The sequence below is a fragment of the Misgurnus anguillicaudatus genome, chromosome 18 (assembly GCF_027580225.2).
Source record: "Misgurnus anguillicaudatus chromosome 18, ASM2758022v2, whole genome shotgun sequence".
NCBI classification, from domain to species: domain Eukaryota; kingdom Metazoa; phylum Chordata; class Actinopteri; order Cypriniformes; family Cobitidae; genus Misgurnus; species Misgurnus anguillicaudatus.
Window position 1 is genome coordinate 25,637,612 of NC_073354.2, and position 465,941 is coordinate 26,103,552.

General features: G+C 37.8%; 18 protein-coding genes, 3 long non-coding RNA genes and 1 other non-coding gene across 51 annotated transcripts; 13 read left to right on the plus strand and 9 right to left on the minus strand.

The window, feature by feature from the left end:
- Window positions 1-15,158: 15,158 nt before the first annotated feature.
- LOC129438049 (uncharacterized) lies at window positions 15,159-18,809 on the plus strand. Its single transcript, XR_012358673.1, has 2 exons — window positions 15,159-16,344; window positions 16,487-18,809. It is a non-coding gene; the product is annotated as an uncharacterized lncRNA (long non-coding RNA).
- Window positions 18,810-27,029: 8,220 nt separating this feature from the next.
- ivns1abpa (influenza virus NS1A binding protein a) lies at window positions 27,030-40,520 on the plus strand. Of its 2 annotated transcripts, none has more exons than XM_073856182.1 (15): window positions 27,030-27,227; window positions 32,566-32,787; window positions 32,995-33,129; window positions 33,603-33,772; window positions 33,915-33,990; window positions 34,110-34,283; window positions 34,796-34,921; window positions 37,120-37,227; window positions 37,805-37,931; window positions 38,019-38,246; window positions 38,321-38,437; window positions 38,530-38,661; window positions 38,742-38,873; window positions 39,023-39,196; window positions 39,289-40,520. In XM_073856182.1, the coding sequence occupies exons 3-15, from the start codon at window positions 33,019-33,021 to the stop codon at window positions 39,543-39,545; spliced, it is 1,932 nt and encodes a 643-aa protein (XP_073712283.1). In that variant the 5' UTR covers window positions 27,030-27,227; window positions 32,566-32,787; window positions 32,995-33,018; the 3' UTR covers window positions 39,546-40,520. The 2 variants fall into 2 exon arrangements, with proteins under 2 accessions (XP_073712283.1, XP_073712282.1); XM_073856181.1 differs by having other exon boundaries at window positions 27,031-27,227; window positions 32,566-32,806.
- An 8,158-nt stretch (window positions 40,521-48,678) lies between these two features.
- Window positions 48,679-80,924, minus strand: swt1 (SWT1 RNA endoribonuclease homolog). 5 transcript variants are annotated; one of them, XM_073856186.1, is made up of 19 exons: window positions 80,875-80,924; window positions 79,214-79,313; window positions 78,912-78,985; window positions 77,315-78,638; window positions 77,021-77,074; window positions 76,317-76,358; window positions 76,108-76,237; window positions 74,899-75,000; window positions 74,544-74,735; window positions 73,154-73,247; window positions 72,746-72,903; window positions 72,489-72,652; window positions 72,239-72,377; window positions 69,392-69,540; window positions 69,160-69,308; window positions 67,204-67,347; window positions 63,835-63,901; window positions 62,331-62,398; window positions 48,679-49,621 (listed from the first exon to the last, which is right to left on the minus strand). In XM_073856186.1, the coding sequence occupies exons 2-19, from the start codon at window positions 79,295-79,297 to the stop codon at window positions 49,531-49,533; spliced, it is 3,225 nt and encodes a 1,074-aa protein (XP_073712287.1). In that variant the 5' UTR covers window positions 79,298-79,313; window positions 80,875-80,924; the 3' UTR covers window positions 48,679-49,530. The 5 variants fall into 5 exon arrangements, with proteins under 5 accessions (XP_073712287.1, XP_073712288.1, XP_073712286.1 ...); XM_073856187.1 differs by lacking the exon at window positions 80,875-80,924 and adding an exon at window positions 80,255-80,382 and having other exon boundaries at window positions 77,315-78,632; XM_073856185.1 differs by lacking the exon at window positions 80,875-80,924 and adding an exon at window positions 80,255-80,382.
- On the plus strand, window positions 80,372-92,013 carry trmt1l (tRNA methyltransferase 1-like). Its single transcript, XM_073856193.1, has 16 exons — window positions 80,372-80,530; window positions 81,388-81,501; window positions 81,585-81,647; window positions 81,731-81,844; window positions 82,633-82,697; window positions 85,600-85,756; window positions 86,100-86,220; window positions 87,292-87,371; window positions 87,465-87,705; window positions 88,918-89,133; window positions 89,250-89,440; window positions 89,585-89,663; window positions 89,783-89,949; window positions 90,053-90,118; window positions 91,063-91,189; window positions 91,429-92,013. The coding sequence occupies exons 1-16, from the start codon at window positions 80,470-80,472 to the stop codon at window positions 91,625-91,627; spliced, it is 2,061 nt and encodes a 686-aa protein (XP_073712294.1). The 5' UTR covers window positions 80,372-80,469; the 3' UTR covers window positions 91,628-92,013.
- An 893-nt stretch (window positions 92,014-92,906) lies between these two features.
- On the plus strand, window positions 92,907-107,342 carry niban1a (niban apoptosis regulator 1a). Of its 2 annotated transcripts, none has more exons than XM_073856190.1 (14): window positions 92,907-93,065; window positions 96,313-96,443; window positions 96,527-96,655; window positions 96,746-96,860; window positions 97,409-97,573; window positions 97,688-97,803; window positions 99,731-99,835; window positions 100,358-100,520; window positions 101,932-102,119; window positions 102,360-102,503; window positions 102,610-102,720; window positions 102,796-102,903; window positions 103,077-103,190; window positions 105,514-107,342. In XM_073856190.1, exons 1-14 carry the CDS (start codon window positions 93,014-93,016, stop codon window positions 106,522-106,524), a joined length of 2,652 nt encoding a protein of 883 aa, XP_073712291.1. In that variant the 5' UTR covers window positions 92,907-93,013; the 3' UTR covers window positions 106,525-107,342. The 2 variants fall into 2 exon arrangements, with proteins under 2 accessions (XP_073712291.1, XP_073712290.1); XM_073856189.1 differs by having other exon boundaries at window positions 103,077-103,187; window positions 105,511-107,342.
- A 604-nt stretch (window positions 107,343-107,946) lies between these two features.
- Window positions 107,947-136,465, minus strand: kifap3a (kinesin-associated protein 3a). The gene is made up of 20 exons (XM_073856191.1): window positions 136,293-136,465; window positions 135,813-135,944; window positions 135,532-135,677; window positions 135,388-135,446; window positions 135,131-135,272; window positions 132,634-132,733; window positions 132,101-132,225; window positions 131,821-131,922; window positions 131,424-131,599; window positions 128,821-128,983; window positions 123,317-123,417; window positions 120,712-120,820; window positions 120,515-120,627; window positions 118,127-118,292; window positions 117,919-118,044; window positions 117,736-117,834; window positions 117,561-117,646; window positions 115,789-115,975; window positions 114,423-114,516; window positions 107,947-108,937 (listed from the first exon to the last, which is right to left on the minus strand). The coding sequence occupies exons 1-20, from the start codon at window positions 136,325-136,327 to the stop codon at window positions 108,829-108,831; spliced, it is 2,370 nt and encodes a 789-aa protein (XP_073712292.1). The 5' UTR covers window positions 136,328-136,465; the 3' UTR covers window positions 107,947-108,828.
- A 1,421-nt stretch (window positions 136,466-137,886) lies between these two features.
- On the plus strand, window positions 137,887-143,949 carry ntmt2 (N-terminal Xaa-Pro-Lys N-methyltransferase). Of its 4 annotated transcripts, none has more exons than XM_055187060.2 (5): window positions 137,887-138,059; window positions 138,155-138,349; window positions 140,761-140,933; window positions 141,780-142,032; window positions 142,184-143,949. In XM_055187060.2, exons 2-5 carry the CDS (start codon window positions 138,172-138,174, stop codon window positions 142,438-142,440), a joined length of 861 nt encoding a protein of 286 aa, XP_055043035.1. In that variant the 5' UTR covers window positions 137,887-138,059; window positions 138,155-138,171; the 3' UTR covers window positions 142,441-143,949. The 4 variants fall into 4 exon arrangements, with proteins under 4 accessions (XP_055043035.1, XP_055043034.1, XP_055043033.1 ...); XM_055187059.2 differs by having other exon boundaries at window positions 137,887-138,047; window positions 138,158-138,349; XM_055187058.2 differs by having other exon boundaries at window positions 137,889-138,047.
- An 18,318-nt stretch (window positions 143,950-162,267) lies between these two features.
- LOC129430061 (uncharacterized) lies at window positions 162,268-203,926 on the minus strand. Of its 2 annotated transcripts, XR_008639383.2 has the most exons (6): window positions 203,702-203,926; window positions 203,367-203,491; window positions 203,204-203,289; window positions 189,759-190,070; window positions 185,151-185,268; window positions 162,268-162,885 (listed from the first exon to the last, which is right to left on the minus strand). It is a non-coding gene; the product is annotated as an uncharacterized lncRNA (long non-coding RNA). The 2 variants fall into 2 exon arrangements; XR_008639384.2 differs by lacking the exon at window positions 203,367-203,491.
- Window positions 171,689-175,638, plus strand: gorab (golgin, rab6-interacting). Of its 2 annotated transcripts, XM_055187071.2 has the most exons (5): window positions 171,689-171,930; window positions 172,656-173,007; window positions 174,049-174,150; window positions 174,250-174,390; window positions 174,555-175,638. In XM_055187071.2, the coding sequence occupies exons 1-5, from the start codon at window positions 171,867-171,869 to the stop codon at window positions 174,943-174,945; spliced, it is 1,050 nt and encodes a 349-aa protein (XP_055043046.1). In that variant the 5' UTR covers window positions 171,689-171,866; the 3' UTR covers window positions 174,946-175,638. The 2 variants fall into 2 exon arrangements, with proteins under 2 accessions (XP_055043046.1, XP_073712303.1); XM_073856202.1 differs by lacking the exon at window positions 171,689-171,930 and having other exon boundaries at window positions 172,872-173,011.
- Window positions 179,084-186,911, plus strand: prrx1b (paired related homeobox 1b). Of its 3 annotated transcripts, none has more exons than XM_055187074.2 (5): window positions 179,084-179,974; window positions 182,480-182,655; window positions 183,827-184,008; window positions 184,656-184,721; window positions 185,131-186,911. In XM_055187074.2, exons 1-5 carry the CDS (start codon window positions 179,728-179,730, stop codon window positions 185,264-185,266), a joined length of 807 nt encoding a protein of 268 aa, XP_055043049.1. In that variant the 5' UTR covers window positions 179,084-179,727; the 3' UTR covers window positions 185,267-186,911. The 3 variants fall into 3 exon arrangements, with proteins under 3 accessions (XP_055043049.1, XP_055043047.1, XP_055043048.1); XM_055187073.2 differs by having other exon boundaries at window positions 179,087-179,974; window positions 184,656-184,717; XM_055187072.2 differs by lacking the exon at window positions 184,656-184,721 and having other exon boundaries at window positions 179,085-179,974.
- A 61-nt stretch (window positions 203,927-203,987) lies between the features above and the next one.
- pde4dip (phosphodiesterase 4D interacting protein) lies at window positions 203,988-286,982 on the plus strand. 9 transcript variants are annotated; one of them, XM_073856199.1, is made up of 44 exons: window positions 203,988-204,234; window positions 212,007-212,059; window positions 214,552-214,619; window positions 240,197-240,310; window positions 244,896-244,972; window positions 247,177-247,291; window positions 249,771-249,931; window positions 250,035-250,191; window positions 250,930-250,983; window positions 256,804-256,941; window positions 257,105-257,224; window positions 257,606-257,698; window positions 257,778-258,146; window positions 259,135-259,227; window positions 259,312-259,449; window positions 259,558-259,737; window positions 259,837-260,031; window positions 260,145-260,423; window positions 261,451-261,570; window positions 261,663-261,732; window positions 263,948-264,072; window positions 264,921-265,090; window positions 265,183-265,318; window positions 265,565-265,736; window positions 265,819-265,935; window positions 266,076-266,511; window positions 266,802-267,037; window positions 268,449-268,503; window positions 274,726-274,970; window positions 275,068-275,211; window positions 275,395-275,598; window positions 277,125-277,394; window positions 277,513-277,644; window positions 279,385-279,513; window positions 279,593-279,782; window positions 279,873-279,994; window positions 280,076-280,198; window positions 280,336-280,428; window positions 281,267-281,460; window positions 282,055-282,186; window positions 282,296-282,434; window positions 282,514-282,560; window positions 282,734-282,824; window positions 285,505-286,982. In XM_073856199.1, exons 1-44 carry the CDS (start codon window positions 204,188-204,190, stop codon window positions 285,687-285,689), a joined length of 6,528 nt encoding a protein of 2,175 aa, XP_073712300.1. In that variant the 5' UTR covers window positions 203,988-204,187; the 3' UTR covers window positions 285,690-286,982. The 9 variants fall into 9 exon arrangements, with proteins under 9 accessions (XP_073712300.1, XP_073712301.1, XP_073712302.1 ...); XM_073856200.1 differs by lacking the exon at window positions 203,988-204,234 and adding an exon at window positions 207,739-208,070; XM_073856195.1 differs by lacking the exons at window positions 203,988-204,234; window positions 212,007-212,059; window positions 214,552-214,619; ... (4 more) ...; window positions 250,035-250,191; window positions 250,930-250,983 and adding an exon at window positions 253,079-254,789.
- Window positions 286,983-289,675: 2,693 nt separating this feature from the next.
- Window positions 289,676-309,443, minus strand: slc25a24 (solute carrier family 25 member 24). 2 transcript variants are annotated; one of them, XM_055187169.2, is made up of 10 exons: window positions 309,367-309,443; window positions 306,024-306,150; window positions 305,782-305,869; window positions 301,905-302,016; window positions 300,145-300,303; window positions 299,878-300,030; window positions 296,875-296,982; window positions 293,593-293,760; window positions 290,686-290,836; window positions 289,676-290,574 (listed from the first exon to the last, which is right to left on the minus strand). In XM_055187169.2, exons 1-10 carry the CDS (start codon window positions 309,400-309,402, stop codon window positions 290,396-290,398), a joined length of 1,281 nt encoding a protein of 426 aa, XP_055043144.1. In that variant the 5' UTR covers window positions 309,403-309,443; the 3' UTR covers window positions 289,676-290,395. The 2 variants fall into 2 exon arrangements, with proteins under 2 accessions (XP_055043144.1, XP_055043143.1); XM_055187168.2 differs by lacking the exon at window positions 309,367-309,443 and adding an exon at window positions 306,985-307,391.
- Window positions 309,444-309,453: 10 nt separating this feature from the next.
- Window positions 309,454-333,825, plus strand: elp3 (elongator acetyltransferase complex subunit 3). The gene is made up of 15 exons (XM_073856204.1): window positions 309,454-309,610; window positions 310,530-310,629; window positions 310,798-310,936; window positions 311,057-311,127; window positions 312,068-312,131; window positions 312,246-312,314; window positions 312,496-312,650; window positions 321,424-321,585; window positions 321,703-321,829; window positions 329,989-330,182; window positions 332,085-332,175; window positions 332,260-332,325; window positions 332,409-332,636; window positions 332,902-332,979; window positions 333,259-333,825. The coding sequence occupies exons 1-15, from the start codon at window positions 309,589-309,591 to the stop codon at window positions 333,346-333,348; spliced, it is 1,656 nt and encodes a 551-aa protein (XP_073712305.1). The 5' UTR covers window positions 309,454-309,588; the 3' UTR covers window positions 333,349-333,825.
- Window positions 333,826-335,565: 1,740 nt separating this feature from the next.
- LOC129430130 (serine/threonine-protein kinase pdik1l-B) lies at window positions 335,566-364,794 on the minus strand. Of its 2 annotated transcripts, none has more exons than XM_055187170.2 (4): window positions 364,462-364,794; window positions 340,971-341,643; window positions 337,944-338,169; window positions 335,566-335,879 (listed from the first exon to the last, which is right to left on the minus strand). In XM_055187170.2, exons 1-4 carry the CDS (start codon window positions 364,554-364,556, stop codon window positions 335,647-335,649), a joined length of 1,227 nt encoding a protein of 408 aa, XP_055043145.2. In that variant the 5' UTR covers window positions 364,557-364,794; the 3' UTR covers window positions 335,566-335,646. The 2 variants fall into 2 exon arrangements, with proteins under 2 accessions (XP_055043145.2, XP_055043146.2); XM_055187171.2 differs by lacking the exon at window positions 364,462-364,794 and adding an exon at window positions 342,015-342,201.
- A 1,458-nt stretch (window positions 364,795-366,252) lies between these two features.
- Window positions 366,253-374,872, minus strand: znf395b (zinc finger protein 395b). Of its 5 annotated transcripts, none has more exons than XM_055187172.2 (10): window positions 374,749-374,872; window positions 373,386-373,513; window positions 373,090-373,244; window positions 371,596-371,702; window positions 370,281-370,480; window positions 370,095-370,195; window positions 368,974-369,211; window positions 368,717-368,806; window positions 367,941-368,059; window positions 366,253-367,463 (listed from the first exon to the last, which is right to left on the minus strand). In XM_055187172.2, the coding sequence occupies exons 2-10, from the start codon at window positions 373,449-373,451 to the stop codon at window positions 367,352-367,354; spliced, it is 1,188 nt and encodes a 395-aa protein (XP_055043147.2). In that variant the 5' UTR covers window positions 373,452-373,513; window positions 374,749-374,872; the 3' UTR covers window positions 366,253-367,351. The 5 variants fall into 5 exon arrangements, 4 of the variants coding, with proteins under 4 accessions (XP_055043147.2, XP_055043148.2, XP_055043149.2 ...); XM_055187173.2 differs by lacking the exon at window positions 374,749-374,872 and adding an exon at window positions 373,762-373,907; XR_012358674.1 differs by lacking the exons at window positions 366,253-367,463; window positions 374,749-374,872 and adding exons at window positions 368,512-368,626; window positions 373,762-373,907.
- A 141-nt stretch (window positions 374,873-375,013) lies between these two features.
- On the minus strand, window positions 375,014-384,281 carry paqr8 (progestin and adipoQ receptor family member VIII). 2 transcript variants are annotated; one of them, XM_073856206.1, is made up of 6 exons: window positions 384,067-384,213; window positions 379,521-379,589; window positions 379,051-379,193; window positions 378,490-378,541; window positions 378,266-378,320; window positions 375,014-376,909 (listed from the first exon to the last, which is right to left on the minus strand). In XM_073856206.1, the coding sequence occupies exons 3-6, from the start codon at window positions 379,179-379,181 to the stop codon at window positions 376,299-376,301; spliced, it is 849 nt and encodes a 282-aa protein (XP_073712307.1). In that variant the 5' UTR covers window positions 379,182-379,193; window positions 379,521-379,589; window positions 384,067-384,213; the 3' UTR covers window positions 375,014-376,298. The 2 variants fall into 2 exon arrangements, with proteins under 2 accessions (XP_073712307.1, XP_055043151.1); XM_055187176.2 differs by lacking the exons at window positions 375,014-376,909; window positions 378,266-378,320; window positions 378,490-378,541; window positions 379,051-379,193; window positions 379,521-379,589 and adding an exon at window positions 380,787-383,590 and having other exon boundaries at window positions 384,067-384,281.
- A 1,231-nt stretch (window positions 384,282-385,512) lies between these two features.
- Window positions 385,513-392,118, plus strand: mcm3 (minichromosome maintenance complex component 3). Its single transcript, XM_055187165.2, has 17 exons — window positions 385,513-385,688; window positions 385,853-385,965; window positions 386,408-386,616; window positions 386,714-386,844; window positions 387,007-387,245; window positions 387,401-387,509; window positions 387,671-387,824; window positions 387,974-388,105; window positions 388,205-388,413; window positions 388,775-388,949; window positions 389,038-389,161; window positions 390,033-390,183; window positions 390,319-390,459; window positions 390,585-390,691; window positions 390,920-391,005; window positions 391,091-391,175; window positions 391,324-392,118. The coding sequence occupies exons 1-17, from the start codon at window positions 385,614-385,616 to the stop codon at window positions 391,520-391,522; spliced, it is 2,439 nt and encodes an 812-aa protein (XP_055043140.1). The 5' UTR covers window positions 385,513-385,613; the 3' UTR covers window positions 391,523-392,118.
- Window positions 392,119-393,972: 1,854 nt separating this feature from the next.
- trnag-ucc (transfer RNA glycine (anticodon UCC)) lies at window positions 393,973-394,044 on the minus strand. The gene has a single exon. It is a non-coding gene; the product is annotated as a tRNA-Gly (tRNA).
- Window positions 394,045-401,140: 7,096 nt separating this feature from the next.
- On the plus strand, window positions 401,141-403,373 carry il17a/f3 (interleukin 17a/f3). The gene is made up of 3 exons (XM_055186850.2): window positions 401,141-401,490; window positions 401,819-402,042; window positions 402,605-403,373. The coding sequence occupies exons 1-3, from the start codon at window positions 401,323-401,325 to the stop codon at window positions 402,843-402,845; spliced, it is 633 nt and encodes a 210-aa protein (XP_055042825.1). The 5' UTR covers window positions 401,141-401,322; the 3' UTR covers window positions 402,846-403,373.
- Window positions 403,374-403,559: 186 nt separating this feature from the next.
- Window positions 403,560-409,386, minus strand: stmn4 (stathmin-like 4). Its single transcript, XM_073856207.1, has 6 exons — window positions 409,242-409,386; window positions 407,728-407,762; window positions 406,978-407,073; window positions 405,142-405,347; window positions 404,864-405,059; window positions 403,560-404,484 (listed from the first exon to the last, which is right to left on the minus strand). The coding sequence occupies exons 1-6, from the start codon at window positions 409,364-409,366 to the stop codon at window positions 404,429-404,431; spliced, it is 714 nt and encodes a 237-aa protein (XP_073712308.1). The 5' UTR covers window positions 409,367-409,386; the 3' UTR covers window positions 403,560-404,428.
- LOC129429884 (uncharacterized) lies at window positions 405,284-411,173 on the plus strand. The gene is made up of 4 exons (XR_008639319.2): window positions 405,284-407,092; window positions 409,327-409,424; window positions 410,062-410,171; window positions 410,282-411,173. It is a non-coding gene; the product is annotated as an uncharacterized lncRNA (long non-coding RNA).
- A 34,369-nt stretch (window positions 411,174-445,542) lies between these two features.
- Window positions 445,543-461,169, plus strand: emilin1a (elastin microfibril interfacer 1a). Of its 2 annotated transcripts, none has more exons than XM_055186287.2 (8): window positions 445,543-446,022; window positions 454,671-454,790; window positions 455,472-455,635; window positions 456,910-458,949; window positions 459,057-459,173; window positions 459,310-459,327; window positions 460,150-460,284; window positions 460,367-461,169. In XM_055186287.2, exons 1-8 carry the CDS (start codon window positions 445,862-445,864, stop codon window positions 460,696-460,698), a joined length of 3,087 nt encoding a protein of 1,028 aa, XP_055042262.2. In that variant the 5' UTR covers window positions 445,543-445,861; the 3' UTR covers window positions 460,699-461,169. The 2 variants fall into 2 exon arrangements, with proteins under 2 accessions (XP_055042262.2, XP_073712309.1); XM_073856208.1 differs by having other exon boundaries at window positions 455,472-455,625; window positions 456,909-458,949.
- The last annotated feature ends 4,772 nt before the right edge of the window (window positions 461,170-465,941 follow it).

A 465,941-nucleotide genomic window follows, 5' to 3' on the forward strand; every position in this document is an offset into this window, starting at 1 on the left:
GGTGCCAACCTAAAAAAAAAACTATAATTTAAAAGGGAGAAACCAAGGAAATGTAATGTTGTGCAAAGGGAAGTTGATGGATGGGTGGTGTACATGAGATGAGTCAAACCAGTTCTCTGCCAGACCAAACAAAAGTTTTTTGGATTTTGCAACCCACTTCCATATTATGCAATTTACCATAAGACATTACAAAAAAAATCATGGCAATTCATTATAAACTTCCTCCTGAATGATTTATTTTTGCTACTCCAATAAATAAGAGGATGAATAAATGAACAAATTAGGTTATTTAACAATCTCATGTATAAAAACATTTGAGGAGCTCAGACCTCTTTCAAAAATGAGATAATGACATTAACCTAATGCACTCAGCTATATTTCATCAAATACCTTCACTTCAAATCGCTTAAACCCAGGCTTAAGCCATTAAGAAGCTTTGTTTTCCGAATCTGCAACACGGCACATTGATTTTTCAGCAAGTCGTATAAGTGCACAGAAGATTAATTAGATAAACTACCGTAGATCACATTTAAAGGATTAGTCAATTTTCTTAAAAAAATCCAATTTACTCACCATGTCATCCAAAATGTTGATGTCTGTCTTTGTTCAGTCGAGAAGAAATTATGTTTTTTTGCAGGACATTGCAGGACCTCACGCAATACGTCATGACGTCAAGAGGTCACAGAGGACGAACGCGAAACTACGCCCCAGTGTTTACAAGTGTGGAGAAAGAGGACGTTCCAACGTTGTTGTATGTGGAATGATACTAAGTAATGTCTTTGTGTCAGTTTATTGTTTAAAATGGTCCGCAAATGTGCGTTTCATATATGTAACACCTGACCTCTCTACGTCACTGCGCATTTACGTAAGGTCGCGCTGGCGCTTTTCAGGACCGGACCTAGACGAGAAGTTGTGGTTTAAAAGTGCATTTTTTTTCTTGTCAAAAATTACAATTGTTTCGCTAGATAAGACCCTTATGCCTCGCTTGGGACTGTTCACAGTCCCCTGAAACTCCGCCGAAAAAAACTGTTAAGTGTTGAGTCAAGTATCAACCGCTGGGCTCCATCAAAGTCCATCAAAACGAGAAAAACCCTGCAATGTTTTCCCCAAAAAACATAATTTCTTCTTGACTGAACAAAGAAAGACATCAACATTTTGGATGACATGGTGAGCAAATTATCTGGATTTTTTTAAGAAAATGGACTAATCCTTTAAACTTGTGTCCCTTGTGAGTACTTATACCTCAATACAGTGTGGCAGTGACATGGAGCACAGCGCCCCCTAATGTATGGTTCAGTTTCTTCATTTAAACATTTTGACTTTTGTCATTTGCAATGTTTCTAGTTGCATTTAAAGTGTTTTTTAACGGTTTAGAAAATAAGTGGATTTTTCACATACTTAGAGGGTTTTGCAGCGAAAGACAGACACATTTGTTAAATACAAATGAAATGACTAAAATGACATGTGAAAAGAAGAAATTTCAATTACTGACTAATAACCTTTATTAGTGACTGTCAAAAATGCTCACTTACCAGAAAACATGCCGGATGCACTTAAAGGGTTTTACATCTGAGCTACTCATTTATTGCTATACTATAAAAAAAGAGAAAATTGTGTTGGCACCAATAGCCCTGTGGTTAGTGTGCCGACATATAGCACCAGTGTGCTTACAGCGGCCCGAGTTCGATTTCAATCTCCGAGGTCCTTTTGCTGATCCCACTCCCCTATCTCCACCCAACACTTTTGCATTATATGGTGCATGAAGAATAAACCATATTAATGCCCACACAGAGTAACAGAGCACATCTAATATTACCCTGTAGCCCAAGACTGGTTGCCCACTGAAGCTAAGTAGGGTTGAGCCTGGTCAGTACTTGAATGGGAGACCTCCTGGGATAACCAGGTTGTTGCTGGTAAAAGAGTTAGTGAGACCAGCAGGGGGTGCTCACCCTGGTCTGTGTAGGTCCTAACACCCCAGTATAGTAATGAGGACACTATACTGTCAAAAAGCACTGTCCTTCAGATAAGATGTTAAACCGAGGTCCTGACTCTCCATGGTTGTTATAAATCCCAGGATGTCTTTTGAAAAAGAGTAGGTGTGTGCCCGGGCCAAACTTGCCCATTGGCCTGCTTATCATCCCCTCATATACTAATTGGCTATATCATTCTTTCTCCTCTTCACTAATAAACTGGTGTGTGGTGGGTGTTCTGGTGCAATATGGCTGCCGTTGCATCATCCAGATGGATGTTGCACATTGCTGGTGGTTAAGAAGTATCCCCCTTTCATATGTGAAGTGCTGCAGAAAAGCGCTATATAAATGTAACAAATTATTATAGTATGTATTTTGGTGATCTGACCTGACCTGTTGAGATTTATGATGTTTAAATGGCCCACTTGTTACACTCGAGTTAGCACTTCAGTATTTATAGTATAATAAAACCTGTCTCCATCTGCTAACACCGACATCAACACTGGAATTCAGGTTATTCGAATGTGATCAAGTGCTTTTACTCTCTTAAAAGAAGACACATGACACCCTCTTTTATCCGCCCATGCATGCAACATAAACTCAACAGTAAAGAAGCCCCCTCAGCTGTAATTTAGTATCCCTAATCCCAGGGATTATACAGCATCTAATCCTCTCAGAGACCCTATTTGTGTCCCACTATACTACCATCAAACCAGTCCACTGCGCATAGATATATTACACATAATATACGAATATATAATACTTGAACCCACTCTTTACAGACACACATAATTTTATATTCTATAGCATTTACCTTCAGCCATCTCATGTTCAAAATCACAACAGCCATAAAGCATATAACATACTGTAGTAGGAGATTATAGTACTACATTAAATATTTATTAAAAAGTGACTATACTATCATAATCTATTCAAATAAAAAGTCTTTATCCTACACACAATGAAAAGAACAAAGGTATGGGACGAGGGCACAAATGCACCCCAGATAAATCCTACAGGAATGTTATAGTTGCCATGTGAATGGCTGCACTGGTTTCTGCTGTTGTTTTTGGACGTGCTAATGTGTGCCGTCTGCACATTTTTCACACACTCAACAAAGCTTTGTTTGGCACAGAGAACATGGCGTACTGTTTAATAGTGGTTATGGAGAAGAGTAATACTGACTGAAAAGGAGCAGGCAACAGAGGGTGCCATGTGGTGTCTACCTAAATCCACATACTAAGAAGCCTACTTATTTACTCCCTAACCAGTGTGCCTACTTTAATTAATACATGCCATACACAATTAGAAATGAGCATAGTGTTCTTTAAAGTTTAAAGCGTATCTCGACTATAAAGACATGGTTTAATACTTTATATTTGCCTTCTACTAAGATCCATTTCAACGTGTAATTAACTATAATAAATATCTACACTAAAAAATTAGTACTAAATAGCACCAAAAGCTCGTAATCATAGAGGAACCATTTTTAGTCCTATAGCACCTATAAAGCACCTATGAAGAATCATCCGGGGTTGATATAGCACCACTATAGCACCAGATATGGTTCTATATAGCACAATATGGTTCTACACAGGTGCTACATATGTGCTATATGGGACTTAAAATGGTTCCCCTAAGATTACAAGCCAGAGAACCACTTTTAGTGCTGCTTAGCACCGTTTGCTGGTCTTAGCTGGTTTAAGATAGTTCTCCCAGCCTGGCAAAGCTGGGATCCAGCCTGGTCAAGCTGGTGGGTCAGCAGGTCTCCCAGCCTGAAAACCCACCAAAACCCTTCTAAAACAAGCCTGCTACACCAGCTCAGCCAGTTAAAACCAGGATAGGAAAACCAGCTAAAACCAGCCAACCATCTTAGGTTTTTACTGGTCTTTTTAATAGGGTATTGTTTATCTTTTATGTTCGGTTCATATTAAAATAACATATCAGAATAAGTTGATCTTCTTGGATTTTTAACGACATTTTATTTAGCATTAACGGCAACTGTTAGTGCTAACTAAACCATTATGGTTATAATATTATCTTAACCAGCTACTCAATAAAAGGTCTTTAATTTAATGGTCTTATTAAAGTGAATTATGCAAGACAATAACAGTTTTACTATTTGTATTATGTTTGAGTCTTATTTAACTGTAAATACGAACTGACATATTAAATCCAAAATAAACATAATTTTTACAGTGGCTACACTGGGGTGGAGCTATACAGACGCAGACACAAACAAATTCCACAATCATTATCTAGCAAGGCCATGGCATTCTTAACCAAGTGCTGTTCTTATCATACGCCTGTCTCTTTGTGTTTACAAAACTCTATTTCAAGGCAAATGCCATTTTTTCTCTATAATAACCACAATACATAACACTGCTGATCTGTACACACACAAACTGTGTATCTCTTATGAATTTCTCCCAACTTCCATATTTACTCAATTAAGAGGAGACAGGGAACGGCTGGCACAGAGTTGAAGAGACGGGCAGCCTCTGTCTTCAGAGCAACCAGGAAAGACTGTTACATAACCTGGAAAAGATGCGAGGAAAAAATGATTTATAGTCTAAGTGAGAGAAGGAAAGAGCATGATTTTGTATACTATTTCTCTAGGACTAATCAAATTTGAACAAACTTTTGACCATGCTCATGGAGTTATATAGGGTAAAAAAGTAGGAATAATTGAAAAGCAAAGCAGTCATCCATAACAATTTAAAGCCTTTAGTGTGAAGTGCAGAAAGCAATATAAAGTGGGCCCAGAATTCCTAACTGATATCCCAACAGGGAGCAATGATGCATACTTATAAAAAAAAATGTACTGTGAATGCACTGAAAGTCACTGTGGATAAAAGTCACTGCTTAATGCTTAAAGGAACACACCCAGATTTTGGGAATTTAGCTTATTCACCGTATCCCCCAGAGTTGGATTAGCCTGACGTTGTCATACTCAATTTTCAAATTGTGGTGGGCGGGGCTAAGATCGGCTGGCACCCAGGCTAGAGTTGGATAAGTCCACACATACCTTTCTCATCTCCGTGCGTACTGTAACTCTGTCTGACGCAGCCCCCGCTAGCTTAGCTTAGCACAAAGTCTGGAAGTGAATAGCTCCAGCTAGCAAACTGCTCCCAATAAGTGACAATATAACGCAAACATTTTCCTATTTATATCTCGTGATTTGTATAGTCACACCGTGTACAAACAACCAGGTGATATGAGACACAGCGATCCTCCAACAGTATACATACTGGGAACTATATTCTCAGAAAGCGCAGCAATGCTACTTGGGCGGAGTGATTTGCTCGCAGCATCCGAGAAGCCCCTGGTGAGGAGCAGAGAGTTCGGTCAGAGTTGTGCAAATCACTCCGCCCATGTAGCAGTGCTTCGTCCTCTGAGAACATAGTTCCCAGTATGTATGTACACTGCCAAAAGATCGCTGTGTCTCACATCACCTTGTTATTTGTACACGGTGTGACTATGTGCTAAGCTAAGCTAGCGGGGGCTGCGTCAGACAGAGTTACAGCACGCACTGAGATGAGAAATGTATGTATGGACTTATCTAACTCTGGGGGATACAGTGAATAAGCTAAATTCCCAAAATCTGGGCGTGTTCCTTTAAATGTAAATGTCAACATCAGTGGCGGCCGGTGACTTCTTTTGTCGAAGGTGCTCGATGCAAAGTTCTTCACAACATGTATGTAGCCCATCATGTGTGTGGTTTGTAATTTCAAAATATTCGTTCTGCACATCGAGTGATCCTATGTGCATCACGTGTCTTGTCAAGATAAGTGCCTGCTGCAGACGCCTCTAAAGGGTTTATGATAAAAGAGACGCTCGCGTTCGTCAGACACTCGCATAATCTCATGCATAATCAGAGTTTGCTGTTAAGGGAGTGTCTTGCGTGTATTTTGTGAACGTGAGCGTCTCTTTTATCATAAACGGTTTTGACGCGTGTGCAGCAGGCACTTATTTTGACAAAACACGTGATGCACATGGTTCACATGACGCAACAAACACATATTTTGAAAAAACAAGCAACACACATGACACTCCAACACATATTTTGAATTTGCGTCCCAGTCACGAGCCGCCACTGGTCAACTTTTTGAATCAACTTCCCACCCAAATTGTTATGCTAATAATATTAGTAATAAAATTATCATATTAAATGAAAAAAATTTGTCTTTTCATGGGTGAAATTTTGTACCCCAAACCCCATACTGTAGGATACCCTCATTAAACTTTTGTTAGAGATTCATTTTTCATTCAAACACGCATGCACATTCAGACAGTGATCATGCTAATCACTTTTTAATAATCTTTATAAACCGGTTAACCATAAAATATTTTCCCATAACATGCACATTCTTTGGACACAGAACTTTGCATGAGACTGTGGGTTTAGCTTGTGTCCAGGTGCGGATTGTGTGGCTGTGTTTTTTTGTCCATCTCCTGTCCTAGACTGGAATGTCAAACAGGAACACAGCGTATGTGGGAACAGCCCTCAATGACCCTGCTTCCAATGAACAATGTTTGTTCTCAGACACCAGACGCGCACCATCACAACAAGAAATGAAACGGCGAACAAACAACCTGAGGAAAATACTTCCTTCCTATCTCTCAGGGTTTCCATTTTTTATTTCCTTCTTGCTACATGTTATGATGTGTCTTCTTAACTGAAAGCATTCTTTAGAAATGTTGGCCCATATTGATAGGATAGCAACTTGCAGTTGATGGAGATTTGTGGGATGCACATCCAGGGCACGAAGCTCCCGTTCCACCACATCCCAAAGATGCTCTATTGGGTTGAGATCTGGTGACTGTGGGGGCCATTTTAGTACAGTGAACTCATTGTCATGTTCAAGAAATCAATTTGAAATGATTCAAGCTTTTTGACATGGTGCATTATCCTGCTGGAAGTAGCCATCAGAGGATGGGTACATGGTGGTCATAAAGGGATAGTCAGAAACAATGCTCAGGTAGGCCGTGGCATTTAAACGATGCCCAATTGGCACTAAGGGGCCTAAAGTGTGCCAAGAAAACATCCCCCACACCATTACACCATTGCATTAATGGGAAATTGAACAGGTGTTCCTAATAATCCTTTAGGTGAGTGTAAGTGCCCATATCTTTAACTCTATGTTTAAATGCACAAAATTGTGTCAATCCGACTGAATTTAATCTGATTGAAGGTTACTACAATACAGTTTACATGCACCATAAACATTGCAATCAGATTAAAATGTTAGTTTACACGCACATTCTATATAAGCCAAATAACTGTGCAAGCGTAAAGTCAGGGTTGCCAGATTTACATATGAAAACCATCCAAATAGACATTCTAAACTAGCCCAAAAGCATCCAAATGACTATTCACAGCCCAAATACCAATAACTAATGAACGAAATCTTTTCATCTTTAACCCGCAGAAAAAAACTTGTGGAAACAGTAGCCCAAATCTGAATTCAAAAAGGACTTGGCAACGCACATCATCTCTTGTCAAGTTCACGCTTTGCATGTTTCTGGTGAGAATCATGTGATATGTAAATAAGAGGTAAATATAAGACATGATCTTGAGTACAATTGTTCTGTACAGGTGCACAATGTATTTTTGCATCTGATTGAGAAAATACTATGATCCACGCGTTTACATGCATACTTTTTTCCTGGGACTTATCAATGTAAGTAAAGAGAAGAAATTCTAAGTCTACAAAGACAAAGTCAGATCATTGGCAGAGGTCATTTGACACCAATGAGGACATATTTATGAATAAAGACATTGTTTTTGATTAATAAAACACTTAAAATCCTACTTACAGTCCCTTTAAGCTGAGTTGAAAGCATTAATAAAGTTTCCAAAATACTCAATAAAGAAACATTCAAATGATGGGGGATGTGTGAAACCTTGTGAATATTTTTAATTCTGCAAAAATCTACGTAGCTTTCTCAAGAGTTTGTGTGGGCCTGATGTTTAACAATGCTCTTTGTTTTACTTCCCAAAATGTCCTTTCACACCAAGTACATTGTGCAATAATTTGCATGTGTTTTACCCAAATATAATTACAAATCAAATGCACAATGTCTCACAGATTATCTTACCTCAATATTGGCAGGTGTGTAGAGACGTGTAAAAGAGTTAGTGCAGACCCATCTGGAAGCACTTAAATATAAACAGCAGGTTGAGATTTTCTCAGTTGGCTTGATCTTTAATAGAACTACTTTAATAGAAACAACAAGATTTCAACAATGAGTCATAACAGAGAAAGGAATTGGCAATGATTAACCTATATTCTAGGACCTGTGTGTCCTCTCTTGTTTGACAACATTTATTTTTAAAAGTTTTTATATTAAACATTTACACACATTTTTCTTATCCTTATCTAACAAAAAATCTTAATTGTTTACCAATGTAAAAAGGTGGCTAATTTGTATGAACTTGGCTTGCACAATGTCAATTGTACAAAAAATGTACGATTAATAGAAAAAAGCAATAATAGAGACTTCTTAACCCAACAACATTAAAAGGTCTGTAAATGAAATGGGCTTATTAAAGTGAATTAAGCAAAACAATGGGAATTTTGTGTACTACTGTTTATGTATATTATCTTAACACTAGTGCATACGGAGAGATCATTTAAAAAAATGTGCATTGAGATTGTATTGAGTGTACTTCACATGTAGAGGTAATGTACATGTTACTTCATGCTATTCACAATATATAATGTTGTATATAATAAGTTACTGTACAGACTATAGAGCTGTCTCCATGATATTACTTCCAATACATTTTTGTTCATTAATTTTTGTAATATTTGTATGTATTTCTTTCCCATCCCTTGTTGAAATGATCCTGTGCGTGTCTTTTAACGCATTTGTGCATTTTATGGGAGCTGTTTCTGTAATTCAGAGTGTGAGCTGCCGCCAGCACATGCATACGCTTGCACCTTATAAATCACAATAACATACAGAAAAAAACTTTTTTACTACGTGCTACATCATTACAACTGTACCTGTAGTCATGCCTATGTAAAATTATTATTTTATGTAACGACACAATAAGGTGGAGGAAGCAAGCGCAGGCGATCAACACAGATTTATTAAGAATGATAGTAAATACAATGAAATGACAGAATGAATGACTGAGTCCAGGATGTTGGCAATGGTGAACGAAGGTCTACGGTGGCGTGATGATTGTGGAGTCGTGCAGTCGGTGAAGAGTGTGATGATGGCCAGTGGATATAACCAGGAACAACCAAACACTCACACGGGGATGACAACACGAACACAAATCCAACACGACGACGAGAGACGATAATCCAAGTGGGAAACAGCAACATGAAATGAGGATCTGACAACAGGAAGAGAACTGAGTGAGTATATGTAGCTGATGGGTAATGAGGACCAGCTGGAGCGAGGCAATCATACACAGGTGACAACACTTAATCAAACGAGCACATGGCAGAGGTGAGTGAACAAACAAACACACACACACACACGACACGGAGGAAACAGAGGATTTCCTACCGTGACAGTACCCCCTCCCCTAGGAACGCCCCTTGGCGTTCCCAGCCTGCTTTACCTGAAGATTGTAATCATCAATAAGGCGGTGATCCAGTATGTCCCGAGCAGGAACCCACCTTCTGTCCTCCGGACCGTAACCTTCCCAATCCACCAAGTACTGAAAACCGCGTCCCCTCCGTCTAGAGTCCAGAATACGATTAACCAAATACGTGGTCTCCCCATTAACGATACGAGGCGGGGGGGGAACCGGGGCAGGCGGATTAAGACGGGAAAAAATCACTGGTTTAATTTTGGACACATGAAACACGGGATGAACCCTCCTGTACGCCGGTGGAAGGCTAAGACGCACTGTTACCGGATTAATGATCTTGGTAACAGAAAACGGGCCAATAAATTTGGGAGCAAGCTTATTCGAAACGGAACGCATCGGAATGTTCTGGGTTAAAAGCCACACTCTTTGACCGACGACGTATCGGGGAGGCTTCGACCGGTGGCGATCGGCCTTAGCCTTGGTGCGCGACCTTGCCTGGAGCAGAGCTCTACGAGCTCTGGTCCAGGTGCGGTGACACCTCTGGACTAGTGCGTTTGCGGAGGGAACCGACACCTCGGATTCAGTACTGACAAAATTAGGTGGTTGGTACCCTAAACTACACTTAAATGGAGACATGCCCTTAGATGACACTGGCAGAGAATTGTGTGCGTACTCCACAATTGAGAGTTGTTGACACCAGGATGAAGGATTGTTGGAAGCCAAACACCGCAATGCCCTTTCGACATCCTGATTGGCTCGCTCGGTTTGACCATTGCTCTGGGGATGGAACCCGGATGAAAGACTAACAGTCGCTCCTAACAATTTACAAAACTCTCGCCAAAATTTGGACACAAATTGGGGACCCCTGTCAGAAACCACGTCTGTCGGAAGGCCATGTATACGGAAGACGTGGTTAATGACAGTTACCGCTGTTTCCTTGGCTGATGGCAATTTGGGCAAGGGGATGAAATGAGCCGCCTTCGAGAACCGGTCCACTACGGTTAAAATCACCGTATTACCCTTAGAGGGTGGGAGGGCGGTAATGAAATCTAGCGAGATGTGGGACCAGGGTCTCGAAGGGACAGACAGCGGTAAGAGTAACCCATCTGGAGGTCGATTGGAAGTCTTACCAATAGCGCAAACCGAGCAAGCCAAGACGAAGTCGTGGACATCACGAGCCATACCAGGCCACCAAAATCGTTGCTTGACTAGAAATTTAGTTCTACTAACCCCTGGGTGACAAGCAACACTGGAACAATGACCCCACTGGAGAACGTCTGACCGTAACCCCTCCGGCACAAATAAACGGTTCGGTGGGCAACGAGCCGGGGGCGTTACCCCTTCTAAGGCAGTCAAAACCTTCGATTCGACCTCCCATGTGAGCGCGGAGATAATGATGGTCTCCGGTAAAATGGGCTCGGGAGTAGCAGTACGATCGGAACGCTCAAAAAGACGGGATAAAGCATCGGGTTTGATGTTTTTGGAACCCGGCCGGTAAGAAAGTGTAAAATCGAAGCGACCGAAAAACAATGCCCACCGAGCCTGCCTGGAGTTAAGTCTTTTAGCAGTTCTAATGTATTCGAGATTCTTATGGTCCGTCCATACAATGAAAGGTACACCCGACCCTTCAAGCCAGTGTATGTGTGGACCACCGTAGTCTCACCGGAAGGAGTGTTGATGTAGATGAGGTCTTCCTGGCAGAGATCCCACCCGATAGTAGCCTCAGATTTACTATCGGGCTTGATCTTTTACTGGGCAGCGCTGGATGTGATGTTGCGAGCTGCCACAGTATAAACACAGTCCAAGGGATCTCCGCCTGATCCTCTCCTCCCGGGAGAGCCGAGCTCGCCCCACCTGCACGGGTTCCAGATCTCCAGGTGGGCTGACCGCAACCTCTGGCCGCCGATGCTGAACCTCTGGACTGGTGGTGCGCGTGGTCCTCCCCCTCCGTCTGGCTGCTTGATCTAGCCGGTTGTCAATCCGGATAGTGAGATCGATTAAACCGTTGAGTGAAGAGGGAAGTTCCACGGCTCGAATCTCCTGTTGGATGCGGTCAGCCAACCCATGCAGGAAATGATCCCACTGCGCCTCTTCGTTCCACTTACACTCCGCCGCCAGGGTGCGGAACTCGATGGAATAATCCGATACGGACCTATCCTCCTGCCGTAGGTCCGATAGAAGCCTGGCCGCCTCCCTCCCGGCGACGGAGCGGTCGAAGACCCGTCTCATCTCCTCCGAAAGGGTGTGGAACGAAGCACAGCAGCGATCTTGGTTCTCCCACACCGCCGTCCCCCAGAGGGCAGCCTTCCCCGTGAGAAGAGAGAGTACGAACGCCACCTTCATCTCCTCGGTGGTGAACGTACGGGGCTGCAAGGCGAAGTGCAGAGAACAATGAGAAAGAAATGATCGACAAAATTTAGGCTCACCCGCATACTTCTCAGGAATGGGGAGGCGTGGCTCGGACTGAGGAGAACCCCCAGTGGTGATCGGCGGTGTGGGTGGCGTGGGGGGCGCAGTGGGCGGCGATGGATGATGTTGTTGAGCCTGGAGAGCGAGCTCGGAAACCTTCGTCACCATCGCTTGGAAAGCTCGACCCATCTCATCTATCGCTTTCTCTTGACGATCCATACGACCCACAGTGCGTTGTAAAAATTCCTCCAGATGAGATGGGGAGCGATCGCCTGCTGCTTCCATGATGGTCAGATCCTTCTGTAACGACACAATAAGGTGGAGGAAGCAAGCGCAGGCGATCAACACAGATTTATTAAGAATGATGGTAAATACAATGAAATGACAGAATGAATGACTGAGTCCAGGATGTAGGCAATGGTGAACGAAGGTCTACGGTGGCGTGATGATTGTAGAATCGTGCAGTCGGTGAAGAGTGTGATGATGGCCAGTGGATATAACCAGGAACAACCAAACACTCACACGGGGATGACAACACGAACACAAATCCAACACGACGACGAGAGACGATAATCCAAGTGGGAAACAGCAACATGAAATGAGGATCTGACAACAGGAAGAGAACTGAGTGAGTATATGTAGCTGATGGGTAATGAGGACCAGCTGGAGCGAGGCAATCATACACAGGTGACAACACTTAATCAAACAAGCACATGGCAGAGGTGAGTGAACAAACAAACACACACACACACATGACACGGAGGAAACAGAGGATTTCCTACCGTGACAATTTTACATCTATTAAACATGCTTAGAATGGATAAGGTCCCCCAAAGCCATGAGCAAGGTCATTCTTAAAATCACATTAAATTGAATTCATTGGTATCAGCATGTGAGTAAAATGGGATAATGGCACCTTCAGGTGTGTGTTGTCTGAAAAGCAGGGGAAAGAGTAGAGAGCATATATAAGAGCCGAGGGCAACCATTCACACATTACTGTCAAAACAACAATAGATATAACCTACACCAGCATTTTTGAATGTGCTCTGTGTTCCAAGAAACACACCATGTTTTTGCAACACAGAGGCTGGAGGTAGACATAACAAAAACATAATGTGATTTAAAATGGCTGCACCATATTTGGTCTTTTTACACTATTTGTTAAAGGAAAACACCACAGTTTTTCTACATTTTACTATATTCCTACCTCAGCCCAGATGAATCAATACACACCTATCTTTTTCAATGCGTGCACTTTTAATCTTTGTACAGTGTGTCGTGAATGTACTAGCATTTAGCCTAGCCCCATTCATTCCTATGGCTCCAAACAAAAGTTTTATTTTGTGCCATCATACTTACTCGTGTAACTACTCATGTAACAGTCTTTAAATAGGAAAAACATGGAAGTGTTTGGTGGCTTCTAAATTCATCCCTGTTTGGAGCCATAGGAATGAATGGGGCTAGGCTAAATGTTAACACATTCACGACACGCTGTACAAAGATTAAAAGTGCCCGCATTGAAAAAAGATGGGTGTGTATTTATTCATCTAAGCTGAGGTAAGAACAAAGTAAAATATTGAAAAACGGTGGTGTTTTGAACATATAATAATTGCTAAGACATTTCCAAAAGGTTACGTGTGATATAAACTCACCGGCCACATTATTAGGTACACCTTGCTACTGTAGTATCGGTTTGGACCCCCTTTTGCCTTCAGAACCACCTTAATTTCTCAGAGCACAGATTCAACAAAGTGTTAGGGACAGTTGAAAGCAAATAACTAAACAAACCAAAATTAAAAAAGGGATAGTAATTTAAAAATGTTAAACTGTAATCTACAAAAATGTACTATATTTGTAATACAAAATATGCTAAGACACTTGTTCAGGGTAGTGATCGCCTCACACAGTATTTAGCATAACCACAACAACAAAGATTACTTAGTACATTATGGGGTGAGAAATCAAACTAAACCAAAGCACAACTGACCCTAATAATACAGCACTTGCAAGTGTGTGGTTTGCATATGATTTATTCCTCACGGATTTTAATGAAAAATTAAGTTTTAAATGTACCTATGTGTAAAAGGGTGTAAAAGGAATTACAGCCTTGTTTAAAACAAGTTGACATTTGATGAAGGACAGAAATTTTCTATTCTGTAGGAAAATCCATGAGAGACATCTGCCTATTCTTAGAGAGAGAGAGAGAGAGAGAGAGAGAGATAGAGAGAGAGAGAGAGAGAGAGAGAGAGAGAGAGAGAGAGAGAGAGAGAGAGAAAGAATGTTGAAATGTTAAAGTCTGCTTAACTCATTTAAAATGTACTCAAATTCACTGTATATATCTTTTTAAGACAACAATCCAAAATCATTAGTCTACTACGGCAGTGGTTCCAAGCTTTTCACTTCCCACAACAATATTTGAAAGCCCCCCCACTTACTCAATTTTTTCCAAATAAAATTAACTAGAGCTTGGAATGACTAGACAGATGTACAATTTCTCATTAAAGCAATGGTGTGGGGGATGTTTTCTTGGCACACTTTAGGCCCCTTAGTGCCAGTTGGGCATCGTTTAAATGCCACGGCGTACCTGAGCATTGTTTCTGACCATGTCCATCCCTTTATGACCACCATGTACCCATCCTCTGAAGGCTACTTCCAGCAGGATAATGCACCATGTCACAAAGCTCGAATCATTTCAAATTGGTTTCTTGAACATGACAATGAGTTCCCTGTACTAAAATGGCCCCCACAGTCACCAGATCTCAACCCAATAGAGCATCTTTGGGATGTGGTGGAACGGGGAGCTTCGTGCTCTGGATGTGCATCCCACAAATCTCCATCAACTGCAAGATGCTATATTATCAATATGGGCCAACATTTCTAAAAAACGCTTTCAGCACCTTGTTGAATCAATGCCACGTAGAATTAAGGCAGTTCTGAAGGCGAAACGAGGTCAAACACAGTATAAGTATGGTGTTCCTAATAATCCTTTAGGTGAATGTATATTCGCTACTAAAATAGCCAAAAAATAAGAAACTTCTTGATTTTTGCTTATTTTTAATGCTTGTTTTTTTGTCCAATTTTTTATAATTTTAAGTCATCTTGAGGCCCCCTTGGAAATCTGCGGAGGCCCCCCTGAGGGCCCCGGCCCCATGGTTGGGAAACACTGTACTTCGGCATTAAAAACTGATAACAAATTACAATCTCTGGTTCTTAATGAGTTGTCACCAGGTGACTATGGTAGGGCGGGAACCAAAAGTGGCAGAGAAGAGTTCCGCTTGGACATGGTTTCCGCCCGGACCTGATTTTTAATCATTTGTACTTCCTGATCTCCCTAGCAACACAATCGGGGTTTTATTGGAAACAGGTGCGCAGGATTAAGGGAGCGATCCATGATTGGAAGAGGACATGAAGACGGGCCAAATAAATAGGGCTGTAGCAACGCACAGAGGGTAGTTCACTTTTGGGCACGAGTTGCTGCACTGCCTAGGGCAGACCCGATCACACGCTCCGTCCTTGGAGGAGCCGAAGGGCGCCGTTGATCCACGGGAGCGCTTATAGCGCATGGAAAGAGTGCGGCAGCCAAGAAAGGCAAAAAGGACGGAGCGGTGGATTTTTAAAGGAACACTGCACCGGAGCGTGCTTGTGGTATACTTTGTATACGTTGTGTTGCTGCTTTGCAGACGGACCACGCTGGTTGGATCGCTCTCCTGGAGAAGAGAGTAAGAGACAAACAGCTGACGAAGGAATATTGTGGGGCTTCGGTGAGAGAGTGGACACAGAGCCATCGAGAGCACAGTGAACAGAGGCTATTGGCAACCAAGCGTGAGTGACCGCTATGATACTTCTCTGTACATGACTTGTATGAAGAGTCGTCCTGGTGTGTGTTCTTGTGTTTCGTGAGGTCCCTGGCCCCACTGGAGAGGAGAGCGTGGGTGAGCCGCGGGTTGACCGGAAGCACGGACGAAGCACCGCCCGCCAGTACGCCAGTGGCCCTGTGGGAAAAAGGAAGTGCAGGTGAGCCAGGGAAGTGATAATCGACACGCCGGGCCTGCGAATACCACACATCTCTCCCTCGGTTGTGATTCAGTTGTTGCCCAACCCGTCTCTCGAGGTCGTCGTGGTCAGGTGGCAAGGACGATCTAAAATTCACGTGACGTGGTATAAGAGTGCTGTGGGTGAGTTTCACTGATTGATGGTGTTTACGCTTGACTTGCTGTGTGTATGCTGTGCTTGTAGCGTTCAAACTGCCCAGCCTCTGACGAGACACGAGATGATGACATCTGTTGTGGCCTGAGTCCTATAGAGAGAGAAAATCAAGCCCTGTGCCCGAGGTGTGACAACGAGAGCTTCGTCTATACACTGTAGCGCAACCAGTAAAGCTCTGTGTGGGAACGAGGATCCCCCGGCTCTGTGAGTAACGCAGCCTGTGAAATAACCTGTTCTGTGCTTATAGCAACTACCTACCTGAACCAGTAAAGCTCTGTGTGGGAACGAGGATCCCCCGGCTCTGTGAGTAACGCAGCCTGTGAGATAACCTGTTCTGTGCTTATAGCAACTACCTACCTGAACCAGTAAAGCTCTGTGTGGGAACGAGGATCCCCCGGCACTGTGAGTAACGCAACCTGTGAAATAAATCTGTGCTGTGCTTATAGCAACTACCTGCCTGCATCAGTGAAGCTCTGTGTGGGAACGAGGATCCCCCAGTACTGTGAGTATCGGCGAAGTATTTACCCTGGTCTGACTGTGTGTGATTCTGCCTCCAGGAGAAGCGGAGCGCGCCACGGATCACTGGTCCAGAGCCCCGGTCCCCAGTCTTTTCCCCACGTGGCCCTGGAGGCAAAGAAGAGCCACATTAGTTTTAAGTTTCCCTTTCCCCTTTCCCCCTTTTCTTTTAAATATTTAATAAAGTTTATTTTAATTATAGTACACTGGTCTGTCTGGTCATTGGGGTGGTCTTGGGAACCTCCTCGAGGTGGAAGAACTGAGAGGGGTGTGGCCTTTAGTTTATTCGGGTCCGCCCCCGGCCGTGACAGATTTGGCGTAGTCGGCAGTCCACCTCGGGTTGAGCGACCAAGATCCCCCAATGGCCTACCACATTTTTAAAGACCCCACTCACTTTTTCCCGTCACCAAGAGCCCGTTCTAGGGACTAGAACGGTTTGGCAGGGGGGGATGTCACCAGGTGACTATGGTAGGGCGGGAACCAAAAGTGGCAGAGAAGAGTTCCGCTTGGACATGGTTTCCGCCCGGACCTGATTTTTAATCATTTGTACTTCCTGATCTCCCTAGCAACACAATCGGGGTTTTATTGGAAACAGGTGCGCAGGATTAAGGGAGCGATCCATGATTGGAAGAGGACATGAAGACGGGCCAAATAAATAGGGCTGTAGCAACGCACAGACAGGAGTTCATTTTTGGGCACGAGTTGCTGCACTGCCTAGGGCAGACCCGATCACACGCTCCGTCCTTGGAGGAGCCGAAGGGCGCCGTTGATCCACGGGAGCGCTTATAGCGCATGGAAAGAGTGCGGCAGCCAAGAAAGGCAAAAAGGACGGAGCGGTGGATTTTTAAAGGAACACTGCACCGGAGTGTGCTTGTGGTATACTTTGTGTACGTTGTGTTGCTGCTTTGCAGACGGACCACGCTGGTTGGATCGCTCTCCTGGAGAAGAGAGTAAGAGACAAACAGCTGACGAAGGAATATTGTGGGGCTTCGGTGAGAGAGTGGACACAGAGCCATCGAGAGCACAGTGAACAGTGGTTATTGGCAACCAAGCGTGAGTGACCGCTATGATACTTCTCTGTACATGACTTGTATGAAGAGTCGTCCTGGTGTGTGTTCTTGTGTTTCGTGAGGTCCCTGGCCCCACTGGAGAGGAGAGCGTGGGTGAGCCGCGGGTTGACCGGAAGCACGGACGAAGCACCGCCCGCCAGTACGCCAGTGGCCCTGTGGGAAAAAGGAAGTGCAGGTGAGCCAGGGAAGTGATAATCGACACGCCGGGCCTGCGAATACCACACATCTCTCCCTCTGTTGTGATTCAGTTGTTGCCCAACCCGTCTCTCGAGGTCGTCGTGGTCAGGTGGCAGGGACGATCTAAAATTCACGTGACGTGGTATAAGAGTGCTGTGGGTGAGTTTCACTGATTGATGGTGTTTACGCTTGACTTGCTGTGTGTATGCTGTGCTTGTAGCGTTCAAACTGCCCAGCCTCTGACGAGACACGAGATGATGACATCTGTTGTGGCCTGAGTCCTATAGAGAGAGAAAATCAAGCCCTGTGCCCGAGGTGTGACAACGAGAGCTTCGTCTATACACTGTAGCGCAACCAGTAAAGCTCTGTGTGGGAACGAGGATCCCCCGGCTCTGTGAGTAACGCAGCCTGTGAAATAACCTGTTCTGTGCTTATAGCAACTACCTACCTGAACCAGTAAAGCTCTGTGTGGGAACGAGGATCCCCCGGCTCTGTGAGTAACGCAGCCTGTGAGATAACCTGTTCTGTGCTTATAGCAACTACCTACCTGAACCAGTAAAGCTCTGTGTGGGAACGAGGATCCCCCGGCACTGTGAGTAATGCAACCTGTGAAATAAATCTGTGCTGTGCTTATAGCAACTACCTGCCTGCATCAGTGAAGCTCTGTGTGGGAACGAGGATCCCCCAGTACTGTGAGTATCGGCGAAGTATTTACCCTGGTCTGACTGTGTGGATTCTGCCTCCAGGAGAAGCGGAGCGCGCCACGGATCACTGGGCCAGAGCCCCGGTCCCCAGTCTTTTCCCCAAGTGGCCCTGGAGGCAAAGAAGAGCCACATTAGTTTTAAATTGCCCTTTCCCCTTTCCCCTTTTTCTTTTAAATATTTAATAAAGTTTATTTTAATTATAGTACACTGGTCTGTCTGGTCATTGGGGTGGTTTTGGGAACCTCCTCGAGGTGGAAGAACTGAGAGGGGTGTGGCCTTTAGTTTATTCGGGTCCGCCCCCGGCCGTGACAGAGTTACTGGACATTCACTCATTCAGTTCATATAAAGCACATAATATGATTACTCAGGAACAAGAGAAGTTATTATCTCACTTTGATATCCGATACATCCCTTTACAACACGCAGTACTTTTAAAATGGGCACGCATGCATTCATTGAAGGGCCAGACTGCTCTATTTTTCTGGTCCTTTCTCACAACAGCCATTTTACATATTCACAGATTGTACGCAAATAGGAACAAGCTTTCCATTGCTCAACTCATTTCACAGCACAGCTTGGCCAAACGACTCTATGGTTGACCTTTTGCCATTCGTTCACAATCCCATCAAGCTCACTCATCCCTCTGACTTGACTTGATAATAGGAGTCGAAATGACGTGGCAGCCCAGCTAGACAAATGCTGGTTAAAAGTTAAACTCTTTATTGACATGGTGACCCACTGTTTGCTTTGGATTTGGATCAGTCAGTGGGAAACAGACTCGTGTGTAGCACGGTCTGCATGGAGATGACCCGACCCGCAGGCTTAAAGCAAGGGCAGTTTCAGACTCTAGTTCTCATTTATTACCTGTTTGCTATTAAATGTTTACACTACCTTACCTTCACAAGATCAGCTGACACCCTTGAATACAGAGTCAGGCATGAAGGACAAATTGAACTGTATTATTAGCTGATTAAAAATGTTCATGCAAATTGCAGGAACAAATCCTAATCACTTACTTTGAAGGTAGGCCCTAGGTGCCTAAATATGGGACACTCTTAAAACGGTTGTGTTAATATGTCATCAAAGTTTAATATTTCGGGTTCAATTTCAGAAAAGCAACCATTCCATTTCAAGGTTAGAATGAAACTACAATGATTGTATGTCTTAAAAGAAATAAATCTTAATTTTCTAATGTATTTTAACTGAAATGTGAGAACCTCGATGATGTTTGCAATAAAGCAACGCGACTTCCGGAGAACGCACCTGAAATCCTGTTCGGGACGTGTCCGGTGGAACTGGCTCGAATGGCCACCCTACTCTGATGTCGTCAGCTAGACGTAAACTCCGCCCCCGCCAACTGTGTCTGCTGCCAGTTCTATTTCTGAATGAAACGCCTACTTTTCTATATCCAATTAAAGCACAGTAAAAAACACACTCGGACATATGTCACAACACGGAAGTAAAGTTGATCTCGACTTCCAGTTCACCAGGACTTTAAAGTTAAGAAAACCTTTATGCTTTTAATTTAAGCCTATCATTACTTATGGGTTTTCAAACAGGTTGGATTACGGATGATGGACTGTTTTGACTTCTGCCAGTAAGCAACCACGTAGTACCCTAATAACCACCTAGCATTGTGCTAAAAACCACTCCCAACACTTTAACAACCACACTGTAACATCCTGGCAACTACCCACCACATCCTGCCAGCAAGTTTTGCTCAGTGTCCACAGACGAGTGCTCATAGACGTGTTTATTGGCAAGGGCGTGTGTGGGTAAATAGGGATCTTTAGCCTGCATAATGACAACAAAGAGCAGAATATAAGCTTTTGAGCATGGCCTCTTCATTAAAATTCAGGGCCGTTGAGAAGCACTGTCATTATATCCCTCTTTATTTTCAACACGCAGCCTAATTCACAGGCTCTCATTCTGAGTGAAGGTTCAGGAACAGGATTCATTAAAGAAGAGAAGGATGAAGAAGTGGCGAAGGTGCTTTGAGAGATGGAGACAAGACCTGCTAAACTGGGACACTAGAAAATGATTATTCATGGATTTTTACCTGGTTTAAATTAGCACATTAGAAAGGAAATACTGACCCTGCTGTTTATTCTCTCTCAAATTACACTTATCTCACTTTGTTATCTCATTTGCATTTCGTTTGAATAATCCTAGTAGTACCACTCTTGTCTTGCCCTTACAGTGCTTTAAATTAATACTAACACAATGTGACTGTGTCAACAGATAGCTGATCTGAGGTCAGTTCTGCATTTAAAAGAGTATTTCCTGTTTGTCCACATGTGGCATCCTGAATTACATAACCACTGACCACATACCTCAATCCTTCATTTAAGCATATAAGTGATAGAAAATAATGTTGTGTGTTGGGTAACCAAGTACCAAAGCCTTACTTAGTATTGATTAATTTGGTTTGATAACATATTGCTAAACCGACTGATGAATGAACAGTTGACCTCTCATACTTCAGATATAGACAGATAAAAACAAACTCGATGCGATCGAATCAGACCCAGTTTGACTGATATACCAGAGATTGCATAAACCGCAACAGCGACAGTTTGCAATCAGCAGCTACTTTGATCAATAACATTGAGCCACCATGACGTTGGCTGTGTCCGAAATAGCGCCCTATTACCCCATTCACTATTCCCTACATTATTTCACTAATATATTTCACTCAAATAAGTGAATGAAAATGAATGAGTGATCTCGGACACTTGAGCACGCCGGAAGTGCTGCATTGTTGGCAGGAGATGCGGGAATTCATTTGGCACCTAACTGGACGAGTAGCGGCTAGCTTTGAGTGTACACTCTTTATTGCGGTGCAATGTGGGGTTGAATGAGTGCACTCAATAATGTCCACTATGATTTCGGACAGCACTAAAAATGGACGTTCCCTGTTAAAAGATAGCTGTGTCTCATATGACCTTGTTATTTGTACACGGTGTGACTATACAAATCACAACACATAAATAGGAAAATGTTTGCGTTACCCTGTCACCCATTGGGAGCAGCACGCTAGCTGAAGCCACTCACCCCCAGTCCCTGCGCCAAGCCAAGCCAGCGGGGGCCGCGCCAGACCGAGCCACAGCACGCACGGAGATGAGAAAGGTATGTATGGACTTTTCTAACTCTGGGGGATACAGTGAACAAACTTAATTCCCAAAATCTGGGCATGTTCCTTTAAAAAGTGCATTATTTAAGCGTATAGGGGTCGCTATTTCGAACACAGCCAATGAGATTTAAACTGATACTTCAATGAAACGTCAACGCCTTAAGAACTACAAAAGCTTTAAATATTTTTTTGTGTTGATAGCTAAATAAAGCCAGACATTTTTAAGCCACTAGCCCTTTCTATAACTACAAAAATAAAGTTTTGCAAACAGGTTTCCCTGTTTTTGATCAACTTAAAGGGTCATTCTACTTTTTTGAAAATATGCTCATTTTCCAGAGTTAAACATTTTATTTTTACCATTTTGGAATCCATTCAGCCGATCCCCAGGTCTGGCAGTACCACTCCCAGCATAGCTCAGCACAATCCATTGAATCTGATTAGACCATTTAGCATTCCACTCAATAATAACCAAAGTTTCGATATTTTGCTGCAATGATATTACGCAGCAGCCAAAAATAGTCCCCTTAGTAACTTTCAATAGCAGGGGACTATTTTCAGGCACTGCGTAATATCATTGCTCCTCCTGCAGCCATGTTACGGCAGCAAAGTCCTTGATTATTACGCCAGAATGAGAGTATAGTTCCTAGCCATATCTGTATTTAAAAAACGCAACTTTTAATTTTCTGTCGGTCTTAGTACACTATGTAACTACAGAAGAGTCAAGTTTTAAATAGAAAAAAATATCGAAGCTCTCTGGTCATTTTTAAGCGCGATGCTAATGGTCTAATCAGATTCAATGGATTGTGCTAAGCTATGCTGGGGGTGGTTCCGCCGGACCCGGGGATCGGCTGAATGGATTCCAAAATGTAAAAAATCAAATATTTTTACTTTAGGGGAGCTGGAAAAAAGTGAAGTGTCCCTTTAATTACATATCAAATGTAGAATCACAAGAATACATTTAAATTCCAAGTATTTTCAGAACAACAGGGAACATGAAGAAATGGGGCAAGCAAGCGAACACAAAAAGAAAAATGAGAAAGCGCACAAAGCGTATAAATGAAGGTGAGAGAGTGTGCATGAGGTTTGCAATTCATTGAATTACAGGCTTGGATCCGTTCTCACATTTAATGAGCAGACCTAAATCTAAACGGTAATAGTCATGGAGATAGTTGCTGCTTTGGGTCACAAAACCACTGACGGGAAACATTTCACACCTGTGTTCGTTTTGTGGGTAAAGCTTCTTGAATATAAACACACTGGTCTGGTGAAGTAAACACATTTAGTGGGTCAAGGCCATCACCGAATAGCACAGTTTCAAAATGTGAGTAAATTTCTGACTCGCATACCATAGTCACTGAACTGTGGAAAAGAACAAATGAAAATGATGGCAGCAAAGCACAGAATATGAAACAGCTATGCGGCATCAACGCGGCATATAGCGCAGTTACTGCTCCAAACAAAGGGAGACCCACACTCGCACATTAATCCAGCATGCACACACTTGTAGACAGTATGTTTTACCACCATATTCCTGAAGGGAACGATACTGCCTTGAGATAGTGGCAGTCGCTGACTGAATTCTCCATAGTGCAATCAAATCATCTCTCACTATGAACAACAGCCTAAGGGTTGATATCACATGATCTCTAGTTTGATAGTATGATTACTGTGTAATATTTTCATTAAAACTAAGGGTGAATAATAACCAGCCCTGCAGACTAATAAAATTAGCCTCAATACAACTGCTCAATATAAACACTAAATGTGTTAAGATATAGCGGGTACTGGTGAATTAATGAGCAGTTGGCAAGGTCAGACGCTAACAGTAAGGATGACTGCGAATCATACATCTAATGAGCCATTTTAAGATATAACATAACTGGGACAGATTGCTGAATTATGTTATTGTGGTAACATTTGCAGTTGGTATATGAACAATGAGGTTAACAGAATGCTGTACGTCTTTGGCAGGCATACATGTTATGAAAAGGAACAGTGTGTTATGCTGAGGTACTGTACTTAAGGGGAAAACATGTTATGAAGTGCTCTAATGTCCATAGGGATATAACATACACAGATAAGGTCTTCGCAGCATCAGTTTAGTATATGATGTCAAACAAGTACTACAAATAGCTACTACGTGCAAAAAAGTTTAAAAATACAATACAAGAAAATGTGTTATGGGCCTTGAGGATTGTGTGGATTATGTGGATGCTTACTCAGTTAAATGACTCGCGAATGACTCATATTTCCAATCACATTTTCAATTTGTGGGAAAGCTTGGATTAAATGCAAGGTCCAGAAACTGGACAAAGCCTTTATCAAAGAAAGGAAACTGATAAAAATGGTGGAAATTAATAACATATTTATTTAGCTACTGTAAAGGTAATTGTTTCTCTCCTAACACAGCCTGTTTTGCTAAGTTGGTTGGGGTGTGGACCTTCCATGGCAACCATTTAAGCTCTTTACATAATAACAATGCATTAAATGTACACGTATATGAGAATAACTATCATGATAAGAAAAGCAGTGTAAAATGTTGGTAAAATCAGTATTATATTACTTGCTAAAAACAATCAGTGCAGATTTGTATCATCTCCAGTGATATTCCCTTATAAGGCTTCATTTTTGTTAAACAAAGTTTTTCTTTGGTAGTCCTGTGCTTATTCAAATCTCCCTAGATGCCTTACGTGTTAGTTGCAGTTGTGATGCTTGTCCTCTCACCTGAAATATTAATACTGCTGCTGTCAAAACGCATCTGTGCCACTAGAGTTAGCTTGTGGATTTCAGACCAGTTAACCACACAAACACCCACGCACACAGAATGTGATTAAATGATCAAATTATGCACGAGGCATCAGACTGCCTGTGTTTCTGTTCGAATGAGGGGACAACAACAAGATGATGGGTCGAACCTGACATCAAATCTCATCAGTCTTATAAGGTTCTAATCAAGCCACACATGTTTTATATCACCTTTCACAAACCTTTCAAACAAACTTTTAGTGCAATGAGGTGTGAAATGTAACACTGAAATTGTGGTTATAATGAATCTAATAAGTCTCTCAGTTTAGTTCTGTAGGCTACACAATCATGGGGAAGACTGCTGACTTGACAGTTGTCCAAAAGACGACCATTGACCCCTTGCACAAGGAGGGCAAGACACAAAAGGTCATTGCAAAAGAGGTTGGCTGTTTACAGAGCTCTGTGTCTAAGCACATTAATAAAGAGGCGAAGGGAAGGAAAAGATGTGGTAGAAAAAAGTGTAAAAGTAATAGATATAACCGCACCCTGGAGAGGTTTGTGAGACAAAATCCATTCAAAAATGTGGGAGAGATTCACAAAGAGTGGACTGCAGCTGGAGTCAATGCATCAAGAACCACTAGGCACAAGACCTGGGTTTCAGCTGTCGCATTCCTTGTGTCAAGCCACTCTTGAACAACAGACAGCGTCAGAAGCGTCTCGCTTCTGGGTGGTCCAAAGTTATGTTTTCTGATGAAAGTAAATTTAACATTTTCTTTGGAAATCAGGGTCCCTGAGTCTGGAGGAGAGGCAAACAATCCATGTCGCTTGAGGTCCAGTGTAAAGTTTCCACTGTCAGTGATGGTTCAGGGTGCCATGTCATCTGCTGATGTTGGTGCACTGTGTTTTCCGAGGTCCAAGGTCAACGCAGCCGTATACCAGGAAGTTTTAGAGCACCTCATGCTTCCTGCTACTGACCAGCTTTATAGAGATGCAGATTGCGCAGTATGGTGTCAAACAGTTCATACCATCCAGGCTTTATAATTTAATCTAACAGGGCTGAAAAATGATGACTTACCTCAAATGAAGTGAGCACTATAAACACAAGCCTCTTTGATATTTGCATTGTTCCAGTCTGCACGTTAATTGCTTGCAGCCGCAGATGTTGTATTTTTTTGTTTTTGAGATTCTGCATGAATCGTGAAAACTTAACGGAAGACCTGGTGCGATTTTCACAGCCCACGACGCAAGTAGGCATTTTTGACGATACCGAATAATACGCAACTCAATCTGCTGTAATGGCTTTTCTGACCCCGACATGCGCAGTGGGAACCGCCTGTGACGTGAACCGTGAAGGGGTCTATTGGTAATATTTTATCCAACATTATACATTTTGACACTAGTTCAAAATACTGTCTTACTGTATGGGTCAACAATTCAAGCATTCACAAATTACAGTAATTACACCCGAACAAAGAGAACAAGCCCAAACTCTGGTCCCCTGGACAGACACTGATCTGCCTCCCTGATAGGGCCACAATACCTCCACATGTAAACAGGATCTAGCTTAATCCCTTTCTTCAGTTATGCATTCAAGTGTTTTTAAAACACCTGATCCATGTGTCGACGATTGCTTGTCGGTTCAGTTGTTGCGGAGGATTTGCTCACAATGGTCAGGATGTTTCTAGAAACCCTGTTATGTGGTGAGTGAATTACACTGGCTGGCGGTTTCAGAATGGGCAGCTAGCACTGCCCCGGGCTCATATGTCTATAGTCGTGCTTGTGATCCATTAATCCAATTAAGATTTACAACGGTGACTGAGGCACACTAAACCTTACCTGTGCATGAGAGACAGGATAATGAGGGATATTTGGCTCTGACGTCACACACGTTCCTGCATCACAGGAAAAGCCTAACTTCCCTGTATTTCCTTTATTGAAGTTGCCATCTTTTTATGTTACCATATTTTAGTTTCATGTAATGTTGGTCAATATACGTTTTTTGATAATAATAAAAAATGCTTTACTTTCTCATGTGGTTATGAAGGTGTGAAATATATGACATAAAAGCTATAAAAAAGCTATAACCAGGACATTTCACCATTGACCATATGCAAAATCTTACTGACCAGTGACCACACCCTGCTGAATAACAAATAATATTTTAATAGTTTCTATTTAATTACTATGAACTATTAGCTGTTTACTATAAAACCACAGCAAACTTTCTTTATGTTGTGTTTTAAGCCGTATTCCAGTAGAAATTAATCTTGACCTGTTGGTTCCCATTTGCCACGTAACATCCCACCAATATTACCAACACATTACCGGTAGAAACAAACAGAGACCAGTTTCTAATAAACAGAGACCAGTTTCTAATAAAACCAATATTGCCAAACGTTTTCGGGATAAACCTTTCATCAGTGCCCGTGATATAATTTAAGAGAACCAGACACTAGCCCAACGCGCAGGCTCAGTACCTCACAGTCCGCCGCCGGTACTTTTCCGCAGGCGGGGCTCCGGGTCTGACGTCACGCCAGGAAACAGCCCCGTGGCTCTTGTTAAACGCGTGCTCCATCGTCACTGTCAAAGCTCAAGCGCAGATCTAACAGCACTGAAACCCTACACGCCTTTTCGGACGCAGAAACGTGGTAGCGTACATCCATTGCTTTTGCAATATCCAAAACCAACAACTCTGAATTCACCTTAAATATGTCTACTATCGTCTACTGTCAAACAGATCAGGTAAGAAGATCATCGATCAGTAATGCTTTGAGTCTCGTGCTTTCGTTTTAACACAAGGCGACAGCTTTTTAAGCGACAGCTGTTGTGTGTTACATGCGTGGACACTTGACTACCTCATGGTGGTCTGTAACAATAAGATGCAAGTTATCTTGATAAATCTTTGTCTTTTAAAAGAGAATTAACAGTACTCGCGTGGGTTTATTGCATTGTGTTTGCACTGAGCGCGGCAAACCAAGATTTTTAACCGCTGTAACGGTACTACGTTAAGCCCGATTTTTAGTCAGAGTATTAACGTTAACGTTACCGATTGCTCCGTTTGTAGTTTTATCAATGATGGGCAAAATGAGCAAACGTTCATAATAAATTAAAAAGACATCCAGGCAAATGTCTAGAAACATCAATGATTTGCGCAAAAACCCTAGAGGCCGCGAATACGACATAACTTAGTTACTATAAATGAATAACGTTAAACCACCACGGTACGATTTGTCAAGGTACGTGCCAGCGTGGTTACCGGAAAGTAGCGTTTTTGGCGTGTATTTTGGCGCTAAACATCCGTTTTAGTCTATAAATGATGTTTTGTCAAAAGAAAGAAAAATATCCTACTGACCTAGTTTTACGTTAGACTTAAGTAGCTTGAAGTGTTCTGATGCAACAAACCTTATTGTGCGGGTAAAGTGGTATGTCTGCGAGCCGTGTTGATGGACGTTTTATTTGGCCAATAGGATTGCTTGGATCCGTGGGTTCTGGCCTATCCGCATTCGTGGAATGTGTTGAGGCGGCAATTATTTATGATTCTTCGCATTTAATGCAACACAATTTTTTCGTACTTTTGTAGATCATTCTACAAATCCGTGCAATTGTTTGTTTTTGCTCATTATTTTTACAACGTATGTTTAAAAACGATGTTGAGATGAGTTTAATTACAAATAATTTCAATAAATCATGCAATAGATACAGAATAACCAAATTTGATTTTATTTAACCATTAATTGATTTTATTCGTTAATTTTATTTGCTGTATTTCTCTCTCTATATACGAACCTAATACACGAAAGACAGGCAAATATAAATAAATGAATAAATAAATTTGGACATCAGCCTCACGTGTTGCCACTTACACAGTAAATTTATACTGTGTTAAGCCCATGAAATCTCCAGGCTAGAATTTCACTTTCTGTAAAGCTGTTTCTGTTTACCACACCCGCCTATGGATGACCTAATTGATGAGCACAAAGCTTATTTGTAAGGGAAATGTCTCTAACAAATGAAGAACTGGTCATTTTGTGACCTTTGCTTGTGTTTCGATTCTTTGTGAAATTCCCAGATAACTTTAGCAGGGGAAGATAAGTTGTTTTCTGTTGGCAAAGACTTTGGACACATTCATAGCATACAGACAAAGATAGCAGAAAGATCTACGTGGTATTTTATCCCTGCTTTTTAAATGAATTGCTCGGCTATGTATTGCCTTGTCATTCCTCCATCACTCTGCCTCTATTGCGTGCTGTGATTTAATGCGAATCAAAGACATTCTCGCTCTTTCTTCCTCCCTCTCTCTCTCTCTCCTCACATAGTAAAGGATTATTCAATTTTCCACTGTGTTCTTAAGCAGCAGCAGGTCATGTGGATGCTTTGTTAGTTCACTCTTTACATTGTGTTCTCCCATTAACCTTTTTCTTCATGAATATTAGCATTTTCTTTGTAATAGCTAAAAACTCTCAAATGATTTGGTGCCCTTTGCCCTGTATAGCTCAGTGGTAGAGCATTGAGTTAGGAGCGCAAAAGGTCATAGGTTCAAACCCAGGGAACACATACTGATTAATACATTAATGCATTTCTTGTTGTAATGCATTAAAGTCACTTTGGATAAAAGTGGATAAAAAATGTAACGGTTTAATAATTATTGTAATGGAACAGAGATAATGCAGTGTTTCCCACAGGATTTTGAGGAGACTGTGGTGGTGATGACATCACCTGCTAATTAGCATATATGTGACGTCATCATGTCGTGTTTGCGTTTGATCTAGTGTTGGCACCTGAAATATGTTTCACTTTTACTCTTTGATCTGTATCTGTATTTAATCTGTATTATATATCAAGTTATATAAATTAAGTGAAATAAAAATGTAAATGGGAATCATGAAAATTCTATTTGTGGGGGCCAGTGTTGATTCTGTGGTGGGCCACCACAAATAAATCAATGTATGGGAAACACTGTAATGTATTGTTGTTTTTATCAGGTCTCATTCCATTACTTTTAATAAGGATTTTTATATTGCGTAACAGGCATTTCAGTAATTTTATGAGTAGTCTGTACTCAGTTTTTCTGAATGTTACATAACCCTTGGAAAGTGGCTCAGAAAACTGTTGCGCACATGATATTATGAAAAAAATCAACATGCTTGTTTTAGTCTCAGAATCATGGTCCATTTGACCATAACATTATTTTTAGTTTTAAAATGCCCCCGTACCTCATTCACCCACTGTCTTTTCTGTACATTTAATAATGTAGATACATGTATCACTTATGCATGCCATTCATTAGCTTAAAGGCACATTAGGGGATTTGCTGATGGCCAAGACTCAACTGGCAAAAAACATAAAGCAAATAATGCCAAGGTCATGTGTTTTATTTCCCAAGGAACACACATATTGTATTGATGAGATGTATCCTTAATGCGCTTAGAATGGCGTTGGATAAAACAATCAGGATTATAAATAAACAAATGCTTGAAAGCTTTTGAGTACGTGACGCTAAGTAATGTACTTTCAGATTTGGCACAGATCCCAGTGACGTGGAAGAACTGTGTCTTATGACTCGTTTCTCAAAATAATTGCATAAACACACAAACTGCCTGTGGTCATGGTCTAGCCACAGAACTGATAGGGGTATCTAAGATTGCTTGCATGTCATCTTAAGCTTTATTTTTTGAGATGGCCTTAAGCAAGTTGATTGCCAATCTGGGTTATCTGTTTAGTACTTCAACAAAGTTAGGAAACAACTGAAAACAACTCTCTCTTGTCTACCGTGTGACCCACGCTAACCGACTAAGCATGCTGTTTACTGCATGCCATGGGGGCAAAACAATTGCATGGACAAAACCATCTTTCAAAGTCTTTTTCTGCAACTACGCCTTTCAACTGCCTGTCTTTTTTATCTTTGTAACATTGTCTCTGTCAATAATTGAGGACGCTGTGGTTGTCGGCACACAATGGGAGATTTGTGAGTTAGTCTGAAGTTGCACAGTCACCATAGCCTTTGTCTGTAGTCTAAACTGTGAATGCCCTGGTTTAAGTGATCAGTTCCTGAATCCACTCCAAGTTGACCAGCTGCTCTCAGATTAAGGCCAGTTTATAGTAGACAATTTGTATTTACTAGAAGGTCTTGTCTTTGTGTTCACTAGTTCGCCTGTGCTTTCGGAACTTAATGATTAATGGTAAACGAACTTGGCTTCGTGTCCTCGCAGGGAGCTCTGCACCCAGAGCTCTGTCTGAACCTTCAGAGAGAGCGAACCTGAGGCCGGGGCTCAAACCCCCAAGATCTACCCCCTGCAACAGAACTGCACAGAGGAAGAAAGTGAGCAGTGAAGGAGGAGATGATGAGGAGGAGGAGGGGGGTTGTGTGAAAAATTGCAGCTTGTCCTGGAAACCTGAAGGCTGCCTTATATACGCCCACATTGATGATTGACAGGCATAAATGTTTATGCTCCTCCCAAACCTATGTTTAGAACTGCATTTGAATTAATTTATTAAGGTAACTTGACATTTGTAATGCTTCATAACCAAACACGAAGCATCACGTTTTTTGCTCTAGTTTACTCACGGAATTTTACTTTGTGCCATCCAAATTTTTCGCTCGAGTTGAATAGCGAACTCGCACGGGACGATTCGAATGACGTAAATTGAGCGGTGTGATTGCTGCGAAAATGCGCTATTTGCCTCAAACGTGTCTTCGCAATCGTGCTGCCCAATGTGCCTCATTCGCATCGCCTTGTGTGAGTTCGCGTCTATTTGCGTCTTTGCATTGACTTTGTATGTAATCTACTGAATTAACTTGTTGAATTCGGGTTTGGTGAGTACGCCCCATAAATCTTTATGGCAAACAGGAAATAGTTTGCTTTACCGTGATATGATTCTATGTTTTTCTATGTCTTTGAAGTGATAAAAGCTCTATAGAAGGGTGCAAAGATTAAAGTCTCAAACCCAACAAGATATTCTTTTCAGAACAATGAACTTCATATAACCCCCTACATATGTCCCCATGTGACCTCCAGTACCGAAGAATTTAGAAAAATGTGAAATGTGAGGCTTTTTATCCATTTCACCCATCCTGGAGGTTGAAATTGTTTCTCACGTCCCACTCCTCTTTAAGAGGATCCTATCTGCGGCATTTGTACGGTGAAGTAATTCATGGTCTAATGTTGTCTGAATGCTCTTACTGAGGTAAGCGCAATAGAGGATGTCATGAGCAGATTATTGAAAAGCAACCATTGTCCAACTAGGAGCCATGTAGATGTGAGTGGAAAAATACCAGCAGGTTTTCATGTAAAACTTGTGGATTACACGTACTGCAGCTTGTTTGTTTTCATTTTGTTTTTCCATCCTTCCACACAGCTGTGGCCAGCCACCTCATTGTGGGAATGTATTTTGTCCATCTAAATTCCTCAGTGATTTGTTGGTTGTGACCATCCTCCACCACTAAAGTGGGCCATTTTTTTGTTGGCTGAAAAAGAATTGGAGACCTTTGAAAAATTACGTAAACGTGTGGGTGTGGCAACCATGTGGTTAGCGAGAGGAAATGGAGGACATTTTTGTGGTGTTATTGAAAAGGAGAGTTGCACTGACTGCTGGAGAGGTGATGGATGAATGGCTGAAATGTGCTTTGAGAAGATTTGAGTTTATATAACCCAGAAAACAGTGTAACACACACTACACTGTGTGTTACTATAGCTCTATTAGTAGAACGTTGCATTAGTAGCGCAAAAGGTAATGGCTTTGTTCCTCAGGGACCAAGCATATGTATACCTTGTAATGCACTATACGCCGTTTTTGATAAAAGCATCTGCCAAATGCATTAATGTAAATTAATGCTGATCATAAATAAGGTGTTTACCTCTATAAAACATCAGTATTGTAAAAATGGGTCAGTCTCTGTTTGCATTTTTGCCCTCGAGTGGTGCGGTGTGATCGTCGTTTATTCCACAATACAATTGGATGTTTGATTGCGATGTGGGTCACCGCCTGAAGCTCTGTTACTGAAATTGTCATTGATGTAATCATTTTTCCAGAGATAATTTGTAACCTCAACCTTTATTTTTCTTCATTATTTATTATGCAGGTTACAATGCATGATCAACACAGAAAAGGTTTGAGTCTATAGCCAACGGGACACCCGAGGACTTGATTGCAGTCGCTCTAAGCCTGAGAGTTTGAGTCATATCTGTCCCCCCACTGTTCCCGCTGGTCGCCTGGCATTACCTTTGACACCCAATTTGTAGTGAAGGAAGACCTGGACACTCCCATTCCTGGCTCAACTTCACTTGCTTCTGGAAACCCAGTCGTACGTCATTTAGTATTAGGTAAACGCATTACTTATAAATGAGTACAATAGAATGGATTTGTAGTGATTATAGACTGAATGCTTTTGACCAGCAGCTCAAATTAGTGATATATATAGTGTGTGTATTTGTGCAGGTTAAAGACTAGGCTACATGTTTTGAGGAGTCTGAACACTGACTCAAACATGCTTTTTCTTTCATTTTGACAGGCTTAATTTCCAAAACAAGCAAAAATGATTCCCAATGGATATTTGGTCTTTGAGGACGAAAGTTTCCTGGATTCCACCGTGGCCAAGATGAACGCCCTTAGAAAGAACGGACAGTTCTGCGATGTGAGACTTCAGGTAACGCACCGTTTTTAAGTTCACTCTCTTTCGTAAGATATCTGCTGCAGGTGTTGATCACACCTGAAATATGAGGCAGGGATGAGTATGTCTCATTAGAGGTAGTTACTGAAACTCTAAATGGCTTTTAGCCGAGTGACATTCTTTAACGGATAAAGCCTTTTGTGTAATGTTACGAAAACTCAAAGGAATCTTTCACAGTTCTGAGTAAATGAAATAGTTTAATTATAGTTAAATCTCAAGATTTAAATTTGTGGTTTCTTTCTTCCTTAAACCTACTTTTGCCTGCTAGCATCTTTTGCATTTTGTATAAGGTAAAACGAAAACTAGCGTTGTGGCAGTGGCATTTGTATGAGGAAGTAAAACTTAAAACCTAGGCATTCTTTGAAAATGTGGCAGTTCAATTTCTTTTGGGTTGTACCTTTATCACAGTGAAATTAAAGGGATTCACTTTTGTCCTTTAACCCCTGCAGGTATGCGGTCATGAGTTGATGGCTCACCGGGCTGTGCTGGCCTGCTGCAGTCCATACCTGTTTGAGATCTTTAACAGTGACTTGGAGCCACATGGCATGTCCCATGTAAAATTTGAAGATTTGGACCCTGAGGCTGTGGAGATCCTTCTCAACTATGCTTACACTGCCCAGTAAGAGACAAATGTTATAGCCAGCCAAAGAAATAATTTGTAACTAACAGAGTCATAATGGTATAGTGAAAGTGATAATAAACTGTGGTCTGTTTGTAAATCCGTCTGTTATACTACAATATGCCTATGTTGCTTCCTGCAGGTTGAAGGCAGATAAGGAGCTGGTTAAGGAGGTTTACTCTGCAGCTAAAAGACTAAAAATGGACAAAGTAAAGCAGGTACTACTTACAATAAATAATATTTATTGTAAATGTGATCATATGCCTGTGCAGTTACAAGTCATGCAATTGTTTTCCTTGATATATAGCCCTAACTGACTTTTGGTAACTGCTTGCAGATCTGTGGCGACTACCTTCTTTCCAAAATGAATTGCCAGAGTGCCATCTCCTATCGTAATTTTGCCAGTTCCATGGATGATATGCGTTTGCTGGGCAAGATCGACAGCTATATCCAGGAGCATCTTCTAGAGGTGTCTGAGCAAGAGGATTTTCTCAAGCTGCCACGCCTTAAGGTTAGATCTTTTTTTAACATCTCTGCTCATTTACTACAGTGATTTCCAACATTGTCCTTGAATGACCCCCAAACAGTATATATCAGGGGTGGGCAACTCCTGGTCCTGAGGGCCACTGTCCCTGCAGAGTTTAGCTCCAACCCTAATCAAACACAGCTGAAAAATCTAATTGAAGTCTTCAGGACTGTTTGGAAATGACATTCAGGTGTGTTTGATTAAGGTTGAAGCTAAACTCTGCAGGACATGGCCCTCGATGCCCACCCCTGGTATATATTTTAGATGTCTCCCTTAGCTACACACATTCTTTCGGTCTCAAAGTGCTCTACTAACAAGCTGATGATTTTATTTAATGTGTTTGGTTAGCGAGACCTCAAAACAATTGGGTGTCCCCCAAGGAACCGTGTTGGGAGCCACCAACATTCTAGCTCTATTTTTCTTGACTATACTTAAGGCATTTGTAAAAAACATCTATTTAATAAGCTTCATATTCATTTTGCTTGGGTGTGTTTAAGTTGGAGGTGATGTTGGAGGATAACATGTCCTTGCCCAGCAATGGGAAGCTCTACTCCAAGGTGATTGTCTGGGTTCAACGCAACCTGTTGGAAAACGGAGAACCACTGGAGCGACTGATGGAGGAGGTCAGTAATGTCCTCCACTGTAAGCTCCTCTCTTCCTTCCCTCCCTGTTCCCCTCGTATTTCATCCCATTCACAGATTTAACAGGTCCGTTCACACCAGACATCCTAACGGTAGAGGTCGGTTGCGTTTTTTCTCTCTGCCTTCCATATTTTTGTTTCCTGTTTCCCCTTACCCACAAATCACCCCAGGCCTTTAAGAGTATACATTTAGGTACAGAACGGGGCTGTTACACCCTCTGCACAGGCGAGTGGTTAGTCCAGGTGAGCAGAATTAAAAGCCTCCTGATCGTTTAGTGCTGTAAAGTAACTGATGCCACAGAATTTACGAAACACAGAGAGTGAATTGGCATGTTGCCTTCTCAGTGACATCTCTTTTCTCTAAGCAGGTGTATGAATGTGTGAGTGTGTGTGCATACTCTGGGAACCAGCACTAACAGTTCTTCCTCCCCACTGATTTATCTCTCCTTAGGTTTATTAGAGCAAACATCAGCAGGATTCTCACAAGACTGAAGAAACCAAGACTGGGGCCCTCCAGGGTAAAGAGAGAATGAAAAGAACGAAAATAACAAAATGAGGGAGACGGGTCTGGATAAGCACTAGGCTCCCTCCTTCAAATAAAATGCACTTATCAATAGTACACTTCACATCTGAGTGTAACATTTGCAAGACACCGTTGCAAATACACAGAGTTTCACATACTATTTTTAGCATTGCCAAACTCACAAAAGCAGACATATGATTACACCGAAGAAAGTACTCATGTATAGACATAATTTAACTAAGTTATTCACATTTTGCAGCACATGAATGATTATTTATGCCACGCAGACTTAGATTTCCACTATCATTTCGCACGAGTTTTCTAATCAAGTACAAATTTAAGAGAGCCATCAATTTTGAAAGGCTTCATGATGGCATTTTCGATCCTAAAAAGGAAGTGGAAACGAATTGTAGCTTGTCTGTCACAAAATCGGATGTTGCAACTCTCAGGGTGCTTCTCAGTTCTTAATTGTGCATCTTCGTTTCCTCGCATCTCCGCTCCCCCCCAGGATGCGAGTGAGAAAAGACGTGAGGATGGGGGAGGCAAAGCATTAAGTAAAATGCCACATCCTCACTCTGTAGAGTTCATTCTCTTATGCTTTAAAAGTTACAGTAATAAACAATCACACATAATAATAGCATTACTTTGTACATATGTTGCCTTATTTTTAATTTCATTGGCCAAGACGTCATTTTAGGCAGTACTTTGCAATTTACACCAACATTTATACACAGTTGTGCAGAATCAAACAAAGACATCCATTTCAAAAGCAATGTCAGTCCTGGGGTGCCAAGGTCCTGCAGATTTTAGCTCCAACCCTGATAAAACCTCACCTACATGTAGTTTTGAGGTGACTCTTTAGACCTTGATTAGCTTGTTCTGGTGTGCTTGATTAGAGCTGAAGCTAAACTCTGCAGGACATTGGCACTCGGATGTTGCCTACCCCTGCTTTATGCAAAGGCAACTACTTTGATGCCATTTAATGCATAAATCGCAGATGGATCCACCAAAAAGGAGCAAATGCTTCTAAGTGTTAGTACACACAATGACCATCCCACAATTACCATCCCACAATGACCAGACATTAAGTGATGTTCACTTGAACCAGTTCAACGGATTGTCCTTTATTATTTTTTTTGTATTTTATTTGGTTTTGAAATCACTTTTAAGCTTGAGCCAGGAGTATTTTTACGATTTTTTTTTTATACATTTTTTAGCTGTAAAATTGATAACAGCTCACCAGTGTGTCTGATGAGTGACATCTAACTTGACTAACCTCCTCAGCTGAGAAGATGGTAGCAGCCGAACGTGTGTTGATGGAGCTTGTTTTCTATTTCCTTCTCCAAACTTGTTGACAAATGAAGGTTCCCGAGATGCTTTGTGGTGAACAGTATTGTGATCCAGACTCTGCTATTTACAGCGCAGTGACTTGCAAGAAAGTTACGAAGACCTAAAATCTTCCCGTCCAGAATCCTATGCAGAAGAAACGTGTTTATATTGTTTAAGAAGCTTTTTCACCAGCACCTTGCAGTCCGGCAGCGAAGAAGTGACTTTGCACCTCCCTCCTTAACTTTCCTTTTCCACTGACCCACGTAGTTGGGTGCTTTGTTGTCATGAAGACAGCCACATGGGTTCTATTGTCGCTGTGTGTTTTCCAGGTGCAAACGCTGTACTATTCGGCTGATCACAAGCTGCTCGATGGGAGCCTGCTTGACAGGCAGGCTGAGGTGTTCGGCACTGAGGATGACCACATCCAGTTTGTGCAGGTACACAACCAGCGCCGAGCTCTTCTCAGACTGGACCGCAGCAGGCCTGTAGTTAATTTAGGCCTGTTTTTGAGATTTAAGTTTAATGCTAGCAGCTTTTTTGTGCTGGGCTGTTGAATCAAAGCAGCAGAGACGATGGCTATACATCTTGCCCAAAAGTGTGAGTGTATATGTGTGATGTTTGTGTGAAATTGTGGATTGGACATAAGCGCTGCTTAGAGTGGTTTTACATTGGGATTAGAATTACCTAGACCGGGGGTCACCAGTCCTGCTCCTGGAGGGCGGGTGTCTCTGCAGATTTTGGCTCCAAGCCTAATCATTCACACCTGAAGCAGCTAATTAAGGTCCTACTAAACATACTAGAAACTGCCAGGAAGGTGTGCTGAGGCAAGTTGGAGCTAAACTCTGCAGGACGCCGGCCCTCCAGGAGCAGGTTTGGGGACCCCTGACCTAGACATTAGTTTAGCCGGTAAGATGTTGAGGTGGGCTTGCACCTTGACTAGGTCTGGGCTTGTTGTGAGGTTGTTTATGTGTGGACCATGGGCTCGTAGTCTGTAGCTGCACTGTGCCTTTGCAGAAGAAACTCCCACGTGAGAGTGTACCCCGACAGCTGAGCACCAGCTCCTCTTGCAGTCTCTCCCCTGGATCTACCAAACATTCCTACAAGCAAGAGTGGAAATATATTGCTTCAGAGAAGACAACCAGTATGTTTGCAACTCCCAGATCTTCAGATGCTCTGCTGTCAGGACTGAGGCCTTTGAGTCACCCTCTTCCTTTGTTTCTCCCTACAGACAACACGTACCTGTGTCTAGCTGTGCTGAATGGCATGCTGTGCGTGATCTTTCTGCATGGGCGCAGCAGTCCCCAGGCCTCACCTTCCGCCACCCCTTGCTTAACCAAGAGCATGAGCTTTGAGAGTAAGCCACTGGAGGAAGAGCAGGAAAAGCTGCTGGCACCCATGCACTACGCTCGCTCCGGCCTGGGCACTGGTGCTCTAAACGGTCGACTCATTGCTGCAGGTTAGTGAATGGGGTCCTGAAATTCTTATCTTTCTATATGAAATTCACGGTCTGATGGGCAATCTATTGCGTAGGTGGCTACAACCGTGAGGAGTGTCTGAGGACTGTGGAATGTTACGACCTGAAGACTGACAGCTGGACTTTCATTGCCCCGATGAGGACTCCACGTGCTAGATTTCAGATGGCTGTTCTCATGGTTTGTACATATAATCAAAGTGTATGAAGTACACACATTCTCAGCTTTTGAAGGCACTGTGAAATAATTGTTATAAATCATTCCCAATCATGGGTCAGCTTTACGTGATGGGTGGTTCCAATGGCCACTCTGATGAATTGAGCTGTGGGGAGACCTACAACCCCAATAATGACGAGTGGACAAAAGTGCCAGAGCTAAGGACTAATCGGTGCAATGCAGGTTTGGAATATTAGATGCCCTCAAAGCCCATAACAATTACCAAGGTTTAGATATGTTAATTTATGTTTGACTTTGTCCAGGTGTCTGCTCTTTGAGCGACAAGCTGTATGTTGTTGGAGGGTCAGATCCATGCGGACAGAAAGGTCTGAAGAACTGTGATGTTTTTGATCCTGCAAGCAAGGCCTGGACCAGCTGTGCCCCATTAAACATCAGTGAGTCACGTTGACATTTAAAAAAAATCCCTCAAAACACTAAACCACAGCAGTTGCAGGCATTTAAGAGATTAGAGTTTAAGCGTATGAGGGATTGCACTGTTAAAAAGTCTGATGCATCTTTTCTTACCATTTCTGTTTTTGTGTAGGGAGGCATCAGGCTGCCGTGTGCGAATTGGATGGATTCATGTATGTGATTGGAGGAGCAGAGTCGTGGAACTGTCTTAATAGTGTGGAGCGCTACAATCCAGAAAACAACACTTGGACCCTTGTTGCCCCAATGAACATAGCCCGCAGAGGAGCTGGAGTGGCTGTCCATGAAGGTAAGCAGAACAAAAGATGTTACACCTCCCAACAAAGTTTTACCGAATTTTCAGTGCTTTACTAATAATCACCAATGTTAATTCTCTCTCAGGTAAACTTGTGGTGGTGGGAGGCTTTGATGGTTCTCATGCCCTGCGTTGTGTTGAAGTGTACGACCCTGCCCGAAACGAATGGAGGATGTTGAGTAGCATGAATTCGCCACGCAGCAATGCCGGTGCGGCTGTGCTTGACGACATCATTTACGCCATTGGTGGCTTTGATGGAAACAACTTCCTCAACTCATTTGAGGCCTACAACCCTAATACAGATGAATGGAGCCCCTGTGCCAATGCCCTCACCAATCCATAAGAGCCAGGGGTTGGGGATCCATGCGGGAGCGAGGGGGGACTTACTCAAACTAACAGGCTTAGTGATGTAATCGTGCTTTGTGATGTCCTCTTTGTATGTGGGTGGGGTTATGAGATGTGTGGGATTGGGAGGGGTCTTATTGATGTCACATGGAGTTGCTTTTTCTTACAGTGTTTGGGAGGTATTGGGTGGGGGAGGTTGGTTGGGGGTTGCTAAGTGCAACTTGAAGTTGTTGCATATTGGATACTTTATTTTTTGTGTTGTGTGTGTATATATTGTTTTGTTTGATTTTGCTTCAGTCTTTTTTTTCTTGTTTTTATTAAGAATGCCAACATTTATTGCACATTGTGTAACTTTGTGGAATCGAATAGTTCGCAATATTTCATTTTTGGGGGTTCTTAAAGCATCTCTGAAATGAAGACAGGATTGAGTGGTTTAAGGAAGTGACTGGCTGAATTGGTTTTTATGCTTTATAGTGATTTTTAGCTCACTTTGAAGCTCCATGCTTATACAAAGCCTTATTTTACAAAATGTTCAATTACATGGCTTTCCTTTTGTCATCCAGCCATGATGCTAATAACTGTACCAATCTTTAAAGATGGCCTTTTTATATTTTTGATACACTGCTAAGTTACCAATAGATGGATTAGATAGTAGACGCAGAACATGTATAAACTTAAATCTGTGCCAGTTAAGTTGCACTTAGTTTAGGATATGCATACAGTCAACAATGCTTCAGTGCTTCTGCTAATTAAATAATTTTGTTACAGTTTTTGACAGATTTACAAGTGAGAAAATGCTTGTTTCTTTCTTGGTACTTTTTTTAATTACTGTGTTTAGCTTTTGGACACAACAGTTTATTTGCCTCCAAGAATTGGTTTTCTCATTAAACTAATTTGGGGTAAAAGTCTGTACCACATTTGTTATAAGCAGGTATTTCCTTACTAATAAACCATTTCAACCTGTGAAAGTCAATTGTTTGTATTTTTTATAGAAACTGTTGCCATAAATCTTTAATAGTTTTAACTAGGTTAAATTGGGACATTTCTGACATTGAGCTCACAGTCAATGGGTGTCCCCATTCACCCATACTAACTCTATAGCCTCCATTAGGTTTCAAAGTTTATCGATACGTTTTAACACTTCATCTAGTTTATTCTGGTGGGATTAAATTAAGGGTTACATTATCCTGGTAGAATTACACAGGGGGTTAGTTATAATGGGTTTAGGGTCAGAAAGCAAGGCCAGGTGATATTTCCAAAGGAAAGCATTTTAAAATATGTAATCTAAAATAAACCATAAACACCGGCTGAGACATCTGTTAAAGGTGCCCTTGTTATTGGAGACTCGATACTTAAGAACGTGAACATTGAGGCACCAGCCACCATAGTTGACTGTATACCGGGAGCCAGATCGTCAGACATTAGATCCAAACTTAAAGTACTGGCTAATGCTAAGCGTAAGTTTTCTAAAATTGTTATTCATGCCGGCGCAAATGACACCAGACTCCGCCAGTCAGAGATCACCAAAGATACTATTAAAGAGGTGTGTGAAATTGCAAAAACAATGTCAGATAATGTAATTTGCTCTGGTCCCCTCCCCGCCTACCGGGGTGATGAAACTTATAGCAGATTAGTGTCTCTTCACCACTGGATGTCAAAATGGTGCCCTCAGCATAACGTAGGGTTTATAGATAATTGGAAACACTTCAGGGGGAGACCTGACCTGCTAAAGAGAGATGGCCTTCATCCGTCATCGGAAGGAAATGCTATACTCTCTAGAAATCTGACCAATACTCTAAATTCTAATACAGTTTGACTACCCAGGGCCCAGGTCAGGAAACAAATAGATCGGCCTACCCGTCCATCTGTTAGTAGCTCTGACATGTCAAGATCACATATATCCCAGAATTTAGAGTCTATCTTACCAGAGTATCAACACATTTCAACTGTGTGCGTTCCTCGAACAAACAAATACAGAGCACCGCTTACCTCGTCTCGTACAAATCTTACTAACATAAAATTAGAAAACAATACGTTTACAGATGAACCTCGAATGTTAAAATTCGGCCTTCTTAACATTAGATCGCTTACCAATAAAGAACCTATTGTCAATGAAATAATTACTGACCAAAACTTAGATGCACTCTCTTTAACAGAAACCTGGCTTAAAGCAGACGATTACATTAGTTTAAACGAATCCACCCCACAAGACTACTATTACAAACATGAACCGCGATTAAAGGGGAGAGGGGGTGGTGTAGCTACAATATACAAGAACATTTTTAAAGTTAACCAAAAATCTGAACTAAAATTTAATTCATTTGAAATAATGCTATTAAATATGGAAATAACTGATCGTAACCATAAACAGCTCTCTTTTGTCCTTGCTACAATCTATAGACCTCCGGGCCATCATGTAGATTTTCTTAAAGAAATATCAAATTTCCTGTCTGACCTCGTAGTCACTGTAGATAAAGCTCTTATCGTTGGTGACTTTAATATACATGTTGATAACCCAACAGATACATTAGGATTAGCATTTATGGATATTCTAAATTCTCTCAATATTAGACAAAACGTGACAGGGCCCACGCATACTCATAGGCACACATTAGACTTAATTCTGTCACTCGGGCTCAATATTAATTAAATCGAGATATCACCTTAGAGCGATGCAGTTTCAGACCATTGCCTTGTCTCATACACGGTACTTCTAGATATGATCACTCGATCTACAATACGCTACCGACTAGCCAGAACAATAATTTCCACCACTAAAGATAACTTTATTAGCACTCTTCCAGACCTGTCCCAAATGAAACATGTAGCAGATAACCCTGAAGATCTAGATATTGTAATAGAAAACCTGAACAGTATTTGTTCTAACACATTGGATGCCGTAGCTCCAATTCGAAAAAAGAGAATCAAAGAAAAAACGCCAGCTCCATGGTACGACCATCATACCGCTGCCCTTAAAAAGGCTGCTAGAAAAATGGAAAGAAATTATAGAAGCACAAAGTTAGAGGTATGGCGTGCAGCATGGAAAGAGAGTGTTAAACACTACAGACAGGCAATATAAATCGCCAGATCTACGTATCTCAGCAATCTTATTAAAGAAAATCATAATAACCCTCGCTTCCTCTTTAGCACAGTTGCGAAACTGACTAGAAATAAAGAACAAACAGAACCCACTAATAAACTCCCACACAATAGTAACGACTTCATGAACTTCTTTACTAAGAAAATTATGATTATTAGGGAAAACATTGTAGGTACCCAAGCAGCCACCACTCTACCCAGTAATACATTTAACGCTTGCCTACCATACGAACATCTTGAGTCATTTAAACCTACTACAATAGATGAGCTATCTAAATTGGTAGCATCATCCAAATCATCGTCCTGTATATTGGACCCTGTTCCCACAAAATTACTCAAAGAGGTATTCCCTATAGTGTCTAACCCAGTATTAAATGTCTTTAACTCATCATTAGAATTAGGCTACGTTCCATCAACTTTCAAACTAGCAGTTATTAGACCGCTCATTAAAAAACCAAACCTTGACCAGGGAGATCTAAATAACTTTAGACCAATCTCAAATCTCCCTTTTCTTTCCAAAATTTTAGAAAAGGTAGTGGCAAGCCAGCTACGCACATTCTTAGCAAATAATAGTACGTATGAAAAGTTCCAATCAGGATTCAGGCCCCACCATAGCACAGAGACAGCGCTGCTTAGAGTTACAAATGACCTTCTCCTAACATCCGACCGTGGTGAAATATCACTCCTTATATTATTAGACCTTAGTGCAGCCTTTGACACAATAGATCACACAATCTTACTTAATAGGCTAGGAAACTATGTTGGCATCAGTGGTCAGGCGCTAGCTTGGTTCAGATCGTATCTAACCAATCGCTATCACTTTGTTTATGTAAATGAGGAGGAGTCACATCACTCCCTGGTTAAATACGGCGTACCGCAGGGATCAGTTTTAGGTCCTATTTTGTTTTCGTTATATATGTTACCTCTGGGAGATATTATCAGAAATCATAACATACAGTTTCACTGCTATGCAGATGACACACAGCTTTACATCTCCTCGCATCCTAGGGAAACACAAAATTTTTCTAAGCTATCAGACTGCATCAGCGATATAAGTGACTGGATGTCACATAACTTTCTTATGCTAAACTCCAATAAGACAGAGATACTTGTTATCGAACCGAATCGCTACAAACATAATATGACAGATTACAAGTTGCCCATAGATGGCTGCACTGTGGTGCCAACCTCCACGGTTAAGAATTTAGGTGTGATATTCGACAGCAGTTTATCCTTCGACAGCCATATCTCCAATGTCTGCCGCACAGCATTCTTCCACCTTAGAAATATCTCAAAAATACGCCATATGTTGTCTGCATCAGATGCAGAGAAGCTTATCCACGCTTTTATGACCTCTAGAATAGACTATTGTAACTCGTTACTCGGAGGATGCCATGCAAAACAGGTCAACAAGCTTCAGCTAGTTCAAAACGCTTCTGCAAGAGTTCTTACTCGAACTAAGAAGTATGACCGCATAAGCCCAATTCTGGCATCTTTACACTGGCTACCAGTTACATATCGTATACAATTTAAAATATTACTAATCACCTACAAAGCCTTAAATGGCCTAGCACCCTTATATCTTAGAGAATTATTATCAGAATACAATCCATCACGTGCATTGCGGTCACAAAATTCTGGCCTCTTAATTATCCCTAAAATATCAAAAGTGTCTAAAGGTGGCAGATCCTTTTCCTACTTAGCCCCTAAGCTATGGAATGATTTACCAACCGACGTCCGAAACTCAGAGACAGTAGATAACTTTAAATCTAGACTTAAAACTTTTCTCTTTAACAAGGCTTTCAAATAGTTGTTTTAACAATGGTACTTATCTCCTAATAGCTAGCTTGTACAACCAAATAAATAAATAAATTAATGAATAAATTAAAACCATTTTTTTTTTTCGTCAACACTTCAAAGCATGGTAAATCTCATTAATACTCTTTAGTAACATGCTGAAACTTTGAATTGGTTTTCGATTGAGTCTTAACTGCCAAATATGTCCGGCTTGCAATTTTGGCCTTTTCCCATGACCTTAAAATAGTATGTCATACAGAACCGTTTGCCACTGTACGTTAGCATTAACGACGGCAGTGGGGCCTCTGGCCTTAGTCAAACGAGTTCTGTTTCCATTTCTAAAATCATCAACTATATGTAATACACTTAACCAGCAATAGTTAGCCTGTCCGGAACCGAGCTGACTAAAACCACATTACTGTGTGACACTTGTTTTCTATGTGAACGGCCCCTACGCTAATAAGATTTTGTTTCTCTCTCCCTGTCTCGTCCTTGATCCCGAGGACGAGACAAACAGATCCAGTTCCGGTACATGTGAAAGTCGGCACACAACTGATCTACTAGCTGTTCTTCAACGTGATGTCCAGCTGATGCCTGACCAAAGACCACCGGCAGAACCCGCTTAATCTCCGCTTAATCTCCGCTTAATCTCCTTCCGTTTCAATGTGTATATATATATATATATACCTCCCAAGGGTTTTTTCCTCCTATGACTTTTTTTACTTCCCCGGCTAAAATTCCGGGGTTTTTTTCTCCTAGGGGGTTTTTCAACCCGGGGAGGCAGCCTTTTTGGGCTTAACTTCTATACGTTACATTAGTAATATGTTTGCTTATAATGTTGATTTATAGCCGTAGCAAATTTAACTGCTTGTGCTATCGTTTATTATGTTGTGCTATCTGTCGATTTTCTGTGCTTTTCACTGCATCTATTATGTAAAGCTGCTTTGATACAATTACCAAATTGTGAAAAGCGCTATATAAATAAAATTGAATTGAATTGAATTGAATTAATCTAACCGTAAGCACTGCTGTTTTAACCCTAAAGTTTATTGTAAAAATATTGTCAAATTGCTAAACACAATGTAGCAGTTTCCCGGACATGGTTAGATTAATACAAGACTAGGCCTTAGTTATTAGGACATCCTACATTTAAGTAGTTTTTACATACAATCCTTAAAAAAAATCTGGTGTGCATCTTGAGACAAAACATGGCACTAAATAAGGCAGCTCAAACATGCATCTTAGTCTGGGACTAGGAAAAACCCTGTCCGGGAAACTGCACCATGATGGTAAATAATTTAACCAAACTATCAAATGCAAGTAAAACTTTGGCGGGTAAATTAAACTGATTTACTGGTCCGTTGGCTGAACGTTATAAGAAATTGTAACATTGTACATAATAAAATATAACTTATTATTTTAAATGTAAGGCGATAGTCTAAAACTAGCTAGTAGAGGTTAGAGCTGTAATCGGGCCTTAAAAGTTAGGCCCGAAATGACCGGAGCCCGACAGAATGCAGCCCGAACCCGAACGTACATTTAGATTGACAGCTTTTTAAAAGCCTGAACCCGTTTACAGCCCGACATTATTTAAATCAGCTCTAGTAGAGGTGAGGAGAGAGATATGACTAACCGTTTATAGTTGAGAAAATCTGTCATAACTCGAGTTTCCTACTGACGTTGAACTCCGCTGAGAATTTCCCAAATTTCCCTGGCAGAAAGCTCTAGTAAGTCCATATGGTCCTGTATAATAGCCTATGTGAATTTTTTCCAATTAATCCATCCAAGCAAAATAATAAACAAAAACATAACGTGTGCTGCACGACTCGTCAACTGAGCCTCCAGCATATCTGCGACATGACATGCGCGCAAATTTTCAAATAACAGTTAATTGTTCCATTTTATACAGTTTTAACGGACACGCGTTGTCGCCGTTACGCGCGTGAACCGAATTGAACTTCCGGTTATTTATCGGTCTGGCTGGTGGCTATCTGAAACAACCTTGTCGAAAATAAAATGTTTCGGTTTGCTAAAGACGATGTGAGACGAGCAAGAGGTTTGGCAGCTAGGCAGGAATTCAAGGACCTAGCTATACATTAATTTTACACAATAACGTTAGCTCGTTAGTTTAATAGTTGATACGCATTAGGTATGATATATAGGCTATAGCCTATGTACATTTATTTTGTTATAAGAAATAAACTTCTGTAAAATGATTCTGTTGATACTGATTCTATGCGGAATTCTCCCAGAAGTTGCGTTTAGCCCACAAAATCCGTTTGTTTATGTTGTTGCAGCTGAAATAGTCTATAAGCCTAAATATGCAAAATTCACTTTCATGGCAGGTAGGAAATGTTTATGAGCAGTGACATTTTCTCAATAGATTCTGCATTAGATCTGCAGTATTCTTTTGACCTATATGAGTTTATTTTTCCTGTATATACATTAGTCAGACTCAGATAAATTCATACATTAGTTGTCTAACAATCCCTCTTCCATAGTTCATTCACAAATACCTGTCTTAATCCCAGACATATCACATGTCAGTCCTGCTGTCAGAAAGTAGGTTAAATCCTAGTGTGGGATTACAGGCCTTTTCCGGCAGTGAGTATCCACTGAAATAAGACCTTGTGCAAGTTGCAAATGACCTTCAGGTTATTCTAACATAGATGGTGAAATGACTGCTAAACTGTCTCTCATCAATGGACATAATCAGATTTATTCTAAATCTTGCACAATACTTATTTTCAGAATATCCGAGTGTAAGGCATAAGAGTAAAATGAAATCTAAATAATTTCAAGGCCATAATTATGTCCCATCATGTCCTCAATGACATAACTTTTTTCCAGCGTACGTCATTGAGCATTGAGGGTTTAATCTCTAGGCGCATATCATCACTTTTCCATAATCCTGTAAGGGCTCTTAAGTAGTGATGTCACAGTGCTGCTGTACAAACCAGAAACCCAGATTAACATCTTGGTACGTGTGTGACAAAAATGACATCAAATCATTAATAGTAACATGTTTTAATCATAAAAGCAAATAGATGTAAAGAAAAAATATATTCTCTTCTTTTACTATTCACACTTTATTACAAACAATTGCAAAAGTTAAACATATCTTAAAACTTAAAAAATTACTAAACTTAAAAAACTGCATAGGTTTAGAGCTTCACATTCTTGTTGCCAAGTAGCTATCTGAATATGTTGATATTGTGAGGTAAGACATATTCAGTATTCATGCTGCTTCACACAATACATGCAGTTCTTGTTCAGAGTAACTAGAAGTCATTCAGAAGAAACATAAATCAAATAAACTTCATAAATTGTAAATCAGAATTTATACTGCTGAGGCTGATGCTGGTATTGCATATGCAGTGGAAGAACACAAAACAAAAACGCAGACAACAATTTCAGGATAGTTTCCAGAGTGATGCGCAGGAAAGAAAATTTTGGCATGTAACTAACTAATTATTGAAAGTCTCAGAGAACTGATGAGTAATACAGTGCGAGACAGAATGATGAGGTGACAACTTTGCTTTTAACGCAATACAATAATAACCAATAATCCGAACAGCTTGTAGATAACAGTAGGAGTTTGATCAATGGTAGAGGTGGAACATTAAAGGGACACTTCACTTTTTTTTTTGAAAATATGCATTTTCCAGCTCCCCCAGAGTTAAACACCTGATACAGCCTTGGAAACCATTCAGCCGATCTCCGGGTCCGGCGCCAGCACCCCCAGCATAGCCCAGCACAATCCATTGAATCTGACTAGACCACCAGCATTGGGCAAAAAAATAACCAAAGAGTTTCGACACTTTTCCCATTCAAAACTTGACTCCTCCGCAGCCACATCGTGCACCAAGACCGACGGAAAAACAAAAGCTGTGATTTTCTAGGCAGACATGGTCAGGACCACACTCCCATTCTGGCACAATAATCAAGGACCCCGATGATGCAACATGGCTGCAGCAGGCGCAGAGACACCACACAACGACCGAAAATAGTCCCCTACCTTTGAAAGTAACCAAGTGGACTATTTTCGGGCAGTGCGCAACAATCACCACGCCTGCCGCAGCCATGCCACATCAGCAAAGTCACCGACCACTATGCCAAAATGAGAGCACAATTCCCAGCCATATCTGCACAGAAATTCACAACTTTTAATTTTTCATCGGTCTTAGCACACAATGCAACCACAGAAGAGACAAGCTTCAAACAGGAAAAATACCGAAAATCCCCGGACACTTTCTAGCGTGATGCCAATGGTCCAATCAGATTCAACGGACTATGCCAAGCCATGCCAAAAGGGCCAGCGCCAGACCCGGAGATCAGCCGAATGGACTCCAAAACTGCAAGAATCAAAGTCCAACTCCAGAAGAGCTGGAAAATGAGCACATTTAAAAAAGTGGAATGTCCCTTTTAACAATTCTTCCTACACTCTCCCCCCAAAATTGCTGCTAAATAGCACAAGAGCTAGTAATCATAGGGGAGCACCTATGAAGAACCATTCGGGGTGATATTGCACCACTATAGCACCCCTTATGGTTCTATACAGGTGCTACATATGTGCTATATGATACCTAAAATGGTTTCCCTATGTTAACCACTTTTAGTGCTATTTAGCACTGTTTGTTTTTACATTGTACCACCATAAAGATAAAAAAATTGTAATAATCTCTTAAACATTGCATATTTTCCTACATCTAAAAACGAAAGGTGCAAAATAGCACTAAAAGTGGTTCACTGGCTCGTTATCTTAGGGAAACCATTTAAGTGCCACATAGCACCTATGTAATACCATATTGTGCTCTGTAGAACCATAAGTGGTATGGTTCTTCATAGGTGCTACATAGCACTAAAAATGGTTCCCTGTGATTACGAGCTTTTAGTGCTATTTAGCACCTATTTTTCACAGTGTACCAGGGCATACAGTAATGTACATGGAAGAATTAAAATAAAATAAAATTTTTGTTTCCCTCAGGTTATAACACTGGAAGGTAGTACAATATGTATGCTTGTTTGTTGGCAATGTGGAGGCTTTTTAGACTGCTAGATGGGTCCAAACATGAAGATTTGGATCCTTATAAGGTCCAGGAGTTTAAAGCAGCAGCACAGTGATCCAAATTTGCACTCAGTTCAGACAATTGTGCAGCACCCACACGCAGCTTCTCCCTAAGGACACAAACACACAGTAAGATACCATTTTTCTACAATGTTTCCAAGGCCAAAATAGAAGAAACGAATATCCATCCTCAGACATTTTAACAATCATGTGAAAGAAACTAGAACAAGTTTCTGCCCTGTGAGCTAAATAACAGTTTTATGGATTTTGAGAAGACACGGAATATAAAAAATAAAATAAAAAACAATGAAATGACAACACAATATAGGTCATTATCAAATTAGGGCTATCTATATAACAACTCACTGTTAATTAGGGCTGCATAACGATTAATCGAGACTAATCTTTTGCAGAATAAAAGTTTTTGTTTACGTTATATAAGTGTGTATACTGTATATAATAATTATGTATATATAAATACACACACATGCATGTATATATTTAAGAAATATTTACATGTGTATATACATTTTTATATTTATATATAATTAATATACCTTACATATAAATATATATTTTTCTTAAAGTTATACATAAATGTGTGTGTATATTTATATATATATAATTATTATACACAGTACACACACTTCTGTAATGTAAACAAAAACTTTTATTCTGCAAACGATTAGTTGCGATTATTCGTTATGCAGCCCTACTGTTAATAATAAGTTATATTGTATTATGTCATGCAAGTATTAATAAATGTTTTAAATTTAACCAGACAAACATGTCTTGAGACCCTGGCGGTACCACTTTTAGCATAGCTTAGCATAATCTGTTGAATTTGATTGGACTATTAGTATCGCCCTCAAAACTAACTTAAGAGTTTCGATATTTTTCCTATTTAAAACTTGACTCTTCTGTAGTTACATCGTGTACTAAGACAGATGATCAAGGACTTTGCTGCCATAACATGGCTGCAGCAGGCGCAATGATATTACACAGTGCCTGAAAATAGTCCCCTGCTATTGAAAGTTACCAAGGGGATATTTTCGGGCGATGCGTAATATCATTGCGCCTTCTGCAGCCATGTTATGGCAGCAAAGTCTTTGATTATTATGCCAGAATGAGAGTATAGTTATTAGCCATATCTGCGTAGAAAATCACAACTTTTAATTTTCCGTTGGTCTTAGTACACGATGTAACTACAGAAGAGTCAAGTTTTAAATAGGAAAAATATCCAAACTTTTTTTATTTTTGAGCGCGATGCTAATGGGCTAATCAGATTCAATGGATTGTGCTAAGCTATGCTAAAAGTGGTACCGCTAGACCCAGAGTTCGTCTGAATAGATTCCAAAACGGTAAAACTCAAATGTTTAACTCTAGGGGAACTGGAAATTGAGCCTATTTTCAAAAAAAGTGGAGTGTCCCTTTAATTTAATTGATTGCAAATCAATGCAAACCAAAATAGATGCAGAAATGATGAAGTCCTTCATCAGCTCACAAAACAAAGATTTTATCTTAATAGACCGTATTTAAATGTCCTTATTTGCCCTATTTCACTTCACACAGGATAACTTCCGTCCCACATTGCGAGGTTACAAACAGGAAGGGGATGTCTTGTACGCAGGAAGAGGTCGAAAGAAGGGGGTAAAGAAATGACTTTGCAGATAAGAATATTTAGGGACTTTACACAAAAATAGCTACAGCATCAACTACTACATTAAAGTATCTTAAATGGCAAATGAACAGAATGCCTCACTGTGAGATGACACGAAGTCTATTTATCTACAGTACAGGAAGTGCAGACAAACTGACAAACACAAACTTGTTCCCGATGTGTAATACTAGTGTGATTCTTTCAAAGGGAAAGCAGCAGGCATTTATACAATTGACAATTCTCTGACTCAGAGTCACACAGACCGTCAGCTTTCTCACACTGGTACTGTGTTTTACTGCTGGAATGAAGCCTATTATTGTGTTTTTTTCTGTATACTGTCTTTCTCATTCTCCATCCACTCCCATCGCTCCCTTGCTCTTTAACCTGTTCCTGCTTGTTGTTTCTTGTGCTCCCCAATGAGCGTTACGTGACAACAACAGCAAAAGAACTGAAAGAAGTTCATGCACTTGTCCTTCCCTGATGTACACCCTCCTCACCAACCAGTCTGTTTATGTAATGGAGGGTAACGTGGAAAAAAAGAGCAAGTCTGGACATGGATCGTTCGGTGTCTTTAAATAGAATGGAGAAAGAAACATTCGGATACAAAAAACACCCTGTTCGTCAGAGCCGTAGTGCAGTGGGCTGTGCACGTACTGCGGATATATTAGAGATGTTTGCTCACTAGGATCCAGGCTTGATGGTTTGTTAACTACATTTACCGATCAAAAATAAAGGCACAAAAGGTAAAAAATAATATGTCTTATGGGGCATACACACCAAACGCGAGTTTGACGATTTGCGCATGTAGATAAAAAAAGTCAATGCAAAGACGCAATCAGATGCGTCCTTGCGAATGATGCGAATTGGGCAGCGCTATTGCAGCAAAAACAAGCGCTATTCGCCTTAAACGCGCCTTCGCGCAAGTTGAAAATATTCAATTCAAGCGAAAAATGTGCACAAATAACACAAAGTTAAATCCCGTGAGTAATCTAGAGCGAGCAATGCGTTTGGTGTGTACACATAGCATTACTGTGGGTTCACACCAGACGTGAGTTCAACAATTTTTGCGAGTAGATTACATACAAAGTCAATGCAAAGATGCAATCAGACGCGTCCTTGCAGGGGGCGTTGCGAATGACGCGGTATGGTCGGTGCGTTTGCCGCGAAAACACGCGCTATTCGCCTCAAAGAGAAAAATTCGCATGACATGAAGTTAAATCCCGCGAGAATCTAGAACGAGTAACATGATGCCACGCGTTTGGTGTGTACGTAGAATTAGGGGCGGTTCACATTTCGTGTCGAAATCCGCGTGGAAACTGCGACCGTCTGTTGGTTCTTGTCACATGCCCTGCGGTGCGCTTGCGCCATTCTAAAAAGTTGAAATATTTTAACTCGATGCAGTGCAGACACACCTGAAAAAAATTAGTGCGTCGCACTAAATATTGAGCGCGCATACCATTATGAGCGCGCATACCGTGTACCTACATTTGAAATAACGAGCGTTCAAAAGACGCGAAATGTCAATCGGCCCTTATGCACGCTTCATCATGAGACATGCAAAAACCAATGAGATTTGAGGTTATCGACACATCACCATATTTAAGCTGATCAGTTTGTTTACATACATGACATCAAAGGCGTCGATTACTTTTTCTGTCAATGGGTGCTTGAGACAAGGTTGCTTAGCAACAGCAGATGCTACGAGAATGCCCAAGCACTTTAAAAAGGAAGGTAGCACCCCTTAGTTGGCTTTTTTAAGCATTGTAAATATTGCAACTTGCGAGATTCACCAATCAGACATGCTCCCTAATTTCAAGAGGTTTTTGATTCAAATGAATTGAGCATATGGCGTTTTTCTGTGGGTGCTCTGCCACTTCGAAGGGTGCTTGAGGTCTCGAGCCCCCACGGGATCGGCGCCTATGCATGATGTACTGATCGCTAAATAAGCACACGATATGAATCGTTTTCTATCACAAACGTATCGTTTTCTTCAGTAGATATATATTAACCCACTGGAGTCATATGGATTACTTTAAAGGTCCCGTTCTTTCTGCGTTTTTGAAGCTTTGATTGTGTTTACAGTGTGCAATATAACATGTGTTCATGTTTCACGTGTAAAAAAATGCAGTATTTTTCACACAATTTACTCATCCGTATAGCGCTGTTTTCACTGTCCTAAAAACAGGCTGATGTTTTTCTTGTTCTATAAGTCCCTCCTTCAGAAATACGTAACGAGTTCTGATTGTGTAGTTTGTTTAGTGTGTTGTGATTCAATAGCAGCTTAGCTTAGATGGCTATAGTCCAAACCCGCCATTCGCTGTAGGCTTTGAAAGACGAATTCTGTTAAAGAAAATAAATAGTCTGGCAGTGAACTTTGAGCTTTATCATGTTACAGGTATTATTTATTTTATTATAGCAACATTACACACTAACTAGGGTTTAAAAATGGGATCAGAAAGAATGTGTATGTACCTCAACTTTTTTAGATAGCAAATAAGAAGATAACATGACAGTATTATAATACAAAATTATTATTTTATGTCCTAAAAAAATTAAGTCAAATACATCTGGGATGGCATGAGGGTGGGTAAATTATGAGAGAAAGGCCAAGGTGTTAAACTTCAGCATCTACTGATCTTCACATTTGGACATGCTACATTCTTAGAAGAAAAAGTGACACTTTTTGTGGTTGTAACCTTGGTTTTGTCGAAACCAAATGTTACAAATCTTCACTTTCAAGCATAAAATCTAGACTGCTCAGTGATCTGTATTAAATTCCTCCCGCCTTGCGATCACCCACTTGACAACTGTGCTGCCATGGCAACCATACAACACTAGGACAGCTTCCCTTCACTAGCGAACAGGACACTGAACAGCACAGTGAATGCTATATGAAGCCAATCCTTAACAAATAAAAAACAAATCACAATAGCACAGCAACAGCGCTCACTTGAAAACAAGACTGCAAAACTGATCACATCTTTAGACAAAAGCTCTGGCAGTGTTGACAGCTCCGGTTGCTAGATATGAATCCCTGCTGAGAGATCCAGCACCTAGAGACAAGATGCTCATGAACAAATTACAATGAATAACAAAGTCATTCTGGCAGCACTAAGCATATACTGTGCTTAGACTGCTCTCAGAATGTGTTTGCATCAGGTAATAAGATCCCATTTGGAAGACTGTGGAATAATGATGTATAAAATACACAACAGGTGCTACATACCAAACCTTTTGTAATCAGATTAATCAAAACACAGGCAAACGTCGTGTCTGACCACATTGCATTTGTGTTAAACATTTACATTTGTGCAATAAACTTTACAAAATTACATGAGGCTTTGTGGTACCAACATTTATTAAAATATCTTCTTTTGCTCAAACCACAATTGACGTAAATCTGTGAGAAACACTATGCAACGTATCACACCTTTAGTGAGTGACGTATGTTGTAATGAAATCCAGTCAAACCTTCTCTTTGAAACCTGATCACAAAAGGTCACGAGAAGCATTTGATATGCATGCAACTAGCAAGTGTGAATGATCTTTCTTGTCTGTTTGCTTATGAATATATAATACTCAGGTCAGATCCAAATACAAGGGCAAGGGCCTGTAAACAGGCCCTCAGTTCAATTTCAGGAATCTTAAGCCCACAAATCAATATCACATGAGATCACATAACATAAACTTTTATTGATGTCACATGACCCATTCTACTGTAAAGTTATGAGATGTTCAGTAAACGAAAGCTGAGGAGGCGTATTATGTAATAGGCTACAATCAACCAACTGATAATCAGTGATATATGTGCAGTATGCGCAATGTACAGTGCTTAAAGGGACACTCCACTTTTTTGAAATATATGCTAATTTTCCAGCTTTTTAATTCTTAACGTTTTGGAATCCATTCAGCTGATCCCCGGGTCTGGCGCCACCATTTGCACAATCTTAGCACAATCCATTGAATCTGACCAGACCATTAACATCGCGCCCAAAAATAACCAAAGAGTTTCGATATTTTCCTATTTAAAACTTCTGTAGTTACATTAAAACTTCTGTAGTTACATTGTGTACTAAGACCAACAGAAAATTAAAAGTTGTGATTTTCTAGGTAGATATGGCTAACTATATTCTCATTTTGGCATAATAATCAAGGACTTTGCTGCCATAACATGGATGCAGGAGGCGCAATGACACCACATAGTGCCCAAAAATAGTCCCCTGCTATTGAAAGATACTAAGGGGAGTATTTTAGGCTGCTGCGCAATATCATTGCGCCTCCTGCAGCCATGTTACAGCAGCAAAGTCCTTGATTATTAGGCAGGATGAGAGCATAGTTACTAGCCATATCGAACTAGAAAATCACAACTTTTAATTTTCCGTCAGTTTTAGTACACAACTACAGAAGAGTCAAGTTTTAAATAGGAAAAATATCAAAACTCTTTGGTTATTTTTAAGCGCGATGCTAATGGTCTAATCCGATTCAATGGGTTGTGCTAAGCTATGCTAGAACTGGTAGCGCCAGACCCGGAGATCAGCTGAGTGGATTCCAAAACAGTAAAAATCAAATGTTTAACTCTAGGGGAGCTGGAAAATGAGCACATTTTCAAAAAAAAGAGAAGTGTCCCTTTAACAAATTTATTAGACCACCTGTCTATGTGTCTCAAAGACCATCCATCATTCTGAAGTGCTTTAATGTGGAACTTTTCAGAGTTCTTGATGTTCGCCATTTTTAATAGGTGTGTCAAATTTGCCTTTTTATAGGCAAATTTGAGCCGGCACATTCATCTCAAAAGTGAGAAATTAATCAAGCATAAAATTAAACCAAACTTACCACAACACACTAAACAAACAATCAGAACTCGATACGTATTTATGAAGAAGGGACTTCACAGAATAAGGAAGACATCAGCCCGTTTTGAGGACAGTGTAAACAGCGCTATACAGAGTAAATTGTCTGAAAAATAATGTGTTTTTTTACAAGTGAAACATGAAAACATGTTATATTGCGCACTGTAAACACAATCAAAGCTTCAAAAACACAGAAAGAATGAGATCTTTAAAGGGATAGATCACCCAAAACTCAAATTCTGTGATTTTTTACTTACCCTCAAGTTAACCCTCAAACCTGCATATATCATACATTTCTTTGTTCTGCTGAACACAAAAGTAACCATGTAACCATGCAGATCTGGGGCACCATTGACTTTCATAGTAGGAAAAAATAAAACAATGGAAGTCAATGGTGCCCCAATTCTGTTTTTCAAAATGTCTTTATTTATGTTCAGCAGAACAAATGAATTTATACAGGTCGGGAACAACTTGAGTGTAAATAAATAATTACAGAATTTACATTTTTTGGTAAACTATCCCTACAAACAGGGGTTTAGGCCCAATGAGGTCTCCAGAAAATTTCAGCAGAAAAAGTGAAGGTAATTAAATTGTGAAAGTCGACTATAAAGTCAATTATTTAAGTTTGGAAACAATACATTAAAATGTTCCTTCATGCAAAAAATACTATTATATATAATTTACATATAAATGGATATAAAGTACTGTGCAAAAGTCTTAGGCCACCACCACCAGACTTGTTTTATAAGTTTTAACGTCCATCCATATTTATAGTTCAATCTATTTTATTAAGATACAAACAGAAAATACAAAAAATATGTACAAAAAAAATTAAAAAATTAAATGTCTTCTTTAGGCATCGTCTGTGTTTAGTGTGACCTCTCTTGGCACTAAACACATCTTAAGCGTTTTTGAGCATAATGAAGTAAAAAGACTAATTTCTTTAACATTTGAAATTAGGATTTAATTTTATTTAAATTTAAGAGATCCTGCAGCTTCCTGCTATTTATCAAGTGGAAGAGGAGTTTAGTCTAAAAACTAGACACATCAGTTTAAATTTTTATATTTTTTATATAAGTTTTTAATATTATATACACATTTCCTGTATTTTCTGGATGTATTCTATTAAAGAGACTGAGAAACAATTATATATGATCACTATAACATTGCAAAAACAACATATCTAATTCTGGCATGGTGGCCTAAGAGTTTTGCAAACTTGTGGATTAGGTCAAAGTTTAGGGTAAAACTTTGAGCATTGTAACATCGGGAGTTTTCTAAGTAAAAGCCCCCTTTGCCATGTGTTCCCGGAAACAAGCGTAGTTTTAGGCAATCCAGCCATTTGCTGTATTTTTTTTTTAGAAGTAAAATTAAACTTTGAGGATTGTAACTTTGGAGATGTTGTTTATGCTTAAACAGTAACACACTAACAGCAGTTAAAATGGATTCAGAATAAACTTCACCATACAGTATGTAAAATTATAAAACAAGCCCATTAAAGGATTGAAACACGTGCATTGGTGCATGAAATAAGGTCATTGAGTTGATGAATGTTACGGCTGGTTGACCCAACTGAGGTACGTAACCACCAACGATCAGCTGTCAATCGATCCAGGATTGTGTCAGCGCGAGTGTATAGCTATGCTTAGCTGGTAAGGTTAATCAATACCTCCTTCTCTGGCCCTGAAGACATAACCTTACTGATCTTTGACAAACAAAAGCTGAAAGTCAAAGTCTGAAGTGTTATTCTTCGAAATGTGACTGTTTAATCAATCATTACAAACAAGAGACGTATTAATAAACCGTAATTTAACTACATTGGCTTGCAGCTGTGTATATACGCACGTCTGAACCCTACAATGTGAGCATTTAACTGTGAAACACCTGAATGTGTTCCAATGCGGAAAATGATTTTAGTGTGACTAACCTCCCTTTCGTTCTGTTCCATCCCACTGCACTCCGTCTAGCCGTTTTTCAACACGTATGCTTTGCGTTTGTCCTAATGCACTCCAAATATGGTATACTGACTGAATATTGATTAGGTCACGTGGATGTTGCCTAGTAACCTTCTGGAAGTACCATGAAGTAATTCATTTTATGTGCAATATTTGTAAAGCAAGATGAATCACACAAGCTTTAGCCAATATGTCCTACAAGGTGTGACCTGTCCTAAGAGGCATAAGCATATTTGGGACCATGCCTGTGAAAACCCAGCTAAAGTGTGATTTAGTGTTTTCAACATAAAATCATTCTATACAAGGTAAAGAACATTTAGTGAAAATATAACCTTGATATCTTCACTATTGACTGAGTAAGGTCATGGCTAAGATTGAAATCAATGTTAAATCAATGATTAAAATCAAACTGATAAACAGATGATGAGACTTTAGTCTGGATTTCACAGACAGGGTCACATTTATACAGGCTAATTCATAGAAGTAGTTTATGCTGTTTAAAGACCCCTTCTTTAAATCTATTTAAATATGTAAGAATAATAATCCACAGATTTTTTTAAAGCATTATTTTTTGTAAATTATATTACGTTACATTAACGAATTTGGCAGACGCTTTTACCCAAAGCTACTTCCAATGCATTCAAGCAATACTTTATATCAGTATGCATGTTCTCTGGGAATCGAATCCTTAACCTTAACGCAATGCTCAGCCAGTTGACATTTTAATCTATTCCCCTAGCTCATATTTTAATGTGTTAATAACATTATATGAAGAGTTTGGTTCCAAAACGCAATAAATCCATTTTGACTAATTTCGGTAAAAACGTGTTTTCTAAACCAAAGAAAGTGACAAGATGAAAACCACTATTTTCTGTTACAAACTTTCACATAGCATCTTTAGGTTATAAAAACATAAAAAATTCAAATCCATAATTTGATTTTCAAAGATGTATTATAAAAACTGTTTTGGTCCCGTACACACTGCATATTAATTCGGTTGTTACTTCACCTTTTAATGCTTAATCCTGTTCTGTACACACACAGTTCAGTAATTTATGAGACTCACAACCGCATTCTACAAACGAATTAACTCCCGCAAAATGCAGGTAGTGACAACCGAATTTACAAAAACTCTGCACAGTGTGTACATAACCGAACTGAACAACTAGTAGTTAACTCTTTCCCCGCCATTGACGAGATATCTCGTCAATCAAGAGAAAACGCTTCCCCGCCAATGACCAGTATTTCCGTCTTTCCGCAATACCGCTATTATCCACTAGGAGGCGCCCTTCCGCAACTTTTTAAACCCGGAAGTATTGCCCTCTGGCAAGCTGCTGCATGTTCGTGTCTGTTTTAAAGATCGCTCTGAATGGGATCTCTATGAAAAGTCCATCACAAACATGGAATTATCTCTGCTTTTTGCTCAAAATGTGGTGTTTTTGCAGAAACCTACCCATATTCAAAAGCTGATTACAAAAGAACTACTCAAGGTAGGATGAAACATTTTTTTTGTTTGAAAGCAGAGGGTCTTCTTTTTCATTTGGTATATTGTATGTTTAGATATTTGAAGAAGAAAATTTTCTGGAAGGCATTAAACTTTGGTGAAAATCATGAAAAACGCTGGCGCTGGCTGGCAACTTTTTTTAAAAATGCTGGCGGTGAAAGAGTTAATCAAGTGTTTAAACGTTCATCATAAACAGGACAGGTCTCTCTTCTGAAAAAAATTAATGCTTAGAAGAGGAAAAAGTCTTCTGTATGCGCGGTTCAAAAAATGACAGAGGCACAAGCGTTTGCTGACTAGTGTTGCCAGATCTTGCATTAAAAAAACAGCGAACAAGAAAAATCCAATAATAAACCAAAATAAATCTAAATGCTTTACCTCAAAGATCAAAATATTGGGAACGGCACCACACTTTATTAACACAAAAAACTTGATCGCTTCATAAGCCAAAAGCCATAAACGGTTAAGCGCCAAAACGGTATTTACGTACAAAAAAGACGAGGACCTGGCAACACTGCAAGACACGCTCCGCGCTGTGAAGCAGCCTCACAAAGCGTAAAATACACAATGCCAAGACGGAGGTTTATTGCAAAACACAATGCTGTTATTATTTTGGTCAAAGCTGTGAGTGATAAGCACGCGAAATGGCAGAACATTCCTATGGTTATCTCTGTGTCAATCATCACATTGGGAGTGAGTCTTGTTCCGTACAGACTTGAAACGAACATTTAGGGGATTCACTCCCGCATTTTAATGCGGTTGTCACTCCCGAAAGTTTGCAGTGTGTACGAGCCCTGTGTGTATTTAACACGCCGCCATTATTGTTTACAATGTGTGGAATGGTGCACTGTGATTTGTTGAGCGGAGTAATTGCATTCTGCAGAAAAGACGGAGTGGCGTTTATCGCGTTTAGGAAAAAGGGGTAAAAGATGACAGAATAACACGGCGGACATTGGTATTTGCGTAAAATTAAGTATTTACTTTTAAATATTGACCTGATACAATACTGATTTTGGCAGTAATTCATATTTTTTAAATGCCGTTTAACGCGTTTTGGAACCAAACTCTTCATATGTTACTTTAGAAGAAAAGATCGATACCCAGGGAACAAACAGTACCTTGAATGGACCTTGTAAGTTGCTTTAAATTAAAGCAATGTGCACTGTGACATTAATGTTACAGTCAAACAACTTGACCCCAACATTTTTAATTGTGCTCCTAGAAATCTAGCCAAATTGCAATTATAGCTCAAGGTTTTGCTCAAACAAGAACATCAAAACAAGAATATCAGGGTAGGCAGGTAATATGTGAAACAGTCCATGCACAAGAAAACAAATTGGACAATTTGGGAAAACATGTATCTCCAAGTAACTGAACTCCTCCCTGCCTTCTATTGTGCCCTTGCAGATGCACAAGTTATGCACTGTTACACACATTTAGTTTCCATCTCCAGATGCATTATCATTTTAATAAACCTCATCATTTAAAAAGTATTCGAGTTACATTTTCTGTCTCACTGCCTGCTTGGTCTCGCTCGGAATCACATTCAAATGTTATTTAAAAGAAATCTGGTGTGCAGAAATCTGAAATGTGCAGGCTATTATTGCAGAAACCCTGCCATCCTGTCTGGCACAAAGATCCTCTGGCATGACATGTCGGTTCCCGCTTAATCACAGTCTCTTCTTTACTAACATAAAAATCACACCCTAATGCAAATCCGAATACTGACAAGTGCAATTACTTCTTTTTTTATATAATTAATACCATTATACAGTACAAAAGCCTAGAGGCTTATTACATCAGCACACTGAGGATGTGAAACTACACTGAAAAAAATGATTCATTGAATTTAATCAATTTTTTAAGGTAAGTTGTTGCAATCAATTTATTTAAGCTACATTTAAACAAAAAAGATTAGTAAAGTAAAATAAAATATAAAACTTTTGTTTAAATGTAGCTTAAATAAATTGATTGCAACCACTTACCTTAAAAAAATGTATTAAATTCAATGAATCATTATTTTCAGTGTAGATGCTTTATGTCTGTGTTCTAACTTCCGGATAAAGCACAGGTAATTCCACTGACACACCAAATACTCTGATGGGAATACATTGGGAAATATATTTACCAGTAATGTGTATTCTGGTAAACATCTCAGGGGACTAAAGGTGCTATATCATTAAAAACACACTTTGGACATTGCTAGAAAAGTGTGATATAGATAGCACAACCTGGTATTACACAAGAGTCACATTAGTGCACAGAATGCAGTGCAATGTCAGAATGCTCAACTGAAAAAAGCAACAATATCGGTCAAATATTAGGCTGTGACATGAGAAAGCCTTTTGAATACAGCCCATATCCCTGCCAATTTGCCTGCTATGACATCACTGGCGCGTGTTAATGTGCTTGTTATTGTGGTTGTGACATCATAACAATTATGTTTTTCTGGACGTTTTGTTTCCATAAATGGGTCGTGAGGAGCTTTATCCCACAGGAGGCCTTATAAAGCATGAACTGATTTGCTTTGCCAGGCAACCATCGCTTATCTGAATTGCCAGGCATGAGGTCTAGGAGTTTTCTCTAAGGTTTGACGAGGCTTGTGATGCAATAAGGAACTGTAAAATGGAAACTCGAATTTCCTACGAGACGGCATACACCTGCTGAGACCTGCCGAAACTAGCACTGAACAGCCGAGCTTTGGCTCAAACTGCTTTCTGTTCTGTGGGAGGCGGCCGTGCGGACTGAACAGAATGGGCCGCGTCGCGCACGTAGCCGGTTATAACATCTGTGAGATACAGATAAGCTGATGTGTTTAAGTGCTTTCTCAATCTGACGTGACTCTGAACTAACCTGTATTCCTGCTGGGACAGGCAATCAAACAGGTCCCTGGCGGTGAACCGTGGCTCCATAGCAGCAATCTGAAACCAGAAGGCGCTTCTTTTAATGCATAGTACTGCTCAATGCACATGTCTTGCATAATCAAACGCTTTGTTGATCTTAAACTTTTTGGTTGTCTGATTAAACAAAAGATAAAAAGTAATTCTGTAGTCCATTAACCTCCTACGACCTGGATGTCCACATACATGGACATGAAATTTTGTTTGTTGTTTGCACCATAATACTTAATTTTGTGTAACTAGAACCTGTTGTACACAAATGTGGACAATTACTGCTTCATGTTCAATGAAAAATATTGGGTTATTATATTTATTGGTTCTTCCTAACCCCAAAATAGCTGGAAGAAATCTGAAAAAAAGACAAACCAAAGCTAGGGTCGTAGGACGTTAAAGCACTTTTCCCTTTTAAAAGATATTAACAACAGGGATTTTCATACATCACTTAATCCTGTAAATGCATGACTAGGCAAAAGTTAATGTGTGACCATATCTGTGACCCTAGACGGCAAAAAAGTCTTAAGCAGCACTGGTAGACAAAAAATACATTGCATGGGTCAAAATGATTGATTTTTCATTTATGCCAAAAATCGTTAGAAAAACATAAAAAAACATCAAAACTTTTATTTCAATATTTAGATTTTTTTCCAAATATTTGAGATTTTCAAATAGTTGTATCTCGGCCAAATATTGTCCTATCTTAACAAACCAAACACCAATGAAAAAAGCTAATTTATTCAGCTTTCAGATGTCAATGTCATTTTATTTATAAAGCACTATTTAAATTGTTTCAGTTCTGGACTGCTGGACTGCTTTTCTCAAAAGTATTTCAACAGGAGGTTAAGCCAGATCACAATCTGGCAATTCTTGGAACTTTTGAGACATTAAACACTCTCCCAAATTCGCAGCAAAAATCCCTACTGATGGGAATGACTCTTGCAAAAAAGGCAATACTTGTAAACTGGAAATCACCAGATCCCCCATGTTTCAAAGTCTGGAGTGAACTGTTCCATGTTATCCAATTGGAAAGGATACGTTCCCTGGACCATAAATCCCAATGGCAATTCCAAAAAGTATGGCAACCCTTTGTGGATATCCTCAAACCAGAACAGTGATCTATTATCATTCATTCTGATTGTACTATTTTTCTTTGAAATGTAATTTTATGTCCATCCATCTTCCTTTTTTTATGTTATTTTATGTTACTTATTATTTTTCATTATATGTTCTTGTATGTATACTGTAATATGCAAAATCCAAAAAAACAAACAGAAAAGCACTATTTAAACTGCTGACCAATGTGCTGTAAATAAGCATTAGACAATACAATTAGTTAAGACAATAAAATAAGTTAATTGATGATGCATATATCTCAATAAAAAAAATTACCCATATGACTGATTTTGTGGTCCAGGGTCACATTTTTATTTTAGTATTTTCACAGGGGGTTTGGGTCTTACCTCACTGGTCTTAATAAATGAGAGAAGTAACTGTGCATCTTGAACACTGCTGTCCACAGATAACACCCTGTGAAAGAAGAAATCTACATCAAACTTAACTATACTCTTATTTAATTAAATGTATGCATTCAAGAGATGTTTTCATCCAAAGTGTCATTTAAGCAGTAAATCCCTTTATGCATTCAGTTATTATTTGATGAAACAAAACAAAATCTCTACATTTAGGTTCAGTGACCTTATAGCAGAATATGTGAGCAATAAAATAAATGGTATTGCCTGTCCTAAATAACCTTTGAAACATCCATAAAAGAACTGACTTGCTGGTGCAGAGATGGAGGTGTGATGCGGAGAAATGAAAAGAATAAGACAGGACTGCAAAGGGTTGGGGGAGAAGCAGAAAAATTTGAACGCAAAGAAAAAACTATTTCAGCAAAACGCTTGAATTATGGATGACCTTCTTCTTTTAGGGGCTGAAGGGGGTTGTAAGTAATAGTGTTGCGCATTTTTGTGCGTATGCTAGCTGTGATGACTCATCATCTGCTTGTCTGCTCTCGGCACATAGAATTGAATCTAGCCGTTTCCATGGTGACTAACACCTAATCTCCCTTTAAACCTTGTCAGGATGCCTTTTCCGAATCACTCTTCCTCTTAAATCCACAGAGAGATTTTAAACCTAAAAATGTAATTCTCTTATCATTTACTGACCCTCATGTTTGTACCAAACCCATATGATATGCTTTATATCAGTGAAACACAAAGGTTAAGCAGAAAGTTAGAGACTTCACTGTCATTGTGCAGAAAAAAAGAAAGTGCAGCACAAAGTCATATGAGTGTTAAATTTCATGAGGGTGAATGCACAACAATAATATCAGCAAATAAAAGTGAATCAGCAAATAGGGTTGATGAGTAAAGCTCAAACTCGCATATAGCACTTTTACTTAAAACGCACTTAAAAGACAATCCGCTATAGAAAATGAATTTTCATTATAAAGTTTGCATACAAATCAATCTCTACATTTGTGTATGATCAGGGTGTCACATGCGAGAGAATAAGCGAGCATAAAATCGTTTAGACAACACAGCAGGTCACAAGTTTCATGTCACAAATAATTCATTTTTACTGTGTGTTTTAGCTACACTCTGTTATACAAGTATTTTTCATTTATTATTTACAGAAGTCTTACAAAAGTTAGTTTCAGAGGTTGACCGATAGTGGATTTAGGTTAGTCCGTACTTGCCAATAACTGATTAATCGACCGATTTTAAAATGGATACTGGATAAAAACAAACATGACACTTAAAGTGAAACAGTGCTGAAATGTATTACAAAAGTAAAAAAAAAATGAAATGTGCTAAATGAAATGTATAAATAAAAATATATTTATACACTCAACTAAAGAATTATTAGGAACACCTGTTTAATTTCTCATTCATGCAATGGTGTAATGGTGCGGGGGATGTTTCTTGGCACACTTTAGGCCCCTTAGTGCCAATTGGGCATCGTTTAAATGCCATGGCTTACCTGAGCATTGTTTCTGACCATGTCCATCCCTTTATAACCCCCATGTACCCATTCTCTGATGGTTACTACAACAGGATAATGCACCATGTCACAAAGCTTGAATCGTTTCAAATTGGTTAATGAACATGACAATAAGTTCACTGTACTAAAATGGCCCCCACAGTCACCAGATCTCAACCCAATAGAGCATCTTTGGCATGTGGTGGAACGGGAGCTTCGTGCCCTGGATGTGCATCCCACAAATCTCCATCAACTGCAAGATAGGATATATCAATTTGGGCCAACATTTCTAAAGAATGCTTTCAGCACCTTGTTGAATTAACGCCAAGTAGAATTAAGGCAGTTCTGAAGGCGAAAGGGGGTCAAACACAGTATTAGTATGGTGTTCCTAATAATCCTTTAGGTGAGTGTATGGATTTTTGCTAATAAGACGATTGTTCCACCATTTAACCGAGATGCAATTTGTAGGATCTGCCGCTAGATGGCGCATAATCAAAACAATAACAGTGACGTAGATTATTGACGCTCTGAAGCAGCGTTGAATGATAGATTTTTTGTCTTTAACGCTGATGGCCATCAATCAGACGGTAATGAGAAATCATGTTAACACATGAGGTAAAGTAATCAAGTTGTATAAATGTTGCGTTTGATGACATCGTTTTATTTCATTATGTAAGGTTTCCTGTAATGATTTCATGACAAAATGAAATTGTTAGTCATAGATGTAACAGTATTAGTTCAATACAATGGTGTATTAACACAGCAGTGACAGCACATAATTAAGTGTTAAGATTACCAAAAACAAGCGAAGAGCCCGTCAGACGCTATACACTAACGTAACTTCCGAATTTGTCCACGACACTGTTGCCATGTGGTTTCTACGTCAGTAAAGGGGGTAACAGGAAATTAACGTCATTGACAGGCGACTGCACTGCCCCTGTGTCACTGTTTAAAATGGCAATTTTCTCATAATTTACAAGTAGTTGAAAACATTACAGATATTGCTAGTAATAAGCTGGACAAAATATATAACACTGGACTAGTGGTTTTTGGGTATTTTACTGCAAATATCTAACAAAGTGTACCTTTAATCAAAACCGATTAATTGTCTACCTCTAGTCAGCTTTATCCAAAATGGCACCCTACTTCTTATGCATTAAATCATGTTTACACTACGTCTCAGATTGTATTCATTAACTAAACGTTTAAGACACTGTGCAACCTGTGTTTAAATGTCAGATCTGGCTAGTGTTGGACATCCTGTAACACTTAAGACGCATTAACTAATTTGGCCAGCAGTATTAAGCTACTTGACATTCTTAATGTGAGGCTATAATCTACTTTCTCAGTTCAATATGAAAACCATTTATTACAGACACTATTATTGATTCGAGATGAATTATGTATGATGAGACCTTGAATGAGAGCAGGCAGTTCGTTATGTTATCAGGCCAGACAAGCTTTAAGAAATGACAGAGCTATTATACTGAAACAGGACCGTCTGTGTATGACCACAGCTATGACACGCTCCACGGGCCAAACTGATTTGCTCGCAAGACCCAGAGATCTGGAAAAATTGCAATGTGACAGTTAAGGTGTCCGTATGCCGGCTGCTATGAGTCACACACTGTACGAAAATGCCAAGAAATTGAAGTAAGTTAAAAAAAAACTTATTCTGGAGATAAATACTGCCTGCCCCCACCCTGGTGACACACCTACTTCTGTCCCCTACGTGCTTTGGTGACTAAGGACACACACTGAGCAAATCCTGGAGACATGACTGGAATGTTAACAGGCCCTGCTGCACGCATCTGTGTGTGTGTGTGTGTTTATTAGCACGTGCGTACCTCTGAAGAGCCTCCAGGAGCTGTGTGAGGCCAGTGGAGACCCTATGGAGGCAGGAAAGGGCTTCCTGAGGTGGGTGTGAGGTGGCTTGCAGACAAGGCTCTGTGGCTCCTGGACTGTAGTGTAACGCTGAGAACAGAGCCGAACTGAAGTAAACAATCAAACAAAGATAAGTCAGTATGTGAATTAATACCAAACTTAGACAAATCAGTTTACTGTATCTTGCACATTGAATAAGGTGTCATTCTGCACCACTGTTGAAACTGCAGCACCACAGCTTTGTTGTTTTAGCAAAGTTTTAATGTCCATCCATGTTTATTTTTCACTCTTTTTAAAATTCAAACAGAAAATATGTACACAAAATGAAAAAAAAAAAATATTTCAGAACTAAATGTCTTCTTCAGGCATCAGTCAGTATTAAGTGTGACCTCTCTTGGCACGAAACGCATCTAGAGCTTTTTTGAGGAGACTGAAGTCCTGAAGTTAATCGATTAGAATTAGAAATTAGGATTTATGTTCATTTACGTTTAAGAGATCCTGCAGCTGCCTGCTATTGCTCAAGTGGAAGGAAAGTTTTCCCTAAATACTTGACACTTCAGCTTATACTTTTATACTGTTTTTAATACTACACACACATTTTTTGTATTGTCTGGTTGTATTCTATCTAATAAAGAGACTGAGAAATAATTATGATCACTATACAATTGCAAAAACAACAAATCTTATAGTAGCATGGTGGCCCAAGACTTTTGCACAAAACTGTATATTTAAGTTGTTAATTGTGTGTGACAAAGAGAAAAAATGTGTGATGCAAAAATTTTATTAAATAAACAATATAACATGTGACCCTGGACAACAAAACCATAGGTAAAATAGAGATTTGATAAATTTGAGACTGAGATAAATAAGCTTTCCATTAATGTATGGTTTGTTAGGATAGGACAACATTTGGCTGGGGTACAACTATTTGAAAATCTGGAATCTGAGGGTGCAAAAAAATTAAAATATTGAGAAAATCACCTTTAAAGTTATTAAAATTAAATCCTTAGCATCACATATCACTAATGATAAATATTTTTTTTATATATTTACAGTACATCAACGATTTTTGGCAAAACAAATCCATACAATATACCAGTGCAACCTATGACTGGTTTTGTGGTTTGGGGGCACGTATACTATCCATATTTTATCTAATAAATAATATCCAAAGAACACAAAAGTGAACACAAAGGCAACGTTATGTCCGGTTGTACATGATTTGTTCAAATTGTGCATTTCTTATAAAGAAACTTGTTTTAGCAAATCAAAGGTTTTTTGTAAAAATAGTATTGCTAAAAGTAATTGGGGATCGGGTGATAACCAGACAATATCAAATTACAATATGTGACATACAATAAATGTGTTAAAATAATTAAAGTTTGCATGATTCGATACATTTAAACCTTTTTGAAAGTCTGAGGGTGCAAAAAAAAAATCGAAATATTGAGAAAATCACCTTTAAAGTTGTCAAAATTAAATCCTTAGCATCACATATTACTAATGATAAATATTTTTTTTATATATTCACAGTACATCAATTATTTTTGGGAAAAATACGATAATTTTGACACATACAATATACCCGTCCTACCTATGACTGGTTCTGTTGTCTGGGGTCACGTATAATATCCATATTTTATCTAATATATAATATCCAAAAAACACAAAAACGAACACAAAGGCAACGTTATGTCCGGTTGTACATGATTTGTTCAAATTGTGCATTTCTTGTAAAGAAACAGTTTTAGCAAATCCAATGTTTTTTGTAAGAATAGTATTGATAAAAGTGAGGATTGTGTGATAACCAGACAACGTCAAGTTACAATATATCTTACATATAATAAACGTGTTAAAATAATTAAAGTTTGCGATTCGATACATTGAGTTATCACAAAAAAATGTCTTCCCTCTCTCACCTTATCTGACACACGTTGTTCCAGATGCTCTCAAACAAGGACCAAACTTCCTGATGACATGCGTGAAGGGGTGGGGCTTCATCTTCTTCTATCTCTGCCATAAGCGAGTCCTCATCGTCATCATCAGTCCGTACTGGAGTTTTCGGAGCCTGACACGCACCAAAAATTATGAGCAATCAGACCGACACAATCATCCAGTATTATTATAATATGCTGCATTGCTGCAACTGACCTGTAGTCTTTGCTGCAGCATATGTAGAGTAGAAAGAGCTTGATCCACATGCCCGCTGTACTGTGATCTGCCAGCCAAGGCAGACAAGAGCTCTGCAGCCCCTCTCACAGCACTGAGAACAGATCTACAGGTATGGTCTACGGAGCGATCTACAGACAGACAAACATAAACACAGCACAACATTTTTGACTTTTTATTATGATTATTGACATGTGACCACAAAATAAGGGTCAATTTAAAAAAATAAATAAATTGAGATTTATTGAATGAATAAGCTTTTCATTTATATATTGGGACAATATTTGGCCAAGATACAACGATTTGAAAATATGGAATCTGAGAGTGCAAAAAAAATCTAACTATTGAGAAAATCACATTAAAGTTGTTCAAATGAAGTCCTTAGCAACTGCATTCACTCACAAAAATAAAGTTTTGATATATTTACGAAGTATCTTTATGGAACATGTTCTTTACATAATATCCTAATCATTTTCGATATAAAAGAAAAATCTATAATTTTGATCCATGTGTACCCGTTTTGTGGTCCAGGGTCACATATTTCTCTTACCACATATTGGAATAATAATGATTACAACATACAATATATATAAATATATATATTGAATTTGATTCCCTGGCTTTTGCTCCTCCCCTTCCCTTCAGGTCATCTATTTCAGTAGAGCCATTAGTCAAGGCTGTGAGTCCAAACGAGAGGAATTATGATAATGTCGATCGTGTCCACGTCAACAAGCCCAGGAAGTAAACTGTTGCTTACAATCCGTTTGTTTGTTGTAGTCCAAGAAAAGATATTTATGTTGTAAATGATAACTCGCTTCACCGTTTACTTTGGGGTTTGTACCTTTTGGATATTGTTAACATGTACTAATACACACTTACACACAAAAGGAAATGTAAAAATGTGAATCGGACAATAGGTGCTCTTTAAAGCTCCACTGTGTACTTTTTTTAGTTAATTCTTAGCAAAAACCCATGTTTTCTTTCAAAAGTATGTGCTCATTCATGTGTAATTACTTCCACCCCACTAATAAAAGTATTCTCGTAAGTGTAGAATCTGCTATTTAAAATACATACCGTCGAATCGCTCTCTGGCTGAATCCATGTTGTGCCTCCATCTTTGAAATACATTCGCCGATGAGGGACATTCCTGAAATTCAAGCTCCGCCTTTCACGCTTTCACGCTGGCCGCTAGCTGAAGCCTCCGGAGGTTGCATGTGTAGGCGGTATACGTCATCAAGACAGTCTTATTTCAGAATATTAACAATTATAAAGCTGACAATTATTCTTAGTTAATTGTAAATTGATGTAATATGTTTATGACTTGCGAATGTAATGCTCAGTTAATTTAAATAAACCAGGCTTGATGACGTATGCAGCCTGGATATGCGACCTGCGTAGACTGAATCCTTCGGATTTTACAACAGCCGCACGCCGTGATAAACCTGCGATATAATGCTTTGATTTGAAAGCCTGTTGAAGACATATTCTCGAGGACATTAAAACAAGTCGCCAAGGAAGCGGAACGGGGATTTTAAACGACAACGCAACAGGAAAAACATCAAGACCAAAGTCAATATTGGAGTTAGTTTTCCAAGATGGGGCTCAATGGACACTGAAGTTGCTACTTTCTATCTTCACCACAGGTAATTCAGCATATTCGTTTACATCTATACAGTCTATGTTGTAAACTTGAAGTTTTATAGTTCCTTGGCTAACTATAGCATGGTTATGCAGTAAGTGTAAACACGCATGTGGTTTATTGTGTTTGAACAGCCACACGCTGTCTCTCCGCCCATTTATGTAATCTGAGGTACTGAGATAAATGTTTTTCATCTTTTCTGACCTCTAGCACAAACACATGGTGACAGCCCTATTTTTAGCCTTTCATTGATAAAACTGGTAATCATAAGCACCATTTACTACTATTATAAAGCTTGGAACAGCCAGGACATTTTTTCAATATAACTCAAATTGTGTTCATCTGAAAAAGATAATCATATACATCGAGGATGGCTTGAGGGTAAGTAAATCATGGGGTAATTTTATTTTTGGGTGAACTATCCCTTTAACAATGCGCTTAAAAGATGGTGATTCTTTTTAGTGTGCAGCTGCATTGTGGGTCATGAACACGCTCATGATGGATCTCTATCAAGTGATCTTGATGAGAAAATGAAGGCAACGGCATACAGCTACCGTCACATTCTCCGTCTTGTTCATAACTCTAAGTGGGAGAGATACACACATAGTGAAAATAAAGTGTCTATTTTCCTGCTCAGATCCCTTTGTAAAGGTCATCGCCTACTGGACCACAAACGCACAATGAGATTCACAAACCACAAAGTGTAGTAAATCACATTTAGACATGAACAGAAGGACCCTGGTAGTTTTCCACATCTCCCTTCCAGCACAAACTCATGAAACACACTCCCTTCCTCCGCTCTGTTGGGCCGGGCTCACACCCAAAGCAGTACAGAAGAAAGGCACAGTCATACTCCTACAACAATGATTGACAGAATGAGGTCAAACTCATAACTCAACACATAAAACATGAGAACGGTGTGTGTGGATCAAAACCACTGAGTCACATGTGCGTGAAGAGACACAGACACCAATGATACTGGCATTCAGTGGGGACGTATAAGGACATAATGAGCAACAGAAGAATTGCCAGCTGGGGGACAAGGTGGAGGGGCCTTAAAATAACAGTTTTTGGCTCTTCTTGTGAAAGAATTGTGAATGTGAATGGAATAAGTAAACCCAATAGAGAAATAAAAAATAGATTAAAATATGCATACAAACTATGACACTAAAGCCGCCAGACATACATACTTGAACAGAGATGGTCACTCAGCATCTCCACGCTGCTCAGCAGGCTCCTCTTTATAATGTTTCCAAAAACAGCGATCCAGTGCTTCTTAAAACACTTCAGTATGCCGTCCAAACTCCACGGAGGCTTCACATACACTATCTGTACACACAGGTCACAGTGCAGAAAACATTTAAAAAGAAGCCCTTCTATAGCTTCATATAAAATTGATAAATAATGAATTATCGATGCGTTTGGAGAGTGCAGTGCTACCTCAGTCCACAGGTCTCCAAAAGCAGCCTTCATCTCTACTTCCAGCACCTCTGATAGCGCCCCCAGGAGGCAGGACTCCAGGACTGATACACATTCACTCAGCTGTCGTTCCTCCACTGCTTCGTGTTTTTTCTCCTGCCATGTTGCTTTCTCCGTATGAGATCCTTATGGCAACACAATGACATTCAGGTCTTAGTAACCAAAGCATTTAAACATGACCGAAAAATAGTTTGAGTCACTGATATTGGAATTGTCACCTTTCTCTACAGGTGCAGCAGGGGGCGCTGAAGCAGGTGGAGCACGAGGGTAGTTTAGGATAGCGAGACTGTTTTCATTCACCTCTTTCACTAGATCTGCTTTACTCAAGGCTTTTACTCCACTTAACAGAGCCTTGCTGCACAAGTTTTTATCATCCCTACAAAAACAAGGCAGATGGATAAAATGAAAGCACAAAAATACCATCAGTAGTTTTGTCCTCTACTTTTCATTATAAACACCCTTCAGGGTGACACTAATGGCTGAGCATAATATTTCAATCACATATTCAAAAAGCCGACACATGGCCACCTTGCATTTCATTAGTCATCTGAAATGACAAGTCAGAGACGAGACAAAAAAAGGAAATGAAATGCAGACATGTCTGGAGGACAAGCAAATACACTCACGTGCAAAGAATCAGTGCGCCCTCTGGGTACAGATCCTGGTACTGCAGACAGCACTGCAGAACTCTGTCATCATTATTAACAACACCCAGTCCACCTAATTGAGAGAGAGAGAGAGAGAGAGAGAGAGAGAGCTCATCTGACATACTACCCATACTGTATAGTATACAAGTGTGGTGTATTTTAATTTAGTACCCTAAAATATACAATATTATACAATATGCAGACAGTTCATATCTGCATGCTTTAACAGAACTTACAACCTTTGCACTCCGGAGTGCCACATTTAAACATATAGCACGTTTCTATCCAAAAGTGCCTTTTGTATACATTATAAAGCATTAAAAAAAAGTTTATTGCAACTCTCTTAAAGAAAATTACATAGTAAAGCAGTTTGTGAAATAGAGGGTTCCCACACCTTAGTTAATTTCAAATTCAAGGACCTTTCAAGGACTTTCCAGGTCCAATACCTTCAAATTCAAGGACTAAATGTGGGGACACATTTCAAATAAGAGCAAGGTTACATCGTGTTAACTTTTAAGATACATTGTTACAGTTCCCTTTCGAGGGAACTCGCGCTGCATCACTGCAGTGACACTTTGGGGACCCCTCCAGGGGTAAGTGCATCTGAATGTGTATATCGAATTCAACCAATGGTGAGGCTTAACGACAAAGACAGGGTGACGCAGGAACCAAGAAGTATATCGCTATCTGAAATATTGCCATAGACGGTGTTACAGGGACGCAGGAAGTATGGCAAGGGAGATGCAGCGTCTCGTTCCCTTCTCAGGGAACAACAGTTACATACGTAACCCGAGACGTTTTCATGTGTCAAACACAACTATGCAAAAAAGCATTTTGGTATGAATCAACATTCGCATACAGAAGATATAAGCATTTAAAGCAAACAGTTTAGCACATGTGCTTAAAAGGCTAGAAATTTTATGATATTATCCTACACTCCACAGAAAACTTCTTGCATAAAATAAATTCAAGCACTTTCAATGACCTGTATCTATATATGTATATTTTCAAAAACTTCCCTCGGATTCACAAACTTTCAAGGATTTCAAGGACCCGTGGGAACCCTGGAAATATCAAGTAATATGGCCAATGTAACAGTACTTTCAGTGTGTAATTGAGAAAGCATAAACAGCACAACAGCACCATCTGCTGGTGGTTGGTTTAGGTTCTGCCAAATGCACATGTGTACATTTACATTTATGCACTATCCAAACCGACTTGCAATCTATTACAAGGTATACATTTGTATGTGTTCCCTGGGTTCGAACTCATAACTAATGCAATGCTCTACCATTGAGCTATACAGGAGCACAGAAACACGCATTGATAGAAACACACACTGGAGGACAAATACTGATGTATGTTGACTCACAGACTGCTTGCGAGGCTTGTTGCATTGACTGGCCCAAGAGTCTGGGCTCCTGGTTTTTCAAACAGCTGTAAATGTAGTGAACAGCTGGTCTGGCTTTGTGTTCCACTTTGCTGGAAAGTTTACCACTCTTCAGATAGTCCAACTCCTGCAGGACAACCCAAGGGATCAGCAAAGTGGGGAACCCCAGTGCTGAGAATGAGATGGCGGGTGTTTAGAAAAATCTTGTTTTTTTAAAAAAGAGGTAAAAACAAGTCATCTCCGTTGTCTACCTCTATCTTTAAAGGTATGCAGACAGAATTTTTTGGGGGAGTTATATTGCTTTAAGACTAAAGTTTTCTTCTTCTAATCTTACCAGCGAGGCCATTTGACTTGATCTTCTTCACAAACTCCAGGTGGCTGAGCAACACATTTGTATCCAGGACGATAAGAAGACTCTTTTTATGTTGTCCTTCATCTGTGCAGAGTTAGAAAGGTACAACGAAATCCCACACCATTCACACACACAGACATAATTGTACACAACAGTGACACTGCCTGTGAAATCCAGGCTAAAGCTTCATTAACTATGAATTTTACTATGATTTCAATCTTTGACCTGAGCCTACTCAGTCAATATTAAAGATATTAAGAATCAATTTTCACAGAATGTTCTTTACATTATGTACTGTAGGATAATTTTATGTAGTAAATCACAAATAAAGACCTCATTTACTACATTTAAACTGCAATATTATACAGTACTGTGCAAAAGTCTTAAGCCACCACCACCACCACACTTCTTGTTTAGAAGTTTTAATGTCCATGCATATTTATTTTTCAATCTATTTTATTAAGATACAAACAGAAAATACAGGAAATGTGTACAAAAAAGTAAAAAAAATGAAATAAAAAGAATAATTTCTTTAAAATTAGAAATTAAGATTTAATTTTATTTAGCTTTAAGAGATCCTGCAGTTTCCTGCTATTGCTCAAGTGGAAGGGAGTTTGACACATCAATTTTCATTTTTATACAGTTTTTAATACACATTTCCTGTATTTTCTGGATGTATTCTATTAAAGAAACTCAGAAATAATTATATATGATCACTATTAGACCCTTTTACTGTTTGTACACAATGATGACGTGGCAACGTATGCATGTGCATTTTGGCAACGGAAGTATGGCAAGAATCAGCAGTGAAGCAACACAGAGAGAAAAAGTTATTTTAAAAAGTTGACTTTAGATGGCCAAATGCATATATACATATATTAGTATATCATATTAGTGCAACCAAACGCAACAACCAGACATGATGCTGGGAAACTTTTTGAGAAACTTTCTGAGTTGCTAAATTGTCAAAATGCGCACACAGGCTATTTGATCAGTAAAAGCGTCTATATCATTGCAAAAAAAACAAAATCTAATTCTGGCATGGTGGCCTAAGACTTTTGCATTTTTTTTAGATTTTTTTTCATCCTACATAATGTAAAGGAAAATAACCATTATATCTTTAAAATTGCCTGAGCAAGATCATGTCAAAAAATGAAATCAATTTAAAATCAAATTTATAGATGACATTACTGAGCATCGCGCTGATGCCCTCTTCAGGCGGATCAATGTCCATGCAGGTGAGCTCTCCACAGTTCTCCACCAAGTTCACCTCCAGTCGCCTTTCAGAGCGTGCCAAATGCAACTCCTCCACTAATTCCATCTAAACAGTAAATGAAACAGCATGAGAAAACTACAAATGCACATAAATACATTCTGAAAGTAAAAGGCATGTGTCTAACCTCATAGTCACAGTCAAAGGTCTCTGCAGGGTCCTGGGTTTTCTGAAATGGCAAAAAAACTGACTTCAACATACTCTATGTAGAAATTTAGTAGTATTAATACTAATATAGCTTACTAGTACTGACAAACTAGTACTTTATATTTTATTATATTTAATCTTTTTGTCTCTATGCATCTCTCACATATCCGTTAAAGAATAATAATAATAATAATAATAAAAACTTTATTTTGTATAGCGCCTTTAAAAGTAATTTCTCAAAGCGCTTTATATAAGCAAAACTGAGATATAAAAATGGCATAATAATACAAATTACAAAATGCAATATAAACAATTAAGTAAAAAATAAGAATAAATTAGAACTAAACAGAATAAATAAAAATGGTTAAAAATTAAGATTCAAAATACCCAAGAAAATACATCACATATACAACCAAATGTATCACTCTTACCCAAATGCTACCCTGAAATAGTAAGTTTTAAGGCATGCGTTAAGTGTTCAAGGACACTGCATTTCTAATCTCGAAAGGCAGAAAATTCCATAACTTTGTGGTAACTCATGTAAACACCCTATCAGCCATTGTTCTTAAGTGTGTTACAGGAACACTTAAAAGACCAGCATTTTTCTGAGATGAAAACTTTAGAAACTTTAACTGTTTTTTCGTACATGAAGACCAAATGTTAATTTTGGAATCAGTTAATTACCAAGTGATATTCTTCGTTCTGTTCTTGAGCAGAACTGTGCGCATTGCATATTTCCTGAAATATGAAGTGATTGTTATCCACAATGCAAATAATTTCTAATTTTTATGTGTAAAACAAATCATAAACAGAGCAACATACCTATCAAAAATAGCAACATGTATTATTATTGACCATAGTTGGGCATAGAAAAAAATCAAATTTTTATGGCTATTTTTATTACTGATGTTTAAATTAGATTCACTAATATAACAGCATCTGTCAAACTGGTGAAAACATAGGAAACACATGTTCTACCTCACAGGAAGTGTTGCTTGGTGTCGAGACGTCTCTTGATTTATCCACCTGAACCTGCTGAACCGCAACTGCTGAACTTAAATGTAAAAGATGTGAGGAACAATTAACAGAGGGGCTATTTGAGGTCTGACCCAAAATGTTTTGAGGCTTCTGTCTTTGCTGCTGAGAAGCAAGAAACATGTTTGGTGAAGAAGCTGTGCCAGTTTTAGGGAGACAGGACTGAGTGTCCCATCTAGTCCTGGAGTCAGTACTCAAAGGCACATTGGTGTTTTGAGGCTCCTGTCTTTGCTGCTGAGAAGCAAGAAATGTGTTTGGTGAAGAAGCTGTGCCAGTTTTAGGGAGACACGACTGAGTGTCCCATCTAGTCCTGGAGTCAGTACTCAAAGGCACATTGGTGTTTTGAGGCTCCTGTCTTTGCTGCTGAGAAGCAAGAAATGTGTTTGATGGAGAATCTGCTACAGTTTTAGGAAGACATGACTGAGTGTCACATGGAGTCCTGCTGTCAGTACTCACAGACACATTTTTTGTAAAATTTGTGTTTGTCTGAGCTTTAACAGTACAAACGTTTAACGGTTTCACACTTTTACCCTTTTTAGGAATCTTGAAACTGATCTTTGGCATGGGAGTAGAGCTCGGTTTTTCTTCTCCTTGCTGTTTGAGTGAAAGGTCCTCTAGTATTTTTGGTTTAACTGCAGGGTCTACATGTTTAACTAAAGGCAAAGCCTCTTTCAAGTGTGTATTCAATGTTTTTAGATAAGTACTCTTTGCAGTACTCTTTTGAACAATCTGGTCAAACTCCTTGGACATCCTGCTCACTAACATCTCACTCGTTTCCTTTTGAACAACTGCCTGAGGATCCTGATGTGATGAGTTATTGCTGGTTTGTTTTTTGACATCTCTTTGCTTGGCATCTGGTGATAATGACCTCTTCAATAACTTTCTCCTTTGCTCCTTGAGATCTTGAGTGGGAGAATCATCCTGTGAAGGTCTTGGTTTCTCTGGTGCAGATCTCCTTGAAACCAGCTTCTGCTTCTGTGTTTCCAGCTCCTTGGAAGAAGACTGATTTGTTGCACTAGAGCATCTACCTGAGGTTGTGCGGATTGCATTTTCATGTTTTCTTTCGGCAGTCTTCTTTTCTTTCTCCTGTGTGATATGCGATTTGACTGTCCTTGACTTGTCATTTGCTTTGCTTTCAGGAGATCTTTTCTCCTTGCTTTTTCTTTGCCCCACATCTGTTTTTGTCAATCTCGCTTTGTTGGGACTGATGTTTCTTGAGGACGCGGAGTATCTGGCCCTCCGCCTTTCAGCTTCATCTTTGCTGGAACTCAATGGTAAAGATGCCAGTTAAAATTTTCTGTATTCATTAACTAAGAAATAATTTTATATTTTAAATAAGAAATAAAGTTTCTTGTAATAGTTTTGGAAAATATTTTTCATTTAAAATTAATGTCAATATTACATTTAGATTTAAATTGGAACTTCTCCATCTCAGACATTACAGTGAGTGACATTATTACTTGCAAGTTGTGCCTGCATCACATATAAATACATAACTTTTACATGACACAATTTTGTATGCTCTGACTCTGAGACTTACCTTTCATGTCGACGATGAGGATGATGATAATGTCTATGGCTTTTTGGACTGTCAAATCTCCTATTTTCTCTCTCCTGTGACCAAAACAATAATACCTTTACATGTAATATTCAGCAAACATGTGAGAATTGGGGGGGGGCAGATATAATTTAAATATATGGTGCAATGCCATGCATCTGGTGGCTTAAGGGTTAAGAAATTAAACAGGTCTGACAATGCAACATACCCAGTATTAATAAAAGATGAATGCAAATTGCAGAAATCATATGCTCAGAAAAACTACTGTCTGGCATTTCCCTCACCTTCTTCTCATCGTCACGGGAAGAACTTGACGAAACTCTTTCCTCCTTTTTGTGTTTCCTTCTTTTTGATTTCTTGCTAGACATCTTTCGACTTTTGTGTCTGTAATTGAACACAAAGCTCATTATATCCTGTGCTGTAATATAGTTGAGCTCACATAAAGCAATCCTGTAGGACACTGTAGTATATTAATATAATTACTACAATTGTGTGTGGTAATGTATACTAAAGTACAAAATGTTTACTATAGTGAACTAATAAACTGTTATAAACAGTGTTGTATATTTAAATATTTACTAAGGTAAGGTTTACTATGATTAAGTATACTACAGTATTTTTTCATGTAAGGGGGATAACGTTTCAGGTTATGTTCTTACATAAAATCAAACATACAGCAATAAATGTAACAAAATCAAATTTATGCCAAACGTTTCATTAACAAAAAATAATTATACAAACCATTTAAGTATAAAAGCGTTAAAACATGTTGGATATATTTCAAGATGATGGTATTTTTATAGAGTTCAACAAAGTAATACCCACATGACAAAATACTGTAGTATACTTACTTTAGTATGCTCACTGTAGTAAAATTTCTAGACACTTTAGTGCTTTAAACCTTACCCAAGTTAATATTAAAGTATACCAAGTTACAGTTAACAAAATGTAGTCAAGACTCATCATTACTATATAATATACTACATGCAGTACAATTTAATACAGTAAATAATGAAGTATACTGCAGCAATTTTCCAGGAGGATTAGTGACAAGAAAACATTTCTCTCATCCTTGAAAAACAGATAACGATAAAACAGTGTAAACCAGCTCAAAGTTGACCAATAAATGCTTTACGATGTAATTCGCCATTTTAAGAGGTGAAATGCCATCTTTTATGGAATAAAAATGTATTTCTGACAGCAATGTCCACAGAATTATAGCGTGACATTATAACATAGTTGCCCTGACATGCCTCACATTAAACATTATCAGAAGTATAAAACTTTATTGCGGTTTTAGTGTAAAAGAGGTTTACGGTACCTACCAGAAATAAAGTGCGTGTTGTTAAAAAGTAACTGAATGACAGAAAGACACGAGTGTTCTTGCAATGAAACACAACAAACTTCACTGAAACTGCTTCACAGAATCCACTTCCGCTCTTTGAGTTCGCGTAGTTTAAAAGAAGATGATTGGCCCTCTCCCACCACGCTCAATGTCTAGTATTTGACGTACGGAATCGACGTACGCTAGTTTTCAAAAATGGCGGAGCTCAAAGAAGAGGACACTGAGCAACTTCACCAGGAGGACGGCAATATAAAGGGTACATCTATTTCTTTAATCAATGTTAAAATCGTTTAGTCATGTTTTGTAGGTTACTAAAATAACACCTTTCTGTTATACATTTAGTATTTTTGCGCAAATTGTTTCTAATGCGACTTGAAAACTGCTGAAGTAAATATAGGCGTCCTCGCGGAGCTCCGCCATAGGACCTACTGTGTACATAATGCAAATGTTAAAAACCTCTCAGTATGCCAGAGGATTGGCAAAAGACAAGCACACTTTCCGAAAATACTTTGCTTTAATCAAAGTCGATTAAACTCTGAGTTGAAAAATTATTTGGAAATAACAGTTAAATGCACAGTGTATGTGTAGCAATGGTCTTACCATGGAGCTCCGCAGTGGAGCCCTTCTGCTTGGAAACATCAGCCGCAGAAGCGGGATTGGCTAAACCACGGAAATGTGCATGCGTTAACTAATGGAGGTGCTGCACTGTATTTTCCCATAGCTTGCAGCTATGAAGTTCAAAATTAGTTATAGATTATATATTTTACAATGCAAAACGTTTTTATACGTAAACTAATAACAAAGATAATAATAATAACAACTAAAAATGGCGAAAAATGATTAATTATATATTAATTATATATAGTTATATTATATTAGATATTTTTGTATTTAATTAAATAATAATAAAATAGATAAATACGATTAATAATCATAAAAAAGTTATATATAATGGAGAATAATTCAAGCAAATAAAATTCAGGCGAACAGTAATTCTAAAGCCACAGGGACATTAAAAAAACTGCATTTATGAGTCTGGATAAGAACATGAAATTCTGGAACAACCGTGGATGTGCAAGTGATTTTGAAATGTGAATTTTTCTGTGTAAACAGACACTGGTACTGATACTCAGGTGACGAATGAACAGGTGACCACTCATGATACCTCTACTGATCCAGTGGAAACAGAAGGCAAAAATGGACAAACATCCTCCACTGTTACGTCAGGTAACATTAGAAATGTAACAATCTTGAGCTTTGATGATCATTGAGGCCGTGTTACATCACTGAAATATTGTCTGTCATTTCAGAGAGACATGTGTCAATACAAACCACTCTGGAGGGGCTCGAAATGCTTGTGGATTTAAATGGAGGTACAAAAACTTGCAGTATCTTATTAAAACAGACTTCATGGATCTGAAGTCAACAGACATCTGTGTTCATTAATTTCTGACAGCTGGGAGAAAGTCCTGTCCACTGTGTCCAGAAGAGAAGTTTAAGGCCTGTTACAGTCATAAACTCAGACGACACCTGCAAAACTTGCACTGGAAAGTTTATGTGGAATTTGAAGGCAAGTACATTTTTAAACAATTCCCTTGTAATTATATAGCACTTTTTATATTGTGCATCATTGCAGAGCAGCTATACTGAAACATTTTAGTGCAAGACAATTAAAGGGGTCATGGCATGAAAATGTGACTTATTCCATGTTAAAGTGCTATAATTGGGTCCCCATCTTCTTTCAACCTAGAAAATGTGAAAAAGATCAACCCAGTAACTTAGTTTTGGAAAACTTTTTGTACAAGCACATGAAAAAATAGGTCGTTGAAATTTGGCTCTCCTTATGATGTCATAAGGAGCTTTTATTATACTACGCCTTAATCTGCACTATCCAACCACAGCACTGCCATTTAGTGCAGAGAGAAAGCGAGAGAAGAAAGCGAGAGAAAATAATTGACAGCACAATTGAGTTTCAATTACAACAAACCACCATCATTGCGATCAGTGTTTGAATTTCATCACTCATGTGCATTTTAGAGGACACACCCAAAACGACACATTTTTGCTCGCACCTAAAAAGTGGCCATTTTAAAATGCTATAATAAATTATTTTTATGGTATTTTGAGCTAAAACTTCACATATGTGCTCTGGGGACACCAAAGATTTATGTGACATCTTAAAAAAAGTCTTGTTCCATGGCCCCTTTAATTTTCAAAAATCCTATCAATATATTCCCTTTGGTGTCATTTTTTCTAACGTGCCTTTAAAAGCTGTTGATTGTGAAGATGACTATTAGCTCATATTTTGTGAAGAACTCAGGAGTACTTTCTACTTTGTTTTCTCTCATGCTCCCATAGGCCAAAGAATGTGCATCTGTCATCTGCCTTGCAGACCACTCAAGTCCAGTCTAGGTGCTGACCAGGTAAGTCTATTGGGGATTTTTCTAGTTCCTTACATATGGGCTGTAATAATATTGACCAAAAGATGGCAGAATATACCAAATTATGTAATAGGTTTTCTATGAAGTCAAGTTAGATTGTTTGACAAGCACTGTTTCCATCTTTTATTGACATTTTCTGATTGCAGTTTTAGTGATTTAGAAGAGCTAAGTATCCAGTAGGCTTTTCATCACATCATAGTCATGAACCATTATTTGTAACTTAAAGGGATAGTTCCACAAAATATTTAAATTTTGTCATTATTAACTCACCTATTTTGAAGAATGTTTGTAACCAAGCAGATCTGGGGCACCTTTGAACTCCATAGTAGGAAAAAAATAATACTATGGAAGTAAATGGTGCTCTAGATCTGTTTGGTTATTAACATTTTCAAATATATTCATTTGTGTTTATCAAAACAAAGAAATTTATGCAGGTTTGAAACAACGTAACAGAAAATGATTACAGTATTTTAATTTTTTGGTAAACTGTCCCTTTAAATTGATAAGATATGGTATCACCGCATGGTATGGTATCATTGATAAGATATGGTATCACCGCATGGTATGGTAATTTGACTGTCCAGCTACAATCCAGGTTAGGACGTCTGGTGCACAATGCTTTTAAAATTATAGGAGGCGAGGAGAAATCAGTACAAGAGTTGTTTGATGCCGCCATTTTAAACCATGCCAAGAAAATTGATGGGGAACGGACTCATATCCTGAAGGATAATTTTAAACTACTACCGTCAGGAAAAAGATACAGGGTCTTGATGAGCAGGTCAAATCGATTTAAATATTCATTTGTTCCCACTGCAATCAAAGCTTTAAACAGAGAAAAAATACTGTGAATCACCACTGTGTTTTTATGTATTTATTTTTTATTTTATTTTTGTGTGTTTTTAATGCATGCTGTATTATTATTATAAGGTATGTACTGACTTGCATGTTGTCCAAGACAAATTTCCCAGCGATGGGACTAATAAAGTATAAAGTAAAGTAAAAGTAAAAGCAAGTTGTTGAGAGGGTTGTTCTCATTCTAGAGAGTATTTTTTTTAGACAAATCTCACTAGTCCAAGATGTGCATAATTAAATGCCATAAATATGAAGCGTACACAGCAAATACAGTTTAGGGACTTAAATGGACACTACACATTTTTTGAAAATATGCTAATTTTCCAGCTCCCACTTGAGTTAAACATTAGATTTGTTTTGAAATCCATTCAGCTTAGGGATGGGCAATATAAACGATATGCAATATAAACGATAGAAAATTGGCATACGATAGAGATTTTAGGTCTATTGCACTATCGCGATAATGCGTGTTGATGACACAATCTACCCGCAAACTTTAAAGCCACGAGCTGCAGCCGAATAAACATGGATGAAAGCGTTAGTGAAACAGAAGAACTCCTGAAAAAGACAGATGCAACATCTATTTTTTGGATTTAAGCCATAAGTTACATAAGTTAACTGCTGCTCCACGCGCGAAATTGGCATTATGGTCTAGTAATTGTGAAACATGCAGTATATATATGCAGTATAGTCCCCACAAGCATTTAAAGTGTTTAGTGTTATAAAAATAATTAACTGTGTTTTTTAGCAGATAGATCTTATCGGCTTTATCATTTTAAAAGTAGATCACCACACAAAAAAGTCTGGACACCCCTGCTGTAGAGTGTGTCAGGCAAAAGTTCCAGCTAAGAGAGGTAACAAGACTAATCTGGCCATAACGGTTTACTTTTACTTACTTTTTTAGCAGTTTGGCTTTTGTAAGGGTCTATATAACATGTTCTGAAACGAGTCTATTGAAACTATTATATCGCAATACATATCGCTATCGCAAGAGGCTGCAATGTATAACGCAATATGGATTTTAGGCCATATCGCCCATCCCTAATTCAGCTGATATCCGGGTCTGGCGATACCACTTTTAGCATAGCTTAGCATAATCTATTGAATCTGATTGGACCATTGGCATCGCGCTCAGGAGTAACCAAAGAGTTTCTATATTTTTTATATTTAAAACAATGATATTATGCAGCACCTGAAAATAGACCCCTTGGTAACTTTCAACATTATTTTCAGGCACTGCGTAATATCATTGCGCCTGCTGCAGCCATGGTACGGCAGCAAAGTCCTTGATTATTACGCCGGAATGAGAATATAGTTCCTAGTCATATCAGCTTAGAAAATCGCCACTTTTAATTTTCCGTCGGTTTTAGTACACGATGTAACTACAGAAGAGTCAAGTTTTAAGTAGGAAAAATAATGAAACTCTTTGGTTATTTTTGAGCGTGATGCTAATGGTCTAATCAGATTCAATGGATTATGCTAAGCTATGCTAAAAGTGGTACCACCAGACCCAGAGATCAGCTGAATGGATTCCAAAACAGTAAAAATCAAATGTTTAAATCTAGGGGAGCTGGAAAAAGCATATTTTCAAAAAAGTGGAGTGTCCCTTTAAAGTATAATGAAATATCACCCACATGGACACATTTTCATGAAGCTCAGTAGGCAAAGCATTGTGCTATCAATGCAAAGCTTGTGGGTCTGATGCCCAGGGAAAAGCATATTACTAAGTAAGTTTTATTGAATGCATTGAATAGCTTAAACGCATTCATTGAATACTTTAAATGCATAGCATATTGCTTTAGATTAAAGCATACGCCAAATGCATAAATGTAAATGACCATCTTGGAACCTCAATATCTCTCTACTTTTCTCCATGATGGCCATTTATCTCCTTTTGAAACCAGCAATTTCAAAATTGTGAGATTGTGAAGTAAATAACCAAAAGCTAGAATATATATCTTTTTATTACTGTATTTATATTGTGCATTTATCTGCTTTTAGTTATTCATGTGTCTTTATACCTCATTTCCAGACTCAAGGCAGGCTGGTGGCCCACTACCACTGTGTGGTCTGTTCTGTCACAATTGCTCGTAAAACAGACATGGTCAGTCACCTTAAGCGTCACATCAACAAGGGTGAGACAGAGGCCAGTTATTCAGGCAGCTCGGATGTTCCCTTCGTAGAACCAGGTGAGCATTTTCTCTGTTGATGATGTCAGAGGAACATCTTTTAATGGGCTGATTCGTCCTTGTTTTAATGCATTTTACTGTCATGACAAGTCATTCGTGTTGCCAAGGCAACACGGGTGAGACAAAAGTCAATAGATGGGAACTGCCTAAACTGGATGCCAGTTTTGTGGTGTGGAATAATGTAGATGTTAAACTTGAGCAGCAACATTGTCTTTACAAAAAAAGTTCTGTTTAACTTCCAGTTTCAACTTGTCATGTTATTCACTTGTTTTTGATTCACAGTTTCTTTGTCATTTGGAATAGTACCAAATGATTAGTCCCTTTAATCTGTCTTTTTTCTCAGTCCAAGGTGGACAGGCCTATGAGATTATGAAGGAATTGGGCACTAATGTCCAGCTCATGCCTAACCACACCACACCTCAGAAGACAGACACATACTTCAGCCGCAAGATGAAGACCAACAGGTTGAAACTTTTTATCAAAATATCGAAGGATGTAGTGCATGTGCTTGTGATTCATAAGTCGGGACGTGTGACTTGAGTTTGGATGAACTTTAGCTTCTTGACTTAGGGATGGTTTACCCAAGAATGAAAATTCTGTCATCATTTACTCACTCGCATGTTGTTACAAACCTGTATACATTTCTTTCTTCACAAAGGAAGATATTTTGGGAATGTTTGTAACCAAACCGTTGCTGAGCTCCATTCACTTCTATTGTATTATTTATTTCCTTTTTCGGTTACCAAATTCCTCAAAATATCTTCCTTCATGTTCATCAGAACAAAGAAATATATACAGGTTTGTAGAGTTAAAAATATAAAAACTAATAATAGGAAAATTATATGACAGGAAAAGCCCTTTAAAAATATTGTTATTGTAATAAATATACCAATAGCAAATATTGATAAATTCCATAAGGTGCTATAAGAAATTTGGTTTAAAGGTGCAATGTGGGACTTTTGGTGACATCTATTGGTGAGACTGTGAATTGCAACCAACGGCTCAGTCCTCCTTTTTGAAACGCATAGTGAAGCTACGGTAGCCGCCACAGGACAAACACGTCATCGCTCTAAAGAACAGATCGTCCATTTAGGGCTACATTAAAAAAACATGGCAGCGTGAAATGGCGACATCTATGTAAGGGGACCCACGGTGTATGTAGATAAAAACGACTCATTCTAAGAAAATAAAAACAATACGTTCATTTTGTATACATCACTGATAATATACTGTAGTTATGTATATTATATTGCATTTCTGTCAGGAGATCGTTCTAAAAGTTACACATTGCACCTTTAATTCATATTTCATGAAATAATGAAGTATAACACTAAAATATTAATTTAGCATAATTTTTTAAACATTTGTAAAGATAACACAAATATTGGCAGACTTCCACGAATTATAAACCTCTTTTAAAAACCTCTGTAATAAAGACAAATGTAGTAAAAAAAAAACCTTCACCTCTTCACAGTCTCATTGTGCTGGTTATTTCATTATTGTCTACAGTTAAACATTGTCTCTTGATGTTGTAGGCAGCTGGTGTTCTGCTCTCTCGCCGTTCTAGCTGAAGAGAGGAATCCACTCGAATGTCTCGATGCTTTCGGAGCCACTGGTAGGAAATCTACTATATGGCAATACCAGATAATATTATATTATGGACATACATTTCCAGATTACATTTATAATATATTGATCTCTTGTGTAGGTATCATGGGTCTGCAGTGGGCGAAGCATCTACGTAACTCCGTTAAAGTTACTATAAACGACATAAACGAATCGTGTGTGAAGATGATTAAGGAGAACTGTCATCTAAACCACATCAGAGTAGAGGGGAGTCGCACGGCTTGCCAGCTAGACGGAACAGGAGATGTGGAATCACCCATCGCCTCTGTGGAGGTGGTGAAAATGGACGCCAATGTCATTATGCACCTGAGACCCTTTGACTACATGTGAGTTAGCAACCAATGAAATTATAATTTAGGGTTTGGTACTTGTTGGGGTCAGAAATGTTTAAAGGGACACTCCACTTTTTTGGAAAATATGCTAATTTTCCGGCTCCCCTAGAGTTAAACATTTGATTTTTACTAATTGGAATTTTCCTTACTAACTTTTAATTTTCCGTCAGTCTTAGGACACGATGTAACTACAGAAGAAGAGTCAAGTTTAGAATAGGCAAAATATCGAAACTCTTTGGTTATTTTTGGAACGATGCTAATGGTCTAATCAGATTCAATGGATTGTGCTAAGCTATGCTAAAAGTGTTAGCGCCAGACCCTGAGATCAGCTGAATGGATTTTAAAACGCTAAGAACCAAATGTTTAACTCTAGGGGAGCTGAAAAATGAGCATATTTTCAAAAAAAGTGGAGTGTCCCTTTAATGTTCGAAGCACAGAAAAGTTTGATGGCATGATCAATATAAAATAAAGTTTCTGTAAAAATATTAAAGGGATAGTTCACCAAAAAAATGAAGATTCTGTCATCATTAACTTACTCTCATGTTGTTACAAACCTGTATACGTGTATTTGTTCTGATGAACACAAAGGAAGATATTTTGGGCAATGTTTGTAATCAAACCTATCAGAAGCCCCATTGACACCCATAGTATTCTTTTTCCTACTGTGGAGGTCATTGGGGCCTCTGGTCGGTTTGGTTGCAAGCATTCCACAAGAAAATCTTCCTTCGTTTTTATCAGAACAAATAGATTACTGGTTTGTTACTCCATGAGGATGAGAAAATTTTGGGGTGAACTATCCCTTTAAAGGTGCAGTGTGTAAATTTTTGCGGCATCTAGTGGTGAGGTTGCGCATTGCAGCCAAAGGCTCAGTCCACTGCTCACCTCTCGCTTTTGAAACACACAGAGAAGCTACGTTAGCCGCCACTGGACAAATATGTAATCGTCGGAGACAACTTAGTAAAAGAGTTTGTCCGTTAAGGGCTTCTGTAGAAACATGGCGGCACAAAATGGCGACTTCCATGTAAGGGGACCCTCAGTCTATGTAGATAAAAACATCATATTCTAAGGTTATAAAAACATAACGGTTCATTATACACCCCATTTTATATAGTTTTGTACAATATTTTGCATTTCTGTCAAGAGATCCTTCTAAAAATTACACACTGCACCTTTAAAAACACCCCTGTACTTTTGTTTTTCGATCATACACCTCGACCCGTTCGGAACATCTGTGAACTATCTGGACGCTGCGTTTCGGAACGTTCGGAATCTGGGAATCGTCTCTGTGACGTCGACAGACACTGGCTCACTGTACTCCAAATCCCTAAATGTGACACTTCGACATTACGGCTGCCAGATCGTCAGGACCGAGTATTACAAGGAACTCGCAGCACGTATGGTGTTGGCTTCAGTAGCCAGGTAATCACCTACGGGTCTTAAATATATCACCATACACAAGTGTATTATATATTAGACGGTCTGCAAACTGTTTACATAAAGTTTATTTGTCCCATGTTTGTCAATGCATCTTGCAGGGCAGCCGCACGCTGCAACAAAGGGATTGAGGTGCTGTTAGCCGTGGCTCTCGAGCACTTCGTCCTGGTGGTGGTACGTGTGCTCAGAGGGCCCACGCAGGCGGACGAGTCTTCAAAAAAACTGCGTCAGCTTTTGCACTGCCAATGGTGTGAAGAAAGAGTGTTCCTCAAGCCAGGAAGCATGGTTGAAGGTAAAAATATACTTCAGCAACTAAATAACGTCACAAATCTGTTCTGATTTGATCACAAATCTGTCAATGTAACATCTAGACACTGAAGCATAGTGCATTACTTTTAAGTATAAATAAGGTCTTTGCTGGTTGTAATCTCAACAGAAAACCTGTACAGGCAGCTGCCATGTCAGTGCCATGGGAGCATGCCAGGAAAAACCGCAGTAGAGCTTGGGCCACTATGGTGAGATGATCATTCATGCCGCTTTCATGCATTAATTACTCATGAATTCAGATAATAGCATGTGGATAAGTACATCATTACAACTCCACCTGTTTTTATTTCTTTGTTATGTCTATCAGGGCTGGTCCTCTGTTTAACACTGGTTTTCTGAGGCGGATGTTAGTGGCAGCAGTACAGTATAATATGGAGGACATCCAGCCCCTGGTAAAGACTCTCATCTGTGAGGCAGACTGTACCACCCTCAAGCCTTCTCCTGTCCCGGGATATTCTGCCCTTTCCAACCAAGGTATGTTTGGTTGTGTCAGTCAATAATCTATCTAGAAACTGTTTGGTTTGTCTTAGCAGTGCAGCAAGGCTTTGACATATTGACATGTTTTTTTTATCAATAGTGGAGTGTGGTGTGGTCATAAAAACTTTACAGAAGGCTGAGGAGGCGGATACGTCTGATCAGTCAGGTATTGCTTGGTTTTTATTGTAAACCTGTTTTTTTTGTTGCTTTCATTCATTGATATCTGATGTTCTCTTCTTTAAAGGATTAGTCAATTTTCTTAAAATAAATCCAGATAATTTACTCACAAAATGTTGATGTCTTTCTTTGTTCAGTAGAGAAGAAATTATGCTTTTTGAGGAAAACATTCCAGGTTTTTCTCATTTTAATGGACTTTAATGGACCCCAACACTTAACAGTTTTAATGCAGTTTATTAAAAGAGTTACAAAGGACTCTAAATGATCCCAAACGTGTCATAAGGGTCTTATCTAGCGATGTAATTGCGTAATAAAGTGGAATGATCACGTGTTACACATATGAAACGCACATTTGCGGATCATTTTTAACCATAAACTGACACAAAGACATGAATTAGTATCATTCGACATACAACAACGTCAGAACGGTCCTCTTTCTCCACACTTGTAAACACTGGGGCGGAGTTTCGATACGTCATCCGTGACCTTTCGGCGTGATGACGTATTGCGTGGGGTTGCGCTGGCGAGTCGCAGGGCCACAGATAGACGAGAAGTTGTGGTTTTAAAGGGCATATTTTTGATTTTTCTGGTCAAAAATGACAATCGTTTCGCTAGATAAGACCCTTATGCCTCGTTTGGGTTCCTTTAGGGTCCTTTGAAACTGCAATATTAAGCTGCATTAAGACTGTTAGGTGTTGGTGTCCATTAAAGTCCATTAAGGTGAGAAAAATCCTGGAATGTTTTCCTCGAAAGACATAATTTCTTCTCGACTGAACAAGGAGGGACATCGGCATTTTGGATGACATGGTGGTGAGTAAATATCTGGATTTTTTTTTTAGGAAATGGACTAATCCTTTAAATGGAATGCCAAATTTTCCCAGATTAAGGTGGATATCATTGTTGAAATTTTTTTTTTCTACTATATGTATGTAGGGAAACGAAAAACAGCTGGAGAGGATTCTGGGAATGTGCTGAAGAAATTAAAATCAGACACATCAGAGCATCCTGCTTTCTACTACAGCATCCATCGGCACAGCATCCGCGGCATGAACATGCCCAAGTTAGTCACCACAAACCTCTCTACTGTATACACACAGTCATGCACTGATGATGTAAACTGATGTCATAGCATTCCTTGAATTCAGCTTGAGTCATTATATAAAAAGCCGAAAGAATTGACGTCACCAAAAATTTCATAAATTTTTCTGCATAGGATTTAACAATAAATGATCTTAAATTCAATAAACCTAAATTCTGAACAATACGTCTATTTACTTGATTATGTCGTCTCTCATTCAGGCTCAATAAGTTCCTGCAATATCTCACTGAGGCTGGATTCAGAGTGAGCCGCACACACTTTGACCCAACAGGGGTGAGAACCGACGCCACCTTAGCGCAGTTTAAGGAAGTGCTTACGAAATACAGCGTGCCTACTTACTCATCTGCCCCTCAGAGCAGCGCCGTGAGCTCAGATCTTACCCGACGTTTGACTATGTGAGGTTTTTGAGCCCTTAAGGACATGCTGAGTTAACAAAGACATGTTGTTATTGAGTTAGTGTTGATGATGGATACTTTTTAAATGACAACTGGAAAAAGTAACATTTGGTGAATGAGTGTTGTCGCTCAATGTTTGTTTATGCTTTTGCTGGTTGGACTAAAGCTTTAACTCATTACAGCCTTCATAGTGTTTGATGATAAATCAATATGTGCTGACTGATGCAGTATTGAATGGTATTTTCAAAGTTTTTTTTATCTATAAAGTATTTATAAAGACTGTCAAAGGTTTATATTGATCTTGCCTAATCTGATTTTATATTTCATTGTTTTTTGCTTCAGTATTTTGCCTGTTTGCTAACTGCATCATCAATAAAACCTTAAGTGTGATGTGTCTTGTTTCATACTTAAAAGATTTTACACTTGGGTGTATCTCATGTAAACATGCCCAGGTCATGTTTAATCACATAATAAGACAAAGATGAGACAATCAATACTTTAGTTTCATTGTGATTTTAAAGTGAATTGATTGTGATGATCATTTGAACAAAGAAGCAATTGTTGTAGTACTAGATCTTGATGAAGTGTTGTGCTGCGTTTCATCATTCTAAAACACAATATACAGTGACATGGTAGCTTGATAGTTTTCTTTGTACTTTACTAAAGGGGTATCATATAAATAATACAATTGTACAAAGATTTGGTTATCATTTAGTTTATGGTTATCATATATATTTATATACAATGAAAGATTAAAGGTTTTCTTTCAATTTAAACATAGTTTTGATTTTGTATGCAACTCTATAATTATTTTACATTGGGTATTTTCATGTTTTATATTATCACATATCAGTTACTTGAATGTTCAGATAATTTTACTTATTTAGATCAAAAATGTATCATTCATTACAAAATTTTACTATTTTTTAATAGCAAACGTGAAACCATGATATTTGTCAGATTGTTCTTCATTTGTATTACCACAGTTTAACTACAAATATAATGGTTAAGCTATTCGTGAGACCATGGTAAATTTGTTTACCAGTCTATGTTGTTTACGTACATAAAAGCCTAATGTTATAGTTACACCGTGGTTAATTTTTGTAATGAATATATACTGTTATTTCCAGAAGAAATGTGTATTAAAAATGATGCAGCTATAGATTAACGGCTGTGTCAAGTAACCTATTAAGCATTATAAACGCCAAAAATATTGCAGTGCGCCCTATCGTGTTATTTTTTCAGCTGTCTTAAGCCACGCCCACTGTCGTCGGATATGCCACGCCCACAGTTGTGAAATATGAGCGCTTTCAGTTTCTCCGTCAGTCTTGTCTTCTTGACTACAGGTTGACACCGAGTTATCTTTTTTATCTGAACAAAGCAGGACAATATGGGCTTAACGTCCAGTTTACTGGATGAAAACAGATCCAACTACTTAAAAGGTACGTAAAAAGTACTAACACCATTATGTGGTTTAAGCATTTATAAAAAAAAAAAACACATTTGCCGCACAAGAGCAATAATTAGCCTACCTTTGTATAATTTTTTTTTTAAACTTCAAATACGTTTTCACGTTAAATCTTTAAATTGTCCTGTAACGATACCATACCTGACTCTGTATTTTGCATTTACAAGGAATAAATCTTTTACATGGGTGACATTTATTGATTGATTATTGAACGTAATGTATTGTAAGCTATACCGCAACATTACTATATATAAAAATTAATGAACGTATACGTTTTTTGTAACAAACTAGATTGTTCAAAAGTTTGGTTATTAGCAAAAAAAGTAGCGTGAGATTTTTACTTTATTCCTAAATTAAATGACTTATAGCATGAAGTTGCCGTAAGGATGCATGGTGAATTTGGACTTGTAAATGACTTACTGCCTTAGGATGAATTTACTATCATTAAGTTCATTCAGTTCATTGTAGTTACTCAACCTGCACAAATGAAAAGTATAAGAGCTAGAAACCAGTTTGTTTTCTTTTTTCTAGCAATTGTAAAGTAAATGGGTGGAGCTGGTTGTGTTCTGTAGACTTCATGTCTCTGTAGCCTACTAAAACCGTGTTATTATACACCTCATTCATCATTTATTTATGCAAATATTATTTGGATATAGTGTTAATTGTTTGTCAGCCTGTGCATTTATTGGCCAGTTCCACCAAATCTAAATACCTTGAAAGTTCTTCTAATCATTTATCATGACCTGTAACCCCCAATATTTATCAAATGATTACAAAAACATTTGTAGGGGCTACACTTGGACCTCCCATGTTCAAACCAAATCTACGCCTTTGGGTGTAGTATGGTGTTAATTATGTCAGGGGAACACAAATGGTCCATTTCCTGAGAACAGTAAACAGCCCTGTTTCCTGAGAAAGTGCTGTTTAGTATATTAGTGTGATTTAAACATATGGAAAGGAGGGTGTGTGGTCTCTAACACACACATGTACAGGTGTTTACAGTTGTTTCCTGGTCAACATTGTACTTGTACGAAGATGATGTTTGTGTTGAGGTATGAGCTACGTTCATACAAAACTGGCTCCACAGGTCAATTCATGCCATAAATGTCTACTGTAGGCTAAGTATGTAATGTGTCATACGCTCAAGAATTCAAAACATTCATTTTTTTCTTATACAAAACAATTGTATTCTGAAGAAATGCATACTGGGAGATTTAAGATTGAAATGTGAATGTACATGAATATAGATTGGCTTATTACTTTCATCAATATTTTAATGAACGTAAAAGCCTTTCTTTCAGTTGTCACATAATTTTTAGTCATATCTTAGACAGAGTACAGTATGGATCTAGACATTTGAAGATTTTGCTGATAAGGAATTTTAGAAAGCAGGAACACCCTCTCTGAGTGGAGATTCTGGTTTGGGTGTTAAGTCAGATTAATCTTTTAATCTTTTCATGGAAATAACTAGTTTACACTATACAGATGCTGTATTAATGCTTCATTGTGTTTAAATAAAGAAAACACATAAAGTACTTCATTACAGTACTCTACCTTTTACTGTACTTTGGTTTGACAGTACAGAATTGACACAGACTAATCCAAACAACAAAAAAACATGATTTAGCTATGTAAGAAAATATTAAAAAGACAATACACTGTAAAAAAAAATCTAAACAAAAAAGTCTTTTCAACTTGACTACACTGCAAAAAAATGGTTTTCAATATAAAAATTTCTCAGTATTTTTGTCTTACATTTTTCTTAAATTTAGTGTTTAAGAAAAATGTTCAAGATTTTTTTGCTTGTTTTATGCACAAATTCACATATATTTTATATTTTTGGTCTAAAAACTAGACTTATTTTCTTGGGTCGTTTTGTTCAACAAGAAAAAGCATTTTAATTAAAAAAATGTTTTTTAGATATTTTTACTGAAAACAAAACAAAAATACTAAGATATATATTTTTTTGAAATTTTTTTGCAGTGTAGTGATGAGTTGCTGTAACTTATAAAATAGTCGAATTTGCTTAAGCTATTTTAACTTTATATATTAAGTTACAGCAAGTAACTTAAAATGACTTGTAAAACCAAACTGATAATACTTAAAAATGTAAATGCTATTTTTTGTGTATTGTTATGGCCTGTAACGTCTTGTGATCAATAAAAATAATAAAAAATATGCAATATATATGTGGAAAAAGCTGAAAAAAATGACTTTGGATACCAAAAATGAATAATTTAATGGCCCACAAAAGTCCTGGTTATGTGTTACGTTGTTTCTGATTGACTGTTATATACAGTGGCATCGATGACTTCTTTTATCAAGTGTGCTCCATGCGAAGTTCGTCACAACATTGATGTAGCCCGTCATGTGTGTGGTTCTTAATTTCAAAATATGTGTTCTGCGCGTCGAGAGATCCTGCGTGCATCACATGTCTTGTCAAAATAAGTGCCTGCTGCAAATGCGTCTTAAGGGTTTATGATAAAAGAGATGCTCGCGTTTGTCAGATACTCACATAATCTCATGTGTAATCAGAGTTGTACTTTTATGGGAGTGTCTTGTGTGTATTTTGTGAATGTGAGCGTATCTTTATCATAAACGGTTTTGACGCGTGTGCAGCAGGCACTTATTTTGACAAAACACTTGATGCACATGGTTCACACGACGCAAAAAAACACGTTTTGAAAACGCAAGCAACACGCATGACACCCAGAACACATATTTTGAGTTTGGCTAATTTTGTATGTGATATAAAAAAACAGTGATCCTGTGAGAAATCCATTTGTTATATAGACGGTTTCATCGGACCCATGTGCGCTAATGCGATACACGTCTTGATCCGAACTTTACTTCCGGTTCCGTTTTTTTAATGGTCTGACTAGTTGCTAAACTGATCTCTTGAACAAATGCCTGGTCGAAAATAACAAATGTTTTGGTTTCCTAGGTAATCTATGTGTTGTTGTTTTTTGCATGTTATATAAATAAACTACGTTTAAAGAACTTTGTTGTTATTTATTCTTAGCGGAGTTTACCGGAAGTTACGTGCGGACCACGACAGTCGCTTGTTTATGTTGTTACTGCTGAAACCGTCTATAAACTTCCTTTCCTCTCACCGTTGGACTGTACCTGTTTTGCATCCTCAATTTTTCTCATGGATTTGTGCCTGCTTTATTACTTTTCCCCTTTTTCACTATTGACCTCAGCAAGGTTTTGTGTTGCAGAGCAAGTGGATACAAGATTTAATGAGTTTGCAGCGATTTATAGAAAACAATATATTCTGGCCTACCTGTCCCAGGTTCAAGATGAACTCGAGCAACACAAACAGCAACACACACAGCTCCTCCAACAAAAGGTAGGGCATATATTTCAACCCTCATAGATAGCTCTCTAGGATGGATCATAAATAACATTAGTTTATTATGTCTTATTACCCAGAATCCTCTAGAACCAGGAACAATTTTATATGAAGAGAATGTGCAGTTCTTTGAGGATGGCAAAAAGTTTAAGCACAGATTCGTTGTGGTGCGAGCCAATTATATCCTGGAGTGCCACAAAAGTTACAAGGTATGAATTTCACATAACTAGCAATGAACATTTGCTGACAATCAAAGTCAGCAATCAAACAACATTCGTTTTTGTATCTCTCACCTGCAGGCATTCAGTAAAGGTGACCCTCCGCTGCACAGACTCATGCCTACAGGGGGCACCGTTTTCACTTCAGAAGAGAAATACCTGGAAATGCTGGATCAGTGTTACCCTTACACTAGCAGTAAGCAATATTAGCCTAAATCAAAGTCCAAATTTTACCACGTTATTCAGCTGATGTATGTAAGGAATAGTTGACGACGGGCCATTGAATTATAAGCCAAGGTGCAATGCGGCACTCCGCTTCACGTCGTGGGTGTGCATTATTTTCAAATAATTCAAAGGACCAGAGTCAATTATTCCTCTTATACCACGGTTACCACAAACATTGCTCTGAAGCCTATTTTTAAGACATTTGACAAGTAAGGTGTGCGGTTATCAGAAATTAATGCATACCCACAGAGCATTTCTCAGCCAATCAGAATACAGCATTCAACAGACCCGTGCTATAAGTATATATAACTGATGCCGCTGTATTTATTTGTGCTTATAATTTGATTATTTATTCTTATTTTATTGCTGACTGTTTACTTCCTTTACGAAAATTAGGCTAGTAGTTTTTGGTTTTATAATCTCATTATTATGGCTACATGGGTCAAAAACAATAAAAAGCATAATCATTTCATTTGAGTGTTTTTTTGAGCCCTGATGTATGTGCATGTTTTCATGCAGATGTAAAGGAAGATTTAGTTCCCTCTGTTGCGAGCATGCCAGGGAACTTTCCAGTTTATCTCAGACTTCCATACCGTCAGGATCCCTATTTCTGTCTCTACAATGAGGAACAGCAGACAGAATTCGTCTCCATCTTATCCGATTGTATTCGCCACCAGAACAAAGGTATCGACTTTAATAATGAAACAACAGAGCAACATCATGTGCCCAAAAGCTGTATGGTCCTGCTATGCCTTACTACAGTAAATGCTGATAAATCTTTGCTTATATTCCATATAGACTTTCTTAAGAAGGATACGTGTGAGGTTAAAGCTTTCCTGAAAGCTCTTCAGTTCTACAGGCAGGAGAAAGGCCAGTATGAATTATGGGACATGCTCACCGGCAGTGATGTGCGGGTAGGTACCCTAATGTTCGTCTGTACTGAATCTGATACACATTCACAGCTTGATGTGGTATCACCTTTATTGTCTTCTAGGAAGGCATGTACTAGCTGTCCTTAAAGGGATAGAAAATTCTGTCATCATTTACTCATTCTCATGTTAATCTAAACCTGTATGAATTAATTTTTTCTGATGAACACAAAAAAAGATATTTTGAGAAATTATGGTAAACACACAGCAAATGTGACCACTGACTTCCATAGTAGGAAAAATATTTTGGAAGTATTGTGATAAATGATGAAGAAAATATTTTGATAAATGATGGTAAGCACTCAGTATTTTTTTATTCCTACTATGGAAGTCAATGATCACTATCTGCTGTGTGCTTACCATCATTTCTCAAAATATCCTCTTTTGTGTTAATCAGAAAAAAGAATCCCATACAGGTTTAGAGCAACATGAGGATGAGTAAATGATGACAGATTTTTCATTTAAAGGTGAACTATCCCTTTAAAAGGTAATATGTTGTAAATATTGTTTTGTGACGGCGGGTTATTCCAAATATATTAAAACAAGTTTTTGAAATGCTTTGAATGTCTTTCTTTCTTTCTTTCACAGTTGTCACAAGGAATGTAATTTTTCACACACTGTTGAATAACTGTAGCCTTGTGGAATCTGTGTAATGCTCACAAACAGTTTCACCTTATAGTTTCACCGGTTATATAATAATAATTAACTATTAAAGGGATAGTTCACTTTAAAATAAAAATTATGTCATCATTTACTCATCCTCATGTTGTTCTGAACCTGTATGAATTTCTTTTTTCTGGTAAACACACAGCAGATAGTGACTGTTGACTTCCATAGTAGGAAAAAAATACGATGGAATTTAATGAATACAGTTAACTGTGTGCTTACCATCATTTATCAAAATATCTTCTTTTGTGTTCATCATAAAAATTTATACTACGGGTTCATTGAAGGCTTGAATCTGATTGGCTGATGAACGTTCTGATGTGTGCAATTATTTTCTGGGAAACGCACGGCGAATGTAGTTCCAGGCAGCTCTCTTGACCGCATTACAGTTCCATATCACTTCGCATAGTTAACTGTAATAATAACGGACTAACAAAAACAACATGACAGACAATTTTCTGAGGCAATAACAGCACTGTTTAGAGACGCACAGAGGTAGCCTCATTCACACAATCTCTCGCTCTCGCTTGCTCTCTTTCTCTATTTCTAATAACTTCATTAATAACTGCATTAGAATACTATCAATGGCTTAAGCCTTCATTGCCAGCTTTAAAATGACGTTTGGAACAAGCAAAAGAGCCGTTGGATGAGACGCGAAAGAAATAGTCCTACTCACAATAGCATTTAAGTACAAAAACCGGACAAATCCCTTTAAATATATCACGTGATTGATGTCTTGAGATGTGGTAACCATAGTATAAGCGGAATAATTGACTCTGGGACGTTGAATTTTTGAAAAATAATGCACACCCCAGATGTAATGCCACCTTGGGTGTGCATTATTTTTCTATTAATTCAACGGCCCATCATCAATTATTCCTTATGAAATTCATACAGGTTTAAAACAACATGAGGATGAGAAAAAGATTTTTGGGTGAACTATCCCTTTAATACACCATGTTTGCCATACAATACAGAATATATTTTAAAAGGCTTAGTTTAAGGTATTCACTATTATATGCAGACAGGCCCACTTCATATTTAAAGTTATCTCTAAAGTTTTGATCACGTGACCATGATGATGTAAATACAACATAAGTGACTTTATTTAAAGAGTGCTTGAGGAACAGGTTTATCTAAACTGTGCTGAGTGCATTAGATAGCATTACAGTGTTTGCCCTTAAAGTTTATTCAGGCTTAACTAAGCTTTATCTTGGATGTAATGTTTCTGAATGTCTGTGTGTAGGTACTCTCTAATCTAATCATGGAGGACCTAATGCCCTATCTGGACTCAGAATTGGAGCCATTTCTGAAGACCAAGAAGGCAGACAGGAGAAAAATCTGGCTTGCAGTATGTTTTTTTTCCTTTGATGGTTATATTGCACTACATGTCACTGGCATTATAAGACTTTCTAGAAGACTGGATGCTATTAAGTAGGACCAGCTTCTTACCAGTTATATCCACTGCTGCCTTTATTCCATTATGCCTGTATTGCTTCACTGTGTGTGGTAGTGATCGTAGCACAGATTGCTAGTTTAGGGTTTCCTCAGAACCTTGCCCTTGATGCTTAATCCTGGGGGGTGTGATCATGATGTAAGTCCAGAGGGATGTCCCACACCCAGACAGCCTTAGGCCAGGGAGGCCAGAAATTTGGTTTGTCTTAATGGGAGGGAAAAACAAGACGCATACCAGAAACACATCACATTCCACAAACAAATTCCTCGATGAGGAACAAAAAGGAGGAACACTTATGTAACCTTTATTAGAATAAATTGTTCCTGTAGCTCAATTGGTTGAACATTGTGTTAGGTGCAAAAGGTCATGGGTTCAAATACCAGGGTAAAATTTATTATGCTTGACCTTGTTTTACAGACAATAGAAGCGGCTTATTTTCTGGTGAGTGAACATCTACTGGAGAGGCTGAATGCGTTGAAGGAGGAATGCAAAGAGACTGCGAAACAGCAAGAGCCTGTAATGCGCTCCAATATGGACCAGATCACCAGCTCTAGAGCTTTTCTGGAAGATAAACTTAAAGGTACGTCTTCAGACCTTGATACTATGGTAAGCCCCTAGGACCAATAAAGATAAGGCCACTAAGCGGCACCAGCTTAGGTCTTCTATTATATACAGCCTTCCTATAGGGCTAAGGGTTAAAGGAGTAGTTCACTGAATTATGAAAATAACCCAATAATTTACTCACGTTAATGCCTTCCTAGGTTTATTTGACTTCCTTTGGTCAGCCAAACACGTGTAATGTTATTAAATAATATCCTGTCTCTTCAAACAAAGAAATAAAGAGTTTGGTTCCAAAACGCAATAAATCAATTTGGACTAATTTCGGTAAAAACGCGTTTTCTATACCAAGAAAATTATAAGATGAAAACCACTTACAAACTTTCACATTGCATCTTTAGGTATGAAAAAAAATAAAAATTCAAATCCATAATTTGATTTTCAAAGATTTATTATAAAAAACAAATTATCTTTTTCCACAAAATGCAATAAATCCATGACAACATTTTTTTCAAAATGCTGTTGAATCAATATATAAATGTGCATTCATTTTTGCATTCGTTTAGTTGACTAGTGGTATACACTGATTAAAAATATAAAAATTAATGGCAAAACATGTTGTCATTATAAGAACACTTTGTCATTGCTGCGGTTATACTTGACGTCATCGCTGAACATTTTTGATTTTCGTTGGCTTCGCGTAAAATAATGGAACATTTTTTCATAAGATCCCCTGGGGTCAATGTGTTAGCATGACAGAAGCTTGATGCTGTCGGGAGAACAAGCATCCGGCATTTTCCATCTCCTGAGTGTCTCTCGCGTAAATTATTAGATGTTGATGGCTTACGTTTCTTTCCCATCCCAGAAAACCACCACAGGTTTATCAATGCCATCAAAGTATTATTTTGTTTGTTTGTTGATCACGAAGTACAAGATGAGGAAAACTAAGATTCCGTGTTTTTAACGCGCCGTATCTGGAGCAAATTTAGCATTTATTACATTGTGCATATAAACACATCTAGATCAAAAATGGTGGCATGCCACCTCTATATCAGTAAGAAAGAAAACCATTGGTTCGTATGGATGTTTCATCGTAACGTTTTTTGACGACTAGTCATGAGACTCGTAAGAACCAATGAGCCGGCACACCAACAATTTGATGATGGATAGGAATAGAATAAAAAAACGCTATTATTATAGTATATTACCATACTATTTAATGCCATTACAAAGATGAGACAGTAAATTATTTAATATAACTCTAAACGTGTTGTGCCGAAGAAAGGAAGTCATACACATATAATGTCTTTAAGGTGAGTACATTATGGGGTAATTTTCATTTTTCAGTGAACTATTCCTTTAACATTATGAATGTTGAGCAGGGTCGATCATGTTTGAATGTAATAACCTATTCTTTCTTTCCCCACCTGTAGCTTTGGTTGCTGAGCCAGCGACAACGTACTGCACAGAGCATGTGAGTCCTTACCTGCCAGCCGTTTTGGAGGAAGTGATGGTACCCATAAGCCTGGGTTTCACAGAGGCCCGGGAGCTGAGCGAGGGCATGATGGAACAGCTTTGTGAGGACTTCCAGGACTCCGATCATAAAGAGGAACTCCATCAGGTAGCCAACAACCTTGGTCCAATATGGACTATATTCCAAGTCTTTTCGGGACATGCGATTTGTATGAAGAATGCATTGTGTACTCTTACCTTTATTGGTCGAACATTGGGTTAGCAGTACATATGTAAATGTAATGACTGAAATTTTTGTCATTATTCAAACCATTGTTACCTAATAAGGATTTTAATAGGATAGATAGTAGTAAAATAAAGTGTATAACAACATTTTGTCCTCTTGCAGGCTCTGTTTAAGATGAGTACAGCTAATTTACAGAGCTGTTTTGACAAAGTGAGCGGACTGGCAGATCACGTCCAAGAACTGCAGCAAACCTTCAACTACTCCATTAAAGGTCTGCAGGACAGCACGGAGTTAGACATTAAACAGGTGCCCAAAACCTATGTTATAAAAATCTCTAAATCTCTAAACTGAAGTGCTTTGAACTAGGATAACTGTGATTCATTTTAAACCCAAACCTATCTGATGGTTTCAGTTGATGGAGAATGTAGAGTACACCTATGAACTGCTCCTGAAAAAGGCTCTGGAGGATCCATCCATCAACTTTGGGATGGCCATACAGAAAGCTTCAAGCAGGGTTCTGAAGGTAAGCACACGACTGTAACTTCTACTAATAAACACAAGCATGGATGGTTTCATTTAATTTATCTGTATCCAACAGCAATATGACTATGACAGCAGCACAGTGCGAAAGAAGATCTTTCAAGACGCTTTGATCGACATTACTCTACCCAGCATCAAGAAACATTTGGCCCCATCCTTCAAAGAGGTAGTGTACAGTTAAACAAAATTCATAATCATATCAATAGCACCTTTAAAAATGCATTTACTAAATAATGGTGAGTGTTCAATACTTATTGGACCAGCTGTACCAATAGACAGTGAGCATGTGCATGCTATATTGTTTGTTAAACACAGTGCATATCTCTGATGTACTTCCAGGAACTACCAAATTTTGAGCAACACATATTTGCAGATTGCTCAAACTTCATCAATGTGGAAAACGTGTATGAGGACATTCTGCAAAAGATACTAGAAAAGGAAGTCCGCTTGGTCGTAAGTCACGGCCAGATCACGGTTGTTTTCAAAGATGCTCTTGGTATTTGTGTACAATATATTATAAAGCACCGAATTGTTGTAAACTCAGCATTAATACTTTATTTTTGCTTTTAAATATGCACATTTGCGTACAGTAATACCCCCCAACTTTGGACGTCACACTTACAAATGTACTGTAGTTAAGTCAGGGGTTACACAAGATTTTTTTTACTGTCTGTAATACTATGAAATGTAGACATTTAAAGGCGGAGTGCATGATTTTTGAGTCGGCCCGAGTACCAATATGCCAATCAGCAGTGGGGGGCGTGTCTACTACCCAACATCGTTGCCTGGGTTGGGTGTGTGTGGGGCGGGTCTATCGAAGGAGGGTCCGGATTCTATTGGGGTAGGGGTGTGTTTGTTTAGGTGATTTCGAATATCAACATTGGGTTTCAGAGATCATTCACCCCCCCCCCCCCCTCTTAAGTGTAATTGACGTCTCTAGAGAGTGCCACAAAAATTACATATTTTTGTAGGCTAACCTGGAAGTTGGTTTAGATTATCCAAAAAATAAGCCCTGTGTTAATACTCACAAATACAAATTTAATGAATTTTGAAGTGTAAACGCATTTACAAGAAATATAAAAAGCTGAACTTTAAAGTTTTGTTAAGATTGGACAAAACGTCTAATGGGGCACACATACCAAATGCAAATTCAACGATTTGCATGAGTAAATTACAAAGTCAATGAAAAGATGCGAATAGACGCAAATTCGTGGGGCGATGCGAATGACGCGAATTGGGTGGGGCATTTGCAGCGAAAACACACGCCATTCGCCTCAAACGCGTCTTCACCCAAGTTGAAAAAATTCGCATGACACAAAGTTCAATCCCGCGAGTAATCTACAGCACATTCACACGGGGCGAAAACGTTAACGCTTGACAGAGGCTTGTTTGCAGCGTGGCCAACAACCAATCACAGTGGGCGCTCTGGTCTTGCATAAACATAATTGGCTGGCTCGCACTAGGTTATTTGCATAAGGCGATCTGATTGGCATCTGCATTGGCGCCTGAAAAGTTGAGAAATGTGTTAACTTCTGCGGTGAGCAATGGCAGTGACGCGACGGATCCACAATTCAGTTCAGAAACGCATGACGTCACCCATTAAAGGTGGGGTGCATGATCTCTGAAAGCCAATGTTGATAATCCCCTAAACAAACATGCCCCTACCCCAATAGAATCTGGACTTTCTTCTGATAGACCCACCCCACACATACGCAACCCAGGCAACGATGTCGGTTGTAGACACGCACCTTACTGCTGATTGGCTACAAGTGTGTTTTGGTACTCGGCCCGACAACATTTTCCAAAGTGTTTTTCAAAAATCATGCACCCCGCTTATAAAAGTAAATGAGAAGCGTTAAAGGAGCATTTCACCCTTAGAAACATTAATCTTTATTGAAAGTGTGTCATATTTGTAGTCGAAATGTAACATACATTTCGAATTTGGTGCCTATTTGACCGAGAAAAGGGGTTTTTGTAGTCTCACTCCCTCAACAAAGATATTGGACTTCCTTCTTTCAATGATGCAAAATGATGATTTTTACATCATTGAAAGAAGGAAGTGCAACACTGAAATCTGTATTTCTCCTGTCTCAGCATCAACTGAGGAAATTATGCAAGACCATTCAAAAACATGACTGGGGTTCTAACTATACAAAGCTTAATGCAAATGGGTGAAGTGTCCCTTTAACGCTTACGCTCCGTGTGAATGTACCATTAGTGTCATAAACTTTTCTTTAACACAGAGCTTACGGTAGATTTACACGGGACGCCAGCGTTAACACTTCTCATTTATTTTGAATGGGTGACATCTTGCGTTGCCAAACTGAATTGTGGATCCGTTGGAGTTGCGTCGCTGCCGTTGCTCACGGCAAAAGTTGAACATTTCTTAACTTTTCAAGTGCCAACGCGTGCGTCAGCCAATCAGATTGCCTTAAACAAATAACCTAGTGCAGAGCCAGCCAACTACGTTTATGTAAGACCGGAGAACAAAAGAGCATGTGTTACGGACACTGTGATTGGCTGTTGACCACGCTTCAAACACGCCCTTCATTAAGGATTATTTTTTGCGACAATCTAAAAGTCTATAGGAAAAAAGAATAGGCTTTTTTGTGAGGGAACCAGTATGCTGCTCACTTCTGGGTTAGCCTACAAAAATACATCATTCCTGCAGCACTCACTACTTGCTGATCCCACTTCATGTTCAATGATTAAATAATAATGAATTTTTCATTCTTTTGACCACAACATTCTCAATTCTGACCCTTGCTTTCCAGTGGTCAATGAGGCAGCCAGCAAAAAGAAGTACAACCTGTACACAGAGAGCAGATACAATTTCAGTGTCTCCAGCACTTATTCAACTCCACCCGACAGCCCAGGCTACTCAAAGACATCCCCAAATTCTCGCACAGCCCTGCCATCCCCGTTGCTGAGCAATGGCCGGACAGAGAGCAATTCCTTTAACAACGAACCGGAGCCAGACATGAGGAAGGTCGTTCAGTCATCCCCAAAGTCCGAAATGACTGAAAAGTCTACTAAAAAGTCAGAGACTCAGCATAGTACCACACCAACCCAAGATCTGCCTGCTGCTGTACCCATCACTGTTAAAGCTAATGCGGAAGAGAATATGCTGCTCCGGGAGGAGAGCGTTGATGAGGTGTTTAATGGTGAAACGGTAAACGAGAAAACAACCAAACAGACAGAAACATCTATGAACGCTTCGGCTGAGACCAGACCTGAACTCGTAACTACCCCAAACCCTGCTGCGATGGTAACCGAAGCCCTACAGCGTGCGCTTTCTTCTAAATCATCAGAAGGAGTTAAGGCATCTTCTTCAGACTTTGCTAATGCACCAACAGCTGAAATCAGCCCGGTTTCTTGTTCTGAGGTTAAGCCTGAACTCACAGCACCCCCTGCTGGAGAGGAAGACAACAACGGACCAGCTGCAAAGGTAGAGGGGTGGATAAATGATCATTGCGCGAACAAAAAAAGCAAATATCCGATTGCGGTGTGTTTACCTATTGAAAATGCAGAGGCAGGGATTAACATAGCAGATGATGCAGATGACATCATCAAAAAACCATCAGGAATCCAAAATATTATAGATCCAAAGAACGACTGTGAGTCTCAGGCATCATCATCATCCCCAGTGGAAGAAGACAGACCACTGGACTGTGTGAAGGCCATCCGGGACCTTGTAGTGGAGGTCTTTGAAGTAGAGGAGGTTATTCAACCTCCTAAAGACAATGAGGAAAACGTCGAAGTTGAGACGTTTGAGGCTGTAGTTTAAGTTTACACCGTTCAAAACAACTTAAAGCGCATTCAAACTGTATTTTATTTATTATCAGTATGTGTGTTCCCTGGAAATCAAATTTATGAACTTTGTGACGCTAAGTGCTATGCAAAGTGAGCGACAGGATCTTTTCCATTATGTCAGTTCTGGATTTAAAACATCTGACCCTAGTACCCCATCATTTTTGTCTATGTAAGGAGCTACATTTGAAATCATGTGCAGAAATGGCTAAAAGAGTTACTGTACAGTTTAAAGGAAAACACCACCGTTTTTCAATATTTTACTATGTTCTTACCTCAACTTAGACGAGTTAATACATACTTATCTTTTTCAATGCGTGCACTTAATCTTTGTACAGCACGTCGTGAATGTGTTGGCATTTAGCCTAGCCCCATTCATTCCTATGGCTCCAAACAGGGATGAATTTAGAAGCCACCAAACACTTCCATGTTTTCCCTATTTAAAGACTGTTACATTAGTAGTTACACGAGTAAGTATGGTGGCACAAAATAAAACTTTTGTTTTGATCCCAAGGAATGAATGGGGCTGAGCTAAATGCTAACACATTCAAGCGCTGTACAAAGATTAAAAGTGCACCCATTGAATAGAGATTAATTCACCGAAGTTGAGGTTTTCCTTTAAAGACAAATATCGTGTTGTAAAAAAGTGAAGTGATTCTCAAACGAGGACTGTTTTAATGAAAGGAATGTAATATATTCATATAAGCTGTTATTTTAAATATATATTGTAAGCATTTGAATAATATGTAAAATCTATATTTGTTAAATATAAAAAATATTGTGTTTTCAAACGTGTCCCATCTGTGAAACTGTATTCATTGGGAAAGAACATTGCTATCATTTTGGTAAGGTGCACAACATACAGTACAGGAAGCAGTAAATAATCATGTGATACAGTATATCTGATTAAGTCATTTACCCAGAATGCACAGCTTTTTCAGAATCTGCCAAAATCTGTCAAGCATGACTGCTTTAAACCCCAACTGACAACTTTGTCTTTCATGGGATTTGACTTTGCGACATATCTACATTACAACGCAGTGCAATCTGTTGAAACTAGGACACATCTCGTTTTGAGTGACGCAAGCATGTCCTGTGTTAAGGACACTTCAGATTCATGCAACTTTTGAGATCTTTTCTGCTTAGGTTCTGCTTAGGACACACTGCTCTTTAATCTTGAAAGGAGGATAAACACTCATTAAAGGAATGTTTAGTAGGGTGACGAGACACTTAATCCATGAGACGAGAGGATGCATGACATTTCTTCGAGTGCGAGTAAACATGGAGATATCTGAATTTAGGGCATGTTGACATTCTGATTGTAATCAAATATGATAATCAAAACTAAGTATCATTGTTGTTAGTAATGGGCTCACGTATTTAAAACACACAAGGAAGGTTTTTGCACATCAATATTTGTATTTCATTTTGCACACCACAATAAATAAAAAGGCATTTTATATAAAACAGTAGTTAAGACAATTCTCAGGCACCAATGATGTTTCACAAATATTTAAAAACACGCATGAAAAGAGACCAGTGAAATTATTGGAAAACAACACAAGTTTGGCATTACAAAACGCAGATTTGTTTGTTAACTGTGATCCATATAAAGCAGATATGTTTTTACTACAGTAACAAAGACAACGTTACAGGCACCATCGTTTTACAATAGTAAATGCCAGACGAGAGCTGGTTAATGTGTTTCACGCTTCATCCACAAGAGGGCACCACTATCATTAAGTGTATTCTTATGGTCAGCTGCTTTTTGGAAATGTATGCAAAATGAAAGGAATTATATGACCTCGGGATGCTTAAAGGTGCAGATTAAGTTACGCAATATTTATTTTCCAAAAATCTGAAACGACTTAACTAACTCGCCTATACCACTGTATTATCATGCATCTAATCCTACGTTTGCTTTATTGCACAGATACATTTGAAAAAGGCCTGTAAAAGCAATGTGATGCCATAAGAATCCACAGCAACATTCGCTTCTCCAATATTCATAAGCAAAGCACAGTATACTAAAATACACACTGAAACTGAATGGCATACTAAAAAAGAGGGCTACAAAAATAACAATACTTCCCTACAGCCAGTGGCCTTATTAAAACATTGTGCTGAACACATTCAGAATAATTTAAAACCCACATACAGTATCAAAGAAATACTGAACAGAGAGAGAAACAGTAGTGTTGTTTCTATTGGAAATGACAGAGACTATCATTTTACATCCATTTAATAAAGTTTGATTGTAATGAGCTGTAAAATGCAGGGTTTACCGTGATGCTGTATAACCATAATAAAACTGTTCATCCGGCCTGAACCCATAAGCTGTGGCCGGACGTGCTGGAGTCACGCCTGTCTGTCCATACGCATCCGTCAAACTGAAGAGAAACAGAAAGAAGGAGACGTCAGCCAGTCACGTGTAATACACTAAAGTCAATATGATGGTTGTTAATATTACTGATTCATCACTATATTAATAACAATCACATTATTTTGTGGTTTATAGGAAACTTTACTTTTGTGAATCAAAAACAAACTATGAAACTATGATTGATCAGTAGCACTAGATGGCACTATGACTCTGCAAAACCAGGATTTCCAGCTTAAAACAGAGCACTGTACCATTACTTCACAGCACAATAAGAGCAGATGCTCAAATCTCAGTATACTTCACCAAAAGGTCAAAGCAGGCAATGAAGAAATTGTAAACTTAAGACACTCATGGGCGGTTTCCCAGACTTAGACTAGTCCTAGACTAAAATAAATGTAAGAGCTGTCCAAACTGAAAACAGCTTATCTTAAAATACATTGATGCCCTTTGTTTTGCCTCAAAATGCACACAAGTAATGTTATTAGTTAAGTATGTTTGTTAAAACTATAATGTTATATTTCCTAATTAAACTAAGGCCTAGTCCTGGCTTAAGATAATCTCTGTCCGGGAAACCACCCCTTAATGTCTGCCTCAAAAACGTTAAGAAAAAACTATTAATACAAATCCAAAATCACTGCTCACTATTTTCAAAGCCAACAAAACAAAAGATGAAAATATCACATAATTGTGTAGTTCAAAATTTTTACGATCATTTTTATCTACCTTTTTACTCTTTAAAATTATTTATTTCTAAAGCACTTTGAATGACCATTTTTGTCAAATCAGCATACAATATTAAGCTATTTTAACTTAAAAAAAGCTAAACAACTTCAACTAGTTTTAATAAGTTATGTCAACTATTCCCAGATCAAAACATATAGTAAGTTCAAATAGTAGGTTAAATTGACTTGCATAACGAAGTTGTTTTAACTTAATGCTGCATTTTTTTTTACAGTGTATATAAATAAACTTGCCATTACCTTGCATACTGTACACTTTAAAAAATTCCACTTAAATGTATACGTTTATTTAACTTGAATTTACAATTAATTTCAACTTTCTTGATTAGTGAGGAGTTGCTATAAATGAAAAAAATATATAAAATTTTTATTTCTTTATTTTTATAATTTATAGCAACTCCCCACTAGTCAAGAAAGTTGAAATTAACTGTATTTTTTAATTTGATTCATTTTAAAAATGGAAGTGCAACAATAAATTATTACACTGTAGTTATCATTATATATTAAAAGACAGAAAGACAGCAGTCAAAAATTAACGTTTGACTTTTTCAGAGCTTTTTCCTCTTTATATATGATTATGATTTAGTTCAAATACTTTAATTATATTAATTGTTTAATTAAATTAACAAAACAAAATCTTTACAACTAAATCTTTCAAATAAACTTTTTTTTAGTTATATTCAGTGACATTCTTACTTCAAGACCTGGATAATTTCGAACACTGGAAAATACACAGCATGGCTAAAATTATTTGGGTACTCCTCCCTTTTTCAAATGGGTTTGGCTATTTCAGCTGCATGCATTACTAACAGGTGCATAAAATCACGCATACAGCCACGCAATTTCCTTAGACAAACATTTTCGGTAGAATGAGGCCCTTTCCTGTTCCAGCTTTACAAAGCTCATGTGCACAATACAAGGTCCATAAAGAAATGATTTACTCAGTCTGATGTCAAGAAAATGAATGGCCTGAAAAAAACTGAACCCCACTGAAAACTTCAACAACAATCCCTATAAAGTATAATACAGTCTTCACAAAAGTGTAATCGGGTCTTATATCAAAATAAAAGGCTTATTTTGTAATAAAAATTGGCTCACTGCACATTACATTTATGTACTTACTACATGGGTATATATGAATAATATATACATAAAATAAATAACCACAAACCCATAATTACATAATCGTTACTCCAGCCAAATGGACAACATAACCATCTCACATCAAGACTGGGCAAGTGTGATCTTTGTCTAAATAAACACCATGCAACCGTCTGGTCTGTCCTTTTAAAATATGAGTTGTTTGCTTTGCCCCTACCAGCACCCATAATGCTATGTTGTTTTAAGACCAAATCACTTCCAGCGATCGGTTACACGCGTTACCTCTTCTCTCCCAGTACGCCCGCCCTCTCCAAGCAGGAAGTGTGTCTTTATCCTCTGAGAAACCCAACTGCTGTTGTCTGGGGAAATTTTTGACTTTGTTAAGCAGGACAGGTTGGATGTCAAAGCGGGTAAAAACTGAAACTAAGTACCAAGCGACAGGGTATAGGTTTGAATGACAGGGGAGGTGAGGGTGATGTGTTTAAGGGGTTAAGTCATGCCACGAGGTCAGATTGAGTCGATTGAAAGCCTTGTGGAGGTAAAAATGTGTTTAAACACTCCAAAGTATCTTGTAAATGTGCTTTAAAATCATCTAGGTAGTGAACCATTCATTCCCAAAGGAATGCTAGAAATATAAGAAACACAGCCGCTGGGCTACAGACACAGTGGGGTGGGTGATAATATAAGACGAGTGTGAGGGTGGACGCAGGCTGACAAAAGAAACCAGTGTATCCAGACTGGACCCTGTGGCCCTTGACGGTTAACACTAAAGTGAGACGCTATAAAAAACACCCGGAAAACTCTAAACAGGAAGGGGTCAGTGTTGCCAGTCTCTTCTTTCCTTCCTCTCCTGCTCCTGAATCATCTGTCACATCTCAGTTAAGAGTAAAAGTTTTATATAATCTACAGACACACAAAACAGATTTGAACCAAAACAAACTTCAAAAACAGGAACTGTCCGTTTTTAGGAGAATGGAAACAGCGGTGTAGAATAAAAGTGAAATATGTGAAAAATATTTTTTTTTAAATGGTTTACCACCCCTTTAGTGTGGCCGAAATGATCAAATACTTGCTGTATTTAAAGTCTTGACAATACCAAATTTCTATAATAACGTCTATCAACAATTATCAAAAATTATTTTTGTTTAATCATCAAGTAAATGCGGCCAAGAATATTTGCAGTCCTTTTCATCTGTAACAACCGAGTGTTAAATAAATAAAGATTGATGCGCTAAATAAAAGATCTATAAATAAAAGTGATTCTATTAAGGGCTTTTAAAAGAGCCTTTCCCAGCATGTCTGGCTCCTGGCTCGGCACCGGGGCTGGATTTCATTATTGTGTTAACCTGGATCCCTAACACCGCACGGACAAAATGAAAACCACACTTTCAGGTCGCGCAATTCCCTGTGCGCTCTCAGTGTATTCTACAGGTATCATTTACAAAGAGCCGAGAAAGAAAAAAAATGGCTTCCTCTGGCACTCCCCATCATATTCACTTCTTGTTTTTCAGCACCTCTACACCCTCTACCAACTCCCCCACCCATTCTCTCACGGTCTCATCTATAATTTAGAGAGAGCACACTGCTTACATCCAATGCAACAGATGAGTATACACCCAATCCTAAACAAAAGACTTCAAATGTAGTCATTTAAAAAGGTATAGTTATTTTAAAGAACGATGGGTCATTGGCCTATTTGTTTATTTACATGCATGGCCTGTTTAACTGTGAAATTAATTCATCTTTACTTCCTAAATATTATATTATATGAAAGCTCAAGTAATCAAAACTCAACAAACAAAAAAGCAAATGCAATGTTTTCAAAACCAAAATGCATTTTGGAGTCTCCAAGTGGCCCTTTGGTATCTCCAAGCGATCTTCTGTTTGTAATTATGTTACTGTGTGTATTTTCTGGGCACTTTTTAAAATATTTAAGGTTCTCTAATAGCTTATTTTCTTTATTACTAATGAATTACTGATACATGTTTTTGATGACTGATGAATTCCCAAGTGTTTTAAAAAGCAAACAAAACAAGTACTGTGCATAGATTAAGCTTATACAAAATAAAAGTAATTTTTTTGCATAATATATGAGTGTGTGCTGTGTGTAATTATTATGTATATAAACATACACATACATTCATGTATGCATTTAAAAACATTTATATATATATTATTTATATTTTTATATATTCTATATTATATATAAACAAAACAAAAAACGTATATATATATATATATATATATATATATATATATATATATATATATAAAATAATTACACACACATATATACAAGTGATTTTCACGAAATCCAGACTTAGAAGGTGTCCAGCATCAGATTTTTTAAAAAAGCCCTTGAACACAATTTCTTTTTGCACATATAAGATTAAGGTCTAAACTTACTAAAACCATTATTTTTAGAGGATTTAAAAATATTTTCTATATAATTATTTACATTTTTTAGATTATCATTATCAAAAATTATCATTACCGCAACATTACATTACATTAAATATATGCATTTACAAACTCATGTTTCGGTAATGAGAACTAAAAAGTTGTATAGGTACTATGACAAACAAAATTTCAACTTTTATCTGGAGAGATAAAATATAAGAAAAATAAAAAATTAGAAGTCAGTCCCTTCCAACAATTTTTTTTGAAAATGTTATTTCATTGAGGGCTTAAACAATGATTGAAAATTGTTGCGGAGGATGAGAAAATGTGTCTTGGACACATTTATATTCCTTATTATTATTTTTAAATTTACCAATGATTACCAAGTACCACATGTTTCTTTACTGTAAATGTTTATAGTACAACATGCACTGAAGCATTTTATTTTTTAGATTTTTTAATTATAAATATTTCCATGTCAAAGAACCCAAATCCAGTCATGGACAAGTTGCGGTAATGAAAATTTTCCCCTTAAATGTTGAAAAAAAAAAAAATTGGTTTGTATGACGTCATTTGAAATCATGTGCAAAATAGTATGTGAAGAGATGTTGGTTACTGTATGCTTCTTATTTTGATACTCTTACTTTGCATTTACTTTTTTTATCAAAATGTTTCACGACACCTCATAAGTCTAATTTCGCGAGAATCACCCATATATTATGCAAAAATGCACTTTTATTTTGTATGCGATTGATCTACATTAATCTATGCCCAGCACTAAAAAAAATGAACTGCAACCATTTTACATTACGCAATATTAATTCATATGCTGGTAAAAGATCACCGTGTTGCATATATATAAAATAAACATGATCAGTGAGATTTGACTATTTGGATCAAAGCTCAAATATTTTGTACAGTCCCACGACACAAGTGGGCCAGACCATAAATCATCGCATCAAATCATCACATTGGTGTTTTGCAGAAACCCCTAAACAGTAGGTGTGGGACAACTGAGACAGATCTGGAAAAGCTGAATAGAGAGAGCTGTGTTTACATTAAAAGCTGATGGTATTACTGTTGGAGGAGTGCTGCGGCCTGCTGGGATACCCTGTCACGCAGCACATCTGAGCCCTGCCCCGCTTAAACCAACAAAACTAGTGGACACGGAGGTGTGCGTGTGATACAATAATAACAAAATCAACCGATCCACTGTAGCCAGCCTGACCGATTCGTCGTATTTTAATGTACCTGCTGTGAAACCCCTGTGGTCCTAACAGGTCTCCGTTCTGGAAGTCTGTGAAAAACTCGGGACTAATGGCACCATCTGCTGGGATAATTCCATCTGCGGAGATCACACAGAATATGAGGAATCACTGCGCCAAACTGTTACAGTCATAGAGAAACAACAGAGATAAATCATAGCAATCAATTTTTTAACACTCAATATAAAAGTACCATAAACTAGATTTTAAAATCATCATAAATGCTACTAATGTGTGACCCAGTCTATAAAAACACAGCTAAAGTGCTTGATGGTGATTTACTGTTTTTTACATAAAATCATCCTACATAATGTAAAGGACATTCTGTGTAAATATAACCTTGATATCTTTATATTATATATGATATATTGACTGATTAAGGTAAAAAAAAATCACGTATTTAATTTAAAGGATTAGTCCATTTTCTTAAAAATAAATCCATAAAATTTACTCAACATCATGTCATCCAAAATGTTGATGTTTTTCTTTGTTCAGTCAAAAAGAAATTATGTTTTTTTGAGGAAAACATTCCATGATTTTTCTCATTTTAATGGACTTTAATGGACCCCAATACTTAACAGTTTTAATGCAGTTTAAAATTGCAGTTTCAAAGGACTCTAAACGATCTCAAAAGGGTCTTATCTAGCGAAACGATTGTCATTTTTGGCAAGAAAAAAAAAAATGCACTTTCAAACAACAACTTCTTGTCTTCCTCCAGGTCTGTGAAGCACCAGCGCGACCTCATGTAATACGTCATCACGTCAAGAGGTCACGGATGACGTATCGAAACTAAGGACCATTCCAACATCGTTGTATGTCAAATGATACTAATTAATGTATGTGTGTCAGTTTATTGTTTAAAATGGTCTGCAAATGTGCGTTTCATATATGTAACACGTGACCTTTCGACGTCATTACGCAATTGACATGAGGTCGCGCTGGCTCGTCACACAGCTGGAGGAAGACAGGAAGTTGTGGTTTAAGTGCATATTTTTATTTTTCTTGCCAAAAATGACAATCGTTTCGCTAGATAAGACCCTTATTCCTCATTTGGGATTGTTTAGAGTTTTTTGAAACTGCAATTTTAAACTGCATTAAAACTGTAAGTTGTTGGCGTCCATTAAAATGAGAAAATTCTGGAATTTTTTCCTCAAAAAGCAGAATTTCTTCTCGACTGAACAAAGAAAAACATCAACATTTTAGATGACATGGTGGTGAGTAAATTATCTGGATTTTTCTTTTAAGAAAATGGACTAATCCTTTAATGCTGCTAATCTTAACACTTAAGCCTGGATTTCACAGACAGTCTCCCATATGCAGTTATATTTCTTGGATATCCTTCCCCATATCACCTGCACTGTAGAACAGGTCTGGTCGTTCCAGAATGTCTCCATTTTGAAGGAAAGATTCTCCATCATCTCCATACATAAATGGTTCGGCCTCATCCATCTGTCGGTTCTCCACCATCTCCAGCCACTGAGAATTATGCCAGCGAAACTTCTCGCTCTGAATCTTTTTGCCCCACTCCACATCATATTCCTACATACAGAAAAGAGAGAGAGTATAAACACAGCAGACAGAGAAGCTGTATCGCTTTGCTGTGTCTATGCCATACCAAAAAACTGAGAAGAATAAAGTGTGCTGTGTTGCTTGGCAGGCAGGTAACATGGTAGCTGTTTATCTGTACTCTACAGAGACTATGTTTAATGTCGGTGGAAAATCAGAGCTTCTGATGGCCATCTGAGCTCTCAAACAGGCCTCATTGACACAGGTGAAACTTTTAGGAAAGGCACAAATTTATCACCGCTAAAGACACTACACTACTGAACGTACACGGCCAGTGTGAGCGTGGTTTGAAACTCTTGCCAATTAATCAAGTGTCTGAGCTCATTGGATATGGAACAGGTTTGAGTGTTTTATAAATAAACCTTGTAAAATCCTTTAACGGTATCCAGAAATAACACCTAAAATGAATTATGAATGACCTTGCCTGTCTAGTTTAAAAACCGCAGAAGGTGCTACAGAACTAAAACAAGAAAAGGAATCAAGAGTAAAAATATCCATGGGCAAAATATTTTCATATTTAAATCACATAAAAAAAGAAAAAGACGAAGATGCCCGACAATCCCAGCGTGTCTGTGTGGTATTCAGTGCATCTGTGTTCTCTCCTCGAGACCCACATGACAGTAAGCAGACGTCACCTCTCGCTCTCTCTCCCTCTCTTTGATGTGGCTCCTTGCTTTAATGGCTCCGTCTGATCATATGTATGGAACGCTTCCCTTGGCCTCAAGACCAGAACTAATTACATTAATCTGAGGCCTGGGACAGATCACATGTGACAGAACTGCTTTAACAACAGCTTATAGATTTAACCCACCAGCAACGGCGGTCATCCAAAAGTCTTTTCACTCAAGTCAGGGTTCCCACACCTTAGTTAACTTCAAATTCAAGGACCTTTCAAGGACTTTCCAGGTCCAATACCCTCAAATTCAAAGACTAAATGTGGGGACACATTTCAAGTGAGAGCAAGGTTACATTGTGTTACCTTTTAAGCCACATTGTTACAGTTTCCTTTCAAGTGACCCTTTGGGGATGCCTCCAAGGATAAGTGCGTCTGAATGTGTATATCAAATTCAACCAATGGTGAGGCTTAACGACAAAGACAGGGTGATGCGGGAGACAGGAAGTATATCGCTATCTGAAATATGTCCAAAGACAGCGTTACAGGGATGCAGGAAGTATGGCAAGGAAGACACAGCGTCTCGTTCCCTTCTCAGGGAACAACAGTTACATACGTAACCCGAGACGTTTTCATGTGTCAAACACAACTATGCAAAAAAGCATTTTGGTATGAATCAACATTCATCCTACACTACACAGGAAATTGATTTTTTTTCAGAAATCTTCTTGAGGTAGATTCAAGCTCTTTCCATGACCTGTATCTATGTATGTATATTTTCAAAAAAAACTTCCCAGGGCCTTGAATTTTTTCCCCCAGAATCACAAACTTTTTGAAGGATTTCAAGGACCCGTGGGAACCCTGTCAAGTGTACCTGACAATTTCTTCATGTTCATCCTTTTTTGGGTCAACATTTTCTTCATGCTACAGCAGATTCATACTCACAGCGATAATGTCCAAGGTATTATCACACACTTTGCGAATTTCAGCATTCTTGTCGTGCATCAGGTCAATGAGGTACGCTGGAGCCTCTGAAGTTCAGATAAGAGTTAAAGAAAAAGACCACAGTATAAACCAAGCAAGCGATATAGCATGCAAGGCGAAGTGTAGCAAAGGATACGCGTTTCCTTTATAATCACATCTCGGGTGGCCTGGTGAAACACCATCTGGTAGAAGACATACACGATTTGGCAGACGAACTCATCATCCTCCTGCTGGGCTATAGGTGGAAAAAAATAAGACATTATCAGTTTTCTTGCTTTATCCAGACGTGTTACAAAAGAATTCAGTGTGTGTTTCCCACCATTCAGTAGTTCTATTAAAGCAGGAATGATGCCTGACTTGGCCAACATTATGGCACAGGAGTCATCCATGGAGACGGTACCGATCATAATGACCACCTCCAAGATAAGGTCGTCCTCTGCACTGCCTAAACATATGAGATTTAAAAATAAATATAAGTCCTTATATCAAAAACATTGCACATTGTCAGTTTACATTAAGGTGCGGACCTGGTTTAAGGTGGTCTTTGAGATAAGGCACCAGGTTATATTCCTTGAGCACCAGCTCCCAGTCCAGATCAGCAATTGTAAGATTGGAAAGCGTGCCCAAGCACTCAATAACAAACTCTTCCTCTTCCTTCAGTCCAATCTGAGCTGCGAGGTCTCCAACATAGTCCTCAAACAAAAGATTAGACAACTGTCACATCACATGCTTAAAAGTTTTCAATGGAAGAGGAAACAAACAATGAAGCTTGCTTAAAAAAGTTTTTACCGGCCTAAAGTGGTTGTACTGTGTTAGACAACTTAGGTTATTCTAACAGATTTTCCAGTAACCCTCTAAAACACTTTTTTAGCATTCAAAAACCTAAACGTCATTATGCAGGGTTCCCACACCTTCATATTCAAGGACCTTTCAAGGACTTTCCAGGTGCAATAGCCTCAAATTCAAGGACTAAATGTGGGGACATATTTCAAGTGAGAGCAAGGTTATATCTTGTTACCTTTTAAGATACATTGTTACAGTTCCCTTTCGAGGGAACTCGCGCTGCGTCACTGCGATGACACTTTGGTGACACCTCCAGCGGTAAGTGCGTCTGAATGTGTATATCAAATTCAACCAATGGTGAGACTTAACGACAAAGACAGGGTAATAGGGAGCCAGGAAGTATATCGCTATCTGAAATATTGCCAAAGACGGCGTTACAGGGACGCAGGAAGTATGGCAAGGGAGAGGCAGTGTCTCATTCCCTTCTCATGGATCAACAATTACATGTGTAACCAGAGATGTTTAGAAATCAACATTCGCATACAGAAGATATAAGCATTAAAATCGAACAGTTTGGCATGTGTGCTTAAAAAGTCTAGAATTTTTATGATATTATCCTACACTACACAGGATATAATATGGATTTTTTTGTCAGAAAACTTCTTGCATAAAATAGATTCAAGCACTTTCAATGACCTATATATCCATGTATGTATATTTTCGAAAACTTTCCAGGGCCTTTAATTTTTACCCCCAGTTTCACAAACTTTCAAGGATTTCAAGGACCCGTGGGAACCCTGATTATGGCCTCGTACACAATGCAAACTTTCGGGAATGACAATCGCATTGTGGGATCGAATCCCTAAACAAATGTTCCATGTACCCAATCTCAAGGCAAGTCGTGTTATAGTCACAAAATATTTGATTAATTTATTCTTGTTCCGCTTTTTTCGTGCCATTGAGCACAAATGTCTTTTTCATGTCACTCAGCACGAATTTCTAGAAATAGTTTTTCGTGTCTGTGGCACAATTTTTTTTTTCATTTTATGTATTGTTTTTGTCATCGTTTTTTCCTATTTTTTTATCATTGTCGCTTGCGAACAATGTTTTAAAATCGGAATATAAACCAATACATAAAATTACATCCTAACCCAAACCTCAAATCTAACCCCAACACCATGCGACAATGATTTAAAAATATTAAAAACAATGAGAAAACAAAATATAAAATGATACGAAAAAGAAAGTCGTGCCACGGACACGAAAAGCTATTTATACAAATTCATGCTGAGTGACACACATTCGTGCTCAATAGCATGAAAAAAATTGGAAAATCGTATCCATGAACATGAATAAATTAATAAAATATTTTGAGATTGTGTTGCAACGAAACAAGACTTACTCCCAAAAATGCAATGATTGACACAGAGATCACCATAGCAACGTTCTGCTGTCTTGCATGCTTATCAATATCATTCACAGCTTTGACCAAAATATTATTACAGTGTTATGTTTTGCAATAAACCTCTGTCTTGGTCTTGTGTGTAGTACGCATTTGTGAGGCTGCTCACATGGAGCGCTGTGTTGCCAGGTCCTCATCTTTTTTTAAACTTAACGAAAGTGGCTCACGAAGCAATCAAGTTTTTGGTGTTATTAAAGTGAGATGCCATTCCCAATATTTCAATCTTTGAGGTAAAGCATTTGGATTTATTTTGGTTTATTATTGGATTTTTGTTTTTCGCTCTTCTTTTTTCATGATCTGGCAACACTAGTAAGCAAATGCTCATGCCTGAATTTCTGCACTGTGCATACAGAAGACTTTTTCCCCTTCTAGGCATTTATTTTTTCAGAAGAGAGACCTGTCATGTCCATAATGCACGTTTAAATATTTCACCAACAACTAGTTGTTCATTTCGGTTATGTACACACTATGCAGAGTTTCTGTAAATGCGGTTGTGACTACCTGCATTTTGCGGGTGTGAATTCGGTTAAAGAATGCGCTTGTCAGTCCCGTAAATTACTGAACTGTTTCTGTACAGGACAGAATTAAGCATTAAAAGGTTAAGTGACAACCAAATATACGTGGATGTGTACAAGGCCTATGTATGAGTGGATTCTTGTTTTTAACTCACAATGAAGAGATTCTTAGTCGCTCCATCATGCTGAGATATATTTCGGATCATCTTCATTATCAGAGGGTCCTTTAGCTTCAGTGCTCTCTTCATTAGTATTTTCAGACTGTTACCTTGAAAAGACAGAAAAGAAATCTACCGGTGAGCTTTATCTCCAATGTTTTAGATGATGTATCTTGATGACGTTTTCTTCTTACCTTCACACATGATCTGGGCATTCCTCTTGTTGGCAGCCAGATTGATGCAGAATGAAATGAGTTCGGCGTCAATCCTCTCCTCATCACAATCAAACAACATCTTCATTACCTGTCAATCAACCAGCACACCATACTGTATAATTTTTGGGTGGAAAAATGTTTCCAGTTTAACCAATTTTTATCGGATTTTGATGTCTTAAAGGTAGAAAGTTCATTAAGGTCTTGCATGTGTGTGTTCATGTGTCCAGGTGGCATGACTAAAACCACTATGTTTTATTTTTCAAAATTCAAAATCTTCAAAGACAGGCAGCAGGTTTCAGCCCAGTTACCTCATACACATTTCAAAGCTTCAAAAGCTTAAAAGACCCAACTCAACCCAAGTCAGCGGACGGTTAGAAGTCCTGACCCGCCTAGAACGTATATCAAACCCGTCTTTGTCCCACAAAAAAAGCAGGACAGACTTGAAACATTTTTTCCGAACTCCTGCGCCCAATTTGTACTTTTCCCAGAGGTCCAGGGGTTCCTGATTTTCTCCAACGAAACCTAACTTTAGACGAAAGCCTCACGTGTCAGTCTGCATTAGCTTGGCTGATGTCACCACGCCCTGGGCGAAACAGAGGGCTGGCCCGCTCTACCCTTGAGAAGTCTTGAGAAGGGATAGTAAGGGTCTAGGAGGAAAATGCTAGGCAGACATTCAAGAACGTACTGAAGCGGTCAAGGTTTGTCAACATCGCCCCCTGACGTTAACGATAAGCAGGAGGCCCTCAGCCAGTGAGTATGCAAAGCGTACAGTCCCATACTGAGTATCACATAGCAGGCGCCCTGCAGCCTAAATCACGGTGGCTAGACTTACTGGCACCTGCCCTGCTTTCACATGCACCATCCAGTCGCCCCACCAAAACCTACAGAACCCCCATCCTGTGTTTTCATCTCTCTAGTCCCCCAATTTGTCTATGCAAAGCCCATCAACTTCCTCTTCTCTTAAAAGTTTAATGCCTGTGTTTCCAATTTGAAACCAGATCTAATCCTCTTCTCGCCATCCTTAAATGCTTCTCTCTTTTAAATAATGTTTCTTTAAACTTTACATTATTTACTGTCATTCAAAAGTCAGCGGGTCTCATTTAGTAATACTTGCGTAGGTTTTTCGTATTTATACACAAACTTGAACTTCTCACGAAAACGTTCCGCCTAATTCAGAACACGTGCATACACATATGAGTTTGTTCTTATACTTGTTCTTACGTTAGTGAATTTGGAGTGTTCTACATGAGTGGGCGCATGCATAAGGTTGGAAATTTGCATAAACACGCCCAAACCAGTTCCATATAAGGGTTTTCCGCAGCGCTGGTCCCCAGAAAATTTTAGAGCAGTTTGTCATAGAAGCAAAAGAGCTCGAAAAGAAATGATCATGATCATTTATTTATTATCGTTAAAGTGCCGTTTTGCTTTGCATTTTTTATTTGGGAGGTTTTGCTGTCGCTGGAGGAAGCCAGTGCTGTCCACCGACTGGCGTAACATTAAAGAAGTATTGGATGCGTTTACAAATATGACAGATTTAATTAATATGACAAAGACGCACATCTGTATCTAAAATAAAACAGACAGGAGATCAAGTGATTGACGTTTGGACTTCTCATTACATTAACATGACGTTTAGGCTACATTAGGTATTAAGCAGACGCTTTCAAATAGAGATTTAAAAAGTGAGTAAGAAAAGTGTGACGATTTGTCATTACATGCATCTTCTTTATATGTGTAGAAAAAATAAGTAGGCTATAATAATGTATAATAATAATAATATAGATCATGTATAATAATATACAATACTGAAAATATTAAAATATTAAATATAATCATGTAAATTTTATATATCAATATTATCATACACATTATAATTATAGCCTAGTATTTGATTAAAGTGTACATGATTATTGCGTTTTGATACGAAACGATGAGACCCATTGATTCTAAAACCAACGAGAGCATTACCAATCACCATCAGTAAGAGGAAATCAATAGCTGGGTTTCCATCACACCTGATTTTAAGTGCATTTTGAAGTATAGCAAAGAAAAAAAGAAAAGAGTGATGAAAATGCCAAATTTCAAATAAAAAAGTTTTTATGCAATAAGATTACCAATAGGTTACCAATACCACCGTCATTCGCTCGAACAAATTGATGGAAATGCACCTAATTTGCATTTGTTTCAGAGATGCGCGGGTTGATCCGAAAGAAGCGGGTGCCTGCGGTCACCCGCGGTTACGAGTATTTTTAATGATATTTGGGTTGCGGTCGGTCGGGTCGTCGGAAATAAAGATACCAATTAACTATTTTAAACAATTACTACTTTTAAAAAATGTGAGCCAGGGAGCTAATTGTGTACAATATTTATTTTTTAGTTGAAAACGTAGGTCAGGTGCGGGTTGTTTATACATTGACCCGCGCATCACTGTTTTTTTGTTTTTTTGCGAATTTTGAAAAGATTCGCTTTTCATTTGAATCGAAACTCTACTTATGATGGTGAAAGTAAGCAAGTTATCTTAGAGATGGTCATGGAGCTCTTATGTCACGCTATAAGTTTATTCTAATGCAAGCTGATCTCTCACCTGTGGAATGCAGTCAGTGTAGGCAAACATGGACTTGAAACGGTCGTCCATGCTGATGTGGTACAGAATGCACATGGCGATCTGTCTCTGTGCTTCGTCTCCTGAAACACAAACACACGCGAGCAATGAATAGACAGAAACACCCTCTAGTGTGTTCAAATGCTTTTAAAATCCTCTTAATTTAGCTAAAATATGTATATAAGACATATATACGAAGACAGCATTAAAATCAATGCGTGGCTTTAAAGGGTTAGTCCATTTCCTCAAAAAATCCAGATAATTTACTCACCACCATGTCATCCAAAATGTTGATATCTTTCTTTGTTCAGTCGAGAAAAAATATGTTTTTTGAGGAAAACATTCCAGGATTTTCTTATTTTAATGGATTTTAATGGACACCAAGACGTAACAGTTTTAATGCAGTTTAAATTGCAGTTTCAACAGAGTTTCAAAGGACTCTAAACGATCCCAAACGAGGCATAAGGGTCTTATCTAGCGAAACAACTGTCACTTTTGACAAGAAAAATAAAAAAGATGCACTTCTAAACCACAATCTCTGGTCCTGTGACGCGCCAGCGCAACCTCACGTAATTGCGTAATGCCGTGGAAAGGTCGCGTGTTACATATATGAAACGCGCATTTGCGGACCATTTAAACAATAAACTGACACAAAGACATTCATTTGTATCATTCGACATACAACAACGTCTGAACGGTCCTCTTTCTTCACACTTGTAAACACTGGGGCGTAGTTTCGCATACATAACCTCATGACCTCTTGACGGGATGACGTCTTAGGTAAGGTCAAGCTGGCGCGTCACACGACCAGAGATAGAAGAAAAATTGTGGTTTAAAAGTGCATATTTTTTATTTTTCTTGTCAAAAATTACAATTGTTTCGCTAGATAAGACCCTTATGCTTCATTTGGGATCGTTTAGAGCTCTTTGAAACTGCAATTTTAAACTGTTAGGTATTGGGGTCCATTAAAGTCCATTAAAATGAGAAAAATCCTGGAATGTTTTCCTCAAAAAACATAATTTCTTCTCGACTGAACAAAGAAAGACATCAACATGGATGACATGGTGGTGAGTAAATAATCTGGATTTTTTTTAAGAAAATTGACTAATCCTTTAATGTTGCCTTTTCAAAATACTTGAATCTGATTGGCCACTCGCTGCAGTCGTGGTTATGATCATGTTGTGATATAGAAAGCATCAAATGCACAATTAACTTTATTAAAAGGTGCACTTAAGATCATTTGAAAAAAAAATTGTGCAACATTTTATTGTTTACTCTTTTTAGTAATTCTGCAAATATGCTTTAGTCATTTTGACAAATACGCTGTCAATTATATATAATAAAAAAGAATATAAAACAAATAAAAGCATCTGCCTCTGGATAAAAGCATCTGCCAAATCCATAAATGTAAATGATTTCAGATGGATCACATGTTACACTTCATAATAGAGTCGGTAATTGAGTCATCAAGTTTGGCTGATCAAGGCCCTTGTCTAACATAAATCAGTGTTCACGATTCACTGATTCACATCATAGGAAACCAAGGTGCAGAATCTAAGACAGACGAACACCTTAACGCCACTAAAAGCAAACCTGCAAAGAATTATTCATGAATCTGTGAACCTTTGAAAGATCAAGTCTGCATTTCTGACCTATGCAATACTAGAGCACACTGTCCCCTGCAAACCCCGAGACTTAATCAGACGCAGAGGTAGGAGGGAGGGTGGGGACAGGTCGGAGCCGGCCACGGACCCTTTAGGCGAGGTTATCTCAACCTATTAAAGCCAGATGTGCTCCCAGAGACCCTGAAAAGAGAAGGGCTTCTCCATTTAATTGGAGGAAAAAAGGAGGAAGCATAAATTTTACTGCCATTAATAACTTCAAGCCAAGCTGCTCTGCATTGCTAGCTCTACGATCGGCCTGGACATCTGCTTCTCATTAGAGAAAGACACACACGAGTGCACAAACGGGCTGTAGCGCGCACTCGGAGGTCATACGCAAGCGGGCCCGCACCCCGGGTAACGCCTCGGCAGGGTGAGGGGAACAGGGGATCCTTCATGAGGATGGAAGGCCTGTAAAAAATGTTCAAAACAGCCCTGGAGCCTGGGAGAAAAAAGGCCATTAAAAATTCATTATCCAGTTCAGGGTGCATTTAGTGAGAGAGCAGTAGAGCTAAACTTCAATTACACCCTAGTAGGATTTAAACCACCCTACCGCCATAAAAGCCAAGGCAGCTTCAGGCGACCACTACAACCTCAAATGCCCCCCAAAAAACGGCGTCCTTCAGAGTTTAATTATTTGATCAGACACCGAACACGGTAAACAGAGCTGCTATAAAAAGTGGGGGGCATCTGTTGGCGCCTAATGCTAAATTAAAATCCAAGTGATAAAACCAAAAGGCATTTTGGCCTAACATTTGCTCAAATATTTAATAGGGCCAAGTACAGCATTACATGAATATATTTGCCCGTTGGATTGCACCTTGTGCCGTTAGCATCATGCTTATGAAGTTTTCTGCATTATGTTCTGTGCCGTTGTGCTCCGCCTACTTGGAATAGAAGAAATTCCTATACATACGTCCTGTAATTGGAGTACCAGGACCGTCCCGACGCATAAGCAAACTAAAAAAAACTTTTTTTACAAGAAAACAACTTAAACAAGTAATAAAAATGAATGAATGAATGAATGAATGAATACGTACAAATAAATGAATAATTCAAGACAAAAAAATCTGATTTGCAGACAACTGCTGTGTGTCTGTAGTGCTAGCGTTTGAGTCATGCGCAATATAGAAACCTCGTGTGCATTGACAATTCACGCCGGAGCGCAAGTGCGCGTCACTGTAATAAATGATAAGCCATGTCAGGAAAAAGGATGTAAGTTATCCCTCTGGTGCCGAAAAGAGAAAGAAGAAAAGGACAGAGGAAGAGAAAAATGAGCAAGATAAAGGTATTTTTGCATGATTATTTACAGTATGTTTAATTTGTGCAGTAGCAGCTGGTGGTGTGACAGATCACAGTTGATCCGTGATCGTCCCACGATTCGACTCGCATGCGATTCGCGGATTAATTACCCAAATTTAAATGGGGAAAGTTTATCATTTGCACGTTTCAAAGGTGATTTTAAACAATTTAACCCACAAAAAGGCGCTAGTGAGCAGCTTCCTGGACGCACATGCGGTTGAATGTGTCCGGTCCAGCTCCAGTCAGACGTGATCCTCACTATGTCCTTCAGAGATCAGAACACTTGATGTTTAAACTTTAGAGAGAGTTACGCTACTGTGTCTCATACTGTAGTCCATTAACATACATTTGAGGAATAGAGCACTGAAAAACAACGTAACATTTTTATGCTGCGAGATTTGTAATTTGTCTTCCGTCTGTGTGTGTGTGCGTGCTAAAGTGCACTCAGTAGTGCACACATGGAGAGACGCGTTTCAGAAAGCAAGCAAACATAAAATCTTTCTGTTCTTGACAGGGCACATACAAACAAAATTATCTCCACAGTACTCTTTTTCCAATAAAACGTTTGTTTACGTCTTAGGTTTATGTATAGATTAGGCAGAGACCAGGTCCGCGCATCTCTTAAAGAGACAGTAACTTCAATTAACCTACTTAAGTCTGTGTCATTAATGTTAATCAAACAATCCAAGACAAAGAGAAAATCACTTCTGTAGCTCTAAAAAATAATAATTATATTTAATTCATACAATAAAGTCAGTGTTATGATTCATTTGATTTGATTTCTGTACCTAATGCTAATTTTAGCCCTTACTTAATGTGCAACTTTGTTTTTTTTTTATAAATGTTTGTAATTTCTTAATTTTTTAATAAAAAAATTGGTGGGAGGGGGCCCCCAAACAAATTCTGCTTAGGGCCCCCAAGAGGCTCGGGCCGGCACTGTGGAGTACTGAGCGCCAATTTGAAAGTAACAGTGATGCAATAATGCTGTCAAATTGAACCACAATAGAAAATTACATCGTAATCAATCACAAAATGAAAAATGAGGGCATATGTTTGCATATAGCCACCGCATCTGAAAGTTATATTTTATTGTTATTTATTATCATTAGCTCTAAGTACTTGAATATGTGCACTTGAATTCAGATTCCTCTTTGAGTACAGGAAGTCATGATTCAGTGAATTCTGGGTTTTGTCTCAAGACGAAGGTTAGAGTGGATACCAATCCTCACTTTCATCTTATCTGCAAGGTCACGACCCTTAAAGAGGCTTCTGCGATTTTAAAGATGATACTCATAGAGGATCAGAGAAGATAAGATTTTACATGGTGCACCATGAAGATCTGCTGTTCTTTGATGGGACGGGACAGGACTGGACAGTGGTACACAGCAAACAAGATAAAAACAGACGTTAAACTCTCCTTTTATAGAAATACTAACAAAAACATTATTTAATATAATCTCACACCACCAAGGGACCATTAGCTGTTGGCAGCCAATCCGCATTTTTCAGAAAAAATGGGCAGTTTTATGTGCCTGACGGAGAGAAAATCTCCAAAAGCCACAAAATGCAGACTTCCCTCATGCTGGAAAAACAACATTTACTTTAGAGGTGAGGGTGTTTGTTTAACAAATATATTACATTAATTGCGTGGGACACACGATGCCCCCCTGGGGCTCTTTAAAAGATGTATCATCTGTGCCAAAGCCAACCATGCCTATGTGTAGTCTATGAACCAATCGTGTGCCGTTTCATCTCAGGATGTGCTTTGAAAGCCAGGACAGAGCCAGACTGTAACTGCTCCACAAATTAGCAAAACAAAATTGCATCCTCAAAACACAACATGCTATAAGCCAGTAGAGCAAACAACTGGCAGATTTACCAAAATGTCCACTGCTGTCTTGGTGGTTAATATATGGCTATATGGCACAGGGCCAACTGGAGGAAAGCACAATGTTAACTTTGGGTGTCCCTTCCAAAAAACAGTTTGTTAAAGGGATACTCCAGCCAAATATCAAAATTACCCTATGATTTACTCACCCTCAAAGCCATCCAAGATACACATGTCCATCATCAAAAGTTGTTTCAGACGAACACATTTAGAGTTATTTTAGTAAATGTCCTTGCTCTTCCACACTTTATAACGGTAGAAAACAGGGATCAGGGAACAACTTATGACTTTAAGCCCCAAAAAAGTGCCTCGATCCTTCACAGAAGTAATCCACACGCCTCCAAGGGGTTAATAAAGGTCTTGAAGATGAGTAAATCATGGGGTAATTTTGATATTTGGCTGGAGAATTGCTTTAACTGTGTAGCCAGTTCATGCAACACCAAAATTAAGTTATGTCCATTTGTTTCAGTGGGCCAACACAGTGACACTGACGTACTTAAGAGTTTGGAGCAGAAGACCTGTCTGGACATAGTCATTATTGTTGTATTTCGTTGAGTGCTACTAGAAATAATTCACTTTGAAGCTTGACAAGTTTTATTATACAAAAGCTTGTTGAAAATATTCAAAAATCTTACCTAGCAATGAAGTGAGTTTGGGCAGAAGCCCCACCTGCACCATCTTGCTGCGGAGGTTGGTGTCAAAAGATAGATTAAGGAGAAGACGCAGAGTAACGTTCAGGAGATCTTCGTGTTCACAGGGCACCAGTTTCGCCAGCTTTTCTACTGTGTCTGTCTCATCCTGTCAGAGAAAGGTAGATGATTTTAGTGGAGCAAAAACTGATAAAAATGTAAAAAAAATCAGCCAGTAAGATATTATGCGGAGTGTGATTTTGCACCAATGAGAATTTAGAATGGGTGGAGCTGCATCCTATCACTTATTGCAAGAGAATGATCTAAGGTCAGCAAGCCTCTTAGTCGCGCCTGTGGCATTGCTTGTTAACACATCTTGCTTGCTTTAGCTGTCATTAAACTGAACCACAGACAGACAGCCCAGCAGAAATGTGATCCCCATTAAAGCCACTGTTCACAGGCTGGAACTAGTTTTCAAATCAAGCCATCAATGTTAATAACTGCCTACATCCACATCTTTATTTTTCCCTAGAAGTTAACGGCAGAAAAAGTGAGAAAAAACTTTACAACCGTCATTTCCAATAGAAAAAGATAGCTGACTTAAGTGGATCAGGTCGGACTGCAATTGCCGTAAAATCATAATAAATAAATAAATAAATATATATTGAACACCCTGCTATTTTGCAAGTTCTCCCACTTAGAAATCATGGAGGGGTCTAAAATTGTCATCGTAGGTGCATGTCCACTGTGAGAGACAAAATCTAAAAAAAAATCCAGAAATCACAATGTATGATTTTTTTACTATTTATTTGTATGATACAGCTGCAAATAAGTATTTGAAGACCTGAGAAAGTCAATGGTAATATTTGGTACAGTAGCCTTTGTCTGCAATTACAGAGGTCAAACGTTTCCTGTAGTTTTTCACCAGGTTTGCACACACTGCAGGAGGGATTTTGGCCCACTCCCCCACACAGATCTTCTCTAGATCAATCAGGTTTCTGGCTGGTCGCTGAGAAACACGGGTCTGAGCTCCCTCCAAAGATTCTCTATTGGGTTTAGGTCTGGAGATTGGCTAGGCCACGCCAGAACCTTGATATGCGTCTTACAGAGCCACTCCTTGGTTATCCTGGCGTTGCGCTTCGGGTCATTGTCATGTTGGAAGACCCAGCCTTGACCCATCCTCAATGCTCTACCTGAGGGAAGGAGATTGTTCCCCAAAATCTCGCAATACATGGCCCTGGTCATCCTCTCCTAAATATAGTGCAGTCGCCCAGTCCCATGTGCAGAATGTCCCTACATGCTTCTCAGTAGGGATGGTGTTCTTGGGATGGTACTCATCATTCTTCTTCCTCCAAACACGTTTAGTGGAATTATGACCAAAAAGTTCTATTTTGGTCTCATCTGACTACATGACTTTCTCCCATGACTCCTCTGGATCATCCAAATGGTCATTGGCACAACTTAAGACGGGCCTGGACATGTGCTGGTTTAAGCAGGGGAACCTTCCGTGCCATGCATGATTTCAAACCATGACGTCTTAGTGTATTACCACCAACAGTAACCTTGGAAACGGTGGTCCCAGCTCTTTTCGGGTCATTGACCAGCTCCTCACGTGTAGTTCTGGGCTGATTTCTCACCTTTCTTAAGATCATTGAGACCCCACTAGGTGAGATCTTGCATGGAACCCCAGTCCGAGGGAGATTGACAGTCATGTTTAGTTTCTTCCATTTTCTAATGATTGCTCCAAAAGTGGACCTTTTTTCACCAAGCTGCTTGGTAATTTCTCTGTAGCCCTTTCCAGCCTTGTGGAGGTGTACAATTTTGTCCCTAGTGTCTTTGGACAGCTCTTTGGTCTTGGCCATGTTAGTAGTTGGATTCTTACTGATTGTATGGGGTGGACAGGTGTCTTTATGCTGCTAAGGACCTCAAGCAGGTGCATCTAATTTAGGATGAGGTGGACATTTTAAAAGCAGACTAACAGGCTTTGAGGGTCAGAATTCTAGCTTTGAGGGTCAGAATTCTAGCTGATAGACAGGTGTTCAAATACGTGTGTGTGTGTGTGTGTGTGTGTGTGTGTGTGTGTGTGTGTGTGTGTGTGTGTGTGTGTGTGTGTGTGTGTGTGTGTGTGTGTGTGTGTGTGTGTGTGTGTGTGTGTGTGTGTGTGTGTGTGTGTATAATATATATTTTATAAATTATTTTTTTCCCTGAACAAAACAAATATTATGACTGAATACATGCAGTAGAATTCAAAAGCAATGAAATTAGCCTCTGATTACCAAATCCAAATAAAAGATGGCTGACATCACCTTTCTTCCTAGGGTTAGTTATTGGATGCAGATGGTAATAGTATAAAAAGGCTGTCTTGGGTTAGCACAGAATATTAGCAACTCTCAATATGCTTCCTCGTTTTCCTGCTCCTACGTCCTACATCCTATGACCCTGAAACTAATTAAGGGTCGCCATATTGTAGGACATCTCAATTCTTTAATTGCAGCGCAACACAAGGATTGGTTTAAAATGAACTTTCTGGTTACTAAAGAAACTATCACTATTATAAATGTACTGCAAGTTGTGGAAACAAGATGAAATTGAGGGCTCTTTATCCTCACCATGTCATTCTTATTTTCTAAGAAGATGCTGAGTTTCTTGAGGAAGGACACCACCAGCACCAGCAGCTCTTCACTGTCTCTGTCCAATGTTTTCACCAGCAGGTGGACGATGTTCTTGTTCCTCATCTTCAGCTCTGTGCGGGTGTCCTCGGACAGATTCAGCAGCAGGTACAGAGCCACTGACGGCACATAATCACAAGCAAATCATTAGCAAACTTACAAATCATAACAAGCCATGCATGAAATCACAACATTGTAATGGTGACCAGTACTGGGTTTGACATATTATCAAAATTAATTATAAAAAATTAATACAATAATGGAAGAAGATAACAAAACTGTTAATTCAGTCTATAGATACAAAAACCATCTGTTAAGTAACATTGTGCAATGTCTACCACTCTTAAAAGCTGTTCCTGTTTGGCCAGCAGTCCGTGGTACTTCTTCAGAGCTTTCTCATAGTCCTTCTTTAGGTTCTGATTATCCGGGTCATCATCCCGTTCAACAAGTCAAGGACCAAAGGCCGTTGGTCAAGAGAAGTAATTAAAGGGCATGATTTTAATCAAAACATAACATTTGTACCCTCTGACTTTTGGCTTGACTTTACCTTTAACCCTTCTGACATTTCACTACACTTTCACCTATGACCCCCAAACCCCATGGAACTAAAAGGATATCAGCTTTTTTCTTCTTCTGCAGTTCGTCCTGCCACAGGTCATATCTCTTCAGCTCATGTTCGATTATGTTCATGCACAGTGCTCCAATCTTGTAGTGGGTGATGAGGCCGTGAAACTGGGAGAAACTTGAGATAAAAAAAAGATTGCTTGTCTAAATGAAACCCGCCGTGTGAACCGTAAAAGGGCTTCATATTTAGCCGTGCCAAAACAAAACCTCAATTCACGTCAAACATGGCTGCTCACCAAGAGCATAATAAACGTTAGCCAAACCATCAGCAAAATAACATTGGAGAGGCAGAGATTCAAGAACGACTCACATTTTCACGTTTACGTACTCTAATATGTTCTCGAATGAGACTTGACAGCAGCTGATGTCATGTTATGATAAGAGTATTTAGTATTATTATTCTCATTAAAAGAAAATATGGCCTCCTTATGGCACGCTGCCATTGTTATAACTCCTCTCTGTGCATGACAACCATTAAACTAAGATTGAATCTTGGCTAGTAAGTGCAGATGTGCTGCTCTTGCACCTTGAGAAGCAGAAGAAGACGTAGACGATGGTCATTGCCAAATCGACGCTCTGCTTCCAGTCTTCCCTCAGGACACGGGCCAGGGCACCGAGAGCGGTCTCTGTGGGAGAGCAGGCGAAACACTAAATGCTTTTACTGTTCATGAAAAGAACCAAAAGCTTGAAATTTGTAAATGCTGGTGAATATGTAGAGAACATCCTGGTTTTTAGCTGTGCATTGGAACGAAAAACACAATGTGCATTGTAGATAAAACAAAAATGGCTACATGGAGACAGCAATAGAGCGTGGTGTAATAAGTCGAGCTAGATGAATGGACACTGGAATGTAGCAACATAAATGTGGCTAAAGAGAGCAAAAAGGGTCAAATAGATCAGACTTATAAGAGCAATCTCCTTTTATAAGTCTGATCTATTTGACCCTTTGTGTAAGAACGCTATATGTTACCCACCAGATGTGCCCATCATGCAAAGCCCTCAGCTGTGAAAGGTTTATAAGAAACCCTTCTGGTTAAGTATTGAATTGAAACTTTTGCTTTTAATAAAAAAAAATTTTGAATCATTTTTAAGATTTCTATCAATACTCATATTCATATGCTCAGATCTTCTTTATCACTTTCTCTTGTTTTATTAGAGCTTATAGTCATGCTTCCTTTCATTTATGAAATTCCATTTCCTTTCCATTTTCCAGTGTCACACTGATTTTGGTTGAATGTTGTTAGTATTGTTATATTATAAGTTACATTCAGGGCTTGACATTAAGCATTGCCATGTGGTTGTCCTTCTGACTAGGGGTGGGTGATATGACCAAAATTGTATTTATTTTATTTTATTTTTTTTAATTATATATTTTCTTTTTTCTTTTCTTAAGCCCTAAATGGTCGTGTTTATGATGATACTTGCAAAGACGGGAATTTCGATGCATATATGTATTTAAGGCAGATAAAGCAGCAAAAATGCTCACAAGCTTAATGAGCAGCGGATGGGCGACTTGCGCGCTCCTCTCACACAAAAACAGTGCGTGCATATAGCACTGTTTTTTGTGTTTCAATGGCTTAAAATCACTTGTTTTAAAACTGCGGTGCTTAAATACGTGTACAAAATATTAAGTTTTTTGTGACTGCCCACAGCAACATGACGTGGGTCCGTAACCTCGATAGAGACGATTGTCCAAAATCTCTACCAGACACATTTCTACCAGTTTATCGCCCACCCCTACTTCTGACAATTAATTTGTCATTCCAAGTAAAAAAGTTATTTGGCCAGAGAAAAAAGCCATTTCAGCCATGTCAATTTGGTTATACCTGATTGGTATTGAACAAAGGCTATATCACATTATTTTTATTATTTATGTTTTGCATTGATATTTCAGTATTATTCCTCAGATTATAAAGTTTATATGCATCTAAGGGGGGATGGGGAATAATTATAGACTGCTAAAAATATGGACTTGACGTCTGTGACGTCACCCATAGGTTTTGTGAATAGCTTTTTAAAGCCAATACTAGTTGGCAGGGCCTGCAGTCGCCATCTCCATCTCGTCACCGCACATCACTTGCATATACCCAAAAATTAGCAAAAAGGCGAGACGTCGGTAGAGCTGAGGTGCCTGGTGGCTAAAACCACGCCACCTAGCTCGACTCTAGTGACAGCAGTGGCAGTTCACCCGTCACTTAAGTGGTCATGCCCTTAATTATGCAGAACTTTAAGGCAAAATATAAAAAAACGGATGAGTTACAAAAAAATTCACCCCCTCGCAGTTGTCATTAAGAGCAAGATTAGCTATATAGACCAAAAACACTTTTTGTACAAGGCTGTAAACATGCTTAATTCAGCTGTAAAGTTGGGCATTTTAACATGGGGGTCTACGGGGATTGACTCCCTTTTGAAGCCAGTCTCCAGTGGCCAGTCGATAAAAATGTTACGTTTAACTGGCTTCACGATAAAGACCGAAAGGTTGCCACTTGGGAAAAATGGGAAACTAATATGCGGTCAGGTAGGATGCGGAGCCACTCGCAAGTTACAAAAATTCTATGTACACACCGTCATGCGCACCGAGTGAAATTCAAGTTACTTATTAGGTCGGGCAAGTAAAATTCTCTCTCCACTGCCCATCCAAAAAAATGTACTTGTCCCAGACAAACGCTAAAACACACAAACAATTTGACCATCAATGACAATCTGAATGGCACACCCTATACTGCTGTACATTGCATATTATTATTTGTACATTGTGGATAAATACGTATACAGATATGTAAATTATGTTGTATAAATCTGTTGTATCGTGTCTAAACGTATATAAAAATAAGTTAAACAGTAGTGTACATCTGATGTCTATCATAACATCTCTCTCATAAATGGGATTTGATGTTTTTAGGATGATGTGTTAGGTTTGTGACCTTGAAGGTGTGTCCTGCAAGGTGCACTCCATTATTACTACATTATTAATGTATAATTTTAATGTAAATTGTTAATGTATTAAATTATTCAAATCGCACCGTTCTGCAGCAACTCCTCCAGGTTGTCAGGATTACGGGCTAGGTGGAGGATGAGTGTAGCTCCTCTGATCTTCTCAGGGATGTCCTCATACAGAAGCTCTACATATTCATCTATGCTATTAATGTTGGCCTCCTCATCCAGCTAAAGACACAGAAGGGCAAAGGTATTAGTTAACATAGAAACACAATCTACACACACTGTTATATATACACATACTTTTAACACATAAATGCATGTAAGAAAATTTCAGCTATACCTCCATCCCTTCAAAGGGAGTCAGATCTCTTGGTTTGATCGGTTTCTTCTCTTTCTTTTCTAAACAAAAGTACAAGGCAACAAGTGAACAATAAGCAAGTGAAGCATTGTTTTTTCTTGTACCAATAACATGATCATCTCTCACCGGCAGGTTTCTTGCGGTTCTGCAGGTAGAACAATAACTGTTCCACTTCAGGAAGTCTGGAAGGGGAAATGAGTCTGCATTCCTCCACTACCTTCCGTGCTAAAGACGCAATGTCTGTGTTACTGTTCAGGCTTTTCAGTCGAATTCTGCAACCAGGGGAAAATTCCCGATCAAAATTATGAAAGACATCAACCACATGAACACATTACACAGCTAACACAGAGCCTACTGTATGACTGCATTTTATACACATAATGAAACACTTTTGAGAATGATCTTACATTTTCTGACACTCCTTGCGCTCTCCCAGCATTGGGTCTCCCAGTTCCCCCAGAATCGTGGCTTCCACTTCATACTGGACAACCAGGGCTTTTTCTGTCGGGTGAACATCTATACTGCGACCCTTATATTGCCTTTACATAACACAAAACATATTATGCTTCTTTTAAAGATTATAGGCAGTGTAAACGGGTCCCACACATACAGAACATTCAAATTCGCAAAGCATTATATTAAGCGACTTACCGAGCAGTAAAATTAAACATTTATGATCAGAATGTGTGTTCGCAGTCATTCGATGCTATTTTGATGCTAAGGCGGTGTTCTACATAATGAGCTATAAAAACAACCATAGGATTAAAGTGTACATGCTATTACCATGCAAAAATCTTCACCACAGAAAGCATTTACTTGAAAATATGTGGTGTTTTATTCTCTGGGAAACCAAGCTCGATATTTTCCTGTCACAGAAAAACACTTACCGCTTTAAATATTTGGCGTCGTCCGCTTGCATCATTGCGCCTTTATTTAAATAATATCTATCCAATGTTATTGCTAATATCTTGACTGTTTCATCCTCTGTGCTCTGGCAGGATGCTGATGTTTGTGTTGCTACGGGTGTGTACTCTGCTTTGTCGTTGTCATGCGTTCATAAAGTGACAGCAAATATGGGCATAAGAGCAGCTAGCGCCCTCTGTATGTGTGGAGGTGTAGACATGTCGATACATAGCATAGCTCGCATTCAGGGAGATTTACGCCATCTACTCTACAGGATTTGAGCGTCATGTGAGTCTTGTTACATTTAAAGAGGTTAAACTATTCATATGCATTGCAGTTTTAGCGGACATATTATCTATTCTTCTTGACTTCATTTTGCGCTGCGCAGGCCGAACAAAGTACCGCGAGAGGGATTCTAAAGTTGAGCTCTCGCGGGAACTGTGATGTCAGAAACTGAACATTCTACGCAGTGCTATGCGCACAGCAGATGTATGCTTACCAACAGTAAATAATTTAATCCTGAATGTAATTATTTGTGCATTTATAAATCTGTACATTTATGTTTTTAGTGTCTGTTTTTATTACACTAAAATGTGCAGACAATTTTAATTTTAATTTTTAATTTTTTTTTTTTTACAGAGCTTGTATTCACAAAAGGTGGTTTAAAGTCTTGAAATGTTATAATTTTCATGTGATGATATATTCAGTGATACATAGGGTGAAGAACACATACGTCCATATATGGCCATAAAAATACAGATCTCTAATGTTACTATTTATTAAAGACATTAATGTATATATTTGTTACATAAATGAAAGTAATGCGTTTCATAAAAGTATATACTATAGCATTTTTCCATATTTATATCCAAACAAGCATATTTAATGTGAATATATTCTTTTGATATCAGATTTATATGTGGAAAGTTATATGAGTTTTAGGATCTAGGTTTTGATGGTGGCTGCCATACCACACTGGTCCTATAGTGAGGATTACATAAAAATATTTCTCTATATTTACATCCTTGTAAATTGTCAAACCTAACAAGCTACAAACCCACAATGTAAATGTGGAGCAACCAGTGCTTGCTAAAATTAGCAGTTGAGTTTACTGCTAGTTAATTTTAGTCTGTCGCTACATCATTTACAAGCTCAGTCTGCTCTTGTTGCAACACATTTCTAAATTAAGCTCAAGTTTAGTTCTGGGTTTTCTGAATATCACATATGCTATCTGATACCAAGCTGATAATCCTAAAACTAAAATCACATGAGCCCTGAGTTGACATAAAATGAGAGGCTTGATATCTTTCCCACAATTTTTCAGTTTAAAAATGTCCGCTGCACCTGCAGTGCATGATTGGTTAACCCCAAAACAGACAAATATATCACATGATAAATTCAATGCAATGGTCAAGAATTCAAGAGCACATGTAGATTTGATGACTCCTCACTTGCCCCCAATACTGTGTATACAAACATAAGACAGTGCTAAGAATAGCCATTACGGCAGTTGAATGAAGACAGGGCCCTCTGGTAGGCAGATATGTCTTTTGGCTATCTGTGACGCTTGGATACAGATCTTCTTCTGGAACAGAGAAGGCACCACCCCTCTTCTGAAGCAATCTCCTTCTCTTATTTCTTCACCCCGGGCCCAAAGCAGGTGATTTGATAAGCTGGTAGATTTAAGAACCCTCTTGGGAAGACAACATTCAGATCTTCTGGCAAAGGCAGTTCTTCTGGTAAATATAGCAGTACGCTGATGTCTTTAGTACTCTTTAGCCAGGCATCTTCATTCGTAAAGATTATCACATATACTGTAAGCTTGACTTTATTTTACATCACATAGCAGAAGAGGTTTTTGGGATGTCTGAATCCACATCAGACATTATGGAGTTTAGCGGGACTCATCAAGCCTTCCGGGACCGCTGGGCGAAGACAGATGATGAGATGTGCAAGCACAGTATGTCTTTTCACTTGCACAACACTCTGAGGAAGGAGTTTTTCGCCAGCTACCTGTATCTCCTGGAGCAGATTCCTCTGGGTAAGGATTGTATGCTGAGGTGAAGCAGTGTGTTTGTGTGTAAACGGGGTATCAAAATATTGAGTATATAGATTCCACACTGTACAAAATATTTACTTTGCATTTATTTATATGTGCAATCTTGAAAAAAAACTTTTGTCTAAGTCATGTATTCAAAAGAAAATTTGAGAATTATAACAGACAGAGTTGAGGAACTATGTCTACAACTCAATATATATTAAAAACAATGCAGATGGTGCAGAATAAAACAATATTTATTGTATAGATCTATTAGATCTAGAAGATTCTGGTATTCAATGTAGAGCTACATGACTATTTTTAGCATATAATTGCATAATGTAGGCATGCTGAATACTTTACACTCCATAAAATAAGTAATAGATCAAAATGTGATATCATCTGTGATGTTTTTATTGGTGCAAGAGCAATGACAGCTGACAGCTTAAAAACTTAGCCGACTATTAGATGTTCTTTTATGAACAATGATAAATATTAAATGATAAACAAATTTGCCATTTTGTTTAAAAGTTGTGCTTTTGACAGGCAGTTAAGTGTATGTTAAATATGAGCTTGTATGAAATGTAAACTGCTAGTATTCTTTTCAACATTGCTGCGAGTTATGAGAATAATTTACGAGGCCAGAATAATGAGTTATTTATTGTATGACATGAAAATAAACGTGATTTAAATTTAAAAATGTGTCTATTTATTACACATCAAACACGTACTAGAATGGCTATTTTAAGTTATACGCTTTAGCAAAATGTCCTGTAAAATTTCTTGATCAATATAGCAAAAACAGATGAGTAACTGAAGCTATAGCAAGGACAATGAAAAGAGACGAAGAAAAGAGCACCAAAACTATCACAAGAAATGACTCCTTTGAGTCCAAGCGGCGTCTTGTCCAGTGTTACTATTTCTGTCTTTGGATACTAACCATGTGGATCACATGATACACCCTGCTTACAATTACAAGATAATTCACACCTCTCTCACACGTGGCACTGCAGGAATTTCTTCCTGTCAATCATCTGTTACCCTGATGCTTGACTCGAACTTTCCTAACATATATTAAATTAAATTATCTCTTGTTGCATAAATTTAAAGGGTACCTATTATGGCCTTTTTACAAGATGTAATATAATGTAATATAGAAATATAAACGTTCCAGCCTAGTACGATTTAAAAAAACAACGTAGTAAATGATTCAGTTAAAAAGATCTGATTCCTGTGAATACAGTCTGAGACAATATTCTCTATTGGCAGAAACTATGATAAAGCCAGTGGCGGCACGTGACTGCTCATCCGAGGGACGTAAACTCAAAATATTTGTTCGAAGTGTCATGTGTGTTGCTCGTGTTTTCAAAATATGTTTTTGTTGTGTCACGTGAACCATGTGCATCACCTGTTTTGTCAAAATAAGTGCCTGCTGCACACGCGTCAAAATTGTTTATGATAAAAGAGACCAGTGTTGGGGAAAGTTACTTTTAAAAGTAATGCATTACAATATTAAGTTACTTCCAAAAAAAGTAACTAATTGCGTTACTTAGTTACTTTTCATGGAAAGTAATGCTAACGTTACTTTTTAGTTACTTTTGCGTTACTTTTTCTTGGCTGAGGCTTGATCTCTTTCAGGCCTTGCAGGTGTTTTATAATTGAAAAGTTTTGCATTCAGAAATTGCATATTTCAAGACAAAAATGTCTACGTTTGACTATGTTTAGTTTAATTTAGTACATAATTTTTTTATCAAATTAAAGAGACTCTCACGTTCACAAAATACACGCAAGACACTCCCTTAACAGTAAACTCTGATTACGAATGAGATTATGCGAGTATCTGGCAAACGCGAGTGTCTCTTTTATCATAAACTCTTTAGACGCGTCTGCAGCACGCACTTATTTTAACAAGACACATGATGCAAACAGGATCTCTCGACGCGCCAAACATTTTTTGAAATGACGAATCACATACATGATGGGCTACATACATGTTGTGACGAACTTCACTTTGAGCACCATCGTAAAAGAAGTCACCGGCCACCACTGGGTAAAGCAGGACTGTCAGTCAGTGGCTGTAGGCGGGGATATATCAGTGTGATGTCATATTGACAAGAGAATTAAAACGGCATGTTAAATGGGACTGCTTTGGTTAAAAGGGGATTAAAAATGAAGGCGAGGGTGGATTTTTTTCATTGTAGGGTGAAAATTTTAGTTTTTTTATTGTGTTCACACACTGCCAAGACACATTTATGTCCACACATCCTGTTGAAGTGGATTTTGTATAATAGGTGCCATTAAATCCTTCTGGTTTGTTTGCATAGTGATGCTATAAATGATATATAATAGTTGTTTGCATAACTACTGTAGCTGTTGTGCATTAAGCAACATATATCTTTCTTCTTGCCATACAGTAAAACTCTATGCCGTGACTTGTGAGTACATTAAAGGGGAGAAGCAGTTTTACTACAGGGCACAGAACTTCTACAAAGATGTCCCGGCATCCGAAGAGGGCATGATGGGAGATTTCGTGGAGATATCAGAGATTGACCTTGAGGGATCAAGACAGTTCCTAAAGAAGTTTGTTGTATGAAATTTTACCTTTGTCATTATTATTGAATGCACATTCTTTAAAATAAGAAAAAATTTGCTGTTTATTTACTCACCCTCAGATCTCCGATATGTTGGTGACATTTGTTCTTTTTGGGATGGACTGGGCACTGTATACAAAATTCATTTCAGCATACTGTATGTATATGCAAATTAGGACTTCCTCTGGGTGGGGGAATTGTATCTTTGAACACTAATTATATTACCTAGTGTAAAAATACTGTTGCTCGGATTTCAGTGTGGCCCTCAGTTTCAGTTTATCATGACAGTAGAGTCATACATACTGTAGTAATCCTTATTCTCAAGTTCAAGTGTTCTCACACTTTGGTACATTTAGAAGACTACTGTACTGAACAAGCATGTCCGGTAATTTGATTCATTAACACATCCAAATTCAAACACAGCAGTGTTCAGCTGTTCTGGTGAAGCCTTTACTGTGATCCTGGTTTTGATCTCTCTGGATTAGCGAAATGCATTTCAAAAATAATTTGTGTTCCTTGCTTGTAACAGAGATCACCATGCATGCACCAAGAATAGAAACTTTTACTTCCCTGATGTCAATCAAAATCCCATATACCATTGTCACATAAATAGTTACTAAAGAAAGGTATAGCAGAATGTCAAAGATTTTTTTCATACAGTGAGTGGATGGGACCCAGTGACAGCCGGTCACCATGTACTTTCTTTGTATAGACAGCTAGAAATTTTTATGCTTCTGTTGTAATACACATATTGTATGTTTTTTTAATAGTTTTGCACACAAGGAACTCCAACATAAAATGGGATTATATGCATTAAGTTTTTCTCTTTATGGTCTTGGTAGGGTCCGGGAAAGGCGGGCACCAAGCGTGCGTTAGACTGTGGCTGTGGAATTGGTCGAGTGTCTAAAGGGGTTTTGTTTCCTGTATTTGAATGCATGGAGATGGTAGACATGATGGAAGAGTTCATCCTTCACGCTCATGAATGTTACCTTGGAGATTATGCAGACCGGGTGGAATCCTACTTCCTTTACAATCTGCAAGAATTTATCCCAGCTCCACAAAGATACGATGTCATCTGGATGCAGTGGATTGCCTGTGAGTAAAACATATATTGTTTGCATGGGTGTATGTCTTGCCAGCATGGTTAAACCACAGTTAAACCATAACTTTAACTGTGCTTTGCATAAACAGTGTCTAATAAACAGATTGTGTTTCTATCAAGCATGATTCATTATCATTTTCTTAGGTCATCTTACTGATAAAGACCTGATGGAGTTTTTAGCTCGTGCTAAAGAAAGTCTGAAGCCCAACGGTGTGATCATTATTAAGGATAACATGGCACGACAGGGCTGCAAGCTGGATCCCATCGACAGCAGCATTATTCGCCACCTGGACATCATGAAGAATATCATTCAAGCCGCAGGTCTCACCATACTGGACGTGGAGAAACAGGAGGGGTTTCCTGAGGTCATCGTACCTGTATGGATGATTGCCATGCGCTGACCCACCGAATGAAGAGGTGGTTTAAAGTAACGAGTTTTGAGTATTTATTCTCAATGCTTTTAATGCACTTAGTTTACATTCTATTTTTTTAAATGCACATTTAATTCCACTTAGCTTCCATTTACCAGCTAATATGTAAAATACTATTAACTTATTTTCGATCTATGAAAATCTGTGTTTTTTGGAAACATACATTTCCCCTTTGGTATTCAAACTACTACACTGAAAAAATTATTCATTGAATTTGCAAATGAAAATTTGCATTGAAATTTTTTACGGTAAGTATTTTATTTACGCAAAAAAAATATCTAAATTTAGATGTATGCCTTTAGTTGAACTTACTCAATTGTTTTTTATGCCTTAAATTGAGTTTATCTAAGTAAAAATTAGTAGAATTCACCAATGCTACAATTTTCTAATCATATACTGTTTTACTTAAATCTAATATTAATATACTGCAGCAACAGTACACATTAGCAAGCTAAACATAACTAACCAACTGAAACAGAAGCTGATTATAGTAATCTAAATGCTTTCTAATCAAGGCATTTACACTTCCAGCGTAATGTTTTCTGATCAAAACAACACTAAATAACTGAGACATGTCAATGAGACGGTTCTCATCCTAAGTAAATGCTCTACTAGTCTGCACAATAACCATTTAAAAACCCAACAACAAAACAGAAACTCTTTTAAATACTAATCAACATACTAAACTTTTATTATTTTAATTAACCCTTTAACTGGCACAGCCCTTAAAAAAACAATAAATAAGCCCTTCAAATTAATATAATTCTGGCATTTTTTTGGTCTAGAAGCCTAATTTTGGTCTTGTTTTAAAGAAGACACTGTAAAGTTTTTTACGGAAGTGTCTGGAGATGAAAATATATATATTTTTTATAGCAGTTTACATTTATTTGTAATGCAATATAGTATTATTTTTAATACATAAAATTATCAAAAAACTGAGGTTTGTGTTGGTTTGCTGTGAGGTTTGCTGCATACTCTTGTCACAAATGAATAAATTACAGTTATTGCATTATTATTACTGCTAAAAGGTTTTGAAATATGAAAACTACATTCTTAAACCTTTCCAACAATATATAGTTTGTCGTGATAGATTAACATTTACACTTAAAAATATTGAAGCAAATTTGAGTGTCCTGCTCACGGACAGTGCCAGTTAATGGGTTAAAAATGCATAAAATAACCCTTTATTTTGATATTACTCTCATTATTCAGTCTAATGCAAAGCATGTTGGGAACTGGAAATCCCCGTCCAGTTTTAGCAATATTTCTTCTTGATTACAACACAAATTACTCATGTAGTCCCAACTTAAATGGGTCAATTACACATAGGTTGATTTAAAACACAATATGCCTAACCACGCAATATATTTCATTTCAACGATATTCTAATAGATTAAATGAGCAAATTTTAATTATTTTTTAAATTTTTAGGGTCAGAATAATTTTTTCCAGTGAAGAATGTGTGTAATTATATATATATATATAAAATGCTAGATTGTTTTAAACCATTGTTGGGTCCATATGTTTTTCACTCAACGCTGAGTTGAAAATAACCCAGCATTTTTTTATAGTGTATAATCTTCCAAGAAACAGAGAGGTGTAAATAATTATATTTGCATTTTCAATTTCTATATTTATTTTTACATTTAGTTTCACAAAGTAAAGCTATTTATTCTTTTTTTTTTTACAAAAAGCATTGCTTTTGTCTAATATAAATAATAGTTTGATGTGTAATACTTTGTTATTTAGTTTGCTGTAGTAATCATTTTGCCCAATAAATGAAAACTCACCGACATTTCTTTTCTTAAGAAAAAAAATATATATCACAGCAATAACAAAAAGTTATTTTCACATATGTGAAGAAATAAAATATTAAACACTATAATAATGTCAAAACATTGAAAACTTCAAAACACTGAATGTATTTTCCAAACCATGAAAAAGCGTATTGTTTAGATAAATGGCTCTCAGATGCTGTCTTTGGAGAAAGGACAAGAATTATCCCTGGTTTTGACAGACTGCTCTTTTGTATCTACATTGGCCCCTTTCCAAATCTGTCAGATCTTGTCTGCATAAAATGCATCACCAAGTCACCTCAAATATTCAGTGCCTACAGCTCACAAAGATGTCTTGAGTTGCGCTGTGTAAAAATTCAAGCGGGTCCCATGAATAGATGGTTTGTCAGAAAAAACCCAAACAGTCACAGCACGCGATGCAGTCAGACTTTGAGGTTCGACCGTGCTCTGTTTTAGAGTTCTGCACCAAGCAAATTCCTCTCACTCATGGGATTTTAGAAATATATATTTTCAATGTTCAAAACACCCTCAGGCTGCTGTCACATTTCTGCCATAAATCTGTATAAATAGCAGTCAAATGTCTGTTGGCCTATTAAGAAACGCTTAGCATATCTGGGAGTTTTCACTATCAAGTCTAATACTTCTCAATTCCTTCATTGGCTGCCCGACAGCTATTAACAGAAATAACATTAATAAAGTCTGTCATATTACAGCTAAATTGGCCCAAACTCCAGGTACAGAAAGTCAAATATAACATTGATAGACAACTGTGAGTGTTGCACTGACACAAAGTAATTACATACAAAAGAAATCTTATGTCTACATCAAAAGTTAGGTTGATTTAATAATGATTTCTCATTAAACTCAATAAGACGAAATGCTAATTTGCATTATCAAAGTGTATGCAAGTTACCTAAAATGGTAATTCCAATCAAATGTAATAACAAAAATGCCTTTCAACACAAACCTTGGCCCTAAAGTCTACTAACCACAAGCTCAGTACAAAGAAAACGTCCCTTAGGGCTTTGAAATGGGATACAACCAATTAACTGTAAATGACATCATATGGTTCAGTTTCATGGAAAGACAAATAATAAAGATTAGCTTTGAATCTCAAAATGTTCCCTGTAAATGGTAAAGGACTGTGATGATGATTTGGTGAAGACTCCTGCCAGGTGACAGAGTAACAACCATAAATATTCACAGCATGTTTACAACATGCTCTTAACCTTATTACTCATCTCATCGGCTCAAAGATCTGAGCTTAGTTACACCTGCTTTTTATAGATCATACTGAAATTCAATAGTCTATATAGCTATGCCCTCCCCCCAAATTTCTCATTTACTGAAGGTTACTGTAGTTTGATCCCCAAACTATAACATATAATGTCAGCATTATTGAATTTAGGGATTTTTAAATGTTTTTTAAAGGAGATGTATATATATTTTTTAACATTGATATATTTTCTCTTATCCCAGTCTAACATGCAGAGAAAGTTATAAGTAAGCCATTCATAGACTAAACTTGCATTGCTTTATGTTTTTTCTAAGAGTTTGTTTACTTGGCTAAACGTTTTTTAAGCTCTAAAAATATATTTCTCCATAACTTTCCTGTACTGAAATGTTTTAAGCTACCTTGCAACGTTTGGGAAAAGCACAATAGAAATAAAACTGTAAGAGTTACTCACAATGAAGCTCTGGGTGTTTTTTTGGAATTCCAGTTTTTAAGTTTGTTGCTTTTATTTTGACATGCTCTTCCAATATCCCTTACTAATAAGACCGAGCAGCATGAAACCTGCAGGGTTTTATATTACAGTTCATTGGGATGTCAAAACTGTGATGAGAGATACTGACATTAATGTTCTAAATAGATGTATATGTGAAATAAAGTGAGTTAAAAATCAGGATTTTAAGACTTTAAAGCATCATACACTCTCAGAAATAAGGTAACAAAATGTCACTGGGATGGTACCTTATAATAACTGCCTGCTCGACCAAATGGTTGAGCACATTGAGTCCCTATATTTTATTGAGAGGAGTACCTAACGTAAACACTGAAAAAAAACTCCACAAACTGCAATAAAAACACAGTGGCCAAACCTAGCACCACAAAACAAAGAGTTCCAGCCAATAAACGACAAGAAGGATTTGGGGGTGGGGGTTGGGCACGTTCATGAAAGCATGGAATGGAGGGGGAGGAGTTAGCTACGCTCCGTTTGTTTGAAAACAGTTCAAACATCAACAAAAAATGACGTCTCACAGATTCGCTAAGAGCGCCTTTAACTCAAGCTGATTGAGCCATCTCTACTATTTGGTTGAGCTATGTTATGCCAAATAAATCCACTAGATGTCAGTGTGTCAATCAACAGCACTTGTCACAACACATCTTCTTAGACGGATGTCAGAGAGAACGAAATCACTCCTGCCATGTGAACTGTTCTTGTTGAAATTTCGCAAGGAAAGCATATTTTTTGACATATTACTAGAGCCCTAACTTTACAAAATTATGTTACTTGGTGCCATGAAAAAAAACGTTTGTATGTTTTTAATAATTTTTCAAAAACATGCTCAACCAAACTTTTTTTTACTTTATGGTAAATGTAGAAAAGCTAAGGTAATGTTTTCAGATTATCCCTTTCTGCAGTCAGAATGTAATATTTGCTGAGAAATATAAATTTTTGATCATTCACAGCTATAAATATGACACAGCTATTGTTATTTCTTATTGAATATATTGAGATATTTTTTTTAATATGTATTTTTTGCCACTTCTGAATATTTTTGTAAAATAAATATAATTAATTTATGGATATCATAATTACTGATTCATTAATCAGAAATTACTTATTAAACTATATTATACTTATTTATATTGTTTGAAGGATTGTTTCTTATGTTGGCTTACTCTTCACAGCATTGCTGGTTTACAAAGAAATGTTAATTTATCAAAAAAAAAAAGAAAAAAAATCCTGTTACACTGCCACACTTGACAGTGTTTCTTGAATCATACATGAACCTAAAATGCCATTGTATTACTATATTTTGCCTTCTTTTATTTTAGGTTTTGAATGCAGAAAGAAAATGTCTTTATTTTTGTTACTTTTAGTTATTTTTTATTGTTAAAAAACAAGAAAACATTTCATTTCCTGTGTTAAAATGAAAACTTGAAATATTTGAATATTTTAACTTCAACAAATAAAGAAGATTTAATATACAAAACTATTATATTTTGATTATGTTTTTTTTAAAAGTATATATATTTTTTAAATAGTATAGTTCATATTTTCTGATTTCCAGTATGTGTATGAAGTGACATATCAACCATTTGGTAGAGGCCGATATATAAAAAATGATTAGATGTGTTGAAAAAAATACATTGAGTGTGCTAACTAGGGGCATAAGGAGATAAGAAATTAAAACAAATAATTTTTCAAATGCCTTTTTCTAGGTGTGGCAGTTAAAGGGTTAAAAAGGTCCTATATGTACCTTTATGTACCAGATATGTACCTTTGAGGTACCAATATGCACCTTTTAGATACATTTTGAAAAGGTACCCCCAGGAACAACTTTTGTACCATATATTTTCTGAGAGCGTTTAGGGACATTTTATGCATTTTTTACCATGCATTCAAGGTTTCAGCATCTATAGACCCGATATATAATATGCCTATGGATAACTGATAAAGTTGAATGTCCAAATAACTTGCTAGATGTATTCATATTCCATCATCTAAGCAAAGTCAACACATAGTGTTGGGTTTAATTTAATAATTTATTTCATTTTTGGTCTAATAAATTTTAACTGACAGCCCAAATTTGCCTGGATGTCTGGGCTGTGTCTGGATAGCTTATTAGATGTCTTTCAAATGCAAAAAACCTGTCTGGTTCCTCTTCAAACTGGCATATGGAAACACAAATGGTCACAGTCACCTGACAATATCAGCCACAAACCACGGCTGCCCCATCAACAGTCATGCAACCCTAATCGGTCCGTTGTGGTTAATTGGATTCTGAGGCCAGACATTTGTATTGCGACAGGATTGGACTTTTACAGAGTTGGGGATAAAATTTGACCACACTGGCATAAACAATAAACAGACGTATTAATGCCTTAGTATTTAGACTCGGGGCCTGTTTCCTAATTAGAGCAACGTCTGCAACCAGCCTGACTAGTAACATGTGCTAGTTCAGCCACAACTAAGCCAGAATCTGTTTGTGTGTATGCAAACACATACTGTACAATGCACTATGCCAGAGAAAAACACTGCTATTTCAGTGCTTTGCAGAGGTCTGTCACCAAAAAATAGATATAAGGAAATTATACATGTAAGCCTATTAACTACCTCAACCTAATTGGGTACAGCTAGCACCTAATTTAATGACGTTGTACAAAGTTTAATAGTAAACCCACCCAATTAGATTTAAAGGAGTTGGTAATCTCTTTCTTTTAATCTGTTGGTAAAAAACATTATAGACATTTTCTCTTCTTCTCAAGCTTCAGAAGAATCGCTCCTCGTGCTGTTTTCAATTCCCTAACCTTTCAGCGCGCACCATAATGAGTCAAAATAACTCTCACATGCACTCTAAACCTGCCTGAATAACTTTCAAAGCACAATTTCGGATTTGGATTCTCTAGCGAGGAGAAGAGAGGGATGTTTACTGCTCATTTGGTTGTTGTGTAACTCTTACATTTGTTCTGTGGTAAAATGCATTGTAGTGCTGCTTGGCTTGTGGGGACAGAAAAACATGAGAGAAAAATAAATAAGAGGGTGAAATATAGGGAGCCATTAAATCTGAAAGGACTAAAAGCTGCAGGTATTTCCTGCCTCTTGATCTTTGGGAGCTGTGCTCATTTCTCCCCACTGGGGGTTCAGGCTCGGTTTGTATAATAAGTTGGGGGTTAATGCAGACAGTCCATTATTCATTTCTTTTTGGGAGGAGAGCAGTTTTAAAACCTCCTGGGGGAAGAAATGACATGGTTGGAAATGCGACCGTTGATCTGTGTGTGTGTATTGTAAAATGTTATGCATTCATTTAAATCCTTATTGTGATGTATATGGATAGAGCATATTTATAGTTATGAGCTCATCACCTCATCTTGTGAATGGGTTGGAAAAACTATGAAATACTGCATCTCTCTCTAAAAAGTTGGAAACATAGGGGGGTATTAAGCTATTTCATGCATTCTGACTTATTTATACTGTTAAAGAGTTCGATTACTCATTTTCAACTTGAGTTTTTCTGTGCCGAATGCGCTGCAGGGTTCGTACAAGTTTCGAAAAGCTTTTTTCAAACACGAGAGATTCATTCGTAATAATCTTGCTTTATTTTATTTATTGGCAATTTCATTGCAGGAAGTACAGTGGAAGTCCTTATATGGGCACTTCACACAATATAGCGCATGCTAACACAGTCTCACCCCATGGCGTCAATATTTGACGACACTTGACCATGCGTCAATATGTTGACGCGGAGGGTATACCTTTCGCGTCATTTTTTGACGAACTGGGGACTTCAATACTATTACGTCCGTTGCATTCTCTTTTCCTATTTTCAAACCATTTTCGCGTCGGTTTAGGGTTAGATTACACAAAATTAAACAGTGTACGCGAAATTAAACAGTTGTCACCTGGCGTTGGGGTTAGAGTTAGGTTTGGGTAGGGATGTCATTATGTAAATCTAACCCTAAAACGACGCGAAAATGGTAAGACTGGGTTGCGCATGCACATGCCAAGAGCAGAAACAAAATCAACGTCACCAAAACACATGTTTTTGTTTGTGAGGGAAATTTAAGCTTGTTAAGCTTTCCAAAGAAAGAACCCAGCATTATGGAAACAACGGATATAGTTTGTTTATCCAGGGTAGCAGCGGAGTTGTACGTCGTGTGTGTTTTTTTAAAGCTGGATTTTTTTCAAATGGGGCAATCCCAACCGGGTCATGAGTCGCAGGCAAACTGCATCAAATGTCTGTTTTGGTGGCAATCATTGTGTAAGTGCATATGGGTGATTCTCACGAAACCATTGAAACACCACGGCACTAATGATTTTAGCTTTAAAATGTGTAATATAGTAACATTAAAAAGCATCAGAATTAACACAATACTGTGTTCTACCTTGCACAATGTGATTTCAACATAAGAATTTATAATTGAAAATTTTATCTCATTTTCTGCTGAAATTCTCATTACCGCAATGTGTCCGGCTGTGTTTGAACATGCGTTATGTTGTAATTTAATCAAATTAACACAAAAATATTAAGGAAAAAAATTAATGGATTTGCTAGACTACTTTAGATGACAGAAAAAATATTTACTGAATATTCATGTATAATAATAATGAAGAAAAATTAGGAAAATGATGTGTCCATGCCTGATGTTCTCATCCTCCGGAACACTGTTGAGAACAGTTTAAGCACACATACAGAATTTTAATAAAGTTTGATTTTGAGTGACCAAGCACATGGACCAGTTACTTCAAGATGGCTACCAGGTAAGATAATTTTTTTACAGTTAATTTGAAATATTGTCTTGTCAGAATGCTTACACGACATTTTGATTATCATTACCGCAACATATGCTTATTAAATGTTAATTTAATTAATAGAAGCATAATTCTTTGATTTTAAATGCATGTGCAGAATCTCCAAATTATGTTCTTTCAGGTTTGTCATGTCATTTTGAAAATATGTCAGTGTTGATGTTTTCTGACTGTTGCGGTAATGAGATTTTTTAGGACTAATTTTTTAAATTATGTTACAAAAAGTGTTAAATGATAAGTAAAAGTTTTTAAATTAATGTTCCCATTTACTCCAGACTTTGTTTTTCAATGTCTGGTGGGAAAAAAGTACATTTAAGCAATTTTTACATTTTCATGCTTGACATTTTTAAAACCAAGTTTTCGTGAGAATCACCCATATAACAACAATCAAGTTGTCCAGAGATAGTGGGATAATGCTTTGTGTGTGTGGCTTGCTTGTGACTCGCTCCGCCCACGCAACCTGATCTCACGAATTTCCGTTGAATAGTCACAGAATTTTTTGTTCATTTTTCCGTGCCATTCTCACGGATCTCCGCATGGTTACTCAACTGTTTTGTCCTATTTTCTTACCATTGTCGCTTCGGTTTAGGATTAGATTTACATAAAATGACATCCACTCAAACCCAACTCTAACCCCAACGCCAGGCGACAATCGATTAAAGTTTCAAAAATATAAAAGAATACATCAGAAAAAATTGTATAAACAAATACTTAAAGTGACATACTAACGCAAACACCAAATCTAACCCTAAACCGAAGCGACAATGGTTTAAAAATAGACGGTTTCATCGGACGCACGTGATACACGTCTGGATCCGAACTTTACTTCTGGTTTTGTTTTTTTTAATGGTCTGGGCCGGGTTTCCCAAAAGCATCGCAAGGCTAAGTAGATCGTAAAAAAGATTGTACGAATCATCTTAGAATTACGGGCCGTTTCCCAAAAGCTTCGTAACTTGCGTAGCACTTGAAAATCATCGTAGATCTACGAGTGTTCTGGAGTAATCATTAATTCTTAATTGCATCATAAGACAACAGAGTTACAAGGTCACCTGCAGGACAACCAGCAAATTGCACTCCTGTAATGTAAGGTTTTACTTTGTGAGATCATGTTGAAAATAAAAGATATTTTTAATTTAAAATATCTATGAGATTTTAACAGGTAAAGACCCACTAAAATACCTTAAACTGTGCAGCATTGTTCTATGTGTTGATTTCCACTCAAACAGTTTAATGGGATAGGTCATAGCCTTATTGAGTGGCTTCTCCCCGTTTTAAAATAGCCAATAGCGTTCAGTTTATCTTGCAGTCTGATGAGAAGCTGAAGCGCAGAATGATAAAAAATTTTACTCCATATTGGCGGATGTGAGAGACTGCTTTTGAATCGCTCTTGCGATACTTTGTGCAGTGTCACATGAAATCAAACACACCTTTGATTTCTATGGCAGCAAAAACATAAACAAAGAAGTGACCCCATGAACAGGTGCGGAGCGCTGGTTAAATCTGTGAATTCTCTGAATTCAAACATTGTTGAAAACATCTGAGATAATGTAAATACATGAACTAAATATATAGAACTGTGCTAGTGATTTTCGGGTATTTTAATGCAAAAATCTTACATATTGTGCCTTTAAAGCTACAGACATTTAGGGGCGGTTTCCCGGACAGCGACTAGTCCTTGACTAAAATAAATGTAAGAGCTGTCCAAACTGAAAACATCTTCCACTGACATATTTTAAAATACATCAATGCCCTTTGTTTTCTCTCAAAATGCACACAAGTAATATTTTTAGTAAGGCATGTTTGTTAAAACTAGTTATATTTCATAATTAAAGTCCTAGTCCTGGCTTAAGCTAATCCTTGTCCATGAATTCACCACCCCATACAGTATACTAAAAGCAAAACACTTTAATTCTGATTTGATTCTTGGGGTCTTTAAAGTGACATGCACTTTTTTTTTAAATATGCTCATTTTCCAGCTCATTTTTGAAACATTTGATTATTACCATTTTGGAATCCATTCAGCTGATCTCCGGGTCTGGCGCTAGAACTTGTAGCATAGCTTAGAACAATTAATTGAATTTGATTAGACCATTAGCATCGCGCTAAAAAAAATCCCAAAGAGTTTCAATATTTTTCCTATTTAAAACTTGACTTTTCTGTAGTTACATTGTGTACTAAGACCAACAGAAAATTAAAAGTTGTGCTTTTCTAGGCAGATATGGCTAGGAACTATACTCTCATTCTGGCGTTATAATCAAGGACTTTGCTGCTGTAACATGGCTGCAGCAGGCGTAGTGATATTATGCCCTGCCCGAAAATAGTCGCCTGCCATTAAAAGTAACCACGGGCACTATTTTCAGGCAGTGCGTAATATCACTACGCTTGCTGCAAAAGTCAAGTTCAGAATCACTAGATAAGAGTCAAGTTTTAAATAGGAAAAATATCGAAACTCTAATTTTTAAGCGCAATGCTAATGGTCTAATCAGATTCAATGGATTGTGCTAAGCTATGCTTAAAGTGCTAGCGCCAAACCCAGAGATCAGCTGAATGGATTCCAAGAATCTAAGAATCAAATGTTTAACTCTAGATGAGCTGGAAAATGAGCATATTTTCAAAAAAAGTGTAATGTCCATTTGAGCACCATTGGTCAGTGGTGCTTCTGTTTCCTGCGTCATTACAAATATCTTCTTTTGTGTTCAGCAGAACAAATCAATGTATACAGGTTTGTACCAACATAAGGGTGAGTAAATGACGACAGAATTTTCATATCTGTGTGCTAGTTAGTTTTTGCCCTGTCATCATTGTTTCTTTCAATATATTGATGTTTAATCTACAGCTTGTATTAGTAATTACAGTACATAACTGAATGAATTTAATGCAATTTAATTTATAACTCACAACACATTCATTTGAATCATTTCAGATTCAGAATAAAGGATGCCAAACAGTTGGGGTCCCACCACAGCACAGACTTGCTAATGAGAGAGCAAGCAGCTCTCTCACTAATTTCAAATAGGATTTATGAAGCAAGCAGAGAAATATGACTTTAATAGCGGTAACAAATGGTCGAGCTGCTCTGGATCTGGCATGCGGTAGCGAGACTGAAGCTACAAGTAAAATAATCCACGAAGGCCAACCGCTTTTGGCAAAGCCATTCTAATGAACTGTGAAAATACTTTGCAGTGTGTCTGATATGGGCACCACAGAAACTGGCTCTATAAACTCGGGATTAAACCTCGGTCTTTGTGGTTTTGCCATCATTTAAATACGTTATACAGGCACTGTTTAATAGTCATAATTGTGGGTGTGGGGTTAACAGAAATATGGAGAAGACTCAGACATGGTCACCTTTGGTCTTGCCCAGCTGCTATTTTTAAAGCCCTAAATGAAACCTGGAGTTTTAAGGGTCTTGAATTCAGTTATTGTTAGTCCTACACCAAATCTGGAATGTGTGAAAGGATTAGGGCACGTATTGGCATGAAAAATTGCGCTGACACTTTTCGCTTGAAGGGCGCGTTTTGACAGGAACAATTTTACTTTTATTACTCAGGATGTTATAAGCTAACTCAAATGATGTCAGGCAAATGAATGTTATCCCTTCACAGGCTTACATGTATCTGTTTTTAATGTCTCAAATTATTTAACAGTCATTCTTCCCAGCACCTTGTTGATTCTTTCAGCAATACAAACATAACCGATCGTGTTTTACGACGCCTCCTGAATCGCTCTCATCGGAAAAGGGATGTTGTTCATTGTCACATGACGTTAAAGAATACTGACAATCCCTGAACCCCCACCCACCGGCTTACAGCCAGCTCCAGATCCCATGCAAACACATCTTGTTGGCAGATGTGGCGATACCGCAAACACTTCAAAGTGCCTGCACTTAGACCTTCTCCATGCACTGACGCCAACTGTAAAAAGCGCCGGACATATGGGTTGGAAAATATTAAACCTTTCAAACGGCGGCTGGGCAGCGTCCTCATGGCAGGAGAAAATATTTTTATTACTCATCATTTAGAACTATTGAGAGTAAATTGCGACAAAGACCTTCGTGAGTCATCGCAGAAAAGCTGACAGAAGCAAAGCCTCTCCAAATTACACAGCCTCACGCTGTGTTCGGGTGCACTTAAATAAAGCTGAACTAGTGTTGAAGTATGTATATGTGGAAGCTAGATATAGATGAATAGAAAGAGAGAGAGAGAGACAGAGAAAGAGAGACCTACGGGTATATGGAGACATAACCCACTGGGTTCTTTCCCATCTTTTCTCTCAGTATTTTCCCATGAACATAAAGCGCCGTATCTTCTTCCTGTTGTGGTGGGAGACGACATGGAGGGATCATATTCAAGCTGACAAGCATTAAAAGAAATTGCTCCACAAAGCTCTGGAGTGACTCTAGAATTTGCTTTGACTTAAACGCACATGGGAACAATGAGTAAATCTGTCCTCTTGAGCGTCGCGGGTTGCATGATTTTGTTCGCCTTCGCCCTCATAACTTAAAACACGCACATGACACTGCGCACACACGCTCTGTTCTGGTTCTCATGCAAACAGAGATTACCATGCTCGAACTTTTAAATCTCCAAACAATAAACACTGAGTCACCGGCCTGCTTAGGACATGGTGTACAAGTGGAGTGTTGTGGTACGAAAAAGGCCTCCATCGGACAACAAGAATGGAAACTATGCTGGTTTCTCTGAGTGACAGTTCATCAGATCGTTTTTGGCTCCTTTGCCATTTTAAGCATCATGAACTACTTGTGGTGACATGCAATGGTGAAGCCCAAAGCCGAGATGGGGAACAAAACTTTGAAAGCGTTCTCACATTTAAACCTGAAAATTAACAGAACGATATAGGATTTGATGTAAAATTAAATGGAAATAATATGCAATATTGATTTCACATCGATTTCAATCTTTGACATGACCGTACTATTTATATTAAAGATATCAAGGTTATATTTTCACAGAATGTTCTCTTTACCAGTGTTGGGGGTAACGCATTACAAATAACGCGCATTACGTAATAATATAACTTTTCTGAAATAACGAGTAAAGTAACGCATTAATATTTGAGTTACTTTTTTAAAAAAGTAACGCGAGTTACTTTTCAATTTAATTAATTCAATTTAAAAAATAAAATAATGTACTGAATTAAACTGAACATATTAACGTAGAATTAGGCACTCTGTGCGCCTGAGCGGGAACAGTTTGAGTCAGAAATCGAGATGGCAGGCCAGAGCTTGACATTTTTGCGATCATAAAAAACACCTGCAAGGCCTGAAAGAGATCAAGCCTCAGCGGTTTTTGCAGGAGCACTCTGAGCCTGAAGTTGAAAAAAGTCTACTCTAACGACATTCATGTTTTTCTATTCTCCAATTGAATGTGGGGAGAGGCGGGCCTTCCCTTGTGGTGACAGAAGTTTGGCCCTGTCCCAAATGGCACACTTCATGTGTACTTTCGGTCTCGTGGTCTTTGGGTGTTTTCACACCTAGTTCGTTTGAGCCCTCCAAACGCTCTCAGATCAGTTCAGGGTGTATATGTGAACAAACCAAGTGATCTCAGACCCCCCTAAAAGGACCCAGAAGTGAACCGAACTCAGACCACGTCAGGAGGTGGTCTGAGTACGGTTCGCTTTTGGGTTCTTTTGTGGTTCGATTTCTTTTTGATATGTGAAATCAATGAGGTCCCGGTCCGCTTTGCGTGTCGTTTGGACATTGTATCAAAATCAACTGCTGCACAGAAAGCTGGGGTCTAAGTTTTTATGAAGTTGTGATGTGAACAAGAAAAGGTCTGAGATCACTTCAGTTCTGAAGAGGACCAAAAAAAGAACTGGGTCCTCTTTTGAGTCCACTATATTGTGAACACCAAAAGGACTGAGGTCACATTCAGCTAGTTCCTTTTCTGGTTCACTTAAAGTGAACTGGGTTTGGTTCTTTTAAAATGAACTATATGTGAAAACACCCTTAAATTGTGCGTGTTCGCTTAGTCTATAAAGTCTGTAGGGTGTCCTATCTGTCATTTTTACGCTCTGAAGTGTGCTCATCAGCGCCTCCATTGCACCCTTGATGCGGTCTTTGGCGAAACCTGTAATGCTGCAGGCTCCACGCACCTTACCAACCCAGAAGTCCTTGCAAAAGAGCACAAAAGAGCAATCAGACCAATCAGACAATAGATGGGAGTTCACAGTGGCAACTTCTCTTCCTATTTCCGGCGTGACAATTGAGTCTGGCCCTGTCCCAAATGGTCCACTCCAGACTTGTCCACACTGTGATGACATAATGTAGAGCAGACCTTAGGGACCCTTGACACGAGTCCACGAGAGCACACCGGAGTTGTTGGCCAGATTCGAGCGTCACGCCGGAAATAGGAAAAGAGGTTGCCCATCAGTGTGAACTCCTCCCATCTGTCTTCTGATTCATCTGATTGCTCTTTCGCAAGGACTTCTGGGTTGGTAAAGTGTGTGAAGCCTGCAGCAGTTTGAGGCCATGAGACCGAGGGTCCACATGAAGTGTGCCATTTGTGAGCCTCTGTCCCAAAATGACTCTGGTGAGTACTCTCGTCAAGGGTCCCTTGAAGTGGCTGCCATAGACATTATATACGTAGACGCCTCATGACGTGCTGGAACTTAATCTAGCGTTGCCGCCATATTGGTTGGGTCTTCTCACTCACAACTATGCCCATATTTTGTGCAGCTTATGGTTGCAATAACCAGCGCAGTATTGATACCAGATTGCATGGGATTACCTTAATTTTGGTTATTTTACCATTTATAATATTATGTAATCGTAACTAATGTTACTTTAGTGTAACCAAACCTTTGATGACATCATGTAGTGCAGACTTTAGGGACCCTTGATGCGAGTCCACGAGGGCGCACTGGAGGCGTATTTTGGGACAGACTTGAGCGTAACACCGGAAATAGGAAGAGAATTTGCCCATCATTTTGAACTCCTCCCATCCGTCATCTGATTGCTTTTTCGCAAGGACTTCTGGGTTGGTAAAGTGCATGAAGCCTGCTGCAGTGCGGGCTTCGCCGAGGACCGCATTAACGGTGCGGGGGGGGCGCTGATGAGCAGACTTCAGAGCGTGGAGGTGACAGATGGGGCGCCCTGCCGACTCGTAGAATAAGTGAGCACCGAGGGGCAACCTTCCGATCTCTCTGATGAAGCCAACACGGAAGTGATTTAAACTGCAATTCATCGACTGGCCACTAGAGGCTGGCTCCAAAAGGGAGTCAATTTCCATAGACCTCCATGTTAAAATTTCCAACTTTACAGCAGGAAATAATATGTTTACAGCCTGGTACAAAAAGTGTTTTTGGTCTGTATAGCTAATATTGCCCTTCATGACAACTGTGAGGGGGGTGAATTTTTTTGTAACTTTTTTTGTAAACTTAAAGTTCTGCATAATTAAGTGCGTGGCCACTTGAGTGACAGCTTGAGGTTGAACAGCCACTGCTGTCACTAGAATCGAGCTAGGTGGGCATGGTTTCAGCAACCAGTCACCTCAGTTTCACCCACGTCCTGCCTTTTTACCCATTTTTGGATATCTGCAAGTGATGCGCGGTGACGCACGGCCAAGATGGCGACGGCAGGCAATGCCTACTTTAAGCTTCAGAAACGATCTTCAGAAACCAATGGGTGACACTAAGTCCAACTTTTTTTACAGTCTATGGCGAGCACGTGCAATTTAAGGCCACGAGACCGAAAGTCCACATAAAGTGCGCAATTTGGGACAGGGCCTCACTCTCTCCTGCCTTGGTGGTTGCCTAGCAATATAAAAATGCGTTCTGTGTGATCGGACACTAAGTACAGCTTTATATTTCTCATTTCCATTTAAATTTTTCTGGTTTAAGATGAAAAGAATAAATTAACTGTACCATAAAACAGACAAGAATGACGGTGTCACCAACAGCGGGAATGAACCAGCCCATACATTCCTGCTATTGACATCATACACAAAACATACAGCTGTGATCATACTCCAAAACCACGCCATAAATATGTAACAAATTAAACCAGTTAAGGACGTCACAGGAAAATTGGTGAAGTTAGGCATGTTTTGTATACATATAACTTACAGTAAAATAAAGACAGATGCTTTTCGTTTTCCTTCTCCTCAAATTCAGTTGAGCTAAAACAAAACCACATTTTCAGGGTCCCTCACTGGCTGTGTGTCGTTTCACCTCTCTGGTATCTAACAGGGGAGAAACTAGTTTACCTTCCTAAGGTCTCTTGACAGTGTCACTCAGATGTATGTAATGAAAACTGTCGGAGTTTGGAGGATGATTGACGTGAATCGTCCGCAACGCGTACCATACATTTATGACAACACGTCCGTCACAGCTGCCAGGACTAAATAATTCAATGACTTACCACCCACAGTTTAAGCAGCTCCAGCCGCTGGTTCCTGTATATATGATCACCGGCCCTGCAAAGCCACAATTTCACAAAAATGTTTGGATTAAATTCACAGTCGACATGGTATTTGCTTACTGCTATAGACTAAGGCCGAAGTCGTTTACTTATGGAAATCACAGGAATATATTATGTTAATTCCTGACGCTTTTTGACAAAAAAACAAACAAAAATCTCCATTAACTAGAATACAATTATGAGTTAATATGACCTAGATGAATTCATTAACGAAATCTTGTTCGCAATACAGTTTAAAGGTGCTGTAGAATGTAAAACTGTATTAACTTATGAATAATAAGAGTTCTGTACATGGTAAAGACATCTCATGAGCCTCAAACACGATCGTTTCCTTCTTCTAATGTAAACCTTGTGCATGCAAAAGACAGCTGGAAAACAGGCCAATATCAACATAACACCAACTGTGATGCTACAGTCGACATGTATGCCCCCCAACATTAAATTACACATTAAATTAAGTACATTGTTGTTACTATGTTAAAACAAAGTTGTGACTGTTGAGTTAGCAATAGTTAATGCTATGTGCTAATGTTTATTCTGAAGTTCTACTACTGACATGACAGTACGTTTTGGACAAGGGGCACCTTCTGATCTCCTTGTTGAAGCTAATACGGAAGTTATTTAAACTGCAATTCATCGCTCGGCCGCTAGAGGCTGGATCCAAAAGGGAGTAAATACCCATAGACCCCCCCCCCCATGTTAAAATGCCCAACTTTACAGTAGAAAATAATATGTTTACAGCCGCTTGTGTTTATGTATATGTTTATGTGGCCGCTTGACTGACGGTTAACAGCCATTGCTATCACTAGAGTCGAGCTAGGGAGGCATGGGTTCAGCAACCAGCCACCTCAGCTTCACCCACGTCCTGCCTTTTACCCATTTTCGGATATTCGCGAGTGATGCGCGATGACGCACGGGGAAGATGGCGACGGCAGGCACCTCCTACTTTAAGTTTCAAAAACGATCTTCAGAAACCTATGGGTGACATCATGGACACTACATCCATCTTTTTTACAGTCTATGGTTTTGCAGGTCCATACTGAAAAAAATACAAACTTACCACTCAGATATGTCCATTCCAAAATCCAAATGGATTAGTCCATTTTCTTTAAAAAATCCAGATAATTTACTCACCACCATGTCATCCAAAATGTTGATGTCTTTCTTTGTTCAGTTGAGAAGAAATTATGTTTTTTTTAAGAAAGCATTCCAGGATTTTTCTCATTTTAATGGACTTTAATGGACCCCAACACTTAACAGTTTTAATGCAGCTTAAAAATATGCACCCTTAAACCACAACCTCTGTCTCTCCTCCAGCCGTGCGACCCGCCAGCGCGACCTTCATGCAACTGCGCAATGATGTCGAAAGGTCACGTGTTACATATATGAAACGCACATTTCCTGACCTTTTTAAAGAATAAACTGACACAAAGACATTAATTAGTATCATTCGACATACAACAACGTCGGAACGGTCCTCTTTCTCCACACTTGTAAATACTGGGTCGTAGTTTCGCATACGTCATCCGTGACCTCTTGACATGATTGCATGAGGTCGCGCTGGCGCATCACACGACAGGAGGAAGACGAGAAGCTGCGGTTCAAAAGTGCATATTTTTTATTTTTCTTGCCAAAAAGGACAATTGTTTCGCTAGATAAGACCCTTATGCCTCTTTTGAGATCGTTTAGAGTCCTTTGAAACTGCAATTTTAAACTGCATTAAACCTGTTAAGTTGGGGTCCATTAAAGAATGAGAAAAATCATGGAAGGTTTTCCTCAAAAAACATAATTTCTTCTCGACTGAACAAAGAAAACCATCAACATTTTGGATAACATGGTGGTGAGTAAATTATCTGGATTTTTTTTAAGAAAATGGACTAATCCTTTAACAATAACAATTGATTATTCCTCAAATTCCGTATCTTCATCTGATACAGGCTCAAACATAAGGTCTGTTTACATACACCTTTTACACAATTGTGTACTTTTTATATGGATTATGACAGCAGAAAATATATACTGTGATATGTTATTTTCAACCCAGCGTTGGGTCAAAAAGGGTTGAGCCCTGCTGTTGGTTTAAATGAACCCAGAAAATGTTTATATTTGACCCAACAATGGCTTAAAACAACCCAGCATTTTAGATTGAAACAAACCAGCATAGGTTAAATTACAACTCAATTATTTTATTGAAAATAACCCAGCATTTTTTAGAGTGTATTATATTATATATTAGTATTATATATTTACTGCACTAGCAGCACAAAAGGTTCTGGGTTCAATCCCAGGGATCACATATAGGCCTACTAATAAAATACAGTATAAACCATGAAGGCACTATAAGTCATCTTAAATAAAAGAATCTCCAAAATGAATAAATTCATGTAAATGTTTTCAAAATGTGACAAAAAAGTGATACTCCCTATGAAATACCAGCTAAAGTCATTTTTTGTTGACATTATAAGTCATTATTTACTGTTTTAAACATCATCCTACACCTACATTGGTATGAAAATATATGGAGCAATACTCATGTCAAAGATTAAAATGAATGAAAAATCAATAATTGAAATCAAACGTTGATGCTCTTAATCTCATAATTAGATTATAATACATTAGCCTGAATTTCACAGACAGGATCACACATATTAGTCATTGGCCCAGACAAAACAAATATTCTACAACAATTGAAAAACTGTTGACATACAGACATGTAAACTTCAGAACTGTACACACAGCTGTTGTTTAACTCGCTTGCCTTGCTGAGGTTTAAACAAAACAAGTGTTTTACTACGGCATGGTTTTGTTTTGTCCCATTGAAGGCAGCTCGACTACATGAGGATAATTAAATGATTTTGGATGGTAAAAAACAGGAAAGCAAACCTATAATCAACACGCTTGTCTCGTGATGGACATACGCGCCATGCTCCTGACACATCAAAGAAAGCCTGCAGCCTCTTGTTAAAGCTCAACAACATCTCCCACTGCTGTAAACCTTCCACAAAACACACAGGCAGCACTTTCCTCCGACGCAAAATAACTGTAAATGTTTAATTACTTTCATAAAGCAGATAGAGGCTGTAAATCACCCGGGGTGAACACTTGTGTGTTTGTGTATGAACCAACAGAATAATGCATTACAGTAACTGTTCTTTGCATTAAGGGGCTACTTTTGGGTGGGGAGCACACAACAGTGGCATGCTTATATGGATGGGGGTGGCCAGTTTCTCTAGAAGTAAATACATTAAAAACCTCATATAAACTATTCTAGGCCTTGCGGCTGGCGTTGAGTGCATCTTGAGGTGGAGAGACCGGGGTGGGGGCAGAGAGGGAGCTGATGGGGGCTCAGGGTGGGCCAATTCCTGCTTGCTGATGGGTACATTTTAAAAATTATGACCAGATGTTCATTAATGAGCTTTCAGAGGACCACTGGGGGAGATGAGTAAGAGAGGGTGAGAAAGAGAATTAGAAGAACTCAAGACAAGGACAGAAGGGAAAAGTTGCTGTTTGCGTGCCTGAAGTCTGTGGGTAACAGAGCTGAAGAATTGATGCCACCTGCATCGGCCGCCATTGGATGTCTTTCACAAGAACTTCTTTGTTAGCTCATTGTCCACACCAGCTGCAAAACAGCGGCGGTTTCACCCTGGGAAAAAACCAAGAGAACGGATAAGGTGATGAGATCTAAAAGAGGCCTTTCAGCACAGAATGCTGCAACCATTACCAACAAAGCATAAATGAATGGATTGTACAGTTCTGTTCTGCAAAAATATAACCTTGATATCTTAAAGGTCACGTTCTTCCTGATCCCATTTTTTAAACTTTAGTTAGTGTGTAATGTTGCTGTTAAAGCATAAATAATAACTGTAAAATGATAAAGCTCAAAGTTCACTGTCAGGCGATATATTTTCTTTAATAGAAGACCCCTTTCAAAGCCTACAGAGAACGGCCGGTTTGGACTACAGCCCTCTACTTCCTGATTGAATGACGTCAACATAAGAGTTTTTGACTAAACTCCGCTCACAGGAATACGTCAGTTGGCAGCTTTGGCTGAAATGGCTCTGCTAAGCTAAGCTGCTGTTGAATCACAACACATTATCAAACTACACAATCAGAACTCATTACGTATTTCTGAAGGAGGGACTTCACAGAACAAGGAAGACATCAGCCCGGTTTTAGGACAGCGAAAACAGCGCTATACAGATAAGTAAATTATATTGCCCACTGTAAACACAATCAAGCTTTAAAAACACTGAAAGAACGGAACCTTTAAAGGAACAGTATGTAGGATTGTGGCCAAAACTGATATTGCAATCACAAAACTTGTGGCTAAAACGGGTACTGCAATCACACAACTGGTGGCCAATACACAACATGACAATATAAACATCAGTTGAGGGCTGCAACTTCACTTTTTAAATGATAATATCCTGGCCGGACCACTGTTGTCAGTGATATAAGTATTTGAAATGAAAATGATTTCTTAATGTCTAGTGACATATCAGGCCATTTTATGATTAATTTATATAAATTTCTTACATACTGTTCCTTTAATATTGACTGAGTAAGGTGATGACAAATATTAAAATAATGTAACATTAATGATTAAAATCAAATTTGATGCTCATAATCTATTAGTTTATGAGACTTTATTTTGAATTTGGCAGACAGGATCACAATTGTTTATATCTGGTAAAACCATAGCAGACATCATACAAACAACTCACTTTACATAATCACATTAGCATGTTTTCCATTAAACTGCTAAAAAACATTTGCTTTGTCAGCTTATGCTCTGCAGTATAATTACATTTTTTGGAGAATTGGGCATGCCTGAATTTAAAAGAGTCATTTACCCAGATACTTTTGAGTAAATTGATATAAATGGTTTTATTGTACAGAAAATATTGTGCACCACAACTTATATAAATATATCTTTTAGTACAATTTAATGACGCAGCTTTGGACCCACCGGCGCGTCCGCAGAGTGTAAGGGGTTAACAATACACTTTTGTAATTTATGAATGTGCTGTTATTGTAAGTATGATAGGTTAATATGGCTAGTTTAATGTTTATAACTGTACGCATATCACGGAAACCAGTCCATATTGCAATCGTAACTGTATATATTCTTGAGAAAAATATGAATATAAAATCATTCGCTTAGAATTTCATTTTAGTCTTAAAGGGGACATTTCACAATACTTTTTTAAGATGTCAAATAAATCTTTGGTGTCCCCAGTGTATGTATGTGATGTTTTAGCTCAATATGTCATATAGGTCATGTATTATATCTAGGGCTGAACGATACATCGAATTTTCATCGTCATCGCGATATGAACTCACGCGATGAACACATCGCAACAGACAGCCTTGACGCGATGAATGAAGGGAAAACGGTAAGCGCATGTAATAAATGTTTGACCTATCACGTTTAGTCCTGAAGACATGGTTTGCGCATTCATGCTATTAGGCCAATCAGGGGAACCCCCAAGTCAGCTACGCTCAGATTGATTTGTGAAGTGTCGGAGGTGTCGATGGCGGAGGAAGGAGAGAAGAGTGAGGAAAATGTGTTGTCAGACAAAGATCTTGTGGTGAAAAGGAACAGCACTTCAGCTATATCATGGAATTATTTTGGATTTAGGAGAGATGACGCCGCAAACACAGGTACTGTGGAAGCGGTGATTCATATAATGCGTCTATTGCACGCTCAAGCTCATTATTTTAAATGTAGGCGCGCAGTATGTGCGTTCTGGAAGCGCCGCAGTCGTGACTCGCACGCGGTGCGACGCGCTCGTTTTTTCCAGGCATTTCAAAAACATTTTAACTTTCAGAATGACACAAGCGCAGCATGCAGGTCATGTGACAATAACCTACGTGTCTAGCGTTTCCACGCGTTTTTAGGCCCGGCATGTGAATGGCCCCTAAAACATGAAAAAATATATATATATTTATTGCAACTCCCATTGTCATCGCAACATTAAACAATGTCACCGCACATCGCAACTTTTCCTCACATCGTGCAGCCCTAATTATAGCATGTTGAAATTGCCACTTTGTGGGTGTGAGCGAGGTGTGCTGTTTTTGGGTGTGTCCTTTTAAATGCAAATGAGCTGATATCTGCACTAAATGGCAGTGCCATGATTGGATGGTGCAGATTGGGGGGCGGTGTTGTCTCCTTCTGGCGTCACGGGGGGAGCCGAGTTTCGGTGACTTGTTTTTTCGCATGCATGCAGAAAATGATTTATCAAAACTAAGTTACTGGGTTGATCTTTTTCATGTTTTATAGTGTATAGAAGCACTGGGGACCCAATTGTAGCACTTAAACATCAGATTTTGATTATATGTCCCCTTTAAATATCTCGTTAGTAAAAAAATCCTCAGTAGGGAAACCACAGTTGTAACTTAAATGGCCTATGCTTACGATAATACAGTACATACTTTATCAGCATTTCTTTGCTCTGTACCATAATGCACTGTGAACAGAGCACTTCTGTGTATCTATCTTTATTATCTCAGGATTCATATTTAAATGGTTTGCTTCATTTTGCCAGCTTTACTGTGGGTGGCTTTACCTAAGACCTGCAGTGAAGTTTGGGATCAGAGCATGAGCTGGTCTCAGAGCAAAACTGCTTATACAAGTGGTTTTGGCACAAATATAGACCATAGATGCAATTAGCTTCAGGTGACACGAGTCAGGACATGGGGCAAAAAGTTTGAATATCGCTACTTATTCGCCGGTCTCGTTTCTTTCTGATAACATCTAGTAATGTGGTTCAGTTTACTTTACAGGACAGGGATTAATTGTGACCATCAATGCCACAGCATGTAAAAATGAGAGGGTATGGGAAAGCACGCGCAATGAATGAAAAAGGAGAAAAAATAAATTAGGCTTTTCATGTAGCTCAAATGGTACAGCAGTGTGCTTGCGATGCAAAGGTGGACTTAATTTCCAGAGAATGTGCATACTTATAGCTAGAATGCACTGGTAATGAACATAACATGAAAGCATTGTAGAATCCAAACGCAGAAGTTTATTAAAGCACACAAGGCAGACGTAATCCAATAAACAATCCAATGGAACAGGCACAATGATCATAACATGAAACATGGACAGTGAAACGCTTAGTAAGCAGATATACTGACAATACTTTGGAAATGTGAACATGGATATACAGTAGCATGACTTAAATATAATACAAACAGGAAGTGAGTGTACAATGAGATCCAGTTTGTGAAAGGGTGCCACCTGGTGGCAGGATCAATGGGCACACACCCATTCCTTACTGTGCGTTCACCCCAGTGATGCGAGGGTTGATTCAAAATAAGCGGGTGCCTGTGGTCACCCGCTGTTACGAGTCATCCAAAAATATTTTTTATGATATTCGGGTCGCGGTCGCTCGGGTCGTTTGAAATAAAGATGCCAATTATTTATTTTAAACAATTACTACTTTTAAAAAATGCGGGCCAGGAAGCGGGTCTGGTATTTTTTTTGCGGTCCGAGATGTGGGCGGGTTAGTAGAAAACATTGGTCGGGTGCGGGTTGTTGAAACATTGACCCGCGCATCATTGGTTCACACCACCACCGGCGAGAGCGTCAAAGTGGCCGGAAGTCATTAATTTTCAATGAGAGCCGGCGGCAGCTCCGGCGCAGTGTGAGCATTAAGGAAAGTTGAAATCAACTTTGTGGTAATGAGCTATGACGCGGTTCGGCGGCAACCAATCGGAAGGCGGAAACGTTCGGCGGCAACCAATCGGAAAGCGTAAACCTCCTCTTGAGAGGATTCCAGAGAATGCATTCGAGCATCAGAGCATCCACTACACTTTTTCTGTAGCGTCGTTGGCAGGGCAGTTTTTTTTGACGCTCTCGCCGGTGGCGGTGTGAATGCACAGTTACAGCACTCTATGTCCATTTGCATAATCAAATGCATCATTGTAAAAAGTTCTAGGACATTTACAACTTTTACTTGTTTCCATTCATTTAACTTGGCACAATTACATATTAAAGGGGACATATCACGAAAATCTGACTTTTTCTATAATCTGAAGTGCTATAATTGGGTCCACGGTGCTTGTATCAACCCAAAAAATGTGAAAAAGAACAACCCAGTAACTTAGTTTTGGTAAACCATTCTCTGCAAGCATGCGAAAAAATAGGTCATTGAAATTTGGCTCCCCTTGTGATGTCAGAAGGGGATAATACCGCCCCTTAATCTGCACTATCCAACCACGGCACTGCCATTTAGTGCAGAGATCAACTTATTTGTATTTTAAAGGACACACCCAAAGACGGCACGTTTTTGCTTTCACCTACAGGGTGGCAATTTTGACATACCAATATATGGTATTTTCGCGTATATACTGTGGGGACGCCAAGGATTTGTTTGACATCTTAAAAAAGTGAAATGTCTTCTTTTATTTTTTTTTTTTTTTTTCTTTTTTTTAATTTATTTTTAGGGCCTTTTATGCCTTTATTTTTCGATAGTGTAGTAGAGAGTTGACAGGAAAGTGTTGGGTGGAGATAGGGGAGCAGGACCGGCAAAGGACCACAGAGCCGGGAATCGAACTCGGGTCGCCGTGAGCGCACTGGCGCTATATGTCTGCGCACTAACCACAGGGCTATTAGCGCCGACGTGAAATGTCTTCTTTAATAATAATTGTATCAGCAATTTAATATTTGTCATCGTTAAACTCAAATTGGTAGACAACGTGAAAAATGATCACTGCAGGCACCGTCTTGATTTTACTTCAAAATTTAAGGCAACAATAAAACTTAAGGTTTTAAAGCAACACTATGTAGTTTCCATGTAAAAATGACTTACAGCTCCCCCATGTGGTTGAAAGTGTCTGCCTGGTATCAGACACTCTTCTGCAGGCAGGAGGCGGGGCTGTGTTTCCTACCCTCCACCGCCACTTTCAGAGTGTGCTTGTAGCAGCTAGGAGGCTGCTCAGGTTGCAGCAACAGTACAATTTGTCCAGGTAAAAGTTCACTGAAATAATTTTAGAGACATTATTTAAAGGTAAAAATATTACATAGTGTTGCTTTAAATGCTCTAGGTTGAATTCAACACATTCTTATAGCAATTTGTAACTATTCATATACTTTTATTCATAACTATTTGATCTCATTTTAGTAAGATTTTTTTTTATAATAATATGCATGTTTATGTACAATTCACATCATACAAATTCATTCTAAAATCGTTAGATTTTCTGCGAGATGGTTGGTTGAATTTTGTTTACCCGCACTCCTGGCATCAGAGATGGATTAAATGAGAAAGAGAATGAGCTTTATGATAAACATACAGTGAAAGGGACAGCAGATGATCACAGGATAATTTCTGTCTTTTCTAATCAGTGCGTGACATCACACAGATCCGTCTCTGGTACCCAAACTCTTTGCAGATGGCCTGGAATCCGAAACTCTGTCTCTCAGCGTAAACAGAAAGAAAGGCTCTGTAAGGGACAGAAACGTGGGGGAGTCGAAACATGTGGGATTTTGAAACCATTACATGTGCCTGAAGTTCAACCTTTGCACGAGGGAGAGCGCTTTGACCCCCAATCATCCCCGTATTGACCTCAACCCTACATCTTCCTTAAGGTCAGCCATGAATTGGCTGTTTGTCTTTTTGACCCGTTCCCTGGTTGATTAAGGGAAGTGTATTTTTATTGATGGTTAAAAGTCACAGAGGGGGCACGGCGCGCACTTGCTGTCCCTAAACTGATTCCTACTCAATTACGTATGAGAGCCTTCAACAGCAGTAATGCAATCTCTGCTGTCTATCAAGAAACCTGTCAGAGGCACCCTTGAAATACAACAAAACTTCCTGTTTGCCTTTACGTGGTTTAGAATGTCAAGCTTGATCTAATGTGGGAATTTGTCTGGCTTACAAAATAAATATTGTTTTATATTGGACTGTGCAGTGGTAGTTTTGTTAATGGCAAAAAGACAGCTCCTATTATACAACACATAATGCATCATTTGTTTTTCCAAATTCTTCCATATGATTCATATACATTTATATTGTGTTTAAAAATAACACTATCTCTTCGTCTAATTGTACACGGCTAAGGTTGTTATCAAGGTGTTGGGTGATTTACTTTTCTTCTTACTCATTTCTTTCTATCAATTTCTCCATTTAGGACAATTTATGATCATTATAAGTCAAACACAGCTTATTGAGTGTCACTGCGGCCCCTGTCTGCAATAAATGTGTTTTTATTAATAGAGCAAACTAGATGGTATCCAATAAAACAGTATTTATTTTGAATTCATTACTCTGTCCCTGCAGACTATCCAGTCAGTAAGTATTTAGATGTAGGCGGGCTCTCCCCCCATAGCTTCGCATAAACACATCTAAACATTACCTCAAAACAAAAGTGCAAGACTTATTATGCCTATAGGTGTATACGGGATGCACTTTATCACTGCCATTCGCTCTAACAAATTTAAATATATGAACTGCAAATACAGACTTGCTCTGGAAGTTTCCCACTGGACCGCCTGTAGCGTTCACACAGGCCTTCCTTGTAATTGGGCATTTGGTCGGCCCTGGGACTTACAGTCCTCCATCTTAATTTAGCACAAGTTCAGAGTGATAGACCGTTCAGTCGTCCTGCCATATGGAGCCCATGCATCAGTCTCTTTCCCCACCAGTCTACATTTGTCCTCTCCTGAGGTGTTGATTCTGCTTCAAAGTGCACAAATAATTCCAGATGGATAAAAGATGTGTGTGCTTTTAAAACGCTGCTATGAAGCGGTAGTGATTGTACGACCACCCTAAATGTCTTATGCGGGGCAATTAACAGTGCACGTTTTTGTTAACAAACGTTTATTAAATAAAGCTGAGGGATGGCTGTAGGACCAGAGGCATTTTTGGCATTGCCTGACATGTGAAGCAAGATCCATTATAGTTACTTGAGCTTTGTACCTTAATGAATTTAAGATGAATACAGAAATACGTGTGTGTGTTTGTAACAAATAGAGAGAGAAAGAGACGGGTGGAAATTAGGGTAAATGTCAGCCGCAAAGTTTTGTCAGTTTTTATTTATGGTTTCCTGTCTGGATGAGGTGTTGTGTCATGGCAAAACTCCACCTTGAGGGCAATGGGTCAACACATCAAATAGGGTCTGTTAAAGATAGCTGCCAATTTATTTGAATTAATAGCTGATATTTGTGAAGTATCGCAGAATTTATGTGAAGTGATTATACTGTCAACAGTGTTTGAACTGGCACAAAACAAGAGCTTTAAAAAGGAAGCTTCAGTATTCCACATCAAATTAGACAGGGATGTACGACATCAGGAAATTTGTTTAATTTCAATGTCAAAACATATATATTTAAATAGTAATTTAACGTTTTGAAATCGGACTTTTGACTAAAATCAGTTTTGAACCTTCAGCCGCATTTGAATTATGTTCGATCTTGACAGTGTTTGACCACTAAGTATATCTTGGTATTTCTGCTTAGGCTCACTTATAGGCTACCAAACCACTCGCCACAGACAAGGTCATACGAAAAGTTTCATTGATGATTAAAATAATGGGAAATCAGGCATCGGTGGTTTGTGGACTCATATACATTCGAGCCTAATTTGGCAAAACATCACACTGATAAGCAGGTCCAAAGAAATTACAGGCCCGTCAGGCTCTTTCGGTGCTTGCTTTCTGTCACAATCACGGTTGCTTTTGGCAATAAAGCAAAAGTGTAACTTGAAACAACTGTTTGACATTTCCTACTCTCTGCGGATTTCATGCTTTTTATCACCAAGCATGCTCTTTCATTAACCTCTGACCTCTCTGGTCAGTAGGAGTGCAGGATGGCTCAGTGGATGTGAAGAGGGTAATTGGAGCAAGAAGAGGAGGATAAACAAAATTAACCATCGACTCCACTAGTCTGACAGCTTTCCTGGACGACTGATTCATATACATTTATATTACGTATAAAAGAAACACTATCTCTGTGTCTAATTTTACATGGCCGAGGTTGTTATCAAGGTGCTGGGTGATTTACTTTTCTTCTTATTCATTTCTTTGTATAAGTTACGTTTCTCCATTTAGGACAATTTATGATCACAGCTTGAGTAGGCTATCACTACCCCTGCCTGGACGACTGCTGAAATACAAATACTTATAGCCTAACTAAACAATTTAGCTTAACTGATTAAAGCACTTGGATATATGTATTATATCTATATATTTAAAATATATTTAAATCTGTTTTATTGTTTACCATTAGCCCAAGTTTAGTGTATGACTAACTTGATGTACACTCTCATTCGTGCAAAAAACTCCGTAAGTCTGACAAGAAAATAAATACTTTTTAATCATATTTATTTATATTATTAGTTTCTCACATCTTTAAACACTTTTCCACAATACTTTCACACTGAGATATTCCCAAAAGACTTAGGTACAAACAGGCAAAATGCGAGGACACACGCGGAAGAGGGGGTCCTTTTTGGGTCTTGAACGTGGCAGTACACACAAACATGGCGGCAAGATGAAACCCAGAAGTTAATTTCCGCAACTTTATGTTGAAGAAATACCCTTTTAGTTTCATATATTTTTACATTTGACAAGTCCGATTTGTAACTTAGTTGTATAGGCTGTCATAGATTATGGAAAATGGCGGCATGGGCTGGATTTTCAGAAGACGAGCTGCGAAGAATGCAGCAGAACTGCGATCACCGTAAGTATAAACGTTGACACTTCACATAAACTGCTTTTAAATTGTGTGATCTGCAACAAAATAAATATGTAACTATAATGATTGCCATTTCGTGCATTTATATTTGATAAAATACTCCCAGGTGAATAATAATTCTACTAAAAATATACTTAAAAAAGTGTACTAAGTATATTTTTTACATTTTGTACTATTTTCGTCAAATCCAAGTATAGTTAAGTGTATTCAATTATGTATTAACTTCAACTTAACATCTATTTGAATACACTTCAAGTGTAAATAGTATACTACTAAAATGAAAAAACTTTTTTTAAACTTCAAGTGCACTAAAATACACTTCTGAAAATCAAGATTCATGAGCAATTATTAAGAACACTTAAGTTACAGTACAACACCATTGTATCGCCATTTTACTGGAAATACACTTAAAAAGGCATTGCAGCACAAAGTATAGTTGTGTTTAAGTACATTTTGTGCATACACTAACAGTATACGTTTAAAAAGTACATATTAAATACTCTTTAAATAAAGCACAACAAGTAGAAGCATACTTGTTTTATACTTCATGTACTTCAATCATATTTCTAATACACTAAAGTATACTACTTTTTCACCTGGGTTCTCAAAACCTAGATCTCACTTGTGGATCTAATTTAGTGCCAAAAATGCTACGTTAGGATCTCATTTTACTGGACAATGCAGTCCTGACATATCTGTGCTTTATTCAGCAAACCAGACTGTGTCTGCCACGTTAGGTCGTGGGCGTAGACCCGCCCCGACTAACCGGAGCAGACAACAGCTGCAGCGGGAGAAGGCTCTGCAGGTGGCCGCCAAACAAAAGGATGACGTCGGGTCTCTACCACCTGAACAACAGCTTGCCAAGCCCCCGGATTCACCTTCTGTCAGTCACCCTGCTCCTCTTAAATCTCAGGGGCAATCCAAAGTGATGGAGTCAGAACTGGTTAACCAGGAACTAGTTAAGCATGAACCAGTTAAGAATGAGCCAGAAGAACCAGAAGCAGTTGCGCAGGCACAACCAACAGTCGCTATCAAGGAACTTGACAAACAGGAAGTGGAATTGTTAGTAAGTTTATTTCTTCTGCAGACATGGGCCAGATATAATGTGCTGATAACGAATAATAAAAACAATGGTTGGTTAACTGGGTTAATCGTGTTTAAGAATATTTATATTAATCATTATAATAATGTTTAAATGTTAAACTCCTTTCCCAGGCTCAAGGACGCTTCACATTAACAGTTGCAAAATATCAAGCAATTATGTACATTTTAAAGGGACATTCCACTTTTTTTGAAGGTATGCTCATTTTCCGGGTCCCCTAGAGTTAAACATTTGATTCTTGCCGTTTTGGAGTCCAGTCGGCTGATCTCCGGATCTGGCGCTGGCGCTTTCGGTAGAGCTTAGCAGGATCCATTGAATCTGATTAGACCATTGGCATTGTGTAAAAATAACCAAAGAGTTTTGATGTTTTTCCCATTTGGAGGTTGACGCTTCTGTAGTTACGTTGTGTACTAAAGCCGATGGAAGGTTGGAAGTTGCGATTTTCTGGGCCGATATGGCTGGGAACTGTGCTCTCGGACTGGCGTGGTGGTCAAGGACTTTGCTGGTGTGGCATGGCTGCAGCAGGCGTGGTGATGTTACGCACTGCCCGAAAATACTTCCCTGCTATTGAAAGTAACCAAGGGTACTGTTTTCGGGCAGTGCGTGGCGTCGCTGCGCCTGCTGCGACCATGTTGCAACAGCGGGGTCCTTGATTATTGCGCCAGTAATAGTTCCTAGCCATATCTGTCTAGAGAATTGCAGCTTTTAGTTTTCTGTAGGTCTTGGTGCACGACGTAACTACGGAAGAGTAAATTTTAAATGGGAAAAATATTAAAACTCTTGTTATTTTTTTGCGCGATGCTGGTGGTCTGGTCGGATTCAGTGGATTGTGCTGGGCTGTGCTGGGGGTGCTAGCGCCAGACCCGGAGATCGGCGGAATGGATTCCAAAACGGTAAAAAAATCGGGTGTTTGACACTAGGGGAGCCGGAAAATGAGCATACTTTCAAAAAAGTGGAATGTCCCTTTAATGTAATACTTTACCAAACTATTCTTATAACAGGCGGGAGAAGAGTCGTCTGGAGCAGTTTCAGTGGGAACAACGAATAATGGAAGAGAAGAATAAAAAGAGAAAAGCTTTCCTTACAAAGACCATTGCTGAAAAGTATGATAATGTCATGGTTATGATCAAAAGTCACATATTTTGTATACATAAACAAAGTTGTTGTGAGCTTTATAGATAAAATAAACTCTTATTTTCCAGGTCCAAGCAGACACAGGCTGAAGCTGTGAAACTGAAAAAGATCCAGAGGGAACTTCAGGCACTGGATGATTCGGTGTCTAGTGATATCGGGATTCTCAGAAAACTGATAGAGGAATCCAGCATGGACTATTCCTCGGCATGGTATTCATTTCTTTGTCACTTTTTTAGTCTTTGAGTCAGGTAATCGCCAGTTCCACTTGCACTGTCTTGTAGGAAGCACCTGTGTAGTACCTGTGTACAACCCAGAAACCGTAACTGTACAAATAAAATGTATGCTCTTTCTTCCAACGTCTTATCGTTGACAGGAAGCGCTTTGAGAAGGCAGAAGCTGAGTATGTTGCTGCTAAGTTGGACTTGCACAAGAAGACTGAGGTAAAGGAGCAGCTCACCGAGCATCTCTGTGCAATCATCCAGCAGAATGAGCTACGCAAGGCCCGCAAACTGGAAGAGCTGATGCTTCAACTAGAGCTCAATGCTGAGGAAGTCCCCAACCCAGAAGAAACAGAAAAAGAGAACAAGGAGAGCACAGACAACTTGCAGTCTATTTCTGAAAATAGTCTCACAGAAGGCATGAAGAGCTGCACAGAGGTGGATGGTTCAAGTTTGAGTAAAGACGGTTCCATTACAGAGCCAAAGATCAGTCAAGACAATCAGGAGATCAGAGCAACAGATGTTTCTACAGATGGGCCAAGCTAGCCCCCAATCATCTTTATAATGGAAGCTTCATGATGGTTAACAAAACACTTGTTATTGGCTTTAGAATTTTTCTCATTGTGAGAAAGTTGAACAAAGCAACACGGCTGCATCTGTGATTGAAATGTTGACATTTTGGGAGAAGACACCGTGTCAGTCTCAGTCTGGTGTCAGTATTAAATTCCCTGATGCCGTAAGGCAGATTCCTGATTACATTACCAAATGACACTAAAATGTTCTTGGCCTCATAGTGGTGATGATCTGCTAAACTCAAAAGTAATGAGAAGGCTTTAGTGGATACTGTTTCCTGATTGTCAGTTGTTTTATTATTTGACCTCTGTCTTCCATTAAGAAAATGGGTTAGGAATCTTTTTAATTAAAAAATGTCCTTTATGACACTATAAATACCATACGGTATACTGTACTGTTAACTTTTATTGACTATTCCATAACTGTAATGTTAATTTAAATGGGGTGTTGGTAAATGGTCTGGTGGAAATTTGCAGTTATGATGTATTTCACATAATATTGCACAAGTAAATAGTGAAATAATTATTCATCTGCAACTGTGGAATAACTATGCAAATGTTAGCAAATCAGCGGCTATACAATATTACATTTTATTCTAAAATAGATCTTGTGCATGTAATTTATAACTTTTGTTTACACTATTAAATGGGTTATGTTATGACAATCTTTCTTATACCTTTGTTTATGGCTTAATGTCGAACCTTATCTAGGTTTCCTTTATCCAATTGTTTAAGTAGCCTATGAGTGTGTGTATTATAGTGCATATAACGTATAATACAAATTTAAATTTGTTAAGTATTTTAATTTTGTTAATTTTTTTATTTGAAAATTTTGCTTGTCAAACTTTGTCTTGAATGACAGTGCATTCGTTAGGTTATTTGTAATATAATCAATTTATTTACTGGTGAAATTTAATTTATATGTTATGTTAATAATTTACAGGTAGACATTGCGGTTTATTAAAAAATTGAGAAAAGTCATAAACCTCCTTTTAAATGTCAATCGACTGCTTTTAAGTGCTCCTTATACCACTTCAAACTTGTAACAGTGATTTATTGAAATGAAAACATTTCAGAAAGAGCACCAAGAATCGTTGTAGAGTTTATTCGTTTTTTCCGACGAAACCTCTTATTGCTAAAACACTGTCACATTTATTAAAGTATTGAATATAATCGGATAAACCTTAATTTAATTAGTTTTCACATTACCTATATAAAAACCAAAATGATGTTTGATAGTTAAATGTAAAACAAAAAAATAAAAATCTAGTTTTAAAGGTAGGAGTGACGAAATAAATGAAAGAAATATAGGAAACGAAATATTCGTATTCCGGATTAAAAGAGCGCATTTCTTAGAGGTCTGTGCATCTTTCGAGACACGCAGAAAATGCCTCGTAACCCGAGAGAACAGCAGCTTTTACTAAAAAAAAAATGCTGCTCTCTGTCAAGTCTGGTTGTTCATATTTTTTATTCAAACGCTCATATGGACCGAAAAAAAAAGAAAAGTTTGCTTAAACATGTGTCTTGTATTAACTATAAGTATTTATTATAGGAGGTAATTAATTAAGGTTAATTAGAAAATTATAAAAGTTCGTTAGAAGTAATTTTCGTTTGTCATCAGACGCCTTAACCTATAAATAAAGCCTATTTAACAATTGCCAAAATTTGTACACATTTAAACTCAAAAGCGTTATTCTTCAATGTAATGTAATAACAGTTCTTTATTAAACAAAATGCCAACAACACATAAAAAATGCGCAAAAATAATTGATAAAGAGGCTTAAATCACAACTGGAACGCCATTTAACACGACAATGCTAAAAACAATAAAAAAACATAGCTTAGGCTACATAAATTCCGTGCTCACGTTATGCTGCACTAAACTAAATTATTTGACAAATGAACAGAACATTCCTGACACTAAGGACATATATTTCACACTCACACTAACTCGTTTTTGTTATTGTAGCTTAGCCTATATTAATAAACAAGTGATTTATCATAAAGCCTTTCTTTAACAGTGCTCTCTGTATCCAGTCGACTAAATCTGTCATCAGGACGGTGTTAAACACTATTAAGAGCGCTCGTGCTGCCCCTTAACCCCTGGTGCTGATGAGACTACTGTAAAATAGGTCCGCTTTTATTTCCCGAAAGCGCCTCCTCCTGTGCTCCAGCTTCAGATCATCAAACTACATATGCTCTGATTTCTCATAACGTGTCATCTACTAATTTCTGCATTTCATACTTATGACGTCATGAGCAATAGAAAATCAACTTTTATCAACTGTTGCCATTATACTCGAGGACAATCATTCACTGAAAAATAATGCGCCACATGTAGTGTATTTTTAAATAATCCATAATTTGAGCCTGCTGAAAAACAATTTGCAGAAAGAAGCCTTTGTTGAATTTGAGCTTTGATAAATATGATATTAGTAAGCCGTAAGTATGTATGTCATATTAAAATATAGTTAGCATTTTAATTAATTTACCCTTGACATTGCTGCTTGATTCGATATTAGGCCTAAAAAGCAAGTCGTATTTCCTTTGACCCGCGAAGTTTTATAAACTTTTCGTTTTCACAAAATTGGTCGGTGCATTTTAATTTTTTTGTCTGTTATGTCATTGAAAATAGCGAATGTAAACGAACGGATTACACACATTTTTAATTCGCGAGCTGTCATTGTTTTACATTTTAATTCTGTGGGTGCAAATACATGCAAGTACTTAAGTGTAGTGTCTCTGTTGTAATTCACAAACGTATGGATTGTTGTGCATATCAAAACGCCATGACAGTCAAAAACACTATGTTTTCAATTACCTACGTTTATATACATTATCTATAGAAGCAGCTCTTAAAAACACATTTAAGAAATAGATTTCAAAAATCACACTTTTCTTTGTATTCAAGTTTAATCTTTTTACTCGCCCTTGATGTAGATTCGTTTTAGTGAAAATGTCCATTATGTGCTTTCCGTTTTAAATAAAATTCGTTTGAAAAGAAAAATGTATGTGATGTAGGCTATTAAAATGACTCCAGCAAAATTATTTCGAGTCCAAACTAAATTTCCTAAAAATATATAGCCTACTTTTAAATATTTAGAAACACTATACCTAAAATCCATCATGAAACATCCAAAAGTATGGATTTTTTGACAAGGCCACAAACAAATAAACGTAGCACGTCTAAGCAAGATGGGCATATGTCACACGTATTTGACATTTGGATGAAAACGTTTTGATGGTTGAAAAACGATCACTTTTACAGAGTTTCTCCTATTGCGCGATCTTCTACCCCAGCAGAAGGCCTTTATGAGAGAAGTCGCTTTTAGAGGAGCTAGGGAATGTGGAGGGAAAACTATAATGATGAAAAAGGTCTACTCCATCCCAACAGCGACTTAATTAAATACATGGAAAGAACGAAAGCAGCACATCTGGTTTAAATCCGTTTCCCTTTGATGGCATCAAGTGTTCTTTTCCCAGATCTGGACTTGGAAGCTACGGGATGTCTGCAGTGAGGAGCCTATAGATTCTTGCCATTGAAAAACATGGACATTTCTACCTTGTGAAAGCCCTCACTTATAACTCTCTTTTTCAAATTAATGTGCATTAGTTATCTTTGGTTGCCTCCATCCTTAAAATGCAACATTTGGCTATACTGCTTATATTTTGCATGTATTCTTTATATATAAGCTTATTTTTATGGTACTATAAAGCTGCTTTGCTATAACGAAAATGGTTAAAAGCGCTATGGAAATAAAATTGAACTAAATTGACAACGGTTTTCTAATGAGCCTTTTTAGAAATTTTGTTTATTTCTTTATAATTTATTAAATGTAAACTATAATTTCCATGCGCAATATCTTTAGGGTCACTGGACGAACGAATAACTTCAACTAATCGATCATCTCAACAGTTGACGACTTCTGTAACAGCTCTACAAATGTATTTGTGCCACCACTGACTAACTATAAACATTTTTAAAATTGTTTAACGTCAGTTTTGTTGAGTGAAAACCTAATCGGTGACAGATATGTGGGGTTCAGAGATTGGGGAGGGTTAACATTCGTGTGATGGGAGGGAGGGGGACTGTTAAACGTCAAAGACAGCACAAAGTCTTTTGCCACGTAATTACGAGAGCCTTTCAGCTTCATCTTCTCTCCCAGAGGTCTCGAATTCTCATTTACAATCCACTCCACTGCGTGCCAGTGCGCGCACCGTTTGAAGTGCCAGAACGTGCCTTCCCGTGCATGCGTGTGCATGACTGAATAGTGAACGGCGTGGAGGAGAGGAGAGAGCCAACAGCATCGGGAAGGCGGTGGAGTGTCCTGCCTCCTCTCGCCTTTACACACATGCATCTGAAAGGCATCAGCATTTCTGGATCCGCACTCAGTCAACAACTCCGTGGAGCTCGAGGAGGTTTCCTTTTTGAGTCACAGTGCTGAACAAACTGTGCTTTGCAGAAGGGCAAATATCCTATGGCTATGAGCGAAAGGACGCAACACGCTTCTTGGTATTCACAGCTACATTAAGTTAAACAAATTTGTAGACTGGGTTGAAACGCTGACACCTGGATCATCCGTGGGAGCAATTTTCTTCAAACTAGCTGTTATAATGAGCACAGTCAACTAAATCACCCCGTTTTGGAGGCGCTGTTTCATATGATTTTTTCTTCAAATATATGCAAGGAGGACCAGCTTGGTTAACCTGATAGCCTACCGCGGCACCGTTTTTTCTTCTGTATCGCGTTTGCGTCATGACTTCTAGCTATGCACATGTAATGGACAGACAAGCAACCATATCCAGTAGACTGGAGAGTCCCATTACAGTCAACCTGGAAAACCTGCAGGCCAAAAAGAACTTCTCGGTGAGCCACCTGTTGGATCTAGAGGAGGCCAGGGAAATGGTCGGGTCTCAGACGGACGAAAGTGTGGGAGACACGGGCAGGACTATGCTGGAATCCCCCGGTTTAACCAGCGGCAGTGACACAACGCAGCAGGAAAGTAAGTGTTGGATTAGGATAGATAGATAGATAGATAGATATATAGATAGATAGATAGATAGATAGATAGATAGATAGATAGATAGATAGATAGATAGATAGATAGATAGATAGATAGATAGATAGATAGATAGATGAAGATATTCAACAAGAGAGATTTTTTTTACACATAACTTATTTTTGACATTCTAGCCAATAATCAGTTCATTTAAACGGGATCAGAAGTTTATTATGTGACCCCGTCAACTTATTTGTATTGAATTACTCATATTCAATACAACTTCCTCTTAACAACGATTTTCCTCAAATAATTACATTATAAAAATGAGCATAATATTTTTCGTATAAAATATAAATTACAATTGACATAATTTTTTTATTTAATTCTGTTGGAAATATAAACGACATGAAGCGATAAAAATAAAAAAGTCTTAAATCGACAATTTTTGTTCGTTTAAACACAATAATTTGTCATCATCATCCTGCATCCGGAGAACATATCTGCAATTATATTGTAGTATCAAATAGTGAACTTCAGTCTATTAACATAGATGGTGTTTTCCATGCGATTGTTTCTTTTACCTGATTATTTGATTGTTTATTTTACAATAATTTAAGCTTACAGAATGTATCTTACACGGGGAAAATTTTATTATGGGTCTGTCAAAACGAATTACACATAAATGGTTTTAATTGATTTACATAATTCTCTCTTTTCATTGTAACAAATCAATAGTTTGGCTTGTAAATTGTCGTTGTTTTGCCAGTATTAGTTTCGGAAAGTTAAAAGTATCCCCCCTGGGTTTTTTAGTGTTTTAAAAAACTTTTATTTATTCTTAAAATATTATCAGGTTCTAATGTCCTAAGAAAAAAAGAATCCATATTACTATATTGTTTAACACGATACTACAGACCGCGCCTAGTGCTCCATGTAGAAGCATAAATACTTTAGTTTAGTAGGCTACGACTCATATTAACGCAGATAAACTGTTAACCCAATATATTAATAAAATATAGGTGTGGTTTGTGTGGTTTTCAAATTACCTTATACTAATTTGTTTGTAGGGACAACCATAAATTACTTCCGAAAATGTTAACAGATCCTCGTTGGTAGGCGGAAGCAACAGAAATGAAAAGATTGGAATAAATGGTAAACAAGAAGTAATTACAAATACAAGGTAATTATAATAAAAACATTACAGAACAGATTAGATAATGTGAAGTGTAATATTGTTTTCTTACTAATTTATACACAAATGTGTTGACAATAATAAGCATACTGTCTTGTTCAACAGCTTGAGCTCTCATTTAATTGTAGCAAACAGGAAGTTTAAAAGTAATTAAACTGACCTTTACAATCTGGTGACTCAGACCAATAAAATGCTGCCATTTAACAATCTTTCCAATAAGCTGAAATTGCCTACAGAGCACCCCCAAACCGATACACACCTAAGCCAAAGTTACATTTTCATAATGATTTCGTTAAAATAAATAAATAAACAAACAAACAAACAAATAAATAAATGTGATTAAGCAAAGTGATGGCACCTCGAAAAATGCTTAAAATGTGGTTTAAAATGTGCATTGTGGGTCTACTGTCAGGTGTGTAGAATTTTACATAAGGCAGAATTAACTTAATGATTGATAAACAATTATTTTAAAATTGCAATATGAACAGGGTTTGTGTGTGGACTAGTTTGTGTGTGCTGTCAGTTAAGTGATTATCACGTCTCATGAGAGCTTATAAGTAACTTTTGGGTGTAAAGTAAGACTAATGTGATGGGACTCTTTAGGCATTGCTTGAAAACATGCCTATTTTTGTTGTCAAAAGTAGTAGAAGACAAATAGTTTCGCTATGTGCTAGCCACTATTAGACTACAGAAAGGCACTCTCAGGTAATTTCTGATCACTATACTACATTATATATCAATAAAAACTCTGTTTCTGTCAAATGCAAAAAGCTTAATGATAAAAAATTAACTATATTGGTGTAAGGTCTAGTGAGGGTCATTTAGGGCTAGATGCTCTGTACAGTAATGACCGCATTTTTAATAATGGGATCACTTTGTCTATTGCTTTGTTTTGTTAATTCTTTTTATAAAATGTATTTATTTAGGCAAAAATGTTATTTTTCATGCTATATTAAAACCATACAAAAATAGTAAATAGTTTATTCATCTATGGCTCGTTGCAACTTATTTTGCTCGTAATATAAAATACATAAAATGCTAAGAAAATTTAAAAACAGCCAGAGTCGCTGTGGCATTTTATTAATTTTTCCATTTTTTTCCCCAATATTATTTTTTGTGCACCAGCAGATTAATAGCAGAAGAGATGGAAACAATGTCAATAATAATGCATATAACATACTGAACATCATAAACGCCCCATAATTGACAACAAACAGTACTTCAAAGTGTTAACTGAAAGGTACAGCTGCTTCTTCAAACCCAAGATAAGCCTGAGATAACCCTGGATAACGAAATGTGTGTCTGTGCTTTACCAGATGAGCAGCTTAACTCAGAAGAGAAGAAAAAGAGGAAACAACGAAGAAACAGAACCACGTTCAACAGCAGCCAGCTGCAGGCTCTGGAGCGAGTGTTTGAGCGAACACACTACCCCGATGCCTTTGTTAGAGAGGACCTGGCACGCAGGGTCAATCTCACCGAGGCTAGAGTTCAGGTAACATGCCCACATCTATTGGTCACTAGTCCGCTAGATCTGAAGTGAAGTTTATCAAAATGGATCAAATGGTTTAGTTTAGGTTGATTAGAGAATAAATTACCTTCAAGAACAAAAATCATAAAAGCGTTAATTATTTAGCAATAATTAGAAATAGACAGTATTTAATAATAATAACTGCATGGACTCTTACTGAAAAAGGCAAAGTTACTGAAAAAGGCAAGGTTTCAGTAGACAGTGCACCAATCACTGTCAGCACACTAAAGCTTTGTATAGCAGTCTCACCCTCGTCATCATCCCCATCATCAGTGTTTAAAAAACCTCAGCCGATCACTCTGCCTCTCAGCACATATGTGCTATAGGCATATGCAGCCCGTCTCCACATTTTCCTGTAATGAGAATGTTTTTGTAGAAACGGGATTATTCCCGTTTATAGATCAAGAGAACGGAGAAGGAGAAAGAGAGAACAACACATCTGCAATTAATGTGTCCCAGAAAGGGAGCGATACAGAAACGCTGGATAAAAGAGACTCAGAGCTCATTCCTGAGGCGCTGCGTAACCGGACACTGTGCCTCCACCAGGCCCGGTGCTGCAGCCAAAGCTATGAGATCTGGGCTCCCGGCTCTGTCTTAAACTATGTTTCACAACCGGCTTATTTTATTTGCAGGCCTCTGATGTTTCTTCTGCAAACAGGTGCGCACCTGTGTGCCAGAGGCTGGATTTTAAAAAAGCACTGCAAATTATGTGGAGGTTATGATATGGTGTTTCCCAAAATGCACACTTTGAATTTATACTGATAAAGCCATTTACATCCAAAGCGAAATCAAGATCAGGGGCTAAAATATCACATTTAATATAATTTCTTCTTTTTTCATGAACTTGCATGTTGACTATTTAGACGTCAGTTTAACATTAAGCATGTAAATGCATGAGAAAGGCACTTCTGTAAACCACCACCAAGTTAAAATAATAAGAAAGCATACGGCCAGGTATAATCAACTATGGTCACAAAACCCAAAAACAGAAATTTTGTATTCAAAACTTTGTATATATCATTTAATTTTTGTTTTTTAAAACAGGCAACACTATACCAGCCACGTACAATTTGTCTTTCATCACAGTGCGAATTATATAAAGTGTAACCACCATATCATATCATTTCGGCTTCAGGTGTGGTTTCAAAACAGACGTGCAAAGTTTCGACGTAATGAGCGGGCGATGCTGGCCAGTAAGAACGCTTCACTCCTGAAATCCTACTCGGGAGACGTGACAGCCGTGGAGCAGCCTATAGTCCCCCGCCCCGCACCCCGTCCCAACGACTACCTTTCCTGGGGGAGTACAGCTCCGTACAGGTAATCCTCAGTACCCTTTCTCATTTAATTTCCTTTCTGTATGCATCTGCAGTTTTAACACACAGTTCGAATCGTAACAGCTCTAACAGCTGTCCCCTGACTTCACCTTCTTCAATTGTACATATTTTCCAAATTTATTTTCTTTAAGACGGCTCATTATAAACTGTGATTTTGGTAAAGTCAGAGAGCTATCACAGGCGTACGTTACCCATTTTTCCATTACTCTCTGTAGAAAACATGGAGGGCCGAGCCCCTCACGATAAGTGATAATTTGAAAACAAACCATATCAAATCCGCTGGTGACCCCAGTGAACTTTGGGTCATAGGATACACACTGACTAGCAGAGGAAAAAGTCTATTGGGCAGAATTTTTTGTGTCTGGTTGTGATTTACAGTAATCTTTATTCTTAAAAGGCGTATAGAGTAACTAACCCTTCTGCTCCGGCCAAATACTTTTTCCCAGCAGCCGAAATACGCAACTCAATTGGGAACGTTTTCTGGTTATGCGTTTGACAGTCATGCCAATAAGACAAGCTTACACAATTCTAAGGCACACCTAACACATTACTGTGCACATATTATGCATTGACTTTTTTATGCAGTATATTTGGAGCATTAATAACTATTTATATATATATATTCTTAAGCTGGTACCCAAGGCCGGAGGGAGGGCCAATGCGAATGCCACAGAAAATGCTGCCCACAGAAAGCAAGTACTTTTTACATTTCTATTTGAAAGATGTTCATTAAATAAAAGATTTGCATTATTTTTGGATTCAGTTGAAGCAAACAGTCATGTTTTGTTATTTGAGTTTAGCCAAAAAAAGGGGCTTAGATTTGGGGCTAAATTTGTGATACACATATGTGACCCAGGTGTTTTCCATATAAAATCATCCTGCATAATGTAAAAAACATTATAACCTTGATATCTTCAATATTGATTAAGTCAAAGATTAAAATCAATATAAAATCAATGAGTGAAATCAAAATTTGACACTCATAATCTCATTATTAGATTATGAAACTATGCTGGATTTCACAGGCAGTTTAGTATAATATTTAACTTAATTAAACATTTTCCCAATGTTAACGTTAGCTATCCATTTCTTATCTTCCTTTCAGCGCCATGGCAACCTACTCACCACCCACTTGTGCCAACGCCACTTCCACCCAGGGAATGAACATGGCCAACAGTATTGCTAACCTGAGACTGAAAGCCAAAGAATACAGCCTCAATCAGGTGCCCACCATCAACTAAACCTGAAAAAGAGGGAGAAGAAGGGACGAAGAGAAGCAATGAGAAGATCTCAGTGGACACGGATGAGTTATTAGAGATTTTTTTTGGCCTTCTGCACTGTCAGGGCATAATGGATATGACCTTTCACCCCCTCCCACAACAATGGAATGGCATTGTCATCCCTTTCATTTGGCTTTTGGCTTCGTCACAGATGAAGGTAGGCTATGTTTCAAAGACTGATCTGGAGACTGTAAAGACTGCAAAAGGTCCGCTCCCTGGAGAACAAGTCAATAAACAGGGCTCCACTAAATCAGTACGAAGTAGCAGGGAGAGCGCCTGGATACTGTAAGCTGTTCTTCTTTGTTCTTTTCTGGCTTCATTTTTGGGTCAACTGGATGAAAAGTAAAGAAACTTTTATGGCAACGAAGGACTGATGTTCGCCATTGAGCGGTTAAAATAACACCTGTGTGTGCATGTTAAATGCCGAGATTTGGCAAAATAAGCAATCCGAAATTTGCTCCATCTTACATGCTGGGAATAAAGACACATTTGTGGACTTCATAGCCTATGTTAAAAGGCATTACTTCCAAAGAAAGATCTGGGGCTGGATTGCAACATCTTTTAATGTCAGTTCTTAAAGGATAAGTCAATTTTCTTAAAAAAAATCCAGATAATTTACTCACCACCATGTCGTCCAAAATGTTGATGTCTTTCTTTGTTCAGTCGAGAAAAAATTATGATTTTGAAAAAAACATTCCAGGTTTTTTCTCATTTTGATGGACTTTGATGGACCCCAACACTTGGCAGTTTTAATGCAGTTTGGAATTGCAGTTTCAAAGGACTCTAAATGATCTAAAACGAGGCATAAGGATCTTATCTAGCAGACGATTGTCATTTTGGCAAGAAAAATAAAAAATATGCACTTTTAAACCACAACTTCTCGTCTTCCTCCGGTCGTGTAATACGTCATCACGTCGAGAGGTCATGGATGATGTATCGAAACTACGCCCCAGTGTTTACAAGTGTGGAGAAAGAGGACCGTTCCGACATTGTTGTATGTCAAATGATACTAATCAATGTCTTTGTGTCAGTTTATTGTTTAAAATGGTCTGCAAAAGTGCGTTTTATATATGTAACACGTGACCTTTCCACGGCATTACGCAATTACGTGAAGTCGCGCTGGCGCGTCACACAGCTGGAGGAGGAGGAGAAGTTGTGGTTTAAAAGTGAAAAAAAAATTTCTTGCCAAAAATGACAATCGTTTCACTAAATAAGACCCTTATGCCTCGTTTGGGATCGTTTGGAGTCCTTTGAAACTGCAATTTTGAACTGCATTAAAACTGTTGAGTGTTGGGGTCCATTGGGGTCCATTAAAATGGGAAAGGTCCTGGAATGTTTTCCTCAAAAAACATAGTTTCTTCTCGACTGAACAAAAAAAAAAACATCAACATTTTGGACGAAGTGATGGTGAGTAAATTATCTGGATTTTTTTAAAGAAAATTTACTACTCCACTACACCACTGTTTATGGTAAAATGATGTTCCCCATGATGACCTATGTATCTGCTCACAGTACACTTCTGTTCAGTAGGTGTTGAATTTTTTTAAAACCTATTTTTCTTATATTTTGAAACCATATAGTAATAAAAACATTTTTGAGCAATTTATCTTACGATAGTGTGTTGAATTCTGCTTTCAAATACTTAGAACTTTGTTTCTGTCATTTTGCTGAATATAACACTTGAGAAACTGTTGCAGGCAACAGAATAAATACCAACCCAGTCTCATGGAAATGCGTATAAATAGCATGAAGTGTGAAAATTCGTGCAATACATACACCAAATTCCAATTTGGCGTGCATATGATGTGCCGGACCTTCCAGTTTACTTAAAACAGCGCATCTTTCTTTGTTGTTTTATGTATTGATTTCTCAATTTTTGTCAATTTTTTTACCATTGTCGCTTGGGTTTGGGGTTTCAACAACTTTTTGTTACATAAAATGACATTTTAACCCAAATCCCAATTCTAACCCCAACTCCATGGCTTAAAAATAAACCAAAAACATGGGGAACCTATATATTTAATAACATCCTAAAGCAAATCTCAAATCTAACCCCCAAAAAACTGAAAAATGTAGAAACCAATACATAAAATGACAAAAAATATGCACTGTTTTGGGTGAACGGGAAGGACTGGCGTATCATGTGCACACCAAATTGGAATTTGGTGTATGTATTGCACAAAGTTTGTGCTATTTATACGCATCTACATGAGACTGGTAAATACATAATGAAAAATATGTTACTCTGGACCACAAAACCAATCATAAGGGTCAATTTTTGTTTGTGATTAAGACATCATCTGAAAGCTGAATAAATAGGTTTTCCATCAATGTATGGTTTGTTATTTGGCCAAGATACAACTATTTAAAAATCTAGAATCTGAGGATGCAAAAAGATCAAAATATTGAGAAAATTGTCTATAAATTTGTTAAAATGAAATCCTTTGCAACACATATTACTAATAATAAGTAAATATTTGATATAATCACGGTATAATTACAATATAATTTACGAAATGTCATAATCTTAACTTAATATCCTAACGATTTTTGGCATAAAAGAAAAATCAATAATTTTTACCCATCCATGTAGGCTATTGCTACAAATATACCGGTGCAACTTATGACTGGTTTTGTGGTCCGGATTCACCTATATCAGCATGTATTACTTTATGTACACTCTCAGAAATAAAGGTACAAAAGTTGTCACTGGGACAGTACCCTTTCAAAAAGGTACACCTTTGTACCCAAAGAGGGCATATTAGTACTTTGAACTGCCAAAATGTACCTTTAAAGGTACATATTTGTACCTAAATGGTACATATTGGGACCTTTTTTAAAGGGTACTGCCCCAGTGACAACTTCGTACCTTTATTTTTGACAGTGTAAGTCCAAACGCCAATGTTCAAATGAAACGAAAAATAAATAGCTCAAAGTAGATTTCTTTTTGTATCATAAATTTGGGTCCATCACTTCTCATTTGGACTGTATTAAAAATGCGATTTTGAATGTGGATTTAACCCACATGGTTTTATTGATAGCAACCAACTATTTGCAATGAAACGAATGAGACTTTCCATGACACACATAATGCCATCAGAAATTATTTGAGAATAGTGGAATAGCATGAAATGTATCTGTCAAATGTTATTCATGTTGTGCTAAATCTTTAAAACCTTAATCCACTTAACATCTCAGAACATTTAATTCGAACAATATGTTGAAAAATATGTCAATCAAAAGTATACCATAGACTTTTATTCATTTTCTGTTCAGCATATTCCCACTGCGTACCTTCATATTTTTCACAGTATACTCATTTTATTGCGAGTTTTACATGTTGTTTTAACAGATGGTAAACGCGCATAATGGAGTAGCTTTTTTTCTACATGTATTATTCTGATGCAAGAAATATAATACAGGTTAGATCCTCACACATGCTTTAACATCTCATGGTTGTGGTAAAAAGAAATTTTTTTGGGTGTAGAGCGTGAAGTTGTGCAGTATACTCACGCAGATCGCTGAAATCTTTACCACTGAATCCTTTGCCAATGGACTGATTATTTGTTTAAACACAAGTGTATGTGTATGACGTGACTACTTGGGGGAATTTTACAGCATTTCAAACAGTTTTAGTCAGAGTCTGTGTAACTTATTTCATATTGTGCCAATGCAAAATTGATAATGTCTGGTCCTATTTTTTAAAGAAGATTGAATATCAGTATTAAGCGAGCATTCAAATTTGTTTATGTGACATAACTAAACTTTTAAATGTAAATATGCGGCCATACCTACACATAGTATGGTGTCACATGTCAGTCACAGTGGAAAGAAAAGAAACAGTAATATAATTATTATTATTTTTACCCTGATAATTATTTTTCACTCTGTGTTACCCTTTTACAGATGTACATTAAACATTATAGGCTACACAGCCTACAAGGCATCCCCTTTGCTTGCTGCTGATTGGTTATTTAAACCATTTAATGCAGATGCAGTCTGTAAAGCTTCAAACATGGTTTAGAAATCAAAAAACTAACCCAATTTTTCCAATATTTTACAAATTATGCAAAGCTAGCGTATGACTTGTAGCATTTCCAGTAAATAGAAAAGTATTTTATTTTGCTTGAATAAAAGGAAGTCTGCAGGGACCTTATTTTTTAGATTTTATGAATAAATAAACAAAATTCAAGGTAAACCAAGATCACCCTATACTTTATTAACTATCAAAGACTGTATTACAAGGTATTAATATACAGCATTTATCATCAGAAAACTAAATAGTTTGTTATTTCTGCTGTTTATTATAGTCACGCCGATTTATAAACTCAGAAAGAACTAAACTTCATATCGTCATTCCCAATGCAACCTATTGAAAATGCCTTACTGATTCTTATTTACAAATATTTGACCACGTTTTGATTACTGGTGAGTGATTAAAGACATGACTTACGTGTATACAAGTGTGTATTCTAGTGTCTAAGTTTGGCTCTCCATCCAGACGGTTGCATGCTCTTCATGCTGTGCTGCTCAGGTCAGGTCGTATCGTCTCACCTTTCAGGCAGCCGGGCCCTGCTGACCTGAAGTGCTTCCAGATGTGTGTAGGCTGTGACCCGGTGGCCCCACCCCCAGCCCCATCACCTCAGGCCTGGGGCCCGGGCCCCTCCATCAGGTCTGACAGCATCCCCTTTGGATGGGCGTACGCGCAGCCGCCAGCGCAGATGACATACAAACACCTCACCCCCTTCAGCAGCACATCTGGACCCTATTACAGAGGAGACAGTCGAAGTGAGCATGGGGGGAAGAGTCTGAAAAAGCGTGTGTGTGTGTATGAACTACATGCATGATAAGGTGGAGATGTTTGGGGTATGCTTGTGCATGCATGTACTTTTGTTATTTCCTGTGACCTTTTCCCTATATCATTCATGAATCTTATGTTATTCCCTGCTGGTCATATTTCCTTTGCTTCATCATAACAAATATACCGCCTTCCCTTCCATGTGAGCCCTCTGGCTATTGGCTGAGGTGCTGAAAACATGTGGCCGAGGCAAGTTTATTAATGTGAGATTTTGCACTGGGGTTCGCAAAGAACTAGTAAACTCCTTTTGTAAAATATGGTGCAGATGTTTACAGTGTGAATACCGAACTGTGACAGCATTGTGCTTGACACATTCTGACACTGAACGTAAATGCAAAGCTTTAAAGACCACAATCCACCTGCTGCGTGCAAGTAGAGGAACAAAATTACACAGAACTTTGACCTTTCTGATGGCTTGATTGACATTTTATATGTATGTTTAAATGTATGTGTCATGCTGAAACGCCCTTACGTCATTTTCCTTGGAGGAACAACTGCTTTGACTCGTGTTTGTATTTATAAAGCGATTAGTTCCAGTCCTTTATTTTGATTAGTCAAAAGCTGTGTTTTATTTATGAAAAACACAGCTATGACATGATTCTGTGTATCATTGTGTAGCACCCTTAGCTAACGTACTTAGCACACTTAAACATAAATTAAACATTTCATTGCAGTTTACAGTTGGTCAAGGACTATTTTTTTCAGTGAAAGTAGAGCTTTTAGTGATTTTACTTAATGAGAATTGTTTAGATGGGTGATTCTCACGAAACCATTGAAACACCACGACACTAATGATTTTAGCTTTAAAATGTGTGATTTAGTAACATTAAAAAGCATCAGAATTAACACAATACTGTGTTCTACCTTGCACAATGTGTAATTTCAACATAAGATTTTATAATTGTAAATTTTATCTCATTTTCTGCTGAAATTCTCATTACCGCAATGTGTCCGGCTGCGTTTGAACATGCGTTATGTTGTAATTTAATCAAATTAACACAAAAATATTAAGAAAAAAAATAAATGGATGTTTTGCTAGACTACTTTAGATGACAGAAAACATATTTACTGAATATTCATGTATAATAATAATGAAGAAAAATTAGGAAAATGATGTGTCCATGCCTGATGTTCTCATCCTCCGCAACACTTTTTGAGAACAGTTTAAGCACACATACAGAATTTTAATAAAGTTTGATTTTGAGTGACCAAGCACATGGACCTGTTACTTCAAGATGGCTACCAGGTAAGATCTTTTTTTTACAGTTAATTTGAAATATTGTCTTGTCAGAATGCTTACACGACATTTTGATTATCATTACCGCAACATATGCTTATTAAATGTTAATTTAATTAATAGAAGCATAATACTTTGATTTTAAATGCATGTGCAGAATCTCCAAATTATGTTCTTTCAGGTTTGTCATGTCATTTTGAAAATATGTCAGTGTTGATGTCTTCTGACTGTTGCGGTAATGAGATTTTTTAGGACTAATTTTTTAAATTATGTTACAAAGTGTGTTAAATTATAAGTAAAAGTTTTTAAATTAATGTTCCCATTTCCTCCAGACTTTGTTTTTCAATGTCTGGTGGGAAAAAAAGTAAATTTAAGCAATTTTTACATTTTCATGCTTGACATTTTTAAAACCAAGTTTTCGTGAGAATCACCCAGATACAGATTTTTTGCTTAAATATTTGTATTGTGTGATAACCATTTCTAAAAGCAATAAGGTACTCGAGCCTAGTGCTTTATTGTGAATAAGTTACGGCTCTGCTTCAGAACATGCCTTACAACGCCCTTCCACCATCACTTAGTTCACAATACAGCACAGCGTCTCCTTATTGCTTATTGGATATTTTGTACAACAAAACACTAAAATCCAAACAAAAATATGATCATTATAATAAAACTGGAAATTAGATATTGAATGACACATGAATTTAAGGTAACGTGTGGGTTTTTAGTGACATCTAGCAGATAGGTTGCGAATTGCAACCAACAGCTCAGTCCACAGCTCACCCATCAATTTCAAACACATCTATGGTAGCTGCCACTGGACAAACATATCATCATCTAAGACGAAAGCTGTGCCCCAATTCAAAGGCTGTGACCTCCGAAGGCTGCATTCCAAGACTGAATGCGTCACAGCAGCACGCTAGTAAAAGAGGTCGCACACCGGATGAGAAGTGCAGCGCCGCGTCACGTCATGAATCTAAAAACGGAACACATTTTTTCTATGAATGTACACGCACACCGGCGGTGGACGCTGCTCAAATCCCTGCCGCACCACAGAGCGCCACTCACGTAGTTTAATAACATCATATTTGTCAACGCCAAATCGTTAGTGATTAACATTGGTTGCTAAAGTATATTTTGCATTTTGAAGTAGACGCTATGTGACTAAGCTTGCGCTATTTAATGTGCACTTCCGCTGTACGATACCGAGTGGTCCTAGACACGGCGCTGCGCTTCTCGTCCGGTGTGCGACCCCCTTAAGACCGTCCCAATTCGAAGGATGCTTAAAATGCAGCCCTAAAACTTGTACTTCTTTCCTTGAGCCACGAAAGATACAACAAATGGATCCTTCATAGCTAAAGCCCAGTACACACCACAAGATAATCAGGCAGAATTAGGCCGATTTTCCTCCTTACGACAATCCTTACGACAATGTGGTTGAACCAATTATCTTATCAGATTTTCCTGTGGTGCTTGGTGTGTTTAGAGCATCTGAATCTGCTTGGAACTATGTCCGGCCCGCTTTGATCGCAAATCGTAAATATTCAACATGTTGAATATTTATGATTAGAAATCTTGTTGTGTGGGGGAACGGTGAGGACAAATGCACACAGACACTGTAGATTGTCACATGAAACGAAACAATACCCAATCAGAAAGCAAGCTGATGAAAGACGAAACCATAGCAACTACAGTCATGGCGCAGCAGGCATGGCACAGCTTAATACCTTCAAGTTGCCATAGCAGCTCCGACAAATATACAAGTCTTTCCAGCAGTTGTACGAAATATTCATAGTTAGTATTACTGATCAAAGAAGGTGCATTAATTACCTCTATCAAGTTGTTGATGCGCCAATTCGTAGGAGGCAAACCATACGGCTTTGAACGAGACCTGGGAGAACAAGGAAGAAGTTTGTACGTAGACGCGTGGACTTGGTGTTGTTGTATGTCAGTGCTTCATATTGCCACCTAGCCGCCTGAAGTGCATACTACATTGAATATCACACACTTTTGCCTCACCATATGCACGCAGATCCCCCCCCAAAACACTCGTATAAATGTGGAATAATGTGATAATGCAACGCCACTTTTGCGTTTTCTCTTCAGATCGTTTCCCTGTAAACATAGCCTAAGGCTATCCCGAGATTTATTGTGTGGCACATTTGAAGGACGCGACCTTCAAGGATTCCAATTGGGACACAGCTAAAGCCCGGAATACACTGCACGATTTTTGGCTGTCCCAGACGAAAGATTGCCATCGTGAAACAATTGTTGCGAATTCTGTGGTCATGGCTCTTCATCTGTTGGCCTATGTCGTACAATGAGAGAGGTTTAAAGACGGCCGTTTTCCTGGTCTTGTATCCAAAATAGCTTATGATAGTTTTCTGACAGTGTCAGAAATTCAGCATGATCAACGCAGAGTGTGTTTGCTGCTACGACCTGCGTAACGGTATTGGTTTACCACTAGCGCATGCTGGTAACGTTGCGCTAACGTGTGACGCAGCCGTCAAAGCCTCCGATTCAATAGGTGTCATCATCGTAAAGTCTTTATGCTTGTCGTACCCAAGTTTCAACGATTCATTTCGCACAATGTGATAAGGTAATGAGCTTATAAAAATTCAATTTGAATCGAAAGCTAAGTTGTAGCAAAATATATTTAAAAAAATTTGCTGATCATGTTGCTATGCTGATTATGAACTTTGCGCTATAAAATAAAAACATTGATGCATGTTTATGACTTTACATGGTTCCAGATTATTAATAATAACGCAAAAATACTGGTTCAATGTGACAGTGTTTTGAAGAGCCTCAACCTCACACAAACCTGCCAAAAGTAAACAAAAAAGTAACAGGCACCCATATAACTTTCTATTTCGCTACACTTTCACTGCGGCTATAATTACTGGTGTCTCAACAAGATCAAGAGATGCTAATTGTTATGCTACGTATCCTTGCGGGATGCTAACTGACTATTTGGACGTCTCCACGGATGAGTGCGTATTTTCATTTCCTATCGCCTAAATCGTCTGCGTGCATAAAATCTGCGTGACAACGTTCCTCGTCATCTCCACATAATCACCCTCAGCTTCACCCGTCACGAAAAGTCACATTTATTCCCACAACAGCTAAACTATTTAAAATATGCTCTGTTAAAAGCCTTTATTTATAAATGGGGCAACGGAGAAGTGGAATGGGATTTGGGTTTGCAGCGCTCACAGCAAAACACATGTGAGACCTGGCCCAGCCTGGTGACAGCTTTCAGCTCTCTCAGTTCTGGAGTGAAGATGGAGAAGAAACGCAGACCAAAGCATCTTTCTCTCCTGCCAAATTACTTCAGAGCAAAAATCTGTCTGTCCTTCTGGTGGTTTGGTTTAAAAATTTTTTTAATGGAATACAATTAACCGTTAGTTGACCTGGAAGGGGTCAATGAATAACAGCAGGGCTACCGTATCAGCTATTAGTATCTATCACATTTAAATCTACAATTTACTGAGTGGAAGGTACATGGAGAGTTAAAAATGGTCTCAATAATGGACAGTTTTCTCACAGTTTTAAGTCAGATGTATTAAATTATACTCTGACTGGCTCAACAAACAACTTTCTGCCTGTTCAGACTAATACCAAAAGTGTATTCATATAAATTTGAATGGACATTCATTCAAAGGAAGTTTATCGATTTATTTTCACATCCTTTGATCTGTTCGCCAGCACTATGTCTTTCTTGGGAAAGCCGCGATCCATTCCAAATTACCATTTCTCTCACAGGCATACTTCCCTTTTTGACACCAATAACAGTGGCTGAATAAAATATAAGCATGCATTTGCAAATTCCCACAATGAAAAAAACCCATAGCGTTTCTCGAACAAGATCAAAACCCAAATTTCCCCCTTCAGCGAGCCAATGGGATCTGAGGCCTCGGACTTGTCACTCGTTTGCTGATATATTCAAGGAGTGTGGAATAGGCTGTTTAGGCTGACCTTGGTGTTTAAACTATCACTAATTTGAGCTGGATAACTTCCTGGTTTCATTACTCTTGCAAGCATGGCAGAGATGACAGAAGTCCCAGCGGCGCCGGCCTGATGGAGAGGAAGCAGCGCTGCCACGGCGGCGCCCAAGTCAAACGCAAAGGTCAACGTCCAGCGTGCACCCCAATCCCCAGAGCTCCCTTTAAAACCGCAGGACAACGCAAATAGGTTGCGTCACGCAATTTCCGTTGGGCGACTGGGTTTTAGAAGAAAGGTAATTTCTGGGGAGGGTAATTTAAGATGTTTAAAGGTTAATTTGAACGTACGCACTTCATCAGTTCTTCCTCCAAGGTCTTACTTAAGGAAGACGCTGTGCAGTTTCAAACATAAATGCGTACTTGTGTAAAATTAGAGTAGGAAATGAAGTAAAAGTAACAAAAGCATTAAAAGAAAATGTATGAGGCAAGCATCAAACGAACAGGTCAACGGCTTTTGTTTCAAGCATCCCCCTTCGCCATAAGTAATAGTAGTTTGTTTTATATTACACAGTAGAGTCTATTCTTCTAACTTTATGGGAGAAAGTAATCTGCTCATTAATCTTAAAGCCACAATCCATCATATCTTCTCTACACGGACAACGCTTAGATCTGCTTACCATTGGTTTTTATCTTTCAAAACTGGGAGAAATTATTCTCTCACCGTCTCTTAGGTTTCTATTTCAGAGTTCTGTGTAAATGGGGGGAGCGGACGGGTGGGGGGGGAGTTACACGCCGAAATGAATATTATTGTCACATCTCGAGCCAGGTCAAATTCCCCAACAAATGTGCAATTTGGAGATGACGCCTGCCACGGAAAGTCTGCCTTTAATTTTCTCCGCCGCTGGCACACACGCTGACATGTGCACGCAAAAAAGCACATGTACACACACACACAGATGCGCACTAAGAAAGAGAGAGAGATGAGTGAGAGACACTGAGAGAAAGCAAGTGCAGGAAAGCAAAGTTAATGGTTTATTTTGCTCAATTGCCTGTTTAGTTTATAAAGTAAGGTTTTGATAGTCCTCAATGATCTTTATTAAGTAAAGTCTTTATGTGCAATAATAGACGCTGTAAAAATATACTGACTTGATAACCATCTATAAATGTTTTGCTTCATTTTGATTAAGATGAGATGGGACTGATTTCCTCCCCCGATGCTCTTTTAGAAGTCGATGTGAATTGCAGTTCCCATCCAAATTTACTTCCATATGTGAGGTAATTCTCAGTGAATCAAGAAAAATATTGAACAGGAAAGTGCACGTTACTCAATGCAAGTTTTACATTTACCTCTATACATTTGGCAGATGCAGTGCATTACAAGGTACATTTTAACAGTATGTGTGATCTCTGGGATCGAACCCATGACCATTTGCGCTGCTAATGCAATGCTCAAAAACTTTCGTTTGACATTTTACTAGATTGTATATAGGGCATATGTTGTAAAATTCAACTTTATGATATTTTAAAGCTAACACAAAAGTCAATGCTAAGATATTCGTACATGATTTCGTTTGCACGTCTGCATTCATGTACAATCAACAGGGTAACCGCCAGCCTGCCTGCTTTGATTAGAGAACAAGGATTGATGGGATTTTAAAAGCTGTGCTGTAATTCAGATGTAGAGAACTTTGCGGTTCTCACTTTTACTTACACTAATTGAGAACATAACATTCTTTACATCTGTAACTGTATATTGTACTGAATTACTGTTTATTGATCATTTTAACTCATATCCAGTACATCTGGAGCCTGTTTTAAAGCAAATGGAAGTGCATTACGTGACTGTTGAGATATTATTAGGCTTTGTTTAACTTTATGAATCAAAGGTATATTTATATAAGACTATTATAATGACCCGAGTATTTTTTTAAGCATGTATTCAGTAAGGCTTATAAATCATTTGGCTCATAAAGTATTTAAAACTCAGTTTTTTGGTGTTTTTATGCATTTATTAAAGGCAAGGGCCCCACTCACCACAGGTGAGCATGACGTCTTGATTCACATCCATTTATTACACTAAGGTAGTGGTTCACAAGCTTTTGGGCGTGCGCCCAACCTAATGTAGTGGGGCAGGCACGTGCACACATAGACATCAAAGGGGGCTTGAGCACCTGCCCTTTTTATTCCTGGAGAGAAAGTGCCCTTTTTTTCTGGGGTGCTTTTTAAAAAAAATATATATATATATATATATATATATGATCTTTATTCATATAACAACTGATGTCTGTCTGTTTCTTGTGTTTTTTACTTGTTGCTTATTTAATTTAACATGAATTTATTCAGGAATCCTTTAAATAAGATTTAAACTCTTATATAAAGAAAAATAGCGCTATTTGTGGCACACAAACGGTTAACAGATGAGTCCCGCCTCCAAAATTCACATCGCTAATATGATTGGCTTTACCTTTCCTTAGTCGCGCCTCTCTAACTTATTTCGCTTTATGATTGGCTTGTCTACACTCGTGCTGCATCATTCGCGCTTCAAGCGCCAAAGCTGCTCAGCCTGAATACGAGACGCGATGTCCATGATTATGCAGGCAGCTACCGGTAAGTGTGTGAGGAAGAAAGCATTCTTGTATTAACAGTTTTATGCACAAAATATGGGACACGTTGTTACATATAACGATTCAGGGACATTGTTTTCCATGGCAATCCCATATTAACCTGAAGAGTTGCAAACTTGTAACAGTGTGTAGTTTAAACAGACTGCTCATAAAATAATAAAGCACAAACAATAAAATAATTGCTAACTACAGTAGTAAGCTTTTTTGTTTGCGTTTTTTGTTATGGCTGTTAAATAAGTATAATGTGTTATACTGGAGTGCTGGAGTAGATTGGAAAGAAATCTGATGGTTCAGTATTTTACTTGCCCAGTCAGAATTTTCACTGACATCACAAAAAAGTAAAATATAAAATACAAATAAAATAGGCCTAACCTATATTTGTTGTTTCTGACATGTGTAACCCTAATAAATATGAAACCTAAGATTAAAGGTGCCATAGGATGTGTTGTCATAATATGTTAAATTGTTCTTTGACAATTACATAGAAGGTATGTTGCTTTATTAAGTGCAAAAATTATCCAGAAACGTTTTGACATGTCTATTTACAACCCTAGAATTTGTCATTTTAATTAGATGGTCTATTTTTGCCCTATTTGAAAGGGTCATGAATAATAATGTTGAGCTCTGCTCTGATTGCTCTGCTCTGAGGCTCATGCCAGAAGCTCATATTAGTACACAGACCTTATATTTTGAGCCCTTATCAGACAAAAATACATTTTGAGTAACAACTAACAACTAATCAGCTAAACGCTAGCATATGATATAGCATTTATTGGCATGTAGTGCTAACTCAGCAGTTACAACTCTGTTATTAGCATTTTAACAAATTTGTAATTAATATGTAATTTAATGTTTTCAAAACATGCACATTGTGTAATGGCTTCCTTTGCTGCTCTATAAACCTAGACTTCTAAGGAGACCATGGAGTCTGTGTGAACTGATTATTTCGTAGAAATAATCTTTTGAAAATTAAACAATTGCGTGAGTTTGAGGAAGATAAAATTAATTAACTTTTTTAAATAATTTTTTTAAAAAGGAACTCAGAATTGTGTTAATATATATACTTTTTGTTAAAAAAAAAAGAAAAAAAATACATAATTATGAAAGGTGCCCTTTATTTCACTTGAGCCCCTGCCCCTTAAAATGTCTGTGCACGTCCCTGTAGTGGGGTCATTCTACAAAAAAAGGTGGAAATGCTTGTCCCTTGCTTTTGCAGACCCCTTAATCATTTAATTTGACCCAATAATCCCATAATGATATATATTTAATAAATATTAACATGATGAGAGAGTTGATTTATGTAATTTTCTTTTTTTCCTTTTTTAAACTTTTTTTTAAATGTCTGGTCCTGAAAATTGCCCTGTCCCTTTGATCATACATGGAAGTTGAACTGTGTACTTATTATTTAAAACCATGTTTTTTATAAAACAAATCTAATTTACATTTACCTTTAACCCTGTATGAATTTACTACAACACTGAAATGGTAAAAAATACACTATTAATATGAATAATATCAAATAAATATTTGTCCCCCATATTTTTGTCATTGGTGTTACCCTACCCAAAGCACCTTTATTTTGAAACAATAAATCAGCTATTTGAAGTTTTTTATGGGGCAAGAGGTCAGTGGAAGAAGTGCAGTGGAGGAAGGCAAAAGGTTTGTGAGATGTCTTACCTTATTTGTCTAAAATATCATGATATGTCTAAGAGTTTTGAGATGAGATTTTTTGGAAGTCATTAGTGTTACTCTTTTTTTATAGCTGGGAGTGTTAAGATCTTTACATAAAAATACATTATACTGAATAAGTATGTGATTGTTACATCTCTGATGAAATAGCACATGGCTAATGGCGGCCATTTTGTTAAAATGTTAGTTTTTTCTATACATTGTCATTAGTGTTACCATCATTGGTGTTACCGTCATTGGTGTTACCGTATTCCTTTAACTGACCAACATAAAAGCATACAAACAAAACAAGATGGAAAAATGTTTAAGATTATAAGTTTATCATATTCATTATCTATTATTATATTCTCATTTTGTCAGGTATTGAAGATACAACGTCATGGATTCTTTATTAAAACGTATTAAAAATTAAACATAGATTAAGCTCCCCGTTTTGCAGATTTATAGATTTGACAAGTTAATTAATGCTATTATAGAAGTTTTGGGTGTTTTGAAAGAAGTTCATTTAAGCAAATTTCCATCACCCGAATTCCACCTTTTCTGTATATGACCCAGTGCATCCCTTCGCAGACCCCCATAAAACAAACTTAGGTTTTGGATTAAACAAAACATATTAAATTATATAATGTAGTGCTGTTGGTATAGCTATATTTTTCTGAGGTTTGATTACACAGAATTTATGATAAATCAATGTACTTTTGTAGTTTGAGAACCACAGCACTGAGAAAAAGAGAAAACCTTACATCCATCTGTTTGCATTTAATGAAGAACATTCCATCGGCTTTTGAATTAATGAAATATTTAACTGCAACGTTCGAGAATACCTTTTAGAAGGATTTTTGCGGGAATGTGCCTTTGACATTTTGCCTTCAAGGGATTGAACAGTCCTTAGTTTTTCAAAAAAATTGCAATAAAATTAAAAAATTTTTTTAAATGCAATTCACTTGTATGATTACTTCATAAATAAGTCTGTGTTTTAATATCTTAACGCAGACAAGGTCGCTGATTCTTGCAAACATCACCATAATGGAAAATAGTCCTTCAGTGTTCTTTGTTGTGAAGTAAAGCTTTTTTTGTGCAGGGAACAGCAGCTTGCTCTCCAGCCGTGCTGCTCTGAGGGGAGCAGAGTGGAATTTAGTGCATTTCCCCTTTTCGTGAGCTGGTCTTATTCGCTTGCTGCCAACTCTGGGCTCCATTTCGACTCCACATGGATTTTCCCCTCAGGGGTCACCATGAGAGCGAGCAGATCAATAATTAAAAAAACAAAAATGGTAGGCAGTGGACGTGGAGGGTAGAGTGTAGTAAACACAGACACCGGCGAATAACAGAGTGTTATGACAGCTCCAAACAAATCAGGGGATGGCAGAGGGACAATGTGATGACTGGACAGGGGCAAGACAGTTTATGACACCCCAGCATCAGTCATAAACGTAAGGCTTTTACATATACAGTCTGAGACTTTTAAGTAAAAATTAATTTTTACAGTTTTAAGTGAAATTCACTGAAACAGTTGACATTAATCTTCATTCCAATGTTCATTGTCCTAAACATTGTTTATTTCAAGATTTAAATGAATAAATCCCTGGTTTTCAATTAGACTGTCTAAGTAAATATCTTGCAGACTTACTTTTTTGATTAACTAATTGCATACATTTCCTCAAAGTGGAACATAATGTGGTAAACATTAAATTGCTTGTGAGTAATAAAGAAAAGAAAATTAAAGTCAATGACTTGGGCATCTGATTTCATATGATATGTGCTTTATCAAGCTTGGCCACAAGGTGGCCTTCAAATGCTCAAAAAAAACCCACAAACACATGGGTTTGAGGGCTGTGGGTGGCAGGTACCGTGTGTTTTGTGACCCCAAAACATTTGACAGCAATCTGTTTATTTACATGTTGTTGTGGGTAAATTTTGAAGGTTGAGCTTGTTTTGTAAATTAACTGGTAACTAACACATAATTATGTAAGTGTTGCTCCAGTAGCGAAAATTGTTTCCTCATTTACCAAAAAGGCAAAAGAAACCAAAATATGTTGAAATCTTTATTTTTAGCATTCTGTTGACTCATGTTATATCATAATATGTAAATATCTTAGAAAGAGGTTTTAACATCTTTAAAGATGATATAACAATGTTTAAAAGTTTACATCACAGTCAGTCATAACCCAAACTAAACTCTTTTACTCGCCTTTACAACTAAATTAAACATTGTTAAACACTAATTTGAAGAAAAATACAGTACTGTGCAAAAGTCTTAGGCCACCATGCCAAAATTAGATTTGTTGTTTTTGCAATGTTGTAGTAATTGTTTCTCAGTCTCTTTAATAGAATACATCCAGAAAATACAGAAAATGTGTATAAAACTGTATAAAAATGTAAACTGATGTGTCAAGTTTTTAGGGTAAACTCCCCTTCCACTTGAGCAATAGAAGGAAACCGCAGGATCTCTTAAACTTAAATAAAATGTAATCCTAATTTCTCATTTTAAAGAAATTAGTCTTTTTAATTCATTCTGCTCAAAAACGCTCAAGATGTGTTTTTCATGCCAAGAGAGGCCCACTAAAGATCGACGATGCCTAAAGAAGACATTTAGTCCTGAATTTTTTTTTTTACATATTAGCTGTATTTTCTGTTTGTATCTTAATAAAATATATTGAACAATAAATATGGATGAACACATTAAAACTTCTAAAACAACAAGTCTGGTGGTGGTGGCCTAAGACTTTATTACAGTATTGTATCTGTTTTTTATTATTTCCATTTTCTTCTACCTATCTTCTTTGCCTTTTTAATATAACTATAGGCCTATGCTTAATAATCATATTTGCAGTTACGTAACTGAAGTCCCTTTAAGGTTGTAACTCAGTTTTTCCCTGTTGATGATGTAGCTCATGGTTACATTTAAATGGATGTGGCTGAAAACAGAAACAGTCTGTTTTAAGCTTTGGTTCGTCATCGTAACCCTGCCAGAAATGAGCAACTATCATAAACCATTTTTTCCAACAAAACCATAGGAACCATAGAGATCAAAAGTTAAACAATGTTTTTAAGATTCTTGAGGCTGTATGTTTGCTTAAAGACAAACAAAGAGGTCAAAACGTAATAATAACGTATTAAATAATATTTAAGTGGTATTGTTAGCCTAAGAACAATTTATCTTATCTGCATTTCTGTGCCAAGACATATAACTATTCTTTGGTAATGTTATTGGGCGCGTTCACACCTCAGGGGAATCCCCAGTAGCAGTTTTAACACGGTTGTTCTGATTCAAAGTGTGAGTGTTTTTAAAGGGTGGAAAAGTTCCTAGAGCAGTGTATGTCCGCTGTATGACCACAAAGTACCGCGAGAGCCATTCGAGAGAAACAAAACTGAACGCTTTCTTATTGTTCTCGCGGCATTTTGATGTCATAATCTGATCCGTTTGCGTATCGCTACTTCAAATCGAACACACTTACAGATACGCTGTGTGAACGGATTTCTGTCACATAATATTGCCGGTTGTATCATGGGGGTAGGTACCGCTACTGGAAAGGTTCGACAATTTACCTCAATCTTCGGTTGTGTGTCATCCCAATTTGTTAGATCGAGTCGCTCTCCTCGATAGAAGCTTCCCCGCTGTTGGTCAAGTAGGCCTATGAGAGACATACAAATAACTTCGATAAAACTCACAGCAACAGTAAAAAAGTCGTTCAATTTGGTGACAAAATACCTAAATACACGATGGTCATTACAGGAAGTATTTTTTCCTTTATAATCACGTTATTCTGAGTGGCATGGCTGGCGAATCCTTGCTCGCGATTCATTTATGAAGTAACTTAATTTATGCTGGGATTTCTGACGAAAAATAAACATTATATCAGTTATTCTGAATTATTCCTGCTTAATAATTACAATAATCGATTATTATCCACTTTGACAAATATGTTAATGTGAAATTAAAATGAGCGTAAACGAAATACACTGACTGCTCGTGCAACCACGTTAACAACTCCAATGTCCAAGGTAAAATTACGGTAGAATGGCATGGGAACGCAGCTAGCTTACTTTTCGTCCGTATGAACAGATGATTTCGAGAGTCGTCTTAGTAAATGTGTGTTCTGTGTGCTGCGTGTTCCATTTGTAGTAGGCAAACATTACTGTACTAACTATTAGCCTTCATCATAATTTCCCTGACCAAAACCATACGTGAATAATTAGCTATAATACACGTCAAGCACAAGTACATAATGGATTAATGTTTTGCACCCATCAACAAGAGGAGACCCGTTTGATGTATGATGCTCTCAGCATCTCCTGCTCTGGCGCGTGCAATATCCGGAGCACAGCCAGCTGTGTATTGAATCACGGGGGGTTGTACATACACTCTGTACGAATGACAACTGCGCATCCATTTATCGCATCCGAAACAATGAGACTCGATTTCTGGCGTCTGCAATATATAGACAGTTTTTTAAACCTTAATTAGGCTAGAAGGTTTGACCACATGCGATATTGTGGATTTTTAGGCAGGCGCAAGAGAGATGGACTAATATGGACTGGGCACCGTATGACGAGCAACACAAGGGAGATGTCGAAAGGTACAGTATGAACAATGAAATCTATGCAAACGAGTTTAATATTTATCCTGAGATGCTATTTTTAATATTAGTATGTGTTATAATAATATTATGTATAAAATTAAAAAAATATTTTGTGTTCGCGTGCTGTGAAATCTCAAACAGAAGACATCATTTTTATATGCGTCTAAAGGGTTAATTACCACATTAGTCAACAGACCTTTCTGGACCATGTGACAAGCAAATGCCAAAGCGTCTTGTTCTTTAAAAACCCGAACAGTACATATATAATATGTGTTTACAATAGGCCTATGTAAATTTAACACCTTTATTAAAAGTGCATATACAATTGATCAGTTTTGGATAGGTTAGATGTCCAAATGACTTACATTATATTAAGTTAAGTTCCATGGGAATCAAATCGAACCCAGAAGCTTTGTACTGCTAGCAATGCTCTACCAATTGGGCTACCAGGAATAATTAATTTCTAAAAACTGTTTTATAACAAACATTGTCTTCTTATGATTCTGGACACATCAAGGAACCAAATAAGTTTAGCCTGCGTTTATCAGAGCTTAGGAACTCCAGCTTGTTATCCAGATGTCAACCGAGTTTGTGCAGGTTTCAGTACTCTGGCTATTTTGGACATACAATATTCACATAAAGGATAAATTGTCTTACACTGTCAGATAGAAAGTACAAAGTTGAACCCTTTCAAAATTTACTTTTTTGGACCTGCATATTAGTTCCACAGCTGTACCTAAACGATACATATTTGGACCTTTTTAAAGGTGCAGTGTGTAATTTTTAGAAGGATCTCTTGACAGAAATGCAAAATAATATACAAAACTGAATTATCAGGGGTGTATAAAGACCTTTCATATTGAGCTGTTATGTGTTTATTGCCATAGAATGAGACGTTGTATCTACATACACAGAGGGTCCCCTTACTTGGAAGCTGCCATTTTGTGCAGCCATGTTTCTGCAGAAGCCCTTAACGGACAAACTTTTTTTACTAAGTTGTCTCCGACGATGACATGTTTTTCCGGTGGCGGCTACTGTAGCTTCTCTATGCGTTTCAAAATTGAGGGGTGAGCAGTGGACTGAGCCATTGGTTGCAATTTGCAACCTCACCACTAGATGCCGTTAACATTTACACACTGCACCTTTAAAGGGTACTATCCCAGTAACAGCTTTTTCGACAGTGCAGGTACCTGTGGTACTGATACTGTTCGAGTGATGATAGGAAATTATGTGATTGTGCAAGGATGTTTGTGGGTTAAATAAGGATTTATTATAGAAAGACAATTTTTTTTATTAACTGGTTTTATTGTATGTAGTGGTTCAGGCCTTGCATGTGTGTTTTACTGGGACATTGTTGGTCTTGTTTGTGTACACCCTCTGTGATTTTATTTAAAGTAGATTGTTTGGACTAAACAGAATAGTAAACCACAGATATTATACGTGTTTATAGTAAATGTTTGTGTTTCTTGTATAGATATAGTCATTAAACGGTAGAGCATGTGCGAGAGCAGGTTTAACATCTTTCAGTGTTCATGTTCAATAGTATTTTAAAATATCATTTCTCAGTGTCATACTTCTTTGTAAGAGATGATCTGTAAAACTTGAGTGCAGTGAAAGTTAAAAATGACTGATCATTACTTTCATAACATTGCACCTGCTTCCAAATGACTTTCTGATTGTAGTTGACATAATATTGTGTTTGCTTGAAAAATTCAGATGAACATACTGCAAGGAATTATAAGTAACACAACATTTACAGATCGTAAAAATGTGACAGAGTTAGTTACAGAGCCTATCACCTCTCCCCCTCCCTCAATCTCTCTTTCTCTCTCTATCACACACACACACATACAGTATATATATAGAATGAAGGGCATGACCTGTTTCTAATCAGCCTGTCTGTTAACATTGAGGGGATTGCCTGGACTTTATTCCACACAGATGGAAACCGGTTCCCTGTCACTGCTACAAATTCCCTGTATACAAGACATAGAAGCGTGAACCATTCAACTGATGAAATGATTAAATAATAATAGTCATGGCGTGTCTTCTCGCAAACCATGTAATAGTCAGTAAATGCAACCATAACATGTGAGGTCATCACCCTTCGAAAGCAGATATGATGATATGTTTCCAAATTCCACTCGCCTTATGTTTAACAAAACATTATGCATATAAAAAGCTTAATAGTTTTATGTGGTCTATAAAAAATAAAGAGGTCTTGTGATGTCATAGCTGTGTTACAAAGTTTCACCTGCTTTCCGAAAGGGAAATGCTTACTATTAAAGAGCTCGCTTTTGATACGAAACAAACTGTTTGTGGGTTAGTTCTAGAGGCTCGTGTGACTTGTGGTTCTCCATCAGCCGTACACCCGGCCGCCGGCCCGGGCAGCTGTTCAAATACAGGAGTTTTAGATTGAAGGGTGGGAACACAGCATAGTCTCAGTGGTAATTACAGGGTCACAGCAGCTCCTGGGTTAGACACACTACTTCTTGCTCGGTTATTGAAAATATAGTTAACTTTAGTGTGCCTGTGAGTGTTTCTGTAAGCTTTAGTATTTCAGAGTTGTATTTATACATTGCATCTCAAAGCATCTTTAATCATTCTGTCAAGCCGAGGAGAGTTCAAACACGCCTGCTGACTTTTCCTAAAAGGGAACGTGTGATATTTCTCAGGCCTGCTAGAAGAATAACAGCAGGTTTAATAGGGAATAAAATGTAGCTGATTGTGAACAGATGATGATGAAAAGTGTGCAAGGATTTTCCATGTAAATGATTTAACAGATTTTGTGAAATTATGTAACATGCTGTCTGAATGGCGTCAATCATTTTACTATTAAAACCCACCTCAAGGAAAAAGCAGTTCATAACTGCTAAACTGCCAGAACTAGTGAGCTTTGTTTAACAGCGTCGTGTTGTGGATAACACAAGTCAAGCATAAAATGTCTTGCTATATCGGTCACTTTCCTAGTGAGAATTTGTGTATTGTAACATTCACGTACAAATTTCCAGACTAAACTGAACTCATCAGCCGCTCCCCACCTGACTGGAAAACACGTAATTCATTCCAGCCTCCCTAAATTCACTCACACACTTCGTAGGAATTCCTGTAATCATGGAGCAAGACAGGAGTGCACAGTTATGTCTATGCTTTGTGTCACAGTCTTCACAGCTGATTTTGTTTTTCAAAGTCAGTCTGTGGTCTTAAACTTGCACTGCAAGATACCTTATCCTAACTTGTAAGGCAGGTTTTATCCACAGACCTGTCTGAACCTGCTCAGAGACTCCGCCCCTTCTATCAACCAAACGTTAACAGCCGGGGGCGAATAGCCCATTTGCAACTTAAAGGATGCTCCTCGTGCCTAGGCAGGAAGGCCTGTCAGTTGTACCGGTTGGAAACCACACACACACCCTCCACCCCATACATACCCTCATAGACAGAGAAACCTGTCTTTGAGCATGCACAAACAGATCTGCCTTTCAGGACAAGTCAGTGGTGCTCAATGTGTGTGTGTATACTCTCACCTCTGTGCTGTTTACTGTGCGTCTCGCTGACTCCTGGTCTGGCCTTGCCACGTCAAATGACCATTTCTTGCCTACTGTCCAGGGAAAAATAACAGCTCTGCGTATGTTTGTGCTTGTTTGGTTGGACTCCTGACCAGCCTGGTGTATGGAAATGAAGAGTTATTCTCTAAAAGACTGGATTGAGATCAGAGCTGCAGCGAGCTTGAATTTTTGGAGCTGAGCTGTAGAGTTTGTTCCTGTCTGTTTTTATTTTCAACTTTGGTGTGGTTTGGATGGAGTCAAAATGAGTGGATTTCTGTATCGTGGCAGGTAAGGGATTTACTTTCTGTATGACTGAGCAGCATGTATATGTCGGAAAAACTTTTTTTGGGGAATTCGTTTTAGTGTATGTTGGCATGTCTATGGGAACAAGTTTGTTCCAGTAGGAATCCAGGCATAACTTGCAGTTATTCAAAAAATGTGGAGGTGGTACACCTGGTCCATCTTATTTGTATGAAATTATAATGCACAAGTAAACTATATACGATTTTGTAATGCAACAGCTGTCCAAGAGAAACAGTTATCTGTTTATCCAGTAAAGGAATGTGAATACCGTAGACTATGCCCCTTAGTTTATGTTATTCCAATGTTTAAATAGCATTCTGATGTTGGCAACAGTTTGACCATTTGTCAGTTTGGGAAGGGGGGGCTTGGTTTCTCAACTGACTGTGCTTGATTTTCACCGGTGTGATAATGGGTGACCCAGAACAGGTGGTCATGACTCAGTGGTTTACTAGACGTCTAAATTTGTTTTTATGCCATGGACATTTTTTCCTTCATTAGAGGTAAACGTGCCTCTTGAAAACAATGAGAAACATTACAAACTGTATTGTTATTGACATGATGACCGATCCTCCACAACATTTACATTTATTCATTTAAAGGAACATTCCACTTTTTTGAAAATATATTTATTTTCCAGCTCCCTTAGAGTTAAACATTTGATTTTTACAGTTTGGGAATCCATTCAGCTGATCTCCGGGTCTGGCACTAGCACTTTTAGCATAGCTTAGCACAATCCATTGAATCTGATAAGACCATTAGCATTGCGCTAAAAAATAACCAAAGAGTTTGGATATTTTTCCTATTTAAAACTTGACTCTTCTGTAGTTACATCATGTACTAAGACCGACAAAAAATTATAAGTTGCGATTTTCTAGGCCAGTGGTTCTCAATCCTGGTCCTCGAGGCCCCCCTCCCAGAAAGTTTTAAATGTCTCCTTATTTAACACACCTGATTAAACTCATAAGCTCGTTAGGGAGACATGTTTACCATTTCTGAAGTAGGCTGATAAGTTGGATCAGGTGTTTTAAATAAGGAGACATCTAAAACTTTCTGTGAGGGGGGCCTCAAGGACCAGGATTGGGAAGTACTGTTCTAGGCAGATATGGCTTGGACCTATACTCTCATTCCAGCGTAATAATCAAGGACTTTGCAACATGGCTGCAGGAGGCGCAATGATATTATGCAGCAGCCGAATATAGTCCCCTTGGTTACTTTCAATAGCAGGGTACTATTTTTGGGCAGTGCGTAATATCACTACGCCTGCTGCAGCCATGTTACATCAGCAAAGTCCTTGATTATTACGCCAGAATAAGAGTATAGTTCCTAGCCATATCTGCCTAGAAATTCGCAACTTTTAATTTTCTGTCAGTCTTAATACACACGTTTTAAATAGGAAAAATATTAAAACTTTGGTTATTTTTTAGCGTGATGCTAATGGTCTAATCAGATTCAATGGACTATGCTAAGCTATGCTAAAAATGCTACCGCCAGACCCGGAGATCAGCTGAATACATTCCAAAATGGTAAAAATCAAATGTTTAACTCTAGAGGAGCTGGAAAATTAGCATATTTTCAAATAAAGTGGAATGTCCCTTTAAGCAGACGCTTTTATTCAAAGCGACATACAAATGAGAGAGCATTTAACATTTTGTCTAATTCACACCCTTACATTAGTGAGTGTAAACTGCCGACATTGTGAAGTTGTTGACACCCTTAGCAGTCGGTCATCTGTGCGTAAAAAACATCTGTTCGTGTTAGTTTTGCATGCTAAACCTTCTGTCAGGCTCAGTAGTTGTCTCTGTGGTGCAATAAAACAATGTGAGCTGGATGTTCTTTGGGTGTTTGTGGATCTTTAAGTGATTTAATAGGCATCATGTAAATTAGTCCTATTCTCAAACGTCTGCTGCTTTTGTCTCCGGGATTAAAGTGAAGAAACCTAATGGCCCATCTGTCTCACTGCTGTATTATGATAATTACCACTGTCTGAGTCTATTTATATGGCAAGTGTTAGGAGTTTATATGTGACTGTCATCATCTATGGACTATGATCCTGTTTACACCTGGTATTGAGGCCACATCCACATAAAGCCAAAGCATTCCCTATCCGATATTTTTTCCTCATTCTAACAAAAAATCTGTAAACACGGCATCGTTTCAAGAAATATCTGTGTACACATAAAAACCGACTCAAATAAATTTAGTATTCATGCCATGCCACGGAGATCTACCCAGTCTCCTGAGGATGCGTATAAATAGCACGAAGTGTAAAACTCGTGCAATACATATATACGCCAAATTCCACATTGGCGTGCATATGATACGCAAGTCCTTCCCATTCACTTAAACGGGGCATTTTTTTGTTGTTTTATTTATTGGTTTCTCAATTTTTTTCAGTTTTTTAAACCATTTTCGCTTGGGTTTAGGGTTAGATTTTAGATTTGCTTAATGAGGTTATTTAATATACAGGTTTCTCCATGTTTTTGTCCATATTTAAGCCATGGTCGCTTGGAGTTGGGGTTAGAGTTGGGGTTTGGGTTAGGATGTCATTTTTATATAACAAAAAGTTGTTCTAACCCTAAACCCAAGCGAAAATGGTAAAAAAAACAGCAAAAAAATTGAGAAACCAACAAACAAAACGACAAAAAAAGATGCACCGTTTAAGTGAATGGGAAGGACCTGCGCATCACATGCACGCCAAAGTGGAATTTGGCGTATGTATTGCACGAGTTTTACACTTCGTGCTATTTATACGCATCTTCAGGAGACTGGGCTGCGGAGATACACTAAAAATGGACACAACAACTTGGAGCATGCGCATAAACCTTGTTGTTGTCTATAATCATTTGTTGCTCACCAAGGAGCAGAAGATTTTGCTTTAGTAAAGCTCATAGGCTCACTACCTTCTGCAACATGAACACAAGCATGTAGTCCACCATTGTTGTTGTTGTTGTTGCTGTTACGTGATGTAGCGCAGTGGTTCTCAAACTTTTTCAGCGTGCGGCCCTCCTTGTGCCCTTCGTTATTACAATTATACAATGTGTTTTCAAAATTTTAATTACACAGAATTCATGATACATTTATGTACTTTATAAAATGTCATAAAACTGGTGCCCCCTGGCTCCATCTCAGGGCCCCCAGTTTGAAAACCACTGATGTAGCGGTATCTGACAAGGGTCGAGACATGTGATTATCGTATCACAAAATATACGGATTGGCTGCATACACGAAAGTGCAAGGGATCTGTTGTGTTCAGATTTATCCACCCTGGAACCCAGTTTAAAAAAGTAGTGGTTTTAGGCTAACCAAAACGCTGGATCCGTATGAACAAAACACAGATACAATAATTATTCTGCCAGACAGGCAACCATGTGTTGTCTTTGCACATGCTCAGTTTAGATCCCGTGTGTTATCTATTTTAAAAGGCATGTGAGCATGAGAAAGCAACATCTTACCGTATTACTCTATTACAGCAACACACATCTGATTCTTAGCTGTATCATGACATCAGTGTATGATGTGATTATTGTGGTATTCTACTAAATACAATGACAGACAGACAGACAGACAGACAGACAGACAGACAGACAGACAGACAGACACTTGAGTGCATGGGTAAGATGAGTGCTCTTCTGTCTCAGATGTCCTTGTGTCAATTTGTGCTGATGATTTGCAATTTGAGCTGCATTTTCGAGCATGAGGGCATCAATCAATACAGATGTACTTTAGAGGTTAAATATTAATGTGTGGAGGAACTATGCTGCGTGAGCTCTGAGATCTTTGCTATCTAGTATCAATAATGGGACAGAGTTCGGACAAAGCTGCTTAATTTAATTCACTTCATTCTAATTATGGTACATCATTTGTTTATGTTATTGTGCTATGGAAATTACATAACCAATCACAAATTATTGTTTGTTTCAGACACTATAATGGACATAAAGCGGCCCGGCCTAAGAGCATGATCAACATGAGTGGTAAGTGTATTGTTTTAAATTTGTTTTAAATTTGTTTTTTCTGCCTTTTTGCGTGAACATGTCACGAATTTCTGTTTACGTGTCATTGTCACGTATTTGTTACTCAACTGTTTTGCTTTATTTCCTTAACATTGTCGCTTCGGTTTAGGTTAGATTTACATAAAATTACCCAAACCCAACTCTAACCCTAATGCCAGTCGACAATGGTGTAAAAAAACATAAAATATAAAAAAAATAAATCATGAAAAAAGGTATAAACCAATACTTAAAGTGATATCCTAACGCAACCACCAAATCTAACCCTAAACCAAAGCGTCAATGGTTGGAAAATAGGACAAACAGTTGAGTAACATATACGTGACAATGACACGTAAATAGAAATACGTGACATGTTCACGCAAAAAGGCGGAAAAACGTGTCAGTGCCTGGGTTTCCCCATGCTGCTTTGCGTGCAAATTTATTCACGCTGCAAGTCTAGCATGGAAACTATAAACCAATTTTGCCCCTAAAATAGGGAACCAATCACAGAACGGGGAGGAGGCAGCAAGACGATCATGACGTCTATGCGACACACCGAAGCAGTTTTGTTTATCCAACATGGCAGCAGACCTGAAGTTACTTTTCAATGCAGGCTTAGACAGTGTTCTAAGTAGTTTTGAACGCAACTTTATTTAAAAAAGAGCAACTTTTGGCTTTAAACTTTTTCATATCCAAGAAGGATGTTTGGATATGGCAAGACATGATAGCCACGGAGTTTTATAGGACCAACCTGCTAGGCATTGTTGTCGATGAAGTACAATTAACTTAAAAATGGTAAGTGGTCATTATTAATATCATATTGTCATTATGCCTGTACTGTGGTTGTCACAGTGCCACTTAGTTGTGTTGCTTTTCAATATCAATATACAGCTACAGCTTTCAGCTGTGTGCACACATACCTGATAATAGTTGTTAACGTTTGAATATATGGCGCTCTACATACGTCATCTGGTATAATTGAAACGATACAGATGCATTTGATAGACATTCGTAGCGCCCAATAAATGGCTCTGGGCATTCGTAAACCACGCCTCAAATACGAGAAAATGAGCATGTGGTTCCCAGACCACGTCTCATTCTCTATGAGACTGGTCTGGTGTTAGCCAGGCTATCAGTGTCACAGAAAAGACTCACAAATATACGTGACTATAGGTACATAATTTTGTGATACAGGGTTGCACCCCCCCCACACACACATTGATAAAAACCATATATCACATATATAAATGCAATCCAATGCATCTCCTGGGCTACATACTACATTCTCAAGTAGGCGCAACCTACGCATACAATGTACGCAGGGTTTGGGTGTACAGTATACGAAAATTGTGTCACATGCATTGTACGCGTACATTTGTGAAAAAAATGGACCATACTTTGGCCTTAAGTCGCTTTGAATAAAAGCATTCTGCAATGCATACCTGTAAATGTAACACCACTTAACCATATTGCAGTTATTATAATGCACAACCTCTACAATTTTTTAAGGAATACATTTAAAAAAGTTTGTTCATGTCCATCTGTAAAGTGTGATTGGTGAATTTGTGCATTGTTGTATCACATTGAACTCTGCTGGCTTGTTCTGCTGCACGTTTCTGGTGACCAGTCGTGTACAAAGCTTTTTCAAACTGTTCCTCTCTCATCCTCGTCTACACACACAAAAAAAGGTTTATTTCAGGACATACTTATATGTTTCTATTAAAAACATAAAGCTAATGGCCAAATTATGTGGAGGTGAAAGTTAAAAACAAAATCTGACTCTCAGCATGTTTGGCATGGCATTGCTTTGGCATGGTTAACGTCTCTGTTTAGCATGCAGCCTTCTCTAATGCACCTCTAGGCTCACTTCCAGTACACATTACTGGCAAGTATTAAATAAAAGTCCTTTAATAAGCTTTAATGAGGCCATGCCATGGTTTTAAAGATCTGCAAGAAGTTTGGGCCTTGCCAGTGTTTTTGTGATTATGCCCTGTGGGAGCTCCTCTCCTCTCATGCTGAGAAACAAAAAAACGAAACATAATTTTAGCCCTGTTCCTGGAATGTTACTGGTAATTTTTTCTGTAATGGTTCGGCACAGTTGGGCTCTCATGCATGTGGATGTTTTTATATTGATGTGTATGTATGTGTGCACATTAAAGAGTGTGTCTGTAATAATTAGAGTTGTTAGTTTTTATTATTAAACTCTTCAATGGCTTTCACAGACGTCTAACCTCTCGTTTAGTTAAAATTATTGTGCTATTGTCCTAAGTGCAGGTAGCCAATGTGCTTTGAGAAGCTGAGCTGTGGTGCTCATGTGGGATTCACATTGAATCTTTGACATGGCCTTACTCAGTCAATATTAAAGATATTAAGGTTACATTTTCACAGAATGCTCTTTACATTATGTATGAAAAATGACTGAGTCACATATATTTCCCCTGTGAGATTTTAACTGTTGGTTGTGTTTTTAACAGATTCCTCCAATGATGACACTGAGAAGATCTCTGTACTTCAGACACCTAGTGTAAGAGAGTTTGAGCAGGTAGGTGCTTGTCTCTTTTCTACGAAATGGGCTTTTGCATTCAGCTGCAAGCCTGTGAAAACCATTTGTCAGGTCTTGGAGTGCTTTCACCCTTCTGAGAGTTTATATCTTTGGCGTTTGTGTGCAGAAACAGTGATCCGGTGAACCAGCAGATAGTCCGCTCAAAACCACACATCCAAACACTATTGCTTTGTTTCCCAAAAATAGTTTGAGCATTCAGAAATCATTTGAGTGATCAGAAGCTAATTGCTCAGCCTAACAGCTCTGACATGTTAATACGCCATCATGTTGTCGTTTTTTACTACGTGAATGCATGATTTTGAACGTCATCACTATCGACAAGTTACTTCAACTTGTTGTCCGTTCCAATCTGACTTTTTCCTTGTTGTTGTTCAGTAAACACAATGGAATCCTTCAAGTTTCCCAACAGCTACGTACGCACATTGAGTGAAGTCTCATATGGTTTTTGTAGGGGCTTTTATGTGATTTCCATAAAACACATACTGGAGTAAAGTAGGATCTGGAATTTCTTCTGTACACACACACTGCTGTGGTCAATCTGTATGTGAATTGCTTTCTGGGAAGTGGGCCAGCCTGTTATGGCTCTGATATAACTTCAGCCCTGCTACCTTCAATTACGACAGGCCCGTATAAAAGACTGCAGTTTTTTTAACCTGATAGTACATTGGGATGGTGGTGTACGGTTAACGTTTAGAGACAAAAAAAAGAAAGATATTATATCAGCATATCATAACAAAGATTAGATACAGACTGCAAATATACTGGGGTCTAAAAGTCTGAGAAATTTTACAATTTTTTAAAGTGGAAACCTGGAATAAACAGGGTCATATAAGAATGTAAACTCTTGAATAAGAACTGTTACATACACTGACACAATATTTTGCACTATTTCTGAGTAACAAATTAAATTTGTGATTATGATAATACCTATATAATGGGCCGTTGATCCTATGGATGATAACGATAACTGTAATATAAAAATATAGTTTTAAAAATCATTCAAAAATAAAGAGAAAAGCGGAGTTCACATCACAACTATAACGACAACAATACAAGGAACTATATCATTGGATCAGGGCGATTTTTCTAAATTATAAACAATAAAACATGGACTACACCGATAGATAAAATGAAAGGTGAAATAAACTGAATTCACGGTTTAGAGATAGATAAAACACAACATACTGAAGATATCTGTTGGTTATAGCCGTGGAAATGCAATAAAAACAGTTTATTATTTACATTATCAATCATATGTAACCAATTGCAAAAGTTTTTTTATTAAACGAAATCTACATTGTAAGTTAATGCCATTAAATGTAAATAATTTGCTTGAAATCTTTGGCACACAACCAAATTAATGTTAATAACATTAAAGGCACACCCCTGAACTTTTTAGGTCACAAAGTCCGCGGTGTGCCTTCCAGCACGTCATATGAATAAAATTTCATGGGTTGTATATTTTCAAACACCAAAAGATCACGTATCTCACGTTTACAAGCCAGTTGTAACAGTGGTTGCTTGATTAAAGTTTATGTATAAAAAAATTGCATTAAAGGGGAATCGAGCCCCTGTCGCCTGTGTCGTAGGTCCATGACACTACCACAGCGCCACAGAGTCATGTGATAAAAGTTACTCTCTACACTCCCCAAGTAGCCTCAGCAAAATTCACGTAAAAAAAAAAAATTAGTGTTCGGGCGCCAAAAGCATGACGGCCAAGTCAGCATCGGTCAGAAAACCCTCCTCCTCTTTTAGTTCACGCCAGCGAGCAAACGCTGGCCCAATATTGATACTCGTACTTCTTTTTATTCTGTCACTCTCACATTTTCTCTTTCTGGTCTCCTCCGACAAAACCTTGGGTTTCTTTTTCTTAGTTTCTGCTTTGGCCATGACATAAACATAAGGAAAATAAATAGTTGCGCTCTCACGTCCGAATTTGACGAAGTGGAGGAAGTGATGTATGCCGTAAAGCAGTTGAATTTTGTAATTCTTTTTGTGCTCGGGTTACTACCCGAAAGTTTAAAAGTACGAGTAAAAGCGATACAGACCATCTCAGGCTACGGTAGACATGTCATTCAACATATTTTAACTCGATGTACCATCGCAAGGGTCTTGAAAATATATTCTAGGGTTGAAACACTACAAAGTGTCAATTTTAATTATAAATTATTGTTATTGTGGAACCTATATAGGGTGACTTGTTGCCTCGATGCCTCGTGAGGCAATGACTTTGGCGGCATGAAGGTGTCTCTCATTGGCTTTCATTGTCGCCATTAAATTTTTTTACTCGACCAGGCTCGACCAATCATAGAATTGTGGGATGATGAAGGTAGGAGACAGAAAGTAAACCAAACATTGGATTCGGACGTGTCTTCATGCCTTCAAGTTCAAATGCCTCCGAAGGCAGCATTTTAGAGATTTTGGATGCAGCCATTATAGTTACATTATAGTTAATGTAATGTGAACAGCCTTAAGAAAGTTAAAATTTCCCTGTTTCCATTTTTGGGCACACAAGATTCTATATGAAGTGAACACACATGAAAACATTTTGTAACATTTGGAAGTTTGGAACATTTGAGCTTTTTTGACATCAAAATTTTGCATCATTTGAATGGTGGAAATTGGAACATTTAGGATACAAACATTTTGGACATTGATATTTGGGGACATGCAGGTTTTTTGCATTTTTGAAAAACTGGAACATTGGAGTATTTTTTTGAACATTTAAAATGGGGCATTTGGGTTGAAACACTTGGAATCTGAACCCTTTTTTATCTGGACCAGATTTGGAATTTGGGAACATTTTGTATCATGCAGTGTCAGGTTTTGTACAAGCATATAAGTCTAGCAGCTTCAGAGACAAATATTGTACTGTTTCATTTAAACATTTTATTAAAAAGTAGTAACACATTAGAGTTATTCTGATAATATCATGTCTAAAACCACAATGTTACTGTAAATAGAAAGATTTTCATTGTGGGTCTTGTTGTTATATGACCCACTTATTTCAGATCAAAATTTCTCAGACATAACTGCTGTGTAATTTCCATTCAATCTACATATTCAAAGCTCCCTGAACAGGAATCCCATTTCATGCTCCTCGGTTGTAAACCATTATATCATTTTAGCTTAACTAAGGTGCATTTTCGCTGATGTGACCTGCTAATGTGGTGCACATGTGCTTTATGTTCTAAGTGTGAGATATCAAGTGAGCATTAGTGATTCTTTCTCTATATGAATATAACGTTCGTGTTATTAAACCCATTCATCCTCTAGCTTGTGTTCCACAGATCTGTCAGATCTTTCCACACTAGCTCAATGAAATATGAGTCAGCCAAAATATCATTTGTACATGTCAAACATCTCAGTGGGGTGTGATCAGAAGGTGGATGAGTTAAAAGAAAAAATGTAATTGCACTTCTTCGGATTACTTTTTTGTGCATTTAAGAAAGCATGTGGTTGCTTGAAGTGATTCAAACTGACCACAGAGGGATTACATTGATATAAAATGAACGTTTGTGGTTAATTTGTGCTATTAAAACATCAGGATAAATTACAGTTGTTAATCTGTTTTATTTTGCCCTTTTTCTGAAGTCTTGGCAAAATTAGAGATTTTAACAGGTGCTGTCAAGACCAGATCAATGCTTCTCAAGGGCTGGCCTTCTGTGCACCTTTCAGCATTATTAGTTAAATTCAGAAAGCAACAATAAAAGAGCTTTTAAGTTTCTGATCGATGTAATTTTAACTGATGTTTTTTATTTGGTTTGTCATTGGAAATAGAAAATAGGTCAACATTTTTGGAATAGCAACATGTGCCTTTTAGCATTTGTGCTTTTTCTTGTCTCATATATGTCAGAAATATACTGACGGTCACATTACTAATTCTTACATTCTCGGTACTTTTGTCTAAGTGCACTTTTGGCATTTTAAAAAGTTGACTCAGGTGCCTGGATCGCTGTAATGGATTAGTGCTGTACAGTCCTAGCAAAATGCCAGATTGTGCACTCTCAGAAAAAAAAGTACCAACGTTGTCACTGGGACGGTACCTTTTAAAAAGGTCCTGCAGATATCCCTGCTAAAAAAACAATAGACACCATCACAGAAATTCTGTTGGTTTTATTGGGAATTTTATTGGTTCTAATGGAATATGGCCCAAAACACACTACAGTGTATTGGTCTTTGATGATAAAAGCTAATGGTTCCTATTGGTATTTTAATGGGAACCATTAGAATTTTCTGTAATGGTTTTATTGCCTTTTTTTCAGCAGGGATGTACCTTTTATGGTACTAATGTTCACTTTTAGGTACAAAAGTGTACTTTTTGAAAAGGTAGCGCCCCGGTGCTAATTATTTTACCTTCTGGAATAGACTCTACAGTCGGATTCAAAGCAGTCCCAATTGTAGATAAATATAGATGGGTAGATGTAGCTCTTTTCTGAGACAGTTGTTGTTGTGAATCTTCAGCTTATCATTGCACTTTTTATCTTTCTTTGCCAATTGTACACAATTATGATTTTGTTATTTTGCATCATTTTTGTATTGGATAACTTTAAAGAGCACCTATTTCATTGCTAAAACAATGTTATTTTGTGTATTTGGTATAATACAACGTGTTCGCATTGTTTATGGTTAAAAAACCAGAGGTGGACACTACTTGAGTATTTTAGTTACATTTTCCAAGCATCTGTGCTTTTTCAGAGTGTTTGTCTTGGGGAAACATTTACTTTACTTTACTAAAAAAAATCACTACATTCTAAAGCATAGAATCATACTGTGTATTCCTTTTATATTGCATATTAAAATTGATTTAATACCTCGTTACATAAAAATTGTGTACTTTTACTTTTTTTAGTAATAGTACGAAAGTACTTATTAATTAATTAAAAGTAAAAAAAGTACTAGATAGTTTAATGTACTTAAATATTAAATATAAATATAACCAAAAACTTGAAATTATGAAATGTAGTGAAGTAAACATTATGATAATATGCTTTGGAATGTGTTTTCCAAAGAAAAACACTGATAAAATACAAATACTTGAAAATGTACTTTTATGTAGAAAGTAAAATACTTAAAGGTGCAGTGTGTAAATTTTAGTACATCTAGTGGTGAGGTTGCAAATTGCAACAAATGTTTCAGTCCACCATTCACCGAAACGCATAGAGAAGCTATGGTTGCCGCCACTGGACAACAATGTCATCGTTGGAGACAACTTAGTAAAAAAACTTTGTCCATTAAGGGCTTTTGTGGAAGCAAAATAGCGACTTCCATGTAAGGTAATAAAACACTTCATTATGAAAGGCCTTTATAGACCACTGATAATATAGTTATGTATTTTATATTGCATTTCTGTCAAGAGATCCTTATAAAAGTTACACACTACACCTTTAAGTAGTGTCCACCTCAAAAATACATTATTGTCCACATACCGTACATTTTTGTAGCTCCAGATTTTACTCCTGAAACGCACAGATTTTGTACAAAACTCATCGATTTAAAAAAATGTTGTGGCTCGGATTGGCCAGCTAATCTGTATGTTGTGATTGGCTGAATACCTCTGACGTCAGCCGGAAATGTGATACTCCTTGCCATGTTTGAAAGATTCGGTCACAATGCAATTATGCTAACAGTACACTGTAAAATATTTGCTGTAATTTTGCAGCTGGTTGCCAGTAAGTTACTGTAAAAGATAAAGACTGAAAATGTTTCATGTTCATTTAACTTTGAACAAATTGTTGTCAGTAAATAACAAATGTAAAATCTACAGTAAGTTACTGGCAGCTAGTTGCCAGTAATACCCAGTAATACTGTAATTTCTACAGAAATGTTTTACAGTGTAGTTAACTTACAGGCTGAGTCCGAATGGGGAGGAATTATGATAATGTCGGTCTTGAAGTAAACTGTTGCCTATAATCCATGTGTTTGTTGTAGTCCAAGAAAAGAGATTTACATTGGAGACGATAACTTGCATCATCGTTTACTTTGGGGTTTGTACCTTTTGAATATCGTTAACATGTAGGCTACTAATACACACTTACACACCAAAGGAAATGTAAAATCATGAATCGGACCATAGGTGCCCTTTAATTATAGATTTGTACGTAAATGCCAATGAACTTTAGTTGAGTTAAGTCTTTAGCCGGATACACTAAGAGCACCACGCTGGATTGTGTAAACTACTGGCTTGTATCTGCTCGGACAGAAAAGGGTATAACAAAGTACACATGGCCGTCTGGGAAACCCAAACTATACATATGGAAAGCTATCTTTTGATTTTTTTCTCACTCTTTTTTTACCTCTTCCTCTCATCTCACTCAAATTCATCTGGATTGTTGGGTTATTATTCTCTGACATAGAGTGATACTTGATACAGTTATTCTAAATTGCTTTCATTTCCAATTTACAGAGAGCCTGGGAGGAAAGGTTGGGATTTTGGGGAATGTAGAGTGCATATAGCTCTGAGTTTAACCATCGGCTCCTTGAACGTCTGGCACTGCCCTCTATTGGATTGTATCGGTCACAACAACGTATATAATCTTGCCCTCATCCCCATTTTCTCTTCACGTTCTCAGTGATCAGCAACATCAAGCATACATTGAGAGAGCAGAGGCAGACAGCTTAATTCGAGCCAGATCTTCATAGTAAATCAGTGGTCCGCATCAGAGAGACTAGGCCATCACGCTGAGTAAATTATGGAGACAGAAATGGCTAATAATGATAATGTAGTGTTAGATCTAATCTGTACCATGCCTGTCTACAAAAGAGACGTGTTTCTTTATAAGGATGTGTGCTATATGCTACTCATACATTTTCCCACTTCCTCGCAGATCACTTCTGTATATTGTATACTAGTTTGGTTAGATATAGTCTAAAGCAGGGGTCTCCAACTCTTTTGTGAGCAAAGACTACCACAATGGATAAAACAATCTAGAGGGCTCTACTCAAACTTTTTGTTTTACTTGTTGATATGTTTTATCACTGTTTAAAATTTAACATACATAAGAAAGCCAAGCTAAAATATGTAATAAATAAATATTAAAATTGAGGCTATTAATAGAATGTGCTTTGGCGGGCAACTTGAAGACTGAGTGCGGGCAACCTAGTGCCCGCGGGCACCATGTTGGAGACCAATGGGCTAAAGTGTAAAAATGTCATTACTCACTACTGATGTAATAATTGCTAGTCTCTACAACACTAAAAACAGAAATGTTGTTTCAACTTAAAAAAAAAGAAGTGTTTGTGCTACTTTTAAATTTTGAGTTAATTAAACTTTAAAAAATGTGGAGACTCAACTTTGTTTGTGTTGACTAATATTTTTAAGTTGAAACAACATATACAAAAGTAAAGTAACATTAATCAGTGACGTACATCAAATTCAGTGTCAAAGAATAATTTAAATATTAAAATGTTAAATATGTAATAAGAAATATTTAGGATTGTGCATTTTTGTGGGACACCATTCAAATTTAGGACATTAACAACATGTTATGTTAACTCAAAAAGTATAGTTTTTTATTGCTGAAATTGGAACACAAACATATATGACAAGGTCTTGCACAAACTTGTCAAGTCTTTAAAGTAAAAGGGGGAGGTACTAAGTAGCCTAATTAATATAAATTTTACATCTAAACTTTTTATGGTTGTACTTATCATTTATATATTAAAATGCAATTAAATTAGAATACAAAATAAAAGCATTTACACTTAATCTCAGACCTTTAGACCCCACTGTACATTTGAAGCAGCCAAAGATCTGGATAATGTTTTAAACAGTCTGCTGTGAAATCAGATCTGCATGTACACTGTTCACAGATTACATATTTCCCAAAGGAAGTCTGCGTGTGCAGATATATACGTTTGTGAGTCATTCATACGCTGTTCCCTATCTGTGTGCATTTCAATATTTATATTGAATTCTTTCAGGCCATATGGGAACAATTACAAACAAAATATGCAGGGTGGGGGAAAGCCATATTTTTATGAATTGCTTCAGCACTTAGTGGCGGATCTTATGCCCGCAATTATTGTACAATAAAGCAAAGACATTTACTGAGGTCAAATAACTAGCAAACCAAAATCTACTCTGTAAATCTTGACAGTCGCTGGCCAAATTGGACAGCAGAGCTGTATTAAAAATGAAGAAACATTCAAACGTACAGATTTAATGAGACCTCATATGATAAATGGACTGCGGTCAGATTCCTGAATGACAGAAAGATTGGCTGAGTCTTTTTTCCTCCATTTAAAAGGCTCTTAAATCATGAATCAAACTGTTCTTAATTAAATGTAACCTGTCTTTTGAGCGCGCCAGCTCTCATATATCAGTGTACTGAGTCACTCTGTAAATAGAAATGAGTGCTGTAATCCAGGACTGTGACACTGGTTTGTGCTCGCAACAAAAATAGCAAAAGGCCATCGAAGAGAAGAATTGTATGCATTTGTTTTTGTTTTATTTTGTGTTTACCGTCATCAAAGGACTGAATTTGATTATGTAGAACGGTTTAAGTTAGATAACATTTTAAGTAATGTTACTGTATTCCTAAAAAATTCATTTTGATCAATTCTGGATTTTTGAAATTTAGGGTGTTTCCAATTTGTGAAAAGAGAGCAGAAATATTGATGACTTATCTTGAGCTCATTACATTGAGTATTTTACTATCTGTCAAACGCTTAATCTGAAGCGACTTACAGTGCATTACAAGACCATATTTTATTATCTTTTTTGATGTGACGCCACTTTAACTTTTGGCAAGAAGTCTGCTGCGAAGCTCACACAAGTGCGTGCTCAGGAAAAGTGTGCATTAAGGGCGCATATCGACTGAAAGGGGGCACCCATGAGCACAAATGACAAATGAAACACCCTACGACTACTGTCTTGTGTTCACATGAAGTGAGACATTTGGGACAGGGCCCAAATGTTTTTGTTTGTAAAACACCAAAAACAAACTGTACTTGGATTTTTGTATACGTTAGTATGCATTTGATTGAAATTGCATTAAATCTCGTGGGTCATCAATCAGTTTTTGAACTTTTTGTCTTGTGAGCTGTGTGATGTGAACTTGTGTTCTGCACACCTCTCACTGTCTCTATTAACTTTGATCCCTTGTTTTAATGCTGTTCAATTGCAAATACAAAATTAGCAAATGGGGTATAAAATTTGTGTTTTTAATATCCAACTTAAAGGGACATTCCACTTTTTTTGAAAAATGCTCATTTTCCAGCTCCCCTAGAGTTAAAAATCAGCTGATCTCCGGGTCTGGTGCTAGCACTTTTAGCATAGCTTAGCACAATCCATTGAATCTGATTAGACCATTAGCATTGCGCTTAAAAATAACCAAAGATTTTCAATATTTTTCCTATTTAAAACTGGACTCTTCTGTAGTTACATCGTGTACTAAGACCGACGGTTAAAAGTTTGCGATTTTCTGGGCAGATATGCTAGGAACTATACTCTCATTCTGGCGTAATAATCAAGGACTTTGCTGCTGTAACATGACTGCAGCAAGCGTAGTGATATTACGCACTGCCCGAAAATAGTTCCCTGATATTGGAAGTAACCAAGGGGACTGTTTGCGGGCAGGGGGTAATATCACTACGCCTGCTGCAGCCATGTTACAGCAGCAAAGTCCTTGATTATTACGTCAGAATGAGGGTATAGTTCCTAGCATATCTGCCTAGAAAATCGCTAACTTTTAACCGTCGGTCTTAGTACATGATGTAACTACAGAAGAGTCAAGTTTTAAATAGAAAAATATTGAAACTCTTTGGTTAATTTTTGGCGTGATGCTAATGGTCTAATCAGATTCAATGGATTATGCTAAGCTATGCAAAAAGTGCTAGCGCCAGACCCGGAGATCAGCTGAATGGGTTCCAAAGTGGTAAGAATCAAATGTTTAACTCAAGGGGAGCTGCAAATGTGGATATTTTCAAAAAAAGTGAAATGTCCCTTTAAAGTATATTGAACCATAACTTTTTAGTCGAAGAAATGATTTTGTCTATACTGAATAAGATTAGCCCTCAACATGTTGCCCACGAATATAAATTGGTTTACCGAGCCTAAATACCCAAGTATTTAACACACATTTTTATCAAACGTTTGCTCAACTTACCAAACTTAGTTATCTTAACTATTTTAAAACGAATCAAGTGTTCCCAGCATGCAATGCATCATGTTCAATTCTGTGGTTAAATAATAAAAAAAAACTGTTTTAGGGTTTGCTGGCTTTATGCTGTTGATGTTGTCTATGATTGCTATATGTTATATTGAAGTTTTTTATAGTAAGTGATGTTTGGTAATTGTTCCCATGATTGAGGTTTGTGTGTTCAGTTCGGAGGTCTCTGTGAATGACACATTGATGTGACTGGTTGAAAATGCATGATCATGTATTCAACATAAACTGCTTAAGCTGTTACTTGACCAATTTTTTTGTCTCTCTTAGGGACAGTGTATATAATATAACTGAAATAAAAAAAACTTAATATTTATACCTTAATATGAATTCCCTAGGTGGTTGACTAGTTATTTTAAGTTGGCTCAACTAATTTAAATTTTTTTGTACTGAAGTTGGTACTAAGATTGTTTTCACTGTGCTGACGAAAGATTTTTTTAAAGTGAATATGTGCTTATTTTTTCCCTTTTTACCATTTTATTTATCTTTTATATATATATATATATATATACACACGCACGCACGCACGCACACACACACACACACACACACACACAATATGACCAATTTTCCCTGTTGATTACAAAATTAAATCAGTATCAGATAGTAAAAAACCTCAAAATCAAATAAAAAATTTTCTTGCAGTTTATATAGTGACAACAAAAATAATTAAAACAAATCCGCATTTATGCCATTTCAGGCAGTCCTGGATAATTTCTAACCATAGTTTGGCCAGTAAATTTTTTTATCCATTGCCAATGTAAATGATCTCATCCAGCATCGCATGTAGTTGTGATCATTGTTGATATGGGTGGAGTAAAATTTGATTCTTTCTTTCAATATTTTTGTGCCAGATGTTTTGCTGCAGGGTTCCTCAAACAGCTCTGTTTTGTTCCAGCGTTTGGTGGTTCCCCTCATCATGTTTTAGTATCCACGGCCGACAGTTTATGCAGTTACACTTCCTATCATCTATCGGCATTCATATATATTCTTTAGTTTTTTGTCTATGCTGTGATCGCATTTTCGAGTAGTAGTTTGGAATGCTTATAATACTAATTTTACTCCTTCCTGAGGGAAACTCAAGTCTGTGAGATTGTATTTGGAGATCTCAGTCCAGTTTTAAGATCAAATGCCCTAGCTTGCGTATTTTTTTCAGACGGGACCTAATCCCATTTAGAAAATATACCCAACGTCTGTTTTAACGAGGTAACTCAAGTGCCCCATACCCCCCTGTGAAAATATCCTAACTGCCTATGAAATACAAGAATTGAACCATCAAACTCTTGTTAAAGCACTCTGGGCTCAGTGAATGATACTGCAGTGGAAGCAAAGGGCCATTATGTTTCCTGGCGGGTTTTGGTAAAACGGTGGGCCGCAAGGGGCCTGGAAGGACGGAATAACAGTGTTTGTAAATACCGCTCCAATTATCGGTAATGCGGCACTAATAGGAACCAGATGAGCGTTTATTTAATTTGTCAGGAAGGTAAAATTAAGAAGAGAAAATCTCTCTGCTTTAGCCAGTCATGCGACCGCACCGAGTGCGTATGGAGCTCTCATGCCAGTGTGCTTGTGTTATTTTTTGAAGGTCATAATCAAAGATTAGAACCGTCAGGAAATGCCAGGGGTCGAATAACTTCGTCTAATTGGATTTAAGGCTATTTTTCAACTTTTAAACGAAGCATACAACCGAGACTGAATTAATCAGATCAAGGTCTTTACGAAAGAAATATGAGAAATAATTTAAGGTTTAGGTAACTTAAATGCTTATATCTAGCATGTCTAGTACTGTATTTTATTTTGTAAAATTGTTTCCTGAAGCTTAAATATACACAATGATGTTAGCTGCTTTCAGATTCATACGTTCAAGTCCTTCATCACTAAAAGGACAGCTGAACAGTCAAAAAGTTAAAAACATTACAATCTGTTAAACCATTTTTATTTGCAGAAAAATTAATTATGACCACCCGACATGCTATTTCCACGTATTGCTACTCACCATGGACCATACTCGAATGTATTTAAGTCACATGTAAACCACTTGTAAACAATGTTTTTGGGGTAGCAGAACTGCACTATCACAAGTTTTGCATTGCTAAACCCAGACTCAAAAAGCCTTTGTGGCAACGGCCAGAAGCACTTGGCTGAATGTGTTGACTGCTGATGATCATAAAAGCTTGAAAGAAGGAAGCCACAAAAGATTCGGATGTTACGCTTCTCTGGTGCGCTTTTGAATACATAGTGTTTGACAGTGGTGCCTTTAAGCATTGCTCTGTAATTTGATGTAATGATATATGGTAAGGTTTGAAATAAGACAGACATCATCGTCCTGTGCAATGTATGTCTGTGTTTATTTATTTTTCATTATATTTTAACGAATATATTTATATATACATGGGGGTCACACAAGTCTTTCCACAGCGGTCTGTTCTCTATAAAAATCCTTTGTGGTCAAGACCACAGAAGTGGGTTACTGCATTAACTTCTACCCTCAAGCAAGGCCTGTGATTGTTTATTGCCATTTACCTATATATAAATGGACAGCATGCTGGTACACACAAACCCATGTACCCATGTAATTGTATTTTCCGAATACTGCTGTTTTTTGTCAGTGCTTGGAGAGGGTACTTACTGCACTTGTAACTTAACTTAAAGGGTTAGTTCACCCCAAAATGATAATTTTATCATAAATCATTTACCCCTGTGTCGTTCTAAAGTCTCCGATTGTCTTCAGAACACATTTTTAGATATATTTGATGAAAACTGGGAGGCTTCTGTCTGTCCCATTGACTTTAGTTAGTTTCACAATTCTTTTCCCCAGAAAAGAATGAGAGACATCGCCAAAAAGGTCCATGTTCCAATCAGTCGTTCAATAATAATATTATGAAGCGATGAGAACACTTTTGTGTGTAAAGAAAACAAAACGAACGATTTTATTCAACAATTTGTTCTGAGTGCATTCACGACCAGACTACGGTGCATGCTGCTGACGTCACCTGCTGAAAAGTCAATATTTATAAAATCAAATTGAAATTGTTTAACTTATTTTTTAACGTTAAAGTAACAGAAAAATGCAGCATATGTTGATTTAACAAAAATGCTGCATATTTTTCACAGTGTGTAGACTTTGTTTAGACTTTCAAATGTTGGTATAAATTACACTTATTTTTCCTACATGTTAAAAATAAAACATGAAATAATTTCTCTATATATATGTGACTAGGGGTGGGCGATATGACCAAAATCACGATAGGATTATTTTTATATCATGATAATGTTATGAATCACGATAGAAGTTTTTAATTTTTTTGAGAAGGTTTTTATGTTATAAAAATATTTAATGGCATAGAATTTTCATAATTCTCACAAAAGACTTATACAAGCATAAAAAAGAAGATAAAATACAAACAAATCTCAAGCTCACTGAAGATAAACAGTCAGTGATGAAAGAATGATAATAGATAATGTATGTATGTATATTTTTGTATATATATCTTATCTAAGGTAGAAAAGTGATTTAGTCAAGAGCAGTGTGAGATTTTCTCTTAAAGTCCATTTTAATGGACTTTAATGGACCCCAACACGTAACAGAGTTAATGCAGTTAAATTTAGAGTTTTAAAGAACTCAAAACGATTCCAAACGAGGCATAAGGGTCTTATCTAGCGAAACGATTGTCATTTTTGACAAGAAATATGAAAAATTTGACAATAAAAATATGCACTTTTAAACCACAACTTCTCGTCTATCTCCGGTCCTGTGATGCGCCAGCGCGTCTTCACGCAATACGTCATCACGTCAAGAGGTCACGTTCCGACGCTGTTGTATGTGAAATGATACTAATTAATGTCTTTGTGTCAGTTTATTGTTTAAAATGGTCCACAAATGTGCGTTTCATATATGTAACACGTGACCTTTCCACGCCATTACGAAATTATGTGAGTTTGCGCCGGCGCGTCACAGGACCAGAGATAGACGAAAAGTTGTGGTTTAAAAGTCCATTTTTTTTTCTTGACAAAAATGACAATCGTTTCGCTAGATAAGACCCTTATGCCTCGTTTGGGATTGTTTAGAGACCTTAATTTTAATCTGCATTAAATCTGTTACGTGTTGGGGTCCATTAAAGTCCATTAAAATGAGAAAAATCCTGAAATGTTTTTTTCTCAAAAAACATAATTTCTTCTCGACTGAACAAAGAAAGACATCAACATTTTGGATGACATGGTGGTGAGTAAATATCTGGATTTTTTTAAAGAAAATGGACTTATCCTTTAAGGCTGTTTGATTAACATGAGTGACGGACAGGAGCAAAATAGGTAACTTCACCTTTAAGACAAAAGTCCGGATCCAATATACTGTTACACATGCGTTTCTCTTTTAGCTGTTTACTTTCTCTTAAGCCCTTAATGTGTTTATGAGGATACTTGCAAAGACAGGAATTTTAAAGCATATGTGTATTTAAGGCCAATAAAGCTGCAAAAATGCTGACGAGCTTAATGATCAGCGGATGCGCGACTTGCGCGCTCCTCTTACACAAAAAAGGCGCGAGCATATAGCACTGTTGTTTGTGTTTCAATGGCTTAAAATCACGTTTTAAAACTGCAGTGCTTAAATACGCGTACAAACGTGGGCACGTAACCTCGATAGAGACGATAGTCAAAAATCTCTACCGATTGACAAATATCTACCCGTTTATCATACCAACCGGTTTATCGCCCACCCCTATATGTAACTTTGAATGAATCCAAAAGTAATCAAATTACAATACTCTTATATTTTGGTGCTTGGATTAAGTTACTGAATACTTTTCTTATGAAGAAATTTGTAACTGTAAAGGTACATTCACACAGGGCGTCAGCGTTAACGCTTCTCATTTACTTTGAATGGGTGACGTCATGCATTGCCAAACTGAATATTGGATCCGGCAGCGTCATGTCACTGACATTGCTTGTGACAGAAGTTTTTTAATTTTCAAGCGCCAATGCAGGCGTCAGATAGCCTTATGCTAATAACCTACTGCAGATGCTACCCAATTAAGTTTATGCAAGACTGGAGAACAGAGGAGCTTGTGTTCCAGTCCACTGTGATTGGCTGTTGTCACTATAATGATTGTGTCAGGGCCACGCTTCAGACATGTCCTCCGCCAAGCATCTGATTATATTGCATTTTTGTTTAGAAAGCCTCCGAAAACATAAAACCTAAAACACAATGCACATTTGCCTCTTTAGCGCCTCTTTGGTTTGAAACATAAATTTGCAGGTTACTTTACGCACTTATCTTTATGTGTAACAAACACAACTCGCATTTCCCATTAAATCTAACCTGACAGCATAAATTAGAGATTATTATTATTATTATTATTATAAGCTTACCGTTGTGAATCGGGATAAGGAGACATTTTTAAACCCTGACTGTTTATGTACATGCTCAATATCTGATTTTTATGAAAAAAATTCAGTTATGAATTTCAGCTTTTACAGAAATACAGTAGAAGCACTTCGTGTTTTCTCAGTTTTGAATTTCTTTTAAAGCAGCAAGTTGGTACTGTAAGTTAGATGCAGAAACTGTACTCAGATCAGCTCTAAAGGACTCATTTGTTCTAACAGCAGAACTCAGTCTTGACAATATTTCAAAGGCCTGTAATTTCTCATGGACAGATGCTGGAAGCCTGCAGTGACCTGAGGAGGTCTGGATGTTGGCTTCAGTTTTTTTTTCTTGTTTTGAAGAATGACTGCGCTCTTTGTTTCTGAGCTCCATTTGGTTTGAAGCAACTTTTCCAATCATGGTAAGAAACTGAAGCAAAAGTAGACAGAAAACACAGAGAGAACGAGTTGCGCCAAGGAAAAGTACGCTTGGGGTAAATTCTGTTCTGTGTCACACTTGGACAATGGCATCTGAGGATGAAGTCCACAACAATTGGCAGAGATTTTCAGAATTGGTTGAACTTGATCCCATCATATAGTCACACCATAAACACAAAGAATTAAAGGCAGATTAAGTCTTTGAAGCGCGATTGGAAAAACCAGCATTTATTCGGCCTGAAACACGAAATGCTTGCTCAGAGGAGGTCTTGTACACTGTGTTTATGGTTCGCTCTGGGAATATGCCTCGCCGGACAGCTTGTCACAGATCACACAGTAGTCCATTTTGTTGTATTTCCTTTAGGAAAGTTGGTATGATCACAGTGAGATTTATGACGCTTTTTAGATGTAGGGCAGAGCGGGGCACAACCTAACGCTTTTTGGTTTTGGCTCAATCATTCAAAAAATATTTGAGTTTGATTAATTATATTTTTACACAAGCAACAGACACATCTCTGCTACAAATCAACATTTGAAGTTTGTTTCTAGTACTTACCATTCTTGGACAATTACACAAAACGTGACAGAAGTGCAAATGTTACAAGTTACCCCATAGGTGGGGTTCATTGTAACAGGCAGGGGGTTAGTTGTAACACTTGCTAAAAATTTAGTTTGCAGGCAAATATTTCAATACTATTTTGTCTATATACTTGAAGTGGATATTGTTTATTTATCTGTCTATAATAGACAGGCATCCACACTGTATTCATTCATGCAGCCCTTTTCTAACAATAGTTAAAGTATAAATGGATACAAATGTCTAAATATGTAAGAAAAAGCATCACAATTATGACAAAACATTTTTTTATATGTGACCCAGTCTGTAATAACCATACTACAGTTTTAAAATCAAATTCTGAGATAATGAGCATCAAAGTCTGATTTTAGCCATTCATTTCATTATGATTTCAATCTTTGTTGTGATCTTATTCAATCAAAATTAAAGATATGAACAAAAATCAATTTTGACACACAATTTTTGATAAGACAGGCACATTTATTTTGTTGGCAGCCAGCAATCATTCGTGTGTAGCCTATTTAAAACAACGGCAAGAATTATGCTAACGTTAGCGTTTTTTATATCATAAGTGCTGAGGGGTTGGTTGTAACCCAGCGTTACAATTAACTCCGCTGGGACAAAATGTTTTCAAGCCCACCCAAAAAGTTGCTAAGAGCTGCAGACAAATTTCAAATGCTATGTTTTAGTCAACAAGACACTGATTAATATGACATAGCATTGGATTTGGTATCTTACACCCAAAATTTACTTACATGCCACCAAAACACTCGTTCATTAATAACTCTCTGGAAAAACATTATACATTTCCAATAATTTGCGGGAGATCGTCTTTTGGCAGCATGAAAAAAAATACTGGAAAAACAAATCGCTCAACTTTGTGCAACAATGTAAATGGTCCGTGTTACAACTAACCCCGCGTTAGTTTTTGCCCCGCGCACCCCTACATAAACAATTTTAAATTAAAATCAGATGCCTAGGATTTTTGATGAACATATTCAGCAAAATCTTGTCATCATTAATTTTGAGTTGGTCCAATCCTGCAAGATATAGATTCATCATCATAATCTGACATCAGTGATGCTAAATGTCATTGGTTTCACATGTCAAGTAACCAATCCACGATAAGCAATATGTGACCCTGCTTGTGAAAACCCAAACAAAGTTGTATTGACTGAGTAAAGCCATGTCAAAGATTAAATTTAGTGTGAAATCAATAAAAATCAAACTTTGATGCTCTTGATGCGCTTGTAAAATGTTGTCTGTACACATGGCTTTGTTTAAACACCTGTCAATAAAGAATTGTAGCAACTACATCCACCAGGAGATGCTAACTGACCCATGCTAACCATCCAAACTTAGACCCTTTGCTTGATTCAGCTGCACCTGCCATCAAATAAAGCCATCTAAGATGGGTGAACTCTTCCAATAACATGTTACTGAGGTCACTTCCTCTTCTGGCAGGAACTCAGAACCTGCACTTCTAGCTGACACAAGAGATGGATGGTAGAGAAGAAATGAAAGGGGGAAAGAGCGCCAGACCCTTAGATCTTCCATAAGTGCAGTAACACCTTGGCAAGACTCTCAATCTCTCTCTTACATCTAGTCTCTGTTTTTCTCTCATGTGCTTTTCCTTTCTTAGAACTGAGGGAGATATGGCCAAAGCAGCATATAGAAAACATCCATGACTACTATACCTGGTGCTTTCACATAATAACATTGAATATTGTTGCCAGAAAGTGCTGAAAGAGAACAGAGTGCAGTAATCCCTTTTTCAGAGCTTTGATCTGTCAAAGATGAATTGACCTCGGGTTTTTCCTCATGGCTTTATGATGTAGCCGAAACTTTCTTTTAAACTCAGATTACTGTCCTGAATCTCATGATTAAAAACAGATGTGGAAATAATCAATAGTTGTTTTTTGTGATGTCATAGAAGTGATGATGTATGATGTATTTCCTGTCAGGAATAGCATAGGAAAGAAGATTTAACATTAAAGGAATACCCCCCCCAAACCCCCCCCCCCCCACTAATATGATGTCATCATTTACTCCATATGTTGTTCCATTTTTTTTTATTGGTGCATTTATGATGGTCCTCTCAACATTAGGGTTCCCACGGGTCCTTGAAATCCTTGAAAGATCTGGGGGGAAAAAATTCAAGGCCCTGGGATGTTTGTGAATATATACATACATAGATACAAGTCATTGAAAGTGCTTGAATCTATTTTATGCAAGTTTTCTGGAAAAAAATCCATATTATTTCCTGTGTAGGATAATATCATAAAAATTCTAGACTTTTTAAGCACCCGTGCTAAACTGTTTGATTTAAATGCGTATATCTTCTGTATGTGAATGTTGATTCATACCAAAATCCTTTTTTGCGTGTTTGACCAATGAAAACGTCTCGGGTTACGTATGTAACTGTTATTCCCTGAGAAGGGAACGAGATGGTGCGTCTCCCTTGCCATACTTCCTGCGTCCCTGTAACACCGTCTTTGGCAATATTTCAGATAGCGATATACTTCCTGGCTCCCGCGTCACCCTGTCTTTGTCGTTTAGCCTCACCATTGGTTGAATTTGATATACACATTCAGACGCACTTACACCTGGAGGCGTCCCCAAAGTGTCACCGCAGTGACGCAGCACGAGTTCCCTCGAAAGGGAACTGTAACAATGTATCTTAAAAGGTAACACAATGTAACCTTGCTCTCACTTGAAATGTGTCCCCACATTTAGTCCTTGAATTTGAGGGTATTGCACCTGGAAAGTCCTTGAAAGGTCCTTTTATTTGAAGTTAACTAAGGTGTGGGAACCCTGCAACATTAACTGTTATTGTATGGTTTTGGTACAATACAATACATAACAGAATTTATTTCTTTTTCTACTTCCTTCCTTTGGTTAAATAACAAAGAAATGAATAAAAAGATGAAATCAAAAAGAAATGAAGACTGAATCATCGTGTATTTCGACGCAATCATTCCAGCAGTCCTTATTGTGCCGTATACCCGAGGTCTGAAATGAAGCCAGGACTCTCTTTGGGAGTATTGCCGTGCCGTGTGGATGTAAGCTCGAATACGAGCGCCATCCGTCACACGCCTTGCTCAGCGATGTACAGATTTCCCTGGGTAAAGTATCATAACCCTGCAAGGGCTGGGGAACTCCAGCAGGAACATCAGATCTTCAGCCAAGAAAGCTCTGGTTTGGTATTCAGTGTCAACCTGAAAAGTAATTTGACGGTTAAAATGTATGGTTTCGATTCTTAAATTGTACCAGGACGTAATGTTCCCGCTAGAAGTTCCTGCAAAGAATGCTTTGTAAAGGTCGGCCTCTGGAAATTGGCTGAGCTACCTTCAAAAGTACATCGGCTTGTTTAGTATCTGTCGTTGATGGATCACAGACCATGGCATCTTAGGAAGTTTTTGGTTGGTTTCAGCAAGCACTGCTTGAAATCTTACGCTCTGAACATTTGTGCGCATTTTAGAAATACAATTTTTTCATTTACATTGGACATTATTAATCGTGTTAGCTCTTAAATGACCATTTGTCCACCAAAAAATGGCTCTTATGACCTCTTCATCTTTACATAAACTTCTTTTAGCAACAATAGGGAATTGGTGGCTGTGATAGCAAACCTGTTTTTGTAGAAGTTGTTTTTTGAAAGATGTTAAGTCTATATCCCGTGGCTTGCGTGCCTGTATGTGCTGCATGCTTTAGCTTGCATGTTAGTGGGATTGGCATAGTTTATGGAAAAGCTCTCCCCTCGTCTCAGTGTGATGCTGGCACACAGGCCAAAGCTCTGCTGTACCAGCAGCACCATCTTGTGCCATCACATCTGGAAATAATTTACAAATGAGAAAGGGAGAGAGAACGGGGGGTTGTAAATGGAAAAAAGTGACACAACAGATACAACAAAAGAACATCGGAGACAGAGTTGATTTTGAGGAGGACAGAAATGAGGTCCAGAGTTATTATTTATAAAACATTTTCATTAAAAATATACAACTTGAACTCGAAAGGAGATTCCCGGTCCACCCTTCATCTTTTTTTATCGTCACCATGGCAACCAAAGCATGATGTCTTGAAGGATTTGCTCACAAATCTGGGCTTCTACAAGCTTAGCTATTAAGGAAACCCTATAAACGGCACAAAACAAAGTTAAAACATTGCCACAATTATCAGATTTCACATGAAGCAGTGCAACAATGATGATGGATGTTGTAGATTTGTGGGTTATTTTGTTGTGCACCGATGGTCGTGTGCGGTGTGCCTGTGACTGTTGATTTTCTGCTTGATTTATGTGTGTGTTAAATAGAGCGTAGACGCTGAGGTCTCAACCCTCTCGGGGTCAGACTATGTCGGCTGAAACACTTGAACCATGTCATAATCATAATTACAAGATACGAAAAGTTAAATAAACACAGAAATTGGAAAAAAAATGATGGTTTTATTGGGCCGTTAAATTTGCAGTTAATTCTGGGTTTATTTTTAATCGGATGAATAACATTACAAGCCTTTCGATTTGTTTTTTATAGCACATCAGGCTGTTTAATATGTTTTTGTAGCATTATCTAAAAAGCATTTCACATGGATATCCAAGACTGTATTGGCTGAGGGCAGCTTGCTGTCTTATTTATCATTTAATAATTTAAATATTGCATTACATGAAGGATGGGAGATTGATTGGTGCTTGTTATGATTTAATTGTGTGTTGTTTCGACTGTATTTCAGGTAAATTTATAGGGTTTTTAATAAATGTTTAATTTGTTGTGTCTCAGATGTTTTTTACTTAAAGTCCAAAAATCAAATGGAAAAAAATTGACACAAGGTGCATGGTAATGTTGTTTGTAGTAAATGCAAATGAGCAAATCATGAATACATTTTAGCTTTTCATGAATACATTTCTGCAAGGATAATTCTGGCTTTAGTTTAAATTCCTGTACTTCATTGTTTAGTCGTATGTATTGTATTGTTGAGTGACTAAAATCATACCAAGATAAATTTAATGAATCAAGCTTGGGTGTTAAATACTGTTTTTGGTACTTACATCTTATAAAACATGAGTAAGAGTGGGATATATTTAATTGTCTTCATGCATTAAAGGAATAGTCTACTCATTTTCAATATTAAAATATGTTATTACCTTAACTAAGAATTGTTGATACAGCCCTCTATCATCTGTGTGCGTGCACGTAAGCGCTGGAGCGCGCTGCGACGCTTCGATAGCATTTAGCTTAGCCCCATTCATTCAACGGCACCATCCAGAGACAAAGCCAGAAGTGACCAAACACATCAACGTTCCCCCCACTCAAGACGAGCAGCCACACGAGCAAGTTTGGTGGCACAAAACAAAACGCAGCGCCTCTCTAAGCGGATTTAAAAGAGGAACTATATTTTATGGCGTAATAGCACTTTTGGGAGTACTTCGACTCGCCTTAAAAGTCCGCTCCCCTTCTCACTCTCATCATGGTAGAGGGAGGGTGTTACTGCGAAGAGTCGAAGTTCTCCCAAAAGTGCTATTACGCCATAAAATGTAGCTCCTCTTTTAAATCCGCTTAGAAAAGTGCTACGTTTTATTTTGTACCACCAAACTTGCTCGTATAACTACTCGTCTTAAATAGGAAAAACGTTGATGTGTTTGGTCACTTCTAACTTTATCTCTAAATGGTACCATTGAATGAATGGGGCTAAGCTAAATGCTATCGAAGCGTCGCAGCGCGCTCCAGCGCTTACGTGCACGCACACAGATGATAGAGGAATGAATCAACAATTCTTAGTTAAGGTAATAACATATTTTAATATTGAAAATGAGTAGACTATTCCTTTAACATAATTATGATCAATCCTAGAAGTAGTTGATATTATAATGTAGGGCTGCATAACGATTAATTGCGATTCATCTATTGTAAAATAAAAGTTTTTGTTTACATCATATATGTGTGTGAACTGTGTATATTACGTATATATAAATATGCACACATGCATGTATAATTTTAAGAAAATATATATATATTTATATATTAAGTATTTATATTTATATAAAATATAAATTATACATAAATATACAAATTTATATACACATGTAAACATTTCTTAAATATATACATGCATGTGTGTGTATTTATCTATACAAAGTTATTATACACAGTTCACGCACATATATGATGTAAATAAAAACTTTTATTCTGCAATAGATTAAGCGCGATTAATTGTTATGCAGCCCTATTATAATGTCATTTATAACTTCCAAACAAAACCTTATGTGAACTGTGTCGTTTGTCATCTGGGATTACTGTTATAGCAATTTTTTTTAGACGTATGCAATTCTTTAAATTACTATTCAGAGCCAGTATACATTAGGTCCCTTTTAATAGCAAAGCTCAAGTACTGAGAAAGAGGCCTGACCCCAAACCTCTGTAAGAGAGTGAATGGAGAATTTGTGTGTACAGTGCACAGAAGCTGACTGTCTTTGGTCTCTACTCTCTTTATGTCAGACCTCGCTCTCTAGATTGTGACAGGAGGACATAGTCCAGACGCCGATGTGTCTCTTTACAAATATGTCAGACCTTCTATTTTCCCCCCACAACCGAAAACCTCAGACCTCCAAAAGTCAGGATCCCTTGCTGACAGACAGAGCAGCACAATCGACCTCGTGATCAGGCACAGACGCACAAGCACGAGGAAAAATAACTATTTACAGAGTCATTATTGCACTTATAGGCAGCTGTATGCATTTGTTGGTAGTAGTGAGTCAAATTTATACAGTAAGTGTATAAAGTGGTGTTGATTTAAGACTTGATTTTAAGACTTTTTTAAGATATCAAATAAATCTTTGGTGTCCCCAGAGTACGTATGTAAAGTTCTAGTTCAAAATACCATACAGATAATTTATTATAACATGTTAAAATTGCTAATTTGTAGGTGTGAGCAAAAATGTGTCCTTTTAAATGCAAATGAGCTGATCTTTGCACTAAAAGGCAGTGCAGTGGTTGGATAGTGCAGATTAACGGGCGGTATTATCCTCTTCTGACATCACAAGGGGAACCAAATTAAAGTATCTATTTTTTCACATGCTTGCGGAGAATGGTTTACCAAAACTAAGTTACTGGGTTGATCTTTTTCACATTTTCTAGGTTGATAGAAGCAATGGGGACCTAATTATCGCACTTAAACATAATATGTCCCCTTTAATTTACTTGATCCTTGAGATGTTTATATTAGAGATGCATCAATATAAAATTCTTTACCTTTTTCTGAGATCTGCCGATACCAATGCCGATACAGATAGTGTGGTGGCTATATTAACTTGCATTGACTAAATTCTGAAGATATATTGAACATTAAGTTCAAACTTTAGTGATGTTTCTTTACATATACACAGAGCTCAAATTCATTGCATTTTCCTTTTCTCTTTTGATTTGACAGTATATATCGGCCATGACTATCGTTTTTTTTAACTATCGGCCCATTGGGTACATATTGTTTTCTAGTTTGTGAGAATGGTATGCAATTTTTCTATTATGTTTTATACTGGATATACATTGTGTAAACATTCAAATGAGCGCTTGTATTCACATATGAATTTCATAGGTTTTTGCATGTTCTGTGATGAAACACCGATATGACAGTTAGTCACAAGACATGCAAGAACCAATAAGATTCAGTGTAAGCGTGCCACCATCTTTGAATTTACAGTTGCTGCAATATAATTTCCCTGAATGCTAGGATTTGTATTTATTTAATGATGGATGTGCTTCAAAACCCACCACTCAATGGCACTACAAAGCTAGAAAACTCTTATTGTGCAGCTAAAGAAAGAAAGTCGTATACACCTATGATGGAGCAAATTTCATTTTTCGGTGAACTGTTTCTTTGTTAGATCATTTCTAAGGTCCTTATCACCCTGTTTGTATTTATTGTATATTTCCATAATTGATTCCCTTCATGCATTCTTTTTAAAATCTGTCAAAAGTCATTTTCCTATAGAGCACAGATTTAATTAGTAAATAGTGAATCTGTCTTAATGTGGAAGTGTTTTTGTTGATATGTGTATGTTGGTTTGGCGTTCAAGGAGGTTGACATTGAGAGACAGGGATCCCGCTACAGAATGCCTCAGTGACAGCTGGTGCAACATACCTCACAAAAATAACCCTTCTCACCCCACACTACCCACAGATTAGAGCCATACTGCCCTCCTATGGTTAAACATTTTCACAAATAAACAAATAAAGTGTGCATGTGAATTTAAGATTAATAGTGCTGGCTTAACATAAATAATGCTACTGTAATGAATTAAATTGTGATGTAATATTGTATCTGTGTGTGCCTATTCAGTAAACTCCCAGTGTAATCATAGAAAAAATTAATTAAAATTAAACGGTAAAGAGTAATATAACTGGTCATATAACAAGACTGTATTGTCAAGGTCTGTCAGGTGCCTTGCAGTTTTGGAGTGATGCTGTATATTCAAGTGCATGGCCATCAAACAGATAATATAGGTTGGAGAATATTGCAATAAGTGTGAATGTTTTGGACATTTCTGTGAGGTTACATTTGCATGTTTCCTTAAATAAACAAATGTGTGCACACAGGTCAGGTTCGAGCATATTAAAGGGCAGTCGATCCAGTTGAATCTAGATGGATCTGCTTTTGCCTCCGTTTTAATATTTGGGTCAGCTAACGCTTCAGATGCGCCCGTGCTACTCATATTTAATTCCTATGCTGGCTGTTGAAGTAAAAAAAGACCCCCATATCACTGTGACGCCCCCTCCTTATTCCCCCGCACCACATTGGGGTTGACCCCTCAGGGAGGAGGACCCTCAGTGTCACTTCATAGTTCATTTAGTTCATGTTGTTGTGGTTGTAGTTTAGGAAAACTGGCTACATCTTAGTAGATCTTGATAAATTGCATTTGATGTGAACGCGTGATTTAGTCAGTATGGAGCGGAAATGAGGGGTCTGAGAACCCCAAGGTGAAGAAAGCGGTCATGTTTAACGGCTATCGTACTATTTCACAGCACCTCAATGACCTGAAGAAGGAGAACTTCAGCCTCAAGCTTCGCATCTACTTCCTGGAGGAACGTTTCCAGCAGAAGTTTGAAGACAGCAGCAGCGAGGATGTCCATCGTAGGGTGAGTGTCAATGTAATGAAGGGGTGAGAACTGTGGGGTAAAACAAGAAAAATTGTTGACTTAAATGATGCCTGAGGAAAAGTAAACCAGTCAAATTTTGGACAAATAAATAATAAACTGGTATGGCATTGTGTTAGCAGTGCTGGGGGTTGTAGGTTTGATACCAAGGGAACCTAGATACTGATAAATATGTATACCTTAAAGTCACTTTGGATAAAAGTGTCCTCCAAAAGCATAAATGTAATTTGTTAATGATAATAGATATTTATAATGACTATTTGTAATGTATTTAGTTGTTTCTGGTTTGTGCGACTATAAGCTGGAACATATTGTAATGCTACAGCATTTGTTTTGCCGGCTTGGCAAATGCTAGGACCTAAAATATCCTACAGACAGAGCAGAACACAAACACATCTATAAGATAGGCAGTGAACAGCAACTGCAACCTACATATGTGCTACCAATACATATATAAATAAGCAGCATTAATATGGATCAGCAATATCTCGCACCTGCCACAAACTGAGTATCATTATGGGTGGTGTGGTAGACTGACTGACTCTGGGTGGCTCTGGTTACTCTGGAGGGAAGTAAAGGTGACACTCTTTAACAGCTGTTGTCTATGTATTACTGTACCAATGTGGAACACAGGAAGAGTAAAAGCAAAACAGGACTCCATGAGAATTCACAGATGAGATCTCTTAAGTATCTAATGGAAATGGAAACTTTTGCTTATAGGTATAGTTTACAGAAAAATAAAAATTCTTTCATTATTTACTCACCCTCATACGGAGCCCCTAAGAGGACATGGATCAAAAATTATATAAAGTTTAGTTTCGCGTGCGCGTGCGAAACTAAACGAGATCGTTTTACATGCGCACGCGAAAGTTTCTTGTTTAGTTTCGTGTGCGCAAGTGAATTTTTTTTAAAGTTCAGTTAAGCGTGCTGACGTGAAACTATCGCATGCTCACGTGAAACTATCGCGTGCTCACGTGAAACTATCGCGTGCTCACGTGAAACTATCGCGTGCTCACGTGAAACTATCGCGTGCTCACGTGAAACTATCTCGTTTAGTTTCGCATTCGCACGTAAAACTATCGCGTGCTCACGTGAAACTATCGCGTGCTCACGTGAAACTATCGCGTGCTCACGTGAAACTATCGCGTGCTCACGTGAAACTATCGCGTGCTCACGTGAAACTATCGCGTGCTCACGTGAAACTATCGCGTGCTCACGTGAAACTATCGCGTGCTCACGTGAAACTATTGCTTTCACGTGCACATGCGATACATTCACGTGCGCACGCGATAGTTTCATGTGAGCACGCAAAACTAAACTTTTTTTTAAAATTCTGCACGTGAAAGTTTCACGTGAGCACATGAAACTAAACTTTAGATTTTTTTTACTCCAATGTCACCTTAGGGGCTCAGTACCATCAACTTTCCAAACTTGTATAAATTTCTGCCTGCTGAATTCAAAGAAAGACATTTTAAAGAAAATGTTTGTAGGGAAGCATGATATTTTTCCTGTGGTAAACGCCGATACCGTCCATACTGACCCGGTGCCTGTTGTAATGTTTTTTTTCTTCATGTGGCAATTTTTTAAGAACAACACAATGAAACTAATGAACATATCAGCATCTTTATTTTTAACAACTTCAACTCATATTATATAAAAAAACAAATCATTCTTATGTGTTTATCATCACAAATTTTCAAAGCCTAAATTTTACAGTGTCCAAAAACCTCCAAAGGGCAAAACCAATGACGTAATGCATGTAATTTTTACCTGCCTGTCACCAATTTGTCAAAGTGCTAAAGCATAAAGTACGTCACGTGAGGTATCGGGGGATTTTTACGAGTACGAGTACAACTACATGAGCTTGGTATCGGGCATCGGTGCATCCCTAAATGTTTGTAACCAAGCTGATTTGGGGCACCATTGACTTTTATAGTAGGAAAAAAATACTATGGGAGTGAATGGTGCCCCAGATCTGTTTGGTTATTAACAAAATTTAAAATATCTTCATTTGTGTTCAGCAGAACAAAGAAATGCATACAGGTTTGGAACAACTTGAGCATGAATAAAGCAATGACAGAATGTTCATTTTTTGGGCTCCTGTGTCTCAAATATGTCTCCTGAAATCTCACATCTCCATTAAAGTTTAGAAGAGATCATAGTGTCACAAACTGAGCTCAGATTTGCATGTGAAAGTCAATATTATTGAATATTTCTCTTCAGGGTTACCCCTGAATTACCTATACATTTTACATTTTTATAATTCTGTACTATTAAAATATTTGAACAATTGTTCCATTTGTTTCTACTTTTTTTCTCTTAAGCAATTTTAATGAAAATGTCTGAGATTATGTTGATGCTTAAATGAAACACAACTGAGAACTCAACATAAAATCTCCTGAGCTATGAAAGAGCAACATCTGAGCAATGAAATTGTCCTCTGGGTTCAAGTAGCATTGCTTATCAGTTTTGATAATACTTATACTCGCAGCTTTAATATTTGTGTGTAACCAAAAGAAAACACTATTTTTATCTGACCTTTTGAAGTGAACCTGCTCTGAATAAACAAATATTAGTCCCAGTGACCCATATTAGCTACATTAGTGGCTTATTCTATACAGCTGTTCCTCACTGCTGTCATTCAACAAAGTTTACTAACAGAGGATTATTGTGGGATATACCTGTAATATTCACATACAGTAAGTGGGAACTTGCCAGCTATGCTGAATCTCTGGTGTTAAGAGTTTTAAAAAAGTCGTAGTTGCTAAGGCTCGGTGCATTGTGGGAAGGGAAAAGTAGAGGGTGTGCATGTGAGAGCGATAGCAAAGAGAGTGAGACAGGTGGTTGTGTCTGCTGGTCTATTTTAGGGTCTCCGCAAATCCATGTGACTGCAGCTGTACGTGCAGAGGGCTCACGGCTGCCACTGCAGAGATTATTAGCAATTAAATGTTTTACATGGACATTCGTGATAGGCCGATATATTGCAATGGCAGATATATCGGCTGATATTTGGATTTTTTTCCCGGCAACGGCTGATACATATTTTCAGTCGGCCAGTAAATTTATCTGTTACTTAAATTTGGCATAAATGTAATGCCTTTATGCAAAGTGACTTAACAGTGCATTACTAGGTATATATTTAATCAGTATGTATGTTGAACCCATGATCATTTGCATGCTTATTTAACAGAAATATGTAGTGTTTACTTTATAAAAAAAAAACGTTTTTCAGCCTCTTAGCTGTAGTTACATTTGTTTTGAGTAATGTCGGAGCCAAATTTGCATGAATTTCTAAAAAAATAAATGTAATAGAGAATCAAAATGATTGACTTAAAAGGAAATTCCATTTTTTTGAAAATATACTCATTTTACAGCTTCCCTAGAGTTAAGCATTCGATTTTTACAGTTTCGGAATCCATTCAGCCGATCTCCGGGTCAGGCACTACCACTTTTTGCATAGCTTAGCATAATCTATTGAATCTGATTAGACCATTAGCATCATGCTGAAACATAGCCAGAGAGTTTTGATATTTTTCCTATTTAAAGCTTCACTCTTCTGTGGTTGTCGTGTGCTTAGACCGACAGAAGGTTAAATTGTGATTTTCTGGACAGAAGTGGTTGGGAGCTGTGCTCTCATTCTGGCGTAGTGATCGGGGACTTTGCTGCTGTGGCGGGGCTGCGTGGGGCGCGGTGATGTTGTGCAGCAGCTGAAAATAGTCCCCTTAGTAACTTTCAATGGCACGAGACTATTTTCGGACAGTGCGTAATAATATCCCTACGCCTCCTGCAGCCATGAAACTGCAGCAAAGTTCTTGATTATTACACCAGAATGAGCGTATAGTTCCTAGCCATATATCCCTAGAAAATTGCAGCTTTTAATTTTCTGTCATTCTTAGTACACGATGTAACTACAGAAGAGTCAAGTTTTTAAGTCTTTGGTTATTTTTTAGCACGATGCTAATGGTCTAATCAGATTCAATGGATTGTGCTAAGCTATGCTAAAAGTGCTAACGCCAGACCCGGAGATCAGCTGAATGGATTTCAAAACGGTAAAAATCAAATGTTTAACTCCAGGGGAGCTGAAAAATGAGTATATTTAAAAAAAAAGTGGAGTGTCCCTTTAAACCATGCAGCTTGAAACCATGAATGCTACTTCTAGTTGATGCATTTAATGACATGAAATGGACAGTATGCTGTTATCACACAGTGCACAAATGTCAGGCATGTCAGGCCTATGTTCTAGAATGCACATACACAAACACACAGACCGTAGAAGTATATTAGTATGAACTTCTTATATACTAACATAGTACGCAGTAATGATGATGTTTGATGTTATGATTATACCCTGAACCTGACTACACCACTAAACCTAATCCTCATGCAAACTTTCAGATAGGTTGTTTTAGTTTAAGCTCTTGTGCAATGTGCAACATGTGTTGGACATGTTTAAAATTATATAAAATCATAATAAAAGATCATTTTATTTTATGGCCCCAGTTTAGTTGCAAGAAAACCCCAGAATGTGACTTCAATGATTTTAAAAAGCAATCCTATTGTGTTTCAGAACATTGAGCTTAAGGTCGAGGTGGAGAGTTTGAAACAGGAGCTCCAAGAAAAACACGAGCAACTTGACAATGCCCTGTAAGTACATAGATTTCTGTCTTCATATATCCACACATTATTCATGTCTGTCACATTTAAAGCTGTGAAATGTGCATATTTTCTGAACCATAGTGTTTATACTGTTGATGGGAGATTAAACTTAAAATGGTTTGTTACTTGGTTACTTCTCAACATCTAAAAACGACACACATCATATTAATAAACACAATATACATTTACTATAATAAACAAAGTAAAATAATAGTATTAGCCAAGGTGGTGAAGCCAAACCTAGACACAAAATCCATCAGGAAAGCAGTTAAACTGGCTGAGTACAGTAAATCTATCCGCTCTCCAGTGTGCTGATCCTTTCTCTTGCTCCGACTTCTGGCCCACTATCTGCATACCTGCTTCTCATAGCTAACAGACATGTGTGACTTATCTATCTGACCTGCCAAATGCAAAAAGCCAGACTCGACTGTGTCAGACACTTATCTTCAGGTTGAATGCCCTTGTACGCTTTAAAACATGCATATGATCCAAAGTCACCTGCCATGTGTTTATAAAAAGCAATTCATTCTCTTCAAAATATACCACAATGACGGGATCGAGTTCATGCTTGATGGAAGATCTTTGCTTTATCTTGTATGGTTGGGCGAAAACATGTCAGTGATGTTTAAATTTACAGTCGGATCCACATCACCTATACGTGAGACCCCCTTCCCTTGTGTTATTCTTTGGGTGACATCATTCTTCATCGGTTTGCTTTGTGCCATTTCAATCACACGCTCTGTTCATATCTGATAACATGTCTACCCCAGTGCCAAACAAAACTCCCCTCTCATCTGAGTTGTCGTTCTAAGCCTCAAAACGAACATTTAATACCCAGCACTAAAAACTGATCAGAATTCAATGACATTACCGTCTGAGCTAAATGACATCTCTGTAGGCTGCGATTAGTAACACTAACTGCTGATGTGATTGACTGGCTTAAACCACTATTCGCCTAAATGGACGTCCTGGCGAGGTAGTCAAAAACCCAGAGGTGCTGTTTGCTCTGGATCAAACGCTTACAGCGGGGTCAGAACCGCAGCAATCATCACTTTCAAAAACAGCTATGTAGCAATGGAGCATGGGATCTGGAAAAGCTGTTAGGAAGCCCTCAAGAGGGCCACTCTTTAGTTCTCGATCGGTGTGTTGAGTGAGTGACCCTCAAAGACACCCCAGAATACTTACAGTGTCAGGACAACACCCTTCGCACACACAGAGGACTATTAAGCATCCCAAAAGAGAGGTGAACAAAGATTGTTACAGCTCCCATTGTGACTCTTTTCGTTTGCTTTCACACTTAATTTCTCTTTGGGGAATTGAGAAATGAAACAAAACTAGTTTACTGAGTTTAAAAGGCATGAGGACAAAGATTAAATAAATTAAACATGAAAACAAGGAGACATTTTCAAAGGCGCTATTAAATCTCATTTAACTGAGAATGCTCTGTATGGTAATATATACCTAACACATGAATTTATCCTTAATACTAAAGATTTGTGTTGGCAAGGCAAGGTGATGCATTACTTGCTTACATACAATATCACAGTCTTCCTCTCAAATATCCAAAACTCTATGTTTTTTTTGGGTTCACTGTTTTTTCAAGAATTAACATTGGTGTTTTACATTAAGAAACACTTGAACGTATTAAAGGAACACGCCCACATTTTTGGAATTTAACTTATTCACTGTATCCCCCAGAGTTAGATAAGTCCATACATACCTTTCTTATCTCTGTGCGTGCTGTAACTCTGTCTGACACAGCCCCTGCTAGCTTAGCTTAGCACAAAGACTGGAAGTAAATGGCTCCAGCTAGCATACTGCTCCCAATAAAAAGCTAAATAGATGACAAGAACTGCATTTTTCAGTTTAGCTGGACATTTACTGCCTGTGCTCATTTAAGGAACCTTTGAGACAAATCCATCTACCTACACTGTAGGGATGCGCGATAATTTGCATGCGATAGTCAGCTTTGTGCAGTAAATGCGGCTGCATCTGAAAGCAGGTGATGGCGATTTACTACTAATCAAGGAATGGGCTTCACTGACGAGATGCGCAATGATTATCGCATGCAAATTATCGCGCATCCCTAAACGACATCAAAATTGTACCTTTCATTTGTCTTGGTAGGTTGTTTTGGTATGCATCCTTTTTTGAATAGTTCACTTAAACTTTTGTTTTTACTCTTATTTCAGAACTTCAGCCATAAGTCAACATGAAGTGGAGGGGCAATGTCGCTGTAAGGAAGGGCAGCAGGAGAACGGACACATCCAAGAAGTTCTGGAGACCAAGATCCAGATTCTGCAGGAGGTAAACATGCAAAACACTTCAACAAAGTTCACATTTTCTATTGTTTATTTATTTTGAGTTTGTGTTTTATGCAGGGGGGGATTTCTCAAACTGGTTTAAATTTTTGAAATAGTGGAATTATATTTAAACAACTTAATAACATTTAAAATTATTATCTATTGTGAGTTTTTTTTATTTGCAACTATTATTTCAAGCTTATCACATGACACTTTACAGTCACAATGGCATTGTATGACTGATGTATCAGTTTAATTTCAGATTTTTCCTCTTATTTAAAATATCCATTAACTAAATTTCCAAATTTAAGTCTAAAGCCCCATTCACACAGACCTTTGGTCCCAGAAAATACCCGTAAAATTGCCAGACAAGCATCTGTGTGAACACAAACACGTCCCGTATCGTTGCCGGAAAGAGGACCTAGTCAGATACACGGAAAACCCTCTGTATGAACAAGAAGCCAAAACAATGCCGTAATGGCCGTAACGTGCGCGTCATCACAACAAAAGTTATGGTTCAGCTCCTTAAAACAAGAGATAACATGCATATAAACATTTACCACGAGAAATGTTGCAAACTAGATTAAAGCAGTTATCAGGAAATGATTAATGAGACGCATAAACAATGACGCACGTGCCGTAGCGAGGACGCGCGTGTCATGGCAACATGAAGTTGGTTCAACTCTTTAAAATGAGGGATTTACAACATTCACGACGAGAAATGTCAGAAAACTGGACTGAAGCAGATATCAGGTAAGTTAGGTCGTCACTTAACTTGTTACCACACTAAAGTTGAGATCATTCAGGACAGGAGCATACAAGAATATCGCGTCACGTGCTCATTTGAGCTTATAATAAACAGAAATGCCCGCGTGTCATTCCAACAAGATATTTCGTTCAGCTTGTCAAAATGCGCGTATTAAATGCATATAAACAATCACGATGAGAAATGTCTGAAAAATTTAAGCAGACTTCAGGGAGCTCGTCAAATATCCACTCTGAAACCGAGATCATTCACCAGCATAGAACGGCGCCTTCACGCGCTCCTTTATAGTCTTATAATAAATAAAAATGCACGTGAGTGGTTTCTGGAGAGAGAAATAATAAATAATATGCAAACTTCACACGCTGCGTAGAAGAGAGGGCGGGACTTTCAACAGGTCACGTGTTTTTCCGGGACCTTGCAGATCCCGGCTAATCATGGCAGTGTGAATGAACAAAAAAATCTAACGATCCCGGAAAAATCCAGGATGCATTTTCCGTGTATTTTCCGGAATGTCTGTGTGAAAATGGCTTAAGTCATCTAACCCCCCCAACCAGAGTCCCCCAGTGAATTTCTGCCATTTGCAGCCCTGATTAGAAGGTATACATTTTATCATGCGTACTCCCTGTGGATCAAACCAATGAACTTTTGCACTGCTAATGCTCTATCAGCTGAGCTACAGGAGCAGGCAAACTTATACATATAAACTTTGTGTGTACAATGGAAACACCTTACACACAAAAGACTAGTTCACACAAAAATTACTCATCCTCAAGTCCTTTCAAACCAGTTTAATGTTTATTATTTTTTGTGAAATAAATACAAGTTTTGAAGGCTAAAGGCGATGTTTTCTTTTATGCAATTACAATAAATGATTCTCACGAAATCCAGTGTCCAGCATTATAATAAAAAAAACCTTGAAGCCAATTTTTTTTGCACGTATAAGATTAAGGTCTGAATTTACTACAACCATTATTTTTAGAGGATTTAAAACATATTTCCTATAAAATTATTAACATTTTTTAGATTATCGTTATAAAAAAATCATCATTACTGCAACATGATTACATTAAATATATGCATTTACAAACTCATGTCTAGGTACTAAGACAAACAAAATTTAAATTTTTATCTGGAAAGAAAAATAAGAACTGCTTACCTGGTAGCCATCTTGAGTGTCACAGTCAATTATGTCCCTTCCAACAAATATTTTTTTGAAAATGTTAGTTCCTTGAGGGCTTAAACAATGATTGTTGCGGCGGATGAGAAAATTTTTCTTGGACACACTTATATTCCTTATTATTATCTCTAAATTTACCAATGATCACCAAATACCACACGTTTCTTTACTGTAAATGTTTATAGTATAACATGCACTGAAGCTTTTTATATTTTAGATTTTTTAATTATAAATATTTCCATGTCAAAGAACCCAAATCCAGTCATGGAGACGTTGCGGTAATGAAAATTTTCCCCTTAAATGTGGAAAAACTAAAAAATTGGTTTGTATGATGTCATTTGAAATCATGTGCAAAATAGTAAGAGATGTTTGTAACTGTATGCTTCTTATTTTGATACTCTTACTTAGCATATACTTTTTTTATCAAAATGTTTCATGACACCTCATAAGTCTAATTTCGCGAGAATCACCAATCTGCATGGCGACATTTTTTTTTTTGGTAATAATTATTTTAAAATACGTTTTAATTTTTTCTTTCAGGAAGCTCATCTGGCAAGAAGCGAAGCAGAAAAAATGGCTTCCCTTGCTGACTTGGAGTCCCAGCGCTGTTTGGCTCTAGAAAGAAGGATGATGATGGAGATGCAAGGAGATGAACCATCATCTGCCACAGAACAGCAGGAAGTGTTGGCGGAGAAGAACAGGTAATCTGAAAAGTCAATCACATTAACATTCATAAAACTAAATAGCTTCTGTTTATTTCTGGATAAATTAGGCTAAATGCTGTAACTACTCTGTTTCTGTTAGGCTGATAAAGGAACTGAATGAAACATTATTAAGGAGAGAACAGGAGGCAACTGATCTGATGGCAGAAAGGGATGTTCTTGCTGCCAAAGTAACTCAGCTGGAAGAACTACAGCAGAACCTAAATGGTCCCCTCCAGCAGAAAGTCAAACATGAGCAGGTAACTGTACAATTGGGCTGTTATTGTGTCCAACAGTAACCACGAATCACCACTGCAGTTTTTTTCTAATCTAATTTAATTTGTGTCACCTCTGAAGCAGACAGTGTGTGCTGTCAAATTGTGCATTTTAAGCATAAACATTTGAATAAATAGACGTTGTGCTAATAATAGAGATTTTTTTTTTTTAACTATGCCAGTTATAGTTGGACCACAATTTGGAACCTAAATCAAGTTTGTGATTTTGTCTATGATGTTAATAATCATATTTGTAGATGTATCCGTATTCCTGCAGCTTAAGTTAATGTTAAAAGTTTGGTTATAATAGTAATGGGGTCATGCTATGTTATTATATATAATTGGGGGCATGTATTTATAGCACTGGGACATTGTCCTTGTAACACCTAAATCTAAGCCTCTAATGTATTTGCTGTAACCTAAAAAGCTGATATCTGGGATATGTGCATGTGAGGTCTTGCTCTACTGTAACTCAATTTGACTGGCCTGCAACTTACTAGGTCACATTGTCTTTTGGCCCCTAGTCAACTCCATAAAGAAAATAGGTTCAGATATCCGACTGTATTTATAAACACAGGGTCTCAGGGTCATGCCATTATAAATGGGTCAGTACCATGATGGCACATACTGGAATGATGTAATGTTTCTTCCAGAATAGAATTTTGACTGTGTAGGGAATGAAGGGAGCTTTAAATTCACTTAGCATTCTTTTTATATTTTTAGGACCTCAGAGAAGACATTGCTCATGGAAAAAACAGCAAAGAGAAGGAGATGCAAGTATGTTTTTCCGCTATATATTTTATGCTAAAGGAATGAGATGAATTTCCAAAAATTGATGATGTCAAAAAGAAAATGATGTCATTTATTTACCCTCAAGTGGTCCCAAACCTGTATACATTGAACACAAAGAAATATTTGTAATTAAGCAGGATGCAGGTTCATCATTGACTTTCTTGGTAGAAAAAGAATACTATGCAAGTTCCTTTGTGTTCTTTTATTTTTTTATTCATTTAAACAGGAACAGTGTAAAATAAACATTAACCTAAAAAGGAGAGATGCAAGTTGTAGCACTTGTGCAGAACATAGAAATTTATACAGGTCTGTAACAACTTGAGGGTGAGTAAATGATGAGAGAATTTTCATTTTTGGGTGAACTATCCCTTTAATGTTTTACCATTTGCGTAATACAAACATTATTATTATTAGATTAATTTTTAATAAATGCTCTTTGTGTGTTAATACTTTAATTATATTGTCATAAGCATAAATTAATGAATAAGTGATGTGCTTTTTGGGGAAAGTGGTTCAATACCATTAAAAGTGGACTGAGAGAGACATCTAGCGGCAGTGCAGAGTAATAGCACGCAACCAAGCATGCACATTCACAACCAAAACCACGTTTTAAATTAGCCTAGCTGTATTTTAAATAAGTTCGCATACCATTTCATCCAATTCTCTGGAATTATTTCATAACTATTTCATTCTTTACCATATTATGTTTTTTCCCTGCTCCCTTAAGTCCTGGTTTTTTGCTTTGGAATGGAAAAACGATTATGTCATAATGCTATAAAACATCAGTCAGCCGAGAGAGTTTGAAAATATGCAGTATTCTGTGTCTTGCCTAATTAGCTTTACAAAATGATGTCATTTTTCTCTAAAATCCTACCACTTTCTTTCCAGAGTCAACCCAAGTATTACAATGTTAAAGTTAATATTTCAATTATAAGCTTACAAATAAACAATTCAGTACTGGTGAGGTACTGTACATACTGTAGAGTAATAACGGAAACGCACTCATTTAACTTTACTGGGTCTGACTGTCAGCAAATCTTTGCCATCTCACTGACTGGTAGACATAAACAATGAGATAATGCTACATTTGCCTGATTAGAATAAATAGGTTTTTGATTAAGGGGAGTTTTGTGTTTTAGTGCTGTTATGGTATTCTGTCCACTTTGTCTAAATTCAAGAGACATGTGAATGACAAATTCACACAGGCACACCAAACAGACTGCCAGACTGTGCAAATATCCCCAGAAAGCATATGTCACCACTTTATTTTTTTCTATGGTCGATGGGATCATTAATAATTCAAAAGATTGTTCTGTTTTAAAGAGTGCCCAAATGGTTGCAGTAAGGGGGATGACAGCAAATCTGATTATATGTAAAAACTAGATAGATAGATAGATAGATAGATAGATAGATAGATAGATAGATAGATAGATAGATAGATAGATAGATAGATAGATAGATAGATAGATAGATAGATAGATAGATAGATAGAAATTATGTTTAGTATGATGAAATGATGCTTTGTATGTAATGGATACTAAATACTGAGATAGATAGATAGATAGATAGATAGATAGATAGATAGATAGATAGATAGATAGATAGATAGATAGATAGATAGATAGATAGATAGATAGATAGATAGATAGATAGATGAAAATTATGTTTAGTATGATGAAATGATGCTTTGTATGTAATGGATACTAAATACTGAGATAGATAGATAGATAGATAGATAGATAGATAGATAGATAGATAGATAGATAGATAGATAGATAGATAGATAGATAGATAGATAGATAGATAGATAGATAGAAATGATGGTTAGTATATCATGTAGTGTCAGTGTTTGTTGGCCTGTTGCCATGCATTGGATCAGGACAACTGCAATACCTCGAGGGGTGATCGGATAATTGATAAATGGCATATTAATAATCGATACAAACAATGTAACGATGATTATAGTAGTTTAATATTATGAAGTACCGAACCTGGGGTTATGTTGCTTCTAAATGAGAAAACAGGCATCGTAAAAGCAAAACAAAATACTAAACACCCCTCTTTGTCTGGAAAATGGTACGCGCCATTTTTGCCTCAGCTCGCTCTTGCCACATCGCTTCCCGTTGTCTGTATATACTGAGAACCCGGTAATGGAAATCTAGTGACATATTTAGATCGACTGTTTTAATATGGATATTTTAATATAATTTTCGTGTGTAATTGTGTAATGGCGGTTATATAAAAACGATGTAGAGTCAGGCGATGGGAATTAAATGATGACAGCGGTCCTGTCATGTCGGCGTCTTCAGACGAAAACCAATGAAACACATCTGAAGGAGAAACCGCGCATCCTTATTTCAACAAGAAGAAAGCATCGCGACAATCTATTTATTCGACAGAGACATCGATATGTACCTCCAGCAGTACATCTATATACCTGAGGGATAAAATAACTTAAGTAGACAACGTGACATTGTGTTTTAATATTACACAATTCCACTGAAAGGTGGATGTGGGAACTTTCATTCAATGACATGCCCGTTATTTTCAATCCAGCCTTGGTATATTCTTGATACCTTAGCACAAACTGCTATATATCATAAGTAAATTGAATATTTATGATGCTGGATTCAAAGATGAAGGACGTTTGTCGTATATGTGCGAGGGAGCTGTATGGTAACCAACGGCGATGGATCTTTCACCCCACTGCCAAACTGAGCCTGCAGGTGCTGTTGTCCTATGCATTGGGCAGGGAGATGACCAGAGATGGCCGGGGAGAGTTTGCCTGCAGCAAGTGTGCCTTCATGCTGGACCGCATGTACCGCTTTGACACCGTGATAGCCAGGGTAGAGGCATTGTCCATTGAACGAATGCATAAGCTCTTATTGGAGAAAGACAGGTTGAGACAGTGCATCGGTGGACTTTATCGTAAAAACAATGCAGATGACTCCGGGGTGCTCACGGAAGTGGACGTGGGTGCCGGAGACTCTTCTGTGGTGGATTTTTCTGGGTTGACCGAGGCTAAATACAGCGCTCTGCTGCAGGAAGATCTCACATACTCTGTCTATGAGTCCTGGGCTGAACAAAGCCCACAAGAGCAGGCCCAGGACCACCCCGTTCAACACCACCATCAGTGCCCCGCTGCACTGGACGGCAGTTCGGGACCCCGTCCTAGAAAGTGCAAGGGTTGTGCTGCACTGCGAGTAGCCGATTCAGATTACGAGGCCGTCTGCAAGGTTCCCAGAAAAGTAGGCCGAAGCACGTCTTGTGGTCCCTCTACACGGTACTCTAGCATTGTCCTAGACAATCCTGAAGAGTCTGTGCCAACTGCTCCAGAGATCGCTGAGAATAACCAAACTCGCCATTCCAGTGACCCGGAGCACACCAGCGTGAGTCCTGCCACGTCTGTGGAGTCTTTGGACACTGCTGTAGACTCAAAAGTTCTAAATGTTATTGAGGGGGAAACTGAAGAGGAACGTTCCTCCAATAGGAGACCCGGCTCTGTGTGCGGACTGGAGGAGGCTCTCAGCCTCCTTAGAAGTTATGAATATCACCCAATACAGAGCCCTCGAGGTAGTCGGATTCCTGTGCTCGTCAAACCCAACGCTACATCCGTGGAGAGTCTTTACCCCCTGCTACAGGTGCCTCCCAAAGAGATGGCATGCCCACTTTCGCCAAACCTTCAAGATGTTTCTTCCAGCATCCAGCAGGATCTGCAGCTTGAGCTGGCAGAAATGGAGAACCTGTGGATGGATGATTATATGCAGTGCAGACCATTAGGCCTTCAGAAGGTATACAAGAAAATCTAGAGATGCCCAGCAAAGGCCTTGACACGTGCAACTTATTCAGTGCTTGGAAGAAAACAATGGGATCAAAGTGAAGAATTGTGCTCCTATCTGTGAAATTCAGGAGGCCGATAACCGATATATATATATATATATATATATATATATATATATATATATATATATATATATATATAGGCTGATAAATATTCATATTAATTTCACAATGAAAAACTCCCAGACCGCGGACATCTTGTCTTTGCGCTAGACTAGCATACTCTTCTTAGGCCTGCAACATGTGTCATCTTCGTGCTATGTCACAGAAAGCACCAATCAAAACTCCACATGGCCAGCAATGAGCAAGTGAAGTGGTTCAACAAACCAAAATAATCCATAATTTATCGGCTTTCATTTATCTGCCTAATTTTGCTATCAGACCGATAACCGATAATATTAAAAATAAGCAGTTATCGGCCGATAAGTCGGCCGATATATCGTGCATCACTAATTTTAAAGATATCAAGGTTATATTTTCACAGAATGTTTTTTACATTATGTAGGATGATTTTTATGGAGAAAACAGTAAATTAAGCTAGATAGTTTAAAGGCGGGGTGCACGATTTTTAAGAAACACTTTGGAAAAGGGAGTCGGGCCAAATACCAAAACACACTTGTAGCTAGTGAGCAGTAAGGGGCGTGTCTACTAACTGACATCGTTGCCTAGGTTGCGTATGTGTGGGGTGGGTCTATCAAAAGAAGGTCCAGATTCTTTTGGGGTAGGGGGTGTGTTTATTTAGGTGATATGAAATATCAACATTGGCTTTCAGAGATCATGCACTTTGCCTTTAAACTTTGTATTAATATATTATGAAAATGAAAGATAAATGTACAAAGATGCAAACTAGAAGTGTAGGTTAAGAATTCCCTCCCAGGCGTTCCTGCTACTAGCTTACCCATCATACAAACTTACCTGTGTTTTACATTATGTAGGGTTTTATGGAGAAAACAGTAAATCATAAAATGACTTAAGCTGGGTTTTTACTTACTTGAAAATAAAAGATAAATATATAGGATGCAAACTAGAAATAAAGGTTAAGAATTCCCCATCTTACTAGCTTACCTATCTTAGCTACTATTGGTGTGAACAACCTTTTTTTTTTATATAAGGATCCTCATACTGTTGTTCCTCTAGTCTGAACTTAACTTATTCACCGCCAGCCATTTTTTGAAAAGTTGCTGACATCTATATTTTTTCTCTGCTTATAAACTCTTTAATATGGGTATTTTTCTTAAAAAAAAAAAATTTTTTAGTAAAGAGCTTAAATAATTGCATTTTTGTAAAGAATTGTTTTGTTAGAGATCAGATTCACGTGTGCACGCAAAACTAAACGCGATAGTTTATTTAATTTTTGCTCCATGTCCCCTTTGGAAATCCGTAGATTATCAAAACATACACCGAGTTTAAAATTAGTAAATAATTTTTTGCCTACGTTTTTTATAAATTGGTAGTGCGTCATCTAGTGGATAATTGCAGTATTACAGATTAACATAAAACCTCATCAGGAACACTTATTTTATGCAAATGTAAAAGAGTAAAATTTTCGCAGTCTTGGACTACTTTATTACCATATCATTTAATCAGGGCTTAATTAGAAACATTAGCCAGAAGCCAATTTAACTAGGATTATTTTTATTTATTTACTTTTTGTTCTATTCATTGTGGATTCATAAAAACAATAAACATAAATATTTCTATTTAATGTTTAGCGAGGTTTAATTATTTATAGAAACCATTTATAAACACAAAGAGAAATGAAACTGAATGAAAATGAAAACAAGGAAGTCAACGACATGCCACTTTGGAAAACTTCCAAACTTCCTGAGGAAGTTGTAGAGAGAAACTTTGTCCAGAACTGTTTGTTCAGCACTGTGCCCCTCATGCTTAGTCATGCGGCGCACTAGATTATCTACACAATATTCCAAAGTGTTTATTTTTATTTGATCTCTGTGTGTGTTTCAGAGTCTGATTGAAGAACAGCAATCTCAGCTGGTGCAGTATGAGAACGCAGCAGGTCAGTGTGTCAGTGAACTGCAGAAAGCCCAACAGCAGGTCCAGTCCCTGCAGGCCAAAATCAGAGAGAGTGAAACCAACAACAAGGTATCGTCAGACTTCTTTCCTTCAACCTCAAATACCAAATATTTTTCATAATGTTCTGTGTAATGTTGTTTGCTTTGTATGTTGCTATGGTCATGTCCCAGGAGGCATGAGGATCATTAGATCATTATTTTACAAAGCGCTTGTTTTGCATGTGTGTGCACAGACGCTACAGCAGAGGCTCGGGGAGATGGAAAATGAACTACGTTCTGTCAGAGAAGCAGCATGTGGTCAGGAGAGGACAATACAGACTTTGAGCGACTCGCTCAACACTAAAGACTGCGAGGTATGTCTTAAACTGAAGTGCTGACTGGAATATTATGCGTTCACCACAGGCTTAAAACGCAATGTTAGTTTGTTTTAAAAAATGTTAGAGACTCTAGATTCTATGAGCTGTAAATGAGCCACCCTGTGTGTACTGTATATGACTTCCCACGCCGGCTCTATGTTGGTAAGATGGTCATTGGCTTGCACGAGTCTCTTGACTACCCGTCATATGCCCAGTGACAAACATGTAATCACAGGGCATGCAGGAACCAATGATCATCTTGCGTACAGTCATCTATTCAAGCGCTACATGCCCACGTTCAATACATAAATAGTTTTCTCACAAATGTATTGTTTAATTTTATATTCAGTACAAATACTGTTTTTTATTCACTCTTAGATCACTGATCTCCACCAGCTCATTGAAGAACAGAAGGAGCTTTTACGTTCTCTTAAGCAACAAAACAACCATTACCAACTTCAACAGCAGCAGGTCAGAGCCCTCACCTGATGCCGAAGTCTCATTGTAGTAGTTACATATCATGACTGTCTGTGTCATGGTGTCTCTGCAGGTATCTGGAGTAGCTCCAAGCCGTCTACAGGCAGATCTCTTGGACCTCCAGGGCTCCCATTTCTCTGCCCAGCTAGAACTGCAAGGCCTCCAGAGATCACAGCAGCAGGCCCAGAGACGAGAAGACGACTTGGCCCGCGAGATCCAGCGACTCCAAATCGACCTGCAGAAAGCCCTGCAGCATAGGCAGGACACGGAAAGGCACAACCAGGATCTGCTGGCCACTCTCCAGACGGCTCGCTTTGAGCTCCAGCAAACAGAGGAGAAATTAAGAGATGAAAGGAGTGGTCGAGAAAGGGAGGTCGAGGAGAAAGAGAGGACCATCCGTGAGATGAAGACGTCACTAGAGAACAAAGAACGTCTGATACAAGTAAGACACACATTTATGCCACTGCCATTTATGATACTGATAGCATCAGTTTTCAATGCTGTTGAATTTCATTTTTTAAACCACATGCACATCTGTGGCTCGTGAGTCCATTGGTTTCAGTGGAACATACTTTGAATATCAGCGCACCCACCTCTAGCAATGCCAGGTGGTAAAACAAAGCATGCTGGAGGCTATACAGTAAAGCGGGCATGTTTGCAATGGAAGCGCCTTGCTTTTTCAAAATGCCAGCAGCTGGTGGGTTTTTCTCACGCCGAGCGCCCAGAGTTAAAAAAAATTCAACTTTGAGCGAAACACTCAGCTCGGCAATGTCACTTTTCACCTAGCCGTCCAATCACAGTGGATGAGGGGCAAGACAAATACCACAACAACCAACCGGCGCATAGTACAACGACTGATAAACAGAACAGAAGTATCATAGCAACCAATGTGCCCAGCTGAAAAAAACCACAGTTGGCATCTGCCTGGCGTTTTTAGCCGCATGTAAACACTTTGATGGGCACAATCCTAATGCAGCATTCAGGCCAGCCATGGTAGAGGCGTCAAGCACGAGTGATTTTAATGTTAAGTCAATGTAAAGACGCACTGAACACGCGTCTGGAGGTCTCGCGGCGCATGGTAGACACGATTCCACCTCATTGACGCGTATTTAGCGTTGCTGTGGCAAACGCGTTGATTAAAATTTTTTAACTTTGCCGGAAAACACCGCGTTAACCAATCAGTAGTTTGCTCTAGTAGTGATGTGATTACAGGAAGCGAACGGAGCCGCAGAAGCCCCTCCCATGACGTAAATTTTCGTGAATGTCTCTATGACTAGAATTTCACATGCGGCTTTCACGCACGAATGAAGCGAGTAAACTCAAAATGTTAAAGCGGTAAACTAGACGCGAATTTGACGCCTCAAACGTGGCTGGTGTGAACCCACGGTAAGAATATTAATCTCTTGTTTCTATGTACAATCTTTGGACAGGACTACAACGAGATGACTGAGCCAGCTGCAAACAGAGACAACCTCCTTCACAAGCTCAAACAACGCATTCAGGAAAGAGACAGAGCGTTGGAGGTAAATACCCACAAACGTCACAAACCGTTTTATAAAACACAGCATAACAAGTGTTTAACAGTACCTTGCTTGTTGTCGTCTCAGCGAGTGATAGATGAGAAGTTTGCGTGCGTTGAGCAGAAAGACGACGAGGTGCGAAAACTGCATCTGGTGCTGAGAGAGAAAGACAGAGACCTGGAGAAACTTCAATGTGTGCTGTCCAACAATGAGGAAACCATCACGGTACTGATGTCACACTTACATGCAACTAAAACTGCTTATCATTGGATCATCGGTATAAAGTATTTTGACTTGAGTCCAAGTATGACGTGTTTTTGTGTGTTTTTACAGAGTTTGGAGATGTTGCTGCGTGGTAAAGGTTTGGAGCTCGAGCAGGTTTCTGAGGCCTGGCGTAGCGCTCAGTTTGGTCAGCGAGAAAGAGAGGAGTCATACATGCGCAGTCTTAGAGAAAGAGACAATCTCATTAGCCAGCTGCAGGCGTCACTGCACACACGCACCAAAGAGGCAGAGGTAAACACATTTTTTTATGTTGTAAAACAAATTAATAAATACCTTCAGATCAAAACATCAAGCATTATGTGCAATGTCAATACAACTGTTTTCCTGCAGGGGATGACTGCGGTTCTGCTTAGTAAGGTGTCGGTCTCGTCCGGCGAGGTGGCCGAGGAGCTCAAGTCTCGTCTGCAGCTGAAGGAGCGTTTGTTTCAAGAGCTGCTGTCGGACCGCAGCAGGCAGACTCAAGAGCACCACCAGCAGGTCCAGGATCTGCTAAACGCCATCAACGCCAGAGAGCAGTACATCAAGGTAACATCCCATCACTGACCTCCAAACTGCAGACATCGTAATGTCAGTGTATAAGAGATGCTTATAAAATACACATTAATATATGCGTTCATCTATAACATCGTATCTCCCAGGATTCTGCTGAGCGTGTGGGTCAGGTGATGGTCGAGCAGACCTCTCGCTTGCAGGAGCTACGCAAACAGCTTGGGTCAACGAGCCCTCGGTCGATCCTCGAAGACACGCAGACGCTCCGCGATGAGCTCCAGCTGGCTCTGCGCAGAGAAAGAGAGGCCCAGGATCAGCTGACCACCCTGCGCTGTACCTTGGCATCCAACCAAGAGCAACTTCAGGCCCAGGCTTCAGATTTAGAGGCCTTGACTAGGACCGTCAACGTTAAGGAGGAAATCATCAAGGTTTGTGAACTGGTCTTGGGTATAGGTGAACATTGACCACAAAACCAGTCTGGGTCTTAATTGAACTTTCCATTGATGTATGGTTTGTTAGGATAGGACAATATTTGGCTGAGATACAACTATTTGAAAATCTTCGACGTGCAGTAACATCATCACTACTGACTACTTCCCCTCACGCTCAAACTTCTGTCAATATTAATGTGCCCAAGGTGCTGCAGACTAAAGGTACATTCACATTATAAGCGACTTTGTCGCTGTGTGTCGCTCATTTCTTTCAAAAGAGCATTTCTATATCTGGTTGTCATAAACAAATGAGTAACGTCCACTCCAGTAACAGATGATGCGAACTCCACTGCTTTGTTCTCATTGGTAGTCGCTCCCGAAAGTCGCTCGCAATTTGCATAAAGTTAAACATTTCTCAACATTGTGGCGCGACTGTACACGCCCCATCCAGTCGCCAACGGTCACTGTCGCCGGAAGTCGCCAAGCTTCCATTGAAACCAATGAGATCGCGCCGCTCTGCTACTGCTAGTCGCTGCTAGTCTGAATGCAGTGCTCTTCCACCATATAGTATAGTTCTTATTTTTTATTCGCTTAAAAAATCGCCACGTCTTATTTTGTGCCACCTTACTTACTTGTGTAACTACTCATGTAACAGTCTTTAAATAGGGAAAACATGGAAGTGTTTGGTGGCTTCTAAATTCATCCCTGTTTGGATCCTAAGGAATGAATGGGGCTAGGCTAAATGCTAACAAATTCACGACGCGCTTTACAAAGATTAAGTGCACGCATCGGAAAAAGATGGGTATGTATTCATTTGTCTAAGTTGAGGTAAGAAAATAGGAAAATATTGAAAACTGGTGGTGTTTCCCTTTAAAATCCTAATGACCCATACAATGTATTGTTGGCTATTGCTACAAATATACTCGTGCAACTTATGACTGGTTTTGTGGTCCAGGGTCACATATGATTTTACATTACATTTTACAGGCGATATACCATATATTTAGTGAAGTTCATTTTTTAGGACTTACAAATGCAATTCGTGGAACCATCGGATTTGCCATTGGTCGAGCGCTTGAGCCAAGAACTACAGGAGCTAAAAGAGAGAGTTGGACAACAGGAGCCCAACTGCATTAATCACAAGGTAAGTCAAGGCTTCTATAAAATACATGAATAAATACATGATATGTCTGCTACGTTTCCAATTTTTATTGTACTGTTTGCTTGTTTTTTAAGCAGGCTGTTTTGGATCCATTGGTGTCCATGGATACGGGACAGGCAGCCAAACCTCGTGCTGAATTTGGAGGTGGGGTGGGCTGAAGTTTGGTCTGTAATGTGTCCTCCCAGGCTGCTGAGGACAACTGATGCTTTGATCATTGCATTGAATTAATATTTCGCTAGCTAGACGAGCATGTTCGAATATGAAGAAAAGCTTAACTGTGACCCAGGCTGTGAAAACCAAGCAAAGTCATTTTTCGTGATTTACTGTTTTTCACAAAAAAAATCATCTTATGTAATGCAAAGAACATTCTGTGAAAATATAACCTTGATATCTTTAATATTGATATCTTTAAGTAAGGTCATGTCAAAGATTGCAATCTTATAATAGGATATGAGACTTTAGCTTGTGTTTCACAGTCACAAATAAGTAATAATAATATTTGAGTGCTTATGAATTATTTCACTAGGGTGTCTGAAATGATTGTAGGATTCTAATAATGTTATGTCTAACTTGTTTGTGCTTTCACTTACCTGTGCGCATGAGGTTTTTATGTGATACTTTGTTTTTAATTTAGAGAATTAATTGTAATTGCTTAATAATTTTTACTAATATATGTCATTGTTATCATCTAATTAACTGTAATTTATAAAAGCAAAGCAACATTAATATATTCATTCTGTACCAAAAATTCTAATATATTTTAGTCACTGTGTTCACTTTAGACTGTAGACAACATCTATCTATTCAATATATTTAGATAGCATGTGTGCATGACTGTATTACTTAAACAGGACTGTTTCATTGCCAGGGCTTTATTTATAATTATTATTTAATATAGGCCATTATATAGCCTTTAGCCTAATGTATAATAACAGAATTGTTCATCTGCATGCAAAGTAAGAGGACGTGAGGTTTGTAATGAACAAAGTGTTTGCACTTATACCAAGTGAGTTGCATACATTGTGTTGCTGCCTAACAGATGCATTTATGAACATTTGCTAAATAAGTGAAATGAATGTTTAGTCTGCTTTCTTATATAAAATGAATACTTTTTGTATGTCTTTACCCTGATTATTTTGACTCTCAGTAAATTATTTATTGAAAAATACTTAAGGTGAAAAATAAGTTACCCTCTTCTTCTGCATCTTTTTAAAGTCACAAGCACAATTTACCCCCACATGCAAGTGCCACTAACCATAACTGAACCATAAAATCAGAGAGAAATGATAAGTGAAAAACAAAGGTCTGTAAAAAATAATACGCTGAATTGACTTGAAAATATAGTGCATCATTTTTGCATCCACTTTTGCTTGAAGTTTTGGGCAATTGCATAAATTGCTTGGAATTCCATGTAAAAAAAATGGATGCAAGGATTATGCATTATATTGTTAAGTAAATTCAGCCTTTATTTTTTATCAGTGTAGAAGCAGCTGATCCTGGTTGTAATCTTAAACTTTAAACAAACTTATTTCTGAAATCTGATTGGTTAATTGAGATGTTGTTCCAGGGTCAACATAATGTTGCCCTGAGGACCTTAACCACATGGCAAAATCAGGAGAGCCTGCAAGGGTGCTAAAAAATGACAAAATCCTTAACATGACGATACACAATAGAAATAATCCCAAAAAGAAATAGCTTTTTAAATGCTCTTGATTAACAATTAATATTCTTAAAGCTTATCAGAAGCCAATATATGACCTTTGCATTTCTCTGCTCATCATTCCTAAATAAATGCAAGATGCCATTAATATGAAAGCATTGATTTGTCAACATACTACTATATATATATATATAATTTATTTATTTATTTATTTTAGTAATGCTTAATTCTTATTAAACAACATCCCAGTTTAGTAATGTTTACGTATATACAACAGAATTTATTTAGAATAAATATAAGTGTCCTTAATTTATGCATTCTTATTTTCTAAGCCTAAGCCTTGTAATTGTTATATAAGCAGGAAAAAGTTTAATGTACCACTAAATTTAACTTTAATTTAAATTTAACAACATTAACTTAGTGCAGTAACGTAACCATGCTGCCAGAAAATTATCTAGAAAATTACTTCTGCATTTTTTTGCACACTTGCTTTTTGTTACTGAGACTCAAAATGATCCTGAAATAGTTAAAAAATCAACCTACTCATATAAAAGAGCCTGCTGTTAGTAAGACGAGCCTTATTTGAGTATTATGTTCACGAGTCTCCATAGAGATACATGCAACAGTCAGAGCACAATGTCTGTGTGTAAATGCGGTTAGGTGTGTTTCTGTACTGACAGTGCCACATATTTTCTCCAGGTTTCATCTTAGATGATGATGAAGAAGAGGAGGAGGAGGATGAAGAATGCAACAGTGAGTTTGCAGACAGTGCTGAAGATGAGGAAATCTCTAAACTGACTGCTCAGTCTTTGCTCTGCATGCAGGTAGGGCGGACTGCTGTGTACTGTATTATACTATACCAGCATTTTTTTATTTATATATAATCTAAAATATAAATAATAAATATATATACACTACTGTGCAAAAGTCTTAGGCCACCATGCCAGAATTTGATTTATTATAGTGATCATATATAATTGTTTCTCAGTCTCTTATTCTAATAGAATACATTCAGAAAACACAGGAAATGTGTATGTAGTATTAAAAACTGTATAAAAATGTTAACTGATGTGTCAAGTTTTTAGGGTAAACTTCCCTTCCACATGAGCAATAGCAGGAAAGTGCAGGATCTCTTAAACCTAAATAAAATTAAATCCTAATTTCTCATTTTAAAGAAATTAGTCTTTTTACTTCATTCTGATCAAAAACGCTCAAGATGTGTTTAGTGCCAAGAGATGTCACACTTAACACAGACGATGCCTAAAGACGACATTTAGTCCTGAACATTTATTTTTTAATTTTTTTGTACATATTTTCTGTATTTTCTGTTTGTATCTCAATAAAATAGATTTAAACATAAATATGGATGGACATTAAAACTTCTAAAACAACAAGTCTGATGGGGGTGGCCTAAGACTTTTGCACAGAACTGTATGTAAATGTTTCTTAAATTTATACATAAATGTGTATATACACACACAGTACACTCACATATACGTAGTATGCAAATACAAACTTTTATTTTGTATGCGATTAATCAGGATTAATCATTTGATAGCCCTATTCTATATACTATATACACTAATCTGCTGTTATTACAGTATATAGTTATGCACTGTACTGTGCTATACAATACAGTGCATTGCCTAATCGCAGTCTTCTCCTTTTACAGAGCTGTGATCAGCACAGAGGACTTCAAGGTTGTCAGGATGCTGTAGTCGAGGGTCAGGGGCTGGCCGAGGTCAAGCTGCTGGTGGAGCAGAAGGGGGTGGTAGAAAGAGAACTGATGGAGCTCAAATCCCAGCTGGAGAAGAGCGGTTTTTCATCTCTCTCTCAGATGAGGTACAGTTATTCAGACACCAAATGCATACAAAAAAGCTTAAAACATGAAAGTCAATCAAAGTGCTTTAATATTTGAATATTTCCTGAAATAGGAAGGCATTGTTTACTCTGCGCTCAGAGAACGAGGAGCTCAGGAGTACGATGATCAGAGGAGGATCTGAGAGAGATAAACAGAAGATCACAGCAAATGGGTCTGATGTACGTTTCGAGCGTGCAGCTGGTATGGAGGTAAGTTGGCCTTATAAAGATAAGACAAATTTGATCATTTGTATCATGTTATAAATAATAAATAAAATATTTATTGTGTATCAAAATGTAAAGAAGCTTCTGGATTTTTCTAATGAAAAAATATAAATATGTTTGGCACAATTGGATTTTTGTCTACAAAGGTTTTGACCGGTACTGTATATATTTTAACAGTAGTCTTGTGGACCCCACTGTGTGTGTGTGTGTGTGTGTGTGTGTGTGTTTCAGTGTAATGAGTCTAAATCTGGACGGGATCCATTAAAGGACCAGACAGTACGTCTGAAGTCTGACCTTGAGCAGGTGCAGCAGGAGAGCAAAGAGCTTCAGGAGAGACTCATGGTTTCAGAAGCAACAGTTCAAGCCCAAGCCGAGCAAATCAAAGACTACAGAGAGATGCTCAGTGAGTATCACACGATTTAAAAGCAAAGCCACACCTGGACTGGCTCGGTTCCTGACGTTCCTCTACGTCCTGTTTTGTTTAGCGGAAACATCAGTACAGCAGCACAATAAGCAGATCCAGGTGGACCTCCAGGATATGGGCTATGAGACCTGTGGTCGCAGTGAGAACGAGGTGGAGAGAGAAGATGCCAGTAGCCCAGGTAACTTACTTTTGTGACCACCAGGGGGCGTTAACATGTTAAAATCAAAAGGGGAGATTCACTTAGAATGAATTGGATCTATTTCTAATATTTCTTAGTGCATTTCATCAATCATTTATAAGTGTTTTTCTCCACTGCAGAATTTGATGACCTGGAGCTGTGCACATCTCTGTCCTATCGTGATGGAGCATCTCAATGGTGGGGAGCTTCTGCCCCTCTGCAATCTGGGAAGAAGGAACAGGACGTGACCCATCTGCAGCAGTTAGTTGAGGACCTGCGCAGTCAGCTGTCTCGATCTCAGGCTCTGATTCGTAACTTGCAGGCCCAAACTCGTGATCACACCGCGGGCAGTACTCCCCGTAAGGTCAACTGGGGCTTGGAGAACTTTGAGGCACAGAGCACAGCTGAGGAGGACGAGGGCTGGCAGTCGTCAGACGGATTTGGGTCTCTTCCCCGCCAGCCCAAGCAGGACAAAGGGTTGCAAGAGCTGGTCTCACGTGTGACATCACTGGAAGAACAGCTCAGGAAGAGTAAAGGTCATGCAGAAGATAGCAAATCTGGAAACTGGCAAACAGGGTGAGTGATAGTCTGTGCAAATTGAAGAGTTAACTAAAACAGTACAATCATCATTTACTCAACCACATATTGTTCCGAACCTGTATGAATGTTTATGTTGCTCTTTTTCATGCGCAATAAAAGGATACAGAAACATGTTTGAGATTTGAGAAGTGGTTAAGACAGAGGGGTCTTAAAGAAAATGTAAAAATAAAAACACTGCAAAAAGAACATGAAGATGAATAAATAATGACTTATTTTCAGTAAGCAAGATGGATATGTAAATGATACTTTTTCTCGCCCTCATGCAGTAAGTTTGACACGCTGATCCAAGCGCAGGCCCGTGAGCTGTCTCACCTGCGTCAGAAGATGCGAGAGGGCCGTGGCATCTGCCACATTCTGACTCAGCACCTGGGAGACACCACTAAGGTCTTTGAAGAGTTGCTGCGCTCCAATGACATTGATTACTACATGGGCCAGAGCTTCAGAGACCAGCTGTCTCAAAGCATCTCGCTTGCCCAGAGAGTCAACACCAAGATCAGCGGCCGTAAGTACACTGATACATGCACCGTTACACAGAAGAACACATCCTATACATGCACAGATACATGCACTGAAACATCCACTGACACATTCACCAATACATGCACAGATGCTTGTACCGATACAGGCACTGAAACATGTAATGATACATGCACCGACATGCAGTGATGCATGTACCATACATGCACTGATGCATGTACCGATAGATGCACAGACACATGCACTGATATATGCACCAATAGATGCACAGACCATGCACTGATACACAGAAGAATGCAACCGATATATGCACAGACACATGCACCATTACACAGAAGAACACATACGATACATGCACAGATGCATGTACTGATTCACAGAAGAACACATACGATACATGCACAGACACATGCACTGATATTTCCACCAATAGATGCACAGACACATGCACTGATAAACAGAAGAACGCAACCGATACATGCACAGATGCGTGTGCTAATAAACAGAAGAATGCATTTGATACATGCATAGACACATAAACCGACACATGCACAGTTACATGCACAGACACATGCACCAATACATGCGCAGACACTTGCACTGATAAACAGAAGAACACAACCGATACATGCACAGATGCGTGTACTAATAAACAGAAGAATGCATTCGATACATGCATAGACACATAGATAGACACATGCACCAATACATGCGCAGACACTTGTGCAGACACATGCACCGATACATGCACAGACACATGCACTGATAAACCAACACATGCACCGATACATGCATTCGATACATGCATAGACACATAGACCGACACATGTACAGACACATGCACCAATACATGCGCAGACACATGCACCGATACATGCACAGACACATGCACAGACACACGCACCAATACATGCGCAGACACCTGCGCAGACACATGCACAGACACATGCACCAATACATTCGCAGACACATGCGCAGGCACATGCACCGATACATGCACAGACACATACACCGATACATGCACAGACACATACACCGATACATGCACAGACACATGCACTGATACATGCACCGTTACATGCGCAGACACATGCACAGACACATGCACCAATACATGCACAGACACTTGTGCAGACACATGCGCAGGCACATGCCCCGATACAAGCACAGACACATGCACTGATACATGCACCGATACATGCGCAGACACATGCACAGACACATGCACCAATACATGCACAGACACTTGTGCAAACACATGCCCATACACATGCACCGATACATGCACAGACACACGCACCAATACATGCGCAGACCTTGCGCAGACACATGCGCAGACATATGCTTCGATACATGCACAGACACATGCACCGATACATGCACCGATGCACCTTTCTTAGACAATAATATTACATTCAAATGTTTTATTGCTACAGGTGATCACTCTGAACTCCCAGATGATAAGTCGGGCCATGAACTTCTTGCAATACGGTGAGTCGACTGAACACAGACAGACAGACAGACAGACAGACAGACAGACACACACACACAAACACACACACACACACACACACACACACACACACACGCATACATACAAAAACAGCTCTTATTTTCTTTTCAATCAGCCATAAGATAATATTGATTGTTGTCAGCCAGAACGTATGATGACCACAGCATATGCGTTCACATTGATTTATTGATCTTCACTTTTTATTGGCCTACTGTAGTGATACAGTCATTTCCTATGTAATTTGAGCAGTGTCTTAACTCAGCAGTTTCTCAATTTAGTCTCATGGTGTTCGGTTACATTAGTAGCATGTTTTATGCTGGTCTGGTTAAATTGAATGACCGCAGAGCCTTGTGGCATTTTATTGATTTGGACTTCAGCTGTGATTAGTTTCTCACCCAGTCAGCATCATGGAAACATTTGCTCTGTGTTGTAAATCTCTGATCAATGTAGAAGATCATTTCAGTAATGAGATATGCTCACGTCAGTGACCCTTACATATATATATACTTTAAACATTTTGTTAACAAGTGTGAGCCTGAGGGGGTTTGACTTCATAAACTAAAAACAACCTTGAGAGTATAACTAACAGAAAATTTCATTTGTTTTGCAGAATTCCGTTAGTTTGTTTTTTATTTTCTAATGCCATAAAGCAGAAAGCTTTCTTTCATTATTTCAGTACTTTCATAAGCTATGAAGTGCCCTTATTTGACTTTGGCCTGCAGGCCCAGTTCAGTAATGCTGGAAGCTAATGGCGATGTAAACTGTCAGGAGTTTGCTACATAATGTCACCGCTGGTTCTAGGGCTGTAGTCTCTTGAGTATTCAGAATGCATGGGACATTTATAACCCCATTCCAGCACTCCATCCCCCCAGCAGCCTCAGAGGATAGGATATGACCCTAATTTTTCCAGTCAACCGTGCATTGTATTGGGAGGCAGTCACCGGTTAGGCACGCATGAGCTGGAAAGATTTGCGCGGTCTGCCTATGAACAGGGTAATGTGTTTGTGTATTAAACAGAGATGTGGAGAGAAAGGATATTTTTTAGCATTACCAAATAAAGCAAATCAGAACCCATTCACTACTATATCTATTTTGGTTTTACTACTATGTGGCTTTACTTGAGTCCATAGCAAAAGATGAAGAGGCACATGAAGAATCATATTAAAAATTCTACTTAGTATTTTGTCTTTTTTCCAGGATATATATCAATTTTAAAAATTGACCCCTATGACTAGTTTTGTGGTCCAGGGTCACATTTCATCATACATTGCCATGATAAGGGAAGCACACCGACTGCATTGATTTCGAGCTTGTAAATTCTCTGTATGGAAATGTATCTGTTTTTTGTGAGATTGCAAAGCGAGAGAGTGCACAGATTGTCAACCAGATGCATGGCTGGACTTAACTTGATTTTGTCGCCCATCTGCTCATTTAGTTGGAGCTTGTAATTGAGTGAGATTTGCATTGGTTTAATGCGTTTTTGTGATCTCCCGTAAACGTTTGCCACGGAGCCGTCGTGTGGTTGGTTGTCGTGCTGTGAGCACCAGGCTTTGGATTGGGTGTTTAGTGCACTAATCAGGTTAAGTTAGTAAAACCTCAGGAGTGAAATAGGTCAAGGCAGTTGAAGAGAAAGAGAGAGAGGATGTAAGAGAGAGTGCAATGAAAAGATAGAGAGGACAGCCTGAGAGACCATGTGACTGAACGGCAAAAGAGGAGGGACACATCAGTATTAACTTGCACGTGGAAAAGGATTCCCCTGTTTTTTTTGTCATTTGGACATTTTTGGATACGATGCTGGATCAGGTTTTATCAGTAAGGATGTTATGAACGTCTCTTTCATTTTTACCAGTATTGGACGAGTTACAATTATGATATAATAGAGACATAACTGTAAAATATTTTTTACAAAATCAGCCCAGACGTTATACTTTGCCTTTCTGTTTTTTTTTTTCCAAAAAAATCTCTCTTTTTTTAAGGTTGACTGATTTCAAAATTACGTAAAAGGTTGAACATGCTTTATGTTTGATCACCGGAGAACGGATGTTTCTCTTTTGACTGTAGTACCCATTTATGCGTAGAGGAACACATCAGCCCGATGGCAAGGATCCAGACACACACTTTATGTTTGTTGTGTTTAGGAGCTCATGGGGAAGGACGTCACGTTTCAGGAAGACACTCTTGATTAGCCTTTTCCTCTTTTGGGAATAAATAGAGGACTCCAAAGGGACTGGTTCCTAAAGAGAAGTACACTCTGAACATTCAACAGTAGTGTTTTATGTTTCTTTAAAATCAGGAATTTTGGGTTATTTTTTCATGGCGTTGGATTGTTCTTAAAAAAGGACCTAAACAGGAGACGTACAATGCTGGACATCACTGTTTCTGCATTTTTGCGGATGTGTATCTAGTAAAACTCTCCGTTGGGGATTGGACAAACGGAGTACACTCTGGGCATCGGCACTTTGTGTAATCTAGGGATTTGCTTTGCTGTCTGCCTGTTGGAGATTCCCAACTCCTCCCCCACTAATCCTCGCTATCCGGGCACCCCCCAGATCTTATTACGTGAATGATCACGGTTCAGTTACAACGGAGATCCAGCTGACGGACGCTACGCCGGCGGCCAGATCGGTGGCCCCCGATCTGCTGCTCTGCGTTCCCCAGTCGGCATTGAATACTGGAGGTGGAGATGAAGTGACTATAACCGGGTCGCAGGGGAGTGCAGGTGGTCAGGTTGGACGTGGGACCATGGCCCCACTGTGGAGGTCCATGTTGTCCAAAAACAGCCCCATATACCGTGACTCGCTCTTCTCCTTTTCACTGTGGGAATGGCAGGTGCAGAAGAGAGAATTGTCAGTTTTAAAGAAACAACTGCACAGACAGATGGAGAAGTAAGAGTTTTAAATGTCAATAGGGTTTTACAGGTTTACTGTTGTAGGTAGATTTGTCCAGTAGGCCTATATATGACGAAAAAACTTTTGGGATAGTTGCTTTAGTTGTTGGGTATTGAATAGAGGAAAGTAGAGCGGTTTATTTGTTCATCACAGTGTCTGGTAGCTCCTGTGGATTCAATTTTGTATTTTTGTTGGATTTGATGTGCTAGTACAAATGCTTACTATTTAAAAAAAAAATTTAATTTTAAAATTGTGCATTTCAGTGCTGAGACGAATACATTTTAATATTCCAAAGAGCATCTTTGGTGTTAGTGATGCGTGGGACGGTATTTTCCAACCCGCGGGTCGTGCTTTTATGAAATACTTGGCACGTCCGGCACCACTGTACCTATTTTTACAACCCGCCCCTTACCAGCGAACATTAAAATAGATATACTAGGCATTTGTAATGTAAATGAAAAGAGGCTATATTATCGCATTTTAACCTTTACACCGTAGTGTTTGTATTATCTATTCACAAATTCCGACCTTAATTTCTCCCACACCTCGTCTTTCATCTTCACTTCTCCGTCCGTTCGTTTTATTGTCGTGGCTGGCAGGGCGAGCTACTTGACGCTTTTGTGACGTACGGCCAAAGGTTTGGGTACATCAAGTTACTTTGCTTAAGTTCTGTAGGCCTATATTTTAACCCTATCAAAGAACCTAATAAAATATGAAAAAATATATTCCCAAATATTTAATAGGCTATCGGGGAATTGCACGCAACATACATGTTTCTTCATTTTGTTTTTAATGACCCGCCCCGCAAATTTCTGATGACCTGCGCATCACTAGTCATTGTCACATATCTGCTTACAAAATGTAAAAATGCGCATTTCTTAGGGTTTTTGTCTTGTTTTTCAGTACAAATATCCATATATTCTTAAATTGAAATACATTTGGTTAAAAAGCAAAATGACCTTTTTATGAATAAAATTATTAAAATTAGGCGGCTTTATGTTTAAAACAATAAAACATTTGCCATTAATAAAAACTTTTTACTTTCATCTCTATTTAGTACTTAATTTAAGTATATTTTTTGTTGTGCTTAAAGGTGCATTGTGTAACTTCTAGATGGATTTCTTTACAAAAATGCTATATAATATACATAACTGTTATCAGTGGTGTATAAAGACCTTATATAATAAACTATATTGTTTGTATTACCTCAGAATAAGCCATTTTTATCCACATACACCGCGGGTCCCCTTGCATGGGAGTTGTCATTTTGTGCTGCCATGTTTCTGCAGTGGCCCTGGGCGGACAGATTGTTTTGTAGAGCGCGTTTTGTTACTACATTGTCTCAAATGTTTGTCCTTTGATGCTAGCGTAACTTCTCTATGCTTACCGTAGCTTTTGGAAAGAGAGGGGTCAGCTGTGGAGTGAACCGTTGGTTGCCATTCGCAATCTCACTGCCAGATGCTGCTAAAAATCTACATATAAAGTATAAAGTTAATAATTTTATTAAATATATATTATTAAATTGTAATATCCTATGTCATTTTGCTTCTCAAGTAAATGTATCACAATTTAGGATGATTTTAGATAATCTGTACTGGAAAACAAGACAAATATATTAAATCTTATTAGGGATGCTCCGATCGATCGGCCGCAGATCAGTATTGGCCGTTAACGGCATTAAATGACTCGATCGGTACTCGCTAAATTTGCCAATCTCATGAACTGATCTTTCTGTTTACTTTTGTCATCATAGGGCTCCTGAATGCGGCTGCAATTAGAGAGCATTTTTACACAGTGCGAGGATTTTTATAACCTTTTGCTCGTGTGTGACGTGCAGATTTGGATTTCTCTCTTTGCCTTTACAGAGATATGTGTATTTACTATGAGGACGCGCTTCGGTCCTAACAGCGCAAGGCATCTTCACATCCCCATCAAAATGCGTATACAACACATATCTATCGCAGACAATTGCATCCTCATGCTGAAAGTTTATTATTTGCATGCGTTTGAAAGTTTTGACCGTTTAAACTTTTATTTTTCTCACAACTGCTCTTGTCCGCATACACTTGATGTGGGCGCGCACACACCGCAGCCTGTCATCACAGTGCACATGTACAGAGCGATCTCACTCACGTCTTAAAGCTACAGTAACCTAATTCATCTCTCTGCTCTTGACTGAAAAACTTTTGTACTTCATACGAATGCGTGTATATTTAATTCATACAGTAAAGACTGTGAAGTGTTTTATTTTCAGTACTTTTAGCAGACATAAACCTTTTTAAGGCATAATAAATTTCTCTTTGCAGAAGAAATATTTGTACTAATTTATTTGATTCTCTATTAAAATAATAATATACCTAATAACTACAAGTAATATAATAAAGGCAACATCTAATTTAACCGTTACAGTCATCAAAGAGCTTGCATATCACCTTGAAAATCGGTATCGGCATTGGTATCGGCTGCAAAAATCCTGATCGGAGAATCCCTAAATCTAAAGAATTCTCCATGTATTAAGTGAACTAGACATCATGCATAATATAAATTATTTATTCATTGTACGTCATGCTTTTTTGAAATCCTAAAGGCTTAAATGAAAGAAATCTTGAACTTGGATTTTCACATTTGCTGAAACTGTAACTCTTTAGCATGTGAACCTTGTAAACGACAGAGAAAGCACATGTGATACAGATGACAGACACTGGAGTGATGTTTCCTTCTCTGTGTGTGATCTGGCTTCAGCTCAGACTAAACACAAACAGGCTCTAATTAATCCAGCTTACAATGAAATGTGGGTACAAAATTAGCCTAATGCACCGAATACTGGATGCACTGTGAACATGTGCCAAACGCAGAGACTAAGCTGCAGATTTACATGTACAACCCAAGTTGGGTCCAGGTGCATGGGCTTAGATGAGCTAGAAGATTACATTATGTTTGACAATTACATAAATTCAATTATCATTTTGTTTGATATCACTTATTTTTGTTGAGCAATAATGAAATTCTTCTCTGGTGTGTTTTGTTTGCTTTTAAGTTGAAAGTTGAGTAAATACATGAATTACTCATACAGTACTTGATATTAAATAAATAGATATTAAATAAGATTAAATTGTTAGATATTTAAGTTCTGTTTTAAGACACTGAGCTTATGTTTGGTGGCATATATATATATATATATATATATATATATATATATATATATATATATATATATATATATATATATATATATATATATATATATATATATATATATATATATATATATATATATATGCATATTATAATAGTCTGTGTTTCTGCTCTCAGGTTGAGTAAAGAGCTACAACAGAAAGATAAACTCATCGAGTCGCTGCGCTCTAAACTCGACCAGCAACAGCCGCGATCGGATACACCTGCAAGCAGCAACGCCCTATCCGAGCCAGGAGATCAATCAGACAGGACTTCTTTTGTGTCAGATGACCACGGCTCAACCAATGAGGATCTAGAATTGTGCTCTGAACTGGATGCTGCAAGCGAATATGGCCAAGAGGGGGCAACAAGGAGTGCCACAGGTTTTTAAACATATATTCACATGCTTTTGTTTGATTCTGTCTTTCATATTTTCACATCCAACATTCATCTTTTCATCCTCCATCTGTTTTTTTTCAGACTCACAAAGTCATAGAGGCACAGCTTCATTACATCCATCCAATGCACCATCCATTACATCCTCTCACAGCCACCAGTCATCCAACACATGTCCCAGCATGCACTGCACAACACACAGGCCAATGGAAACCCAAGCACAAACAGGTAGGAATAGAGCAAGGGTATGAAATCACAGATTATTGATTACTCACAGTTTCCTTATTAGCATCAGCAATAATTATTTATAAAGTAGTGATCGAAAGAGTGTTTTCTTTTTTTGCTTCTAAGCAAAGACGCTCAATTATATATCTTTTTTTAGATCTCCTATCTTCTGTCTTTTTCCATCAGGCTTTTCAACTGGACCTCTGTCCACCTCCCATTCTTCCTCCTCTTCCCCTCACTGTGTCCTCAACCCCTCATCTCAAATGTCCTGTCCACCTGTGTTTGACCCTCAAACTCATCCCTTAAGGACCCGTCACCATTACGGTGGAGGGTTCTCACTGGCAGAGGTTCATCAAGAGCTTCAAACGCTCCAGAGACAGCTTGCAAATAGTGAACGCGCATTCGAGTGTAGCGATAATGACTAACACTAACTGTCACTGAACATTTCCACTGTAGATGAGATTCACTGAATGGATTGTGCTGTTTAACACATTTGTGTGCATGATGTTGAGGTTTTACAGAGGTTGTCTGATCATTTACAACACTCTGTTTAACTTTGTGGTGTGTAAAATACTATAAATGTCTGCCACAGTTAGCGGTAGCAAGCATGTAACGAAGTGTATTTTAATCAAGTAATGTAATTACAATTATTGAAATTTAAATGAGTTTGTTACTCGCGTTACTCTATTTTGTGAAAAATTAACACTTGCAGACAAGACATTTCTGATCTAACGTTGCAGGACCGTAGTGGGCTGTGCAATGAATCATTAATTGTGCGCGAGCTATAAGTTCATCCGATCTCATGTTTGTAAATTATCTTTGGCAGGCTTTTTCAGTATGACATCAGCTTGCATTTGTAGTCCACAAAAGTACAAATCTAAGAAATGTGAATATATTATCCGATGATTAATATATTAAACATCCACGATTTTTGCTTTCCAGTAAAATATGCACCCTGCACTATACAACCGTGTTAAAACTGCATAGTATGTGTGAGTGCACCTTTAGTTTCAATTTTGGTTTCACTCCCTTCGTGTCCGACAAAACAATCCACTCGCTCTGTGTCTGACAAAACAAAACATCTGATTAAATATCTTCCTTTAATCTTGTTTATCATTTAAATCAAACTTAAAAAATATACAAACAATATATGCTCTTTAATATCACGGATGCTGTAAAGAAAACACTGCATTGACTAACTTCCTGTTGCGTGGCAAAGACCGCAAGTGTGGGTATTTGGACGCAGCCTTTCTCAACTTTCAAATACCGCTTGACTTTACATAGACATAGAGTTTTTGCCTAAAACACGAATGACAAATAATCTGGAATTAAGTAATTATTAACCTACTAAGACCGGGTGTGTCCACATACGTGGACATCACATTTTTTGTTGTTTGCACCATAATACTTAATTCTGTGTAACTGGAACCTGTTGTACACAAATGTGGACAATTACACTGCTACATGTTCAATGAAAAATATTTGGTTATTTTATTTTTTGGTTCCTCTTAACCGAAAATAGCTGGAAGAAATCTGAAAAAAGACAAACCAAAGCTCAGGTCTTAGAATTTTAAAGAAGTAAAAGTTAATTCAGATTTTTCTTGATATAGATTTCTCTAATACAGATTATTTTCTTGTTTTAAACCTAAACTCACTCCCTTTGGTGTATTTTGTTCATCAAGACTTACCATCTTAGATATAAAGCAACATATCTTAGATATTAATATTTTTAAATATTTGTACATGGAAACAAGAAATGCATTGCTTTGCATATGCAAATTTCGGTAAAATTGCTAAATAATTGGATGATTTTGATGAGCTTTTGTAGCTCACTGTAAACCTGGTTGTCTGACCCTTGCTCATGCATACTTCTCATTTTTGTCCATTAATATTTGCTTTTTTTTATCCCTTATCAGGCTACCACAGTCCTCAGGTCAAACCTCTGCCTGGGTTTCCACCCGGCTCTCATAGGCAACCTGACCATAGCAGCTTACACCTGCTGTCACATCATGGCTTTCAACAGTCTCCTCTCAGCAGTCTGCACGCAAGTCCTGCTTTAAAATCTGGGGCAAGTCTTCTGGAGAGCAGTGCAATGTGGGATATGATGCAAGACCCGAGACCGTTAAGATCAGGCGTGTATGGAGATGTGTCTTCTGGTTCTTCAGGATATCTGTCAGGACATACAGGTACTCAAGCTGTTAAGATTGTAATTATATTGATGTTATATTGAGGTGTCATGCTTTATGTGGATATGTAAATCATGTTTTGAATGAAGTTTCCCGTTCATTAACCAATTCGCTACAGGCGCAGACCTGATGGAGGAGCACCTCAGAGAGATTCGCACATTGCGACAGCGTCTAGAAGACTCTATCCAGACCAATGACCGTCTGAGACAACAGCTAGAGGAACGACTGGCTTCTTCCACACGAAACACAGGTTAGAGACTCGGAAAGTTTTCAACAGTGTGTTTTTGCTATAAGCTGTAATATCTTAACATGTCATTCATACCAGCAAACACATACGGGTGATTCTCACGAAAACCAGATTTAGAAGGCGTCAAGCATCAGAATTTTAAAAAGCCCTTGAAGTCTGAACTTACTATAACCATTATTTTTAGAGGATTTAAAAATATTTCCTATAGAATTATTTACATTTTTTAGATTATCATTATCAAAAAATATCATTACCGCAACATGATATTACATTAAATAAATGCATTTAAAAACTCGTGTTTCATTAATGAGACCTAAAAAGTTGTCTAGGTACTATGACAAACAAAATTTCAACTTTTTATCTGGAGAGAAAAAATAAGAACTGCTCACCTGATAGCCATCTTGAGTGTCACAGTCAATTATGCCCCTTCCAACATTTTTTTTTAAAAATGTTAATTCCTTGAGGGCTTAAACAAAGATGGAAAATTGTTGTGGAGGATGAAAAAATTGGTCTTGGACACATTTATATTCCTTATTATTATCTCTAAATTTATCAATGATCACCAAATACCACATATTTCTTTACTGCAAATGTTTTTAGTATAACATGCACTGAAGCTTTTTATTTTTTTTATTTTTATTATATATATATATATATATATATATATATATATATATATATATATATATATATATATATATATATATATATATATATATATATATATATGTCAAATATTTCCATGTCAAAGAACCCAAATCCATTCATGGAAATTTTCCCCTTAAATGTTGAAAAGACAATAAAATTGGTTTGTAAAAATAGTACATGAAGAGATGTTTGTAACTGTATGCTTCTTATTTTGATACTCTTACTTTGCATTTACTTTTTTATCAAAATGTTTCATGACACCTCATAAGTCAAATTTCACAAGAATAACCCATACATGTTTTTTAGAGCTGTCAAACGATTAATCATATATAATCACATACAAAATAAAAGTTTATGTTTGCATAATATATGTGTGTCCTGTGTGTAATTATTATGTATATATAAATACACATTCATGTATTTATTAAAGAAACATTAACATGTGTATGTATATTAATTTATATTTTATATTATATATAATTATTTTAAATATAATAAAAAATTTGATATATAAAAACCTTAAAAATCTATACATAATAATTACACACAGGACACACACATATTATGCAAACACAAACTTTTATTTTGTATATGATTAATTGCGATTCATCGTTTGACATCACTAGTTTATGTAAGGAATAATTGATGACAGGCCATTGAATTATAAGAAAATTTTCAAATAATTCAAAGGACCGGAGTCAATTATTTCTCTTATACCACAGTAACCACAAACATTGATCTGGTGACTATTTTTTAGACATTTGACAAGTTAGGTGTGCGGTTATCAAAAAATAATCCATACCCACGGAACATTTCTCAACCAATCAGAATACAGAATTCAATAGACTCGTGGTATAAAATCAAAATATTTAATATTTCTGTTAGAAAGCCTATGCTCTGCAGTATACATTTTTTTTGGTATAACATCATTATATGGTGATGCAGTTTTGGACCCACCGGTGGGTACGCAGTGTAAATGCATTAAAGCCTACATTTACATTTAAAACCCTGCTGATGCTATTTTGTGCCATACACCGATTAAATAAATCCCATTATGTTGCATTACAATCTCTGTTTACGTTTACCTTTCTCCAGCAGGGGGAGCTGCACCCACTAACATCTATATTCAGGGTCTCGACTCCGTTAGCCAGCTCTCCAATGAGATTCGAATGCTGAAAGAGGAAAATCATGCCTTGCAGAAACAACTCCAACAAGCCAGGACTGGTAAGATCTCAGTCCTGCTATGTACTGTGTGTCATCTTCAAAATAGTATGCCAATATCACCATGACTTATCACCTCCAGATGGCTGTAAAGAGATGGAGCGGCTGAGAGAGACGGTTCTGTCTGGGCGTGGCCAGTTAAAGCAGGCGGAGCTCGATGCGGACCGGTGGGCGGATCAATGCAGCCAACTGCAGGCTCAAGTTAGAGAGCAGACTCAGGCGATACAGCAGCTTAAACGGGACAAACAGAACCAACTGGACAACAGCACCAGGTATAGCAAAACCTACAATATGCACTTAAATGTGTATTATATCTGGTTGAAAATGAACATACGTGTACATTTGTATGGGTCTGTAAACAGGCTACAGCATGAAGTGAATGTTCTCCAGCAGCAGTTGAGTGAGAGTCAGCGTCTGCTGCACAAACTACAATGTGAGCTGCAGGTGTACCAGAGAGTCTGTGGTACCACCGAGAGCAGCACAGGTAAGATACAACTGTAAAAAACTGTAGATTTAGGATACACAAGGCATTTTGTATTGATTATCTTGCTTTTTCATCTCTAAGGCTCAGGGTTGAGTTTAACCTTTGACCTGCGGGACTCTAACATGCATTTATTGGAGCAGCAGTTGAGGGAGAAGCTGGATCAGTGTATGCCCCGCCCCTCAGCCAGGAAACAGCTCTTCCATGGTATGACAACAAATTTATCATGATCATAATTTCATGAGGTTTGGGGTATCATGGATCTAGTTCAATCAATTCAAACGACTTAAACATACGCCATTTTCATTATATTTTGTTGATCCCCGTCTCACTGTCTGTAATAGATCAATCACCATCTCCTCCTGTTCGAGATACAGGGTTCTCTAGCCCTGCTTCACCAGCGGTGGAACCTGATGACCCAAAGTCAACTGCTAATGGTGAGTCATATAAACAGGGTTCCCACGGGTCCTTGAAATCCTTGAAAGTTTGTGAATCTGGGGTGGGGGATTCAAGGCCCTGTGAATTTTTTGAAAATATACATACATAGATATAGGTCATTGAAAGTGCTTGAATCTGTTTTATGCAAGAAGTTTTCTGGAAAACATATTATTCCCTGTGTAGTGTAGGATAATATCATCAACATTCTAGACTTTTTAAGCACACGTGTTAAACTGTTCACTTTAAATGCTTATATATTCTATATGCGAATGTTGATTCATACCAAAATGCTTTTTTGCATAGTTGTGTTTGACACATGAAAACGTCACAGGTTACATACAGTATGTAACTGTTGTTCCCTGAGAAAGGAACGAGGCGCTGCGTCTCTTTCGCCATACTTCCTGCATCCCTGTTACGCCTTCTTAGGCAATATTTTAGATAGCGATATACTTCCTGTCTCCCGCGTCACCCTGTCTTTGTCATTAAGCCTCACCATTGGTTGAATTTGATATACACATTCAGACGCACTTACCCCTGGAGGCATCCCCAAAGTGTCACCGCAGTGACGCAGCGCAAGTTCCCTCGAAAGGGAACTGTAACAATGTATCTTAAAAGGTAACACAATGTAACTTGAAACGTCCCACATGTAGTCCTTGAATTTGAGGGTATTGGACCTGGAAAGTCCTTGAAAGGTCCTTGAATTTGAAGTTAACTATGGTGGGGGAACCCTGTATAAAACAAATGCTAACAGTTACTACCACAGTACACAGGTTCATCGTTTTGTGTCTTTTTAAACTATCTATCCCTCATGTAAACATGTATATTTCTTCTGGTTAGACTCATGTAAGCCTGGCACTGAAGGTCTTGAAGGTGAGGCCCCCGATGGCTCCTTCGCCTGCAGGACCGGGCGTCATGTGATCGGTCACATGGATGATTTCAGTGCTTTACAGCAGCAGCTATTGGAAGGAAAAGTTATCATACGCAAGATGGAGGCAGCGCTGCAGTCCAGCACAGAACGGACCCTGCCAGAGGTCAGTATAAGTTGGGACGCACTAAAAAATATATAGTTTATTGTTAAAGCATAATTGGGTTTGAACCCAGAGAACACACATAAAATGTTACCTTGTAAAGCACTGTAAGTCGCTTTGAATTAAAGGAACACTCTACTTTTTTGAAAATATGTTCATTTTCCAGCTCCCCTAGAGTTAAACATTTGATTTTTACCATTTTGGAATCCATTCAGCTGATCTCCGGGTCTGGCACTAACACTTTTAGCATAGCTTAGCACAATCTATTAAATCTGATTAGACCATTAGCATCGTGCCTAATAAAATAACCAAAGAGTTTCGATATTTTTCCTATTTAAAACTTGACTCTTCTGTAGTTACATTTTGTATTAAGACTGACGGAAAAAAAAGTAGCGATTTTCTAAGCAGATATGGCTAGGAACTATACTCTCATTCTGGCGTAATAATCAAGGACTTTGCTGCCGTAACATGGCTGCAGCTAGCGCAATTATATTACGCAGTGCCTGAAAATAGTCCCCTGCTATTGAAAGATACTATCCAGTTTCAAATGTTGCATTCTGTCTTTTTTCACTTTTGGCACTCTCTGTCTTCATACAGGGTTATATGAGAATCTTGTACCCCAGCACAAAGACACTAAAGCAGATTTTGGATGAGACGAGCTCTCTCTTAAAAATGTTCTGGAGGGCTGCCCTACCCACCACTGACACTTCTGCCCAGCACCTCAAAAAGGTCAGAGGGACCTTATGACATCACCCATGTCTATCTTTTGGTGTAATCCCATGTGTCACATGGACAGTAAGGTACATCAGTTACCAATACTGTGTGTGTATTTGTGCAGGAGCAGTCTCTGAAAAAGGAGGTTGTTCAACTGAAGCGTAAGCTATCGGAGCAAGAGCTGCTACTCAGGGACACGATGGAGAGTCTAAGAAATGAAACTCGCACTAAAGACGGCATGGAGCAATTCATTGCCAATCAACGTGAGCGACCTCTTCTGATCTCGTCTCATCTATTTTCGGTTATCGTTCCAATCTTCAAAGTTTTCTTGTTTATTTTCAGTCTCAAGGACGCGAGATGTGTTGAAACAAGCTCGCTCAAATCTAGAGGTGAGTTCATTCATATCATACACGCCCACTGGTACAGCCTTTGTTTTGTTATTAGGTGTAGCCCAATGCATATTTGTAGTTGGTTTTAGGGGATTACACCTTTAAAGATATTAAAGGCTCCCGCTTTCTCACCCGATAATTTCCTTCTCGTCCATCTGTCTCTGTCTTCTGAGTTACTCCAGAAGAATGAACACAAGATTGCCTCTCTAGGCTGCTCCTCTCTCCCTCCATCCTTCTTTTCCTTCTCCTCCAAACCTTCTAGAGGTACCGGCCTGTACCCTGCTTTGTTTGAGCATTAGTGTGTGTCTATAACCCTGTGTTTTACAGTTCATTAATGTGTTTGTAATCTGTGCATGCCAGACTTTGTATCGACTTATGCAACGACTTGTGCTCCTGTAGCTCAGCTGGTCGTGCAAAGGTTTTGAGTTCTAACAATACTTTTTAATCCACCTGTTTTTTGACATAGATGTAGGGTGGCCATTCGTGCCAGTTCCGCCGGACACATCCCGAACATGTTTTCGGGTTTGTTCTCCGGAAGTCGCGTTGCTCGACCGCATACGTCATCAAGGTTCTCCCATTTCAGTTAAAATACATTAAACAAATTAGCGTCGCACACCTGAAGTCAATACAGTCTCAAGATATACAAAGAACAATTCCCGCACACTATCTGCTTGCTGAAAAAATGTATTTAATGAAAGTTGCGTTGCAACGTTTCGATCAACTCGTTGCCTGATGAAGATCAGTTGATTGAAACGTTGCAACGCAACTTTCATTAAATACATTTTTTCAGCAAGCAGATAGTGTGCGGGAATTGTTCTTTGTATAGTTAAAATACATTAGAAAATTAAGATTAATTTCTTTTAAGACACAAAATCATTGTAGTTTCATTCTTACCTTGAAATGTAACGGTTGCTTTTCTGAAATTAAACCCGAAATATTAAACCTTGATGACGTATGCGGTCAACCAACGTAACTTCCGGAGAACGAACCCGAAAACATGTTCGGGACGTGTCCGGCGGAACTGGCACGAATGGCCACCCTACATAGATGTGGGCGCCGCCATCTTTGAGCTTTCTAGTTTATGACTTCCGGTGAGCCACTAAAGCTAATGGTAGTCTATTGCGAAGGACACAAGTGTGCCGTTTTGACTGGCTGTTTAATGTTTATTATGAAATCCAGGAAGACGGACATAATTTGTGCAGTTAGCAGTTGCCATAATAGCTAATACAAACGCAGTAAATCTCTACAAAACATTTGTTTTAAACATAATCCATGCACAAGAACTGAATGTGTATGTAGCGCACATGCTCTCATGATCTGTATTTACAAATCCATCCAGTAAAACCTTTCATAGAAACTGTCAGTAAAGAATAAATACAATAATTGTTTAAAAACAACTAATATTATGCTGATAAAAATGCGCTGATTTATTTATTCTGCTACTATATATTATTACAAAAATGCCATTACAGTACAGAATATATACGACATAATCTGCTTAGTTAATGTTTATAATAGTAGTTCGTAATGTGTTTGCGCATACTTTTGTTATGTTTTAAATAAAAAAGCAAATAGTTTAAAAAGTAAGCAAATAATTTCATAAGCTCATGTCTCCACCTAGTGCTTAACTCATTCACCGCCAGCCTTTTTGAGAAAAGTTGCCCACCTGCATTTTTGTGATTTTAACAAAATTTTCACAAAATTCCTTGCAGGAAAAATCATTTTCTATAAATATATAAACATACAAATTATATCAAATTAAAGAACACACCATCTGCTTTCAAACAAACAATAAACAAACAAACAAACAAACAAAATGGGGAAAAACGTTTCATTATATATTTACTTTTTCTACTTAATTTAACCACTGAAATATGGATATTTCTCTTCAAAAATACATTTTGAGCAAAAAGCTTAAAAAATTGCGTTTTTGTAAAGGAATTTATGTTAGAGATCAGACTCAGAATGACTATCAAACATAAAGGCAGTTAAAATAAAACATAAACTCTTTTTAACTTCCGTTTTTGATAAATTCGATTTGGCGCCATCTGGTGGATAAAAGCGGTATTACACTTTCACTTTGAAATTCGTCCAAAAAGGCATATTTATTAGTTAAATATGAACTCATAAATGACGAGATAACTCATCAATGGCGGATGTAATAACATTTTCATTAAACGAAAACAATATTCAATACATGTAGTAGTTTAATATGTTTATTATAGTTTGCTCAAATAACTTACAATGTGTTGAATGAGAAAGATACTGCGGACTGTGTCGGATCGCGTGAAACTCAACGTGTCGCCATAAACAAGTCCATTAAAAATTGCCGTTTAAAAAAAAACTCACATCAGATGGACAGTTGTGACATTTTAAACCATCCCCTGAAAAGTTAAAAACACAAAGTCTTGGTAAATTCCATGAACAAACACTCGACAGACTTTCCCATTGTAAAGATACTGGTATGTCTTTGTGCTTTTATATTTGCGCATTGAACACAACATGAAATAAAAAATGATATATTTATCTTCATATATCAAGCCACTTCTTAATTTCATCCTCACACTGGTTCATACATGGCAGGTGTAGTAAATATTAACTGTTTAAATCATGTTTTATGCGTGCTCCCACTACACTGTTTTCTACCGGCTGGCTATTGAACCGGAAGTCTCGGACAGGAAGGGAAATACGTCACATCACTAACTTCCGCGTTCGAGAAAAAGGTGGATAGAGATCCATTAAATAGCTATATATTAAATAAAGAACAATGACTCACAGAAATAAAGCAGAAGGCAGATTGGAATTGCAATGACATTGTGTGCTGTCCTTTCTTTGCTTTGAGTGAAACTAAACTACCGGTATGTGTTTTTGTTTACGTATTTGTCCATAAATAAATATCCTTTATGCAACATCTTAATGACATCTCCCGTTCTCCCATACTCAGATGAGATCGCAGGAGCCTCAGGCAAACATGCCGCCTCTTTTGGTTGGGATATCATGAGCGCTCACACACTGGAACAGAACAACATGACGGGCAGACCACGGCATACATATGGGAGTGATGAACAGCGCCTCCTAGAGGTGTCCTATAGAGCACAGCCAAAAGTTGATGCTGCTGTTTACTTATAAGGTGTCAAATTAAGTCACCCTAAAGTTTAGTGATGTATATAGAGTATGCATGGTTTTAAATGGATTTGTGTGATAGACATTTGGATTAGGAATCGAGTTTTAAACCAAAGTAACTTCTCATGGGTTTATGTTGTGTGTTTGGGTTTTTATTAAACCTGCAACACTAATAATGTGCAATTATAACAACTACTGAGTTACCAGCCAGACAAGACTGTACAACACTGTAACCTTAAGTCACCTCAAGGATGAGCTGAAGATGGATGGTGCAATAATATTTTTATGGGATGTACAATCAATGAGAAAATCTCAAGAGATGTGTTTCGTTTTGTTATGTTTCAGCCAACTGCTTTTGAAGCATTAATCCTCTGCAATGTTTTGTCCATTTAAACCCAGTCTTTTTGTTTTTATTTCCTAATACTGGAATTTATCAAAATAAATATTTTTATCTTTTGGTTTTGGTCCAAAAAAGGTCCGTGTTGCTTTTGAAGCATTAATCCTCTGCAATGTTTTGTCCATTTACACCCAGTCTTTTTGTTTTTATTTCCTAATACTGGAATTTAATATTTTTTATCTTTTGGTTTTGGTCCAAAAAAGGTCATTGTTTTATATTTCTATTTGCTGTATCAGCTCTTTCCGATGGACCATTTTATTTTTAATTTGTTTCGTTTCTTTTTGTTTTTATTTTTCAAACAATGTCTCACTACAGCTGTTAATTCTTAGACATTGCAGATGATTTTGCAAATTTTAGATGTCATACACTACACTGGTTATAGTATTTTCATGTATGTAGCTTATCTGTTCTAACATTATGTGCAATGAACAGATTGCAATGTGAAATGCCTGTTGCCTCTGCATGCACCACATAAACACAGGCTTTCATATGCAATATTTCAGTATTACATCATATTATTCAGTATTTCAGTGCAATTCAGTGGGGTTTCATCTGTATGTCAACTCATCGGCCGTTTGCTATGTATATTATGTGTTTGTTTGTGAGTTTAGGATTTCAGCGAGTCTGTGTTTACTGTCAAAGGTCCGGCATACAACAAAATGAATGTTAAAATACTTCTGATGCACAGAGAGAGGTCAAACTCTGTATGACAATCAATCTCAGATATTTGTAATCTTTTTTGGAAATGCAGCAACTGCACAATTTGATTTTAAATTTCCCTTTGTAAAGCAATGTACATGGAAAGATTAGTTAAAAAAGCCTCTGTTCATACTTAATGCATGTGTATATGAGTGAAAGGCTTGTTGAGGTAACTCATTAAAAAGGGAATCTTATACACATAATGATCAATGTGTGTTTTTACTTTGCTGGATCTAAAGTTTTAAGCACTGCTTGCCTTGTAATGTATGAATTTTATTCAGATTTTCGTTGACAAAACATCTTATAAGATGTTTTGATATATATGTGGGTGATTCTCTCGAAAACTTGGTTTTAAAAATGTCAAGCATGAAAATGTAAAAATTGCTTAAATTTACTTTTTTTCCTACCAGACATTGAAAAACAAAGTCTGGAGTAAATGGGAACATTAATTTAAAAAATTTTACTTATCATTTAACATTTTGTAACATAATTTAAAAAATTATTCCTAAAAAATCTCATTACCGCCAACAGTCAGAAAACATCAACACTGACATATTTTTAAAATGACATGACAAATTTGAAAGAACATAATTTGGAGATTCTGCATTTGCATTTAAAATCAAAGTATTATGCTTCTATTAATTAAATTAACATTTAATAAGCATCTGTTGCGGTAATGATAATCAAAATGTCGTGTAAGCATTCTGACAAGACAATATTTCAAATTAACTGTATAAAAAATGATCTTACCTGGTAGCCATCTTGAAGTAACTGGTCCATGTGCTTGGTCACTCAAAATCAAACTTTATTAAAAATCTGTATGTGTGCTTAAACTGTTCTCAAAAAGTGTTGCGGAGGATGAGAACATCAGGCATGGACACATCATTTTCCTAATTTTTTTTCATTATTATAATACATGAATATTCAGTAAATATTTTTTCTGTCATCTAAAGTAGTCTAGCAAAACATCCATTAATTTTTTTTCTTAATATTTTTGTGTTAATTTGATTAAATTACAACATAACGCATATTCAAACACAGCCGGACACATTGCGGTAATGAGAATTTCAGCAGAAAATTAGATAAAATTTACAATTATAAATTCTTATGTTGAAATCACACATTGTGCAAGGTAGAACACAGTATTGTGTTAATTCTGATGCTTTTTAATGTTACTATATTACACATTTTAAAGCTAAAAATCATTAGTGCCGTGGTGTTTCAATGGTTTCGTGAGAGGCAGCTTTCCCGCGAGTGGGCGTGGTTTGAGTGCCGACACATCGGACACGCCCCCGGCGTTTGAAACGGACAATCCTGGCTGTTTTTCTAAAATTTTGATAACTTATATATTTGGCGTTTTTTTACTCATTAAAATTTGGCACATTTTTCTGATGTGTCAAACTAACTAAGAACACATTTACTATCGGACTTTACACAGACTTTAAAGGTGCAGTGTGTAATTTTTAGAAAGATCTCTTGACAGAAATGCAAAATAATATACAAAACTATATTATCAGGGGTGTATGAAGACCTTTTTATAATGAACCCTTATGTTTTTATTACCTTAGAATGAGACATTTTTATCTACATACCAAGGGTACTCTTACATGCAAGTCGCCATTTTGTGCCGCCATGTTTCTACAAACTTTTTTTATGAAGCTGTCTCCGAAGATGACATGTTTGTCCGGTGGTGGCTACTGTAGCTTCTCTATGCGTTTTGAAAGCGAGAGGTGAGCAGTTAACTGAGCCAATGGTTGCAATTCGCAACCTCACCACTAGATGCCACTAAAATTTACACACTGCACCTTTAAGGGGTGGATTCCCGAACAGGGCTTATCCCAGTCCCAGACTAAAATGCATGTTTAAAGCGTTTTAATTTTAAAACACCGTGTCCTGTTTCATTTTAACATCGGTGACATAGTTTTGTCTTAAGATGCACACCTGTGTTTTTTGTAAGGTTTGTTGGTAAAAACTTCTTAAATGACCTATAAGGCCTAGTCCTGTATTAATCTAAACCCTGTCTGGGAAACCACCCCTAAATGTATTTATTGGGCACTTTTGCCACTCATCAAAGTGACTTCAACAGTTGACTTATTCATTTTAATAATACACATTTGGACCAGCAGATGGCGCAGTATATTTACTTCATATTAGGTCTTACATGCTTAACACATTGCCCATACATTTGTCATGGTGAAATGGTTACACTATCTAATCTTGGCTATCATTCAAACATTTACATAGCTCTGACCTTTGTTTATGATTTACATACAAACACACTGTACTGTGTAGAGTAACTAGTTAGTTAGTCCTTTAATATTCTCAGTCAAGCTCTTTTCTTATCAAAAGGCAATGCTTTGTACTGTACTGTACTGTACTGAAGTAAATCCATACACACTGAGAAATCCAGTGCTTGTGTCAGAGTTATATAAGCATTTAGATGTCTACTGTAAAATGTGTAATCCTTTGTTACAGTACACCAAAGAAATGATGGGTTTTTCAACCCACAAACCCAACAATTAACATAGAAAATGTACGTTTTGCTTTTCATTTTGACCATACACACTTAAAAGGATAGTTCCCCCCAAAATGAAAATTAGCCCATATTTTACTAACCCTCAAGATACCTAAGGTGTATATCACTTTCTTCTTTCAGCCAAAACAAAGTAAAAGTTACTAAAAATAAATAATAATAAAAGTCTGACTCTTTCTAGCTTTATAATGGGACTGGATAGTGCCCCATTTTTAAAGCTCCAAAAAGGCCATTCATCCATCAAAATCTAACTACTACAATAACAGTATGGACTAGTTTTTGATGGATGATGAACTTTACACATAAAAGTAAAATATGGGCTTTTTTTTTGAGGGGGGGGGGTAATTATTCCTTTAACATACGTATTATGCCAATTAGACAAGAATGTGATTTGTGCAAAAAAAAACATCACAACAAACTATTAAAATACAGCCTTTAATATAAACAGGAGTTTCTAAACAGTTTCTAAATCATTGAGGATAAAAGGCCACACGTTACACCCAATGTACAGTCGAGGGAACCCGCATGTAAAACAAATTATAAGGCACATCTCTTTGTTTCGTAGTGTGCAAAACAATTCATTGTCTGACATACATATGTATTAAAATGACAAAATGATGAACCCACTAACTGATATCACACCCATCTCCCATCCAAAGTACAGACAGCACAATCTGGACTGTTGCCCTTGTTTGTACAAACAACTAAGTGGAAACAAAGTTAACAATGTAAACTATAAAAAACAAGGATATGTAATTAATTGTATTTATTTATTTCAATAGTCCCTATTTAACTGTGAATGCAATAATACTTTGGTTTATGTATTATTTCAGGATTTTAATCCTGATAAGCATACAGGGTCATAAAGTCTTAGCTGGTGCTTTAATATATATCTAAAGCATCAACCAACAATGTGACAAAATAAAATGTAAACAGGAACTATTTGTGGTGCACCAATCTCAGTGTAAAACACCATTATGGAGATATTTTGGACAGATATGCTTTGGTTTTTGGTGCGCGTGTAAACACATGCAAGACTTCACACACAGACACACACTCCTCTCTCACATACACAGAGATTCATCATTTAGAAATGCCTAATCCAGACCTCATGTACTCATACACCACATAGCTGATGCTCACAGCAGGAATCACCTTCATGAAGTTAGGCAAAATCCCACGGTACAGTCCAAAAAATCCTTCCTTTTTAAGGATAGTCTGCACCATCTTGGACATTGACACCTGCTCTGATCCCAAAGACGCCTGGGAAGAGGATATCAAACATGGTTAACATGAAACATTTAAGACATACAAAGCAAAGCAAGAGTATTGATAGGCTATATAATATTCTGGCCCGAGTGGCCCATATTTACCCTGGGCCTGCATGCGTGTGCGAATCAGGGCGAGGGGGTAACTGGCCAACTGGCCACATGTGCTAGAAATGGTTCCACAGCCGAGTAGCACCAGTATTCCTGGGTTAGCGGTGTCTTTAGCATAGCGTGCCAACCAGGTATTCTTGAGTGTCTGCAGAGCGAGTAAAATCATACATTTATTAATGATTTACATTAAAGGCGGGGTGCATGATCTCTGAAAGCCAATGTTGACATTTGAAATCACCTCTACCCCAATAGAATCTGGACCTACTTTTGATAGACCCACCCACATATACCCAACCAAGGCAATGATGTTGGTTAGTAGACACGCCCCTTACTGCTGATTGGCTACAAGTGTGTTTTGGTACTCGGCCCTTTAATAAGTATTTTACTTTTAAATAGGTTCCTGCTGTAATCACGGCTTGTTAAATGTCCACTAAATCATGCCTCCAACATAGGACACATAATACTGTATAGCAGGGGTATGTAACGTCGGTCCTGAAGTGCCGATGTCCTGCCGAGTTTAGCTCCAGCTCTAATCAAGCACACCAGAACAAGCCAATCAAGGTCTAACTACAGGTAGGCAAGGTTTTATCAGGGTTGAAGCTAAAATCTTCAGCACATTGGCACTCCAGGACCAACGCTGCCTACCATTGCTGTACACAGAGTACTACAAAGAAAAATCTTTTGCATTTTCACATAAAGTAGGTCACAAACTTTTATTTCGCTCACCCCGCTTATTCCATAGATCTAATTGTTGTTGATAAACAGCGGGGAAAATAATTATTGAACATCACCATTTTGATTTTTTGACCCATCTTCCACGCAGTCTTTAAATCTTGAATGTTTTGTGGGCCTCTTCTATGAACTCTGATTTTCAGTTCTTTCCATAGATTTTCAATAGGATTCAAGTCAGGTGATTGGCTGGGCCATTCTAGCATCTTTATTATTCTCTTTTCTTGCTCTGAAACCAATTAAGAGTTTCCCTGGCTATGTGTTATGCTGGGTACACACCAAAAGATAAATCGGGCTGATTTCCCCCATTCCGACAATCCTAGCTATGTCCCGATTATCTAGATGGTTCTACAGATTATCTTATCCAATTTTCCCATGGTGCTAGGTGTGTTAAAGGGGCAATAAGTAGGATTTTAAGTGTTTTTATTATTCATAAATATGTCCTTGTTGGTGTCAAATGACCTCTGCCATTGATCTGACTTTTCTTTGTAAGCTTAGAATTTCTCCTCTTTACTTACATTGAACGGGTAAGTCCAAGGAGGCATCCATATCATTCCGCCGTATTGATAAACTATAATAGCAGAGAGGGACAAAAAGCACTTGCCTACCAACGCGTTTCCACAACGTGTTTTTATTCAGACCACGTGAACCAGCTGAAACGGACAAGGTGATCAGTGAGTACATAACGGCTACCGTAGTTGCAACACGCGTTTGGAAACGGGAGCTAGTAAGCACTGTTCGTTTGAATGCAAAATACAATTCCACCACTAGATGGGGTAAATCCTACTTATTGCCCCTTTAAGAGTCTGTTAAGAGGTGTTTCCGAACTTGATCGGAAGAATGTCGGAGCCGCCCCGATCAAGAAACGTTCAGAAATCCTGATGTGTGGGGGGAACCCGAGGACAAACGTGTGCATGCTCTTGAGATTATCATGTTAAACAAAACAATATCCAATCAGAAAGCGAGATGATGGAAGACAAAGGCAGTCATGGCGCAGAACAATGTAAAGTTGATGCAAAGTACAGACCGTGTTCCCGCCGACTTCACCCAAACCGTTTATTTTTTCCCTTGAATTTTCTGGGAAAATCATTCCAAACACTTTCTTTGAAATGTCTTCCTGCATGCACTGCAAAAAAGATTTTCAAGAAAAAATTATCTTAGTATTTTTGTCTTGTTTTCAGTAAAAATATCCAGAAATTCTTAAATTAAGATGCTTTTTCTTGATAAGCAAAAAATAAGTCTAGTTTTTAAACCAAAAATATGAAATTTAAGTGATTTTGTGCATAAAACAAGCAAAAAAATCTGGCAATGGGGTAAGCAAATTTTTCTTGATTTTTTTTCTTGAATTTAGTGTTTAAGAAAAATGTTCAAGATTTTTGCTTACCCCATTGGCAGTTTTTTTTTTTTTGCTGGTTTTATGCACAAAATCACTTAAATTTCATATTTTTGGTCTAAAAACTACACTCACCTTCTTGGGTCGCTTTGCTCATCAAGAAAAAGCATCCCAATTGAAGAACTTCCAGATATCTTTACTGAAAACAAGACAAAATTTTTCTTGAAAATCATTTTTTGCAGTGTATCGTCCGTCATGCTTATTCTGAAGTCTCACGAGATTTCCTGTGTTCACAGTCGAGACTCTGGTTGAAAATCTGTTTGTGTGTGGTGTGCTGTCTTTGACACATCATGGCGCACCACACACTATAGGTGTAAAACGGTTAAATGTAGGATTTTTTATCTTCATGTTTGTGGTCTAACACATTTTAAAAATTGTATAAGATCTTATAAGAAAATCTTTTGATGTGTACCCAGCATTAGGGTTAGAGACATTTTTTTTGCAAATGCATGAATTGCATGGATTGTTTTTTTTTTTACATCTGGTAAAAAATGCATGTCAATAGCACCTTTAGAAATAAAAACAATGGTGACTTTAATACTTATTTTACCTGCTGTATGTGTTGTCTCCCTTTTCCCTCTTAGCTTTATTGGATGCTTTCCATATACGTGTATTTGTTATCTTTTGGTAAATTTGGAAAACTATAAAAAATTTAGCCAAAAAAGTAGGTCACAAACTACAGTAGACCTAGAATGCCCCGGTCCAATGAACTGAAATATTTAACACCTATAATCCTGTGGCATTTCACAGTGTTCCAGAAAGTTTCTACTTCTACTCACCTCATACACTGCTAAATCTATTCCTGCATAAGGAATAATCCCTAGAATATTGGGAATGTAGCCTTTGTAGAAAGCCTTCACTCCCTCTTTCTTCATAATCTTCTTGGCACAGTCAAACATCCCAGAATACTGTCCGGTCTTTCTCAGAGTAAGTCTGGTCTTCAGCACCTGACATTTAAAACATTTAATATCAATCTTATCATTTGTGACCCTGCCTTTAAAAACCCAGCAAAAGTCATTTTACAAAGTCAATGTACATTATGTGAAAAAATAACCGTGATATCTATAATATTAACTGAATAAGGTCATGTCAGAGATTGAAATCAATGATTAAACTTTGATGCTCCTAATCTCATCATTCGATTATAAGACTTTATCCTGTACAGAACATATAGGGGTGTTTTCCTGGACAGAGCTTATCATACTCCCAGACTAAAATGCATGTTGTTGGAGCTGCCTTAATTTGAAAACACCTTGTACCGACATATCTTAACATATATCAGTGCCATTCATTTGTCTCAAGATGCACACCAGTATTGTATTTTCTAAGATTTGTTGGTAAAAATTACTTACATTTCCTAATATAACTAAGGCCTAGTCCTGGATTATTCACTACATCTAACAAAACCATAAAGACTGATTGAAATATTTTTTCTTATTGATATAGACGGTTTCATCGGACCCACGTGATACACGTCTGGATCCGAACTTTACTTCCGGTTTCGTTTTTTTAATGGTCTGACTAGTTGCTGAACTGATCTCTTGAACAAATGCCTCGTCGAAAATAACAAATGTTTTGGTTTCCTAGGTAATCTACAGTTGTGTTCAAAATTATTCAACCCCCCAATGCTGTTAAGGGTTTTAGGGAATTTAGTGTACATTTGTAATTGTATTCAGAATGAAATCCTACAATGACTTCTTAAAGAACCATATGCAACTAAAATGACATCAATTGGTTTTGTAATATAGTAGTAAATGTTTCTTTTGTGAATTCTTCATTGACACAATTATTCAACCCCTTAAAGAACTACCACTCTGAAGAACAGAGGTTCATTGAAGTGTTTTCAATCAGGTATTGAAAACACCTGTGGATGTCAGGGAACAGCAATAAAGCCTAATAGGCACCAATTAGGCAGCTTTAAAATGACTGTGATACTCAACTCCTTCTAAACATTTACTGGTGTGGTTACAAACATGGTGAAGTCAAAAGAATGGTCCAGGAAGACAAGAGAAGAGGTGATTAATCTTCACAGGAAGGGCAATGGCTATAAGAAGATTGCAAAGATGTTAAACATACCAAGAGACACCATAGGAAGCATCATTCGCAAATTCAAGGCAAAGGGCACTGTTGAAAAGCTTCCTGGTCGTGGCAGAAAAAAGATGCTTACTGCGACTGCTGTGCGCTATCTGAAGCGTAGAGTGGAAAAAAGTCCCCGTGTGACTGCTGAGGAACTGAAAAAAGATTTGTCAGATGTGGGTACTGAAGTTTCTGCTCAGACAATACGGCGCACCCTGCGTACTGAAGGCCTCCATGCCAGAACTCCCAGGCGCACCCCCTTGCTGTCTCCAAAGAATAAGAAGAGTCGACTGCAGTATGCCAAAAGTCATGTGGACAAACCACAGAAGTTTTGGGATAGTGTTCTGTGGACTGATGAAACTAAATTAGAACTGTTTGTTCCCATGGATCAACGATATGTTTGGAGGAGGAAAAACAAGGCCTATGAAGAAAAGAACACCTTGCCTACTGTGAAGCATGGTGGGGGGTCAATCATGCTTTGGGGCTGTTTTGCTTCTGCAGGTACAGGGAAACTTCAGCGTGTGCAAGGTACCATGAATTCTCTTCAGTACCAGGAGATATTGGATGACAATGTGTTGCAGTCCGTCACAAACCTGAGGTTTGGGAGACGTTGGACCTTTCAACAGGACAATGATCCCAAGCATACATCCAAATCCACTAGAGCATGGTTGCAGAAAAAAGGCTGGAACATTTTGAAGTGGCCATCGCAGTCACCAGACTTAAATCCGATTGAGAACCTCTGGTGGGACTTAAAGAAAGCAGTTGCAGTGCGCAAGCCTAAGAATGTGACTGAACTGGAGGCTTTTGCCCATGATGAATGGGCGAAGATACCCGTAGATCGCTGCAAGACACTTGTGTCAAGCTATGCTTCACGTTTAAAAGCTGTTTTAACTGTAAAAGGATGTTGTACTAAGTACTAAGATTGAATGTCACTTGGGGGTTGAATAAAACTGATAATGATGTGAGCACAGAAAAGACATTTGTGGTTATTTCATTATAAATGTTATGTTATATTTGTCTGACCTACACATGCCTCTTTGATGTAATTGTAAGCAGGATGACTGAATGAATAAAATCAATGTCAAACCGGCCAAAACAATCAATTTCAGTTGGGGTTGAATAATTTTGAACACAACTGTATGTGTTGTTTTTTTGCTTGTTATATAAATAAACTACGTTTAAAGTACTTTCTTGTTATTTATTCTTAGTAGCCTGGTTAGCCAGACCTACATCAAGATGTAAGGTCTGGCAACTCTTCACACAAACGGCTCAATGCAAGGGGCGGGATATAAGGTTGTCCCTCAAAATGCCTCTGCACGCAATAGGATAGCGCTATGACCAATCAGAGCAACGAAGAAGGTGACGTATGAGTCCCATGCGTTTCCCCACCAGTGGAGCTAATTGGTATATCAAACTTTTACCGTAACCAGTCGGCAAAACTCCAAACACATCTTTCTTGCTTAAAAAGGACCTCAGTAGGGTTATTTGCTCTTCACTCAAAGAAAAACATAAGTCTAAGTCCTCCAGACTCGCGGCCAAAGCCGCTTCAAAAGAAAGCTGTTCGCCAGCAGCAGCAGCCATTCTTTGTTTTCAAGTAGGAACCGTCGCAGGCAGCTCTGTCGTCATCATGTTAAGCCCGCCCCACAGACGCTACACACGATGTGATTGGCCTGACCAAATTTTGGTTTTTGGAGCTGTTAAGTGTATTGTGAGTGCCTAGACTAAACCCTGGCAGCAAATATATTTTGCGGCCGCTAGGGTGCGTCTAGAATTCTAGGCTATATTCTTAGCTGAGTTTACCGGAAGTTACGTGCGGACCGCGACAGCCGCTTGTTTATGTTGTTACTGCTGAAACCGTCTATATGAATACAGGTGATGATGGAAGATACATTTTCTAGAGATCTTAATAGCAGGTGTAAGGCCCATTTCACAAGTCCTTTGTTCTCCAAGTACATCTAGATGATACATCATGTCTAATTTCTCACCTCCATTGGATAGATGGCTGTCTGAGCGGTCGCTCCTGCTAGAGATCCGGCCATAAACCTTTCATGAGGTTGGATTTTCCCACCCTCTTTTGTCAGCAGCTTCTTATACTGTCAAACAGAAATCAAATCCCATTATGCAACTCATTTAACATGTAAAGGCATATGCAAGCAAAACTGAAACGGTTGATATCGGTTCTGTTTTCATTAGCTATAGAAACACATTCTTCTCAATTGCAGTTATCCTCCATAGAGTATTACTGTCTCTTCTGTGAATGCTTGATGTTAAAATAGCTCTCAGAGACACACTGCTTGTGTAAGACAGTTAAGCAACATTACACAAGCAAGAACACTGCTTTATACGAATCATCAATTGTGACTCAGCCATAGGCACCAGGCCGGAGGTAAAGTCCTGGTTGGCATGCTTCTCTTTATCTCTAAATGAGTCTAAGACCGAGGTAATAGTGTTTAGCCTAACTGATAAAACTGAGCCTACTTATATTGACTTCTGATCTGTCGCCTTATACAAGCGTGGTTGGAATATAAGCGAGGTTTCTTTGAAATAAAGTTTCCAAAAAGCATTGTGAATATAGACAATTGTGATGATAAAAAACAGTGACATTTCCATATGAACAATATAAGCACTTTGGGAATACTGCCTGTACAATACAATTAGTGGACGAGGACTGACTTTAAATGAACAGAGTATATTGTCTGAATTCAAAAGAGGAAGTGGTTTTCAGTGTTGATGGGAGTTTCATGGTTACGTGGGTTTCTAAACAGACCAATGTGATCTTTAAAATGTATCGGAAAGTTCAAAAATAGTACATCAAGACATCAAGTGTTACTGTTGCTCAATTGGTAGAGCATTGTGTTAGCAATGCAGAGGCTGTGGGTTTGAGTCCCAGGGAACACACATACTGATAAAAAAAATGCATGTGCATAAATTGCTACATTAGGATTGTAAAGGTTGCCCAGAGCACATACAAAAGGGGTGTGTCTTTATTAACTGCACAAATAATACAGAGACGGTTTTACATGACCATTTACAACCATAGGATTTGTCCCCAGAATGATATGGTCTATTATTACCTTATTTAAAAGGGTCATGAATAATAATGTTAAGCTCTGCTCTGATTGGCTGTTTCTCAGAGTGGCTAATTTCAGTAGCTCTGTGTGTGTGTAAACAGACCTTAGGTTGTAGGCTGTATCAGATGAAGATACAGATTTTGAGGAATAATCAATTACTCGGAGATTGGAAATGGACATTGGTAAGTTTGTGTTTTTTTCTAGGGCTGTCAAAAGATTAATCACGATTTATCGCATACAACATTTTTTTTGTTTTTGCATAATATGCGTGTGTGTAATTATTTTGTATATAATTATTTTTGCCCTAGTTTTTTCAGTATGGATCTTCAAAATGTAACTGTAATGTCAATAGTAGAACTTCAGTCTAAACGCTAGAACAGTGGTTTTCAAACTGGGGGCCCCAGTTTTATGACATTTTATACAATACATTAATTTATCATGAATTCTGTGTAATTAAACCTAAAAAAAATAAGGCTACTAACCAAAAGCACTACTTTTTTGTATAATTTAATCATTTTTTTTATTAAAATGTTGAGTTTAAGAACAGTTTTTTGTAACAAATTTTCTTTCGGGGGCCGCAAAGGAATGCACTGTACTCAAGGGGGGCCGCACGCTGAAAAAGTTTGGGAACCACTGCGCTAGAATATAGCATTAACTCTTTCCCCACCAGCATTTTTCATGATTTTCACAAAAGTTTAATGCTTTCCAGAAAATGCTCCTTTTTAAATATAAAATCTTAAACATACAGTATATAAAAGAAAAGAAAAGACCCCCTGCTTGCAAACAAAAAAATCTGTTTCATCCTACCTTCATGTGTTCTGTTTTTATCACATCACAAATATGTGTAGGTTTCATCAAAAACACCAAATTTTGAGCAAAAAGCTGAGATAATTCATTTTTTGTGAAGGACTTTTGATAGAGATCAGATGCAGAGTGATCCTTATAACATACACGGACATACAGCTGTTTGCCCTAGGGCAATACTTCCGGGTTTTATAAGTTGCGGAAGAGTGCCACCTGGTGGATAATAGCAGTATTGGAGATTGACGAGATAACTCGTCAATGGCAGGGAAAGAGTTAACTAGCATAAAGCACTAACTTTGTTTTTAGCATAACAACAACATTGTACTTAATTTAATGTTGGGGCATACAATAGAATGTAACAAAAGATGGACTTAGTGTCTGTGACGTCACTCATAGGTTTCTGAAGATCGTTGTTGAAGCTTAAAGTAGGCGGTGTCTGCCTTCGCCATCTTGGCCGCACATCAATGTGCATCATTCGCGGATAACCAAAAATGGGTAAAAATGCAGGACATGGATGAAGCTGAGGTGGCTGGTTGCTGAAACCACGCCCGCCTAGCTCGACTCTAGTGACAGCAGTGGCTGTTTAACTGTCACTCAAGTGGCCACGCCCTTAATTATGCAGAACTTTAAGGCTTATTATAATTTAAACGGATGAGTTACAAAAAAATTTACACCCCTCACAGTTGTCATGAAGGGCAAACTTAACAATGCAGACCAAAAACAATTTTTGTACCAGGCTTTAAACATTATTTTCTACTGTAAAGTTGGCCATTTTAACATGGAGGTCTATGGGAATTGACTCCCTTTAGGAGCCTGCCTCTAGCGGCCAGTCGATGAATTGCAGTTAAGTCACTTCCGTATTGGCTTCATCAGAGAGATCGGAAGGTTGCCCCTCAGGGCGTACATCACGACTGTAGCGTCACAGTTGGTTTTTTGTTGAGACTGGCCTGTTTTCCAGCAGTCTTTTGCATGCATGAAGTTTACATAAGAAGGAGGAAACAATCGCGTTTGAGGCTCACAATATGTCATTACCATGTACTCTTATTATTCATCTATGTCTAGGTAATTTCAGTTTTACATTCTACAGCACCTTTAAGGGTCAGCTTTACTCACCTGTTCATAAGCCATAAACTTGATAGCAGTTTCTGGAGCAATTTTTATGACGTTGACTCCATTCCCTCTCCACAGTGAGGCCACGCCCCCTTCTTTAATCATCTGCTTGAATCCGCTAACAAGACTGATATTGTTCGTTTTTGAGGCATGAACCTGTAAAAGGTACCAGACTGTAGTTTACGTTTTTAAATTTGGGCTTCCGACATGAACATCTGCCCGCAAACAGAGATTGACAAACACAGCTGCTCTGTAAAGCAAATACTGTACCTGCATGAAGACTTTCATTCTATCCAGAGGGGCGGTGCCTGTTCGAGAGACCGCCCCTGCCACGCCCCCAGCGAACAGCTGCCTCCACCAGATGCCTGTGGTCTTCTCTTCTTCGGTGAACTCATCTGGAATAGTTAAACTATCACCTATATCCAACACCTAAAACAAAGAGGTAATGTTAGCTAGCTACTAACTAAAATTCTTAATATTTAGATAGGGATTCAAAAATATCTCTACACCTAGTGAACAAATAGTAGCTTTTCAGGTATGTATGAGCTTTGAAAAAAGGCTTTTTTGTCTTAGTGTTGGATTTTAATATGGAAAATCATCTTAAATATCATGTGGTTCTTAAGCAAATAGGCAACTATATGATCTTAATACCGGTACTACTTATTTCAGACTACAATTTAAAGTTACGTGCATCGCACTTACATCATATCTGAACCCTTAAAATATATAATGCCCTTTTTATAATCTTCAGATACTTTAATTGAAGTAATACATCAAAATAATACATTTTGTGTTGCTGCAAAAAATTCAGCAAGAGGCTTTTTTTTCAATAAAACACATTTCCACAATGGCACAAATGCAAAACAATTACTTCTACCACCAAACATTTTCATTACATATAGTCTACTAGGCAGTGTGTCAAAGACTTTTTGGCCTCTATGAATGAATGAAGTGCCGAAAACCTACCATATCTACATCATTCACATCTATAGTCTCTTCATCCTCAAAATCAACAATGAACCATTCACTCCTGGGTTGCTCCTGCAGCAAACCCATGCCGACCTACTGCTGCCAGTCTGTCTGATATCCCTCATGAATGCTAACAGAGGCAATACAGACCTGCTGGTTCACCTGCACTCCTCTTTTATCACTCCATCAGACAGATAATGAGTATTTCCAGGGCTAATCCCAAGACGGTCTTAAATTAACTTTGATGCAATTGGCTGTGACGTTGACGGCTGAACCTGCGGCGCTATGCAAGTCGCCCAGTTTCTTACACTTACTAGTAGTGTTTCATTGGCCTTGTTTTACGTTCCAAATCATACAAGTAGACTACTTCGTTAGTTTAAAGGGATACTTTACCCAATAATTATTGATAAACGATGGTAAGCACACACTAACTGTACCCATTGACAGTAAAATAAACAAATACTATGGAAGTTAAAGGGTGCTTACCATCATTTCTCAAAATATCCTCTTTTGTATACAACAGAATAAAGCACATGACAGTGCATACTGTGTAAATTGATTAGTTTTCATTTTGGGCTGAACTATCCCTTAAATCTGACTAAACCTTCTGCCTGGGCAGTCCTCAATTGGAAAAATCTACTGTGTCATTATTTCAATAGCTCTATAAAAAAATGCGATATGTCATAACTTCCGAATGTGATATAAAGTACGCAAAGTAATAAACAGATAAACAAAGATAACAGATAACAGCAAAGAAACAACTCTGGCACTGGTCACCTTACAATAAAACATCCAGTTCCAGTACAATTCACCTACACACAAAGTCCCATGTGACTTTTAAAAGCTAATACTTAATCAATTAAGAGTCTCCTTATCATTCTTGCTCTCTACACTTATAAACACTTTCTTTGACTCCCAGCTGAGAGAGGTATATAAGTGACTGCCAAGCTGATTACTGATTACATAAACCATGATGCATATACCTGAATACAACAGTGGAGGGCATATGGAGAATCAGATGCATATGCATAGTATATGAGTGGTTGTGTTTAATAACTTACAGTGGAGTGTTTCCAATAACGTATGATCTCTTGAAGGTCATCTGCTGGGTTAAAGAGGAAATGTTGTCTCCACTCATTCCAGTCCACAGACATTGTTCCATCTACATCAATACTGCAGGACATAGCAAGTCAGATTGGAGATAAAAGTTTGGGTGGGTCCAGACAACAGCATTTTAAAAATAAGAAGTATGTTCTTTATGCAGAGTATACAGTTACCGTACATATGTTTGGGAATTATGGGTAATATATAATAAGGACATTTCTTTATGATATACATCATAATATAACACTTGTGTCTTTCATTATACTCACAATTTTCCCCTTTTATCTACAACTACCTTTAACCTGCAACATAATGTTGTCCTGTCTAATATCGGTCACATAAAATTAGTAACTTATCATTAAGGGGTAAGTGCGTCTGAATGTGTATATCAAATTCAACCAACGGTGAGGCTTAATGAAAAAGACAGGGTGACGCAGGAGACAGGAAGTATATTGCTATCTGTAATATTGCCAAAGACGGCGTTACAAGGATGCAGGAAGTATGGCAAAGGAGACGCAGTGCCTCGTTCCCTTCTCAGGGAACAACAGACATACGTAACCCGAGACGTTTTCATGTGTCAAACACAACTATGCAAAAAAGCATTTTGGTATGATCAACATTCGCATACAGAAGATATAACCATTTAAAGCGCACAGTTTTAAATGGTTATATGATATTATCCTACACTACACAGGAAATAATATGGATTTTTTCCAAAAAACTTCTTGCATAAAATAGATTCAAGCACTTTCAATGACCTGTATCTATGCATGTATCTATGCATCTTCCCAGGGCCTTGAATTTTCCCCCCAGATTCACAAAGTTTCAAGGATTTCAAGGACCCGTGGGAACCCTGCAGCTATGATAATAATAATAATAATAAACTTTATTTTCTATAGCGCCTTTAAAGTGCACATCTCAAAGCGCTGTACAAAAACAATTAAAACAACAGAGATACAACACATAATAAAGATTAGAATTAAGAGACATTATACAATATAAAACAAAAATAAAAGCAATCAATCAATTAAAAGCTAACATAAAAAAATGAGTTTTAAGCTGAGATTTAAAAATATCAAAAGAATTTGCTTGCCTAATCTCAAATGGTAGAGAATTCCAGAGTTTCGGAGCTAATGAGGAAAAAGCCCTGTCTCCCATTAGTTTTAAACGAGTTGAGGGAACAGTTAAAAGACCAGTTTCTGAGGAACGAAGATCACGTTTTGGAGTGTATGGAATTAAAAGCTCTGTCAAGTATTGAGGTGCCAAACCATGCAATGCCTTATAAGTAAGCATCAAAATCTTAAAGTCCACCCTAAACCTAATGGGTAACCAGTGCAAAGACTCCAAAACAGGAGTAATATGTTCTCGTATATTAGTTCTAGTCAGGACTCTTGCAGCCGAATTTTGCAAAACCTGCATTCTGTTTAGGGTAGCTTTTGACACTCCAGCTAACAAGGCATTACAGTAATCAATACGAGAAAACACAAAAGTGTTAATCAATTTCTCAGCAGTATTAAAAGACAGCATAGGACGCAACCTGGCAATATTTCTAAGATGAAAGAATGAAATGTTTACAGTATTCAGAACATGAGGTTCAAACGTTAGATTGGCATCAAAAATCACTCCTAGATTCCTCAACCTAGTCCGAAACTCCACATTTGAACCATCAAGAGTTAATGTGCTTGGCTCTACTTTGCGTAGTTGGTGAGGTGAACCAACAAGCATAATCTCAGTCTTTTCACTATTAAGACAAAGAGAGTTTTCAGTCATCCATTCTTTCATCTTAAAAATACACTCAGAAAGAAAATTGACTGGCACAATTTCATTAGGTCTAAAATGAATGTAGATCTGTGTATCATCTGCATAGAAGTGAAATTTTAAACCAAGTGATCTCAAAAGTTGGCCTAAAGGATAGACGTAAATATTAAAAAGAAGAGGGCCCAAAATTGACCCCTGAGGGACACCAGACTGCACAACATTAACCTCAGATCTAAAACCACCAATGGCTACAAACTGCTTCCGATCAAAAAGGTAAGACTTAAACCAATTCAGAACGGTGTTAGAAACACCAAAAACTGTTTCAAGACGAGTAATTAAAATTGAGTGATCAACAGTGTCAAAAGCGGCACTGAGATCAAGTAGGATCAAAACTGAAAGACAGCCAGAGTCTGAAGCGATTAACAAGTCATTTGTCACCCTTACCAGAGCTGTTTCTGTACTATGTGATTTTCGAAAACCTGATTGCAAAGGCTCAAAGAGATTGTTCTCAGTTAAATGAGAAATCAACTGAGAAGAAACTACTCGTTCCATAAGTTTAGCAAAAAAAGGGAGATTAGATATGGGACGAAAATTTGTGAAGTTCTCATAGTCAATATTTGACTTTTTAGGCACTGGTGTAATAGCAGCAGTTTTAAAAGCCGCAGGTACAACCCCCGTACACAGGGAGTCATTTATAATACTCAAAAGAAAGGGACACAGTGAATCAAAACATGACTGAAACATACCAAATGGTATGGGATCTAATAGAGAGGTGGCTGCTTTCATTTTTGAAACCTCTGCTAACAGAGAGTCTGAATCAATTGTACAGAATTTAGACCACTTAGTACCAGAGAAGGAAGGAATAAAATCAGAAGACATTAAAGTAGAATTACAAAAACCTCTACGAATGTTTTCAACTTTGGTGACAAAAGAGTCCAGAAACCTGTTACAGAGATGATCAGAAGCAGTAACATGAGTGACAGTTTTATGATTCAGTAATTTGTTAATGGAGTTAAAAAGTTGTCTAGGATTACTCTGACTGTCATTGATCATCTTAGAAAAGTAGTCAGATCTGGCAGAAACAATTCCAGCCTTGTAGTCTTGTAGGCAGTCTTTCCATATCTCGTAATGAACAGTCAGACCAGAGAAACGCCACCTACGCTCCATTTTACGACAAGATGTTTTCATCATACGCAAGTCATCATTATACCATGGAGCAGGGCGCATGAATGAAACAGAGCGTGATTTTTGAGGAGCAAATAAATCCAGGCCAGATAGGAGAGCCGAGTTTAACATAGAGACCCTTTTCTCCAGAGGGTCAGATGGAGTAAAACAACTTAATGAAGAATCAATAAAAACAGAGAAATCATAAGGATCAACCGATCTCCATTTCCGGTAAGTCATAATACGTGAAGAAACAGTGTTTGTGACAGGTATATGCATATCAAAAAAGACTGCCAGATGATCAGACAATCCTAAGTCAATAGTAGACAACCTAGACACAAAAGACCCATTTGATATCACTAGGTCTAAAATATGTCCTTTGTTATGTGTAGTACAGTCAACAAATTGATTTAAATCGAAGCACTCCAGCAAGGTCGAGAAATCCTTTGTTAATGCACAATCTTTTTTGTCCATATGGATGTTAAAATCCCCTAATAAAAGGATTTTCTGAAATTTAAGGCACATATACGACAGCAAATCCGCAAACTCAGTTAAAAAGTCTTTGTTTGCTTTAGGTGGCCGGTAGACTGTAGCTATGGCAGTTGAGTGACAATCAGAAACAGTTAAAACAAGACATTCAAAAGAGGAGAACACTGGAACAGCAACGGGTCTTAGATTGTATTTCTGATTGTATAGAACAATAATGCCACCACCTCTAGTGCCAGTGGATCGCGGGAGATCCAATAAACCATAACGTGCAGGAGTGAGTTCATTAAAGAGAAGACCGTCCGAATGTTTGTGCCATGTCTCGACTATACTTAGAAAGTCAAGTTTTATAAGTCATGATAGCTGCACGAAACAACTTTGTGTATCACGAAACAATTTTGTTTATTTGTGCTTGCTTAAGATTACCTGTGCATGATCTTTTCTGCAGCTTTATCTGGCAAGTTTATGCCGAGCTCCTTAAGGGACTGCTGAATCTCTTGGACTTCGATCCGACCTGCGTACACATTTATGTTTATGTTGTGCAAAAATGACCAAAGTAGAAACTTAAAAGAGTATAGTATAAACATACTTAAAATTATATTTGGATTAGTAAAGGAGACTAAATGATTGGAGAAATTTTATTTCTGTGCGAGTTTTCCAAATCCTACCATCATTATTTTTGTCCAGACTCTTGAAGGTCAGTAGGAGTTTTTTTTCGTGTTCTTTCAGGTACTTTGAAAACTCCTCAAAGTCCAGCCCCTCGTCCTTATCAGTGTCTCCAGAGGAAACAATTTTCTGTCAAAGAAAAAAACATAACAGATGTGACAATCACAGATTGATATAAAAAGAAAAAAAACCATATATCATCATCAATGAGTTGTATAGAAAATCAATGATAAAATAGCATTCTGCAAAGATTTGTGGATTAATGCATAAGGGGTCTTGTCTTTGATCTTTGATACTGCTAGTCTCCTCCTATTTCCTTAAGTAGGGTGAGGTTTATTTGAGGAGTGGCTCAATACTTCTCAGCCTGCCTTCCTAGACAGCATTATAGGCATCTCTTATGATGCATAAAAAGGCAGTCTAGGAAGGCAGCTCACTAGGTTTTGATAGACAGTCAATATCGGCTGTCAGGTAAAGGAATGTGGGTTTTGTTTGAGCAGTACAGGAGTGTCTTAACCTTTAGCAATAAAATCTCACTCTTCCGGTTAAGTTCAAATACTATAAGACTTGAAAACTTGATTTAGTGATTGGTAAACCGCTATTGTCAGTAGTATATCTGTGGATGTTAAACATACTGGCCATTTTATATTTCAAACTTGAACAGTACAGCGCGTGCATATAAGTCAGAGAAGAGGATGTCAACTAGCACGGGATGGGATATTAAATCTTTGAGCTTGTGCTGGTAATGGTTTATCTTTGACGCATGCATACACAGCAAACGTTAAAAGCATTTATCCTGATAGGAAACTGAGGCTAATATAAGATCTTAATCGTCTGTCAGCACGGTTTATTGGTTTTTGTGTGGTTTACACTGCACACTATACTCAAATACGCCTCTGCAGTATATAATGAAAGCAACCCAACATAAAGTAATGCAGAGCCATTTTAGTGTTAAACTGGATTTACCTGCGCTTCTCCTTTGCCCATAGAGAAGCCCATGGCAGCCAGGCCCGTCTTCAGCTCCGACACATCCACTTTCCCATCTTTATTCACATCCAACTTCTCAAATAACTCCGCGAAAGTTTTCGCGCTTTCATCCCCCAAGCAATGCGAGTCGGTAAACACGAATTTTCTTATAGCCTGATACATCGCGATGTTTATTCTGTATGTATGTTTTACCGCACGGGACCCAAGATTGCAGTGAAACAGCGGAAGAAAACAGATGTTGCCTGGCACCGATCCTCCCTAGTCACTTATCAGACTATCGTATTCATTATTTATTGCCAGTATAATCTAAAAACTCAACAATAGTATCGGGTTTAATGTGTAGACACTCAGCCTCGCCTCCTTAGAGAAGGAGGGGTTTATATATTGCTGGGTTCTTTTCCTGCGGTACCTCCTCGATTCAGAGGGACACACCCAATGTATAAACAGGCTCCTGCCATCCAGTTTAACGCAACTGCTTTTCTCGCTAGCAAGACTTGCTTAGCATTTAGTAACAGTGTTGGGAGTAACGCATTACAAAATATAATATATTACAGTAATATATTAGTTTTTGCTGTAACGCAGTAATATAACGCATTACTCGTAAAATTTTGGTAATATTTTACTCGTTACAGTCTTAGTAACGAGCGCGTTACAACAATGCATTTCAAAATTAGACTGTTATTTTAAATTTTTATTTTTGACCAATGCGCGCGACCAGCATCCACACATGAAAAAGCTGCGTCAATTTCCACGTGCTGTATGCAACAAGTTCTTTAACTTTGTATTTGAAATGCAATTTGGACGCGGTGCGCGTCAAATATAGAGATGTTTCTTAAAGAGCCGAATCTGGGAAGTCCGCGGCTGTATTATAAGCATTGACTAAAGTGGTCGCAATCAGGTCCGGTAGCGCCGCACACGCATAATTTTGCGAATAAGAGCACTAAGTAAGAGCAACAGAAAGTTTCTATCGGTCTCCCATGCTGCTTGAACCTCAGAAGTAAAGAGACTTTTACATGTTGCCAGTAAAATCCATATCACACCAGCAATGACAAGGTAAGCTTTGCTATGATAACAGTCCATATACATAATAATAGATTGCTAGGATATTCCTATGCTATCTACAGTTTTATTACAAACAGCAACCTAAACTACACCATAACATTAGTGAAGACTTAAACATGGTTATCTAAATAGTACATTTAAACATCACTGTTTAAAGTTTTTACCAGCCGTTGTATGGGAACCTATATTCATTGTTTGGCAAAAAGCAGTGCTCCTCTGTTTGTCTGTTTTATTAAGCAATGATATGTTAGCCTACAAGTAATCCTATTGGACTGAAATGAGCTGTATTCCTTGAGGCCTGATCCTCCAATAGGACTTTTTGATAAGTTGTGTCAACCCAGTGCATGCCAGGTTTGTGCTGTGAATCTGAATTAAAAGTGATCAAAAGAATAGAAATGAAAAGAGGTTGCATGTCTTACCATGTTATTAGGCTATAGGTTGCATTATAGTGGGCTCTATTGTGTTTGGTATGTGTACCATAATTTACCAGACTTTTACCAGATCATTTGTCTATGTTTATGATTATGACAGTAATTGTGACTGTATTTTGCCATAAGTCTTCACTTTGCCTATTCAAAGCTCGAGGGGCCAACACATACCTTCTAGATTTATAAGCAGCAACAAACTACATTTTAACATTTTATAATGCCTAGTCATACTTCTGTTCTTTTGATGAAAGTAACTCAAAAGTAACGCAAAAGTAGTGTAACTCATTACAGTTCAGAGACAGTAATATTGTAATGTAACTAATTACTTTCAAATGACAGTAATTTGTAATATATAATGTATTACACTTTGGAAGTAACTTGCCCAACACTGTTTAGTAAACGTTTATCAACTTCACATTTTCATTCAGAAATGAACACTACGTGATATAATATAAATATTTGCAACATTACCATATATGTATGTATTTTCATATTTCACTTTACTGTTCTGACTGTAAAGCTGTTTGCAAACTTCAACCTTTCAGTCTTTCCTTTTGTCTATTGAACAGCTGTCGAAGTAAATCCTACACACCATCCTAAATATAGTAGGTTACCGTAGTAGTCAGATATGAATAGTGTAAACATAGTTTGCATATGAATTATAAAAACTAAAGATGCCAGGAAGTAATGCATGACTGGAGTTTATACCATATTTATGTTCACTTTGATTTTTCACAACATTACTGTGTGGTTACTCAGTAACACGAACCCTTTAATGATGCTAATAGCTATCGCCAACATTATATTCTGGAATTTTGTCATTTATTTATTTATTCAGAATTTTTTGAGAATTATATTAGACAAGACTCACGTTGTTTCCATTTATATATACCGAAAAAGGTCTCATATGAACACTAGAGGTCCTCAAACGTTACAGAACGAACTGCTGTAGTGCTGACTTTACGACAACAAGCTGCGTTTTGTTTTACGACACATAGTTCCGCTTTACGGCGGAATGTAGCATGCTCGCCTGCTGTTGACATATTTTTATTTTCTCCGTAGTATACTGTATTATATTTAGATTGTTTCCAACATGGGAAAGCCTAAAAAGAAAAGTAAGTATGTAACGTTACTCTTTTGATTTCATGACTTTATTCACAGGGCGCGTTTTTGTAATTTAATGCTACTGACAGCATGTGTTTGTCTTCAAAAAGTACCTTTGGCTTTAACATTGGTTTAACATCGTAATTATGGGATCTATTGATCTAAGTTTAGAATTAAAAAACGATTTTCATATTGCTCAGTCACCTACTTTTAAATGACTGTCAAATAAAATTAACAAAACTGTGCATTATGTTAGGCCTTAGCACTGACTTTTTTGGATGTCCTGACTTAACAATATTGAGTTAATGTAAGCAAGAGTTTTATTTTACTTTCTGAAAGACAAGAAGTGTAAAAGTATGTATTAATCCAAGTTGTTTATTTCAAGAAGTAACCAGTTCAGATACTATCCACTACCTATCTGGGTGCATTTATATGATGTTTTCTTAAAGGAAAACACCACCGTTTTTCAATATTTTACTATGTTCTTACCTCAACTTAGATGCATTAAATACAACTATCTTTATTCAATACGTGCACTTTTAAATCTTTGTACAGTGCTTTTTGAATGTGTTAGCATTTAGCCTAGCCCCATTCATTCCTATGGCTCCAAACAAAACTATTACCGGTATTTTGTGCCACCATACTTTCTTGTGTATCTACTCATGTAACAGTCTTTAAATAGGGAAAACATGGAAGTCTTTGGTGGCTTCTAAATTCATCCCTGTTTGGAGCCATAGGAATGAATGGGGCTAGGCTAAATGCGAACATATTCACAAGGCGCTGTACAAAGACTAAATGTGCACGCATTGAAAAAAGATGGGTTTGTATTAATTTGTCTAAGTTGAGGTAAGAACATAGTAAAATATTGAAAAACGGTGGTGTTTTCCTTTAACATTACCTGTTTGTTGAACTCCTTGTCTGTCTCATCAGGTGACCTCAGCCGTGCAGAGCTGATGATGATGACCATTGCAGACGTCATTAAACAGTTAGTTGAAGCCCACGAGCAGGGAAAAGATATTAATCTTAACAAGTCAGTGTTTTTCATACACTCATTTATATTCAAATCTATGTGTCAAGTTTTGAATGTCTGATAGTTGTATTTAGAAAATTTTCATCCAACCTGACAAGTCTTTTAATAAATGTTTGCTCAACATATGAAAACCAAACACGATTTGCAACTAATATTCTGTCACTCAAGACTCAAAACAAAGACATCAGCCAAATACGGCCTTTCTGCACAGCCACGACTGGTGGACATCATAGCTGCGGTGCCACCTCACTATCGACGTGCCTTGGTGCCTAAATTAAAAGCCAAACCTATCCGTACTGCCAGTGGGGTAAGAAAGGCGACCACAAACTTAGTTTACTTTCATTGCCTTTCTTATCAAAAAGGATTATCATCATTCAGAAATGAAACTGCTGCATAGACTCATGCTGACTGTCATGTTTTTGTGTAGATTGCAGTTGTTGCTGTGATGTGTAAACCCCATCGCTGTCCACATATCAGTTTCACCGGCAACATCTGTGTGTAAGTATGTCCAGGATAGTGCTACTGTCTCTGTGTATTTCTTAGACAAACATATATTCTATTCAAAATTCAACCAGTAGGGCATAGGACTGTCTGAGAATGCATGAGTTGGTAATATGTACCCCAGTTGCACTGTAAGTCGCATTGGATTGGACATTTATACTGGACACATCTTGATAATCTGACTTTTCAATGTTAAAGTGCTATAACTGGGTCCCTAGTGCTTCTATCAACCTAGAAAATGTAACTTAGTTTTGGTAATCCATTCTCTGCAAGCATGTGAATAAATGGGTAATTTGGCTCCCCCTGTGATGTCAGAAGGGGACCCCTTAATCTGCAATATCCAACCACAGCACTGCCATTTAGGGCAGAGAGAAAGAAAAAAATAATTGACAGCACAATTGAGTTTCAATTTCAACAAACCACCATAATGGCGATCAGGGTTTGCATTTCATCGACTCATTTGCACGTAAAGGGTAAACCCAAAAACACCTACAAAGTGTTTTTTAAAATGTAATAAATGGGGCAGAGTACCATACTCCTATTGGTAGTTAAAATTGGTAGTCATGGCTCACTGTTTTAGGGTTTGTCAAACCAGTTACCTTGGGTATCAAGCTGTGGACTTTAACATTTACACCTCACCATCAACATTGGTGTCTGTATACTAAGAAATGTTGACTTGTTTAGTCCAACAAGAAAAAATTCAGGCAAAATCATACTGCATAAGTTTTAGCTTGTTCTGCATCTTAAAATCTTTTTGCACTTCTGTGGTAAGTCATCTGGTTCAAGCAACTAGCATTAAACTTTAATAGGCGGGCCGACTTTTATGGGCACACAATAGTGATATGACTGGTCACAGATGGACTGCAATTTATGAAGAGTAAAAATACGTGTCTTGGGTTTCGATGCTGATCTTTTTTTTTTTTTTTTGCTCAAACAGCTATTGCCCCGGAGGTCCAGACTCAGATTTCGAATATTCCACACAGTCATATACAGGATATGAGGTTATTCTCCATCTGTCCTTCAAACCAACACTATCACACAATTGTTTGAATTGTGCCTTGATGTTGCGAAAGAAATAAACATAATTTTCCTTGTCTTTTCACCCTCTTGCCCAGCCCACGTCAATGCGAGCCATCCGTGCACGCTACGATCCCTATCTCCAGACTAGACACAGGGTGGAACAAGTGAGTCATCTTCATACCCAAGTTCATACCCGTCAGCAGCATTTTATTGTCAAAATACAAAGTATCCATAAGCTATATAATGGTTTTGGTTTTACGATCACATTATGCTGAGTGTCAATGATGTTCTCAGTCATTTCCGCTCATTCTGATGATGTTAATATGAGCAAACTGCTTTGTCTAGCTCAAACAGCTTGGTCACAGCGTGGATAAAGTGGAGTTCATTGTGATGGGAGGCACATTCATGGCACTGCCTGAGGAGTACAGGGATTATTTCATCCGTAACCTCCATGATGCTCTGTCAGGACACACGTCCAACAATGTCACGGAGGCAGTAAGGTACCAGCGATGCATAATAAACCCATCTGAGTGACTGAATCAGGCCACACTTGATTATTAGTTTAATAGCACTTTAGTTAAATTGTTAGGGGTGGGGAAGAAACATTTCAGTAGTGGGTGCTGTGCCATATAAAACAATGGCATGATTTAAGAAACTAATAATTGAATCAAATAAAAACTAAAATTTCTGGAATTGATCAACAAATAAACTTTATTAAAAAATTACTCTGCTCTACTCTGAATAGCAGTGAAAAATAGATTCATGAAAATTACAATATTTTCCAAATAAAGACAAAAAGATCCACACAATCTTTCCAGTTTGGTAATTTTTCTTTCAATCTTTATTATGCAACTCAATTTTTATTATGCTGTTTCATATAGGCATGAGCCGGTATAAGATTCTGGCGGTATGATAACCTTTAGCAAAAATGTCACGGTTTCACGGTGTTGTGGTATTGCCATTGCAACACTAAAATGTGTTTTTTTTTTCAAATGCCAGGTAAAAACAAAGCCTTTAAATTATAATATGCTTTCAAAAAATATAGATTTTTGTAATGTATATAAAATGTAATTATCAAATCAATCACATGACGATTTAATGAATTTTCTATAAACGCAGCTCATACCTTGGAGACGGTATCACAGAACATTTTTGTGGTTTTGAAACCTTGACTGTTTAAAACCTCGGTATACCTTGAAACCGGTAACGGTCCATGCCTAGTTGCGTAATAAAAGATTAAAAGAAATCAACAAGAAGGTTTTTATTTTGAAAATTATCATCACAGAAAAATAAAAGAGTTTTCTGTTATCAGGTAGAAAAGCTCAATTAAAGGAAAACACCACAGTTTTTCAATATTTAACTATGTTTTTACCTCAACTTAGACAAATGAATACATACCTATCTTTATTTCAATGCGTGCACTTAATCTTTGTACAGCGCATCGTGAATGTGTTAGCATTTAGCCTAGCCTCATTCATTCCTTAGGATCCAAACAGGAATGAATTTAGAAGCCACCAAACACTTCCATGTTTTCTCTATTTAAAGACTGTTACATGAGTAGTTACACGAGTAAATATGGTGGCACAAAATAAAATGTGGCGATTTTTTTAAGCGGATAAAAAATGAGAACTATATCGTATGGCGGAAGAGCACTTAGTTTGCACCACTTCCATCTCGGGTGCAGTAATATTATAGCTTGCGCTATTTAATGTGCACTTCCGTTTTACAATACCTCCGAGTTGTCCTAGACGCGGCGCGACGCTGAGCTGCGTGGCCGGTGTGCGATCCCCTTTAGGAATAATGGGGCTAGGCTAAATGCTAACACATTCACGATGCGCTGTACAAAGATTAAGTGGACGCATTAAAAAAAGATAGGAATGTATTAATTAATCTAAGTTGAGGTAAAAACATAGTAAAATACTGATACATATGAGTGCATCAAATGTATTAGGATATGTATTGTTTTTAACCAAAATTGCAGCTGGTCTAAGATCAGTTTAGAAGTGCAGAAATTAAAGTGCATGAGTTAGATAAAGGAGCAGCTGTGTTATCTTATGATGTGTGTTTGGAGAATGCTTGTTAATAAGCTCTGACCTGAGATCAGTGCTTTTTGTTCTAAAGTAATTTAATTTAATTTGGATCAGTTAAAACCCCCTGGTGAGCAAATTTTGGACAGTGGTGGTATTCGGATGAATAGCTGTCTCTTTTGAATCCGTCTTCCACTTTACAAGCAGCTGCACTATCTTCACAATCACAGAACAATAAGAGAGAAGTTGGCGTCTTGATCGGCCTTTGATTTAATGACGTTGATGAGATAAAGTGTGCTATTAGTCACATCTCCTTTTTAATAGTTTAGCTGTAACACAAAACAACTTGTTTTTGACTATACATTTGTATAACCACAATTTAAATAAATGTAAATGTTAGCATGGCAGATGCAGGAGACACCACGCAAGCTGCTTTTTGCATGGGAAACACAAAACAGCAAGCGCCTTCAGCTGAACTCAGTCAGGCGTCTGTGCCAGGATCGGTCGTTTTCTCTGAACTGAGATCTGTTAAAGTTTCACAACAACTTATTTCAGTTGCTTAAGAGAAATAGTATCTCTTTCACACAATGTATTAATCCTATAAATTTGCCCTAAAATTTCCAGAGTGCCGTTTGTGTGAATGAAAAGAAGTCCTGAGACCCTAATGGGGACCTTGCCATAATATTCCCGGAAAAAGTCCTGTGTGAACAAAAGACAGGAACAATGCCGTAACGAGTGTGTCATAGTGTGGGGTATTAAATGCAGATCAGTGCTTTTCATGAAAATATTATCTGCAAACTGGAAAGAAGCAGAGATCAGGGATATCCTCACAATCCACACTGAAACTGAGATCATTCACCAGTACGCGATGCAGTAGTTTATGATCAAATCAGAAAATAAGTGTGAATTAACCAAAATCAAACGATCATGGGATAAATCCTTGACACATTATAGTGTTTTTCCTGTAATCTTTGTTTGAAAGGGACTTTTGTTGCACCCTGAACTCATGCGATTGGATAAACTTGTTTTGTCAGGTTGTTCTGATAGCATCACACCTTATTTACTTTTTAAAGGAGCAGTGTTGGGGGTAACGCATTACAAGTAACTTGAGTTACGTAATAATATTACTTTTCTGAAGTAACGAGTAAAGTAACACATTACTTTTTAAATGTACACATTAATATTTGAGTTACTTTTTCAAAAAAGTAACTCAAGTTACTTTTTTAGTTTAATTAATTTGATTAAAAAATATGTACTGAATTAAACGTATGCACGTATGCACTCTCTGTGCCTGTGTGGAAACATTTTGAGTCAGAAACTGAGATGGCAGGCCAGAGCTAAACATTTTTGTGATGAAATATGCAATTTCTGAATGCAGAACTTTTCAGTCATAAAAACACCTGCAAGGCCTGAAAGAGATCAAGCTTTAGACAAGAAAAAGTAACGCAAAAGTAACTAAAAGTAACGTAAGCATTACTTTCCATGAAAAGTAACTAAGTAATGCAATTAGTTACTTTTTTTGGGAGTAACTTAATATTGTAATGCATTACTTTTAAAAGTAACTTTCCCCAACACTGTAAAGGAGTCAATTAATCTATAGATTTCCTACCTATAGGTATACATACTAAGCGGAAATAAGAGAACATTATTACTGTACATCATGAATACCTATCTCTTGACTATACTATACTATATAAAGTATTTGAAAGCTCAATGTGTATCAAAGGTGGGTTGGCACGTCGTATTCCTCCTGCTTAATTTACTTGAACCTGTTATCTTTTCGAAAAGGCTGCATCCATATTGGCCAAGCTGTGACTCAGACCCTGCCAGTAACATCAGCACCAACTTTTTGAAGTTTGAGTGACAGGCGAAGGAAATGACTGCAAGATGAGGATAGACGACCACTGCATGGCGCTGTTAGTTTGTCGGCGTGTCTGTCATGTTATTAATTATCCTGATAAGAGAGCGCGTGCTGGTTGGCAGAGGTCTGCAGGATTGTCAGCCCACCGCAGCTTATCAGCGGGTTTGTTAAGATGACACGATTGCCATAATTGTTCCGCCTGCTAATCGGGTAGAGATGGAGGAGACAACAGTTCGATTTCAGACACAATTCTTATCTCAGCAGAGGGTGCGTGTGTGAGAGAGGGAGAGAGAGAGAGAAAAAGCTAGTACAAATGTGAAACAGTCTATCGGTTTTATAACTATAATGGCTGAAATTAAGAAAACAAAAGTTAAGCTGACCAGAGAAAAAGTGATTTTGGACAGTTAATTCATTAAAATTCAAAAAAATGTCATGCGTGACATGAAAACTAAAAGCTGTGGATTTTAGAAAGCTAATGCAAGCCAATTTAGTTGGATAGTTAAAGGAAAACACCACAGTTTTTCAATATTTTACTATGTTTTACCTCTACTTAGACAAATTAATACACACCTATATTTTTTCAGTGCGTGGACTTTTAATCTTTGTAAAGCGCCTCATGAATGTATTAGCATTTAGCCTAGCCCCATTCATTTCTATGGCTCCAAACAGGGATGAATTTAGAAGCCAGCCAACACTTCCATGTTTTCCCTATTTAAAGACTGTTACATGAGTATGGTGACACAAAAAAACTTTTGTTTGGAGCCATAGGAATGAATGGGGCTAGGCTAAATGCTAACACATTCAAGAAGCACTGTACAAAGATTAAAAGGGCATTCATTGAAAAAAGATAGGTATGTTTTAATTGATCTAAGTTGAGGTAAAAAAATTTGTGGTGTTTTCCTTTAAAGTCAATTAAGGTCTTAAAACTATTTTCATAATATCATCAGATTGTCTAGCGATTTCATTGCTTAGAATAAAAATGTTGGGCTGTGTCAATCATTGTTTGGTAAAATGTAGATGAACCCAACTGTTGGGTTTAGATCAGTGCTTCTCAATTATTTTCTGTCACGCCCCCATCCCCCCCCCAGGAAGAAGTAAACATTTCGCGCCCCCCCAACTCTCCGCCGGGACTGTAAATAGTATAATCTGTCTATAAAATTACACATCTGCAAAACATTGTATCTTTATTAACATTAAAGAAAACACAAAAAAAGAAATATCAATCAACTACAACATAGAATAACTTTATTAACATTGTTTTTTTAGTCTGTAACTGAAAATACTTAAAATGCATCCATTTGCCTGAAATAAAAAAAATCAATCCTTATTTACAGCATATTTTTTGCCATTTGATACTGAAAAATTAAATTAAATATAATCAATAAATAATAATAAAAAACTCAAGCAGCTTATCAGCGTGTTTGGGGTGTAATGTCTTTAAGTGACGGTGCAAAAAAAATCACTTCCTGAAAAAGTATTTTCCCCCGGGTCTCGCGCGCCCCCCCTGGTGTCGCTTCAAGCCCCCCCTGGGGGTCCCGCCCCACTATTTGAGAAGCACTGGTTTAGATGAATCTACACTGTATTGTTTTAATCCAAGGCAGAGTCAGGTATGGGCATTTTCAAGTTTAATTTTAACCCAACTATTGGGTTTGTCCATATTTTACTTAACCATTAGTTGAAACAACCCACTAATTTAGAATGTATGTCGTGTATCTTCAACAGGGGGTCAGGGACTCTTGGGGGTCTTTGTTGGTATTACTGGGGGTCCTCCAAATATTGTTTGAATGCAAAATATTTTTTTGTAAAATGAAATTAGGCATCAAACAAAAATGCATTAATAGGTTAAAGGGACATTCCACTTTTTTTTTTAAATATCCAGCTCCCCTAGAGTTAAACTTTTGATTTTTATAGTTTTTAAATCCATTCAGCTGATCTCCGGGTCTGGCGCTAGCACTTTTAGCATAGTTTAGCACAATCCATTGAATCTGATTAGACCAGGGATGGGCAACTTTGATAATGCAGAAGGCCAGCATTTTTCTCCTTTATACCAAGGGCCAGAACCACACGCACAATTTACATCATTCTTAATTTCCTTTATTAAGAAACCACAATATACAATTAACCTGTCTTTAAAGATTTTAACTATAAAAGTTAGCAATTATGCTAATTCCAAATCATAACTTTATTTTCAGTAGACAAGCATTTCAGATAAAACTTCTTAACTGCATTGCTTTAACATCTGTAACAAGCAAGGCACTTTTAAATTAGTATAGAGGAGTTTCTCATCCCGCCCTTAGAGACTAAAATTATTTGAAATAAATAACACATACAGGGAGTGCAGAATTATTAGGCAAGTTGTATTTTTGAGGATTACTTTTGTTATTGTACAACTACAGTGCTCTTGGTCAATTCAAAATGTTAACAAACCCTCAAACCTGAACATTTAAGTAGTAAAAGTGAAATTTTGGCTTTCTTAAGAGAATATTTCTATGTACATCATTATTAGGCAACTATTAGTGTGCAGAATTATTAGGCAACTAAATGAAAAACAAAGATTTTACCATCTCACTTGTTTTTTTTTCAACTGTTAAAGTGAGAATAATAAACAAACTCTACATTTAAAAAAAAAAAAAAAAACAATAAAAAAATATATAGACTCAGTCTATATATATATAACAGTCACAAGCCTTCAGTCACAAGCCTTCCATTCACAGATTCAGTCAGTTTCTTGATCTTCATTTTGTGCAGACACAACCACAGCCTCCCAGACACTGTTCAGAGAGGTGTACGGTTTACCTTCACTGTAAATGTCCTGCTTAAGAAGGGATCAAAAGGTCTCAATGGGGTTTGGGTCGGGTGAAGAGGGGGCCATGTCATTGGTTTTTCATCTCTGGGGCCTTTGCTGGCCGGCCACTCGGTTGAGTACTTTGATGCGTGTGATGAAGCGTTGTCTTGCATAAAAAAGTCTTATTGACAGATGTAGATTTTTTCCTGTACCACTGCTTGAAGAAAGTGTCTTCTAAAAATTGGCAGTAGGTCTGAGAGTTGTTTTTTATTTCCATTTTCAACCCAAAAAGGTCCAACAAGCTCATGTTTAATAATACCTGTCTGTGCCTGCCTGCCTGTAATGTAGAAGACACTTTCTTCAAGCAGTGGTACAGGAAAAAGTTTGCATCTTTCAAGAAGACTGATTATTTTGTAAGACAACGCTACATCACATACATCACAAGTACTCCACTGCATGGCTGGCCAGTAAAGGCCTTAGAGATGAAAAACAAATGCCATGGCCCCCTTCTTCACCTGACTTAAACCCTATTGAGACCTTTTGATCCCTTCTTAAGCAGGACATTTACAGTGAAGGTAAACAGTACACCTCTCTGAACAGAGTCTGGGACGCTGGGGTTGCGTCTGCACAAAATGTTGGTTCAGACCAGATCAAGAAACTGACTGAATCCGTGAATGTAAGGCTTGTGACTGTTATCGAAAAGAAGGGTGGCTATATTGGTCACTGAGTCTATATATTTTTTTATTGTTTTTTTTTTTTTTAAATGTAGAGTTTGTTTATTATTCTCACTTTAACAGTTGAAAAAAAAACAAGTGAGATGGTAAAATATTTGTTTTTCATTTAGTTGCCTAATAATTCTGCACACTAATAGTTGCCTAATAATGATGTACATAGAAATATTCTCTTAAGAAAGCCAAAATTTCACTTTTACTACTTAAATGTTCAGGTTTGAGGGTTTGTTAACATTTTGAATTGACCAAGAGCACTGTAGTTGTACAATAACAAAAGTAATCCTCAAAAATACAACTTGCCTAATAATTCTGCACTCCCTGTCAATTCAAAACAAAATATATCTAAAAAATGTTAATAACAATGTATTTTACCTTTCAAATCTGAGAGCAATTCTGGCCCGAGTACGACCCGTCACCCAAACCAGTGGCATTGGTTTTAACCTGACTGGACCCGAATGTAAACTGACGTGTGTGCAGTCTGCAGCCCCGGTGGCCTCGCAAATAATTTTGCGAGCTGCTCCATTTGTTTATATGACGATGACACCAAGGTAACCGCTAAAATGTACATTTAAAAATATCTGACATGTCTGTCTGAACGAAAATTAACCTATCGCCAGCCACACAATGTCGCAAGCGCTCTTGCAAACAGAGGAGAGGTTTGAAAAGGACATTGACACATACATGCGAGAGTTCAGGGCTTCTCGGGTCTGTTCGGCAAAAACACATTTATTTTAAATAACCCGAGACCAGATTATTGTACCCGACCCGTGTCCGAGGCATGCGTGAAACTTTTAGACCCGAACCTGATCGGGTCTTGAGTCGGACCTCGGGTTTTCGGACTCCGTGAAGACCTCTTCTTCACATAAGCCCAAACACGGGACTATGCTTACTGTGAGGACCCGCGGGACCTAGCGCTCCCTCCTGGTTGGGAGTATTTACGCCCTAATACAAAAATCATTATTTTAAAAGTATTTGATTACGTATTAGAATTTACCCCGGGCCGTGTGCGGCCCATGGGCCGCCAGTTTCCCATCCCTTGATTAGACCATTAGCATCGCGCTAAAAAAATAACCAATGAGTTTCAATATTTTTCCTATTTAAAACTTGACTCTTCTGTAGTTAAAAAAGTGCAATTGGGTACTAAGACCGACGGAAAATTAAAAGCTGCAATTTTCTAGGCAGATATGGCTAGGAACTACACTCTCAAACTGGCGTAATAATCAGGGACTTTGATGATGTAACATGGCTGCAGCAGGCATAGTGATATTACGCAGTGCCCGAAAATAGTCCCCTGGAAAATGAGCATATTTTCCGAAAAAGTGGAATGTGGTTGGATAGTGCAGATTAAGGGGCGGTATTATTCTGACATCACAAGGGGAGACTAATTTTAATGACCTATTTTTTCACATGCATGCAGGGAATGGTTTACCCAAACTTAGTTACTGGGTTGATCTTTTTCTCATTTTCTAGATTGATAGAAGCACTAGGAACCCAATTATGGCACTGAAACCTAAAGTCTGATTTTCACAATATGTCCCCTTTAAGGGGTCCTTGGCCTCTGGTGTATGTTATCATGTGTTCCTAAAGGCGAAATGTGTGTTTTTGTGATGTTGAAGTACTTTTATCACAGATTAAATATGCATAGACAGCTTTAAAACATTTATTGGTTGACTTTCCAAGCAATAAAAACACTCTTTGTTTGTTTTGCGTGCATGCCATATAAATTTTGGCTCTGTAAATTGTGTAAACATGCTCATTGCATTTTGTTGACTTTTATAATATATTATGCCCTGGTCACAATTGTCACTTTGTGTAGTTGTTGATATGATAAAGAGCTGTTTATACTGAATAATGTCTTTGTTCCTCCAGGTACTCTGAACGCAGTAACACCAAATGTGTTGGCATCACAATTGAGACGAGGCCAGACTACTGTTTGAAGAGACACTTGAGTGATATGCTGGCGTACGGTTGCACCAGACTGGAGATTGGCGTACAGAGCGTTTATGAGGATATAGCTCGAGATACCAACAGGTCAGGCTTTAAAGGAGACGTAGTTTACATGAACCGGTAATATAGTTGGTTTTAAATGACATGAATAAGAACAATGACAGCGTAAATGCTTTGTTTGTGTATATGCTATGTTCACAGGGGACACACTGTCCGGGCCGTGTGTGAGTCTTTTCATCTGGCTAAAGATGCTGGTTTTAAAGTTGTAGCTCATATGATGCCAGACTTACCCAATGTCGGCATGGAAAGAGACGTGGAGCAGTTCATAGTGAGTATTTCATTTTCTCCTTTGTTGTTAATCTGCTTACGGCAAAAGTCAACAACGCGAGGGAAAAGAATTAAATAATTCTGGATGTGAACTTTCCTTTTAAAAAGAAAGAAAACGATAAAAGTGTCATTGTAATAAACACAGGATTTGAAAGGATTTTAGACGTTCAAGTCACCTTTATGCAAATATTTCTTTTGTTAGTTTATAGGATTAATTCTCTAAGCTTTTTAATGTAAATAAACGAAGAACCTGAGAGAAACAACTGATTCCTTATGCAGTGATTTATCTCCTATTTTTCACTCGCAGGTTTATCTCATTTCAGTTTATGCACCTGGTTTACAAAATGTCAATTTCATCAGCTAAACAGGTTTAATTATTCAACGTCAACCTGTTGGGATATTAATGATTCCCATACGGCTTTTATCTGCTTACTGAAAGGCAGGAGTGACTAATACGTTTTAGCATTCCTGTAGGCCAACTGGTAGAGGAACTGGCAACGTCAAGGTTCGAGTCTCAGGGAATGCAGAACATGTATAGCATGAATTCAGTGTAATTTCAAGTTAACAAAACTAGTGTTTTTCATTAGACGGCCTAGAGTTATTATTCTATTAAACTAGAAAAAAATTTTTTTTTGTAAATTTTGTAAAATAAATTGTTTTCCATATCAAACAGCACACGGTTATAATACATACATAGTCAAGCAAATGTTATATAAATGAAACATAAAGTACAGGAACACTAAAGCACAGTGCTCTCAAGCTAGCACAGAGTTGGGAAAATTCAGTTTTTGTCGGGCGCGGTAGCTAATTATTACATAGCGGGAATGACAGTTGAATGTAAATGAAGTAGGGAGTGATGTACCATGGCAGGCTGCTCTTTTATGGCCCCTGTCAGTGTCCAACTGTGACGCATTGGTTCACATTATCAGGGGCTTCATTATGTGAAGTGAATAGAGCATTCATTATTGTGGGTTTCATTACCAAGCCATGGAGATCCAATCGGCGACTGGGCTCTGGAACACATTCAAAGTGCTTCCCTACGAAAACCGTATTAAACACCAACCGGGAGCAATCCAGGTGCCAACAGGTTTCTTTCATGCCTTAAGCGAGTGCTGCCTGGAGTTTACAGATTCTAAAGCGGTCGATTATTTCCTTTTGGGTCCTGTAGACATGAAGTCAGGGTGATGTTAATGTTGCATAAGAAACTAATTTAAAAGAGTAAATTTTCTGCATTTACAGTCACATAAATGTCACTTAACGATAGTGGGGGAAACAATTAACTCTCTAGAGTCTCTGCGGTTCCTGCGGCTAAATGTATTTAGTTAGATTTGTACATTGTTGTACCAATCCCACATTGCACCTCCCTCAATTCCCCCGGGAGCCTCTTTCTCGCCTCCACAACAAACTGACAGCTTCAGAATATTTAGTCGGTAATGCTTTTTTGTTTTTTATTTGCAATTTGTATCAGCTTTCATTTAAAAGATATACCTAGTTATAAAGAATGGGTGGAATGAAATTATATAGTTTTAATGACATCCATGTTTATTTTTCGAGCTCTATACATTATGTAGATATTTCCAGAAAATACAGGAAATATCTACATAAAAATCGACCTAAAATTTTCTTGCTGCTTCTGGCAAAAGTCAGTATTTAGTTTGACCTTTTTTAGCACTAAGCGCATCTTAAACTCTTTTGAGGAGACTTTAAAGGCGGAGTCCACGATGTTTGAAAAACGCTTTGGAAAAGAAGACGGGCCGACTACCAAAACACACTTATAGCCAATCAAATCAAATCAATGCCGGGTTGCGTATGTTTGGGGCGGGTCTATCAACAGAAGGTCCAGATTCTATTGGGGTAGGGGTGTGTTTGTTTAGGTGATTTCAAATATCAACACTGGCTTTCAAACATCATGGACTCCGCCTTTAAGTCATTAGATTAGAATAAAAAATTAGGCTTTCATTAATTTTGGTATAAGAGAGTATGTATAAGGGGTCACAATTAGGGATGCACGATATATCGGCCGACATATCGTTATCGGCCGATAAATGCTTATTTTTAATATTATCGGTTATCGGCCTGATAGCAAAATTAGGCCGATAAATGAAAGCCGATAAATGATAGAATATTCTGGTTTGTTGAACCACTTCACTTGCTCATTGCTGGCCATGTGGAGTTTTGATTGGTGCTTTCTTTGACATAGCATGAAGATGACACGTGTTGTGGGCTTAAGAAGAGTATGCTAGTCTAGCGCAAAGACAAGATGTCCGCGGTCTGCGAGTTTTTCATTGTGAAAATAATATGAATATTTATCGGCCTATAGATATTGGTTATCGCCCCCCAAATTGAAAGAGTTATCGGTATCGCCCAAAATTTCAGTATCGGTGCATCCCTAGTCACAATAAATACGTGGTACTTATAATTGTATTTTGGTTTTTTAATACTGCATACAAATTTGTATTTTCTGGTTGTATTATAATAAAGAGAGAAATAATCATATGTGACCCTTTACCACAAAACCAGTTGTAAGTTGCACAGTTATATTTGTAGAAAAAAGCAAAAATATATTGCATCGGTTAAAATTATACATTTTTCTTTATGCCAAAAATCATTAGTATATTATGTAAAAATCATGTTCCATAAAGATATTTTGTAAATTTCCTATCATAAATATTTCAAAACTTTGTTGTAAGTGGATGCAGTAAAATCGCAAATTGGCCAGAAACTTGCCCTCGAACTTTGCGTTGCTATGTGTTACTAGGGGATTTCACATTTAAGTTTGGGAATGCGACAATAAATGCTGATAAACGCTAATAATACCTGGCTGATAACCATTCTGATCGCACAGTCGATATTATGCACAGCTATTTCATGTACTACGGCTTTTGATCAGTAAGTCTTTATCAATCTGAAATCGCTGTTTAAGTTTAAGTCGTTTATAACATGCATTTGAAAAAGCAACACTCCTCAAACATAATCATTATACATATTCTTTATTTTCATGAAAATAACTGAAAAGGTTTGAAGAACAACGATATAAATATATACTTAAGTAATTTCCTGGAGCTGCGTGTGTATGGTTTTTCTTCTGCATGGGCAATATTGAGTTTCTGCACAAGGGCGCCCTCTTTCTTTTGGATGTAGCGGCATTTTACCGTAATTCATTGAGAAGCATAGCAAGCATCATCGGACAATTTATTGGTCAATTTGTTATAAAACAACAAACCTTTCATTACTAATATGTGTTAAAAGGACTTTATTTGGACTTTAAATGCGATTTTCTCAGTATTCAGTTTTTTGGCGCCCTCAGATTCCAGATTTTACGAAATTTTGTCAGCCAAATATTGTCCTATCCTAAGGGGTGGGACACACCAATTTTTCGTGGCTGAAAATGCCTGGAAGACGCCGAATGCCAGCTGTTTTTTTTTTCAGCTGAGCACCAGCTTTCTTCAGCTGAGCACCTTGATAGCTGTAATATTTGAGCTGTGAGCTGTGAGCTGGTTGGTTGTTGTGATACTTGTCCCGCCCCTCCTCCACTGTGATTAGACGGCCGTGTGAGAATTGACATTGACGAGCAGAGCTTTTCACCCAAAGTTGAATCTCTTTCAACTCTCAAATTGAAACTAACAAACCATACATCAATATGGAAAGTTTATTTGTTAAGCTTTCTGATGATGTATACATCTCAATTTTAAAAAATTTACCCTTACGACGGTTTTGTGGTCCAGGGTCACATATGGCACTTTTCCATCACATAGTACCCCACGGTTTGGGTCAGGTTGGGTCAGCTCACCTCACTTTGGCTTGGTTAGCTTTTCCATTGAGTTAAGTAACACTTCAGAGTGGGAGGGATTATAGGCGTGTTGTTATATTTGTGCTGCCTACTGCTGTGACATCATACAAGTGAGAGTGTCGTCGTACATTCCCGTACATTCGTTTATTTCTCATTCCGCCACAAAATTTGAATTGGCCACCACAAATAGATGTTTGCACATCGTTTCTGTACAAACACCCGTGGCGTCAGTCGACGCTCTCCGCTGAGCCTCATTTAAGTTGCATTTAAGCATATACGCGGACGTGCGCGTCGCAAATGTGCCACCACCGACTGAAAGTCTGGAAAAAATTGTTATGGTGTTCCTGATTCTCAACCTGAGGTGTTTTTCATCGTTAAAAAGGGCGTTTGGGAACTTACAGCAAAGCACAGATGACAACAGGTTAACTCGAGACAGCGCAAGCTAGCATAAAGGTAAAGCTAATCTTATACATTATAGCGATGATGCTGGTAGTAACGATTCTCTGACCAGTTAGTGATCTACAGTGTTCGCGGCACGTTTTGGTATCAGCTCGGGTCGCTTGGAACCCCGACCGAGGTGGTACTAAAAAAAAAGTATCGGGTACCACCACTGATCTATATAAATGACTGGATTGCGCATAGAACGCTTAACGTAACAGCGTGAGGTGAAGCCAGCGCAGAGTTCGAGCCGCCATCTTGGTATACACAACCGGCAGAGAGCGTCATTGACTTCCATAAATCATTTTTTAAATCAGTCACGCAAGATTACTTTTAGGATATGTGTACGTAAATTAACTGTTAATTCTGGTGTTATTTGCAATGTTTATGTTTTAATCGGGCAGGAAAATGGATTTATAAAAAACCGTTAAGGTGAGTGTGTGTGCTGCATTTTGTTAATGACACGGGTATAAATAAAGTTTTTTTTTTGACATTCAGCTACACGGTCAGTGTTATTTCTCTAAATAAGTTTAGGTAACTTGTAAGTTTAGATAACATAATTACAAAACCAGCAAATTATTGCATACACATTCGGTACAAAGTATGTTTATTTATTTAGATTTCAGAATGAGCACGTACGTCATTAATACCAAATATACTGCGGTTTGTCTGCTGATTTTATACAGTAATGAAGATGAATGTATAATAACTGATTAAAAACTAAAATGTACAACTTTCAGTAAATAACTATGTACATGCTTAGGACGTTTGTGTTGTAATAATGTACAGGGTAATTTTAGATATAAAAACGAAGACTAGTAAAGTGATGTTTTATCATTAAAATCTGATCGAGTCCATTGATTTAATAGAATGTTTGGGTATACCAACATGGCGGCGCGGTGGCTTCACAGTTGTGACGTCATGCGCAATCCATTCATTTATATAGATCAGTGGGTACCACGCACTGCACCCAGTGGAAAAGCTCACAAAAGTAAGCTGACCCAAACCGTGGGGTGCTATGCAATGTAATGGGGCAGTTCACATTTTGCGTCTTTTGTGAGGGCAAATACGTTATTTTGAATATAGATGGTTACAAGTGCACAAAACGGTCGTGGCGCTCTTTTTTCCAGGCACATCGGTGTCGAAAATAATTAGATATATAATTAGATATGAAATAATGTATTTACCTTTAAAATGTCTGTATGTAAATGATCTCTGTTTTGATTGTCTAACCTTGCATGCTAGTGTAATTCACACTGTTGTATATAAGGAACAGCAAAGGGGTTGAATGCTTTATAGGCATTGATATATAAACATAATGTAATGTGTTTCCACAGCTGACACTTTCCACAAAAAGGATATACAATATCACTTTTTTTGGAAGTTATGCACAACGCACCTCCCATTGGTATCTGTAGTGAGTCACACCTATAAATGCACTTGTCAAATGATGATTTTTGATCTGAAGCAGTGTCTGTCATTTCATATTCCTGTCCACGCACCCTGTACCAACCCGTCAAGTTGTGTCACTGTGGAGCGTTTTTGAAGACAATGCTATTCGCTTCGCCTCTTAATTCCTTTAATCTTTTTTCAAATTCGTTTCACGCATGGGTTTATAAAAATTTCCCCACTCATACCCATTGTGATATCTCTGTGATAGACTACCTATAGGAGGAGGTGTGTCAGACCGGAGAGAAAGAAAGAGAGATTAATGGCTTTGGATGGTGGTCTTTGACCCTGCTGCTATCAGCACTGCTTCTCCACCGTGTGCCCACACAACCTCAACTGTGGTTTATCTCACCTAACTTGCTTTCTCTGATGCCTACGCTGTCTTTTTCCCCTCCCACTTCTGTATTTACTCGCTCGTGTACCCCCCAAACACCTTAGGAGTCGGGGACCTGACGGCACTATCTCAGGATGGGTGTGCGTGGTGGAAAAGAGCGTAGCTCTGTGATAATGGAATCCCATTACGGAGTCGTCTGACTCGTACTTCTTACTTATCAGACCGTGTGCAGGCTCCCCTCCCTAAATAAAAAAGTAAAAGTCTCATTTCATTCCTCTATGGAAAAGTAAGAGAAAGCTCATATGCTACGGCTATTCGTGACTCAAGCAATCCGTCTTTTCAATTCGTATGTGAAAGGAAACTATTTTTATTTGCTTGCCTTATTTTGAGCCTTATGCAATCTTCGTTCAGAAACATCAAGTGTCCAGTCTGATGATTTGCTTGTGGGTCAGGAATCAAGACAGTGATGATTTAGTGACCATTGACGTTGTCTCTTTGATTGTAATGGATACATTTAGTGTTGTGGTATGACCTCTGGAGCTATCTAAGTAACAAATTCATCACAATTACACAACAGAGTGTTTCAACCAAGGACACGAGCAGTAACCATGTCCTAGGTCAGAAGTATTTATTTAGTCTTTACCAATACCTGTCATAAGTCGTTGCAATAACATCACTCTCAAATTACTTTATGTAATTGAAGTGAAATCACATATCGACTTATAGTCTGTGAAATCCCAGCTAAAGTCATTTTTGTGATTTAGTGTTTTCTACATAAAATCATCCTACATAATGTAAAGACCATTCTGTGAAAATAAAACATTGATATCTTTGTCAAACATTAAAATTACAGTAAAATCAATAACTGAAATCAAACTTTAATGGTCCTAATCTCATATTTACATTATTATGAGTCTTTGGCCTGGATTTCACAGACAGGGTCACATTTAAAGTCCCCATGGACCGGAAGACACGATCGACTTTACTTCCGGGTTGTACGTATTTTCAAGGAAAATAGTGGGTGTGGTTTTACCACTGTGCTATGATTGGATATAGAAACGTAAGCGTTTCATTCAGAAATGGAACTAGCATCATCAATGTGACACTTAAAGGGGGCGGAGTTAAAGGAATACTCCACTTTCCTAAAATTAATTCTGATAATTTACTCAGCCCCATGTCATCCAAGATGTTTGTCTTTCTTTGTGCAAGATTTTTTTTTCAATATTTTACTATGTTCTAACCTGAACTTAGACTAATTAATACATACCTATCTTTATTCAATGTGTGCACTTAATCTTTGTACAGCGCGTCATGAATATGTCAGCATTTAGCTTAGCCCCATTCATTCCTTAGGATCCAAACATGGGTGAATTTAGAAGCCCCTATACAATATAGTTCTCATTTATAGTTCACGGTTTATTTTGTGCCACAATACTTACTTGTGTAACTACCCATAACAGTCTTTAAATGGGGAAAACATGGAAGTGTTTCTAAATTCATCCCTGTTTGGATCCTAAGGAATGAAATGCTAACACATTCACTGTACAAAGATTAAGAGAAAAACATTCTTGTTTAAAAGACCCTTATGTCTCATTTGGAATAGTTTAGAGCCCTTTGAAACTGCATTGAAACTGTGAACTGTTGAGGTCCAATAAAGTCTATTAAATTGAGAAAAATCCTAGAATGTGTTCCCCAAAAAACTTCTCGACTGAAGAAATACATACATAAACATCTTGGATGACGTGGGGGTGAGTAAATTATCAGGATTTTGTTTTTATGAAAGTGGATATATTCCTTTAACAGATGTTCCTGCCCAAGCGGTTTAGCTGACATCATCATATAATGATCGCCACAAGGGTGGGAGTACGTTTTCTGATTTTGATTGAACTTTAAGGGGCACATGAATTAAAACAATAATGACTTGCACTGATAAATAGTTTATAAAGAACACTGTAATATTACATAAAAAATAAGAATGGTCAGTTTTGATTCCTTTCGCACTTAAGCTATACCCTTTGGGATTGAACACACAACCTTTGTGCTGCTAATGCCTTCCTCTACCAATTGAGCATCAGGAACACAAAGTCAGTGGACTTTGTATTCTTTCGTTAATTTTTTATTTCTTTTGCCTTTGTGTTTATCTGTTCAGGAATTTTTCGAGAATCCCGCATTCAGGCCAGATGGGTTAAAACTTTACCCTACATTGGTGATCAGAGGTACTGGACTGTATGAGCTGTGGAAAACAGGCCGATATAAGAGCTACTCTCCCAGTGCTCTGGTTGACCTGGTAGCACGAATACTTGCACTGGTCCCACCGTGGACACGTGTGTACCGAGTGCAGAGGTAGGAGGTCAAAACTGTTGTTGTAAAGCAGGGGTTTTCAAACTTTTTTTGTCAGTCGAACCCCCTTTACCTAAATTATTTACTTAAAGTACCCCCTGAGATTTAAAGTAAATATTTCAACAATTTAAAGGGGACATTTCATGCCACTTTGTAGGTGGAGCAAAAATGAGCCGTTTTGGGTGTGTCCTTTTAAATGCAAATGAGCTGATCGCTGCACTGAATGTCTGTGCCGTAATTGGATAGTGCAGATTAAGGGGCAGTATTATCCCCTTCTGATATCACAGGGGCAGCCAAATTTCAGTGACCTATTTTTTCACATGCTTTCAGAGAGATGGTTTATCAAAACTAAGTTACTGGGTTGAACTTTTTCACATTTTCTAGGTTGATAAAAGTACTGGGGATCCAATTATAGCACTTAAACATAGAAAAAGTCAGATTTTCATGATATGTCCCCTTTAATAGCAAATTTGAATATTTAAATGATTAAATATTTAAAAGTATCAGTTTAAAAACTTTTTAATTTTTTTATCAGTAGTATTTCACATAGGTATTGTTGTTATTACCCGTATCTGGTAATTTTTGTAGTGTTGTGTAATGGTCACATTAAACAGATTAAACAAATAAAATAAATCTTTTGTGAGTAAAAATCCACTTTGTTTATTTAGATTTTTTATTTTCAAATTTGAAGATTTTGTGATTTAATTGTAAGTAATTGATTAAACATTTTTCAATAACTACCGAACCCCCTGCAATTCCCTTGTGAACCACTAGGGATTTGCGAACCCCAGTTTGGTAAACCCTGGTGTAAAAGATCAGTCACACCAGATTCTGTATTTACCTTTTCATGCATGTGAGCGAATACTTAAACTTTTATCTTTAGTATGAACTAACTTCAAGTTTGGTGAACTCTGCCCAGCTTATTTTTTATTGGATGAAGACAGTTGACCAATAGAGGATCTAAATGTACCTATTGGCTGAAAATCAAACATGGAGGATATTCATAATGGTAGCAGACTGTAAAAAAAGATGGACAACGCCTGCTCGCTCTCTTCCATTGGTGAAAAGTAAAGCCGCCAGTGTCCCGATACGGCGCTGACCTCTTGGGTCTTGAGTCTGCGCAGTAGCGGTTTCGGAACCAGTCCTGCGCAGTAGTGAGCAGGAAATAAAGCCCCGAAATCAAGGCCCCGCCCTCGCAGTATGCGCATATAACAGCTGTCAATCATGACGTGACACCACCATTTTTATAGCATTAATTAACTACTTAAAAATAAACTTATTTTAAAAACAAACACTTGAATTTACACCAGTGTGAAAAAAACTACAGTAAATGACAAATACCAGCTTCAGAAAAAAGATAATTGAAGTGTAATTAAATTGTTTAGTTGGTCTCAAGTCCCATGGAATAACATGGGGAGGCGGGGTTTATGACCTATACTAGGACCAATCACTGGGGGTCGATCGAGACGTTTTGGCTTCACTTTTCAGGGCTTGTGTGGCACACTTGCTTGACACCAATAAAGTTTATTTAACGAAGTTTGGGAGGAGCATGGTCGTTTAAGCCAATCAATCTGCATGAAGAGGTGTCTATAATAGCCGTCCCTCACCTCTGACATCTAGTACATCTATCCCAGTTAAAGAGGGGAAAGTACTCTCGGTTCGGACAAAAATTCTGAGCTCGGAGCCCTCCCCTCGGACAGCACGCCGAATATGCTTTATCTCATTCTTTATTTATTACTCAATATAAACTTCAGTAGATAAGATAAAGTACATGTTTGCAGTGTCACAGAAAACTGGAGCAGGAAAACAATTCTGTTATCAGTAATCATTATGGCATCTATTTTGATTACCCTTCAGTTTTAAAACTATTTAAAGGGAAAGCTGTTGATCTCTGGTCTTTTTCAGGGATATCCCCATGCCACTGGTGAGCTCAGGGGTGGAACATGGAAACCTAAGAGAGCTGGCATTGGCCAGAATGAAAGACATGGGGACTGAGGTAACCATCACTTGAATCACTAGTTTTATTTGCTTCTTGGTCGTATGAATAAGTAGGCACTAAGCATGTTGTTGGTTCCTGCAGTGCAGAGATGTAAGAACCAGAGAGGTGGGCATACAAGAGATCCATCACAAACTTCGACCATACCAGGTAAGGTAATTGACGTTTAAGTTATTTGTGTTGCTAAAATGCACAGTTATAAACTAAAAGGGCTTTGTGTGCGTTTCGCAAAGGTTGAGCTGATCCGCAGAGACTATGTGGCTAATGGCGGCTGGGAGACCTTCTTGTCTTACGAGGACCCGGAGCAGGACATTTTAATTGGTCTCCTGCGTCTTCGCCGGTGCTCGCCGCAGTCCTTCCGGCCAGAGTTAAAGGGCGGCGTATCCATCGTCCGAGAGCTCCACGTTTACGGAAGCGTGGTCCCCGTTAGTAGCCGAGACCCAAGCAAATTTCAACACCAGGTAAGCGGCACTTTATTCCTGCAGATAGTAGTTATTTGCTTTAACTAAATGATATGTCATATGCCGATAAATGCTTAAATCTGTAATGCAGATTTAAAATCGTTCCACTCATGTCATTTTCTGAAGTAAACTACGGAGAAATATGTAAATCGCTCGGCAATCTTAGAAACCTCTCATTTTCTTGCAATTTAAGGCTTTTGTCTTTTACAAAGACTATTTACATACACTCACACTGTGTTTTTTCTCCCATGCGCTTTTTTTGTAGGGTTTCGGGATGATGTTGATGGAGGAGGCGGAGAGAATAGCGAGGGATGAGCACGGCTCCAGCAAACTGGCTGTTATCTCTGGTATCAAAAATAATCGCTAATGGAAAAAAGCTCATGCATTTTGTTGGTTCACTCACACTGAATAAATATATAAGATACTGAAATGCGCATCTGCTGCAGGATAGAGATAACTGCATTTGGGAAATACATAAAAATCTGCATTTATATTATTCTGTCTCCGAGTATCTGACTTGATATTTGCTTGTGTAACATAAAACATATACAGAAACGCAGAAGCCTTGCGGCATGATGCTGTAGAGAAATAAGTAATAAATTGTTTATGTTTTGTATTTGTTTCTGGTGTTGGAACCAGAAATTACTACCGAAAAATGGGTTATGAACTGGAAGGGCCGTACATGGTGAAAAGTCTTTATTTGACGGTGTAAAAGCAAGACATTGAATTCTCTGGAGGATATTGTATAATTTTAAACGGACTTTAAGGGGAACTTGTGGTGTGTGGTCAGCACAAAGCAACCATCAGGCAACAAATCTATTCTGTACATGAAGATCATGATGCCTCTATGCTTGTTTATAGTTACACTATTTTTTTTCCTGTGCATGCATAGCTCTCATTTTACAAAATTCCTTTTCTAAGGAATGTTTCAGCTGAACTTTAGGATATAAAAGAGGGAAAATGCAGAAACTCTCTGTTATCCGCTGTTATAAAAACGCACATTTTATGTGGATTACGGAGAGGAGTTAATGCCAAAAGCTTGGTAGATTTTGATTATTTGACATTTAATACAATGCTGTTAATTTTATAGATTGATTGCAATTACATGTTTTTGTCTTGGCTTTGCATTGAAAATATTCATTGGCTATTTTATCTGTTAATAAAAGATATTTATACGGGATGAATTTTACACTCATGTAAAGCACATTGCCTTAACAAGCAGGATAATTTGGATGGCGTTGAATAGACACAATATAGCCATCACCAGTCATTGAAAATAATTCATGGCTAAGAAATCATCCACCATGTTCTCCTATTTGGCTTAGATATGAACACCCATGGCCAAAATGATTGAAGTCGAATTGCTTCTACTTTTGACGGAATAAAAAGTTGCTCTTCACGGCGTTTTTCACTCTTGCATTTTGATGTCCGTCTTCACACCACCAATTTCTGAGAAATGACGCCCGGCGTAGTGAGTTCTCTTCACAGCGGGAGACCTCATGATATGTCCGCTGATGGGTTTTTACTGCTCCATTTGACATCGCAATACCCGATTATATCGCTGTCTCTGCTTGTGAGCCAAGGTGTCAGTCGAATGATGACTGACCACCCTTTTAAGCTAAGCTCCGATGAACGCACTCGAAAGAGGTTTGTCATCACAGAAATGATTTTCTATAAATTGCAAGATGTTCCTCTACGTCAGGGAGATGTTGCTTTGCCTCCACCCCACAATCAAGTGATGACTTAACAATGGTTCCCGTAATTTCCCGCCTCATGCCATATTGTCGTGACTTGATGGAACCTCATGGTTAACAACAAACCAGTCACACCTTGAGTTATTATGGTATGCGTGGCCATTATTCCCCATGAGTGAAGTCTTTCCAATACAGATTAACAGCGATGTATCTGAGATGATGACCTTAGAGAATGAGTGCGCTGTTTAGATAATGTGCATATTTTGCTGCGGAGGTCGAGGTGAGCAATCCCAGTGTATCATTTGCAAACCGGTGAAGCGTGAGGAAAAGGGCAAAGTGTCTCCAGAGAGGGAAATGTCACAGATGAGATCCACTTAGGAAAGTCGCACATGCTTTATATTATTGCCGGAGGAGGCCGTAGGGTTTCATATCATCATCATCCTTTAAATCAACACTGCACTTAACTACTTGATCAATTTTGTATAGAACTAAAAAAAATGACTGGAGCGTTGTGGTGTGCAGTCGGGAAATACTGGAAACTACTGAATTGAAATGTGTTCGAATCCTAGCGGATATTATTATATCCATCATAGAGGGAGACTCCAAATTCTGCTGGAAGATGGAGTGCGTTGTCCAAGCAAAAACCCATTTGATTTCCTGTCTTGTGTGAGGAAAATCACAAAAGGAAGATTGGCCACTAAAGCGTTGGAAATCTTGTCCGTGGAAAATAGGCGATCTGAATGATTGATGTGTGCCATTTTTCACAGATGCACATTTCAAAGACTTGGGAAACTGAAATAGCCCTTTAGCAGTGAAACTTCAAAGGCTTGAGTCAGTTTGGCTTTCTATAATTAAACCGTTGCTTTAAGGTGTTGATTTGTAGCGTGACCATCCTGAATCCTTCATTTCTTGTGTTGTGTTGTCTGACAACACAACCGAAAACTTGATTATGACATCTGAACAGGCTTTCCTCAAGCGTAAACGCAACAACTTGAGCAGCTGTGTGTAATTCAAGTTTATTTTATTTGAAAAGAGTTATTACACGATGTTGTTGATACTTAAATTCTTGTTTAATAAATATGTAAAACCTAAAAATATCACATAACACAGCAAAGATTTAATAATACGCTTGTACAATTCTTTCACCACCATACAGATACGCAACACACAACATGACATAAACATATATTTCTCCTTTTTTTTCCACAAAGACTGTAAATTCAAACAACATCACAACTGCTTTAACTTTTATTGGCCTCATGGTGAAATTATTCTCAAAGTGTAAAAATGACACCACACGGAAGTCTGTTCTGAGGTCAGTTCATCTGTATGGCAGTGTGTACGCGCTGCTTCAGCTGGTCGGCATTGGGCCGGATGTCAGGGTCTGAATTGAGCATGTCCAGCAGCAGCGAGCACATGGTGGGGTTTGGAGGTGGCGGCAGTGGGGGAGCGCGTCGTGCCCTCATAGGGATAATCAACTGCAGGTCGGGATTGTCACACAGCGCCTCTCCTAGCGGTGCAAGCCAGCGGCCTCGCATCACATACGCTCCTATCAAAACACAATATAGGGTTAGGTTCATAAATGGAAAGCAGTTTAAGCATTTTGACAGCCAAACAGGTCCTTGTTGGTGTGCTTATTTCAGGGTTCCCACACCTTAGTTAACTTCAAATTCAAGGACCTTTCAAGGACTTTCCAGGTCCAATACCCTCAAATTTAAAGACTAAATGTGGGGACACATTTTAAGTGAGAGCAAGGTTACATCGTGTTACCTTTAAAGATACATTGTTACAGTTTCCTTTAGAAGGAACTCGCGCTGCGTCACTGCGGTGACACTTTGGGGACGCCTCTAGTGGTAAGTGCGTCTGAATGTGTACATCAAATTCAACCAATGGTGAGGCTTAACGACAAAGACAGGGTGACACGGGAGCCAGGAAGTATATTGCTATCTGAAATATTGCCAAAGACAAAGTATGGCAAGGGAGACGCAGCGTCTCGTTCTCTTCTCAGGGAACAACAGGTACATACGTAACCCGAGACGTTTTCATTTGTCAAACACAACTATGCAAAAAAGCATTTTGGTATGAGTCAACATTCGCATACAGAAGATATAAGCATTTAAAGCGAACAGTTTAGCACGTGTGCTTAAAAAGTATTTTTATGATATTATCCTACACTACACAGGGAATAACATGGATTTTTTCTATAAAAGTAGATTCAAGCACTTTCAATGACCTGTATCTATGCATGTATATCTTCAAAAACTTCTCACGGCCTTGAGTTTTTTCCTCCAGATTCACAAACTTTCAAGGATAGCAAGGACCCGTGGAAACCCTGTTATTAAATCTTTCCTATTCCTAGGTCATACTTTTAGGAAATTTCTAGCTAATTTCTTTCAAAGATGAAAATTGTCCTTTATAAATATGCTAAGGCATTTGACCTTTCTGTATTTCTGCTTATAGTGCAGTCGGGGGAGTTATAGTTATTACTTATCATCCAAAGCCTGAGTCCTTTGACCACTCCAGATTATCAAAGCTATTACATATCAAGTTAATGGGCCACTAAGTAAAGCGCTTAACAACAAGCACGCAACAACCCAGCTTTCCCACCGATCTCAAGTCCTCCAGATGAGGTAGCTACTGTAGTGAGATAAGAATAACCAAAATAGCCCTCCGCCTGCCAATGCTAGGGAAATGAGGCTTCAAAAATTGGGACAATTGCTATTCTTGGGCTTTGTAATGCAGCTCTGACAATCACAAGATGATGTTTTTTTATATGTGAACTTTCATGTTCTGTTGGGTTTGTGACAGCCCGCGGTCTTTTATAATGACTCGAAAAATTTGATATTTCAGAATCGGATTGAAACTTGGTACATTTTCCTAATCTATGAGAACTGATTTTCAACTTTTCTTTATAAAAACTATTACTTTTGCTCGTCTCAAGAGATCCCAGGTGTGAAACATGAACAAATTCAATTCATTTCCACATTTTAAAATTACCTTATGTTGAATATTGCGATAAAGATCTACAGGATGTGTGTGCACTGATTTCATTGTAATCATGAAATAAATGAAATGAACACGTGACGCATTAAAACATATTGTGGCGGTTTCCCGGACAGGGATTAGACTAGTCCTAGACTAAAATATATGTAAGAGCTGTCCAAACTAAAAACAAATTGCATCAGTGCCCTTTGTTTTGCCTCAACATGCACACAATAATGTTTTTAGTAAGGCATGTTTGTTAAAAGTTATATTTCATAATTAAACTAAGGCATAGTCCTGATTTAAGATAATCCCTGTCCAGGGGATTATCGCCCCATTAATGTAATCTTAAAGTCATAATTCACCCAAAAATGAAAATTCACCTGTCACCCTGCTGAACATCATTTACACACAGTTGATGTACCCATTGACTTCCATAGTAGGAAAAACAAATACTATGAAAGTCAATGGGGTACCGTCAACAGTGTGTATACCATCCTTTATCAAAATATCTTCTTTTGTGTTCACCAGAACAAACAAAAAAACTAATACAGATTTAAAACAACATGAGGACAGAATATTCATTTTGGGGTATCTATTATAGATATATCTATTTTTTCTTTTGACTCACCCAGTTGTTCTTGACTGCTGCCATGCTCAAGGAATGTGATTCTTTCCAGCACGGCCCAGAACAGCACACCCAGAGAGAAGATATCAGCCTGGGCTGTATAATTTCGACCTGCCCACACTTCTGGAGCCATGTAGAAGTCTGAGCCACACGTAGAGGACAGAGTCAGTCTACTACGGACACCATCTGTAGGACTGTCCACCATCTTACTCAGGCCAAAGTCTGCCACCTGTAATACACGTGAAGAGCGTTATTAACAAATGGAAACTGATCAACTGAAAGATTAACAGACACCAACCACATTTTACAAAATTACTGCATAGAATAATAATGTAAGAGAAAGATGTTAACATGTTTCATTAATAAATGCACTTGTTAAGGCAGGCATCACTACTAGTATTGATCAGTCAAAGGGTTTATGATTTGAAAATCAGTTCACGAGTTGACAACAACATGTAATCACATACGACAATAAAGCATATTTGAAGTGCTGTTGAAGGTGAGGGCTTTAATTTTAGCCTGAACTCAGACTACTGCCTCTCCTTAATTAGAATGGGTACTAGTCGAGTGAGGCGATAGGGTGGAGGAGAGATGCTGCAAAACTGTCATGGGACAGAGGGGAGGGAATGCTAAATAGAGAGACGACTTCATGCTGATTAGTTGGATTACATGACCATGCTCCTCTTGAAATAAATAATATACTACATAAATACATACATAATAATACATACTTAAATAGAAAAATCTAATGGGTTTAATGTCATTGCAAATGTTTAGCAAAAAATGATCCTGCAACCAACTCCAACTTGTATCAATCCCACACTATTACTACACCCAATGAAAACTAGCCTTAAAGGGACACTCCACTTTTTTTTGAAAATATGCTCATTTTCCAGCTCCCCTAAAGATAAAATTTGATTTCCGGCTTAATAATCAAGGACTTTGCTGCCGTACCATGGCTGCAGGAGGCGAAATGATATTACACAAAATATTACACAAATAGCCCCTAGCTATTGAAAATTATCAAAGGGACTATTTTCAGGAGCTGCGTAATATCATTGCGCCAGCTGCAGTTATGCTACAGCAGCAAAGTCCTTTATTACGCCTAGGGGTGTAACGATTAATTGTGCAAATGCGCGTTTTCTCAATGAATGAATTTGAATGAATTACGGTGAAATCCCGGCACATCCGAACGCCAGGGGGCGCTCTCATGCAGAAACTCCCTTTGTGCCACACAAGAAGTAGCATTACAAACGCTATTCCAGGAAATGTACACAGGAATATTTATACGCTGTTCTTCAAATTGTTTCAGGTATTTTCATGATAATAAAGAATATTTTGAATGATTTTGTTTAACGAGTGATGCTTTTTAAAAACGCACGTTATAAACGACTCCGACTCATAATGATTTTAGATTGATAAGGACTTCCTACTGAACAAATGCCGTAATACAGGCACAAGCTGTGCATAAAACAAAGAACCGCAGCCTTGCGATTCAGAATCGATTTCAGACAGGCATTTTTAATGAGGACCGTGATTGAATTGTTACATCCCTAATTACGCCAGAATGAGAGTATAGACGGTTCATCGGACGCACGTGCGCTGACGCAATACACGTCTGGATCCGAACTTTACTTCCAGTTTCCTTTTTTTATGGTTTGACTAGTTGCTAAACTGATCTCTTGAACAAATGCCTCGTCGAAAATAACAAATGTTTTGGTTTCCTAGGTAATCTATGTGTTGTTTCATATAAATAAACTACATTTAAAGGCGGAGTCCATGATGTTTGAAAGCCAATGTTGATATTTGAAATCACCTAAACAAACACGCCCCTACCCCAATAGAATCTGGACCTTCTGTTAATAGACCTGCCCCATACATAAGCAACCCGGCATTTGATTTGATTTGATTGGCTATAAGTGTGTTTTGGTAGTCGGCCCGTCTCCTTTTCCAACGCGTTTTTCAAACATCGTGGACTCCGCCTTTAAAGAACTTTGTTGTTATTTATTCTTAGTTTACCGGAAGTTACATGCGGACCACGACAGACGCTTGTTTATGTTGTTACTGCTGAAACCGTCTATAGTTACTAGCCATATCTGCCTAGAAAATCAAAACTTTAAATTTTCTGTTGGTCTAAGTACACGATGTAACTACAGAAGAATCAAGTTTTAAATAGGAAAAATATCGAAAATCTTTGGTTATTTTTGAGCCCGATGCTAATGGTCTAATCAGATTCAATGGACTGTGCTAAGCTATGCTAAAAGTGGTACAGCCAGACCCGAAGATCGGCTGAATGGATTCCAAAACGGTAAAAATGAAATGTTTAACTCTAGAGGAGCTGGAAAATGAGCCTATTTTCAAAAAAAGTGGAGTGTCCCTTTAACACATGAAACTACAAACAAAGATTTTTAACCCAATTCATTTAAACTTTATCTTAGATCCTTTGTACCAATTAACAGAAAAGGTCTGAAAGATTCAGGTGCTTTGCCATTTGTGACTATGCAGTAATCTTAGTACTTCAGCAAAAATGTAGATATTGATTTAAATGAAAGTTTAAATGATCAAAACAAGAATAATGATTAGTCTCTGTAAAAACAGCGCAAATATAACACATGAAAATAATTTATTATTATTTCCTCCTGAAAAATAATATCGAGCTAAACCTTTAAATCGAATAAAATCTCCAGACAGCGAAGTCGCTGAATTGTCCATCATTCAAATATAGCTACTACTTCAAAAGCACTTCTGCATTACTTTGTTCTTTATAACTGCTTTGCTATTACTGAAACATTAAAAGCGCTTTTATGCCTCCAAGCTAGTAAAAATGAAATAAAACATGGACAGGAGTAGAAAAAACTAAATGATGCACCCAAATGCAATATGAAAGCTTGTATAACTGCAAAACAAAATTGCCCTTAGTTTAACTCCTATGAGTCATTGGCACTCCAATGTCAAAATTGTTGTTGGTTAGTAATGCATGCGTTGTACTAAAAGTTTGTTAAATCTCCTATTAACTTTTTCTGATAGTACCTTGACCACTGGTCCTGTTTTTGTAAGAGACACAAGCACATTATCAGGCTTTATATCACGGTGCACTATTCCACATCCATGCAGGAACGCAATGGCACTGCTGAGCTGCTGAACCACGACGTGGTTGCACTCAGCATCGGGTGGCCTGGACAGAATGTACTGGTTCAGATCGCCTTCCTCACAATACTCCATTACCAACCATAGAGCAAAGCAGCGCCTGGGGACCTCTTCTGTGGATATCAGCCTTCTCTTTGACTTGGACAGATTCCTCATTTGGGTTTTTGAGTTATTGTCCACCACTTTTCCTTTGAGAGTGCTCTCTACTAAGTCCAAAGGCAGTCGACCTGATCTCAGGGGCTGCAGTGTTTTTGGTCCAGTCTGTAAGAGGCAGTTATATAGAGCGATGATGTTGGGGTGGTTTCTCGAAGTGAGTTTCATAGCCCAGAGCTCCTGCAGGTATAGCTCTATACTCTCTGGGCTGCAACACGGTAGACGTTTGATGGCCACAGTGTCACCCCTTTGGCCCCACCAGCCTGTCTCTGACACACGGCCTTTGAAAACCACACCATAGCTTCCTCTTCCCACCATCTGCTGCAAGGTGTAGATATCATCCATCTTTTCTCTGGTGGTCACCACATCAAGCTGAAAATCTGAGGTGTTGTATATGGTTGTCCTTTTGAGATACAAGCATGGTTTAATAAAAACGCACAAAAAGCACACTTGCTATATTCAAGAAATTTCAAGTACATATCAGATTTAAATAAAAACACACCACACCCCAGCTGTTTATGCCAGCATGAGAGTAGGCCTTATCTATAAACGTCATCTAAATTATTGCTAGTTTACTCTTTGTAATCCGTTTATAGTTTTTATAAAAAAATATTGTAATTAGCAAATAGCAATATTATTGGTCTTGGTATTTAAATAGCACTTATATCCCTTTACAATAACAGATAGCTTGATAACTAACTGTCTGCTGGCATTTCCATTGTTATTGCTATCTGCAGACAATAAAATGAAAGCGAAAGAAAACACGAAACTTACTCTTAAAACCGCGGTAAACGTATCGTATGGTTATTCCAAAGTGTTTTTATCCAAACTGAAATTATTGCTTTAAGCTGTAAACAACGTGCGATCTAAACACACTCATTATTGTGTAAATCAAACGTACACAGCACTTCCTCTGTCAAACTTCCGTCTCTTTTAGATCTTCGCGCGTACTGCGCTGTTTTGCGTTTCTATTGGACAATGGCGTTCAGACGTCAGAGTTTAACCTACGGAAACGCCCACAGCGATTCAAAAGCGACCAGTAAAATACGACCACTCGCGATATGTGTCTATTTAAAAATGAAGTCGTCCCTTACACGTCCCTGTTTTAGCTGTGGTTTGTTTAACATGCTCACATCGTAACAGGTAATGTTAAACTTGATCAAAACTGTTGGTACGTTTTCAAGTTGTGTCAGAAACAAGGTGAACTTATTTATGAGATGAGCGCGGCAACATAAAGTTGTAAATACGAGATGAATGCTGGATTTCTTTGAAAGTAGGGATATTTTCTCCTCAAGTTAGGGGCGTGTCAGTGATAAAACCACAGAAGCAGTGAATGACGTCCGAAGTTGAAAATACATTCGACCTCAGAAGCAAATTTTAGCGATTTTGTTATTTTTATAAAGAGAAGTTCCGACCAAATGGACTTGACAGAACGTGATGTTGTAATAACGACTTCTTGCGTAATTCGTAAATACAAATCTCCCAGATGGAACCTTACGAAAATTTTCTGTGGTTATAGTAACTATTGTCATCTTGATTACTATTTGGAAAACCATGGTTTACAAAAACCTTTGTTCAAACTATGGTTATTGTAGCAAAACAATGGTTTTACTATGGTTACCACCATGTTTGTTTTTGTTTTATTGATAGTACGGCCATGATTCATTTACATGAGTACTTGAATGCACCATATTCACTTAGTTGTTTGTCATAAAAGCGGTTACATCTACATAAACAATAAACAACTGTATTCATCATCATAGTACAATAATAGACAGCTGTAAATTTACAACCTTATAAACACACAGCTGTAAACGTATGCTGTAAACTTCACAACTCAAACTCTACTTGGTGTAAAAACCTGGCACAAGGTGGCCCTTTAATGCTTGCCAAAAGTTAATGTCAGACACGGATAAGGAAAACCTCACCGACTCATGACTGTCACACCTACATTCTCACAGAACAGAAAATACTCAACCAATTATTTTCTTCTTGTTTTACTTTCTTGCTAACTATAGCAGCATCTGTCTTATCAATTACCAAAGAGTTTTCTATTTTTTAAAGTCAGTGAGGTTAGCTGAGAACTCTTCACTTTTACTGTAGGCTACCACATTTTTTTGTAATTTCTGTGAGGAATAGAAACTTTTTTATAACTTTGTTCTAGTTATATAAATGTACAACATAGAAATAACAAATTTTTAACCTACCATCAATCTCAGTGTATCTCAGGTGATGCATACATTCAACATGTGCTGAATAACAGCATGAACAACATATGACTTAATTTTATTTTTTAGCATATTAAGACAAGATTCATTACCAATATTATTTTAATTTTACTAAAGAAAATTAAGATTATTATATAATAATTTACCACCGTGTCAGTGTTGGGGTAACACATTACAAGTAACGTGCATTAAAGGGCCATTTCACTGATAGGAACATTAATCTTTATGGAAAGTGAGTCATATTTGTAGTCAAAATGTAACATAAATGTAGAATTTTGTGCCTATTTGACAGAGAAAAGACAAAATGTGACTTTAGAGCACATTTGTATGAAAAACTACAACTGCCACTATGCACCACAATGCACAGCTCTGCAAGCCACTCCCATTAATCGGAACACGGCTCAGACATGCTATTATGTACATAAATGCCACGTTAGTAAAACAAAGAAAATAGCCACCACCACTGTGTCTGACTGACACCAATCTTGATTTACTTTTAAACGTGATGTTACATTGTGTTACACACAATAACACTCTGGCCTGGTGTGTAGCAAAGTCTTATTCAAACAGTAACGTGCAGTGTCAGATCCGCAGTACAAATGTCTTTCCAAGTACTTAAAAAAGGGTATGCATTTTAAATGTTTATTTAGTTTTACCAATTTTCTTTTTGTCTCTTGTTTACTGTAATTACATTTGTGTTATTATTGGCCTCACTGCTCTCACAATATAGACATATAAAACACCGCTCAGATATGCTATTGTGTACATAAATGCCACGTTAGTATAACAAAGAAAATATAACCACTCACTTTAGTCAGACGTCCGTTTATCCCTGCTTCCTGCACACAAACGTGTCCCCTGCACAATTTCTCCACAGACGCGCTGCCTCAGCTCTTGGAGCTTGTGCTCGTAAACCGAAACACGTCTTTGAAATAAGCACGCGACCAGAAACATTCACAAAACAAACGTTCATATCCTTATCTGATCCAGAAATGTTAAACCGAAAGCAAACGGCGCGAGTCCGTCCAAGCCTATATACTCCGCAGCGCGTCTGCTCGTAAACCGAAACATGTCCGTGAAATAAACATTCCAAACGCGTGCAAAGTTCCTCTCTTGTCTAGAAACCTTCACCAAACGAACGTCCATATCCTTATCTGATGCAGAAATGTTATAAAGAAGCCACACAGCGAGAGAACAGGCAAGCTTCTCTACGCAGCAGAGGCCGATGGTTGCGGTGTCTTCCCCCGGCTCCTCTACCCAGCCGACGCCCAGGCTCCGACTTCTCCTCGGGCTTCTGTTCCTCCATCTGCCTCAGCTCTTTGCAGTATTGTGGCTCATAAAGGTGCAATGTACAGCGGATTAGAGCATCACGCTTGTAAAATCACCCTCTTCCATGTAATATTGATTAACTTCCACTGTTATTGTAACATGAATTCGGCTCGCTCCACAACTTCTGTTTAGCTTAGCTTAGCATAAAGATGGCGGCTGATCGTTTTTTTTCGTTCTGTGTTCGTATATTTTCGTAAGTCCCACCCACTTATCTGTAATTGGTCTGAAGCGCGAGTGGGTCCCACCCATAGCCCCCACCTTGGAAAAATGAGGAATGAGTGTCTGTAGTCTTTCACACTCAATAGAGATACAGGATTTCCTTCTTTCAATGACGCAAAATGACTATTTTTGCATCATTGAAAGAAGGAAGTGCCTCACTGAAATCAGTATTTCTCCCCTCTCAGGGGAAACTGAGGGAATGGTGCACGACCATTCAAAAACATGACTGGGGTTCTAACGGTACAAAGCTTAATGCAAATGGGTGAAGTTTCCCTTTAAGTAATAATATTACTTTTCTGAAGTAACGAGTAAAGTAACGCATTACTTTTCAAATGTACACATTAAAATTTGAGTTACTTTTTCAAAAAAGTAATGCAAGTTACTTTTTTTGTTTAATTAATTCAATTAAAAAAAATATGTAGTGAATTAAATTTAGTCACATTATACACTGCGTTGCATAGTATACACACCTGTGTGGGAACAGTTTGAGTCAGAAACTGAGATTGCAGGCCACAGTTCGACATTTTTGTGATGAAATATGCAATTTCTGAATGCAGGACTTTTCAGTCATAAAATCACCTACAAGGCCTGAAAGAGATCAAGCCTCAGCGAAGAAAAAGTAACGCAAAAGTAACTTAAAAGTAACGTAAGCATTACTTTCCATGAAAAGTAACTAAGTAACACAATTAGTTACTTTTTTGGGAGTAACTTAATATTGTGATGCATTACTTTTAAAAGTAACTTTCCCCAACACTGAGCATCAGCATCCAGCAACCATGTTAGTTTGGGTTAGCCTCATAGGCTGATTTTGCCAAGTGGTTGATGTCCTCAGGGCAACATTATGTTGACCCTGGGACATTTCAATCAACCAATCAGATTTTAGAAATAAGTTTTACAGTTTGTTTCAAGTTTAAGCTTACAACCAACACTGCTTTACATTTCGTTTTTTATGACCTTCCCTCGCTAACTTCCCTCAGTCTCGTTCACTCGGATGTACGTCATTGCTTACGTTGTGCCCACTACTGTTGAAACACTTGAAGTAGGTTCAAATGGATCGCCCTAAGCCCTTGATCACATGGAAAGTGGAGACCGCCCCCTCCATGTCCAAAGCGCGAGTTGCTGAAGTGACGTCACAATCGTGATGCATTGTGGTATATGGAGCTGCCTGAAGTGTACATATGAAGTAGACTCGCCCTTCAGTCAAAATCGAGGGAGCGAGGGTCTGTCCATATACAAACTTCCCTTGTCCACTTGATGAAGTGAAACGCACTTCAAAATGGCGACAGGGATTCCCCCGAGGGGAAGTGTTTAGGGAAGTTTACGAGTGCGTGTCTAAAACTGGAGTGGAACGCACCCCAGGATTAAACTGCTTCTAGACCATTGTTTTTCACTTATCATTTCCTTCTTATTTTAGGGTTCAGTTAGGGTTGGGTTTAGGTTTTATTTACAAAATGTTGTCCTTGGTTTAGCGTTAGTCACTCAGACCCAACTAAATAACGGGAAAACTCTCTCATGTCCTCTTAAAAAGTAGGCTATGTATCCATAGTGCACATTGCCCTGGTTAAACTCTATCCCAGAATAAAAGTGCTGTTTAGGTTGAAAAGACAGAACTGTAATCTTTCATATGTATGATCTTTTTTGCTCACTCCACTAAATATTTCTCATATTTTCTTATTGACTTATGTCTTTGAGTCATTCTTATGAAATCAATTACAGAACATTAATAGACCTTTAAAATGATCGCCATAGGCTTCCCATAAAACATGGCAGTGTCTCCCACAGAGATGTGGACATGCCTCAGTGCTCTTCACCGCCTCATATAGCAATAAAACTTGGCCCGGCATGATGAAGGGAATGAAACAACATTGACCAGAGAGCCCTCCAATCATTCTGCGTCACACAGGTGAATAAGCCCACTTGTATAATTGCATATTTGTGAAGAACCGACTTCAATTTTCCTTTGAGGTGGCATCACACCACAATGCATTCAGGACTTTACTTTCAAGAGACAGTATGCAAATGCATTGTACTCAGGTGATAAGCTGTATTGTATTACTTATGATTTTGGAACAAGTTATCAATGGTTGAATATTGGGCATATTACATAATTATTGTAATGCTTATTGGTTTAGTTCCTGAGTGAGACTAATTTATCAAAAGCATGCTTTTTATTAAAGGGATAGTTCACCCAAAATGAAAACATAAATTATTTTGAGGAATGTTTGTAAGCAAACCGATCATGAGCCCAGTGGCGGCTCGTGACTGCTCATCCGAGGGGCGCTAATTCAAAATAAGTGTTTGGACTGTCATGTGTGTTGCTTGCGTTTTCAAAATATGCGTTTGTTGCATCATGTAAACATTGTTTCCTTAACAATGAACTCCTTAAACTCTGATTACGCATGAGATTATGCGAGTATCTGACAAACGTGAGCATCTCTTTTATCATAAACCCTTTAGACGCGTCTGCAGCGAGGGGCAACCTTCCGATCTCTCTGATGAAGCCAATACAGAAGTGATTTAAACTGCAATTCATCGACTGGTCGCTAGAGGCAGGCTCCAAAAGAAAGTCAATTCCCATAGACCTCCATGTTAAAATGGCCAACTTTACAGTAGAGAATAATATGTTTACAGCCTGGTACAAAAAGTGTTTTTGGTCTGTATAGCTAATTTTGCCCTTCATGACAACTGTGAGGGGGGTGAATTTTTTTGTAACTCATCGGTTTAAATGAAGCCTTAAAGTTCTGCATAATTAAGTGGCCACTTGAGTATTTTTGAATATCCGTGAGTGATGCGCTGTGACGCACGGCCAAAATGGCGACGACAGGTTCCGCCTACTTTAAGCTTCAAAAACGATGGGTGACGTCACATACACTACGTCCATCTTTTTTTACAGTCTATGGTCTGCAGCAGGCACTTGTTTTGACAAGACACGTGATGCACACAGAATTTCTCGATCCGCAGAACACATATTTTGAAAAAAGGAACCACATAGATGCTGTGACGAACTTCGCATCGAGCGCCCTCGAAAAAAGAACTCATCGGCCGCTACTGCATGAGCCCCAATGAGTTCCATAGTAGAAAAAAAATAATACAATGGATGTAAATGGAGCTCATGATGAACAATTTGGTTACAAACATTCCTCAAAATATCTTTCTTTGTGTTCATCAGAACAAAGAAATGTATACAGGTTTGAGTAAATGAGTATGAGTACATTAGAATTTAGATTTTTGGGTGAACTATCCCTTTTATACTATGCAAATTTGCATTTTAGTCACTGAAATGATGCTATTAGAAAGATCAGAGAGTTATTGTTGCTTAAAGCAAAGTCGTATTCAGACCAAGCTGGTCATATCCAAAATTGGTTAATTTTTCAATAGTTCTAATCTACAAGCAATTGTTATGATAAGTAAGGGATAATGTGTTAATTTAAAATATTTTATTTGTTCATTTTTAATGAAAGCAGACATTCTGCAAGGAAAACCCGTTTACTTTCAGATTAAATATAAGACAAGACGTTCAAATGCCACGAAAACGCTATTTGGTTTAATCATTTGTAAATATAATGTCATATACAGTACTGTGCAAAAGTCTTAGGCCACCACCACCAGACTTGTTGTTTAAGAAGTTTTAATGTCCATCTATATTTATTTTTCAATCTATTTTATTAAGATACAAACAGAAAATATGTACACAAAATAAATGTTCAGGTCTAAATGTCTTTAGGCATCGTCTGTATTTAGTGTGATCTCCCTTTGGCACTAAACACATCTTGAGTGTTTTTAAGCAGAATGAAGTAAAAAGACTAATTTCTTTAAAATTAGGATTTAATTTTATTTATGTTTTAGGGGTCCTGCAGTTTCCTGCTACTGTTCAAGTGGAAGGGGAGTTTACCCTAAAAACTTGACACATCAGTTTACATTTTTATACAGTTTTTAATACTATATACACATTTCCTGTATTTTCTGGATGTATTCTATTAAAGAGACTGAGAAACAATTATATATAATCACTATAACATTGCAAAAACAACTAATCTAATTCTTGCATGGTGGACTAAGACTTTTGCACAGTACTGTATGTTATTAAAAGACATATTTATATATATTTTTTGTGTTAATATTAAACTGTACCTGTCAAAGTTATTTGCAGCATCCTGGTTACCATGTGTTATTAGTTTTGAGCAGTAGTTATCTAAAAAAAAAGAATGAACCTTGAAATGTTGTGACTGGCCAATCAGAAACAAGTATTACACGAGTGCCGTGTAATATTTTAAGGTAATTAACTGCTACAGGCATGTTAAACACAACATTACAGTATACTGATTTTGGTTTACTTTGGCCTTGGCTTACTTAAGGTACATACAACAAACATCTTTATCATTGTAACATTTACTCTTAAAAATAAAGGTGCTTCTTCACAATGCCATAGAATAACCATTTTTGGCTGAATGGAACCTTTAACATCTAAAGAACCTTTCTGTTTCAATAAAGGTTCTTTGTAGTAAAAAATGGTTCTTTAAATTATAAAGAATGTTTAAAAGAAACGGTTCTTCTATGAACATTTGACCAAAAATGGTTCTTCTTCTATGGCATTGCTGTGAGGAACCTTTTGAGCCCCTTTATTTTTTAAGAGTGTTCCTAAATAGCTACTGTCGATTTTGTCTAGTCAATGAAAGCGTAAGCTCTGTAAAAGCCCAACATGTGCATATCTGAATATGGGATACACTGCATGTTAAAAGCATCCAGACTCTTCTTCCATTATCTGGACACACCTGCAGAGGTCTGGCCTCACAATTTGGACAAAAACATGGACACAAATAGGTTTCATTTATATTCTGCATGATTTTATCTGTGTAATTGTATGATTTATACATCTTTTATCTTATCAACCGTCCTCTTAATTCTACCGGTACACAACCTGTCTTCCTTTATGGCGTCTTCACGTCCACCGAGACTTCCCTTTGCCTCTGGGAGACTTTGTTTTTCACCTGTATGCCCCGCTCAACTGCAAATTGCATTTCGGTCTTAATTTGCAACTTGTTTTCCCAAGCCATTTCTCTTCTTGTTAAACACACGTTAACACAGCTAAGTTTCAGATAATCATTTAACCGATGGGAACTACATTTGGACATATACAGTCAATACATTATTATATAAAACCAATGAATTGCTCGCAAATCAAAAGGCTCGTATTTTTAGCCCAGGTAACGTCTTGTGGGGTGGAGAAAGAAGTGACGTTGATGATTTCTCGTACGTCAGCATTGACTAAAGGTTGTGTGGCTACCCAGGTTGTGCGTAATGCCCCGTTAGTGTAGCCCCATCCACACATACCGGGGGGGTTGATCCAGAGGAAGGGGTGTGTCGATATAAGAGAGGAGAGAAAGGGAGCAGGCAAGCAGTTGATCAAGCCCAGAAGCTGAAGATTGGACATAACCACAACACTTCAAGACTGAAAGTGAGAAAAAGAGACAGAGAATACATCTCAGACTGCAGGTAAAACAAAGTGTCATGGTGTTTCTTTTCACGTTTCTTTGTAATGGATCTAATTTCACAGTGAATGGGTGCCGATTGTGCTTGTATTGTTGGGTCATTGGTTGTTTTTGGCCGGTTGCGATTGTATATTTTCCCATTGTTGGTCTACTTTTATTTCCATTGATAGTATATGTATTTTAGGTGATATTTGCTTAAGCCAAAATGACTGCAGTTCAATTTTGCTATTCATTGGACACAACCCTAATTTTATAAGGGGGTGTATGAAGTGGGTTAATGTGAATGGGTTGTTTAAGTCCCTGGGTGATGTTTTAATGATTAGTGTTGGTAATCTTTTTCCATTAGTCATGGTTTTCCCAATGAATCATCTTTGTTGTTAGTTAACCAGCATAATGTCAGAACCATAAAAACTTAAAAGAATAGCTGTTTTTGTCGGCTTGCAAAGTTTGGTAAAAAGTTGTCTTATTTTATTTTATTCTATTTATTTTAGTTATTTTTTATTTTAACTAGTTGGCACATTTGTTATACATTAATGTAGCATTAATAGTAGAATAGAATATTGAATTATTTGGATGTTATAAAATTTTTAAGTCCACTTAAAATTTAAAATTCAAATGTATGTCCTCTAAAGCTTTATTGCCTCTTGGTGCTTGGCTTTGATCACAGACACCTGTGAGGCTGTGTTCAGTTTGAAGTCAGTAAAAAGGGGTGCACAGCAATTTTGACCCTAAAATTACTTTTAATTTCATAGATATGATTTGATTGATTCAACCAAGCTCAATACAATGAGGTCCGCTGTGAGTCAAGCATTTTATGTCATTGCAACCTATGCGCAAGAGCAACAAGTTTGTAAATCCTATGATTTCCTGCTTTTAAGACCACATTAGCAAACAACATGATGAATAACATGATGACTGAAATAAAACAGCAGGCAGGCATTTTAATGTGAAAAATGAGCAAGTTAATGCAGCAAATCACAATATTCAATTTATATATAAACAGACATTTCCAAAACAGTTTACATAAAACTAAATAAATATAGTTCCTAAAATGTGAAAAAGTTTTTAGAAATTAACATTTTGACCAATATCTCTGTAGCAAGCATTAGTCAATTTATTTTAAAGCTAATGCACATAATTTTAAATCTATAAGCTTTATGTCTAATCTATACTTTACTGAGACTTTACTGATGTTGTTTAAACCTGTATAAATTTCATTTTTCTAATGAACACAAAAGAAGATATTTTGAGAAATTATGGTAAACACACAGCAGATAGTGATCATTGATTTCCATAGAAGGAATAAAAAAATGTGATTACCATCATTTATCAAATTATTTTTATCATTTATCACGTATACTTCCAAAATATTTTACTACTATGGAAGTCAATGGTCACTATCTGCTGTGTGTTTACCATAATTTCTAAAAATATCATCTTTTGTGTTCATCAGAAAAAAGAAACTCATACAGGTTTAAAACAACATGAGGATGAATAAATGATGACAGAATTTTCATTTTTAAGTGAACAATCCCTTTAAGATAAAAACAAGTAATCTATGCATGTACTAATAAATGATTCAATTAAATATGTGTGTTTAAACATGAATGCACGTTTGTAATTTTGTGTAATTGAACTTTGCAGTGCTGAGTTTCCTTCAAATTAATGACCTCATTGATTTTAACCCGAAATCCATTTCAGCTGAAATGTTGCATGCGTAATCGCTTACATCTATCAATTATGGTTGTACTCTTATAAACAAGCAAATGTAAATCTATTAATTCAATTAAAGTCCTCATGGATTTCCTAATGTCCTAAACATTTAAGCCTGAGCAAGTTATTCAATATTAACTGCAATGATAAACATGACTGTACTGTAGTTTGCATGTGATCACTCAAACAGGAGCAGCATAAAGTCAACGATGCCATTTTTAATGTTCTCTCTTAATGAATGTAATGATAAATAATTGTGACATTTAACTGATTGTATTTCATCCCATGAGTCTATGTAGTAAAGTCACTGGCATTGTGAGTATCATTCATTATTATTCAAGTAAAACTTTTTCATGAAGTCTGAGTCATTCTGCTTTTACATTAATATCGCAATCCCTCTGAAGAAATTGGGACTGTCTGTGAGTCAAACCATCTATATCCATGCATTTGGCAGCGTTCGTTCAACCTTTGCTTTTGATTTAAAAGGAACTGACAGTGGCATTTATTCAATTTTCTTCTCACAATGGAAAACGGAAAATAAATAAATAAATAAACTTTTCGCTCCCTACTCCTTTTCTTTATGGTAAATTCAATGCTTATTGTCATGACCATGGGCAGGATAATTCAAAGATTGCTGCTATTTTTCCAGGCAGGCAGTATGTGTGTGGAGAACCATGATCATCTGCAATGGCACTCCAGACTCGCAGCCCTCCGGCAATCATTTTGCTTTCAATTAAAGTAACCATGCGAATCCCCCATTTCTCTGTGAAAATGATTATGACAACGACTCGAGTCTGGATTATTTCGATTTGATAGCATTGCGAAGGGCAAAAAACAACAACTGCAAGATGTAGCGAACAGGTGAACTTACGTTTACTGTTATAATAAATTTGAGATGCATTTACATTCATGGTAAAATTGTCACAATGTGGACCAGAAATTGTGTTCTTCCTGCCGCAGGCAAATACAAATGCTTATTGTTGATTCTTGACATGCCACCATGATGTGATTGCCAGAAAAAAGAAAATAATGACAAAAGAGAAAGCAGAGCAGAGGCCGTGAATTCACAGAATGTAATGTTTAAGGATCTGAGAGCTTCAGCCGTGGTGTGGGGACAGAATGAGAATTGGGTCTGGTGTTTACTGGAGAGGTGATATGATCAGACGGTGGGAGACGGCAGGCCGGCCTAATCGGATTAAACGCATACCCATAGATTTGTCACTTCGGGTGGGTAATGGCTTCGGACAAAGGTATCACCACAATACTACATCATAAAAAAGCTGGGTTTTGTTTTAACCCACGCTGGGTAATTTTTGGACAGAACATGCCGCTGGGTTAAAAATTACCCAATGCTGGGATGTTTCAACCCTGCTAGGTTATTACAACCCATGGTTATACAACAACAACAACCCAGCATTGAGTCAATTTTAACCCAGTGGTGTGTTTTGTCCAATAGCCAGCGTGGGTTTAAAACAATAAATGTATACCCCTTAGATACCTAAACAATGATTCTATATAATTATAGATCACAATCTTTGTGTGGTATTCGGATTTAAGATTTTGCACCAATATCTCTCATTTCATTTTTAATAAATTGCCCTTTAAAGTTGAGTGATTTCTCTTAGACAGCAATACGTCTGGCTGACATCAAAATGTATGTTGGGTTAATGTCATAAATTAACGTTGACCTGACTTCAAAACCCAACGTTAGCTTGAAGTACAGATGTAACTATGGGTTTACGTCAAAACCCAATGTCAGCTTGATGTCAAGTTCTAAATTTACCTTAAGACTTAAAGTTTTATTTATTTATAAAAATAACTGCTTAAAGCGCACCCATTTCAGTGCTAAAACAAAGATATTTTGTGTATTTTGTGTTAAAAAACAGATTGTTTTCCACATACCGATTTTTGTAGCTTCAGAAATCCTCCCTTCCGTAAACGCTTTGATTTGGTACAAAACTCATCGATCTGAAAAGCTCTGTCTCTGATTGGCCAGCTAATCTATATGTTGTGATTGGTCTGAATACCTCTGACGTCAGCCGGAAATGTGACGCTCCTTATCAGGTTTAAATGATTCGCTCACAAAGCAATGCTAACAGGAGTTAACTTTTAGGCTGTGAGTCAAAGCAGGAGGAATTATGATAATGTCGGTCTTGTCTACATCAAAAGGCCCGTCAGTAAATTGTTGCCTACAATCTGTGTGTTTGCTGTAGTCCAAGAAAAGAGATTTACATTGGAGACGATTACTCGCATCATTGTTTACTTTGGGGTTTGTACCTTTTGCATATCGTTAACATGTACTAATACACACGTACACACCAAAGAATGTGTAAAATCCAGAATCAGAAAATAGGTGCTCTTTAAAGAACAAAGACAACTGCACTAAAACTATAATCCACTAAAACTCAAAATACCCATTCAGCCACCCATTCAGAAAATGTGTGTGTGTGTGTGTGTGTGTGTGTGTGTTATGAGTCTTTTGTTTTAATCAAGTTAAATATAGTTATTACTACTAGTTATTACTACTCTAAATCAAGGGTAGAGTTGGTCCTGGAGTGCCGATGTCCTGCAGATTTTAGTTCCAACCCTGATAAAACCTCGCCTACCAGTAGTTTTCAGGTGACTCTTTAGACCTTGATTAGTTGTTCTGGTGTGCTTGATTACAGCTGGAGCTTAACTCTGCAGGATATCGGTACTCCAGGACCGACGTTGCCTACCCCTAATCTAAATTCTGCTGGGATATTCTAGCCAACATGTGTTCTGTCCGATATTTACCCAGCAGAATTAAGAGTCCTTTAAGATTAATTGCAATTTTAATAATTATTATTAAAATATTTAGAATTTCAATTTCTTCATGACAAAAAGCTATTTTGGTGTTTTTTCACTCGGCCAACCAAAACTCAGCCAGATCGAGAGCCAAATATTTTATTTTTCTGACGTACCACACTCAAGCCAGGACTCAGCCAAAAAGGTGCCTTTTGTCAGAGCCGATGGTGTAGTGGGCAGTGTTCCGACATATGGTGCAAACGCACTTTCGCCGGCCCGAGTTCGAATCCCGGATCGAGGTCCTTTGCCCATCCCATACCCCTCTCTCCACCCTACACTTTCCTGTCCTCTTCTATCATACTAATAAAGGCAAAAACGGCCCAAAAACATAACTTTAAAAAAAAAGGTGCCTTTTGCTTTTGGCTGGCTAGACTCACACCAGGACTCAACAAAAGAGTGAGTTTTATTTGTGTTTTGTTTGCCACAAGTAAACAAAAGAGAGCCAGAATTAAGCCAGGAATGCCAAATGTAAGCCAGATTCGGCCCAGATCATGTTGCTATCTGGGATGAGATTAAATTGATAGAAAATTGATTTTAACTTCCATAACCATTTCTATAAAATTCTTTCAGTACTCTTATGGGAATTCATCCTTATTTTACAAGTTGACAAATTCTTATAAATTCACACCAATTGAATCGTACTAAAACCATAAAAAACAAGAATGATACCCCACCCCTTATCTGCATATAAAAAAAACTTACAAATTTGTCTGTATGAATCCATATGATTTAGCCACATTCATTTATTAGCTTAATATTGTTAAAGGGACACTCCACTTTTTTTGAAAATATGCTCAAGTGATATAATGATATCAAAGGCGCAATTATATTACGCAGCACCTCAAAATAGTCCCCTTGGTTACTTTCAATAGCATGGGACTATTTTCAGGCACTGCGTAATATCATTGCGCCTGCAGCCATTGTACGGCAGCAAAGTCCTTGATTATTACACAAGCATGAGAGTATAGTTCCTGCCTAGAAAATCACAACTTAAAATTTTTCGTTTGATCTTACACGATGTAACTACAGAAGAGTCAAGTTTTAAATAGGAAAAATATTGAAACTCTTTGGATATTTTTGAGCGTGATGCTAATTTTCTAATCAGATTCAATGGATTGTGCTAAGCTATGCTAAAAGTGCTAGCGCCAGACCTGGAGATCAGCTGAATGGATTCCAAAACCGTAAAAATTTAATGTTTATCTTTAGGGGAGCTGGAAAATGAGCATATTTTCAAAAAAAGTGGAGTGTCCCTTTAAGTGTGTCATAAAGTGTCTCCCTAACATAATTTTTTTTTTAATGTTACTAAATACATTTAATGTTATTTAATTCCGGTGGGAAATATCATAAATTCGAGTTGTTGGGAATGCAGCATTACTCCAAGTTTATTCCTAAAGCATCAATAGACCCCTTCAAGGTTTGTAAACATTGAATGACTATCGGGTGCGCGCGCAACATGGGGTCAAACTGTTCATACCATTTAGGCTTTCTAGTTTAATCTAACAGGGCTGAAAAATTATGACTTACCTGAAATAAAGTGAGCACTACAAACACAAGCCTCATCGATCTTTGCATTGTCCCAGTCTGCATGTTTAATTGGTAAATGGACTGCATTTATATAGTGCTTTTAATAGACCTATGGCCATCCAAAGCGTTTTACAATTTGCCTCAAATTCACCCATTCACTCCCACATTCATACAACGACGGCGGTGTCAGCCATGCAAGGCGCCAGCCAGCTTGTCGGGAGCAATTGGGGTTAGGTGTCTTGCTCAAGGACACCTCGACACTTGGTCCAGTGGAGCCGGGGATTGAACCACCCACCTTCCGGTTTGTAGACAACCTACATGAACCACTGAGCCACTGCCGCCCCATCAACTTAGCAACTCAATCTGCTGTAATGACTTTTCTGACCCCGACATGCGCAGTGGGAACCGCCTGTGACGTGAACTGTGAAGGGGTCTATAAATTAAATTAAGATGATTAAATATTTTGGACAACAGTTAACAATTTTAGTATTGCAGTACGCTGAATTTGATGCAGCTGCTTTCACGTTTTCCATTATCTCTGACACACACTTTCAATACGCGATTATAGCAGGAGTGATCATAAAAAAATCCATCAAATCACTCTCCAAATTGATCTGTATTATTTATGCTAGCGATTGAACAACTTTTTAGTGTAATGATTTTTGATAGAGCGTTCATTGTCCGCATCATCTATAATTATGTATATTTATTTGTTCACAGAGGTCCCAAAATTCATTACTTCTCTGATGTTCAAAAAGATTTTTGTTGGCTTTCATCAAAAAAGCTTTTAGAAGTGTGTGTGTGTGTGTGCGCGAGCGTGTTTTTCTCCTAATGCGGTCGTGACTAATGTGTGCTGGCGCAGCGCGTGACTCAGAGTGGGAACTGCATTCCTGCTCTCTCTCCCGCTCTCATTTCCTTCTCATTACCCCACACACACAATAATTCAGCTGTTAATTATGGCCTATGATGAGTTTCCTTAATGAACTTCAATGTGTGTGAAAAAAACAGATGGTGGTTTGCAAATTTTGATGTTTCATTGGTAGTATAGGTGGTTAATCCATAGTGTTAGAAATAAAGTACAAAAGCTGTCACTGTCACCTTTTAAATAGGTCCTAATATGTACCATTTTGGTACAGTACCTTTCAGGTACCAGGATGTACCTCTAAGGTACCAATGTGTACTTTTGAGGTACCAGCATGCACCTTTTAGGTATAAAAGTGTACCTTTTTAAAAAAGAACCAGCCCAGTGACAATTTTTGTACCTTCTTATATCTTTTTTTCTGATAGTGTAAATCCATCTTTGTATTTTTTCATATGTGGGAACTTTTCAGATCTGTGAGGGAATTTGATTCTCTTTGAGTGACATGATGTTATCTGCAAGGTGCTATCTTCGGCTTTAGGGAAAATTGCCCATCTGGAGTTTATCTAAATGCTTCATTATCTGTTAATATCAGGGATTAGTGAGTGAATTAATTGAGCTGGTTGACACTAGAAGGGTCAAACAGGCTGTTTAGCTACAGGTCATATTGGCTTTGCAGTGCACATAAAGGTTCCTAAAAGGTTCTTATTAGGTTCCATAAAATTTTTTTAAATCTACTGAACCTTTCTGTTGCTCTCATGTTTTTTGTAGTAAAATAAGGTTCTACATTTTATTAAAAAACAAACAAACAAGAAAATGGTTTATTTGACTGAAAGGTTATTCAGGGAACAGAAAGGACCCTATTGAACCCATTTGTGGCACCTTTATTTCAAAGGGTTTTCAAGAGTTCACCTGCATATTCAGTCAAACAGTTTATGGTGAACAATTTGGGCTTGTTGTTCTTAAATGGGGGACAAACTCAAACCCCATACACTGTCAAAAATAAAGACACAAAACTGTACCTTTTCTGACACTGGGGTTGTACCGTAAAAAAGTTAATTTTTGAACCATTATAAACACTGAAATGTTGTATATTTTGGGGTACAATATACAGTATTATACCCAATAAGGACATATTTTGTAGCATAAGGTACAATTTTTTCCAGTTTTTTTAAGGGTACAAAATAGTTATTGTACCTTTAAAGGTTCACAATACATAGATCCTTATAGGTACAACATTGTATTATGTTTAGTTTATCAGTATATGTACAATATGGAACCTTAAGGAACCACCACAGCGACAGAAAGGTGCAGTTTTGTACCTTTCTTCTGACAGTGTATAATGAAACTGAACAAAAAGTGTCTATAGAGAAGATGGGGAAGAGGAGGGATGCCGGAAGTCATTGGGAAAGCTCAGTGACTGCTGCTTATAGACGGTTTCTTTGGATGCACATGCGGTGACGTGATTACGGATCTGATCTGAACTTTACTTCCGGTTTCAGTTTTTTAATGGTCTGACTAAATGCTAAACTAAACTCTTGACAAATACCTTATCGAAAATAACAAATGTTTTGGTTTCCTAGGTAATCTACATATTGTTTATTTTGCTTGTTTATTTGTAATAACTACTTTAAAAGGACTTTGTTGATATTTATTCTTAGCGGAGTTTTCCGGAAGTTACGTGTTGACCAGGAAAGCCTCTTGTTTATGAACCTAGGTGCCCAGGTACACAAATAATTGTACATGTGAAAGGTACCACGGTCATAAAATGAGAAATGAAATGAACCAGACAAAAAAATGCAAACTGCTGGGAGATTGCTGGCTGTTAATTAAATATATAACTTATTTAAAATGCCTGGTGCAGCCAAATTGCATAACATATTACAGTGCAGTGGTTCTCAACCTGGAGGAGATTGTGCCAGGAGGGCCCCTAGTTGTAGGACATTTTATAAAATAAATTAAATTATACATTTTGTGTTCGTAAAATAAGGCTACTAACCAATAGCACTACATTGTATAATTTAATATTAATTTTTTTTAAGTTTATGTATGTTTTATGTCAAATCTTTTTTGGGGGGGGCATAAAGTAATACGCTGTACACAAGGGGGGCCGCACGCCGAAAAAGTCTGCATAATTCACAGTATCTACTGAACATATCCCTTCAATTTGTTGTTAAACAACAAAACTTAGAACTTTTATTCCGTTTCTTTTTCCAAGATGTCAATGAACTGTAGACATGTCTTACCTTGACTAACCTTCTGCTCTGTTTGTTTGTTGCAGACAGTGTGTGTTCAGTATAACAGTCATGAAGACCCCATTTTGGACCCTTCTACTTTTTAGCTTGTGCAGCCTGGGTCACAGTGACTGCCAAGGGGATTGTTTAACATGTGGGCTCCTTCTTCCCGAACAGCAAGCTTTTAATACACTGGTAAGTGCCGTTAACTTTGAAGAGTAACATCTTCTGGTCCAGCATGACAATGGCACTGTGTACAAAACACAGGTCTGTAAAGAAATACTTTAATAAAAAAATATTTCATTATTTACTCACTCTCAAGTTGTTACAAACCTGTAGAAAGTTCTATGTTTTGCTAAAGACATTTTTTTAATATTTGTAATCGGGAGCACCATTTAATTCCATAGAAGAAGAAAAAACTGGAGGTCCTCAATAGTCCTCAAAAACGGTTTGGTTACAAACATTGCTTAAAGGAACAGTATGTAGGATTGTGGCCAAAACTGGTACTGCAATCACACAACTAGTGGCCAATACACAACATGACAACATAAACATCAGTTGAGGGCTGCATCTCCACTTTTTAAATGACAATATCCCGGACGGACCACTGTTGTCAAAAAGTATTTGAAATGAAAATGATTTCTTAATGTCTAGTGACATATCAGGGCCATTTTATGATTATTGATATAAATTTCTCACATACTGTTCCTTAAAAATATCTTCCTTTGTGTTCAGCAGAACAATAAAAATAATACAGGCTTGTATCAAGTTACAAAGTAAATGATGACAGAATTTATATTTTTGGATGAAATATCCCTTTAAAGGGGACATAACATGAAAATCTGACTTTTTCCATGTCTAAGGGTGGGTTGCACCAACAAGGATTAGGCCTAAATCTGGTTTAAATCAAAGCTTATTTAATAATTCCGTTGCACCAAACTTAAAACCTGTTTAAAAATAAACAGGTTTAAATTTAAACTGTCATTTTGATCCAGGTTTAAATCTTACAGTAAATCTAGATCATCTTTAATCCTGTTGCTCCATTACTTTAAACTCTGTTTTAAATCTCAGTCAGGGATTAACTTTAAACTTGCATATGAGGAAGTTTAAATATGTTTTTTACAATTAAATGTCTGGCTAAATGATTAGAAACACATACCGCGAGCGTGATGGCGTTATTCAAAGATGGGTTTATTGTAACGTCTCAACAAAGTGAGTTTGGCGGCTCAAAAAGATTATTAACAGCACCGGTGACATCTACCGATGTTCGTATGTGCTCCTCTGTCACACGCGCTCCAGTCAGACGAAGGGCAGTGAATGAACGGACACACGGTGGCGCTTCATGACAAATGCGTCGACACATCTTGTTCATTATATAACAATATATGAGCTTTGCAATATTTCCTGTCACAATATTTCCTGATCTGTTAATTGTTTAAAAGATTGTCAAATGTTTTTATTTGAATCAGGCCTTTAGATTAGCCTACCGGTGTATGTAGGTGATTTATAATACAACAATTACATTACCTTTGCTTGCATAAACTGTTTATTTCCTTTTTGAATGACAAGGTCAACATTGTTGCCGTTTAATTACACCAGAAAATTCAACATGGCGGACAAAATAAATCGCAGATGAAGGGTTTAATATAGTTTAAAGTTTTAATCTCAGATTTGTTAATCTGCGTTTAAATTTAAATGGTGCAACACAACTCGAATTAAAATTAAACTGAGATCAACAAACCCTAGATTAGCTCTAAACTCTGCTTAATTTAATCCTTGTTGGTGCAACCCACCCTAAGTGCTATAATTGGGTCCCCGGTGCTTCTATCAACCCAGAAAACGTAAAAAAGATTAACCCAGTAACTTAGTTTTGATAAACTATCTCTCTGCAAGCATGTGAAAAAATAGGTCACAGAAATTTGGCTCCCCTTGTGATGTCAGAAGGGGATCTTATTAGGCTATAATAATACTGCCACTTAATCTGCACTATCCAACCACACTGTAAAAAAATTCAGTAGAAATTGCAGCTGGGTTGCCAGTAATTTACCGTAGATTTAAATTTATGTTTTTAACTGGCAACATTTTGTTCAAAGTTAAATGAAGATTTAACATTTACAAGTCTTTGTCTTTATAGAGTAAAACTAAAAAAAACAGCATCAAGCAAAACATTCTGGGAAACAAAATCTGAAGCAAAAAACAGAAAAAAGGTTGATGATGACTTCTGGTTCCCAGAATGCTTTGCATGAGGCTGTTATTGTATAGTTTTATTCTGTAAAGATAAATACTTGTTAATATTTAAAATGTATTTAACTTTGAACAAATTCTCACCAATAAATAACATAAATGTAAATCTACGGTAAATTACCGGCAACCTAGCTGCAATAACATTGTAATTTCTACTGAATTTTTTTACAGTGCACGGCACTGCCATTTAGTCCAGAGAGAGAGAGAAAAAGTTTTAATTTCAGCAAACCACCATTATGGTGATTAGTGTTTGCATTTCACCAGTTCATTTGCATTTAAAAAGACTTTAAAGCAAACTTTGAAGTGACAATTTTAACATGCTATAATTAATTATCTATATGGTATTTTAAGCTAAAACTTCACATACGCACTCTGGGGAAACCAAAGATTTATTTTACATCTTAAAAAAACTTGTGTGCCCTTTAAAGGAGCATTTCACCCATAGAAACATTAATCTTTATTGAAAGTGTGTCACATTTGTAGTCGAAATGTAACATACATTTCGAATTTGATGCCTATTTGACCGAGAAAAGGCGTGTTTGTAGTCTCACCCCCTCAATAAAGATATTGGACTTCCTGCTTTCAATGATGCAAAATGATGATTTTTACATCATTGAAAGAAGGAAGTGCAACACTGAAATCTGTATTTCTCCTGTCTCAGCGGCCCCGAAAACATGACTGGGGTTCTAACTATACAAAGCTTAATGCAAATAAGTGAAGTGTCCTTTTAAGTCTAGTCCGATCTGATTTCCACTGTATACATCAGGGTTTACCTTATCAGCCACCATCAGCACCTGATCACACTGATGCTTTAATGTTTAATCTGGAGCAAATTTCAACACACGTTCCAAATACCAAAGTGTATATTAGTACCTCAAAGATACATATTAGTATGTCAAAAGTAGCCTATACATATTGGTACCAAATTTATACATATCTGTTAGGACTTTTATCCATATTAGGATATTTTAAAAGGTATATTTTAACCCTTTTTTCTAAATGTGAAGAAGAGTGTAATACGGGAATCAATTACCTATTATTGCCTATTATGGTTTTGCCAATACATTCTCAACAAGCAAAATGAAAAGCTCTATAATAGGTTCTTCACAATGATGCCATTTTACCTTCTAGTCAATAACACCCTAAAATGTCTGCGAGGTCACACAACAACATCAGAATTACCAATTTTATGCGGAAGCTGATAGAAATGAACTTGGTTAAAAGTTGTTTGGTCGCTGTCACAATCGCTATCACCAAAGTTGCTGTAATCAAGTAGCTAATGACTGTGTGGATCAAACAGCTGTGACTGGGGTTACTGGGGTAATGTCTGACCATAATTGGCTTCTGTGGTGCTGATGCTGTGGGGAGATTAGATTGACACTCGGTGCGGACACTTTAGTCGTAGCCAGATGGGTCCCTGTGGGGCATGGTTTTCCTTTGTGGTACAACAGTGACATCACATCACAGCATGTCATGCACAGGCGTACTGGGGGAGAAGATATGTGACCCAGTCTGTAAAAACCCAGTTTTCAACCTGGATTTCAAAGACAGTTTCACGTTTATTCATACTTACTGTAAAGTATGCATGTGTGTGTTTCAAAGCACACATAAGTCTAACTACACTGATATGTATTCTGTATCCAATCTAAAATTTCATTCTCAACGGTCATGCATGTGATTTCTAGTTCTGCTTCACTGCTATGCCATTTATGATCTATTTGCTCCCTGTAAATGGTAGATACGGCAGCATAATCCTCCTCAAGACCCCCGAGCATCTCATGAACATTTTGTGAAATCAGCCAGCTTTACAATAGAGATGACACATACAATGAAGATTTTATCCGCATTTCAGTCACTCAATTATCATATTATTTCTTGCATCAGCGCCTACATATCATTTCACATCCCATTTCACACCTAAGATTGTTCTCAAAAAGCAACCACGGGCATATGAACGATTTGCAAGTAGAAGATTTGTTTGAAAAGTTAGGATTATCTTTACAGTCCAAAAGTGTACGGAGACATCGATTTTAAATATCTCTTTTGGTTTTACAGGTGTGTATCCTGGAATGTGATGCACAGGCGTCCCCAGCCTTAACCTGGGATTTGTGTTATCAGGCGTTGGGTTTGAACCAGCTTCCTCTTACATTACAAGAGGAGGAAACATCAAAGCGCTCTGAAAATGAAATAATAGAGCCTGTGGCCACAGTCAGCATAGAAAATGACAATGGTGTCGAATACACGGAGGCTTTGGAGCGGTTTCGGCACGCGGCACAAGCTCTCCGCAGCCAGGAGGCCACTGAGGACATGGAGACCTCACAAAATTTGGGAATTTTATACGATCCGGGAACGGAAGAAGAAGAAGAGAAGAGCGGCGACGCGGTTGTAAATGTGTCCAAGCGATTCGGAGGCTTTATGAAAGGTCGCCACGGTTTCCGAAAGTTGGTGAGCTCCGGGAGGCCTCTGCAGAAACGCTATGGCGGTTTCATAGGGATAAGAAAATCCGCCCGGAAGTGGAACAACCAGAAGCGCGTGAGTCAGTTACTGAGGCAGTACCTGAGCTTGACAGGCCGTTCGGGGCGTTCCGGTCGATCGGGTCCCATCAGCAACCTCTCCACAAGAATCTGAAGACGGAATGACATAGGGCCCATGTAGTAACACTGGCTTTGGTCTTTCACTTACCTCAGCTCAGCTGCTCATTGGCCATCAGTGACTGCGACCTTATTTCGACCCCTGAGCTAGATTCATTTGTGTTTAATAATCCAACAAGAGAAATATTTTGTGGAGTTGTTTTAATTTTCATGGTGCCTCTCCTGACATAAAAACACATTGAAAGTTGTTGTTAGGAAAGTACTGATGTTATTGTGGAAAAAAAATAAAAGCAAAGCAGTAAACTTGAATCGAGCACGCGTGAATCGGTTACAAGAGCAGCGGGTTTAGTGAAGTCAGGAATCAAAGTTGGATTTTTTTGTTTTGGGGATTGACTTTACTGAGAGAAAGCACTTTATATTTACCTTGCACATGGTATTGTGCTAATATTGGCTGATTTGCACACATTTTAAAATTGTGTATTTTCTTCCAAATCAATAGAGGGTATGCATTGACGTCACCTTTTCACGTGACCACGCAGGAGCACGCCCGGTTGAGTGGCAAACGTTCAACAAAATGGTTGGTTTTCATAGCGGCTGCTGCGAAAATTCCAGTAAAACTGACTATTATCAGCTTAAATTGAATTTAGTTGGACTTGATAGCATAGGTGGACAATACTAGTTACATTAGTTACATTTTCCAAGCATCTGTGCTTTATTAGGGTGTTTGTATTGGGAAAAATGTTACTTCACTACATCTAAAGCATAGATTCATACTGTGTATTCTTTAATGTTGCATATTAAAATTTATTTAATACCTAATTACATTAAAATTGTGTACTTTTACTTGAATAAAAGCACGTTAATGTACTTATTAATATTAAATGTAAAACAAAAACTTGTATTTATGAAATGTAATAGAGTAAAAATTATGATAATATGTTTTGGAATGTATGTTTTCCAAAGAAATACAAATACTTGAAAAAATACTTTTAAGTAGAAAGTAAAACCTCTGCTTTAAAGTGGCCCTAGCAACTTGTCAACCCACCTGTGGTCTGTGGACCTTGGCATGAACGATCAATTTACTTCTCCTTTCGGTGTTTTTTTTTTTTTTGCTGTAAAACGATTGCTCCGAATTCTTGTTAAATCTGTTAGTACAGTCTATCGCACAACAGCCTTTTCCCATTTAGACGCGTTTTCGCTGACTTCACACTGTACTCAAATTCTGCCGCTCTGTCTTTTGCCACTCACTGGGCGTAACCGCAGTAACGTCGCCAAAGGTGACGTCACGTGCATACCCTCTATAGCTGATTGTCTTTAGTTTAAATTAAAATAAGTTAGATGAAGAACAATGCCAGTGCTGCCCCCCAGAGTTAATAACTCGAATTATTATTAAAAGCTGCCGAAAAAATACAAAATAAAGGTCCCTCCTACTTGGCAGAAAATACCTGTTTGGCCATTTAATAGCAGACAGGGCAAGTATTCAGAAAGCCTGTTATAAACAAATTATTTTTGCAAGCAATGCATAAACTGCATCTTTAATCGTTTGGCTTTAATGCATTTTCAGGCAAGACTGGCAATGAGAATGTCTATTTCAGGTTTGCACTCATGTCACCTGTCTGCATTTACTTATGCATGGATGTATTATATAAATAAAATGATCTTAGTGTTTGAAAGATTCTCCCTCACATCAATAATCATTGGTTAATGTCATTGATGATCAATTTTTAAATCCACCAACATGCAAAGAATGAGCAGATAGTGTAAGTGTACTTTATTCTGGGTATAAATGTACAGTAAGTGTACAGTATTGTGGGTATAAATGTAAGACTTTATTTCCGTAGACATTTTGGCTTTGTGAATGATTTTCATTTCAGACACATTCTGCAAGCATTTCTAGAAAGTGAGCCTTTCTTTAATTCTTTTCACTACATGTACATGAAACGTACACAAAAATGCCAATAAAATAATTTTACGATTGTTCTCGTTATTTGTCAAGCACAAATGACAAGCTTTTGAAATTTGCATATTTTATCTCATGTCTTGTTTTTAATCTTTTTTCAATATAGTGTCAGGGCTGTCAAATCCTTTAAATGTAAAATCTTTTGGGTAAGATCATTATTGTACAACAAATAAGACCTCAACACTGTTTGGAAGGATAAGAAATAGCGTACAAAGGGAACCGGTCCAAACTGTTCTCAGAGCAGTATTCAGTCAAACTCCCTTTTACTCGCCTTTGCAATAGCACTTTGGTATTCCATCAAAAGGTTATAGCTGCACTTTAATCTCCATCAAACAACATCCATCACATCATCTTTCATTCGACATGACTTTAGCTTTATATCTGGCAGTTTTGATTGATTAGGAAGCGCTATGGCAAAGAGCCTCAGTCAAACCCTGCGGAACGTAAAGTTGTGACTAAATACGTAGAAAAAACACAATACATGGCATCACAATGTTACACCTTTCAGGCAAACAAAACCACAATAGAAAACATCATGAAAATGTTCAAAGCAATACACTGTCCACAGTATACAAAAAAATCAACAATCGCTTAAATATCTCAGGTGTATAAGTGCAAGACTGGGGTGGACCCTCCCCCCCCAAAAAAAACACAGTCAGATACAGGGCTACACTTTAGTCTCATAGGAGGGAAAAATTCAATTAGGGTTCTGATTTTACTACTTTACACAGTATGTATATTTACCGGTGCTCATTTTTTTTAGGAAAACATGACGAAACACTTTTAACGTTGGAAAACAAAAAGGTAGAAAAGTGAAACGAGCGAGCCTCTACAGTGCAGGAAATATCTGGAAGAAGAAAGAAAACACAGATTCTTTCTCATAAAGTCTTTCGTTTTAGTCTGGAAACCGCTGACAGGCTTTCTTCCAGCGGCAGGCAGTGCACCATTGGTCCCTGCGCTCCACACCATATACTTTCCGGCACTTTTTGGCCTCGCCTCGGCCCTTTCTGAATGCACAAAAATGAAACATACACTGTTAAACTAATGTTGAATAAATGTAAATATAGCCTACATTAGAGATCTTTGTTTAATTCGACAAAAGAGTGTTGGCAGGGATGGGCAGAATTTCAGATACATGTATTTAAAATACGTATTTGAAATACAAAATACTATTTTCATGTAATTTGTATTTAGATGAGTATATCTGTGTTTTCAAAATACATAAAATACTGTGCCAGTCAACCTCATTATCATGTCATGTTCCCCCAAAATCCCAACATTAATGCACATGAGCTGCAGCTGTACAACTCTGTGACTTTTCTGGAATTAGGTGAGGATGTCATGGTCAATTTCAAATGTATTTTCAAACAAAATACTGTATTTTGTATTTAAATACATTTTTCATACAGTATTTGTATTTTATTTCCATGTATTTATGCCCATCTCTGAGTGTTAGTTCACTCAATAACTGTCAAGTGTAATACCTGAATGAACAGTGCCCTCTAGAGGGAGATGCACTTATTGTCTGTGATCTGGTGGGGGCGCTGTTTCGCTGCAGCCACTGCTCTCCGACACTCACTGACCGGCTGCGAGGTGCTGGAATCTACGGAATAAATGTTAACATTTTACTACTATACACTTTCACAATATCTCTTTGTTTCTGAAATTCTCTCAGTCTGACACAAAGTCTCACGTACTAAAGTGGCATATGTGTCTTAATGGTATAAAAACTGAATATCTGCTGGTAACAGCTGGATCAGTGGTGAGTCCTGCAGACATTGCAGGATTGCGAACAGCAGGGCAAAATCAAAATGCAAATAATAAAATGTGAATAACTATTTGTGCATAGCAAGTAATGTGAAATAAAGGCCGATATACAGTATATACAGCATATGTGTCTAGCTGGTAAATCATACTTTTACTGCTGTTTACAATTTTTAAAATATATTTTTCTATTCAACCTGTCATGCTAATAATTTAGCATAGTATTACCCCTATGCACTTCAAAGTTCAATTAATACATATCGTAATTTGTTACAATGAACAGTTTGTTACTTTGTTGGGTTGCCACTTGATGCCCAATGTAAATATGGGCCTTGAAGCAAAACCAGGTAAGAACCACTGATCCAGTCTATCACAGTTCCACAAGATAGAAAGACTCGGGATACAACTTTAACAAAGCAAAAATAGTAGTTAGCCAAAAGTGCATTAGAAAGCATCACATTAAGAGAAAAAGATGCTTTTAAAGAGACAGACCAACCTGAGATTTCTGCTGGACATCACCAGGCAGGGTCCAGTTACACAAGGAGGGAGAACCCGGAGATACCGTCACCTGAATGGGCGTGCAGGCCTAGAAAAAAGAACACAGCGAGGGGTTTACAAAAAATGTGCATGATGAAGACATATATCAAATCTAAACTGCAGTGTTCCTGTAGCTCAATGCAAACCAATCTGATTTTGCTCCTGTGTGCTACAAGAAAAATGCTTCATTTTAAAACAACATGAATCAGACTTCACCTGATAAAGATGTTCAGTGTGAATTTGCCACACGCTGCTCGGAGCTGATTGGCTGAGAGGACTTGACTGGACCTTATCTTGACATCCTGGTGTGGTTTGGCTTTGTGTTGAACTACAAGAAGTCCAGGCCCCGCTGGAGAACGATGGGGCGGGAGATGAAGGTGCAGTCTCATCATCTTCAGAAGAAACCTCTGTGTAATAGAAGTCTTCTTCTCTGTGAGACTGCTCTAAGCCGCCACTGTTTAAGAGAAAATGCCATTTGTTGCTTATCTATAGTTTTGGTAAATGATAATTCGCTTCACTTTTTTTTGAAAATATGCTCATTTTCCAGCTCTCCTAGAGTTAAACATTTTATTTTTACCGTTTGGAATCCATTCAGCTGATCTCCGGGTCTGGCGCTACCACTTTTAGCATAGCTTAGCATAATCATTTGAATCTAATTAGCATGGCGCTAAAAATAACCAAAAAGTTTAGATATTTTTCCTATTTAAAACTTGACTCTTTTGTAGTTACATCGACATTGTGTACTAAGACCGACGGAAATTTAAAAGTTGCAATTTTCTAAGCAGATATGGCTAGGAACTATACTCTCATTCTGACGTAATAATCAAGGACTTTACTGTTGTAACATGACTGCAGGAGGCGCAATGATATTACGCAGTAGCCAAAAATATTCCCCTTAGTATCTTTCAATAATAGGGGACTATTTTCAGGCACTGCGTAATATCATTGCACCTCCTGCAGCCATGTTGCGGCGGCAAGGTCCTTGATTATTGCACCAGAGTGAGAGTATAGTTCCTGACCGTATCTGCCTAGAAGATCACAACTTTTGGTTTTCCGTCGGTCTTGGTGCACGATGTGACTACAGAGGAGTCGGGTTTTGAATGGGAAAAGTATCGAAACTATTTGTTTATTTTTTAGCGCAATGCTAATGGTCTAATCAGAGTCAATGTATTATGCTAAGCTATGCTAAAAGTGGTAGCGCCAGACCCGCAGATCAGCCGAATGGATTCCAAAACGGTAAAAATCAAATGTTTAATTCTAGGGGAGCTGGAAAATGAGCATATTTTCAAAAAAAGTAGAGTGTCCCTTTAAAGGTTGATTGGTGAGCACATACTCACCCCAAGTGAAGAATGCGAATGTGCCGCTTCATTCCAAACCGTGACGTTAAGACTTTCTCACAGCCGGGCCATAGACACCTGTACGCTTCTTTGCTTAAGCTCTGTCAGAAAGAAAGTGACTCAGACACACTTATTTTTAAAACATCAGCCTTCAAATCTTTTCAGAAGCTGTTTCGTCATTCTCACCTTGTACCTCCTGGCCTCCAGATCCTCGCATGCAGATTGGTCCAGTTCCATGTGCAATCCCTCGTCTGTCGGTTGGCTCGGGCTTCTGTCCATCTCAGTGACCGATAGGGAGGGGGCGGGGCTTACACTCCCATGATCCCAGCTCCAGTATCCACTGCTGCCGCTATCCGACAGCTCACCTCCGCAACATTCCATGTCCCCTAGAGCCACAAAAGTTTGCGTTTTACATGTATTCTATAGGAGGTTTCATCGGACGGATGTGCGTTGTTGCGCTTACGCGTCTGGGCGGAACTTAACTTCCTGTCTTCCTGTTTGTTTAATGGTCTGACTAATGGCTAAACTGAACTCTGGGCGTAACATGTAATAAACCAATGAGAGTCAGCTCTCATCCCCAGTTGCGCCAGGGCCATGCCTAATCCCTATTTAAAAAGAGGAATTTGTAAACTGATAAACTAAGTGGAGGAAGACCAACACATTTTTATTAAAATTGTTTTTTTTTTGGATTAAAACCTTTAAAAGCCGTTTTCTTTCAGTCATAGAAATAACTCTGCGTTCGGGCCCATTTCCAAACTCAGAGCTCTCTCCCCGGACAGCACGCCAAATACGTTTACTAATTTAATCTAACCAACTTATTTGTAACAAACAAGAGATAAAGAATTTACAAACGTGCGGGGTGCTGTTTCAGCACTCGGACAGCGCAATGGATTTTTTAAAGGGCATTACTTAAAAAAGGTTCTCATCTCACCATATCCAAAGGTATAGAGTCATCATATAAAATAAATCCGTGGGGTAGCATTTAAAAACATTAAACAAATGCATTTATTTTTAAAAGCAAAGCATTTATTTACTTGGTGAAGCAGCTCTTTACGCCTTCTAACGTCTCATAATCGGTCATAATCTTTTAAATTTTAATCCTTTAATTTTTCATATTTAAAAGCGTTTTGTGCTGCTGCGCATCCATGTATGTGATAAGCAAACCCGCGTTGTCGCCCCGTTTATAGACGCATATTACTAATGTGCTCTTTAAATAACAAAAAGAATATTGCACCATTGACTTTAGACCAGGTTTTTGTTGGTCAATGCCGTAGTCTATTTTAGTTGCCTCAAAATAGCAATGCGCCAACAATGCGCCTAAACACCTCGTTTTCAGACCAAAACGCCCATGGGCGCAAAATTGGGCGAAAATGCATTTGCTATTTAAACAATGTGGCCTAAACGTGAAAATGATCATTGCGCTGGGTTGAAACTAGCAGAAAAAAAGGGTCGCGATTTGCACAAATTTTGTAAGACCTAGCTTTCAAAATATCAATCTCACCTGGAAGAAGATCCCTCTGCGGAGGGCTTTGGACCACCGGACTGCAGGACAAACTGGTGAGCACCATTGCTGCCATGATTTCATCCATCTCCACTGACTCGGGACTTCTGAAATATGACAATTAAGAATGTTCAAGCTATCATTAACACTTCATTACACAATACTACATACAACTAGTTATATTGCAGTTGCAGTAAACCATTTTTCTTCCAAAAATTTGAATAAATAGAGTTTGGTGCAGTCATGACACCTGTACAGAGTTAAAGGATTAGTCCATTTTCTTTAAAAAATCCAGATAATTTATTCACCACCATGTCTTCCAAAATGTTGATGTCTTTCTTTGTTCAGTCGAGAAGAAATTTTTTGAGGAAAACATTCCAGGATTTTTCTCATTTTAATGGACTTTAATGGACCCCAACACGTAATAGTATTAATGCAGTTTCAACAGAGTTTCAAAGGACTCTAAATGATCCCAAACAAGGCATAAGGGTCTTATCTAACGAAACGATTTTCATTATTGACAAGAAAAAAGAAAAATATGCCCTTTTAAACCTTAACTTCTCGTCTATATCCGGTCATGTGACGCGCCAGCGCGACCTCATGAAATAGGTCATCACGTCAAGAGGTCATGGAGGACGTATGTGTGTTTACAAGTGTGGAGAAAGAGGACCGTTCCGACGTTGTTATATGTCGAATGATACTAATTAATGTCTTTGTGTCAATTTATTGTTTAAAATGGTCCACAAATGTGCGTTTCATATTTGTAACACGTGACCTATCCACGGCATTACGCAAATTACGTGAGGTCGCGCTGGCGCGTCACAGGACTGGAGATAGATGAGAAGTTGTGGTTTAAAAGTGCATATTTTTATTTTTCTTGTCAAAAATGACAATTTTTTCGCTAGATAAGACCTTTATGCCTCGATTGAGATCATTTAGAGTCCTTTGAAACTGCAATTTGAGACTGCATTGGGGCTGTTAGGTGTTGGGGTCCATTAAAGTGAGAAAAATCCTGGAATGTTTCCTCAAAAAACATAATTTCTTCTCGACTGAACAAAGAAAGACATCACCATTTTGGATGACATGGTGGTGAGTAAATTATCTGGATTTTTTAAAGAAAATTGACTAATCCTTTAACACAGCAGAAGTAAAAATCTATTTTTATATATCTATTGTCTCCTAAACATCAATAAGATTAAATTAAAAGCAAAATGGACTGCTTTGAGCAAAATGTGACCTAACAAGAATCTCACCAATAATGCGAATTGTGTTTGGATTTTGTACGTTAGTCTGCAATCTAGTCATGGCAGTGATCAAACATATAGTACAACAGCACTATGGGAGACCCAACTTTGAATCGTAGTCATTTTCCAATCCTACTTTCTCTGTCTCTCTCTCCTCCCACTTTGCTTCCTGTCTCTCTCTACTGTTCTTTCAAAAAAAGGCACAAAGCAAAAAAAAAAAACTTTTAAAGTTTGAGATTTCAAGGATCACCTGTAGGTGGGTAGGTCCACACCGGAAGATCGTGGGAAGGTTTGAAGCGTTGTTTGCTGTGTGTTGGCATCAACGGACCGCTCGATTCTTTGCCCCGTATTCAGCTTCTCCTGTGCACTCACACCCTTTCCCTGCCCACAGCACTGCATGTAGATCTGTGAGTGATATAGAAAACATTGGTATAGACTAGTTTAAATGCTTCACAGTTTAGCTGATCGCAGCACTCATCTCCACACCTTTGTCCATCTAGATTAGGAATACATTACTTGTTGCTATACACAGTAGTAGCTACATACCAACGCATCCTGCCTTTCTGTGCCTGTCTGTACCCAATCCAGTCCTTTAGATCTCAACTCGGCCATTCTGTGCCCTCTCACTACTGAGCTAGGCTAAACAGCTGGTTTTGGCTTTCAAGAGGAAAAAGCTGAAAGCATGGTAATGCATGTTTAGACAGTGTGCATTTACAGTGCACCTTTTAATCTGATAATAACACAGGCTCTGCGGTAACACCACGAGGCCACGAAAACGAGGCATAAATAAATAAATAAATAAATGTACAAACAGCAGCGTCTATTGCATTCCAAAATAAAGCAATCAATTACGTCTATTAGATCAGATATATAAGCAAAATTATGTTAACCATGCAACACTGTTACATAAGAGAAAAGTTACCTTAATCAAATACACAAAACAAATTTTTGCATTAGGACAAACGGCGCAGTCGGAGGTTTCACTTTGCTGCTCTTACTATTTTTTTAAGCCAACACACCCCCTGACTATCAGCCTCTAATATACTGTAATTCTGGGTTTGGGAAGTGAAATCGTGGAGAGATTCAAACCCCGGACCAGAGATCGGAATGCATTACACATTCTCCATTTAATGTTTTGTCAAAAAAAGAATACATAAATAAGCTTACCTTAAATTTAGCATTGTTTTGTTTTATCATTACGCTCTTGCGATTATTATTATGTTTTTACTGCCATTTTCTTTTACATCATACATTTGCAGGTATTTTCTTGTCTTAAACTTTATGCTTTTGCTACAGTTATCTTTATCATAATGCTTCTGCTGCCATTTTCATAATGCTAAACTCTATATGCATTTTTGTAATTATTTAAAAGTATTTGCTGATAGTTTATTGGTGTAAAAATATTTAAATTCATCTGTGCCATTAATCCATATCCACACTTTGGATGTTACGCTCGTGATGGGCGTCCACATCCAGCAAAAACAACCTTCCTTTCGGGGGAGGATACTGTGCGCTGATTGGCTAAATCGCTTCACCACATGACACACCCTCGCTGAGCAACGTGTTCGTGCACGAGTTTCAGCTCAAGCGCCGTTAACACATTTCAATGAGCATAACAACTGCCAGTTGCAAAAAAAATAAAACACACTTGTGCACACGATTCTCGAACTAAAAATTCACATGATTTATAAATAAAATGCATAAACTGAAAATATTTATTTTATAAAGCGAAACAAGATTTTTCTCGAAACAGAAGCGCGGTAGGATTAAAATCTTAACAGGTCATATCAACAACACCGGCAAGTTTATAGTAGTTTAAAGTCTCTAAACATGGCATAACGAAAAATCATTATTAATCCTCTGTATTTACAATCCCACCACAAGAAAAGCGTCTGTTTTAGGGTTTTACCTCAAATGTTTTTGCAGTAGAGATCCCGCTGTCTGCTACTCTCCTCTGCCGTCATGAAGTCAGGGGGCTGGGCGTCGTGCACGCGCAGTGTACGTGTGTTTATTGCTCAGCAATGACAGTAGCTTCATACAACATATCATATTTTTTTACATGTGCCAAACAAAAGAATACGTGTATTAGTATGTGTATTTATGTATAAAGACATGGCTAGTATTGTACTTTTTACATTTATTTTTAAAAGGAATACCCACCATTGTAATGTATTTACATTTACATTTAAACATTTGGCAGATTTTTAATTTAGGTATTGATTGAACACACCTATATGTAAGAGAAGGATTGTTGTTTTGACCTAAAACAGGGTACTCTTATAATGCTGTTCCTTGTTTGTTTTCAATTAAAATACCTCACATTCAAGCTCAATTTGGTCGTTAACATTGTTGCATTCATAAATGTTTATTATTTACAGTACAATTTTCCATTAAATTTCATGTTAAGACATTTTTCAACGCGGTTCACTGATGTGGCCTTTCACCTACATAATTTCAGTTTATAGTATTTCCGAAACATACAGCATTGTTTATTGGCAAGCAGACAGACAGGGACGTCCGTAATGTCGGGGGATTATAAGATTTCTTCTTTCAGTCGCCAAAAGGGATTTTCGGTCTGGACACCACAGGCATTTTGGGTTTCAGTCTGAGTCCAGTCTCGATTCTCGAAGCATCGTGTCATGTGACTCGTAATGACCTAGAATAACCGAGGGGGGGTTGGCTTCTTTTATACAGTTTTATTAAAATTGCAGCAATAGCTCACGTGTAATAGGCTATGTCATGTGAAACAATGAATAGCTTGCAAAAACACATTAAAACTGCTTAAGGCAAAAATACAAAGACGTATAAGACGTTTAAGTAAAAAAAAATTATGCAATATTTCTTAAATATAGACATGCATGTGTGTGTATTTATATATATACATTATTATTATACACAGTACACACACATACATGATGTAAACAAAAACTTTTATTCTGCAAATCGTTATGCAGCCCTATAATATTTACACCAGTAAGATTCTGACCAGTATCTTAAAACTAGTGTACTTAAGTATACTTTATATGCACTGTAAGAAATGGCATTTTTTGTGTAATGATATTTAACACATTATGTGTTATTTTAACAGATTATGTATCATTTTGTGTTCAAATAAATTAAAGGGACAACACAATATGTGATAAAACAACATAAAATAAGTTGTTCCAATAATAACACAGAGATGTGTCTAGTTAGGGACAACACATTAAATGTGTAGTCCTTAACTAGACACAAAATGTGTTGTTTTAACACAACTGTTTTAAGAGTGTGGGAATGCTTGTAAAATGTAAATAAATACAAATCTATGATGAATCATATCAAACAAAAAATGAATTTTAAATGGATGGTTCACCCCCTTTGTTCTGATGAACACGAAGGAAGATATTTGTAACCAAACTGATCATGAGCCCCATTCACTTCCATAGTAGAATAAAAGAATAACTGGTCCCTTTAATGATACTAAAAATGTTTATCTGGAATGGGAGGCACAGCCTCCTCAGTACCATCAATCGTGTCATCCACAACATATGTGTCAAATACAGCTTCTGGGTTTTTCTGAGTTTTTGTTTCCCAATTCACTGTAGCGTAAACATCAGTTGGCTCTGAATTAGTCAAAGATTGGACGGTGAGAGCGAGAGATTGCTCCATTTCATGGTTGTTTACTTGGTTACTAAGCACTGTGCCTGAGTCATTAACATCAAGCTGCGCTGGCTTCGTCATTATTAGGGAAGATTTCCCTTCAGGTCTGACTGACAAGAGTGATGGAGTCTCATTAATGCATTCGTAAGGATTTTCTTCATTCAATCCAGTGTCCAGTAGAGAGTATGTATGATCAGTTAGATCCTCGGTGGTTGTCATGTATTCATCACTGATGGATGTGTCATTCCTACATTCCTGATGATGAAATGAAGGCGTAAGTCCCAGAGGCTCTGAGTAAACCGAGGGCTCCGATGGAAGAAAGGGAAGTTGTAGAGTTTTAACACAATGTGGATCTGAGGTTCCCATAGAAACCGTAGGAATTTGGGAAGGGGGGGAAATTAGTTCCTTGGTGAAATGTCCATGCGATTGACCTGTATAAAAATATTGGAAAACAATTAAATGTGTCACTGCTGCTAAAGTAATAGTAGGAGGAGTAATGGTGGTGGGCCAAACAATACACTCACCTAAAGGATTATTAGGAACACCATACTAATACTGTGTTAGACCCCCTTTTCGCCTTTAGAATTCTACGTGGCATTGATTCAACAAGATGCTGAAAGCATTCTTTAGAAATGTTGGCCCATATTGATAAGATAGCATCTTGCAGTTGATGGAGATTTGTGGGATGAACATCCAGGTCATGAAGCTCCCATTCCACCACATCCCAAAGATGCTCTATTGGGTTGAGATCTGGTGACTGTGGTGGCCATTTTAGTACAGTGAAGTCATTGTCATGTTAAAGAAACCAATTTGAAATAATTTGAGCTTTGTGACACGGTGCATTATCCTGCTGGAAGTAGCCATTAGAGGATGGGTACATGGTGGTCATAAAGGGATGGACATGGTCAGAAACAATGCTCAGGTAGGCCGTGGCATTTAAACGATACCCAATTGGCACTAAGGGGCCTAAAGTGTGCCAAAAAAACATCCCCCACACCATTACACCACCACAACCAGCCTGCACAGTGGTAACAAGGCATGATGGATCCATGTTCTGATTCTGTTAACGCCAAATTCTGACTCCACCATCTGAATGTCTCAACAGAAATCGAGGCTCATCAGACCAGGCAACATTTTTCAAGTCTTCAACTGTCCAATAAGTGAGCTTGTGCAAATTGTAGCCTCTTTTCCTATTTGTAGTGGGGATGAGTGGTACCCGATGAGGTCTTCTGCTGTTGTAGCCCATCTGAATTAAGGTTGTGCGTGTTGTGGCTTCACAAATGCTTTGCTGCATAACGAGTGGTTATTTCAGTCAAATTTGCACTTCTATCAGCTTGAATCAGTCGGCCCATTCTCCTCTTACCTCCAGCATCAACAACGCATTTTCGCCCACAGGACTGCCGCATACTGGATGTTTTTCCCTTTTCACACCATTCTTTGTAACCCTAGAATTGGTTGTGCATGAAAATCCCAGGAACTGAGCAGATTGTAAAATACTCAGACCGGCCCGTCTGGCACCAACAACCATGCCACGCTCAAAATTGCTTAAATCACCTTTCGTTACCATACTGACATTCAGTTTGGAGTTCAGGAGATTGTCTTGACCAGGACCACACCCCTAAATGCATTGAAGCAACTGCCATGTAATTGGTTGATTAGATAATTGCATTAATGAGAAATTGAACAGGTGTTCCTAATAATCCTTTAGGTGAGTCTATAGTGGGGTCATATTACAAAAAATTATGCATATTAAGTGAATTCTGACATGATACTAGTAATGTACCAACCATGTTCAAGTCTGTTTAGATTTCTGCAGGACAGTTCAGTAACCCCAGGTGTTTTCTACAATTGGTAAAAGAACATTTACGTTATTCCACCTCATACTGCCTGCTGTTTTATTTGAATGTATTTCATTATGCATTATGTACTGTATCATTCAGTAATGGGGAGACAAGTATACTAGTCTTTACTGCATTTTGAGCATAAGTTTTGTTGCGTGCGAGTCTCTTACGTTTTGTGGAAAAGGAATTTTGTTTTTCTCTTGTCCGGAAAAACGCATGTCACTGTCATACAGAATACGTAACAAGAAAAGTCATTATAATGCTAGAAATGTTACATATACCACATCCACCACCATGCACTCATACCATGAATTTTTTTAAATGTTCTTTTGCAAATATAACATTATTCCTAAGCTTTAAAAGTACTGGAGTTGACAAACTCAGGTCTTTTCTTACAATACAAAAGACTTGAGAGATAAAAACATTTGACATTTGTGCGTCAAGTATATCAACCCACAGGTTCTCTTGATCTAAACCTGCCATAGCACATTCCACTGAAATCACCCACTTGAATTTTCTCAGTATGCTCAGTCTGCTAATGTGAAGTATGCATTGCAATCACACCCTTTTCCTGGGTGTGTTCTGAATGAGCAAAAAATAAAAAAACAATTCCTCTAGGATTACTCAAATTTAGATCACATTTCTAGATTATTCCAATAGTTAGATTTGGATGATGGCATCCAAGACATTATCCTAAATCCAATAAAAGACAAAGCCAGAATATTAAATACCTGTAACAGCTTGCACAAAGACTGTAGAGCGTAACATACATGATGATGAAGCACGCTGACACAATGCTAATCTGTAGGGAGGAAGAACAGCCTGATACCCAACCTATCACACCCTCCTCAACTGGTGCCATTCAGTATAAAGACTGTAACAGACGTAAAAAATAAAACCCTCACACATTTCCCACACACTTATTATACTTAGACAATCTTCTAAATAACAACTAATATGGAAAGCATATATAATGTATAATCAAATTGCACATGTGAGCAATAACAACTTTCACGATGCCTGCAAAGGCAAGTCTATGAATTCCAAGTCACATTTTCTATGTTAACACAGACAGGTGTAACTAACTATAATTATAATTTACAGGTTACATTAAATGTATTTATCAAATTAAACATAAACATATATACATGACAAGTATTAATGTGCTACAAAGCAATTTAGTAAGACACACTGCTCTTACCTGCCCTCAGTCATACGACTGTGGATCACCTGTCTTCATCTTACCTGTCAGTAGCAAGGCAGAAACACACTGACAAACACAACAGACACAACTTCCTTATTAAATTCCAGCCACTCCAATGCTTCATTGTTTCATTCATTTTTTTAATCACTTCACCTGCCTCATTCATTTGAAACACTAAAGTTCTTTCTTTAAAAAAAATTATGGCATTACTTATAAAGTGCGATTTGGTTTTAATGTTAGCTCTTTGATTTTGAATGTTATTTAAATAATTTAACCAATTGACAGTGTTTGAATGGAACTTTGCTGCCTCCTTGTGTAGACTGAAAGTATAACATTCATTGCGATATAAAGGTTAAATTACATGTAACTACTTCTGTTGTTGTTAATAATTAAATGTATCAGTCTAACAACTTGGAAGTGAAGTAAATTATTTACAATAATTTCAGAATTTCTTACAGGTCTTTTATGCCTCCTTTACATATACACGAGCTGCAGGGCTACGACAATGGACAAAAACAATCTGGAGGGCTACTTTTTGATATAGTCTACTCCAAACTTTTTTGTATTAATTGTTGATATTTCTTAGTGTTAAAAATATAAATAACTATAACACATCACTGACTCAGTGTGGGCTACTTGGTGCCAGCGGGCACCACATTGGAGATCCCTGACTTTGTGCAAACCTTGATGATCCATGTTATTCCAGAATGCTTGTTTGCTTTAAAAAAAAAAACATGGAAATCTTACAGATATGCATTTAACCCTTGCCCAATTCATCAGAAAGGTAAAATGAATTTTTCATATCGTCACCTTAATTAATTAATAATTGTCATTTTTTCAGGTTTCTCAGAAAACACAAATAAATGGAACTATCGTCAAAGGTTGAGTAGATTTGTGTTCTTCTTGATGCAGCTGCATCGAAAAGCTTGTAAAATTGCTCAATGTTTTTTGACTTATAGGCAAAATAAAACAGCCTAAGTCATGCTCTTGACTTAGGCAATTATACTACAAAGGTAGAATAGCATGATCTGTTCAAATGAGGATGTGGGTGATTTTACCAGACGTGGCCAGGATCATGAGAAAAATGACTAATGCAAAAAAAAATTGTCAAAAAATGACTTATTTTAGGAAGGTGACAATATGTAAATACTGAATCTGAGAAAAAGCAGCTGATATTATTATTTTTTTATGAAAGAAAATGGTACAGTACTATAGAGTTAAATTTAGTTTATTACAGGTTTCTGGTCATAAATGGGGGGGGGGGTGGCAAAAGTTACTACTGTGTTTAAAAAAGAAATTCTCCACAAATTATTTTGCTATAAATTATTTTATTATTTTCTACATATGTTTGCAATTGTAAAGTGCAATAATTTTGTGAATTAGCATTGTTTTATAGTGCTTCAACTTATAGTGAGTCACTTTTTATTGGTAGAACAAATGCAAAAGTATCCAAATAAAAAAATATTTAGGGAGTAGAAAATGCACACTCCAAAAAAAAAAAAAAAAAAAATTAAATTAAGATGATTTTTCTTGATGAGCGAAATGACCTAAAAAAAAACCTCATACGTTTTTAGACAAAAAATATTATTGAAATTGTGCTTAAAACAAGCAAAAATATCTGCCAATGGGGTGAGGAAACAATATTTTAAACACTTAATTCAAGAAAAATTTGAATTAAAAGTTTTCTTTAATTAAGTGTTTAAGAAAATATATTTTGCTTGTTTAAAGCACACATTAACTTACTGGCCAAAAATATTCCCCTGCCTTTGAAAGTAACAAAGGGGACTATTTTCGGGCATAATATCACTACGCCTCCTGCAGCTGTGCTGTGTTACATCAGCAAAGTCACTGATTATTACGCCAGTTTGAGAGTATAGTTCCAAGCCTTATCTGTCTAGAAAATCTTAACTTTTAATTTTCTGTCAGTCTAAGTACACGATGTATCTACAGAGTCAAGTTTTAAATAGGAAAAATATTAAAACTCTTTGGTTATTTTTAACTCAATGCTAATGGTCTAATCAGATTCAACGGATTGTGCTAAGCTATGCTAAAAGTGCTAGTGCCAGAACTGGAGATCAGACTAATAGATTTCAAAACGGTAAGAATCAAACAAATTAGCGTCGCACACCTGAAGTTGATAGGTGCGTAGGATAAGAAGACACAAAGTCTCGTAACATACCCAAAAAGCAATGCCCGCACACTATCTGCTTGCTTCTGATCTTCCTCAGGCAAAACGGTAAGAATCAAATGTTTAACTCTAGGGGAGCTGGAAAATGAGAAAAAAAGTGGAATGTCCCTTTAAATTGTACATTTGTTGTCTAGAATTCTTATGTGATTTTGCTCATCAAGAAAATGCATCTTGATTTAAGAATGTTTAGATATGATTACAATACAAAAATACTAAGAAATAATTTTTTTGCAGTGCATATAATTTGATCTGTTTCTAATACAAAACCTATGCAAACTAGCAACACATATCTACTAGTATTAGAATTAGGGGTTACTAAATTGAATTGAATTGAATTAAGTGCATAATAAACTTCTTTGTTCTTCTGATCACCTCATCCCTCCGCAACTCAAAAAAACATGATTGTAACAAATCCACCTTTTCTTCATGATCTGAATGTTTTTGTGTGGAGTTCCATGTAAATGTGGCAGTTATGCAAACTCATACAGTACTGAATTTACAGGAATGTTGTCAAACTGGATTATCCTATAAGTGGTGAATGCAATGGTGGAGAAAACAAGCATTTATGCTCGTTATGGTTATGAAAGGAATTTGTTAATAAGTCATATGTCTCCCGAAGCGAAAAATCTGATATACAGGATATCAAAATGTGATGATGGAACTTTGCAAATAACACTATGCTGACCACTGCAATAATTAATCTGAATCTGTGTGTCTGAACGTCTCCGATTGATATGTAAAGTAAGCAAACATGTAAAGATTATTGTTCAGTCTTTTTTCTCGAGCTGTCTTTGCACTACTTCTCTCATGAGAAACACAGTCACGACACAACACAAAACCAAGAGCACGAAAGACCCTGCGGCCAATAAGATGATGTTTTCTCCATGCACCTCTATTACAGACTGATGGTGCACCATATAGTCTTTAAGTATTGCCTCCATCTGGCACATAGTACACATGGACAAAAAGACGTGGAAGATCTGATGGCCATGGCCCACAATGTCACATCTTCCTGGAAAGAAACGCTCTGGGATAGGGGAAGAAAAAAACACCCCTCCTAACATAAAAAACACCATTTGCAGAGCGTGGAAAGTCATCACTGGCTTATCCCAAGACTTGGTGGCCAGACAATAAGCGACGGGGCTGATGTCGAGCACGTATGCCAGGCCGGTGGGAATGATCTGACAGATCTTCCTGGAGAGTGGGTATGGACGTCTGTAACAGGCTTTGGCTAAGCAGCAGCTGGCGCAGGACAACCAGGCAAGCACCGCGGCACCAGGCAGATACACGTCGGCCACTAGGCTCTGTCTCCACTCGGGAGTGGCACAATAAAAATACAGGCCTAAAGAGCAGCCATACTGGTAAACCGCAACTCCAACATAGTCCACGAAGAAGAGGGAGTAATGTGCCAGCTCGGAGCGTGATTGCAGTAGGTGGGCGGCCACGCTGCAGCAGAGGTAGTTAAGCGAGGAGAAAGTGTATAAAAAAAGAGGCAGAGATGCCACATTCAAACTCGGCCCCCATGTCCACGCAAAGAATGAAAAGCGGAGTAGCACAACAGGGATTACCAGCAGGTGTGTCCACACATTGAGTAACTCATTGTGGATTTGGAAAAGACTTCCCAAGTAGTTCCTCCAGTCCTGATTGAGAGGGCGGTAGCCTGACAGGATAAAAGGCTCGCGAAACAGGCTGGGTACATCGGAGGCAAGCACGGTGGCTTGAGGTGAGGGAAGAGAAGGTAACCAGCTTGTCAGGCGTGGTAGATGACCCAGCTGCTGTATACTTAATGTCAGTGCGCCCACCCGGCCCCAAACTCCATTCGACATGGTGAAATTTTGAGTTAAGAACGAAAAAGTGCCGGCCACAGGATTCAAATATACTGCGAAGAGAAGCAGAATAATATATGAGGGTGGATGATATTTACAAAACAGCACTGCCTCATTCATTCCTATGCCTGACAAAGAGTCGGTTCTTGTTACACTAACCCTCTTACAGCTGATAAGTTAATAACTGGCCTTGTTGCTTTGTTCATTGTGTTAACCAAATGCTTACATTGTTCACACACGGCTCCAAACCGTGCATTCATAGCATTTTGTGTATAGGTTACAGTGGTCATCTATACCTATACACTGTATTATATATCATACATGTACTACTACACACCTTAAGCAATTGTATAGCACCACATAAAGTATTTTTATTTAAAAAACACAAGGTTTGTGGAATAAAGAATGTAGTTTGTAATTTCATATGGTAGTTTATATCTTTGTAAAAAAATCATGAATCACAAGACAGCAATGAACTCCTGACAGATTCTTTAGATAAACATTATACTAATATTAAGCAGCTCCTTACCTGTTGAACGAGCTCCTTTTACTCTTCTCGAATACTTTTTTAAAACTGTAGGTTGCGTTTCATGCCAACCTAAAGATTAAATGTGCGGTTCAACTTTTACATTTTTAACCCCACCAACTGCGCTGTCAAAGCGTCAACTGAACGACCTGTTACGCCGGCTCTTCGTAAGTTTGGGCGGGGTTACGTCATATCAATCATATTTAAAGGGACTCAAATGCCTCTTGTACAAATATGTACAAGGCTTAAGAGAAAAGTTATGATTTAACTTCGGCACCAAGGATAACCCAGATAGCAAAAAATATCCGCATGGCTTCTATATGCCGCCAGCCCCAAGCTGTCGGCTATAGGTGCGTCCCGCTGGCGGGGATGAAACTTTTGCGGCCGAATACGTCACTCTCATTTGTTGCGAGATGCCGCCAGCATGCAGCCGGCGGACCGACTGCTTATTTTATGCAAAAGCGGCTGCCGCGGCGGTCCGCCGTCAGACCTGTTTGCGATTACGCCCTTATGACGCTTAATGCCGCCAGAGCACCGCCGGTGGTCCGCCGACTCATTGCTATTTTTTGCTATCTGGGAATATGCATTATATGGTTATATATTAATTTATTAACACTTCAAGTAAAATGCATTTGGACCAGTTAAAATATACCAGTTGTATCAGTTTTTAAAGTATATATTATGCATGACTACAAGTTTAAACTTTTGACGAACAACACAGAAGAGTTGTAATCCCAAGTAAAAGATTACACTAAATATAAAATGCAAGATGTCATTACAGATATCAGCCGCTAGGTGGGCATAAAGGGGTAGATAAATGGTTAAATGGCACTCTTGAAAAGTACTTCTGTTTGACATCATGTTAATAGTCAGATGTTGTTGTTGTTTTTTTTAAACCTAGTTGTTTACAAAGTCACCAAAGCCACTCACTCACATTTCAAGAGAATGGCCCTACTTGGCGTTTAAATATGATTTATTTTGTGAATAAATGTGTTTAGATGTGGACTGTCTCTTTATTTCTTACTTGGATAACTAAAAATATAAACCAGTAAATACACGCGTATACTTTGGCTATGCACGGATAAAATCCACACATCCAATTCGGCATTAACCTATTGTGGAGTTTTTTGACTATATATTATTCGAAAGATTTAGTTAATTGTCATTTGACATATTAATGCTACACAAAGGGCCATTTAAAACCTTGTCCAAGGATTGGTGATGGCATTTGAATCGTCTTCTCTTCTTTTTCAACAACCATTTACCGCGACACTTTCCTACACATGGCGCATGCGCAGTAGTGCGGCCACTTTTCGCGCGAAACACCAAAAAGGGCTGGGCAAACTCTCAGTGTGTACATTTTGATTGGATGTCGCCATCCAAGAAAAAGTACACGCTGATGAGTGATGGGTGTATTGGCCAATCAGCGCTCGTTTTCGACTGTGAGCGAACGCGGACTGGCGCGAAATGACACACAACAGTGCCGCATTCTGCACGAGGAGTACTGTACTGAGTATTTTCTTGATATTTTTTACAAACTATATAATAAAATGGCTGCTGAAGTCGTAGACGATCATGAAATGAGGGAGGCGCAGAGGGATTACCTGGATTTCCTTGACGATGATGTAAGTATAACGCATTTATTATAGTATTATAAACTTTTAAACTGTTGGAGCTGGTATGTTCGTATAGGAACAAAGGCCCGAATCAACAAGTCACAATTTACTTTTTCGTAAATGCATTTGATCAAGTTTGTTAATAGTTTATTGTATTTTACCTTTAAATACAGCAAGACCAGGGCATCTACCAAAGTAAAGTACGAGAGATGATCGGGGAGAACAAATCCCGGCTTATTGTGAACATCAACGACCTGCGCCGGCGCAACGACAAGCGAGCAGCCAAGTAATATAACTTTATTTTTGTTAATACCGCAGATGATGAAATACTATAGTATACAGTAGTATTTACTATAGTAAAGTAATTTCAAGATGCTATAGTGTTGTTGATATTGAAATATTTAAGTGTATAAATGTTACCCATGGTTTTAGCTATAGTACATTTGTAATTAAGTTAATGCGTTAAGAAACATGGTTATTTTACTTTTACTATAATAAACTGATGGCATATTTAACCATCAAGTAATTTCTTGAAAAATGCCTGAATTTCATGTTACTATTTAATTGCAGTTTCCTGTTTATATAGTTAAGTACATTTTTATGCAACATCTTTTACTGCGTAATTACTGAGTAATTTACATAAAGTTAATCATGCATTAACAGAAAAGGACAATTATGCATGCATACAGAAGTAAATATAAAATTACTAAAATTATTTAACTGAACAGGCTGCTGAATAATGCATTTGAGGAGCTTCTGGCATTCCAGCGTGCCCTGAAAGATCTGGTGGCATCAATAGATGCAACTTATGCCAAGCAACATGAGGAGTTCTTCATCGGCCTGGAAGGAAGTTTTGGTAATAAACACGTCACCCCTCGAACCCTGACTTCTCGCCTGCTGGGCAGCATGGTGTGCTTGGAGGGCATCATCACCAAATGTAGGTTCAAGCGTATTTATATGCATCTCAAAATCTTGCTAAATATTGCTTAAAGATGTCATTTGTTGCACTACAAGCATTCTCTTTACATCCCCAGGCTCTTTAGTGCGTCCCAAGGTAGTACGCAGTGTGCACTACTGCCCAGCCACTAAGAAGACTCTGGAGCGCAAATACACAGACATGACCTCTCTGGATGCCTTCCCTTCAAGTGCTATCTATCCCACTAAGGTAGCATAACATGCCTGGCTCATACCAATTAGATTATGTCTTTATTGGGGGCTGTACTTGTACTTTTGAATTAAACTAGTTGTTTCCCAAAAGGAAACTGGAGAGAATGCATGTGTATGCTATTTCTAACACTTTGCATGTATTTGTCTGTGTTGTGTTCAGGATGAAGAGAACAATCCACTGGAGACCGAGTTTGGTCTGTCCATCTATAAGGATCACCAGACCATCACGGTGCAGGAGATGCCTGAAAAAGCCCCAGCCGGTCAGCTGCCCCGCTCGGTGGACATCATCCTGGACAATGACCTGGTGGATTATGTTAAACCAGGGGACCGGGTTCAGTTGATTGGCACTTACCGCTGCCTGCCTGGCAAAAAGGGCGGGTTCACATCGGGTACCTTCAGGTAGAGCTTAGTGTTCTTCTGAACAAAGTTTTATTTGTGCATATACATTGGCATCATATTTGCTGTTGATCAGTATAGGGCTGAATTTTTAATGAGGATCATGATGATGAGATTTGTGTCATGAGAGTTAATGTCTATTTCTATGTGCATTTAAGGACAATTATGATCGCCTGCAATGTCAAACAGATGAGCAAAGAGATCTCTCCTTACTTCTCTGCCGATGATGTGGCCAAGATCAAGAACTTCTGCAGAGCACGTTCAAAGGTTTTCCCTTTATTTATTTATTTTTATTTAAAGTCAAACCAATGAATTACAGTTTCTCTTTTTTTTTTAAATTAAAACAGCACTGCACAAGGAAACCCATCATGATGAGTTATTGCATCTGTGTGTCCCTAATATAAATGCATCATTTCTTTTTACTTCAGAATGTGTTTGACCAGTTGGCTCGCTCCTTGGCACCAAGTATTCACGGTCATGAGTACATAAAGAAGGCGATCCTGTGCATGCTTCTAGGAGGGGTGGAGAAGGTTTTGGAGAATGGCTCGCGCATTAGAGGGGATATCAATGTGCTTCTTATAGGTAGGAACAAATTTATGGATTGTATATGCACATTGCAACCACATCAGATAATGTACTTAGTTAACGTTTCTTTATTCAATGTTTTAAAGTTATAAATCTGTGTTATCAGTCCATACACCTTAATTGCATTATCTCCATCTGATTCTCAGGCGACCCCTCTGTGGCCAAATCTCAGCTTCTTCGGTATGTTCTTCACACGGCTCCTCGTGCCATTCCCACCACTGGCAGAGGTTCATCAGGTGTAGGTTTAACCGCAGCCGTCACCACAGACCAAGAGACAGGTACTTTAAAAGAGCGCTCGATTCACACGCATAGTAGACGGGACAAAATGCATGAATCTTTGAGTGTTCAGTATTAAGCTCAGACTGTCTGTCTCTCAGGTGAGCGTCGTCTCGAGGCTGGTGCCATGGTGCTGGGGGACAGAGGGGTGGTCTGTATTGACGAATTTGATAAAATGTCAGACATGGATCGCACTGCTATTCACGAGGTCATGGAACAGGGACGCGTCACCATCGCCAAAGCAGGCATTCACGCCCGACTGAATGCCCGCTGTAGCGTCCTGGCAGCCGCCAACCCTGTGTATGGCCGGGTAAGGGCTTTAGTTTTAGTCTCAATCTGTTAGTTACAATATTTAATTCACTTAAATCGATAGTTCACCCAAAATTGAAAAGTCTATCATCATGTACTCACCCTCATGTTGTTTTAAACCTGTATACGTTTCAGTTGAACACAAAAGATGATATTTTGATAAATGATGGGTCAGCTGTGTGCTTATCGTCATTTATCAGAAGATCTGCTTTTGTGTTCATCCGAATAAAGAAACTTGTATAGGTTTAAAACAACTTGTGGGTAGTAGATGGACAAAATAAACATTTTTGGGTGAACTATCCCTTTAAATATGTTGTGTTTTCTCTACATGTAATGATTTCTCTTTGGCTCTTTGTCTGCAGTATGATCAGTACAAAACCCCCATGGAGAACATTGGTCTGCAGGACTCCCTGCTGTCTCGTTTCGATTTGCTGTTCATCATGCTAGATCAGATGGACCCCGAGCACGACCGTGAGATCTCCGACCACGTGCTACGCATGCACCGCTACAGAGATCCTCGTGAGCAGGATGGAGCTGGTACGGGCCGATGCATAGAAACACACAGGATATGAGTATATTGTAGCATAAGCATTTATTTTTTTAAACACATTTACTTATGTTTCAGCTCTGGCTCTCGGTGGTTCAGTGGACGCATTGGCCACTGAAGACCCCGATGCAGCCCAGGAGGAAGAGGAGCTACAGGTGTATGAGAAACACAATCCACTCCTTCATGGAAGCAAGAAGGCCAAGTATGAAGAAACTGCATACTTTTTCATTTATTAAAGTTTCAACACTTTCTGCCTTTAAAGCAAACCACACTTTAAAGAGACGCTCCACTTTTTTGGTAAATATGCTCATTTTCTAGCTCCCCTAGAGTTAAACATTTGATTTTTACCGTTTTGGAATCCATTCAGCCGATCTCCGGCTATGGCGCTACCACTTTTAGCATAGCTTAGCATAATCCATTGAATCTGATTAGACCATTAGCATCGCGCCTAAAAATAACCAAAGTGCTTGGATATTTTTCCTATTTAAAACTTGACTCTTCTGTAGTTACATTGTGTACTAAGACTGAAAGAAATTTAAAAGTTGCGATTTTCTAGGCAGATATGGCTAGGAATATACTCTCATTCTGGTGTAATTATCAAGGACTTTGCTGCTGTAACATGGCTGCCATGTTACAGCAGCAAAGTCCTTGAAAGTCCTTGATTATTATGTCAGAATGAGAGTATAGTTCCTAGCCATATCTGCCTAGAAAATCGCAACTTTTAATTTTCTGTCGGTCTAAGTACACGATGTAACTACAGGAGAGTCGAGCTTTAAATAGGAAAAAATATCGAAAGTCTTTGGTTATTTTTTTTAGCGTGATGCTAATGGTCTAATCAGATTCAATGGATTGTGCTTAGCTATGCTAAAAGTGGTAGTGCCAGACCCAGAGATCGGCTGAATGAATTCCAAAACTGTAAAAATCAAATGTATAACTCTAGTGGATCTAGAAAATTTGAGTGTCCCTCAAAGCCATTTTTTGTTTATCTAGTAAAATGTTATATGCACAATTTTAAAGTGGGGATCATATATGAAGTGCTTGCTGCATAACTAAATCTTGTTGTGTTTTTTTAGAGACCGAGTGGTGAGTAAAGAATTCATGAGGAAGTATATTCACGTCGCCAAGGCGATTTCTCCAGTGCTGACCCAAGAGGCAGCCAATCACATCGCAGAGGAGTACTCAAGACTGCGCAGTCAGGACCAGATTGGCTCTGACATTGCACGGGTAAATACAGACAAGCTTTTAGTTGGTTTGCTGGTATGGTGGTGATTAGATATAGATCTGAATCTCATATAGCAGACACTTTTATCTACAGCGACTTTACAAATGAGTGAGCATTTAATGTGTTTTGTCCCTCAGACATCACCGGTCACCGCGAGAACACTGGAAACTTTGATCCGTCTGTCTACGGCTCACGCCAAAGCTCGCATGAGCAAAGCTGTGGAGCTGCTGGACACAGAAGTTGCTGTGGAGCTCGTGCAGTTTGCCTATTTCAAGAAGGTCTGTTTGTCAACCTAGTCAGTTAATATTGTGGCTCATTCGCAAAACAGTCTTGTTGTACATCCTAGATGTTAATGTCTGGTTGAAATCCAATTGAAAGTCATTTCTCACTCTTCTCTCATCAGGTTCTAGAGAAGGAACGCAAGCGGTCAAGAAATGACCAGCAAGATGAAGCATCAGAGGATGAAGAGGAGGATGAAGCACCAGAAACACCCAGACAACAAAGAAAAAGGTAATAAACCGGAATTCACATGATCTGGCTGTATATCTTGATTTTTTATAAACTGTGTTTGTTTTGATTGCTGGTCAGATCTGTTCATGGTATATGTTCCTATGGCTCAACTGGTTAAGCTTTTTTAATCTCTTGGCATGAGGTTTCTGCTAATGAGTTAGCTGAAGGCCCTCTAGTGGCCAGTTGAGTGAATGACGTGCCTGATGTATATATATTTTTGTCCTGTAGGAGGCGCCAGTCTGAGCCCAGAGCATCTCAGGGCAGTGAATCATATGATCCCTATGACTTTAATACAGAGACTGAAATACCAGAAAGTAAGATTTATTTTTTGCGTATTATATTTTGAAAATAAGGAATATTTACTTAAATGTATTTATTAATATGACTTTCTGTTTTCAGTTCAGTCCCCAGCTCCTGCGAGGCAGAGTGAGGAGCCGATGGACACACCTGATCAGAATGGACAAACAGTATTACCTGCGGACAGGTAGGAGGCTTTACTGAGATTTGTGGATTTTTAAACGCCGATCTTGATTTATGCATAACGTTTTTCTTATTAATATGAAGCACTAAACGAAACTGCATTGCTGATTGTTTTATATGCAGTAGGTCTGATGCACGTGTGTTTGTTACAGGCTAAAGGTGTTTAAAACGGCATTATCTGAGGTTTTCCACACTGCTCATGCCCAGTCAATGGGTTTGATGACTTTGATGCAGGACATTAACAAGAGTTGTCCATCGCCATTTAATGAAGCAGAGGTCCGTGCCGCACTTAACACCATGCAAGATGACAACCAGGTTATGGTTGCTGATGACATCATCTTCCTTATATAAATATATATAAGATCTTGAAAAACTTTACTTTTTTTTAAGTTAAAGCTTCAAGTGTGGATTTATTTCAGAAGATTTGCAACTTGTGTGCAATGTTTATTTTCCTGTGTTTTTAGATGCATACACATGTATGCATGTATTTCTTAAAACTATTCTAGCACATTTTCATTCTTACAGTAATTTGTTTTTTTTACAACTGTAAAGACAGGGATTGTTTTGTTCTAAACATAACATTGTGTTCTTTAATTGTTGTAATTTTTCTGTTTTATTTTCATTTTAAGTTTAGGTTGAAGAAGGAGTATTGTGTTTTTTTTTTACATGATTTAACTTGTAAATACTGGTGTATTATTCAATGAAAGACTCGCTTGAGATCTTCAGTGATTTGTTTTATAATCGAGTTGTTCTGTTAAGCAGTGGTTCTTGATTAGGAGAAAGTTTGTCTTTAGTCTATGCCAAGTCTCGAACCCATTCCACCAACATCAAAATATCCTGTCCTTTTTGTGTATTTGTTTATTGGCATGGTAAAAATTTTTCCCATAAAGATTCATAAAAAATGCTTTGTAAAAAATGTCAATTAAAATAAGCAAAAGTTCACTTTTTTTTTTTTTTGGAAGAATATGACCTTTTCTGATATATTTTATTCATCTTTATTTTACTATACTTCTTAACAAATGAACACAAGCTTATCTTAAATGACATCAAATCACAGCCCTTTTGTGTAACACCAGAAAGCCACATAACCTGAAACGGTTCTTGCTTCACACATTTTTAATCATCATAGCTGCTGTCTGCCCTCATTGCTCTTTCAGTCTAGTGTAGGCAGAGCCTGTACCGCTTTGACTAAATCGTCTCATCAATGCCATACATGGACCAAATATTTTTATACACCAGTGCAGATCCTATCTATAAACATACTTTAAAATGCTGCTTGCATTCTGGCTTCCCAGCAAGCAGTTGCCATCATTTAAAAATCTAAAGACCCGATGTAGTCTGGCTATGAGTAACCCACTAGCAAAAATAACATTTGTTTACATGCCATTTTTCCCAACATAAATTGTAAGATGTATTTAATCATGTAAGCAAAGTCAACAGTGATAAAAAGGGGTTTGGTTTCATTTATTTAATTGTATTTATTTTTGGGGTATAATTTCCACTGTTGGCCCAAATTTTGCCTTTTTTAGTCTCGATGTCTTGACTGTATTCGGACGGCTATTAGGCGTCTTTAAAATTTTAAATTGCTTGTCAGATGAAACATCTAAAAATAAGAAATATCTTGCTTTTTGCTTGTTATAGCTTATTTTAATGCTCGTTTTGTCCAATTTTGAATAATTTTAAGTCATCTTGAGGCCCCCCTGTGGGCCCTGGCCCCCTGGTTGGGAAACACTGCTGTAGACGATGATGTTGCATTAATTTGTAGGAAGTTACATTTATGTTGGGAAGGATTATAAGACCCAGAATGGATTTTTGTCATATTCACATGCATTTATTTGAGTAGAATCATTTTCTTTTCTATATTTTTAATATATTTCAATACTCATCCTTAAGTGACTTTCAACCTCAGGGCAGTCGTACTTTCGGTGCCCTGAGTTTAAATACCGGCTTGGCATTTTTTGATTTTATTAATGTCGAACCTTTGTCAGGTATCCTTTTATGCCCAAGTCTTCATTTCTTTTTTAGCTGCTGTCATGTTTCTTTTGACCATAAGATTGCATCTGCATGAAAATTATAAGGTTCAATAACTTACAGTCCTCAGTTTATTTACTGTACTTCTGATATTTTAACCGTGATGAAAGTAGCAATTTCCCACAAAAAATGCTTTTCTTTAAAGGGGACATTTCACACGACTTTTTAAAGATGTCAAATAAATCTTTGGTGTCCCCAGAGTACGTATGTGAAGTTTTAGCTTAAAATACCATATAGATAATAGATCCACTTTGTAGGTGTGAGCAAAAATGTGCCATTTTTGGGTGTGTCCTTTTAAGTGCAAATGAGCTGATCTATCCACTAAATGGCAGTACTGTGGTTGGATAATGCAGATTAAGGGGCGGTATTATCCCCTTTTGACATCACAGGGGGAGCAAAATTTCAATGACCTATTTTTGTCTACATGCTTGCAGAGAATGATTTACCAAATAAAAGGTACTGGGTTGATCTTTTTCATATTTTCTAGGTTGATAGAAGCACTGGGAACGCAATTATAGCGCTTAAACATGGAACAGATTTTCATGATATGTCCCCTTTAATAATTATTTTTTACTTCTAAAATTCTTTTTGTTTGACGTTTGTAGTTTAGGGTTAACTTTTTAAAAAGCGCGACCTGTTTCGGCTCATCCTCGTTAGTATAGTGGACAGTATCTCCGCCTGTCACGCGGAAGACCGGGGTTCGATTCCCCGACGGGGAGACTTCATTTTCGTTTTTCACTTCTCAAACAACTATGCAAAAAGGAAAGCAATGCGTTGGCCGGGAATCGAACCCGGGTCAACTGCTTGGAAGGCAGCTATGCTCACCACTATACCACCAACGCAGACAGACGCATATTGCTCAACATCACTTCTAAACGGCCTAAACCCACTGTTGTTTCAGGGCTGCACTGAATTGATCACGGGCTCAGTCGATTCCCTTCCATGCGTCCTGCTGGTGTCTGAAACTTGATAACCACATAAGCCCAAGAGTAGTCTTTTAAAGGAGAGGTTGGCCGGTGGAGGGTGACTATTGTGATTTTATTGTATTTTTGTGTGCTCTGCTCACATAGCAGAGCTGCGTAACTCTGGTCAATTGCAGAGTCTTTCAATATGTTTTTTGAGTGCGAGGTGATCAGCGGATTTAAACAAAAGCGCCGGGTAGTGCAACATGCAGTTGACTCTGGTTCGATTCCCGGCCAACGCAATGCTCTTTGCTCCACCACATCGTGAGAACAAGAGCAACGCAGGGCGCTTCTTCAGCCGATTGGATGGCTCGGGCAAGTTGTTTGAGAAGTCAAACGAAAAGAGGACCTCCCCGTCGTGGAATCGAACCCCGGTCTTGCTCACCACTATATCACCAAACCGCTAAATTTCCCTTAACTTTTGCCATTCATTCCCTATGGTAGTGCTTAACGTTACGGATGCAATATACTTTTGGCCACACGTAGACGTCATGGCGTTGTTTCGTCTTTTCTGTGGCGGGTAATTTAAGAAGCAGTGTCATCTGATTTGCAGTGGAGGAGGGTAGACCCGTTTTACGATCGGAGAGGTATTTGTTTACAGAATTGTCAGATCAAAAAACCTTGCGGAGGAAGACCCCCAGTTTAAGATTAATGTTAAAAATTGCGTTGTTTTTATTTGTATTGAAATTGTAATTTTTTGGATGAAAACCTTAAAAAGCTGTTTTCTTTCAGTCATGGAAGTAAAAATAGCAGGCTTTTATTGCTGTAAATGGAAGGATATCCTACATGATCAGTGTACTCTAAAAAAAGTGCAAATATGCAAGAAAAGGTTTATACTCTAAAATACTTTATTTGTAATAAATAGGAGATAAAGAATTTACAAACGTGTGGAGAGACAAAACGTTTCAGCACTCAGAGACATCACATTACGAGCATTACATAAAAACGGTTCTCATCTCACCCTATTCACAGGTACAAAGTCATACTATAAATCCGTGGTGTAGCATAAATTTTTTTTTAAAAATAGATGCAATATTTGCATTTGTTTAAAGCAAAACATTTAATTACTTACAAGCAGCTCTTTACATCTTCTAACGTCTCGTATTCTGTCCTTGTTTATGTCCAAGAGGCTCAATAATATCTTTTTAATCATTTTAATCCTTTAATTTTTAAATTTAAAAACGTTTTATGTGCTGTCCATGTGTGTGATAAGCGCGCGTTGTCGTCCGTGTAAGTTAGGCGGACACGCAAAACAATTTTGCGCCATTGACTTTATAGACTTTAGACCAGGATTTAGTTGGTTAATGGCATCGTTTATTTTAGTTGCCTCAAAATAACAACTCGCCAACAATGCGCCTGAACACCTCGTTTTCAAATCAGAACCCCAATGGTCGTTCAAAACGTTGCATCAGTTCAACACATTGCATCAATATAAAATGCAGAAAGTTTCATACACGAAAAACAAAAGTAAAGTGAACTGATTCATAATCATCAAATATGTAAATGAGTGAATGTGTCAGAAGGTATACATAACATCTTTATTTTCACCTTATCTGGGATTCGAACCGATGATTCAGTGCAGAAAACCTTGGCTAGTCACCGTTCTACAGGTATACACGGCTGTTTCCCTGTGCCACACCATAATTATCAAAGAGAGCAATCTCTGGTTCAGGCTCCATCCAGACCCTTCCTCCTGGGAGGAGCAAAAGAGAAAGAAATACCTCCCTGTCCAAAATACATTACTGTGTCCGGGAACAACGGATGAAAAATAGCCGTTTCAAATTCTTGTGCATTAACAGAAACTTTTTATTTATGTGCAATGTCCCTGATTACTAACTAAATAAAATAAAATAAATCACCAAACAACCACATTGCCCTTTGAAGAGATGTCCCTGAAGCAAACACGCCAAAGCCTTGGCCACGACTGCTAGGGTTTCTATAGGGTATTTATAAACTGCCTGATAACAGAAGAGCAAATGCCAGGGTAGTGCATATGTGTAATTCAGAACAGAAAATGCACGTACACCTCTCTTTTAGATGACAAATCTGTAAATTGCTAACAATCTTGAAATGGTGCACAGTGGAACAGTTTCAGATCCCCCCCGCCTTGTAAGCAATGTCTTATTAATCTCATTGACCTATAAAAGAGCACCTGTCAACCTCCTTTATGAGCGGCAAAGAATGGCTTTCACTTCTAAAAACTCGCAGCACTCGGACAAGCAAAAGTGCGTACGTCTGCTCGGACCCTGGTGCTAAGGACTTTGCAAAGTCATAGGCTATTTTTTAATTAGTAACGTTGCCGTGGACTTTTGCATATAGGCACACTCTACAAACAAATCTGGCAAATCCCATTTGGTGAGCTGAAATATGTAGGACAAGCCTTTCCCTTAAATTTCTTTCCAGCGGCAGAGGAAAGAACCAGCCATTTCATAAAACCACTTCCAAAATATAGTGACTTAATTTCAGTCTTCGATAAAATCGTGGGGGATCGGACCTCTGCCATGGACACAGGGAGTAACAAACAATTCAGTTTCAACATGGCTTTCATCAGGCAAAGGCTACTACTACAGTGTGATCATTTGCTGAGAGGTTTTGGGGAATGAAACTCTGTGCACATTACACAGAGGATGCACCGGCACAGGTTACCTACAATCTCCATTCCATTAGGTTTTTAAAATCTCAAAAATAAATAAATAAAAGCCACACCAAAATAAAAGAAGAGGAATTTTTTTCCAAGCAAGGGGAATCTTCATTAATTTCCATAGCCTCTAGAAAAAAGAAAGAAAGAAAGAGCCCCAACAGAAAGACCTTCAGCTTAAAATAAATGTATCTCGTAGTTGCTTGCAGCAGTACTTTCAGTTTTACTAGTGAAAAGTATCTGGATCTCTTTTTACTCTTGCCATGGTGAATCGTAGAGTCAACCTACTCAGAGTTGATTGAACTAACTAATTTTAGCTGTTCTGTAACCGAAGACTCAGAGTTACCCATCTCAGAGTAAAGGGGATCGCACACCGGCCGCAGCACAGCGCCCTTCTAAAAAAATAGAACACATTGTTTTCTATTGAGTATACGCACACCGGCGCCGCCAGTGGATTCTCAAAAATATGCAAAGTTCGCAGCATAGACTCTCTAAAAGACGTCCAAGAGTTTTGCTTGAGGCAGTTAGTGGAGTCAAAAAGTTCAGTTCTCCTGAATTGCTTGTATGTGTTAAAAAGTGGAGGTATATGCTTCAAACAGATGTTTAACGGGAGTGTTTCATTGGTGTGGCTGTTGATGAAGTGCACAACGTTGTTCTATGGTGAGTAATGTTGTTTATTTAGATGCTACTCGGTTGCGGCTGGTTATTTCAATAACTGACTTGTTGCCAGCCGGCTCGTTATTGTGGGGAGTCCGAAACGTGACGCTAGATGAAACAAACTGTGATTGGTTGTTTGACATGTCGGTCAAAAAGCTCGTGGGCGGGCTTTGTCCAGAAAAAGCAGTGAAAAACACCAGACCTTCAGTATTGAAGGTCTGGCTACGCGAGACTACTCAGGAAGTTGCTCAAATCCCTGTCGTGCCACACAGTGCCACTCACATAGTTTAACATTAAATAACATCATATTTGTCCCAAATCATTAACGATTAACATTAGCTGCTAGCGTATATTTTGCATTTTGAAGTAGACGCTATCTAACTAAGCTTGCGCTATTTAATGTACACTTCCGGTGTACAATACCTCCGAGTTGTCCTACACTGCAAAAAATACTTCGCTGCCTTAAACCCTTTTGTTGAATCAACTCGGATTTACAAGTCATTTCAACTTACTATTATTTATCTTGACTAGAGGTGAGTTGTTATAACTACAGGTGAGTTGTTATAACTTATAAAATTAAGTTGACTTTTTCAACTATATTTTATAAGTTGTGACAACTCATCTGTGTTGACATGACTTGTTAATCTGAGTTGATTCAACAAAAAATTTTAAGGCAGCAAAGTATTTTTTACAGTGTAGACGCGACTCGAAGCGGAACGACGCTGAGCTGCGTGGCCGGTGTGCGATCCCCTTAAGTCAACTCAGAGTTCAAGTTTTAACTCAGAGTTGTTGAACCTCCTTACTGAATCGGGCCCCTTGGCTGACAGAGGCTGTCGGGCCCTGTAAGTAGTAGGTAACAAGTGCGTGGTGGTTAAAAATGTGGTTAATAATGAAATGTCTACATTTTTAAAAGTAAATACAGGAGTACCGCAAGGGTCCATTCTTGGGCCTTTGCTTTTTACATTGTATATTAATGATTTGCCGGACTCTTGTCCTACAGCAGGACTTCAAATGTATGCAGATGATGCAGTGATTTATGTGCGAGGGAAAAATGTGCAGGCAGTTTCTGAAGAACTTGCAAAACATCTGCAAAATGTGGTGGTGTGGTTTCAAAACGCAGGTCTGATATTGAATGTTAAAAAGACCATGTCTATTTGCTTTGCTTCAAGATTTAAGTCCATACCAGAAGAATTAGATTTATAGATAAATGGGTATAAGATCCAGCAGGTCTCAGAAGTTAAATACCTGGGCCTTGTACTTGACTCTCGACTTACATTTGAAAGTCATATTAAAAAATATGTTGAGTTGCCAAAGCGAATCTCTATACATTCAGACAGATTAGAGAATGCCTGCCGTTTCATGCTGCTCTCACTTTCATGCACACGCATTGATCTTCTCGCACATAGGTTACTGCATTTGCACATGGTCACAGGCCACTGCTACTATAGTTAAGCCAGTCCAAATGATTTATAACAGAGCTGTTAAAATCCTAGATATCATTGTGTTAGTCTAAGGAAGTTAAATATTTTATCTTTTGTCAATTTTATTACACTTTATTTAATGAAGCTGATGCATAAATGTTTAAATCAGCAAGCCCCACAGGTCTTGAGTGAATGTTTTGCTCTCAGAGCTGTGGGTTCAAGGACTAGGGGAGCTCTGAACGGTAATTGTCAGATCCCGAAACGTAATACTTTATTTGGACAATCAGTTTTCTCTGTACAAGGCACAAAAGCCTGGAATAGTTTACCCACTGAACTGAAAGGAGAATCAAACTGGGTCCTTTTTAAGTATAAACTCAAAGACTTTTTAATTAGAGGCCAAAAATGTGAACATTGACTGTCGGTTTGGCTGATATTGTGTAATACTGTTTATAATGTTAATTTTAATTATGTATTGTTAAATGTTGTAAAGGCCCACTAGGGACTGACATTGAGAATTAGCTTTGGCTAAAATGTTGTAGTATGTAACATGATTGTCCCTATTCAAATAAACTTAAAAAAAAAAAAACACCTTTCCAGACCTGCATAACAATCAAGTGCCCTGTTAAAGGTGCAAAACGTGCAATGTGACCGCTCCATAATGCTTATTGGGCCGGTTTCTCGGACAGGGTTTAGATTAATTTAGGACTAGGCCTTATTTATATTAATACATTGACGTAGTTTTTACAAGCACCTAACAATAAACAGTGCATCTTAAAAAAATTTAAATACCACTTCGAGACTATATTTTCAGGTGTTTAAGTAAAATGAAAATTTTTGTTTCATTCTGTCAACTACTGACAACATTTCTTCCAAGTTCCTAATAAAAATTATGTTTTTATTTGCATTTATTTACTGAAAATTGAAATGGTCCAAATAACAGAAAATATTGTGTTTTCCAAACTTGAATACTGCAGAGAAAACAAATTTAAATTAATATCTTATTAATAAAATGTTTTTACAAAATTTCAGAAATATAAATTTTATGGAATAACCCTGATTTTTAATCACATCTTTATTGTGTCTTTGTATTCCTCTCAGTCTTTTACATTGCTGTTGGGTGACTTTATGCTTTTGTTGGAATTCATCAAACACTAAATGATTGTAATACATGTAAATTATGATTAACGGCAAAACTATAGTGGTCTCATCATTTATTACTTTGAAGATTAAGGCAGCTCATGCATGCATTTTGATGTGGGACTAAGCCGTGTCCAGGAAACCGCCCCAGGTTTATCCAGTATGTATACACTGGCAAAAAGTATCTTGCTCATAGTTGCCACCAGTTATATTCATTTTTTGACAAGATCTCGCATTGACACAGTAACATCTTTTCCAAGACCAAACGATATTTCTGCCAACATGAAGAACAGGAAATAAAAAGCTACGCACTGCATCATTTATTGCCATATAAAACAGATTAATCGCTGCAGTAATGATCCCGTCATATACACTAAAAACCCATGGCTTGGTAAAATATGGAAAAACACAGCCGTTGGATTAAAATGAACATCGGAAATGTCCATATTTGACCCAACTTAGCATTTTATAGCCTCTTAAGTGTTCGCTTATTAAAATTCATAAAGGGACTTTTTGGCCAGACAGTTTTGATCGTAACTCTGCAAAGCTTTGCATTTACAATAAAGCAGTATTTCATGCAACAGCAGTGTTTCTCATACCCTACAACCTTTTACATACCATTGGGTTTCCATATTGTGCTTATGTCATTTCTAAGAATGACTCAAGAGATGCTATCATTTGTCTGTGGTTGTACTTCGTGTTGACTGTTAGTACCTACAGCGTTCCAAAAACAAAATCAGCACTTTTAGTGACCTGAATTGAGTTAAGTGGGGGAGTGCAACAGTCTCGCCTGAACCCACAGAAAAAAACTGGCTGTAACTGCATTGGCATGTCGTACTAAAACATGATTTTTCAATGAGTTAAATATTTCTGCACAAAATGTAATGTGAGACTGAGTTTTGTGTTAGCAACACAGAAGTCATAGGTTTGATCCCCAAGGAACATTGAATTATAAGATAAATTTAATTATAAGTTTAGAGACATTTACTGTACATCTGCTGTGTGTCTAATTGTAAATACACCAGAGATACTCTACAATGAACAGATTGAAACCTTAGATTTAATGAAATCTGTAATTTCAATTGAGATTATGGAAGTTTTAAGCCTGTCTGTGTTTGTGTGCCATTATCATGCGGGTTACTTCGAAAGCCTGACAGAACATTTCATATTGAACACAACTTGTGAAAGTGGTTGACCCAGTTAACATGCTATGTTTGTTTTACCGGTGTACAAGTTATACAAAGGTTAACTCCTGTGTGAGGAGTTTCAATTTCTTCCAGTATCTGTGACAAATACCTGCTTCACATGGATTTCTTTATCTACGTCAAGATCAAAAAGTACACCAGACTTTATAACCAACGGGTAAAGACAGGTCTCTTACACTTTTGCTGTCCTGCGTGGGCTGTTAGCGGTTCAGACAAAAAGTGCGACCAGGACATTGGCGTTATCATTCTGAAGATGCAGCTTCCACTGGTATGCCACATACAACACATATTAGTTAACGAAACAGTCATTTTGTACCCATTATAGATTTCTCAATACTGGTTGAAGAGTTTAAGCAAGAAATAATACAATGAAGAATGCACTTTACAATTTGATAGCATAATTTAGCTTTATTTTTAGCTTTAGCTTAAAGACTTTTAGTTTGCAAGTGATCATTTTGAGATGGTTTGGCTGTTACTGAACTAGATTTTTGTGGGTTTATACAACTTTATTTTAAAACTATAAAGATGTTTTAAATTAATGATGTTGAAATGTGTTTTAATGTAATTCAACATCTTCTCTGTCTACATCTCCTCAGGCTTTCAAAGCGGTGCTGCTGTTGTTTCTGCTGGTTCTTTTACTGGATGTGGATGGTTGTTCTGGGAAAAAATTTAAAAAGAAAGAACGATCTAGAAGTTCAAGTACCGGACGCAATTCCATATGCTTTAAGAAAGAGCTGTCAGTCTGTATGGATCCAACTCTGAACATGACCACCTTTGCTTCTCCATCCCCAAGCAGATCTTTGTCTCCATGGACATATATGTAGGTCTTTGTTTCGATAAACTGTATACCTTTGTTTTAAAGTATTATACATTTATTTATCGGCTTTACAGTAACGTTTGGTTTTAAAGTACACGTGCATTATATATGTGAATTTAAGCAATGCATGGAAACATCATCTTTATTGTAGAATGTCTTTTTGAACTGAAATGTAAACAACAAATGAGATCCCTGTAATGTCTTAATTATTAGACAGCAATGAGATTACAGAAAACAAAGACAGACTTTTGCGTTAGGCACGTTGTCTCAAAAGACAAAGATTTCAGTATGGATTTTAATTTCTTCTGCATTACTCCAAGTAATGCACATTTATGTTATTGATTTATACTTCAGGCGAACAGTAACTCAACATTTGTGTTTATATTTGTTGATGTTTTAGTAATCGAGACATGATGAGTCTATGTCTCCTGCGCTATAAATAAGAAACAAAACTGTCCTCTAGGATTTATATAAAATCGGGTATATTATAGTGATTTACTGATTCTGAGTGATTTATGTTCTGTCCGGTTGTACTGTATAAAAATCACTTTCTCTTTCATTCCAGACCTTCAACTGATCCTGCACGAATCCCTATGCAAATATCTGAGGCAAAATGTGAAAAAAGAGGCTGTTTAATGGAAAATGGTGAGGAAGATTTTGGACTGGAGTCTAAACCCATCTGGTACCAAATCAATGTGCTGAGGAGAGTAAAGGGCAAAAACAAGCGCTACACCCTTAAACTGGAAAGTAAAGTTATAAGTGTGGGCTGTACGTGTGTTTTACCTGTTGTTGTGCCACAGAAATAAGCCTATACTGCACTTTTTATTTAATGGACTGTGTTATGTTATTGTATTATTCTGAATTTATAAAGAAATAAAAATAAATGTTGGTTCAACTTAATAAAGTAAGTTACCTTGTTGCCTTAAAAATTTAAGTTAATTCAAATTGAAAATATTAGTTGACACAATTATTTTACTTTTTTTTTTATTTTAAGGCAACAACGTTACTTACTTTTTAAGTTCAACCAACAAATCTTTTTATTGTAGTGTATTGGACTAGCTTTTTTATTATTTGCAATATTGATTTCTCATCAAGTTTTTAGTTTCACCTTGACATTGTAGTTTTCATTAAATGCAAATATTCAGACACAAATAAAACACAAACAATATATATTTTCTGTTTAGGTATGAGAAGCATTTATTTGACTTTGTTCAGAAACTTTATAGACATGTGGGCATCACAAACACAGAGATAGTAGGTTAAATTTTCTCACACAAATTAAACTCAATACCGATCTTTTCACATACAACGACTTGTTTTGATGTTGTAGCCAACATCACTGTCACAAACACCATTGTCTTTGTATAGAAGTAATATAAATGAAGACCATATCAGAAAGCACGATGACATGCAAAGTGCACCATTCGTATCTAAAGCTGAGGAACATGTAATCCAAATCCTCACTTTTTGTTAGTCAGACTCACTGTAAAAAAATATTGCCGCCTTAATTTTTTTATCAAATCAAAATCAACTCGGATTTACAAGTCATTTTAACTTAATAATAGATGAGAAGTTGAAATAAGTCAACTTCATTTTATAAGTAGTAATCACTTGTCAATATAAATAATAGTATGACTTGTAAATTTTAGTTGATTAAACAAAAAAATTTAAGCTAGCAAAGATTTTTACAGTGCACAAACCTGAGTACTTTTCTTCTTCATTTCTAAGATGCAAATACAATAAATAAAAAATCTTAATGTGCTTTTGAGTTGTGCATAAAGTGTCACTGTGCTCCAGTTTGTTATCACTAATTTAATTTAATCACAGCATGTAATATTGTAATTCCAATACTAATCCATTGCTTAATATATATAGTATATATTATAGATATGCCTATATATTTAGTTGAGCTATGAAATCTTGTTGATTATTAAATAATATATTAGTAAAAACAACCAAAGTCACATAGTTTACATGGACAAAAGTTAGATTTTAGTTTTAGTAAAGTTAGTTTCTGGTTGTCTTATATGTTAACATCTGTACTGATTATGGAGTTTATAAAAAGCATCTCTGTTTTTCCACTCGGTGTCATTTCAAACAATCTGATTGGTAGACACTATTCGATCATCTTCCCTGAATCAACTTTTGTTCTGCATCAAGCTCCTTAGTGCACCTTGCATTGCCATCCACACAATGTTGCTATTATGTTTTAATAGTTTTTAATAACATTGAATCGTTTTTGAAACGCACAAAAGTTTAGAGTTGCAAATTGTCATTAAAGTCCAATATTTCTCTTTTATTGAGATGCATTGGTTACCATTTGCGTTGTTGGTCTCAGCTGTAAATCTTTTCCCTTTAACCAAAGCAGTTCTGTGCAGCAGGTGATTCTCTACCGACAGGCTTCTTCTTTCAGCTCTTTGTTCTTCCTCACCTCCTCTGCATGTTTGTCCTAAATATAAACACACAGAAGAAAGCTTGCAAAGAGTTCATGCATAGAGCGGTGTGTCTAAGTGAAGCTAAATAAAGCAGCATACACTGGTAAAACAATCCCACGCTAATGTAATAGTCATAAAATTGGACTGAGAATGGCACAGAAAAATACAAAAATCAGCTTTAAGTTTAAAATGTGTGACCCTGTCTGTGTAATCCAGGCTAAAGTCTAATAATCGGATAAAAATGAGATTAGTATGGATTTTAATAATTGATTTCACATTAATTTCAGTAAACTCAGTCAATACCCAGACATCAAGGTAATATTTGCACAATTTTTTTTTAAATTTACAACAGTTTCTATGCATTCGATACATTTATATGCAACTATATGTGTCCTTCTCCTGTAGTCTCTCCAGCATGGCTGCAAGCAGAGCCTCACGGTTCTCTTTGTTGACCTCCATCTTCTGTTCCAGCTTCTCCTTTGCATTCTTGATAAAGTTGTTGTTCTCCTCGAATGCCTTCTGGATGACCTCTCTCTCATGCTCCCTCTTCTCAGCTAAATGCTTCAACATCTCAGCTTCCTGGCACTGTAGAAAAGTATACAGTTCTGAGTCGGTCTTTCATCAAATTAAATCAGACCAGAGCAAGTATGTGAGTGTAAACTCGAACCTTCCTCCTCTCCTCGGCCGCCTCCAGCTTCTTCTGGATCTCCTCCAGGGAGGGGTCCTTACGCTGGGGCATGGATGTGTTGAGGTCTGGCACACCGTCAAAGGAGGGGGGTTTCAGGATCACCTCAAACGCTTGGCCCGAGGTCCGCTTGTTCAGCTCAATGACCTCCATATCTTTGATCACGCACCAGTTGAGATCCACCGCATCTTTAAAAATGATTATTCATTAGACTGAGAGTCCAATGTGACCCTATCTGTGAGCTAAAGGCTCATAATCTAATTATATCAAAATTCAATTGCCAATCTTTGACATGACCTTACTCAGTCAATATTAAAGATACACTGAAAAAAAGATTATGTGCCTCAGTAAATTTAACTTAAAAATGTAGGTAATTCTAAATGAACACATTATTGAGTAAATGTAACTTGAATTATTTAATTAAATATAACTAACTAGGCAGTGGACTTGTACTTCCCAGCATGCTTTGCATGGGACTGCGTTTGGAGAGTAAAATTTGGAATTAAATGCTATTTTATGCACTGTAAAAAATACTTTGCTGCCTTAAAATTTTTTGTTAAATCAACTCAGATTTACAAGTCATGTCAACAGAGATGAGTTGTCACAACTTATAAAATATAGTTGAGAAAAGTCAACTTAATTTTATAAGTTATAACAACTCACCTGTAGTTATAACAACTTATCTCTAGTTAAGATAAATAATAGTAAGTTGAAATGACTTGTAAATCCGAGTTGATTCGACAAAAAATTTTAAGGCAGCAAAGTATTTTTTACAGTGTGTGTTTTTAACAAAAAGAAAGACGTGTTAGTCTTTAATGGCACTCTTGTTTGGGAGAGCAAAAATCTCTTAATAAAGTAAGAGTTTAAAATATTGGGTTTGCTTTATTTTTATGAATATTAATGAAAGTTAAGATAGAATAAGAGATTAAAAAACTATTGGATTAAACTTAATTTTAGTATGTAGAAATTAAACCATTAAAGGCGGAGTCCACGATGTTTGAAAAACGCTTTGGAAAAGGAGACGGGCCGACTACCAAAACACACTTATAGCCAATCAGCAGTAAGGAGCGTGTCTACTAACTGACATCCTTGCCGGGTTGCGTATGTGTGGGGCGGGTCTATCAACCGAAGATCCAGATTCTATTAAGGTAGAGGCGTGTTTGTTTAGGTGATTTCAAATATCAACATTGGTTTTCAAACATCGTGGACTCCGCCTTTAAATTAATCTGGTTGCACATAATTAATTTTAGTGTACTGAAGATTAGTAAATTATACTCAAATAGTTTAGCTAAAATGAATATGAATATAATTAATCTGAAATTACTTAAAAATATAATTTACAACCAACAAAAAAATATAAGTACAACCAACTTAAAAACATATCTGAATTTAGATACATTTATTTTGTGCAACCCCTTGACATAATAAAATTGAGTAAATTCAACATATTTCAACATTTTTCAGTGTATGTTTATGTTTGTTTATTGTGTTTATTTGAGCAGTAACCATTCTGCTGAAAAGGAGTGGGCTGAAGCAAAGCTTATAAGCGCCCTCCCCCAAAATTAATAAATTTTCCCATTTTACAATAGCGCAAAGGTTATATTTTCAAGGTTATATTTTCACATAATGTTTTTTACATTATGTACGATGATTTTATGTAGAAAACAGTGAATACAAAAAAATTCACAAATATGTGTTGTGTTTCATATTTATGAATTGGACTATAACTAAGAACCATAATTGCACTGTAGTGGGAACTGTGAGACAGTTTTTATGTCTATAATGTTGTAACATGCAGAGCAACGTTTTGTTATTTACCTTCAACCTTGTATATGGGATTTTCAGCAGGGTTTGAGTTGATGCAGGAGCACAGAAATGACACCAGAGGAAGCTCCTTTAATTTATCTCGATATGCTGCGTGGAGAGACATGAGGTCAGTTTCTCAAACACCGGTAGAAAACTAATTTGAAACATCTTAAATCATTGAAGCTTCTAAAAAGTAATAAAAAATATATATAACACATAAATTGCCCCACAACCTGACAGATATATCACTAAAATATGAGTCCTGAGAAATGACAACTTTAAACAGTGGCAGCTCGTTACTGCTCATCCGAGGGGCACAATTTTTAAAAATATTTATTCAAAATAAGTCTTCGGAGTGTCATGTGTTGCTTGTGTTTTCAAAATATGTGTTTGTTGCGTCATGTGAACCATGTGCATCACGTGTTTTGTCAAAATAAGTGCCTGGTGCACACGCGTCAAAACCTCATGTCACAAAATACACGCAAGACACTCCCTTTTTGCGAGTATCTGGCAAACACGAGTGTCTCTTTTATAATAAACCCTTTAGACGTGTCTGCAGCAGGCACTTATTTTGACAAGACACGTGATGCACACAGGATCACTCGAACATATACCGCGCAGAACATATATCTTGAAACTACAAACCACACACATGACGGGCTACATACATGTTGTGACGAACTTCGCATCGAGCACCCTCGAAAAAAAAGTCACTGGCTGCCACTGACTTTAAAGGCTGATAGCTATTTATTTGTAGCTTACCTGCTAAGGTCATGTTTATATTTTGTTGTGTGTTGCTTGGGGGAGAGAGAGAGAAAGAAAGAAAGAAAGAAAGAGAGATGATTAGGAGAAAGAGAGAGTTCAATTACATTTATGCATTTGTCAGACATTTCCAAAGCAGCCTTCAGTGCTTTCAATCTGTACATTTTCTGTTATCAGTACATATAAATATTTTGGTTAGATATTAAAACTAATGCATTAATGTGATGCATCCAACAAATGAGTAGTGTCACTAGTTATATCACAATGCTTCTGGGCACTTTGGTAAAAAAGCAACATGAATTTAGATGAGGGCAGCAGGGAGTGTCACGCACAATATCTGTATTGTTACTCTTCTGTCAGACCGTCTGAAAGTTGCCACTCGCCACCATTTAACAAAACAACACCGACGTGCAATACAAACATTTTCCCTCGTAGCCAACACTGCAAAAAATGACTTTCAAGAAAAAATCTTCTTATTGTCAAATTTAAGTGATTTTGTGCATAAAAAAAGCTACAAAATCTGCCAATGAGGGGAGAATTTTTCTTAAATTAAGTGTTAAATTTCAAGATTTTTTTGTTTACCCCATTGGCAGATTTTTTGCAGTGTAATAAACAAATAAATGTTCAGATTTAAGGACACTAGATGTGATGTTTAATAGCCCTGTAGAATTGTGCTCTTGTGACATTGTAGAAGCGGGCATAAGCTCAAAGACACCCTGTTTGACTTTAAGAGATGGTTGTTTGGGCGGTCACCTGGTATACGCCTGTCTCACCACACAATCCTGAATAACCCATGAGACACCACTGGGAGAAAGTCATTGCCCTGCCCTGTCCCCCCTCCATACACAACTTTTGCTCATACATACACACACATACGCACTAGCATTTGGATCAATAACCACATCCTGCATGTGTAGTCATTTATTTACCAACTGACAGATGAAGATACATGGAGGTTAAGTGTGTGAAAGCAACTTTATTGATTATATTTTAGTCTATCTACAATTTATTGTCAATATCTTTAGTCATTATATTTGCATACCACTGTTATGAGATAAATTATTGCTGTGACCTCATTAGATAATTCTGAACTGTTGTCCCCAATGACACAGACATCATGTCGGCCAAATACAAACATGAAAATACAAACACAAAAATGCAGAATATGATACCAGTTAACAAAATCAAATTCGAAGACACAGCGGACAGTGCATGTCTGTGTGTGTGTGAAGGCTTGTTTATTGACGTATATGCTTTGAAATAAAGGAATGACATAATCTCACCAATGCACTCCTGATCTGATAACGCATTGGCGCAACTATAGTACAAACACACAAATATATAGACCCTTTTGCCTATACATTCAAATTTTCATGCATACAGAATTTGCATTGGATCCATTATTTATGGCATACACATCATAAGCTTCCATGGATGTCTGGTGCAACACATTCAATAATCTTTACTGTAATCAATACAAGCATCAGAGCACAGCGAGTGTCCTCCACACTTACCTTCTCTTCTGAATGAGATGATGTCCCTTTCCCCCTCTCTCTGTCCCTTTCTTTCCTCCTCTTTTTGTCTTTCTCTCTTTTGCAGTCCTGTCTGCTGCTCCTCGGATACAAGAGCTCAGCAGCATCAGCAGCACTGCCCCTCCCACTGCATGACATCATCTTCCAGTTCTGTCATTGGACGAGGTGAGTGGCAGAGGCCGTTGGACCGGCACTTCTCCATCAGAGAGAAGAATGGGTGTTAACTCTTTGTGCTTTAATGCAGGTGTCCATACCAAATAGAGGAGGGGTGTTTCCCAGCACATAGATGACAAAAATTTGACAAAAGAGTTTGTATTCACTGATTTTGTGATACTAAAATTAATAGTACAATAACATAAAATCATGACAAAAATAATGGATAAAATAGAGAAGTAATTAACATTAAGTAGGTTAAATTAAAGTAAAAAAAGGAAAATAATTAAATAATTCTTAAATATAATCAAATAATGATAAATAAAATAACAATAATAAAAAAACAAATAAACAACTATAATTATTTGTAAATAATACTATTATTTAAATGTATTATTTTATAATAATAATAATATAAAATAATACATTAATTTTATTATTTTAAAATAAGTATTGTTGTTTATTTATTTTTTATAATTGTTTTTTATTTAAATTATTTTATGCATCGCAGTTATGTTCTTAAAAAAGACTTCTTAACCAATGGCAACAAAAATAATATTACATATTTTTGTTATTAATTATGGTTATGATCACGTTTTGATAAGGAATATGCTTTATTGATTTTTTACACTATTCTTATACTTTACAGAGATATTTCATAAATATTAAAGACATCCTCTATGGGAAGACAACTTTACGGGCATCATCACCTAAGATGCTACAGGAGCAACATTTTAAAAGAGGACAAGGGACAGAAAGGTAGGGGTGTCTGGCAGCAAGGTCCCATTTGTTATGAACTAATGTATTCATGATGGGTGTGTCTCTATATTGTACTGCAATATAATAAAATCTGAATTTTCTGTTGACAGGAAGACAGCAAGGCATTGCGTGTCCTCTAATAACACTGACTGGAAACAGCGAGAGATCATCACAGTAAAAATGAGATGATGTGATTTAGACTTCATAGCCAGTAACTCCACTTTGCAGCATGACATCTGCAGTTTATCACCTATACAGATAAAAGTCTCAGACCTCATCTTGAAAGGGATTTTATGTAAAACCTGAAAATATACAACAACAAAATAATTTGAAATAATAAAAAGGTTGCACTGTTTTTAGGTCACTAATGAAAGTAAAAAGGAACATTATGTTACTTTCTCAATTCAATTTATGTCCTAAGTTATTGTGCAGGTAATATAAATTGTAATGAGAAGCTCTGTACTTAATTAGAAAAATGCAAAATAGCAGTACCTTCAATAGCGAGTTCAATTCTATGGACACCCATTGTATAATATATATTGAATTTTCTCAATCACAGTTAAATTAGGACTTCACTGGAATGCCTGTGCATTGATCTTGAGGTTTAATGGTTAAGCAAAATGACTGAGAAACGCATTTAAATCCCTGTGAGGTGTGACAGACATGGGATATCACTGGAATTACAGCTTCATCCTATTTATGTACATATGGAATTAAAAAACATAACATTTATAAAATAAATACTATTTGTATTGTCTTTCCCTGCTAAAAAATGTATCTGGTCAACAACATATGTTGTCTTTTGGATGCTGATGTCTAACAGGTCCATTTACTTTTGTAGCTGAGCTCAAAAAATTGCTGGGTTATTTTCAAGCCATGTAGCGTTGGGTCAAAGAGGTACGAACTTAACCCGTTGGGTTGTAATTTAACCTATGCTGTGTTGTTTCAACCCCAAATGCTGAGTTAACCCATTGTTGGGTCAAATATACACATTTTGGGTCTATTGCTATATAGCTAAAAATGGTCTTTTGACATTGTATATACATTACATTATAACATAAGCTGTTTATTTACTACTCGGGTGATTCTTGCGAAATCCAGACTGGGTCCAGCAACAGATTTTTTTAAAAAGCCATTGAAGCCAATATTTTTTGCACATATAAGATTAAGGTTTGAACTTCTTATAACCATTATTTTTAGAGGATTTAAAAAATATTTCCTATAGAATTATTTACATTTTTAAGATCATCATTATCAAAAATTATCATTACCGCAACATGATATTACATTAAATATATGCATTTACAAACTCATGTTTCGGTAATGAGAACTAAAAAGTTGTCTAGGTCCTATGACAAACAAAATTTCTGGAGAGAAAAAATAAAAACTGCTTACCTGGCAGCCATCTTGAGTGTCACAGTCAATTATGTCCCTTCCAACTAAATATTTTTTAAATGTTAGTTCCTAGAGGGGTTAAACAATGATTGAAAATTGTTGCGGAGGATGAGAAAATTTTTCTAGGACACATTTATATTCCTTATTATTGTCTCTACATTTACCAATGATCACCAAATACCACATGTTTCTTTACTGTAAATGTTTATAGTATAACATGCACTGAAGCTTTTTATTTCTTAGATTTTTTAATTATATTTATTTCCATGTCAAAGAACCCAAATCCAGTCATGGACACGTTGCGGTAATTAAAATTTAACATTAAACAAAATTGTTTTGTATGATGTCATTTGAAATCATGTGCAAAATAGTACATGAAGAGATGTTTGTAACTGTATGCTTCTTATTTTAATACTATTACTTTGCATTTACTTTTTTTATCAATCATGACACCTCATAAGTCTAATTTTGCAAGAATCACCCACTCACATATACAAATAGCTAGTATGACTCAGTCAGGTATAGCTCTGAATATGTAATCTGACATCATCCTTTTGATGACATCACTCACACAGATATTGATTCTCTTGACCCAGCAGGATCGCATCCTGAAATCCAATTAATTTGACTTTCTGGGAAATTGGTGTTGAAATGATGTTGTTTTCTTATTTCCAATTCCACAAAATCTCTCAGACACATTTTAAATGTCAACTCAACGTCTGTTAATCGTCTGTCAGGGTGGTTGTGGATGTGATGTTTATTTACCCTTTCAACTTGTTTTTCAACATTTCTCTTTTCTCTGGAGTGTTTTTAGTTGAGGCGTGTAATCAGAAAAATGACACAAGTGGTGCTATCAGTCTGAAAAGTGGTAAATATTGAAGAAAATAACAGAGAGAGAGAAAAATGAAAGATAGATTGTTTGTGTGTGTGTCTTAGTCTTAGTGAAAACTAAACGTCTTCTCTTTTGATCTTCACACAAAGATATGCAAAAATGGAAAGGGTATTTTCCAAACCTCTTAAATGATAACAGAGTCTGGGAATACTGACAGTACTTACTATTAAACCCCCACCCGCCACCCCAGAATCCCTCTTTGGCAACTTTTGGACCTATTGGCTTGTCAGATGCTCAGTTCTCTTCACAGGCTTGTTGTCATGGTCACAGTCTTGCACCATCTATAACTGTCTGGACATTATCGACAGCTTTGGAAGATTGGTTGCTTCGCTGCAAAGTTTTTAGTGGTTAATGAAAAGACCAGAATCTTGTTTTTAAGGTAATTGGGAAAACCACAAGAACATTTTGTGGTATTGTGGTTAGATCTAAAGTTACAATGAAAACAAAAATCTTGGCCAGCTGTAATCACACATGCATATAAGCTGGTTTTTATTACAGTTAGTCGGTTTACTTTATAAGAGGTTAACCTCAGAGCACATGCATTTTTATTTTCTTTATACTCTTTGGGTATCATTTCAAATAGACTCCTTTTAATGCAAGCATTATCAGCCAGTTCATTAAACCATTAAACATGTAAACGCCATGATATCCACTATTCCCACAACAGTTTTTCCAGATGTTCAGAGTGACTTCCTCCGGTCAAAACCTTAACAGATAAAACACCAGAGGGTGGTCAGGAAAAGCTGCCCCTCATGTGAAATGTTATACAGATGAATTAGGTTGTTATGGGTCACATCTGTAAGGTTAAAGTTTATGGGTGAATTGAATTGCATACAAGAATGAAGTGTTTATGAACAGGACCTCCTTTAGTTTTGCCAGCTTGAATGCATCGCTTTCTCTTTCTTCCTCACGTTGCTTGGTAAAACACACACTCCTCCAGCACATTATCAAATATATACTACAGTATATGTAAGGGATAATGTACATTATCTTGCTTATTATTACACAGCTATTAACCTCATAATTAAATTAAAGGAATATTCCATTTTCTTAAAAGAAAAATCCAGATAATTTACTCACCACCATGTCATCCAAAATGTTGATGTCTTTCTTTGTTCAGTCGAGAAGAAATTATGTTTTTTGAGGAAAACATTGCAGGATTTTTCTCATTTTAATGGACTTTAATAGACACCAACAATTAATACTTAACTCAACACTTAACAGTTTTTTTCAACGCAGTTTCAAAGGACCATAAACAATCCCAAACGAGGCATAAGGGTCTTATCTAGCGAAACGATTGTCATTTTTGACAAGAAAAATAAAAAATATTCTCTTTTAAACCACAACTTTTTGTCTAGGTCCGGTCCAGCGCGACCTTACGTACATGCGTAGTGACGTTGGGAGGTCACGTGTTATATAAAACGCACATTTGCGGACCATTTTAAGCAATAAACTGACACAAAGACATTCATTAGTATCAGTCGACATACAACAACGTAGGAACGGTCCTCTTTCAACACACTTGTAAACACTGGGGCGGAGTTTCGCGTTCGTCTTCTGTGACCTCTTGACGTCATGACGTATTGCGTGGGGTCACCTGGCGCATCACGACCAGATCTAGATGAGAAGTTGTGCTTTAAAAGTGTATATAATCTATCGTTTTGCTAGATAAGACACTTATGCCTCGTTTGGGATCGTTTATAGTCCTTTGAAACTCCGTTAAAAAAAAACAGTTACGTGTTGAGTTAAGTGTTAATTGTTGGTGTCTATTGAAGTCCATTAAAATGAGAAAAATCCTGCAATGTTTCCTCAAAAAACATAATTTCTTCTCGACTGAACGGGGAAGGACATCGGCATTTTGGATGGCGTGGTGGTGAGTGGATTGTCTGGATTTTTCATTTAAGAAAGTGGAATATTCCTTTAAAGAACATTACATTTATTTTGATTTGAAATATTTATGAGCTCATCTTTAACAAATGCAGATGCAATGTAATGTCATTGTAATGTAATCAGTTAAGGACAGTTCGATATCAAAGACTACACCAAAGTTTCTGGCAGTTTTGGAAGGAGTAATGGTTGTGTTGCCATCTTAGGCATATTTAAGATTCAGCATTTTCCTGTCTCAGTGTTTCTTAGCCTTTATCACTTTGTAGACGTATGCATGTATGATGTGAGAAAATGAATGTGTTACAAGAGAAAATCTGGCTTTCATAAATCACTGTGCCTCTGAAATTCTGACTCCCCCTTGTGGAGAAAATAAACAGCATTGAATGCTGCTGTCCTCTTTCCCAAATAGTTCAATAGGCTGAGAACAAATTCATTAAAACTCCTTACAGGTCAGCATGCCGACTGTGATTTCCCCCTTTTATTTAATCTGCTTTTATTTCCATTAGCTTTTCACCAGCAGAACAAAAGGAACTTAAACAAAGAGCAATGCACAACCACTGACAGGGGGCAGGTGAGGTACACAACCGAATTAACTGCATCCACAAGCTTCTATAGTGTCTGACCTGCAAAGTTTTAAGGGTCACCTCAGTGGGTGATTGTAGACAATGTACCACCCTTCGACACGGCTCGGCTTTGACTGCAGATTGTAAAGAGACCCTAATCAGCAGGGTACTACCAATAGCCAAATGGCTCAATTCAGATGGCAGCTCACAAAATTTTTTACATTTTCAAATGCAAAACATATCATTTGTACATACAGAACACATACAATCAACAGCAGTCAGTATAAAACATATACAGCAAGTTTTAGCTTGATTAATTAGAATATAACATATTTATACACTGATTAACTTATTGATTATATAAAATGTATATCGTCAAATTAAAAAAGATTTCCTCCAGATCATGAAATGCTCTTCAGTTTAAGCAAGAATAGATTCTTAGATTAATAGAAAACAGGTCTTCTGCTTCATTCCCACGCTTTCATGTGGAATTTGAGCATTTCAGGATGAGGTCTGAAGTGTGTGTGTGTTTTTTGTAACAAGACCCTCATTCACTTAATCAAATAAGCTGCAACCGCCCCCTATTGTTAGGTTGAGACCGAATGATGACAAAGAATGAACAGGAAGGGAAAACCAAAGGCACCACAAGAAGCAAAACCATATTAACGATTATTCTTACTTAAAGGCGGGGTGCATGATTTTTGAAAAACACTTTGGAAAAGGGAGTCGGGCCGATAAACAAAACACACTTGTAGCCAATCAGCAGAACGGGCGTGTTTACTAGCCGACACCGTTGCCTGGGTTGCGTATGTGTACCCTGCCTTTAAAGATATAGTTCCCCCAAAAATGAAAATTACCCCATGATTTATTCACCGTCAAGCCATCTTCGATTCTATCCTTGAATATCAATATTTAAAATATACAAACTAAAATAAATTGCTTCATTCGCTTCTGTAAAGGAGGGAAAGACGTTTTGGGCTTCAAATCAGAAGCACCATTTACTACCACTCACTGTAAAAAAATTCTGTAGAAATTACAATGTTATTGCAGCTGGGTTGCCGGTAATTTACCGTAGATTTACATTTATGTTATTTACTGGCAAGAGTTTGTTCAAAGTTAAATAAATTTTAAATATTAACAAGTCTTTATCTTTACAGAATAAAACTATACAATAACAATAATTTCATCAAACAATTGCAAGGATATTAATTATTTTGTGACTAAAAGCAATAAACCAAAACAAGCATTTTCTAAGTAGTCACATTTTGCCTAAAACTTGCAAAATCGTACATTTACATTTGGCAAATGTTTATCCAAAGTGACTTACAGTGTATTGCAAGGTACACATTTTGATCCATACACTGCAAAAAAATGCTTTTCAAGAAAAAAATGTCTTAGTATTTTTGTCTTGTTTTCAGTAAAATATCTAAAAATTCTTAAATTAAGATGCTTTTTCTTGATGAGCAAAACGACCCAATAAGTCTAGTTTTTAGACCAAAAATATAAAATGTAAGTGATTTTGTGCATAAAACAAGCAAAAAAAATCTAAATCTTCTTGAATTTAGTTTAAAAAAAATGTTCTAGATTTTTTTGCTTACCCCATTGGCAGATTTTTTTGCTTGTTTTCTGCACAAAATCACTTACATTTTATATTTTTGGTCTAAAAACTAGACTTATTTTTTGGTCGTTTTGCTCATCAAGAAAAAGCATCTTCATTTAATCTTAATTTTTAGATATTTTACTGAAAACAAGACAAAAATACTAAGATTTTTTTTCTTGAAAATCATTTTTTTCCAGTGTACACCAGCACATAAACCCTGCATAAACTTGCATACAAAGCTTGCATAGTTTTCAAAAGAAAGCAATTCACATGTCAGCACAATCATATCTTTGTCTCACAACTACTATTTATATAGTACTAATTTTATACAGTTAATTTGGATGGGTCTACTCACCCAACCCACCCAGCTCTCAACATTGTTGTCTTTAGGGAAAATACGGACTTCCAGGACATCAGATGCAGTGGTACTACAATGGATGTTAGAGTGGAGATAAGACAGGAAGTGAGGTAATTGGTCCAGTCATTACTCTTTTAGCATTATGTACAGGCTTTTGGGGACGCGACTCAATGCTTAGATTCAAGAGCAAATCGTTAGGAAGATTACAGGGAGGGGCAGGAAACTCAAGCACAGGAACTATGCTTCTGGTATCTCAATAGACTCACAGATGTTTCATGCAGTATTCTATCAACACTCTTAAAGACGCCATTAAACGGAAGTAACGATTGTCTTGTTTTCCCCGTGGTGACGTACATCCAAGTGAAACCTGCTTCTGAAATGAAATAAGACAAGGGTGGATTTAAATTTGTTTATTGAGAACTGATTGCATCATTTGGGATCAAGTTGGATCGTGTTGCTAATTGCAGCAATTTTTTTTCCGGACCCTGCCCACCTGCCATACCATAGAGATCGTTTTGAGGAGGGGAGGAGATTTGCGTTTTGATTAAAGATTATGAGGGCACATTAATTTTTAAAGGACAAGTTCGGTATTTTACACTTAAAACCCTGTTTTCAGATTGTTTATGATGAAATAGAACGCTTTTGACTGAAATTTGGACATATGACGCTGGCCCGAGAATTTTCGGGTGTTTGTTGTATCACCTCCCACCTCTACAATGGCTTCATAGGTGCACTGAAACAATCCTTCCTAAAATGCATTAAACTTTGGTTTACAAAGACGTGAAACTCAGTGAGTGGTCAGGGGTGTTCACTGATATGCTCACACAAAAATCGCTGCAAAAGATGCTTTCCAACAGGTGTTTTAGCATTCGTTGTTAACTTGTGGACCTATTTTTCCAAACGCCTCACACTCGTACATTCTTCTGTTGAGAGCTTGAATTATAAACACTCAAGCCCAGTTGGTGGCGATAATCCACCTTTGCCAATTGCAAGAATAGAAACAACGTTCCCGGCGTGGAGTAATACTGTACTTCACAGCACATCTAATACAAGTCAATGGAGCTGGACAAAAACTACAATAAAACCTGTTGGAAAGCATCTTTTGCAGCATATCAGTGAACACCCCTGACCACTCGGTGAGTTTCACGTCTTTGTGGACGAAAGTTTATGCATTTTAGGAAGGATTGTTCCTGTGCACCTATACAGCCATTGTAGAGGTGGGAGGTGATACAACAAACACCCGAAAATTCTCGGGCCAGCATCATAAAATGTCCAAATTTCAGTCAAAAGCGTTCTATTTCATCATAAACAATCTGAAAACAGGGCTTTAAGTGTAAAATACCAAACTTGTCCTTTAAAAAAATAAAGCTCACATTTATAATCCAAATTAAATTACAGTTTTTCATTTTAAATTCATTGTGACTTTAAATGAGAACCTGCATTACAATAATGACTATTTTCTTTAAAGGGGTCATTTAACAAGACTTTTTTAACCCTTGTGCATTGTTCAAATTTACTACCCTTTCGTGTTGTTAGTGGATGAAAACATCCACTAAATTCAACGGCTATAAAAATGTATCAGATTAATATTTTTTCCAAATTTTTTTACATAAATCTGTTAATCAACCTCAGTACTGATCAAAACTACCAAATCTTTACAAAAATTCCATGATTTTAACCCTTTAATTGCCAAGTTTATAAGGTGTGTCACTGATTTGGGGAAAAAACACACACAAAATGACAGATTTTCAATATAAAAAGTGATTGTAAACTGGATTTTTTAAAACCTTTTTCACAGTCTTGGGCATGCCAAAGATTGGTAAAAACATTGGCTTTAAAGCATTTTTAGTTTTTGTGTAGCATCAGTTTTAATTTTTTTCTCCCTCATTTATTGTTAGTGGCTGTTTTTTCCCCATTGACTTCCATTATAACCACATTTTTTGATTGCAGAGCTATGACACCTTTTTATCATGCATTTTTGAATGTTGGTGTTTTTTCCTTTTGCTAAGAGGTCAAATTAGTCATTTTTACTGTTGATCACCATGTGGCCCTATTAACCCTTTAGTAGCCCTGTGCAAAAACAAAGCTTAATTTCTGGCTTGTACATTGTGTTTTATGGAGTAAACTCCATAACTGTGTGTGTGTGTGTGTGTGTGTGTGTGTGTGTGTGTGTGTGTGTGTGTGTGTGTGTGCGTGTGTATGTGTGTGTGTGTGCGTGTGTGTGTGTTTGTGTACCTGGTAATTATCACGTTGTGGGGACCAATTGTAAAAGATAGGAATGCCAGTGTTTTTGTGACCTTGTGGGGACATTTTGATGTCCCCATGAGGAAACAAGCTTATAAATCAAACAGAATGATGTTTCTTGAAAATGTGAAGTAGTAGAAGGGTTTCTGTGATGGTTGGGGTTAGGAATGGGGTAGGTAAGGGGAATAGAATATACAGTTTGTATGGTATAAAATGCATGTGTGAGAAAGATTTTCTGTAAAAATTTATGAACATCATTTACTATGAACACAAAAACAACTTCAAATAAATTGAACAATGAAGCAAGAGTAGAGGATGGATGGGGAACTAAACAATCAAACTAACTTTTAGTGTGTATGTGTGCAGGTGTGTGTGTTCAGTATTTCCCACAGGACTTGCAGCATATCACTTGGTGCTCTCTGAAAGTGTGTCCACCACAACAGATGCAAGTGCTGACATGTTTGTTCTTTGCACCAATTGCATGTTCCCCTCTTCACTCCTGAGCTACTGGTGCCTGCTGGTGTCTGTGGATTTGTGTCTGGAGAGACAGCTGCAGGAGACTGAATCTCTCTCTCACCAGTGCAGCAACTGGTGTGCGAGGGTGATGCTCTCTCCTCAATATTGCTGCAGAGATTTTCCCAGGTCTTCTAGGAAAGCCTTCTCCTAAACAGCTTTTCACCTCCCTCGTGCATGAGTTGCTGTCCCTCCAGACAAACTTGCAGAGAGCACCAAGTGATATGCTGCAAGGCCTGTTGGAATGACTAAACAATTATGTGTTCATAATAATGATGTTCATAAATCTAATGTCTAATGCAGAGAAGATTTTTACAGAATATCTTTTTTTCATGCACGCACACGCGCACACACACACACACGCGCACACACACACACACGCGCACACACACACACACACACACACACACACACACACACACACACACACACACACACACACACACACACACACACACACACACACACACACACACACACACACACACACACACACACACACAATAATATTATTCTTTTATTATGGAGTTATGCTCCATGTGGCTCAGTGTGCAGGTCGGGAATTGGGCTTTGTTTTTGCACAGGGCTGCTGAAGGGTTGATGGTGCCACATTGTGATGAACTGTAAAAATTACAAATTTGACCTCTTAGCAAAAGGAAAAAACACCAACATTCAAAAATGCATGAAAAAAGGTGTCATAGCTCTTCAATCAAAAAATGTGGTTATAATGGAAGTCAATGGGGAAAAAACAGCCACTAACAATAAATGAGGGAGAAAAAAATTAAAACTGATGCTACACAAAAACTAAAAATGTTTCAAAGCCAATGTTTTTACCAATCCCCGGCATGCCCAAGACCGTGAAAAAGGTAAACAAAAATCCAGTCTACAATCACTTTCCACATTGAAAATCAGTCATTCTGTGTGTGTTTTTTCCCCAAATCAGTGACACACCTTATAAACTTGGCAATTAAAGGGTTAAAGTCATGGAATTTTTGTGAAGATTTGGTAGTTTTGATCAGTACTGAGGTTGATTAACAGATTTATGAACAAAAATTTGGAAAAAATATTCATCTGATAAACCCCTACAGCCGTTGAACTCAGTGGATGCCCCCATCCACCAACAACACGAAAGGGTAGTAAATTTGCCCACGGTATATCGTTGAGTTTTTAAAAAATTTCAAAGCATTTTCTTAAAATATATGTAAATATAAGATTTGTCACCAAAAATCATTCAATTTGATAAAACAGAGAAAAAGTTGTGGCCAAATTAAGAGTAAAAAAAAACCCTCTAGTGAAAACATCCCCAACAACACATAAGGGTTAAGATATAAAATTAATCTTTGGTGTCCCTTTAAATGTATGAATTAGGAAGGTTAACTGGGTAACTTTACACAATGTTTTATGGGTAGCCCCCCGTCAACTGGACGAATGAGATGGCAATGGAGTCCCATTCATCTCACAATGACTAAAAGTTAGTTACAAGCAGACACATTGCTAATAAAGCCCATCTGTATTCAGTCAGAGTTAGCGTGCGCATTGTTTTGACCATAAAACCCATTTTGATGTCACGCATTTAGCAAAGATCTCATAAATGGATAAAATATCACTTTGGGAGTGAAAGTGAACTACACACGAAATATTAATTCCCACACATGTGAAAGAAAACAATAGCAGTGCTCTTTTAAAATTTATTGGTTTAATATTATCCTCCCTTATTATTCTGAGACTCTGCAGCTACTGAAAACACAAAAGATAATAACTCACAGATAATGAACTTCATGAAGGCGCTGAAACAAACCGATGTGCCGGTATGGAATGTATGATTAAGGATTACAGGAGGCCTGAAATGGAAAAAAATAGAAGATAAGTTCATGGATCTGATGGTTGATGGAGGGAAACATTGGTCAGAGGTCTTCAGTGTCACACTGAAAAGGTCTCCACAGGGGATGATCAAAGGTCTGAACAATGACTCTAGTGTTTTTTTGGCTCGTATTTTTTTTCCTCTCTCCCACAATTAAGATCATCCAGATTTTTTTTAGGTTGTCAGCCAATCCAGAAAAATATAATATTATGGTTTCAGCTTCATTAGCTTAGTATTTTCCTTGTGGCGTTTAAGGACATTTTCTTTAGTAAATAAGGCTATTATTTAATAGCATCATATTTCTTATATTGACGGACAGCAGACATTTTTTATTTGATGAGAGACATAAAACTATATGAAAAATTGAGCATAATAATGGTGAGAAGAAACATCACGTCATTTTGTTAATTTGGTGCAATGTGTTTGCGTGGTTTATGGTAAAAAACACATTATTTTTCACATACCGTAAATTTTTGTAGCTCCAGATTTCACTCTCTTCCTGAAATGCATGGATTTGAAAAGCTCTGTGTCCCTGATTGGGCAGCTAATCTGTACGTCGTGATTGGCCTGAATACCTCTGACGTTAGCCGGAAATGTGACGCTCCTTACCATGTTTGAAAGATTCGCTCACAATGCAATGCTAATAGTAGCGCTGCGCCATGGCTCCGCACGCCGCCGTCCGCCAATCCCCACCAGTTCCGTATTTGTTGCAGAGCGGCTGCGTGCTGAAGTGACGAGGACCCATGAGGTCTCGCAAATTCATGTGATGATCGCGCGATATCTAGTTCTGTCTTCGCCCATTATGACGTTAAATTATGACCTTTTGCTGGTCCAGCCCAGATCACAACACGAGATCTCGTGAATTCAGGTATGATCACGCGATATAGTCATGGCTCCACCCAGCGTAGCTGTCCGACATCCTGCAAAAATAGAAGCTCTGCTTATTTGTTCCGGAGGGCTGCGAATGGCCGGAGCTGTGACGGATTCGGAAGGCAGTCAGTGGAAATACACACATTGACTTGAATGGAAACCGATTGTCTTTGATCTGCAGCCTTTCTGCAGTCGGTGGAAATCCGGGGTTACAGGCTGTGAGTCCGAAATGGGAGGAGTTATGATAATGTCTGTCTTGTCTACATCATCAATCCCAAGAAGCAGGGCTGGACTGGGACAAAAATTCGGCCCTGGCATTTTGGCCCAAACCGGCCCATACTACACTGCAAAAAATTATTTTCAAGAAAAATAATCTTAGTATTTTTGTCTTGTTTTCAGTAAAAATATCTAAAAATTCTTAAATTAAAATGCTTTTTCTTGATGAAAATTACCCAAGAAAATAAGTCTAGTTTTTAGACCAAAAGTATTAAATTTAAGTGATTTTGTGCATAAAACAAGCAAAAAAAATCTTCCAATAAGCAAAAAATCTTGAACATTTTCTTAAAAACTAAATTCAAAAAATTCCCCAATCTTACACCATGGGCAGATTTTTTTTGCTTGTTTTATGAACAAAATCACTTACATTTAAAATGTTTGGTGTAAAAACTAGACTTATTTTCTTGGGTCATTTTGCTCATTAAGAAAAACCATCTTATTTTAAGAATTTTTAGATATTTTTTTCTGAAAACAAGACAAAAATACTAGGAGTTTTTTTCTTGAAAATCATTTTTTTGCAGTGTATAATTACAAATACAACCCATCTTTGCACGCCTTTAAATATGTAGCAATAGCAACTCCAATTCCATAAAAGCACTAAACTCAATTAATAGCAGAAAAGAGTGAGAGTTGACACAACACACACTTCTAGAACATGTTATTTATTAGTTTAGTTTGGTTTGGTTTGGTTTGGTTTGGTTTAGTAATCCACACTTATGAAACCTAAAACAAGCTATAAGCAATTGGCAAAATTTGGCATTGAATTGCTGACTTTTTACAAAATACAAGTCCTGCTTACAGTAATATTGAAAACTGATTATTACTTGCAGTACTTACAGGAAGTATTCACTACATTAACTGAACTAAACTTGTGTGATTACAGTAATAAAGATTTTTAAGATTATCTGTCAAGTGTGTTGTTATATACAATAAACATATCTTTTTCTGTAAGCAGATCTCCTGGATTGTTTGATTTTGCTTGAAGAGAAATGATACGTTTTAAAACAGACAATCAATGAAAAATCTACGAATCAGATACAATCTCGTAGTCACAGAGCAAAGAGTGCAATTATTTTATTGCAGCTTTATCACCATAATTTTGTGTTTTGTGTTTTATCAAAGGGTATCTATCTAAACTTGTGTTCTGAAAGCAGTTCTGCTTACCGCACGCACGTATCTCTCGTCTCTCTCCCTCTCCTCACTGACACACTTTGCGTGCTGGTGCTGCGCTGCCAGTGCCACCATCATCATCATCACCACCAGTGACGCGAGTTGAAGGTCCTGCTGTGTTATTTTACCACATTTTGCAGCATCTGCTGAAGAGCCTGTTTCTTTTGTCGCGCAGTTTATCTGCGCCTCCCTTGCGTGTTATCTCCATCTCTCTCTCTCTATTTTGACACATGAACTGACCGACGACGCATGCTCGCTTGCACAGAGACCAAAGCGGTGATTGGGCCAGCTTAATGTCAATCAAAAATAACCAATGGGCTGCTGCTGAGTGGGCCGGTCTATCTAGGGAAAACAGACGATGAATGGGCTGGGCAGTCATTGGGCCAGCTTAATGTCATTAAAAAAAATAACCAATGGGGTGCTGCTTAAATGTCAGTGGGCCGGTCTGTCTAGAAAAAAAGACGCTAACTGGGCTGCTCAGCAGACAAAGATAGTATGAGATGTAGTGGCCCCAAAAGTACGTCGGCCCACCGGGAAACTGCCCGGTGTGCCAGATGGCCAGTCCGCCCCTGCCAAGAAGTAAACTGTTGCCTACAATCCGTGTGTTTGTTGGAGTCCAAGAAAAGACATTTACGTTGGAGACGATAACTCGTGTCATTGTTTACTTCGGGGTTTGTACATTTTGCATATCGTTAACATGTACTAATACACACTAACACACCAAAGGAAATTTAAAAATGTGAATTGGACAATAGGTGCTCTTTAACACATGCCTCAATCCAAAGTGACTGAAAATGCATTCAAGCTTTACATTTTTATCAGCATTTTTATTTTATCAAAATAAAATTCTGCCATTATCTACTCAATCTCATACTGTTATAAACCTATATGAGTTTCTTTATTTTGTTGAAAACAAAGAAAGATATTTTAATAAATGATGGAAAGCACATGGTACCCATTGACTTCCATAGTATTTGTTTTTCTATGGTATTTGAATTTTGTTTTCTGGGTGAACTATCCCTTTAAGTTTTGTAGCCTACTTGGTGGTGGTAGCTGCCCTATACAAGTCAAGCAGTGTCTTCATTGGCTAAGATCCTGAGATTTAAACTGCTTAGAAAGACCTCTGTTTAAATGCTGTTACATGAGCTCAGTTTTAAAGGGGACATATTATGAGATTTTTTTTAAGATGTAAAATAAGTCTAAAATAGGTCTGAGCAAAAGTGTGCCGTTTTGGGTGTGTCATTTAAAATGCAAATGAGCGGATGAAGTGCAACCACTGATCACAATGATGGTGGTTTGTTGCAATTGAAACTCTATTGTGCTGTCAAATATTTTATCTCTCTCTTTCTCTCCATACTAAATGGTTGTGCTGTGGTTGGATAGTGCAGATAAAGGGGGCGGTATTACCTTATTCTGACATCACAATAAGGGCCAAATTACAATGACCTATTTTTTCACATGCTTGCAGAAAATGGTTTACCAAAACTAAGTTATTGGGTTGATCTTTTTAACATTTTCTAGGTTGATAGAAGCACTGGGGACACAATTATAGCACTTAAACATGGAAAAAGTCAGATTTTCATAATATGTCCCCTTTAAAGGAATGCTGGATTAAGCATACGCTTTGCCAGGATTAGGAGCGAGGCCACAAAGAGAGCTCTTTATTTGACATATTCACAGGCGTCTGACGCTTAACTCCACCCAAGTCTTTTCCATCTTAATTTTCTTCTGTTTAGCCAACAGGAGATCTGTGGTCACAGTCTGTCCGAGACCACTCACATATAGTGCACTCCACTGTATTGAGTGTTTACTATAGTGATGTTTGAAACCTAAGTGAATAATTTAGGGCTACTACACTGAGCTAACGTTACTGTGTAAAATTAATGTATACAATTAATTAGCTACAAATCCTTGAATTCTTGCCTGATTGCCAAACCTTTGTCTAAAGCAGATAAAGATGATCTTCATCTCTTTCTTGTCTTTGACTTGCCAAATTTGTTTATGTTTTAAGGTATTTGTTCTAGAGGTCAGTTTAGCCACTAGCCTGACTGATCGTTTGTAAAATGAGCCATCATTAGTCGTCAAAGACTACTTGTTCTCTAAGGGGGGTGTGGTGGTATTCGCCCTTTACCAAAATGTAGTAGCTGATGCAACCTGGAAAAAAGTGTTTTAGTGCACTTTGAGACTAAGAAACACAATTTATTGCACAGGTTATGTCAGGTTTAATTGTTAGTCATTATATGTTGTGATTAGGGATGCACCGAATCCAGGATTTGGATTCGGCCGAATACTGGGCTTTTTGACAGGGTTTGGTTTCGGACGAATCTTAGATTTTTTTCCCCACCGAACCGAATCCTAGGCTTGCGCTACGCTGGTCGACATCACGCGGCTGTTGATTACATACATCGGTGAGCCTTCGGGGGAGTTCACATTTCGTGGACGCATGTTGAAAAAACTAGCGCACCACACCGCATTGCTTTCATAGGCTTATGGTAATTGTCAAAATAGTTTTTCCCACTTGTCATCCTGGCATAATGTTGCCTATCCTTTTTTTTAACAATAAAATGAAAAATACACTGCTGTGGTCGTTGTTTACTTCATTAATGTGTTTTACTGTGTTAATGGAATAAGGATGCGAGTAGGATTCGATATTTGGTTTCGGATTCGGCCAAATCTTAAACAGTGGATTCGGTATTCGGCCGAACCCAAAAAATCTGGATTCGGTGCATCCCTAGTTGTGATTTTAGCCAGCAATCTTAGAGATATTGTTCTTCTAATTTAATAGGACTTGTATGACTGAAATTGCTACCTGGAGGTGCTGTAAACATGGCTGCCGAATGCAGAGATTTTGCAAAATAGACTTTGGCAACTGGTAATTACTGGCCAGATCAATGAGACTTAACACAGGACCGGATCTGGCCAGTAGTGGCAGATGACTTATTTTCCGAGGTGCGCAAATTTAAAATATGTGAGAGTTTAGTTCCAAAATGCAATAAATCCATTTTGACTAATTTCGGTAAAAATGCGTTTTCTAAACCAAGAAAGTGACAAGATGAAAAACACTATTTTCTGTTACAAACTTTCACATAGCATCTATAGGTTAAAATAACATAAAAAATTCAAATCCATAATTTTATTTTCAAAAATTTATTATAAAAACAGATTATTTTATCTGCAAAATGTATTAAATCCATGACAATTGTTTTTTAAAAATGCTATAAATCTATTGGGTCAATATATAAATGTGCATTCATCTTTGTCATGTTATATTTATTTAGTTGACTAGTGGTAAACGCTGATAAAAAAACATTAATGGCATTAACCAAAACATTTACTTTGTCATATTAAGAACACTGTCATTGCTGCTGTTATCCTCTGGATGTCTTCACTGAACTTTTTTGACAGCAATCAGTTGTAAAATATTTTGGGCCCTCGAGTAAAATAATGGAAAGTGTTTTAATTTGTAAGCATGACAGAAGGTTAATGCTGTCGTGTGAGAACAAGCAACAGCCGTCACTTTTCCTTCGCCCGAGTGCCTCTCACGTAAATTATTAGATTTTGATGGCTTACGTTTCTTCCCGGCCACAGAAAACAACCACAAGTTTATCAATGCCATCAAAAGTATTATTTTGTTTTTGATTGTTTGTTGATCATGAAGTACAAAGTAGATCGTTTATCACATTTTCTACATTTTGTACTATTTTCGTCAAATCCAAGTATAGTTAAGTGTATTCAATTATGTCTTAACTTCAACTTAACATCTATTTGACTACACTTCAAGTGTAAATAGTATACTTAAATTGAACAACTTTTTTTAAACTTCAAGTGCACTAAAATACACTACTGAAAATCAAGATTCATGAGCAATTCAGCAGACTTTACAGTACAATTGCATTGTATTGCCATTCTAATGGAAGTACACTTAAAAGGCATTGCCGCGCAAATTATAGTTGTGTTTAACTCTTTCGCCGCCATTGACGAGATATCTCGTCAATAAGAGAAAACGCTTCCCCGCCAATGACGAGATTTTCCGCAATACCGCTATTATCCACCAGGTGGCGCACTTCCGCAACTTACACAACCCGGAAGTAGCGCCTCACGTGAAAGAGAAAGAACTCCGTATATGTTTTAAAGATCGCTCTGCACCTGATCTATATCAAAAGTCCTTCACAAAAATTGAATTATCCCAGCTTTTTGCTCAAAATTGGGTGTTTTTGAAGAAACCTACCCATGTTTGAGAGGTGATTACGAGAGAACTACTGAAGGTAGGATGAAACATTTTTTTTGTTTGAAAGTTCTGTTCTTTCATCTGATATATTGTTTGTTTATATATTTAAAGAAGAACATTTTCTGGAAGGCATTAAACTTTTCTGAAAATCATGAAAAATGCTGGTGCTGGCTGGCAACTTTTTTTTAAAAACGCTGGCGGGGAAAGAGTTAAGTACATTTTTTCACCATACACTAAAGTATACTACTTTTTTACCTGGGTGCACACGCATCGAAAGGGTTTATGATAAAAGAGACCACGCTTGTGTTTGCCAGATACTCGCTTAATATCGTGTGTAATCTGAGTGTGTTGCGAGTATTTTGTGAATGTGAGTGTCTCTTTAATCATAAACCCATTCAACGTATGTGCAACAGGCACATATTTTGACACGACTAATGAACCACATGGTTTACATAACGCAACAAACACATATTTTGACATGACTAGCCACACACATGACACTTCAAACACATTTTGAATTCGCACCCCTTGGAAGAGATCCACTGGATCTGGCAGTGTAGCTAAAGGATGTACTGTATTCGAGGACTTGGCATTAAATGATCCGCGCACACTTACTGGTAACCAAGAAGAGAATGATTGTTTAAAGTCTCCCTGGGTATTTTTGTTTTCCAGTGATGATTAAAGTTGTCTTGTTTTTGCGGTCAGTGTGTAGATCCATATCACTACATTTACAGTAATATCATTTAAGACTTCTGCACACTCACATAGACCGGCACAGTGCTGTTAAATTTATTGCTGGAATTGAGCGTGTTAGACAGACGTAGGCCTGCTCTCGATCAGTGTGAGGCATTCATGCCTTCTTTACTGCACCACCTGCATCTGATAAATATCAGTGTAAAGGATGACATTAAAGAGAACAAACGACCTATATCTAAATATGCTTCTCGTCCATGTGGCAGTTCATTATTGTGGTACTCAGACATTACCTTAAAAGTACAGGACTGCAGCAGTTTTGGCTAGGAGAAAAACTTGGATGCAACGTTTTGTGTAACTTTTGGGGTTGAAATATAGAAGAAGAAACCTGGATATGGCATGTTTCAGTGACAAGGGAAATATTTCTTAGAAAACCATAAAGCTGTTCAACAACTGACAATCCAGTGTCTGAGCGTTAAAGTCTCAAGTGTTTAATGTTCTCCTCGACTGACCTGTATGTTGTGCAAGGACAAACCATGGTAGTTTTGAGTCAACAACCTTAACTGTAAATGGCATGTGATTTAAAACACTGAAGCGGCTGGAAATAATGGAAACAACGATTGGCATATTGGGAAAGGCACACAGAATGCATTAGTAGCTGCTAATGTTAAAAACTGTTCCTCTAGCTCAACTAGTAAAGTTTTGTGTTAGAAACTGTTGACAGTAACTGACACTGACTAAAGTGAAAAACAAGAAATCATGAGTTTCAGCTATAAGGCACACCATGCTAACCAGCCAATAGGTTGGCTGTGTCCGAAACGCCTACTTCTAGGGCTGGGCAAAAAAATATTTTTTGATTAAATGTTTTTTTATATGGTCGATAAATCGATTTTTCCCCCATATTTATTTCCGCAAACATTGAACGTAAGATTAACGTAAGGTTAATCTAATTACTAGTCTTCTCTACTAGATGTGAGCCTGTCATTCATTCATTCCGTCTATATTCTAATATATAATATATAATATAAAATATATATAAATATATAATATAAAATATATATAAATATATAATATAAAATATGTAATATAATTTTCTAATATAATATAATATAATATTCTATATAATCTATATTCATTGAGTTGAATCGAGAATCGAGTATAAAAACCGGCCCCAAAAATCGGAATAGAAAATCGAACTGAGAATCGAAATTGAATTGATTTGATAGCTTGTGAATCGAAATTGAATTGATCTGGAACATTTGAATCGATACCCAGCCCTACCTATTCCATACTATAGGTCAAGGGGGTCCACTCCTGCTCCTGGAGGGCCGGTGTCTCTGCAGAGTTTTATTCCAACCCTAATCAAACACACCTGATCCAGCTAATCAAGGTCTTACTAGGCAGACTAGATACTTTGAGGCAGGTGTGTTGAGGGAAGTTTTAGCTAAACTCTGCAGGACACAGGCCCTCCAGGAGCAGGAGTGGACACCCCTGACCTGACTTTGGACACACCTGCTATAGGTGAAAAGCAGTAGGCGAGGTGAGTATGTCCAAATTCATAGAATTCCAAAAATAGTAAGCGAAAAGTATCCGGATGACCTACTACTTCCAGCATGATCCAGAAGTGTTCATTCAATGGACCCTTTGCTATCCCGTGAGCCACAGGGAGAGGAGTTATCCAACGAAGAAGAAGAAGACTGTTTAAACGTTCGTTAAGTAGGTACTTCATCTAATTCACTACTAACTGTCACGGACGCAGCCAAGGATTTGCAAGTTAAGTTTATCCAACCCATCACTATGATTTAAAGCAGCATGCAGCCCAGCATGCAACCCACTGATAAACTGGGACATGATAAATTCAATGGAAGCTTCTGGTTGTGAATCCTCTTATTGCGTCTGTCTTTTCTCACTATGACCATGTTCACCAACTCCCCCAAGCTTCTGATTTAGATCAAAAATAATGACTAGCCGTGAGGCTTTACATCTGTTTGTGTTGTTCTGAGGACATCTCTTATAGTGGAGGTCCTGCCCTATCTCAGAGAACCAAGGATAAAATCATCAATTATTCAGTCAAGATGAATTACACGTCTCTGTTGTTCCGCGAATGCCTGTGTTATCTTTTATTGTGGGATGTACCGAATGTCCGCATTTCAGGGTTGTGTGTTTTTGCTACATATTTTGCGAATGTTTTTAATGACCAGACTGAATGGTCTGTCAAGACGGTCATGGGAAAGATAAAGTTTAAAATGTCACACATGCTTTCAAAGTAATTACTATAAAAAAATGTTGTTGGTTTAACTTAAAAATATTAGTTGACCCAAAAAAGTTGTGTACAAATTTATAATGATATGTTAAAAAAATTATTTGATTGGATAAAATTGATATGTGTAAAAAACGTATAAAAATTTTATGGCAACCATATAACTTACTCTTTATAGTTAAACCAACGTTTTTAAAAGTCGTGTCATAGTCATGCAAAATTTGATTAATGTATTTGTGTCCATGGCACAAAATTCTGCTTTTTTCGTACCTTGAGCACGAATGTCTTTTTCGTGACACTATTTTTATAAATAGTTCTCGTGTCCGTGGTACGACTTTCTTTTTGTTTTATTTTATGTATTGTTTTCCCATATTATTTTTTATTTTCTTATCATTCTCGCTTGGGGTTGGGGTTAGAATCACTTTCTGTTACATTTTTAGACATCCTAAGCGAAACCCCAACTCCAGATGAGAATAGTTTTAAAAGCGGAAAAAAACATGTAGAGACCAATACATAAAACTACATCCTAACACAAACTAACAAGACAATGATTTAAAAAGAGAAAACAATACGTAAAATGACACGAAAAAACTTAATTTCGTGCCATGGACATGAATAAATTAATCACATTTTGCGTGACTATAGTGCGACTTTAAAAAAAAAGTTGGTTCAACTATAAAGAGCAAGTTATATAGTTGCCTTAAAAATTTGAAAAGTTTTTTTACATATATCAATTCTACCCAATCAAATAATTTTTTTAACATATCAATATAAATTTGTACACTTTTTTCAGTCAAGTGATATTTTTAAGTTGAGTAAACTCACATTTTTAAGGCAACCACGTAACTTAAGTTAAAACAACTAATTATTTTTACAGTAATGACTTTGAAAGCATGTGTGATATTTTAAGCTATATGGTAACGAAAAAGACATCCATGCTCAAGGCACAAAAAAAAGCTGAATTTCATGCCATGGACACAAATAAATTGATCAAATCTGGGATTATGTTGTGTAGGTTAATTTGTTTTGTAGAAGTTAAAAAAAATGTTTTGTGTGTACATCAAGGTGCTGTCACAGCCTTAGACAGACATAAATTAACTGGACAAAGGTCGACCTCTAAGTGTGTACGTGCAAAAAGGTGACGCATATTTCCTTTCGTTCTTCTTCATAAATTGTGGCAAGTGGAAGTAGGAAGTTCAAGGCTGATATTTGCATTTCATGAGGGAACAACAAAGAGGATAAAGCTATAACTAAAGCAGGAACTGCACAACATCTGTTGACCTTGAAAGACTGAACAAAAATGGCAGGGATCATAACTTATATAAAACTTTTAAACTATTAAACCTTAAAAATAAGAAATTGCATGTAACATATAAGCAGCACAACAGAATATTGAAAAGTGTCACCCATGCACATTTGCTTACCTAATTATTTCATTTTTGGCAAACTCTAAATACTTTAAACCTACTTGCCACAGAAATATTTTCCTTCAGACACAGTCTGTACTTTTGTACATTATTAATGTAGGGTGTCTGACCTCAAGATTGTTTACGTAGAATTAACAAAAAATGACCAAGCTTTTAGGCCAAACTAATGGGTCTTTAATCAGAAATAAAATACACAGTGGATATAAGCAAACATAAAGCAAGTCCTAGAACTTACAGATGTTTATATAAAGAGAAGTAATAGGCTGTCACACTTTACAGGGCAATACACAAAACATGGCATGAGATCATAATACGTCACATTCTGTTTTTGCCTCCCTCATGTATTGTGCACGATATATGCAGATGGTAGCAAGCTAAACTGACTATTCGTCATTTGTTCAGATCTTCTTTATAAAGAAAAGACACACCTCCAAAGAAAATGAATTCAGTTCCATAGTTCAGGTGCCTGTGTCAGATTCAGCCACCCCAACTTCCATAAAACACCACTGGCCGAAACAACGTCTTTGATCTCCTTCCGTAAAAAAACGTGACCGGTAATGTTTTAAGCCTAGTTTAGCCCTAAAAGTAGAGGAAGGAGCATTCAGTGCTTCTCTACAGCATTCCACACACAAGCCATCAATTCAAATCAGCCCACAGGGACCTGCAAGAAACCTATAAACCATCTCAAGAGTGACAGTCAAGACCGAAGACATGCAGCGTGCTAGTTAGAATTTAAGGGGGATGTGATGCTTGGAGAACAATGAATCTTAAAGCGTGCCTTATAGAATTAACTCGACTAACCAAAGAAACACTTGTCAGGGAGAACTAACGGGGTTAACAGGCACTACAAAAGCAGCCCGAGCATGCTTAACAAGTGAACGCATAGATGAGAGACACTTATTTCGTTTGATTCAAAAGCAAACATAACTGAGTAGGTGCAGCCTGATTTAAAATGCATCATAAAATGTTAATAATTCATAAAATGCATTATGAGTTTTTATAACAGTGGAGTAGAAGAACAAAAGAAGAAAAAGAAGTAAACATTTTATTGGGAAGGGTACTAGAATTTTGTTTAAAAGCCCCAGTTCTTATATAATACAGGTTTCACATAGCATGGGTGCTAGCTGAACTTAGCCCCGCCCACAACAATTCAGGTCGGGAAGTTCGGTCTGGTGTCGCTCCGTTGTGGCGCAACTATGCTCGAACCAAAGCTGGTGGAACCAATTAAATTGTCAGGGAGGGCTTTATACAATGATGGACAGATGATCAACAGTAACGTAATCAACCATGTCACCAAAGAGCGCTTGTGTTGAATCCCTTTACAACAAAGATGGCTGCGGCTGGAAAATTTGAGATGTGAAGATTCTGCCATTGAGTCTGTTCTAGAAGATATCGACAGCACATTGATTTTAAAAGAGAAAACGTGATCAAGGCATTTGTTGATCGGAAAGATGTTTTTGCCGTCCCTCCTACGGGATCCGGCAAAAGTTTAATTTATCAGCTGGCACCGATGGTCACTGTCTGGGACACAACTAAAATGGGCATCACGGCAAAGCACGACAATGTGGATATAACTAGCGGTCGTTGCAGCTTCTTTTCAGAAACCCGTGGATGAAGTTTATCTAACTTACAAATGGTAAGAAATAGTTTGACTGTATGATTTAGTAAATAACTCAGAATGTCATTATATGAAGGAAATGTTGTAAACATAGTAGGTGTCGATGTACGTTCGCTAACTCAGACTTAGTACAATCATAATGTTAGTCTCATTGTAGCGAAATAACAACCAGGTCATGCTGCAAAAGGACAGACGCTATTTCAACATACGTCACACACTCGGTTGCTCTGATTGGTTGTAGGTCTATCCAATTGAGTGCAGAGGCATTTTTTGTCCTGGTTAGGTTGAAACACTCCCCATAATCACAGTCCAATGGAGCGGTATCAGACTCAAATTCTGACTAGAATTGAGTATGACAACGTCAGGCTAGGCTTCTCATGTAGCATAGTTGATAAAATAAATACAAAACAGATAACTACCGCCCACATTTTTTATGCATGTGTTTTAACAATTTAGTTTATATTAGAAAATCCTTAACTAAATCTGTCTTTTTGCCCAATTTAACATTTGGAAAGCAGTCATATTAAACACATTGCGGTTTGAAATGTATTAGTTACAAATCGAAATCCTGCCAAATACAAATACAGGCTAATATGCCGAGCACCATTTGTTAGATGAATGGTGTTTTTTTGGTTGTGGCCGTGTTAATTCGACATTCCTTATGGTGATGTGTGTATTGGGAGTGAGTCCAACTAAATGAGAATGTCTCATGGTTTCATTATTTCTGGACTGCAGAAAAGTGTTTGTCTTTCGTCAAAAGGCATGAAAAATATTTCTTAATTTCCTATTTTAAAGAACTTTTGGCAGTGCATTGGGACCTCTGGAATAACAGTGGCAAACAAAATCAGTCACCATAATTGTCTGCAGTCTCCTTTTAGTTTCTGTATGATGTTTCATTGACTGCAGTATGAACTTATATGTCCATTTTGACAGTAGCAAGGGTGATAAATCAAGTCTTTTTTTATTATTTAGGCAGCCATGGACAGAAACTCAGAAATAAAACACATGACTTCAATTTAATCGGAGATTAATAAAATAATGAATAAAAGCTGGTGGATTACAGTACTCACAAATAAGGTTAGTTGTAAATATAGCTTTCAGGTTTGGTTTAGAGACCAATCAGGCATTGCTCGGACATCTGCTGATAAACAGGAATGCTGGTCAACATTCCGACCTCTTTTCCACTGTCACTGTCACTGTTCTGAATGGGAAACTCCTCCTTGCTGATTTTGACCTGGAATGTGCTTATGCCTGTGTCCTAATGTAAATGATCATTGTTTATTTATTTTAGGGGTTGTATGTGTTAAAAGAATTAAGATCTACTTGATTAGTTTACAGATTGTTTTGTATTATTATTATTAATTTCCATTATTATTAATTTCCAAGTGTTACACTAAAATGTAAAAATGCTGGGTTGTTTCAACCCATGGCTGGGTAAATATTGGACAGAACATACTGTTGGGTTAAAAATTATCCAGTGCTGGGGATGTTTTTCATCAACCATGGGTTAAAGTAACCTAGCATTGGGATTTTGAACCCAGTCGTGTGTTCTGTCCAATATTTACACAGCCATGGGTTAAAACAACCCAGCATGTTTTGTATATTTTATAATTTATTGTGTTGGAAACAAATTAAAAATGACACTAATAAAGGTTCTGTAAAGGTTTTTTGCAATGATGCCATATAACTAAAAAAAAAAAAGATTTGTGGGATGCACATCCAGGTCACGAAGCTCCCGTTCCACCACATCCCGAAGGTGCTCTATTGGGTTGAGATCTGGTGATTGTGGGGGCCATTTTAGTACAGTGAACTCATTGTCATGTTCAAGAAACCAATTCAAAATTATTCGAGCTTTGTGACATGGTGCTGGAAGTAGCCATCAGAGCAGTGTCGGCGCCACGAGCGGGCCCTAGGGGGCATGGCCCGGCCACTTGAGTCACTGTGCCCCCTTACTTATCAAAATAACAATGAACTTAATAATTAAAAAAATGTGCTGCAAATACATTTGGTTATACAATAAATACTGAATAAAATTCGGAGTATAATTAATAAAAAATAATAATTAAAATACTAACCCACAATGTTTAAGAATGTGGGGCTTGTAGTGCAGACCGTGCTGAACTCTGGGTAATGTAGTCGAGGAGCGCTGTGTTCGCATGTGCGTTGTTAATAGTGATACACAGAAGGAAATACGAGCTGTTTTCATGTTTATCTCAAGTTTATTTGCAAGTTTTGCCCTGCCACCCGGGTGTTCAGATGATGTAAACCTGATAAGAAAGCGATGGAGACTGTTTCGTTGGAAATAAAAAAATGTGCTTCGGAACCACATTGTCTGCTCATCACTGCGTGTAAACAAACCCGAGTGAACTGTTACAACTACCGTCACGATAGCCGAGGCGGATGATAAAAAGGTAACAAATGCTAATATAGTCAGCCAGTAACATACACGCAGCCACTACATTTGAACAACACAAATTCTTAAAGGTATCCCCAGTGTTTTGTCTGCACTGAAAGTTACTGTCACGTTCGGGGGCTCAATCGCCAACTCATTTTCTGTCTAAATAATGTATACTTGTAAGTCTTGGCATTTGAGCAAGACGAAGAAATTTCGCGACAAATAAAAGGACCTTATTAAAAAGTTTTAAAAAGTCCTCTCGTCGCCTGCAGCTCTTCTGAAGGTAAACGCATAGTTCATTCTGGTGTTAGATATGTCAGTAACATTGTTTTCTTTTGCTGTTATTTGGTTATGTACTGGTCTTTATGATTTGCGTGAGTTATCCAGTCTTGCACTTTAACGTCATTATAAGTTATGGTTTTACTATAGTGAGGGATTTATTTGCGACAACAACTTGGCTGGCTGTATCAATCCTGCTAATTTCACGACTAGTTGCTATATGAGTAAATATATAGACATAACATTTTGATTTGATGTCTTTTATTAGCTTATTTTTAAGAAATGCAAACCTTCTGGCAAAACGTTTCCAGACGCGTTAAAACAAGTTAAAAGTCAAAAGAGGAACATTCGGTTTAATCATTGTAAATACAATCTCATATACGTTATTAATTATGCATATTTATTCTGTATTAATTCGTAGGTATTAAACTGTCCCTGTTAACGTGACTCGCTCGCACTCGCAGTACCCGGGTGAGGCTGTGTTTCAGGCGGTGTTTCAAGGAATAAAATACCTTTGAATGTTGCGACTGGCCAGTGGCCAATCAGTACCAAGCATTTTACATCGCCATGTAGTAATAATAAAATAATAAGATGAACCAGGTGCCCCACCAGTAAAATAGGAGGCCCCCTCATTCTGTATTCTCTGGCGCCGACACTGCATCAGAGGATGGGTACATGGTGGTCATAAAGGGATGGCCATGGTCAGAAACAATGCTCAGGTAGGCCGTGGCATTTAAACGATGCCCAATTGGCACTTAGGGGCCTTAAGTGTGCCAATAAAACATCCCCCACACCATTACACCACCAGCCTGCACAGTGGTAACACAGTGGTTCTCATTCTGTTTACGCCAAATTCTGACTCTACCATCTGAATATCTCAACAGAAATCGAGACTCATCAGACCAGGCAACATTTTTCCAGTTTTCAACTAATTTTGGTGAACACGTGCAAATTGTCGCCTCTTTTTCCTATTTGTAGTGGAGATGAGTGGTACCCGTTAGGGTCTTCTGTTGTAGCCCATCTGCCTCAAGGTTGTGCGTGTTGTGGCTTCACAAATGCTATGCTGCATACCTCGGTTGTAACGAGTGGTTATTTCAGTCCAAGTTGCTCTTCTATCAGCTTGAATCAGTCGGCCCATTCTCCTCTGACCTCTAGCATCAACAAGGCATTTTCGCCCACAGGACTGCCAAATACTGGATGTTTTTTCCTTTTCACACCATTCTTTGTCAACCTTAGAAATGGTTGTGCGTGAAAATGCCAGTAACTGAGCAGATTGTGAAATACTCAGACCGGCCCGTCTGGCAACAACAATCATGCCAAGCTCAAAATTGCTTAAATCACCTTTCTTTCCCATTCTGACTCTATGTGCATCACGTGTTTTTATTTTGACAAAACACATGATGCACATGGTTCACATGACGGAACCAACACATATTTTGAAAACACGAGCAACACACATGACACTCCGAGTCCGAACACATATTTTGAATTTGCGCCCCTCGAATAAGCAGTCACCAGCCGCCACTGTGTCCCAGTACACTGAAAAAAATTATTCATTGAATTTAATAAATTTTTTTAAGGTAAGTGGTTGCAATCAATTTATTTAAGCTACATTTAAACAAAAACGATTAGTAAAGTAAAATAAAATATAAAACTTTTGTTTAAATGTAGCTTAAATAAATTGATTGCAACCACTTACCTTAAAAAAATTGATTAAATTCAATGAATAATTTTTTTCAGTGTACTCTATGCTTTACCTAAAATACATAAATCTACCGTAGACCCCCCATATCGACCGATTGTGTCTGGTATTGTTTCTGTGAGTTATTAAATGTGGTGTTTTATACAATGTTTTGTGCATTTCTGTTTTGTTACTGGAGTCTATGAGCTAATTGTGAGCTAACGGTGGTGTTTTCCTTTAACAGTGCATAGGACAGCTGCCCGTGTCAGGAACATATCAAAAATGAAGGTCTAAACTCCTCCAGTATACAAGGCTGAATGTGGCATTCCTTTGCCGAATGCCCAACTGACCGATAAGACCAGATAAATCCAGCTGGAGAGAGCTCACGCCCCTCTCCATTTGGGAATGTTAATGAATAGGATGTTGATAAACACCTAGTGATTAATGTTTGTGATACTCTGGTGTATAAATGTCCCAAACTGGTTCACTAAAAATTCTAAACAACATGCATACTATTCAAAGTAGATCAGAGTAAAAAAAGTTTAACCTTTGGATAGCTGATGATGAGCACCACAGCCAAATGATAAAACTTCATAGCTTTCTTTTAGGCATTTTCATCTCAATTATTACTTTTAATGAAACCTTTTACGCTCACCGTTAAGCATTTTTCTCAGGATGTTGGACACTCCTTCACAGTCTGTGTGTGATCGCTTATGAATGCTGGTCTTTATATCAGCCATGCGGTGAAACACAGCCGACTCCCACCTTTTAATTTAAGGTGGAGGAAAACGAAAACAAAGTATCACATGGTATTGGTGACTGCAGTGTCCGGTTGCAAATGAAAGCTGTTAAAGTCTCATGTTTCTTTGTTTTGGGTGCCTTAAAACGAAAATATATTTCTGCTTGTTATTCTGTAATGCAATTTATGGTACTCCACGGTGTGATTTCATTCAAAACATCACGAGGGACTCGTTTCTCTTATACAATACTGTTTACAGGTTCGGTTTGTGACTTCCACCGATGATATGTTTTCTTTACTTTATGAGCATATATCATTTTTCTGCTCAGTCTGACTTTAAATTGAACTTAAATTAAAGCGTGTTTAGCTTGTATGAGGTTTCAGAGCACAGGGATGCTACTCCAAACCGTAGGAAAGCAAGAAAGCCGTGGGGGAGGGTGGAGGTTGAAGGTTGTAGATGATTTCTCCTTCATCCACATTTGCACAAAGGAGAGCTTTCTTTCCTTTGCTTTTTTAACTCCTACTGCCATTAAACCCCTGCTCTCCACGGTTCACTAACACACTGACTACCCGGTGGAGCACCTTTGCTCTAGTGGGTTTAAAGACACAGCAGGACCACTTCATGTTCAGAAGACCTCAGTGGACCAGTTCAAAACCCCCATCCGGGACTGATCCCTCTAGGCAAGGCAGCCAGAGGGTTTAAACTTCGCCCCATGTCAAAACCAAATCATATGTTATTTACAGAATTTATAATCAATCAGCTATACCAAGATCTTGCTATTAACCACTATCCGCTTGTGTGCATTTCATTAAAATTTCATTCCAGAATCAGCAGACTGGTATGTGTTTTTATTCAGCGTAATTCTCACAGGATCATCAGAAGGTCATAAGCAGAAATCATGAAATATTAAGGAAATATCACGACTGTTTTGCCTTGCTTTAACTTTCCAAAATGAATAAGAAGTGTATTTTTTAAAGCAAAAACATCATCATGGTTTGCTTTTCCCACAAGTGAACAATGCCAACAACCAACGTTTGTGACCGCTAACTGCTCCAGAGTGCAGATGGTAAACATTAAGCAATACAGCTTTCTCATAAATGAATGGACTTGTGTAAATAAAGCTTTTCTCACTGTGGTTTGCTATTAAACTTTCACATGTACACAGCACAGTGAGTATAAATGATACTTATGCAAAGGTTTAATAGGAATTCTGTGGCATGCAAGTGGTTGGAAATGGCACCCATATGTTACAGGTGACATATGGGTATTTATTTTGCAGTAGACATAAAGGCACATACTGTCACACTTCTATATAGGAATATGTATTTAATTACATTTGACAAAAATAAAACTTTACTCTGGGAATGTACATTATATAAACCACTATAATCTCTTTGGATTTAATGGACAGTGGGTCTGTTTGTGCAACCCGTTTGTGATTTCCATTGAGAGGTTGCATAAGCAACTGTCAGTGAAAACAGTCAGCTATGACATATTTATTTGTGATTTACTGTTTTCTACATAAAATCATCCTACATAATGTAAAGAACACTTTGTGAAAATATAAACATGATATACCTAAAAAGCACGTTCTTCTTGATCCCATTTTTCAAACTTTAGTGTGTGATGCAATTGCCAGCTGACGCCCGAGTTGAAAAATTTTAACTTTGGCAGAATTTCGCGCCGCGTTAACCAATCAGGAGCCTGCTTGCTGCTGTAGAGGCAGCCCCGCCCCGAGTCACTCATTCAACATGAAGGAATGCTGATATTGTCCGTGAGCAGTCACCCGGAGCTATACGACACAAGTTCTTATTTATAGAGACAGGAATTAAAAGGACCTCTATTGGAAGAGTGTCAGTGAGGACATCGGTCAATCTGGTACCTGGTAAAGTTGTAATACACATTTCACTTTTGAGTCACGTGACGTTTATCGACCTGCGCCATTTATTTTCCCCCTATAGTAAGGTTACCAAATACAAACCGGTAACTCTCTCGATAAATGCACAATCAACATCAGTCATCTTGCAAACAGACAACCGCATAGCACTTGCCCCTCCCACAAGAAGCGGAATTTGCCTCTGACGCGCATCAAATGCTTGCTTTTTCCGCGCGCCTACTCTGTTCTACACGCGCAAATGCATTCAAACTGTTCAAGCGGCAAACTAGGCGCGGTAGACGCGATTTTGACGCCTGAAACGCAGTTGGTTTAAACTCAGCATTAAACAGAATTCCCCTTTCAAAGCCTACAGCGAATGGCCAGTTTGGACTACAGTCCTCTACTTCCCGATTGAATGACGTCAAAGTAAGGCTACGTTTACACGGAAATGATCTGAGGAGAAAACGCAAAAGTGCCGTTGCATTAACACTTTTTATTCTGTGTTTATACAAGAGTTTTGCGGGGGAAATCTGCATGCATATGGTGACGCAAAAGTGTGTGATATTCGATGTAATATGCACTCCAGACGGCTAGGTGGCAATTTGAAGCACTGACGCACAACAACACCAAGTCCGTGCGCCTGCGTACAACCTTCTTCTGTGTTCTCCCAGGCCTCGTCCAGAGCCGTCTGGTTTGCCTTCAACGAATTGGCGCATCAACAATTTGATGGAGGTAATGAATGCACCTTCTCTGATCAGTAATACTAGCTGTGACTATTCATACAACTGCTGGAAAGACTCTTGTATGTTTATCAGAGTTGCTATGGCAACTTGAAGGTCTGACCTATGGAAATAATCCGACATGTTTGTTGTTATTTTCCTGAACTGGCGCATGCATGTGACGTAAACGCGTACGCGACGATAGCCACCGTGAGCAGACTTTTGCGTTTTTACCCTTTAGACGGGAACGTGCCGGTAGAGCGTTTTTAAGATTTCCACTCTGGAGGGTGGTTTCACTTTTTTGCATTTTTAAGCCCCAAAAACGGTTTCGCCGTGTAAACAAAAGGCACATCTGATAAAATATTTTTACGTTTTCACCCTCGAGCATTCACCCTCGTGTAAACAGGGCCTAAGAGTGTTTGACTAAACTCCGCCCACAGGAATACGTCAGTCAGCTCAAACTGCTCTGGCTAAGCTAAGCTCCTGTTAAATCACAACACACTAAACAAATTACACTCGTTATGCATTTCTGAAGTTGGGACTTCATAGAACAAAGAAGACATCAGCCCGTTTTTAGGACAGTGAAAACAGCGCTATAGAGATAAGTATGTTGTGTGAATAATAATATATTTTTTTACACGTGATACATGAACACATGTTATATTGCGCACTGTAAACACAATCAAAGCTTCAAAAACAAAGAAAAAAACATAAATATTGACTGAGGAAGGCCATGACAAAAAATTTTAATGAATGTAAAAACAATGATAAATTATGGAGCTCCTAAGGGGAAACTATTGCGTGCACACGTGAAACTATCGTGCACGCACGTGAGAGCGAAAGTTTAATGTGCGCAAGCGAAAGTTTTACGTGCGCACGCAAAACTAAACTAAACGTTTTTTTCAATTCTGCACATGAAGGTTTTGCGTGAGCACCTGAAAGTTTCACGGGAGCACATGAAACTAAACTTTTGATTTTTTTTACTCTAATGTCACCTTAGGGGCTCGGTATGAAATTACACTATGATGCTTTAATCTAATTATGAGACTTAAGCCTGGATTTTTTTAAAGACAAGTGTGCTTATCTTAAAAACAACAAATCAAATTCAAGAGATTTGATTCAAATGAGACGTGTGTCAAATGTGTGTAGGGACTCCAACAGCACGCTGTGGTTTAATAGCCCTTGATCTACAGTATAAATGATCACCAGAAATGAACTCTTTTTAAATGTGGGTTTTATTTAATTGTGCAACTCCTGTGATCTTGTAAAATATATCCCAGAGTTCGGCAGCATTTCGAAATACGTGATTATCCCGGGGTGTTTCTAAGTGTAAAATAACAACATACCGTGAACACACACAACTAAACCATCAAACGATGTGACCCACTGGTGTTAGGATGCCAGGTCAAGGCAGAAAGAATGTAAATAAACTTGAACTTCAGAAAGAAAGGCAGAATCAGGCGAAAGAGGCTCCTGTGTGGGATTTGAAGCTATAGTGATTAATAAGGGTTTGTGAATATTTTAAGACTCCCCCAAATAGAAAGGAGGTGATGGGAATACATTTCAACATTAGCATCATCAGTGCTTTTAGCATAACTCACAAATCTGTGCGAACCCATGAGAAAAATGTGAGTACAAAACTCCCCAGTTTATTACTGCAAGTGTCGTGGCCCAAAGCATTTGTTCTCTGATTGTAAATAAACTGTTCCCTCAGGAATTTTAATCTGCTGTACAAAGTCCAGGGACTTAACAGTGCTTTCAGTTTCAAAATTGCATTTGCAATGATTCAGCTTTTAACATTACAGTCTGAAGGAAAATCTTAGTGTATATATATATTGCAAACTGGAGTCAAAACTGGAAAATGACATCTTGTGGTCGGATGACATTAAAAGGCAATGAATATTACTATTATTCAGCAGAACTGCTCATTCGAGTTCATTAATTCTCTTTAGAGTTCTGTGGGAAATAGACATGGATGAAGTGAGATTTAAAATTTTGACACAAAATGATATAAACTTTAAAAATCTATTTTTGCTCAAGTACAGCGATCACATTACGAAAGGGAGTTCAAAACATAAACACATGCACTTGGGAACGCACTCAAAAATGAACCTTGAATCCTCTTGATTCACATCCAGCAGTAAAGCCTTGAATTTCCTCTTTCATGCTGCATTTTAAAAAATCATACAAAGTCTTTCCAAGCAGACATCTTATCATATACTCCTGCGACTGATAAACATAAGCTCAGTTTAATAGTTCAACTGCGGTCTAGCTGGGCTTCCTTGGTCACAAGTGAGAGACTATGTTACATGTTGTCAGAACTTATGTCAAGCTTGTCCATTGCTCTGATTTACTCTCTTTATACTGTAGAGACTTTGACGTGGACTAATGATGCTATTTGAGTTATTTGCTGAGGCTGTTTTTCTGGACCAGTAGACCAAATCTGTCTTTGATGGTTAAGTCAACAGCCTGGATCCTCCCATCAGGAGTTCTTTGAGATCACAGCAATTATATCTGATGCTATCTCAGCAAACTTTAGATTTGGTAATATTGATATCCAGAAACTGGGACACCATTTTCACAATATAACTTTTATATGGCCATAAATGATGACAGTTTAAAGGACAAGTTCGGTATTTTAAAGCCCTGTTTTCAGATTGTTTATGATGAAATAGAACGGAGTGAAATTTGGACATATGATGCTGGCCCAAGAATTTCCGGGTGTTTCTTGTATCACCTCCCACCTCTACAATGAGTGTATAGGTGCACTGGAACAATCCTTCCTAAAATGCATTAAACTTTCATTTACAAAGACGTGAAACTCACCAAGTGGTCAGGGGTGTTCACTGATATGCTCACACAAAAATCGCTGCAATAATGCTTTCCAACAAGACTTGTATTAGATGTGCTGTGAGGTACGGTGTTTGTATGCTTGCAATTGGCAAAGGCGGATTATCGCCACCAACTGGGCTGGAGTGTTTGTTATTCAAGCTCTCGTCGGAAGAATGTACGGGTGTGAGGCGTTTGGAAAAATAGGTCCACAAGTTTACAACGAATGCTAAAACACCTGTTGGAAAGCATCTTTTGCAACAATTTTTGTGCGAGCATATCAGTGAACACCCCTGACCACTCGGTGAGTTTCACGTCTTTGTAAACGAAAGTTTAATGCATTTAAGAAGGATTGTTCCAGTGCACCTATATACAGCCATTGCAGAAGTGGGAGGTGAAAAAACAAACACCCGAAAATTCTCAGGGCAGCCGCATGTGTCCAAATTTCAGTCAAAACCGTTCTATTTCATCATAAACAATCTGAAAACAGGGCTTTAAGTGTAAAATACCGAACTTGTCCTTTAATATATTGGTAATATACAATCTTGTTAAAAATAAAAAATATAAACATAGGTAGGCTACCTGTCAATGGGGATGGTGTGGTAATCTCTTAGAAATATGCTAATAATAGCTATAGTCACAGAACTATTTTGGTTCCCCCAAGAACCTTTCAGTCAAATAATCATTTAAGATCCTACTCAATCATTTTACACCTTATGTGTAACAGATTTTTACAGTCAAAATAACCTTTTAGATAAAGAGTCTGGTGAAAAAGATCGGTCTGTTAAAATAAATAAATAAGTAAATAATAAATAACGACAATATGTAATAATTCGCGCTTGCTCGCTCTCGCAGTTGAAAAAAGATTCAGGAGGTAAAACTGAAAGCAGCGCTTCCCGCTTCCCGAGAGAGAGAGAGAGAGAGAGAGAGAGAGAGAGAGAGAGAGAGAGAGAGAGAGAGAGAGAGAGAGAGAGAGAGAGAGAGAGATTTTGATTCATCATCTCTCCACGGTAGTTTCACATTGACTGCAAGGGCGATGAAGAAACCGGAAAGTTTGAATGCGCTCTGTGTGCCATGGGAATATCGATGGGATCTTGTAAACATTTGTAGACACTCTGCGAAATGATGAAAAACGTGCACAGACTGAAACGACACTTACTAAGACTTACGTTCAGAACTTCATGAAGCTAATCAGTTCTAAGCTTTGACTTATGGAGAGCTAACGGCACTCGATGCGTAAAAGCGCACATTGAAGCTGTTCTGTTGGATGTACCATTTTACGATTTTTTTTTAAACAAATTCTGCTTCTGTAAGTGATGGCACTATATCCTCTTTACTTATTTACTCTATTGGTGATAATAACTGTGCCTGGATATATTTCTGGAGCGGGATACGCATCACGATACACTCAGCATGTGGACCAGACTCAGTCTGTATCAACGGCACAAAGTGGAGCTAAGGTGACCAGTAGACACAGGTAAGTTTTGAAGGCTAGTTTACCTACAGACTTTTCAAGAGATTTCTATAATCTATAGGCTATTTTCACAGATAAAAAAGAATGCACATTTTTGTGGTTTCAGTTGGTTAAAACCATTACAAAATTCCTTGTAGTAATGTTTGAGCCGCATTCCAGTAGGATTGAATGATGCTGGTATTAGTTTAAATCTGACAGATAAGACGCACCAATAGAACCCAACACATACCAGTAGAGACCCACAGATTAATTAAAGCTTCTGTTAAAACTAATACAATTCCCATTACACCCATTAAATCGTATTGATGGTTTATTTCAGCAGGGTTCGTTCTAAAAATACTGGGTACTTTTTATCCCATGTTTGGGTGAAAGGGACAAAAAATGTTGGGGTTGTTTCAAACAATGGTTGGGTGGACAAATGGACATTTTCTAAGTTAATTTAACCCAGAGTTGTTTTTTTTTTTATTTATTAGACAGAAACAACCTGATTTGATTATGCCAGTAATTCAGTCAAGATAGATCTAATACACAAATCTACTTTGTATATGTGTTGGATGTGTGAGTTTTTAGTTGAGCACTTTTGGAGTCACAATGTGGGCTCACTTTTTAGGGTCACAAGGTGTGCATTACAGGTGCATCGAAAAAGATGGCACGTCACAGTAAATGAGGTCATAATTGCAATAGTATACTAGTTACTAGTGATTTGGACTAATGATAAAATCAAAGAGTTATAAATCGTATGAGCTCGTTGGGCAGGTTTGCCTTTTTAGGCTTTACAGACTAAGTGCATGTGCAATGGGACTGAGGCCAATAAAGATGATGACTTTGTCCTGGCACTGGCGCAGCCCAGTGGATAAGATTGGTTCTGCACTTGAGAAAAGAATGTTGGTCCCTGGCACCACTACTTACGACTGTGGGTTTGAACTCTGTTTTGTTTGTACAGATGTGTGACATTTTACATAACGTGCGGTAGCCACACACCTCGTTTTCTTTGTGATCCATGTGTCATGGCTGTGCGTCTTGAATGATAACAGCTGGATTTGATTGAGTTTTGCTGAGTCTTTCATTGTTCATAAACACCTGGTACTATGCACAATGCTTTCAATCCCAGCCAATTAAAAGAACCTATTTTGCTGAGCATTGTGTTGTGAGCTGATTCTCAAAAACAGATGGGCAAAAACTATTCATTGCCCTTCACTTGAATTCCAATGGCATTTTCTATCAAAAAGCATATGTCTGAAAGTGACTTACTTTTGAATTATTTATATATTATATTATTTTGACCTATCAAATTTTGGCACCATCATTTGCAGTACATTACAGAAAGTCTTACCTTTTTAATTTGTTTAGCCAGTGCTTATGCATTTCCTCTATAAAAACACAGATGGCATTTTTGTGGTATACTAAAGAAGTTTGCTTTGCTTCATTCATGATCAAAAGTGTATACGTACACTCACCTAAAGGATTATTAGGAACACCTGTTCAATTTCTCATTAATGCAATTAACTAATCAACCAATCACATGGCAGTTGCTTCAATGCATTTAGGAGTGTGGTCCTGGTCAAGACAATCTCCTGAACTCCAAACTGAATGTCAGAATGGAAAGAAAGGTGATTTTAGCGATTTTGAGGGCGGCATGGTCTTTGGTAGTGATGGCCAAACGAGGCTTCCTGAACCAATGAGGCTTTCCAGCCCATTGGTTCGCCAAAAGGTTCATTTACCCGAAGCCTCATGAAACACTGTGCTCTCCAGTGACACCTGCTGTGCAAAGCAATGTATCGCACACGCACACAAATCTATTCATTTTGAGCAACCAAATTGTCATGGTGTGGGCTTTTGAATAAAGTATATTAAAGAAAGTATTTTACTCTGCTTGTGTTAACCTATGTACACACAACTCACACATACACAACTTTGTGTTCAACTATACAGTAGTTCTTGAGTTAGTGATAACAGTGAATGCACAAAATAAAGAAATTAAGAGTTTCGTTGCAAAACGAGATAAATCCATTTTTTAACATTTTTGTCAAAACATGTTTATTATTACGTTATCATGTTATAATTTAGTTTTATGGTGCTACTTAGCTGTATTTTTCTGTAAGTTATGAAGGTTTAAATCAAAACAAACCAACTGCAGTTGCATTGAAATTAATTGGAATGCACAACCAAAAAACAAGATTTCTGAACAATTAAAAAACGGTGGTTATCTCGTTTTGCAAGGAAACTCTTCAAATTATCGTGAGTGCAGTGCTTATTGAACTGGGGCTGCAATAGTGCAATGCTTGTGGGACTGGAAGTGTGGAACAGCAAACTGCAACATGGAAAAGGGTTTACTGGTTTTTATTTAGAAACAAAAGTTTTTTAACAGTATTTGGATTGAGGCGGTTTCTGTTTTTAGAAAACACCCTATCACAGGGCACTGATGATGCTGGACAACATAAGAAGATCAGTGCCAGCTTATATAAATTGGGATATTGGACCTTCTGTTTGTTCCAATATCCCAATGGATCCTCAGTCCTTCTAGGTTATCCCTAATACAGTCTAGTCTTATAATAATAATAACAGCAGCAATAATATATAATAATAAATATAGGCTATATAATATAATTACGTATTATTAGAACTAGACATATGCTAATTTACTCTAATGATCTACTGAACTAGGCTATGTATAATTTACTCTAATAATCTACTAAACTAAGTGTAATATAATATATAATACAGGCTATGATATATAATGATAACTATACTAGAAACTCACTACAACCTCGCCACTACTCGCTACAACCAACACTTTAACATCAATGCAAACGTACTGCAAAACCCACAAGAGGCGCGAGTTTCGAACCGTAAGCGAAACTCAGAATGAAGCAATGACGTATTCAACAGAAAACGAGGCCTCGTTTGTCATCGTCACGTGATTTTCACGGAAACGATACAACCCTCGAATCGGGGCTTCATCTGGAACGCCCCTTTTTGCTCGACACAAGCTCCGGAGCCTCGCTTCAGATGTCCCATCACTAGTCTTTGGTGCCAGACGGGCCAGTCTGAGTATTTCACAATCTGCTCAGTTACTGGGATTTTCACACACAACCATTTCCAAGGTTTACAAAGAAAGGTGTGAAAAGGGATAAACATCCGGTATGCGGCAGTTCTGTGGGCGAAAATGCCTTGTTGATGCTAGAGGTCAGAGGAGAATGGGCCGACTGATTCAAGCTGATAGAAGAGCAACTTTGACTGAAATAATCACTCGTTACAACCGAGGTATGCAGCAAAGCATTTGTGAAGTCACAACACGCACAACCTTGAGGCGGATGGGCTACAACAGCAGAAGACCCCACCTTGTACCACTCATCTCCACTACAAATAGGAAAAAGAGGCTACAATTTGCACAAGCTCACCAAATTGGACAGTTGAAGACTGGAAAAATGTTGCCTGGTCTGATGAGTCTCGATTTCTGTTGAGACATTCAGATGGAAGAGTCAGAATTTGGCGTAAACAGAATGAGAACATGGATCCATCATGTCTTATTACCACTGTATAGGCTGGTAGTGGTGGTGTAATTGTGTGGGGGATGTTTTCTTGGCACACTTTAAGCCCCTTAGTGCCAATTGGGCCTCATTTTTATGCCACGGCCTACCTGAGCATTGTTTCTGACCATCTCCATCCCTTTATGACCACCATGTACCCATCCTCTGATGGCTACTTCTAGCAGGATAATGCACCATGTCACAAAGCTAAAATCATTTCAAATTGGTTTCTTGAACATGACAATGAGCTCACTGTACTAAAATGGCCCCCACAGTCACCAGATCTCAACCCAATAGAGCATCTTTGGGATGTGCTGGAACGGGAGCTTTGTGTCCTGGATGTGCATCCCACAAATTTCTATCAACTGCAATTTGCTATCCTATCAATATGGGCCAACATTTTTAAAGAATGCTATCAGCACCTTGTTGAATCAATGCCACGTAGAAATAAGGCAGTTCTGAAGGCAAACACAGTATAAGTATGTTGTTCCTAATAATCCTTTAGGTGAGTGTATATGCCTGTGGTCTTAGCAAATGTAAACATGGTGTTTTGCTTTTTGAGAGTATGTGTAAGCATTCCCACAAATAGTTTACTCTAGTATCAGCTTTCATGTAAAACATCTAGGAAATGCACACTTTCCTAATCCAAACCATAATTGCAAACATATGTAAAGTTGAAAAGAAGTAAATATGATATGAGTGAACGGAGAGACATACAGAGATCTAGCCAATATGAATATCTGAATGAAATGAAGCACAGGTTTTATATCCATTAAATAGTTTAATGGATGAAAAATGAAGAGTATCATCAAAGGATGGATCTAATCTGTAGGCTTTTTGTCTGTAGTTGGCCCATAACAAAAAGAGAAACTTGGACCTACTAGTGGATTTGAGTTTTGTTTATATGGTTTGCTGAACTATGCTGTAGGCCTGCCGGCGGTTTCTCCTTTGAGCACAGCAATATTTTAACTTACACTGTTTCTGTGTATGCCTGCTTTTCTTGTATTTATTAAGTTATGTCTCTGTGAATTTTGTTCTTGTATAAAGTTAAATGCTCTTAGGTGCAGTTTTTCTGAGTTTTTAAACAGATTTCTGCTCTCTGGCTTAAAGTAATTAGATTACTGGGAGTGTTTACAGGAGTAACTCTTTCCAAAATAACAATAATGAAAAACTGAACCACCGTTCTGTCTTAATTACGTGAGACCACAAATACTTGGTACCAGCATGCTATTGGAACTCATTCTTATAAATGATATTTTACGAAACCGAAAAGGACAAAGAGCCATTGTGACTCCAACATTTTTATTTACCTTTTAACTTTCAGATATGATAAAGCTGAGAACCGCACTGCTTATTTTCTGAGAGCCATGAACTATGTGGCATACGTGAATCCAGGACCTTGCCCTTCTCTCTATCCACCCCCTCCAGAATTAAGCCGAAACAATGACTCACTGTTTCACAGCCATCACACTTTTAGTTGGGGCCCCTAATTACAATTTTATGTATGTGTCCTATTTAAGTATGCTTGCACATATCCACTTTCTTGCACATGCTCTGTTTTCTATTTGTAAAGTCAATTATAAAGTTGTTTTGTCTAAATTCATAGGCTCATGTTGTTGCACATACTGTATACAGGGCATATGTTGTGCATTTACAACACACAAATACATGTTTAATACAACGATGCTAAACACGATGTTTGTTTTCGATCATGCAATACCTGATAACTTTCTTTGATATTAAAATTCACATAGCATGCAAATACTTTAGTGGCCCTGAGCTTTTAAGTTTGTGTAGAGTTCGGAAAAAACAAGGCAGTCCATGGTGAACTTGTGTCCTCTCTTGGGCCCCATTTGTTTGTATGTCAGACAGCCCTGCTGTGATGTTTCTGTCTCAACAGTGCGCATTATAAAGACTGATTAACCCGGATTAATGAGACATTGTTATAGTCCAGAGGCTTTGGGTTTCAGCCTGGTTTTGATGCCAGTGGAAAGCATCATTTACCACTTTAATGTGAAAATGAGTTTTCCAACATTACGGGGTAACTATAGTTAGTGATTTGGGAATAATGTACACTGCTGCTGTATAGTATGGTTTGCACAGTATGCCAAGGTTTAAATGACCTACATATTACTTTTAAGAAAAAAACAACAACCCATATTGCACTTGATGAATGCCTGCACAATACTGGGGGAAAACTAACATTGCAATATATTGTTTTTCTGCAATTTATACCAAATGACTTATAAAGCTCCGTTTAAAAGAAATTAACTTCTGGCTTACATTTCTTGTATAGCTGTGGGAAAATAGTTGCGTGATGGTTTTACAAACCATTTAAGCAACCAGATCTTTGTTATTACAACCTTCTTTAGAACTGTATTTATTGGTACCACCATGTCTTTCATGATGTGAAATTGAATCTGTGATTTCTCTCTGCATTTTAAACCATTCTCATATAGTGTATCAAAGCCCATAGTTTTCCTTTTGTAAAAAAAGAGCTCAGCGTGTTCTGTTATGTCACTATGGCAGATGCCCACATTGTGATGACAATGCTGAAACAATATATTGTGCAACTCTAACTTGATGTGACTTGGTCCGATACAGTGAATCTGAAGTAGTATTACACTGTCAGAAAAAATGGTCACAACAATCTGTCAATGGAGCAGTACCCTGCCTTTAAGGGGCCAATCACACCAAACACATTTTAAACATGTGGAAACGCAAGCTGGGCGGACTGCGGCTCGACTTTTTATATTGCTAGGCAACAACCGTAGCTTTTCAGTTAATCAAATATTGAAGCGTGAGCACTCTTTTGCTGTAAATGTCATATTAGCAAAGACGTTTAAAAGAGGGCGTTTGCTCTTACCTTGTTTGAGGGTAAGAGGTGCACAAACATACAGAATAGAATCAGTGACTCCGGTCCGGTTGTTATAAACATAGATATGTATAATTAAGGCTAGATGTGTTAGAGCGGAGTATCTAACGTCATCACCTGGCGGCCATCTTACCTCAGACAGCTCGCTCACTCGTAGCATTGTGTTTTAATGGTGCAGGTACTTTTAAATGACCATGACTTGCTACATTTTCTACCGATTTTGAAACGGTTTGGTTTCTTACAAACGTTATTAACATGGCTATAATTCTGGACGCTTTAACATGATTCATGAAAATTTTTCATTAAAGGGGCCATGGCACAAGACTTTTTTAAGATGTCAAATAAATCTTTGGTGTTCCCAGAGCACATGTGTGAAGTTTTAGCTCAAAATACCATATAAATAATTTATTATAGCATGTTAAAATTGCCACTTTGTGGGTGTGTGCAAAAAATTGCCATTTTGGGTGTGTCCTTTAAAATGCAAATGAGCTGATGAAATTCAAACACTGATCACAATAATGGTGGTTTGTTGCAATTAAAACTCAATTGTGATTTTCTCTGCACTAAATGGCAGTGCTGTGGTTGGATAGTGCTGATTAAGGGGTGGTATTATTATAATAAGAGCTCCTTATGACATCATAAGGAGAGCCAAATTTCAACGACCTATTTTTTCATGTGCTTGTAGAGAATGGTTTACCAAAACTAAGTTACTGGGTTGATCTTTTTCACATTTTCTAGGTTGATAGAAGCACTGGGGACCTAATCATAGCACTTAAACATGGAAAGAGTCAGATTTTCATGCCATGGCCCCTTTATGCAATGTCATAGGTACATCTTTAAGGTTTATAACAAACAAAACCGTTTGAAAATCGGTAGAAAATTGAGCAAGTTATGGTCATTTAAAAGTACATGCATCATTAAAACATAATGCTACGAGTGAGGACGAAAAATTACTTAAGTGTATATAAATAAATAAATGAATAAATACATAAATGCAGGAATAAATAATTAAATAAATGTAGAAATACATAAATACACGTAGAAATACATAAATAAATGTAGAAATAAATGTCGTATTGCAAAAATAATCAAATTAAAAGTTGATACTTTTGACAAAACAAAATATTTATTTATTTATGTCTGCATTTATTTCTCCATTTAATTAATTACTTATTTATTTCTGCATTTATGTATTTCTACATTTATGTATTTCTGCATTTATTTATTTTGTATTTCTACATTTATTTATGCATCTAATTACTTATTTATTCCTGCATTTATTTATTCACTCATTTATGTATTTCTACATTTATTTATTCCTGCATTTATGCACTTATTCATTTATTTATTTATTTATATATACTTAAGTTATTTTTCGTCCTCCATACACTGATAATATTATATAATTATGTATATTATATTGCATTCCTTTCAAGAGATCCTTCTAAAAGTTACACAATACATCTTTAACTTAAAAACTTAATTTTTGAAAGAGTTGCCGACTGCCCCAGTGACAGCTACACTTTAAAAAGTAAAAGTTGGATCAACTTTAATTGGTAACCCCTAAAAATGTGAAGTATTTTTAACCAAATTTTCTCATTTAAAGTACAGAATAAAATGTTAAAATATCTTATGTGTAAACATTTTAAGTAATAAAAAATCACAATAAATATTTCACTTAGAGTGAGAAAATGTGTTTCTAGTTAAATTAAACTTTTTTTATGTGATCTCATTTGAAGTCATTTTAAAAGTTGATCCAATTTTGACTTTTTACAGTGTAGGGACCATTTTTTTCGAACAGGGAAGGTACACATTTGAACATCTCCTTGACTCATTATTTGATAGAACCTCCAAACATTAAAACAATTTAGTGCAAAAATGGATAAAAAGCATAACATTTGTTTTCATGTACAAGATGATAGCAGGTCCCCACTGTACTGTAGCATACTGTTTAAAGTGTTTATACTACAAGAATACCTACTGTTTTACTCACTATTTAGAAAAGGTCGTCAGTATACACAAATCTGTGTTCAGTCTATAAAGTAGTAATCTAATGTTTCATTCTGTCGGGTAATCCAAACACAAGTGTCTAGCTGAGACAGCAGCAGTTACACCTGGTATTTACATAGCCTACTGTTTATAAGGTTTGAGGTTTACAAACAAAGGTCAGAGGTCAGCTGATGAATGACTTCTCCACTTTGAACTTCAAATATGTACCAATCCTGTTTGGTTGTGCTTATTAACAGGAACTGGTGTGCCTACGTAGTTACACGAACTGTAAGCTGTGTAATGGAAGATGGGGTGGAGACTTATGTGAAACCTGAATACCAGCGCTGCCCTTGGGGTCAATGTTCCCATGTGGTTTTGTAAGTATTTATGTGTTTCGTTGAACAAAAACAAAGCTAAATTGCATCTGATCTACTTTTACTCTCCACTTGCTATTGTTTTAAAATGCTAAATGTTTAGCCTCCTGACTAGATGTTTGTCCACTAGGACTATGCGTATTGTTGCTTTACTGTTAGACATCACATTTAAGTCATAAGGGCCCAAACTCCCCTATTTCAGTAAACCTCTGATTTATCAAAGACCATCACAGAAATCCATAATGCAGGTCCCCTATGAAATACAGAAGCCACATTACGAAAGCTGTATGAATGGGATATAAACAAACTAAATATAGTAACAGCTGCACTTGGAAACAACTGAAAGTTGAGTAAGACTTACAAGAAACTTGGCAGAGCAAAGCAAACATCTTCAAAGGCTTTAAAGATGTATCATTTATTTGTATTGAAAGCTCTGACTGAATAAAATAACAAAAACTTGCCCAGAAACAACAGCTCAGAGAGAAAGAACAAGCCTTCATTGTATCTTGTTGCCTAGCAAAGTTTGGAAATTGATGCCAAGAATATGAACAAAACAGGATAAATATTTTCAGTCTGCTCACTTGAGCAGTAGCATAAGAGCATAAATGTAAATATAAGGAAAATACTAACTGCATATGGGCCAGTATACATCATATAGTCTCTTAATAAATACTTACACTATAGGTATCGGACGTACCGACGACCAAGATATAAGACTGCTTATAAAACGGTGACGGAGATGGAATGGAAGTGCTGTCATGGTTACACCGGTGAAGACTGCAATGATGTTACACAGGTCAGACCAACATCTACAAGTGGTGGATCCAATCCTGGAAGTGATGAGGAAGGTAGCATTACACACACAATATCTAAAGCTCAAACATTTAAACAATATGTAAAAAAATTTAAATGAAAACTACACTGTAATAATTCCTTAATAAGTTACTTTTTTAACTTTTTTTGTTAACTTTTTTGACTAGTTAGTAGTTGCTATGAATGATTTTTAATTAAATATTTAATTATTTCACTTAAGCTCACTCAACCCAATTTTTTTAACTTTATACCAAGTCATCACTAGTCAAGAAAGTTGAAATGACTTGTTAATTCAAGTTGTTTAAACTTAAAGGTCACCCATTCTGCAAAATCCACTTTTACAAGATGTTTGGACATCTCGGGCCCTTAATTGTCCAGATAATCCAGATAAAAATTTATATCCAGATAATTTACTCACCATCATGTTATCCAAAATGCTAATGCCTTTCTATGTTCAGTCGAGAAGAAATTGTGTTTTTTTGGGAAAACATTCCAGGATTTTTCTCATTTTGATGGACTTTAATGAAGCCCAACACATAATAGTATTAATGCAGTTTAAAATTGCAGTTTCAACGGAGTTTCAAAGGACTCTAAATGATCCCAAACGAGGCATAAGGGCCCCATCCAGCAAAACGATTGTCATTTTTGACAGGAAAAATAAAAAATATGCACTTCCACACCAAAACCTCTCATCCATCTCCGGTCATGCGACGACCTCACGCAATGCGTCAAGAGGTCACGGAGGACGTACGCGAAACTACACCCCAGTGTTTACAAGTGTGGAGAAAGAAGACCATACCGACATTGTTGTATGTCAAATGATACTAATTAATGTCTTTGTGTCAGTTTATTGTTTAAAATGGTCCACAAATGTGCGTTTCATATATGTAACACGTGACTTTTCTACGGCATTACACAATTACGTGAGGTCTCGCTGACGTGTCACGGCACCGGAGATAGACGAGAGGGTGTGGTTTAAAGGTGCATATTTTTTATTTTTCTTGTCAAAAATGACGGTCGTTTCGCTGGATGGGACCCTTGTGCCTCGTTTGGGATTGTTTGGAGTCCTTTGGAATTATGTTGAAACTGCTATTTTGGACTGCGTTGATACTGTTGCGTGTTGGGGTCCATTGAAGTCCATTGAAATTGGAAAAATCCTGGAATGTTTTCCTCAAAAAACATAATTTCTTCTCGACTGAACATAGACTATACATAAACGGACTAATCCTTTAAATGCATTTAGTATGCCAGAAACACTTTACAAACAACTCAGTTAGTCTCACTAAATGCTACATAACTTACCTTGTAGGTAGAGGTGACAATGACAAGATAAGGCAACTTGAGGAACAGATTCATAGATTAAATAAGGACCTTCACAACCTCCAGTCAACCATACACAATATGAATCTGAAAATACACGAGGAGTCTAAGAGGACAGACATCGGTGGCGGAAACAATCTGGCCGACGCTGCCCAACCAGGAATGAAAGAGACCATTGACAGCATCCAAACCAAACTGGACATGCTTGACAACATGACACGGGTCCACGACAAAACCATCATCAGCATCAACAACCATCTGGTAGAAGGAATCGGAAATGAGTTGGACGGTCGCTCCGGCACGCTAAAAGAGGAGATTCTCAGGGAACTGGAGCGAAGGGTGGCCCTGTCGTGCTCTTCCTGCCAAACCGGAGTTGAGGGCGTACAGACCCAACAACAGGAGGACAGGGAGAGGATCAGAGCTCTGGAGAAACACGTAAGCGTGATGGACCAGCATCATCGACAAACTGTTGAGATGCTTGAGAGGGAATTGTCACGCTCTCAAAGTTGCTGTGACTCGCTGACCGATCTGGACAGGAGGTTAGGTGCCACTGAAAGAAAAATCAGTTCCATTGACGAGTCTTTTAATGTTCTTAGAGGACATGTTGACAAAGAGCTGAGAGGAGGCAATGGAAGTCGCGGTAAAGCATTTGATGAGAAACTGAACAGCCGCCTTCGAGATCTGGAGAGGCGATTCAATGGGACTGTTAGAAAAACCGAACAAAAATGCTCTCATACTGAGACGGGCATGAAAGAGTTTGTCCAGCGAGAAATCAACCAGATAAAGAACTCCATTCTTAATCGAGGTGATGATCATGGATCCAAAATATCTACAATGGAGGTAGATGTCCAAAACTTGAAGGATACCATCAAAGATCACAAATTTACTTTGGAGCAGCTGGACATCAAAACATCAGATCTTGACAGTAGGCTTAAGTCAACCATTAATTTGTGCAGTGAGACGTGCGGTCCAAAAGGGAGTGAGACGGCGGATACTGTGAAAAGCCTGGAATGGAAAGTCATTGCCAATGAGGAGGACATTAAGACGTTTGACACCAAGCTGAAAGACTTAAGTGTGTCTGGTGACTCCCTACTGAACCGTATTTTAGATCTCAGCCAAGACGTTGAAAAAATCAAAGATTTGACTGGAGATAACGGAGAGCACTTCAACAAAATTCTCATAGACGTAGAGAATATGGGACGTGATTGCCAAACATGCAATTCGATAAATACTGAACTTGATAACATAAAAAACCTAACCAACAACACTTTTAACACACTACAAGGAAAAATTACAGATTTACAAAGAAAAGTAGATTCTGATGAGAATGCTTGTTCACAAGTTTGCTCAAATCTGCAGGAGGAAGTGGGTAAACTGAAAGAAGAGGTTGAGAAATGCACGGGACAATGTGAGAACCACCAAAAGTCAATTGACAATCAAAATGCCATAACTCGCAAGCTTGGCAAAGATCTCAAGACTATTCAAGGTGAGCTTTCAGGGGCCATACAAACATTCAGCTCCATCAATAACACACTTAAAAATCTCAGTAACACCATTCAGAGGCACAGCGACACCATTTCTGATCTTGATACGTCTAAGGGCACAATCTACTCGGAGTTAGATCAGATCCAGGATGATTTAACCAAGCACATGGAAGACAGTAAAGGGCAGTTTGATGGCATCAGACGTGATATCAGTAGCATTAACAGCAATATGATAACTGAAATGGGCGAATGCAAGCATTCTCGGGATTTGCTTGAGGAAAGGGTTTCGAAGATGGAGGGTGTATGCAGCAGACTGGATTCGTTGTCGGGGAACCTTCAGAGGATCAAGGATGGGTTGAGCAAACATGTCTCTGGACTTTGGACATGTGTTAATGACCTAAACTCCACAGTGATATCTCATGGTGAAGTTATGAATAGCATTCAGAACGTTCAGTCGGAGCACACTCACGGCATGAAGAACCTCAACTCCTCAATACTGCATGTTCTCAAGGAGTTCCAGGCCTTTACTGAACAAGACTTTACAGGTAAGCTACTTATTTAAGACTATAGCCACACATTATTTTGTTTTATTGTGTCAGATTGGGGGGTAGTATATTTTCTGTAGTTTTTAATCTTTTGAACTAATTCTCAGGACCACCTGGACCACATGGTCCTCAAGGAGAGAAAGGAATCATGGGACCAACTGGGCCACGAGGACCACCAGGCAGAGAAGGACCACAAGGAAATGTAGGGCCTGTAGGACCCCCAGGTAAATTAATACAAATATGACTTAGTACTGTATATACACATAAGATGGTTTTTATTTTACTTAGATACCAGTAATTTATTTGACAAGGTAAATTCTTATTTTTCTTTTATGTTTTTCTTATTTGTCTTCTATATAGGTCTAAGAGGTGAAGAAGGTGAGTGTTTTTTAGAATTTTTTTAAAGGGACACTCCACTTTTTTGAAAACATGCTCATTTCCCAGCTCCCCCAGAGTCAAACACTCGACTTCCACCGTTTTGGAATCCATCCAGCCGATCTCCGGGTCTGGCGATACCACTTTTCGCATAGCTTAGCATAATCCATTGAATCCGATTAGACCATTAGCATCGCACTAAAAAATGAACAAAGAGTTTCAATATTTTTCCTATTTAAAACGTGTCTTTTCTGTAGTTACATTGTGTACTAAGACAGACGGAAAATTAAAAGTTGCCATGTACCATGGCTGCAGCAGGACCAATAATATTACACAGTGCTGAAAGTAGTCCCCTTGGTAACTTTCAATAGCAGGGGACTATTTTCAGGCAGTGCGTAATATCATTGCGCCTCTTCCAGCCTTGTTACGGCAGGAAAGTCCTTGATTATTACGCCAGAATGAGAGTATAGTTTTCCTAGAAAATCACAACTTTTAAATACAAAAGAGTCAAGTTTTATACAGGAAAAATATTGAAACTCTTTGGTTATTTTTGAGCGTGATGCTAATGGTCTAATCAGATTCAATAGACTATGCTAAGCTATGCTAAAGTGTACCGCCAGATTCGGAGATCGGCTGATTGGATTCCAAAATGGTAAAAATCAAATGTTTAACTCTATGGGAGCTGGAAAATGAGGAGTGTCCCTTTAATATACTCTGTTCTGAAATTACAAACTGCAGTGATATACTGTATTTTACATACAGTATATATTTTCCGCTATGACTAACATGACTACTAATAAAAATACACATTTATCTCCCAACCAGGACCTCCTGGAGAGGACGCCAATGTACCAAGACTGTCCTTCTCAGCGGCACTCACACGTCCACAAGCCAATGCAGGCACTATTGTTTTCAATAAGGTCCTTGTCAATGAAGGAAAGGCCTACAACCCAACGACAGGTATGTCATGCACAAGATACAGTATATAAGTACTGTACTGCCCTGGTTGTTTGGGCTCTCTCTCATAAATGTATTTCGACAGGTACGTTTACCGCACCAGTAAATGGACGATACTTCTTCAGCGCAGTCTTGACAGGTCACAAAAATGTAAAGATTGAGGCAGTCCTGTCTAAATCCAATTTCGGTATTGCTCGCGGGGATTCGGCTGGCTATCAGCCCGAAGGCCTGGAGAAACCCATGGCTGAAGCAAGACACACTCCCGGTTCCCTGGTCGTCTTTAACATCATACTACCTCTAGAGGAGGGCGAAACGGTTTGCATTGACCTGGTCACAGGTAAACTTGCCCACTCTGTGGAGCCCCTTACAATGTTCAGTGGAATATTGCTCTACGAGGACACAGAGGATCTATTATAGGAATTATCGGAGAAACTACATTGAGGACAATGAAAACATCCGATGTAAAAATCTGCATCTGGACATCTGGTGTAAGATTTTTATGCATAAAAGTTTTACATATTTTTACATATTTACATTTCGTACATGTATTTTTACATTTACATAACGAATGACACAAAAAGGAGCAAGACCAGGAGGACATGGATTTTTACATATATATATATATATATATCAGACTAAGATGGACTGGGATTTTCATGTTTGGTTTTATGTTATTTCTTTTCTTAAAGGGCAAATCATATATGTCTGTATATGTGAAGAGCACAATGGAATTTATTTTGTTAATGGCACTGCAAAGTCAGTAAGCAAATATATTTGCACATATCTTTATTTTGGTGCAGTCTCTTTTGGTAATGAGATGCAAATTCTCAAGGGCTCCATTCAGGGTTTTTCCCTTGAAATGAATGCAATAAATACTACACATTTTAATTTGTATTTTTCCAACTTCCTCTCAGTATTATTCATTGACATTTATGGCAAATAACCTCAGTCAACTTCCAAATTAGGAAAATTATCTATAAAAGGATGAACAAATAAAGCAGGCTTTGCAGAGAGGGACTATTTTTTGGGCCAAAAGCTATAAATAAGAAAACTCCTCTAACTCATGATCTGGTAACTTCTCCAAAAAACTTTTTGTTTATGTTAGACGCAAAATAGATTTAAGCCAATTTTGTCAGTGTAGTCTTCTCTTTTGACTTTAGATGCTCTGTAAATGAAGTAAATATAATAGCTTGGAATCTGTGTCTTTACTAGACACACATGTGTCCTGAGCTGTTATGGTGGTCTAATGTTTTCTTTAATACAAAGGGATTTAGAAGGGTTTTGCAGAGCCTAGTACTGTGAGACCATTTAGTCCGATTTTAACCATGAAATGAGAGTCGTTCCCTTAAAAGGACATTTTTATTACTTTATTTTGCAGTAGCCCAGCTGATTTGGTTGATCTAGATTTAAAAGCATCTTGCATCAGCTGTTCTTACTTAACCTGGAGCACACATCCACATTTGATTGTTTGGTACCTCTCACCATTCACCAGGAAGGCATTACAATGCAGTATTATGATTCAAAAACGAGCAGCAAAAAGTTTTTTTGACTATTGGGCAAACTAAATAGTCCTCAGCCATTGTTTCAGCCAATACATTGTTTTATCACTATTTTTCTCATGACTTGATGTCATTCATGAAATATACAGTATATTTGCATTGTTGTATTTTTAATAAAATATTTAATTTTACACAAATTTATCACTGTGTTAAGTGTTATTTCATCTAAAATGAACAAATAAATCCTTACATTTTAAGACTATTTGAAGACCATCGCTATTTGAATATTCATACTTAATGAGAATTCACAATGTTTACGTTTTTTTTTTATTAAATTGTAACACGTAGAGTTAAATTGTCCGTCTTACACTTTGTGTACGCGAAGCGGAGTGCCTAAAACCCCCCTTAGCTGTTATAAAATGCACTGGTAACCCAACGCTTCTTGGAGTTTATTGCTTTTATAAAACGGTGCATAACGTTATCATATGCAAAAGTTTCATCCTACCTTCATTTGTTCTCTTATCACCTCTTAAATTTTTTAGCTAAAAGCATAGATAATTCCATTTTTGTGAAGAACTTATGTAAGAGATCAGATTCAGAGCCTGATGAAAACACGCTGTTTTCAGTGTTGAGTGAATGCGTCAGTGTTTAAGTTGGGTAAGATCGCCACCCAGTGGATATAGCGGACGTATGAACTTGAGTTATTAACTCCTCAGACAACGTTTTCTCTTTATCGATGAGATGACTCAACAGTATTTATTGACATTTATCAGGATATCGCCATTAATTGTGCAATTGTAGACAAATTAAAAATATAATTTTTGGGGTACTTGGATTTTATAGAGGGTATGCACGCGACATCACCTTCGGCGTAAGTGACTGCAGTTATGCCCACTGAGTGGCAAAAGACAGAGCAGCAGCATTTGTGTACATTGAGAAATCAGCAATATTACAAGGACAGGGGAAACTTAGTTTAAATTGGAAACAGCTGTTGTGCGATAGACTGTACGAACAGATTTAACAAGAATTTGGACCTATCATCTTAGACTGCCAAAAAACATCAAAAGAAGAAGTAAATTGCCAATTGCCAACGTCCTAGACCACAGGTGGGTTGACAAGTTGCTAGGATCACTTTCAAGCAGAGGTTTTACTTTCTACTTAAAGGATTTTTTCAAGTATTTGTATTTTATCTGTGTTTTTTTTTAAACATACATTCCAAAGCATATTAAAATGGTAAATGGTAATTATCATATTATCATAAGTTTTACTCTATTACATTTCATAAATAAAGTTTTTGCATTACATTTAATATTTAAGTACATTAATGTACTTTTACTCAAATAAAAGTACACAATTTTAATGTAGTTAGGTATTAAATAAATTTTAATGTGCAATATTAAAGAATACACAGTATGATTCTATGCTGTAGAATGTAGTGAAGTAAATTTTTTCCCAATACAAACACCCTAATAAAGCACAGATGCTTGGAAAATGTAACCATGTAACTAAGTATAGTCCCCCTCTGCTATCAAGTCCAACTAAATTCAATTTAAACTGATAATAGTCAGTTTTACTGGCATTTTCGCAGCAGCTGCTATAAAAACCATTTTGTTGAACGTTGCCACTCAACAGGGTGAGTTCCAGCGTGGTCACGTGGAAAAGTGACGTCAATGCATACCCTCTATTGGGGTAGGGGCGTGTTTGTTTAGGTAATTTCAAATATCAGCATTGGCTTTCAGAGATCATGCACCCCGCCTTTAATACATTGTACCAAGGAGAAAGTATGTACACCTTTTTCATTAAAAGAAAAAAACTGTATTTTTTATATTTAGTAATACAATGGTGTAATGAATAAAACTAATAAAATCTCCCATAATATAAAAAACAAGATTTGAATCAGTTGCTTGCATACAAAGATTTACTATTTAACAAGCAATGATAGACAAATTAACTATGTACTTACACTGTTCTAGATGTATGTGTGTAAGATGCTGATGTGTCAACACTTGTCCTCAACCTCGATCAGAAGGTTATTGTATGATGCAATAATAAATTGTCCACGACATCTATAGCTCAAACTGCCTTATTTATTCTAGCAAAATCCACTTGAATCATGTTCAGTCATTTACATTCTTTCTGTGTGGTTTCTGAAATACAACAAATAATAGATGCATTTAACATAAATTTACAATGAATACACTAAAGTATACATTTAGACATTGCATACATATAATGAAACAAACCATCAAATGAAACATATGTAGAACTGGGTGAAATATTCACAGATGGCCGCTAGACGGCGCTATTACCTCAGCAATAACCCAAATACCATCTAACACAGATTATTGCGATACATCCAATTAAACGGTATAAGTGAATAACGTATATATATGCTTAAAAGCTAACATACTAATTTAGCAACAACATATACAAAGGATTGAATATTTTGCTATTCATATGGGCGATTGCAACAATAAGCTAACTTGAAACAGTTATGCTTGTCATTACACATGACCGTAGTTTAGTACACATATAAACTTGATGCACAATTCTTAATGCACGTAAACAATAATATAGTGCATCTCCAACATAAAGAAATATAACTTACAGTATCAAGGACGCACACATCAGAACAAACAATATACTGTCTCGTCCATAGCGACCGAACTATTCAGAACATGTCCGAACTTGTCTGGGCAGGTCCATAACTCCGCCCACATATTACGTCACCCATAAACTAGCAGGGTATTTTATACAGCCGCCCCCTAATTTGTACAACAAATTAGAATAAAGTAAAATTACACCTGCTGCTAAAGGTTATATACCACTAATCATTTGGTAACTCTGGGAGGACAATGAGTTTGGAAACAGGGCGACTGTAAATGCGGTCCCCAATAGTTACTTCTGCCACTCTAACTGTTCCATCACTGCTGGGAAAAACTTTAGTTATTTTACCAACAGGCCAGTGGGCTCGTGGCAACTGAGAGTCCATAACCATAACGACTTCTCCCACTGCTAGGTTGGGTGTAGACTGTCTCCATTTAGGACGATGTTGTAGGGTTGGCAAGTAGTTCTGAATGAACTGTTTCCAAAACTGGTCAGCAATCACTTGGCTATGTCGCCATTGTCTCTTGCTCAGTAAATCTCTTGGACCATAAACCACTTGAGGCAGAGATGCATCCCGCCGCCCCATGAGCAACAGATTTGGCGTGACTGGGTCAGTGTCCGATATCTCTGATGAGACATAACCAAGTGGTTTAGAATTAAGCATTCCCTCTACTTCTACTAGAACAGTAGAAAGAACTTCCTCTGATACAACCTGATCCTTAAGTATCACTCGGAGACAGAACTTAATAGAGCGTATTTCTCGCTCCCAGACCCCTCCAAAGTGAGGTGCATGTGGAGGATTAAACTGGAAAGAGATACTCTGTTCATTTAGTTTTTCTTTGAGTGTTGGTTCAAGGTCAGAGAAGGTAGACTGGAGTTCTCGGTTGCCACCTCTGAAATTTGTGCCCTGATCAGATAGTAATTCGAAGGGCTTCCCACGTCGGGCAATGAATCGACGTAAAGCCATGAGAAAGGAGTCGGTATCCATACTGTGTAGCAGGTCTACGTGGATACATCTTGTGGTGAGGCACTTGAAAATAATGCCCCAACGCTTTTCATGTCTTCTGCCTATTTTCACCGTAAATGGTCCAAAGCAATCAACTCCTGTTGACCAGAAAGGTGGCTGATAAAGGCGGAGACGAGCTACAGGGAGATCAGCCATTTTGGGGTTGGCTGGATTACTACGCCATTTCCTACATTCTTTGCACTGTCGTTGATACTTTTTTATGGCCTGCCTGCCTCTCAGTATCCAATAAGTTCTTCTCAATTCGGCAAAGACACGTTCAGGTCCAGGATGAAAGAGCCGATTATCATAATCCTGTATTAGGAGTTTAGTGATGGGGTGTTCAGGTGCGAGCACAATGGGGTGCAAAGCATCAATCTCTAGTTTTTCTGCTCTACGTAGACGACCACCTACTCGAATCAATCCTATTGTTTGGTCATATTCAGGTGACAAAGTGTTTAATCTGCTGTTGGAACTTATTACCTTCCCATTTTGTAGTGCATGGACGTCATCAGGGAAACAGTCCTGCTGGGCCTGTTTCAGGAGGAGGA

Bases quoted from the DNA above. Each gene is read 5' to 3' on its own strand.
- kifap3a (XM_073856191.1), bottom strand. From the start codon at position 136,327: ATGATGCAAGCGGACGACGCCAAATATTTAAAGCG. The intron at 123,418-128,820 runs GTAAGATTTTTG...TTTGTGTTTCAG, and splicing joins CAAACTCACTTCATTGCTAG to GAGACGAAGCACAGAGACAG. The intron at 114,517-115,788 runs GTGATATGGGGA...TGATCTCCGCAG, and splicing joins AGACCTGTTCTACAGTGCAG to ATGGAATTATCCCAGCAGAT.
- swt1 (XM_073856186.1), bottom strand. From the start codon at position 79,297: ATGTCTAGCAAGAAATCAAAAAGAAGGAAACACAAAAAGGAGGAAAGA. The intron at 67,348-69,159 runs GTGAGAGAGGGA...TGTTTACTTCAG, and splicing joins AACAACGTGTGTCAGATAAG to TTCGGCTCTGTTCTCAGCGT. The intron at 49,622-62,330 runs GTTAGTTCAGAG...TTGTGTCCTTAG, and splicing joins CTGTCCCAGCAGGAATACAG to GGAGAAGCTGCGTGTGGGTG.
- ivns1abpa (XM_073856182.1), top strand. From the start codon at position 33,019: ATGATTCCCAATGGATATTTGGTCTTTGAGGACGAAAGTTTCCTGGAT. The intron at 38,438-38,529 runs TCATGGTTTGTA...AATCATTCCCAA, and splicing joins TAGATTTCAGATGGCTGTTC to TCATGGGTCAGCTTTACGTG. The intron at 38,662-38,741 runs GTTTGGAATATT...GACTTTGTCCAG, and splicing joins GACTAATCGGTGCAATGCAG to GTGTCTGCTCTTTGAGCGAC.
- znf395b (XM_055187172.2), bottom strand. From the start codon at position 373,451: ATGGCCGAGTTGAGATCTAAAGGACTGGATTGGGTACAGACAGGCACA. The intron at 371,703-373,089 runs GTGATCCTTGAA...GTCATATTTCAG, and splicing joins GTGGACCTACCCACCTACAG to AAGTCCCGAGTCAGTGGAGA. The intron at 368,060-368,716 runs GTTGGTCTGTCT...TTTATTCCGTAG, and splicing joins ATGTCCAGCAGAAATCTCAG to ATTCCAGCACCTCGCAGCCG.
- il17a/f3 (XM_055186850.2), top strand. From the start codon at position 401,323: ATGGATTTCTTTATCTACGTCAAGATCAAAAAGTACACCAGACTTTAT. The intron at 401,491-401,818 runs GTATGCCACATA...ACATCTCCTCAG, and splicing joins TGAAGATGCAGCTTCCACTG to GCTTTCAAAGCGGTGCTGCT. The intron at 402,043-402,604 runs GTAGGTCTTTGT...CTTTCATTCCAG, and splicing joins TTGTCTCCATGGACATATAT to ACCTTCAACTGATCCTGCAC.
- gorab (XM_055187071.2), top strand. From the start codon at position 171,867: ATGGCGGCATGGGCTGGATTTTCAGAAGACGAGCTGCGAAGAATGCAG. The intron at 171,931-172,655 runs GTAAGTATAAAC...TGCTTTATTCAG, and splicing joins GCAGCAGAACTGCGATCACC to CAAACCAGACTGTGTCTGCC. The intron at 173,008-174,048 runs GTTAGTAAGTTT...TTCTTATAACAG, and splicing joins GACAAACAGGAAGTGGAATT to GCGGGAGAAGAGTCGTCTGG.
- emilin1a (XM_055186287.2), top strand. From the start codon at position 445,862: ATGGCACTATATCCTCTTTACTTATTTACTCTATTGGTGATAATAACT. The intron at 454,791-455,471 runs GTAAGTATTTAT...CTTACACTATAG, and splicing joins CAATGTTCCCATGTGGTTTT to GTATCGGACGTACCGACGAC. The intron at 455,636-456,909 runs GTAGCATTACAC...CTTACCTTGTAG, and splicing joins TCCTGGAAGTGATGAGGAAG to GTAGAGGTGACAATGACAAG.
- elp3 (XM_073856204.1), top strand. From the start codon at position 309,589: ATGGGAAAGCCTAAAAAGAAAA. The intron at 310,937-311,056 runs GTAAGAAAGGCG...GTTTTTGTGTAG, and splicing joins CTATCCGTACTGCCAGTGGG to ATTGCAGTTGTTGCTGTGAT. The intron at 312,315-312,495 runs GTGAGTCATCTT...TGCTTTGTCTAG, and splicing joins CTAGACACAGGGTGGAACAA to CTCAAACAGCTTGGTCACAG.
- ntmt2 (XM_055187060.2), top strand. From the start codon at position 138,172: ATGTCTGAATCCACATCAGACATTATGGAGTTTAGCGGGACTCATCAA. The intron at 140,934-141,779 runs GTATGAAATTTT...TGGTCTTGGTAG, and splicing joins AGTTCCTAAAGAAGTTTGTT to GGTCCGGGAAAGGCGGGCAC. The intron at 142,033-142,183 runs GTGAGTAAAACA...TCATTTTCTTAG, and splicing joins CTGGATGCAGTGGATTGCCT to GTCATCTTACTGATAAAGAC.
- LOC129430130 (XM_055187170.2), bottom strand. From the start codon at position 364,556: ATGGGCCCTATGTCATTCCGTCTTCAGATTCTTGTGGAGAGGTTGCTG. The intron at 341,644-364,461 runs GTACTGCCTCAG...GTATCTCAAAAG, and splicing joins GAACGGCCTGTCAAGCTCAG to GACAACCATATACAACACCT. The intron at 335,880-337,943 runs GTGAGTCAAAAG...GTGTTTTGATAG, and splicing joins CAGCAGTCAAGAACAACTGG to GAGCGTATGTGATGCGAGGC.
- prrx1b (XM_055187074.2), top strand. From the start codon at position 179,728: ATGACTTCTAGCTATGCACATGTAATGGACAGACAAGCAACCATATCC. The intron at 182,656-183,826 runs GTAACATGCCCA...TTTCGGCTTCAG, and splicing joins TCACCGAGGCTAGAGTTCAG to GTGTGGTTTCAAAACAGACG. The intron at 184,722-185,130 runs GTACTTTTTACA...TCTTCCTTTCAG, and splicing joins ATGCTGCCCACAGAAAGCAA to CGCCATGGCAACCTACTCAC.
- slc25a24 (XM_055187168.2), bottom strand. From the start codon at position 307,167: ATGTATCAGGCTATAAGAAAATTCGTGTTTACCGACTCGCATTGCTTG. The intron at 300,031-300,144 runs GTACAGTATTTG...TACCTTTTACAG, and splicing joins GAATGAAAGTCTTCATGCAG to GTTCATGCCTCAAAAACGAA. The intron at 290,837-293,592 runs GTGAGTAGAAGT...CTCGCTCTGCAG, and splicing joins TAGATTTAGCAGTGTATGAG to ACACTCAAGAATACCTGGTT.
- stmn4 (XM_073856207.1), bottom strand. From the start codon at position 409,366: ATGCTGCTGAGCTCTTGTATCCGAGGAGCAGCAGACAGGACTGCAAAA. The intron at 407,763-409,241 runs GTAAGTGTGGAG...CTCTCCCCCAAG, and splicing joins CATCTCATTCAGAAGAGAAG to CAACACACAACAAAATATAA. The intron at 405,060-405,141 runs GTTCGAGTTTAC...ACTTTTCTACAG, and splicing joins CGGCCGAGGAGAGGAGGAAG to TGCCAGGAAGCTGAGATGTT.
- trmt1l (XM_073856193.1), top strand. From the start codon at position 80,470: ATGGCGGAGCTCAAAGAAGAGGACACTGAGCAACTTCACCAGGAGGAC. The intron at 82,698-85,599 runs GTAAGTCTATTG...CCTCATTTCCAG, and splicing joins CCAGTCTAGGTGCTGACCAG to ACTCAAGGCAGGCTGGTGGC. The intron at 91,190-91,428 runs GTTAGTCACCAC...TCTCTCATTCAG, and splicing joins CGCGGCATGAACATGCCCAA to GCTCAATAAGTTCCTGCAAT.
- paqr8 (XM_055187176.2), bottom strand. From the start codon at position 383,537: ATGTCGAATGGAGTTTGGGGCCGGGTGGGCGCACTGACATTAAGTATA.
- pde4dip (XM_073856195.1), top strand. From the start codon at position 253,617: ATGATGCTGGATTCAAAGATGAAGGACGTTTGTCGTATATGTGCGAGG. The intron at 258,147-259,134 runs GTAAGACACACA...ATCTTTGGACAG, and splicing joins ACAAAGAACGTCTGATACAA to GACTACAACGAGATGACTGA. The intron at 277,395-277,512 runs GTACTCAAGCTG...AATTCGCTACAG, and splicing joins ATATCTGTCAGGACATACAG to GCGCAGACCTGATGGAGGAG.
- mcm3 (XM_055187165.2), top strand. From the start codon at position 385,614: ATGGCTGCTGAAGTCGTAGACGATCATGAAATGAGGGAGGCGCAGAGG. The intron at 387,825-387,973 runs GTAGGAACAAAT...TCTGATTCTCAG, and splicing joins TATCAATGTGCTTCTTATAG to GCGACCCCTCTGTGGCCAAA. The intron at 390,692-390,919 runs GTAATAAACCGG...TTTGTCCTGTAG, and splicing joins CCCAGACAACAAAGAAAAAG to GAGGCGCCAGTCTGAGCCCA.
- niban1a (XM_073856190.1), top strand. From the start codon at position 93,014: ATGGGCTTAACGTCCAGTTTACTGGATGAAAACAGATCCAACTACTTA. The intron at 100,521-101,931 runs GTACGTCTTCAG...CCCCACCTGTAG, and splicing joins TCTGGAAGATAAACTTAAAG to CTTTGGTTGCTGAGCCAGCG. The intron at 102,504-102,609 runs GTGCCCAAAACC...TGATGGTTTCAG, and splicing joins CGGAGTTAGACATTAAACAG to TTGATGGAGAATGTAGAGTA.